This window comes from Orbicella faveolata, unplaced genomic scaffold (genome assembly GCF_042242905.1).
Source record: "Orbicella faveolata isolate gen_17 unplaced genomic scaffold, um_ofav_v1 contig_47, whole genome shotgun sequence".
Classification (NCBI taxonomy): Eukaryota; Metazoa; Cnidaria; class Anthozoa; order Scleractinia; family Merulinidae; genus Orbicella; species Orbicella faveolata.
The window spans coordinates 5,170,485-5,736,809 of record NW_028301577.1 but is presented as its reverse complement, the minus strand read 5'-3'; the positions used below and the strand labels follow the sequence as shown (position 1 = coordinate 5,736,809).

Here is a 566,325-nt window from a genome sequence, read left to right as displayed (position 1 = left end):
CAAAGCCCTTCCTAGTCGTCTCCCGCCTCTAAGAATTCGAATTCGACCGACTGCATTGTAAATGCGTCCCCGAGAGTAAGCTCCGGACAGTGCTATGATTCGTCTGGCACGTGACGCATACGTCACCACTCCGATGCGTGTGGCGCTACTGGAGATGGTGAATCTACGAACAGTTTCTCGCACGAATTGAATCACTCGTTGGAGATATCGCCTTCCAGAACTTGTGGCGTCAATGAGGAAACCGAGATCCACACGGGCTGTACAAACTGTAGACAACAAGAAATACAGACAATGAGCAATAAAACGTCACAATGTCACAGATGTTATAAAAACAGGTTGTACTGTAAGTACGATAAAGAAACACAACAGTTGGTTGTCGTAATTCAAGCGATGTCATTAACATTTGGCGAAAAAAGGTTTGCACATAGAACTAAAAGAGGGCATTTAAGGTTAAATCGACATAATTCAGGTGTCGTGGAAACCAAACTTGTCGCGAAAAACTGAGGTTGCGAGTTGTTATGAACACTGAAGCAAAAGAAACGATCACATGATGCAATAGTAACTTACCTCTTGGAGCAGGTGTGGGTGTTGGCGTCGGTGTCGGAGTTGTGACGGGAGGTCCTAAGAGATAAAAACACAAGACACAATTCAAGTCAAAAATGGAGCCCAAGAGAATAAAACGTTTCTGAAAACACTGCTTTCTGTAGGCATGCAGGCCAAAAATTTGTTCATTTTTAACTTGAAATTGATAAGAAATTCCACAGTAGAGCAGTTTTTATTTGAGGATCGAAAATTAATTGGTTTTGCATCAACTACGCTACATAATTGGTTTAAAAAACTAGCGATACCTTTTCATCTAATCAGAAGTGAAACCAAAACCAATTGTAACTCACTTGTACTCGTTTTCCCGCGCTTTCCGTTAGCTACATGTAATTGCTTCGAGTTTTGATTGGTTCCCTGTATTGTCTGTGTTGTTTGTGATTGGTCAAAGTGATTGCTTTGGTTTTGGCTTTACGGTACTCAATTGAAAATCGCTCTATTCAAACAATAATTAAAAACTGAAGGATTATAACAAATCATACCTTTCAGGAAACATCTTTTCTTAGCCTCGTCGATTTGCTTCCTGTATAGCGCGACACTGTACAACTGAAGACAAAACAGCCGTCCTCTGAAATATTTCCTGCTGCCTATCAGACCACCGAGTCTGATCACCTTCTCAGTGTCTAACTGAACTCTGCCGATTCTCCTTGTCAGGACAGCTTTCATATTCACCCAAACGGTCACCGCTTGACTCCTTTCGTCATACGTCACGCCTACGTAGTTCCAAGCCCTGTATTTCATCACCCGTCCGCGTGTCTGGACAGTAATAGTTGTCCTTCGCGTCCGTCGAACAATTAACACTTGAAGGACTCGTGGACTGATCATGCGCAGTTGGAATCCTCTACGCCTGCGACCGTAGTTCAATATGATACCGGATCTTCCTTCGTTGAACACCCATATCAGGACAGTGATAGAATACCTGGCGTCCAGTCTCCCCGTGTTGGGAATCTCCACGTAGCTATTTCGTCGTCCGTAAAATTGCGTAGACCCGTCCCGTCTGCCATCGGGGCCTTGGCTGTAACGTATTCCGACAAGTGTTGCTGTAGGGTTTCGACTTTGGCTTAAATCTCGCCCGCGTCGCTTGAAGTCCAACGCATACACAGCCAGGGTTCTTGGCAATTCCACTACAAGAACCAAAACAACATAAGCACTGTAGTCATTCAAAAAATATCTGTTATATTGGTTGACAAGTCAACATTCACATTGTGCTAAAACCTGAAATAATTTTCTCGGTTTCTTTATGCGAAAGATTCAATCACAAGGCCCGAAGAAATGGAAATGAGCGAGATGAAATTTACAAAACCGCCAGTTTTTTCGGCGTTGAAGGTGTATGATTCTAACGGTTATATAAACAGCCTTTATAATTCTCTGTTCAAAACTTCTTAATTCCTTCTAACAATAAAATCAACACAATTACGCTTTTGTTAATGCCAATGGCAGCCTTGTTTATTTGGGGATACTTTTTATGCTCTTTTTACCGGTTCCTTGTCACTTTGCGTATGGTGACAGGCAATTAGACTATTTTAATATTTCTTTTTGGTTATCTTATTTCATCGTGCTTACCTCGTGGTTTCGTTGGTTTCGCTGTCGGAATTGTCGGAATGACAACTGGGCACAAAAAGAAAACAAATTGATTCATTAATCAAACAATGGAAAATAAAGTAGAAAAAGTACAATTCTTATCAAATTCCAGGACAGTAGCAACACAAACCTTGACGGAAACATTGCTTCTTTTTACTGCGAATCTGCTGGCCATTCATGGCGTAGTTAAACATCTGTACACAAGCGATCTTTCCGCGGAATTTGCGTCGATCTCCGGGTTTGCTTCCTATTACAATGGGGTAGTTTGTGGCAAGACCACTCTGGAAGCGACCCACTCTGCGTTGGACGATGGGAAGACTGTCGAGCCACAGGCTAGCCAGGCCTGTTCGCCGATCGTAAGTTGCAGCAATGTAGTTCCATCGCCGCGGCTTTATTCTTTTGTAGAGCGCTTTCACAGATTTTCCTGAGCGTGGTACGAATCGAGCGAACAGTCTAAAGCGATTGATCATCCAAAGATGAAGACCCCAACCTTTTGGGTTAAAATGAAGTAATGGCCCAGAGCTCTCGGGATACACCCACATGATGATCGTCAGCGAGTACCTCGTGTCAAGACAGCCATTGTTCGGAATCAAAACGTAGCTGGTTCTTGTTCCCTTGAAGGAGAGCGCTCCGTGAGGATGTTTGTCAGGTCCACGTGTGTAGTACACGCCAACAAATGTTGCAGGTGGATTCACGTAAGAACTGACGTCGCGGTTCTCGGAGGCGCTGGTGAACGGGTAAACTGCAACAGCTCCTCGGCGAATCACTAAGAAAATGAAATAACCAGCATAAACACATTTTGATACTTCTTCTCTTTCTTACAGAGAGAGTAAGAAGAGGGGACGAGTTAGCTATACGACAAAATATATGGTGAAAACTCCCACATGCCGAAAGAAAAGGCGCGTCTCACAGATTTCGTTTGTTGAAAGGCAAAGATTGTTTCTATCGTACCAATTACTAAATATGGGTAAATCTCTGCTGACCTTAAAGAAATGGTCGTTTCTAGCTACTAATGCAACGCCACTCAACTTTAATTTTTTCCTTATTTCTTATAGATGTCAGTTGTGTGGTAATCAAGAAAAGTACTCCCTATATACTTCATTATGATATGTCGAGCTCGTTCTCCCTCTATCACAATCGGAAAAATTAACGCGTCATTTCGCTGTGAGCTTACCGGGAGAGTAACAGACTCTATCCTTGAGCGTTCGCACGATGGACAAAAGCCGTGTACTACCAACAGCAAACACGTGCTTCGTGTCAGTTGTAACTTTCAGCAGACTTCTCCTATTGACACGGCCCAGTCCAATCGCAAATATTTCGACACCAGCTCCCTTTAACACATTGGCCGGTCTTCGGACTCTATCGAGTGACCGCCCAGCCGCTAGAACAATCAAAACTCTTCGTCTTCCACACTGAGGTTTTCCTCTGAACAGGTAAAGTCTGGCGTACGACAAAGCCCTTCCTAGTCGTCTTCCACCTCTAAGAATTCGAATTCGACTGACTGCATTGTAAATGCGTCTGCGCGAGTAAGCTCCGGACAGTCCTATGATACGTCTGGCACGTGACGCATACGTCACCACTCCGATGCGTGTGGCGCTACTGGAGATGGTAAATCGACGAACAGTTTCTCGCACGAATTGAATCACTCGTTGGAGATATCGCCTTCCAGAACTTGTGGCGTCGATGAGGAAACCGAGATCCACACGGGCTGTACAAACTGTAGACAGCGAGAAATACAGGCAATGAGCAATAAAACGCCGCAATGTCACAGATGTTGTCAAAGAAAGTTGTATTGTAAGTACGATAACGAAACACAACAGTTTGTGTATTGTAATTCAGGAGATGTCATTAAAATTTTGTGATAAAAGGGTGCACATCGAGCACACTGAAAGAGGGCATTTTAAGACAATATTGCTAAGGGGAATTCATTTGACTAAAAATAATTCAGGTATTCTGCAAACAAACATTTTATGTCGTGAATCAGGTTGGGAGTTATTATGAAATCTAAAGCAAAAGAGAAGATCACGTGATGCAATGGTAACTTACTTCTTGGCGCAGGTGTAGGTGTTGGAGTCGGTGTTGGGGTTGTGACGGGAGGTCCTAAGAAAAAAAAACAATTCAAGTTAAAACTGGAGCCAATGTGAATAAAACTTTATGAAAGATACTGCTTCCTGCGCCATCATGGAGGCCAATTACGTGGGACATGGATATCGGTCCACCTATTCACCCTGTGAGACAGATTTTTTATTATTATTATTATTATTATTATTATTATTATTATTATTATTATTATTATTAATACAACATGAACTATAATAGGACCTTTTGTATTATCTTTTGTGAGACAGATTTTTAGAAGCCCTTTGAGACTGTTGAATTGCTCTTTACAGGTGTAATGTTCTTGATTAGGACTTGAACAAAGATCCAGAGCTTAAAACATGTGAACTGAATTTAAAATAATTGGTTATTAATTCTGAGATGGCTCAAGCAGTCTGCTTGTGTTAAACTTTGTATCTCTGGACCTCATTTTCAAATGCTTAGATGGCTGGAAGCTGTTTTTTTCGTCTAAGAGAAGGGAAGAAGGCGAGACAAGGGCGGTATGGCCGAAAGGGAATAAGGCGTGCCGTGCCCGTGTCTCGTCCTATTCCCCCTTAGGCAAAAGCTTCTCGCCTGACAACCCCTGCTGAATTTTGAGAGAAAAACAGACTGCCAGCAGTCAAGCAAAACACTTTGTTGCACCTATTACATTTTTTGCAGAGAAAAAGCTAATTGAGCACTGAAAATTGATGGATGGGACAGGTTTTCCAGCTTGACATCTCGCTACATCAAACAGTATTTAATTCGTAGTCATCAGCAGAAGTTTTGCAACAGGTTTTTATGAATAAGTGCGAGAGGATTTATTTTGTTTCAGAACAATGTCTCCACGTCGTCTTCGCGAGTAGTTGAGAACGGTATCTTGGACAGTCTGTGGTCTGCAGTTGGTGTTGTTCTGAAGATCGCACCAGACTAATCAGTAGTTCTGAGGTAAGTCCACGTCCAATTGTTAACTTAATTGAATTTGATAACGCATTTTACCGTATTCAAAGACTAATTCAATACTGAAGAATTAAAAGAAATCATACCTTTAAGAAAACATCTTTTCTTAGCCTCGTCGATTTGCTTCCTGTATAACGCGACACTGTACAACTGAAGACAAAACAGCCGTCCTCTAAAGTATTCCCTATTGCTGGTCAGACCGCCGAGTCTGATAACCCTCCTGGTCTCTAACTGAACTCTGCCGATTCTCCTTGTCAGGACAGCTTTCATATTCACCCAAACAGTCACCGCTTGACTCCTTTCGTCATACGTCACGCCTACGTAGTTCCAAGCCCTGTATTTCATCACCCGTCCGCGTGTCTGGACAGTAATAGTTGTCCTTCGCGTCCGTCGAACAATTAACACTTGAAGGACTCGTGGACTGATCATGCGCAGTTGGAATCCTCTACGCCTGCGACCGTAGTTCAATATGATACCAGATCTTCCTTCGTTCAACACCCATATTAGGACAGTGATGGAATACCTGGCGTCCAGTCTCCCCGTGTTGGGAATCTCCACGTAGCTATTTCGTCGTCCGTAAAATTGCGTAGACCCGTCCCGTCTGCCATCGGGACCTTGCCCGTAGCGAATTCCTACAAGTCCTGCTGTTGGGTTTTTGCTTCGACTTAAATCTCGCCCGCGTCGTTTGAAGTCCAGCGCATACACAGCCAGGGTTCTTGGCAATTTCACTGCAAAAATCAACACAACATAAGCACTGTATTCATTGACAACCTTCGTAGGTCGGTAAGCAATGTTTAAGAAACGTCATGTGTTATACGACTAAAATAACAAAACGTTTTCACATTACAGTAGCACCAAGCTTTTTTTTATAAATCATCTTTGTGGCATTCAAGTATTAGTATTGCATGCTCATAGAAACCTGTTATGAAGACATGATTGATCATCATAAAAACCTGTTACGTTGGTTCATAAGTTAGCATTTTCATTGTGCTAAAAGTCCGAAAGAATTTTCTCTGTTGCAACGACGATGGCCTGTCATACTCCTGCTGCCTTAAACCTTAAGTTGCCTTGCAGTGAACGTTTAGTGTTTTAGAGCCACTACTTTATTGGTACTAATTTTCGCGGGCACTTAATTTCGCGAAAAAAAAGGTAGGCATATTTCGCGGGTCTTTATTTTTCGCGATTTGGGTGCAAAAAAAGAAAAACCCATTTTATTTCGAGAATTGTATTATTATTTTACACTTCTTATTGCTGGATATCATCAACTCATAACAAAACCAACCATAGAAACCGTATCGTGTACCATAGGCATAGCCAAAGGCATTATACTTATGCTTAACGTTGGTTGCAATTGTATAATACATATTTATGTCTTCTTCCCTTGTTTCCAAAATTATAACTATGAAGCTGTACCTATGTCAAATTTTCTAGGTCAACAGTCGAGCTTTGTTTGCTAGAGCGCTTAAAGAAATCGAAACCAGACAAGCCATTGCTGGGATAAATTTTGGCCACGCAGAATGGCCGATTTATTGATTAAAACTAATATGATATACAATATTAACGAATTATTATTTGTTAAGCTCTTGCAAAGGTGAGGGCCCGAGATCATCAACTCATAACAAAACCAACTATAGAAACCGCATCGTGTACCATAGGCAAAGCCAAAGACATTATGCTTATGCTTAACGTTCGTTGCAGTTGTATAATACATTTTTATATTGTAGCCGTGAATTAGACTAGAGCTATATGTACCATTGGCATAAAGTTCTTGGGCCTCTTGAAGATCTCCCCCAGTGCAAGGAGGATTGGAAATTCCTGAACAAGTTACAGCTGCAATGGATCTTACCGAAAGGAACAAGGCAATACTTGAAAAGTATAAACAGATTGTCGTTTCAAATGACAAAGAGCCCGGGATAGATGGCCATTTCGATGACTGTACAAAAGAGGTGCTGAAAAAACTTGAAGATAACAATAGAGATACAGATGAAGAGGTTCAAAGCAACACAGATAGTGAAATTTGACTGTTAAACTATTGTTTATCATCTGTAGGCATGCCATCGAGCTTTTACACATTATACACAATACGTAAACATGTGTTTCTTCATTAAATTGAGAAAACAAGTAATAAAGGAGGGTATTAAATTTTGCGACATTAAAGTTAGCGGGAATTTTTTTTTCGCGTAGCTTTAAGTTCGCGATTTTTTTTAAATCGCGAAATTAAAGCGACGCGAAAATTAGTACCAACAAGGTATATAGAATGATACAAGTTCTAACATTTTAAAGCAGCAGTCGGGGAGGGGTTAACACCGATAGAATGGCACATGTCCCCTTGCAAAGTAAACGAGAGAGCTAAAATGATTATACAATATAATTAAGAGGGGTATGTTACCTCTTGGTGTCGATATTGGACCAATTGTAGGCCCTGAAAATACAATGAAAAGTTCTGGTTAGTTTGAGCGTAAAAGCACAAATAGCAATCTTTGCTTTAATGGCCAAATGCTTTATTGTTTTGAGTGGCCTTTTAACCTGATCAAAACAACTCCTGTAACGAAGTCTTAGGAATCGACCCGAAGATTTCTTCGCAGCCAGTCAGATGGAATTGCTGCAAACGACTTTACTTGAGCTTGCTGTCGGTTACAGAGGCTGCGATAGAAAGGCTTTTATGACAGACATTTGTTTTCAACAGATACAAATTGTAAAAACAAACTATCTACTCACAAATTTTCCTTGGCTGACACACTTGATTCTTCAGCTTCAGTATGATGGACATTAGTAAGCTGAATGACACAGTTAAGACGTGGTTTTGGTCTGTTGCCATCTGCAGCAACTGTCTGCGTCGATACTTCTTTCCAAGACCTATCGCGAACACTTCAGCACCAGTAGCTTTCATACGGCTTGCAGGTTGGCCGACCCGGTCCTGTGAAATGCCATCAGTGAGCAGCACCAACACTCGCTTCCTTCCACGGGGATTCCGCCCTCGAAAGAGGTAATTCCGAGCGAAATCCAAAGCTTTTCCAATCTTCGTGCCTCCTCTGGGATAACGGATGCGGTCGATCGCCCGAAGGACGTCTGCCCTCGACGAATAGCGTTTAAGACCGAAGATTGGAATCGGTCGAGACGAGAACAACACGAAGCCGATTCGGGATTTTCCTCGTGATACCTGGAAGAAGCTTATGACAGACTTGATGAAGTTAAGCATGCGACCAAAGTTTCCTTTTCCTTGGTATTCGATGCTTCCTGACCCGTCGACCAGAAAACCGAGGTCCACACCAATCTTGCACACTAGATAAACACGGAAAAGAAGACACACATTACGTTATTATTTTTAAAAGGATTCCAATTATCACAATACATATGTTTCACACTATCGTTTAAATATTTCAAAATATGATGAAACGAAAATGCTTACTTTCTGGGATTCGCGGCGTGGTTGGTGTAACTGAAAAATGCAACAACAGAGAAATGTCACATTCAACAATACAATCTTAACACTTGTTAAACTTCAGATTCTAACCTCAACCAAGAGCTTGTCAATTCAAGAATGCAACAAGTTGTACGTGGCAATATGAACGTTATTCAAAAGGAGAAAAATGCTTTCTGAGTATATATGTAATTGTTCACAGAAAAATCTTGCCATAAAGTCTACAAATCAAAAAGTCCTCCTCCCCTCTCTCACTTCTTTATGAGACCTCCTTAAATTTAGACCTATTAATTTCAATCATGGAAATATACTCACCAGGAATTGTTGGTTTCGTGACGGGCACTGGAAAGAAGAAGCACAACAGAAAGAAAATAAGTTATTAATTCAAATAAACATAAACAACTTTGCAACCATTACAATTGTAGACCTATTAAAAACTGTCCGTCTTCAAAAACATCTCAAGCCTGTACACCACAAACCTTTGACTTACGTTTTTTGAAACACCGCTTCCTTGCTGCTCGAATCTGTTTCTGCTTCAAAGCAATACTATAAACCTGAAGGCAGGAGATTTTCCCACGGAAAGCCCTCCGATCGCCTATTCTTGCACCCATCCTAACTGGATAATTGGTAGCCAAGTCAAATCTTCCAATACTTTGCCTCGCTACAGGCTTGGAGTCGAGCCATAACGTCGCGACGCCTGTATTGTAATCATAAGTGGCTCCGATGTAATTCCACGCGCGATAACGCGGCTTCTTGGAGTAGGTCGCCACTGAGGAGGTTCTTCCGCGAGAGCGTCTCACAAAGCGTACAAAGAGCACCCTGGGCCCAACCATCCATAGATGAACTCCAAAGCCGCGCCGGTCGTAGTTGAAGATAGGTCCAGATCTCCCGTTGTGATAGATCCAGGCCAAGATGGTCATGGATCGCCTGGTGTCTAGTCGGCCATTGTTTGGGAACTCGATGTAACTGTTTGACGATCCGATGAAGAGAGTTGATCCACGAGGACGTCCGTCGGGGCCTGGTGCCGGACTGACATTTGATGGTGTGCCCGGTGGGTTATTCCCTGTGAGATCTTTGGTTTTGGTTTCGTCATCGAGGGCGTATATGGCCACAAGAGGTGGTAACTCTATAAGACGATAAATCACGCGAGCAGATCAGAAAGAGTACCATGGCCTGATGCAAGAGTAACACTTTCCACAAACAATCGTATAAAGACGATAATAATTATACTTACCAGGTGGATGAGGTGTTGGTGGAGGACCACCTAGAAGAGAAATCGATACAATGATAGTTAAAGGAGCTACATCACGGTTAGCGTATCTTGAAAAGTTAAGCCTAAATCTTTCAAGCTCGCATTCGAAATCCGTGCTAATCTACTTCTAAAACGCGGTTCTTCTGAATTTTGAAAGGCCTTTCAAATAAGCAGAAATTATTTTTCATGTCATATGCACTTTAACCATCCTTGTTTCTTAATGATTTACTGTAACCTCTTTGGTGTTTTTCTTAGTAAACTACTATTTTCAGGTTTCCTTCAATTAAAGGTAATTTTGTACGCGGCCAAAATTACTGACTGAACTCTTTTAAGACGAGACGGAATCATTGCTTCAGAAAGATAACTCAAACCTCGACTTAAATACTCTCAACCTCACACTCAATTTCAACCAAAAATGATTATTATATAGCCAGTGAATCTGCGCGATCTACATCGATAGCTTCTGTGCGCATCCACCACTGAGTGGAAACAAGGCCGTGTTCAATAAAATGACGTGGGCAAATTACAAAACTATAGCCAGATCTTTTTTCATTCGGTCTTAAAAAGCCAATTCCCTGTTAAAATTTCGAAACGATAAGTGAAGATCTGACGTAGACAAAGGCAATGAAAACGGCGCAGTAGTCTGTTATCTGCAACACGCATGAAAAGAAAAATCCCTGTGATGACCAAATCAATTTCATCGTCGCAAATAAAGGTCATTCCTTCCTCATTTCCGATCTTGGTTACTATAGAGCTATGATACACTTAACACATTGGAGAACATTTAAGAAGCTTGAGTTTCTTTACATTATAACACCTGTAATTACTGTAATTAATTATGTAATTACTAGTCATTAGTGCTTACGTCTGAAACAGACATTCCTGCGTTTCTGCATCTGCGGTCCATTGAGAGCCTCATCAAACACCTGCATACAAGCGACTCGGCCACGGAAACGGGTCGTCGAACCAGGTCTGCTTCCTATGATAGCAGGATAGTTGGTGGCAAGCCTCAGCCCTCTTCCGATGTTCCTCTGTGCAATGGGGGTAGACTCACGCCAGAGGGTAGCCAACCCAGTTTTACAGTCGTAGCTTGCAGCGACGTAGTTCCACCGCCTTGGACGAATACCTCGAGCCCTTAGAACGAAGGAGCCACGGCCGGAGCGCCGGACAAACTTCACGTACAAGATGTTCCGTCTGATAACCCACAGGCCTACGCCGGAGCCTTGCGGCTTATAGTGAAATATAGGCCCGCCTCCTAGAGGGTAGACCCAGGCCAGCAGGGTGATGGAGTTCCTGGTGTCGATGCCGCCGTTGTTGGGGAAATAGACGTAACTACCGCGTCGACCAGTGAAGTAGAAGGAACCTCGGGGAAATCGGTCAGGTCCAGGAGCCAGACTTACCTGGCTAGGACGACCGGGTTTGTTCTTTCTTGGACCAATGTCACGTCCCTGTGTCCTGCTGTTGAGTGGGTACAATGCAACAGCACGTGGTGGTCCTGCGTAAAATAGATTAAGCCATTAACATACAGCTTTGTGTCACGATGAAAAAACCCAAAATTCAGGCAAATTCAAATGTGGATGTTTGGAAATAACCTAAAACCATAGCAAACCATTTCAACAACATTGTTTCCTTTTTATCTACATCAGCTGATCACTAGACATCAATGTGACACTGAAATTGTGCAACTGAGTACACCAATCCAGTTAGACATCGAAGTCCAGACACATCAAACTCGTACAGTCGAAATGTGAGAAGTACCCTCTCCCCAACCCTCTCCAGGATTACCTAACTAGAAACCAGACTATCGATAGGAAGCATAAGGGCATAAACAGTTGAACCCCAATTTCTCGAGCCCTCGAAATTTGTTTTTTTTTTAAGAATACTGCTGAAATTCACCAAAATGAACTTACTTGTTGGTGTTGGAACAGTAGCTGTAAAAGAAAATCAACTCGTGTCAGTTATAAGCGATTGAGCTGGGTCTAAATAACCAAATCCTCTAAGTATGTTGAAGCTCGAAGTAAAAGTGGCAAGGTATTGGGAAAGGTACCCTTCAAACCTGAATCGGCTCACTTATTTGCGAGGTCAACGAATAATCGTTTCTCCCTTGGTCTCAAATCGATAGAAGGAGAGCAAAATGAGACGCAGCTGTCAGATATCTCTTCATACGTCTTTTATGTAGCTTTTTCTGTTTTCTAATGTAACGAAATTAAAGTCATTTTAGGCCTAACAAGAGTGATTATTGAACTGTCCCATTCAAGAATATCATTAGTAACATACATGGTAGTAACACACGTTTTTATAATGCTTGACTAGAGACCATCATGACGTTACTCGTAATGGCAAACTTTAACATAGACCAACGCTAATGTCACTCAGTGCATGTACTGTACCTCGCGACCAAACATTCAGAACGCTCAGAAAAACTTACGTGTAGGTGTAGGTCGGCATACTTTCTCTTTAACAGCGCGAACAACTGTACCAAGCCGACTAAAACCAGCGGTGAATACATTGAGAGGGCTTGAAGCAATCCTGATCAGCTGACTCCTGCTGTAACGAGAGCCGATACCCAAAGCAAACAGCTCAACACCGTCTTTTTTCAGGCTTGATGCCGCTCCTGAAACACCATCGGATGACTTGCCGTCCGTTATGATGAGCAAGGTGCGTTTTCGTCCACGCAATACCCGGCGGCGGAACAGACTCCTTCTAGCATTTCTTAACGCTCTTCCAATGTAAGTACCTCGTCGAAGTGGTCTGTATCTGGAAATTTTTACATTAGTCGGTTTATAAATATCTTATGTTACCACAGCTGTGAAAGGAGGCGCTTGACATACACAGCTATTCTTTTCAAATATACGATTTTGTCTACAGACTTCTTTTCCTTGAATATGCGATACAGCATCTTGACATTTACATCAACTCATTGTCAGAATAATAACTAGATAACTTGCTTCAATTTGTCGCAAAGAATACTGTACCAAATGCTCGATCATTTTGACAGTAGTGTCGTTTTAAGCAAATAGTTGAAGGTTTTCTTCGCACAAGGGAAACTACAAAATGCACGAGAACAGAGTAAAAATAGTTCAAGCAGTCTGTTAGTCTTGTCCCTGACCCCTCCCCTCCCCACACATGACACTATAGCGGTTTTCAATTAAGTGTCCCAAAACCAAAAACCAAAGTAATCCGTCTAGCCAATCACAAGGACACAGACGGTATCAATCAAGTTTCGAAGTAATTACATGTACATGTAGATGACAAGAAGCGCGGGAAAACGTGTGCGAACAAGTCACGATTGGTTTCAGTTTTACTCCTGAATGGATGAAAATTTGCTGCGAGTTTTTAAGCCAATCGTGTGACATAGTAAGTACAAACCCAATTACTTTTCCACACTCAAATGAAAACTCCTCTATGGGCTGAACCTAGGCGTCTGGTTTCACCTTATATAGAGAGGTGAAGGGAGAGTTCATGGACTGTACTAGCACTCTATGAACCTTAACTGTTCTGTTGTACAAACCTGATGCGGTTAATCGCTCTCACAACTTGAGTTCGTGAGCCATATCTGTTCAAACCAAATTCGAGTCGAGACCGAGAAGAGAACACCATCACACCTACACGTGTTTCTCGTGCAGAGAGCGGGAAGAAACTAACAAAAGACTTCACGAAGTCGATGACTTTTCGGAAGTTACTTCGTCCAACACTTCTAGAGCCATCAACAAGGATAACAAGATCCACACGCGATCTGCAAACTAACGGTAACAAATATAAAGAGTTAGGACAACCACACGTTTCCGACGATGTGGTAAGCGCTTTACGGAGTCTCCACGTAAAATATCTTCGCGCGTTATGTTGTCTTCTTATTATCGATTCACATGAGACTGGAAGACAGGTTAAGATATGACCTGAAATTTCTACTGAAAGACTATGTCAAGACTCCTACAATCACGCTACACACTCCCTACCATCCGAAAAAAGCCGGAATTATTAACTAAAAAAATAAAACATTGAACAGTATAAGTAAGGTACCTGGTTTTGGAGTTGGCGCGGGAGTTGGAACTAAAAAGAAGAAAACAATTGTTCAGGAATATCAATATTAAACCCAGTAACAGCAAAAATGTAAACCAGACAAGGGCAAGGGCAACTCAAATCTGTTATTGATTGGTCAATACATACTTGGACGAAAGCATTTCTTCTGCAGAGCGAGAATCTGAGGTCGCGTTAGCGCCACGTTGAACAGCTGCAGGCACGCGAGTCGTCCACGAAACACGCGACGAGAACCCGGTCTCCGGCCAATAATGATGGGATAATTGGTCGCCAGTCCACTTGGGAACCGCCCGACATTTCGCTGCGCTATTGGGAAGCCATTACACCACAAGGTCGCCAAACCTGTTCGGTGGTTATAAGTCGCCGCGACGTAGTTCCAAGACCTCGGTTTAAGCCCGCGGCCAATCAGCGGTTTCACCCGGCGGCCAGTCCTTCTCCTTGGCATCAGCCGGAAGTAGAGCTGATTCAGACGAGTTATCCATAAATGAACTCCCCATCCCTTCGGGTTAAAATGGATTAAAGGTCCCGGAGATTCGGGGAACACCCAGAATATCATCGCCAACGAGTAACGTGTGTCAAGGCAGCCATTGTTAGGAATGATGGCATAGCTTACTCTCGTCCTTCCCCTTATTCGGGTCCTCCCTGGGAAGTAATAAGCCCCCTGCGGGTGTCCGTCGGGTCCTTGGATGTACGATACCCCTACAAGTCGCGCCGGAGGGTTCTTATACTGACTGATGTCTCCGCCTCTTACTGCACTTGTGAAGGGGTAGGTGGCCACAGCTCCTCTGGATATGATCACTAGAATAAAAATAAAATATTGAACTTATATGAAACGCTCACTGCTGTCGATCGAGCAACTTTGGGTTCAGTCTTTCAGAGGACTATAATATTAGTGGGTTTAGTGTGAATCCGCAATTCCGTCAAAACCGGTAGCATCATTAGCCTTGATTCGTTGATACATTGTAGATAACTCAAGTGCGCGAAACAACAGAATTGTGAATGCCTTGTTTTCTTTGAAATTCCATTAGAATTTTCATCAGAGTAGCGTTGTTTCTCGTGGCTGCAACAGCGAACCCCAGTGAGCCACAATACCCTTTCCCATATCATCGGATTTGAAATTCGAGTAATTATCTCTAGCAGAGAAACAAGACCCGGACCCAGCTGTTACAGAGATATGACATTTTCTAAGAATTATCTAAGTTACAATTTGACACTGTCCAAAGTTGGATAAAAATTCGAGAGGTAATAAATGATGATATTACAAACCTGCATTCCAATTTGGCGCTACAAACATGTTGATGGCGCGTTAAATTCTCCGGGGAATAATAAACATATTACAGGAAGAGGTAAGGAGAATTTGAAAGTAAGCTCTGAGCGGACCTACCTGGAGAATGGCACATCTTGTCCTTGAGTGTCCTGACTATAGTCAACAAGCTCCCGACATTGGCAGAGAACACGTGGAACCGATCTGTAGCTATCTTCCTCAGATACCTCACACTAACACGACCGACTCCTACCGTGTACACTTCGACTCCCGCGGCGTGCAAGATCCTCGCTGGACGTACGACGTCATCACGTGACACACCGGTAGTAACCAGGACGAGGACTCTCCTACGGCCACACGTGGGTTTACCTCGAAAGAGGAACCTCTTGACAAACATCAGGGCTCTAGCTGTCCTCCTCGTTCCTCCCCGTAGAAGTCTCAATCTCTTCAACTCTTGGTAGACCTGCGCGCGACTGTGAGATCGACGGAAACCGAAGATCGGTCGTTGCCTGGAAGCGAATAGAGTCAGACCTATTCTTGTTTGAGAACTCTGGACGTTAAATCGTCTGACTGTTTCTTTCACGTATTCGATAATGCGTTGAAAAGTGGCGGTGCCGGTTCGGCGAGATCCATCGATAAGGAAGCCAAGGTCGATGCGGGCTCTGCAAACTGGTGGTTAAGTGAGATTAATAAAAAAATCTACCACAATATATGTGTCTGGCTGCACAATGGCAGACAGACATGCACATACAGCAGAATGACCGACCTACTGACCGAGCCACTGACTGGCCGACCAATCAACGAACCGAGCAGCAGACAGACAGTCTCGATAGAGAGACAGAACAACAGAGAAAGAGACACATATATAGCAGCTACTACAGTGGAACCTCGATTTAACGAACCTCTGTTTAACGAAGTCCTCGATATAACGAACGATATTAAATGTCCCGGCCAAAGTTACAGTAAATTGTATGGAATAGAACCTCGATATAACGAACCTCGATATAACGAACATAATCCGGAAGCCCAAACGCAAAATCTACCTCGACATAACGAATTACAATGTCAACTTGCGACAGAAGATACACGCTGAACACATCAACAGTCAACAAATCCTTGTAATCCTTATGGTAAAGAGACAGCAACCTTTCAGTCAACGGCTTATTATATGTCATAGACATTGGCACTATAGTATTTCGACATCAATTAAAGGTATGGGTCGCACTTGGGAAAAGTTTTCATCTTTTCCGGCTAAAAAACCACAAAAATTAGAAACCGCAACCGGAAAGGAAAACTTTTAGACAGAAAACGGGGGGTCGCACTAGTGGGAGATAATTTTCAGGAACCAGATACTAGATACCACGTTCTTTACCTACGTGCTTTCGAAAGACATGATATTGATCGCGATCTAAACCGAAACAAGCATGCTTCCCATTGAACCACAATTTATTGACCATATGAAATAAATTTCAGTTAATCAACAACTCTTGTTTCTATTTTGAGCTATGTACTTTGCTAATCATCCGTTCATCGACCTTGGATGGCCTCACGTGAGAATCCTGAAAACCAGCCAATCAGAGTGAACTTTAGCATCTTGATACGTGCTTGCTAAATTTCGCCAGTGTCTTTTGCTCTCACACGAGATAGACTAGTGTGACATTTTGTCCAGAATATTTTCTATTTCCTCCCACCCACCCAAAGCACTTGCCCCCTCATAGGTCTTCGTAGTAATACAGCTTGCCTAAGGGCTTTTCCAATCATCTAGGATATTTTGTAATACAAATTAACTTGAATTGTGGGGCGACATCAGTTTGACACCTAAGTTGTAATGTACACGATTAATAAAAACTCCTGGCATAACATGTAAATCTTGAGGGTTCAAGCACCACTTTTAGTAGTATTTAATAGATGCGTTAATTGTTAAGATAAGCAATGGGACTCTTAGAATAAGTACCTCTTTTGAGGTTTCTTTGTGTACACTTGAATTAAAATTACCACAACGAACATTTATAACTTTTAGAGCAATTACATACCACATTTGAGGTGGTTTAGACATGTCAATCTATTGAAGGATCTTCGCGATTCTCAGAGACACTTAAGTATGTTACTTATCTGGACGAACTATAGAAACTAAGTACCTCGCTTAGGTTTGCTTATGTCGATTAGAACAGTCTGCCAGTCCAGTAATACATACTTGAGATCATAATTCACAATTTATACTTTTTTATATTGTTACCGTTCTTTGCAAGTTCTGTTAAGGTTGGTCAAATAAACATGGGAATGGGGATGAAGTGCTCCTCTCGTCACACTCTTGCCCCCATAGACTCGATTTTCGGAGGCAAACTCCCTCCAATTTTACTCCCTGGAGTTAGGTTAGTGGAGGCCCACTCCCTCCAGTCAGAGAGGAGGCCCACTCCCTCCTCTCTACCCAGGAATGTTTACAGTGGCCCTGAGTGAAGGCCTACTCCCTTCTCTCCATCCACTGTCTACATCTCCTTGGGCTGTAGGTTTTGTTTTTTTGACACTTCAGGGGTTCATGGGGCTAAAATATTAACTGAGCACTCTGTCACCCACTTCCCCATTTTCAGCCACACAAAGTTGTTGTTGTCCTTATTTTAAGAGAAGCAAGGGGAGGTTGATTAAAGGAGTGCTCATAGCTATTGCGGTGGTTCTCCTTCTGTTTGTTCAGCTTAACCTACAGCAGTTTGTTGTCTTTCACTTGATGTATGAACGATGGGCAGACGAATGTTTGACGGTTTTAACAGCGGCCATGATCAAAGGAAGAAATCGACGTCAACGAAGAATAGCTCGATCACCATATTGGTAGAGTCGTGGTTTGATCTTCACTACTATGACGTAACAGTACCGGAAGATTTTTTTCGTCAGCAGCTTCGAGTTACAAGAAATTCATTCAACGGCATTTTAACATCCTGGGACACCGTTTAGTACGGCAACCCTCTAGAACTGAACTTCCCGCCCGTATCGTTTTTCATGTTACGCTGACAAGCGTTGACAGTAACCGCTGTGATTCCCATTGTTTGGCTCGACTTTTCGAAAATCTGCCTGCCCCACCCAAGCACTACGGCGTCTTTGTTGTTTTGCCGATTCGCAAAGTTTTTGCCCAAGCGGAAAACTTAAGGTCGCACTAGGCAAAGGCCCGCGATGACAGATTTCCACCGCAAAGTAAACAAATTCTAGCAAAGATTTCCCAAGTGCGACCCATACCTTTTGCTCTATCTTCTTTGAATTCCGGAAATGCTGGGTAGTGCAACATAAAGCCCGTTTCCTTGTTTACATAGACAATTTTCTGTATAACCTCTATGTCGCAACATTTTTAAATCGCTGCTCTGAAAGTGTCGTTCTTTGTAAACAAAAGCTGCGCATCTCCTCAAAAGTGAAAATAATTGATACTGAAAGCCACCACGCTTAATGAATTGCATCTCAAAACGCGGCACTTCTGGATGACGAAAATTACATTGAATTGCGTGACAGAAGTCACCTGTGTTGCAAATCAATGATTAACTACGACCTCGATATAACGAACATTTTGGTCGTTTCCCCTCAAATTCGTTATATCGAGGTTTTCGATATAACGAACCCTCGATTTAACGAACAAATTTGGCCGGTCCCTAGCGACTTCGTTAAATCAAGGTTCCACTGGTAGCAGGCAGGCAGGCAGGCAGGCAGGCAGGCAGACAGACAGACAGACAGATAGACAGACCGACAGACCGACACAAACACACACATTGCAACATTTCGGACTTTCAGCTGGGCTACTCTGGCTCCATCTAAAGCAGCTACCTTACTAACACAGACGGTTCAGTGGTGCTGGGAACATAAACGAGGAATGAATTGCAACAACTGATTTACACTTACTTCTTGGAGGCGGAGTGGACGGTACGGTACGGATAGGCGGTCTCGTTGGTGTAGGTACTTGAAATAAAAACAAAAAGGTGTGATATAATGGGAATTTTTGCATATGATATTTCATATACATTATCACTGATAAGTTATTCGTTGCCATATGTACATTTTTGTTCAGACCGACCAGTGATTTGGTTAGAACAGGACAAGTACATATGATGCTCGATGGCTTTTCTCTAAAGTTTTCGATGTGCAAAACCAAGGCCCTAGCTAAATAGTTGAAGTACTTTAATCGTTTGTGGGCTATCGCTAATACTCATAGGAAAGCCCAAATTTTAATAAACTAAGCAAAAAGGAGGATTTACAGCTTGAAGGATCACGCCGAACGATGAACTTCACAACGGCATGCAAAATTAACGCTCTCCAGTCGTGGCCTTTTGTACAACTAACTACGGACTTAGCTTGGTTGTACTGAATGAAGAATCTCGCAAACTTACCTGGCAGGAAGCACTTTTTCTTTGCCTCAAAGACCTGTTTCTTGGTCAAGGGTACGCTATAAAGCTGCAAACAGAAGAGCTTTCCCCGGAAATAGCTTCGACTTCCTCTGATAGCACCAAGTCGAATAGGATAGTTGGTGGAGAGACGTACTCTTCCTAGTCTACGCCTCGCTACCGGATGCGAGTTTACCCACAGCGTCGCGACACCAGATCGCTCGTCATAAGTGGCACCGACGTAATTCCAAGCACGGTATTTAAACCGGTTGCTCCTTAAAGGCGGAGTCCTTCGCCCATTGCGGTGCATAAAGCGAACGAATAATTGCCGCCTGCCCGTCACCCACAGATGAACACCAAATCCATTCGGATTATAATTGACAATCGGACCCCGATTCCCATCGTGGTACACCCAGATCAAGATAGTAATTGAATACCTCGCGTCCAGTCTTCCAGTGTTAGAAATTTCAACGTAGCTGGTGCGTCTTCCGAAGAATACGGTGGAGCCGTCTGTACGGCCATCAGGGCCCTGTCCGTATTTCACGCCTACAATTCGTGCGCTCGGGTTTCTACTCCGACTGATGTCTCGTCCTTGTCTCCGACGATCAAAGGGATAGACAGCCAGGGTGCTTGGTAGATGCACTGAATGAAAAAAGAACAACAAGCAAACAAAACGTTAATGATTCAATCCGTACACTTAAAAAGGTTTAAAAGAAAATAGCTAACTGGCAGGTGAGTCGACTTCCATAACTTGAGACATACAAATCGAGGCATTGACATCAAAAGGACATCAACTAAACTTTTACAGTTGCACTGTCAAAACATAACTTGCCACGTATTTTACTTAGAGATAAACTTACCCCTTGGTGTTGTTGGTACTGAAAAAACAAAGACAGGAAAAATGTTTGATAAACACCAGAGTAGGTAAAGTGTGATACCCCCCGCACAACACATGTTTTCATTAGTTTTTACTCTTTAATGTCGTCCCATTTCTTGCGTCTAAACGAAAATCAAGCTGGTCTGAGAGGAAGGGGATGTGGTATGGCCACACGCTGAGAAACTGAATGTAAGGTTATACATGTTATGCAAGTAACACAACAGTGACAAAAACTGCTTAAATATTTGAGCGAATCACATAAGACAATCTGATTGGTATTGATATGCCGATGTAATATAAAACGCGTTCTATATAACAGAGTCAGAAAGATGTTCACAAAAAAGACCTTCCTACGATAAATTAGCTAACGTTGCTTAGAGGGAAAATAAATGCAATATCGGACCCTTACTTGGCGTAGGCAGAGGCTTCTGACAGGCTTTGGTTTTAATATTTTGTATCACTTTTCCAAGGGATCGGAAGGAGACCGTAAACACATGACTGTTATCAGTGGCTATCTGCCTCAGCTGTGATTTCCTGTATCCTCGTCCAATTCCTAACACGAAGATCTCGCAGCCTGAAGCTCGGAGACGGCGCGCCGGCGAGCTTACACTGTCCTGGGAAACGCCATCAGTGAGCACAACAAGCACCCGTTTCCTACCAGATGCAGGTCTTCCTCTGTAAAGATAGCGTCGGGCAAATGACAGTGCCTTGCCGATGTAGGTACCACCGCGAGGATATCTCAAGTTGTCAATAGCTCTCAAGATGAGGGCTCTAGTATAGTACCGGTTGAAGTTGAAGATGGGTATAGACCGGCGCGTGTACAGGACGACACCGACATGTGTTTCTTGGCGAGATATTGGAAAGAAACTCACGAGAGACTTGACGAAGTTGAGCAGGCGCGCAAAGTTTCCTCTGCCATAACGCTCGATACTGGACGAGCCATCAATGAGAAATCCCAGATCTACGGATATCGCACAAACTAAAGAGAAAGACAGAAAAATAAATGAAAATATAAGTTAGTGAGGGACGGACATAACACAAACTAAAGAGAGACCATTTTACAGTTGTCTGCTCAATGACCCAGCCTTTGAATAGCAGCGAGGCTATATCGAGGTGACCTTGTTTTGATACACACCTCATTGCTTTCGAAGTGTAAATCAAATTATTCTTACGCTAACTAGTTTGCATTCAGATGAGAAAAGCAGAGAGGTTTGTATCAAAGCAAGGTCACCTCCAGCCTCGCTTGCTTCATGGGTCAGGTAACTGAGCACACAACTGTAAAATAGACTATTGTAAGTAATTAAGGAAATGACGTTTAATTAGAGTGTTTGGTATAACAAGGACCTGCGGTAATTTTCACCTGAGCATATTTTATAATAGATATTTTATAATATAATAGCGGCCAAAGTAGTCAACCACGTTGTGAAATAAGGAAGAAAGACTCTTTGATCCACTAATGACAAACCTGGTCGAGCGGTAGTTGGCTTTTGCGTTGGTCTTGGCGTAGGTACTGAAAATAGACGGAGGAAATAAGATTAGGTTAAGCTGCCTTATAGCTAAACGATCACCTTTCCATCACATTCTGCCATCATGGGCCCTCCGGAAAATCTTTCATAGCAATGTAAATCCTGTCCAAAATTGTAACTCTCAATTTGGTACAGAAATCTAAGTCCATGTAATAGACTTAACTATGCAGTATATCTACTATACTTGCACGTCAGTATTAAACAAAAACCTATAAATAGCCATTTTCAAAACATAAACCCAACCAAACACATTTGGCTGACTTCTCTGTGTTAATAAGACACTTTAATCAATATTAGCCTTCAATCAAAATCAATAAGGGACTTTTACAGTGTGTTGTCTTCTAGCTGGTCACCAGGCCGTCTAATCGGGATAGCTTCTGCAATATCTTTGAAAAATCGTTGCAGTGGCAACATTAGGTTAGCTAATGTGATTAAGTTTGTTTGGTTATAACGTGAGTTTCACTACAACTGCCACTTCAGTTCATAGATTAGAGAGTCTGGCGGCGAATACTGACGAAAGAAATTTGACCGACAAACAAATTAACTTTAATAAAAGCTGTTATTTGAAGCTTCCAGTGTAGATATTCTCTGTTAGAAGAACATCACGGTGGGGAGGTCAAGTAGAGTTATTATGCTTGAATCTCGTTAAAATCTCGTTTAAAGTCTCATCTCCTATTCCTTCGTTGCTAATTTTAAAAAGAGTAGACAACCTCTTCAGTATCTTTTAAGTACCTGTTCTGAAGCACTGCCTCTGCCTGGCAACAATCTGTGCTCGCGTTAAGGCCCTGTTATATATCTGCAAACACGCAATACGCCCACGAAACACGCGACGGTCCCCAGGTCTCTGACCCACAATGACAGGATAGTTAGTAGCGAGCCCCAGAGTGAATTTTCCGACATTCCTTTGAGATACAGGGTTCCCATTGATCCAAAGAGTTGCAAGACCTGTGCGATGGTCGTAAGTAGCAGCGATGTAGTTCCAAGTGTACCGCTTTAGGCTTCGGGTTGTCAGCGGTTTCACATTACGACGCGAGCCTCGCCTCGGCATCAACCGGAAGTAGAGTTCGTTGGGATGGGTCAGCCACAAATGGAGGCCCCATCCCTTGGGATTGTAGTGTACTATGGGTCCAGGTTTCTCCGGGTAGATCCAGGCAATGATCGTTATAGAGTACCGTGTGTCTAGACACCCGTCGTTTGGAATCAAAGCATAGCTTCCTCTTCTTCTTCTCCCTCTTGTTCTTCGTAGCCCTGGGAAATAGTAAGCTCCCTGTGGATGTCCGTCCGGGCCTTGAATGAATGAGAGCCCCTTTATCTTTGCCGTCGGGTTCCTGTACTTGCTAGCGTCACGTCCGCTTGAGGCACTCGTGAATGGGTAAAGAGCCACAGCTCCACTTGATACGATTACTATACAATGAGAAGAATCCCAAATAAGTATGCCTCTTGCACTGGTATTAGTATAGGTAATCGTATGAATGGGAGTGCATATTAAGGATTTACACTAAGAATTTACCAAGATCTATCATGATAACAACGTTAAACTCGCTAACCTGTTGAACTGCAAATCTTGTCTTGGATTATTCTACTAAGTGACACCAGTTGTCTTGTATGGACTCTAAACACCTGTTTACACACAGTAGCAATACGCTGCAGTGATTTCCTCCTCACTGTACCCAGACCAATCGCATAAATTTCAACACCGGATGAAAACAAGCGTCCTGCCGGCATTTTTACGGCATCGCGCGACTCTCCTGTTGTCAAAACAATGAGGACCCTTCTGCGTCCGCAACGAGGTCTGCTTCTAAACAGATACCGCTCTGTGTAACTCAGAGCTTTTCCTAGGTATCTACCCCCGCGACCGTTCAATTGGATCTGGTCTATTAGTCTGCCAATTCGTACTGGATTGTAAGTTCTCCCAAAGCGCAAGATCAGCCTGACTCTAGAGGTGAACTGCACGATGCCGATTCTCGTTTTGGAGACGGATACTTCAAAACGCCTGATTGTGTCCTTGATGAATCGCAGGATCGCGCGGGAACCGTATCTGCTGCGGGATGCGTCAACGAGGAAGCCAAGATCGATTCGCTGCCTACAAACTAAACATTTTATGGGAAAGAAAGTAAGGTTACGGCTCTCACAGTGAATATACTTTTTAGCTCTTTAACATTCGTGAGAAGTTGCATAAAATGATGTAGACACCAACGGTAGGGCAGTCAGAAAAACAAAGTCTTATCAAAATCCGTCAGTTTCGTTTAGCATGGCCTGTGCTTTACAGCAACTGAATGCCTCGTACTAGGAATAATTAGTTGTTGTTCTTAGTCTTTCCTAACGATCTTTTGTAACACGCTACTTTTTGGCTTTCGACCGAATGATGTTAATAAATTACTCTCACTAAGATAAATACAAAGTCAGCCTTACCACGTGGGGCTGGTGTTGGACTAGGCTTGGGAGGAACAGTAGGAGGTGGAACTGCAAAAGAAAATCATATATGACAACCCTTACCTCGGCTTAGGTGTTTGCTAAACTTAACAAGTTGCTTGAAGTCCAAATGTATATAGTAGTCCAGGGGCCCGTTTCTCGAAAGCCCCGGAAACCTTTCGGGCCCGTAGAGCCATTTGTAGTTCATCTGTGTCTACAAACGGAGAAGTGTATACGCCTGAAACTTCTTCTATGAAGGGAGCCTCTGTTCATATTAAGAATACGTGAAAAAAAACAGCTCTGTAATCGTAAGGTTCGTTCCGGACCGGAAAAGTTTCCGGGGCTTTCTAGAAACGGGCCCCAGGGCCCGGTAGTTCTAAAGGTGGATAACGCTATCCACTGGATAAATCACTATCCATGGTTTGTTTTGTGAACACTTATCCACTGGATAGAGATGTATTCGGTGGATTGTGTCATCCAGCCTCCGAGAAACCGAGGTCAGATGGTAAATTCAAACATACTAGTCTCAGTATAATTCTTGAAATCACCTTTCTTCGTCACGTAGTATAATTCTCATGCAGTGAAAAAATGGTTATTTTCCTTTTTTCTTTCTTTTTTTCCAGTTTTTGATCTTAGTACAAAGTAAGTACAAAAGTCTTTTTTTGTTGTTATAAAGGCGAACGGGGCGGAGTTGAATTCTTCATAGCCGTTACTTGGGTCGCCACACAACGGTTTCCTTGTTCTCTACTTAGTGGAGAAGAGCGTTACCTTCGTCACGTAACGTGAGGGTTAAACAAAGGCTGCGAAGGAGATAAATTAAGGAAAACGAAACTACTTAAGCCCTGTTTCCCTAATCGGGTATAGTTTACTGCAATTATAAACAGAACACAGCAAACGCAAACCTGGTAGAAAGCACCTCCTCTTGGCCTGGAAAATCTGTTTCTTGTTAAGCGCACGGCTGTAGACCTGCGCACAAAAGAGTCTTCCATGGAAGTAACGCCTGTCGCCAATCCGAGCGCCAAGCCTCACGGGATAGTTGGTGGATAACTGTATGCGGCCGATTCTTCTATATGCAACTGGTATCGAGTTAATGTACAGGGTGGCAATGCGAGTCCTTCGGTCGTAGGTTGCACCCACATAGTTCCAAGCCTTGTATTTCATACGTCCACTTGTAATCGGCCTCGTAAAACGCCGCGACCGTGTCACAAAGCGCGCGAAAAGTTGGCGCCGACCTGTCATCCATAAGTGGACGCCGAAGCCTCGTGGATTGTAATTAAAGATAGGGCCTGATACGCCTTCATGGAACACCCAAATAAGGATGGTTATTGAGTATCTAACGTCCAATTTTCCAGTGTTAGGAATTTCAACGTAGCTGTTTCGTCGCCCATAGAACCGTAAAGATCCGTCCCGGCGACCATCTGGGCCTTGGGCAGTACCCACACCCATGAGAGAAGCTGATGGGGCCTTCGTTCGGCTGATGTCTCTTCCACGTCTTAAACCGTCTAATGCGTACACGACTAAGGATTGTGGTATAACAACTGCAACAGATATTACCATGTAAGCTATATTTTGTATAGTCGCATTTATAAAAAATTCTCGAACGTGATTGGTTCTCCGCGAGTTCATTTGTTACGTAATCGGTGCGCAATCACATGGGTGTCCAATTATAAGTATCCAATTACAACTGTTTGTAACTGGATATCTGTAATTGGATACCTACACTATTGGCACGACAATAACGTGCACTTCAATAGCTTCCTTCTTAATGTTGCCTACAGTTTTAAAAGCTTACGGAAAACACTATTTTTTGGCTCAAAAGAAGTTCTTAAAATACTATTTTGACAATCTCAAAATTTGTTATTGCTACGATTAATTAGTAATTGGACCTCATGTCGTACAATTCAGGGAGTAATCACGCTCGTAATTTCAAATCGGCCTTGTAATGCGCCCTCTTCCGATCTTCCGGTTATTCCCTAAATTGTACTTCACCCGGTCTACTATTTATTACTTACAATTATTTTCAAATAATAATAAGTTATCACTACAGTTGTAACGATTGTACCTTCAGAAGTATCGTCAGAAGCTTATCACCTCGTCGAGTGATAAGCTTCTGGTACCATATCATCGTGTTTAACTTTATAAGAACAGTTCCAATGATCAAGATAATAAACAACGTTCCTATACTCTAAGTATACCAAGCAAGAAGTCGAGAACGAAAACATATAGACTTACTTCTAGTTGGCGTAGGTATAATTGGTCCAACTAAAAAAGAAGAAAATAAAATAAATACTCTATTTGGACACGTGTGTAGCAGCAGTTCAACGCATTTTAAATGCAATAACTGCATACTTAAGTTTGTATTCACTAAATTTTCCCTTGTTCAAAGTTGTACTGAAGGTCGCTATAACAAATGCGAAGGGAGGTGGAAATAGGAACACATTAAAACCTACAAAACAAACCCACGCAGAATTATGCGTTTTCACCGTTACGATCTGTAATTATAGGTCACTTTGAAAACGAGTGATGAACTGGTCCGACCAAATCGGCGCAAGTGTTTAGAGGATTATTTGGGGAAAAGAATAAAGAAATATCGTGAGACGTATCCCTAAGAGGAACATTGAATATGATGGTGACTTGAAGTCAAGGTGCAGGCAAGGATATAGCAGATATCGTAATCAGTAGCTATAATTCAAAACTAAACTGAGTTAAAGCTAGAACTTTGGGCCGTTTCTTCAGTAGCCATTCTCACCCTTTAACTACTAAGGTGCAACAGAATTAACACTATCTTTCTGGTTCCGTTGATAATTTTTCGCAAAATAGTTTAAACAACCCCACGATAAGGACATGTACCAACCTGTAGGGGTGATAAGTTGACATATTTTTGACCGTATCGCCTTGGACAATGCGGCCAGTCCTCTGAATGATACAACAGAAACGTGATTCCTATCTGTCGCGATCTGCAGTAGTTGACGCCTTTTGAGCGCTTTTCCGATACCAACCGTGAAAATCTCCACCTGTTTAGCTCTCAGCAGTGAAGCCTGCCTGGCAACGCGATCCTGTGATATGCCGTCTGTAAGTATGATTAGAATACGCTTGCGATTACGGCGTCTGCGTCCTCTGAATAGGTATCTCCTGGTGAAGGCTAGCGCCTTGCCGATGTACGTTCTACCCCGCGGGTACCGGATGCTGTCGATAGCTTGCTGTATATGCGTGACAGTGTTCAGCTGGCCAAACCTAAACAGTGGAATGGGACTCGTGGAGAAGAGAACTGCGCCAACGCGTGACTGAGTTCTTGAAATAGGTAGCGTGACGACAATGGACTTGATGAAGTTAAGCATCAGCTTGAAGTTACCACGACCATGGTATTCAATGCTTCCAGAGCCATCGATCAGGAATCCTAGGTCTACAAAGGTTTTGCAGGCTGAGAAAGAAGAGTATAAAAGTTATTTAGAAACTATGGGATCCACCTTTAAGTAAGAAGGGTGGGTTAGATCAATGAAGGACAGGATGAGCGAAAACTTTTGAGTAATTTCTACCTTCCCCCTACATAGTTCCAATAAATTCAGGTACATCGCTCAGAGGAAAGAAGAACTTGATCATACCATATAAATGGACCTGACTTAGAAACTAAATACTACAAACGCACATTACATAATTATAAAACAAATGCATGTATGGAATAGATAAGGAGAATTTTGAGTTTCACCTAAATGTTTGAAGTAACAAAAGAATATCCATACCTGGTGGTGGAGGTGTTGGGGGTGGGTGTCCTAACGAAATAAAAGGAATACAAAGATTTTAAACTTCTGTCTATGTACCTCCCAGTGCGATCAATAAAGTTTTCGAAGCTATGGAATTCCTCTAAGTCAGTGTTGGGCTTCCCCGTTGGACAACAGATATTGTCTATAAAGTCATACAATGGGGTGACGATCATCACGTCAAACAAACGCACTCGGCAGTTATACAATCTTGGACGGTGAATGATTAGTGATTAGAGAAAAAATGTCCTATTAGTATTGTTTCGGCCTTTTGGGCGATATCCCATGGACGGGCCGGGACGGCTATATTAACAAAGAAATATAATATAGTCAATATTCACAGGATAAGAAACACTTGGTCATTCTTACGTTTGAAACATCTCTTGGCAGCATTGATGATCTGCTTCCGGTTCAACGCCACACTGTAGACCTGAACACAAGAAACCCTGCCGCGGAAGTAGCGTCGATCGCCAATCTTCGCGCCCATTCGTACGGGACGATTCGTCGCTAGGCGAATACGTCCGATGTTGGTCCGAACCACTGGTCGATTATTCACCCATAGAGTCGCCATTCCCGTGTTTCCATCGTACGTTGCACCGATGTAATTCCACGCCTTGTATCGAACGTTGTTGCCATGGGTGACGAGTGGCGTGGTGAAGCGACCGTTCCGTTTCACAAACCGTGTGAAGAACTGCCGTGGTTTCGTCATCCACAGGTGAACGCCCCATTGAGGACCGGGGTTGTAGTTAAATATTGGTCCCGCTTGCCCCAAGTGCAGGACCCAAGCCAAAACGGTTATCGAACGACTTGTGTCGAGTTTCCCAGTGTTCGAGATCTCGATGTAGCTGTTTGCGTTTCCGAAGAACTCTGTAGCCGTGTTCGGCCATCCGTCGGGGCCTGGACCTGTTCTTACGCCAACGAGTCTGCCAGTTGGGTTGCGGTTTTTGCTGATGTCACGGCCTTGATATTGTTCATCGAGTGGGTATATAGCAACAATACGTGGGAGGCCTATAATATCAAAATTTAAAATATATATATCTACAGATCGGCAGAATTACCCCCAAAATCTTTATGGATGATAGATGGACACTCATTTGCATATCATCTGCATAATCTGATCGACCACAATAACCCGTAGCTTGCTTATGCAATCCACGGGTTAAAAACGAAAGAAATAGTGAATTACAGCATGGGAGTGAAAGTTGAGTGATGTTACTGAATGGTTTCAATTCTGGAGGTTATTTAACAATTAGAACATTTCAAAACGTAAGAAAGAACAACGTGTGATAACAGGCCAATTCCGAATTACCTCAAGACTCTTTCTCAAAGCGAGTCTTGATGCCCATCCTTTCATATCAAAATTAGATTTCATTCACATGCAAACTGAACCCATTTTCATATGAATGGTTGTGCACCAGGCCTCGCTTTGATTGAGAGGCTTAAGGCAACTCGGAAATGGGCTATTTCTCAACGGAAAATTCACTATCTCAACCAGAAATAAAGCATGAAACACGCAAAACACTACACTCTGAATTCGCCAACAGGATACATAAATGTAACATATACACTTTCTACAATTAGCATTTTTCCTTTATTTTCTACTTTCTAATTAAACCTTACTTGGCGTTGGCTTTGGTGTCACAGGCCCTAAAAACCAGAGAAATAAAAGTATTGTTAAAATATATTACCAAAACTGCTAAAACCAACATGTATGTAACTAGCTGAAGCCATATATAGGCCAACTACAAGTACTCGTTCAAAATTATTTGGTTAGCTAGATAATAAGCGAGCAGAGGTGTAGCAAATAGTTTCAGAACAAATTTTCATAACTGAGCGACTACCAGGAAAAACGAGAATCAACATTGATACTTTTAAATCATTCTTCTTGTTCTTGGGCGAACGAACAAAAACAATTCAAGTTAACTTATATCAACTTACTTGCACGGAAGCAAAATCTTTTAAGTTTCCTGATCTGGTAGGAATTCAGTGCGAGGTTGTAAATATGAAGGCATGAGATACGACCTCGGAAATGCCGGGGATCTCCGGGCCTCCGTCCCGAAATCGCCGGGTAATTAGTTGCTAACCGAACCCTTCCGATATTCCTCTGGGTTATGGGAATTGAATCCAGCCACATCGTGGCAAGACCAGTGTGGTAATCATAAGTAGCAGCTATATAATTCCACACTCGAGATCGTATCCTCCTGGAAATTCTCCTGGTTATCTTTCGATCGCGACTGACAAACTCCGCGCGGATAACCTTGCGGCTGATCATTCGCAGGTTGACGCCGATGCCCCGCGGCATGTAATGAAAGATCGGTCCTGCACTTTCCGGCCACAGCCATAATAGGATAGTTATGGAACGCTGTGTATCCAGGCGACCAGTATTTGGGAAGTATATGAAACTGTTAGCAAATCCTTGGAGCTGGTAGGATCCCGCCGGGAGCCCATCTGGTCCGTTCTTGGACACAACGTTGACAAGTTTGGCGTTTGGGTTTTTAAAGGGTCCAATGTCCTTTCCGCGTTCCAGACCATTGAGCGGATAGATGGCCATTGCCGGAGGTGGAACTGTTGGGAAGAACGAAACACGCGGTCAGATATCAGGTGGAACACTAGAGGCTACCTAAAGGACAAGTATCATATAAACCACGCGCATGGACAGAGGTCTAAACATTACGGATAGAGCGTAGCGAGGTTGGTACAAACGCTTAAAAATTTTTGATTGAAAACTCTGAAACTCTGAAACTCTACTCAATGATAAAGTATTCTAATTGGCTGATTTTAGTCGGCCTGAGGAGCTGTAACAGTGATAAAGTAGAGTACAAATGACAGTTCATTTTTAATAGCGTCTGTTGGCTTCTTCATTCTTTCAAGTTCTGTTGACTCTTCCACCATGTGGCGTCGCCAAAGCTCAAGGGGAACTGACAATCGTTCGGGAAAGCTGAAATTCGAGTTCGAGAAAACCTCTAGGAGGTTACCGAACACCCGTTTCCAAAAAAACAAACAAACAAACAAACAACTAATATTCCTTACCTAACTTTTGTGTTGGCTTAGATGTAACATATGGAGTAGGTGCTGTAAGAATACAAACCCAGAACAACAATCATCAACTTGCAATACTGAAATTTAAATCACAAAATTCCCTCACCGGCAGTGAGGGCCATATAAAGACACAAATGTTTAATCTCTCAGTCGTGTAGTCTTCCTGCCTTCCTCTTCTAAGTACAAAGGAACCGCTGGCGGAGAATGCTTAAAAATATGAACTCTCCCAACTTTCTCTTGAGTCTGCCTGAATTTTTTTAACTTTTAGAATCTGACGCCACTTAGCTTAGGGAGACTTTTCTGACCTTTTAGCGGTCATTTTGGTACATATTCATATTTACATTAGCATTAGCTAGAAGAATAAGTCTCTCTCACAAAGGAAGTTAACGTTCAATCGAAAGCACATATCCAAAGATGGCAACACAAACGAAAATGCCAAACTTACCTTTCGTTGTTGGTTTTGTTCTTGGAGTAGCCGCACATATCTTAGCCACCAATTTTGACAGAAGATTTCTTAGTCCCAGCCTTACTCCCGAGAACACGTGGAAGCGATCGGTCGCTATGGCAGATAACGAGGTCATCCTGACCCCTCCACCCATTCCAACCGCAAAGATCTCAATCCCGGCTTGTCTTAGCATCTCTGCAGGTCTTCTGATGCGATCTGACGACCGACTACCCATGACGACAACGAGGACTCTGGCGCGCGTAGATGACCGCCGTCCGGTAAACAGGTATCTCCCGGCAAAGCGTAGCGCCCGTCCGGTGTAGGAGCGTCCACGAGGAAATCTTATCTTTCTGATGACTTTCAATAAGTCGTATCGGCGCGAGTAGCTGGCAAAGTTGGAGACCGGTATGGGACTGGTTGAATATGTGATGATACCCACGCGGGTGTAGATTCTGGAGACGTCGAAATATCGGATGAGTTGGCGCACAAGAGCGAGGATCTGGCTAAATCTGTATCGACTGCCACTGCCGTCAATAAGGAGACCAAGATCGATGCGAGCTCTGCAGACTGGAACAAATTGAAATTATAACCCTATTCACTTCTCGTAGGAATGTTAAGCTACAAGCACCAGAAGTCAACAGTTTCCATGCGTAGGGTGTCTTCAATCATGTGTATAAGTGAACACCGACAATTTGTTGGTTGTAAGCTAGCAAATACTCGGGGAGAAGGAAGTGTTAACCTACACTACCGTTCAAATCAAAGGGAAGAGAAAATAATCCTGTTCACTTCAATCCACAAAAACTGGGTTAGACGGCGTAATTAAAAAGATCATTCTTATACATCGCCTACCAGTTGAGGGTAAAATGGGTGCCTCGTACTCTCGAAAGACGGTTTACTTCTCCTTTTTACCCCTAACTTTTACCGACCATTTAAGTCTCGTTAAAACATCACGAGAATTAAGCAGCTGGTCACAAAAGGAATACTACATTTACACTAGTATCCGTCTAATCAAATTCTCTCACCAATGCGGTCAATAGAAGTAGTTTGAGACAAATAATGACAATATTCATGCTATCATCAAGGTTTAAAGAGTTTCAGAAACAGCACAAGCACTTACTTTTCCCGGGCGGCAGGGATGGTTCTGGAGTCGGCGGCGCAGGGGTAGGGAAAGCTGATGAAAATCAAAATACAACAATTGGATAAAACAATGCATTATTTCTTGAAGAGACGAAAAGATTTTCTTGATTATAGCCTGTGTGTGATAAACAGTTCACAAGACTAAAACAACAAATGGACATGTTAGAGAGCCAGCTACCTTTAAAACAAAGTTTCTTTGCGATCCTGATAAGCCGCAGCGGAAGTGCCACGTCATACACCTGCATGCACGTGATCCAGCCCCGGAAGTAGCGGCGATCTCGTATCCTTGCTCCCATCCTGACGGGATAGTTTGTCGCTAAACGTATTCGACCAATGGCTTTGGTAACGACGTCTTTATCGTTGACGTACAATTTCCCAATCCCTGTGGTCTGGTCGTAGGTGGCACCGACAAAACTCCACGATTTGCGTCTCAGTCTTCGACTGATCAGCGGTTGTGTAAGAGCGCGCGTGCGTCGAACGAACCTCGCGAACAGTCTCCCAGCACGTGTGACCCAAAGATGGACACCGAAGCCCCTGGGATCGTAGTTGAAAATAGGTCCGGCACCTCCCTTGGGGTTGATCCATACCAGGAGTGTTATAGAGTTCCGAGCGTCCAGCGGTCCGGTGTTGGGAAACTCGATAAAGCTGTCGGGTGATCCAAGGAAACTGTACGAGCCACCGCGTCTCCCATCGGGGCCTGGTGCTAGTCTCACGTTGAATAGTTTTCCCGGTGGGTTTCTTTTAGGACCGACGTCATAACCGCGATAGTTCACCGTCAATGGATAGAAAGCGACGGCATCCGGAAGACCTAACGTAACACAAAACATGCTCAGTTTGTACTTGGAAACCTTTACAATTAAAACGGGTAAAAATATAGCAACTTGCGAGTCATCTAGGATTGCGTTTAACGTTAGAGTCCAGACCAATTAAGAACAACCAGTTTAATTCCACAGCTGAAAAAAGGCCTTTATAAGATTCAGAACAGACCTAATGCCCTACCAATCTCTGACGTGTTAGACGTTACCGTAGACGCCCAACCTCTGCCTTTTCAAATCGTGGTCGCTAACGAAATTTCATTCTCGCAAGCAGCCACCTCCAGTTTCAACTTTTTTTCTAAATCCCAAACAACGGGTTCGAAGGAGTCTGTCATTTAATTAAGCAATTTCTGACATGACTGTTAATTACTTACGTGGAGGTTTCGTTGGTTTTACCGTTGGACCTACAGAGACAAAAAAAGAAATCAAATGTAAGGACTATGTTCGAAAAAAGATATTGCACAATTTGTCTCAGAGGTTAACTTAAGGCAACTTCAGGGTTGCCTGCCCCAATAGCACGATTAGTATTATCTTCAAGATTAGAAACATAACGGTAAAACCACAGCAAAATACGCTTTGAAACGCTTTGCGACTGTTGTTCTTTCCATTGCGAGCGTAATGATATGTAATAATATATCTTAGATTGAAAATATCACTTACGTCCTCGGAAGCAGACCCTTTTAGCCCTCTTTATCTCTGGTCCAGACAGAGGTACGCTATACACCTGCATGCAAGAGATCCTACCACGGAAGTACCGCAAGTCACGTGGTAAGGCACCCATCCTGACCGGTCGGTTGGTAGCGAGGCGAATGCGACCGATAAACACTGACTTGACAGGTTGCGAATTGCGCCACAGGGTTGCAATTCCTGTCTTCTCGTCATAAGATGCTCCAACGTAGTTCCACTGCTTTGGGATCAACGTGCGACTAATCAGCTGTCGGGTTGGTCTCCCTGTCCGGCGAACAAAACGCACAAACAGAGTATTGGGCCTCACGACCCAGAAGCGAACTCCACCGGGGGCGAAGTGAAAGATCGGTCCGGAACCCTCTGGATAAACCCAGGCAAGGAGGGTCAGTGAGTATCTTGAGTCGAGCTTGCCGTTGTTAGGAAAATCTATGTAGCTGGTCTTTGTTCCGTAGAAGTAGTAAGAGCCATCAGGGAGTCCGTCGGGGCCCGGTGCCGGTCGTACGTTGTGAAGCTTTCCCTCGGGGTTTTGACTGGAACTGATGTCTCTGCCTCTTGTTTTCCTGCTGAGCGGGTAAAATGCAACAATACGAGGGAAGCCTATCAAAAAAAAAAAATCATGACTTCGTTATCACACGCCAACAAGGACAACAAGGCAGACAGAGCACGCTTTGAAAATCACTTTTGAAAATCGCTTCAAAATCTCTTCTCTTAAAGATTATCACTCATTCTTGTTCCTTCCCAAAGTCATAGATAGTGAGAAATGGATTTAAAGTAAGTAACTCTAGATATCGCAAACGTCTCAAAACCAAGCAACATGCATTATAACTTCCAACGTATCCTGTTTAAACAGCACAATATTGCCTACGATTGCAGTACCATTGTTTGATAAGTTCTTTTCAAAGAGTAAACGTTTTGACAAGTAAACAATTTCAGATGTTTTTGAAAATGTGTTTAGTCCTTCAAAAGTTTCGTAGATCCCTTAACGAACTTGACAACGTAAAACTTTGACATGTTCAATTAAATTATCCGTCAAAACAGTATGGTATACCAAGAACAACGGCCTTATTAACGGGCACGCACAAAGACGATTAAGAGACCAACCAAAATTAAATTTACTTACGCGGCCTTTTAGTTGGTTTCGTTGTCGGTCCTAAAAGTAAAAGGGATATGTATTAATTTAAATTGATTCTACTTCAGTCTTCTCTAAGGAGCGACGACGCAATAGTATATAAACGTGTCTGGCCTAAGAAACCAACGTCACTTCGCTCGCTCTCATTTCCATTTGCTGACAACCAAGACGAAGTCGTCACCCTGGCGAAGTAGCGCTATTTATAAAGTAGATCCCAGCAGTGTCTACGATCACATTTTGCTTACGTACCGCCGATAACTCATAACCGAACAACAAACAATCTGGAACATAACACGAATGTCTGCAGTTCTGCGCACGGGGGGAGGACTTCCATCTGAAAAGCTCGGGGATTTTAGATTTTAGTTTCTAGGTATATATTTTATGGCAGGTCCACACCAGCCCTCTGGGTTGCCATATGCAGACCTGCCTCATCGAAAATATATGTATGTATGTATGTGGGATGTTCGTCGTCTCGCTTAGGGGTATAAATCAAGAATTCTGTCTCACTTAGGGAGCTCAGGACGAAAGGCCACTATTTCAGCCGGCAAAGCATCTTTTAGGGTTGCACGTGAAGAAACAACAAAAACCGATGTATTTCCGTTTCAAAGTGGCATCTTTGAGAATTTAGAGGTCAAATAAAGCTCGAGCCACGCCTAGCTTGGTCTCTTTTAAGGGTTTAATTTGATTTTTCGGAGGAGTATAAGCGACCTTTTCACATGGGAGGTTCCAACCACAGGGTACTGCGTTATCGGCATGAAATTTTTTCGGCTCGAATCTGGACCTTTTCTCATGTAGGGAAGGCAATATCAGTGCAGTATTTTTCGGCACGAATCTCTGAAGTGGTATTGGCAAGTAAAGGAATTGCGTGGGAGACATGTCTGTTCCCTCACGCGTCTAATTGGAAACTAAATACTTACTTGTTGGTCTAGTTATTGGACAAAGACATACACGATGCTTCGCTGGTAAAAGATTTCCTCCAGTACCTACAAGTGAGACGCAACAATTGATACGGATTATGTTTAATAGAAACTCATTGGTGAAAAACAAACTAGTTTTATGTTTCACGCCATTCTACACAAAAAATTGTTCCAATGGAAACAGCAATGAGCCGGAGGCTACTCCCCTAAGCCGTGCATTTTATTCTCTCAATATGACGTCATTTCGACGTGCGCGCGCAGTAATTTCACTAAAAATGTAAATGACCACCCAAAACAAGAAGTGTCATGAAAAGAATGGTTTTACACTGTGGTAAGCTTTGATAATTCTCACTGAAGCATGTTTACTCACATCCAGTTTAAAGATGCTTTTAACATTCACTCAGAAAAATCGCACGTAATACAGTCGGGCCACTGTTGGTACCGGACGCTTCTATTATTGACTAGGAGCTTGCGCTGTTCGACATGTTCACTTGAAAACAACATCAATTTAAACCTACCTAAGCAAATTGCGTTTCTAAGTTCGTTCACCACAATCCCTAAGTGAGTCCAATCTGCGGTGAAGATGTGATTCTTGCGAGGTGGGGAAGCCATGATATCTAACTGACGACCATTAATGTACCGTCCCACCCCTACACAGTAGATCCTCACACCACGGGCCTTTAAGGCATTTGAAGGAGCTGCGACGTCATCCATCGAGCTACCGTCAGTGATAACTACGACAACTTTGGTGGTCCTTGACCGCCTGGGGTTCCTGCGAAACAGCTGATTTTGGGCCATCAACAAGGCCCTGCCAATACGGCTCCCTGATTTCGGATAATGGACACCCTTATTGAACCTGTTGAACAAAGCGCCGTTGTTCGTGTAACTGTTGAAGCCAAAGAGCACATAGGGCTTGGTACCAAACACGATTGTTCCAACCCGTGTATTTGTCCGTGAGACTGTAAAACCGAGCATTACGTCACGGACAAAGTCGACCAATCGGCGGAAGTTGCCAATGCCATATCGCTCGACACTGGCGGAGCCGTCGATCAGGAAAGCGAGATCTATGGCTGTGTGGCAGGCTGTTGAGAAACAAACAAAAACAATCAAACCTCTCCTCACGGTCCCCTCCTTAATACAGACACCTATATATGACAAAAGGTTCACTTGGTCCCAGAGAGACCAGAATTAGCCTGTGACCACAACTATACTGTATGTCGCACTGCATGGTGCTGCCGGTTTTACTCTTTCGCTCAAATACTTTTTAAAACAAGCTCCTAGCTAGCTCAAAATAAAAATTACGATTTGAAAAGGATCTGGCTTAGTCTTTCACCAAACGTTGACCCAAAGGTGGGCAAAACTGAAACCCTGACTAAATTCTTTTAACTTTCCTTTCAGATAAGAAACTATAAGTTTGCATGTTGCATTGCTGTGGGATATTTTTTGGTGAGTTTTTTTTTTTAAGAAATGGATGTTAAAGTCCGTTCCAGGCTCACAAGGTGACCGGGGACCTACAGCAGCCCCAAACACAGACTCCCGTTTGGTTAATGCCATACAATTCACCCTTCTCTTTGACCTACCAAAAGGTGGAAGAGAAAATTGTGTGATAAGCCTAAAGGACAAACCCTGTATGTAACTGCTGTGATACAACCATCCAATACCCATATGCTAGCGTTTGGGCAGTTACGTAGTTTGAAGCTCCCAGTTTAGTATTCAGCAAGTTTTATTGTTACCGAAGATGAAACTTAAGTGTTAAGATATATAACCAACCATCAGTTTTCTTTGTTAGGGCTTCAAGATAACAATTATTATGGCATCCTACTTACTCATCGGAGCTGTAGGCTTTAAGGTTGCTAGAAAAAATAAAATAAAGTTTGTTAGAGATTCCATAGCCAGGCATTTGCTCCCAGGGGTGGGGCAGTTGGAATTTTATTTTACTGCCAGGGGACAGGGGAGAGGCAAGCATTTATTTGCCTACCCTCATGGTGGGGACAACCCTGGCCCAGAAAATTTGGCACCCTTGTGGTGTTCAGGTCTCGAATGTGGCAGATTAGGCAGTCTCGAATGTGGCAGATTGTTACAGATTAGGGTCATACCATATGTCTTAAATTTTCAGTGACATGCAACAATTTTATTGAGTATATCCTCTTTATTAGGCCATTTAAGAGTTGCCCTTTGCCTCTATGTCAAAACGAGTTTTTGTGCAAAACCATTGTTATGAAAAATAAATTGTTCTGTATGTTCATTTTCATGCAAATCAATCTCAATTTCATGGGAAAAGTTTTGCATGAGGCCTCATTTTGACACGGAGGCACAAGGTAACTGGGAACTGGCCTATTACTTAAAGATTTTGTAACAGTAAAAGTACATAATTTGTTCACTGTAAAAACTGTGCAAAATAATAATTCAAGAGCAACTATCGTAGTGTTATCAAAGAAACTTTTACACAATTAGTGTTGTGACCAATGGGACATAAAAGCACATGGAGACATGTAATGCTCTCGTCCTGACTAACTTGTAAACATGGAATGTTCTAAGCCCCGGTACATTAGAACCATTAATTTGTCCCCACCCCAGGGAATTTCCCCTTTTTGGGAGCAAAAAATAATAGGCAATTGTGCCTCTGTTTCAAGGTGAGTCTGTGTGCAAAACCTTTCGTATGAAAATGAGTTCAATTTGCAAGACAATGAACATGTAGGCGGCACATATTTCGATATGAATGGTTTTGCTCGAAGACTCATTTTGACACAGAGGCAAAAGGCAACTCAGAAATGGCCTACTGCTAATGGTCAAGGGCTGGACAAGGGGGTAGGGAGGGAACTGGTAAACAACATCCAAAATGATGTTAACCAATTGAATAATTAGAAAAAAATGCAAAATAATGACATCAAGAGTTAATCTACTGAGACAGTAAAGCATAAAAACACGACGATAAAATTATTAGATCAAGAATAAACAAAGAAAGCAGCATTTCATGGGTATCAGTATGCAAAGCATGATACTGTTCATTTGCAGATTGCGTTACTTCAGCCTGTCTGCAAGAAAGATTACCGGACTGTATAATTACATACATCAATTCCAATTTTTCTCTTTACCCTAACTCATTTGCTCATTGTTCTGCTTTTACCAGGCAATTCCATACACCATCGATCGACATCAGAATATACATGCAGACGTGCAAGTCGTGAAAATACTTTTATGAAAACTGAAGGGCTGAGGTAGTCTTTAAAATTATTGCTTCCAATACCCCGTTTTTCCTACTACACCACGATAATCTTCAAAACGATGTTTAACTTTCGTATCAACATTACCCAAAAATCAGCTCAAAAAATCACGCAGAACATTGCAACCGCAGGCAAGTCGATCGCCACGTGCACAACTTCATATCAAGACAGGACGAGATAAACAAATCTAAATACCTTTCCTTTCTTCTGAAATTTCTCAAGCCATTCATCTCGCTTAGAGAGATCGATGCTGTCCACTTAGAACTTAAAACAAACGTCCAATTTTCCGTAAAATAACCGAGAAATTCAACGCACTATAAGCGGTCAGTGATTGCTTGAGATCATTCAGTACGAGCGGGAACGAGCGTGACAGCTGTGTCAGATGTGACAGGTCAAGTAGCCGCTGCCCAAACACGGAAGTGCAGTAAACGATTGTCACGAAATATCAGGATATGAAGACGCAAAGATTAAGAACAAAATGATTTGTTTTTTCCAAGCCTTTGCCAATATTTTATTATTTTGTCACTGATTTTTTACGCAACGATAGTTTTTATTATTTAATTTCCTTTTTTTCTTGATTTTTTTTTTCTTTTACCTAATCAAACGCAATCTTTCGATTCACTTAGTCCTTACAAACCTCTCATATCATAAGATGGAAAATTAGGACAAAAATCAAAGGACATCTTAAAAAAAACAAACCCAATTATTTAATAAGGAGTGAAAATCATCACAGATGAAAAAAAAATACTCAAAAAAGAACAAGATCGAGAACGGTTACGATATGAGAAAATTAATGTCGGATCATGAACAAAGACATCTGTAAAAAATTGAAGTTGTAGAGCAAGGCGTACTTACGGCAAACAGGGCATCTCCCTCTAAAAGGAGTGACCAGCCTGGGTCTCGGTGGACGGGCATTAAGAACTTCTAGATCCGTTTGACTGGATGGAATTTCCTCGCTAACAGCATCGTCACTCTCTTCGTCCACATCTACTTCTGTTTTGTTTGCCTTCGCACCAGCAACTTCGTTCAACAGGGCTTGTTTATCTGCCTCATTCTCCGCAATAACGGCATCCTGTTCTACCTCATCTCTGAAGAGATTCAAATCGGGTTTCCTAGCTTCATCAATGGACTTTTCTTCAGGAATCTGTGCCCAGGGATTAGTGCTTTCCGACTTGTTTACTTCAACTTTGTTTACCTCAGGAGCGCCGGTAGTGGGCTGCACTGATGGTGTTGCTGTGGGGGAAGCTGTGGGGGTCACTGAGGGGGTTGCTGTTGGGGTCGCCGCGGGGGTCGTCTGTGGAACCGTCGTGGGGGTCAGATTTGCTTGGGCGATACTTTCTTTAGAAATACCACTTTCTGTTTCGTCGCTCTTCGCAGTGACAGAGGAGTTGTCTTTGAAGAATCTATCAGAGGAAACAAAGGCCTTTGAGAACGAGTTAAAACAGTTATCCACCGTTTAAAAAACAAAGTTTGCATTTCCGGACCAGGCCCGCTTTTGAGCAAGAAATAGGTGATGGCAACTTCACAGGTCAATTACGAGGCTTTCACAAAAGGTCACTAGAAATGCGTGCTGTTATACAGCGATAAAAATGTTCAGAATGTTTACAATGCAAATTAAAGCCAAAGGGAAGTATTTTACTTACTGATAAACCTCGTTTCCCCAAGGCCCTCCTTCGCCATCAGCTAAAGAAAGTAAACGCATTCATTTAGTTCCTCATCAGTGTGAAGAAGTGGCTCTTTCGCCGCTGTTTCTAAATATATTATATCTACAGTCTAGCTGATATCTTGTACATGTTAATATCACCTTTGCAGGTATAACTGACACCGTATTTCATGTAAGTCTTGTCCGCGTCTTTCCCAGAGAAACACTGGCCTCCATTTTCAAGAGAGAAGATGGTGAACTTGTTGTCCAAAGCTGCCTCAGCACATTTCATCAAGGCGTTACTTCTCTTCTTGTAGTCAGCCTCAAACAGCATCGCGTGTTTCTTTTCCATCAGAGGAATTGCTCGATTCCATGTGTCTTTCCAACAACCGAGACTCTTAAATTCTGAATGAGACAAATCAATTGAGTGGCAGCACAGATGGCCTTGAAAAAGTTAACTAAAGTAATTTATCACAGTGGAATCTCTCCACAACAGTCACAGTTGGGGACAGAGGAAAGTGGCCGTTGCAGAGAGGTGGCCGTTATGGAGAGGTAGAGGTAGGATGACTCCTGTGTTTTTTTTTATTATTATTGTTATTATTATTTTACGTTTTTTTGGGGGTGGGGGGTGCAACATTTTTGGCCGTTGTCAAGAGGTTATTTTGCTAGTTGGGACGAGTTTTAGTGGCCATTGCCGTTGTGGAGAGATGTCTGTTGTTTAGAGGTTAAATGGACTGTCGGCCGGGACCACAAAGAGTGGCCGCTGTAGAGAGCTCGAGAGGTGTTCGTTAGTGGAAGTTCGACTGTATATAAGTTGCGATGCATTATACGTACGTTTTCCTCTGATGTGATACACTTGGTCCCTGTTGGGCTGCAACTCCTGGTTTTCTTTATCGTCTTCAGAGTGCTTATGGTGTAATGGAATCTGCGGTTGCGTCGGCCTTTCCATCTGATCTTGAATGGGCACAGAGAGCACCGCTGATTGTGATGGGGGTGTAGCCACCTGAACACCACCAGGTACCATGTTGAACGGCGACCCGGTATCCAATGGAGCGCTTGGCAAGTCCGACATCTCACTTGGTGGGCATGGTGGCTTGTCTGTGAAAATCGTATCAATGTTTATTTTCTTCAGAATACACAAAGAGAGAAAGAATAGACAAAGAGAAAAAGATGTCAACATTTTATTCTTTAGTAAATCTGAATGAAGGGACCGAACTAACTAAAATTGCCCCGTCTCTACTTATTCGTAACCGCACTGACTCCAAAGCTATAATAGATCACTTTAAGGTAACAGGAAGTTCCAGGGCTGTCTGGGCGTTAGGGAGCTTCCACTCAAAGGCATCCATTCCTGTTTCTAAACGCAGCAGACCTAAAACATACTTGGCACATGCACCAGACTTCCCCCTTCCCCTCCCCCCTCCCCCCCCCCCCCCCCGATGCTAGTATTGGCTATTCATGATAGGCGTTTAGTGGTAATAAAATACTTTTGGACAAACGAAGAATCCACCTGTGAAAAGTGAGAAAGCCACGCACCTGTACAAAACGTGTTGGCCGGACAACAAGGAAGACCATCAGCACCGTACTGATTTACATGGTTTGGATAGTTATAAGCTGCGGAAAATTTAACAAACATAATGTCACTGGAAGAAGAAAAGGTCACTTAGTGGATAATTGATAATTACTTTTCGAAAGGTATATGTGATGTCTTTTCAAAACTGAGTTACTTGAGTTTTATATCATGCTTTTTCGAAAGCTGACACATTACTGAGTGATCACGTGATCTGTCTTGTTTTGTTTTCCCGTAGCGCAAGGTTATGGGCCGTAAAGGTGTAGATTCTTAGTCTGAAAACAAATTGGTTAGTAAATTAATCTGAATTTCATGTAACTACAAACCACATTTACAATAATGACTTCATAGATGTTTTTGTTTCGAGTTTCATTTTTTGTTTGTTTTATATATGACCACCTTAAAAACCAACGATATTTTGTTAATTAAATCATGCAGTTTTTTACGCTGTTGCCTCTTAAATACATGACTGAACACATTCAAGACACTCAACAAAACATCTAGACAATACAGCTGAGCTCAAGGCGCGGCAGTCAATAACCACTTACCTATATATTGACGTTTATACGCAGTTTGATTTTTGACATCTTGATTTGAGGAGGATGTCTTATTTTTCTTGGCAGACACATGGCTAGTAACTAGCAAGAACAATAGCGCTCTTAACAGCGAAGAGCTGAGCATTCTCACCTGGAAGTAAAAAATATATCTATATTTATACCATGCCATAGAAAATAGAGCCAATCAAAATATAGGAAAGCCGTTGTATATTCGACAGTATTGCGTCCAATCTTCCCATCATGCGCCGCGTTGATTGTGCTGGCCACTGTATGTTCTATGGCATGGTATAAAATAGTTAACAATTATTCAATGAAGTGGAGGTAAATATCCATCACTTTCACCAACACTGAGGTGAATAATTGTTTTAGCATATACCACACAAGCTGAATAATTAGCCGACCAAAACGTTATTTTAAGTGTGACAAGCGGTCGGAAATTTTACAATCTCTCGCGCCGGCCGCTCGGAGGTGAGTAGTACTTGCTGATCACCTCCGAGTTAACCAATCAGAGCGCGCGAAAAGCACTATTCACTTGTGTGGTATATACTAATTACATGTATGCAATGCTCTCTCGTTGTAAAATAAAGACTTGTGTGTGTACCGAGAAAATACAAGTGACTCATGGAATATTCCAAGATATACCACTCGAAAGTGTTGCATAACTAATGTATATTTTAAAACGTAATTAAAACATGGCGCCTCATGATCTTTGAAAACAAACATGAATGATGAACGTTTTGCTAGAAATTTTAATTCTCCTTAGTTATTGCCTTTTAACCTTAGAGTTTAGTTCTAAGAATTTTTTGATACGTCATTATAAAGACAATGTCTCCTAGCTGTTCTACTCTTGATTTCTTCAACTTGGCAAAGTATTATATTGATGTTATGTAAGGTGAAAATAAATGTCAGTCGTTGTTAGAAATTTTTAAGATTACTCTATTTACCGACTACATATCTCTTGAATAGAATTATATTTTAATTCAAACGCAATGATCCAGTTTATATAAAAAAACATTCTAAAGGGACACAAACTCAGAATAAAGCTACTCTACTGAAAGAAAACCACTAAAACACCCTTCCAGTTTTTGACGACAATTTCAGCGGGTGGTAAATGTTCATGTTTCACTTTGTTTCGAAATTATCTTCCGTTACTGCGTTAGCCATAACTGAAAGGAGCCGTTAGCATAAACTCTTAGGTAACAAGAAAAAAAAACTGATGAGATGCATTTAAAACAATCAAAAAACTTCATTTTGCAGACACGGTTTAATAAACAATCCATGTACAACCAATATTGCATTCTGTAAATAAATTTTAGCTTAGCTGCAATGATAAAATATGCCATTTGTTGCCATTTTTATATGAGTTAGATAGATACGAATTTGAGTGGAAACGTTTCATTGTTTATCCCACGTCTCTACAATGCTTCTTTCCTTTTTACATTGCACTTCGCAGTGCTTATGGACTTCAGTTAGACGAGTTATTAATAAGCCTTTTAAAACTAGTCCCAGCAGTAATCCCAGTAATCCTTTGCTGGGATCATCAACAGATTCCAGCGAGATACTGAAACTGCCCAAAGCTGGAACAAGGACCTCCGATAACCACCAATATACTAACACTTACTAGCACAACAAAACGGATTAATTGTATTAAGTTAGAGTTAATAAATGATAAAAGCAAGCAAGGTCTTCAGTAATCATGTAATAATTTTAGTGGAACATCGACCAAATTTCATTCTCTCGCAGCAAAAACTCAATATCATAATTAATGGTAGTATTTTAGATATCCAATGAAATAGCACCCAGTATTGTAATTAAATCAACACCAAAATCGAAAAGGTCCAGTGTTCAGAGGCACTTCTCAAAAGTAATATCACTGCAATGGCAACAGTTTTCGATTAACAAATACCTTTAATATCAAAATATCGTATATTGAATTTAATCACGAAGATTTCAACATGAGTGTCGAGGTTTTAGACAGAAAAAATAAAATAAAATTAACAATTAACTTTTCCTGTCTTTTCTCCTCAGTTTTGGCTACTTATACTCTATTAATTCAAGGTAGAAGGGTTAATTCTCCATTCGATAAATTTTTTAAACATTAAATAATCCGGCGAAAACTTTACTATCTCGTTAATTTCATGATCAGACAAAGCTCAAACCTCTGGACAATTTTGAACCAAAGTTGCATTATAATCATTTCCACCGACCAGTGAAAATCAATTTGACGATAATTGAAAATGTATATTGTATAAAGTTTAGCCGGGCGAGTTAAATGTTTAAATTACTTTAATTCGTCTTCACAGTCTTGAAATCTAATAATTCTCGAGCTTAATTTCACTTACCTCATAAAAACTGAAACCGTTTCTTGCGTTAATCCATGTTAAAAGGCAATTTGAATTTTCACGCAAACAAAGGAAGAGTTTTCCTTTTCATTTATTAAGAGGTGCTTTCACAATTTAGGGTTAATTCCAAAATATTGGTCTTAACCTGGTACTTGTTAACAGCTTGCTTAGGAAAGGTCAGTTACGATAAACAACCAGCACAGTTTGATCTAAACAACTGATATTATTCGAAAAGTCCTGTAACATCTTTAGCATGCACGGTCAATTATGTTCTGTTCCACACACTACTAATAAATTACTTTCTTAGTGATCTTTCAAAGGATTGCAAATTGAGTTTTTTTTGCCATGTAGCTAACAGCCTTGAAATACATTATCAGAAATATTTTTCGTAGTTACGTTCATGTATGTTTTGATGTTTATCCACATGTTTACAAGAAGGACAGGTCTTTTTTGAAATCTTTTAAAAACTTGTCGGTAAGGCAAGAACTTCGAAATATATATCAACAGTCATTTTCGGTTTGATTAACTGTAAACTGACGTTTTTCAAGTGTGTTATGCGTCACTTTCAGAATTGAAATGTCCTTGTAGTCATTCGTGGTTACGTTCGTTTGTCTGAACGTGCAAGGCAGGTCTTTCAGTCAGCAATCAGCAGGGAGCCACATGCAACAAGTGCTAGGTGAATCAAACTCTCTCGGACACCTCCGAATTATTATTGCCCAATCAAAATGGAGCACGAATAGTTCCGAGTACTCAAAAAGTTGTCATGTCGGCTCTCTAGCACCATCTGATATATTGATTGATATATTGGATCAGCTAGCCTCTCGGCAAAAATCCTGGATTTGTATTTCTTACGACAACTTGCACTGTACAAAGAGGGTCTCACTGGGGTAGTGGCTTTCACGGCTAACGGTTAAATTTTCCCGTTACGGTAAACTGAAATTTTAATAATTAATTACCACTGTTTTACAATATAACATAATAATTAACTGGAAATATAATGGTTAATTAATGCGAAGTCCGTAGGACGGAGGACTATTGGGGTTAGCGCGCATATTGGGAAAGGAATTCAAGTAAGCGAAATGATAGTTCCTGAGCGCCGCTCTCTCGATTCCGGTCTACGTCGGGCTCCTTTACCGAATAGCGGCTGGTAATTGAGCCCACGTGGCCTTCAGATGTCAATATTTTCGTCAGCTGGACACAATATGATGACATGCTAAAAGACAGTAGCAGAAATCTATTTCACTTTTCATTGTTAACTTCGCGTAAGGGTAGCTGAGGGCGCATATGAACTCCTCTTGATCATGAGGCAAGTGACCTTTTGAAAATCATAAGAAATTGCCTCTTTCCCACTCCCCAGAGATTTCTTTGGTATCTACGCATATTCTAGGGGGCAGGGGAACGCCTTTTTTTTTTTTTTTTTTGATCGCATCATCCAAACAAACAAGCAAAACATTAAGGAATACAAATCACTCTAAGCTTTCAATGTACACTTTGATTAATGAAACCCCAAGCCTTGTTCAAATTGGACTGAAAATTCGCTCTCTTTCGCGCTTCCAATTGAAGTGGAAAGCTAACGAAAGATATATGGGTGGGAGAGTCTTCACTGCCACTTGACGGACAGACGACTGATGACTCTTCTTGGATTCGATCTTTCTTTACATAAAGCAAAAGGACGACGTAGAAAGGAAATGCCGGGTAAAGTTATAAAGAACACGATACGCTTTTATCAAAACCGTTTTATTTCAAAACACAATGAGATAACATTGAAAAGCCTTTTCATTAGCAAAATCAATACCCGAGCACAAGTTGACATAACGCATTTTCAATTACGATAGCGTGCGGGAGGAGAGAGGCGAATGGAAGATGGGAAGAGTGGGAGGGGAAAGGAGTTAAACGGTTTCAAGTAGTTCTGCGTCTTTAAACAAGCAAAGTTCGATATATCAAAATTATAACATCGCTCCGAGTTTTTCAGGACAAACTTTCAAATTTGTCAGTCAAGTTTGTGTTGTCCCTCAATTCCCTAAAGAACTTCGATATTGAAATTGAAAGCCACGGAGCCATGTCCGTATTGATATATCGATATCTGGTCTATTATTACTTTATCAACAGCAAGAGCTTCTGGTCCCGTGTCCTCACAGATCACATTCAACTTCTTCATCAGTGGATCTTGAAGTGTCGGAATTACAAACTAAGGAATAATAAAATAATAAAAACAACTGTAATTAGTCTGACTGCAGCTACACGGTAAGTGTGATGATTATCAAACAAAAATTAAAATAATTGAGGTCCGGAAAACAGAAAGAACTCTCTTACTCCCTCCAGGACTGGTTATACCCTTTCTTTTCGTGTAAGTTCTTAAAGGTAGTTAATTCCATATGATCGCCTGAGCAATCGTTTAATAACAGTACTGAGAAATGTCCAATTCGCGACCCAGATCGACCTCAATAGAGGGGTTTGATTTTGATCAACGTCGTTTTCTTATTTTTAACATTTATTTTCATCAGAAACAACCTTAACAAGAGCATTCTCACACCACTCGCAATATACACGACAATTACTAGACCTTACTAGGCAAGCTGCCCCGGCTTTGCTGAATGTCCTTTTACGCTAAACTTTATTACATACATGGTAAATGACTAAAGACCGTGAAGTACAATCTCATGACTTACTTGGTTTTTTACTTCCATGTTTGCAGAGGCACTGTTTATTCCCAGGCTTCTTCAAGAAACCACCAACGCCTGAAAATCAACAATGGATAAAAACAGTTATAGGCAGAACCTTGTTTCAAACAGCTGCAAACTACTCTATAAGAAATAAGGTACTTGCTGAATGTCACCAAACATTTCGTTCAGAGAAAAAATGGAGTGGTTAATTATCTCAGAATTGTCAGGAACTGGACAAAAGAAACGGAATGTTGAGAAAATTTTTCTACTTAAAATTATGACAATTATGTCCAACTGATGCTAGAAGGAAAGAGCCAATAGGTAAAACATATACGTACATGCATGATAAAATTGCAGGACTGTCTTCAAAGAAGAAAAGGAGCAAAATAAGACTGAGTAAAACTATTAAAGAGCATGTGTTTTCGTATCTCAGGAGAATATAATACCTCGTCTAAAAGAACGGTTTACTTTGCTCATGATAAAAAATGATATCAGCTTACCATAACATACACTTTTCACGAGGTCATCTCTGATATACTGCAACTTATTAAACGGACCAATGAACACATTTTCGCTGACCGGTCTAGAAGACATTCTTTCCAGCTGTTTGATGTCGAAGTTATACCCCACTCCTACCCCGTATATGCGCACACCGCAGTGTTTGAGTTTGTGCGCAGGATCAGTCACGCGGTCAGTTGATCTGAAACGTCGCAAAATCTTTAGGGTCTTGATGGTATTTTTGCGTTCTTACGTTTTTTATTTCTTCCAATCAACAGTTAAAGCAGATTTTTTTTGTCTGTATCTCTCGCCATAAAGCTTTTTTTTATCCAAATTAAATAGAAGAATTTTCAATTGTAAGTGCAAATCAAACTGTCATTTGGAGTATACGATGCTATTAAAATTAATATTTGCACCTAATCACGTAGCTTTTTTGGTCAGTTTCAGCAGTATTTATGGCGAACTTGGTCGAGCCATGGTTCGTATTTTGGCGAGACATAGTGGAGCCAAAATACTCATGGCGGGACCAAACGAATCGAAGAGTACCTAAAAAGGTAGATTAAGTATCTACCGTACCCAATTTCTGCCAAGTGACTACGATATTGCACGTAGCAATGGCCATATCAGGGTTTAGTGACTTGATATCGCGGGATATCATGATTAGGACAGTAGACACCGCTAATTCCAAATTTAGCTACGGTCAAAGCAATTACAGTGTTTGTCTAAAACAATCGTGTCCAAATTGAAACAAATTACATACTATGCCTGTTGTGACTGATAAAATGTCAAATACATAGCTTTTGAAATTGGTAAAGGTAAAGGTAAAGTCTGCATACGAGCCAAGTGGCCCATCAGGCCGGAGCTTATCCCGGTTTCTGTAGCATGAAGCGACTAGGAGTATTTCTACTCCCCCCTGGATGGGATGCTAGTCCATCGCAGGGTTACCCCCAGCATTAAGTTCGCCGGTACCCATTTATATACCTGGGTGGAGACAGGCACGGTGCGAGTAAAGTGTCTTGCCCAAGAACACAACACAATGTCCCCGGCCAGGGCTCGAACCCGGACCGCTCGATCCGGAGACGAGCGCACTAACCATGAGGCCACCGCTTTTGAAATTACTTCCTTGTATATACCTTCCATCCGTGATAACTATCAAAACTTTAGGGACGTCATTTCGCGTGTTGAATTTCTTGTTAAACAAGCGGTATCCAGCCATCCCGAGAGCATAACCTGTATTTGAACTGGGTAAGCTCTGTGTTGAAGCTTTCCGCAGAGCGCGGACCATGGAAGATTTACTTTGCTGACTGGGAGGGGAAAAAACAAGTAAATATGAATAAGTACAGCATAGATTTCACAGGTTTTCTCAGCTGAATTCAAATCGTTTTGAACAGTTTGTAAATTGCATGTTTTTGTTTGTTGCTGTGTTGTTGTTGTTTTTTTTCCAGGGGGAGGCTGAGTAATAAGAATGAAGGGACACGGACTAGCAGTGCATCTGTCTAGTAATTAAGCCCAACGTCGATCGCTCAGAAGAGCTAAAGAAATAGCTTTTGTTTATCAGCCGTTAAGATCAGATTGTTAATCAATATTATTGAATAAAATCCTCAGCTTAGAAATTCCGTCTGAATTTTACACCAGATTATAACAGAACTAACATTTGAAATAACTGCTAGACATTATAGGTTACGGCAGGATACATCACCCTATCCCTTCTATAAAACAGAAAAATAAGGATAGGAACACAACAAATTGAGTGGACAACGTTAAAAAAGCTCATCAGAACCTACCTTTCAAAATCAAACACCAAGTCAGTTTTGGCGCCATAAGTAACCACACCAACTCGTACTTTGTTACGCGAAATTGAGAATTTCCTGATGGTTATTTCCACAAAGTCAAGAATCCTCCTAAAGTTCCCTTTGCCATGTTTCTCCACGCTGGCTGAGGCCTCAACTACAAATCCCAGATCAACACGAGCATGACAAACTACAAAAATAATTTGAAAACACCACGTGGTTACGTCGACCCTCGGATTGAGTTGAGGTTACAGTTAACAAGAACAAACTAGTTTTGCTCAATTCGATTTTGAGTCGGTTGTCAGTGTTGTGTAAGTGCCATCTTTATCATTTTTTTTTATTTGCTCATCTTGTACTTGCAGTTAGCGCAAATTGTTATTATGATGTTCATTAACGAAATAAAAAAAAAAAGAAAAAACGAAATTTAACTTACAAGGACCAGGTTTTCTTAGTAGAGCTGAAAACAAAACAAAGAAAAATCGACAAATTATACATGTGATCGAGCCATCAATTCATTTTTTAATCAATCAATTAATTTAGTATGTCAGCTATTCAATCAATCAAACAATCAGTCAGTCAGTCAGTCAGTCAGTCAGTCGGTCGGTCAGTCGGTCAGTCGGTCAGTCGGTCAGTCGGTCAGTCGGTCAGTCGGTTAGTCGGTCAGTCGGTCAGTCTGTCAGTCAGTCAGTCAGTCAGTCAGTCAGTCAGTCAGCAAACGATTTATTATTTGATCGTTCATTCCTAAGGGATCAAGTTATTTATCATCCAAGCTGAAAATTAACGCAAGTGATTAATTAAAACAAATTAGCCTTTCAAACAACTGCAGGTGAAATAGTTAGCATGGGCAGTTAGACAAGACTTTTCTTTCGACATGTTTTAGGAGTCCTGTGGGGTTGATAAACATGATGACGACGACGATGGCGATGATGGCGATTACGATAACGATGAAAATGACGTTGCGACGATGGTTATGGTCATGGCGGCAATGGTGATGATGATGGAGGCTAAAACGTCAGGATATTTATCACTGCTACTAACTCTAGAAGCAGACAAAGAAATACCGTAATGAGGGCCCTTGGTGTCTTTGTTATTAGTCAACACGCCAACGTGACAAACTGAACAAGCTAGCGATCACTTAATCTCTCAAACTCATTGGATATAGTCTGCGTGACAGACGCTATACCACCGGCTGAATTCCGTTTGCAACGCAAGTTAACTGGGCCATCCAATAGATAAAAGAGGCATGAACTTACAGCACGGAGGGCACCCAGGAGGCCTTGCAGGTTGAGTGTCATGAAAGAAATAATTGTACTTGATATGCCTTGAATCCTGAGAATGGCTTTTTGGATATGAAGTAACATCTTTTTCATAGTTAGCATTAGAACTATTTGAGTTCTGCGGGCCCTGCAAAGCACATTCGCAAAGCTCATCGTTCAGTTTATCATTTCCAAGATTGTAACCGTAAATTTCTGTCACCAGTCTAGCCCAGATGATAATATGGCAAAACACCAGCATCGTTCTAGGCCCAAGGTGCTGAATGCCAAAATCTAAAATACTCTGATGCCGATAGAAACAAAACTGTTTTCGCTTAACCTTTCGGCGTATGATCAAACGCTGGTGGATTTAGAATTAATGGAGGAAAACGTCTCAGCTAGTCTAAATAAGCTGTGTTGATATTTCCTAACCAACGGCTACTCGACCAAGAGCAATATACCTGCTTGAAAAATGATAAACATAGTTTATTGAATTAGGAAAATTAGCATTGTTTCTAGAATAAATGCGAAGTATATGCAGGTTCAGATAATGACATGTAATCATGTCAAAGTAACTGTCTTGTAAAACGTGATCAGATTTGAAGTAGATTTATGTAAGTGGTCCTTTCAGTGATGTAATGTAGTAAAAATATCAACAGATAATTCGAACTCCTGCTGTGAAAAGAAGCATCAGTAGACAACTTAATGGGTTCCTTGATATCAGTTTACGATAAAATATTTTCCTGTTCAAGGTACTCAAAGCGTTTTCATGATGGTGAAAACATTTCTCGCTATTTTATCTCCTCCCTTCCAACAGGTTTTGCACCGCACACTACAACTCGAGTTTTAGAGCTTTCGCCGATTAAGAGACAGGTTTGTTGTTTTCTTGTTAAGCACCAGCTTAGGTTTGGGCCAAGTACGTTGATAATGAGTGATTTAGAAAGCTCGCTCGTGGTATAAGAGACACTATGAACGTATAAGCTACTAATTTAATAACAGTTACGTTATCGTCTTTAACGCCACCATCATTTGGTGTTGTTACTCTTTCCGGTTCTACCCCACCCCTCCTGAGAGAAACAAAGCGTTAAAAACCGCGTAAAGGTAATAAACTACGTTATCAGCTGATATCTACTGAAATGGAACAGAAATCATTCATGGTTTACTGTTATTAGCTTTATATTTTTGTTGAAAATAAGTTTGACCTCCAGGGCTGCAACTACAGTTGGCTGTAGTATATTTTATTCAACCGAACAGTTTTTCCACCGGTTAACTGACCTGCTAAAGAGGCAGGTACTGAACTTTTGATTTCACAACAAACAAAATACTGGCAATTGCAAGACAGCAATATATTTAGCGGAATTCATGCAAACAGAGAAATACATTTGTGTGAAATGATCTGTTAATAGCAATAAAAGAAGATTTAAAATGGACCACTCCCTGCTTTCAACATCATTTACTCATGTGAGCCCGGTTAGCTCAGTCGGTAGATCATCAGACAGCATCAGGGTTCAAGTCTCATATAGGGCGAACTAACGATTTTATTATATACGTTCATTTATCATTGTCCACACTTATTTCCCGCTTTTTTCACGTGTCCATTATTCAAGTGGGCGCTCATGCCCAGATCCTTTGGGGTGAAATCGAGACTTACGAGAAACATCGGAGATGAGCCAGTAGTATTCACAGCGGTTACTCCCTCTACGGATGTCCAAGAGCTGTGATCTTGAACACACGCGCACAATCAAACTGGGACCAGTATTTGTTAGTTTCCGTTTTTGACTTTTTACAGAGAGTCGAGTGTTTGGCCTCCGCTGAGGGATCTGCAGACGAGATTGTATTTCTAAACAGTATGCAGATTTAAAAAGAGAAAATAAAGTATAGAACAAAAAAGAATTCAAAGAAAAACGGAACGAAAATGACCATCTTTTTTCCCCAGTAGCGTGTTAAAGCAAGATTAAAAACTATGTTATTTCTATGATGTACGCAGATAAAGAAATAAAAAAAATTCCTCACTCCCCGGCGGGGAATCGAACCCCGGTCTCCCGCGTGACAGGCGGGGATACTCACCACTATACTACCGAGGAATTGATGGCCAAAGAAGAAATTCTTAATTTAAGATCAATTTCCAATTGCTTCAAATTACTTCAATATCCTCAATGAAACTGGCTCTGTGAATCAGGGGGGGGGGGGGGGCGCTTACCATTTGTGAGAATAAGCCGGTTCGGATGACCGCTGATTAATGGTGAGGGTTTATCTAAAATCAGCAAACCAAGTAAACGAGATGGTGCTTACCTTTTGCAATTCGATTTCCCGTTTAATATTGCTTTCGACTGATGAGAGACTGGAAACTGGAATATTTAGCATATGGTAACGAAATTTCCGCTGTTTCGTTCCGAACGGAAAAAGAGGACTACCTCTGGGCTACCTCTGGAGGTAGTCTACAATTTCCGAACGGATCTCCCGGAATATTACTGTTCCATTTGACCTTCAACCAAAGTTTTCGGATTTTTTGGTTAAGTGGTAAGAACCCAAGGCATCCGCTGATGCTGGATTAGATTTTCTCACGCGTAAACAGGATTTACTTCCATACGGCATGTTCATAATAATAAGAGATCGGGAGTGTCTCAGTTGGCCTGAAGAACAGGTGGTTTAGTCGGAGCAAAACACGAAGTGTGAGCACATACAAGCGCAGAGAGCGAGACCATCTCGCAATTCCCTCTGTTGGCCAAATTGTATTGTTACGTTTTTTTACCAAATGAATACATGAGTCGCTCAGCCCAGGAGTTGAGCTTGAAAAATGAAGCAGAAAATAGACTAGAATATTTCACACTTTTCGTCACGTGATCAATACTCGTTGTATTTAACAGTATGCGGATTTAAAAAAAAGCACAACATAAGCAAAACAAAACAGAACAGAACAGAAAAGAATTCAAAGAAAAACAGAAACGAAAATGACCATCTTTTTCCCCAGCAGCGTGTTAAAGCAAGATAAAAAAGCATATTATTTCTATGTTGTTCGTAGATGACGAAAACAAATTCCTCTCTCCCCGGCGGGGAATCGAACCCCGGTCTCCCGCGTGACAGGCGGGGATACTCACCACTATACTACCGAGGAATTGGTGTCCAAGGAAGAAATTCTTTAGGATCAATTTAAAACTAGTTCACACTAGTTCACATTTGCGTTTTGCGTTTTCGTATCGCACTCTTTCCTTTAATTTATCAGGCCCGGAATTTCTGTTAAGGAAACACAATGGCCAATTAATTCCCTCTGTGAGACGCACCTGCATGGAGTCACGGTAGTTGTATATATCAGTCCAAGATAATGAATACAAGTACAATGATTCCATGCCGGCGCATGTCATATAGGGAATTAATTGGCCATATTGTTTTGTTATTCCACGTGAGTACCTGTCATGAATCAGATATCTGAATCCTTTTATGCAACTGTACTATTAATTCAGGTAAAACAACTGGCGATTTCTAGAGCATAATAACAGATTAAGTAAATGTTCTGGCATCGAAAAACAGGATGTTTCAATTCAGTAGTAATTACCAAAGTTATTTACCGGGTACTATAATGGGAGCCCGGTTAGCTCAGTCGGTAGAGCATCAGACTTTTAATCTGAGGGTCATGGGTTCAAGTCCCATATCGGGCGCACTTACATTTTTTTTTTCAATAGCTTATTTATCATTGTTGCAAATTTCCTTCAGGTATGTAAGGTCCACATTTTATTCCTACTCAATTCTTTTTTTTTTTCACTTTCGTGTTCATTATTCACGGTTACTTAGTTGCTGGCCGAATTAACGAATGAATGAATGAGTGAATGAATGAATGAATGAATGAATGAATGAATGAATGAATGAATGAATGAATGAATGAATGAATGAATGAATGAACAAGTGTATGAGTCGAATAGGAATTAAAAGGAACCATACCAGAATATTTTGCAATTTTTGTCACATAATCAATACTCATTGTATTTTTAAACAGTCCTGTAATATTTGAAAAAAAAGAACAGTTGCAATAACGAATTCAAAGAAAATGTTCTTTTTTCCAGGCGGGGAGTAAAAGCAAGATTATAGTTTTATTTTGTATGTAGATCAGGAGAGCAAATCAGAAAAAAAATTAGCTATCTCCCCGGCGGGGAATCGAACCCCGGTCTCCCGCGTGACAGGCGAGGATACTCACCACTATACTACCGAGGAAATGATGTACATATGGGATATTCTTTAGCACCAAACGTAAATTGCTTCAATAGCCTTCTGAATATGGGTCTGTGGCACAAAACATCCGCCAATGATGCTAGCTAAAGAAGAAGAAAGAGAAAATATCGTCTTCTGACGATACGTTTACCTACGAGTGCTAGACGTACTTTCCCTTAACTCTTGATTTATATTTTAGTTGCATACACATATCAGTTTCATATTGAGCAAGCTGTGTCAATATAGAAAAGGATGTCAAAGCGCGGGGCGCGAGTAAGTGATGTGGTGTCGAAGAAAAGGTAGTTTCAGTAATTTTTACCAAAGGTTATTACAGGCCCGAAAAAGAGGTCGAAGCGCGAAGCGCGACACACGTTCGGGGAGCGCGAGACCATCCCTCGGGCGTTGCGCCTCACACCAGCGCCGCGCCTCACGTTTGCGTATTTACTGTCTCGTGTCATTAATTACAACGAACGTTATTGTTTTTTTTTATTTTTCTACATGTTTACCTGCTATAAATCAGCTATATGAATCCCTCTCTGCCACTTTAAATTAAAATAAAGTACAATTTACGTTTGAGAACAGGCGAAGTCTGCAGCATTGTAGACGGGCCAATTGCGTGTTCAGGCAAGTAAGGGAAAACTTATTTTTTTAAAACTAATAACTGGTAGAACATTTTTATGTGAGCCCGGTTAGCTCAGTCGGTAGAGCATCAGACTTTTAATCTGAGGGTCATGGGTTCAAGTCCCATACCGGGCGCGCTTACATTTTTTTTAATAGCTTATTTATCATGGTTGCAAATTTCGTTCAGGCATGCAAGGTCCACACTACATTCCAATACTGGTAATATTTAGAATATATTTTCCCCTTTATTTGTAAGTGTTCATCAGATTAGGCTAGATTCGCTATAGCTGTTGTCTTGTTGCTTGCTGCATGAATGAATGAATGAATGAACCAACGAACGAACGAACTAATGCATAAATCACGCAGGATTTAATTGGAAATATCAGAATATTTTGCAATTTCTGACACACGATCAATGCCCGTTGTATTGGCCTTAAAGGTATGCAGAGTTGAAAGAGAGAGAGAGAGAGAGAGAGAGAGAGAGAGAGAGAGAGAGAGAGAGAGAGAGAGAGAGAGAGAGAGAGAGAGAGAGAGAGACAATAACGAATTCAAAGAAAAATGGAAAATAAAATGATCCCTTTTTTCACGTCGGGGAGCGCGATTTTAGTGCTATTTTGTATATAGATCAGGAAAGGAAATCAGAAAAAGATACACTGTATCTCCCCGGCGGGGAATCGAACCCCGGTCTCCCGCGTGACAGGCGGGGATACTCACCACTATACTACCGAGGAATTGATGTACGTGTGGGACATTCTTTAGCACCAAACGCAAATTGCTTCAATAGCCTTCTGAATATGGGTCTGTGGCACAAAACATCCGCCAATGATGCTAGCTAAAGAAGAAGAAAGAGAAAATATCGTCTTCTGACGATACGTTTACCTACGAGTGCTAGACGTACTTTCCCTTAACTATTGATTTATATTTTAGTTGCATACACATATCAGTTTCATATTGAGCAAGCTGTGTCAATATAGAAAAGGATGTCAAAGCGCGGAGCGCGAGTAAGTGATGTGGTGTCGTAGAAAAGATAGTTTCAGTAGTTTTTACCAAAGGTTATTACAGGCCCGAAAAGGAGGTCAAAACGCGAAGCGCTACACACGTTCGGAGAGCGCGAGACCATCCCTCGGGCGTTGCGCCTCACACCAGCGCCGCGCCTCACACCAGCGCCGCGCCTCACGTTTGCGTATTTGCTGTCTTGTCATTAATTACAACGAACGTTATTGTTTTTTTTATTTTTCTACATGTTTATCTCCTATGAATCAGCTACATTAGGAATCCCCCTCTGCCACTTTAAATTAACATAAAGCACAATTTACACGTGAGAACAGGCGAAGTCTGCAGCATCGTATCTGGCCAATTTACTGTTCAGGCATCGAACTGAAGAACAACCAACACAAGTTTTTAAAAATGTCTTTTTTTACTTTTATTTATACCTGTTCAGTATTCAGGGTTGTGTTGCTGGCCCAATGAATGAATGAACGAACGAATGCATGAGTCCATCAGCAATTAAATGGAAGTGTACCAAAATATTTTGCAACTTTGTCACATAATCAATACCCGTTGTATTTTTAAACAGTCCGGTACAATTTAAAACAAGAACAGAGACAATGACAAATTCAAAGAAAAACGGAAAAGAAAATGTTCCTCTTTTTTTGCCGGCGGGGAATAAAAGGAAGATTTTAGTTATATTTTGTATGTAGACCAGGAGAGAAAGTCAAAAAGAAAAATTTCTTATCTCCCCGGTCTCCCGCGTGACAGACGGGGATACTCTCCACTATGCTACCGAGGAATTGATGTTTGCAGGGAACATTTTTTATTACCAAATGTAAATTGCTTCAATAGCCTTCCGAAAGTGGGTCTGATAAACAAGACATCCGCCAATAATGCTAGTTCAAATCATTTTTCACAGGCGTTCGTAACTATCGTTGGTAACTATGCCTATATAAAACAAAATTTATTTCCATACTATATGTACATTATAATGAGAGTAATAAGAAAAAGATAGAGAAAAAGAAAATATCGTGTTCTTACGATACTTTAAGCCACGAGTGCTAGACGTACTTTCCCTTAACTCCTGATTTATATTTTAATTGCTTACACATATATTTTATAGTGAGCAAACTGTGTCAGTATTAGAGCCGGAAAAGGACAAAGCGCGAAGCACGACACGTGCAAAAAAAACTTCCCTATCTCCCCGGCGGGGAATCGAACCCCGGTCTCCCGCGTGACAGGCGGGGATACTCACCACTATACTACCGAGGAACTGATGTTTGTAGGAGACATTCTTTATCACCAAATGTAAATTGCTTCAATAGCTTTTTGAAAGTGGTCTGTGAAACAAGACATCCGCCAATAATGCTAGCTCAATTCAATTTGTTCAGGCGCGTACTACACGTACATAATAATGAGAGTAATAAGAAAAAGTGCGAAGAAGTGCGACACACGTGCACAGAGCGCGAGAACAGGCGAAGTCTGAAGCATTGTATCAGGCCAATTTAGTGTTCAGGCATCGAAGATTTTTTTTTAAAACTAGTTAAAACTCGTAGAACATTTTTATGTGAGCCCGGTTAGCTCAGTCGGTAGAGCATCAGACTTTTAATCTGAGGGTCATGGGTTCAAGTCCCATATCGGGCGCACTTACATTTTTTTTTTTTCAATAGCTTATTTATCATTGTTGCAAATTTCGTTCAGGCGTCCAAGGTCAACATTTTATTCCAATACAATTATTACAAATGTATTTTTTTTACTTTCGTGTTCATCATTCACGGTCACTTAGTTGCTGGCCGAATGAATGAACGAACGAACGAACGAACGGACGAATGAACGAACGAACGAACGAACGAACGAACAAGTGCATAAGTCGATTAGGAATTAAAAGGAAATATACCAGAATGTTTTGCAATTTTTGTCACATAATCAATGCCTATAGTATTTTTAAACAGTCCTGCAGTATTTGAACAAAGAACAGAGACAATAACGACTTCAAAGAAAACGTTTTATTTTTTTTCCCGGCGGGGCGTAAAAGCAAGATTTCAGTTTTATTTTGTATGTAGATCAAGAGAGAAAATCAGAAAAAAATAATTACTATCTCCCCGGCGGGGAATCGAACCCCGGTCTCCCGCGTGACAGGCGGGGATACTCACCACTATACTACCGAGGAACTGATGCATGGGGGTACATTCTTTAGCACCAAATGTAAATTGCTTCAATAGCTTTTTGAAAGTGGTCTGTGAAACAAGAAATCCGCCAATAATGCTAGCTCAATTCAATTTCTTCAGGCGCGGGCAACTATCGTCGGTAACCATGCGTGAAACAAGATTTGTTCCAATACTGTGCGTAGGTAATAATGAGAGTAATTAGAAGAAGAAAAAGGACAAGAAAAAAGAAAATATTGTCTTCTTACGATACTTTAACCTGCGAGTGCTAGACGTACTTTCCCTTCAGTCTTGATTAATATTTTAGTTGCATACACATATTAGTTTCATATTGAGTAAGCTGTGTCAATACAGAAAAGGACGTCAAAGCGCGAAGCGCGACACACGTGCGCGGAGCGCGAGTAAGTGATGTGGTGTTGAAGAAAAGTTTGTTTCAGTAGTTTTTACCAAAGATATTTACAGGCCCGAAAAGGAGGTCAAAACGCGAAGCGCTACACACGTTCGGAGAGCGCGAGACCATCTCTCGCGCGTGGCGCCTCACACAAGCGCCCCGCCTCACGTTTGCGTATTTCCTGTCTTGTCATTAATTACAACGAACGTTATTGTTTCTTTATTTTTCTACATGTTTACCTGCTATGAATCAACTACATTAGGAATCCCTCAGAATCCCCAGGGTAAGAGGAAAAGGGGACGGCCTAGGAACTCGTGGAGACGAGACTTGGAAGCAGACATCAAGAGATTGGGGCTGACCTGGAATCAGCTAGAAAGGAAAGCCCAGGACAGAGATAGCTGGAGAACTCTTGTTGGTGGCCTATGCCCCAGGAGGGGCACTAGGCATAACAACAACAAGGAATCCCTCTCCGTCATTTTAAATTAAAACAAAGCACAATTTACCTGTGAGAACAGGCGAAGTCTGCAGCATTGTATCAGACCAATTTACTGTTCAGGCATTGAACTGAAGAACTTATTTTTTAAAACTAGTTAAGTCCCAGTCAAGTCCCATATCGGGCGCGCTTACATATTTTTTAATGGCTTATTTATCATTGTTGCAAATTTTGTCCAGGCATGCAAGGCCGTCCACATTTTATTCCAACACAAGTTTTCAAAACTGTATTTTTTACTTTTATTTATACCTATTCATTATTCAGAGTTGTGTTTCTGGCCCAATGAATGAATGAACGAACGAATGCATGAGTCCATCAGGAATTAAATGGAAGTATACCAAAATATTTTGCAGCTTTTGTCACGTGATCAATACCCGTTGTAGTTTTAAACAGTCCGGCAGTATTTAAAAATAGAACAGAGACAATAACGAAATCAAAGAAAATGTTCTTCTTTTTTTCCAGGCGGGGAGTAAAAGCAAGATTTTAGTTATATTTTGTATGTAGATCAGGAGAGAAAATCAGGAAAAAAACTTTCCTATCTCCCCGGCGGGGAATCGAACCCCGGTCTCCCGCGTGACAGGCGGGGATACTCACCACTATACTACCGAGGAACTGATGCATGCAGGTGACATTCTTTAGCACCAAATGTAAATTGTTTCAATAGCCCTCTGAAAGTGGGTGTGTGACACAAGACATCCACCAATAATGCTAGTTGAAATCATTTTTCTCAGGCGTTGGTAACTATCGTTGGTAACTATGCCTATATGAAGGAAGATTTATTCTCATACTATACGTACATAATAATGATAGTAATAAGATAAAGAAAAAGAAGATATCGTGTTCCTACGATACTTCAACCTACGAGTGTTAGACATACTTTCCCTTAACTCTTGATTTATATCTTAATAGCTTACACATATATTTTATAGTGAGCAAACTTTGTCAGTATAGCCGGAAAAGGAGAAAGTGCAAAGCGCGACACACGTGCGCAGAGCGCGAGAGCAGGCGAAGTCTGCAGCTTTGTATGAGGCCAATTTAGTGTTCAGGCATCGAAGAAACAGCTTATTTTTTAAAACTAATAACTGGTAAAACAATTTTATGTGAGCCCGGTTAGCTCAGTCGGTAGAGCATCAGACTTTTAATCTGAGGGTCATGGGTTCAAGTCCCATATCGGGCGCACTTATATTTTTTTTTCAATAGCTTATTTATCATTGTTTCAAATTTCGTTCAGGCGTCCAAGGTCCACATTTTATTTCAATACAATTATTTAAAAATGTATTTTTTTTTTTTACTTTCGTGTTCATTATTCACGGTCACTTCGTTGCTGGCCGAATGAATGAATGAATGAAGGAAGGAAGGAAGGAAGGAAGGAAGGAAGGAAGGAAGGAAGGAAGGAAGGAAGGAATGAATGAATGAATGAATGAACGAACAAGTGCATGAGTCGATTAGGAATTAAAAGGAAATATACCACAATGTTTTGCAATTTTTGTCTTATAATCAATGCCTATTGTATTTTTAAACAGTCCTGCAGTATTTGAAAAAAGAATAGAGACAATAACGACTTCAAAGAAAATGTTCTACTTTTTTTCCCGGCGGGGCGTAAAAGCAAGATTTTAGTTTCATTTTATATGTAGATCAGGAGAGAAAATCAGAAAAAAAAATTACTATCTCCCCGGCGGGGAATCAAACCCCGGTCTCCCGCGTGACAGGCGGGGATGCTCTCCACTTTGCTACCGAGGAATTGATATTTGCAGAGATCATTTTTTATTACCAAATGTAAATTGTTTCAATAGCCTTCCGAAAGTGGGTCTGATAAACAAGACATCCGCCAATAATGCTAGTTCAAATCATTTTTCTCAGGCGTTCGTAACTATACCTATATGAAACAAGATTTATTTCCATACTATACGTACATAATAATGAGGGGAATAAGAAAAAGAAAAAGAAAAAGAAAATATCGTGTTCTTACGATACTTTAACCCACGAGTGCTAGACGTACTTTCCCTTAACTCTTGATTTATATTTTAATTGCTTACACATATGTTTTATAGTGAGCAAACTGTGTCAGTATTAGAGCCGGAAAAGGACAAAGCGCGAAGCGCGACACGTGCAAAAAAAGACTTCCCTATCTCCCCGGCGGGGAATCGAACCCCGGTCTCCCGGGTGACATGCGGGGATACTCACCACTATACTACTGAGGAACTGATGTGTGGAGGAGACATTCTTTATAACCAAATGTAAATTGCTTCAATAGCTTTTTGAAAGTGGTGTGTGAAACAAGACATCCGCCAATAATGCCAGCTCAATTCAATTTGTTCAGGCGCGTACTACACGCACATAATAATGAGAGTAATAAGAAAAAGTGCGAAGAAGTACGACACACGTGCACAGAGCGCGAGAACAGGCGAAGTCTGAAGCATTGTATCAGGCCAATTTAGTGTTCAGGCATCGAAGATTTTTTTTTAAAACTAGTTAAAACTCGTAGAACATTTTTATGTGAGCCCGGTTAGCTCAGTCGGTAGAGCATCAGACTTTTAATCTGAGGGTCATGGGTTCAAGTCCCATATCGGGCGCACTTACATTTTGTTTTTCAATAGCTTATTTATCATTGTTTCAAATTTCGTTCAGGCGTGCAAGGTCCACATTTTATTCCAATACAATTATTTGAAAATGTATTTTTTTTTTTACTTTCGTGTTCATTATTCACGGTCACTTCGTTGCTGGCTGAATGAATAAACGAACGAACGAACGAACGAACGAACGAACGAACGAACGAACGAATGAATGAATGAACGAATGAATGAATGAATAAATGAATGAACGAACAAGTGCATGAGTCGATTAGGAATTAAAAGGAAATATACCAGAATGTTTTGCAATTTTTGTCTTATAATCAATGCCTATTGTATTTTTAAACAGTCCTGCAGTATTTGAGAAAAGAACAGAGACAATAACGACTTCAAAGAAAATGTTCTACTTTTTTTCCCGGCGGGGCGTAAAAGCAAGATTTTAGTTTTATTTTATATGTAGATCAGGAGAGAAAATCAGAAAAAAAATAATTACTGTCTCCCCGGCGGGGAATCGAACCCCGGTCTCCCGCGTGACAGGCGGGGATACTCACCACTATACTACCGAGGAACTGATGTATGTAAAAGACATTCTTTATAACCAAATGTAAATTGCTTCAATAGCTTTTTGAAAGTGGTCTGTGAAACAAGACATCCGCCAATAATGCTAGCTCAATTCAATTTGTTCAGGCGCGTACTACACGTACATAATAATGAGAGTAATAAGGAAAAGTGCACAGAGCGCGAGAACAGGCGAAGTCTGAAGCATTGTATCAGGCCAATTTAGTGTTCAGGCATCGAAGATTTTTTTTTTAAACTAGTTAAAACTCGTAAAACACTTTTATGTGAGCCCGGTTAGCTCAGTCGGTAGAGCATCAGACTTTTAATCTGAGGGTCATGGGTTCAAGTCCCATATTGGGCGCACTTGCATTTTTTTTTTTCAATAGCTTATTTATCATTGTTTCAAATTTCGTTCAGGCGTGCAAGGTCCACATTTTATTCCAATACAATTGTTAAAAATGTATTTTTTTACTTTCGTGTTCATTATTCACGGTTACTTAGTTGCTGGCCGAATGAATGAACGAACGAACGAACGGACGGACGAAGGAACGAAGGAACGAAGGAACGAAGGAACGAACGAATGAACGAACAAGTGCATGAGTCGATTAGGAATTAAAAGGAAATATACCACAATGTTTTGCAATTTTTGTGCCATAATCAATGCCTATTGTATTTTTAAACAGTCCTGCAGTATTTGAGAAAAGAACAGAGACAATAACGACCTCAAAGAAAATGTTCTACTTTTTTTCCTGGCGGGGCGTAAAAGCAAGATTTTAGTTTTATTTTGTATGTAGATCAGGAGAGAAAATCAGAAAAAAATAATTACTATCTCCCCGGCGGGGAATCGAACCCCGGTCTCCCGCGTGACAGGCGGGGATACTCACCACTATACTACCGAGGAATTGGTGGCCAAAGAAGAAATATATTAGAGGATCAATTGCAAATTGCTACAATTGCCCTCTGGCTCTGTGAATCAAGGGGGGTGCTTATTATTTTTCAGAATAAACCGGTTGGGATGACCGTTGATTAATGGTAAGGGTATTTTTTTCCTGAATCAGCAAAGCAACTGAACGAGACTGGAAACTGAAATATTTAAAATTTAAAATATGGTAAAGAAATTTCCGCTGTTCCGTTCCGAACGGAAAAAGGGAACTACCAATTTCAATTTCAAACTAGTTCAAACTAGTTCACACTTGCGTTTGGCGTTCTCGTATCGCACTTGTACTTTCCATTTCTCAGCCCCGGAATTTCTGTTAAGGAAACACAATGGCCAATTAATTCTCTCTGTTAGACGCACCTGCATGGAATCATGGTAGTTGTATACATCAGTCCAAGATGAGGAATACAACTACCATGATTCCCTGCACGCACATCTCATAGAGGGAATTGGCCATATTGTTTGTTATTTTACGTGAATACCTGTCATGAATCAGATATCTGAATCCTTTCAGGCAACTGTACTATTAATTCAGGTAAAACAACTGGAGATTTCTGGTGCATAGTAACAGATCAACCAAGTGTTCTGGTATCGAAGAAAAGGTTGTTTCAATGCGGTATTAATTACCAAAGTTATTTACTGGTCATTAAACATGCGCGCCCGGTTAGCTCAGTCGGTAGAGCATCAAACTTTTAATCTGAGGGTCATGAGTTCAAGTCCCATACTGTCGGGCGCGCTCAGGCATGCAAAGTCTACATTTTATTCCAACACAAGTTCTCTTTTTACTTTCGTGTTCATTATTCACGGTTACTTAGTTGCTAGCCGAATGAATGACTGAATGAATGAATGAATGAATGAATGAATGAATGAATGAATGAATGAATGAATGAACAAGTGTATGAGTCGATTAGGAATTAAAGGGAGATATACCAGAATATTTTTCAATTTTTGTTACATAATCAATACCCATTGTATTTTTAAACAGTGCTACAGTATTTGAAAAAAGAACAGAGATCAGGAGAGAAGGTCAGAAAAAGAATTTTCTATCTCCCCGGCGGGGAATCGAACCCCGGTCTCCCGCGTGACAGGCGGGGATACTCACCACTATACTACCGAGGATCTGATGCATGGGGGTACATTCTTTAGCACCAAATGTAAATTGCTTCAATAGCTTTTTGAAAGTGGTCTGTGAAACAAGACATCCGCCAATAATGCTAGCTTAATTCAATTTGTTCGGGCGCGGGCAACTATCGTCGGTAACCATGCGTGAAACAAGATTTATTCCAATACTGTGCGTACGTAATAGTGAGAGTAATAATAAGAAGAAAAAGGACAAGAAAAAAGAAAATATCGTCTTCTTACGATACTTTAACCTGCGAGTGCTAGACGTACTTTCCCTTCACTCTTGATTAATATTTTAGTTGCATACACATATTAGTTTCATATTGAGCAAACTGTGTCAATACAGAAAAGGACGTCAAAGCACGAAGCGCGACACACGTGCGCCGAGCGCGAGTAAGTGATGTGGTGTTGAAGAAAAGTTTGTTTCAGTAGTTTTTACCAAAGATATTTACAGGCCCGAAAAGGAGGTCAAAACGCGAAGCGCGACACACGTTCGGAGAGCGCGAGACCATCTCTCGCGCGTGGCGCCTCACACAAGCGCCCCGCCTCACGTTTGCGTATTTCCTGTCTTGTCATTAATTACAACGAACGTTATTGTTTCTTTATTTTTCTACATGTTTACCTGCTATGAATCAGCTACATTAGGAATCCCTCTGAATCCCCAGGGAAAGAGGAAAAGGGGACGGCCTAGGAACTCGTGGAGACGAGACTTGGAAGCAGACATCAAGAGATTGGGACTGACCTAGAATCAGCTAGAAAGGAAAGCCCAGGACAGAGATAGCTGGAGAACTCTTGTTGGTGGCCTATGCCCCAGGAGGGGCACTAGGCATAACAACAACAAGGAATCCTTCTCCGTCACTTTAAATTAAAACAAAGCACAATTTACCTGTGAGAACAGGCGAAGTCTGCAGCATTGTATCAGGCCAATTTACTGTTCAGGCATTGAACTGAAGAACTTATTTTTTAAAACTAGTTAAGTCCCAGTCAAGTCCCATATCGGGCGCGCTTACATATTTTTAAATGGCTTATTTATCATGGTTGCAAATTTTGTCCAGGCATGCAAGGTCCACATTTTATTCCAACACAAGTTTTTAAAACTGTATTTTTTTACTTTTATTTATACCTATTCATTATTCAGAGTTGTGTTTCTGGCCCAATGAATGAACGAACGAACGAATGCATGAGTCCATCAGGAATTAAATGGAAGTATACCAAAATATTTTGCAGCCTTTGTCACGTAATCAATACCCGTTGTAGTTTTAAACAGTCCGGCAGTATTTAAAAATAGAACAGAGACAATAACGAAATCAAAGAAAATATTCTTCTTTTTTTCCCGGCGGGGAGTAAAAGCAAGATTTTAATTATATTTTGTATGTAGATCAGGAGAGAAAATCAGGAATAAAACTTTCTATCTCCCCGGTGGGGAATCGAACCCCGGTCTCCCGCGTGACAGGCGGGGATGCTCACCACTATACCACCGAGGAACTGATGTATGCTGGGGACATTCTTTAGCACCAAATGTAAATTGCTTCAATAGCCTTCGGAAAGTGGGTCTGATAAACAAGACATCCGCCAATAATGCTAGTTGAAATCATTTTTCTCAGGCGTTGGTAACTATCGTTGGTAACTATGCTTATATAAAACAAGATTTATTTCCATACTATACGTACATAATAATGAGAGTAATAAGAAAAAGAAAAAGAAGATATCGTGTTCCTACGATACTTTAACCTACGAGTGCTAGACATACTTTCCCTGAACTCTTGATTTATATTTTAATAGCTTACACATATATTTTATAGTGAGCAAACTTTGTCAGTATAGCCGGAAAAGGAGAAAGTGCAAAGCGCGACACACGTGCGCAGAGCGCGAGAAAAAAAGAAAAGTCTGAAGCATTGTATCAGGCCAATTTAATTAGTGTTCAGGCATCGAAGATTTTTTAAAACTAGTTATAACTGGTAACAGATTTTTATGTGAGCCCGGTTAGCTCAGTCGGTAGAGCATCAGACTTTTAATCTGAGGGTCATGGGTTCAAGTCCCATATTGGGCGCACTTACATTTTTTTTTTCAATAGCTTATTTATCATTGTTGCAAATTTCGTTCAGGCGTGCAAGGTCCACATTTTATTCCAATACAATTATTTAAAAATGTAGTTTTTGTTTTACTTTCGTATTCATTATTCACGGTCACTTCGTTGCTGGCCGAATGAATTAATGAATGAATGAAGGAAGGAAAGAAGGAAGGAAGGAATGAATGAATGAACGAACAAGTGCATGAGTCGATTAGTAATTAAAAGGAAATATACCACAATGTTTTGCAATTTTTGTCTTATAATCAATGCCTATTGTATTTTTAAACAGTCCTGCAGTATTTGAAAAAAGAATAGAGACAATAACGACTTCAAAGAAAATGTTCTACTTTTTTTCCCGGCGGGGCGTAAAAGGAAGATTTTAGTTTCATTTTATATGTAGATCAGGAGAGAAAATCAGAAAAAAAATTACTATCTCCCCGGCGGGGAATCGAACCCCGGTCTCCCGCGTGACAGGCGGGGATACTCACCACTATACTACCGAGGAATTGGTGGCCAAGGGAGAAATATTAAACAATCAATTGCAAATTGCTTCAATGGCCCTCTGGCTCTGTGAATCAAGGGGATGCTTATTATTTTTCAGAATAAACCGGTCGGGATGACCGTTGATTAATGGTAAGGGTATTTTTTTTTCCTGAAATCAGCAAAGCAACTGAACGAGACTTGAAACTGGAATATTTAAAATTTAAAATATGGTAAAGAAATTTCCGCCGCTGTTCCGTTCCGAACGGAAAAAAAGAACTACCAATTTCAATTTCAATTTCAAACTAGTTCAAACTAGTTCACACTTGCGTTTCGCGTTCTCGTATCGCACTTGTACTTTTCATTTCTTAGCCCCGGAATTGCTGTTAAGGAAACACAATGGCCAATTAATTCTCTCTATGAGACGCACCTGCATGGAGTCATGGTAGTTGTATACATCAGTCATGCAACTGTACTATTAATTCAGGCAAAACAACTGGAGATTTCTAGTGTATAATAACAGATCAACTAAGTGTTCTGGTATCGAAGAAAAGGTTGTTTCAGTGCAGTATTAATTACCAAAGTTATTTACCGGGTATTACATGTGCTAGCCCGGTTAGCTCAGTCGGTAGAGCATCAGACTTTTAATCTGAGGGTCATGTGTTCAAGTCCCATATCGGGCGCGCTCACAAGTTTTTTTTTCAATAGCTTATTTATTATTGTTGCAAATTTCGTTCAGGCATGCAAAGTCTACATTTTATTCCAACACAATTTTTTTTGCTTGCGTGTTCATTATTCACGGTTACTTAGTTCCCTCTCTGCAACTTTGAATTAAAATAAAGCAGAATTTGCATGTGAGAACAGGCGAAGTCTGCAGCATTGTATCAGGCCAATTTACTGTTCGGGTATCGAACTGAAGAACTTATTTTTTAAAACTAGTCATAACTGGTAACAGAAGCATATCACCTAGAACTAGGTGATATGCTTCTGCTGGTAACAGATTTTTATGTGTGCCCGGTTAGCTCAGTCGGTAGAGCATCAGACTTTTAATCTGAGGGTCATGGGTTTAAGTCCCATATCGGGCGGGCTTACATATTTTTTAATAGCTCATTTATCATTGTTGAAAATTTCGTTCAGGCATGCAAGGTTCACATTTTATTTTTACACAAGTTTATAAAAATGTATTTTTTCACTTTTAAACAGTCCGGCAGTATTTAAAAAAAGAAGAGAGACAATAACGAATTCAAAGAAAATGTTCTTCTTTTTTTCCCGGCGGGGAGTAAAAGCAAGATTTTAGTTATGGAGATAATCCGAAAAAAAACTTCCTATCTCCACGGCGGGAAATCGAACCCCGGTCTCCCGCGTGACAGGCGGGGATACTCACCACTATACTACCGAGGAACTGATGTATGCAGGAGACATTCTTTAGCACCAAATGTAAATTGCTTCAATAACCTTCCGAAAGTGGGTCTGATAAACAAGACATCCGCCAATAATGCTAGTTTAAATCATTTTTCTCAGGCGTTGCTAACTATCGTTGGTAACTATACTTATATAAAACAAGACTTATTTCCATGCAACACGTACATAATAATGAGCGTAATAAGATAAAGATAAAGAAAAAGAAAAAGAAAAAGAAAAAGAAAAAGAAAAAGAAAAAGAAAAAGAAAAAGAAAAAGAAAAAGAAAAAGAAAAAGAAAAAGAAAAAGAAAAAGAAAATATCATGCTCTTACGATACTTTATCCCACGAGTGCTAGACGTACTTTCCCTGAACTCTTGATTTATATTTTAATTGCTTACACATATGTTTTATAGTGAGCAAAGTGTGTCAGTATTATAGCCGGAAAAGGACAAAGCGCGAAGCGTGACACGTGCAAAAAAAAACTTTCCTATCTCCCCGGCGGGGAATCGAACCCCGGTCTCCCGCGTGACAGGCGGGGATACTCACCACTATACTACCGAGGAACTGAGGAAGATATGTTTTCTAGCACTAAATATAAATTGCTTCAATAGCCTTCTGAAAGTGGCTCTGTGACACAAAACATCCGCCAATGATGCTAGCTCAATTCAATTTGTTCAGGCGCGAGTAACTATGGTCGGTAACCATGCGCGAAACAAGATTCATTCCAATACTGCGCGTACGTAATAATGAGAGTAATAATAAGAAGAAAAAGAAAATATCGTCTTCTTACGATACTTTAACCTACGAGTGCTAGACGTACTTTCCCTTAACTCTTGATTTATATTTTAGTTGCATACACATATCAGTTTCATATTGAGCAAGCTGTGCCAATATAGAAAAGGACGTCAAAGCGCGAAGCGCGAGTAAGTGATGAGGTGTCGAAGAAAAGGTAGTTTCAGTAGTTTTTACGAAAGGTATTTACAACCCGAAAAAGGAGGTCAAAGCGCGAAGCGCGACACACGTTGGGGGAGCACGAGACCATCTCTCGGGCGATGCGCCTCACACCAGCGCCGCGCCTTACGTTTGCGTATTTGCTGTCTTGTCATTAATTACAAAGATCGTTATTGTTTCTTTATTTTTCTACATGTTTACCTGCTATGAATCAGCTACATTAGGAATCCATCTCTGCAACTTTAAATTAGAATAAAGCACAATTTACATTTGAGAGCATGCGAAGTCTGCAGCTTTGTATCAGGCCAATTTAGTGTTCAGGTATCGAAGAAACAGCTTAGTTTTTAAAACTAATAACTGGTAAAACAATTTTATGTGAGCCCGGTTAGCTCAGTCGGTAGAGCATCAGACTTTTAATCTGAGGGTCATGGGTTCAAATCCCATATCGGGCGCGCAATAATTTTGAAGTAATGGAGTCAATTGAAACATAAGTTTTAATTTTTCTCTTTTTCTATCTGTGTAGCAAATACCTCTCTTCGGAAAAATGTATAGATAGCAATAATTATTTTCAAGTCATTGCCTTTAGCAATAAAATCAATTACAAATAAGAGACTGCACCACAATAGGATGAAAGGCAGACTCGTAAGGAAGACTCCGCTGGGCAACTTAGGGTTGGGCATACCTTCTATATGAAGGTATGAGTGGTTATCTAATCTGATTAGTTAACTAACCTAATTTTAAAATTCTACTTCGTTATATTTCGTTCTACTGCTTTTCAGAAAACCAAAAAAGAAAAAAAAAAAACGAAAGGTTTCAGGGAGGGATAACAAAACAAAACTTTCTCCCCGGCGGGGAATCGAACCCCGGTCTCCCGCGTGACAGGCGGGGATACTCACCACTATACTACCGAGGAAACGGTGAGAAAGGTGTTAATATTAATAAAAAAAAGTTTAAGTTAGCTTAAATTAACCCTGATAATGGCCTTCTGATAGTCAATTAAACTACCTCAGCTAATCGCAAAATTCCCAAAATGCCGCTATTAATATCGTAGCTGTTTTAGTTTTATATTGTGTGTGTAGATAAAAAGTAAATAAAATAAAGACAGATCAGAAGTGAATACTCTCCTTCCAACCGGCGAATCGAAAGCTGGTCTCCCGCATGACGGGCGGAGATACCCACCACTACCACTCTACCGAGGAATCGATGACTCTAATGGGTAAAAATGCATTGTGTGACCACACAAAAATATCGAATATTCATTTCGACTCGAACATAGAAATGCTGTCAAGCAATATTTTGTTTTTAGTCTTCGAAATACATGCATCTTTTGAGTTAAATGCAAGTAACATGGATCAATCACCACGAGATCGAAATGATTTGAAATTGACGCCATTTTGAAAAAAAATTATGGTAGTTAATAAGTATTAGCAGAAGAATAAGGTTATATGCTTCTGCCATCGTGCATAGATACAGTAATAGATAAGATGGCACGTGTGGGTCGAGAATATACCTTGACTCGCATTAGTGATGGAAAGCCCGAGACTTTCTCGTGACCCATGTTCAAGGGTCTGGATATAAGGTAAAGAATGACGGCTGTCAGTAGAAGTGCGGGTCTTTTCAGAGTTAACGGAACTTTTCAGTCGAAATCCAGTTGAGGTAACTTAATTGGGCAATCAGGAGTAAAATTGAAATGTGACCTTGTACTTTCCACGCCCCCAAACAACTGTTTACCGAAACCTGTCGTTTAAAACGAGTTTTATGATGAACTGATGTTGGCAGTAAAATACAAGAAAAGGGTAAAGTTTGCGTGTTTCAACCTGGGACCTCGTTTATAAGTCTGGTCGAGTGGACTATCAGGAAGAAATTCAGGTGCGTGAAACTATACTACAATATTTGACAGATGTCACATTTTTTATCGTTCTATTTGCATATATATAACCAGCACCCTCTTTATAATTGTTTATTTTATAAATTGTTCTGTCTTCGTTTCTTTTCGTGCTGTGCATTCGATATATATTTTTTTGCATTTTTCACCGGCGAACGAGCGAACAATATGTTGATTTGACTAAAAGTGGAGATGCCTCTTACACATGTATTTTCGTGAATTTTTTTGTGTGTTATTTCCTCATCTAGTTACCTTCCTCGGCTAGATTTCTAAGTGTTTCGAAATACCAATAAGGAAAACAGTCCGTTGCAAAGAATTTTGATACATTTTGTAGTTACTTAAAACTTATTACAAAACTGTTGCCTATGAAGCGGGACCTTTTAAGCCATACTAAATTAACTCATTACGCATTCAGGAAGTATGGCGCTGAAATTGCATCATTTTGTTTTGTAAACTTCCCATCACGATGTTTAAATACTTTGATTTTCTTTTGGTGACCTATCCTGTGTTATTACTGTGGGTATGAAATCCTCATTGAGATGCCTATTTCGTTCCAAGAAACCCGGCAGAAATGCTTGAAAGGCAAAATTTTTCCCGGTTACTGAATATCCGTACCCCTGCACTTCCTACCCCCCCCCCCCCCCTCCTTCGGGAAAAATAACGCAAAGTGAAAATTTTTGAGAACATTTCTCCGAGCACTTGCTATCTAGAATATTAGTAACTTTATGTTGCTTAAGCGGCTTATAAAGTGTTGACCAGCGCTGAATATCCATTCTTATTATAGGTGAGGACTGTGGAAATGTGGTGGTTTTGTTTATTGCTTGCATCATTGGTTGAAGTAGGACGTATGGATAATCAAGCTACAAGGACAAGGAGGACTATTTTTCGTACCGGTAGGCATTATCGTCTAGCATGTTTGTAAGTGTAAAGAAGTAGCTAGAAAAGGGCAATTTTCATTTATTTTCAGAGTTTTCAATATTGCAAAAGGCTTAAACGCCAAATGCTCCTTCTATCGAACAACCGACTCTTGCCTGTGACCATATTGAAAATTTCAAATTTAGTTTGCAAAGAGAGCACTCAGAGGCAATGCTCAGATACAACAACAACAACACAAACTAGTGTGTACGCAGAAATTATAAATATAAATATTCTTTAAGAGTAGTAGGCTCGATCATCAGTCATGTTCGAGAACGAGACCGGAATCGAAAGTTCCACTTAAATTAATCCGCGAGCCCAGACCAAATGGCTCGATTTCAACGTTTCTAACGAGAGCGTAAGGAGTATTGAGCAGCTTAGTATCGTGAAATTACTCTATATTTTCTTTTGTAGAGAATCAATCATACAAGCGTCATCAAGATATTGGTATTTCTTCCCTGGGAGCTTTCAAGAAACCAACCGAAGCTTATTCCAAGAAGTCGTACATGTCTGCATATTACAGTCCCAATCCCTCGTCGTTTTTATCTTACTATCCCTATTCTTACCCGTATCCAGCTCCCGCTCCCGCTATCGCTCCCTCTCCGTATCCTTACCCAATCAATGGTAACAGTGACACTGGCAATGAAGTCACCACTGCGGCACATCCCATAAGCCAGCCAAGTCAATACCACTGCAACAGCTATCCCGTCACGCCTGGAATGAATCGGACGGAGACATTTGAAATTAACGGAAAACGTAAGTAAGCTAAGCTTTCGGTTACAGGGAAAGGTCTGGTTTTCTAAGGTCAAAATGACTTTTCACCAAATTCCCCGCCATTTCGTCTCGGCTAGTTGCGAGATCAGAAAGTCGCATGGGTTGTCCACGCAACGCGTGAGTAAGAACTTGAATTTCTTGGAGCCGCCCTTATTTCATAAGCAAACAGGACTCATTTGGCCTACATTTTTTAGCAAAATTATAAGGCAGTTTTCAAACTAAAGACGTTCCTTCAGTTTTTATGTTAATTTGTGACGGTGGTCTATTACTAAAAGAGTAAAGAAGTTCCTTCATCGCCACATAACTTTACCGTTATCACACAGTTTTTAAGAGTATCGGTTGCTGGAAGGACGCTCCAGATCGTGCGATAGGACTATTGGAAGGAAAACATCGTCTTCTGAAAGACTCCGATTACAAGACCCGCGTGAACGCACTCATGAAATGCGCTGACGCAGCACTTAATATGAGTCTTGTGATGTTTGCTGTACAAAATGGAGGACAATGCTTCGGCGGAAAGAACGCTGAGAAGTCGTTTAGAAATTATGGACCCAGCACAGCTTGCTGCGGTAGGTATTGAGGTAGTTCCGGCGGGATCTCTCTTGTTCCTTCTTAAAAAATTAACTCTTGCATGCGTAAATTAAATGTTTCTGTTGCCATCACTAAAGGCGATAACCCTTGCTCCTTCAAAATGATGGAGCAATTTTGCTTGTTCCCTTGAAATAAAATACCACTGTTCTCAAAGGCCCATGGCAGGCCGTCTATAACGCAAGTCATTGAGTCCGTTAATAATCACAATATTCCCCGGATATGTTAAGAATTTCCGGGACCAAGGCGAGATGAACTGAAAGAAACAAATCTCGCTCGAATTTCCTTTATGAGACAAGTTGAAAACTGGGGCGTTCAACAATCCCGTTAATAAAATTCACATTACTTTCACGTTTCAGGAGATGGCGAAGGAGGGCCATGGAGCAACGAAGTTTATAGGTGGGTATCTCTACTAACTATTTACAATGTAATTGAAGAAAGTAGCGCCAGATTTGCGAAACATTGAGGTAAACGTTCTGGTTTCCATCGACAGCCGGGCCCCACAAGAGTTCTCAATATGCTTCTATCCAGTGTTTCTAATCGAACATTTTGCTGTTTTAATATCGACTTTATTGTTAACAGTTTCCTTGGAAAAAACGGAAACCCCATCGTCAATGCCAGCTACAACCCTTGGTCAGCTTGGACACCATGTCCCCTGACCTGCCAAGCTATCAACCAAAGTGTGGTGCAAGTGCGCAATCGCACATGCTTCACTTCTCAAGATGTTATGCTACCACAAGGATGCTCCACTACCATGGAAACCCGTCCATGTGGAGTACCAATCTGCCCAGGTTTGTAGGAATGTCTTGATTATGGGCCGGGACATTAGGCCACTTCCGAGTTACCTTAATTGTGCCGCTGGTGGAAAGGAGTTTGATTTACACGAAAATGAACCTGCAGGGGAAACGCATTCTACACATGAATTGTTTCGCACGAAGACTCGTTTTACTTCACTGTTACCACTTGTCAGTGAAGATAGGTTCGGAGGAGATTCAGGGGCAATAGTGCAAGCCGTACAAACCGCCATAGCTAATAACTCCCTCAGCCCTAAGATTAAGCCTCGCTGTTTTTAAAAATGCTGTTCGTTCACATACCTACATACAGTGTGTTTTAGAGTTAGCAATCGGTAAGGATAGATATAGAGAAAAATATCGAAATATGTTCAAAACCTATGTTATATATTTTTGTCAGAAATCATTCGGTTGTACCGGTAATCTTCAAGTGCTTGGAAAATGAGCTAAGAGGAAATGGTGTTTTCAGAATTCAATGCAGTTTGTCGTTAGTCTTCCACTCAGACCACTAACTAAAGTTATTCCGTAACTGATGTTCGTTTTAGCCACGCAGGCACCTCCTGGAAGTACGACACCTCCCACTGCGTCACCAACAGCAACGCCCCCTTCCCCTGTCTTACGTCTTATGTTGCAGCCACCAACAGGGCAGCGATATTCACGTGAGTGTGAGATATATGTAGTGGTCAGTCGTCTGAATGTTTATAATGTCGCCCTTCGTTCAGGTCTCAGTCTCCCACTCGTAGATGTAGCTTATTTAAATGTGGTAAAAAGAGTCCCTCGATCTTTTTCAAGGTCAGAAAATCGCGAAGATAGGTTGAAGGACTGCATCCTTAAATATCCACACACGCGATACCGGACCATGTACATGTACTGTGTAAAATTATACACTATATATGAACCATGAATTTTGTCTTTCTACAAACCCAAAGATAGGTCCGTGGTTTTTGCCAGCAGAAGGCTCTCGTCATGGACTTGCTAGATAATAAAATTACTCCATCAACTTATGATGATACTTATTTATCTTTTACATACTTTTGATTCACGTAGTTTGCGTAGCCAAGGTCGATTTAGCTATTCTAATAGATGGCTCTGGAAGTGTAGATCAATACGGGCTGGAAAGCCTCAGGAGGGAGCGGAACTTTGTCAAGAAAATTGTCCGCGGCTTTCAGGTCTCCACATATGGTGTACATGTCGGAATTATCATTTTTGCCACCGTCCCCAAGGTTTGTATAAATCGCTCTTAAAATTGTAGCAATATCAGTTAATTAGCAATATCAGTTAATTTCCTAGACTGCTTTAAGGCCCGAACAGGCGGTGCAAAATTGTGTGTCAAAACGTGCGCAACATGTTTTGCTCTTGTTTCCACTCTTGAAATATTTGCGCATGATTTTGCACAAGTACAGTAGAACATGATTCAACCTCCACTGTGTGATCAGGTTTTCAGAATCACGACTTTTTAGACAAATTCAATGGAGGTAGGCCTTTGGTTGGGCATGTTCCTTGAATGATAAAAAGGATTTGTTTCCTTCCTGAGCGCTCTTTTATGCAGTGCAAAATTAACACGTAATTTTAAAATATAAATTTCTACAGGTAGCTGATCACTAAAATAAAGGAAGGTGAACTCCCATTTTGTTTGATTTCTAACAATTTCACCGGGTACTTAATTATAAACGAGAAATATTTACCATATACAAGCGAGATTGCTTCCTACTATTTGTAGTTTTAGCTGACCTTTTTTTTACCGTGTTGAAATAAGGATTATGTTATGTAAAGTGTCATTTGATAATAGAATGAAAAACAAAGTACGATTTCCAAAAATGTGAATCGATGATAACTGCTCTCACCTTGTGAATTACTTTTAAGGGTCTGATAAATTTCCATGTTCTCTCTATTCTTTACCCTTTGCTCGACACCTGTATAAACAGAACATCAAAATAACTTTATTAGTTTTCCACATGTTTTTTTCATTATATTTACCCGTTAATGTTGCCATCTTGGGATGTTGCTCTGATTAGGGTAACGAAAGGGCTCGGGAAAAATTTAGTGATTTACAAATTCATTATGAAATTTCCCGCCACAATTGCAGATGATAATTTATTACTCGAAATTCTGTTTAACTAGGTTGTGAGGGGTCTTAATGAACATCATTATGATATAAGCAGTGCCCTTGAAGCAATTGATGGAATCAAATACCCAGGAGGATATAGAAACATTGGAACGGCTTTGGAGTTGGCCAGAAACAAGCTTTTCAGCGAAAGTGATCGACACGGCCGTCCCAAAATGTTGATTGTTGTCGCTCGTGGACGCTCGCACGACCTAATTGCGGGACCTGTACAGAGATTACGGGATTCGGGCGTGACCGTATTTGGCGTGGGAACTGGTAGATATGATGATGAAGACATGCGGCAGCTGAGAGAGGTAGCCACAAACCCGGATTCACAACACGTCTACAAAGTTGACCTCGATAACCTCGATACTGTTGCTACGTCAATCAAATATAGAGTGTGCAGAGGTAAATTACTGTGTCTGCTACCAAACTTGTTTGATGTCGTTTTCTATCAAATACATGCAATTTAGAAGCTATCTGCCCTTGAAAGGCGCTATATTTTTTATCGTCAATATGGCTTGGTTGATGACTTAGAGTTATAATTAACTATTAAAGATGACGAGCCATCACCTCTTGTTCTTCTCTGTCTTACTGTCAGTCAGTCAGTCTGTCCGTCTGTCGGTCTATCTGTCTATCTGTCATTCATTCATTCACTCACTCACTCACTCACTCACTCACTCATTCATTCAGTCAGTCAGTCAGTCAGTCAGTCAGTAGGTCAGTCCATCAATCTGTCTGTCTTGTCCCCTATAAGCAAACAGTTCAGTTGAATAATATTCAACCATACATTTTTTGTGGCTTATCAAATACATGCGGCTTACTAATTGTAGCTATCTGTCCTTGTGAGGCGCTATATTTTTTATCGTCAATATGGCCTGGTTGATGGCTTAGAGGTAATTAACTATTGAACATGACGAACCATCTTCTCTTGTTCTTCTCTGCCTTGCTGTCAGTCAGTCAGTCAGTCAGTCAGTCAGTCAGTCAGTCCATCAGTCATCAAACCTGTCTGTCTTGTCTCCTATATGCAAACAGCACACTTAAATAATATTCAAATATGTTTGCTTTTTTGTATCTAGGTTCCGCTGGAACCATACGAACACGATGTAAGTAGCAATTCCCACAACTTTTGCACATTCAGTACACCAATAAAATGCAAAGAATATTCTACAAAAACTTTGTATCTTTAAAAAGATACATCACATATATTTTTTTTTTACTTTAGGAAATTAGAGTGAATTAAAATATTTGTATTTAACTTTGCTCAGATCACTTTTAATTAGCGGCATATGAAGAACAATCACAATGGTTGACTACTTTAGGGATAAAACACCATCCAGCAATCAATGCTAAGCGGTCCAAATTAAATGGAATGAAACGTGATAATCATGTTCAATTGGTATCTAATTGTTCATATCGTGACATATAACTGATTCCTTTCTTTTATTTTTATCAATCTCTTCTTGGAATAACCAGCTCCTAAAGGTAAGACTGCTTTTATTGATATCGAGTGTTATTTAAATTGTCCGGGATAAACCCTGTAGCAAAGCTTCATTCATCTATTTATGTTTTTCTTTTTTTTTTTGTGGATTCTCATCTATGTAAACAGCCTGGGTCTCAGCAAAAAGCAATGGTGATAGACCGTCAAACCCAAAATAGGTGAAAGCAACTGATCAATGCGCTATTTATATATTAACTCATCTTGCAGTGTGTAAAACCAAATTGGATCTCGCTATTCTCATTGACGCATCTCAGAAACCTGTGGATACCGACCTGAACTTCCGGAGATACATTCAGTTTATCAAGCGACTTATCAGTGGCTTTAACATCGGCCAATACGGAACGCATGTAGGAATAGCTGTATTCTATCAAGAAACGCGAGTCGTATTTGGATTTCAGAGATATTATAATCTCTGGACACTGTTAAAAGCTATCGATAGCATAAGATTTTCTCAAAGGGGTGCTCGCATTGGAAAAGCTCTAGAAGAGGTGCGGACTAAACTGTTTGACGCGAGTGCAAGGCCGGGGGTGCCAAAGATGGTGTTAGTCATGACGGATACTGTGTCACAGGTTAGTTGCTAGATACAAAACAGTTTAATGTACTTTTCAATTAAACAGTTGCGTTGTCAAGTTGAGTAAATCACAAGAGTAATGCTGACGTCGTAACAGCTGTTTTCAAAAAGGCGAGCCCAAAAACATAAAAGCCTATACTAGATGTCATGAACTTAAGCTTGGTCCTGTTCAAAGCGAAATCATTTCTATCCTCGTCGTTGTTAGTTATGCCATTTGGCAGTCTCGAGGTCTGGCCAAAGTGACACCATTACCCTTGGGATTCATATTTGTTTTTGAGCTTCCTGAAAGGACAGCAAAATATTAATCATAGATCCCCTCGTGAGATTTATAAATTACATGTAGTCGAATGTACTCCGAATGTACTCAAATGTACTGCACGTCTACCAAACATTTGCTACTGTACGGAATGCTCCTGTCAATTCTAATTACCTAAGTATTTTTTTATTGTTACTTTCTTATTGAATTCTAAAGGATGATGTTGGTGGGCCATCAAGGAGACTGCGAGATATGGGTGTAACAGTATTCAGTTTAGGTGTTGGAAAAGAATATGACGTCAATCAACTGAATTCCATGGCAACCGACCCTGACCACGATCACGTGTTTAGATCATCAGACTTTTCGCATTTACGTTGGTGGTTAAGTGAGAAAATCAAAGGCAAAGTTTGTGATGGTAAGTTGGAATGCATTCTAAGTCAGGTTTTGTTATTTGATCAATGACTTTAGGACATTCCCGACCTGAACTGTAAAATACCCATGACCTGCAACGGTTAAGGTTACTTCAAACCTTCGCGGGGCTACATTGGTCGATTTTTTTGGGGCCAAGAAAATTAAAGTCCGCGAAGCTCAAGTTTGCATACTGTGAACGCTAGGGGTTCTGTTATTTCATTGGCTCGCGGCTTTTCAAGCTAACACATTCCTCTGTGAAGGCTTGATATGTTTATGAATCTTTAGAGGGCGAAAACTCGCACTCGTTTTTCGAGAGAATCCCTTCTCTTTAAATGAATTAATAGGGTATGCAGATTTGACGGTTTTCCATGAAATTTGGTCAGAACTTTCACTGATAGATATGGAACAAAAGCGTGTCGGCGAATTCCTTTATTTTAAATACTTTCCTCGTGGCGGCCTTTAACGCAACAGGTTACGCGAATTTTTCGATAGTCGAACTTGACAGATCTATAAAAAGATAACCAATAGAAATAAAAGAAAATGCTGACATGTTTTTGGAGATTGAAGCTTTGTGATTAACACTGTACAGTTATTTTGCATGAACGATCGCATTTGATACCCGATTAACTCGCTGGAACGTCAGTCGGTCATTTTGGAGTTGATGGCCTCTGCCGACTTTGGAAAACAAAATCCAAAACAAAACATAATTTTATCGAATTCTACATTTTATAACCTTTGTTTTGATATATAGTTTGTGGGGGTTTCCTTAAAAACAGCGCGCGTACGAATTTTTTTCTGGAGGACACCCGCGAAGGTTTGAAGTAACCTTAAGTGCTGATCTGCAAACTATGTCGAGACTAAATTTAGAGTGACTAAGGGTGTTAGAACTAGGACTTATTGAGAAGGTGCATTAAATTCGATAACAAAACTAAAATTTGCCCCAGCGCATATTTTTCAGATCAACCATGGTAGCTCTTTCTTTTAACTGATGAAAACCGCACTACGGTTACACCTCAAGGCCCAAAAAATACCAGTTAACACGATTTATAGTCAGTCATATTGGCTAGCTTGAAGTATGAAAGGATAAAGGATTAAGTGTACACATCGGTTTTTTAGTGCCTTAACTATTTTCTGCTTAGTGGTCCTTCCGGCAATATTAATGAACGCAAACTTATGAACATTAATGGCTATTCTTTATTTTAGGATCCGGGGGAATACTCCAAATATTAGGTAAGTTATATTGTGTTGATTCGTCATTAATCAGATATCCAGCAAGTCTTTAAGGGGATCATCCCTTAAAAGCTATTTCTCAAACATATCATATTATTTAAGGAGCACGAAATGGGGAAGTCAGAGCAGATGAAGTCATAAACTTTGGGCCGCATAGTGAAAAGATGGAGGACGATGAAGATCACCAAGGAGAAATGATTGGTGAAGGGGCAGTGAAGCAGGTTTGGGGTTCTAATGAAGATGAGGAGGCAATTCTTGAGGGAGCCGAACATGGGTGGGATCGAAAGCGAAAGTCGGAAGAGTTCTCTGGAGGCGTAGATCGCAGAAAGAAAGAAACGCGCAATCAGTTTGGAGCAGCATATGTGATCCCTGATGGCCTTGAACCTGTTCAAGGGTCGGGTTTTGCAGAGAAAGATCGCACGAAGATAGACAGACGTCAAGGTAGATACGGTATGCTCGTTTTGCCAAACGGAAAGGTTATGAAACTTAGAGAAAAGAGTCTGCAAAAACTTGGTCTGATGATGAATGAAGGCGATGATAACAGAATGGGGACAGCTGGTGAAAAATTTAGACCGTTTAGGAATACCAGTAACAGCGAAGGAATAGAGACGACACCTAACGCAATTCCTCGTGAGGGAAAGTCAGGATATAGAGGTACTTGGGGCAAACAATATACACCAGGGGTCTCTTTTGAAGGAAAAGTGGAGTCTTTAGAGGGTTATCCTATGAATAAGGGCAGAAGAAGCGACAAACGGGGTGTTGGAGTGGCAAGTGGTTTCACTGGAATTGTGACCTCACGAGATCATGCAAACGGTACCAACATGAAAATTCTTGTAAATAGGGCCAACTCGCAGATGTTTGAGCAATGGGCGGGGTCACTGAAACCAACGTCATCGGCAACATCCAAAAAAGTACCATTTAATGAAACAAATGAAACAAACGATTCGCTGAGTTCCATTAGAAGGCCTTCGATCATGAGAGCAGCAGCAAAAGTCGGGTCAAGACTTATGAGGATCAGAGGTAAGGAGAACAGCCCTTCTCACGGATACCTCAGTTGTAATATTTTCATACAAATATATTGAACCATACAAAATGAGGAAAGTTTAACATCGTGGTTATTTCTGTCCTAATTACTACACGATTAGCTTATTAGATTATTAGTTTAATAATATAATGGCGATGTTTCACAAATGAATGTGAGTTTTGGGAAGTAGCAAGAACCTTTTTTAGACATTAAATTCAGTAAAATTGTATACGTTCTCTTGTCCCCTCTATTCTTATAATGAACTCAGTGTTGCAGGCGTCCGAAGTTGAAAAAAAAAAATACAAACTCAGTTGCAGCTGGCGTCTAAAATTGCCTCCCTTGATTCGATCAATTGTTTTGCTAATACACTTAAACTGTGCGATTGTTAAAATATCGTTCACAAAAAGGCCAAAATACATGATACCGGCTCGACGTCCCGATTTGTGGCTCTGCTTTCGTTTATTGCGCAAATAGTTAAAAATTCCATACTAGTAAGGAAAATACATGGTTACATTGGCAACAAAATTGCAGGGAGCAATGTGCTTTTTTCGGTATGAAATAGGGTGTAAAATGATGTCTTAGTATTGTTACCCGCTTATATTAGCCCTTGATAGTAATTTTGAAAGTCCTTTCATACTGCAAAGAAAAAAATGCTTTCCAGTCTTGAGTTCGCCAAATATTCCTAGAAACAATTAAAGTTTATCCTCATTATAAAATATCTAATATACTAAAATGTCTTCTTTTTTTCTTCCAGCTTATCCGAAGCCAGTGGCCCTGTACCCGCTCAGCGATAAATACCAAGCAAAGGACGTGATTGGTGGAAATACCCCTGGAATAGTAAACAACGTTATACCGGCAGCGGGGCCTTTTAACCAAAGCGGAAACTCTCTGTCATTTCTGGGCACCCCGAACAGTTACATCGAGTTTCCAAACAATGGAAAATTAGACGCCAAAAACTCCATCTCTCTCTTGGCGTGGGTGTTGCCAAAACAGGCCGGGCCAATTTTCAACTATAAAACCGACGGATGGGGTGTAAATTTTTGGATGGCCAGGCCCAGAAAACTGTTCGCACGTTTTGTCGATCGCGAACAAAGAGTGCATCTACCCGCTATAAAAAGCACGCACATCAAGCCCAACAAGTGGAATTTTGTCGGAGCAGTTTATGATCAGAAATCCGGACGAGCGAGCTTGTGGATAAATGGAAAGCTACAAGATGAGCAAAGCATTGGTAGCGTCTCATTGGCTACTAATTATCCCGTGAGGATGGGCGCACGAATCGGCGACAGGCGGAATTTTCGCGGTCGTATATCTTGCATGCAGGTTTACAACGAGGCTCTCAACGCTCGACAGATCAGTGTCGCCAAATGGAAGTGTAGATCGTTGGAAAGAATTAACAAAGCAGCCATGAAGATGAACCCGTCACAAAGTTAACCTGACCAACGCTGGGACTGACTCTTTCGGCTATCTGTTTTGTTTGAAAATTTATAAACGCGTAGAGGAGACGGCAGGGCTTAAAGGAGCTCAGTCAAGGTATTTTGAGTTATTTTGGCAAGTACAAAATTACATTTAAATTGAAGGAAACCTGAAAAAAAGTAAATTACTAAGATAGAAAAAAAAACAAAGAGATAATAATAAGCCATATAGGACCAAGGATGGTCAAGAATGGAGAAGATTGACTCGGATAACAAACGACGAACTTGAAAAATTTAGGCTAAATTTTTCAAGACGCGCAAACCGTTGCGTAGCTCCTTTAAGTTTAAACAACTGTCATCGTAATGAGTCATAATTGATCAGACATTACGTGATCCAATTGTAATCCATGTCGAATTATAGTTATTTAGATACCATAGCAATCCATGCCCAATAACCTCTTGAGTGCTTATATGACGTATTCAGTACGTCATGATTTTGTCGCTCAGGTGCCTATATGACGTATTCAGTACGACAAATGTTTAAGTTAGTCAAACTCTCGACATACCGAAAACAACTTTTTATCAGCACTTGAGATTCGTGGGAGGTTTTCTTGGGGTAACTGCTAATTTTCCCATTGCTTTGACGTCATATGAATATCAAATTAGGTCGACCTCAGCGAAATAAACCGCATTGAAGAGACATTCTTATGACCTTTCAGAAAATGTGTACATGTCTATAGTTTAAGTAAAAATGCTTGTGGCTCTCGAAGTTTCTCACCTAGACCCCCATTTCAGTGAAAATAGTGTGGTACACAGCACATACAATGGTCAGGCACTCAAAGGACCTGCACGACCCTATCACTTGGTGAAAAACCATGGGACGCAAGTTACACGGTGGGACTTTCAAAACAAAAGAAAGTCCAGCTGGACTGGTAGGAGTTTCTTTGTTTTGGAAGTCCCACGGTAACTTGCGTCCCAGCGTGGCTGGTTTTGCACCATGTTACCGGGTCGTGCAAAGAGTGGGTCTATCTTTGGTGTCGACACGACCTCCATGGCCACGATAGTAGACCAAATCTTTTTCTATCTGATTTAGACTCTACTAAACTTCTGGGTGGCAATAAAGAATGACGATTCGAAATGAACATCTGAACCGAAAAGTTATTGTAAAGCATCTTCAATGTAATGAACACTTTCTTCAAGGACGGAAGGGGTGGCAAGATTAAATCCAGTTTGCTAAACGGTGTTAAAGGGGATATGGGTAATAAAAAAAAATTGCATTCAACTTGCAACCGCGCAACTTGGTGAAAGAGTTAAAGTGCTTAACTAGGTCATCAAGAACCTAAAGTAGGGTTGGGAGCATTTTAACTCAACGTATGGGCTAATTCGAGGACATTCTGGTTGTGAAACTACACAATACGCGCACCACTATGGCCTCTTACGAAAGATGTAAATCTCTGAAAATTACAAACGACACTGTGTGATAAATACCTGGAATGCAAACGAAGGCGGCCGTGGGTGGAGAATTAAGCACACCAAACCCAGATTATGAGCTTGGAAGACTATTCAAGCCCATAAGACCGGAAGCACAATGACGGTTGTACGATTGATGGAACCGGAGAGGTGGCTTCAAGGGCGTTTTGAAAACAAAAACATCTGATAAGACTTCAAGACCGCGAAAGAGACAAGAAAATCCTGAATAATCTACTGCGCTTAAAAAGGTGAACGAAGTCCCTCGGGAAGAGAAGGTGATTAGGCGCTATTCACCAGGGTGCTGACGGGGAGCAGTTTCTGAGGATTGCACGAACTTCTATCGTGGAAATTTTCTTGGTAAAAATATTATAAATAAGAATGAACTTAACTGTAATTTTGCATTTCTTAGAACATGTAGTTCAGCGATTCCAAATGAAGTAATATCCCACCAGTGAAAAAAGGGGATGGTAAAATACTTCGGTCATGGGCGGATCAATTCGATGAATTTTGTTTTCTTTTATGGCCGAGGGTGAGATATTTCCTCGTTTTCGTGAAAGCCTGTTTTCATTTACATGGATACACTTGCCAAACAGACTAGAAACGCACAAGCGCCGGCTCAAAACGCACGAAGGGACATAAGGATTTCCTTGGCAACTTATGAGGTAAAGGAAATGGGACTCAAAACGAAATATGTAACAGAACAGTTTCTTTGATGATATACTCCTAAAAATGCCTTTTAAAAAGGCGGTTAGGCACAGTAATTTATGACAAAATAAATTTCAGATTCAAACAATTTTATTGCTTTATGTCAATGATATCAAACATTTTAACTTCAGTAGCTATCTACATAGAAATAAACTGAAAATAATAGCTTTTGCAGCGACTGACATGTTTTGTCCGTTAAAACATAACTGTGTATTTTTTTTTTGCATGACGTAAACTGATTGATGTCTTCATTTGTCGGTTTCTCAGTGCGGCCAGGTACCCGTGGATAAAACACGTTTGTTCAGATATCTTGAGGAAAGTCGATGCTTCGCTTTTTCTTGTATGGATCAGAATCAATAGGGATGCACTGCCCTTCATAACAGGCAATGGGTGTTCCGTTGCAGTCGTCCAGCTCACAGGGCATCTCATCGCTACAGGGGCTGTATAAATTACAACCACTTCGCTTTGGACGCTCGTGCTAAGATAAAACGGGAATAAAACTGTGATTAAAATAATAGCAAGGAGTGTAAAAGAGGCTTTTCTAGCTACCTTATTTTTGTTGGCAATTCAAACTGGAAAATGATTTTTGTCAGACCAGTAAGCCCTACTGATGTGTCCCTAATGGAAGCACACTCAGCGGTCATTTCATACTTTGTCTAGTTTATGTTCTTTCACAAAATTAGAATTACAACCAAAAGCTGAGTCGATTCTGGATGGTTAACGATTGCCAGTGATAATCGGGACTTAGGCATTTTTTTGCACACGCTGCACTGAAAAAACTCCCTTTGTAAATTAACGAGTTCAGCTCGATAATACCATGAAAATCCAGAATATATTTAATTTTGTCATTGTAGCCCGAAAGCAGTGATTCTTGACCTATTGAATCGACAATCTATGTGTCTTGTGTTTGTTAAAAGTTAGATTTGAAACACATGCGCAGGGCACAAAATCTGTCAATTTTGTTTTTTTCAGGGGCATCGAAATCTCGATCAGGACTAAAACTAAATTAACTGACTGTGGGTTACTGTTATTGTGGATTGACATTTGCTTCACTTCATTGGGACTTATTGCAAAGCCAGAGATGCGAGAAAAAAATTTTCCAATGTCCTGCACGGATTAATTACTGACATTAAAGTCTTCACGAATTATCTGGACTAATCACGGAGACATTTCAGTGACTTACAGTAAGACTGAACTGGGATCTTTTTTGAAAGATAATTTAGAGAGGCAAAGTGATAACTGTCGAAAACATACACATTCGTTGACTTTTTTTCGATTAATATAATCATTTACATAAGCTTACCGTTTCTCTGTTGGGCCTAAACATATTTCTAGCCATTAGTTCCCCAGTGCAAAAAGCCAGAAAAAGAAAGGCAATCAGGAATATTTTCTTGTTCATGGTTTAGCTGGGCGATTGCTGGATCTGACTGTAAAAAAGGCGATAGCTAGTCGTTAATAGTGAATCTGTTGTCGACGATCGAGAGCAGAGATCATTTAGAGCTGGCTTCTAAAGGCGCAGCCTGTTTTATTGCGTTTTTTTGTTAAGTGGCATTGTTCTTTCAGTTTATTACTCACTGCGCCATGGCAAACAATTACGTCTCGGTAATCACAAAATTTTGAATGAACAAGGAAACCTCAACTCTTAGGTGAGGAAGCAGAGTTTTACGGAAGCACGTCAAAGACAAAAAAACTAAACACGAAAATAGACTTGGCAGTTTTCTGAAGGAAGCGGTCATTATAAGGACAGCCTTCTCTCATTACAACGACCAATATATTCCACTAACCTTTGTTTAATTTTTGACAACTTCTTCAAATAGTTTAAGTACAAAAATCTATCATTACGAAGCTTGAATTAGTAAGTAGCACAAGTGTTGTGTTTGCGCTTATAGCCTCAAGCAAAACTGATAAATCGAAAGAATCGCAAAAGAACTGGAGTAAATAGAGAGAAAAATTAGCAATAATGCTGTTACATTTAAAAAAATTACATTCAAATAAGTTCAAATGAATTATAATAAGTCATGAGGAATCGCTAATCGAATCCATTTGAGTAGTTGTCGAAAACACCGTAATATTTACTTTCTATTGTTTTCAAATCGTTATCAGCAGGTTAATTACACGAATTTGCGTTTAAAAGGCGATGCGTTAATTGCAGCTTGGGAAAGGACGCACATGCCACGAAAAATAGCTGTATTGACAACACACGATAACGCAATGTTTCACTTCAGAAAATAAATCGCTTTATATTTGCCGTCTACATTTGGGTATATCTTATTAGTTGTATGTCACAGAAACTGTTATATTCGACTGATCTGATATTTCAGTAAATCAACTCTATGAATATATGGACATCAGTACATATTTTACACACGTGCAAACGTGCACATTCATTTTATTTCATGCTCCAAGTAGTAATATTTTATTGGAATGATACATTTACTTACGCACTTGATGTAAATAATCTTACTGACAGGTACGTTTCAGTTATAAAGGACTGGATTCGTTTCCGCTCCTTGTTCAAGTAGTTGTTTGTCGCAACACATACACGCAAAAGTAACAAAATTGTAGCGTTCTTCGACGAAGCAGGATATAGACAGTTCTTTCCTTACTTTGGTAAATCTATTCGGAGCGATGAAATACGTTTGAGGAAACCACTCTCGCTCTGTAGGCTTAGGGTTCAATTTCGTGTCATATTATTGTTCAGTAGGAAATTTTTTAAGTGCTTTTATGTCTTTAAAGACAGCTTAAGTTAAGCTTTCTAGGCGCCAAACTGAGAATAGAAACTTTGAGCCAAATGAAGTCGGAAAATTGGTGGCCTCTGACGTCATTAGCCATATTGTCGGACGTGTCCACAGATTAAGATTAGACTGTAATTAATTCTCTGTACGCTCTTACACAGAGCGGAAACAAAACTAGACTTTCTAAAAATAAATGGCCGTGACGACCCCAAATATTTGTCATTGTTATTTGCAGGTTGTTATTCCCAGATCTAGAGTCAGTGGTTATCACTGAAGTCAGCTTAGAAATGTTCGAGCGTAGAGGGATCTTAAATATACACTAAAATTTAAAACTAATCTAAGACTATAGTTTATTCAAATCCAAGTATAAATCGCAAAATGTGATTCCAGAAAGAAAGAAAGAAAGAAAGAAAGAAATGTAGATATGGCTGATAGTAAAGAAATACTTTTAATTGGCGAGGTTTTCATTTTATACTGAATTAAGTTAATGCATATGGTCTCCATTATTTGTCGCACGAGTTCAATGTTAGCTGTATAAAAGTTTGGTGACACCTAAGAACAGTGTTCCTTGGAGTTGATGACTTTCATTTTCAGATCACATGTCATTAGTACGTTTGTTTGCTTGTTTACTTGCAGTCATATTGAATAAACGGCCACACTTAATTTCTAGTTTCTAACGAAAATTCACACCAAATGTCTAATTTCTAGCTTTACACACATAAGTTTAGATCGATGCCGCCGTTAATGATGATTTCGCAGTTTGCATAAATTCTATCATAATTTATTATCGGTTAATTACACTTACAACTTGAATTATGGCTGTCAGCAGTTGCTATTTTTCTCTTTGACTCGGATTTGTTTCAAAAAAAAATGTGAGGGTTTCACTGACTTCGCCTCACTTTCTTGAACATTCAAGTGTTTCTATAACTGTGGAATGAAGGTCTAAAAACAAACTTTGTCACGGTGATATTTCATTCAATATCCGTTTGAAAAGGTTGGGTATAACGAGTAATGGTCGATTTACAAAGAAAGGAAACAAATAAAAGTAACAGTTGCAGCACTGTGTTTAGACGGAAGCACGCAAAGCGAAGTCATGTTTCGTGTCTGAAAAAGGAAAGAAGAAAGATATCACTTCCTATGGGTAAAAGAGGTGTGCCTACGTGGGTGGTGTCATGCACTACGTTTACAGATACGGGTGCAATGCTCTGCACAATTCCGAGGGAGATTAATAATGCTGGATAAGCGAACATATACAGGATGAAATTGTTGAGCAGTCTTGGTCTGTCAAACATCAAGATTAGCTGAATTCGGAACAGTGCAGTCCACACGAAAAATGCATTATTAGTAATAAACGATCTACTTTTCTTTAGTTTTCCATTTTGTTTCAAAAACAACCGTAAAAATACAACAACTTTTGTATGCTGTCTAGCCATGATCAGATTTAAAAACATTCCGGTTTTGTGCCAAGATGGCATTGGTTTCCTGCTCGCGGCTCATGGGTGGCTGTTTATTACTGAGACCACCCATTTACCACCCATTTCCCCAACTCTGGTATCTCAAAACCGTCCGGCAAATTCTTTTCAAGTATAACTATCGCGCTTTTAAGTGAATTCGTTGCTTACATCTATTTGATTCGTTCGCGATTATAACGTTACTTTAAAATAATTCCAAAGACACCACTTCATTCTGAAAAATGTTTTCGATTCGTGTCATCGAAAATTATCCTTTCAAGTTACCGTAGAAACGTGAAATAAAGTCAATTTTTCACATAATTAACAGAAAACAATGATGATTTGTTTTCTTTTGGCCCTCGATCCGTATCGAAAAGGTTTCATCGAACACAACTAAAAAACGTTCTCCCTTGAACTAAAACTGATGTGGTAGTTTTTCAACGTACAGGTGGACTAGTCGACCGAGGGAATCTTTTCATGGTGTTTCCACTCTTATGTGTCCAAAAAACTGTCAAGGGAAACTTGTATTATGGACTTGAGTAGAATAACAAATATTTATTTTGCATTCCTGTGAAATCATTGTCCTTATTGAAAAGTTCGCAAGAAATCATTTTGCTAAATCTTAATAAACAGTTGTCACCACATGGCTTGCGGTACCGGATAGATAACTTTGATGTTCTTAAAATTACATCCGCGTTAGACTTCTGTTAAGAAAAGTTTGATTGCAATTTTTATTTTGATAAACGCTGATAATTTCTGGATTTATAACTAATTTGTCAAATGGTGAACAGATATATATGAAAAGAGTTCTCGATATATGACCTAGGTGTATGAAATGTAGAATGTTTTAATATGCTTAGCAGGTATATACAAATGTGAGAGTCTCCAGGTAATGAAAATATGTAATGCTTTCATGAAATAAAACTTTGTACATTTAATATCCCTTAAGCGTCAAAAGAATGAAAGTTTGACGATCATTAGGTATAATACTATTTCTTATTTCAGGGGCTTTTAACAATCAAATTTTAAACATGCTTTTAATATTTGCTTTAATTAAAGTTGAATAACGTGTTCTCACTTGAAAATTCATGGTAATATCTCGTTTTTATCAAAACTAATTAAAATGATTTGATTCGTTTAGCTCGGTAGAAACGTTTGATAAGTTGAATTTGTATTTGCCAGTCTTGAAGTGTAGATTGTTCAGAATGCGGAAAATGAACATAGGCTCACGCTGCTTTAACTATATAGACACTCAGAAAGTTCACTGTTCATTAAAAGTTCTTCAAAGCTTGAATATATAAATGGTGAACAAGTTGTAACTAGAGATAAAACATGACGTGCTAGCAGATTCACTAACTGGTACAAAGATAGCTTGGTTAAAAATTAACAATTTTTGTCTTTTCCTCTAGTGTACCAAGCAAAAGATGAAACAATTAATATTCCCCCAGCCCCCCCCCCCCCCCAAAAAAAAATCAATGATGTTTCCTATACCTTTTAAATAACAAAAAAACTGTACGTTCTGAAGTCAAAGTTGCCGACGTCACGAAATGTCAATCATTTGTCATTGAATTATTCTCCCTTTTAAACAATAACATGTGGCCTAGCGATAACTAGCCACTCGGCAGTTCTCAATATTACTACATCCATGAGAAACCCAGTGATTCCAAAGCAATTTTATCCTTAAAAATAAATTGCTACGTTTGAATATAGTGACACTACCTTACTGTACCCTGCAAGTCTTTTCAAGAGGTCGAGAAGACTCTGCGGCTAAATTTTATGTTTCCGTTAACTTGAAATTTGAGCGACCAATTTTTTGGGTTGATTCCGTCTTGATTCTCTTTGAATTTGTGCTCTTTTACCTTCGTAAACACCGTGAGGTAACTTTTATTAGAGTCGACAAGTTTTGGCCTCCAATGCATCGAAGTAGCCCTGATGTACGAAACAGTGCCGGAGTATTCACAGTTTTTTTTTTAGTGTATATAACTATAAAATGCAGATTCACAGTTTTACTACTCCACTTAAAAAGTCATCTGAAAATTTATGGAAGTGTGCTAATTGAAATACGTAAATATTTTGATCAACGGTGTGTTAAAAACAAAACTTGACTGTTTAAGCAGTGTAAGAAACGTTAACATGATAACACATGTAGGCATCACAACTGCTTAACTTCGCTTTACCAAGAAGGCACTGGCATACTACACCTCTAAAAACAACAGTCAAGATTATCCAAAGCTTACCTGTCAAGCCGACGACTGTGTGTGAATGAGTTTTCTAGAACTGTAAGCTTTATATATTACTTGTCGAATATGCCATAGTAATAAAAAGCGAGTTATTTATGGACTCCTCAAGGCAAAAGGATTATGAATTATTACTAGTTTTAATTACTTTACCGGAACAATAGATCTTGGCCGCTTCCGCGTGGCAATGCCATTCAGTCAAAGCTGAACGTTTGATAACAAAACCCGCCGGCGGTTTAATTTGGAAAAGCAAACAGAGGATGAAAACGTTACTGAAATCTTTGCAAATCAAAAACAACTTGTTTCCTTTATGGTGTTTTTCAGTTGTGCTGAATGTTTCGAGTTAGAATCCCACTTGAACCAGAACTGAATTATTTAATTTCGAAGTCATTGCAATAAACGTATATTTTAATTTTTGTAGTTTTATTTTTTGGCTTTCAATAGTTTTGGAACGATTTCTGTTCTGACACGAGTCTACAATTGATATACAATCATCCAATGTGCAAAGCTGTCTTGATCTAAACTGGTAAAAGATTAATTGTTCGATTATTGGTGGGATTAATACTTCGAAATTCTAGCCTTTCCGATAAATATCGAAGAGGTACTGATAAGAAATGTAAGTTATTGCGATTACAATTCGGTAAGCCGAACCTATTTCCGTGTTATATGACGAAAAGGACACGAAAACGAAAACTTTACTAATATACTATTTGAACACTAAGCTAAGTCCGTAACACTATTATATCGACATCTGCTGATGTTGAGTTTGATAAGAATTTTTTCTGTAGAATTTATTTTGTAGTGCTACACATAACAGCTCCTTGCTCGATCGAAATATAAAGTCTCCCGTTGATTTTTATTCATTTCATTTAATTATAGTAATGGGATTTTTGTGCTAGATCTAGAAAATATGATCTAGTTGTTGTTTGTTCCTTATTCGTTTACTAAAATGGTTATCTTTGTTATGCTTCTTTTACACGGAGGTCTGCAATTACATACACTCTCACGTCTCCATGACTGAGATATCGATAAAAAACGTCAATGCCTCTTTTATTTCGTGTGCCATAGAAAAACATAACAAAACACTTAATCTTCCTGTTGAAATCAAACCTGTGACTCTAACGATACCATCGAAACACGTCTCCAGATAGTGACAGTATAAATTAACATGCACTTGCAGATGATTTGCAAAACTATAATCAAAAGCGCATTGCTTTTGAAAATTTGAAAAAAAGAAAACAACAACAACATCAAAATATGTTTAACAGAGAACCAACAACACGTCTATGTCGGAAACCATAATGACATTCTATCTGAGCTCAGCTGAAACGAATTTCCTCAACTTTAATAGACCTTTTTAGCTTGAGCGGTTTGTCTTCCCATTTCAGACCACGTAATATTTCCTCGAGCAACCAAAAACAATTTTGTTAACAACTTAGGTTTATGATGTTATTGTGTTAACTAAATCAGATTAAAACCTTTTTAGCAAGTGTTTAGTTAAGCAGTGCAGTCTTTTAGAGAGTGCTTGAATGGGAACTTCTTAGCTTGTGAAAAATAATTTTGATCAGTTTACTGAATCACTAAATTATTTGTAACTAAATGTGTCAGGTACAAACAACTATCTCTTGAAATGGTTTATTAATCGACCTTTTGCCCCTACAAGTCTTATTCAAATGCAATCTAAGCCTGGTCAAGCCTTGCAGAGGAAATTCTTCAAACTGATGTGTTCTTTATTAAAAATCACTCACGTTACAGATTGAAAGACGAGAACACACACTATTGTGTCATTCTCGGATGCTCCAAATACAATATTCAAATTTAACAGACATTTTGCAACCGACTATCCCTGAAAACTGTCCAAACATGTCTTGCAAAATCAAAAACGTTCTTTTTCTTCAAGTTATTACAAGCACAGATTTTTTACAGTCTAAGTACAGTTTACTCCTTTCGTGACCTTTTGGATATGCCATGCCAAGGACTACATAAAACTGTTAGGGATCTTGATTCCAAAGATTTTCACACACTGAGGTCAGAGGATCAAACATGATATAAGTTGGTGCTCATCTCAATAAATTTTTGATTTCAACTATCCGTGGTTCGTTTTCTTCGATCGGGTAATTGACTTTTTTTCAATAATTATTATTTCAGTCTGTAATTATTACTGACTAAGGGAAAATTGAAAAAAATAATTTGAAAAAAAAACAACAACGAATTGAAAAACAATTAACAAACTGGAAGAGGACGAAACACGCATAGTGGAAATCAAAAATTATTTTAAATTATTTTAGCTGAGCTCAGGAACTAACTACAACATATGTAAAAAGTTACACTCAATTTTGGTACTTTCGATACTCAGATTAAAGTTAAGGTTCCTAAACCTTATGCTAATCAATATCTTTTTGTGTTTGTTAACTGTAGAATATCGTTATTGAATATGCACAAAAAGAAAGAGCAAGACCTACACTGTAATTCCTTCAAAAATCGAACGATCCTTGCGAATCCTTTTAAATATTACAATTTTACTTAAATGTATGTTATGTAACACCTTTCTGTAATTTGTTTTTGAAGAGGATAACTGACATTTATGATCCAGTAAGTGTTTTACCATCCTATTTATCCTGTAGCCGTATAAATCGGCACAACTGTCAAGCGTTTTCATACTGAATTTATTTATTCTGTGGAAAGGCACACAGCGATTTATCAACCATGAGATCACTCCAGCTTTGTCTGATAGGCTGAGGAAAAGGGTATTCTGAAACAAGACAAAAAAAGAATTCTAAGTTTCTTTTTGATGAAAAAATGTTTCCCATTGTGACTTCGATATATATATATATTTTTATAATTTATAAGTGAAAATGATTCAGCAGATAAATAAAATACTCTTATATTAGTAGCTGCCATTTTAAAAATACGTGACGATTTTTGCGGTTTAGGCAAAAATGTCACGAAATTACAGGACAATAAGTTCTCTCTGAGCAAGGAGGTAGAGGGAGGCGCGGTGGCCTCATGGTTAGTGTGCTCGTCTCCGGATGGGTTCGAGCCCTGGCCGAACGTTGTGTTCTTATGCAAGATACCTTACTTTCACAGTGCCTCCCTCCAGCCAGCGAACGTAATGCTGGGGGTAACCCTGCGATGGACTGGCACCCCATCCAGGGAGTAGTAGAAATAACCTTAGTCGCTTAATACTACAGAAACCGGGATACATATGTAAGCTCCACCCCGATGGGTCACTTGGCTCGTATGCTGACTTTTTTCCTAGTAAGGAGGTAAGCTTATTCAAACACGAGAAGACGTCTCCGTGCAGCCAAACCAACCTTACGTAACCACGTTTCTCATAATGCAGGAAAAAAATTACCTTTCTGCATGGGATTCGCATTGTCGGTATTGGACTGGAAATAGCTTGCATCTGAGGTTAATGCAGGGAGTCTTTTCAAGTGCAAATGACATTAATCTCCTTTTAATGATATTCCCTCGCATGAGCCTCGACCCATTGCAAGCTAGTTCCAGTCCATTGCCGAGAATACGAAAATGGCCTATTATCGGATCTACAGTCTTCCAGTTACCACAGAAACGGTTATTACCTCAGGAAAAGGCACTCAGTTGGAGGTTTTAACGTTAAGACCTCCTCCTCGAGGAGCAGCGTCCTTCAGAGAACTCAATATCATCGACGGCGATATCTCCTCTGTATGAGCGGCCAACTGAACCCACAATTGCGATCTAGGAGCGAAAAGATATTGCGACATTAAAGGACCACTAGATTGCGAAGTTAAATGATTATGCTTATTAGTTCCCTAGCCTCTAACTTCTAGGTAATCGTTTCATACCGTAAAATTCCGAAAGCAACGTTTAACGACCATCGTTACGTTCAGAATTAGCCAGCAGTCTTTGAGGTTGCTCGCTTCTTTTGTGGGCTCGTTACTTTCGGGGAGCAAAAAAAGGTTGCATTGCATGTAAGTTGGTGCGTCCACCTTGGCTTATGCAGGGCAAGGTTTTCTTTCAAACTGTTTTCATATATCCAGACATGCATACAAACTGACTTTAATGAACTAATATGAAATGGTGAACTGCATCTTGCGATTCGTGTAAGCCACAAAGCAAACATCCTACCCAATGAACAGTTCCTCGTCGCACAGATCGGACCACTGCAAGTTCAACTTCAGCTAGCAGCCATTTGTCGACACTTATCTCAGATCTTTCCCACTCTTTGTGCAGTTCCTTCTTAAAGTCCTTTCGCGTTGGTATATGGTCATCTTTTTCCTGCTTCACAATCCGCATAACTGTCAGTGATCCAGGATCACCGTACATGTGATACCAGAACTGCATGCAGAAAGACCGGCCCTCAAGTTTGACACGAAGCATGGCTTCATGTCCCGGTCTACGTGGACTGGAACTTTCAATGTAAATGTATTTGCCTTCTTTCGAACGCCGTTGCGGACCTGCAATAAGGGAAGAGTGGCGTGGTAGTCCTGATTGTATAACAATAGTTCAGAAACATTATACGTAGGTAGCAATGATTACCTCTTGAGAGTGTGTGATCAGAAGATGGCCCAGTTCCAGACGATGGTGTTTTTCCTGAATGAATCGTCCAATCAAACTGGTCATCCTTAACATCGAGCCATTTGCATTTCCCTGTATCAACTTTATTCTTACTTTCAAAATTGCAGTTTCCTTAATGAACAAAGAAAAATGAAAAGATAAACATTAATTACACGATCTGAGAAAGAGTTTATTTACTCCTCGATACCCCATTCCCTATATGAGACGCGCTTAGGGAATCATGATAATATGCAATGTCTCGAAGATGTCGTGCGCGTGATGAATACAGCTACCATGCAAGACTCCCTTCGTCATGCAGGGAGTCATGCATAGGGATAATGGCTCATTGTTACTTTCACTTTAATACTCGGTGCTCTGCAATACATTTGCACACAGGTAATGTCGCCAGTTTCTTTACGCAAATGCCGGGTTTTGTCTACTTCAGTTATGAACCAAACCACACTTACACAACTACTTTCTATGCATTTTTCTGCCGTCGCTTTGCTTTACTGCGGTTATAAGGGAGTGAAACAACAAGCTTAACCGGAGAACTTATTGGAAGCAAAGGAAATATTGAGAGCTTTACGGCAGGACACGCATGTCCTGATTGAATCAGACCATTCGGAAGTTATTATCCAGCATCTTTCAACAGAGAATAGCTGGCCATAGCCGCTATAAATAGCAAACTCACCTTCCTTGGGATTGCCTCCCACGTCTCCCTGTTTGGGCCCCAAATTTTTGCATTCCTCAGCATCGCTAACGCTAACTTCATCAAGGGAAATGTCACCAAGATACGAGTTGCCCCGGACACCTACAAATGATACCTTTAACAGAAGAAATAAAAAAAAAAAAAAAGAAAGAAAGAAAGAAAGAAAAGACTAGTCAAGTTAATGAGAAAATCAGCAAGTCTGTATCGTAGATAAGTTACAAAATGTTGCATGCTCAAACGTCTTTTTATTCGTCCAAAATTAGGCATTAGTGACTTCTGATTCCAAAAGGGCTCTCAGGTATAATGATGAATTTGCGCAATGACTCTACTTTGGGGGGGGGGGGGGGTGGGGAGGGGGGAGGTTGAACAAAAAGCGTAGTAACTCAGGGTTCCCTTTTTTACTCCACGTTCTTTGCAGGTATAATAATGAAAAGGTTAATCCAAGTCCTCTCGATTTTGGGTTGGTAATTTGTCATCTGAAGACATTCTTTACTTTCATGATATTTTGAGCCCAGGGTTACCATTTCTTTGCGCTACATTCTGTGCCATTGAACCTTCTTGGTTCTAACAAAACCTTCTATGCTCCTAACTTACTGTGTAGTGATCTCCGTAGAACGCCTGTGAACCAAAGTGCCAGTAATCCTCTTGATCTCCAGTTTTTGACCAAACAGTCTTTGTTAAATTGTCTTTAAGGTCGCGCTGCTCCAACCGCAGCTCGTTGATGTCCTTGCCGTACATGTGATAGTGAAAATGTAAACAAATTGGAGTGTAAAACTCTTGACTCTCTAAGCGGATCTTTTGACTATTAAGTAGGTCCGAGGCTTCCATATAGAGGTAGTACCCTGTGGGAAGAAAAGAGAAGATACATTTTTACTTACTTACTCCTTTTTCACACACACAAGAAAAGTACTCAGAGGGTTTTTAAGGAAAACAAATGATCGTCCTCTAAATCCGCCTTATTTAAAGCACAATGTTTGGGCCATCTGGGAAAAATAAATTATTTTACTGATGTAACTGTACATTGAGACATTGAGACATTGTAACTGCACATTTAAAAAGAATTCTAGTACAATTTCGGGTTAGAAATGAGCGGAAGCACCTTTTAACTGAAAGGGAAGAATTTGTTTAAAAATTTAAGTTCAAAAATAGATATCATGAAAGTCGAGGCAAGTAAGTGGAAATCTCCTAAGAATCCCAGGTGCCACTGTAACAGATACTCTTTTGTACGACAATAGGTATTGATACGGAAGAAGTAACTTCCTACCATTTCCGTCGCTGTCGTAGTGAGGTCCTGTTTCATAAGATGGCGTGTCACCTTGATGAATCTGCCATTCGCCATCGTCGTCTAAAGCATTTGTCCAGCCACACAAATTATTATTGAATATACAAATACCTATGGTACAAAACAGTCCCGATATTATGACAAAGCAAGCGCCTCAACTATGATAGTACTGACGTTTTGGAAATGTAGATTAAATTCAACATTAACTCTTGGGGTTTAGGGAAATATTGTCTAAAAGAAACTAGAGTGGAGGAGTAAGTCTGTCTTTAATCCGTGTTGTGTTTATCGCCATCAGTTTATGCTGAAGTGAACCCTTTCTTTCACCTTAAGCATACAAGGGAACATGGATAAATGGGATCCACTTTTGGTATGAACTGGTTATGGTAAACAATTTTCCTAATATGTTTCGATAAGAATAGTTTCTTACTGTATGGTGGCGCCATAGGTATCAAGGCGGTAGTCGGAACTGGTGGCGTTGGAATTGTTCCAGCAGCGACATCTCCAATGGGCCTTATAGGACATAGTCCAGGAGTAAAGCGGAGCTCGTCGATAGCAATATCACCGCGCCATCCAGCCACAGTCGCCTCTATTTCAACCTGTACGAATATGAAATGATTTCCCAATTCAAGATTACAGTAATAACATTCAAAAGCTTTTGCCATCAACCAAGAACGAATTAAGTTAAAAACAACCAATTATTTCAGCAGGGAACTTACCTGGTATTGAGACATACTACAGTCAAAGTCAACCTGGCCTTCAAGCCACCTGTTTCCGTGGTTACCAATTTCTTTCCATACAAGAAATCCTCGCCTGTATATTGACAACGAACCAATGTCCGCCCCATGCATGTGGTACTTGAAGCGCATGCACTGTTGTCCAGCCATCATGTTGCTGACCAGGACGGCTTTATCCCCCGTTGCCTGAGGTTCAGATGATTCGATATACGCATATTTTCCTGTGAATTCAGGGAAGAGTCCATTTTTAGTCAAACAAATATCTTCAATTGTAGCTTTTCATTTCATCAATGGATTGATCAATCAATAAATCAGGGATTGAAGTAGCCAATTATCAAGAGTCATTTAAATATATACCTGAGTGGAGACAAGCTGGCCTGTGACTGAGCGAGTGTGAGAACAAACACACAAACCAGTGCTCGACTCGAACCTGTGCCTCTTGATACGACCAAATTTTGTTGAATAATAGGCATTAGTGTTAGTAGGAATTCTACTCATCTATCTCATTGCTCACCACTGCCAGAAAAATCCGCTGTAGGTCCAGTCATGCCACCGCTTGCTTGCCCACTGTTAGTCTGGCCACTTCCAATACTCCAGAGGAACGTTGATTTCGTAGAGGGTCTCCAGTTACACAATGTTCCTTTGTCAAAATCGCAGTTTGCTAGAGTAGAAGGATAAACGTTCATTTAAAACTTCTGGAATAGCAGTAAGAACTGACTTCCTAATACAATATAATGGACATTTTGGAATTTCGTATAAGTGGGAGATGAATGTGACTGAAAACAGAGTAAAATACTATGACAAACACGATAACAGCTGGCGTTTTGCGAAAACAAAGCAGCTAGCAAATTTCGTAAAATTTCCTCTTATTGAAATATCCAGCTAAAAGTTCCCAAAGGATAATACCTTTCTGCATTAGCTTTCACTTAGTTACTTGTAAAAGACGAAAACGAGATGAAGAAATTTAACAAACATATCTTGAGTATTATTTCGTTGACGATGAGTTCCCTTGTATGCGGGTAGATGCTGCGGTTCAGATCATTCATGCTGGCGGAGGACATTGGTTCGAAGAACAAAAAAAATACATCAGTGGAGATAAATACCTTTAGCAGTGTCCTCAGGAGTGTTGATCATTGGGCAGCAGCTTCCATTTGCTATAAGGACGTCATCCATTCCAACTATTGTGCTTGTGAATTCCCCACCAAGGTTGGCTTCAAGAACAAGCTGTGAAAACAAGATGCACATAGCTGTCATGTTTGAAGAGTCGATCACTTGTACGCGTGTTACGAAGCTTATATAATAACCTTTCTACTCTTAAAGATTAGTCTGTTTTCTTTATTATCAAGACGGTGTAGTCCTCGAACGTATAACTAGACTAGGATGTGATTGGGTGGGTAGTTACCTACATGTTACGCCGTTATATCAGATTATTCAGGTTTGAAAAACCCTGTGTCTAGTACACTTTGTGTTTTAAAAAAGTCTAGAATTAAAGCTTTGTCGACCTGTGCCACACAAAACTCACATGATTTTAAGGTGTCTACCCGTGGGTATTGCTTTTAAGAAAGAATATCAGCTATTGCTTATGTTTGTCTGAAGATTAATAGTTTACGAAGAACTCAGTTGTAGTTCAAGAGGCCGACTTTGTCAGCTTAAACATTACCTGAAAACAGTTTTCATCTTCAGCGTTTATTTCAACCACTGCCCTTGTCCATTCCCCCAGTTTACTTTCTTCTCCTGATGAAAACCAAACGCGATCCTCTCCACCATCGTTGCCTTTTCTAGCTAACAGCCTGAATTCACTTTTCTTAGATTTCTCCATGAAGTAGTAAAGCTCGACGCACTTTGGACCGCATACCTTGGCGCTCACTAGGCGATGTTTGGATCTTTGTCTTCCAGATTTCATTGCGTATATAAACTTCCCCCCTGAGTAAAAACACAAAGCCAAAGCAAAGTAAAGTAGTGTGTCTTACAATTTGTTTTTTGAAAAAGTTTAAGAAGTAGACCAGGTTGATAACAAATATCGCGATTTGTCAGCAAACGTGCAGAACAATGAAATATTTCGCAAGCACAGTAGAAGGAGAGGCTTAAAATCACGATATTCAATCATTTTGACATTAGTGTTTTTATTTTGCGTTAGTTTAACAGCTTTCACATTTTTAGTGAAAAGTGCAATTTCTTTTGTTGTTGTTGTTGTATAATTGAGTTTAGCAGGTATTTTCAGTAGTTTCAGTTGAGTTGGGCACAAGCACGCAGAAAGAAGTAATTGAAAGGTGACGCAGTGGTTTCCTTATTGTTTGGTTTTACCTCCAAAAACAGAGTTTTTTTCGTAGATAATTTAGCAGCAGTTTAGCCCTGGAACACGAGTACGATTAAAATACAGTAAACAGTAATTTCAAAGTGACGCAGCGATTTCCTTAGCCACTGAAAACGACGGAAGAAATATGGTTTCCTTTCCTATTCTTCTGGAGGAGCAAAAAGCAATTTGAGGTTGATTCGCCATTCCCTGACCGATTGTATGACCATCACTTATCCCATGCCATGTACATGTACATTCAATACTGAAAACGAAAAACAAGAGTCGAAAATATCTCCTTACCGAGTCTTCCGCCACGGTCCGGTCTTTTGACAACTGACCTCTCACTACTTCTGAACGAACTTAACTTCCACGGACTTGTGTTATCGCTAACCAGATCATTTGCCCACTCACAAAAGCCCAAGTCGAAGTTACATTTCCCTAAAGAGGAAGAAAATGATATGGTAAACATAACACGGGGAAACAGTTTACAACTCATACTTATTTCCAAAGAAGAACTATGTAAGAGGGAAATGTTTTATTGTCCTAAACTTGAAATTCATGCTGTAATTAGGCACTTTATAGCTGTGGTATATCTACCAAAATCTAACACAAGAATTTGTACCATTATAAGATCATTCTAACATAACCGATTTTATAAAGAAAGGTCAACTACACTGCAGGGAGATCTTTAGGTTATTTCAGCCGGGATAAAACACTACAAACAACATTTGGCCGGTTAAAAGAGACGACGCTGTTTTAAAGATTTAAAACTATCATTCCTCTTTAATTATTAGCCTATAGGGAAGCATTTCTGGCACATCTTCATCACTGATCAGCAATAGAAGAAATGTAATTTGAAACAAAACCACTGATTCAAACGTAGGGGAGCATTGAACAACTCGATTGTGGTCGCTGAATCAATTCAATATCATATGTGGGTACAATTCAAGTCGTTATAGAGAGATACTTATTTTGTTTAGTATACCCGAGTTAAAACCATTGCCCGTAGCCTACGTTGCAGACGTAATATGGGAAGGGGTTGGGAGCCAAAAAAACGTAAGGAAGAAGAACACGCCTGCTACGCAGACTATTGCCCGTTATCGTAGAATAAGCTAAAATGACATCTTTATGTATTGTCGAATACTTGCCTCCAGTTTCATCTGACACATTCTCAAATTCAAAAGACTCTCCGTTGCAAGACCTCTCCGTGAAATAAATGTCGTCAATGGCAATATCACCGGTGTAGCTTGATCCTGTTATGCCTTCAAATATTATCTGAAAACCAGCATAGGCACATGGAGATGTTAGTGACAGCTTCGTGAGTCAGTTGTTCTCTTAAATAGAGCAGTTTTCAAATGAGTGGCTTAAAACAAAAACCAAAAGAATCACTCTAGCCAGTCATAAAGGACATAGACAATCCAGTGACCCAGTAAAACTCGAACTAAATGCATGTACCTGACGCGAAGCGCGGAAAGACGAGTGAGTCAAGATTGATTTCGTTTTACCTCTGATTGCATTAAAAGTGGCGCCAGCTTTTAAGGTAATCGTGTAGCGTAGAAATGCAAAACCAGTTACTTTTACACTCTCAAAGCTTTCCATGGGTTTAACTTCAAAAAGAGTTCAACAGTTTATTCAAGAAATAGCATGATTAGTCGCACTTTACCCATCATATGTTTAGTCAAATTGGAACGCAAGCGGCCACGAGTCCAATACAAAATCGAACTCCAAAAGACTGCGTTGCAATCCACTTGGTTCCATCATTATTATTTATATGTTAGCTTGAGCTGGATATGCACCTTCCACGTCATATGTTTAGTCAAACTGGAATGCAAGCGACCACGAGTCCAATACAAAATCGAACTCCAAAAGACTGCATTGCAATCCACTTGGTTCCATCATCATCATTTAATATGCTAGCTTGAGCTTGATATGCCGGTTATAGTTTGCTAGAAATCGTGTTGCTGTTTTGACGTGCTTGTCACAACGTTTGTGCTGCAACCACAAATTTGACCTAAAAAAGGTAAATTAACGACAGTTTTACGATTTAAGACGCTGGCATTTCGAGCTCGAGCCCTTCGTCAAAGTAAAGACTCAGTAAGTGAGCAGCTTTTCAGATTTCACAGAGTGAACTTACGTAGTAGTTATTTCCATAAACAGTAACGTTATCGGAATGCCATTCTGAGCCGGGCTGTCTTCCACTTTTTGACCATACATCCACGACTTGACCATGAATATGCTGATAAATGATCAAACTTCCAATCGTGTTGCCAATCATACTGTAGTGGAAGTGAAGGCATTTCACCCCACTGAAGGGCCCATTGCGGATCTGGGCATTATCACCTCTTCGTCGAGGGGATGAAGTTTCGATGTATGCGTAATAACCTACATGTAACAGGAGTAAAGCGACGTGTTAGTAACAACAGAGAACAACCAGTGTGAAATGGTTTATTTTTTTCGCGGGTTTAGTATACTGAAACAATTAGGACATGAACTGAGCAGAATTTTCTAAAACCTGAAAGTAATGCAAATATAATAAGACCTACAAAAACTTCAAGAGCAAATTGAAATTTGTAGATATTCCTTTTCCCCTCAATGTGCAAACGCTTAATAAAACCCTGTATCTATGCAACAACTCTATGCAATGACAAAAGGGACAAAATTGCCCAAGTTGTTCGGCAGCCCTCTTCACATCAAACTCACCCTGATTTTTATTTCCAAGAATTTGCAAATGTTTGTGGAGCCATTACTGGGGACGACATAACTCCCCATTTTGTCCCTAGTAACGGTCTCACATGCAACTGCGAGATGAGACTCGCCCCAGATTTGTTCTTGATTTCTAAATTGAAAGAAAAATAGCGAATTGTCATTATCTTTTATCCCACCCACTCTTACCTTTGCCGGAATGGTCTTTCGTGGGTCCAGTTGATCCACTTGGTGTAGAACCTTGCTGTAACGTCCAGTCAAACTTATCACCGTCTTTTTCTTGGCGCCAGCTGCAGAATTGTTCCTTGGTAGAATCAAAGTTGCAGTTTCCTGAAACAGTGCAGACAAAACATGAACGTCCAAACCTGGATAAATAACCAGATTCCGGATGGGTGTCAACTCTCTGTTTTTAGCATAGCTGGTCTAGGACTCCATCTCCTTCAACTGTCACGGCAAACACTCAACATTTTGGCCAGTTGCCCCAAGAATTTACATTGTCCGGTCCATGTATTAACTTGACTCGACTAAGCAATTGCAAGGTACAAAGCGTCTTGCCCAAGACAGACACCGTGGGACCCCGGCGAATGCCTCGGATATAAATATACATTGTTATTTGAAGGGTATATACCGGTTAAGATATCTTTTCATAAAATTAAACATTTATTTATATCGGGGATGCTTTGTTGCGATACCAAGCCAACTCTAAATAAAGCAAACTACGTGAAGCTTATGGAGAGGGTAAGAAGGATAAACTAAGTCTAGGATGTCTTGCTTAGCAAGATCCACCCTCTCTTTGTTGATAGATGTCGTGTGGATTAGCACTGTATGGGTTATCAGTTCCCCTGTGCTCCTCCCCCATTATTTCTTTCCATAGTCCTTTTTACTTGTTCACCAAGCATACCATAACAGGATTGTGTATATACAATCGTAGGTAGCTGCATACTGCGCGTTTTGGATATCGAGCTTGCCAGGAAGAGGAAAAATACTCGCCCTCTCAATTATTTTTTCCGCGGAGTAATTCAACTTGCATCAAAGTGAAGAAATCATGCGAAAAAGATTTCAGTTATACAACATTATTATATAAGTTACCTATATTATATAAGTAACTTTGAACACCTATTTTCTGCCAATAACAATCAAAGGTTTATGACAACATTTTCTGTCAAAAGTGTGCCCACCTTAATTACAAAACACTATTTTTATTCTAATTTGTTATCGATAGCAGTCAGATCTTAAGTATAATGAATAGGAATTTGATATTAGAGCTGTTGGAAATGGATAAAATTTCTGCGCAGTCTGTTTTATAACTCTCTTTTCACAGTAAAATACTAGATAAAAATGGTTTCACAATTTACCACTGGATTCGAAAGGCGAGGTAAGAATCTCAACTCGCTTTGGCTGTTGTTTTTCCTCAATGTAAAAGCATTACACATATAGGGAAGTTAGGGAATCATGGAACAATCTTCAATCTTGCGCAAAATGACTGCAAGATGTCCGTTGAGATCTAAAGATAAGTGCATAATTACACTTCTCTTTGCAGCTCGAAATCATAGTCATGGGTGAAATTTATCGCTCTCTCTTGCTAAACATGGGTAATTAACTAAGTGCGTAACATTTATTTGCCCGTTATGAAAGTTTGCACACCATATGATTCCCTGGTTGGTCTCCTACCAGTACAGTGGTAAGTTCCAGAGACAATTTTAGGTAATAGCTTGTTTTGGCTGCCTAGGACTGGATGCACAGAAGCTAAAATGCTGCAGCAAAAGTGATAAAAGTGCTGATATGTAGAGGAACCCCTCCCTTTCAACATGAGGAACAGTTGAAACATTTTGGCAACTTGCCTACGCTTGACACTTTATTTTCAAAAGAAATTTGCGGTTATGCAAGTTTAACCAATTTTAAGCTGCAAAGTGGACAAAATATGTTTTCAACGTTGGACAATCTTGTTTAGCAACCCATAATTCGAAAACAGTGAAATGTTTTTGCCAGTCTGAAACATATTAATGTCACTGAATGTACACTTTCACTGAAGGCAAATCTTAACATATCAATAAAAGAGGAAACTGTAAGAAACAGGCAAACTCATAAATTTCTTGCAGTAATCGAAAAATGCCTACGCAAGTAACACCGACGCTTAGACGTTTATTAGACGATTGCAATCACGGTCATGTTTGAAAAATGCAGAATGTATCGAGGAAAATAAATTTAAAAATAAAACCACACAATTACCAACCTTCAACTTCAGTATCCTTCGAAAGTGGTTTGGGGGCGCAGAAAGCAAATGGAACATACGTTAGTGAGTAAAGAAAAACCACCAAACAAATCAAAGCAAGACTCGTCATCGTCGAGTGCAATAGCTCTTTCTCTCTCGTCAAATTACCACCTTGTAGCAAACTCGTACAGCTATAAATTAAGCAGCTCAAGGTACAGAAGGTGTCTTATATCTAGATGGCGGTATTCAAAACACGTGGGGGCACAGTTTGAAAGTATAACATTCCCTTGTAGTTGACAAAAACTGTTGAAAGGACATGATTGACGTATCAGAGGGGTTCTTTTCTTGCAGGAAAGGGAGAGGTTTTCGCATTTGCGATAAAACGATACGTCCTCATAACGCTGTACTCACAAATGTGGCAAAATTATGCCAAAAACCTTTTTTTTTTACCTCCAACATAATCCTATTACAACTGTAAGCGTGAATGAGACGATTATGCGATCACTGACTCAGGAAACTGATGGAAAACGTTATTGTTGTCCCGGGCCTTGACCCTTACATTCTATGAAACTTCTAGAGAAACCACACACCGCATTGCTTTTTAATTGCCATTGCTTAATTCAATTTCGCGCTCATCGTGGAATTTGAAAAAAAAAAATTCATAAAAATCAAATCGAACCCTGCTGAACGGCTGCAGAGTAGCGGCATGGCAGAAATGTTAAACGTGTTCCTTTCAATGCGTTAAACTCACCCGCGAATAACTTAGTTAGTCCTGCTGTGGTACACGTCAAGTAAAAATTTATTTAACAAAAAGTTAATTCGTAGTCTCTGAAAGCACACAATACCAGAAAGAGACTTTTCATGAGGAGCTCGGGAAATACGGCTGTGTAATAACCCACGAATACTAGCTTAAACACTAAAATAACTTAACACCAAATATGGAGTGATTCCTTACGTTTCTTGTTGGTTATTGCTTTTGCCAACTTATGAGGCATTGTATGGAAAACCTATTTGCGAATACACTAGGTTAGCGTAAATGTGAAAAAGAGCAGCCTTTTTTCCATCTGCATGTGTAATATAAATATGAGTGACTGGGATTACTGCCTTGTCCCCGCAGCAACATAAAAGCTAAATTTTATTGCGGAAGGATTTATAAAACATAAAGTATAAATTAATATATAAGTGATTTCTAAAAGTTGCCATCCAATCTTACTTTTTAAATTAGCTAACGAGTTGTGTTTCCGTCAAGAGTGTATTCGCGCTACTATTGATCTTTCTTCCTATCTATTCTGTATGTCCTTCGTTTCTTACTTCCTGTCTATTCTGTGTCGGAAATTGTCCGATCAATCAGTGGCTTGTACAGCATATACGATTTCCATTGTTTGAAACACCGCGCCAAAAATTTCACTAGGGCAAAAGTAGGCCAGCAATTTTTCCGGTGTAAATTACTTAAATTAGGCTCTTTCTTCCGCAGCAATATAAAGTTAAGCTAGATTTTATTTCCTGTTCTTTTAGTTCTTTGGAAAGATCCAATTCTACAACGAAACGAAAGTTTCCGCCATTAGTGGAGCTGGAGAATTTAAGGATCTGTAAGACCACTATTTAAATGCATCTCACCACTAAGAACAGGTTTAATCCATTCAGGAAAAGGCTATTATTGATGATTTAAATTTATGAATCAATCTCAGTACCAAAAGGCTGTTGAATTAAATTTAAAACGTGGGTTCTTATAAGGCCTTGTTTTTCAAAAGAGTACTGTACATATTGTGTTTAGGAATTTGTTTCCTTTTTCCTTAAAAGGAGACAAATTGACAACAAAATATCGCGCAGATGTCATGGAACAAAAATGTCTTTCTTTTTCTTTATATTCTCTTATCGCATTCATATAAATTATACCACTTGATGCCAGAACATCACTTGAATTACTTGAGAATTTTGTAAGTTTCTGAACAGCTCTACTAATGCAATTAATTATTTACTCACTATTTGCAATTTATTTGAAAGCAAAAGCTCCTTATTAATTGCAATGGTAAACATGTGTAGTTATCTATTTTGTTATAATTTGCAGCATATGTTCCTCGCAGTCTTTTTAATAATGCTTTAGGCCAAAACGAGCAAATTAAAAATGCGAACTTTAAGGTATGTCCAACTGTATTGGGGTTAGGGTTAGGGTTTGTTATTGTTTACATTGTTTGAATTTGGAAACTTTTTTTTTTTTTGTTAATTGTCAGAGCAATTCAACACTGCTTGAGGCCAACACCTAAAAAATGAGACCTATTAGCGCGTATGCGCGTACAAAAGAGTTAAAATTTGTATTGTTATTGTTTGCTTTAGGTTCCTCGAGAATTATCGCTATTTATTTTAACTTTCCGACATTATATAGAATTTCAAGTGTTGAATAATGACCAATTGAATAAGTGTGTGGGGTGGATTTCAATTCTGTATCCATGATGTAAATAGAACATGTGTTATTTCGATTTCTGTAAGGACTGACAGTATGGCAAACGCGTAAAATTGAAAAAAAACTTAGGAGCTTTTAGCCTCATTTAGCGTTATTACACACTTAACTTCTAAATCTGGCATTTAAATGGAAAGAATCTTAAAGATTTCTCATAAAACTAAGAAATACTACACTGATACTCTAAATTAGTGGAACTAAGAAAATTGGCTCCAATGAAATAAAACCCCAAAGGTATTTTCTCCTCAATCAATGACCAACAGTGATATATGTTTGGAATTTTAACTGAATATTTGTAAAGAAGAAATCATTTTGCGAAACTGAAAAAGTTTTAAGCAAAATTGAATATGACGAGCGAAACATGTTTAAAAAGCAACCAGAGAACAAAGGTCAATTCGAGTCGTTGCATTGTGTCTGTTATATAGACGAAAATATACAAGACAATATTAGTTGCTATATTTTGCTATTATTGTATACCATCTTCAGACTGAAGCTGCATACACAGGGCGCGAATGTTAAATACAAGAGGTAGTAATTTGTATTAATATAAACGTGAACTGGTCAAAAAAAGAAAACGGTGCTCCTGAGAAAAGACACAATTCTATACTGGCTTTTAAGCCATTTACTGCGGCCTAAAGGGGATGGGTTACATACCATTTAGAGAGGAAATCAGAAACAGACCATTTCACCTTATGTACCTACCATCTGCTTCCACAAGAGCAGGTACGAAATCTCCATGACTGACAACAACCAAAAACGTAGCCACGAAACCCAAGATTACAAGTATGGCTTGCATGGTTCCAAACACAACACTTAGCCTGTTGCAACACTTAGCCCTTGAAACGATGACGATATAAACTTACTGTCTGCTTAGATATCGTCTTTGGGTCTACTTTATATTCAGAAGGATTCCATTCGGTATTCGAAGCATGGAACTCGGCATTTGTGTTGAATTGCTTAAAGCTCAAACATATAGTATTTGAGTGGACCTAAGAGGTAATTTAAGGAAAGACCTGAAAGACTCTCGATGGGAAATCCCTCAGTCATTTATCGTCTGCGTTGATGTGTGTACTTTCAGTAAGATAAGTGGAATGGTAGTTATAATAGTTATAAATATCTAGGACTCTCGGAATTGCGAAAACGCCGTCTTGGAATCGTCGAGAGCTGAAATCAATTTTTCTATGCTTTCATAACAAACAGAATAAGAAATTGGTGTACTGGAGCCCAAGTACTAATTGAATATTCAGTTTTAACGCCTTTTATCGGTGGCGGAACCCACATTCTTTCTGATAACTAAAATAGCAGCTACTTTTACTCGGTCGTATATTATCTTAAAAGGTTTTCAACAATTAAAACCAGGTGGTGCAACATTGTAAGTAACACCTATCAAGTAACACAGCAATTCGTATAGCGCGCATGCACCTGTTACAAGTAGCCATTCAAAGGATCAGGAGATTGTGGAAACATTTTTAGTGTCAAGAGACTCCTGGCTTATGTTTATCAATGAAATTATTTAGAATTAGTTGGCACTTTGGTTCAAAACACGTTACAACACACATATACGAGAAATGATTATTTTCAGATGCACAATGCAACATTTTAGTCAAATGAGCACTGCAGAATTACTTGGCGTTATAAATGCATAATATTGTACAACGTTTTAAACAAGACAAGACTATTTAAGATGCACAAAATAACTTTTTTAACTGAGTCAAGTGACTCCTGTTCTATGTTCATCAACTCATAGTTAATAGAGGTGAATGGTCATGGAGTTCGAGAAACTTCAAAGATGGGAGCAAAGATTCCAAGATTTATGTTGGAAAGTCCACGACTGTACACAATCTTTTATTTGTGTTATTTGAATAGTTTTCCAAACAAAAGTAAACAACTACGTTGTGTTTTGTGCACGGTCAAGGCCAAAATATCGAACAAAAACATAGAACAAAGAACTTTGTTGTACCTCTAACGACTCCCTAGCATTGTTACGGGTAACTACATGTATGACCTATGATCCACCAAATTCTTTTCTGGGTGGGTGGGGATGGGGGGATTCTTGTGAAAGCTCTTCAGGTATCTAGACTTTCTGTTTTAATACATTTCTAACATTGTCAAATTTTCTCTAGCTATAGAAAATAAACAAATCCGAGCCTCAGCTGTAAGAATTCATCCAGAACACACCCTTCAATCAGCGTTGAAAATAATTATTCTCATAAGAAAGATTTGATACGATTGCTCGTTTTGTTGACCTCTGAATGTGGTATTTCATCAGTTACGGCACAGTGGTTTCCCAGGATAAAATTCTTCCTACTTAGGCAATCAAAACAACAATAACAGTTGCGCTATTATTGACATTTAATCTCAGGGATTGATAAGTTTCGCCGGAAAGTCCAAACAATCCAAGTAAAATAATGAAGTAAATATAAAATAGATCTTTATCGTGTAGACGCCAAAATTCAGAACTTACGCTAAATATAATGGTGGGGTTTCCAACAGCATGAAGGCTGCATGTTTACCTTAATTTATACTCTGTACTTTTGCTAGAAGACGAGGTGGCCTTCGAAAAAGTTCTAATAACGAGTATGAATAGCAGTGCAAGTCAGCGTGTAGCGGGACTCAACTCGAGAATTCTCATTTGGAGGAAATACCTCAAACCATGTCACACAGTTGATCAATAGTTTTCCTACTGTTTTTAATCCTCTAACTCGCTGTTACTAATTCTACCAACCACAATGGTCAAAAGCCACTTATGTAGTTTACGACTAATTACAAAATTCCAATAATCGTTTTTAAGTATGTGTTAAATTTTTAGCATGCATAGTCACGGTGGTTGACTCCAGTTTGCGCATATGAACGAGGCGGGTAAGTACGAGTTGTAAAAGAATATGCTGATAAACTATGAGGGTGTTAGAACGGTTTCCGCTGAACATTCGAGCAATAGAGGCAAAATTGATAAAGTTACTAAGAAAACCTCGTAGCATGGTAACAATTTAAGCACAGTTAAGAAGAACTTATCAAGAATATAGCTTTCCAGCTGACCCCATGAGAGAAAATCGAATTTAAAGTTTTCCATATTTCTACTGAAACGAACGTTTCACATCAGTTTAAAACGAAATACCACACGCTTTTTAAGCATTCATACGAGGTTTGACATCAACTTTCTCGAGGGTGGTTGAGAATTTAACCACGGGATCTCTTAGAGAACTGAGTTAAAGTGAAATGTTTCAAATAGTGTTTAAAAATCTAAATCTAAAAATCTACGTGGCACGTAGATTTTTAGTAAATAATTTTTGCACCTATTGGACTAATTGCCCGAACTTTTAGCAGAATCACTCTTAAAATTTCAAAGATTGTAATATACAATTATAATTGAACAGTATTGAACTTTACAAAATGTTGACAATTTTAGAATTATTTTACATTCAGTTACACTGATGAAACGATTTCTTCCAAAATTGCTCAATAAGAGACTTTTCTAGAAACACCGGACCTTGTGAAATTTGAACATGCCGTCTGCTGCTCTTTGCCCCTGTAGCTAAAGCAGTTTTACACTCATTTCTCCCACAGCTTGGAAGACCCCTCAGAATGCGTAAGTGACTGGGGATGTTTCTTTCAAGGCTTTACTTTACAGGTAAGTCTTTAATCATAAGATTAACCCTTTGAATGCCAAGGTCAGCCTATGAAGTAGTTTGCTCTACTGTTTTTATATTATCCTTCCTGAAAAACTGAAAAGAGTACCTTACAGCCTTGCCGTCAGGTTCTTTAAATTGTCATTATGTCCAGCTTGTATGTGTTCTTACGTATATGTTATGAAGAAAAGTCAGAAATTGCAGATAATGCTATTTGCCACACTAAGCACTAATCCTGTTAGTGAAGTTAGAAAATTAATGGCTGAGGAATTGCTTGTCATGTTAATTAATCATCCAGTGCAACTGGGACAAACCCGTAGGCGTAACTTTTCAGACAAGTGTTTGAAATCTCTTGATTGTAACCAGAATGACGAACCTTCACTTTCCTCAGTTAACGTGTTATAAGAGGATATAGAAAAAAATGTTTTAAACGATATTGAAGCTGCCTAATCAGTTTCATTGCAATTACTTTCTACGACAATGCAGTCTACAGAAGAGGTCACTCACAAAAATCATGCAAGAGACTCATTTGTTGTCCCAAAATGACCCCAGGTAAATAGCCGAGGTACTGGATATTTTCATTGTTAGTAATTAACTTATCCCAAGATCGCGAGGTTATAATCATGAGATGGTTAATTAAATTTTCGTTCTTTCAAGTCGATTCGCAAGTGGAAGTTATTCTTTTTTAATGAATGTGTGTTTGATCGAATAGGAAGTGGCTGGGTATTTCTAACAGGCGCTGCACTTAGATTCTCTAATCCAGTCCTGGTGATTTTACCGTTCCCACAAGTACCTAAATGTCGTCCAATCGAAAAGAAAGAAAACCTGCGCGAAAAAGGATCGATTTAGTAATACATGCACTTTATGGTATATTGAATTTGTCGGCTTACACGTATGAAAATGTCACTACAAAAATAGGAATTTCCACAAAGAAATATTCTATTCGCTCAATTTGCCTTAAGGACCCATCATGAATTTATGTTTTGAATCGGTGCTAAGAAAAATCTCATAAAGCATCCGTCAAAACAGTCTAATGGGACCGGCTAACGTTGTCAAGGCAACGAAGGGCCGCAGGCGAAATGGTTGGGGCTGTGAATTTCTTATCTCTTAAATTTTTCCTATAAATTAGAAAAGTGACATCTTGTCGTGATCTGAGGACATGGAATTAAAACGTTTATGGTTAAACTGAAAACGAATCGCCATTTCCGTGTACACCTTAAATAACATTTGGATTGCATTTGTCAATTTCATTTATTTTCAAGAAGAAAAATTTCCACCACATTCTTCAGTTGCAGCTTGTGCAGATCAGTTTTCAATGAATGGCATACGAAAATGAATTAGGTAACGGAAAGAATGACCTTTCAATTTGATGTAAATATGATATCATAATTAAAGATGTACGGCGTTTAAATATTAAGACAATAAGAACACCGACAACTGGTCAGTCTCCGGACAATACGTCTTATCCTAACAAAAACATGTTCTACCCAACCAAAACTTTTTAACGCAAGAAACATTTACTGCTACAAAATTACGCATCATTTTTTCCACGCGTCGATACTGAGTACTACTTAGCATTATTACTAACTGATTAGCAGAAATACTTGCTAATTAGCATTACTTAGCATTTCTGCATGCTGCAGAAACATGAGAGTAATAAAATGCTTCCTTTGTTTTTTCGTTAATTGGAAACAGGTATTCATTTATTTTTGTAATTTATATCAGATGCACTTGTGCCTAACAATTATCCACCGGGGCAAATACTTAACCCGTGCACGCTTCACAGGCGCGGTGAATTAGTTTGTCCACGGGTTCTATCCGGCTTGTAAAGTTCCCACAAAATAACAGCAGTCAAAACCCACTTAAGCATTTGCATGGCTAATTATCGTGTTATTATTGTTCGATCAAACCGAAAGGTAAACCGCTACCTTCAAATTGTTTACATGTGTATGAAAAAAAACATGAAATATACCCGCCATAAGACCAAAACGAATCATCTTATAAATCACCGTGGATGCGTTTTAGAAGGCATGGACACTTCTAGAACATGACCTCACTTATGACGAGGGCATTTCACTCTGAAATTAGGGATTGTACACCGCTTGGGTGTTGCAGATTTAGCCCGACATTTATTCTGCCTTTGCTTTCTCCTTTTAATTCCAAACATATGACAGAAAGGTTATTCCAAACGTTAGTCAAATGAAAGTGAAATCTTTAGTGAAGTCTCTAATAATTTTAGAAGGTGTCGATAATGGAACAAAAGTTTTTAACAGGAAGTCTATAACCTGAAGGCACAACAAAAGAACTCCTTGTTTATCAATAAGGCTTTACGATGAAGGATGATGGAAATACTAACAATTATGAAACTGCTAGTGATTAATTTCCATATATACGTAAAATGATCATCCTAGCTCTCTCTACAATACCTAGTTGTCGTCAGAGTTTGAGCAAAACTGCTAAATTCCTAAGCAAACAAATGAATACGTAAATTAACTTGTATTCAATGCGTAACTACACTGTACGCTTCCTCAAATTATTTCTGCAGTTGGCAAGTGAAGTATAAACAGTTGTTGTGTACAATAACACTTCTTTATAGAATCATTCTGAAGAGGGGCTTAAAAGGAGAAGGAGCTAGAAAGGCCTTACGGACTAAGCTGGTTTGGCTGATGAATTAACGAAAGCTAAAAGCAAAGCTGATAATCGTCAGGTTACACAGGTTTATTCGCTAGCTATAACATTACTTTTGCGCAGTATTAAGCCATCTACACAGAATTACCATTAGTAATAGGTAACTACATTGAGTTGCATTGGTTGGATGATCCATTATATTGTATATTGAGCTTTGACAAATTGAATTTTGCATGTGTATATACATGCAGTAAAAGCAAATTTAGACGAGTGGTATGATGTAGGTTGAAGTTCGGAAATTCATATACCGTTACAGGAAATACCTGCTGTTTTAGTGATACAACAATTATTCGCTCGCTGCGATGTGCCAGCACTGAGGTTGAAAGCAATTAAGCGATTTTCAAATTGTCATCGACATTGATTTTGAGGAATGACCATTCATGATTGTTATTCCTTCTTCGTCGGTGACAGCTCTTGGAATTTTCCGAGCTTGTCATCTCTGCTTCCATCTACTTGTCACAAATCTCTTTTTGTGTTTTCTCTCAGTTCCGAGGTCAACGCCGGGAAAAAGACAAAATGATAATCTCGTTTTCCGTTTTGAATATGAAGGTTGATTTTCAGAAGTCGTCTCATGCCTTTATCAGCGATTACTTAGGCCTTTCTTCAAGTGCTTTACAAACGTCAATACTCCCAAAAAACGTATAATCCGAATGATAACACTTATAAAAGGACTGTTCAACTATTAGCCGAAAGCAAATATACGAGCCCCTTCTCATATACATTTACTACTTAGTTGCATTCTTTTAACGTTGACATGTTATCATGATTGCCTTTTTTCTGTACAGTGTGCACAGTTGTTGGTCGTTAAGGTAAGAACCGCCAATGATGTGCATTTTTATTTGCAAATTGATGGCAATGAGTTTCTTGGTAATATGTGGAGGACTATCTGATCTGACCAAGAGATAACAGAAGCTTCAAAATACCATCTAACGATCCCACTGTTTAATTCTATTTTTTAAAAAGTAATTTTTCAACACCTTTACCTACAGTTTGAAGGTCTCTGCCATTTCTGTGAATAAATTTACTCAAAGAAGATGTTATTATATGGCGTCATGTTGAAAGTGGTGTACAATGTAGTACAAGCTTGTACATGTACTAACTGATCAACCTGGTTCAGTGAAAGGACAGCTGATTATTGCTGGATACAGCAGTTCCGCTATAAGCGATAATTTGCAGTTTACATACTGGGTGTATCTTTTGGATAGGTCCTTGACGTCGAAAGTAAACGAAAACTCGTATTGCGCCTGTGACGTTTTTTTTTTCCTAACAAGCCTTTTATATTAATAATAGAGTCATCATTTTATTCTTGCGGTATCCTCTGCTTTGTAAACAGAAAACCTAGCTCTCGTAAAGCTACAAAGTTAGATGAGCCAGCTACACACACCTCTAAAATTAACGCCCTTGTTAGTTGAGACAATGCCCATCTAAAGAGAAGAAATGGAACCGGCGTGCCATGTTTTATGGGGCGTGTTTGTACCGAGCAGAGTGGAATACTGTAAGGGAATTCTTTCTGCTCTAAGGCTGACGGTGCTATTGAAGGTTCTAGCTCTAATTAAAATTCTCCAGACGAGTCAGTCGTCGAACAATCTAGATAGTCGACTCTGTTCCATTTCAACCGGATCCGTTTAACTGTTGACAGTAAATTGTACTGAGAGGCCAGATGCAAGTGCATACTTTACCCAACAAAATGCCCATTGTCCGTTTGCCTATACTTGGCATACATGTCTGAGCAAGAACACCTTAAAGAATTAGATGTTGTTACAATATATTGTTTTACTAATTGGAAACGCTACCAGTTTGGGGTTCATGATTGATTAATGTTGCCCAGACCAGGATATACAAAGATACATTATTATAATGCAAGTTATGTACGTAGAGGACCGATTTGCTAACTGTAGACTAAACCATGTGAAAATCTAATCTAGATACGTTGTTGTCGATTTGAACATATGATTTACCTCGAAGGCACTGGAAAAAGTGACTTTATGTTTAAGGAAGACAAAAAGCAATTCAGTCTAAGAAAAAGCTGAAAACGAAGCCAGCTAAACAAGATTTAGCGAGTAGGCTGTTGATAAACTGATAATTTCCATCCGTCGCAGCAACTTAATCTAATCTTCACATGGAATCGAGCTGATTAGAAATAGGACCAGTGAGGGCTGGTTTCTGTGGAAAGCCAGTCTTAGGTTGACAAAGGAAAGTCAGACATGTTTGCCTCTAGGTCGCTTGCTACATGGTCAAATCTTGTTGTTGTCATAAAAAATATCGATTATTCTTATTTCCAGAAAGTTAAAATGCATTTTAGTCGTCAACAATGTCTTAAAAATTTTGAAACAAAACTACTGACAATGTGAAAATAAAATCATTTGTAAGTCACATCTGGAATAGAATTTGAAACAGAAATGAAGAAGCAGTAGCGAAGTGTGTGGAGCCGTAATTATACACTTTAGTATGGTATCATTGGGTTGCCAATCTTCTTGGTAATTTTGAAGATAGAATCGTTCCGGCTTTCTGTGGGGAAATCAAACTAATTATTTTATCCTAACTGAATAGAATTAAATTTTGATGATTTTGCCAATGGTTGGCAATTGCATTATAAGGTAAAACACTTAAAAACAAATCATTGTACGAGTTAAAGCATAAACAACCACCAGGGAGCTATCACAAGACTGATTTAACAAATTGCAAACTCCGTGAAGTAGCTTTGTTATTCAGTTGTTCGACTTTCAATACAGCGATGACTCACAAAATAGCCTTATCATACGTCGAAAAGAAATTTCAATGATTCCCTACACGTCTTGATTTTAACTTAGCGACTGAAAGGGCGAGCATGTGTCTTTGGATAACCAAAACTGTGATAGGTAAGTGATGATAGTTGTAAAACTTGAAATTCTTCATGAGATGAGGAAAAAAAAACATACAGGTATGAATTAGGTCGCAAAAGAAACACAAGCAGATATATGAAATTGACAACAGAGAACCCACACCACTTAATAAACTAAGTTAATTAACGTCTTGTTGATGATGTTTGTATTTTTTTTTTATGAGTAACACTGTCAAGAGATCATGTTTGTCTCTGTTGATTTAATAGAACTGAGATGAGACGGATGCACCAAATGAAGAAGATTAACCTTGATGCATGTGTAATTCCGGGATTTTACATTGTACTCCCACTCTAGAATGTTCTTAAGTCCGTTTAAATTGGTAAAGGCCTATCAAATGGCGCCGAAAGGAAATACACTGATAAGAATCTGGGATGGCTACACCAAATGGAAAAGCATAACTTTGTTGCATATTTATATTCTAGAATATTCTATATTTCTTTTCACTTATAAGGGTCAAACTGAAGAAGGATACATCGGTGAAGTTCAGTTTAGCTGAAATCTGAACATGTGAAGTTTCTGACACATGTTATAAAGTAAATTAAAAAAAGGCAGAGAAAGTAGTCCCTAAAATGATAATAAGACATTGAAGTGCATTTAAACATTGAAGAAATCAAGATACTATATTCTTGAATATCAATCGAATAGTGCCCTCGAATTACTATGCCACAAATTGGAGCCAACCTGTCTGGTTGAAAGGAAACATCTTCTCCTACACAAGGAAGTATAAACTGTACGCTTTACTACAACATATTTTCCATGCAATTGAACTAAAACATATCTGAGTCAACTGAACTAAAGAATATCTAGGTAAAGGGTGTTAAAGATAAATCATAAAGCAACTTGGTTGTTTTTCCGGAATGTTCTACCATGCATTTCTGATGTCAGTAATTAGACAATGATAATAATACCCCTTTCATCTTCTAACAGTTTTCCTTCTTTTGAATACACTTTGGTCAAAAGGTTAGCCTGAAATCCTTTTAGTCTTGACCGCACGCACGAATAGCACTTTAATCAGTGGCATTCTTTCATTCAATATAACCAACAACAAATACACGAGAGTTTGCATATCACTTGATCATTACTGTGCATTTTAACTGCCATAAAAATTTCCATGTGTCATTATTCTGTACACTAGGGATCACGAAATGCTAAAAAAATGGAAATGCTAATAAAGTATATAATATGATTGAGTAAAAATCCTATCCTATCCTCCTATCCTATATCTCTTTATGCCATGAAGCACATAAGGCTTTGATTGAGTAAAAATATTAACAACTAATTTGGGCAATAGTCGATAACTTTGAAACCCTTTGGAATCAATCTTACGACCTTCAGTTTCTAGAAGAATACTTTTCTGTAGCTCATACCATGCTCCACAAATATGGTAAGCGTTTCCGTAATTTTTGGGGCGTCTTTAATTTCTATTTTATTTTAGTTTTCTGTATGTTTTATTTTTATTTTTATTTTTTTATTCCACTCGCTCTCATTGGATATGATACGATCATTATTACATTTTTAAATATTTCCTCCTGTTTTAAAAAGCAGGAGGAAGACCGATCTAGTGGCAACAAGAGAGAAGACGAATGTCTGAAGATATTATCGCACACGATTTAAGTGGCCAAATAAGCTGTGAAGTCCTTCTTATTCTCTCTTTTCAAAACAACATTTCGAATGTGACTCTTTCTTCTCATTTTGCGCGCGTGCTCAATTTGCAAAACAGATGAATGCGAGAGCGCAGATTTGCATTCGGTCAATTAGGTATTTAAAACATAGTAAACGTGATGGAAAGTGTCATCCATTTTCAGTATAGTAACACGTCAACTTTGACAACACAGTGTCTACTCAGTAATACACTAGCAAAGCAAATATCTTGAACTTCATTTTTAGTAGTTTTTCTCGTTTTTGAGTAAGAAATAAGAGCAATTACTGTTCTCAATATTCTTTAAGCATTGAGTAACGTTTAGGATTAACAGTCGTTACCTTCTATTCTCCGATGTTGTAAGCCTGCGTCAAAGGTTTTCTCTCCAGAATGGAAACACACCTCAGCCTTGAACGTCTTAGCTTATCTCTCATTAGCTTCCATTAACTTGTTAAAGGCTCTGTGCTCTTTACCACTATGAAGGGGAAAATAGTTTCCACCAAGCAGATCAACTTCCAAGTCGCTGTTATCATTAAACAAAATTTGCCACCTTCTAAGTTTATTCATACTAGTCACACAAAAATGACCGTCGCTAGATCGTATGTATGAAATGTTTCGAAATATTACTCTTGAGGAAATTAATGTTTTTGTTTATCTGGTTTAGAAAATCTCGCCAAAGTGACAAAAAGCTTTTTATTCAGTCCACCTGTCCCTCGGGATCATGAAATATATTCACGCCATGCAGGACACGATTCTCTTGCTTCATCTGAATCCCTCGAGATAAGGATTCGCTCTCGAAAAACATATACATCTTATTAGAATTTTTGTGTCAGGTATCACTGTATATATTTAATTTGCTAGTTGTGTCGTATCTTGACGAGCCCGTTGGGCGATTCAAAATACAAACAACGAGTTAAAATATACAGAGTAGTTAGGTTGAAAGCGGACCTAAGCCAATATGGCGACGAATTTACTCGATCGCGAGCTAGTATCGCTAGTTAGCGAACACGTGGAAAACGCCCGCACTGCGGGCTACCAATCTTCAAGAGTTAAGCCTTGCGGTATTCAAGTTTCCACCCACATGGTGACCATCATCAGTTTAGGGTCAGTTTTTATGAGATCAAAATTTGGGTGGGTTTTCGAGGTAGCTGACAGAGCTCCCTTCAAAGTTAGCGATAGCTTTAAGAATCGCATTCCTTAGTCGTTATAGAATAACCACCACTTCAAGAACTGGTAGTTTTAATTAATGCTGCAATTTACGGCTATGACAGCTTGTTTAATTTATTCCAGTAACATTTTATATAACCAGTAATACCACTCTAAAATTCAGCGCTCACAGCTTAAATTGAAAGAATACATAAAGTGACAACCCGGTACAAATTGTGCTACATCCAATATTATTTTACATTATGACTATCTTTTAAGATAATAACATGTTTCAATTCTATCTGTTTCATTGATCTCGTGGTCTTCACATTCAACTAACGGTTTTAACACTCCTCTAAGTATTTCTAAACATATATTTGATAATTATATAGCTTAATTCGATACCATTCAGCATTCCATGATCTATCATAAAAAGATCGTACATTTACTGACTAATGTCAAGTAACTTTAGTTAGTGAAAGGGGGTGTGTAGCACTTGCTTTGATTAGACACGTTGCTGGAAAAAAGATCGTACTTAGTGTAAAGCTAAGCCGTACTGCTTGTTTCTGAACATTATTTCAGCATGGATCTTCAATACTTACCTGCACAGGAACGGACGATAATTTAAATATATATTAAATAACGAAATCAATCTCGACTACATAACTAAGAGAAATTCTTATTAAAGTAGTCCAGTAGAACTTAAAATTTAACAACTGAAAAACTAAACGTTTAACTTAAAATTGAATAAATGTTTTTCCAAGATTACCAACTGTGGACTGGCCCCACACCTCCAAGGATTCCACGTATTTTTATCAAGTCGACTTCTTTTCATTAGTTAAGGAAAAGTTCTATTCTGTTCACAGACCAGCTTGGATACATAAAACAGAATGACTCCAAGTAACTTTACCAAATTTACTAGCGTCTTTAATGTCCAGCTTGTTATGATGACAACAGGTGTGAGTTTATTTGGTGTTTTAATAATAATAATAATAATAAAAATAAAAATAATAATAATATTTTTTTCAATAGTCGCGCATTGAAACTGGGTGTGCGAGTATAAAGAATGAAAAGTCCACAAATTCTTTCAAGTACGTTTTTGTTCTCTACACAAAAGCGAATTTTTCTAAAAAAAAACGATTGCCGCTTTGTTAACAAAATTACAAAAAGCCCTTGACGGTACTGTGTTCGCGTTATTCCATTTAATGAAATGTCATGTACTGTGGTTCATCCACGCGGTTCAGGTCTTCCTCAAGCAGATTATTCTTTCTTGTTTTGTATGTAACCACTGTGCTGCTTGTGCACTTGTGCTGCACTGTGTCTTTAATTTAAGACGCTCTCGTCTCACTCTTGCTTTGTTCCGACGCTTGAGTCTCATTCCGGCTTTGCTGTAAACACAGACCCTTGGTAAAACCAATTTCGTCAATAGCAATATCTCCTCGATAGTTCTGACTTCTAACGGCCTCCACCATCAACTAAATGGTAAAATAAAGACAATAACAACGAACATAAAAGATAAGTTGGCAAATGAGGAGTGCGGCTAAGAAACTCCTCAGTACCGTTGTTAAAGTCAATTTCGTCGGTCGCAGTTCTCTGATCAATGAGGTAGGGTGCACATTAGCAAATAGATGAATCCAGAATATGTTATTAAGGCCCTCACTAATAAGTTACGTTTGTATATTAAGTCTGTGACCAGGCCAAGGGATAATAAAAATAACTCAGGACAACACAGAGAATAAATAAAGGTTATATATCTATTTACCACAGAAGTAAATAACACCTATACTTTAAACTGCAGATTAAAGGTGAAATCCTTCAACCCAGATCTTAAAAACCATTTCTACACACCATTATATGATCATAGGACACCCACTGCAAGTTCTATAACATGGCAAAAATTGCCAGGTTTCTTGTCAATCACAATATAACTAGCCTTTGATAATTAAGGCGAAATCCGATGGGAAATCGGGCAATTTCAGTTTTTAGTGGACAGAAACCTTGCACCAATATAATTTTAAGTATTTTACAATCCTTCGTTTTGCATTTACTAAAAGCTAACGATATAAATAGTTCCCTGAAATATCACCAAAACAATTTCTCATGAGAAAATTTCAAAGTTCAGAGAAATTGTGCAAACATTTCATCATCAGTTTCATTTCACCATTAATTTCAAGTGTTAAAAATAAACTTCAAAATTTGTTCTTGGTACTTGGTGTTGTCAGAAATGATTTCTTGTAATTTAAAGTAGTCGCACTGAAGTTTGCAATACGATGAAATAATCTGTTACAAAGTTTTTGTCCACTTGTTTTACGAAATTCTGGTAGATTCCTTCTTAATTGATATGTCATGAAATTGTGATTACTTTATACTGGCTGTTTCCCTTGATGTTGATTTCAGCCTCTTGCCAGTCTGCTCCCTGATCTCCACTCTTGAGCCATAGCAGAGCAGGCAGAAGTCCTCTACCAAGCTCTTGTTTGTAAACAGACAGGCTGCCGATACCTGTGCCTGACATGTGGTACGCAAAGAAAAAACAGCGGTCCGCGCCAGAACCGTAGATTTTTAAGATGGCTTTGTCTCCCGGTCTGCGAGGGGATGAAGCCTCAATGAAAGCATATTTCCCTGGTGAAACGAAAATTGACCAAAAACTGTAATATATTAAAATAATGGCGTTGGCATAGCTGGATTTTCTAGCGCTTGATACTGGTTTGTAGGTATTTTGCTTCGAGATCGGATTGGCTAATTGCATTATATGCTCGGATCTAGGATAACTGGCCATGGTGACCGATCTCCGAATAAACGGAGGGCGGAAGGCGCAAGCTCCTAGAAGGGTCCTGGCCATGTTCCCCCATGAAGAAGATAGAAACTGGTATGGATTCGCGCCTGTTATGTGTGTTTGTTGCGTCGGTTTTATGTGATTACATACAAGTTAGCCTGTGAACAGGTCCCGGCTGGAAGACCGCGGTTGGAGGAGTCGAGAAGGAACTCCCTGAGAGGTCTGGTTTGAAACACTTATTCAATACAAAATCAAATTAAAGAAGAATGAGTCGATTACCTGATCCACCAAAACCTTTCATTGGTCCTGTCCCTTTTGAGGGTGTTTCACCTTCCGTGATTGACCAGTCAAACTGGTCATCACTAGCCTCGTTTCTCCATTGACAGAAACCTTTGTCAAAAGAACACACTCCTGAAATTTGCAAATCATAAAATGTCAGTTTACAGTCATTGTAAGCTAAACTGAATATTTGTCAATAAACTCGACTTATCTGATTTTCTAACTGACAAAGATCAGTACCTCAAGCTGAACGCAGACAATGTCACCTTAGTTTCCTCTTTGTTAGCTTTCTTTGTATTGATGTCCCGCTATTTAAGAACGCTGGAACAAACCTTTCTCCAGCAGGACAGAAAGAAACTTAACCTACTGAGTCGTCTGCGACAAACGTTTTGTCCTGGTGGAACAAATTCTAAGAGGAGTGGTTGAGTTCTCACCTAAACCTAAGTGGCTGTCCGCTTGAATCTCCTCATCGCTGACTCTTGTCATACATCTTCCTGGAACGAATGATATCGAATCCACCGCTATGTCCCCCTCAAACGAGGGACCCCGTACACCCTCAATGGAAATCTGCAACAGAAACAGCCCACGCAATACTCATGTCACGAGCACTGACAAATTGACAAGGTCAATGTTCATCTGTTCAAGTGGAAAACTAGAGCCTTCCTCAATCAAATCCTTGATTCGCACTCAAAATGTTAAGAATGAGAAAGTCCTACGATCTCAAATTCTTACTTTATTGTAACTACACGACAGCTAACTCTTGCTGAAGGCTAGAATTATGATCGAACACGAAGCTTTGAGAAATATAGTAGGAAACTAAGTCGATTTGCTGCCAAAGAGGCCAATTTCGATATCATAAAATTCTAACTTGGCTCCGAAGCTTGGGGGAATAAGACAAAAGAAATTAATTATTCATCCCTCATCCTCGATGTGGTTTCTTTCGTTTTATTCCCCCAAGCCTCGGAGCCAAGTTAGAATTTTAACGCGTTGAAATTTGTCCATTCGCGTTGTAGTCTAAATCCGTTCTTGGTTATTGCATATGTTGAAGATTAATATCATCTGAATATCACCGGTGTCTTTCGAAGGGCATACGTATACCATCTTTTCCACGGAACCAACGGAGCAAGTTTGGCCCAGCTAGTTAGAGCACTTGTCAGTTATGCAGTTTTCGAACCATGAACTAAGGCCTACCTCATAAAATTTCCCAAATAAATTAAATTCCGCTGCCCTCCAGTCTTCTCCTTGGTTACCTATTCGGTACCAAACCACTCTCGGTCTTGAACCTTTTTTACTTATTTGATGAACTCTCAGAGTGCCGATTCCAGGCCCCATCATGTGGTACTTGAACCGCATGCACTGGGTCCCGGTCAAGTAACCACTTAGTAATCTGGCTTTCTCGCCGATAGTGTGAAGAGAGGCTTCTAAGTACATGTAGCCTCCTGTAAAAGATATTAGTTGTGTTTTAAAATCTATTTGTGTCGATTCTGGCGCCAAACGCAAATGATAACGGGGCCTTATCAAATACAAGGCAATTAACACGAAGGTGTACAATGAAACCTCAAAATTCGATCCCAAATTCATATTTCTACATATTACGAATTAAAAGCAACATCATTCAAAAGTACTACTCCATACCTTTCCGCTGTTCACTTATCATACATTAGAGCTAATCCATGGACTTTGACATATAGAAAACATGAACTGAATCATAGGACTAAAACTGAGTTAAAGAATAAGCAATGTTGATGGCATCCGTTCGGTTAGGTCCATAATTTTACAAAGAATACTGGCTTTCTAACGTAGGTTCTGATCACGTTCTTATAACAGAGGGTTTAAGAAGAAACAACTTACAGTAAAGAAAAACCGCAGGAAGTTTTGAAAACTCCAATCAATCAATCAGTCAATCAATCAATCAACCAACCAACCAACCAACCAACCAACGAATGAATGAATGAATGAACCAATCAATCAATCAATCAATCAATCAATCAATCATTCCATCAATCATTCAGTTCAGTCATTCAATCAATCAATCAATCAATCAATCGATCGATCAATCAATCGATCAATCAATCGATCAATCAATCAATCGATCAATCCAGTCAATCAAACGATCGGTCAATCACTGGCGATTAATCAATCAATCCTATAGTTAAAGTGGTCAGCACGCTTATCTAGGAGTTTTGTTTTCAGATAAGCCACGAAATAATGGGATGAAAATTTAAAATAAAAACTTCATTGGAGGTATATAAAATATAATAAGTTGCAAAGATCATGAATCAAAATAGTGATGGCCACAAAATTTTTAAGAAGTAGAAATCATAATCCAATTTGATAGTATCATATCGGTCGAATCTTATTTCAGCTATTTTTAACAACTTAATGTTTCTCCTGAACTGATCAAATTTTCATGGAAAAGACAATGTATCTTTTCTCTCATTACCATCCCCGTCTGCATCTGTTGAAGGCCCAGTCTCCTGGGTCATTGTTTCTCCACTGTTCAAAAGCCAATCAAAGTCATCACTGTTGTCGTTTATCCACGAACAGAAATGACCAGCGAACGAACAATTATCTAGAAAGTAAGAGAATGAAGTTATATCAGAAAACTGAACAATAGTGAAAAAAATGTGGAAAATCAGCAAATTGGCATGCATTGAAGAAAATGAAATCATCGATAAATTTACCTTAGTTTGAGAATGATAAAAAAAGACTGCGAAGTAAGCTTTTGAGGATATGTTGGTGGTTGTGCAGTGATGACGTTGATGGTAATATGACATATTTGTTGAACTTGAGATCACTTCATGTCCAATGCGAATTCGTTGAGTAATCATTAAAACGAACGAAGGATGGGATCTGACACAGTACCAGAGGTGACAAGTTAACAAGGGATCGATGAGTGACTAAATGTACTATGAGAGTCAGGCTTACTTTCGGAGAGCAAGTGAAACGGTATCGTCGGCGTAGATGTCACCATCTTTTGAGTCGTTGGAGAAATAGTAGTTGGCGTAAACGGTGGACACGTCCCCTTGGTGAACTCAATGTTGTCTATAGCAATATCGCTCCTCCAAACACCAATCACGGCTTCAATTTGTATCTAAAAAATTACAGTATCCATTCAGAACATTAAGTTATGAAATTTACGTCGTTACAGTGTGTACTTTCTCCTTTTGAGGCAAATTATTGCCTGTAAAAAAGGTCTCAAAAGATGGACTGTGGGCAGTTCCCGTTCAGAAGGTCAAGAAGTGCGAGCAAGGCCAAAGAAGTATTGCCCTCCTTACCATTCTCATCCCAGAGGCCACAAACTTTTGGTTACTCCCAAGAAGAGCGACCTTTCACCGGACCCTCTTAATTGAGTTTGCTAGATTACTTTTTTTCTATTTTCTTTTTCTTGAGGCCAATAAGTTTTGACAAGAAAACGATTCAAGCGTTGCGATTCGATCAAGTGACGAAACATTGGTTGTGAAAGGCAAGCTTACCTACTGAGCGATGTAGACCGACTTCAAAAATGCATTTTTGCCACTCGGCAAAGATGTCGCTTGTCGTGGCAAGGATTCTTACAATCGTAACAAATCTCACAACTTTTTAAAAATTACTCCTTACTCTAGGAATCCAATGAAATAGGAAATTGCCACGGGGTGGGAAGCTGTGAATATTTTTACATCGAAGAGTATAGACTGAATGATCGTTATCAGTTCTTCAGTTTACCATATATGAAGGCGAGTCACAGGGAAGGGTAATACGTGCTTCGTGCCATCTGTCGCCTTGGTCACCTTTGCGACGCCATAGCCGACTCCTCATAACCCCGTCGCCAAAACGATGAACAGACAGATAACCTATGTCTTGACCATACATGTAATACATGAAGCGTATGCACTGTAGACCCTTCAATACGCCGCTGATCAAGGTGGCTTTGTCACCAAAACGGCGAGGCTCAGAAGATTCCACATAGAGGTACTGGCCTACGAAATCAAATTATGGCGAAAGATCAGTTAAACTTTGAATGAGATCCTCTTCTGGTTCGACAGTTGAGGTAATAAGAAGGTGGATTTATTATTGTACATCTATAAGAATTAGGTGCAGCTTCGCGGATTTTTTTCCGTTTCTCTCGCTCTGATCGGAGTGTTCTGAGTGTGCAGTTTCTATCTGCCTTTTTAAGCCTCCCAAAACTCTGTCAGATTTAACAAAGGTGGAAGTTGGGCTCTTAAAAAACTCTCATAAAATGGTTAATTTGAGTTCTAGTATCTTCCCAAACGTAAGGGTCAACCTTAACTCTTTTGCAAACTGAATTTACCTATTCCACTGTGCACTGGATAGTGCCATGCAAAAGCAGTTCTCTCTAAGTACTGACTTAATCTCTTTCGTCTGTACGGATGCCCCACAGAGCGCAAAGCGAGGCGGTCAAAATCATAAGACACAAGTTAACATGATTAACATTATTAGCGGAAAGAAAGATTAAGCTACAGCAAACTAGAGCCAAATTTATCATTAATTCTGTTTATTTTAAGAGCTTAATGTCAAAGCCTTAACTAGCCTAAAGAAGCTCATCAGTCACAAGTTATTAACGGAAACAAACATCTGCCCAAAATATTAGATTGTGTTAACTTCTATCTTGGATTAGCCCAAATCCTCTCCACCGGGTGCGGGAGGTCAAATTTTTGGCCAACCAACTATATAAACTCCTTAATCCTTAAAATCACATCGTATATTGACAAGCCGCAAAGCAGCGAGGTCGGAAGAAAGAAAGCAGAACGGCTTCTGGGAAAGACGGTCAAGGCATTCAATACAGTTGCTGACCTTCTCCTTTGTAACCAGCTGTTGGTCCAGTTCCCTCGCTCGGCGTTCCTCCCTCTATAAGCTGCCAGTCGAAATCATCGCTTTTATCGTTTATCCATTCACACATTCCCTCATCAAATGTACAGTTTCCTGGTGAGAACGAAAATAATAACAGACGCCTGAAAATACGGAGCTCAGTCACGTTATTTTGAGTTCTTTTGGCCACGTAAAACATTACTACAAAGAAACGCACCAATGAGATTGTAATAAAACTGCAGGAACAAGGATGGTTTAGGATGGAGAAGATCAATGAGGATTGCAAACGACGAATTTGAAAACTTTAGCCTAAACGTTTCAAGATGCACAAACGTGACGTAGCTCCTTTAATCGAATTAATCAACTTAACTGCACGCTGTTCATCAGGATACGAGCTTGATTATATCAGATAACTGACATTTTGTACTAAAATATGAACGTATGCAAGGATAAGTTGCTTCCCGTCAGTTCTGGTAAGTTATCTGTTAGGTATCTGGTAGGTTTGCACACTAAGAAAGTGTTTTTTTTTTCTCACTTGTATTGTTCTTACTTGTACGTTGGGGCTATGAGTGAGGTCACTTCAAAAGAAGGGTGCAGGATATTGCACATAAGAAGAAGCACAACTGAGACCTATGCACAAGATCATTCTTGCTAGAAATTAATTTGATTATTTGTAACATGTGACTTACCAATTAAACCTGCGTCGAATGACTCCTGCTTTAGCTGGCAGCAGGTTCCTTTGCTAAAGTAAATGTCGTCTACAGCAATATCAGACAAGTAGGTCGGCCCAACCACTCCTTCGAATATGATCTGCAAATTTGAATAATTAATAATATTTGACAAATCTCTATACGCTTTGTCTTGAACTGAAGATAAAACGCTTTAGAATGGAAATAAACAAAAACGAAGCATTTAATGGTGTCACGTTACGCAAAAATCAGCATCAAGATTCCTCAATTTTTGCGTCACGGTTCGCCTTGATTATAATATCTCTATGATGATATTTAGTCTTGAGACAACCAGATCAGAAGCAGTGATGATCAGGCTAAGTATATATTTCACAGGGTTAGCTGATGGTCAATTTTCAGACATAATTGGTTGATCCTTGTCCATACATATTTCTTGTCACTGACACTGTCAGCCAATTATTCCCATTGAGTCAGTGATCTCTTGGACCTATCAAGTATTCATTATACTGAGCACAAAAATATTCCTTGACAATAAGTTGGAGAATAATCAGATTGATTCTTGAAAGCGATCGTAACCTGACAGTACAACTGGTTTACGTATCTGGAGAACTTTACTTCCAATAGGCCTTTCCGAATTACCTAGCTAATGCCTCTGTTTCAAAACTAGTCCTAGTGCAAAACCTTGAACTGAAAATGAGTTTGATTTGCATGAAAATGAACCTGTAGTGGAAACACATTTTCGTATGACTGGTTTAGCACGCAGACCAGTTTTGACTCAGAGGCAAAAGGCTACTCGGATATGGTCTGTTGACACCTAATTGGATCAGAAACATTCCGACGACTTTCAATTTGGCCAGGCACCTAATCCGATTACCGGTTGATCATCATCATTGTGTACTGTACCAAGTACTCTCCTATGTAGGAAATAATTGAAATAGTTGTTGCACGAGGGGAACAAAACATAGCTATACCATTACAAGGTTGCTGGTTATTGAAAGTACCTGGTAACAGGCTCCACCGATCTCAACTAGGGCCTCATGCCAATCCGTTCCCTGGTTTCCTGACATGGTCCATAAAAGGTCATCACTTCGCATGCCTTCTCTTTTGTACACATTTAGTGTTCCCATGCGCCTTCCGTTCATGTTGTAAAAGAATTGCAAGCACATTCTCCCACACAATCGTGGCCCCATAAGCAGTGCTAAGTGTCTGTGTCTCTGAGGCTCAGACGACTCAATAAAGATATATGCTCCTAAAGGGAAACAGAGTGAGATTCTCGCAACGGCAGTAACAGCTATATATTTGAAAGAAGGTTGTAGCACAAAATGTACTCGTTTTACCTTCCATGGCAAGCGACAACGACCCAAATGTACAGAGGTTATAGACGAGGCATGTATAAACATTTATTTTACCGAATAGTCCCTTTCAAGCCAGCTCATAAGAAAAAAAAAACACATTTGATAAAAACAAAACTCAGAAGGCTACTCTTTTGTATTTTTATTTTGATAGATAGGCTTTTAAAAATTTAATTTGAACATAGTCCTGATGATTGTAACTCTTTTTAGGTGTCCCCAATTAGTAGCAATGCTAAATCTCATTGATACTTAAATAAAGTTATTATTATTGTTATTATAGTCATGTTGAGGTACACAAACATCTTGACGGCCACGAAAGGATACTTGAAGAAAAGCAATTTAGTTGCAAAAAGTGATCTGAAATCCTCACATGTTAACGGGCTCACTATATGAAAGAATTTGATATTTAAATGTAACCATTCCTGAAAGTGTATATATAAAAAAAAAAATTGTTACCGTCGTGTCCAGTGTGATCCTTTTCCGGACCAGTGAACATCGTTCCCGTTTTTCCACTGTTCAAAGCCCAGTCAAACTGATCGCCGAGAGGCAGATTGATCCATTCACAGAAACCACCATCAAAATCACATGTGCCTGAAACGTAATTGAGGTTCAAAATGAAGGTATTTTGAAATATTGGTCAATCTATTCAGCTATTCTCCTCCTCTCTCTCATCCCCCGCTCCCCTCTCCCCATCCTTCCTTCCATCCATCTTTCTAGCTGTTCGTACTGTCTGTTTGTTCGCTTTCTTGTCCGTCCATTATTTCATGAATGCATGCATTCACTCGATCACTCGCCGTCGTTCACTTTTTCAGTCAACCAGTCAATAGAGCAATTTATTTTATGGCTTGTGCTTGTAGCCGATACAACGCGCGCTCTGATTGGCTAGTTCTAGGGCAATATTCTCCCGTAATGCCCATGGGCCGATTACGGGCCCGCAAAACCAAAGCAAAAAGCCATATAATAAACAACTTATTAATCTTGAGCGGTTGGTCTTTACGGGAAAATCTCAAAGCGAGACCTTGCCGTATTGACCTCGACATCACTCGGTCAATACGGTAAGGGCTTCGGTTTGAGATTTTCCCGTAAAGATCTCGCTTTCGGTTAATAAGTAGTTCAATACTAACACTCAATCATTAGTTCCATGCCCTTCAAATGTTCTGCTGATTCAGCTTTATATCTTTTACTGAACGTCTCTTCCCATACGCGCACGTTTGTGTGTTTCTGAAGTTCGCATGCTAGCAGCAAGTTGGACAGTTTTGATCCAAGCTGAAACGTCAGATTTGGTATTTACCTATTGCTTTGCTAATTATTACCTGGCTCTCCCTTTTTAATCTCTTGGAATAGCGTCACATTGCGTGGTCTTGGTACATAGTTAAGCTTCTTTCCATCGCATGTGCCGTTCACAAACGTGATATCGTCCAAGGCAATATCTCCCTGGTATGATTTGCCCACTCTGGCGACAAATATGACCTAAACGAAGATCGTTGTAATCAGCCTTTAAAACATGTGTTCATTAAGCATGATTCTCGTGAACAAAAACAGAATAACAGAGAGCATGCTTAGATTTTGTAGTTTTAAAACAGGTAAGACTCGATCGTTTCCTGGTATGAAGCACTGGCAGGTGTTTTTTACACTTTGAGTCGCAACACAACACATTGCCTTCCCACTCGCTCTAGTCATTGGTTATCCTGACTTTTATATCAACTGTTATTAAGGATGTCTTTTTCTATTATTATTATTATTATTATTATTATTATTATTATTATTATTATTATTTCTTTCGTTGTTTGTCCTTACTGTGTAATTGTTGCCAAACACAGTAACGTTGGAGTATCTCCAAGTGTTGCCTTGGTTCTTGTATCGCCCCCATATGTAGCTCTGCATACCAGCCTCGCTCAGGTAGATCTGAAGATCCGCGATGTGTCTCCCGTACATATGGTAGTAAAAACGCATACATTTTATTCCTGAAAACGGGCCACCAACCAGACGGGTAGTCTGACCAGATTTCCGTGGCCAAGATGTTTCTGCGTATATGAAGTAGCCTACAGAAGATATTTGTTTCACATTATTTCTGTCATTCAGTGTTATTAAAAGGCCTAAATATGCTTCCAAAAATGCGACACAAGGTCTGTATAAATAGCCTGATGGATTCAGCACAAAAGGGAACAAATAGAAGTAAGTAAAAAAATCAGTCTGCAATCAGCTGTGATGCGTAAAAACTGTATGTATTTAGAACATCAAAGATTCATCCTGCTCCATTCTTATTTTCAAGCTATCATCTAGCCTGAAGTTTCACTCGGCTCCCGGCCTCGGCACAAACGCCAAGTGTGGTGTTAACCTGGGAGTTAGAGACGACTGGCTATTTTAGGCCACAGTTAGATTATGTTCAGGCCAGACAGCTTCTCATACTAAGTTCAAGTTAACCCTCTCAGCAATATCTCAATATTCGAGACAAGCAAAAACAACAAAAAAACAACTTCGTCTAGAAGCCAGCACGTTTTATCAGCACACGTCCTTGCACTTGACCCTCAAGAAAGCCCCCTTCACTCAGAAGTATAAACGTGTGCCGCCTAAAAATTGTTTAGACTACCTGGCACTCAATGCTCCAAATTATTTTAAAAGTTTGATGGATCAACATCTCATCGAGGGAGGGGTAGGGAGGCAAGTGGTTGCTAGCTAATTGCCTCTTGCCACAGAAACTGGAGTCAACAGAACCGGTAATGAGAAGCTTTCTGGTTCCACCGGCCGATGTTCCCGTCGGTTCATCATTATATTTGCCTCAGGAATAAACTACAGACTCGTCGCAGGCATTTTTTTTTTTCATCGCCAACAATTTTCTTAGCTCCTAACTGTATGTTGTCTATAGTGAGTTGTATATAAAGTGGGTATTAAGTCACCTACCTTGACCTGCGCGATCTTCAGTTGGCCCCGTGTTACTGCTGGGTGTCTTTTCATTCAGTCGTATCCAGTCGAAGTCATCCCCGCTTGCATCATTGGTCCAGTTACAGAAATCCACGTCGAAATCACACCCTCCATCTTCTAAAAATCAAATAACACATTATAAGTATAAGTAGTGCTTAAGTTGCCAAGACATGGGGGAGATTGCTGGTAACTTTCGTGTAGCAAATGCCCGGGGGTGGGGGTATACGAGCCTCTTCCCAAAAAACCTTACCTATTTATGACCAAAAACTGCAATTTTCCCTACCCTATCTATGACCTGACCAAAAATTTGACACCCTATTTATGACCTGACCCTTCAATCACTATTAAAAATAAAACCTGCCTTGTAATTAGTTACCTAGTTCAGACCGATGTTAAAGGCATTGTAAAGGGCTTTTGTTGATGTCTTTTCGATAATGATGAAGAGGTAGCTTCTTCTAAAAAACATACCCAATTCAAGACTAGAGTGCAAAAGCCATACCCTTTGCTAGACCAAAATGGCTAAAATCGATACCCTATTTATGACCAAAACAGCTGAAAACCCATACACTTTTGGGTCGCACGTACATAGCCTAATAAGGGAGTGCCTCCCCGGGAGCAAATGAAGCCAAAATGACAATAATTAACCTTGTTTATAGCGTAAACAGCAGTTAGAAACTTGCTCTAGTAATTCAGTCTGAAAGAGCTTGAAATGTAGCGCGATAAGCAATCGGTAGGCTCTACAAACAATTAAAAGGCGATCTGCCTAAGAATTTATAACTCATAATATTGCTTTTCATTTAAAGCATGAGGAGGAACATGCTTCATATCAACCGAAGAATATGTCCGGGACATTTTGTCCTTCCTCCTGGCAAAGATTTCTTTCGAAGAGTCTTCTTTCAGTTCGAAACAGAAGACAGTATAGAGTGACGTCGAAGAACCTAGTGAAGAACCTACAGGCTGAAATTTGGAAATTAGCCCCCCACTAAATAAGAACCTATTCAGCCTGAAATTTGAAACAGTTATTGTTTGTAAGATCAGCCCAATTAGGTTAATTCAAAAAGCAGGCATTGTAGGAGTACTAATACTATTATTTGATGCATTGAGTCGCCTTCAAGTTGCCTGTCTGTTATCTAAATTTTCAGCCCCCTTGTAGTCCAAGCCCCGGTTGTTCCAAGGGGCGATAACACTGTCTACCTGATAAATCGCTATCCAGCGTAGAAGTGTTGGCAAAACAAACCACGCTATGCTATCCACTGCATAGTGATTTATGCGGTGGATAGCTAGCGTTATACACACTTTAACAACTGGGGCCAGCAATATGAGATGTGTGCTGTTTAGTGTAGTTGTAAAATAAAAACCTAATTAAGAACCTATCAGCCTGATTTCCCACTGAACACTCGATATTTAAGAAACAATTCATGCAGGCTGAGTTGTAAATGTAGGTTCTTATAAGCGGGCGTTTACTGCATTTCGCAGAGGGAGGCTTTTCCATGCGTGGCCGATGCGGATCGCGTTAAAGTTCACGGAGCACCTACTTTAGATTTCTGTCACTCTCTCGACTCCCAGACGGATTCGATATCTGTCCAAGGGGTGCGTTTTGGGAAATTAGGACAGGGTATAATTTTCTACAGAGCAGAATTGTAAATTGGGACATTCGTTTAGCTGTATGGGTGCGGTAATTTGAAACTCGTGTTGATTTGCTCATAACGCCAAACTCAGAGTACGTTGAAATTAGTATTGTGTTGAACACGTTAGTCTACAAGCCCCTCCACAGCATGTTTTTGCAATCTGAAGATATCAGCCTTCGCTCTGACTGAGCAGGACAGAGTCTACTTCACGCAGAGTCCTGACTTCACGTAACGTTCTCACGTTTTACTCAAACAAAAAAGAAATTAAAAAAAAACTTTCTGTGCACGTAAAATAATTAGTCTTCCAGCCTTTGGTCGGGAAGATCTGTCAACTCACCGGCTTGCCTGTGCGCGCCCACTTCACACTCAATTTACCACATTAGCTCTGTCATCGCCAGACACGTTTACGCATGTTTCGTAACTGGATAGTCTTTTCTATAACACGATTAATCTTCAAGAAGAACCTCCTTGATTGTCAAATTAAAAAAAAAATAATATTAATAAACTTCTTGATGATGTAAAGAATCATTTTGTACCTCGTAAAATTCTTTACTTGTTTCATGTCGTGCACTGAGCAAAGAGCCAAATATCAATATTCTGACCCGAATTCGTTCGAATACGGATCGGCGCACGCCGCGTATTACCGAAATATTCTGAGGTATTCAAAGACGCCCGACGAGAAATAGACTTATTAGAACCCGGCCTGTTCTTCCGAATTCGACTCGAATATTGCAAGTGTGAAACATCCTTGAATACTCCAGGTGTACATCATGTATCGCAAGTGCTTTGAATACCCTAGGATCCTATAGATTCGAAGCTACATCACCGCGCTAGGATATTTTCATTCAGTGCAGCGGTGATAACAATGTTTTCCTTTGCAGATCATGGGTTACGGAAGTGTTTTTTGAGGTATGCTACTCGTGTAAAAGAACCCGGTATTGTCTAAAAAACGAGTATGCCAAGTCTGTGGGGTCACTAGGTTTGAATCTCATATCTGCCTGGGGCAAACAACTTGAACGTGAGGCAATTTTGGCCACTTGTAGGTATTGACAAATACTACTCTATCGATACTCTAATTCACTTCCTGCAACTGAACGAATGTTTCCAATTTCCAGCCCACATGATGCCAAGGTGCAAATAAGGGAAATCACGGGAAGCTTTGTTATAGTGCATCGTACCTTCGCTGTTACACTGTTTCGCTGGAAACGACCGTCATACTGCCTTGCAACTCAGTGCAATAATTGAAGCTAACTCAGTGATCTCGACGAACTCCAGGTGTCAGGTTTTATTCAAATCCCCCCTCCCAAAATAAATAACAGTAACGAAAAGAAAAACACTCAATGAAGAATGTAAATAAGTTGTTTCAGGTCATTGGTCAAAAAGTGCAGCTCACTGAATCCATAAACATTTTCAGCTGGATAACTGACAATGCACGAAAGCTTGGAGGAAGAAATGTTGTTACGTGCGTGCTTCAAACAATGCAGAACTTGAGATTTAAATTGCTTTTTATGCGAAAATACCAAAATCTTTCATCTCCTGGATTTCTTAAGACTAGACCGGATATGTATTTGCTTTCAACTGCTTACGATAGCAACATTTTACAATCATCATGAGTGCTTGTGAATTTCCGTACCTCGTGTTTCTGATGCGTTCTCTTTTTTTTATGCACATTGGATTTTCTGTCATTCATTTTTCCTCTATCAAAACTATTGATGACTCAGTGAAGACCGCTATCATCCGCGCTCTCCTGACACAACTTGAAAACAACACAAAAATTTCTCGCAGTGCACGTACTTAATTGAAACAACTGAGCGACAGATCATTGTTATCAATCGGTGATTCATTATTTCCGAGTACCACTATTGCAGTTACTTCATCATTTGCAGTAGTAACAAACTTCCTTCACTATCGCAAGGATCTTAATTCCATGCTGTAATTGTATTGATAAGTAGCACAATGAAGTCACGGGTACAATTCAAAACGTTACTTCACTGAGCAAGCATGTTACAAAAAAAAAAATCACTTAACTTCTCCGTGACACCATTAAAGTTAGGGCGATTGCATCTCTGAAACGTGAATAAACTAAAGAGCAAATAGATGACATACCCAAAACAGCTTCCCTGCTTTGTTCCAAGTCTACCGCGTCTACGAAGTCAGTCGTATTGACAACAGAGTTAGTGGCATTGACTTCTGTCTTGTTGAGGGAGACTACTCCGTTGTCAGACCGTAGAGCAAACGCAATCGTGAATAGGGTGAACTTCCAAGACAAGACTTTCATGGCGAGAAAAGCTGTGTTGGAACTCAAGCACGTTTGCTGCGGTGGAATAAACAACTATTAATCCCTTCCTAGTGCTGCCGGTCTGTTTTGTTTATGTACTGTGAGTGTGGCGCCCTGGAATCTTAAGTATGGGTGACTGTCAATCAGTGGGCGGTACTGCATTTACGAGCCGTACACGATCATTCCATAAAGCGTCAGAAAAAGGATGTGTTGTCAAAGCTAACTGGAACCCTTAAGCAACCCAAACACGTTACTTCCAATAATCCACGCCACTACATACTGTTTATATAACCTTGGTAAGATTGGATAAATATAATATTGTAATATGTATCAGTTATCCAAGCAGAAATATAGAGGCTCAAGGAGATCATACAGCTGTAGATCTATAATCGAACGCTCTTGACACACGCTGTGTAAATCTGGTAAGTCCCGCCAACTAAGGCAGTCTTCCAAATTTAAGAGGGCTACGAGGTCACCGTTTTAGGCGATACTGTTACACACTGTTATTAAGTTGAACGAAATCGTGGCTTCAAATACAGTGGGTTTTCAAACGATAGACAGAATTGGAATACAGTCGAAACTCTCTAATACGGACACCGAAGGGACAGAGTGAAGTGTCCGTATCAGAGAGGTGTCCGTATTGGAGAGGTCACTATGATGACGTCACTATTAAGTCTCTTCTGACAGCTTAGAGTGTTAAGTAACTAAATCAGACCCAAAAGTGAGTCAGGGGTCTTGTGATTTTTTTAATCTAAATTGATTGACTTTATTGTACTTCTCCGTTATATGCTGCACATACAAATTTTGGACAGGAAATGGCACACACCGCAAAATATCGACACTTGGTCCCCGGAGTGTCCGTAATAAAGCGGTTAAATTTGTATGAACGTGCACACATAACTATTTTAACTGTAAGTTATGAGGTTGAATCAATTTTAATTTGTTTTCATTATTTCCATCTCATTTAACGTTTAACTTATAATTGCAAAATGGCACGGCAGGAGTCACCGACGGCACACCAAAAATAGCTCTGATCCAGCCCTTGAATTTAGCAGGAAATCTCCAGGGCTTTACAAACAAATTGGAAGCCAGCGCTTACAAATTTAATTTGAACGGTAAAAAGCTAGTAATACCTAGTTTCTGATCCTGAAAGAGCTTGAAAGGCCATGCTCCTAAAGAGAAGTAAAAAGAGGGTTGGCCTGTTTAGAAGAAAACAGGATATTTCGGAACGAAGGTTCTAGATTTTTATCAGAGGTCCAAGTCAAGCTTTATCTGCCGAATTCTAAGTCGAGGTTAAGTTTATCAGTGCTAATGCTATGCACGCAATTTACCAACGGGACAAATAACATTGTAGTATTGTAAACTTACAGTGGTGGTGCATGAGATAATGATAACATTTGACCATCCTTGCAGATAAATATCTTAGCAATTGATTATGATTGCAATAGCGTTAGAACTTTAGGGAAACGCAAGTCTGGTTTGGAGGCCCTTGCTTAACCCTGTAATCTCCAGTCGATGATAATGGGGCTTACAGTTAACATTTCATAATTTTTTGACAGTCTTATTTTAAGCACCTGACAAAAACCACGCCCTTATCCGATTTCGATAGAAAATGTATCAAAAAGAGGGTAGGAGATCAGGTTCTTTTAGCCTCTCTGTTAAACAACACACAGGTTTATCATCGGACCTACTCTAGCAATCCCATTTCACTAAAAAAGGACTGGATGTCAGGTTTAAGTTTCAAGGCACTTGGAGAAATTTGGAGAAACAGGCGTTTATCTGAAAAGAACGATTAGTAGTCATCAGAAAAAAAAGTTCTGTTGTCCATATTGGTGATTCAAACCTACTAACGACACATGCTATTTCTAATAAGTCGGTTTCCGGCAAAACATGTTTAGTTTTAATATTTCTAACGCTTCATGTTCCTTAAAGAACTGACCCAATCATTTCCCTTACTATATCTCGAGATGACATATTTAACATTCAGTGGTCTTGTACCTGGGTAGCTGCATCGTGTCCCATTGAAGATCGCTTGATTCTACTCTAGCAATCACTTGGGCACACTCACAGTACCCTGCGACCAAATGTGCCATTAATAGTTTGTCTCAAATGTGCTCTAGTTAGAAATCAATTCTTCTGGCTACACTTAAATTCCCCGCTGAACCTCGACTGGTTTGTAGAACACGTTAGGTTGGCCATTTCTACTAGGAAAATAAGAACTCTGTAATTGATTTCTTCGTGATCGAGTGGCAGTGGTGCGAACGAGAGAAGGAAAGGAACGGTTTTATTTCGTCAGATCTCATCGCAGTGTACAAACCAAAAACCGCAAACCGTGATCCTGCATGCACTGCCGTTAACCTTTAATTGTTGACAAATGTAAAAAATAACATGTTTAAAAAACTTGAGATATAACTTATAACTGATGACAATGAAAACTCTTTTCATAGTCATCACCTGTCTATGATCATGGTCCAGTCTGTAAGACGTTCAACAATGCCAAGGTAGCATTATGTGCACTGACCCGTTCTGCGTGTACACCTCGTGAAAAAACCTTGCTGAATTCCTAACAGCACAAAAGCACATACCTGTTTTGTTTATACCCATTCTTCAACACACGTAACCAGTTTGGAGATTTTCTGGTTATCGTAATGTTATCAACTACTAATAATAACCGAGCGTTCGGTCTTGACGGGAAAATCTCAAACCGAAGACCTTGCCGTATCGACCGAGCGATGTGAGACCTTATTTGTTTTTCAAGAAAAAACAACATCGTTCTTAGGGATTCTTGGTCTGAAAGTCGTTACGATCAGTCATTAAAACCTTGCCGGCCAGTCCCTACTTCAGTAGTCTGTCAACGGATATTATATGAGAAATCCAGCGCCATTTGCAGCCGGCCAGATTGAAGAATTGCCTTTGTTGTGGTTTTACTCTAACAGTGAAAGCTTAGAAAAGCTTAACTGACGGAAAACACAGCTGTCATTAAAAAGGCAATTAGTTGCTCCAAACCTTTTGCCCAGAATATAAGTTAAGAATCAGACCCTGTTTGTACTCTACCTTACTTGGATCTTGTTTTCTCTCATTCCTTGATGTTAAGTTTGGCTTTGTTGGACGTGTGCGGTCGTCTTTGGGGAGAGCTCAGCATTAAATTACTGAAATAATCAGTAAAATTTTTCCTTAGTTATCATAAATGAGTAGGATCGAGTTAGACGGCGCCAGAGCTTTTATTACGACATTCCTTTGAAATCTGGAACTCATTAATGGGCTTAGCTTTATCATCACCACTCATTTGTTCATTTAGTCACGTCCGCGTGATACTTTCCTGAACGTTTTTCTGCACGCATACATTTCACTGATCCTATCTGAGTTGACCCTGCATGTGAGAGAAGATCCAATAGAAGACCCACAGAGAAAATGAGCGAGTTTGCATTGTTACACCCCGGGACTCCCATCTAAAAAAAGACGGGGGTGCACGTCGTACCTTTAAGTGATTAAAATTAGTGGTTTTGGTACCTATTAGAGTGTTCAACCTCAAAAGGTCCACAGCGGGAACTTTTTGCGGTCCCTTTTAGGGTATTGAGCCGAAAAAAGATATGACACGAGCTAACTCGCGTTGTTTTAGAATTGGTACCTTTCAGAGATGAAAAAAGAAAAAAAAAGAAAAAGAAAAGAACGGAAAAATTCAAGCCACGTCCACAAAACAGGATCTTGGTAAATCTTAGGAGTTATTTTCAAAATTTCCGACGAGCAACCCCGTTCTTTTTATGTGGGAGTCCCTCCCCCTGGAGGTTGCACCATGCGAATGAATATAGAACGTTTTCACATGACGTCACGGCAGTCAAATTGGTGTTTCTAAACAGTGAAACGGCGGCCATGTTGGGAGTTGAACTCTTTTCTTAAACACTTCACTTTGTTTCAAAACATTTGCATGGGTGGTGACCACGTGAGTGAAAAAGCTCTATACGTCATCCACTAGACCTGAGGAGTATACTTGTTTAGGTATAATTTCCAGAGGTCACTATGAAGGACTTACAAATTATTTAGCTAAAACATAGTAAATTTGGACCACACACCCAAGTACTCGCTTGAATTGTACCGTGTGTAGGAGTCGTGCAACACTGTTAGTAATTAGTAACATAGCAGTTGATCGTACCATTTACAATTAGGAATAACAAACAAAAAAATTATCGGGTACCTTTGTGATTTCATCTGTGTTGTCATCTGGAATTTGTAGCTCAGGTCTATTCTAAGGAAAGTCTTGATCTGACAGAACAACGCCGGCTCATAGATACACCTACGAAACCGTTGTTTGCGAGTTTTTATCACCTTTGAAGCCATTACTTAAACAGAGTTTGGTCCAAAGTTGTTATAACTCGTTTTCCTAAATTCTTAAATCCTTGAAGGTGCCGGACATGAAGTGCTGTCTTCGGAATAAACGGATCATTCAAAATAATAAGCCGCCATGTTTACCTCTCAACACAGCAGCTCTGGTCTAGCTTAGCTTAGCAACCCGCCCTTGAAAAATGCTAGCCTCATATCAGTCATGACGTCATATCACATTGAATGACGTCACATTTCAAAATGTCTGCCAGCTGATATCCGTCATCTTACAGTCTACAAATTTGTCAGAAATATCAGAACAGCTCACCGAAAAGATTAGAATAAAATCTCCATAACATCTACGCAAGGGTTCCCACACAAACACCAATGTTACTTGCCCAAACAAGTGACTCACCAAAATTAAGGGAAAATCACTGAGGTGGATTACTATAGGTTTGAAATCAGCGCGTCCCACCTCCAGCTAAATAGTGACCAGAAACGGCACTCTCTCTCTCTCTCTCTCTCTCTCTCTCTCTCTCTCTCTCTCTCTCTCTTAGCCTACTCATCGTAAGTCAGAATTCGATTTATTATGAGGCAAGAATATTGGCAAAATTATTTAGTAAATAAACCTCTTCAGGCGGCTGGTATGTCTGCTGATAATGTCCGCGGCTGAGAGATTGTCCGAAAATGAATATTTGGCCGAGAAGCGAAGCTTCGAGGGCAAATGTGAAATTTTGAGGACAATCTCTCAGCCAAGGACATTATCAGCCGACATAGCAGCAAACCAGAAAAGGATTTATTTATTTCATAACACTCCCATTAATTTTCATTTCACAATTAAACCGCTCGTAAACATGGTAAAAAAGCCAGTGGTGATCTGATGGTGAATGCGCGTGATTGACCAAAACAAGCAAGTACATTTGATTGGTTTAACTGACTTAATTTCCACTGTGATTGGACCAAAACTTAACAAGCTGCCCTGTGAAATTAACTATCGTAACGCCCCTTAGATCAAAAACCCAAAAACTTGATGTACTTTCCGGAACAGCATTTGCGACCAGCTATTTAATGTCTCTATCGCTGCACTCAACAAAGCGAGTTTGGTTTCCTTCCATGTAAAATAAGAGAAAGGAAAATTTGAAACTCTTGTGCTGACCGTGTTTCTCTTCGACGGAAGCCATCGGTGGACAAATATCGACGCAGGCGGGGGTTATCGCGCGCTAACTGTCCTGTGAGTTTTCACCACGTGACGTAAAGTAACCAATAAAATCGCGCCAAAATTAATGGGTGGCTTCTAATGTCTATTAGTATCACCCAACTAGTGGACTAATGCAAATCCTGCATTTTGATTGGCTACGCCACTAGGGGACTATTAGTAATAGTCCTCTAGTAGCGAAATTGGCGCCATCGAAATAGCCAGGGCCAGATTTTTCCCGTACGAACCACGTGCATTCTGATAGCAATTTTAATGCGCTTTGACTGGCTAGCAAAAAAAACAAAAACAATGATAAGATGTTAACAAGAGCTATAATACAGTGTATACTATTTCTTATAAACGGATAAACAATTAATGAATAACTTGTTTCACTTATCCTGAGAGTGCTCTACGAATAACATGCAGAGTAAAATAACAATATAAAGACAGGGAGTAAATGTAACTTGACTTTCACGCACTAAGCGATAATCAATCCTTCCTCTTACAATCTGTGTCTATGTGAAATCTGTGCATCTTGACCGCTCGCTGTTTCCTTACTAAGCAAAAAATCTGAACTCGTAACTAAATGTCGCCATGAAGGGGGGGGGGGGGGGGGGTGGAAGGCCACTACTTTCAGAATTTATTAGCGGCCACAACTTTTTGACGTTGCTTTCGGGGTTCGCAAGTTTACGGTATATACACTGAGTGCCCTGAAGCTGTGAAAGAGTGAAGTTATTGGTTAGTCGAACAAACAGTCCAGTCCAGATTCAACAGCTCTGATGACAACTGTGAAGCTCATTGACGAGGTATTACTTTCATGTCACGTATTCATAAATTGATGCGAACAAGACTCGTAAATACAGGCCTCTGGAAAACAAAAACAAGAAAAAAAACAACCAATAGGTTAATTTAGAAAGGAACCTTTGGTAATTTTTGGATTATTTGCTTATATATATTTTTTTATTAATTAACTGCTGAGATAAATATAAAATAGACAAAATCTAAAAGCTTTGAAAATTGATACTATACAAAAGACTTGTGGAATAACTGGTAGCGTGATGGTAACGCGCTGAATTCAACTCCGTATCGAGTGGTTTGGGTTCGACCATTTGGAGCATTGGGATCAAGTTACCACTTTAATTTCACAGTGTCTGTTTCCACCCGCACTCATCAATGGTTATCGGTAAATTGCCAGCGTAACCTGACAGAAAATGTTGGGAGGATGCCTGCATTAGATTAGCATATTGAGGCCTCATATTTTCGTGTTATGTAACCCTGAGCTAAATGCCAATAAATCGTCTGTAAAACCCCAATCAAATTTATCAGAGTGCTTTACTTCGCCTTGTGTTTCAAAACTTGTAAAACTGGCTTATGAATTCTTTTCTTCAAGACTAACAACAGGAGTCATTCAAGTTATAGTAAAATCAATCCACAAAGATTGTAAACAAGTGCAATGTTCCTGGATGAAGACAGCAATGGTGGCCACCGTCAAAGTAGTTTAGTTTGAGGCAATACAAATTTTTAACAATATGCTTTTAATAAAGCACCCCTTAGCATTTGTTCATCTTAAGAAGTGTTACTCTAGGAAGTGACTTACTATCAGACGTTCACTGAGAAAATTACTTGACTATATATTGACCAGTTGTTTGGGTTGTCCAAATGTTTAATTATTTTTTGCCGTAATTTAAGCATTTCTAAATTATTTTATCACTCCTGAATTGATGGGGACAACCCCTCCCCCTACCCCTTGGTCCGTAACTAAAACAACCTGTGGCCTGAATAGGATAAAAGACTGAGTCACTCTTGAACATCGTCTGCAGTGATAAATGGGATCTACAAACGCTATGACTATCGATAAAAAAAAAGACACAAGATTACTTATCGATTCCAGTCAATCCAATTTTTGACGTCATGACTTACCCTAGGCTTGGCAGTCTTAAATTTACTTAATCCTAAAATCTCGCCCTTAAATTAGTGGGAAGAAGCATGGATTCAGCTCACAATACTCACAATCAAATAAATGTTTCATTCCTTTTCATCAAATTCCAGAGTGACGTCATCACCAACAAGTACAAAAGGCGCCCAGTATTTTACATCACTGTACTTTTCAGACTCTCTGAGACATTTCATGGCCAGTTTTAGGGACTCGCTTGCACTTCTCCCTTCCACAAGGCGATGATAGAAACTTCTCATAAACTCTAGCGTGGCCTCATCATCGATCGCCCAGAGTGAGACCAGAACGGAACGAGCGCCAGCACCCATAAAGGCACGTGCAATACCGACCACGCCTTCAGCTTTGATCTCTCCTTGACCACTGTGACAACAACTAAGCACAACCAGTCTTGCTCGCATTTGAACACTCAGCACATCTGCTATTGTCAAAATATAATCTTCCTCTGTGGGGATTCGGGATGCTCGCTTCGGGTCGGGAGTTAGGGCTATTTCACCAGTTTCCATGCGCCCATGAGCTGCAAAGTGAACCAAAGCAACTGAGTTTAGTCCTTTTAAGACCTCACTCTTTGTTGCGTCTTTCCCTGTGAGAGGCTTTACGTTGAGAATCTGCCCAATCATTTCAACTTCTTGTTTCGCAAATTGGAGTTGTTTTAACAGTTTCTTTCCTTTCCTGTTAGTAACTTCCTCTACCCACGGATCTCCCACAAGTAATGCACCTCTGTTACTGTGGTATTCGCTTGAGCAGTCCATGATCATTTTCATACTGGTCAGCGAAGGAATCAGTCGGATTCGAAAGGATTCGCAAAGATACCTGGAATCATTGCCCAGGAATGCAGCATAAGGAGCTAACCAAAGTGGACCATCCGGGACAATGATCAGCTCGTCACCTTGAACCAGGTCTTCAATTGGTTTGATGAGGATTGTGTACAAAGTGCTCAAAGAACTATCCTCTCCCGAGGAAGAGTCTGGGATTACCTCACCAACTTGACCAACACGGATGTTTCGGTGAGCAGTTTTAATTAACGAGATCAAAGAGGCATTTGTATCATCCAATGCAAAGGGATCGTCAAGTTCCTTTTGCCTAAAATGAACTTTCCTTTCTTCAAACAGGACCCATAAATTTATCGTACCATCACCAACAGCTGCAAAAATTGTGCTTGATGGAATGTAATTGAGCATATCCCCATCGTGCTCTTCATTTTCATACGCCTTCGATGGACTTATTGCCATACGATACTGGAATCTCAAAAGATCAGAAAGAGATTGGGCTCGCCCTCTCTCGGCAGCAAACAAGGCTTCAGCCATCCTGTCTTGTTTCAAGAGAACTCGCCATAAACTCGTGTAACTGATGTTGCATTCTTGTCGAAAACTAATTTTCCATCTATCTCGAGACTGGAGAAGACTTCTCACATTGTTTAACAATCGTACACTTGCCTGGTAATGCTTTACAGCCTCAGGGAAATTGCAGAGTAATTCAAAGCTGTAGCCTAGTGCATGATTGAGTTGGCCTTCCAATAACTCGTCATTTACTTCTTTTGCAATACTAAGGCCAATGTTATGGTGTTCCATGGCGCTTTTGAAATCACCAAGGCTTTGAAAATCATTGCCAAGGGAGCTTTGTGCGACAGCTAGCATAGCCTTATCGCCCACTTCTATGGCAATATCACTTTGAAGATTATGGTAGTACATCGCTTGCTTGAAATCACCAAGTTTGAAATAAACATTGCCAAGGCTGCCACATGCAGTGCCTTCCTGGCCCTTATGTCCCGCATCTTTGGCAATCGTAAATTGACGGTTTAAGTAGTCTGTGGCTTCTTCGTAGTCACCGAGATTGGTCAAAGCAATTCCAATATTTCCATTTGCAGCCCCTTGTCCGACTTTGTCCCCAATATCGTTGGCAAGGCTAATTTGACGCTTGAGATAGTCTACGGCCGTTTTAAAGTCACCGATACTGCTAAAAGCATTACCAAGATTGCAATAGGCAGCTCCCTCTCCAGGCTTGTCTCCTAAGTCTTTGCTGATACTTAGAGAAAGGTTGAGGTATTCCATGGCTTTTTTGAAATCACCAAGACGCTGGAGAGCATTGCTAAGACCGATATATGCCCTTTTTTCACCAGCTCGGTCTCCGGCTTCTTTGGCCATATCTAAAGCACGATTATGATAACCTATGGCTTTCTGGAAATTACCGAGACACTGATGAGAATTGCCAAGATTACTATACGCGGTTTGTTCTTCGGATTTGTCTCCTAAGTCTTTGGCAGCCATAAGTTGTAGATTGTGGTTATCTAGGGCCTTTGTTACATCACCGAGTCTTAGAAAAGCATTGCCAAGATTGCCATACGCGGTTCCTTCGCCCTTTTTGTCTCTTAGTTCTTTAGAAATGCCAAGATGGAGGCTGTGGTACTCAACGGCCTTTTCTAAATCACCAAGACCGTCAAATGCATTGCCAAGATTGCCATACGCTGCTCCTTCCCCAGCCTTGTCTTCCAGTTCTATGGAAATGTTCAGTGCAAGATTGTGGTAGTCTATGGCTTCTTTAAAATCGCCTACACTGCAAGAGGCATTGCCAAGATCGCTATAAGCATTATTTTCCCCAGCTTTATCTCCCACTTCTTTGGCAATAATAAGGTGCCGGTTGTGGTAATCCTTGGCTTGTTTGAAATCACCAAGATCGTAAAAATCATGGCCAATATTACGGTACGCGCGTCCTTCCTGAGCCTTGTCTTTGAGATCTTTAGCGATAGTGAGATGCAGGTTATGGTAGTGTATGGCTGTTCTGAAATCCCTTAGACTGTAAAAGGCACTGCCAAGATTACAATATGCAGCCCCCTCCCCAGTTTTGTCTCCAACGTCTTTGGCAATACGAAGATGACAGTTGAAGTATTCTATGGCGGCTTTGGAATTTCCGAGACGGTATAAAGCAATCCCGAGATTAGCGCAAGCGTCACTCTCCCCTGATGTGTCTCCCAGATCTTTGGCGATACCAAGACGTTCGCTGTAGTGGTCTATGGCTTTCTTGAAATCCCCGAGATTGGAATAAGCAATGCCAAGATTTCCATGTGCATCTCTCTCCCCTGCCCTGTCACCCATTTCCTTGACAATAGTGAGATCTCGGCTATGATAATCTATAGCCTTTCTGAAATCGCCAAGACTGTTAAAAGCATTTCCAAGATTGCCATATGCAGCTGCTTCTCCGGCTTTATATCCCACTTCTTTTGCAATGCTAAGAGAGAGGTTGTGGTAGTCTATGGCTCTTTTGAAATCACCAAGACCTTTATAAGCATTGCCAAGATTGCAGTACAAAGCCCCTTCTAAAGCCTTGTTTCCTACATCTTTGGCAAAAGCAACACATAGGTTGTAGTAGTTTATGGCTTTGTTGAAGTCACCAAGATTGTAAAAGAAATCTCCAAGATCACCGTAGGCTTCACTCCCCAGATCTTTGCTTTCGTTGGAAATTTCTGTTGCTTGTTGAAATGAGGCACTGATCTGGTAAATGAAAGCAGCATTCATACTTTTATACGTCTATTTCAAGGCTACAGCTAAGTCAAAAGAATCCACAATTGCTATTCTTGAGTACGCCGTCATATTTCGGTACACTAAACGTAACTCAAAGTTACAACTGCGCTGACACTGTAGCGAACAAGCGGTGACTCTATATAAGTACCTACCCTGACTACCCATAAGAGCTATGAAACTTGGCAATGTTTGCAAAGACGTGTTATCCTTGTTACAGTTGCCATATATTCGGCAAGGAGGTGTTGTTTAGTTTATATGAAAAACACGAAAACATTTTGATATTGTGTGGCATCGCTAAAATGTCCATTAAAATTGATAAATTCAGATTTTGTGATAATACATTTCACCTTACCAAACCATAGATTTTAACCCCTAAAAGGTATCCCGCTCCTTTTGCTCGAACGCATTTCTATAGATTGAATGCAAGAGTCAATGCAAGCTTCAACAGACTGACGTCATAGTACGACTAAAGATAAGGAAATACAGCTTATATTGGTGCAGTCTCTCCTCTAGCGGTGTCGCCTTATGAAATTCTCTGCCTCAGGATCTTAGTAATTCTTTGGGGGTTTTCAAAAAGAAAGTCGAAGCCCACATTTTCTCTTTGAGGTTACACGCGCGCAATCATGTAGACCACTTGATTTGTGTAGCTTATTTTCGTATCTTTTAATAATAGTTTGTAACTGATGATTTTCTGTGTATCAATTTAAAAAAAAAACGTTTTAGCAATAAACGTTTTGAAGTCCATAGTTGTCTTCAAGGTAACCGGTGTGTCAAATGTTGGTGATTAACGAAGAGGAAGAAACAACAAAGTTGTTTGTTTTCTCCTAGATAACTTCCTCCTCATTTTCTGGAATCGTTCGTGGGAACAAACAGGGGATATAAAGCGTCAACTGTATGCTAAACGAATTCAATGTTGTGATCAAAACGAAATTTTCAGCATTTCACGAGCGTGGGACAAAGAAACGATCTGATTCCTGACAGTATTCACTCACGTGTCCAGCAGCCATGCAAATTTCTTGTAAAAAAAGAAAGTGTCTACATAATAAAAGAGTTGAACTCCCACGGGATTGGTTTGGTATGGCCGCCGTTTCATTGTCCTGGAACACCAATATGGCTGCCAAGACGTCATGTGTATACTTCCATACCTAGCCAGCCATTTTTGGTTTAGATTTTCAAACTGGCCTTCCTCAAGTAAAAAAAAATTAAATCAAGCTTACCTTTCGTGTCGCGGTTTGGGTATCCGACTCATCCTTCAAGTTCCCTTCGACTACACGTATTTCTTGAAGTTTCCTTTGTCCTTCGACAGACTCGTTCTTCAAGTCCACTAACCTCTGGTTGTTCTGGTCAATCTTCCAAGAGTTTAGGAAAATGAAACTTTATTTTTTGCTCCTTTTGTTTGTTATTGTCGTCCTCATTGCTGTCTTTGTCGTCGCTGTTCTCGTTTTCTACAATGTATTGTCAATTAATCTTAGTGATTCCTGGTATGTAAATTAAAATGATAGAAGAAATACAGAAGTGGAAAAGAGAGAGAGAATGTGTCATAGCTGCATTTTTCCTTTTCCATCCTTCAACTGTGAGATACTGATAAAGTATAATATTTGACGGCGTCATTTTTTTTCCGGCAATTCTGCTTCGCCACAATCGAAGAGAAATATGTGTGAATAATATGAAATAAAGGATACTGCCAATCCCTTGTTACACCAAGTGATGGCTTCTTCAAACATACTCAGCTTAAAACAGGCACTCGCTCCTTTTCAAGAAATCAAAAAATAAATAAATGAATCCTGAAACAATGTATTCGATGTAGTCAAGAATTGAATGCTTATCTATACTGAACTTCTACTCAATAAGCGAGAGAGATGCTTGGGACTTTCGGGTGTGATACCGGGCTCTAATGATACTGAGTGGTAATAGAGGTTTGGTACACGGGCTTAATTCATGTTTTCTTAAACGGAACTCGATCGACGAAACAATCTTTTTTTTTTTTTTTTTGCGTGGTTGTGCGGAAATTAGGGTTGGGTCCCCACTTCAGGCACAATTTCTGTTTTTCTGATTTTATTCTCCACCATTCCACTCCATTGTCGTCATCTTGGTCGTCGTGATTCGTTGAATCTCTGCGGCAGTTGGGAAACAACGACTGGTGTTTTGCCGACATAATATATTATTTCATCCGAAAACACACTTCGATAACGATCGTACCTCTCTCAATTGTCTTCACAAAATTTGGCTCTAATTCATGGGCTGCTTTGGCATCACTCAGTGATTCAGGATAACATCCTAAGCATGAAAACAAATATTTTCATAGTTTGTAACTCAGTAGCACTGATATCTATCAGTAATTAAATAATAGAACATATTCGTATTGGACTGGAGCTAGCTTGCAACTGAGGTGCACGCGGAGAGTCTTCTCAAATGCTAATGGAGTTAATCTCTTTTTAACGATATTCTCCTGCATGCATGAGCCTCCATTGCAAGCTAGTTTCAGTCCAATACCGAGAAAACGAATATGGCCTTTTTGGAACTCCTAATACATCAACTTGCACATAGAACAAGATTACTCTTTGAGGGCACACAAGAGAACGCGAATATAAGAGAATGCCGAAATAAAAAGGTCAAATGATCTTACCCAAATGAAAATGTGCTGTTGCCCTGTTACTGAAGAGTTTGGCTTTGAGAGTTTCATCTTTACAATTCACATTAATTCCTTCCGTGTAGAAGTAAATGGCTCTGCTAAAATCTTTCCCTCTGTGTTCATCATTACCTTCATTTAGGTACACCCGTGCGATTGCTAGACGAACGAAAAAGTAATGTATAATTCATTAAATACATTGACACCAATGACAAACTACATGAAGGATGATATAACCTACCAGGATTTTTTAAAATGTTAGAATGGGAACGAGCTGCAACAAGCGTTACAAGAGGTTAACAATTATGCAGTTTCATTACTCCATTATATGATAATTTGACAAAAAGAAACATGCCGAGGTCATTGTTTATGAAGCAATTTGATGCGCCAGTAACGGGCAAACGGCAAAACAGTACAGTATTTCATTTCATTTCATTTATTTAATTCATTTCGTACATCCCACCCTGGTCAGTCAGCCAGGCTACCGTTTTCCTCTACCTCTTAAAGTGTCTTCATCAAAATCCAGCGTTGGTTCACCATCAGGTGGTGTGACGTCACTTTCACTCGCAGCCTTGATTGGACCACTTGCCATTGATGCTGTTGTTTGGAAATCTACAGAGCTTTGTCAGTGTCAGTTTGAAGTACCTATAGACAATTTTTAACGAATTACAAAATATTGAGTAAAACTTGTGATATTAAACATAGCGCTAGCTAGCGCTTAAAGGGAGGGTTTCATGGTTCGGCGGATGTCTCTAAATCAAAATACTTTTGTGCGCTTCTTAACAGCGTTATCGCTTTAAAAACTTCACTCAGATGTAATTTAGTAATCAAATGCTAGTTAGTCGTGGTAGAATGACGGATGACCAAAATTCTTAGAATTAACATTTCAGTGGATGTTACCGACGCTGTCGACAGTTGAATTTAGTGTTGACCCGTACGATTTATCCTACGATTGATGATTTTACGGCTATTTGCATGCGAAATTAGGAACTTGCTTACGATTGATTCATAAACAATGAAAACTGGGGCTGTGCCAAAAAGCGTGCACAGGCGAATAAATAATAGACATGTGCCGAACCGTGAAACCCTCCTTTAATTAATCAAATGATCGATTTTATTCGTACAGGCTGGCGTGAAATCATCGCCGGACGTGTACAGTGATAAATCATAACTGACAAAGAAACAACTGAAATTGGGATTAACGACGAACTTGCAAAATTTTGCCGCAAAATCTCAAGCTGCAGGTAAAACATTGAATTCCTGAAACAGTGGGATCGATTGCGGCCCGATTAGGGGTTTTCGGGATATGGTATGTTGAACCGGGTAATTCACGGGATACGAGAATCGAACTCACCATCTTGTATCAATACTCTTTTACTTAGAGTACCCGTCACGAACAAAGCAAAAAATCGGGTGAGCCAAATTATTTCGGTCTGTTGCTTGACGTAGATTACTAGGTTTCAGTAGAGGTAAAGTCAGGACAGAGATAACTTCAGTTGGCTATTCCCATAGTGTGATCACTTCTCTATTCCACTCTCACTATATTATAGCTAGGCAATTCATGCTTCCGATCCATGATCCAAAACGATACAAACTAACTTACCAACACCCAAGCTGGATGAACGGGTTAGACCTTAATTTATAAACGAGACGTCAATCAGAATGCAGTGTAGCACATGCGAGATCAACATAATTATGTAAAATGAAAAACTAAGCTTGAAAAAATCACGGGGGAAAGAGTAATTTAAACAATGCAAAGCAGAAAAAAATTTGCATCATACGAAAACATCTCGTGCAGTTTTCGCAAGTTTGACCATACTTCTTAATTTTCGATGACGGCTTACAGCATGAAGATTTGAACCAGACATAGCATTCTACACTCAGCCATGTTTACATCAGTCTAACGGCTGTCACGAACTACTACTCAGTCAAAGTCTGACGTCATCCACAGGCTAATCAGGTCTGATCAGAACCAACTGTAGTTAGCGGAATTGCTGGGACCGCAAAGTCCACTGCATACTAGAGACTAACCCAAGCAAACTACAGTTGACGGTGTTGATGTGGCCACTGAGGGGCTATTGACGCCAGACGAACAAAATCAATTAAATATTCATGTCCACCGGGTCGACCAGTCCAGCTCCCTTAAATCATCTCTGTCATCTAGCATAACGTGCACGGCTACACATAGGCACAGAAGGAAATAATTTGCCCGAGAAATTAAAAGCGATTACCTTCCTAGGTTGTAAATTTGACATTTAATCGAAAAATTTATGCCAGCTGCACGTATGCGACTCTGTGCCAGCTGCATGTACGCGACTGTTGCGACTGGTCGCGATGCGTTTCGAAAATAATATCTGTTACGATTCTGTCGTTTGCGTTTTACACAAGTAAGGACGGAACAACACAGCGGACGAGAAATATATAAGCTTATATTACGCTTATGCTTCAAGTGAGAATCAATCCGGCCACAGGAGTAGTCCATTGAACAGTACATGAGGCACATTACCCCACCATGCACCGTTTCACAGAGTTGTTCGGCTCGTGAAAATATTTGATAAACCGAAAGCACAACATTGAAACTCTGGATCACCCAAGGGGAGAAGGGAACCATATTTTCACTCATTCACATGTGTTTAAGACAAAACTGACTGCCGTAACAAGATTTTAACGAAGTTAAACGTCGATGGATAAAACTACAGACATAAACTAACCTGGAGGAAGCGAGCCGCTGTAACCAAAAAGAAAATCAAAACTGACAAAACTTCAGTTCAAGACCAGCAAGCCTGTGTGAAAAACGTTGTACTATCAACTATGAAGTAGGAAGAATCGGGAGTCCGTTGAAAACGCGGAAAACGTACCATCTTCAGCAATAAGCATGATCATGGTGGCGGCCGAAGCTCGATGTCTGCCTAGTATGATTAATATTCATAAGGGTAATCCCCGATTTCTGCTAATTGCTTTGCGTCGCGTGATCGAGTTCATGTGATGCTAAATGTAACGTTCTTAACTAAAACAAAACTTTTCACCTTATTCGCCTTGCCGGTTCAGAATTAGTGCCGACATCACAAAGGCATAATTCTACGTTTTCTTTTACCCCTGACGATGATTTCCAAATCATCGCCCGGCTCCACAGAGCTGTCCGCGGAACATCTTCAATTGCATGTTATGTTATGTAACTACCGCAAGTGAATATTAGATCGAACCGTGCCTATTGTACATAATCGAGTTGAGTAAACTTTCACTGGAAATATCTTAGGTCCTTCAGTTTTTCATCTAACGGCCTCGCTCGATCACGTTGTCCAACCATGCATGAAAACACGGAAACTTTTTGCTACGCCCTTCAAGGAAACCCCCCGCGCATATCAGGGGACCCCTCCTCCTTTTCCATCCCGTCTCACTCGGAAAAGGCCGGATCAACCCCTTATCTACAAGTTTCGCGAAAAATTCCCCTTTTCCGTAAGCATTATCGAAGCGCTAATAAATACGCTCTGAAACCTTAGTAAGAAAATTGCAATTAGCCGCAATTGCCTTTTATTGCATTAACGTCATTTTAAGACTATCATTAATATGGTTATTCTATAAATGATGGACCCTTGGAAAATTTTTTTTTAAAAAAATTATTAGGTTTTTTTCGATGGGGCTTGTAATCGGCAAGGTTTCTTATCGTAAGAAATTTCAGAAATGGTTGAGATTTTGCGGTCAATTGTTTTTTGCATTGCATATAAGACTACTGTCTGTTAACTGGTTATCAAATGAACGCCCTAAACATTCTATGGTCATCAAATAAAAATCAGCTCTAAGAATCTAAAATACAATCCAAGCTAGCTCTACAGTTAAGAGGGATATATAACAGTTAAAAATTCAAGAGCTAGATGTAATTGTTAACCCATGACTTATCTTCCGAGCCAAGGGACTTGTTATTGCATTGAAGTTTCCACTCCTTATGTGTTTCACAATTTCTTTCTTTTTTTTTCTCTTGTAATTTTTGCTTTTTGTTTGTTTGCCTGTTATTTTTTTGTTTTCTTTTTTTGGTTTTATTTTTGAGGTCTGCTTCAAAATGGTAGTGAAATATTAAACTTGATGTACGGGACATTTCTACTTGTTCAGTAATTCTTGTATGGCCTGTCTGTGTCTGGTGAACTCTTCCTCTGATAACGTAGCTCTTCTCATATGTTCGCAGAATTGTTCTTCGGTAAATGAATTGAAAGTTTCTCTCGCTGGAAGGAAAAGCAAGAACAAAAGGTTGAACAAAGCCAGAAAACGACTGTCACTTTCGAAGATGTTACATTTGACATAGAGTTGAAATTGGAGTAAAGACGGGCGAAAAGTTGATCCCCTTTTCAACCTTCTAACCACCCCACAAGAGAGAAAAAAAATGTAGGTGTTCTCCAGGATATACAAGAATGCTATACAGGTATCTTACTTTCCACAGCGACGAAGCCGGATAACTCACAAACAGCCATGGGCCGCTCATCAGATTCATAAGAACTCTTAACTTGAGAACCTGTTAGAACAGAAAGACAGAATTGTCGAAAAAAGCACGAGTTTCTTAAGTCTGTCTATGACTGATTCTTTATGAAATAGTTGAAATCCCGATAAACGACAACATGGAATACCCTCTATTAGAAAGAGGAAATGACTAGCTCTTGCATTTTTCTCTGTTCTCCATTCTAAAATGTGTTGGCTATGCCACATCTTCGTCGTCACTGTAGTTGCCTTCGCATTATTGTCATCGTCGTTGTCGTCCGTAATCCGTCGTCGGTCGTCCGTCGACAAAGTCTTCGGCCTTGTTCATAATCCTCGTAATTATGGTCATCGTGAGGTCTTAGTCGTCGTCATTTTCGTCTTAGTCGACGTTATCGTAATCGTATCGCTTTAATCCTTATTCTTGTTCATCGTCGTCGACAATTCAATGGAAAAGATGGCTGTTGGTTCCTTACGCAAAATTCAGGGAATGCTGAAATTTGATCCAGAATATCTCTAAGAGATTTCACTGGTTTGGTGCACATGATAAGAACATCTTGAGACATAGAACTTACCACACACAGGATTTCTTGGCCAGAGAAAGACTCTAATAACGGAATGGTCACTCTCCTGGTTAACAGCGTCGCCATTTTGACTCGTCGCGCTACATTTGTTTCCCCGTAGAATGAGATAAGTGTGAGCTACCTCGTTTGATACAAAATATGACGACACTTGATGAATTTTCCTGTGAAAGAAGAAAAAAACAGGACGTTATGACAAACATAAATGTAAAGAAAAAGGAGAGAGGTCCATCTTTAAGTAGCCCTGCAGTCGCAGATCCTACCGCTCAGGAATAATCCTTCAGAATTTTAAAGGAAGAACCTCTTTTTTTGTCTTTATGCTCCGATAAAGGCCAGGGCACGACATCCTACTCTCTGGGAGGCGTTCAGCCATTAGTGGGAAGAATTTCTTAAAGGACTGAAAGCTAAATATACATTAAAAGAGAGCCTCACGCTTTCCAATACTGTCTGCACGTACATATCATTAGAACCCACTCTTATCCTTTCAATTACAGAAGATATGGAAAAACATTTTAAAAGCTGTCGGAAAACACCTTCGAAAAAGTCATAACCAAGACCAACCAAATATGAACGAACAATTCAGCATCTTAAACAAGTGCAGAGGGAAGCTGGGATGCTTAATTCAAGAGATGTTGCTAAACAAAGAAAAAAGACCAAACCTAAACACACAAGCGGTCTCTACTCGGGCAATGCATTTGATAATAGGGAGCTTAAGCAAACCACGACGACGACGGCAACGAGACCGTCACCAAACAAAAGTTTAATGAGCAAAACCATAGCTGTGCACGTGCGTTATAAATCGTTGTACATTTCTTTGCCGTCCTCTGCAAAACAACAACGTGAAATGACCAAGTTCTGCGTCGTCTACGGAACGTGGACGACGACGGCTAATTTTTCGCATTTCCATTTGGAATTGAACGCCGTCGTTGCATATTTAGCTTAAGGACGTTTTTAGAACCATTGGCGTACCGAACAGATCTAGACAATCGCCAATTTCGCTTGTAAAATATATATTCATTTTTTACCAGGCGTCGTCCTCTGTGTCGTCGTCGTCGTTGCTTAAGCTTCCTAATAGCGACAAGATGATGCCGAAACGTGACGTTACAACGTATATTTTTCCGCTATCCTTTCGTAAGGAGTTTTCTGTTATGTACACGTGTTCCCAGCGTCTGTCGATTGTTTCTTCTTTTCGCATCTCCATATAATACCAAAATCCATTAACCAAGTTCATTGTACGTTTTTACTACACGTACAATTGTACACAATACGTGACCATGCTCACACGTAGTTTCCTCACCTCGCTAGTAAACAAGCATTGGTTTGTGGTCCCAGTTCAAAGACAAACATAGTTGTGGCATAGTCTCTAACTTCAAATACGTCCTCGCAAACAGGAATTACGTCCTTTTGAAGAGAGTATAACATATGAGTTTCTGCCATCACAGTAATAAATCGCTGCCTCAGGTACTGTAGGCCCGTAATCCATGCAAAGGGCTACAGAGCCCTTTGTGTGTATATTATGCCCAGGGGGGTGGAAGGAGTCCCATGTTAAAAGGTCGGGAATGCTCGCTGCCTCGCTTAGTGGGTGTAAAGTATGGATGTCGGTCTCAGTTGGGGTTTTCACAACGACATGCCACTATCTTTAGCTGTCAAGGTAACTTTTAGGGTCACACGTGAAGACAATAGAAAAACGCTGTCATGTCCGTCTTAAGTGGTATCTTTTCGGGGCCAAATAAGGTTCGAGCCACGCCCAAACTGGTCCCCCTTAGGGTTTCCCGGCGAGCATCCCCGACTCTTTTACACGGGAGCCCCCTCCCTCCCCCCTCCCTCCCCCCTCCCCCCCCCCCCCCCACACACACACACAAGGATGTTATGCTACTAATACTCGGTAATTATCGGTGTTGCAGGAACCAAGATAGTTAGCTATTGTATTGAGAATATTGTGCACTAGAGTATTACCTGCACTTAAAGAGACATTCTCATGTTAAAAACGTCAAATTTACAAACGCTTGCTCCCTTCACACGTCCCATAACAACTATTACTAATTTCTACAAGCTGTTTACACTGATGGTATAACGTATTTATTTGTTTATCAGATGAATTTTCACAAGGGGAAAACGTGAACATTGAAATCATGAGATATCTCCCGGCTGGAAAAAGAAAACTCACCACTGCTTCAAGGTAGGATGGGTTCTCACTATACCAAGTGTGAAAATGTAAATGATTCACCGAGGAATAAGCACACAGGCTGTTGAAACCCAGACGGAATCCCCTGCAACGAATAACAACAGAATCCCATTGTTGTCAATAATGTTATAAATACTTATTGATTAGGGATAAATTGACAAAAAGTAACTAACTTGAAGAAAAAGAACTACTTATAGCTGAAATAAAAAATAAACTGAGATTAAGAATTAACTACAACACGTTCAATACCGACGGCATATGCTACTTGTAAATGGCAAAACTACATGACTTGTATGCATGACAACGATGTTTGCCCCTTGTAAAATGTTACAGTTATTGACAATAATTGCTAACTGTGAAGCTATCATTATTTGTTTTGAAGTTTTAGAATTCAGATGCATAACTCTACAAGTGCCATTACTTTAAATTTCATCATGTCACGGTATTGATTTGTAATTGATCATCAAATGTTACCTGTGGTTAGTTAACATAGCTGTCTCCAGGCTCAGTAACAGTGCTTCCTCGGTTAGTATCTGAAGGTTAATTGTGAATTAAATTAATCTTACAGTCGTGCAAGGTTTGGTTAGGTTAGGATTTTTATTAACTAATGCACTCGCACAGTTCCTAGACAACAATCATATCTAATTTTGCTGTGCTTTCAACAGCCATAAACTGAAGAGTCAAAAGCGTATAAAAAGAAAAAAATTATCAAAGACCAAAGATAGGAATGCGCATAGTGTCAATGGTTCATATAGTGTGATTGTCTGATTACATGTAAGGGTACGTGTAGTTCTGAAGAGAATTGCTGTTGGTGACTGATGTTTCTTGAATGTCAGCCTGATCAGAAGTTACCTTTAGAGCCCACTCACTCGGACACTATCACACTTGACAAGCAACAGGGATGCTCATAGTATCTTTTGGAGAACAGATAAAAAATTGTGTTTGAATTCTGCTTATTAAGGAGTTCCATGGGAGGCATAGTGGCCCAGTGGTCAATGCATTTGACTTCAGAATGAGCAGTCTAGGTTCGAGACCAAGCCAGGCTGGGTCATTGTGTTGTGTTCTTGGGCAAGACATATTACTCTCACAGTACCTCTCTCCACCCCTGTTGTGGGTAACAGTTAATTTAAAGCCAAGGGTAACCCTGTGATGGAGTAGCATGACCTATCCAGGGGGGAGTAGAAATATGCCTAGTCATTTCATGCTATGGAAGGTGGAGATGTAGGCTTGAATACAGACTAATAAAATGGTTAACTTAGTTCTTAACTTAAATGATCAAATGGTTAACTTAGTTCCTACATGCTTGTCACTGGCTCTATTTTGGCACATAATTTTTCAGTTCAATCTTGAGACATAAATTTCTACACATGTTTCCAAATAAACAGGAATTAGTTACCAAAAAACAACTAGTAGATGAATCTTACCTGAGGAAGACATGAATTTATACTTGGAACCAAAAGCGAGTGTCCATATTCCAGAGGACTGACATTTATTATCATGAGATGGTGATCAGTGTCTGCCTCAGTCCTGTGCTTTGGACTGAGTTCAAATAGAACCTTGAATGATAAAAGTTAATTAATAATTAAGAAATTAAGGCACAATGTTCATTACTACATCAGTAATTAATACTAATGAAAATTTTGTCTTTTTCTCCTGCTCCTGTTCTCCTTTACATACTACTTCCTATTCAGAAATTTTCAATTTCATATTGTGAGAGGTGGCAAATGGTCAAGCTTCCAAAAATATGGCCCTCCCAAAATGTTAGCCAAATTTCACGAGTCTCACCACCTCAAATGTTTTTTGACAACTTCTCTTCTAACTCTCGATTTCTTTTGGAAAGCTAACAAAGCTAATCACTAGCTCACAGAAAATATATTAGTCTGCCTGTCTGGCATAGTCTGAAATCTATAATGTGCCAACCATAATTCCAATTAGTGACTTGTTTGGATATGATACATTGTGATTTAACAACAACAACAGCTTTATTTATCCTTTGTTTTTTGCATAAATTAAATTTAGTAATATAATAATTAAATTAAAATAAGGGTAACTGACAACCCGAAATAACCTGAAATAGTTAAAAATACCAGGTTGCCAGTTAATTACATTATATATCTGACTGAATTCGCAAAAACATGCCCGCATTGACTCAAAGACAGTCCCACCGGCCAGAAGTCCTCTGACCACCCCCCCCCCCCCTGGCTAGGGGATTGGTCCCTCACGCATGCACATGGCATGCACCACTCCCACAGGGTGCCATGTCAATACGGAAGCCTCAAACAAGGTTAAACAACTGAGTAAAATACCCAGAAACACAGTCAATATCAAGGTTATTTATCACTGAAAACTCAAAGTCTAGCTAGCTGCGGGTGTCAGTATAAAACACCCTCCGATGCCCTCTGCTTTTAACAGCTAGCCACCAGCAAACCACCAGCAGATAGGTCAGTGCCTGGGCCATATGCCTGGTCTCGCCTTAACGGAGCCCCCACTGGGTTTAAGGTTGCTAGCTTAGCCTGGCGAAAACCTAGCGGGCAGAAGACATCCATCAGAATGTGACACCAAAATAATCTGCTAGGGCACTTTTGACATGTCATCAAGACTTAGGTGTTAAATGGAATTCCCACTGAAAGACTCTAATTCTAACCAAATTACAAAGTAGCTAAACTGGGTTTTGAGGCAACAACACTGGGAGTACAGTTTAGTTACCTCTTTGCCGTGTACTTTAGTGAAATTAAATTTTGCTGGGTTGAACGGTTCTGATACCCTATTCATTGGATCTGGCTTTCTCCGTTTGGTGAATCGCAGCTCATTTAACTGTAGACAGATTCAACAGGCAGGTACAATTAATGTTGGAACATGTAAACATCACATTATAGCTAACTATCACAGATTGTGACTACACAGGCTTGATTTGTGCTGCTCTCTTGGGTTCGCTTCTCGACTTGGTCCTCTTCCAGAGAATAGAGCAACTCAGTTCGGGGGTGAAGAGGGAGGGGTGAATAAGGAGCGCGGACACTGCATTTTCCCGACAGCAAATGGCAATCAAGCCAACACTGCTGCATGAACTATTATGTCCAAAAACTAATTAAAGGGTAGACAACTATTTCAGGATAAATTGAAACTTTGTCTGAATCCTGCAAACCATATTTAATGCTTGTTAAAAATATTTCAAAAAAAATATTATTAATAACACTGAATTGCATATTCCATTTTTTAAAGTTATACTTTTAATAATCACATCTGCTGTTCACTAATCTAGATCACAACATGCACAAGAATATCAAATTAATACTGACAGTACATGAACTGTCCATTAAATCACTGAATAATGAAATATATTATAATTGTAATTATTTAATTGTGGGATTACCTGAATATACAGAGAGTATTTTCCAGGTGCAATCCTTCCTTCTACACTGTCAAGTCTATAAGTGAAATAACCTGCATCTGCGGCAGCATCCCATGTTTCTTTAAGTTCGTTATCAAACTAAAAAAAACAAGAATCAACTTATAACTAATTACTACTGACTCAGAGGAAAATATGAAAAGCAAGCCAGTCACACCATCCTTTTTTTTTTTACCTTTTATTCCCACATTAGTTACTTAATTAAACAAATAATAGAATATTCACTGAGATTGAACCAGGGTGCAAACTTGTGCAACATTCTTCCTCTTGACAAATTGTGATAGGCGTGAAAGGAAACTTGGGAGTAGTATATATAGCAGTAAAGCTTTATAAAACCTTCTACGCAAATTTGAGTTTGCAAAGATGGGCCACACTTAGATGTTAAGAACAACCCTTAAACATGGTTGAGGGCCTCCCTGGGATTTTTTAGCACAAGGGAACATCATTGACCATTTATTTCAAGGGAACAAGAGATTGTTACTGTTACATTATGTTTTGAGGGAACAGAGGAACCACTACAATTAATGAGAAGCTTACATGAAATCCACTATCCACTGTACATAGTCTCATAACATATTTTTACTTGGATTTAAATTTTACTATTGTAAATAGCTATAGGTTTTTTTTTTTTGTATTTTCTTCTAATTTAACTCGTTTTTGTTATGTCCCCATATTAGTAGGGGAGTTTTTCCCCAGCTAGGTGGTTGATGACATTCTTAATAAAGTTTCTATCTATCTATCTATCTATCTATGAAAAACCTTAGGGAACAATTAAAATATTTATTAATGAGGATGGTACATGTAGATGGTCACATTTTCAAGAGACCATTAGTAAGGTAACATGACTTGATTTCGTAGACACCTTGCTTAGTTCATCCTTGTTTGGTCCATCAGAATTTTGAATACTAGGCCACCAAAAGTCTTCTGACGTATAGCTGAACTGTCGTTCTGATGACAGATACCGAGTGGCTGGCATTTGCATGAAAATAGTTTATCAGACCACAGTGTAGTGTAGTTGTGCTGTGTAGGTCTGGACTCACAAGTTGCTTGAAAGTACTATTCTACAAAATAATTCACAAAAACTAATATTAATTTTAATTAATGATTTTATTCAGTTATCTATCTCCTTATTTGCATTTTGCAGCAACACGTAACCATATTGAGTTAGTATGGATTTGAAATTTGATCAACATTTTCCCCTTAACCTTCAGTGTAGTTTGTCTTTTTCTGTCATTCTAGCGCTTCAGCAAGCCATTTGATGAATTTGTAACATTCAGTCATCTACTTCCTGTATTGCAGAAGTGCAATGCTTTTGAGTGAAATATCATGATCTAGAGCATTGCATAATTATACCACGCCTTAGCAAATACAGGGGCCAAGACAATCGATGCGACATACATGCAGCACATGATTGGTGGGTATATTTTGCAGGTTGCAGGTTGAAATGACTTGTCTATTTGTGTTGAAATCGAATAAGCCCCAGTATAAAGGCTAACCGCAAGCAACCTAAGCTAATTTAGGCTAACCAGAATGTTATTCAGGCTAACCAAAGTGCTAACTAGACTCACTCAGACTTAAAAGTCGATTTTTCAATTTGCAACCTGCAAAACATACCTGCCTGCGCATGCTGTTGTATTCTGATTGGCTGTGTCTTGTGGCATGGTATAAAAACTCACACAGTATGCTTTGGTCATCTGTGCCTTCATTTGTTGCCGTCCAGCTTAGGCTTTAATACTATATGGAGCTGCCACTGGTCCCATGGGGATTTTGAGAATTTTCTGGATGGTTTCAAATTGTATGAAGTATGAGTCCAAAGGAACCGGGTTTTGTGGATTTGAGATGAATACAGAAGAGGATCAAATTTTTTATCCACCATTTTAACAAGATGGATCTTAGCTAACTTGGCAAACAAAATAGACTTCGTGCAGTTATGCAATCGAATGTACCCTTATCATAATTGCTTTGTTGCTAATTGGGGGGAAGTCTATCCGGTGGCGCTTTCTTCTTGTTCTTCTCTAAACTTGCATCTGATCTGACAAGAACTGGCGTACATTGGGCACCCTCCTAAATAAACCCACGTCATCATGTTGACCGGCTTCGAACTTCTAGCAGGCTTCCAGTGTGTGATGCAGGCTAACCTTAAAATGGCTTAAACTAGCTTTGCGAAATAAACTCAAACGAACACTCACCTTTGTGTACAACTACAAGTTACTCCTAAAGCGTATTTTCCATTCACGTATAAACGGTAAGCTTATAAATACAATTTTTACTACTAAAATATATTGGTTGGGTTTCGCCGTCTGCCATCTTAGGTCCCAGACTCCATCGGTATGCATATTTAGAAAACAGTCCTAAGAAAATACGTGCGCTGATTGGTTAAAAATCGTGTTTCTATTTAACATGCAGTCAGATTAATCGCTCTCGATTTCTGTAGCACGATAGTTGACGAGGTCAACTATCACGCAACAGAAATCGAGAGCGAATAATCTAATTGTTTTAGTATAAATCTACTAGTCGTTCGAAACTTTAACTAAATCCTCCTCACAGACACTTCGAAAACGCAAAGAAGCGGCCGTCATTTTGTTTAAAAGGGCACACTGCTACGTTACCAGCTATGCAAGTGAATATATAAAAGATCATATATTTCAATTGCGGAGAGAGATATGAAGACATGATTGATCATCACGCTTAAGTGGTTGTGATATTAAAGCCTGAAAAAAAATTCAGGCCTGAACGGGAACTGGGAGCTGGTCACGTTGTGAGCTCATCATCTACAGGTATATTGCGAGCTCACAACGTAACCAGCTCCCAGTTGGCTTGATAGCTCGTGAGTCACAACATTTTGACCACTGTGATGACTCGTATCGTTGTCTATAAGAGTACAGACCACGCTAAACCACATTTCGATTTGTTTTTTACCACAATATTAACGTCAAAGAAAACGTTTCTTTTTTTCTTTCAGAGCGCGGGCTGAAAAAGGCATTGCGTGACATATTGACGCGTGAAGCGTTGTCTGGACTCTTTTCGACAACGGCAAATTAGCCAATCAGATTGCGAGATTAGAAGCAATTGTGGTAAAATTTTCTTTCGCAGAAGACTGTCCAACTACTAACAAACTACAAAATCTAAATGCCATTTCGATCGCAAGGAATATATTAATTACAAACTACCTAAATTAAAGAATTTGATATTTCTGACTCGACACTTTCATTTGAAGTGAACGTCAGCTTCGTTAGTCAGTAATTGGTAAGGTCTCTATGGAGACCTAGATGTGAACCGTATGGGATTCCCTCCTTAAGTCTTTAATATACAATGACAGATTACGGCTCTGCCACTGGGAAAAAAGAAGCTAAATATTTAGGTCATAACTACTCAGATGACAGTCTTGCTGGCACCAGAAGAGCGTCTAGACGCAAGATGAATTATATCGAGAGACGAGGGTAACAAGAGAAAGGTACTCATGCGTACAAAGCGGTGGACACGGTGGATACCTATGGCGACTCTTTCAGTGACTTCAAGGGACTGAGCAGTTTTAAGTGTTGTTTTTGGCTCTGCTTAGGGCAAGAATTTCAACGTTTTCAAACAAAATCTGGCGATTTTAGACAAGTTGAACACTGTGTTACTTCAAACCCCTGAAAAACTGAGGCTCGTACACCTTCACAACTGAGGCACCGGCTCTATTCATTAAATAGTAATACATTAAAAGTACGAAGTCATTCCTTATTTTCGTTGACAAATATTAATTTTACAAAAGCAAATTTCTATCATCAGATTGACAGATGAACTCTCAAAAACTGATTCATTTGATCTAACGATCACATTAAGCCAAATTTATATCCAACAATTTAAGCCCTTTATTTACAAACAACCTCCGTATTCACTTTATATGTTATAGCAGCCTCGATAAAAACAAGACAATGTATGTTTACGAATAATTTATCTAAATATACTACTTTTTACAGAATTTGTTCAGTCGGGACATCCGCTGTGAATAAGAGACATATAAAGTTAAGAGAAATTGACTAGCTAAGTAGACTATTTGTTGAATAAATCTCGTATCGCCTGTCTGTGTCGGCTGAACTCGTTTTCTGGTAACGTGGCTCTCCTCATATGTTCACAGAATTGCTCTTCAGTAAATGAATCGAAGGTTTCTCTCCCTGAAAGACAAATTTTAATATAAATAAGAAGTCAAAAGTCTTCCCTCATTGCGTCCTGTTATTTCTCAAGTTTGGATGAAGAGCTAAGAAAAGCCTTCTTTCAGTGAGTATTAAAAAGCCTCCCTGTAGCCCATATAGGATATAGGATAGCAACATGGAATATCTTTATTTTTGGAAACAACAGAAAACAATCAGTGCTTATGGTGTTTCAAGTGCTAACAAAAATCTGTTATCAAAAGACGAGAAACTAGAAATTACTACATATTGGAAACACCATGATTCAGTATAAAATAATGAAAATGTTCCTGAAATTACCGAACCGGTTACTAGTCCGGCCTTTCGTCCAATCAAATACAACACGACCATCCCGTAAGTTGTCACGTCAACATGACGTCATCAGAATAGGAAAGTTTGCTAAGTAACATCCCAGTTGAAAACCTCGCCTTCAGCCAATGACCAATTCCATCTATGAGACATGCCTGCAGGGAATCATGGTAGTGGTATTCATCATCTTGGACTGGGGATGTGTTTTGATGAATACAACTACCATGATTCCCTTGAGGCGCGTTTCATAGAGAGAATTGGCCAGTTGCAGAGACAGAGTAAAAGGTAAGAGGGTAAATACTAGAGTATCACTTCTTACTTTCTATCGCCAAGGAGCCCGCAAACTCGTAGACAGCAACGGGACGCCTCTCGGACTCGTAAGAGCTCATTTGCTTTGCACCTGTTCAAGAACAATTTAAAAGAAAGAAGTTAATACTTAACACTAGCGTTAGGGAGTTCGTGTTCTCCGAACCACTACCGTGTCAGCTGTTGGTCAAAATTTGAGAAGTACATTGGCTTACGGTCGAATCTTCACCAAAGGCCATCTATCTTTAGCATAAACGCGCAAACTATTTATATCTTATGAGCTAAAGAACGGTACGATCGACAGATGTCTATATTTACTGTTCTCAACTATACGTGTTTTGGGTCAATTTTTGGCTTACTTAATACTAAAAATAATAATAATAATAATAATAATAATAAATTACCATTTATACATGTACTGTAAAAGTAGTGCACGATAAAAATATAACAGCAACGCTGATGTGGTCGAGTTTAAAAAATCAAAAAAGCTAGCTAAAAGAATATCTAAAAGGAATTTACAAAGAAGAGAACTATGGACTACAGGAAAAAAAAACGAAACTGTCGGTTATGTGTCCATAACATGTCGGCCGACAGTCGGCAGAAAATAGGAGCCATTGTTCACTATTACCGTCAAGGCTCTCCTTACCATGAACAGGGTTCCTTGGCCATAGGAATACCCTGAGCACTGATTGCAGACCGCTGTCTTCATGTGTAAACCCATTCATCTGACTTCTTCTTGGACGACATCTTGCTCCTCGAATGATATGGAAGTTATGAGCCACCTCCTCCTCGATTAAATATGATGCGACTTTGTGTATTGTTCTGCAGGCGAAATACAGGGTAACAGAAAGCACAGTCAACATCGGAGCCAATGGGTAACTCGTAACTCTACGTATTATGTTACTTACTAGACAAACAATCAGACGCTCCGTGTTTATATTTCTCCCGCGCATGGCGCTGTTACGCGTTCATTACTTTTCCCGCCCTTGACGCCAGTAACATATCTATATTTCTACACTGAGATCCTATTGGTCCATTGCCGAATTTACCTTTGTTGTGATTGGCCAGATGCTAAAACTTTGCTTTCACAACAATCAAGAAAAAGAAAGAAAACTACTTGATTGCTCTACGCCAGTAAATTTGATACAAGGCTGTAACGTTTCACGCTAAAACGAGGGAGATAGATTGATGTAATTAACGCAAAGTTCTTATTATACGTTTGTTCATAGAAATGGGAACTGCTGTTTAATCAGTGCTTCGATCACTCCCTGTACCATTTGGAAAATTTGTACATTAAAGATGTTTTTTAATTTTTTTTTTCTTTTTTTACTCTTAAAAAGTCTCACTAATTCCAATTACCAACCTCGCAAGAGAACCAACGTTAGTTTCTGGCGCCAACTCGAAGACAAATGCTGTTGTTGGATAATTCTTGACTTCAAAAACGTTCTCACATACAATATCGACCTCCTGTTCATCAAAGAGAGACAAAATTATTATTGAAGAATACAACCAACCCTAGAGATAGGCAATAACACGTTTGCTATACTTAAACTCCCCAAGTGAACATCCTTGAGACTTAATTGTCCACTTTAGTCCGTCCACAGACCCCCTATTTTGTCTTGAGTTTGTCGAGATTGCAATCTTCGCGAAACATTAACCCAGCGCGTGGGATACAAGCGCTAAAACCCAAGGGGTGGGGCTGGGGAAAAATAACTTGTAGCAAAAAAAATAAACGTCGGTGGACAGGAAATGTCTGTTTCCAAGCAGTTCTTGTACGAGGCTGGGACCAAAACCTAGTGACATTAGGAGAAGTCACCATTACAGGAGGTTTGATCGTGCATGTACTTCACAGCATGCATACAATATTGTTGAGTTGGATGGGAGTAAATAAAGGAATGAAAAAAACATTAGCTTGCTTGATGTGAGTGTTTTATTTTGTTCTGTTGTTCTCTCTTACGAGAAATAGAACGAGTTCAGCACTAGTGTTTTGCAGGACATGTGGGCGGAGGTCTTCTTTCTAGGTTTCATTGTTTGTGTAAGAGAATATAACAACAGACAAAGTACTGTAGGTTACAGTAACTATTAATTTGCTCCATTCCATTATTTAATCTCATCCTACCGAACTACATGGTCAGTTCTCTGTAGTTGAAGGTTAACTTACTGCTGTTTCAAGATAGGATGGGTACTCACTGTACCACACATGAAAATGTAAATGGTTCACTGAGGCATGCGCACACAGGCTGTTGAAACCCACATGAAATCCTCTGCAAGGAACAAAATGTTTAGTACAATTAGATCGTGTTCAGGTAATCACAGTACATTGCAATTGACAAAGAAATGTGGACCATCAAGTGATGGCCCACATAATGGCTGTGAGAAGACTAGGTAGAGTGCAACAAAAAAGTTAGAAGGGTGCAAGATGGCTGTGTGGCTCCAAAAGAAGATAGAATTCTAATGAGACTAACCTTAACCCTAAACCCTGACCCAAAAGTGCAAGGAATAAGACTTGACACAGTTATTTGTTGCAAATCTTCAAGAACCCTAATATGTCATGCCACCATTTTGTGCAGTGCACTAAAATGTGACTGGCCCTTTTAATTTGGAAAACATTCTCACATTTTAATCTTTGGTTGGGGGAGGGAGGGGGGGAAGGAACTCTTAGTGGCATGATTGCAAGAAGCACAAAAACCTTGACTCACTTCTATCATTAAATTGCAGCCAAATTGTGGCTATTTTAGTACAGGAAATAAACTTACAATAAGGTACATGACTGTACATTTAATGGCTAATACTGAAGATGGCTTCTAAGTTTCAATTTGTTACCTGTGGTTACTTAGCATAGATGTCTCTAGAGCCAGCAACAATGCTTCCTCTGTAAGAACCTGCATGTATTGAATTAATTCAAAATTTAGAAAACTAAAAATCTCATTTTTAACTGAAAAACATATTTATGTAGGATTCACCTTTAATTTATATCCAAATTTACACTCTTTTTTTTTTTGTTTTTGTCATTTGTACAATAAATTATGTTGTTCTATTGCTGTTTTTGCTTTTCTGTTTTGTTTTGTTTTTGATTTCTTTTTCTTTTTCTTCTTGTTTTTTTTTTTCTTCTTTTGTTTTGCTTTCTCTATAACTACTTTGTTTTTGTTTGCTTGTTTTCTCTTTACTATAACAAGTATTATCAATCAATCTACATGTACCGGAATGAAAGTTTTAAACATCATTTGAATCACACTTCACAAGACCTCATCCTGACTTGGCTTGCCAAGACTGTGTTTCAAGTATTGTAAATGGACTCAATAAAGCAGGATCAAGATGGTCAGTGTAATCAAAGATATTTAATATTTTTTGTATACTGTCTTTTAAGTTACAACTTTCACGTCTGCAAATCATGATGTCTTGTTCAATTCCAGATCTTTTTCACACCTTGAAACTTCCAGGCAGTCACCTACCCCAAACACAATGCACAATTCAGGGCTGTCATTAAGGACCATAACCCGTAACACCTATTATGGCTGAGTATGCTTGATTTACTCTTTATAATACGGGTTAAATTGTCCGTTGTTGATTAAAGAATTCACCCACAAAGTAACAAGTTTGTTATGGGTGTGGAGAACACGGCTAAAGGTGACTCAAAATGCAATGACAATTGCATTTTGCATAATGAATAATACCTGAGGAAGCCATGAACTGACACTTGGAACCAACAAAGAATGTCCATATTCCATAGGACTGGCATTTATCATCATAAGATGGCAATCATCTCCTGAAGTGGCTGCTGTTGGTGTGTGCTTTGGACAAAGTTCAAACAACACCTGTGGACAAAAGAAGACAATACAGCATTGAAAGCATCTATTAACTACATGTATTAAGTAAACATGATTTTCTTGGGAGACACTCAGTGATCTACCTAAAAAAAAATGTTTACAAAGCAATCTAATCCAAACAGGAGTTCAATCAACAGGTAATATTATGCTTACTGGTTATTGCTCCACCATTAAGGTTTCACCTACAAGCATCCAGCCAACTGGTGTACAACAGGTCTCAGGTGCAACTAGTGCTAACAGAACTCAAATTTAGCCTAGTGCAAAGCCACCCACTCTAGAGTTGGTGGCTGTACCCAGCCATCTGAGATTTTATTCCGCGGAACAGAGTTCATGTATGCAGCTCACGTCACTCACACACTCAGTAGCTGATAAAACAATGTTTAACATGTACATATTCAATGTTTCAATATTAGTATATTCTAGGTAGAAAACTTAACACTTACATGTACCATCAGTGTTACAATATACAAAGCCAAAAGAACTGACCTTATGAAACATATCATAAAAATGATAAAATTGTCAACAGGTTAGAATACAAGAATTTTCCATACCTCTCTGCTGTGTACTTTGGTGAAGTTAAATTTTTCTGGATTGAATGGCTGGGAAATGCTGCTGATTGCTTCAGGCTGCCTTCGTTTGTTGAATCTCATTTCATTTAACTAGGAGAAACAATTTATTTTGCACATTCAATAACATTTATCATTTAATATTAATTAATAATTTTTCACATTACTTTTGAAAGAAATCTGCTTGCTGAAATAAGATAAATTCCTTACTTCAGTCTGTACAAAAGCATACACTGTATATTTGAATGACTTGTTATCACAGCAGGCTTTTAGCCAGATGGGCCTCCAGGCATCCTGTGGATGGCCACTTGTCATTTTATTTTTCATATGTTGTCTCATAAATTGTTCATTTGAGCAAGCCCTGTAGCACATTTGAACTCCCACTATTCAAATCCTAGCTAAAATCCTGCAACATAGTAATTGTTAAAATAATGTTGCATTTAATATTTTTCTTTATGCTACATGGGTGGCTTAAAAAAACCTGGCACCACTTTGTCATTAAATCCTGCAGAAGTAAAATCAAAAGCAATCATGACTTGCTCGCACACAATTTCCCATGCTTCCACATAAATCTACAGGCATGGAGGGTTTTAAAGTTACTACATTGTCATTTTCCAGCTCAAAAGAAAAATTTGGTTGTATTTACTTGAACAAACAGTCGGTATTTTCCAGGCACAACTCTTCCTTCCACTTGATGCAATTTGTAAGCAAAACAACCAGCATCTACAGCAGCATTCCATCTTTCTTGAAGCTCCTTGTCAAACTATATACAGTATCCCAATTAAAAAACAGAAGAATTGTAATGATTTAGAAATTTAACTTTTGCAGACAACCATGCCATGCTGGATTCCCATTATTTCATACATGTACCTGCTATTTCAGGGAATCAGGATAATGATTACAGAATCAGAATATACAAAGTGCTAGACTGTTAAAACCATAATTTACCGCATGTAATTAGTACTGTGGAGGCACGGTGGCCTCATGGTTAGTGCTCTTGACTTTGGATTGAGCGGACTGGGTTTGAGCCCTGGCCAGGGACATTGTGTTGTGTTCCTGGGCAAGACACTTTACTCTCACAGTGCCTCTACTCTCTCCACCCAGGTGTATAAATGGGTACTGGCAAATTTAATGTTTGGGGTAACCCTGCAATGGACTAGCACCTCATCAAGGGGGAAGAAGAAATACTCCTAGTTGCTTCATGCTACAGAAACCGGGGTACGCTTTGGCCTGATGGGCCACTTGGCTCGTATGCAGACTTTACCTAATGAGTTCTGAAACCAGCTGAGGGGTTTCACAATCAGTATACCTTGCTTAGTTCCCGTTTATGTTGTCCATCTTCAGTACAATGCCAATGTCTGGGCCATTTGAAATCCTCTGATGTGTAATAGTATTTTTGATGCTGTAATGTGAGCTTTGTGGCTGACATGACTCACTGTAGCAGTTTGTAAATCTTATACTCAGTATTTAACACTCATATCAAAGTCTGTATTGAGCTGACTGCCCCTGAAATGAAGCAATGTTCCATCTGTTAGAATTTTAAACATTGGCGCAAAATTCTCCCTACAAGTGTGTGCCTTCCCTCTACAATGACAACTTAAAACTGTATTTCTATAGACGGGAGAGGTACTAACAAAAATTTGGGAACAGTGAACCATAGAGAGCAAAGCCAGGGTAATAACTACATGTATACCTGTAACAAGATCACGGCTGCTTCTAAGAACAGTCTGTATGATGAGGACCTACAGTGTAACACAGGTTTTGGGGAGCAAGGGGATATCATCATGTGATCATAATTTATTTCATCGCAACCCGGAGAAGGAAAAAAAAATTAAACCGTTCACTATCAGGAAACCCCCTAGCCACCTACCCCCCTACCCCCTGGAAGCCTCAATAACGCAATTATTTTTTCTGCTACGGTCATCGATGGAATTAAATATTCCCTAGTTCAAATATAGGAAAGAAAAGCACAAATGCAGCATAAAGATAAGTTCAATAGATCCATCAATACATAGTTCACTGCCCTTACATGTAGCTTAATAAAACTTTTCGATAAACGGACACGTCACAACGTTGTTCACTTGCACAATATTAGGAGGAAAGGGCCGTTATTCTTACCGTGAAGCTTGTTATCCTTCATAACTGAACAGAGGAGGCTTAGGTCGAAGATGAGGTATTCAAGTGGACATTATTTATAGAAAAAAAGACCGTTCAATTACCAGTTACCGGCGCTACCAAGACATTTTACCGGCATTTTTGTTATTCTCATTCTGCACGGTTACTAAGCTCTAAAGTAGTACGTCATGTATGCGTTAATTTGTATGCCTTGATTTTCTTTTTTGTTTCGTCCTCAGGCCTTCCTCCTTGCTCTCCGCTCCTGCGCTGGGGTTTATCAAGCCATAGTATTCCCTGATTTTCCGTCCTTCAATAACAAAATTTATAATGCTGACTTGGGACAAGGCAAGCCCAGGTAAATTCCAAACAAATCCAGGTTTTGATCAATGATGATTTCTTAAAACATAAACAAGCGAATATTAAAGTTAAAAGCCGACGTTTCGGCGTCATCGTGACACCATTCTCAAGGCAAAGTGAATAAATTAATGCCAAGATTTGATTTCTATACTTAACAGTCTGTACGAATTAGCATAATAACAAAGGATCACAAGTTCTTCAAGTGAATACCTTTGCACGAATCGAGTCCGTTTGCACGTTTAGAGATGGTTTAAGTTTTCTTATAAAAAGCATCTCAAATTTGTTCGAGCATTTAGTAAGCACGTGAAACTGCAATTTGGGGTGGGGTAGTTTTATGCTACAGAAACCAGAGATAAGCGCCGGCCCGATGGGCCACTTGGCTCGTATGCAGACCTCATACACATATATCCAGAACGAAAAATATCGTACACTGTATATGGCGCCCGGGGAGGGGGGGGGGGGGGGCACTGCCATATATGGGCTATATAGGTATGTGCCGCTGTGAAGGGTATGGTTTTCAAGCAGTTTACTCTAGGATAGGGTATATAAACTAGAGAGTTTGGGTCTAGAATAGGGTATAATTTGTCACAAAACTGACTAGTTGGTTGAAGATTTTATCTAGACTTAGGAAACCAGGAATTGTCACTCAAAAATATAAAAAAATCGAATCGGCAAGTTTAAATTTACGCAAATCAGCCTCAACAGTGTCGATAGATGGGGGGATTTGGGGAGTTTACTCTAGTATAGGGTAGCAAAATTCAACTGAACTAGCTCTGGTATAGGCTAAGGGTTCCAGGGTCCCAGCGGCACAACCCCACCCAGAAATTCCCAAAGTACCTCCCCGGGATATGGCGCCGGTAAAGTAATGTTCCACCACAGAAGTATTGACCCCAGTCCCCGCATGGTCCTCGTCTGCAAGAAGCCGCGCAAGGCGAGAAGACAGGAACTAGGCATACAGGACCATGCTACAATAAATTTTAAACTCCTGATACGTGATACCCTAGGCGGTGACTCGTCCTTTGTTGATAATGCTTTGTTAAACATGATGTCAAGTTACAGTTGCAAAAATTGAACATTGTTAATTACAACCTATAGTTTGTTTACCATTGGAATAAACCAAATGGTTGACTGTAGAATTTTCCAATTTCCTGCGGCGGCTCAATGCAGTAATGGCACAAAAACATATGCTGGTCACATACAAGAACTTGATTAATTCAGTTAAACAAGAATGTGTCTGGATTTGCATTGAAAACTGCTTCAATTTATTATAGTGGTCCATAGTGATTAGATAATTAGTTTCCCCTCTCGTTTTTTTACGGCCGTCGATCCTTTTGGTCAGCAGCTTCCGACTACATTACAAGAAAGAGTCCAAATTTACAAGTTACGAGAATGGAGAAAATTACTATTTTGGAAGTGAGCAAAACAGAAAGCCACAGAAATAAAGTAAAAAAAATTGTCGACGGTCGGGCCACTCTAACATAACGCTTTTTTTTTTTTTTCAATAATTGGAAAGATTTATTAATCTTATTGCGGTAGAAATGAAATTACATATAATGTTGACTGAAGAAGAGCACTTGCTTTTATGTAAATACAAAGTTGAATATTCAATTGCAAAGTATTTCTTGGTTACTGAATGAATAAGCCCATGTCTTCGAGGAAAGACTAAATTATATAAACGTGCAAGCAGAAAAGCCAGAAAATGCGACATTTTGTAAAAGCGAACTAAAACATTGCCACATTATACACAATTACGCAAACCTACTCCAAAAAAAATTAAAATTTTATAGAGCAAACTGACGGTAATTTTTTCCAAAATCGAAACTTATACAAGTGATTGTATTAAAAGTAGAAAATTGGTAGTGTTAGGTCTTGATCGATAGAGTTTTAAATAAAGAACAACCACAAAAGTTCTAAATACTGAAGCTTGTTCCAGTATGTATGTCACAGTCAGCAGGCGGGCAGCGAGCCAAACTGCAGAACTTTGAATGACACTACTTATTTACCTGCCGCCACCGCACCAGACAGAAACAAGTTTGCAATATTACCATAGACGACTTAGTCTGGTTTGTTACACCGTTTTCTCGGAAAAACTGCGAAATTGAGATTTTCCAACTTAGGTGACTAAGAAAGTCCTTGGGAATGGAAGTTTAGAAACCGCTTTTAAATAAGTCATCATTTTGGACTGAGAAGTGGTCAATGAAAATGTAAATAACTTGGCCTCGCGCCATGCGGGTCCTTTAAAGTTCATATTTAACCCTTTTCTCTGCGGAGGAAATGTTAAGCTGCGTCTCGTTTTTGTGGCTAGTGCGTTGTTCTCCCCGCTTGTGTTTTATTCCATTCAAACAAAAGAAAATGAATGGCCATTGAAACAGAACTGGGAAAATTAATGTGACGAAACGCCATTGTTGTGTTTGACCACATTTACCAGGTCTGCATGTTTCGTATAAAAGGCATGGCCAACTACGCTAATGAAATTCTTTCTCACGCAAGTCGATTGGAAAACTTTATTTGCAATTGTATAAATTTGTAGCGACAACTTTACAAAGCAAACAACGGATTTCTTGTGGTTTAATTCTAGATTATTGCCACTTGAGAAAATGAAACACCAACGTATCATCTCGTCTTGACAAGGAGGCAGTTTGCCTACCTTGAAGTGGTGTCTCAATCGTAATTTTAACATTCGCCAATACCTTGCATCTTCTAGAAAAGCTAGCCAAAAGACGCTCGCCTTTCTTCAAAGATTTAACTCAAAAAAAATTCGCATCGTGCTTGGGCGCAGTCCGCTTTAAACATCTCTTGGAATGTTCAATACTTATCGGCTAATGGTTGAAAAAAATATTCGAGATCTATATAAAGCTGATTAATATTTACAACGTAGACAGATTAGATTCTAGATATGTACTAATTAATTGAAGCTATCAAAACGCACCTGTTTTTACGGCTTCAATCCTATTGGCTGGGAAAACATTCGCTCATAACGGCTATTTAAAATCAACAAATATGCAGTTCTCTAGCAAGATGCACGTACGCCGATTTGGGACCGCTTTGAAATTGAATTTTACCTCTTTTCCTGGAGCGGGAATTTGGTTGCTAAAATTGCGTTGATAAAAGCCAGCGCGAGGGCGCAATATCACTTTAGTATACAGTGACAGAGAATTAACGTACGGAAAATGCGGGCATGCAGCAGATTGATTTCTGTAGTCTTCCAGGTAGGTTTTTCTCTAGTTTAAGACTTATTAACTATCATTAGTTATGTCCTAGTCGTTCTAACGGGCGTTTTTGTTCATAAAATTAACAGAGCCTTGTCTTCGTGGTCCTCGCTGTCTGTGGTATAGGTAAGTTTCAACGGCGAAATTTTCCTACCATATTATCAATTTGATCAGAATAACAAAGCGCGCGGTTACAACCGTATCTCACCGTTTCCCAGAAATTGAACAAATGTACGTATCTTATTCGCCAGCCCTTGTTTATGGTCTGAATAATGGGATAGGAGGTTTAACACAGCTGCGCACGGGCCTCTTCTCATTGTCATAGTTGTGGTGTTTATACTTCTCCACACACAAGGTTCACATTAATATCCCGCGCTTTGACAGTTCGTAAGCTGACTCTAGTCGTATGCCGCAGGAAGTCTCTATTTACTTTTCCCGTTTATTGGAAGGGCTATATTGTCTGCCAACTTCCTACGCAGTATGTACGGTCATTGTCTCTTTACGCCTAAATGCTCGTTGAAATCTTTTGTTAACTGTTCTTGATTCAGTGCTGGGTGTTTAGAATCATCTCTTATTACGCCAGAGAAAAAAAAACGTATCGTTTTGTTATGAATACTTTGCACAAAACCTACGGTTACATCATTTCTAAGTTGTCATTCATAAAGTGGATTGCTTCTGAATTGGCTAAAAAATGGTATTTATTTTTTCTTTTTAACTGTAAAATCGCATGTGCCTTGCGAATATAACGTCAGCCGTTGTGTTTGCCAATCCTTCAAGCCCTTCGTTTCCTTCGACACCAGTGTTAAATTTTGTTAGAGGAATGCGCCAGTATACTTCTCTATTTCCAATTACGCAGTCAGTAGCGCGCGTAATTTGCCGCTAATGCGAACATTTTATTTAAAGCGCCTAACACATGAATCCTTTTCATGCTGTAACAAAATAAAGAAAACAATTAAAATGAAAATAATTTCCTTCGCTTGACCAGGCTAAGTGGGCGTCAAAAAGCAGAACTGTGAAAACGCGACACGGTTTTTTGAAGTTACATGGACATATTTCTTGAGCAATTGCGTTTCCTAGGAGGTGCTATAAAACATACACAAACACACACGCGAGGCGAAAACGGAATATTTCATTGTATTTTATTCGGGATAAACAGTTCCGCTTCTCATGCTTGTGTTTAGAAAGTTGAGAGAAGTGTCGAATCGAAACGCCGGTGAAATCTACGAAGAAATGGAATCTGGAATCAGTTCGTGGACATTGAAATCAATCATGATTTTACGCACGGAGTATTCGTTTCAAGAGAGGTACTCGTATTGCCCCAAATAACTAAGAAGTCTATAAATTAGTCTTGTGTTTAACTTGTTAATTACATTTTCTTGTGATCCCAATAGATGTGATATCGGTTCGATGACTTGTTACGTATTGCGTTGTGAATCTTGACTGAGGCGTTTTCCGAGTGGATTACAACATGCGTTAATTCGAGATAGGGGGCCAATACACTTGATAGTAAAAAAGAAAAGGCCCCCGAGGAAATATATATAAATGGCTGGGCAGTAGTGCGAAACGACGGCACACTTGCAAAAATCTTTAAAATCCTCTCCTTTGACCACTTTGAAAACAACAATAAAACAACACGAAATGTGGAGCAGGGACATGCATTTGAGAAAGAAGACTATTTCTACCAAATGAATTGCAGAAAGTGCTTCAAACCGCTGTCATGTTGACCTCAATTGGTTTTACGCTCAGCTATTTCCTGTGTATTGCTTTTGAATCTCTCGTCAGTTGAATTCACAGCCCAACCAAACCTCAGAATTCTTTATTATCACTATTCCCTCGTTGTAGATCGAACAAGGCCAAAAAAATAGCTATGTAGTCTGAAAAAAAAAAAACTGTATTTCTCCTTATAAACTAGCCGGCTCTTTTTGTTTGTCACGGTATCCACTGGAAATGTCCTCAAGATAGTGATCTGTCCTGATAATATTCTAGGATCATTCACCGAACAACAAAAAAAGTATTAAAGACACACGCACATGCACATACACACAGCGCACTTCTGGATTTCAATTTTGTCTTTTTCCTCGCGTAATAGATTAAAATTCTATTTTTGTTTTTTCAGGCGAATAGCACGATACGGTGGATTTATCCACGATGTACTTATATTTTAAGAAAACTTCGCAACGAGATTATACCTCTGCTAAAGTCAATATCGATCTTAATCTATACCTTCGGACTTTCTTCCAGAAACGACACAAATGGAAAAATCTCGTCTAATTCTATCAACATCCTGATGTATAGATGTCGCTGTATTTTCTTTCTTTTTTTTTTTTTTTTTTGACGCTCATATACATATTATAACATAAAAGCCAACACCTTAAAGTCTACATTCTTAAAAGTTGTGTTCGAGGGAAGAAATTTTGAAGCCATTTTATCTAACCGTTTCAGTTTTATAAGCCTCATGAGGTACTCAGCGCGGGAAAATGGCGTTTTCTCATTAGTAACTGAGCCTTATATCAAGAGTAGTAGAATTTAGGCAAACTAAAACAGTCAGTAACGCAGCTCCAGACCTGAATATTAACTGTGCTGGGTTTTCCGGCCTCTTGTTCGTAACCGGAGGTAGCCAATACATCGAAGACATATCAGTGGTAAGAAATTAGAAAGATTCTTTTGTTTGATGCAATTTTTAGGTAATTTTACTAATCATTGATAATCTCTAACTTGGACGCGCTCTTTTTCTGGCAGAGTACGTATTAACCTTGAGGTGCTGGAATGCTAGAATTAAATTCCAGTGGAATATAGACAATTTTAAGTTCTCCAAGTCTAATAGCGGCACGCAGTTTGCGGTATCAGTATTCGTCACAGTTAGTACGTGCTCGCTGTTTCCCACCACAGTATAACTAGATTCGGGGTGCTTTTAAATAATTTAAAACCATTAAATCCTTGCTTAGTAAGTCAGTCAAGTATCTGAATTGTGTCGAACGCGCAGAAGCTATGGATGAAGGGCAGTTGAAAAGGAATAAGCAATAGTCTCTCAATAAGCTTGGTGCAATTGTAATTTAAAGAAAGCTTAACGTCGAAATCCAAAAAGATGGTACTGGTTAGTAAAAGGAGTTCTCGCGTGGAACTTGGAGTATTCGTAGCAGCGCCGCAACAATTGCTAAAAGGCCAAAGCTTTAGCAGTCCACTCTAAAATGGGCAATGCCTTATCCTTAAAACTTCAGATGTCAGTTTAAATTTCAGTGGTTAAAGATTGCAAAATTTTCAGGTCATAAATTTCATTTTTGAATAGTCAAACGGCTATGGGGTCAGGTCCAGAGCTTTTCATTGGGCGTCACCTTTCAAATCGATATATTTACTACCTGTCATTAACGCCGCACCTTTAATTTTTCTTCCCCTCCAGAAAAATATTCGCGATAAACTTAACCATTGAACATGCAAGGCCAAGGTTAAAAAACTATCACAGCTATATATGTGTTCGAGGATTTTTGACAAGTATAAATATAATATACTCAGCAAACCTAGCATAAATGGCACTAGCTAGAAGTGAAACTGGCACTTAATATAAACCTTAGCGTCCACCTGGCATGGGTCATTGCAGCGTCTCAATCCCTTGGCCAGAGAGGTCGTTTTCAAAAAATGTTGTTTACTAACTGAAAATATCGATCGGTATTTACGTTTCTTGGCAACCAGCTGAGGCTTGTGAAGGCGATTTTGTAACGGAGCACAGCTTTAGCTTGTATAAAGTATTGATCGTTTGGACTGAGAAGCTTAAGAAACGCTGGTAGGTCGCAGCAATCCCATTATAATGATTTAAATTTGAGGAACTGTATTTTAGTTAATTTCTCAGAATTCCATTTCGCATCCTTACAACACATGATTTTCGCGTCATCAGGGTGCGCTCACGAGTACGTACACAAGCATAACATCAAGAGATTTCCCTCAAGCTCAGCTCGACAGGGAAATAAATGCATGTTTTCTCTTAAACGAGCATAGTGACCTACATACGTTTTTATTGCATAATTTTGGTGTTCAAATTATTCTCTTTAAGTTGAAAAGAAGAAAAAAGGATAGCTAAAAGTGTGCACAAAACCGTTACTCGGCAACAACGACTCGAGGAACGTTTTGAGTCGATGTTGTTCAAAATTTTTTATATTTTTCATAAATTATATATAACATTGTTGCATATTCTCAGTGTTTGGTAGGGAACATTCACAATTGGAACTCAATGAACACATTGATTCTGAGCAGAAGTTTCATTTTATGTCTGTTGAAGAGCCTGCAGGCGAAAACAAAAGTGCCAGTTGAACACTAAACAACATTAAATAACATATTTAGTTTGCATAAAGTGTATAGGGTTGTTTTTCTTCTGTAGTGTTGACTAAATATGCCTTCTTTTTATATGTGATTAAAAAATTCTCTGAATTATACCAAAATGGGACGAACCGTGCTGATATTCGAATGACAGCGTCTACTGCACGAACATCATTCCGACAAGTGGTTCCGAAGTCGTGACGAAAGGTTCCGATTATCCGAATATCGAGACAAGCCTGTCTTCCGGAACTTAACATAATGATAAGAACAAGTTCAAATGTTATCGGAACTTATATTCTGACAATGTCTAACCATTCCGAAGAAAGCAAAACTAAAAACCACCAGGCAATATTTTGGCTATTTCTTTTTATCACTGGAAAACCGCAACGAGAAAAATGCAGACACAATAAATCACTTTTGCTACCACAATAGCGTCGACAAGTGTAAATATTGAATATAATAATTGCGTATCGTCACGAAATATATATGTTTATATTCACGTATATAGCGATTAAGACCAAATTTATTTTTTTGTTATTTTAAGCTTTCGTAGACCAAAAATAGCGCATTGGGGCAAATGAGCTAGCTATATAGTTATAAAAGTTGTCCTAACTGGTTATTACTCAGCAATTGTTCATACCAGGTAAATAATTGCTGAGTCAGACTATCTATGCAGTAGGGAATCTTAAAGTTGCCTGTGAGCAGGATCTCTAGTCGAGGACGGGGCGAAGAGAAAGCTGAAAGAAAACTGGATAGAACACCCAATACAGCAGTGCTAAACATTTCGACACTTAAATAAAGTGATGTAATTTTTTTTAAGTAAAAAAAGGGGAAATAAGCAGCAGGCCGCATGAAAGTGCTATTTGGGAAAACAGATATTTATGTAACGCTAACACACGAGGGTTTCATTATTAAAAAGAGACCCAGAAGGTTCAATCAATTCCATATGCAGTGAACCACCTTATGTAGCATAATAAACAGTACTACATAAAAGGACTTGCTCAGTAACTGAAATTTCATTTGAATGGTCACACACTAGAGTTTCATACATAGACTTCAAATTTACATCCACCTTGTAAGGCATAATAAATAGTACTATCGAGTACTAAATGAAAGTCCTACTCAATAAGCTTACATTTGAATGGTCACCCACTAGGGTTCCATACACAGACTTAAAATTTGCATTCATCTTGTACAGCATAATAAACAGTACTACATGAAAGCACTGCTCAATGCTTTCACTTGAATGGTCACCCACCAGTGTCTTATCTTAAGACCAAAAAGTAAGAACTACCTTGGAATGCGTAATAAACAGCACTGCGTACATGAAAGTATTGCTCAATAGCTTACATTTGAGTTTTCACCTACGAGCCTTTCATAAACTCAGGAAAAAAAGGATTTCTGATTAGTATTATTTAACTGAGTATTTATTGCATGCAATGGCTTGTGCTGGATATATGTTTATGTCGCTTAGCTTTCCGGCGACTTTCAGCAGGGTCTATTTGAGACAAAGATGTCTGGCCCTTTAAAATTAGGTATAAAGGGTTTGTACTTGACGTACTTGAAATAACAGTGATCTGGCTGTTAAAATGTTCATATATCTATTTCAGGCAAAAACGACGGGCTCGTTTACGGGTGTATAGTGTTTGAGTATTGAACTGATATTTGTGGTTAGATTACTACAGCCAGTGAAGCTAGAGATCTTATATGGTCCGGTATAGATAACGGCAAATTGTCAAGTGGCGCTGGAGAAAGATCACGGTTAATTCGGTCGTATTTTAATGAAGAGTATTTAAAGAAGTCAATTAGTTTTGTGTACATAAATTAGCAAAAGACAAACCTCGGCAAGAGCTGAATATTGCTTCTTCTCAGTTTGTCGCATTCTTTTGTAGAAACGTGTTCTTATCTATTGATCAAATCTGAAGTTGGAAAAGTTCTTATTAAAAAAAAAGTGGTATGGGCCTTTGATTTGCACTTTCGATTGGTCATTTTGATTTTACATCGGAAACGTTGAAGGCAGGTATTGAAACACGTTTTCATGCTATTTTTCGCATTTCTCTGAAAATGTTGTCAAAAAAGAAGTAGTGTCAAAATTAATCGATTTAGAAAGTACTCCCTAGCAGTTTCTTACACATTCCAGTTTCAACCAAGATCATATTATCTTGTTTCAACCCAATGCCCAATCTTTCATTCTTCTGTAACGCTTCTAACGGGTGTTCCATCAGGCCATATTACCACCCACGGATTCGATCTCTCAGCATATTAGCTTTCAATTAATTATATATTTATAGATTGTTACGATATCCATCAGCGGGCGGAACGGACTAATGACGATTGCGCCAGTATAGTTAATTGCAGTTTTTCAATTGCGAATCAAGTGTCTGGTTTCTAAATGTCACATTTGCGAGTGTTCAATTCATTTCAAGAACATCGCAGGGAGACATGACATTGAGTCGGATTCGATTCTCTTGAAGCCGAAATTCCAAGCATATGTGAAATTGTTTTGAGGCAAATTCATCACATAGTTGTGTAAGAAACTTCAGCAGAAAACCAACCGTTATAATTTATGGGACATGGCAATTTACAGCGCGAACTAGGGCCAAATTACGTCCTTTACAGAGCCGTTTCGCCAACAGATCTTTCACCACTCAAACACTTAAATTTGTGGAAGCACAGCCTACAAAAATAACATCTGACTCGTAAAAAATAACCAAGGGTATTACATAACGTGCCGATAAATAACCCTCTTTATTGACTTCTGTAATACAAAGGTTTGTTCGAAAATGTCTCAATTTGTCATTACTGCTACCAATTAGACGTCATGTATAGTGTTATTTCCTGGTGAATAAGTGGTTGGTTTGCTTTTTGACGTACTTCGATCGAGCAATCAACTCAGTGACGAAACACTTAAAGGACGTCTTAGAAATTAAAAAAAAATGTTATAACCTGTTCTTGTCCTTGGTGATGCATAAATATATATATATATATATATATATATATATATATATATATATATATATATATATATATATATATATGGTTATTTTCTGACCTTAAAAAGTAGCGGACATAACGGTAATCAGTTCGAATACACTAACTTGCTAGTCTCAACTAATGACAATGTTTGGTATGTATTACACGTGAGAGTTGCGTGTTGTTTTGAACTTTAACTTCACTTAATAGTTTGTTATTTTCAAAACTGTAATTAACAAGTGTCTGATGTGCTTAATAACCGTCGTAGTTCGATTCTTTAATTGACAAAATATTACTCAAAAGATCTTCCGAACATTGACAATATTGCCAGGGCGGTGAACGATGCTCATAAGTACCTCGTAAAAATTTTTTTGCATCATATTCGACGCATATTTGTTGACGAAAAGTTCACTTGAAATTCACTGCTTTCTAAACGTTCATTTTTAATTTTCCTGAGTCTGAGTGCCACTGGTATAATTAGACACCCGAATTAACTGCTTTGTCTAAAATTTAGAAACATGTTTTCCAGTTCGTCTTTCAGAGGGATTTCATCCTTGAATGATTACATCGTAGACATTTTCATTAACGAGCAATTAAAAATCTATCCTGAGGAATTAGGGGAGGAGATTAAAATTAGTTCATTTACTGCCACGTTCGATTCACCGCTCTAAAAGCTAACGGGTCGAACATTTACCAAAGCGGGAACGTCTTTAACCCCCTAAGACTGGGTTGAAAGTTTGCCAAGCCCAGCCATCTCAATATCGCAGTTGTGAAATTACAGTATCATAAACTTGTGGTCTACTTAACTCGTAAAGCTCTACCGCACTAATTATTGTTTTTGTTTTGATTTTGGCATGGCACCGTATGTTTATAATTAGACCACGTTAAGTGCACGGAAAACTGTTTGCGTTATTTGACAATTGCTCAAATTTACCTGCTTTTAACTGTAGTTTCGTGCCGTTAAGTGAAGTTAAGACCCCCCGGGCCGAAAGCGTATAAAAATATCTGTAGGCTGTATTACGGAGTTGATTAATGGCCGCTTTTCTTGCATTAATAAGGTCGGCTGGATCGTGCGTGATCACTTAGAACCCGTAACACTGCTAACACTGCTTGTTTACATCGTTTACGCAAGTCGGCCACAATAAATCATTGCGATCTGTCAGTTATTTTACAATAGAACCTAAATGGGCGCCATTGAAGTCCTTGATGAAGCTATTTTAAAACAACCAAACATTTGGGCGATGTTTGGTATGTATTACACTCGAGAGTTGCGTGTTGTTTTAAACTTTAACTTCAGTTAATAGGTTGTTATTTTGAAAACTATAATTAACAAGTGTCTGATGTGCTTTAACTGTCGTAGTTCGATTTCTTTCAATACTCTGGGTGTCGTATTAAAATTTCAACCTTTAACTCCAAGAGTAATCATAACAACATCTTTTATATATATAATTTCGATAAATCATCAAATAAACTGCGGATGAGAATAAAGAACTCATTAAAGCGGGAAAAGTTGTCGCAGCTTTACTATAGTGTCGTGTTTTACGACTGTGTCCAACCAAACCTGTTTATAGTTTGCGCATTCAGGAATCCCATGACAACGTTTTTCTTTCCCCAGACCAATGTCCGAGCTCAGTTCATACAGTGGAAGGAAGATGTAAAATCGACTGTTTGATAAATTCACATTGCCAAAAATGGCAATATTGCTGCAAAGCAGGGTGCTGGCAAACATGCGGTAAGAGCTAGTTATTGTACGAATGTAGATTTGTATAGCACCGATCATGATTCTGTAGGACGACCACGTCGATATCTACATTGACGACGTCGCGAACGCTCACAACGTCAGCTAGAACCAAGAGTGGATGAATGGTAAGATAGATAATCCCCAAGGTAATTCCTCTCAATGTATTTTTAGATCATCCCGTGTTTTGAATATCCCAGGGAGTCTAGAAGTAGTCAATCTTGTGACGTAGATTTGCTAACGTGAACAGCCCAAGAGGCCCTACACGCTTTTTCAACCTCCGCGAAAAAATCCACTCAACACGCGTGGTAAAATCATCCACGGAAGAACTGGGTACCATGTCTAATAATACGTACCTTGAGAGCAAGAGACTATGGTCATAGTCTCTTACTTTAGAGGGAATACCGTAATATTAAGGGCTATATGGAAATTAACTCCTTCACCCTTTATCTTGACTTATCTTTCTCAACATGTAACCATTTGAATTGCTTAAAGCTTCCACAGCAGAGAAGAATACCCACATATTGTCAAATAATACTGATGTTTCTCCCTCTTTCTATAGTGAATTACACGACGTGTCAGCTACAGCAAATCGAGGCAGCCCTAAAGAGAAGCTCATTTACGCCAGTCTGCAAACCAGACGGAAGCTTCAAAGAAATCCAGTGCGTTACGACACCCACGTTGAAATGCTGGGAAGTGAACACGGAAGGAAAAAAGATTCGGGATATCGACGTCACGATTCATTTGACAGCTCATCGTCGTCAGCCACAAGAATCAAAAGAAAAGAGAATTGGAGTGTATCCTGCACTGGAAGAGGACGAAATAGGTAATATACGCCCATTAACTAAGATAATCTATTATTAATTTTCGGGTTCCTGGTTGAGGTTTTTCTCTTGGGTCTAAGTATGAATAGAGTCGTAATTAATTATAAATAAGACAGACTAATGTAATAACCAGTGGATTGTTGGCTAACCCAAAGAAGATCGAAGGTAAAGATATGACGCTGGAAAAACATCAGGACGCTATATAACATTGGAAAGACGGCGCAAGTTGTTAGAGAAATGACAAGATACAAAAACTGGGATGCTTGGTATTAGTGAGTGCCGTTGGTCAGGATTTGGAAGAGTAAAGCCCCAGACAGGGGAAACAATCCTATAGTCTGGACGCGACGACAAACTACATCAAAATGGAGTAGCTATTGCTCTTGATAAGGCGGTCAGCTGTGTCTCTGGAGAGCTGGGCACCAATTAGTGACCGCATCATCAAAGCTTGTTTTTACTCTCGATATATCAAGACAACAATCCAGTACAGGTATCAGTATGCTCCAACCAAAGATGCACAGGAGGAAGCCAAAGACGATTTCTACGACCAACTACAGAAAGTCACAGACAGTGTACCAAAGCATGACATCTTGATAATAATGGGTGACTGGAATGCTAAAGTAGGAGAGAGGCGAGAGGGTGAGGAGAGAGTAATGGGAAAAGAAGGCCTGAAATGTGTCAGGAATGACAATGAAGAAAGATTTGTTGCATTCTGTCCAACATATAACTTTGCTATCACATCAACTACATTCTCTTCAACAAGGATATCAATAAGTACACTTGGACATCACCTGATGATCATACCCGTAATCAGATTAATCATGTAGCAGTGAATTCAAGGTTCAAACCATCAGTCTCTGACACCATGCCAGGTCGTACAGAGAAGCTGACATCTCCAGTGACTACAATTTAGTGGTCTGTGTTGTGTAACTTAAGCTTTGTAAAGTCTCTAGGACTACCAGTAGGTATGAATGTAGCAAGTTAACAATACCTGCCGTTTGACAAAAATTCGAACTTGAACTGAGAAATAGGTTCAGTTGCCTGATGGATGATAGCGATGAGCAAGCTATAGTTGACTGAAATGAAGACGACGAAAACACGCAGTCGAACAAAGAGCAAAAATGGGAGGGTTTTAAAACGGTTTTAAACGAGACGGCGAAGACAGCCTTAGGTCACAAAGAAAGGAAAGAGCTGAATTAGTGTGGACAGCTGAAAGAAAGTTGAGAATAGAAGAGCAATGAAGAGAAAGGTCAATGATGCAAAATCAAGCAGGCAAAAGGCATAGCAGAAAGCGGAGTACCAAAGGTTAGTCAAGAAGTAAAATCCAGTTTGAGGAATGATAAGTGAGAATGGGCAAATAATATTGTTCAAAAAGCAAAAGATGCAGTAAGGCATGGACAAATGAGGGGTGTCTACAAGGCTACAAAGATATTGTGCAATGTCAGGCCGAAACGAATTGACATGGTAAAGAGTAAGGGAGGTAGATTACTACCCAAAGAAGATGAAGTACGCTAAAGATGACAAGAAAACTTCACGGAGGTGTTAAATAGGCTTGACCCTGTAATGACAGTCGAGATCAATGATGATGATGATGATGATGATGATGATGATGATAATGAAGAGATTGAAGAAGGACCAGTCACGAAGCTAGAAATCAAGAACGCGATCAAGGACATGAATTATCAAGCAGCTGGTATCGACATTATTACAGTAGAAGCCAGTAGACAGGATGAAAGCTGATATTTAGACGACAGTTGATGCCTTGCATGATGGGAAGAAGAGAGAATACCAGAAGTTTAGAGTAAAGGTCTTATTGTTAAGCTGCCCAAAAAGGGAGATCTGACTAACTGTGGCAACTAGAGAGGAATTACGTTGATGCCTGCTGCTGCTAAGGTGATAGGAAAAGTAATTATCAAGAGAATATCCAAAGGAGTTGATAAAAAAAAAACTAGGGAAAGACCAGGCAGGTTTCAGAAGTGGTAAAAGAACAATGGAGCAGATATTTGTTTTAAGAAACATTATTGAGCAGTCATTTGAATAGAATGCAAGCATGTATAATCATTTGCTTCATTGACCATGAAAAAGCTTTCGACAGTGTCCAGGAGAGAGACCCTTTGGAGAATCAGGAGGTTTTGTGCTACTCCTTAAAATTATTGGGATGGTACAGGCAATGTGCAGAGGAAGTAAGTGTGCAGTAGTCGATGGGGGAGGAAAGGCTGACTGGTTTGACATTAAGTCAGGTGTCCGGCAAGGGTGCGTGATGTCAGGGTATTTTTTTGCTTGTCATTGATTGGGAGATGAGGAAGGCGCTTGAGGAAGGAAATACTGAGATTAGGTGGAGGTTTACTGACAAGTTAGAAGATCTCAATTTCGCTGATGACCTTGCATTCTTATCAAGTAAAAGAAGGCAGCTCCATTTGAAGAACGATCGATTATTTAGTGCCAGCCAAGGAACGGGTCTAAAGATTAACATTACCAAAACGAAAGTAATGAGGTTCAACGCTGCAAATGACGAGAACGTTATGGAAAATGGAGAAGAACTTGAAGACGTAGACAGTTTTGTCTTTTTTTGGGAGCCAAAGTTACTACCTGGTGAAGCAGATGATGAAATCATATGCAGACTGGGTAAAGCAAAGGCAGCATTTGGTAAACTGATGAATATCTGGAAAAGCAGCCAACTGAGTATCTGTTCTAAGATAGGGATGTTCAAGTCTAATGTAATAGCTGTGTTGCTGTACGGTTGTGAATCGGTTGAGGATGACAAAGGGGGATGAGGTCAAACTAGATACTTTGCATTGGAAATGCCTGCGTAGGCTTTTAAAAATCTATTGGCCTATGCGAGTGTGAAATGAAGAGGTGTTCATGCAAGAGAGCTAACATAGAATATATCAGCGAACAAGTAAGGAAAAGGGGCTGGACATGGATTGGACACATGCTACGAATGGATAACAGTGCCATCCTACGAGCTGCACTGACGTGGGCACCGGAAGGAAAACGCAAGAGAGGAAGAGCTAGGGAAACATGGCGTAGGACAGTGGAGAAAAAGCGAATGGCGATGGGTTACTGTTCTTGGGTAGAGGCAGGGCTGGCGGCGGCTGACAGAGTGTCTTGGAGAAGTAAAATTTATTGCCCCACTCTCCATACGGAGAAGCGGAACTGATGATGATGACGCTAATATCCATAGATGAATTCCTTGCTAATATAAAGCTCTGACTTGTAAAGATTTTAAGGAAAATGACCAATTTTTTAAGTTTAAAAGACATGTTTCGACAGAACGTCTGTCATCTTCAGTTGAATGAATGATTACAAAGCAAGTTGAATAATAAGTAGGCAAAAATGCTAATTAAGACAAATAGTAACAACAGAACGTGAAAAGGTGTAAATTAAAAGGATAATTTTAGATTTACATGGTGTAATTGCTGATTGAGGCAAGGTAGTTCTTTTTGAATATGGATAGCCTCCTTTATCTTGAGTTGAAAGCTGGTAGTGGCGTGATCTAAAATATGAAAGCAGTCTATTGAACACAATGAGCGACAACGTTCAGAATTCTGAAGATGTTTGGAGATGTGAGAGGCCCTATCAACGGCTAAGTGCTCACGTACGCGTGTGGAAAAATCTCGGGAGGTTTCGCCGACATAACAGGCATTACAGCCCGCACATGTAAACTTATAAACCACACGTGAACGAAGCCCGCCGGGGATAGGGTCTTTCACACCGAAAAGGTTACCTATCTTAAAGGAAGAAAAAACTAATTTGATGTCTAAATCATTACAATAGCGCTTGATTAAGTGTCGAATCTTCTTCTGAGTGATGACAGAAAAATGACCTATGTACGGCAGCTTAAAGTAAAACGTGGGCGAGGTGGTAAGGGGGTAGCCCCGGGGACAATGATTGCTATGGGTCCCAGTGATGTAACGGTTAACCACTTTTTCAATTAAATGGGCAGGGAAAAGGTTCTTTTTGAGAATTTCAGTAAGCTTGGTTATATCCTCGTGTAACCCCAACCAAGTGTTGTTGATCTTGTAGGCCCTGTCAACAAGAGTCCTAATGAGACCTACTTTGTATGAGTACGAGGTGAAGCTAAAATAATTAGTTAATAACCCAGTAAAGGTTTTCTTACGGTAAACCCTAGTTAGGAAGGAATTAGTGTCACTATTATCAATAAGAACATCTAGAAAGGGTAATTTGCGATTAAGTTCTTTTTCCATAGTAAACCTTATGTTGGGGTGCCTAGAGTTAATGTGGTCAAAAAATATAACAGCATCGTGCTCCGAGTGAAATAAACAAAAAGTGTCGTCAACATACCTACGATAAAATAAAATTTTAGAGCATTGAAAATTTTCCAACCATAGTTTTTCGTGATGCCCCATAAAAAGATTGGCTAATACGGGAGCAAGGGGAGACCCCATGGCCACACCGTCAATTTGTCATAGAAAGAACCGTTAAATAAGAAATGGGTCTGGGCGGTGGCTACAGTGAAAAGGCTTGTAAGTTCAGGTTTACTTAACTTAAGGTCAGGATTGCCCTCGGAAATGTAATTGACCGCCAGGTCAATACATTCCTCAAGAGGTATGTTAGTAAAGAGACTTTCCACATCGAAGGAAACCATAAATTTACCAAACATAGATAAAGATTGAATGTCCTGTACAAAAGTAAACGTGTCTGTAGCACAGTGTTCAGTTGGCATGTGCGGCGCCAAAAGATGGCATAGATATTTGGCCAGGTTATAATTGTAGGTTCCAATAGAAGACACGATGGGGCGAAATGGCAGAGTTGAGTTAGGTCCAAAATCCTTGTGCATTTTGGGGATTATAACCTGGCCAAATATCTATGCCATCTTTTGGCGCCGCACATGCCAACTGAACACTGTGCTACAGACACTTTTACTTTTGTACAGGACATTCAATCTTTATCTATGTTTGGTAAATTTATGGTTTCCTTCGATGTGGAAAGTCTCTTTACTAACATACCTCTTGAGGAATGTATTGACCTGGCGGTCAATTACATTTCCGAGGGCAATCCCGACCTTAAGTTAAGTAAACCTGAACTTACAAGCCTTTTCACTGTAGCCACCGCCCAGACCCATTTCTTATTTAACGGTTCTTTCTATGACAAATTGACGGTGTGGCCATGGGGTCTCCCCTTGCTCCCGTATTAGCCAATCTTTTTATGGGGCATCATGAAAAACTATGGTTGGAAAATTTTCAATGCTCTAAAATTTTATTTTATCGTAGGTATGTTGACGACACTTTTTGTTTATTTCACTCGGAGCACGATGCTGTTATATTTTTTGACCACATTAACTCTAGGCACCCCAACATAAGGTTTACTATGGAAAAAGAACTTAATCGCAAATTACCCTTTCTAGATGTTCTTATTGATAATAGTGACACTAATTCCTTCCTAACTAGGGTTTACCGTAAGAAAACCTTTACTGGGTTATTAACTAATTATTTTAGCTTCACCTCGTACTCATACAAAGTAGGTCTCATTAGGACTCTTGTTGACAGAGCCTACGAGATCAACAACACTTGGTTGGGGTTACACGAGGATATAACCAAGCTTACTGAAATTCTCAAAAAGAACCTTTTCCCTGCCCATTTAATTGAAAAAGTGGTTAACCGTTACATCACTGGGACCCATAGCAATCATTGTCCCCGGGGCTACCCCCTTACCACCTCGCCCACGTTTTACTTTAAGCTGCCGTACATAGGTCATTTTTCTGTCATCACTCAGAAGAAGATTCGACACTTAATCAAGCGCTATTGTAATGATTTAGACATCAAATTAGTTTTTTCTTCCTTTAAGATAGGTAACCTTTTCGGTGTGAAAGACCCTATCCCCGACGGGCTTCGTTCACGTGTGGTTTATAAGTTTACATGTGCGGGCTGTAATGCCTGTTATGTCGGCGAAACCTCCCGAGATTTTTCCACACGCGTACGTGAGCACTTAGCCGTTGATAGGGCCTCTCACATCTTCAAACATCTTCAGAATTCTGAACGTTGTCGCTCATTGTGTTCAATAGACTGCTTTCATATTTTAGATCACGCCACTACCAGCTTTCAACTCAAGATAAAGGAGGCTTTCCATATTCAAAAAGAACTACCTTGCCTCAATCAGCAATTACACCATGTAAATCTAAAATTATCCTTTTAATTTACACCTTTTCACGTTCTGTTGTTACTATTTGTCTTAATTAGCATTTTTGCCTACTTATTATTCAACTTGCTTTGTAATCATTCATTCAACTGAAGATGACAGACGTTCTGTCGAAACATGTCTTTTAAACTTAAAAAATTGGTCATTTTCCTTAAAATCTTTACATGTCTGTTGCTATCTAGACCTTTTGGAAAGCTCTGACTCTAATGTCTCTAATTAAGACGAAATATGTACCTGGTGGCAGATGCTGGAAACTCTTCGGCGGACTGGCTCTTAGTTAAACATCTGTTTGAATGTGAAAGTAACACCTACCCTGTGATTGGTCAAAATCCGTTACACGAGCTCTTCTCTAGCCAAAATGTGTTAAAGTCACCAAACGCACAAACAAAGTCAAAAGGCATGTTTATATTTGCTTAATGTCAATGGAAACTTTGAAGGTCGTCAGAAAGGTTTTTCTGTTTAACCTGATTTGATTGTATTTTTCCCAGACGAAATCCCCTTTCATAGAGGAAAATCCAAGTGCCAGCGAATGCGTGAACGTAGACTTAAAAGGAAAAAGACCCGTGAAGGAGTATACGTTCCCAAGTGCAAAGACAACGGTCACTTTAAAAGCACTCAGTGCCACAAGAGACCGGGAAAGACTGGGTTCTGCTGGTGTGTGGATAGGGAAGGAAAACAGATCCCAGGAACACGAACCAAGGGAGGGAGACCAAACTGCAGATCTGCGGCAGGTAAGTAGATTGGTTTGGGTTTACTCAACACGGGATATATGTTACTGTCACATTAAGTCTAAGTTAACGGCATCAAAGTCATCTATAATTTCTCTTTTTTGGTTGAAAATATGCTGTTATACATTGAAATATTTTCCCAGTCTGGCTAGCATACCCCTTATGCCGCTGTAAAATACCGTTTGTAGCAAGGACGATTCTCTCGACCTTTACATCGTGAGCAAATGAAAATATCACGGGGGTTTCTTGTATGTCGATTTGGACCTTCATATGCTAGTTAAGATTCAAGGGAAACAAGAAAAGGGGAATTCAATTATAGTACCTTGTCTGCCTTCCCTTAGTGTGAAAAACCTTAATCAAGTCTTGTTTCACGAGATAATCACAGAAGCGCTGTGATTCTGTTTAGTTTCAGGTGATTGCGGAAGGCGCACCCTGTTATATGAAAACCTAAGGCGCTTGCGAAGGATTGTGGGGGGCCGCGAGAGTGTTCCTAATTCCTGGCCTTGGATGGTTGCTCTATTCTTCAACGGCACAAAGCTCGCCTGTGGAGGAACCATCATTAAACCGTCCTGGATCGTTACCACGGCACACTGCTTCAGTAAGTTGTAAAACTACCCTGTGTTTGAACAACAAAGGCCAACAACGTTTGCTGGAAGAGGGAAAATGCTCGTAAATGCAAACTCTCGAGCAAAGTATCAAAATCAAAGCAAAAACTTTCTTTAGGCCCTTTTCGCACGACATCTTTTCAGCTTATTACGAACTGCAGGACCTGTAATAGCAAATTTAGTCATGCGGGATAAGAAATCCATTTTCATGTAAAACATAATTGTGAATTTTGCCCGAGCTGAGTACCCAAAGTCTAAACAGATCTAGATATATTGTATTTTTTCACGACAAACTTGTATGCTCGTAAAAAAAACTAGAGTCTAAAGTGTAACTGTTCATTATCTTATGAAAAAATAATAGTAATCCTCCGTAGGAAAAAAGATGGCGACTGGTACATTTACCCATAGTTCTTAGCGCACGAAAACCTAAACAACGTAAACGTAAAAGAAACGTTATAAAATCTTCAAATCCTGGCCACTCGATGTCCTTAGTACAGGGACAAATATTATAATTATAAGGCTTTCTTTGTGCCTTTTGGGCTGTGTTAGGTTCGCGAGGCATAGTGGTAAAATGTACAGCCGCCATCTTTTTCCCTACGGTGGATTGCGTATACATAATTTCTAAATAAAACCGTTTGCGTTTCAGGCGAACGTACGTCAAAGAACCCGTCCGACTGGAAGGTTCGAATTGGAGAGCATTCATTATTGAGAGATGAAGGGAGAGAAATTATGCAAGGAGTGCGGCAGATATTGATTCATCCTGGCTACAAGCCAAGTAACTCCTCTCATCCCGGGAACAATGACATAGGTATGGCGACGTCACCCTATTATTTACCATGAGCTCTTTGTACCCCCACGCCGCCCTCCTTTTATGATCTTCGAAAGTATTAACTCAGTAGCGATGAAACTTATGTGGTGTTTAAAGCATCCAAACTCGTTTTCTTTACTGGTTATCACCTGTCAATCATGACGTCAAATTACGTCAAAATGGCGTCACACAGTTCACAATGCCCGCCATCTTGGATTTCAAAAACTTTTCAAAACCGTAAGAACAGCCCTGAAATTGATATAAGGATACAGTAAATGTAAAGAATTTGGTACAAAATCGTCATAAAATGTAAATGAACAAAGTTTAACCACTAAAGTTTCAACGTTGTCTAAGTTAAAAGGGTCTCAAATTAGCTAAATTAAATTTGTGCTAAATGCATGTAGGATGCAGTTGCTCTCTCACAATAAGAAAATAACTGCTGTCTATTGACATCCAGCCTTTTTTTTTGTCTTCCATGTGATGTTACTCAGCTCTAGTGCGCCTGTCCAGCTCAGTGAAGTATGGACGCCACGTCAATCAGATCTGTCTGCCAGACAGCTTCATCTTCTTCAAACCTGGTAAACGCTGTATCGTCACCGGCTGGGGGCACACGTCATGGAACGGAAGCACCTCTCCTGTGTTGAGAGAGGCCTGGGTCGATCTGGCGGGAAAAGAAGCCTGCAATTCTGAGAAGTGAGCATTCTTTACAAAAAGCTCTTCTCCGTCTGCTCTTGCTGACATTGCATGCAAAATTTCTTATTGCCCATTTGTTCATTTTTTTCCTAGCTCATACAACGGGACGATAGGAAATAACTTCCTGTGTGCTGGATTTGAAGAAGGCGGCATCGATGCATGCTCTTACGATAGCGGGGGGCCGCTGGCCTGTCCAGTGCTGGATGGGGACGGCAGGTGGATGCTTGCAGGCATCGTGAGCTGGGGCGAAGGATGTGCCTTGCCACATAAGTATGGAGTTTACACCAATGTCAACGAGTTCACTCAGTGGATGAAGGGAGCCATGAAAATGGACAGATGAATTAGTATTGGCGTTTTGTTCCTGCATAGTGTGGGTCCAGTTATCGCTATTTTGGACAAGTTAATTGAACGTGACACGTTGGATTTGGAATACAAATATTCGTTCCCTCATATAAAAAACAAACTCCAATTCTCTGATCAGTCAGAACAACACAGGTCGTTATCTCCTACAAATTTACTTCAAATTTATTTTCAGTCGGTTAGGCATTTGCACTTGCCTTCGGACCATGGGATATATTTTGATATTCATTCTTTTAAGACCAGTTCATGTTCAACAGCTAAATTTGCTCTAAAATAGCCTATACTGGCCTTCTTGGGGAGCTGGAGTTAAAAAAGAAGAAAGGAAAAGTTGTGTTTGTTTAATAGAGACATGCAGTCAAGATCATAACGCTTAGAGTCATGACAGTTGCATGTGTAAAGAACATGAAATATGTAAATAACGAAGTCAGAGACACTAACTATCATGCAGAAAGCGTGATAATGAAACAAAATTGTAGGCTCTCTAGGGCTAAACCAGCTTAGCATAAAGACTAGGGTTTATAAGTCAAATTTGATATCAAATATCGAGATAAGTAGATTTAAAAATCACATAGATTGCTTTTTGCTTAATGTAATAGGTTGTGGCCACGTTTTTTGGCATTTATGGCTTCATAAGCCATTCATTATTACTTATTTCAAATCAGCACAGGGTACATACACATGCATATTGCGTGGTATCCCTGTGAAATCAAAACTTTACCCAGTGAGGACATCATGTGCAATGGTACGGTCACAGGCGAAAGTGTAAAGCAAGGTCTAACTAGGAAGAGAAAGCAAACCTCCTTGAAAAGAATGAACAGTCAGTTTTAGGGCAGGATAAACTGGGATACTCAGTGTAAAATACATGTAATCAGCTCAGCCAACCATTTTACGTTTAAGTATCAGTAGATTTCACCAGCAAATGCTTTCTAGGCTGTACTGACGTTGCTCAGTATGGAGAACATAACAAGGTCATCTGTATTTTGTATTTTTGAACGTTTCCTTGTTCTTAATTTTTAACATGGACAAGGATTTGTAGCGCCATCAGTTACTGTGCTTTCGTATTTTTGTAGTGTATATCTTTTGTAATTAGGCGTGCAGCCAATTGCCTCCCATCCAATGGTATGGTGGGGCTTGAGGATGCAAAAATGTGTCTAATTTGTATTGAAATTGCAACTAGGATGGAACTAGGTTAAAAGTCTGTTTCATAGAGCTTTGGAAAGTCAGTTCAGAACTTATTTTAATTGACTTCCAAAATTGTTGTAAAATTTAATTGAGATGTCTTAACATTTTCTAGGCCAAGCAATGTTAACTAGGTTAAAAACCTCTGGGACGAGCATTTGTCAACACGGTGTATAAGATCTTGAACAAGAACATCGCTCATGAGGCTACTCAGAGTCATTAGAGTAACTACACTCGTCTTCCCTCTTCTGATACCAGTTTCCTTGTTTTCGCTCTGGGTTCGTTTTCAGGCACTACATGTTTACATTTGTTATTCCGGAAACTCTATAAGCAGCCTAGATGACCAAGTTACTGTTAATGTTTTTGTTGTGAACCCTTTACACGATGAAAGATGTACAATATATAATATTTAAGTTGACGCTTTTTCAAAGCTAGGAAAAGGAGTAATTCCGAACGACAGAAAATTGCTCATGATCTCAGTACTGATAGTTTAAATGCGAACTTTTTTTATGGTTAACGTTGTGTTGCTACTTTTTAGAATCAACAGAACCAGCACCGCCAAAAAGCCGAGATCACTTTAAAGGAGCAAATAAATGTTGGAAAGCTTTGAGCTTTTTAGACCAAAGAGACGAGTCCAGTTTTTGGTGTTTCCTCGTTGTGACAGAACTATTTTCAATTAGAGTCACCAGCTTTAACCAGAAAATAGAACAAGCTCTTCACCTCAGCATGACAATGCCATCAGTCACTTAGCAACCTGCCTGACTGATCAAAAAAGACATCACTGGTTCATATAACTTTTAAAGTTGAAAAATTGTTGTTCGTTTGGCAAGCTTGAAAGCGTCTTCCACTGGCTTTTGGACGCAGACAAATTGTGCAGTGGTTTGAATTTTAAGAAAGATAAAAAAGAAATAGAAATGGATATATGACTACGGACGGCGAGAATAATTGCTGTGTTATACGCGAGACTTCACTTACACAAAAAGAAAGCTGACAATACTAAACTAAACTGAGAGGTGACAAAACGTAACTTAGATCTAATGCCATTTTACTGATTATTACAGAACTATAATTCATGTACCGAATTAACTGATAAATATACATATTGTCTAGAAAAAATGTTGCTCTCGTTTGTTCGCTGTTTGTCTGTTGATCTTTCGTTAACTTGTTTAATGTTTATTGTTTGCTGAGTTTTGAAGCAGAATTTCTGTAACTCCCTGAGATTTGGAAATTTCATCCCAAAAACGCTTAGCACCTTCCTCTCAGTGTTATTAAAATTATCTCTTGAAAATATCTTTTTACTAATACGCTATGACGAAAACATTACGAAAACATTCCCTATCGGTTCGGAACCTGAACTTTTCATGCTTGTACTGAGCATATTGTTGTCTATAGCTATTGATCTTTTTCGTTTGGTTTTGCCGTTTAGTAACAGCGTAAATTAACGGTATAAAAGGAAAACGTCCTCCATGTGCTGTAATTCGCTGGATATCGGAGTATTTCGTAGCTTGAGAGTCACACAGAAACTCCAGTTACGGCCGTTGTGTAACTCAAAGTCACTGAGGTTTAAACATCATTCTTTAAATGTCGTGTTGTCTGGTAGATGATAACCGTAATCATCCTAGCAAGAAAAAGAGATTCATCACGATGTATTCCACGTTGTTATAAACTCTAATGCCTGTAAAGAACATCATGCATCATGTTCAAAGATATTCTTTGATAGGTTGAAAGGTAATCTTTGTCATATAATTGAATTGTCAGTGGCGTGTTACTTCTTTATGCATACCAAGACAAGCCTTCCCTTGCGAGACACGTATGTCATCTATTGCAACAAATCCAGTTAAAGTCGGACTTTTGATTCCCTCTATGTAAATCTGCAACAACGTACAAACGCAGGGAGAGGGAGTTAGAAATGAGACAACCTTGTTCAGCGTGCTCAGAGCACCATAAGGACAGGGATTGTCAACAGTGGGCTATAGTCCAACACAGGCCTGAAATCCACATAATCTGGCTCTATGAAATTCACAGACGACATGTATGTAAATCTGGCATCGTCTACTTTGTACAAAGATGCATCCAAAGGACGAAAAAGAACAGAAATTCTAAAACCTAACGTTTGCAACTAAACCACCAACGGCAAAGATGGAAACAACGAAAAACACACACAGCAGCCCAACAAACCTTAATAATGGCACCTAAAAGAGATTTTTCCATCACGTTCCACTTATTTCCTTGAGGACCTTCTCGTTCCCAGATCAACACGTAAGGGTTTTTTTCCTTAGATGCAGCTTCCTTTGTAAACACTTTAAGGTATCCGCCAGTTCTCATGTGATAGTAGAATCTCAAGCAACTTGAACCTTTGAAGTATCCTGCACTGTAAAGAACACCGCTGCTCATGTACTCAGCTCTTGTTGATGGCTTTGTGAAGAAGAGGAACCTCCCTTAAATGGCAGTCATCAAAAGGGAAAACAAGGACTTAGAATCACGCAATCTACTAAACTATGGAAAACTGATTTTGGAGTGTGGACAGAGAGTAAATGAAACTTGTAGGTCAGTCCAGTCAGATGTAGACTGTCAGTCGGTCAGTCAGTCAGTCTGTCGTGCAGTCAGTCAGTCAGTCGCTCAGCCAGTCACCCAGTCAGTCAGTCTGTCAGTTAGTCAGGCCCGCTAGTTGGTTAGTACTTGGCTTCACACTAGAGCTTGTAAGTATAATCTACGTACACTTGGAACCTACTTTGAGTGTGAAGGGGTAAAATGTACTCACTTGGACTTTACTTAGTGACCATGGAAAAGTTCGTAGATCAAAGAAGCCGAAGTGCGCCACCAAGTGTGGTCTACACGCACACTTGAGAACGTACTTGACCAATAGGAAATGGAAGCCAATTGCAAGCGATGTGCAATGTTTCTACAATCCTGATTAACGGACCAATAAACAACTTGTTAGAATTTCATTTTCTTAGACAGCCTAAACCATCGCTTTTCATATCATCCGACAACAAATGCTCTTCTGCAAATTACAAACCAGCTGCTGTTTCAAGTTTCAACCAGGACAGTTCTTTGCACCCGAAAAACTCTGTTGACCATTGGACGAGTCACACGGAAATGCATTTTTTAGGTTAGCTAAGGCCCCACAGCAATTTCTTTGCCGAAAACTGGGTTGTTGAGCCATTCTAGAGAAGTACAGAGGATGTCGTTTGTTCCTTTGCTCTTTGGCAACAACGCAACTCTATGGATTTCTTCACGATTTTACTACCGAGCAATCGCATTTGTGATATGTATGACTGATTTGATTGGAAAAATGCTTCAAGTAATATACTTTGTCATCAGGTGTGAATTCAAGTTTTCTAAAGTGCAACTTGAGATTTTCAACTGCACTTGAGTCAGGTGCCTAATTGCTTGAAACTAACTTAGCTTCTAGTGTGCATCCAAGTAGTTAGACTGTCAATCGGTTAGCCAGCCAGCCAGGTGGTAGGTTGGCTAGTCAGTCAGTCTGTACACTGATAAGAAGTAATTCATCATTCGGGTTCTCACCATTAGTCAGATTGGACGTGTATTGAGGCGTTGTTTTCGATTGAGACTTAGCAACAGCTTTTCCTATCATCCAGTCAAATTGATCTTCTTCTTCGCTTTTCCAGTTTTTCCAGTTACAAAGTCCTCTTTCAAAACTACAGTCTCCTATGTTCAGAGTAAAAGGACATGTAAACCAAACCTGGCACTGAAAAAGACATGGATCATAGGATGAAATTGTCTGTTGAGCGAATGCAACGATATAACGGCCGGGTCGCCCATGTTTTGCCTTTCCAGCAAGGAGAAATATTCTCCCCCAATACGTTAAGACGAACTCGAGGTTTAATGTCACAATACTGAACAAGACAAAAGGCCACCAGCAAGCGCGGGATTCTACAATGTCAACGAGGCATGCGTAGACGAGGGAAACCGCAGAAGGCCGAGTGCGCGGTTTAATTACAACACAGCAACAACTACGGCGCTCCATATACACAGCACTTATAACCATTACATTTCTCATACCTGAAACTATTTTGATTATCTCCTTTTTGGGCGTCTTTATCGATTCTGTAAAAATAATAAAGTACAATATGTGACGCGTATAGATTTTCAAAGGAATTCCTCACTAAAACAAGTAAACTACACTCACTGATATATTTTGTGCAGTTGTAGAACTTGTTAATTTTCCTTAAATCCAGATCAGAGAATCCATCCCGCTGACCCATCTGCTTCCCTCCTGGCATTAACTTGACAATAATTGGTCTCTTGGAATCGACACTAAAGAAATTGAACCCATAGTGCATCACGGACCCATAGTCGTAGGGTTCTCCGATGACATAGCCTTTCAATACGCGGTACTCAACTCTCGCTTCTAAAACAATGAAAAAGAACAACAACAACAACAACGCAGCGAGTTGGACAATAGTAAACATCTAAGAAAACAAGTTTGAGCTCGTTCCCATCCTAGTTCTCTGTTAAACGTCCACAGCCCAACTTATACCTCTCTCTCTTGGTCTAAGTCTCTTACGATCACCACACTTGTGAATCAGATCCAAACGAGAAGATGGATAAACACGTCCATTACACCACCATTGTCGTGAACCCAATCTAGACCTAACGTAGTGTCAACGTTGTGCAAACATGGCTTATTTTATCAAAGACGTCTCAGTAGAGTTTGCGAAAAGAAAATTAAAGCATCTCTTAAAATTGGCCATTTTATAGTTGTATGCTCAGTTACCTGGCCTGTATTTGCAAGCGAGGTTGGAAGTAACATTGTTTTGATACAAATCTCTCTGCTTTTTTCATTTAAGTGCGAACTACAGTAGTTAGCATTAGAATAACTTGATTTACACAACAAAAGCGGTAAGCTCTCAGTTTTAAAACAAGGTAACCTCCAGCCTCGCTGCCACTCAAAGGCCGGGTCACTGAGCAGACAACTGTGAAATGATCTATTGGTATCAGGATCGAAAATTTACATGACACGTCAATTGCAACCCTGCCTTGCATCATTCTATAACACAAACAGCCTTGCTTACTTGGCTTGATGTTGTTTGCGTTGATCCTAATGAACTGGTTTCTGTCCGGGCGGCAATGCTCGTGCATCATACCGAGAGCGTGCAAAAGCTCGTGAATAACAACACCCTTTGTTTGACAACCTTTGCCCAAAGATAGAAGCTGTTTTCCACCGGTTTTTCCAGTGGCTGAAAAACATCTACCAAAAAGTAAATACTAATTATAAAGGCTAGTTTTCACTAGCGACGGAGTCGGAGTCGGAGTCATTGTCGGAGTCATAAAAGCGCTTACGACCTTGTGAAAATCAAAAATCAGAGTCGTAAGTGGAGTCATAAGCTCGACGGAATCGGAGTCAGAAGAATCAGAACGTTTCCATTTCTTCCGATTCCGTTTACGACTCCGTCGCTTATGGTCCAGTGAAAACTAGATTGTCGAAGTCGGAAGCAGAAACGGAAGAACCAACCAATCACAAGGCCCGGAAACGAACTTTGTGATTGGCTTATTCTTCCTCTTCTGCTTCCGAATCCGACAATCTAGTTTTCACTAGATCGTAAGCGACGGAGTCATCAGCGGATGTGGTGTTCTGCTTCCGACTCCGTCAGTTTGATTTTCTCTAGATCGTATCACTCTATCCTTCTATTTACGACTCCGACTACGACTCCGTCGCTAGTGAAACCCAGCTCTTAGTTTTTTAAAGGTGGGTGTCCAATCTCAAGGTCGCGCAAAGATAAAACCAAGGTACTCAGAAAACGAGACGTTATTGTTGCGAACAGTGAGATAAGTCAATCAAAACTCGATCCAAAAATTGTGGAAAACAGGGTGAAAATTCTCATGAGCGAAATCATAAATTGATTGTGGCGTCGTGCCTCCTAAATGACCGAAAGACATCTTCACACCGATTGGTTGTGAGCCATGCAAAGTGGAGCCAGCTTAAAACCAACATTAACCATTAATAGTTATTAACCAAAGTAATTAATTTGCAATTGACCTAGTTACCGCGCGAAGGGTAAGATGCATATGTGAAATTCTGAGCTCAAACAGAATTAAAAATGTCAGGGCATTAATACTCGAAACATCGAAACAACTGTAAGGTCCTGTAACGTTCCTTTGGAAAGCACAGATAGAAAATATGATATCCGTTTCCATTTGAGTGAAAATCTGTTTCAATCCATATATGATAGGCTCATGACTGTTTAGTTACGTGTAGGAGCTGGAGAGCTAGGAATCTGAGTTCAAGTTAGTTTGTGTGGATCAATCCTCGTACACAAATTTTCGCTCACCCCGATCCGCGATGCACCCAAATGTAATCTTCCTCATTGGTGTGTCTTATAAATCTTATACAGGTATTCCACTCAAACTCGGTGATAGCAGCTTGGAAAGCTTTTCTTCCAGATAATCCTGCCAAGAAAAAAGGATTGACAAAAAAAAAAAAAACTCGTGAAGGAAGCCAGTAGACCCGGCCCAGCTTTATCCATATTAAAGTGCACCTAACCCCCAAAATTTTTTTTCGCTAAAACGAATCCACTTGTTATTTGAAGCATTTGGGCGAAGAAATTTTTGAATTTGGTTGAATCCTCGATTTTCTATGCCCTTTCAAAGTCGCGCCTGAAGTGTTACACGACCGCGTTTCAGGGAGTCTGGGGCGGCGGTTGCTGATGACGTCTACCCAGGAACCAAACACAATGGCGCCTCAGTCAGCTCTCTGTATTTGCTCGAGAAAATGGAAAACAAAACTAATCGTTCCAATTTATTTTGGGACTAAAACGTCCAAGTTTTGTTTCAGAATCATTTCTTTTTCGTCACTGGAGTCAGAGTTAGGTTTCGATTCGGAAGACACCGAAATAAACTTCGATCGAGCACGTTCGACAACTGTGAACCCACTACTTAGAGCTTTGAGAACAATTTGCAATATTTCAAGCGACGACGGGGAAGACTTCTTTGCGGACGAGCTGCTTGCATATTAGGAATGGAAAGCTAGATACGAAGTGGAGGAGCAGGCAAACGAAAAGCAGGAAAGAAAAGTCAAGGACTGCTTTGGATGGTTATTTCGTCACCTAAACACAAGACTCCCACGCGTGTTTATAGCCCGTTTACATTTGCCCTTAGCGAGAATATAATTTTCTCAAGGTATGGTTGTTCTATTAAATCCAGTTTGTGTTTTACTTTCTGGAATGCTTCGTGTTTATAAGAGCGACGTAAGTATTGCAGTTTTCGAGACTTGATGACCTCCAAAACACTAGCTTCGATCGATTGAAAATCGTAGAATTGTTTGGAACTGTATTTTTGAAGCTGTGGGAAGCAAAGGTGGAAGGAAACATTTCATACAATTACCAATTTCACATTGTCACACGTTTTAAGTCGTAACTCCAAATAACTAGCGTAAATTGTTCTCAAAGTTTGCAGTAAAATTCGTCGGATAAGCGAAAAGGATGTGTTCCCTAAGCGGTCCGCAGATAATGTTACGCGGTCATATTTTCGACACTATTGTATAGAATGTTTATCGCACTGCTGATTTCCAGACCTTCGAAAAACTCTGTGAGTGTAACAATTTTGTTATCATGTAATTCTACAGGATTAATCTTCGACCTTTATCTAAATTGCAAGAGAAATAAGTGCTGGTTGGCGGCGTACAGTTGCGACCTATTTACACATCAGTATATTTGGTCGTAACGCTTCTTGATTGATCACTCAACTTTGCCGGCTATTTTACAAATACTGCGGGACTGGAAGATATAGGTTGTCGGTAGTATTTCGACAAATTGCTGGTTGGCTTTAAGCAGGAAATTTTGAAAATAGCATTTGAAAGTCTGCGATACAAATTCCAGTGAGAGTTCTCCAATGGTTCTCACAGATTCAGTTCGCTTGTTTCGGTTCGACAAAATCAACCATCGTTTATGTCTTTACTGTTCCATTGACCGATCATCGCCAGTAAATTGTACAGGATATCTTTTTTTAGATCTGGGATATTGCTACAACAGCCGATAGCACTTCTGGAAGGCATTTCTGCGCACTTTTCGAATCTGTATTGCACCATCCTGAAGGAAATGAGAGGACGTGAGATATTCGACCTTCCTGGGTAGACGTCACAACAGCCGCTGGACCCATTCTCCTCAAACTCGGTCGTGAAACAAAATGGCGGTGTTTTGGGGCTATTTTCGAGATTTCGTCGGGGCACAGAAAATCGAGGATTTAACCGAATCCAAAAATGTTTACGCAGAAGTATTTCAAATAACATTTAGATTCATTTTAGCGAAAAAAAAATTTGGGGGTTAGGTGCACTTTAAGCAATTCAAAAGGCTCGAAGAATTTTTATTCGGGAGCTTAAGAAAACTACGACGACGACGGCAACGAGAACATCACCGAACAAAAGGTTTAAGGTGGCTGAACACAGTTTTTGATACCTGTATTTCATTCACCTTTTTCTCTAAAACCCTTGATCCCTCGGTCGCCAAAAATGGCAGCAAGCAAGTTAACAAAACAAACTTTGGTTTTTTGATGGTTAAGCTGACGTATGTGTCGTTGCCATCGCAACATGAATAGATATAAACAGGCCTTTAAAATCGGTTTTGTTTATTTGTAGAAAATTTAGTCATTAGATTTTCTTTATAATTTGCATGCAACAAGCTTGTAACGATTCTCACAAGTTAACACCATTTTGCTAATAATTTAACAGAGAGATCTTCAATTATCCCCTATTGAAGGTTCACTGGAATATCAATACTCAAGTTACTTATTTCCTAAAGTATTTTCGTGCATGCCAAATTTCGTGAAATTCTAATGGGTGGTTCTGGAGAAATAGGCGTATTTCCGAGAGTGCAATTTTTCATTTAATCGCAATTTTTTCACTCACTACGCATGCGCTGCATTTAACTGGGTTCTTTCGGTAACAAAGAAAAAGCTGAGAATTGCTGGGTTCTTTGCATCGTTACCTTTTCTAACATATCTTTGTAATAAAAGACTAAAGCCATCAATACACTGCGTTCAATTATAGAGAAAAATAGCACAGATAGTGCGGGGTTGAGTAAATAAAATGATCGTTCTATTGAAGGCATGTTTGTTTTTTGCAATCCTGGTGCGCGCGCTGAATTGCATCAGCAAAAGCGCGCGCGAAAACTGTGTTCGGGCACCTTAATGAGCAAAACAATAGCTGTGCACGTGCGTTATAAATCTGTGTACATTTCTTTGCCGTGCCCTGCTTAACAACAACTTGAAATGACCAAGTTCTGCGTTGTCTGAGGAACACGAATGACGATGGCTAATTTTTCGTACTTTCCATTTGGAACTGAACGCTAGCTGTAATTGCATATTTAGCCTGAGCACCTTTTTAGAGCCATTGGCGTACTGAACAGATCTAGGCAATTGCGAATCTCGCGGGTAAAATATAAATTCATTTTTAAGTAGGCATCGTCGTTGCTTAAGCTTTCTAATATCACCTGGTGCCTTAGGCAATGACGTCATGTTGCTAAGCAACGACCAGAAAGGAAACCCTTCATCTTAGTGCGAAGACGCATTTGTTCCCATACTTAATATTAAGTTAAAACCTTACCTAGTGACTTGTCCAGCATGTAGGGAATGGACTCAGAATTCCACCAGAAGCGTTTCAGTGCAACAAAGTTTCGCTTGGATCTATTTCTGGTGGTGTTCGTCCTCAGGGACTTATTTGATCGGTCACTAAAAACAACATCCCTTTGGAAAACAAAACCAGCATCGTTCGCTGAAAATATATAAAGACGGACACCCATTTATTTCAAGACTATGTAGATTGTCAGGTAATATTAAATGTATTGTGTTGTTGTTGTTTTGTTGTGAATTGCAAGCTAGTAAGACTCTTGGAAATTGCAATTCTTCTTTAGTACGGACTGTTGCATCGACGCCTCTACATCTGCAGCAGTTGCTAAACTGACGTGCAATTTTTACTCCGTTGAATGTGCATTTTAGAAAAGATGCGTTTTTCAGACACAGCTTTAAGCGCGAGGATGTAACATAAATGAAATTACATACAAATCATTTCAATCACTGATCTTATTTATTCATCATCACGAGTGTCATCTTCAAAGAAAATAGTTTTGGAGATCAAAGACGAACTATAAGCTTATGTATACCCGACAAGTCTGGATAAATTAATCAAACCGCTAATAAGTGCACCGTGTAGAACTAGGAACATTTTTCTCAAACTCATTCATGATTCACCGAGTTAAAACAAAGAAAATCACAACCGTGAAAGAGGTTTGGATACCCGGTCTTAATTAGCATAGATTCTGACGATTTTATTTCTCCGTTTACTCCTTAGTTTTTGTTCGATTGAGATGATATGATTTATCAAACACTCGAGACAGTGTGTCATCCGCTATCCAAACACCTCGAATTCCGAATGCTGCGCGTCAAATTTCCAACACTCTTCTCACTGTTTGGATATCGCGATGAAACACTGTCTCTCGTGTTTGATATATTACATCAATTTTGTTTTCTAGTCTTACCTTTCTCTATGCTGTAGTTAATATCTTCCACTTTCGCTGAAGTTTGATCGCTTAAGGCACCATCCGAATGGAATTTCAAATCGTATACAAACAGAGAGAAAACTAGACAAAAAGTAGCCAACTTCATTCCTGCGTGCTACAGATGACAATCGGTGCCACGAGAACTTTGCTCTTTGCAGCGAGGCATCGGAATTTTCTCTTTGTTGTCGTCAGGGCTGCGTTTTGAAGGAGCTTTGTTAGTTTGTTGCGTCACTAATTCATTAAGTTCAATTCTAAGGCGCGCGCCCAGAAGATTAAAGTCCGGTTCTCACTTGCGACACAAGCATAAGCATAAGCATAAGAATATCAAAACTTGCATTCTTCATATCCTTATGTTGCTGTTGTGACCAGTGGGGACATGGTTGGCATAAGCATAAACATAAGCGAAAGACTTTCAGCCAATCATCGAGCATTTTATGCTGCCAACCATGTCCTCACCGAACATAACACCGACATAAGCATAAATAAACATAAGAGGAGCGCTTATGCTTAATTATGTTACAGCCGTCTTCACTAGCGTATGAGCTTCTTATGCTTATGCTTGTGTCCCTACTGACTACTTAAGAGGTTATGTGCGTGTGGTATTTTGCAAGTTTGATATTCCCGCAATGGCGAGACAAAGAATCCGAGGAACAAGTAAAATGTTCGCGACTCTTACGCTTTGATGCGTTCTCGCCTGTCTTCCACACTAAAACGATCCAAAACGCTGATGAAAATCTAGGCTTTCGAAAAAGGTGGAGCCTTTTGAAAACGCTCCGTTTCTAGTGTGGATAGGTGAAAACGGATGCGTTTGAAAACGGTGCCGAAAAAAAAGTCACATACTGTCGTTTCCATCAGCGTTTTCAGGTGTTTTAGTGTGGACGATGAGCGAAGACATATCAAGAATATGCGTTTTCATACGAAAAATAGTGTGGACACGTGAAAACAGACCGAAAATGCTAGTGTGGACGAAAATATTTTGCCTCGCTTTCGTCGAGATGAGAACGGATACTTTTAAAAATGCATTAGTATGCATGGTCGGGGCCTAATAACATACACGTTTATTTTATTTAATAACAATCTAAGTTTCTCCACAAAAAAGGACCAATAATGCAAAAAAATTTACCACTGTTATTAACCTCAAGTTTCCATCAATACGTTATTTAGTCGGAACAAGTACATTGTATTTAATATTCATTTGTAACGCAATTTTAGATGAAAGGTAAAAAAGCTAAGTATCGTTTTAAAAATATGTTAATTCTGTATCTAGCTTTTAGCTTCTTAGGCCACCTATCACTTACTCTCCTGTCAGAACAATTGCTAGGAAAGCGTTGGGTTACCCTAACTGGAATCGTTGTACTGTAACTACGTTATTGCATAAGTTCTCTATAATATTATTATAATATTAAAATCCTCAAACAGACGTTATACATTCTTCATTCGTTACAGTTAAAATCGTAGTACAGGAGGCACGTTCAAACTTGAGCCAAAAAAGTTACTAGCTTGATCTTCGAGAAACGAATCATTTTTGTCATGTAAGTCAAACGAATAAGAAATATATATATTTTTTTCATCTATGCTTGAAGCACGCAAAATAAAATTACATTCTCTGCTGTATACCCAGGGATAAATATGAGAAGGAAAAATTAAAACAGAATCGAAACTTTCTGCTAGCTCGCGATGAATAATTATGCAATGAGAGGTGAAGCTACATTATTCAAAAATGCTCAGTAACAAGTTAGAAAGTGAAATACAACTGAAACAGAAAGTCCCATTTGAACCAGTTGTTCAAAACAGTTATTTGTTTGTGCAGCGGATACAGATGTTATATTACGCATAGTCACCTTACTCGTTTGAAGGTGTTCATCCAATAACATCAAGACATGTAACGAAAAAATTCGTATTTAGCATTTTGTACGAATAAATTCGTTTCTCCTTGGCTTGCTCTAAATTAAAAATCTAAGAATTAAGACATTGAAACTTCGCTATTAATCTGTCTGGCCTTGTTCTCACGTAACTGTAAATTTGTTTATCTATTATTAAAACCTTCGTTTAAAAAAGTGTTGTCAGCGAGGTTCCTCTTTTGATTACGGTTTGCATTGGAAATTGTGTTTGATGTTAGCAGTATAGTTTAGAGTTTTGCTCCTCTTCCAACTATTGACGCTTCTTGACAAACTCAGTTAACTTTCAAGTAACACAAGGATGGCAAAGTTACTTTTCAGTCAGCAAACACATTCGTCTGGAACCTAAAACGAAAAAAAACATGAATAAAGCATGACCGGAATCGACCATAAGAAGCCACTCAGCAATTCCACTGTAAAAAATTTACCACATCCTCGAAAGTGAAATTTACAAATTTAAACAATAAAGAACTAGTAAAGCTGTTCTATTGGCTATTAAAAAAAGACGGCTAAACAACCACAGGCATGGGTCATCAAATGGTGTCGAGTGAAATTAGGAAATAATTTCACGAATGTAGCATTTGATTACCTTTTAAAATCGTGGGTGACAAATCGCGCTTACAATCGTGGGCATTTGACTCGTTTATTATATCGAGAAGTTTCGCGCCAAACGTTGTCATGGTAATTTTAATTACATTTCACATGCAAAATTATAAATTAACGCTGAAATTTGGCGCCAAAATTAAGGAGTAATTTGCCACCCATGGCATTATTTTGGAAAAGAGGTTTCGAGGGCGTTTCTAACATCTGAAAGGTAACAGACTTTGAATCTCAGACTAAAACAGTGAGTCTGAACATGATTTGGTAAGTTTTTTCGGTTCAACCATTAGTCGGGTAATAATTTCGGTTAATGGTAATTTATGTTGGTTAAGGGCAACTGAAAAGTAATACATGTAACGCAAGCATTTCTCCACTGGGTCTTTACCACTGTAAAAGGGAGAATTACCTCAGTTTTTCTCCTCGAAGTCAAGCGTGACGTCATCGCCAATGAGTACAAAAGGCGCCCAGAATTTCACATCACTGTACTTCTCTGACTCTCTGAGAGATTTCATGGTCTGGTTCAGAGACTCACTTGCACTTCTCCCATCTATAAGGTTACGATAGAAGATTTCCATGAAGACCAGCATGTTCTCGCCATCAAACAATCTCCACTGTGACACCAGAACAGAGCGGGCACCAGCACCCATGAAGGCCCGAGCGATACCGACCACACCTTCGGGGTTGATCTCCCCTCGAGAACTGTGAGAGCAACTTAGAACAACCAGTCTTGCTCGAATTGTGATTCTTGATACATCTTCCATTGTTAGACTGCAGTCTTCTGGTTTGGGGATACAGGATGCTTGTTCTAGGTTCGGGGAAAGGATAATCTCGCCATTTTCCTTGTGGATATGCGCTGCGATGTGCACTAAAGCAACCGAGCCGAGCCTTTTAAGCACCTCAGCCTTCGTGGCCTCTTTTCCAACAAGAGGCGTCACCTTGAGAATTTTTCCGATCATTTCCACTTCTTTTTTAGCAAATGGAAGTGAAGGGATTTTTCGTCTCCTCTCTAGGTTGATTTCCTCTACCCATGGATCTCCGACAAGTAGAGCGCCATTCTTGTTGTGGTAACTTTCTGGACATTCAGCAATCAGTTTCAAACTGGTCAGCGATGGAATCAGCCGGATTCTAAACGATTCACTCAGGTACTTTGAATCACCGTCTACGAAAGCAGGGTACGGAGCTAGCCACAGTGGTCCATCTGGGACAATGATCAATTCGTCTCCTTGAACCAGGTCTGCAATCGGGCCAATAACATTGTTATACAACGATACTAAAGGATTTTCCGACCTCGTTTTGGTGAAGTTGCGTGATGGCAAGGAGTCCTGGGAATGCTTTCTCCTTAGTTCCACCCCAGTGTCCCGACGCGCATCTTCTATTAACGACTCAATGGTGTTGGCTCCATCAAGTTCCTTTTTGCTGTAATGGATATCCTTTCCTTTGGAAAGTACCCAGGCATCAACCACTCCTGGGGAAACAACCAGAAAGACAATACTAGACGAACTGAAGCTTAACTTCTCCAAGTACGTTTCTTTTTCAATCGACGCCGTCTGACTTTCTTGGAGGCCGTATTGCGATACGAGAAGATCACTCAGGGCTTGGGCTCGTCCTGATTCTGCAGCAAACAGTGCTTCAACGATTCTGTCTCGCTTCAAGAGAATTCTTCTCAGAGCAGTGTACGAATCATTGCATTTCTTTCTGAAGTCAATCTTCCATTTGTCTTCAGATTGAAGAAGACTTCTGACATTATTGAATGCTTCTACGCTCAACTGGCTGTTTTCTAGAGCATCATGTAAGAGGCACTGTGATTCAAAGCTGCAACTGATTGCGTGATAGGCATTACCTTCTCCAGCCTTGTCTCTTACTTTTTTGGCGCATCTAAGTTGCTTGTTTTGGTAATGTATGGCTTTATTGAAATCGCCGAGGCTTTGAAAAACAATTCCAAGGTGGCCACAGGAAGCTCCTTCATCAGCCTCGTCTCCTGCGTCTTTGGCACTTCTAAGATGTAGGTAGTGGTAGTGCATAGCCTTTCTGAAGCCACCAAGCTTTTGCCAAACATTGCCAAGGTTTCCATACGCAGCTCCTTCTCCAGGCATGTCTGCGATGTTTTTGGCAATACTAAGTTGTCGGTTGAAGTAATCCACGGCTTTTCTGAATTTTCCGAGACCACTGAAAGCATTGCCAAGATTGCCGTACGCAGCACCTTCCCCACCTTGGTCTCCAACTTCTTTGGCAATTTCGAGGTGTAGGTTGTGGTGTTCTATGGCTGTATAGACATCACCGAGACTTTGATAAACAACGCCAATATTGCCATGCGCAGTTCCTTTCCCAGCCTTGTCTCCCATTTCTTGGGAAATTGCAAGATGTAGGTTGTGGTAGTAAAGGGCTTTCTGGAAATCGCTGCGACCTTGGTAAGCTTTGCCAAGTTGACTATACGCAGCTCCTTCTCCCGCTTTGTCTCCCATTTCTTTGGAAACATTGAGATGTTGGCTGTGATAGTCAATAGCTTTTTGGAAATCACCGAGGCCGTGATTTGCCCTTCCAAGATTGCCATATGCAGCTCCTTCTCCAGCTCTGTCTCCCACTTCTTTAGCAATAGCAAGATTTAGCCTGTGATAATCTATGGCTTTTCTGGAATCACCGAGACTCTGGTATGCCTTGCCTAGGTTTCCGTACGCAGCTCCTTCCATTTTCTTGTTGTCCAGATCTTTCGCAATTTTGAGATGTAGCTTGTGGTAGTGTAGAGCTGTTTTGAAATCACCGAGACCCTGATAAGCACTGCCAATATGGCCATACGCATTACCTTCTCCGGCCTTGTTGCCCATCTTATTGGCAATGCTTAGATGCAGTTTGTGGTAGTCTATTGCCTTTACAAAGTCGCCGACTCCCTGAGAGGCCCTTCCAAGGTTTCCATAGGCCCGTCCTTCTCCACTCTTGTCGCCCACTTCTTTAGCAATAGTAAGATGGCGGCTGTGGTACTCTATGGCTTGTGAGTAATCGCCGAGATCTTGAACAACATTGCCGAGATTGCCATACGCAGTTCCTTCCCCAGCCTTGTCTCCTGCTTCTTTAGCAATTGTAAGATGTTTTTCATGGTAGTCCTTGGCCATTTTGAAATCACGGAGACCATGATAAGCGTTTCCAAGAAGCCCCAAGGCGGGTCCTATCCCAGACTTGTCGCCCACGTCTTTTATGATGATGAGATGGCGCCTGTGGTACTCTATGGCTTCTTTGAAATTGCCAAGGCCTTGATAAGCACTGCCTAGACCGCCATATGCATGTGCTTCTACAGTCGTCTTTCCTATTTCCTTTGCAATTTTAAGCTGTTCGTTGTGATAGTCTATGGCCATTTTATAATCACCGAGACTTTGGTAAGCGTTGCCGAGGTGGCCAATGGCAGTTCCTAGTCCAGCCTTGTCATTCACGTCTCTGGCAATTTTCAGATGTCGTCTGTGGTAATTCATGGCATTTCTGACATCACCGAGGCTTTGATAAGCTTTGCCGATATTGCCATATGCAGCTCCTTCTGCAGGTTTGTCCTTTACTTCTCTGGCGATACGAAGACTTGCGACGTGGCAGTCCGCTGCTCTTTTGAAATCGCCGAGACATTGATAAGCACTGCCGATGTTGGAATACGCTCTTCCTTCGGCAGTCTTGTCTCTGACTTCTTTTGCAATTCTTAGCTGTTCCTCATGACAGTCCATGGCTTTTTTGACAGCACCGAGAACTTGATAAGCATCGCCAAGTTTGCCAAGCGCATCTCCTTCGCGTGTTTTGTCTCCCATTTCTTTCGCCATGTCAAGACGAAGGCTGTAGTAGCTTAGAGCTTTAACACCTGGGCTAAAGTGTTTAGCGATGTGAACATTTTGTGAAGTCAAGTCGGTTGCTTGTTGAGAGGAAGTATCTACCTGTAGGATAAACGTTGTTTGATTTGATTTCCTATCGGAAGCAAAGTGATCGGCAGATTGCCATGTTTCGCGGTACCCTTTCCACTTAAAGTGCCACTAGCCCCCCAAAGTTTTTTTTGCTAATATAAATTTCCTTTTTCTCCTGATCACCACTGTGAAAAAATTATCGTTTTAGCTATTTTCGTTAATTTTCTATGAATTTTTAAAGTTTGTAAATTTGCCCTTTTCCATGTTCACGATCGAGAAATAGCGGAGAATGGGACGAGTTGGCTTTTGACGTCACTTCGGGAATAACAATATTTTGTTTCTGAGAAGAATGCATATGAACGTGCGATAGTGTGTGTCAAAATCGTTGCAGAATGCAAGGAAGATATGTTATTGGAGGCTGTAGCAATACAGGATGCGTAGAATAGAGTATTCCTCTTCATTCACTACCTCTATCTCGATGAAACTCTACCAGAAACGAGAAAAAGACCAAAGAAGTGGGCTGATCTGTGCAAAGCTAAAGCCGGGGAGTCATTGAGGATTTCTTCCATCTCAGGTTCGCCACTACTATAAAAACCTAGAGATTTTCATGGCCTGTATATTCTTCTCTATCTCTAGTGGGAAGCTTGAAATTGTCAAGATACTGCATAAGACACGAATTTGGGATAAGCTTGAAGCCATCTGACTATTTCGAGCGCAAACGATCCTACGACGCGAGTCTCAGACGAAACTACAGGTGACGAAATTACACGGTAAATTAAACGCATCGCGTTTTGAAATAGAGACTTGTCTAAACGAATAGTAAACTAAACCTACGTTCTACAACGACGCGAAGAAGATTGTTGAGGCTCCGAACTGGTGAACTAGCTATGTATTTGTGGATTTTAATAAAAACACACGCACGCCAGAGGTCGCCTGTAATCTGGCCGTGTTTCTCAGTGGCCATTCCGAATACAAAATTGTTTTGCTCTTCGAGTTTCGTCTTTGAGGAACGAAATACATCTAAATTACAAACTTAGAATGGATCAAGCATTATAAATATATCAGTAAAGTGAAAAAAACGATTAAGATTCGACCCTATAGCTTCCGACGGAGATTGTTGTGCTGAAAGAAGAATGCGCTTGTCAGTCAACCGAAACGCAAACTAATAAGTCGAGGACTCCCAGGTTATTAGCGTGCGTAAAATGGACATTTCATTCAAAATAACAGTGAAGTAGAAATGTACTCATTTAACTGAAAGTATACTGAAACTCTTTTCAAGATCTTGTCGAACCATTTTCCATGATTTCACTAGTACGGAATATGCAAATTTGCGTAGCTTGTGTTCGTACAGGTAATTGAATATGAATATACTACGGTCGGTCGACAATAACGAAGCGAAAAGTTACCTCACCTTCGAATATTGTTTGCCCACATCTCTGCCTATCTCTTATGTTAAAACTATTTTCAATCATTGATCTGGAGAAGTAGGCAGGAGTGGAGTACGACTGCATCGCATTTTAACTTGTATTTCGGGGGAAATTAATATTTGAATGTAAAAGTGTTTTGTCACTCCGAAATTTGCACGTTCCGTAAAGTCAAATTACCAACTCTTCGTGTTCATTGACATCTTTATAACTCTTTAAGAGCTGTAAGCTAACTCTTCAGTCATTGTTTGTACCTTTATAACCCAAATGGACCGGCAAATTGTCGATCCCGGCCTACATATAATTATACAACGCGGTGATCTCGACTGGCAACCCGCACTTCGAAATGGAAAAAATATGTACTTCGCAGCCGTCCAAATCGTAGCTAGACTCCGAATTGTAATGCTAGATGATACAGTACTTTCACTTAAAGTTCTTGTCCAGTTTTGATAAAATATGAATCACAAATAACCCGAAAATGTTTTGACTGCCCTCGAAGCTCAGTCATAAGTCTCTTGGCTTCACTTTGCGCGGTCGTGAACATAGAAATTACATGTTTAAACGCTTTTAGAAACGCAGGGATTTTATCAATCGAGATAATTTTTTCGCTGAAGTAATCCGGGAAACTAGTAGATTTTACTAAAGGAAAAAAATTTTGGGGGTTAGTGGCACTTTAATGGGTTAAGCAAATAGGTACTTTAAATATGAGTTACAATGCAAACGCCAGGAAAGAGATAGTTTTGAACTTATTTAAGTATGCTTTTGAATCCCTGAATACTCAGGTGCCTATACCATCACAGTGAGAGGACACAGTGGTGGTGATTGTTTCTAATGTCACATCATTTCATCAAATTTGCTCAGGACAATTTAAAATGATCCCTCTAGAAGTCACCATTTCTAAGACCGCATTGGCTTGGATTGGCCAAAATTCCAAAACTTCCGGAACGTTCCAAGCTCTGTAAGGCGAGTAGAAAAAATAAACCCTATTCAACAATTGTTCTTTTCTAGACGTTAACGTTTAGGCTATTTTAATAATTTCTTTTTCGTTATATCATCTGTTTTATCTCTTGTTCATCTTTTTTGTACGTAAATTACTTTGTAACAGGGAATTGAGGATTTCTTTCACTGAGTTTTGAGTCAAAAAGTTTTCTATAATTGTTGAAATGCCTTATACAGTAATTTGATGTTTACTTTCCCAACATCATATCAGCTTTTCAAAGGCCTGAACAATTGATTTAGAAGACAGAATCAAAATCGTAGACTTTAGCGACACAGTTTAGCCCGATGACATATATGTTTTTAGAGTTTACACCGCTAACGGTAGCTTTGCAAATAATCTGCCTCCTTCAAATGACGGCTCGTACAAAAAAATTGCCACTGACCATTGGTGTGGTATACCTTCTTTAATTTTTAACATACTTTTTGCGCTCTGACGATTCAAAATCTGTACACAACCGTATAATTTTGTCAGTGACCTGAAGACTATTACCTACGTAGGTTCTCTCAACTTCTAAATGATTTAGTTGGGACATCTGTTTAATACACTCGTTGCTCCGATCCTGTGAAGTTCTATTCAAATGACATTCACCCGACTAATTCCAAAAAACAAAATAGTTTCACAGCTAGTACATTCAACTGACAAGAACTTGATTTCTGTCATTTGATACTGGATATGACATTCAATTCATTACTGTAATTTAAAAATTTGATACGCGCGATTTATTAACCTACCGTGCCTGTTTCACTTTGTGTTTCTGACTGACTCGCCGCTTTGTCCCGGCCTGTTTCCTGCAGCTTGTTTTGTTTCTCGACACACCTTGTCCTTAACTCCAACAAATACTTGTTATCCTTGTCAATCTTCCGACAGTTAAAGAGTATAACGCATCATTTGTCATTTTAAAGAAACTTTCTCGGTAAGTAGTGGTGATAAAATAACACGAAAATGGAATAAAGAGGATAACGAATACCAATCCAGTAACAGCCTATATATGTCACCGGAATATTCCCAAAGTTGTTTCCTAAAGATTTAGGGAAGCTCTGACTTAAAAGTGATACTTTTAAGGAACTACTCGAGAAGCTTAAAACATACATTTGCTTAGATTTTGTCCATAGATAGAGGCTGGCAATGTGAACGTTTTGAGTTTGTGTGGAGCCGTAAGGCATGGAATTTCTTCAAGAAATTGCTTTATATCATTTCGCCTGTTATTTTTGAGTACAAAGAAAATGCTTAAATACTTTTCATGCTACGATCATTGATCGGAATGATGTAAAAAGGATACTGCTAATCCCTTATCACACCACGTGATGGCTTCTTCAAACTGGTACAGATGAGCACAGGCACTCGCCCCTAAGAACAAATAAAGGAATGTCTGATTCTAGAAAAAAAAATCATTGCAGTCGAGTTTACAAGGCAAGCCATTGTAAAGAAACCTTGCAAAATGTCAGTGTTTCGACCTTCGCATTATTGTTGCAACGCCCAAAAATGAATTGCGCTATGAACTACATGCATACAACAGTGACTAAGTTTACGTGTTCCTGCGTGACCGGGGGTATAGAATTAAAAGAAATTATGATGATGGGCATGAATGACATCAAGCATGGCTCTAATATTCATGTCTGGCTGGTTTTTATCCTAAAATGGTCGTTTTGATCAAGATGACCTTCTTTTATCCTGCGTCATAACGTGATCAATTTTATTCAACAAATTCAAAGGAGATTAAAATTAGCTCCTGACTAGAATGAGTAATAATAGTCTTGTTTACAAAACACTACCGTTGCAGTTCTTGATAAAACTTCCTTTTGAGTTTCATGGTTTTGGTCTTCAGGGCATGGAAAACACGCGATAAACTGTTCTAAACCTCACCTATAACAATGGCCTTGAGATAAGTTGGTTGCAATTCAGTGGCAGATTGGGCATCACTCAGTGAATCATAATAATTCTCTGTGAACAAATTAAAAACAGTTGTGAGATAGATTAAGCAATGCACAGAGGCGATAAAATTGGAAAATGAAAACTAAGGAAAGAAAAAGGCGAATCACAAGAGGAAAGAGAGGAAGACAAACAATGAGACGAAGCGTTGTCCCGTGTCAGGATAAATTTGTTTCAATATAAGATTCCCTTATTAAAGAAATTAACGAGAGTCTGGCCACAACAAAATATATTATTTTAGTACTAGTTATTTCAGTTGTCAAGACACCTGTAAGTTTCTATGGACATCTACATGTTTGAAAAAATTTGACGTCAGGCCTTATATGGGCCAAGGAATGACGCATATGTAAAACGAGCAAAACAGAAAAGTTTACAACTGAATGAAAAAGTACTCACCCCTAAGAAACTGTACTGTCCCCCTGTTACTGTACAGTTTGGCATTTAGTTCTTCATCTTTGCAGTTCACGTTAATTCCGTCTGTGTAGAAGTCAGTGGCGTTTCTAAAATCGTCCTTGCTGTATTCCTCATCACCTTGATTCATGAAAACCTCTGCTATTGCTAAAAGAGGCGAATCGAAACACTGTTAGGGTACAAGGTTCAAAAAGACGTGGCGGTATTTTGTCTCATAGCCTGCAAGTTACCTTAACTTGGGTTTAACTGCACTGCACATCATCATAGCAAATTTGGTATTGAAACTTGCATTCTAACATGTAGCAATGCCTTCGAGTGCTAAATTTCAAAGTAATCTGCTTAAATTTGTTATTGTTTCTTCACCTTTTAAAGTTTCGTCATCAAAATCCATTGTTTCCTCAGGTGGTAGTGGTGCGACACCTTCATGTTCAGCCATGATCATTGTAGCGTTGGCCGCAATGAATGCTGGAACCTCGGATAGTCCTTTTCTGATTACCGATTTATCAGTGCCTATAGATTGAATATTTTTAAACGATGACTTAGTTTAGTTTTCCGTTTTAACACATGTATGTAATATTTTGACAGTTTTCCAGCGAAGTTTTAGCAACCTGATAATTCTCGAAACGAATTTCTTGTTGGTTTTGCGTACGAAAGAAGTAAACGTTTAATATTCGACTTCTGTATTTGGTTATTTGTTAGAACATAGCTCAAAAATTGACAGCTTATCAGCTACATTTCGTTCGTTTAATTCAAGTCAGCGCATTTATCCTAATTCCTAGAAACTGAAATTGTGGGGTTTATCATTTATTGACATACCATATATTTTTCTTTGAATTTTCGCAAATCAATACTTGCGGGTAGCTAATGTAAGCAGAGAGGAAGTGTACTGAAATATAAAATTCACTCTAGTTTCTTTTTACTGGCAATAAAAGAAGACGTTTACTTTTAGAGTTTTATAGGAAATTTCATAAAGAACTGACCGCGGCGGTTTGCAGCCTACTATAGCACTCAAAACAAGTGAAACTCATTTTACTAAAAGTTTGCATGTATAATTCAAATATGATTGAGTTACTGGGGTTGGCACAATGGTTTACTTCTCGGTGGCAAAAAGCAATTTGAGCATTTTTCTCGTGTTGAATTTGCCCAATTCACATAACCTGGTGATAAACAATATCCTTTTGTCATATCAAGCGGACAATATGGCCATAACTCCACACATAGTCTAGTTACCGATTAATGTTCACGATAATGCCTTTTTAACTTCTCAAGAATTAACACTTTCTACCCGTATAGCAATCTGTACGTTGGACATTTTTTGGAGCAGAATAACATCGCTCTTTTTGAAAGATACACAGAGGAGAAAGGAACCAGCAAAAAAAAACAATAATAACAAAACTCACCCACTGTTTGACTAAGCGTACTGTCTCTTAAGGGAGTAAATTTAGCCTGGTAGCATTGTTCCTCTCAACAGTCAACCTCATCAAGGGATATATTTTCACACATTCGGTGCAGCATTTGAAGCATTACATTCTAGAAAGCGAAACACGAACCGATCAGCAGAGGGTTGTTACGAAAACGTTATTAACAGTGTATGTCAAGACATGTAATTCGATTGTATTTCCGGTGACGTAAGCACTACATGGACCATCGTGCCTTGCGATATTTTGTATATATTTTGCGCCATTTTGTTTCGGAGTATTAAAGCAAATAAAGAAGCTACATTGCCTCCTATTCTGGACATAACAACTCGAGGCTATTTAAGCGTAGAGTTTCAAAAATATGGCAGTTTGTCAATCGAGAAAGTGTACCTCAAATTAGTATTATAGTGTTGTTACTGACAACATTCATGACTTCAGAAAAGTGAAAAAGAAATAAACAAACGATGCAGGAAAGGGGATATGACTACATAAACCTTCGACTTTCATTGCTATTAGATGCGTTGATAAAATTTTGATTTTAGTAGCTATCCTGAACTTTGTCCTATAAGATAAAGTAGTAATGACGTCATACACTATGATATGACGTCCTTTAATACGCCATCTTGAGTCCCAATATGGTGGATTTTACTATTTGTTTCAAACATCTAAAAACAGCATGAATCGATTTAAAATTAGTCCAAAACAATAATGGTATGTTTAAATGAACTAATACTACAAAAAATTTAACATTCCCAGGGTGAAATTATACGTAATTGGGGCGGTATCACCTCCCCCTCTTTCCTTTGGCAACATATAAAGTTTTGCAACAAAAATCACCCCATTTTTTGGATGATTCGATAAGTCCGCCATCTTGGATTTCAAAAATATCAGAACCGCTCTAAACTTAACACCAAAATCAGTAAAACCTTATTTATTAATGAAGTCACTGTTATAGTTTGAATGCTGTTCATATAAGAAATGTTTGAAATCACGGCCACTTCAAGACCCTTCCCCAGGCTAATAGTTGAGAGAACAAAAAAGTGATCAGTAGTGTAACCACAACTGTAGTAGAACTATAAGGCCTTGACACTTAAATAAAGTTTCATTTATCATCATCGCCGTCATTGGAGGTGGAAAAGAAAGTGAAAACCAAGTGAATAGGATTAGTACGACAGACACAAGAAAGCGAAAGCCGATTCGTACAAGGTCAATCAAATCAGACATAATTTTAGATACGACTCTTCAAGAGAGCGGAAGTCGAACTGCTTTTTAGGGTTGTCAGTACGGATATCATTTGGTTTAGGGCTTTCCTCGAATATGCGTTCCTATTGAAAGTGAAAAACAAACTGCTAGTATCGCCGAAATGATTTGACGTGTCAGCGGAGAATAGAACTTTCTTCAGAGTGAAAATGACACACATTGACAGTTAGTTTTCAGTTCTTGCTGACATCTTTTGTGCGGATAAAGCAATAGGCTCGATTTCCGCCCCTCACTCGAGTCCGGTCCGAGAAGAGAGGGAGAGAGAGAGAGGAAAATAATAAAGAAGTTATTATTTACCGGCGTAAGGTACGTCAGTCCGTATAGTGAAAAACTGTGACCTCGGACTTGAAAATGCTGCCTAAGCCTGCGGCATCGGGGAGCAACTCGTACTCTTTTTTTTACTATACATAAACCGACCGCCCAGCTGGTAAATAACATATATCTATACTGCATGATGTATTGCCCGTTACAGGTTCGAAAAGCTCTAAACACGTGTTATGAAGACTCAATATTTTTTTTATAGAATTGAGTATTTTTAGGCTTTGTAGGTATGGATGGGAGATTCACTTGATCCTTCCATCGGTCCTTCGATTCAACTTTCAACTTTCAACTCGATTTGCTCAAAATCATTTTACAGTCAGGTAAAGCTTCCAGTATTTCCTCCAAGAAGAAGTTTCCAGGCGTATCCACGCATGCATCAGCATTCTGGTAAACTCGCTTCCCATCAGGTTTGGCGCCATTTTGAAACACATCAACCTAGTGATCTAGGAAGTCAAACGTTTGCTCTTCCCAGTCGAACACTGTAAATCCAAGGTGCCGCAAGGCTTTGGCAATTGATTTAGTTCCTTTTTTTAGAAATCCTGCACAGATGATCTTCATAGTTACGACTTCAGAATTTTAATGTCCCCGGCTCTATTCTGTCCGTTCGTCAAAGTGAGTTTGTGCAACCAGAAACTTGTGATATTGCATGTGACATCTGATTCTTGTCACGATTTAAAGGTCAAGATGCATTTAATGGCCTAAAAACCACGCCGTTTTTCACTCATGTTGTCGAATTGCAACATGAGCCAAGTATCTTTCAACTTCACGAGGCTAACCGTGTCATGTAAACATTTTTTTCTCCGGTGAATCTCAACAGATTTCTTAAGTAATACACCAATTGACAGCTAAGTGAATGTAAATTTCGCACTACGTTACGATCTGAAGCTAGGCCACGATGTAATAATAGCCAAAATATCATGCCGTATTTCACTAAAATATCCGTCAAATTGACTGTTAACCGTCTCAAACCACACGCTGTTTTTCAATTATTTTGTCTAGCATATTTCCACAGAATTATACGTTCATTGCGTCATTTAAAAGCTAAGTGAACACAGATTCCTAGGACATTTATGATAAGGAGGTTAAGATGAGCTGAGTACCTCAACTGGCCATTAGACTTTGTATTTACTACGTGGAAGCATCGTATCAAGGACTGACAGGCGGTCCCTAAATTGACAGAAAATTGGCCCAAAACAACCACCTTCCTTCCAGATTATCCCTTTATGACAGCTTTCTCCCTGTGTTTTAATAGCATGGGCTATTCATTGTTCATTATCCTTCTTGCATACTCTTTAGCATTTAGTTCTGGGAAAGTCACCCCAGACGAGCAAGCTCGCTGGGGAAAGCATGAAAGGTGCTAATAGAGTAAGCAGAAGGGGCGGGTGGGTGGGACGATTCCAACCAAAGTTAGGTAAAACTGACAACTACGAATAATTAAGGCATGCTTATATACTATGCACGAGGGCAAATGAATATTAATAAAGTATGAATAGCAGTCAAATTCCTCTTGTTCACACATCACGACTGGCTCCACTGGTGGACGCCATTTTGAATTTGCTGAATTTAAACTTGAAAAATTTCGCCTAAACTTTTCAAGTTTCGACCGAAACGTCGCACATGCGCGGTTCATGACATTGTCCCTTTAATAGCGGTCACCGCGATTTATCAACTCTGTCAATTTGCCAGATGTGTTTTGTCGTACCGGCGAGGATCTAGGGACTGAAGAGTACAATGCCCATCGCATCAATGAGAGTCCAGTATCATTAAGCTTCAATATTTGTTGTCATTAAAGTCACCAAACACAGCTGGATCACGAGTTAGCTTCAAACATTTCTCGAGTCGTTCGATTATCTGCCATGGGCATACTTCAATATTTGTTGTCATTAAAGTCACCAAACACAGCTGGATCACGAGTTAGCTTCAAACATTTCTCGAGTCGTTCGATTATCTGCCATGGGCATACTTTTACGGCTACGTGTAATTATGAACTGCCTAATGAGAAGTTAGCATGTTTATCTCATATCTTATGCTTTGTTTCGACCACCATGGTGGTGAACAAAGCAAATGGGTCATGTAGAATGAATGGCTCGAGCAAGCAACAGAAACAATGCTCCTAGCCCTAAACAAGAGAAAATGGTCTCTTGTCCTAAAGCAATACCGGCTGCCAAGAGAAAATGAGGTCTCTTCGTCTCTTGCGGCGGCTACAGTGAAAAAACAATAGCAGCTTAGGAGCTAGAGCTGCTAGAGCTGCTAGAGCTACTACAGTTCTGAACCAAAGGTGTGTTTATGACAGTTATGACATGTGTAACAGGTGCATTTCTGCTTAAGATAACGGATAGCGGACTGCCAACTCTAGACCTGCAATTGATAGTTAGTTTGGTTGGTTTACCCTCTACTCAGATCACGGGAGTTATTTATACCTCACGAGCACATAAAAGCGATCAAGAAACAAAATCAATCCACGAAGTTTGAGTCTGTTTGTGCTAGTTTATGTGTCTACTGCAAACGTAGAAAATATGTTGGAACCAAAATTGGTTGAAAAATTCTCAAAATCAAAATAGCCGTGAGACTGTAACTTCTCGGAGTGACCTTGCCAAATTAGGTGAGTTGTTTGTGTTTCCTTTTATGGGTCTTTAAGTCACACAAGAGAGTACTCGAAATGTGAATTTTACATATTAAAGGATTAATTCTGAGCAGTTGCCTGCTAAAAATCATTAAACTTTAAAGTCTCTCCCCCCCCCCCCCCCCCCAAAAAAAACAGTACATATCACGATTAAATCAGACCCAAAACCTCTCTACTGCCGGATGTTTTGAGCAGAAAATGGACGTTCGTCAACATATTTGGGAGAAAAAGCCAAACGCGCGGCGATCAACCAATCACTTATTTCATTACCTCCAGTTCGACAATAAGTCGTATCTAATTACCAGGTGCTGTCATTCTTGATCAACATCTCGTGAATCATGGCACGTCCTCGTCCAGAAAACTTGAACTGATAAGCAAGACATTTACCTATCACGGTAGAGAGACTATTCGATAATTTTATTAAAATACTTAGTCAGAAATAAGTGTCATCATTTAAATGCGTTCATACCATTCAGGCAGACAGGTTGCCTTGTGTAGAAGATTCCTAAGATAATTTACCAAAACGTATAAGTTTCTAGATGGTATCTCATAGGTTGTCAAACTGTGTAAAAATATCTCAACTGGTTGCTTAATCTCAATTATGACGGCACACGTTTTGGTCCCAGGGCAAACTCAATTTAAAGTTCTCGTTAATTACATCTGGGCCGATTAACGCATTATATTGAAGTTGAAAATTAATTTAGACAATTTACATTTATTGGCCACCGTCATAAAAATGCAGTTAAACGAGAGATATGATTATCAGTACCTTCACATGGGTAATTATGGATAAAGGTTAAAAATGTTAAAAACAGCGGCGACTGTGATGGCGCACATTGAGACTCTCCCAGACAGTGAGGGGTGGGGAGGGCCAAACAACTATCAGTTCGGTGTTTTTCGGCTGTCGAAAGTTATGCCCCCTCCCCCTCCCCCCTCCCCACTTTGCCGAGAGAATCCATTTCAAGAATCAAGCGCTCCTGGGTGTACGTTTCGAGTTTCAAAGTCTAACTAATAAGTTCGTGTCCACAATTCGCTTGTAACCCAACACTGTAGGTACCTTTACACAGGTCTGTAAGTAGGCAGGCACTTGCAGCTGTCATCAGCTACAATGACGACAGACAAATTATAAATGAATATAAGATGAGACAATGATGCATTGCTTTATTAATTAATCGCTTTCGAACCTCTACGTCGTTTTTCTCTCTATTTCGATTCGTGCGCTGCTTGGCGTCAATGAGAAAGAGAGATTTAAAATCGCGTTCTGAAAGCTCAGATGAAGATATATCTTTGATCAGAAACCTAAAACGAACTGAAATTCAACGAAATAATAACCCCCTGCGGAAGAGTTCGTATCTACAAAGATCGAATGATCGATTGTTTCTGTATCTCTTTATAATGTTCCCATCTCTTCATAAATCGAAGGAAGATCGTCTCTTAACTGAACGCAACTAAGTAGACAGAATCTTCGCAACCTGAAATATCCATGGAAGGCGTGGGTTGCTCAGAACATTTGCAGTTAGACGTGTAGGTATGTGGCAACAATTCTCTCCAATCCAAGCATGTTTATAACACTAAATTGGGACTGTAGATCATTTTCCTTATTTGGTTTTACCTTTCGTAGTCACGCGCGTAATAAGCGGATTTGCTTTCTCCGATCCCTTGTTTTCGTTCTCCCCCCCCCCCCCCCCCCCTTACCGTCATGTAGTGACAAGGGCGGCCTGAGAGGGAAATATCGTATTCTTAAGCACGTAAAGAATGGGAAATGTTTGTCACAACAAAAGCAAATCGAGCTAGCCTTCCGTTTGCTGCTGATTAAAAGACATTGGTCGTGGTAAATATTGTTGAAAAAGAGTAAAACTGATTTATGACCCATGATTGAGAAAGAATCTCACAGTTATGGCTTTCAAAAGAAAGCTAGGATTTAAGTGTCACTAGGTGTTTATTTCTTTCTTGCACAAGGAATTGAGCAGACGAATGAAACCTAAATATTTTTCCAGACACGTTTGAATGATGTTGAAAAGAGGTGGTGTACATCAAAGGGTTTTTATCGAGTCTCTTCGTTTCACAAACGGACAGAGTGCTCTTTTCGATGGGTCTAAACATGTTTCGAGCCGCATACGACAAATGGTAGAAAATACAGATATACTTTCAAATGAAATATAGATTTGTTAATAACAATGAACCGAAATAAGGATTACTATCGACCTGTCGAATTCAATTGACACAATCTCAGTTTGTGATTACAAGAATTGCAGCTATATTTACATTTAAGAGCACCAGCTGGGTTCCGTGATAAAGATCTATTCTCTCCTTAAATATAGTAAAAGCAAAAACGTTTTGAACAGGAACAAGGAATCGATCGCTGCTGAGATAAAGATACTTCATGCCAATAAAGGTTAACGAATTGTTCTTCGACTAAGACAATTCTTTCATAGTCGTAGACACTAGAATGGTGTATGGATAAATAGTGTTTTTTAGACGGAATTTTAGTAGGATGGTAACCCGATCCATACTTAGCCATTTAAACGGGGTCCATGGGTCACGAAAAAGGCTTTTCGTATTTACAATTCATTTCTGTTTTAGTTATCGAACTCGAGCACTTAAGACTCGCCCTGAACATTCCAGGAATATTTCCAAATTCCGACCTAATAAACCACAGTCGCCATACGATATCTCACGATCATCTCCACTCGCCACTGAAAAGAGGTGCCACCTTAACAGTGCTTTCCCGTTTTTCCTTTGTTTTGTAGCATTTTCAAATTTGGTTCACAACAAAAACAATTCATTCAAGATGTCTAGCGAGGTACTACTCAAAGTTCGCGAGCGAATGCAAAAACTCAAAGACAAAATCGACGACGCCGAGGAACGGGAGCATAATGCCAAAACGAGTATGAAAGAGGTGGAAGCCACTTACAACCAGCATGAGTCTGACATCGACTCGATGAAAAAGAGAATTTCACTTCTTCAGAAAGAGCTGGACGAGAAGAAAGTCCTATTGGAGGAAAGGAAAATGAAGAGTGAAGAATACGAGGAAAAGTGTGTGCAGGAGAGTGAAGTGGTGCGAACCCTGGAGAGCGTCGAGATCGACGAAGACGAGAGAATACACCAGATTGAGACAGATCTAGCCGAGACGACAGTAAGAGCCGACACCATGGAGCTACAAAGCACGGAACTCAAGCAAAAACTTGGGCAGTTGGAAAACGAAATTCAAAAGGTATGGGCGATGTTTAGGACGTGACGAAATTTTTCTGGCTGACATAATTGTTCATCATTGTCAAGTAGACTGGGTTACCAAATAGCCCAGCTACCGTCCCGAACGCTTTTAAAATTGATAAAATTGGAATTCTTTTTCCGGCCTGTTCAATTATGAGCCTCGACTAATTAATAGTACTAAAAACCTGCGTTGTTTAATCTTTCATTTTCTTATCGCAAAAACCAATTGGTCAGCTAATCAGTGACCGAAAAAGCTCATAAAATATTTGGATAAGTCACCCTGTAATAGATATTACCCCACAACCGAATGAAACTTCCCAAATCACTGATTGTTATCGCAGTGATAGCTTTGCCATGTGTTATTCGTTTCCAAGGCTTTTAACAATCTAAAAAGAGTCAGCTCGGTCAAAATGGCCGTTTGAAGTCCTTATTGTGCTCCCAGAAATTTTTGCTCGATGAATGACGCGCGCGGAGTAAACAGAGGGCTTTGTTGATTGTTTCGTGTCAATATAAAAGTGCTTTGATTTTCTATGGCTGAAATTTCCAAAGTCCTTGTCTATGCTCTCGAAATCAAGTATAACTATATTTTGAGTCTCAAACAAAAGAGAAACCTTCACTGAAGGGCTAAGGGGGGTCTCGTTTGGAGGAAGGAGAAGGAAGGAGGGGGGAGGGGTGATAATATGCACTCTGCTCTGCTTGCAGTAAAATGGCCCATAATTTAGCGTACAGTACTGAACCTCACTCTCTCGAACTCGGGTATCTCGAACTGGCCGCTATCTCGAACTTAAATCATTTTCCCTTTTCACTTACTATCGGCAATCTCGAGTCCCCGACATCTTGAACTATTTTTCGTTTCCCTGAGTTCCAGGTGGCGGGGTTCAACTGTAGTCCATTTATAACTAGATGCATTTCATCGAAATTGGCTTTACGGGGTTGATACCATCCTAACGTACATTTTAACAACTACAAGAGGATGTCATGATCGAAATCGACCTTCTGTTCGAAATTCTGGTATCTCACCATTTCTCTTTTACTTCTCGTACCCTCGTCCTCCCCCCGGTCTTTTCCAAGGTTAGGGTTTGTGCGTGTCAGCCGCTTAAAATTGCGTGACAACGCCTGGCGGAAACTTATATGGCAAACAGTCACAGGATTCACCACCACCATGAAACCTTCACGCTAGCTTTCGAAACAGCGGCATGTGAAGACCAAATTTCCCTTTCTTCTCTTCGTAAAAAAAAAATTAAAACCGATTGGTAAAAAGAACAAAGCATCTGGTCAAGATAGATACACACCTTTATTTGAAAATAAAAATCTAAAGATAAATTTTCAGGGTAGTTCCTTCAAGGAGCTTACAAAGCATCTCTGCTATCAATAGGAGCCATGAAGCTCCTATTGATAGCAGAGATACATAAGCAGGAAATACATAAAATGACTAAACACTAGTGTCGATAGGCAAATTGCAGATAATGTGTTACAAACCCCGGAATTTGTCCATTGATCATGGAGGAATTCAAAGCAGCTACGTCACGGTTTGAGCATCTTGAAAAGTGAAGCCAAAGTTCGTCGTTTTTAATCCATGTCAATCTTCTCCATCCTAAAGCACCCTTGTTCCTTCATGGTTTATTATTATCTCTTTGGAGTTTCCCCGTCTTAGTAAGCTATCATTTTCAGATTTGCTTTAATTCAAAGATAATTTTGTACTACGTGGCCAGAAGAACTCAAATTACTGCGACTTAGCTTCTTTAACTAACGGCACTTCAATAACTTCAACATAATACCACTTTTAACACAAAAGAACACTATCTCGGTTTCCCCGGTGGGCTGTCCCCACCAGGGGAAATTTTCACTATCGCGTCCCACTCCGGCGCATTTCAAAACTGGAATTCATTCGGGAGGGCATAATAAGATCAGATTAGATAGCTAGCCAAGAATAGCATCTAATCTTGAGCTCTCTGCATTAATCGCTGCGTGGAACCAATTAACGTTCTCGCACATTTCAGCTTCCAGATACCGACCAGTGAAACCGATTAGGGACGATATCCGATCAATTCGAGCTAGAAATTCTTTGTTTAGATGAAGTGTAACTGTTTCAGACTCATCAAGATTATTTTCTTTTACTCAAAACAATCATTAGGTGACACGTGACTAGACAGCAATTCAAACAATCTAGAAGTAGATTTTGATGGTTCAGTCCTCTGGGCTACTCCATCTTGTTATAAACGGACACAGATTAAATTTTCCATTGTAAATTGACACAAACTTATTACCTTGTATTAGCTGACGATTTCCCTTATCATGGACCATTGCGCTTGGTGTCCGTGTCGATATTGTAAGTTCCTGGGAGGGGGTACTCCAAGACAAATTAGGTGGGAGTGTGCAACCCGCTTCCAAAACCCCTTACCCTATTTAAGATCAAAATCTGCCATTATCCCTACCCTATTTATGACCTGACCAAAAATTCGACACCCCATTTAAGACCTGCTTTATATTTAGTTTTCTAGTTCAGACTGATGTTAAAAGCACTGTGAAGGGCTTTTACTGAGAGTCTTACCGAAAGACTAGAGTACAAAAGCCATACCTTATTTGAGACCAAAATGGCCGAAATCGATACCCTATTTCTGACCAAAACGGCTAAAACTCCATACCCTTTAGGGACCGCACATACCTACAAAGCCCATATAAGGGAGTTCTCCCCCTTCTTGGGTGTAACTATACAAGTTAGATGCGATGGCTAACACGGGAGAAAAATCTCTTTTGTTAAATTTTCTTCTTTATTCTCTTTGTGATAACAGGCAAACGAACGCGAGGGTGCCGCTTTGCAGAAAATCGATAATTTGCAAGAGCGCGTCAACCAAGCTGGGGAAAATCTGCGAGATCTGGAACAGAAGGATGAGGACGCAAGCGAGCGTGAGCAAGAAAACGAAGAGAAGGTATCATTCCTGGAGAGCCAAGTCAAGGAAATGTCGGCGGGTGCGGAAGATGAGGAGAGAAAAATACCACCATTAGAACGTGTAATCGATCAGATGACTGCAGAATTAGAAGAATGGAAAAAGAAGGCGACCGATATTAGGAAGGAGTTTGATGACATGGACCTGCTTGTCGGTGGGGGGCTGAGCGACGACGAGGACGATGACTTCGTGTCGAAGAAACAACCAGCGACGCCGGCAGCCAAGGAGGAAGACGAAGAGGACGAGGAGAAAGAATTGGAAGACGACGACAGAGCGAGAAACGAGGACCAAGAGCGATACGATGACGACGAAGAAGATGAAGACTGATATGAATATACGAATAACGTTATGCTAGCTAGGCATGTCAAATTGAGAGTCGATGTGCGTATAGGTTTGTTCGAAAAGGTTTTTTTTTTAAGCCATGTTTTCCATTTCATAACCGAAGACTTAGTTAGAAGATACAATGTCTTATGGGTTCAAAAGTTTAACGGATCGGGGAGGGAGGGTGGTGCGAAATTGAGGAGGGAACCTCGCTAATCAGTGAATTCATTACAAGCCAGTGAACCGAAAATCTGCAATATTCTAGATCATTTGTAACATGCTTTTTTGTTCGATTAAAAGAAAATTTTATCTTTGCTAACGAGTGATTTTTATCCGATACGATACATAATCCGATATCGGATATTATTAACCGGTTATTATTCGCATTTGTGTGTCGTGAAACCCAGTCTGACTAAGCTTTTAAAAAAAGAAAAGAAAACTGAAAAAAAGAGAAAAAGAGAAAAATCTCTGAGGAGCAAAGATTTTTATGACAAATGGGTCATTTCAGAATTTTTTGCATGCCTCTTTCAAATCGAGCTTAATCCTCTACATACAAAGCTCTAGATCTCTTGGTATGAATGAAATGTTCCTACGAAAACACGTTTGATTCACATAATGAAAATGAACGTGTAGGTGAAAGCACTTTCAAACGAATGGCTTTGCCTTAAGACTTGACGGGCAAAAGGTAACTTGGCATGGCGTATTCAGTTTAATACACAAAGACATCCGTTCAATCACCCTTTCATGGATATCTGTTCAATCTTTTACATTCCTCTACCTATAACCAGGCCATAACCTTCCTTATCTTTATGACAGAAACTAATTAGTTTTATCGTTCCTCGCTAGAATTGCTAATTTCCTTGTACGTCAAAGTCGGAAAGAATTTTAAGAACTCACCATGCCCAGATGCCCTAAATAGAAGAAGAGGCCATGGCAATTCTGGCGTCTCTCTCACTTATCTCTTACTGCTTACTTTACGCGTAACAGAGATTGAATAATGAAATTGTAGCTGCATTGACAATCTAATTTTTTTGGGCATTTTAAAGAAACCATGTCACGAAATTTTAAGACATAAAACAAGATAAGCTTTGAATTGATGAAAATTTTAACAAATTAATTTAATTTAAATGATTGATTAATATTACTTGACATAAAGTGATTTTACGCTAGTTACAAATATGTAAATTTGTTTCGGATAACTCCACGCTCTCCTTATGGAACTATTCTTTCTAGAACCACGTGCTTAAAGCATGCCCAAAGGATTTTATAGTGCAGTCTGTCAACGTTATTGTCGACTGCCACCTGGAACATAAAGTTCATACTGATATGCAACGCAATCACTTAAAGTGCCTATGAAGTAAAAAATAATTGCTGCTGATTTGAAAGGCTTTTCAAAGTAAAGAAGAATGGCGTTTTCCTTTTTGGAATATCTGTTTTCGTTTTAGAGATATTCATGTTTTTGTATTATAAGTGATGACGTCATAGGTGGTTCCACTAAAACAGTTCAACACTCAATCAAGAATATCTCTAGAAATATTAAAGCAGTGTTCTTTAAACTTGGCACCAGAAATGAACATCACAAAAGAAACAAAATGACACCCGTTGTGCCGTCACCATGGCAACAGTTATGCTGCTGGTCCTGTTTTAATTAAAACTAACATTACCAGATTTTATCTCAAACAAGGATCATCCACTCCCAACAATCTAATGGGAAGAGTTAAGACAATATGGGAATCATGAGTGTTCCAAACAAGACCCTCTGTCCCTTTTCAAAGAGTTGCAAATTGGCATATTTGGTTTTTCACAGAAAGAGACTGGAGCCAAAAGTGTTGCCATGGCAACAACACAGAAAGTGACATTCTGTTTCTTTTGTGATGCACATTTGTGGTGCCAAGTTTGAAGAACACTGCTCCAATATTTCTAGAGATATTCTTGATTCCGTGTTTTACTGTTCAAGTGGAACCACCTATGATGTCATCACTTTCCTCATTTGCATAATACAAAAACGTAAATATCTCTAGAACGAAAAAAGATATTTCAAAAAGGGAAACGCCATTCTTCTTTACTTTGAAGAGCCTTTCAAATAAGCGGCAATTATTTTTTACTTCATAGGCACTTTAAATAGTGTGACCAACAAGACCAATTCTTATGTAAACAAACACACTTAAAGTAGCGTGACCTAAAAGCACCAATTTTTTTTCTGTTACAGATGATTTTTCAACGCCTCTAACAGCTATGCTTTGACAGATAAATACTACCTCTGTTTATGAAGTGATGCTACAGTATTGTTATCACAAAAATGCCCAGCCATTGGTGAACCAATGCTCTCTATGGCAAAATAGGGTACATAGCTGACAGTACAACTGTTAAAAAGCACCCTTAATTTTAGCTTTAAATGCTTATAACTCGCAAACGAGCTCGATGACCCCCATTTTTTATCATCAAATTGCGATAAGCATGACGAGATACAACTTTCTGGAAAGTTTAAAAAAATTCTGTCTAAAGGGTTCAGAGCCACCTTAAATTTTCGAAAATTTAACCACTCATGAAATGGAGACAAATAAAAATGAAATAATAGAATTATCTAAGCCTCACTAAAACACTAAAACCAATCAAGATGTTAAGATACGCTAAAATATTTCCATTTGTACATTGCCAAAATACAAGGCAACTAAAGTAGCTATTTTAAAAATAATGTTCATTTTCAGTATTCACACCACTGTAGTGTTCAACTCTTAACTGTTTGTTACTGATGAAATCAGTGCAGTTTTTCAACAAGGATCAGCAAATAGCGAGTTAACGTCCGTCACAACTCGGAATATTGCGCTTACAATGTCGTCCACGGAGTTTTATCCAAACTGAATCCGTTCACCATCCCAACTGACTCCTAAAATATTTTCGTATCTGTTATCTAACAGATAAGCTTCATGCAAATTAGCATTTTTACGATTTCGCCTCATTGAGACCCTCATGGAACTTAATTTGTTAAAGGGTCGGATTAATAGGATTTTAACGCTACTTCAGATGTCTAGTCTGTTGTGCTCTGTTGCTTTACTGGAACCACGGAACTTTGTCGCGTGACGTCAGCTCGCGTGACTGAAGGCTTGGGAATGTGTCACGGAATTTTATCTTACGTCTTTAGTCACGCGAGTCGACGTAAATAAAGAAAGTCCGAGATTCATTTACTTTCAATTGCTTCATTCTTGAATACCTGTACGTGCATAATTAACCCATTAAATCATCAAAGAAAACCGAAAGAAATGCAAACTATGTCAGGTGTCGCTTCCGTGCTCACGACACGCCCTATTCCGCTAACAGAAAGAAACACGTCTCCAGAAGTTTCACAAATCTCTTCCAACAAGCGCCAAAACTGAGTCTGAAATTGTTCTCGTTCTCGGTCGTGCTGATCCGATCGTAGCGTCAGTTAAATACGAGATAAAAGATCTAATTACGACGTGTTTTGCTACATTTATGCTTATTCTTTGAATGTGTTTCGCGACACAAAAGAAGTCATTAAGAAATATAGAATAATACTAAGCCACAAGCTGTGAAGCAAATCACGTCCATTAGCAGGACATTGACCATGACGACGATCAATGTCCACTTTCTCCCTGCAATATCCACAGAAACCACGAGTGTACAATACGAGAATAAAGTTAAGGATCACACGGGAGCCATTTCCTCGATACACAGCCAAATTCTCTTATCTGGTATTGAAGGAGGTGTATTGACATCCGTTATGAGAATTTGCCTTAGAAATCGACAGTCAAGCACATTCATGATATTCGACCGCGTCTGGACCAATAGCGTTTTGAAAAGTATGACGAATTTACATGAAGATGAGCAGTACTCGGATCGCCCATGTTCACTTGCAATATCCACTTCAGAAATATTCAGCATTCTTGGAGAAAATCTGCATCTTTAAAATTCTATAACCACAACCGGATTGCGCAAATTAACTCGTTCGCTTATTTTTCGTGTTAGCCACTCGCACATATTATTGTACGGTTTGAAAAATTCTCGAAATAATGCAGGCGACGAACACAGTTAAGAACAAGATTCGAGATCGTATGCAAGAGATCAAAGATAAAATCGACAACGCCGAAGATAGGGAACAAAACGCCAAAGATTTATTCAAAGAAGCTGCTGAAAAAGTGTATAACCTAGAGTCAGAAATTGATTCCAAAACGAAGAAAATCGGTCAAATGGAGAAATACCTGGCAGAAAAGGAGAAGGAGCTGGAGAGAAAACTCAAGAAGTTGGAAGAAATTGCACAGAAACAGGAGGTAGAGAACGAGTTGGTGAAGACCCTCGAGAACATGGAGTTGGATGGCGACGAAAAGTTGAGCGAGCTAGAGAAGCAAGTGGATAAAATTAGGAACATAGCTGAAAGCAAGGAGTCGGAGAATAAAGAAATGACCCTTCGAATGGCACAGCTAGAGAACGAACTCGATAAGGTATGGTTTACTTCGTATTAAGTAAACTTGCTCTCCATGGAACAGAAGATTGAATAGGAAATTAGGAGCGCATGCCGATCGAGCCCTTAGATTAGAACAATAACTCCATCATCGTATCAACCTAATAAGCCAATCCAATCAAAGTGCTTCTAGACCAGCCTTTTTTATAGACAAAGAAAAGGCAAAGATTGCCACCCAGGAGATTTGAATTAATCTATGTAATGTTCTCCGACAGCTTTCCAAACAAATTGCGTGCTCTCTGATGCATATAACCACGAAACCCTCCAAGTATTGTAGCATAAGATAAGTGTATTAGTTAATAATGCTGTTAAAACGACGTCGTATTCGAACAGAAATGACACAAATGGGTCGAAACAAGTTTTGAACCTCTAAACGGGGTTTCTAAACCGATTTTAAGAAGTTTCTCTTTTGTTGTGCAAAGAAGTAGACATCGTGAATTTTAAATGAGTTTGGTTCGAAATCCCTTTCTTTGGTACGTCAAAAATGAAGCTAACCAAGTTAAATTCTGAACGTTCTTCAATGTCTAAATTCAAAATTGACGAATACATTTTCCAGAATTCTTGGCTATAGCCGCTCCGTTTTTGCCTCAAATGAATTGTCTCAAATCAGCGTTGCTCATAAACAGTCGGTAGCTACGCACTACAATGAAATAACACGAATAATCTGCTACCAACCATAAACAAAACAAAGCAGCGAATTAGTGCGACGCAAGTTCCATTTTGCTAGAAAGGGCATATACAGATCGAAATCTTATATCAAATGCTCTCCGTGAAATTTTATTTCTGCAATATTAATTAACACTATTACTGTGAGGGAACAAAGAAATCAAATAAAATTTGATAACGTAATTGTTTCAGATTGTTAAGTAATCTTCTCATACAAGCTTATTTATAAAGCCACGTATGTGAGATCCAGCACTCAGTCAAAGCACTAGCTATTCAAATCGGTCTGATGAAGTTTTCACTCCTTCCGACAGTAAGCCACGTATCGTCCTGAGAAAGCTGCTACCGGACTTAAAAATATTACGTCTTCAGCTGTCTTTGTAGGGCTGTATACAAGTTCAACATATAATCGAGTGGTTTAGCACCAAGCAAAACGCTGGCTCGTTATTATCTATTGGCAGAAAAATCCTGTTAATGGGATATTTAAAAAGGGGAACAGAAAAATCGGTGAGTCGGTGTTACATTCAGATTTCAGTCTGGTCACAGTGCCGCCGTTGTTCTTCCCCTCCCGAGCCAGGGATTTGCATTTTGTGTCTTCCTCAAAATCAGGAACTTGTGTGGAGACACTTTAGACGAGAAGGATTTGGGACGAGTCAAGGGTGCGGCACTGACTCACTCAAAAACCGTTCTAGGAAATAAACACTTTTCGGAATCTAAGAGAAGGGACCGACCTCAAGTAGGCTACGGCGAATCAGGGCAAAAAAGGGGTGGGGGAGGAGTTGAAATGTTCTATCTACTATAGCATTCCATCAGGGGCAAATCTTTGCCAAATACACCAGAAGACTGGAAATGGGATTATTATTATTAACCTGAATGTCTAACACTGCCTTTTTGTTTTTACTTATCGTCGTCTGTAGGCGCTCAAAAGAATGGAAGACGCCGTGGATAAGGTCGAAAGACTGCAAGAGTCCATCACACTGGGAAAGTCCAAACTGGATGATCTGAAAGAGAAGGAAGAAGGAGCTTACGAGAGGGAGGACGAAAGCGACAAAAAGTCGAGCTTCCTCGCACAGGAAGTACATGAAAAGGTGAGCACAGCGGAAGAGAAGGAACGAGAAGTCGCTAACTTGGAGAGGTACAAGGAAGAAATAAACGCCGAGATAAACGATGTAAAATGTAGGATCAACGAAGTACATAGCGAGATGGAAAAACTCCATGATTGCATCGACGATTTGTATTGAAATTCTAGTGTCAGGCAAAAAAGCTCTCCCCTCCGTAGAGGTTCGAAACGTTCATTATAGGAATCCGCTGTGCGAGATGAGTGTAGGCACCCTTATGTAACCCTGCTCCGGCACTGACATCGCTCAGCGGATTCTCCCACCCGAAAAACCTTTTTGAGCCTCTCTGGAGAGATGAAAAAGTTCGCTTTTCCGAGATCTTAGGAGCTCGAGTTGCGACTCTTACGTAAGCTAAGCCACAACACTTAGTCCGTTATTTCTTGTTACGGTTAGTAGTTTTTTCCTTTGTGAAGCCGACAACTTTTACAGAAGGAACAGACAGGTTGAAAGAAATAGGTCCATCTGTAACCATTGTCCGGTGTTTGTTACTGCGAATTATTCCTTGTCGTCCGCTGCACTAGCGCTATACTGTCTTCGCCTGTTTTAAGGTCTGGTCTACATATTTTGTTGTAAAATTATAAGATTATTACCAAAACCTATTTTTTAGTCGCTAATATGAGAGGTTTTACATTAACGAAACAGATACTACTTTTATTCAAAATTATTTACATTCAATAAAGGTCGTCGACTTCTTGCTGCAGGCCTTGCGTTCAATACTAACTGAATGATTGATAACACAACTTCTTTAGTCTGCGTGACAAGGGCCTGCAACTGGCCAAACTTAAACACGCATAAACGCAAGCAAAACGTGTATGTACACTACTCAATGTTCACCTTGCTAAGAAAATAAAAGCCTGGTTATAGGCTTTTAAATACGAATTCTCATCACTTTGGATTTCTTCTCTCTCTTAAATCTCGAGAAGAAGTTCATTACGGTTGCTTTTGCTGTTGTGTGATTTCTTGTCTTCTCCCAGGCATTCGAGGCCGACATATTCAAAGTCACGTGATCAGTGGGAACACTGGTTCTGTCAGTTCCAACCTCAACAACAAGGGCTGGGTCACGTGAGTGTCCGTAAGACAGGTGCCCGTCAAAATTGACAGATGTGGGTTGAGCTAGTTCGTTCATAAATAACGATGGACACTCGTCAAAGGGTTCCAATGAGGAAGACTTCTCTGTCTCACTTTTGATTTCTTTCCCAGTCTTGTTGTTCCATTTCTGGTATATTTTACCGCTCGACGTTACTGAAAAGGTGATGGCGATTTCACTGCTCGTCTTTTCTTGCCGTCGCCCGCCTGTGAGCGTTCTTTTCCATGCTTCTGTCCTCGCAGCAAAACAAGCCGTGTTTCTTTTAGAAGTTTCATTTATTTCATAATTCTTGCCCCTCTTGGATTTCTCACCGCCGGCAACTTTCTTATCTTTCAAGCCATCTTCACTGCTTGCCACCTCGTAAAGTTCATCATCGCTAATTGCCTGAAGCCTCAGGACTTTAGTTTTTCCTGTAAATCGCGCTCTTAAGCGGTTTATCATCACTCCAGCCATCTCGGTACTTACAAAACCTGATATACCGGGTAAAACCCTCTATATTGCGGAGTCAAATGTGTTGCTCACACTTATATCTATAGCAAACGTTTATGACGCTAGTTGTCGTCACAAAAGCAACGTGATTTCATGCAAATGGCGCGTGCTAGTCGAAGGCCAGCGCGCGCTAATTCATTTATACTCGCGCGCCAGTTAGCAGTTGAGCACACTTTAATCTTCTTTATTATATGGCTGTGTCTCACAAGGACTGGGAACTACCGAATTCACGAATTTGATTGGCTGAAATTGATATTGACCGCGGTCTAGATTTTCCCATCTAGACCAGCATCTAGATCGGCATCTAGATAGGTATCATTTTGCGTTGAAAAAGTAGCAAACTAAAATACAAAAATGTTCACCATTTTCTTTTATTTTCTTCTCAATCATTTATGGAAGTGCCAAAAAGCCTGATGACAAGAAAAAAAGTCACGAGGACGAGCAAATTTCGGCAGGTTTAAGTTAAGCTCATCGCCGTTCGCAAGCAAAATGTTAGCAAACCAGCTACATTAAACGAATTAAAGTTTTCTTCTTTACCATATAATAAACATCTTATTAACCGAGCTACGTCGGTCTGTATGGGAGAATCTTGACTTCGGTCGTGTGTACAGACTCCACTGCGTTCGGTATGTACTCACGACCTCGGTCAAGATTCTCCCATACAGACCTCCAGCTCGGTTAATAAGAGCTAAGTATTACGCTTTACAACTGCGAGGACGGTTCTAGATTCACGTACAAAGAATTGATCTTATGTGTAGTCAATGTTGGGTCGCTAAGCGAGGTATTATCGGGTGTGCTCATAGCTCAAGGAAAAGTCATCTTCTCGCTTTTCAAAAAACCGTTTTACGCAGTTTTCTGTCTGTTCGCTATTTACTAGTGTTAAGTTTATCAACCGATTCCGTACATTTATGGAATGCGCCTTAACCAATCACAACAAAGACAACGTTCTCTTGTCCAAACAGGTGCAAAACCAATACCATGACGATGTTCACTCTACTCTTCCCGCGCTTGCCATCCGTTGCATGTTTAGCTGACTGGATAATGCGCTTTCCTTCGCTGTTGTGCTTTGGATTAGGCATTTCCGAGTTAACTTATGCCTCTGTTTGAAAACGAGTCTTCGTGAAAAACCTTTCTTATGAAAATGGCTTGATTTGCATGAAAATGAACATGTAGGCGGAACAAATTTCTATAGGAGTGTTTTCGCACGAAGACTGGTTTAGATAGAGGCAGAAGTGGGTTCTGACTGACTAAATGGTTTCTATTCTTTTTAAATTATTTATACTTAGTTAACAAGATCTTTCATGTGGTTTTATACTAAAACAAAAGCTCAGGCTTCAAGAATTTGAAGTCAACTATTACTTTCTAAAAATATTTTAACTTTCGAAACCGTTTTAAGTAAGGAAGCATTAAATTTATCCTCACAACAATGGATCATTCCGGCATTTCTTAAGCCTGCGAACGCTGACGTACTTCCGGCTGTCGCTTGTCTCCGCCGAAAATAACGTCTGCGAACCCGAGCCAGGAAACGATTTCTGTGACGTAATGACTTTTGTTTCTCTTTGGCCAATCAGATTCTATGATACAATGAAACTCGAGTGCTCCTAGCAGCGAATACCTCGCGCAGAAGTTCTGGGGTTACTTGAGCTAAACTGTGATTGGCTTAAAATTCCTGCGTCACAGAAATCGTTTCCTGCGGGCTCGGGTTCGCAGACGTTATTTTTCGGCGGAGACAAGCGACAGCCGGAAGTACGTCTGCGTTAGCAGGCTAGCATTTCTAAGACAAATGCCGCACGAACGCGACCAAATATTTATTGTCGTTTCTTGTCATAAAATATCTGCTCTGGTATATCTGCTCTGGTATATCTTTTGTTAAGTACATATGCCTTCAGACTTTACATTTTATCTTATAACAATTTAAACAAAATATTTTTTTATGGTACCCCGTTTAGGAACATTTCTAGGTGGTAATTAACCCAAGAAGAGCGATAATAAAACTTTGAAGTCTAGAAAATAATCTAGAGAAATACCTTCAAACGAGCAGGTGTCACAAACTATACGTCGAAAGAAGCGAACAAGAATTTTTCTCTCGATAAAAAGGGAGAGACAACAGTGAAACACCGACTAGAAAACGTACTTCGCCATCCTGCAAGCGCAGTTTAACGAATACAGTCGTGAGAAACAATTGCCAGTCGCGCTCGGAATATACTCGTACAACTGGCTGGCAAGCCTGATGACGAAAATGTTCTGGCGTCGGAAGAAACGTTTCTCCTCCCTTAAAATTCGCTCATTTCTAGTTTGCCTTCGTTGAAGTTTTTACCCGTCCACTGGTCCCACGATCATTTAAAATTTCAAGCCACGCATTTCGTTTCCTTGTGGCCAAAGATTTCAAACTCTTGACACCCTCACAACTGACAAAACAAGGTCGTTCTGTGAGCCCGCATTCCATCCGTTTTGGTATTACCACCAAACTCGCACCAGTCCCTTAGCTCGACCGAGCTCGACGACTGTGTTACAAATGGATTAATCATTTGAAGATGTCCAACAGCCCAGCGTTAATTACCCATTCGTTAATTGTTACGTCAGCGTAACGTTAATCAAGAACTACCCTGGCTTTCACAGACATAACAACGGGATGCGGGTTCACAATAACACTGCAATCCTTATAAATGATACTGGAGTTCTTACAAATTCAATGGAAACCGTTCCTCTAAAGAAAACGGTAAAAGAAACGACTTGACTACAGTTAAATCGTTCAACTTTAACCATGTTATATCCATTAAGATTTCAAAGGGAATTTTCAACTCCAAAAATACCGACGTGTTTTTTTCTCCTCACAAAGCACAAAAACTGTTGAGGCAACTTGAGGGAGAAACACTGAACAAATTTGCCATGGATGGCAAAGGTGAAAAAAGGCGCCACGACCCGTACAACGTTGGTCACTTCGCTATGTATAGATCCTGTAAAAGGACACCGGAATAAACCGTTTTCCTCTGAAACGGTGAAACTTTACTTGCGGGCCATTTGAGCGAATATCCTTCACACTAACCAGGGTGGGGAAGGGTGTCCCTCTTACTCAATACACCGCTCTTTAGTAAAAGCCGTATCCTTGCTGCCAGTATTCATCCTCGTCTCGATCACGTCGACCTCTCCCCCCACGTCCTCCCCCTCGTCCTCTTCCGCGTCCACCCCCTCGTCCACCTTCTCGCCTGTCTCCCCCTCCCTCGGGACATTCGCGAGCAAAATGACCGCTGCCGCCACAGTTGTAGCAACCACCGCCTCCACCTTAAAACAAAAACAAAAAAGACAATTTTTTTTATATAATTCATCAATAAACATAGATGAACAATAAATAACTGTCATCGAAACAGAACGGCAAAGGGATAAATCCTCTCTGAAACTGGTTTCAATCGTTCTTGGACAAGATTTACAAAGCTGTTCTGAGTCAATGTCGGTTGCAATTTTAAAGAGCAGAAAAACTTGTTTGATTTCTGAATAAGTTTGATACACAACTGAATTTTAATCCATTTAGCACAATTTTAAACACGATTGTATGGGCTTTATATAGCGGTGAAGTAACTTGTCTTCTACGTGACAAAAATAGCATGGTTTGCTCCTTCTTTTTAAACATGGAACGAGATAGAGGTTTTGTTTTTGGCAGAAATTGAGCAACCCTACCTCCTCCACCTCCTCCTCTGTCTCCCCTCCCTCCCCTGTCATTGTTGTAACCGTTCCGTTCACGGAACTCTTCATAGCGCTGTGCCATGTCCGCTAACTCATCAGGGACTACCTACGAACCGAGTGCAGTGAATAAGTTAACACCAAACAGTAATGAACAGAACTACTTTTAAATGGCCTCAGCTCCATTGTAAATAAGTACTTCCTTGGAATTTGTGTCTTTGTTGGGTAACCTGAGGAAATATAGCAAAAACACATTCTTTCCCTTTCATATCCAATGCAAAAGTAATCTGTCCCCTTTGGTCACCACGATTGCCACTAATCGCATTTTCACTGCTTTTGTGGTTACATGTCTCTGTTTGCCTGGGCCAGGGCCGGCCACCATCTACTTGTTTCTTTAAAATAAAATTCTAACTTTTTTAATCATCATTTACCTGATTAGCCTCAACCATTATGTTTATTAGTTTATGAGCCTGTCTCCAGTCGTCACGCGTCACAAAGGTTAGGGAGGTGCCTTTTCTCCTGAAGCAAATTACACAAGAAAAATCACGTTAGGTAACTCTGCTCCAATTCACAGCAAGACGGAAAGGCCAAGCTGCTTACCAGTGAGTAGTCTACTTCGCAGCCGTTCTTTGGTTCGTCACGCAACGCTTCTCCTCACTAGTGAGAGACGTGTTGCGTGACGACCTTAATAACGGCTGCGAATGAGACTAATCAGTGAGCTACAGTGTGCTAGTTATCCCTTAGTCTCGCGTGACGAAACAAACGAGCCTCTGGGCTCCGGACGCCGTGCTCATGTCCTCGCCGACTACCAAGACAAACGCCTTGAGATTCGATCGGCAAAATTCCAGTCTCACCACGTGTTGCTACGGAAATTGTCAGATTGCAATAGCAAGGTCACGCAGCTATACTCACCCTGCTCTCCCTGTGCGGCCAATTCGATGAACATAGTCTTCAATGTTTCGCGGGAAGTCAAAATTGAGCACGCACCTGAAAAAAAAAAAAAAGAATAAATATAGGAAATTGACGACATGTTCCTTGTCTTATTTTGAATAAAAACTTAAGTGAACTGTAGCCACGTAAAAATGTCCTATTTCCTTGTTGCAGCACGGTTTTTGTTGTAAAAGTTCAAATAACCTTGATAAGTCAAGATTGAAAACGCGATCCTTGCATTTTCAAGCTCCTCTATATCGTAATTCATTTCCATCCTTGCCAGCATTAGTCATTCTCATTTCCTAACGCGTTCTTAACGTCGAACATTGTGCCAAAAAAAATCAAATACTACTGTTTACATGTAATTCCCCGAGGTATAGGAACGTACTTCAACTGCTTGAAAGTATCTCACAAGTTGATGAAAGAGTCCCGTTAATATTCAGGCTATCAGTCGCTCATATCCACTCTTTCCTCTTTTCTCCCCCAAGTTTAAATGAGGGGAACTCCCCCCCCCCCCCCCCACCCCCACTCCCCACCCCCACATTTTATGCCTTCTATCCCTATTCCCCAACATTTCAGATCGAAGCATGCTGATGACTCACGTGACACCACGAATGTCCAATCCCCTCGAAGCTACGTCAGTTGCTATAAGTATCTTTGCGAGGCCTGTTTTGAAATCGTCCAGGGCTTGTTCACGGTCAACTTGTTCCCTGCAAGCAAATGTAAGGTTATAGATGAGTACCTCCAACGATTACAAAAATGTTACCAGAACAAACGAACTGCAGGAACGAGAAGATTTTTGAAACAGAACAAAACAAACAAAGAAACAAATTATCGGCTAATATCTGAAAATCAGTTAAACCGTGACTTGAATATAAGAGTAGTTTCCACACAAAAACTACGAGAATTCACTGCAAATGATTGAAAAGAAAAAGAGATTCCTGCGATTGACAGAAAAACCATCTTTGATTGGTTTAAGAATGTTACACTTTTGTGTGCTTAATACAAAGTTACGTATATGCAGGCGATACAATCACCTGTGGAGAGCTATTTTAATTTACCACCACAGTAATCATCTATCAGGTTTTCACCTTCCAGTTCCAGTAAGAATAAAACGTAAAGCAGAAAGGTGACAATAACAACGGCAATGCACTCAGTAGGGGATTCTGATTGATGTACCACCAAACTCTCAGAAAAAACTTTGAAAAAAAGTATGAGATTTAGTGAGGAGAGTAACCATTTTGAGTTAGGCAATCTGCCTTACCTGTCTCCATGAATGCACTGGACACCTTGCACTCCGCTTAACATGAAGTCACTTGCAATGTCGTCAGCTCTGAGAACAAACCAACAATGTTAATTTAGATTAGTTCGCAAAACTTGACAATGTACTGAGTCAAACACACACAAGTGGCTTTAAACATGTAGGTATGACTGCACATATAGCTAATAAATGGGAATGAAATGAAAGGCGCACAAATCTTACTTGACTTTCTTGCCGACAAAAATGAGTACTTTGTCATTTTCACTCATCCCTGAAATAAATTGAAGAGTCTGAAGGGATAACAAGACAAAAATTAGTGACATAGCCTTTCAACAAGGAACAAAGTTTTCTCGACATTTTTACAATTTTTAACACCCTTCCAATTTGCCACCCCCTTCAGGGCCCCTTCTCCTTCCCCCACCCCCCTCCCAAAAAAAAAAAACTTTTCAGATAATTTCTTCCACGCAGTTGCGTGTTTCACTCGAGTAAAATGTTTGCAAAAACACATGGACTGCACGCTCTATATGCGCATGCATTAATACAAAGCACGTGGGGGCTACTGTAAACATTAGCAAACACTATCTCACCCGTTCTTTCTTGTCATCAGGGTCCACTACCTCAACCAGCTGTGTGACATTATGGCATGCCTGTAGAGCCAAGTCACAAGTTTATCTTATCTTAGAGTTTTTTCAATAACAAATCATGCGGACACTACAACATCGACTGAAAAACACGGTTCACTTGAGTCTGAGAATATAAGATATTAGATCATTACTATTATTATTATTATTATTATTATTATTATTATTATTATTATTATTATTATTATTATTATTATTATTATTATTAGATTGCTGAAATGTCAGTCACAGCAACGGTCTTTGTCAGAGCAGCCTCAACCGGACCATCTAGATAAGCTCTGATATTCCTGGGTTCAAATTATTTTCTGAATAAATCCAGTGGTGTAAAGCTCCAGTTCATTATTATTTAACAATATGAACAATGGACCAAGCATCCCAAAATTTGGAATGCTAGGTTTGTAGGTTTTAAATTACGTAGGTCCACCGCAAATTCTCCCCCACCCCTCCCCCTTCCTCCAGCTGACCCCTCGCCAGCATCTTGTCAGCTTTTCCAAACAGTTCACTTGAGTACCTACATGTATTTATACTTCCACGCAAAAAAAAGGCATTGAGAAAAAACGTGGCTTTGGTCCAAAAACCAAAGTCAAGGGCAAGGGATGTCACAGTGTACTTACATTTAAATCCAATGACCCCACAAACACTCTCACTGGATCTTTCATGTACTGATCAGCCATTCGCTGGACTCCCTTAGGCCAAGTCGCACTGTGAAAAAATAAGACAGGTAGCAATTTTAAGATGTTAATCTATACAAATTATCCAGCGGGTTAATTTAATGTCATGAAAGTATTTGTGATGTAAAAAAATTACTTACAAGAAAAACAAGGACAGCTATGACTGTAGAAGATTAACACGGACAACAAATAAGAAACTTGATAACAATTCCAAGAAGCTTCAGAAACCGACCTCCTTTGCAAGAAAATGCATAATAAAAGGACCAAAACTACTGTCCATAATAATAGGTGTCCACATTAAACTTGTGGGTGTCTTTAAGGCTTGGGGCTCGACCAAATCATAATTGTAGATAACGGTGCATTGTCTTACATAAGATATTTCACCAAATGTTTAGAAAACGGAAATTAATGTCATAACAGACTTTCAGACTTTACCATTCATAATATGTAGAAGTTACAACTATGATTGTTTCAGTGGTGGGATGAACAGTGTACCTGGTCATTAATGTTTGCCGGTCAGGTCTGATATCAAGTAGAATCTTTCTGATTTCTGGTTCAAAACCCATATCCAACATGCGATCGGCCTCGTCAAGAACCTTAAACAATGAAAAGAATGGCACCACAGTTACATGTATTACACTGAAGGAGATTAAGTGAAAAGTTCAAAATTAAGACGTGGTTTAATCTTACCAAATACGTAACACTTTTGACATCCATAATTTCATTCATCAGCAGGTCATTCAGTCGACCAGGGGTGGCTGATAAAGAGAGAATGTTACACATGAACAGAATCTGTCAGTACAATTACTTCAATTTACCTTCCATAATCTGGAAAATGGAGATTCACCTTATACATGCACTTACAGCTTTTTCAAGCTCTCACAAGAAGACGACAGACTTGTCTTGAAAGATGAGTCTCGCCTCACAAGACAGGAGTCTTGTCCTGCGAGATGAGATTCTTGTCTCATGAGAGGGTGGTAACTTACTTTTGAGCGGTATTGTACGTAACAGTAAGGAAAGAAAGTCCTGTTCAATAGCCCAGGGCTAGTGGATTTTTGTGTTCACTAGTGGATTCTGTGCATCATTTGCCTCACGGGCAAGTGGAGATTATTTGGAAAATTTTTGAGGAAATTCAAATTACAGAAGTACAGACAAACATTTTGGAGGGTTAGTGAGTATGATTTTCGAGCTAACACATCGTAGTAAGTTAGAGCTTGCACAAAAGGCAAGCCCCAAAGTTGTTTCTTTGCACTCGATGTAACATCCAAGTACAAAGTACTTTGTTCTGAGCCTGGTGACTCATAAGGGACGATTCTAACTCTAAGTTACGGAGAATCAATAGACTGCGAAAAACTCTTCTCCCTGTCTACTGCATGCTTTCAACAGCTACTGTTGGTCTAGACCCAAGCAGCCTGAGAGACAGGACTACATCTCCTCCGGACACTTGATGCCAGGCAAGGGTGTGGTAAAAAACCTCATGTGATTGAGTAGATATGATAGAGCGCAGTGTCACTTGTAGTAATGTAGTCACCTATCACAATCTCCACTCCTTTTTGTACGACTTGAATTTGTCCTTTGCGGCTCCCTCCACCATAAACACAGACACTGGAAAGAAGAACTTTGGTTTAAATGAAACAGCATGATATGATGAAGGCAATATATGATGCAGCACACTTGAAAATAAGAGTAAAAAGATAAGCTCTCACTAATGGATAATGTATGTTTAAGTTCTAGTACTTAACTAGCATTTTGTTCTATAGATCCATAGCCACTCCAATTCAAAGGCAATAGAACTTAAACTGAGAACAGGGCTTGAAAATATCTTGAATTCCAGCTCATCCTTCAGACATGCAACTCTCAAATTTTGCTTGTCCTGAGCAGGTCACAGGTTACTTTTTTCACAATTTTGTTGGCATATGACTTGCCTGGGCCGTTACCCATTGGGCAAGTGAGAATAAAAAGTAACTTGCTTGGCAGGAAAATCTCCATGTACCTGACGGCTGTACCCAAACAACCAGATGGCACATTTTTTGAACCCTGTCTGCGAGGAACGGTCATTCCATTCTGGAATGCAACCTAAATAATCATAACGGCAACTGATTTTAATGCAACTACTGTAGAGTAGCCAAATTGAAACTAAACAAACTTAACAAGCTATGAAATCTAATTCCTTACTACTAGGAAAACTCCACCAACCTTCTTATTCCTCTGTAATGAAATTTCTTGACTTCAGCCTCAATTTGCAAAGCAAGTTCTCGAGTGGGAGACAAAATCAAGACTGTTGGGCCACCCCTGCTCTCACGAGGTCTGAAATGCCAACAGAAAAAACAATTATAAACTAATAAATACAACATATAAACAATAGCCTCCATCTGACACAAAAATATACTTGAATATTTGTCCACTGAGAATATCTGTTCCGAGAAGAAAATAGTTTTGCGAGAGCGTGACTCGAGAGAGACTGTGAGTTTTGACAAGGACAAATATCAAAGCTTATGTTCATGCCAAATGGAGGTTATTGTGTTATTATCCTTCAAATATTTTTCCCAACACGCGCAGTTTTGAAAATTGGGGAACGTACACATAACTTTCAGAATGTTCCCAGTTTTAACCGGGGCATATTCAGTCACATGAATGCATTTACATGTAGACCAATCACACACAAACTAAAATATCTGATAGATTATAGGTAGCAATAATACACAAAGCCAAGTTAATAATTTTAATATACATGTAATACTATTTGAATACACAGACTTGTATTTACATTTCTTGTCCATCGATATGAAGGAATGCAGGAAGAAGGAAAGCCAGTGTCTTCCCTGTACCTGTCTGTTAAAAGAAAAAAAGTACAGTAAGATGGCAAAATAGTATACAGGCTAAACACTGGACAAGTTGCTTTCCTGTGTATACACTGTAAGTGTACTGCACTATCCACTTGATAGCAATTTATCCAGTGGATAGAGTTATCTGTTTGTTCAAGTTTGAACTTTGCTGTCATAATTTTCCAATTTCTTTTCTTTACAAGTTGTAATTTCTTACCATCTTTTGGATTTAGGCCAGCCTTTCTGCTGTTTCGGATTTTGCAGTCTAGCCTCGTTGCAGTTTAGTCATTGTAATTCGCTTTTCATTGCAGGTTTTGGATTATGTGGCTGGTTCATTAATTAGCTTGTATGTTTTGGAGTTTGAGTCTACAACTCCCTGAATACAATTTCGCACATTATCCAATCCACTGTACAACCAGGGCCTGATAATAACTACAGTAATTTATTTTGAGACAATAGTTGAGACAATAGTATGAAAACCACGACCTAAACTTGATCCATGATATTTTTTCCCATAATAAATATCTTTGGAGAAGCACAAGTGGGTCATTCCATACCTGTGCAATTCCTATCAAGTCCATTCCAGACAAGATAACTGGCCATGCCTGACACTGTTAAAATAAACAAAATGACACAGATCGTACAGTCATCATCATTGCAATGTTGCTGCATTTTTGGATAACACAATGCTAAAACTATGACTACTCACTTTTGCTCAAACATAAAATGCCCCTAGAACTCCAAGATGAAGAAATTAAGTGAATTTTCAAAGGGAGAGCATTAATTGTGATCAATAGGCCACATTCAATATATCAATATTCCAGCACGGCTCCGAGGCTTTCCGTGCAAACTTCTATATTTGATTGTGTTTTCTTTGTATCCAAGTCTCTTTTGGGAATTGAGCCTGGACAAAAGAAATCTTGAAAATTTGCAATTTTGTCCTGAAAGCCTTGGAGCCATGTTGGAATATTGATATATCATATGCGGCTTATTACGTGATTGTAGTTTTTCAGCAGTTTTTCCAAAACAAAACCACATAATTTGACAAAGACTTTTTCAATTTGATGTCACAACCCTGAGCATGTAAAACATATACATTGTATATACATAACAGCCCTTTCATCAAATTTCCATCCACTTATAAAAATAAATAATTGGTTTTGGAGGTGATGGTCCATGATACACATAGCATTTCTTAAACTTTGCTATGAAATACAAAATGTTGCACTAGTTCAGAAAGAAATCGTTCCAGAGGCAAAACTGAACTACAACATGTACATTTGACTAACCTGGATTGGAGACGGCCTTGTGAATCCTGCTTTGTCTATTTCTGCCATGATTTCAGCTGCAACATCAAAAATGTGCACAATCTATAACTTACATAACACTGGAACTATGCTGATGTGAGTTGGTGACATACACTGTACATGTATAAATACAGATCACAAATATGCCATACTTGGGGCTCCCTTGGGATGACTTTCAAAAATGAATGAGACTTACGGAAATCAGCATACGCTTCACCAAATGTTCTGACCGGATTGGGAATCTGTCTGCCTTGAACAGTCTCTCCGTAGTTCTCAACCATGATTTTGTTATTATCAGATCTAAGAACGGAAAGGTAAAATTGGTCAATACTTGTCAAGAAGAGTGAATTTGAAGCTAGTCATTCACCCATAAGGCAGGAGCTTCCAAAACAAAGATTCATCAAGCTCTGTTAAAAAAAGGTTTCAAATTTTAAAACTGTCCTTCCTATGGTACATTAATAGGTTGGATGAAATCTAGACTCACCAGTAAACCATTAAAATAAAAGCTATGTAACTAGTACATGTAAACAGCAATACGGATGACACCATAGTCTGCATACAAGCCTGGTGGCCCATCAGGCCGGAGCTTATCCTGGTTTCTGAAATGACTAGGAGTATTTCTACTCCCTCCTGGATGGGATGCTAGTCCATCACAGGGGTACCCCCAGCATTAAGTTCCCCGGTACCCCAGATGGAGAGAGACACTGTGAGAGTGAAGTGTCTTGCCCAGGAAAACAACACAACGTCTCTGGCCAGGGCTCGAACCCGGACCACTCAATCCAGAGACAAGCACACTAACCATGAGGTCACCACACCTCCCACAGATGACACCATAATGACCTTTTAAAGGAGAGCTACAGAGTATTGAGCACCACCTTCATCTAGTGTTTATCATGTGAGCATGTACATGTATACATTTTACAAAGTGGTTCTAACTTGCTATTTTAGCACTCAGAACTTTTATGTACTATGTGCTTTTCTGAATTTCTTCCCAGGCAAACAATTTTTTGCAAGTGGTCTTATTAGTTGATTCAGCCTTGGTAGTCTTAAAGGATTCATCTACTCTACAGTACATGTCAAAGGTACACAGGCTGTATTACCTGAATTTCTCCACCTCCTCTTCATCCATGTTTGCAACTGAATGATGCTCACAATAAAAAACTTTCTTGATGGGTGGGAGACCTGGACATTCCAAAATGATCAAAAACAAAAATAATTTTTATAATAAATAAATAAAATAAATGTAAATACAGTCAATTAAACATCAGTCCTTTAAGTAAACATATAGACAAGGAACACACCATTGAACAAATTCTGAGAATAGTACATGTACTCTTGTGACTTTTTTTATCTGTTAGCAGTTTTCTGTGTTTCATTTCTTACTGCTTTCAAGCTCCACTGCAGTAATTACTGTGAAGTCACTATTTTTGACATTGCTGATTTTCATGGATGTCAGGGCAGGAAAAAACACAGGTCCCACTGCCCAGGGCAAGTAAATTTTCCTCTTGGGCAAGTTTGGTGGTCCGGTGGGCAAGTGAAATTAGCCTCACTGGTCTTGTTAGTAATATTTTCCGATCAAAAACAATTTCAAAATTTAAGACTGCAAGATGAGCAAAACAATGAGTTAAAAACATGGATTTATTCAAAATCCAATCATACTTTGCTTGCGTTCGTCCTCGGATCACCATACTGGCTGCCATATTGGATGTTGCATACAACAGAAGTCTGGCACTACTAATTAAGCATGTGGTAGATTCAAGATGGCAACGAAAAACAGAAACATTCTGCATTTCTTTTCATCATCATTTTTGTTGTCACTGGACAGGTAATAATTGATAAGTAAGAAGTAATATTAAAAACTGATATGTACTGGCCTACTGGGCAACTGGATTTTAATTTTTTTTCCTGTCCTGGATGTGTGCTATAGAATATTGAACATTTTATGATACTCATTATAAATAATACATGTAATTATAATAAAGTTTCCATACGTGTGCTCTGATTGGCTGAAAGAGCATGCTTTATCAGAGAACAGAGCACGGGTTGATGATGGTAAGTTGGCTTTCAAATTTTTTTGACAAATTTGCGACAAATTAAACATTCCCTGTGATTCAGACAAATGCAATGTAAACGAGCTATTTGTCTGTAGTAAATATGGCTCACAGAGACCATTGTTAGCAACATTAATGTTAAAACTGTACTAAGATAACAAGCTTTGCTAGATTCCCGCCGACAAAACACGTAGCGAAATAAACAAATTCTCAACCCAGACAGTGCTTCGATAAAAGACATTGTTATGAAGGCAGAAATTACACTTAAGAAGTAAAACAACGACAGAAAACAACATTTGAACTGTCTCTGTATATGATGAGAAGCTTTAGTTTTGTAAAATGCTCAATTGCTCAAACAACACTTACATGCAGTGTAGTAACACTCATTCTCTGGTCATCTCAGCAAAGTTAACTGACGAGTGGTCAGTGCAAAGCTTGCTCTGATATTCTCTTCTGTGCTCGAAGTAAAACCAGTGCGAGCCTTTTAGTCTTTCTAACTTTTATGCTAGTTCGGGCAATCTTGCTGCATGCGGCTACAAGCCGTAAATAGCTGGAGCTCCTTTCAAATTCAACTCGGCATTTCGCATTTTCATCCACACGCCTTGAGCTCCACGTTTCGTAATTTCCACAGGAAAAGTGCACGTTTCCACGGGCCACAATATGGCTGGATTCCTCTGGACTATATTTACCTTCACCTACCTTGAGATCTGTATTTAAAAATTAACTTAAAAGCGAACTTCGAAGGCATCATTCTTCTCGCAAAAGCCGCTCAAACTACTCAAAACTGAAAGCTTAGCTGAAGTCCAGTTTGTGATTGACAGCTATCGCTTTGCTAGGCAATCAAATTATTTGAACAATTCTAACAAGGATTGTGATTGGCTTATTTCAGCGTGCTTTAACAGAGAACAGTGCACGGCTGACGCCACTTTTGTGTTCGTTTGGAAAATAAAGTTTGGTTTGAAAATTCAGCCAAATCCTTGGGGAAATTATCGGATTCTTTATCATGAAACAAATTAAGAAGCCTCAACTGTGCTCTGTTCTGTTGTAAAGCACTTAGGAAGCGGTAGAGCACTCAAGAAGTAGGGAAAAACACTTGATTACATCTCATTTTTTCCCTACACTTCGTTCACGTTCTACCGCTTCCTGCGTGCTTTACAACAGAACAGAGCACAGTCGAGGCTTCTTTATTTGTTAACTACTCTCTGTAATAAATTATCACAAAAATATTATATGTACAAGAGTTGATAGGACGTGTTTCTCGTTTAAACAAATGAGGCATTACACAGGTTTGTGGCAAGCGTATATTTAATGACTCTTATCTTTGTTTTATCTTCTGTCAATACTATCATAATTACTGTTAAACACTTACGGGAAGATTAAAAAATTATCAGATAACCCGCACCACCCTATTACCCGCAGCAACGGTAGTTTACTGAAAAATTAACGCATTACCCGCGGGTAATCTGCCAGAAATTACGGTACATGTACGAAAGGAAAAAAAAACTCTTTTAAAATAACTTTGATTTAGTTTTACCTTCCCATTTAGCAGCTTCTCTTTCAGCCTGTTCAGAACGAATTTTAGCCCATGGAATAGGTTTAGGTGGAGCTGGCTTGGAGCTGTAAATACACATAGATGAGTAAAGATGTAATCTTTGAATTTAACACCATAAAGTAACCTACTGTACAGTAAATTACTAACAAATGCTAATTAAACATGTATGTGACTGTTGAAAAAAAAATGTACACAAATAAATATTATGTATTCTAGACACAACAAGGCTATTGAGCAACACTTAAATCTAGTGTTTATCACATGTACAACTGTTGGTCAGGACTGCATCAGCTGGCAATTGGTGAAACACTTTGCTGTTAATTATCAACTTGAAACTGATCAAGGTGAATTAACTGCTACATAGTAACTTAGTGATGCCAATGTTTTGATTGTTACTATCAGCTACAGTCGAACCTCTCTAATATGGACACCGAAGGGACAGAGCGAAGTGTCCGTATTAGAGAAGTGTCTGTATTGGAGAGGTCACTATGATGACATCAATTTCAAGTCTCTGCACTATTTTCAATTACACTGTACATATTGTATTTGTATTTGTAAATTATGCAAGTTTTGAAAATTAACATTTTGACATGTTCTGGCATTGGTATTGCTGTATGGTTTCAATGTTTGTGTAACCGCTGACAGGAAATGGTACATACACTCTGTAATGCAAATTATTGACACCTGGTCCCCAGAGTGTCCTTAATAAAGAGATTAAATTTGTATGAATTTGCTCGCTAGGGTTGAGATTTAGGGTCTGCTGTCCATTTTAGAGAGGGTCAATATTATAGAGGTTTTTGAAGAGGAAATGTATGAGAATTTTGTTGGTACACAGGAGGCTGTCCATATTAGAGAGATGTCCGTATGGGGAGGTTCAGCTCTAATAATTATCATTAACGAAAAAACAGTGGCCACACCCAATGTCTGGGCCATTTTGGGGCATGGCATGTAAAAACCACCTTGGCATCACTCATTTCTAGTGAAGCTTGGCCAGTGCATGTCCCTTGATTTATTACAATCAACATTAATGGTCAGAACCAAATAAAAGACAGTCACGATCTTGAATGGAATCAGAAAAATACATGTACTAGGATTCTGTTGTCAAATCTCATCTAAACACTTAAAAGTTCCCCTCAATATCCACTACATCCTGGTTAAATATGAGAGAAGCACACACACCTTTCACTTGAAGTGCCATTTTCTAAAGAAAGACCTAAACACAAAAGAAACATCATTACAACTACAATAACAAGGCGAGACAAATTTTAGAAATCCAAAAAAATTATTTGAGAAATCAAACAAACAAATTTTAGAAATAAAAAAACTATGTGAGAAATCCAAGGCCGTTGCCTCAGGAAAATTTTAAGGAGCCCAAGAAATTTTTTTCGGAGCCCAGGATAAGAGTTGACACAGTCAATCCTGGGGCCTTGGAAGGGTGGGTTGGATGTGACTTGGGAAATCTAGGGGAGGGGTCCAGGGGGCACCTCCTTCTCTCTGTTGAGATTTTCCTTGACCAAACAGACAAATTTTAAAAATCAGAAACTCGTTTTAGAAATCAAACAGACAATTTTTAGAAATCAAAAAATTATTTGAAAATCAAATTGACAAATTTTGGAAATCAAAAATTGCGTAATTTAGAAATCAAATGGACATGCCAAGAATCAAAACAGTCAAATAATATTTTAGTGATGCTCCTCAAACATGGTACAAAACAGCTGATGTGATCTCGCGGATGCAGATGCAGTACAAAGCATCAGCAGTTGACAAAGTGAAAATTGAGGCTGCAATGACTTAATTTATGGATGAGACAAGTCTTGGTTGTCCATACAAGATTTTAGTTGTCTTGAAGGACCATGCAATGGCCAATATGGATCCCTGAGGTAAAGATTACGCATGCATCCAATATAAAACTTAATACACTTAGCTGAGAAAAAACTTTTAAGCCATACCTCCTATGTTATCGATCACTGACGAGCTTGGGCCAATGATTTCCTGAATCAATCCCTTGGCTTTTTTTATCTGATCATCAGTACCAGAAATTTCAACTGGAGTTTCACTGTAGGTTGCATCATCCTTTTTCACCTTCAGGAGCAGAATATTCATTTAAATACAGACAAAAACATGATAGATTCTGACTCTTACACACATCTCTGGGATCTAGGCTTTTAGTCAGGATTTGAGAAGTGGACAATCAAAACTTTCTATGGGGCCAAAAGTGCAATCCTCCCATGGAGGTCTGCAGGTAAAATTTATGCACATTGTAAGCTGTGTTTCTGCATGCTAGTTAAAAGTACAAACTTAGTTGGATACAGGTATTTCCAAATTTGCTCAGAAAATAACTTTTTGTAGTCATCAATCAAACATCTTTTTGAAGAGATCAGTACAAGGGACTTTGAAACAACAACTACATGTAGGGATATTCAAGAGACAGACAAGAGGGGCGAATCTTTTTAACTTAACAACACATTTCAACTCTTAATCCATGGTCTTTTTCTGTAGCACACACCTTTATATAAGCTCCACTTTGTTCCTGGATCTCTCTTATTTTCTGACCACCCTTACCTAAACATGAAAGTAATCCAAATACATAAAAAAAAAACAGTAATACATATTACAATGTACTCGAAAAAGCATTATGCATATGGTGTTTAAAGGAATACATTTTTCAATATTTTGATGCAGGTGTTATTTGAGGGTGGCACTTTTTAAAGATTCCACGAAAACTTTTGAATAAAACTTAACTCTCATCTTTATTCACAAAGTATTGCAAGAACAACACATTTGTTGAAAACATGCAAACAAAATGTGCATGGGTTTTGAGTATGCAATGGTTAATTACTTCAGACCTGTAGAGTATGTTTAAAATGTCAATGTCACTCTTCGATCTATATCACAGCTACGTGTATTTAGGAGCCGGACCTCAGTAACTATGATATCATTGGTGGATAGATAGCAATCTTTATATCACCTAAGAAAACTTCAAAATAGCAATTATAATGATTACATGTAATAGCATCTCTGTAGTGGTCCTGTACTGTAGATGCATACAAAGTGCTATGTCTTTTCTTGCATGACATTTGTAAGAGTGCCATGATTATTTCATGGAGCAAAGTGCATAATTAGGTGTTTGTTAACCACTTTTTACCTCATTGAAGTATACTACGAACAATAAGTTAGTAGTATATTTCAAAGAGACAAACAGTGGTTATGGTTCTATTGCCAAAAGCAAAGCCAGTACCTCACAGATGTACAGAAACAGCTAAATGTATTAAGTCTATGGTAGCCCTTGGGTAGTCCACAAATTCAGAAACAGGGGGCTTAAAATATTTCAGCAAGAGTGCAATGTAGCGCTAAACCTATAACACATGGAAATCCCTGGGAATGTGGGGGCTTCAAAGGACAGTTGGTTACAATAACGAGGGGAAAAAAAATCCATGAAAAACAAAGATCCACACCCCCATGCCAGTAGATCCAACAGTGGTCTGCCACTTACATCCAGTTTATTCTAGTTTCTATATACACATAGAGGGAAAAAGATCCCCCTCTGTCACATGAAGGGGATTTGGGTCTGCCTGAGGTCTGTGCATAGGTTATTGAGGGGGGTCCTTCTTAACTACCAGTTGGTTAGGAATTTGTCGCTAAGGAAGGTTTCTAACTGTCATAATTTGAAAACCAGAGCTTGAAAGGATAAACTTTTTGCACAGGTTTGTTCCACTAAACTTAAATGGCATCTACATCTAAAAATTTACCATCGCTTGCATCTAAGCATGAACATGCTGTAATTGGGTGTCAAACATGGCATGATTAGTCATCAAACATTTGAAGTTTAGCAGACCGTAACACAAACTTTTGCGCTCAAAATGTTCACCATCAACAAATACGGGCGAAACTTCAAACCAGGAGTGCCTCCAAGTAAGGACTCATGGAATGAAGCCATGGAATTGACTGCCGAGTTCCCAATCTTTCTGCCGATTTGTGTGCTGACCTTTTAGCACAAAAGTTCACGCCACGGTCTGCTAAACTTCAAATGTTTGATGACCAATCATGCCACGTTTGACACCCAATTAGAGCATGTTTCGGCGTCACGTGTTCACGATCAGATGCAAGCGACGGTAAATCGGTGTCAATAGATTAAGAACTTCCACATGCATAATGCTACGTATGGGTTTTTTATGAAACTCGTATTATCATTAAACTTATAAGGTAATTTTACATCATGTCTTCATATCTTTCTCCGCAGTTCACTCGCACTAACAAGCTTAATACTAACCAATAATATAACGGACGTCGTCCGAAGGAACCATCATTTCAGTACTATTTCTTTCACGTCCTTGTCCTCCACGCGAGCGGCCAAATCCTCTGGAATTCTCCCTAGCTCCTCGATCCCTCCAATGGCCGCCATCATTGTTTTCATCACGGTCTCCTCTCCACGAGCTGTCGCCACGTGAGAAGTTTGAGTCCTGACCTCGACGCCCAAATCCGCCATCACCTCGGCCAAAGCCTCCGGAATTCACTTCTCTGGAATAACCATTGCTTCTCCCTGGGCTAGAATACTGGTTTCCACTTTCCGTTGAGTTTCCAAATCGATTTGCACGCCCGCGTCCAAAGCCAGGTCTTCTTGCATCAGAGAAATTCTGGTTCGCGGTCTTGTTAAAGGAATTGTACCAACCTCTTCCGCCAGGTGGAATGTATGCATTATTGGAAACACTCGTCGACTCGTCCGCTTCCTCCTCCCAGTCGCTCATTTTCGCAGCAATTGATGTTCTGAGGAGCCGCGAAAGTCGAGGCGAGGATGACGATCAATGCTAAAGGTATTCTCAGTCCGCCATATCTATTTGTGAACCCACAAAGCCCTGTGGGATTCATGAGCCCAGTGCGCGGATGATGAAGCGCGGAGGCCTGGTATCTAATTCGATCTTTTTTCTCGCATTTTCTCTGGCGCAAGAAGTAAGCCAAATGATAATTCCTGTTTGCGTGGTAAACAGTTGCCTCGAGGGTTGTTCAAAATAATAATGTGAAGAAAAGAAGAGTAATTGAAGATTCTTCTACACTTAACAAATAGAACATGCTGGTCGTACGCCGCGTGCGTCTGTTCAGTAAGTGGATCACAGATGACGTCAAAATGTAGTAGGAACAAAAAACTGTGGCAAACAAACCGATAGATGCCTTGCATGTGGGGCGTGCTCCAGTTAGGCTCGATTACCAGTCGTTGTTTAAAACCAGTCCGAGATTTCCTCTTCGGAACGAACAAAACGTGGCCGGGGAGGGCGTCCATGTTTTAATACTCAGTTTCCGTGCTACGACGAACGCGATTATCAACGGCTCAACACATAAGACGTACCTGTCTGAATTTTCTTGATTGCCTTTGGCTATAAAATACAATTGTACATCTCGATTTCATTATTTGTAGCCGAGTAATTAACACTGATTTTGTAAAGCATCTCCATGCATAATAGCTGAAAAACTAACAGATATCTCATGCGATAGTTAAGATGGAAGAACGCACGACTTCAGTGTGTGCCTACTATCCTCGACTCGCTGGTTCAAATCCGATTTACAGTATATTTTTTCTTTTATTTTTTGCGCTTCTGTGAACTCCAGTAGCAGTACTTAATTATTTAAACAGTGTTCGCTGGACGGGAAGGAGCGGTTTTCAGAACTATGGTTTTCACGTAAGTCCGTCAGCCGGAGGGGGCTATGTATGAAATGGTCCGTAGGAAATCTATACTTAATGCAACATTGCTTCCTTAGGGAAGGATGCCTGTCTTATATGTCTGTGGCCAGCCACGATGAAACACGCTCACCGAGTTCGTGTTCGTGATCTGAATGATAACCAATGACGCGTACACAATGTAAGTTTGCTGAATAACAAAAAAATCCACTGAGAAAAGACGTTGTTGTTTTATAAGTAAGGAAAAATTTGACAATCGGTACTTAGATCTGGGAGTGCGCGACAACTAGACAGAAGGGCAATTAAGTCAAATGGGAAACAAGTTGCTTATGTCTCTGTTCATAACACAGAAATTTTCCATTGAATTCAAGCCATTGAATTCAAGCCATTCCCATTGAATTCAAGCTTGCTGTCATTGTGTGTTACAAACGTGGCGGTCATGCTTGTACTAAAGTCAAGAACCATGACGGATGGTTTACAAACTGTTCAAATTAGAATATTGATAATCCCATTTTATTTCTCCGTTTTCTCCTGAAGTTTCAGTTTCTATAGAGAAGATATATCAAACAATCGAGACAGATGTACTTTTCCAAACACCTCGACTAACTTCTTGATCTAAAACAATTTGTCGTGTTTGACATATTACATACAAAATTGAGTGTTTACATCACGGCTATTCATGATATTGGTACACCCACACAATACGAAATTTTCACTTAAGAAAAGAACCCATGTGCCAGAAATTTCCATGCCTCGTAACATCAATATTGACGTCAGTTTTACATATTATACACTGTTGAAAACACTTCAGCAAAAACTTAATTGCGCTGTTGTGATCTGAAACGACTTTGGATGTGAAAAACGCTATCTCGATTCCGCTTTAACGTTCTCAGTTCTTAAAGTACTTTTTATACCCTTCCACCATATTTTCTCGCCATTCGTTGAATTTTTTCGGTACAACTCTTTTCTGCATCCATTCCATATAAGTATCAGGAATCCATCCGTTGTAGAGGTTGTTTGTTAGTCCAAACACTCGACACGCTTCGTCAGGTTTCTGCTCGTCCGGCATGACCACGTAGAAATTGCCGCCATTTGTCGCTCGAACAAGGCCATCTTCTCCTTCGGGTTTCGCTGGGTGCCACCCGTGTTTGATCAGTAAGAAATACGCCTTCTTTCCATACCAGTCAACCTCTCTACTCGGTGGAAGAAACAACACGAATGATCGATCCACCAATGGGCAAGATAAAAGTGCCCGCATGTATGTCACACATCCTCCGCCGTCAGGGTAGCTTTCCACAATCTCATGCTCCACAAAAGCTTTGTCCCAATCATTACGAGCTTTGAGATTTTTGGGGTCTAACAACTGTAGGAATACCTTGGCAGGGAATGGCATATCAACCGTGTAAACTATCTTAATAGGAACTTCGTCATCGTATATGGTTTTAATCCAGTAAGTGTAGCCAGGGCCCGTAGCCGCTTCAGTCCAGCCGTCACCTTTCTCCAAGTCTTCTTTGAACCACTTGGCTTTTTGAAGCTCTTCTTCGTACGAGAAAGTTCGGAACGACTCAGTTTCTTTAGCCTGCATTACGGTCAGCTTTTGGAAGAACAAGGATTTGCATAGATCGATTATTGCAGCTCCAATATATTGTGTCTCGTTACTGACTCCTCCCAGCAACTCGTGTCTTATTGGTTGCTATTTTTGTCGAACGCTGTAGCGCCATTTTCATGCTTGTCACGTTTCTTCTGTGGTTGAGTGTTAGCGAGGGAGGATGACCTAAATCATGGTTTCCTAATGTCAGCCGCAAAAATGTTTACATTCTGTCTCCTTGTTGTCTTCTTACGTTTTTCCGTTTATATGTATTTGGCTTCCGGCGTCGCTGCATGATTCAAATGTGCTATTTACTTGTACTAAGTTTATATTTGCCAAACTGTTTAAAATGCTTCTCGTTATTTTGCTCTTGAGTCATATAAAGCCGAGAAATGGGTTTAGTCAAATATGGTATATCTAAATCACAACACAATCAACAACAGCATCTTTATTTTCTCAATACAAATATAAACATTAAAAATTTTTTGTATAGTAAGAGATGTCCAACAGTAGCAATTAAATGTAGACGTGATCATACATGTAGATGCGAATGCAGCCATAACACTGCTGGAAAGAAAAAACATGAAAACTGCATTTTCAGGCTTTGAACGGGATTCGACTGAACCTACGACTGCGATACCGGTGCAATGCTCTCCCAACTGAGCTATCAAAGCTACATGAGAGCAGTCGCGAACCGTTAAGGAACGTTTTCGCGTGAGAGGTCACAAATGTGAAAAAGTTCCGAACGGTTTGTGACCGCTTTCATTGGGCTTTGATAGCTTAGTTGGGAGAGCATTGCGTCGGTATCGCAAAGGTTGTGGGTTCAAATCCCGTTCAAAGCCTGAAATTGTTTTCAGGTCTTTTTTTCCAGTAGTGTTATGGGTTGCATTCGCAACTATCATCATGTCTATGTTTTAGGTTATTTAATATATGCAGTAGGTAATTAATGGCTACAAAGTTAACACTCCGGCTTTCCTTTAAAGGACGTCTGATTTTTGATGCCATGCTGAGTCGAGACTGAATTTGAGTCCTCTCTCTGAGCTCTCGCTTTAACTCAGACATTGGAATATCGCGTTTGTTAGCGAACAAAATTTAGGGTTAAATTAAACATCTACAATAGCCTTGCTTTGTTATGCAAATTTCTAACTATATTGACAGAGTTCCCCTTGGGCTTTACGTATAGAGAGACAAATAATTTCCCTTTGCTATTTATTTTGGGTGGATTCATCAAGGAATATTTAAATCTAGCGGTTTGGGGATAAACAGAAGTACAAATAAGTCAAAAAGACAACAACTTACTAATCTCTGTGTTTATAACACAGTATGGTTAGTTATAACATACAAGAAAAATTTGTAATAATTATCCTAAACAATAAAATGACATTCAGAATTCCTGTTCCACCTACTTCTAAACAATAAATAAGGACTAACATGGCGGTCACATTCCGTTTAACAGTCCACTTAAGCACTCAAGCCCTCAAGTCAAGAACCATAAAGTATGATGATGGTTAACCGGCTATATAAAAATTGATATATTGATAATTGCGATTTGATTTCTCCGTTGTCTCCTCAAGTTTCAATAGAGAAGATAGATCACTCATCCAAAATAAGATTGTTTTCAAACACCTGGACTTACTTCTCGATTTAAAAGCAGTTTCTGTTTTACATATGTTGCATACAAAATGGGGCATTCACATGGCGGCTATATTGCACCCAAACAATACGAAATTTCACTTAGGAAAAGAGCCCATGGTCCAGAAATGTCCTTCATTCGTAACATCAATATGGCAGCTTTGACGTCTTCAGTTTTATATTGTACACTGTTGAAAACACTTCAGCAAACCCTTTTACAAGTGCGCTGTCATGGTCTGAAACGACTACTGTGATAAATGAAACGCTATCTCGATTCCGCTTCAACGTTATCAGTTCTTAAAGTACTTTTTATACCCTTCCACCATATTTTCTCGCCATTCGTTGAATTTTTTCGGTACAACTCTTTTCTGCATCCATTCCATATAAGTATCAGGAATCCATCCGTTGTAGAGGTTGTTTGTTAGTCCAAACACACTACACGCCTCGTCAGGTTTCTGCTCGTCCGGCATGACCACGTAGAAATTGCCGCCATTTGTCGCTCGAACAAGGCCATCTTCTCCTTCGGGTTTCGCTGGGTGCCACCCGTGTTTGATCAGTAAGAAATACGCCTTCTTTCCATACCAGTCAACCTCTCTACTCGGTGGAAGAAACAACACGAATGATCGATCCACCAATGGGCAAGATAAAAGTGCCCGCATGTATGTCACATATCCTCCACCGTCAGGGTAGCTTTCCACTATCTCATGCTCCACAAAAGCTTTGTCCCAATCATTACGAGCTTTTAGATTTGTGGGGTCTAACAACTGTAGGAATACCTTGGCAGGGAATGGCATATCAACCGTGTAAACTATCTTAATAGGAACTTCGTCATCGTATATGGTTTTAATCCAGTAAGTGTAGCCAGGGCCCGTAGCCGCTTCAGTCCAGCCGTCACCTTTCTCCAAGTCTTCTTTGAACCACTTGGCTTTTTGAAGCTCTTCTTCGTACGAGAAAGTTCGGAACAACTCAGTTTCTTTAGCCTGCATTACGGTCAGCTTTTGGAAGAACAAGGATTTGCATAGATCGATTATTGCAGCTCCAATATATTGTGTCTCGTTACTGACTCCTCCCAGCAACTCGTGTCTTATTGGTTGCTATTTTTGTCGAACGCTGTAGCGCCATCTTCATGCTTGTCACGTTGCTTCTGTTGTTGTGTGTTTGCGAGAGAGGTCGACCTAAATCATGGTCTCTTGGTTTCACCCGCAATATTTTTACATTCTATCTCCTAGTTGTTTTCTCACGTTTTTCCGTTTATATGTATTTGGCTTCCGGCGTCGCTGCATGACTCAAATGTGTTATGTGCTAAGTTTATATTTGCCAAACTATTAGTGTTTCTCGTTATTTTGCTCTTGAGTGATACAAAGAGAAATAGGTTTAGTCAAATATGGTATATCTATATCACAACACAATCCGCAACAACAACATCTTTAGTTTCTCAATACAAATATAAACATAAAACCCTTTTAGTATATTTAATATGTGTGGTAGGCAATCAATGGCTACGAAGTAACACTCCGACTTTCCTTTAAAGGACGTCTGATTTTTGATGCCATGCTGAGACGAGACTGAATTTTAGTCCACTCTCTGGACTCTCCCTTAAACTCTGACATTGGAATATTCGATAGACATTGGAATATTCGATAGAGAGCAAAATTCAGAGTTAAATTAAACATCCACAATTGTTCAATATCCTTGCTCTGTTATGCAAATTCCTACTATATTGATAAAGCTCCCCTTGGGCTATGCGTACAAGAGCTGAATCTTCGCTAACGTCACTGTTTACATTTTTCCTCAATAGCATAAGACTTTGACTAGAGAAGGCATCATGCTAAACACCAATAGAATACAAATGTTAAAAGACCTTGTAAAACTTAATAATTGGTGAAAGTTTTGGCTCTTTTGGTGAAATATTCGAGGAGAAATTGGTTTTCAAAACCCGCAGAATTTCTGAGTGGCAAAAGCGCTAATGGCTCATACAGAAACATTTCGAGTTTTTAAAACCGCATGGAACAAAAAGTATTCAATATATCTGGTTCAAATTCCTTGGGACAGTTAATCATGCAATACCCTTTCAATATTCAGGACTAATGTTTTTCTCGCACCATCAGAAAATTTATCGTTTATGCTAATGGCCAAGTATTGTAAACAAAGATTCTCCCTTTAAGCATAGTTTTCTATTAATATGCTTTGAGAGACAAATGATTGCTTTTATTATTCATTTTAGGTGGATTCATCAAGGAATACAGTGAAACCTGCATTAAGCGGACACCCTCTATTAAGTGAACACCAGCTAGAGTCCCAAAATTTTTTCCCACACTCCCATATTTACTGTAAAACTAACCTGCGTTCAGCGGACACCTCTGTTTAGCGGACGCGGACACCAATATTAAGCCATTTTGTTGCACAAAACCTTCAATAAGCGGACACTTCAAGAGCTTTTTACTTCTAGAGGTCTAGCCGAGACTTCTTTAACATCGTTCAGCGATGTCGTTTTAAAGCTAAGTGATTATTCCAGATTGATGCATTGACTGACTAGACATTCTCCTATGAGCACTGTTTGATCTTACACTGTGTTACACTGTGTTACAAAAGAGTTAATAATTAACTATTATTGCACAACATATTTTTTTAGAACCTGTTTTAAACGGACACCCTGTATTAAGCGGACGAGGGTCCCAAGGGTGTCCGCTAAATACAGTTTTCACTGTATATAAATCTTGGGGTGCTGCCGGGATAAACAGAACGGCAAATAATGCAACGAAACAACAACTTGCTGATTCACAATAATTCCCTTAAACAATTCAGAATTCATGCCCTCCCCCCACCCAACCTATACAGTAGATACGGAATAACTGAACCACTGACATAAAATAACTACACTTTAACACACTCACCCAAACATAGTTTTTTCAGTTTAAAAATAACTATGATGAATGGTTAATTTGTTTCCATATAGAAAATTTCGATTTTATTTCCGTCATGATTTTCTCCTAAGTTCTAGTTTCAATAGATATGATATATCAAACATTCTACACAGTTTTGTTTTTTCCAAACACCTCTACTCACCTGTCGACGGTGTTCGGAAACGATATGAAACACTGTCTTTCGTGTTTGACCTATTACATACAAAATGGAGCGTTCACATGGCGGCGATATTGGTACACCCAAACAATACGAAATTTTCATATAAGAAAATACTAAAACCAGGAAGAACCGAGCAACCCTAGCTAACTGCCAGGAACTGGTACACTTATATGTTGTTATCCCCTATAAAACATAGCAGCTTGTGGACTGATTCCTGATTGCATCTTTTGTCGCCCTGTACCACAATCGGACCATAGAAATGACGTCATAAAATGCTCAAAACCCAAGCGGAACCAGGAGCAGCAGGCGAGTGGTTTCCATGGAAAGGTTTTGTGCATTTTATACGACGTTCCTCTTATGGTCTCCACAAGAGCGTAGGCAATGCCAAATGCGGTCAGTATGTTTATTACGAGGGATGCCTGTGGCAAAGCTCGTCGAAGTTTTGGTCGAGTTTTTTTTTTTTTTCTTCGTAGTCACAAATTGACACTTTTTTTTAAGTTTTCTCTATCCCGCGGGACCACATGGTGTTTGTGTTTGTTTCGCGTGCAAGTATGCGAAGTTGAAATCAAGTCGTACCGAAGGTACAATTCGCTTCAAAAGCACCCATCGCCTCGAGACTTCACCAAGAGCATGATCAGAAGTTGCCCTAGCCATCGCTTTCCTACATCGCAGGTAGGCTTCTTGTTTACAATAACACCGTGGACTTGCTGGGGATTTTGAGAGGAAATCAGACGAATGCCAAACTCTAGCTCTCGTGACAGCACGGAAAATCACTTTTCTACATTTGATTCCGTCGATTTTATCAGGAGTGTGGCCCCGAATATCCCATATTGCTTTTTCCACATTGCTCGTTTTCGTTTTCTGCAACAAATGTCTCAGCAGTTTCGTAAGTTTTCGAAAACATTAGCTTGGGTAGCGTTCCAGGCACGACATTTTCAAGGCCTATGCTCTCATCGATCGTAGCACTTCACCAAGGAGAGTGCGCAAATTCATTCAGTTGTTTTAAAAATAAGGTTTGCACCGTTTTGAGAGGAAAAATGGCGCTGTTCATGTAATTTGTGATAATCGGTATCGACATAAATTAATATTTTGCCGACAAGGAAGAGAAAACTGGGTGCGAGCGTCGTATGCCAAAGCTCATGGATAGTACGTTTGTAAAAAGAGACGGTTGAGAAACTTGTGACATTCTACGGTCAGCCTTTCCCCTAGCACTTTCGCATAAGGTTTATTTTCATTGTGTAATCAGCGTTATCTAATTTTATCTTTAATTCTGTTGTTTGTATATCAACTTTAAAACCCCAAAGGTGGTGCCACTGCATTTGATCGGGGGTACACGGTCCCTATTTTTCCTAACAAGTGGTTTTGGGAGTTTACGTGTCCGGCTTTGGCGCAGGTAGGACCTTACTTGATGTATCTCTTGTCCACTTTGTTGTAAGCCTATTGTCACAATTAAAACATATCTTGGGCCTGGCTGACCAACGCGCCCATGCCTCAACCTTTGAGTGTGTTCGATTGCGGTAGTGAAGGAAAAATTGTGTATATGCATATTAGTTGTCCAGGTCTCTCTCGTTTTGCACTTGCACTAACCCCTTTACACGGTGGGGTAAAGAGAGTCCAGGGCTTGCACTGAGTGAATGTATATGGAAATTCATGTTCTCAAAAATGCACATTCAAGTGTTTTCGCTTATATCGATCGCTTCACGATCAAATGAAGCTAAACGCAGATCGACTTGAGTCTTTTGAAGACACATCTCCTTAATAAAGACGTTGAAAAAACAGCTCTTACCATCGAGGGGAGGTGTAAACAGAAATATTAAAGAGGCCCTGTTAGGGGGGGTACCCATGTCCCCTGTCTGAAATTCGCCACCAGCCATGTCGGCATTTCGCAAGATTCCTGTGTCGCCTGTCGGAATTTCGTCTCAGAGGAGTTGTGTCGGGAAATTTGACCTTGTTCGATTAAAACGAAGCTACACGTATAACCCATCGTAATACCTTTGTTTATTAAAAAAAAAAACCCGACACAGTGCTCTCAAGTCTCACGCATTGAGCATGAGGCTCACGCAAACGAACTCAATCTTGCGCTCTCACGCTGAAACTATTATTTCGCACGCATTGAAGGTTCCTTGCTGTTTTAGTCAAGTACATATATAATTAAGTATCTCTTTGTACGATATAATTTACTCCTTGTATGCTTTGCACTTGCTTCGAGCACTCTTCAGCACTAGGAATTCTTATGCAGAGCAAGCATTTCCGCGGTCAGTGGGTTTAATGATTACTTTATGGTTACTTTTAACGCATCACATTTCGACTCAGAATGAAGGAAAAGACTTCTTAGCCACTTCAATTTTTCAAAATTTTGTAAGGGGCTGGAGGCATGCTGGGGGACATATTGGGGGCATGCTTTCTAAGGGCTTGGGCATGCTTTCGAGCGCTGAAATTGCTAACCTCCTAGGGGATGTGGGGGCATGCTCCCCCTGGAAATTTTGAAATTCAGCCATTTTCCAGTCAGTATTTGGACCTAAAGTACAATCGAACCTATGACGATTTTTACCATGTTTATGTTTAACAACCGTTCTTTAACTCAAAATCTCAACGGCCTCAATCAGATAATCTCTCCTATCTATAATCTTCCCGGCTTCGAATTTGGCGTAACCGTTATCTTCTGCTGAAGACGAGAAGACCTTGGCAGCTTTCCCTTGTCTCTCTTTTCCTTCCATAATGCCATTTGTTGATAATACAACTTGATATTCTTTTATTGGTGATCCACTAATAAAAACATGAAACAGACGGTCGAAGATATCTTTCCTTTTCCCTTAAGCGTATTTTTGGGCGTTTTAGGGCACTGTTCACTCAGCTGAGAGTGAGAAAAATACTCAGCAATGACGGACTCGATTTATTCGACGTGGACGTTTTAGCATATATAAGAAAGCCTGTGTTTCACGACCCGTCGACATCGCGCGTGAGAGAGGAAAACACATTTAAAACTCTGGAAATGCGTCTTCACTTCGACTCAGACTTTTAAAACAATCACTGGATTCTCAGTTCCCAAATTCGTTGTCGGTCTATCTTGCCATTGGTGTCGCTTTCTCTATTTCGCTGGAGTAGTCTGTCGTTCGTCGCCAATTCATAGCTCTCATGTCGCCGTTTCAAAGTCATGTCGCTTGTCGGAATTTACCCCTAACAGGGTCTCATTAAAAGACACCGAGGCCATTCTAATTTTGAATCGAGTCAGACACTAGGAGATGTGTTGCGGGTATATGTTGCAGGGATATGAAGCGGGGACATGTCGCGGGGACATGCTGTAGCGACAGTTTTCCTAGTGTTGACTAAGTTGAGCGTTTTAGGAAAAAAGTTTTGTCTTGTGGACACAATTTTGTCCCCGCAATATTATGCGCGCAAATCAGCTGGTTCGAATCCGTGCGTCATGACGCAGGAACAAGTTTTCGATGTCGCATCGTGGACGCTGCCCTCGCAAACTGTCCCCGCTACAACATAAAAATAAAACAATATCCTCTTCGTCTGCACCAGCATACGTACTGTCCCCGCAATATATGTACTATGCGTACGCAGAAAAGGGCTTGTCCCCGGGGGGAGGGAGCTTGTCCCCGCTTCACGTCCCCGCGACATGTCCCTTAGTGTGTGCCGTCCTTTTTACACACGCGCATTTTCCAACCAGCTCCACATTTCGAGAGTCACATACTTTTAAGCTCTAGAAGAACTAGTAATGTGGACAGAAATATCCTGCTACACTTTTTGATTGAACAAAATCCGAAACTTTTAATCAGCGTTTAGGGGCGGAAAGGCCGAATAAACTTAGCCCACTAATTGAAGAGAAAATTCATATTATAAAGAAGGACGGGTTCTTAGAGGGACGAGTTCTTAGAGGAGAAAAGAACAGTTTCACCAAATTGTCTAAATGGACCCCTAGCTAGAGGCGACGACCAAACTCAGTTTCTAGTAATCCAAATTTTCAATAGCTTTTGTCTTTATCTTGTCCGGCTCAATTTCTGGCTCCAATCGTATCCGTACAAGAAAAGATCTTTAGATATCTTAGCCATGAGCAAAGACGTTTTCATAAGGCTTTTTCGTTCATTCGATTTCGTTGATGCATTAAATTTTTGCCCATCGCACGATCAAACTGAAATGATCCAAACCGCGGGTCTTTTTTTTTATAGAAAGCGATACATCTGGAAGCCTTATCCAGAGTGGACTTTGGATAGAAATGGAGCTCTATCGTGTTTGTTTGGACGATAGGCGATGAGGCTTAAGTTTGGATGGCGCCTAAGGCCGTTTACTGCTGTTGCGTGCAATTAATACACCGAATGCAAATATGGCGGATCACTCGGACGGCCCGGGACTAGTAGCGTGGAAGCGAGGCTAGTCAGTCCTCGATCATAACCACGGCTTTTCCCTGCTTGTTTTGATCGTCACAGATGGCTGCGTGTTCTTTGACAGAGGATGATATTCCCGGCGCTTCACTAGCTGGAAGAGAACCAGCGAGTTTAAAAAACGAAGAACTTCGTTTTTGGTTAAAATGCCGTGGCGATTCATTGAAGGGTTTGAAGACAAAGGCGTTATTAGTGAAAAGGTAAGGCAACATTTCGTGTCATTCTCAGTTTGCAGATTCCGCACATGTTGAGTTCGCATCTGGCTTCGATGCAAAATTTTTCGAAACTTAAAGCGATCATTTTTTTTTAACAAAGGGTTGAGGAGTATATAAAGACTGGCCATGATCAGAACATTGTCGATCCAGACAAGAATCGGATCTATACGAAAAGAAAAGAACGCAACGAGGCGACGAGCAAAGATGTTGATGCGAGTGTATCCGGTGAATCACAACCGAAGTATCCATCAGATGGCTGGTCCACCGACCTTACTAAAATGCCTTTCTTCACTCGCGCAGAAGTGAATCAACATATTTCGAAGTCAGGGAAAAACATTGGCTCCAAGACACACTCTGTTCCAACGAGTGTTAGAAAAGCTACCACGTTTCTTGAAGACGAATACTTGAAAGAAATTTTGGCAGCAAGTGATGGGAGCTATTTTTATTTCAAGTCACTATGTCACCACAGTTTTAGAAAGAATGACCCGCCTCATAACTTAAAAGTAGCTCTGTGTATTGTAAGCGGAAAGGTAAAACATGCATACTGTACCTGTGTTGCTGGTGCTGTTGGTTTTTGTAACCATGTGTTAGCCTTGATGATGAAAGTCTGCAAGTTCACATTGTATGAATGCAAGAGTGTAAGTGACTTAGACAATGAGGATGACATGCAACCAAAACAAGCTTGCACATCTATGTTGCAGCAGTGGCATCGAAAGGGTAGGGGGGACACCATAGTTTCACAACCAGCTATGGAGGTTGTTGTTCTCAAAACACATCAAGACTTAGACAGATCTTCATCAAGAGAATCTGGGGTGAGGTGCTTATTATATGAAGCTAGGACACTCCAAAGTATTAAAAGTCAAAGAGCAGATGAGCAGAAGTTGTGTGAAAGGTTGAAAAAGGAAAATCCAAAAATGGCATTGGCACAAATAATGGAACCTTCTCCTGAAAGTTCACAGTTGCTAGAAACCAAATTTGGTAAAAGCCCTCAAGGTTCCTATGCAAGTTATCAGCTGTCCACAACAGAGGATAATTTCAAAGTGTACTGTAACATTTCTCATGTACCTAGGGTTGACCCAGGCCACACACACAATGTCTCAATTAATTCTTATCCAAGATTCCCACTCAATACAGCAACAGAGGAGTTTGCTGTACCTGATGAATTGGCAGCAATTGAGAAAGCCTTACTGGAAAAGCTTAGTGTTGATGAAGAGAAAATCAATGACATTGAGACAAAACAAGGGGGCAGTCTAATTGTGAAGAGTGGAAGCAGGAAAGAAAATTCAGATTTACAGCATCAAACTTTGGCTTAATCAGTGCAAGGAAAAGGCATCATGAGAATTTTGTGAACAGCCTGCTACACCCCAAGCCCTTTACATCACGGTACACTAACCATGGTATTAAGTATGAACCAGTTGCCCTGGAGCAGTACCAAAAATACATGCATTCCATTCGTCGACCCATAAAAGTCCTGAAGTCAGGTCTAGTGGTGAGCCTAGATGCACCCTATTTGGGTGCTTCACCTGATGGCAAAGTCATTGACATTGGCTGTTCATTCCCCTTCGGCCTTTCAGAGGTCAAGTGTCCTGAAACAAAATTTCTGGTCACACCCCTGGATGCTTGTTCTGATAGCACTTTTTTTCTTGAAAATGTAAATGGTGAACCGAAACTAAAGCGGAATCACAAGTACTATACCCAAGTGCAGGGACTGATGGGAGTTACTGGTGCTAGATGGTGTGACTTTGTTGTTTATACAAGTAAGGGCATGAGCATTGAACGTATTCCTTTTGATGAGGAATATTGGAACACCTTAAAAGGAACATTAAAGTCATATTATTTTACTCATTTTCTTTCCAAGGCAGCAAGGGAGCCTTGAATAATTTATTCTTGGTAAATTCAATCAATAAGCTGAGACATGGCAATAATGACATGGCAATATAAACATTTGGGCATTGAAGATATCTCCATTTTTTTAGTTGTGTTCATGAAAGGGGAAGTGACTACCTAACTAAGACTTGATCGAGTTGTCAAAAAATGTTTTGATCCTATCTACATGAATAATTTTCACTCAGGCAAAAAAACATAGCATCTAAATAATGATGCAAACAAATGAAGACTGATTTAATACTATAAAATTTAAGAAAACTCACATAAGATTACTGTTGTTGTTGTATTTTGTGAATTTTAGAAAATAATTATTACAATAATATTGAAACTGTCATTATGTTCAAATTTGTAAATTCTCTCCTCTAGTTGTCAAAAATGTTAAGTGTAGTTCCATAAAATATTCATACAAATCCATGGAGGGGATTTTGTCTTCAGAACCCACACTCCTCTGGAAATTTCAGTTACATTTTTGTTCTTTGAGAACCACCCACCCCCCAGGAATTTCTAATCCCTTCTTTGGGGGTGTATGGATATTTTCTGGAACTACACATTAGAAATGTATTGAGAATTTGTCCCTTAACCCTGTGGGTTAATAGAATAAAAAGAAAAAGCTTATTTTAACCCATCTTATGTGGCTGTAGATTGAAAGCACTAATCAATGATAACAAAATGTTGTTCTTTTGACATACAATATGTCACACTGAACAGCCACCAGTTCTCAATGTTTTGCTTAAGTGCGAGTAGATTAATGTAAATGATAAATTGGGGGGGGGGGGGGGGGGGGGGACTCCCATATGAAACAGATGGAATACTTATTGAAAATTTTGAATGAAACCCCTAAGGAAAACTTATCTGGGACAGGCTCAAACTTTTGTCAGTGACCCCTAAAAAACACCAAAAATAACTACACATTTTGATACAACCCCAAACAAGGCCTCAGCAGACATAAAAAATAGGTTCTCCATGAATGTCCTTAGCGAGACCCAAAAAGCACCCCTGTCTGTTTCATATCCTATGGCAGCCCCTCCCCCCCTGGAATGATACAAATTATTCCGAAATCAGTGGATCTTGTGTATTGCAAAGAAAGGCGGACACACTCCACATCTGGTTAACAACAGAAAATAAACTTAAAGGTATTTCTCCTTTCCAGGTAAGGAAGTTCTTGATCTTGTTGATTGCTCTTTCAACATGGATTCTTAGCCCAGCAATTTGTTGTGTTCGTACAACATCTTCGGCAGACATTTGAGTGTTTGCCCCGAGGAAGGGTGGTATGTTCAGTTTTACTCCGAGTGGCAAAATGTCTGCAATTTGAAATCCTTTGTCGGCCATAACAGTGTCACCATTCTCAAATTTCTGTGACAAGAAGCCACTTCGAACAACAATTTCCCGGTCTGAGATGCTACCAGTGTACAGCTGGCTAATGAAGGTAATTGCGCCACTTGGGGCAATGCCCACTAGTCCTTTGAGCGTTACATGATTTTTATAAGAACTGAATAGCTCAGAATTGAGCAGTAAACTGCTAGGCATCTCACAGCGCACCTCCGTACAGTCTATGATGACTCTCGTAGTAGGAAATTTTTCTTTAAAATCAGCTGGCATGGTTGCCTGCACGATCTCCTTTGATGGCCAAATGCTTATCTGACCAAATTTCAAGTACATGTAGTTTATCCATGGTACAAAAACTCGGCTTACAGTAGACTGAGCCACACCATAAAGATGGGCCAAATGTTTTTCTGAGAACCCTCTTCTCAGACGACAAAGTACAATAAAAAATTCGTCTTGTGGCTTGAGCTTTCGGCGACGTCCTTTCTTTGCAGCCTGAACGTTGCCCTCATCGTCAGAATCTGAATTATAAAAGTCTTCGGGGACATCTGTCACACTGCCTCTTGGGCGAATGTTTTCACAATTGTCTCCAGGATTCAGGTACTCAAAAATGGCCATAAAAGTCGCATAACTGGACATACCAGTGTAAAAAGAAATGTCTCCGTCCGTCGTGAAACGATCGACACAAAATAAACGTGAAGACATTTCCTTCTGTTGGCGTTCGAAGTCTGTCAATTTCTCATTCAATTCGGTGTTTTCACGACGAAGGTTGTTTATTTCACTTTCTAGTTCACCGATCTTTTCACTTTGTTCGTTGTTTTCACGACGAAGGTTGTTTATTTCACTTTCTGACTGCTTCAATTTCTCTTCTAGTTCACCGATCGTTTTAGTTTGTTCGGAGATTTGTCTTTCTAAATCCTGAGTTTCACATGTGTCAACCTCGAAGCTTGTACTTGGCTCAAAGGCGAACATCTCGACGGTTTCTTCGGTGAGCAGTTTTTTCTTCGCAGGCAGCGGTTGGCGTTCAGTCGGGGCCTTTCTTTTTTTTTGGAGAAGGTCCTGACCAGTCAGATTTTGAAGGAATACCACCTTCCTTGACATAAATCCGTCCGTTGATAGACTTCCTAAGATCTTCTGACTTGAAATGCAGCGAACAGACTTTCGTACGCTCTGTTATGACGAAACCCTTGCCTTCATCTCGACGGATCGCGTGTATCCACTGTTTTCTTAGCAAAGGCGCTTTAGGAAAGTTAAAAAAAGAAACCTTTTCTCCCGATAACGATGTATAACCTTTCTGATTGCAGTTGGGTACGCAGCAAAACGAAGGCATCGCGAAATGAATCCACAACACGCGTAGTCAAAACATTGCACCAAGGACTGACTAGCCTCGCTTCCACGCTACTAGTCCCGGGCCGTCTGAGTGATCCGCCATATTTGCATTCTGTGTATGACGTTCTTCAAACAAATATCGGCCCTCCAGCTAGTCGCAAGCACGTACTAGCCTTGCAAAACGTGAATTTAGGCATATGACTAGAAGCATTTAAGACAAAACGACTCGTAAAACGGCGAAGGCATGACCAAAACCCCATCAATCCCGGGTAATTCCAACAAAAACAAGGGATTATAAACCAGCTTAAGCTCTCTCGTTGAAAATCGTGCACGCTTCGGGTCTATCTCGAGTGGACATCTACAGTTACAAGGTGTGAAATTGGGCGTGTCCAGTGCAAACACATGATAAACCACTGATTTCAAAATGAAAACTCTGAAGTCAAAAGCACGTCCATCCGAAAACCAAAACCAGTGTGTGTATTTTATGGGACCCTGTGGCTTACCTTTAAACCGAATGCACTCTCTTTATCTCTGAAGACGTGCTCAAGAACAAGGCGTGTACAACAACAGAGGTTCGTGACAAAAATACGCCGCTGGGACACCCAAATGAAAACCCCATTGATCTCGTGTCAGAAAATAACAGGAGATTTATTTAGAAATCTGTAGACACTTTTACAAGGCGATAAACCAACAAAACAAGTTGTCTTTAATATAAATGGTCGCACGTACTCGGGGAAAACTTAAATTGAATCATGACCATGACAGAATTGAGCAAATCGCACAACCGGGGTGCATCAACCCATCTCGAAAAACAAGAGACCACTATGAAGCTTTTAATGCTCTTTTGGAATTATCAAAACTGCATTATTTTTGTTTATCTTTCACACCATATTAAGTAAGAAAATCGCTATTCTCTCTGACCTTTGAGTCTTGAAGGGTGCACGAAAGTATTTCAGTAACAAGACAGGTTGTTGCAGCGCCCAAAACCATGAGTATGAGACATTGTAAGATTATAAGCGTCAACTTTAGTTCTGGCTAAATAGCCCTCATAAAATGACTTAAAACTTAGAAAATACCACGAGACTTTATGCATTGTCAAAACATCAAAAAGCACCCTTTTAACCTGTGTAAAACGTAAATCTTGGAATTGATTATGACAGATAAAAGAGAAAACAATTAGCCAACAACTGTTGACTTTGTTTCGCTTGGGCTCTTGACTTTCACATTTTAAATTGTTATTGGAACTATAATCAAACCCTCAAGAAAGGAAGGTCTCGCGCAAAAAATGTTAAAGGCGTCACGTACGGTTTGAGCGGAATTAGAAAGCTAATATTAGAAACAGGAAATGCGAACAACAGTTTTTACACGCGCGGCCAAGGTCAGGCCGATTTGATTGTGGCCGGGAGACATTGCACTATAATACATGGTTGTTGACAATACCTTTCCTGCGGTTTTGAAACAGTAAAAGAATAGAAAATTTCAACCCGGGTCAGTTGAAAACTAGGGGACCACCGGATCGCGTTGAAAACGTCCAGTGCTGTTGTACTAAGTTCTAGTCGCCGCTGCCTGCTCCAGCCAAAAGTCTCGGAATCGCGCCAATCACGTACACAGAGAATGAAACATCCGTCTCCTGAATGCTTAGCTAATATTTAGTAATCAAACATTTTACATCACGTCGAGCCAGAATTTGCCTATTACACCTTTACAGTCTTACAATGAAATTTCACCATCGCGGTGGAACAAACGGCACTGAATACCGTGTTTTTAAATTTTCTTCTGATGAATGAAAACATTTAATGCTTCGGTATCGTTAGGGCTTGTGTCTCGAGATACTCACTGGGAATATGAATTTCAGAGAACAGCGTCAACTGGTTCAGTATTTCTCAGTAGCATATTTATCGGTCGACAGTAAAGGAGGATCCCACTTACTCCTTAGGGGGGAGTCCTTAGATTATTAGTTCCTGCGGTGAAGATTACGAGCACAGCAGTAAGCTTGTATACTCTTGGTCGAGCCCCCAGAGGGAAGACATGAGCGCGAGCGGGTACGAGTCGAGGGAAACTAAGAGCCGTTAATAGAACCTTGTACTTGAAGTGAATAAAGTGCGCCACCTCAAGTAACTTTCATTTGCATGATATTTACAGCGAAATTAATAGGATAATCTATGAAAATCTGTACCTCTCTAACGTTTAAGTTTGCTGGTGTGAGGGAGCCAAGACTTTTACAAGGACTGACTTTTTTGGCTTATTTAACTTAGGGACTCGGCAATTCGAGAGTCATGCGTGTGTGGAATTTGACATAATTAATTTAAGCCATTTTGAAGAGAAGTTCTTCGTCGTTTCAAGACAAATATGTTGCAATAGCCTCTGGAAATTCGCAAACGAGTAAGAGCGGATTGGTGTCGATACTGGGCGGGGCTGGTGCATGATAACTACTGAAACAATATAATGTAAAGACCGCGTACTAATTGTTGTCTGATATTATCCCAGGTTCCGGCTTTGTCATGTACCACTCAAACATCTAACAGTATTTGCGCATATCGGTAATCAGTTGGACAAGATTCCAGGAATGAGAGACGTTTCCGTATCTGGGTTAAGCATACAACGACATTGATTACGGTTAGAGACAGTCTCTAGAGTAAAGGAAGTGAATACACGACTCACCGACGGAGAGCCTTATCTATACATAGCTAAGGTGCACGTAAACGTTGCACGCACACACTTTCTGAGAAAACGCAATGACGTTTGTTACGTAATGTTTCCACAGCGCTGGCCTCGCTGAGAACTGTACGAGCGCGTTGGTAGAGCGGTGCGAGGGTGAAAGAACGACCTGGGAAATTGTCTAAGGAACAGATAATAAGCGTTTCTTTGTCAAGTTGGCTCGAGCTTATGGCCATGTTCTCCAGCTAATGGCGTTGCTGTCTGGACATTGAGTTCGTGTCAGTCCAAACATGCAACTGATCGTACGATCTTGACCTAACTCTCATTTGTGCGACCAACTCGATTATTCTTATTTTCCTTTGTGTCTCGTGAGCTAAGTGGCTTGATTTTATTATGTGTACTTGGCACTAACCTAGCAATCTTTGGAGCTTCAGGGGTGCTTTTTGAGAGTTAAACCACCATTCAATATAACATTATAAGTCAGTAAATCCGCGCGATCTAGTCAATAACGCGAGCGTGCATATCGACAACTTAAGAGCCTAGCGCAAAAGGTGCATAGCATAAACCAAGACGCTTAAAGATTTTTTGCCCTGTTAGTCGTCATCAGTCATCACGCCTGTTTATCTTACACCTTAAAGCAAATCCCTTGCAAAAATCATCTACAAAACCGGGCTAAAGGTGTCCTAGAGATGGTGGGTGGTCCTTCCTCCGTTATTTCACAAGACAATACATGATTTCCCCTATGTACTCAAGATCTTAGTAGATCCTCAACAAATTTCGTTGATTTTTCACACATGTATTCACTGTTTCTCAGACCTGACTTTGGAAATATGTAGCACACCACTTCAGACCTGACTCAGTCAAATATTTTCACTCTCCTAATCACAAATAATCTCAGACCAAAGGAGCAAATCTAAAACCGTATTTTAGATTAAGGAACCACACCCTCTGGTCTACTGCAAACAGTTATTTGTTAGTTTAGGAGTTTTGACATTTACTGGTCAAAATGAAAACATCGTGCTTAAAAGTGAAGAAGAACAGAGGCTCAAATCATCTCCTTGGCGCCTGAGTTCACCTTTGGTAATTTAATTAGCACGTTCTACAAGGAGATAATTCAGTTATCCAATTAACGACGAAAGATTAATCAGTCACGAAAAAGGATCAAACAAAGAAAGAAGTCAGTCTTTACGACCCTGAAAGCCCTATTAAGAGAATAAAGACCTCGTGTAAAGTTCACTCTCGGCCAACTGATTCTATTAGCACGTTCTAAATGGAGATTAGTTGGTTATGCGGATAAGGATGGAGGCATTTCAACAGTCACGAAACTCAACTCGGTACTATACAGATTGAAAGAAAAAAGAAAAGACAGTCTCGAAGGGGAATGACTCTAAAGGACTAATAAAAGGAAAAGGTGGTTTCAGGTACCCGAGACAACCTTCCTCTCGAAAGCATCTCTATTAGCGTTTACATAGGAAGAACGTGGTCAATATCAGGGTTGACCCTTGGTGATTATTTACAACCCCTATTAGATATTTTACCTGTTTCTTTGAGTTTCCTCCGCTCATTCAATCACGGTGGGCTTTACCCAGACCATTTTTTTTCTTTTAATTCATTAGTTAAAACCTAAAATTTGGGCATTATAATGGCACTCAGAAAGTGGTCCCGCCCGCCAGAACAACCCTATCTCCCTAGATGAGTTGTCTCGGCTTCCAAGACACTGACAGTTCACAAGGAAAGTCATATAAAGGGTTCGCTGACTTCTTAAACGAAACAGTGAAAAGCCAACTCACTCATTGTACCTCGGGGTAGGGTTGTCTAGGGTACATAGATTGGGCCTCAATGATAACAGAAGGGAAAAAAGCATTCTTGTTCATTAAGGCAAGTTTATATCATAGAGATTAGATCGTCATCTTAAGAAAAAATCATCCCTAATACGTTGTTTGTGTAGAAAATAATCGACCCGACTTTAATTTGTCAGGTCTCTTTTCTTTGAGGTCTCTCTCTAATCAATAAGGCCCTAAGTTCCAGATTAGCTGCGAATTCCTTCCTTCTTGAAGCGAATTCCACCAAGCATACATAAGAATTACATGAAACACATTATGTATTTCCGTTATACACGTGGAAAAAAAACCCAACTATCTTTCGTACATATGTAGCCTGTTTTGTTTCATTCAACCTGGTTGGTTGTCGTGAACCGTGACAATGAGCCTTTGTATGTAGTAGACTAGGCAGGGGAGAAAAGTAAAGTTCACCTCCACAGACCAAATCCATAAGTCGAGACTAAACACCTCAACTTGTCAATCTGCAATGTTACGTAATTTAACTAATTACAATACTCGTAAGTAGTAATTATTATACGTGCAAATCACCCATTTAACCAAAACCATCCTCTAGCAATGGGCCTCTAAAGCGAACATACGGAGGCAAATGTTCTACTGCTTGTTCAGTTAGGATTTGATTCAACGGCGCACCGTTAACACAAGTTTAAGATGGTAGATGATGAAAGGTAAAGTTGAGAGTTTCAGTCAATAATCTTCCGCTCTAGTTGTCACTCTCCCACGCCGATAAGGGCGGAGCTCCGTCAAGAATTGTTCATCCAAGGCCAATGTCATCGTAATCTTGTGAACTGTGCATGCATCCCTTTAAGCTGAAACGGTAGTGGTTAATGTAAAAGAATAATATTGATCGTGACGGTGCACAAGGGGCTAAAAATAAGAATGCAAATTCTTTGCTAGACCCATTGACTATTTTCTAGAAACCTCTGAACTACATGGTTTAAAATTCTTTGCTCTCAACTGGAGCTACAACGAGCGCGTGCAACATGCGGAATCTGCAATCCATCAGATTTAGAACACTTTAGATACGATCTAATAAACTGCAACAGCAAGTAAACATACGCAGCAATCCTTGGCTGCCAAAAGAGAAATTTGAACTCCAAGAAGAAGGGTGCTGATATTATTTAAATATTGGACAATATTGCAATTTAATCAAGTAGACTTCTCACAACGGGACTTCTTTTATATTATGGCTACTGTCGCATTTATGCCATTCGGGTAACGAAAAAAAACGCAACCTTTGTATCGTCACTGAAACAACAATGTGGGCATCTGGCTAGATGGACTATGAACGAACTAAACATCCAGTTTTTTTCTTATTTCTCTGACATTTTTTCCCACAACATCTAGCGAGTTAGCAAATTCCGCAAGAAGTTCCAACCATGTTACTTTTACCTCCTGCTTAAGTAAGGAATGCAAGGTTAATTGAAAACTGCAGCCTGCTCTAGGTCAAGAAGATCTAAGAAACTTTCTGGATAGGCTGTTTCTGAGATAAGCTCGTCTCCTTCACGAACACTGATGAGACTCTCATACCTGGCCTCAAGTGACCAGCTTCTAGTTGCCAATTCTCAGTTTCCAATAACAGAGACATGACGTGAAAGCTTTACTGTTTGTTTCAAATAATTATCGAACGGATGCAGTCAAGTGCCTAAAAGTTGTATTATCAAAATTAATAACGGGACAAAAGAAAGCGCCGGTTTCCTGTTTGGCTGACTAAAAAAACTAAAGGAACAATATAGTTTTTCAAAGAAAAAAACGGAAAACCCTGGAGGACACATTTTAATTGTTTTTGAATGCTAATATCAAGGCCAAGGCCAAATTTATCAGAACTCGACTGTCTGACGTAGCTTACCCTCTTTGTCGGTCGACAAGTCAGTAAATAAATCGCCTGAACTAGCATGACGTGAACAATCCAGAATCAAATTAAATCAAAATGTCATTACCTTGTTTTGTCTCGCATGCATTTTTTTACGATAAAGATAAATTGGTAGACTGAGGTTTTTAAGAATTGCCCAAAGTACTGTGAATAGACCCAACTGAGCCTTTTATGGAATCTGCAGAGATCGAAATCAATGTAATCTTCTGGTCCCAATCTGCTATCAGAGATGCTAGTGAGTCATTACTCAGTCAAAGTTCAGGACTGCCAAAATGCTCCTCATGCTTCTTTCACTTTGTAGAAGGCGGAAAACGCATCTAAGATGACTTCCTTTGGACCTGAAGTTTCACTAGATGATTCGTCTTTCAGGAATGCTAAAAATGGCCCACCTACCCAAATGCCATGGTTCCATATCGCCCATGGCGAACTGCAGTGATTGAATTAACTCCAGCGGGTTTTATCGAATTCTAAAATTTTTTCCTCGTCTTTCTGGCTCTCTTGGAAGAATAGCTTATAATTCCTACTGCTGTTTATCCAATTATTTCACAATAATTGAAAGTTGCCCTTGACCGTCACGGTAGATTCATGGCGAAATAACAAACAACTTCTAAGGTTGCACACACGTGGTCTTGCCGCAAAGCTCTAAACTCATCCCTCTTCTAAATATGAGATAATGTTTATCTGCTTTATTTGATGGGTAACATTAGAAGCAATGGACGAAGACTTCAAACTACCTTTTTTCTAGTCGAATACATCGCTATATGTAGGAATCAGTATAAACTACATTGCGTTTGAGCAAACGGCTCTAGTGTAGAAAGGGCTGCGCCGACAAATTCCGAGAACCACTGAACTCAACTTTCGTTCAGATGAAGAAGTCTAGAGAAACTCGAGCGCAATAAATTGAAAAGTTTTGGCTCAATGCAACAGCATCAAAACGATAGCACAAATATTCGTTTCTTCCAAAGAAATAAAGTATGTATGTATTCAATCTTTGACATTGCTAAAAATGTGTTCAAAATCAAGAGCTTTAGCAGCCTAAGTGCAGACACGTATGCAAAAATGAAAAATTCGAAGAAACTTCTCCTGTCACCTATAAACGGAATTAAATTAGTCGTTGGATGATTATTCCCTCAATTCAGTTGTGCGCATTTTATGTCTATGCTGAAAACTTAATCAACTTACATATGCATTCTCATTGCAAGTCTTTAATTAAGCACTAGATAGGATACAATTTATTTGTTTATCTAAAAAATTCTTTTCTGACTCAAGTCTCATGACGCAAATGTTGTATGTGCTTAGTCATGTATTGATGTTATGTCGGGAAACTGAATACTCTTCTTAATACAAAGGGCTTAAACCATCAGGCGTGAAAGAAAAACAGCGCCCCATAAAGTGATATGCTAAAGAATCAATTCTTCAAATCTGCCCCGACGTCCTTACACGCTGTGCTGGCTCTTGAAACACTAGCTTTTCTTAGGCTTTTTACTTAATTGGGTGTTGATTGGGCTACACACTGTATATTGCGAAAATCAAAATATATAGTCGACAGTGTCAAACACGTTACCACTTGCAAAATTGTCTGGGATTTTATGCCAAACGACCTCATTGCAGCATTTCAGTCTGGAGTTTGGAAAACGGAATGTTCGTGAGCGGTTAAGAAATATTATGATAAAGGTTACTAAACCAGGCGTAGAGCTATTAACTGAGATTGCTCCTCATTCCAGTTAGGTGGTTTAAAAGCTGGAGTTCGAGACCGGCATCATCACGAAAACATACCGTCTGCGACACAGCAGAGACCCCACACAACACGATCTCGCGTACACAACGATGCCCTTGCAAGTTTCATCTAGAATTTTCATATTACCTTACCTCGCATCCTGCAGATAAAAAATCATTCGATTTACGTGCATAAACCCACTTTCGACTGACATGCAAGATTTCCAAGAGATAGTCAAGAACAGACCTGCAATGGCTTGCTATGAAAAAAAGTCACAGTCCAGCTTCATGCCCTCATTTGTTTTATTAAATATTTGAAGATTGTAACTGATTGTCATTGAATTCGATACCATTTGTGATAGATATATTATATCGTGCCTTTTTTCTTAGAAGCACACTTCAGTAGCAAACGTTACCACAAGTTTCACATCCCGTACAGTGGTCAGCTTAAAAAAGCACTTCTGCGTTTGGCAATAACGTTTCTTAGGTTGAAAGTTTTTTTCTTTTTTTTTTCTCGCCAAAGTTTCAATTTCGTTAAGGTTATCTTCGCTTAGCATATTATAAGCTGTGTCGTCCCAGTTAGTCAAACACTTGTAAATGATCTCACGGCAACTAAATGAATGAAGACTTAGATCGTGCTTCTGTGATATTTAAAATGAAAGTCCGATGCAATGCAGCAATTCTTTCACGATAAAATTCAGCTTGAAAAAACTACGACAAGGTGCAGCACTGTGCTGTATAGATATAACGGGCAGCACTGATGGCGTGACATATACTGCTACGAACACCCCTGGGAAAATTAATTGATTCGCTTATACAAACAAAAATCACCTCGTGTTACATTACTGCACTAAGGGTGCTGATCGTTGAGTAAGAAATATGCAAGCAGACTATGAACTATAAAACGTGTCACTGAGAATAGAATATTCATGGAAAATCTACTGAAACAAGGAAACATTCCTTGTACCTATCACTTATGTGTCACTGGATATAGAAGTTTCATATGAAACTTGGTCATGCATGCTTCATAGCTCAAACTAGGCCTCAAAACAATGACTCAGCAATCTCTATCTCAGTTTCTCAATCTTGTTAACGTTCTTTAAACAGAAGCGTACAATGTATGACAACATTTTAGCGCAGCAGTCGCTGACTGGTTAATCATCATTGCGAATGAACAACGTGAACAAAAATGCCAGTCCCTACTCTTACTTGTATCGGCGTTTGCCAGCCTGTGTCAGTGTTGATGCATTGCAAACTCCAAGTTCACCGCACAGCATCGACATGGATCGAATACGGCTTAGGTCGAACAGTCAGACCGAACTTGTCTTCAATCGGGTCCTCGGTTCCATTGCGAAGCTTGAGGTGCTGCACCAATGTGCCAATCACCAGGAATATGACCGATTTGGCAAAGCCCTCTCCGGGACATTTTCTGTCTCCTGCAGAAAACGCCAGAAAACACGGTGACCTTAAAACGTTCTGTCTGTTTTCATCCATGAAACGATATGGATTGAATTTGTAAGGCTCGTCAAAATACTGAGGATCTCGAGAACAAGCCCATAGGTTTACAAACACGATGGTTCCTTTGGGCAGTAGGTAACCAGCTACGCTGGTATCTCGGGTTGTGCAGTGGGGTAAGGCAAATGGCAGGAAGCTGCTCATTCGTAATACTTCAAGAACAGTGGCCTCCAACAGTGGAAGTTTGTTCCTGTCGTCGAGAGACAGCGGCGAATCTCCTTTCACACGTTCTATTTCTCTCCGCAGGTTGGCTTGCACATCCCGGTGCGACACAAGGTACGCCACGGCCCACCGAAGGGCGGTGGATAATTTTTCGTATCCCCCGCCGAAACAATCAGCTGTTATGTTAATCAAAGTTTCGTCGTCAAAGTGGTTTGAGTCTGCACTCGCTGGGTCTTCTTGAAATTGTTCGTTTCCGAAATTTAATGCCGCTTTATCTTTCACCGCCTTATCCAGTGCCTCGTTAAAAGTAATTACCCGCCTGGAAGATGAGTCGTCCAAGGTGTTCACCTCAGAATCATTCTTGATCATGAAGTAAACTTTCTTGACATAGTCTGTAAGTTCGGCAACAGATTTGTCAAGTTTTTGCACTTGTTTCTTGAATACCACCTTCATCCACGGCATAAAATCTACGCTATTTCCCACTGCACTGCTTTCAATGAAATCAGTTGAACCGTCCATCATTAACTGGGCCTTCTTGGCACAAGCGTCTCGCAGCTTGTCTCCGAAAAACAAACTAAACTGCAGACTGCAGACCATGAGTTTTAGCAGATGAGTGGGATCGAAATGGTTCTCTTCCGAATTTAGGAAGCTCTTGATTAACACGTGTGTCTCTCTGAGGACTATTTTTGAGAAGTGCTTGGCATTGTCAAGAATGGCTCGCATGGCCAGTTCCGTCGCTCGCTTGTTCTTGAAGTATTTTGGACCAAACACGGGCCACGCAACTGTTCTATCACCCCGGCTAGAAGAGATGAAACTGTGCAAAGGTGGTCGAGATGAAAAGTCGGATCCATTCCTAAGCAGGGCCTCTTTCACGGTGTCGATATCATTAAGAATGACGACTTCTCGACTTCCAAGCCTCATGGAAAACACTCTTCCGTATTGTTCGGCGAGCTTTGTGACGTTCTTGTGAGGAGCTGAACCGAAGAGAAATATATTCCCAATAACGGGAACACTCCATGGCCCAGGAGGCTTTCTCGTGTCTGACGGAGTGGCATTTCTTGAAAACAGCAAAAGAACCACGAGAGCAAGGGCAATGATCAAAACGGAATGTTCCGCAAAGGCGTCTACGACGTAAGCCCCATACATGTTGACAATTTAATATAGGCTCTTCAGAACTCTCTGAAAACGATCAGATTGTCCAAGGTCGTCTCCCACAACTCTTTATTTATACGGAATATTGACTGAGGTGTTGCACGCTCCAAGCAGTGCTTGAGAGGTTCTGGTTGTGGGCACGTAAGCCGTTTTATAGTTGCCTGTGAGCTGATTCAGTGGGAGGTGACGGACAAACAAACCTGATGCTTGTTCAGTCTTTGTTTTGCACGTTGGGTTCAAGGTTGACTCGCTTCAATGATTTTGACAAACAGAATCCGGACTATTATGTTTTTTCAGCACGGGTCAAAAAGCTGTCTGATCGGTCACATACGAGAAAACAGGAACAAGTATCGGAACACCGGATCAGATAAGGCACGTTACTGAACGTGCGACGGAAGACTTTCTTTCTCAAACGAGATCAAAGTCGTAATTCTCTGTACAATATTCAATAAACTGCCAAATACACAGGTGAAGATTAATAGAGAGAAAAAAGTGTTTCGTCAATGAAAATATGCTTTTAGTTTTTAATGAAATGCTGGGGTAATCAGTAGAAATTGATATCTCAAGTTTAAAACAGAATGGCTTATGACACAATCATCAAAGCCGATTTTTCGGTGTTTACATTACAATAGTCGATTTTAATAGAAAAGCGGGATTACCTGCTCCTTCAGCCGTTCTTAACCGAACAAGAAAAAGACTCAAGTCCTTATTTTATCCTTGAAATGTCCTTACAACGACGCATCTTCCGACAGCGAACTGTTCTCAAGGAAGAGAGCTCTTCCGTCTAAGCTGATGCCGGGTCAGACAATAGCGCTGTCATTTCGGTGTCACCTAAATTCTTTAATCGTTCAGCAAGTAATTCCCTATTCCATAATGCGGTTAAAATATGCGGAATGAACTGATCTGATCGATTTATTTTAGCTCGGTCAACTTGTTAACATCTGACAGCTTAGGGTCTAGTTACAACGAGTCCGTAGAGTCCATTCCAATATTTCCAAAAATCGATTGAGTCATTTAGCGTCGGTGGGAAATGATTGATAGACAATCAAAGTACCATGAACCAAAAGGAGTAGCGTATCGCTACTACGATTATGTTGCGGTTTTAAACCATTAAATGCATGTAACTGTTTGTGTACGCTCTGTCGGGTTGTTTAAATCGAGTTCGCGCGAACAGGCCATTTACCTCTACACCCTTGCGTGCCTACTTTGCTCAGAGTATCACAATGACCTTTTCACAGCGTTTAGGAATTATGGATGCGGATCTTTACCGGTATTGAATTTTACCTCATTTGTCGATAACACGTTCTAAATGGCATTATTGGCTTAGGGATGTGAATCAATTTTACGATTACAAGCTAAGCTATAGAAAGCGTCCCTGCCGCGTGCGCACTCTTTCATTAAAAGACACAAGTGTTTGCGCGTAAAAAGGTATTGAAAGTTCCGCACCAGTGTTTGAATAGGCGTTCAGCCGAAGCCAATCGTAGCGACCGAGACGTAATAAACACTGATTAAATCTCATCGTTGCCGTACACAGCATTCAAAACACGAAAAACATTCGCACCATCCTTTTTCGTTACATAAGAAATTGCTCCCAATGTAACATGTCTAACGTATACAACATTGAGCTTTCGCTTAATGTGGGCAGATGCTACAGCATCGGGGAACAATCTTGCAGAGCAGTAATTCCAGCCTAAGGCCAGAGAAACAATTGTGACTACCTTCATTTGTCTACAAACATCTTCCTCTCGACGGCCTAAATTAGTGTTTTTGTTGACCTAATCTTAAACGAAAGCAAACGACATCATGCAGGTGGAATCGAGCATCTAGAAATAACAAAAGATTGACAAGTTGAACAAGTACGTCAGTATAGAATAAATTCGTCTCATAATAGGAAAAACTCACGGAAACCCGTCGACCCCCAGTAAGAAACTTCAAACGCGCCGCCGGGTCAAGGACCAGTTAAACACTTTATACGAGTTACACGATAGATACAATTCTGGATGCATGACTAAAGTTTCAATTGTCAAAACTGCTCCATTGGAGAGCACGTGCACGTTAATCGGCCACAGCACTATTTCGTACTATGAGTATGAAGCAGTCATATCCATTGGCAATCTTTGCATAAGAAACCATTGTGGCGCAGAAAGCGGTAGTGGATTTGTTTTTACTGACAAGATTGTACGTAGTACGTAAGAAATATTGGTCTCACTCTTTTTTTCTCAGGTTTATGGACGATGCCGAAGTCGTGTTCCATCGTAGACGAGGCCAATATTCCTAAATACGAACCGAAGAAGCTAATATATTAAATAAAGTTTGTTTGATAATGGCTCTTTTTAACTACGCCAATAAATAAACACAGCTCTATTCTGGGCAAAGGTGAGTGACAAATTAAGTTAGGTGCGTCAGATGTATTTTTGGGGTGCTCAGGGAACCAATCAGAATGCTTATTTTTATTCATACGTTGTCACTGCATCGGGCCAAGTGGTCCATACGGTCGAAGCTAATACCGGTTTCTCTGGCATGAAGCGACTAGGCACAGCTCTACTCCCCCCTGGATGGGATGCTAGTCCATCGCAGGGTTACGCCCAGCATTAAATTCCCCAGCACCCATTTATACACCTGGGTGGAGAGAGGAACTGTGAGAATGAAATGTCTCCGGCCAGGGTTCGAACACGGACAGCTCGATTCAGAGTCCAGCGTGCTAACTATTAGGCCTCACCCTTCTGTTCATCATAGACCGGTATTAGAGCTCTATTAGACCTGCGGTATTAAAACTGCAGGTTCGGTCCCCACTGACAACGCACGTGCGCACTTGTCGGTGTGAGCACGTTACATCAGATCTCCTTGACGAAAACAGAATTCAATTTGTTTGGGCTAATTGCGTCTCGATTATTATACATTGGCTAACAGTTACTGGGTAGGTAGTATTGTTACTCAAGCGTGCACATGGCCCAGGAAAGAATACTAAACTATATTGGTTTAGTCACGGTGTACTTCCTGCATGGGCTCCGGATCAAGCATTCCTGGCACGGACCGAGCTTTGGTCATGTGTTATGTTCATAGGCAAGACACTCTCTCCATCCAGACATTTTGATTGCTGGAAATAATCCTAAATTCCTCTCCGAGCACTAACCCTGAGGAAGGAAAAGGAATCCACCTCGACACAACGCAAAGAAAAATTAACCTTTTGACCAGGGTGGCGAAGGGTGGGATTCCAGCACCCGTCTGGCGACGAACCTCCGCAGTCAAAAGAACAACAGTGATGTAACCCTGGGGTCAAAAGATTTTTTTAATTTCACTTGCATGTAATCCATTTTAGTGACAGAAAGCGATAGCTTTTGATTGGCAATAGTGTCGCACAGTCTTCGTTTATTTCCACCAGGATTTGTCTCTTGTACTCTGCCTCCATCCGTACTGCAGATGTTTACGCGCCCATTTACTGTTTCAATAGAGGATAAGCACTCTGAAATAGGGCTGATAGCTATAGTGCTCAGTCTATAATGAAAGCTGAGACAGGACTTTGACTTTATATATCAATTCTTTAAATGTCCTCCTCAAAATTAAACGTCCGATCCATGCTGATCTGTGTAAACAAATTGATCTACACGGTGGCTTTCGCGGTAAATGGGATCTGGTAGTATCTTTCCCTAGAAAAGGTTGAAATTCTGGATAAGCCGTAACACCATGTAGTGCATTCTCAAAGATTTACAAACACAATTTGAAACCAGTATCTCTATGTAGCCTTCTTTCAGCCATATTACGACAGAGTACCGTGTGCACACACACAAAAACAGAAAGCGGAATACCCCCCACCCCTTCTCTCTCTCCCAGGACCATAGTAAATAGGGATTTGACGTCATAACATGAACGAAAGAAACATTCACATGATAACTGATTCGATGTCCAGTTTGAGAAATTATCTCTAATACGTTTTAGGTTCGATCTTTATCTCAAGAAAGGTTGAAAATAATACGAGAATTACTAAGGTCAAGACCAGCAGCTAAATGGAGAGGACGACTCAAGCTTGACGAACACATGACGTGAGCATGACGCATGTTTGACAGATGTATGACGTCATGACGGATGCATGACGCATGCATTTGCAGATGTCGAGCATTTTTTCTCAGCTAAAGAATATGGAGATACTTTTATATACTTTGCAACAATTTGCGATAACGTCGGGTTATTTTCATTACCATACATTGTATTCTCTATTGATCTCTTTTCTGGGAGGCTAAATGTATAGATAAAGTACCCTTTGGAGATTTCAAGTGCATTTCAATGGTTACTATAGGAATACCACGCCGCACCGGTGTCAAATATCTTATTTGCGAGCAAAAGATTGAGTATGAAATAATGACTTCGGTCTTTTTGCAACAAAATTAGATTGAATACAAAAAAAAAGCATAGAAGTTGTGGAGGATGCATTTAAAGAATATTTGAAGGAGAAAATGAGAGAAAAAAATGAGAGAAAGAAACGATCAATAATCAAGAATAAAAGAATCAAGTCTTCCTCAAGTCGGTGTGCTCCATAAATTGATTTTCTCACAGCTCAACATTTCAAGTTTGATCAAGACTTCCTTTGAAAAATGCAATAAAATACGTAATTTGGTGTTTTGTGATATAGAATGAACAAGGTCTTGATAAGAGTTATCAGGTGATAACACTTACCTTGTTAATCATAAAAATTACAATTTCCTCGATCGTGATTGGTTTAAAAAATCTCTTATTTTCCACTAATTCACTTGCCAAGTTGTTATCGGACAGCTTGTTATTGGACAGTTTGTTATCGGACAGTTCAGTAAGCCAATCACATTCAAAGTTGTAGTTTAAATCAACCAATCACAACCTTGGTTTCAACTTACGCCTCTTTTGTCAGTCTTTTAATGCAAATTTCCCCTCTCTCTCATAATTTGGTATTCTTCTTTTCTCAGAAATTGTAATTTTTTTTATGATTAATTGGTGATAAGACTGAGTGGAGTCCAATTCGGTCTGTGATCATACTCGTGATAAACAAGTCGAACTTCCGCCGCGCGGTCGTCCGATTTTGTTATCACTCGCATGATTACAGACCGAATTGGACTCCACTCAGTCCTATTACCATTACTTATACTGGGTTCCATAAAACGCATTATATATACACAGCTTCCCGCCTCAGTAGTCCTATTACCCGTTAATTGGACTGTGCGTGAAACTATGTGCAGTGTTATGTTTAACAATTAGATTATGAGCTCGAAATTTGTATAAAAATCTACTAGTCGTTAAAAAGCTGTAACTAAATCCTCTTCATAGACGCAAAGAAGCAGCCGCCATTTTGAAAACAACCTCAAACTGCTAGGCTGATCAACATCTACAGCAGAATAGATAGTGTTTAGCGTAGCCAATAAGAGGAAGGCATTCGTGACAGGACGCTAGAAGATTTATACTAAAACTGGACAGTGAATTAAAGGTATTTTAAGCTAGTGATATATATTTAAACTGGGAACAAGAGATACGATGCTCCGAAAAATCTCATTCATTCACGATTAATCCCATTGATGCAACTATCCAACTATTTCCCAAATTAGAAGAAACACGGCACCATGCACGCATGATACCGGTTTCGCCCCATGGCGAGTTCGCCCCGACCGAGTTCGCCCCCACTATAAAATTTCTATTTCGAGTTCGCCCCAAAATTTTGTGTTCGTATTTGTGTTCGTATTTACGTAGTTGTTCGAAGAACCATTTCAGTCCGTGTATACTTGATAAGCTTAGATGATGATTGTTTACTTGTTGCAGCCGGGGTACGCATAGCAACAAAGTCAAACGGTTACCGGTCACCTCGCCACCACTAGGGAGTCTCACCACTAACGAGTCGTTGAGTCGATGTGTGGGCGAACTCGGTGGGGGAGAACTTGCCATGGGGCGAAACCGGCAGCTACCCCGTGGCCAATAAAATTTGTAACATGTGTTGGAACTAAAAGTATATCCTTATCCAAGAGAGAAATAATTGGATGTAAGAAAAAAAAAAAAAAGTACTCTGACCGCTAAATTGGGCTTGGCCTTGGCCTTGGCCGTGGTAGTCACCACGGAGTTTTCTCATCCAATTATATTTCTAAATCAATCACAGCTTGTTGTGTTATCGTCTGGTTTAATTAAGGGATGAAGCGCGGGCACAATAACATATCTTCGGAGAATTAACTAGCACCCTGCAGTTCATATTATGATCAGCGTAGCGCAATGAAGAGACGACATTTTGCTAAGCGACACCCGTGACAAAAGACCGGAGACAGACTACGACCAAGACCAAGAACGAAAATTTATTCCATGGACTAAAGTTGGACAACAGGGTTACAAATAAGATATATATCGACCGGACAGATATCCAAATCGACTGACCGAGAAGTGAGGTTGAACTAAAAATGAGACATGGCCATGCCATCCTTTTTCTAACATCACGAAAAAAAGAGCCTGAAGAATTCAAGTTATGAAAATTTGATATAGACTGCTTGGACCTGTGTGACTGGTCATGGTTAGCAGACCTCGCTTAACTTAGTTTGCTCAATTGTTATACTCCACCTCTTCTTTTTAACGCAAAATCAAGTGAAACTGCAGCATTCTTAAGCAGTTATTTGGTGTAAGAGAGAAAGCCAAAGTAAGTCGTCTCCTCTCTACGCGCGTGTTTCGCGCATAACACGTGAGCGACTTAGGCGTTCCTCACGCACTTTCTGAATCTCGTGATCTCCATGACTGCCGCATGGTCTAGCTACAGGTCAGATCACTCATTAGCTGGAAACCAGGAGAAAAGTTTACAAACCGAATGAAGCACCAACCCTCAGCTTGTTACATCTGCTACTTTGTCCTGAAAACTTTCCAGGCCTTTCTCAGCCACGATACGTGAGATCTTCCTTGTATTAGAGCGAAACTTGTCCCGAATGAGAAGTTGCTTTTGAACTGATGAATCTTCGGCGCTAAGAAACGAAAATTTAAAACAATACATTAGGTGCAAATTTGGCACTGGTCAACACTACGTTTTCGTGGGGAAAGACTACTGAAAGATGGAGACCACACAAGCTTAAACTGTCTGAACTTGTACCAGGTTTGTCGCATCTGATTGGCTGAGGAGAATATTAGCCTCTCTCTGATACGTTAAGGGTTGCGGCACAAGTTCCTCGATCAGCTATTGGCGCGGCTCAGAGTTCAGAGTCAAGCGCACGAGGTTTGATTCTCTCTGACCGCTCGCTCTAAACCACGCGCGATAATAGCTTTGCAGCTATCCTCTCGCGCCACGCTCCTATATTTAATAGACTCGCGCGTTTTGCAATTGCAATTATTCGCCAGTTGCCTTAGTGGATAGGAATTTAACAATGTATCCCTTCGCTCTTGAAATCAAAACGATCACCCTACAAGGAAGGCTACCTAAAATTAATAGCGAAGCTGCAATAGGTTCCTTGTACAACCGCCTTCTTCAGTTCTCGAAAAATGAAAATCAATTCAACGACAGATTACCTTTCCAGAAGTTCAACGCAAGCTGTGTGTCCATAAATCTGAGCTACTCTCTTTGGCGTATCCCCAGAGTTATCTGCGATAATAACAGGGGCCTGGTGATCAACCAAAACTTTGAGCACATTCAAGCGCCCAGTCTCCGCCGCGCAGTGAGCTGGTGTCCAGCCTCCCACCATGCGCGCGGTAGGATCAGCGCCGTATTCCAAGAGAAGCTTCACACACTTCCCATGACCTGAATGGATTAAATATACAGAAGTCAAATTTAAAAGTATTTTTCCCCTAAAATTTTCGTTTAACTTGTGCGTATTCAGTTTCGTTTCGAATACATTACTGACCGATTACAATAGTTTGGACCAGTTAAACCAACAAAGTAAATTTTTAACAACCATGAGAGCTTGGAAGATGTCACCCATACAAAGTTACCATGCATGTGAGAAAACATTTGAAAGATAAGATACACAGATACACAGCAGTTTAAAACATCGTTAAGTTCCGAAAGCCATCACCGGAAAGTAGCAGCTTAAAATCGTCGATTAAAAAAGTGATTTTTTTTTTTACCTGCGAATCTCGCGGTACCCTAAAGTCATTTACTTTGTTTATCACTGTCAAAGCTATCACGAAACTGAATCTAGGACACATCGATAAATTCGAAATAAAATTTAAAAAATTAGCCGTCGTGGTTTCACGTTGTTGTTTTGCAGAGGACGGCAAAGAAATGTACCAAGAATTATAACGCATATGCACAGCCATTGTTCTCCTCATTAAACCTTTTGTTTAGCGACGTTGTCGTTGCCGTTGCCGTCGTGGTTTTCTTGAACTCCTTATTTTCGACGGTTCAACATGTCAATAACAAAGCCATGCGAACAAAACCGACGGGTGATCGGAGAACTTCGGAGAATAACGAAGAGTGAGATTTGCGCAACCGGTTTCCGATTGCATCAGACTCCTTTCAGGATTTACTCGTCAGGGCCGGGTTGTTCAAAGCCCGATTAAGCTAACCCAGGATTACCGAGAATTTTGATTTGAGTTTTGTAACTTTTCGGTGAGGTTTTATGTTTATACTGTATGTGCTTCAGTTTTGAGTTTGGCTAAGCTCAAACTACACAAAATGTAAGCAGTAAAAAATTTATGCAAGAAAAATAAATACTTCGGTTAACTTTTAATCATGGGTTAGCGTTAACCGGCTTTCGAATAACCCGGCCCAGATCGTTTATGCCTGTGTTTGAACATTCTTCGGATTGACGAAGTTTTGCACGTGAAATTCGGTAATTTAGGCCGGTTTAAAACCACCGGAATAATATAACGGGTCAGACGCGTAACTTGATTCACTTAGGCTTTGCAGTAGAGCGGCAAAAAGACGATTAATCAAAGATTTCAATTACTCTGAAAAACCGGCCGGGAATACCCAAAACATGTTGCAAGCATTTAGCCACACACTACAAAATCAACCCCCGAAACGTTATACCTCAGTGACAACCCTGGCATTGACGTATGTCCAAGTTCTTGGTAGAGCAAAATATTCATTGTGTTGAAGAATTTTCCGGGTTCAATTTCGTTTACCTCTGTGCGCTGCCCAATGTATCGCTGCCCTGTCTCCCCACTCTTCATCTCTTGAATTAACATCAATCTTTCCTCCTCTGATGAAACTTCCCAGCTCTTCGAGCTTTGTGTCATCTCCTAGCGCGCAAGTCTCGTGGAGAAGCAGGTCATGGCTGCTACTAAACATCGATTTAGCGGGCGGCTTATCTTGATTTGTCATGTCCACCGAAACGAACAAGACTCTGACGAAGGAGCTATAATTTGTTCATCTACACAATTTCAGTTTGTTTTCTAGTGTCACCGGTACTTGCGAGTAAACAAGTTAAATTTACATCTATTTGGCCAACATGTCTCGGGTGCAGGTAGTTTTGTTTGATTTTTGAGAGCTGGTATTGTTTAACGAGAGTGGAGCTATAGCTCATTGTGGCGAACACCTCTCAAGGGACAATATACATAATAACTTGTATTGGTTAAGTAGTTTTCGCTTGAATTCTTTTCTTATATACGTACAATCCTAAAACGTAACCATTAGAGCAAGACAAAGATTTTAACGCCATGATTTAAGAAATTCACACAACCCACTGCTTTAAAACGTCAAACCGTCTGTCAACCTCATCGATAATAATCGAATTGTAAAGTCTTCGAATGTTTTTTCTGTCTTCCTCGAGCTAATCTGAGACTCCGCAAGAAGGCAAAGCGTGGACTAGTATGTGATATCGAGCGAAACGGTTAACGCTACTTGGAGCAGCTTTCAGTCTTTCATCATAATATCGCTGATGCGAAGTAATCTTGACTTTTATTATATCTCTCAGTTATTACGCGCGCTGTGATTGGTCAATTTAGCGAGCCGTACTCTACTGTACGGCCCGCTAAAATTTAAAGCTGTGTTTGTTGCCATAATGTTTCGTGATTTATCACCAAGTGTTCTCAACTTTTATAGCAAGTAAAAGTTTAAAATTTTCTTTTACTTAAAATTGTTTTTCTAAACCGTGCTAACAACTTAAAAACGATTTCAAATTGACTCGTTTTGTTTTCGACGTTCTTCAGAAATTTGAAGCTGTTACGCGTGAATAGACTGATCGTTCCCGAACTCGTCAGACACACATCGGAGATATAATTAATACCTTACTAACCTCGTCTTCTCGGTTCGTACTGTAAGTTACGGATCATCGTTTTTTTCCCCGTCGATTTATGGCCCGCGCGCTTTGGCCATAAATCGAAGGGGAAAAAACTCGCGACCGGTCCGTAACTGTCTCCGTAACTTACAGTACGGACCTCGAACTCGGTTAGTAAGAGGTATATATATAGAGTGGAACGCCGTCTTATAGTCACCTCGTTATTACGGCCACTTGTTTGTCCGGCGAAACGCCGATAGAGTTACTTATAAGGCCACCTTTTTAATATATACGGCCAACGGCAACATTCTGAAATCCCAACATGTATAATCCTTCATCCTTTACAGCTGTATAGAAGTGGAATTGTGATATATCTTTTAAGATGTCACTGAATTTAGACCAGTCATGAAATTTGACCCTGCCCCATTAATACAGCCAAATTTTCATGGCACGTCGGTGACCGTATTAACGGGGTTCCACTACAGTAACAAATGGAGAGGGATGGACTGAGGGGATGGGAAGAGAAGCCTATACAGGCTAAGCAAATCATGAATATCTCGTCCCCAGGTGTGAAACGCGTGGGTCGAGCGCTGTTCTATTCAAATGCGTGAATTTGATGGAGCCTGGGAACAAAGCAGACACAATGGACTAAAAATCACTTAAATTACAAAGAATGACAAATTCTCCAACCTCTGGAAGCTGCCCAGTGCAGAGCGGTCCGATCGCCGAAGTCTTCGTCTTTGTGATCGATATCTATTCGATGAATCATCAACATGCTCTCGAGCTGCTGATATTCGCCGTTAACAGCCGCTTCATGTAGGACCAACTCTGTCATCCCTCTAGTGCGCTGCTCATGCAATGAGCGGATTACCTGCAAACATATCAACTATAGCTAGAACCGGCGAGTCTTCTGATAATGATAAGCCTGACTTTTCATAAAAGAGGATGGTGATAAATGGCATTTAGCGCCAAGGAAATCTATTAATTTCTCGCGCGTAATATCAGCAAAGATCATTATAACTTAACTAAGGAGCCCACTCCCCGCCGTCCTGTCAAAATGGTAGTTGGCTAGCATCTCTGACGGACAGCCATCTTAAAGAGGCCTCGCTATCACGGAGATTTTGCTGCATTTTTGCTCATACCGGAAGAGGCGAGTCTGTGTCCAGAACGCGGCAGTGTTGTTGCATCGCTGCCAGCTATTAACAGACATGAAAGAAAAGTTACCCGTCAACAGCGATTGGATTTGTGTGCCCTGCTCTTGGACTAGGTATGACATACGCCAATTGAAATTGTTTCTTTTCGGAAAAACTCTCAAACTGAACACTTTCTGTACACGGAAAATCACTTTATATGCAGACTTTTCAACCAACGCTTTGGAAAACAGAGTACGTTTGTGCACTTTCTTCGAAAGTGCCGCTTTGCCTGCGATTGAAGTGTTCCTCTAATCTAGTTCACCATCTCTCTAGATATTAAAATCTCATTGACACTGAAGATGTCATTGACTTAGCCCACTTGGGGCCTCAAATGAATTCCCTTTGATGTAATTCATGTTCGCTTTTGCTTTAAACTTAGATTGTGCCGACTAATTTTTCAACTCTTTGTTATTGTGGCTGAAATGGAAACCGCGTTAGTTGTCTTGCCTTTATAGAGGATGACCAAATTTCAGAGGACAGAAACATTGGATGGGTCTTTCAGCTGCATCAACTGGTGATTAGAAAAATCTAAGGCCGGCGTAACTTCAGCTAATACGGTATTTGATTCAGCCTAAAGAGTGTTCGAGTAACGATCGCTGAAAATCCAGTTTACGTTATTAAATTGTCCTTTCACTACCTGCGCACGGTTTACAGACTCTTTCTGGAGCTTTCTGACGTAAAGTGTTTTTTGGATTCCCTCGTTTTGACCGCCATCGAAACCCTTCTTGCCAGACGAAACACATTTTCTCTGGCTGTGGACACGATTTTCAGCGAGGCTTTACAACATTGCAATAGTCGTTCGAATTTTCTGGCCTAGGTTTTCTGCCTTTACATATTTTCTTTTGCATTAGCGAATGCCAGGCCTAGCCTGCTTTCCTCCACCGTAGCACCACAAGTGCTCCAAGCTCGCACTGAAATGAGCGTCCCTGTACTGTCCACAGACCCTCTGTTTTGTCCTGAGTCCGTCGAGATCGCAAGCTTAGCAAAATATTAACCCGGCGCGTGGGATATGAAGGAACCAAAACGCAAGGGGGAGTACGAAGGAGCATGAATAAAGATGAACCCCTTTGCTTCAGGTGTGTTTCCTTGTTTTCCGTGACGTTCACGTTCTGTACACAGATAAAAAGATAATGACTTATCCAGACATTTTCACCAGCTCCGCTTTCGAAAACGGAATTAAATTAAGTGCTCCGGATTCTAGTTCCTCATCTCTCATTTACACTGAAGGTCCTGAAGAATTGACTTCGCGCACTGTCGACCTTAAATGAATTTCTTTTGTGCATTTCTTGTTCGCTTTTGCTTTAACTGCAGATTATGCTGACTTTTCTAATGAAGCAAAGGAGCGGGAATCAACACGGTTAGCCTGGGTAGCTGGCGGTTTCGGTGGACTTTTTCGGTGGACTTTAATTCGTGGCGGGGAACAAAAGGCGAAGGCGATGCTGCGTGCTGAGAATGGTGAGAAGACAACGAGGGAGAAACCGCCTGCCCGCATCCACGGGTGTCTGCATTCGTTCGTCGCTCGTTTTGCGCCGCGAAACTCCATCGAAACCGCAAGTTACGCAGGCTAGGTGCGATAAACGAGTGCGCAGTGCCTTGTCAGGTTGGTGCTTTGTAAAGTGATATCTTTCCTACGCAATCCTTCCGCGTACCGTACTTCATGGATGCCTCCCCGATACCCGTTCAAACGAACGCGCGCAATCGTTTCTCGCACAGTTCCGTTCTGTCTCCACGCCTAAGATAATTCAAGCTTTGTATATAGATACTGCGTGTCACAATTGGTAACGTTCTTTGTGCGGGATAAAAGCTCTGGAGCAGCTCGACTTCGGAAAGGATGTAATTGAGCTCATCGAAAGCTCAAGGCAAAGAGACGGTACTGAAACATACCTTTGAGCCGGACCGCTTTGGTTATTTGATGCTTCTGAGCCAGGTTCTAAGGGACAAAAAGTATTTCAGCGCTATTTTCATTCGTAGCCGTCCATTTTTAAACCTTTGTTGATCCCGCCTGATGTTTCATCAAAGAGCCTGCTCACTCGACTAATTTGTGTCTCACGCATAAAATGAATCACTAGTAGTTTGCGTGACATTTTAAAATGTCAGAACAAAACCTAAACACCGCTCAAAAGAAGTGCGATCTCAGCAGAGCTCAAGGGGAATCATTCCCTTTTCGCTTGCGACAAAGGCATCAAAAATAACATTAAAGTGCAATTAAAATCTAAGTTATTTATGCAAAACTTAATCTGCGTTTTGTCGGGTATACAATAAGGCCTCATCAAGCAATCGAAGATTTAATTGAACTTTTCATCGGTCGGTGTTTCAAATGATTTCAATGACGCCTTCGCTAAATGTTAGATTGAAAAAATATTCTGAGAATGAGAAAGAATACAGATAAAAACAAAAATTAAAAATCGAATAAACTGCTCTCATTGAAACACGCACGGATAGTTTTGTCGCATACATTTAGTGATTTCATAACACTTGACCGCTCGATCACAGGAAATATCCGTCAGTAGTACTAAGTCAGTACAGAAAATGTAGAAGAACTCACCTTTCAGAACGTATTAGTCAACCAGTTATCCTGGAAAAGACTTGCCGATGAATAAGTCGAGACTCTTGTGTTCTAAACGGGAAGATCAGTTCAGTTATTCACTGAGAAGTCAGTTGGAGCACACATCATAACTCACGACCGGCGGTGCACAGGAATGTTTTGATCATTTGAGAAGCTGTTTCCAGTCCCTCACGTTTCCTGCGCGGTGTTATATCAGTGACTATCTCGATATAACGAAGGGCCCAAGTGGCTGGCACAATCAATCATAAAAAATATGTTCGCCATAACGAGGTCTTGTTGTTAATCGGGGTTGTTATTCATATATTTTAGATTTTTACTATTACTGGGGCGAAAACTATCACAGTAGAACCCCGGTAACTCGAACTCGAATAACTCGAATTTCCCCGCTAATTAACTCGAACCAGGTCCCATTTCCCTCGGATTTGACCCCACTTTTCAGTCATTTTAACTTGGTTAACTCGAACTCGGATAACTCGAATTCCCCGCTAACTCGAACTAAATTTCGTTTCCTTTGATAAAAATTTACCGCGATAACTCGAATTCTGGTTAATGTAATTACATACATACATACATAATTACATACATAATTTATTTGATAAAGCAGGTTGGAGATCAAAATTGGCAAGACGTTAAGTCCTGATGTGGACCTGCACTATCTAGGGATGTCATCCCATATGCATTAGCTTTTCTTGTCGTGTAATCGGTAAAAACACTCAAAACTAACACCACAGCAATTTGATTTTAATTAGTGCAACCGACCGTTAACATCTTTGACAGTCATTTCCCAATGTTAAGAGTCATACCGGATGCGGTGCCTTTAGCTGTCACTGTATACAGAAGTGCTGAAAAATCAGTAAACTATCAATTATTAACATGGCAAGTTGGATATTCAGTCGACCCCAATAACTCGAACCCCCGCTAACTCGAACTGTTTTTCGTTTCTTTTCAGAGTTCGAGTTACCGGGGTTCTACTGTATTAGTATTAACTTCATCTTAAGTGTCCACGTTTGTAGGGATTTACGAGTACCTACAGGAGCCCATCACCCGGAGCCTCCATACGTACTTTATCTTAGAGTCAACCCTTTCCAGTATCTTTCTATTTTTAGAACTGTAATTAGCGCAAGGGTCTCTCGATTTCCCACGAGATATCTTGTTTCTGCCGATAGAAAATACAAAATAGAGGGTAAAAGGGGGGGGGGGGGGGTTAGTCTTTGATGTAACAAAGAATGGTCTTAGCTCGGGTATCATTATTGGCATTATTGGCATTATCGGACAATCTAGTCCATAATTTTAGCGTGTGTTAGTAATTGTACATTTCCTTAAACATTTTCTGAGATGGCTTTGGAGTCCGATTCTTGATCGGCAGATGCGGTGACAAGAACCACAGACATAAGTGGAATCAGTGGGTGGAGCAAGGGCCCTGGCCTTCTGACGTTCTCTCCTGGTGTCCACTGTGATGTGCAGAAGCTTTTCTCCCTCTCGTAGGGCTTCGGTGCAATTTGTTTTCCACGCACTCCTGTCACTGGCAATAGTCTCCCACGAATCGATTGGAAGACCAATGGCCTGCATGTCCCTCTTCGCCACGTCCTTGAAACGGAGCTTCGGTCGTCCTACCAGCCTTTTTCCTTGTACTAGTTCTCCGGGTATCTCGGGTATCACTTGGTATTGAAAAGGGGTCGTGTGAAAACTCCCATAAGAGCTGTTTCTAAAATTAGAAAGATATGGGAAAGGGTTGGCTCACAGGGTTACTACGGGAGATGGAGGCTCCGGATAATGGCTCCTTGTACCTACGGTTAACTCGCTTTGGGCTAAGACGGATATTGTGTGCGTCGTGACCAGCAAAAGGCTGAAACTGGTTGATGTTTTGAATTCCATAGAGGAATCTGATCAGGCAACGTTTCTTAAGCTTAAAAATTGTCTCTTCCCTCTTAAAACGAGTCCACTCGCAATGACTAAATTAGCGAATGAACGGTAGTCACCAACTCAAGGCGTCTACCTTTAAAGAAAAGCAGGCAAACGTTGGAACCCGGGAACTAGCGGAAGTTGCACGAAATCGAGGCAAATCGAGAGGACAATGGGCACGAATAAACACATGGGTAATATTTTCAGCACGGAAGGAAGATGAACGATGACTTCTGTCGCAATTTCCCTTCGTGTATTCGGTATTTTCGCAGGTTAAATGGAATACGTCGGTTATAGAGTTGTCAGAGGACCCGATTGGAGATGGGGAAAGCAAGACGGAGGCGAAGGGCACGTAGGAACGGTGCGGAACTTTGAAAGTAACCAAGAGGTTGTTGTCGTTTGGGATAACGGGACGGCAGCCAACTATCGATGTTCAGGCATTTATGATTTGAGAATTTTGGACAGCAGTCCCACTGGTAAGCTTTCGATCAGCTGGAGATTTCTTTGCACTATCGATCGGATTACAATACTTAGCGTGAAAATTTGTCTTCTCCAATGGACGGTATATAACTTTGTAGCAAGTTTATCAACCGGCGTTTTTCCCTCAAACAACTTTCGGAATCGATCATTTCGCTTTTCGAGTATGAATTGAAGCAAATGACTTAAGATGAAATTGGCTAGCCATCTGTACTTTCTGTCGTTCCAATGAGAGCTTGTTAGATTACATATTGAGAATTATCGAGGGAAATCAGCCCAAAGAAACCCCTCCAATCCAAACCAGGAACACATAGTCGATGTTGTCGTCCTAGTTACTTATTGGTTTCCAGACAGGAATTCTTTTGCTAATAGAAACTCTGTGGCTAAGATGGCAATGATCAGAAACACATATATGTACTATTTTTTTTTCTTTACGCACACAGATAGTTTATACTCAAGAAAAATAATATTTATCTTCATTATTGCTTTTGTTTAGTATATATTAGATACGCCTAACTACCGCGTTTTACTGTGCAGTAACTATATCTTACACACATGAAATAAAAATAAAAAGAGACTCTTAAAGAAATGCAAAGTATTGGATAATTTGCCCTAGTTTGACGGTTATAAATTTACATTGTAAAATGCCTGTCAACGTGCTCAAAAAAGTGAGAAATTATCTACATTTACATTTTACAATGTATTTTCCTCTTGTCTAAATGGTACGCCCCTTGAATAGATTCCCTTTATCCCTGCATGGTGTGGAGAAATCTGGAGAGTGCTAGTCTGTAGTTAGTTACACTGTATTTTTGAATCATAATGCAAAAAAAATTTTGTATCTGGTAATAACATTGAATTGAAACTCGTGCATCATGTTGTAAAAATATTAATTGATACCAGTCATACACTGTGTGCCACATAAGACATATTTAGGTAAGGGGTATCTAACAGTCTTATTACCCAGGCAGATATGTATTTATACTGTTACAGTAAGTAGGAAATAATATGCAAGGTTGTTGTCTCTTAGAATAATGTTAAGCGAACTTTCTTCCAGGTATAAAGCATGATGGTAGTATGTGCGATGGTTGTCGCATGCAGCCAATTTATGGAATGAGATGGAAGTGTGCAGATTGCCCAGACTACGAGTTGTGTAGTATGTGTTACCATGGAGACAAACATCAATTGCGACACCAATTTTATCGGATTGATAGTCCCAATGCGGAAAGGTAATTTTGGCATAGTTTGTCAGTGGTAAATGATAAATACATCAGAGTATTATTTTTAACACCATAAAACATTATTTAATTTGACCACTATAGTCGTGTGACAATATGAAATGAAGGCTAAGTTATTTCTGAATCGTAAGAAAAATCAAGACTCTTCCTCTTTTCTTCCAAGTTTTAGGGATTTAAAATACTAATGTGCAGTTTAGGACTGGCACTATTTACGCATGCGAAATCATATTATTTTTCAAAGCAAACATTCCCCCATATAAAATTCACCATTTAGCACTACAAAACGTTCCAAAATAGCTTTCCTTTAAATTTCGCCCTCAGCAACCCCTATATTTTAGCAACCCCCCATATTTTAAAAGTTGTCTAGGCTTGTGATTGCTGTAACAATGTACTTTGTGTTGGCATACAGGGTAATTTGTGAAGCACGACGAAAGAGCAAGAAGGTTACAGCCAGAGGAATATTCCCAGGTGCAAGAGTTGTGCGTGGAGTTGACTGGCAATGGGAAGACCAAGATGGTAAAAACACTTTTGGACAGTAGATAGTAATGTAAAGAAATTCATTGATGTAATGTATGTACATTTGTATGTCTTACTATTATTATTATTATTTTTTTTTATTGACTGCAAATTTTTAAGAGACTTAGTGATTGATCCATCTTGGTTTTATGATACTTTTTGATATTAAAGGTCGTAGTATCAATGAATGATGTATCTGATTTATCTAGGTGGCCCAGGTCGACGGGGAAAAGTAACTGAGGTTCAAGACTGGAGCACAACAAGCCCACGAAGTGCTGCTTACATCTTGTGGGACAATGGAGCAAAAAATCTTTACAGACTTGGATTTGAGGGCATGGTATGACAGACTGACTTTTGTACTAAAATGTGTAGCATCCTATTTAATCATAACATCAGTGACAGGAATACTAAGTTTATTCTTACATGTAGTAGCACTTTAATAGACACAGAGAGAGTTAGATTGAACAGCTGACATAGCCAGATAGTGTTTCCAAGTGCTCCCAGTGTTTTAAACAGAGCTTTACATGCATCACGAATGGGGCATTCCTCAACAGTTTACCCTAGATATTTCAAGTTGTAGGCATTCACCATAAACTGGAGATACATACATGTGCACTTAACTAACTAACTATATAGGCAGCATAAGCTGATGTGGACCTGTGGTTGATTAGGAGTTACAAAATAAATAAAAAAAGAAACCTAATAAACCTAATAATTACAAAAACGTGTAAAATTCTAAAATATGATCACAAGTTAAATTAGATATTTTGGCTTCGATTTTCTCGAAAACGAAAAGCAAACTGGCGAAAAAAACAGCAAGGCATTGTTAGGTAGGTAAATTGAAAGCCATATGCAAAAAAACGGACACTTTTGACGAAAAAAAATTTTTGACCTAAATAGTCACTTAGGAGGGTTTTCCACTAGCATCTTCAATTTGATAAATCTTTAGTGTAAATTATTGCTGATTGGTTGAAAGAAATTTTGTCAATAACTGTAATACAATCTTAAATTAATTATTAATATTTGTTTAGCTACAAGATTAATATCAACACTTATGTCTAATCAATGTGATCAGTGGCTCATCGATGCAATCAGTAATTTTTCAATGACTGAAAATTTTGAGGCCTATTTATTCTTCATTGATTGGTTATTGATCATAAGCAATAATAAATGACTAGTCAACTTATCACCCATTGATTTGATTGATGTCATTGACATCATTTTCCTCAGTTAATTATAACCATCCTTGGTCCTTTTTGAAACAAACTGATCGTCCAAGTTTAACCATTGTTTGTATTTCTCTTTTTAGGCTGATCTTAAAGTAATAAGTGATGCCAAAGGTGGTTCATTCTACAGAGATCATTTGCCTTTATTAGGTAATCATATATTTGACTATTACAGTCAAACCAAGTGATGCGTACCCCTCAAGATTACATTAATGAATTTATTATTTGAATATTGAACCCGCTAATTGTTTGAAGAATGCAATGATGAATTGATTATTTGAATATTGAACCCACTAGTCATTTCAAGAATGCAATAATGAATTGATTATTGGAAAACTGAACCCACTAGTCATTCCAAGAATATGGCTAATGGGTTTAATGTAAAAAAAGTCAATTTAATATTGATTTTTGAATGACTAGCAAGTTCAATATTCAAATAATCAATTCATCACTGCATTCTTGAAACAATTAGCAGGTTCAATGTTCAAATAATCAATTCATTAACGTAATCTTGAGGAGTACGCTTCACTTCGTTTGACTATAAGGATGATCTAGGATACAGATCTACATGTAGGCCATGATCAGTGTTCCAGATAAGTGAGGGGTCTCAGGTCCAAAACCCAACAAGGTCAGCTACATGACCCGATAGAAAATTTATAAGGTTTGGCAGGAGCAGTAGAAATTGGCCTGTTGGAATTCCTCAATGGCACCCTTCCTTGAAAAGGCATCTGGAACCCTGCATGATTATCTGTTGAACTCCTGACATATCCCAGAGTACCCCTCTCTCACAGTCTAAACTAACTAAGTAAGTACAGACTTAGTGTGCAACATCTGCGTCATTAAGTTTTGAGTCATCTGCAACCTTGATCTTCACACTCGTGACAAACTTGTTTCCTTTTCTGGGTGAATTGTATCAGCTAAATGTATATACATGTATGCAAGTTCACCTGTTGCATCAAGGGGCCATCAAACATACTCAGCTGTAGTAGGTGTCACAGGTTATGGCTCTTATTAACAGCACCGGTAATATTGCACAGCACCCTCCTTTAAGTACACTGTAAATTAAAGAAATGGAAATTACCACTTTCGCTACTGTCAATCAATCGTTCGGTGGCTCCTCCCAGCTTCTGACTACTGCCGAGTGCGCGGTAATCAAATCAAATCGTTGAGCACAGTTCAGACAACATAGTCGGAAGCTGGAAGGAGCTGCCGAACATTTGATTGACGATAGCGAAAAAAACGCATTTGTCAGTTGAGCTTTGAATTTTAGAGTCCGCATGTTATTGAAAGGTGCAGTAATGCTGCTTAACAGCAAGAAATGTAAGTTTATGCAGCTTATGAACAAAAATAGCTCTTTTGAGAGCCACCAAACTTGTAAAAGCAATGAGTGATGCATACTCTGATATTATTAGTTTATTATAAGTTCTTATTAGCTTGCTATACAAACTTACATGAAAAGTGTTAATTTTTGCAAATTTACGGCACATTGTCCAGATGTTCTCACAGACATCAGCCGCATCCCTGACTTTAAGGGAAAATTTTGAGTTAAAAGGTGCGGCTTATCTGCTGGTGTTTACAGTAAAGGGTTTTGCACTACTAACAATACACCTGAATATATGCCTGAGTGATATTTATTAAATTCATTGCTTGATAATTATTATCGAACAAATCTTAGCAATGTTTATCTTTACGTGTACTGTAGGTGATACCCGGCCTGCAGGTCGTGCCACAGGTCAAGGCTTACAGATTGGAGATCAAGTCACTGTTGACCTGGATCTAGAGATTGTACAGTCACTGCAGCATGGGCACGGAGGCTGGACAGATGGGATGTATGAGGTGGGAAAGTCTTGAATGTTGTAAACACACTTCACATCCATGCAAAGAACTTTTATGCAAGCCAGACAAGTGCTTTGTTTCCTCTTTGCCCAAGTTGTTTAAATCAAAATTTTCAGCTTGATAAAATCTCAATCAGTAGCGTTTTTTGATACTTGTGTTGCTTGCATCTTGGTCCTAGACTCTTACAACACCAGGAACAGTGGTTGGCATTGATGAAGATCATGACATTATGGTGTTATATCCCACTGGCAACAGGTAAGAAATACCTTTGATCTCATGTAAAATTATGCAAATTACATTGATCTATCCATCTGACTTCAACAATATACATGAAAGTAGTGAACCATTAAAACGGATTGATTGACTGTGCCTCCAATCCTTGTGTAATGGGAAACATAATTTGTTGAACGTAGCACCGAAGCTTACTTCATGTACTGTTCCTCTCTTATCCTTAAGGTGGACATTTAACCCAGCTATCTTGACGAAAGTGACCACTGGTCCATCAGAGACTTCGGACAGTGTCCTTTCCCTCTCCACCCCTTCAGCCATCTCTCCTACTGCAGCGTTGCCCAATCCTGCATCCGGATCCAGTACAATCTCGCCAGGGGCTGGCTCCTCATCACAGTTTGTTGTTGGAGATTTGGTGCAGATAAGTAGTGACATTGAAAGGGTCAAGTTGCTACAGAGAGGGCATGGAGAGTGGGCAGAAGCAATGCTGCCAGTGAGTTATTCGAGTTAATAAAATTTTGGCTTTAGTGTGTACCAACTGGATGAGTAGATTTATGACAGTTTATCAGTCAAGAGCATTTAACTACAAAGTCATGTAGGTGTAGTCTGATTAAAAACATACAATGTAAGAACGTGTTTGTGAGAGCTTCAAAGTATTCAGATATGCAAAACTGTTACAGAGTCTCCCAAATTGACACATAAGGACGTTTTCTATATCTTTAGACTCTGAACGCTGGAAAGAGTTTATTCCACATCTAAGTTAAGAAGGAGTTATGTCGACAGGCACACCATTATATGAAGCAAAAGTGATTTCATTAAGTCTTGATGTTTTCTCTTTTGCTTGCTCACGGGTCTCTTCATTTCCCTTTTTTCAGACTCTTAGCAAGGTTGGCAGAGTGCAACAGATCTACCATGACAATGATCTTAAGGTTAGTTTACAACAATGGAACTGCATACTGTAGATTTGTGTCCTGCAGTGTGCTCTCTTTTGATAATCCATTCAATGCTGAATGATGCAAATTGATCTTACACTTATCTGTTGCCATGCTGCAGGTGGAGATCTGTGGAACATCATGGACCTACAATCCAGTCCTTGTGACTAAAGTAGCATCCACAACTGACCCTTCATCTCTTGGGGCTTCAGCTGGAGGTATGACTTACTGGTTTGACAGAGCCATGTCATAATACATGCTACATATATGCAAAGTCATTTTCTTGTGTTTTACAAAATTAAATTCACATTGAAGAAAAAAAATACTGCTAGGCCAGAAAAACAGTAACATGAATGAACATGGGCAAACAATGAAGATGAACTGTATATGGTACTATTCTCAAGAAATGCCATGCCATTACATACAATGTAACTGCTTCCAACTTTGTTCTCACTGGTTGAGGGTTGGATTTTGGGAGTCAAACACGGTCATGACATAGTACTCACCACTGACATTTTTTTCCATAGACCAGGTAGATCTTTTACTGCCATTGTTTCACTTGCTGAATATTCATAGAACTGAAGATTTGAAATGTTGGTTCCCTTGTAGCTGAAAGATTATCAGCTCTCCTGAAGAAGTTGTTTGAGACACATGTCCCAGGCGATGCTGTGGAGGAACTAGTCAAGGCTGCTGCGAACGGAGATTCGCAAAGAGTTGAAGAACTTTTAGTCAAGGACGAGGCAAATGTAAGTGTAGAGTCCTATTCCAACAGTAATCCTTTAGTCTGCACGCATTGCGTGCCTGTAACACCGGCTTTCCCAGTTGACGATTTTCCCTATTCTCATCACAATGTAGCGATATTGTAGAGAGAAATAAGATGTTGATCAGTCCACGCTTGGTCCATCTTCCTTTATGTTGCTTCTAAATACATGTAATATCTGCCTTGTTACCTTACTTCAGGTCAATGGTGTGTTTGCCGGCCACACTGCTCTTCAAGCCGCCAGTCAAAATGGTCACGAGGATACTGTTAGAGTCCTCATTAAATATCACGTTGACTTGGAGGCTGAGGTATGTTTTAGGTTATGTTATTCCCTTATTGTTTTCAATGTAGAGTGGTCCTTGTGCGTTTTACTTGTCACTTGAATTGAAGTGGGAAACCAAATCTTGGGTTCCAGCCGATGAACAGGAACGTACACGGTATTTGTTCGGACAGACGGTTCAAATCTGTCTGCAATCACAAGCTACCACCTGCCTGAAAAACCTGGTTGAAGTTAACTTAGGATGACAGTAAGGGTTTTTTTTCTGGAAAATCAACTGACTAACCGAAAGTGAGGGAAAAACAGGCGTATGGTAACAAAACTTCCATTGTTGCGTTCCAACTAGAAAAAGGAGGAGTGCCTCAGCAAGTAGTCCAGAATGTAAAGAATACCCGAAAGCTGTCCGACCAGTGTGTTTTTCAACCAAAAGTTGCGGCTTTTTCCCATAACATGGTAACCAACCATGCCTTCGGCTTGTTTTCGAGAATTGACTTCGTGCTCAGAGACATGCCGTTCGTGCCACTACCTTTTTTTCATTTCAAAAGAAGACACATTATTATTATTATTATTATTATGTTTCACATTCAGGACAAAGATGGCGACCGTGCAATCCACCACGCGGCGTTTGGAGACGAGGCGGCCGTCGTGGAGCAGCTGGTCAGAGCAGGGAGTGACATGAACGCGCGAAACAAACGGCGCCAGTCACCACTACACGTGGCTGTCAATAAGGGCCACACGGGGGTGGTGAAGAAACTTCTTGGTCTGGGATGTCACCCCAGCCTACAGGTGAGGGGATAAAATCTGGGTGCTCAGGCGCAGCTATCTAAATGTGTAGTTTTGTGTGGTTTATAAGGATAATTTCTGCTAAAAATGGTAGATTACTTAACTGAACAAAGTGTTAATTGAAATATTAGGCTACCAGTAAGGAGATTTTTATGCTAAATTCACATGATATTAATCGAATACATTATCGTTGTATTTAGGATACTGAAGGAGACACTCCGTTACATGATGCCATTTCCAAGAAACGTGACGATATGGTCACGATGTTACTGGAGTCCAATGCTGACGTGACAGTGGCAAATAACAATGGTTTCAATGCTTTGCACCATGCCGCTCTTCGTGGAAACCCAAGGTGAATGAGCGCAATTTTCTTATGAACCAATCTCTGTGTAGCAACCCTATGCCATCAACCAATTAGAATGTAAAGCCAGTTAAACGTGAAAAGCGCAGGAAAGTCGCGGAAGCCATTTCACGGTTACTTTTGTTTTTGAATGGCCGCGTGTACAATGTCCACCTTCAAACTGGTTAACTATACAGAGGAATCTCTTGAAAGGAGACTAGTCTTAGCTAAGATTGGTTTCCATGTGATCGCTGCGATCGCTACAGAACTTACGACTACCGGTTTCTATATCATCACCACAAGCGAGCGCTGCGATCGTCGAGATAGAACTGAGGTCGCAACGATCGCTGAGCGTTTTTAGCAGTGATCTTGGCAATCAAATGGAAACTAGCCCTCAATAGTTAGGCGGGGTTCCACTCTACCATACTTGGACCAATTAAAAAGCTCAGCAAATGCAGTAACAACCATTACACTGATCTGCACAAACTCGTTCACACTTGAAGGCGCAAATTAAAACACAATTATTTGTTTTCTTGTGCAGTGCCATGCGTATTCTTCTCGCCAAGCTCCCTCGGCCATGGATCGTGAATGAAAAGAAGGATGACGGGTACACTGCCCTTCATCTTGCGGCACTCAACAATCATGTAGAAGTCGCCGAGCTGCTCGTCAAACAAGTGAGTCTGGTTTATTTCATGCCGTAAACCAAAAGGGTTGTGGAGAGTGCATAATGCAGTCTAGTCATTGTCTGCGTTAGTGGTGTTTTAGATCTGGACATTGACTTAATGTATGTTTGCAATCTTTTGGGGACACACGATGTCTTAGTGTATTCTATTCTTTTTTATTTTATGTTGAGATTTTCAGATAGTTAAAATATGTCTTCGACAACTCAAGTGCGACAAAGTTGAGTTACTGCGTTTTTCTTTAGTTCTTTCTCATGGAACTTTTGTATTTTCAGGCAAAAGCTAATAAAGATGTACAGAATACAAACTTACAAACACCGCTGCATCTGGCAGTGGAAAGACAGCACACACAGATAGTCAGGGTAAGTATTGAGTAATCGCTTCAGAAAATGTCATCGATCTCTATCATCATCGATAGTTGTCAACTTTTTTTGCCAACATAACAACAACAAAGCTGAGAACATTTGCGTCCGTCGGGAATTTGACATGGGAACCACGCTTGGAGGAGTGTTAAAACTGAAATAGCAGTAAAAACGGAAAAAGTAACACAAAGTCGAGTTTGAACAAACTACCTTGCACAAATCGTTTCTGTTTCGCTGTTTTCCCCGCATAAACGTCCCCCAGGTCGTAAATGCGTTCTAGAAGGCCATGTGCGATATCCAACGTAGTGATAACATTGAAAATGAAATGCGTTTATGTGTCTGTGGTTGCTCTTTTCTTCTTGATACATGTAGCTTTTAGTCCGTGAAAATGCCAAGCTGGACATCACAGACAAGGACGGTGATACACCTCTTCACGAGTCCCTCAGACATCACACTCTGTCCCAGCTGAGGCAGCTACAGGACATGCAAGATGTCGGCAAGGTATAATAAACACGTGTTACTAATTCGTTCAAATGTTAGCATCAGGTCAAACTTCCACTCGGGAACTTTCAGCAGGGTCCAAATTTAATTCAGTATTGGTCAGAATTTTGCAAGTCTGTGCGAAGGGACTTGTCAACTTTCGAAGTACTCACGAGTGGCCGAGAAAGGCTTTTAATTGGAGAAACAATTGGTATGATACGAATGTTACGAAGTTTTTTCGACAATAGGCATATTTTTTGCCGAAAGAGAAGATAGGCGATGGGGCAAAAGATAAAGTGAGCGCCACTACCATCAAATCTACTCAGAAGTAGAACAGTTTGCATAGGCTCACATAGACACGTATTGCGTACAGAGCTCTAAGCACTCCAACCCTTGTCGCACTTTATGGGCTACCTAATAGTTATTGATTGCCTTTTGTTCTCTCTTTGCAGCTTCTCATGGGTTTAGGAACACAAGGCACTGACAAAAAAAGCAGCGCGTCCATCGCGCTCTTCCTGGCGGCTAATGGCGCGGATCTGAACATAAAAAACAAGAAAGGACAAACTCCGTTGGATCTCTGTCCCGATCCTAGTCTCTGTAAATCGTTAGCCAAGTGCCACAAGGAAAGGGACGGGTAAGAATGGAGCTAAAACATGGCTCCTCAGGAGCCTGAATAGGCCACAAGAGAGGTGTCCTTATGAAGGCAACTTAGAGGACCTTCATCGAGCTTGAGTTCGAGATTGAATTTATAAGAATCTGGCAAATTATCTAAATTCATTCGGTATATCTAGTTGTGTTACATAGTTAGCTATTTTAGTTAGCTAATTCTCATGCTGGATATGTAAAGACCGGTTGTAGTTTCAAACACGAACATGGAAAAGTCGTTGTCGGGTTCTCTTTGTTCAAAATAGCTGCAGTTTGATCATTTTACGTTTAATGTATTTGTAGAGGACATCTAAGAAAAGTACCATTGTGTATAACGCAGGTGCAAAGCAATTTTTACTCATATTACATACACTTTTTGTTTGACGATGCATCCGCTTCCATTTTTGTCTATGTCCTTGCCATCTTTCCTTGGCAGGGGGACGCAAAAGAACAACACAGTCACCCTGGCGGATGTAGACGAGAACGAAGGGTTGGACGAATGCATGGTTTGTTCCGACATGAAGCGTGACATGCTGTTTGGACCGTGTGGTCACGTGGCAACCTGTTCCCTGTGTTCACCGCGCGTGAAGAAATGCCTCATGTGTAAGGAGACTGTACAATCCAGAACTAAGGTAGGAGCTACTTTCAATATTACCACTATTGTAGTCGGTTCGCTATCTTTACTTTGGTTGTCACGCAACAATATCTTCGTAACACATTGCTCCTGTGTTTTCGTCATGCGACGCTTCAAGGAGAACTGTTGCGTTTACGTTGCAAATGAGCGGAATCACTCCAACAGCTTAAAACAGTCATGGGTTCAGAGCACTGTAACTGACATTTAATTAACTAACTAATAACTAATATGAGTCTATTTAGTTAATTTTATCCTTTAAGTGTGGTTTTAAAAATTCCAGCAAGGCTTCCCCGCCGTTTTTTTGTGCGATTTTTTTGACCTCCCGTTTACCACTGTTCACTTGACGAACCACAAAGAAAAGCTAAAGAAACTTCTCGCTTGAACACTGTCCTGTGCTGATTGGTTTTATTTTGCGTTGCCATTTCAGATCGAAGAGTGTCTTGTCTGTTCAGAGAAGCCTGCAAGAGCGCTGTTTAAACCATGTGGACACATGGTGGCTTGTGAAAGTAAGTTTTGAAACATGTTGATCATTCCAAATAACTGTTCTCAGATTATTTATGACAAATCTCCTTACCGATCTCGATACATTGCTTTAAATGCTACTTTTGAATTTGATGTTATGTCAAGACAGTCACTTGTCTCCGTAATGTCTTGGTATTGTGACGAAAAATGAGCGAATATTCGTAGAGCTCGTTACTTGTCCCATTAGCTTATTTTGTTTAACTTGGCTTGTATATATACTGTAAGGTAATAAGTCCATACATTTAAGTCATACCAACTTTGGAGAGCTTTCTTTCTAACTGGGGTGCATTAACGTTTTTAGCTGAAGAGCAACTGGTTTTCACAGGCGGGCAAAGTAACCTATTTGGACTGAACTTCTTTGTAAGAAAACCTTTCCACTAGATGGTCAAACCAGGCAGGCAAAATCCTCCTTGCAGCTGGTCAATTTGCCGGTGCCCGGCCCTTAATGAAACCCCTCATTTCTTCGCTCTTTTTGGTACAAATATGAATGTTGCTTTCGTTGTTGTAGACTGCGCCTCACTGATGAAGAAATGTGTGCAGTGTCGAAACGCAATCGAAGAGTCTGTACCATTTATTGTGTGCTGTGGAGGAAAAGGTTTGTAAAAATGCGTTTTGATGAGGATTGTTTTAATTGACCGTGGGCAACCCCTCTCTCCCTTTCTCAGACCACTTCAGGAGAAAGTGTTGCGGTTTACCCAGCAATTCTTGAACATTTTTTGTGTTGTGTTTTAGCGCCGCCCGTATGCCAGACGAAATCAAGTGGTAAACCCGAGATTAGCCCGCAAGAATTCAGTCACTTGCAACAACAGCTACAAGACATGAAGGAACAGGTATGGAGTTTTTACTTTACATACAAAACACTTCTGTTTGGGCATAGGGAAGTCTGGGATCTACCGTGAGTAGTGACGTCACCAAATTGCACAAGCCGATAGGTGTAGGGAGTAGAGAATCCCTAGGATCTAGGTCGCCGGTTCAGCCCTAGTCTTGTACTAAATAGCGTAGAATTCTGAGAAAGTCCCCTCGCCTGAAACTCTCTCTCCCTCAGTCGCTAAAACTCCTGAGATAACTTCACCCACCTTCCTAAACTTACATGCAAGTCCAAGGGCATTATTTAACACGATGTCGCCTTTAAGTTGTTAGCACCCTTTTACAGAACTAGTTTTGCATTTTCTGTCGTTATCTTGTGTTTTGTGAGGTCAGTACGTTGTATAGTTCTACTGTGCAATTTTTTAATTTGCACTGATCTAAAATATGGACGCGTGATCTCCATTGCATTTGCGAAACATTTCTGGAAAACCGCTGTTACATTATTTCTCTTTTTCTTTCCTCTTTAGACGCTGTGCCCAGTTTGCATGGATCGAAAGAAAAACCTGATATTCTTGTGCGGTCATGGCGCATGTCAGCTTTGCGGAGATCGCATGCAAGAGTGTCCGATGTGTCGCAAGCCCGTGGAAAAAAGGATTCTGCTGTTTTAACGGCAAAGCCTCCCCGAGAAAACGTTTTATCGAATTAGCTAAAAACCACAATACTTCAACGGGAAGTCGTAGTCCAGGATTAAACGCATTCTGGAATTTTTTTAGGGAATAAACTGGTGTATCAGATGCCAAAGATCATTGCTGCAAATGGATCTCCAAGAAAGGCTAGCCAGAGAATACATGGAGTACTAAAACGCGAATCTCTACACTAAAAATAACAATGGATCAAAAACTTGTAGTAAATTAAATAATCTAAGACGAACAGTAACTGAAAAGATCCTGGAAAGAGCTTCAAGGTCTATTGTATCCTGTTCTGACTGGTGGTGTTTGCCACAAATGAAACGATGTATTTATAGCGCAATGGCGAAGAACAGACAATGCATGTAGGAACAAATGGGTGTGGACGTTTTAGGCCTTGAAACCAGAAAACGTCTTAAACACTCATTTCTTTACTTTAAGACACCAGTAGCAGATTAAAATATGATAAACCAAAGCGGATTTGTTGTTGGGTTACGCGCCGGGATAGTTCAAACCCGTGGCACTACATGAATTTTTGGTCAGGGCTGGGACATTTTCCGAACAGACTCTGAAAGCAACCGGCGCGCCCCATAAGTATCGCACGAAGCCCTATGGTTAGGACAGTTTTTGTTCGCTTTGTAAATAAGGAACATTAATTCTTAAATTCTGTTTATTTGCACGCATTAAATGAAAGTAAGATACATAGTGTGCAAAATATAATAATTCCGGGTAACTTGGAATGGTATTTAACACACCATATTTTCACCAAGACACCCTATTTTAAACTCGGCAACCAAAACTAATTTTCACAACTTGCTAGATACGATCACAAGAAACTATTTCAATTCTTTACAATAACGCGCTCGGGAATGTCCCGACATATTGTTCCTCGCATTATATAACATATTTCGATGCATAAAATTTTCGTTGAACCACACTATATTGAGAATAAATCATTTGAAATTGCAATATTTACAACAATTAAAACTACTTGAAAAAATAGGAACAAAGAGCGGTTTTCGTCTGACTTTTGAAAGCAATGGCTTGTCACTCACTCAGGGCATAAATCTCGTGTTTTGTCTGACGTACGATTTCCCGCGAGTTTTCTTCGATTTCTGATTGGTTCATGGCGTTAGCTATGATTGGCCCAGTGATTAGTTTTCAGCGTAGTGCCTAGGCCTCCTCTCGGGTTGATAAATTTTATTTGGCTTTCACGAAAGTCTTATGGAAAACCGCTTCAACTGTTAACAGGAACTTTAATAATAACTTGAGTTCAATAACAAGCAAAGCTTTTCAAGGAAAATTATTTTCAAGTCCACTTATTCGTGAATGGTGACTTTACACTTGCGACTGAGCGGCATCACACCTTTGTGGACACTTCTAAAATGAAAGAACAAAAGAACAAATTTAGCTTATTACCTTATGGGCTCAACTTGTAATAAGTAGATATGGAAGCGACAGTTCTCGGTTTTTCTAGTTAAGAGATAAAATACAAGATCGTGGAATGTCTTGTTGGTCAATGTTGTGAAGGAAAAAGAGGAGAGATTTGTGCCGAAGACGTTAAGGCAATTCTGGCTCAACAACTCACCATATTTAGATGTTCACGCATCTGCTTCCTTCCCCTCAACAACCGGCGAGAAAGACATTAAGTTATCTTGTGCCCTGACCATAGCGGTCGAGACGGGGGCGAAGAAAACTGAGTCTCTTCTCTTCTCGTTGTTGACTGGAGACTCGTCGAGAGAAAACGCAGCTAACTGACTGCATGGCGTCACAGCGGCATGACTCTCTTTTCCCGCCACTGGAGCAAGCGAAAGGAGCGGCGAACCGTCAGTTTTGGCGGTAAATCGGCGCACAACGTTCTCCGGTGACATCATCCCGAGGCTGTCGGTAAGAGCTGGAGTCTTGGTGGAATCCGACGGGGACACAAATATGGTGGTTTTGGGCATTGGTGTAATCTGGCGGGAATTTGGCGACGGTGTGTCCATGTCTGAGAGATACCTGAGGATGTGTATGGGTGTTCTGCCTGTTTTGGGATCACAGCTGTTTGTTATGGAGGGTTTGATGAAGTTGTGGGGTTCTTCAGGTGGGGTGAGGTTTACATTCTCGCTAACAACCAAGTCCTCTGACCGTGTTTCTTTATCTTGGAGCAGGTTTTCTAAAATATTAACGGTAGCAAATAATAAAGAAACAAATGAATGCACGGCAATAGAATTGACTTTTCCAAGTAATAAAGGATTTCAAAAGTAACAATAATTAGAACAGATGTACATATAATACTACATCTAATGAACCAAGGATTTTATAATTTTATGACTGGCTGTCGGTGATAAAATGCGACATTTCAAAGGGAGCACATCGGGTATCGAAACTGCAGACTCAATTTCAAGTTCATGGCTGGTCCTCCGTGTCCAGCTTAATTAGATGGCAAAGAATTCACGCAATTATTTCGATTTAAATGTAATTTTGCGCATTGCAGCATATACAGCTGCCTCAACAACTACAGCTAACTGTTCCATCTTACCCGTAGCCTTGTGGTCAAAATCCACGGTTTGTTTCTCGCGGTATTCTTCATCGGAGGATGGGCAAAGATATTTAGAGAACGCGTCTTGCTCTATACCCTGTTGATCGAAGTTGTTTGGTTAAGTCACAATTATCTCATCTACAAATAAAATGCATCAACTAATGCTTGTAACGAGGAAAGACGCACCTGCGAGCGCGCGTAACGAGGAAAGTCGCGCGAGTCAGGTGCACGTTAATTTTAACAAATGGAAGGCTTAAAACAAAAAACAAAATTATTTTATCGTCATTGAATTATCATTTTATCCCAGAGCGGTTTTGAACGCAATCGCTCCGGTTTCACGCTCATCTCTCGTTGAGTCGAAGTGCACGTAAAATTGTGGCTTCTCGCGTGTACAAGCTAATAATCATTTTACAGAGCAAAACAAAAAGCTTCATCTTTTCAACTGTCACGACGAAGATGAGGCCAAACGTTTATGACAAATTTTGGAAATAAAAAACCAACCAACTCACATTTTTAGGAGTTTCCTGTGTGGTAGATTCCTTCGTCGCTTGGAACAGTTTCATTGAAACCTCCACGGGTGTCTTCTCAGGAAAAAAAAAAATATAAAAACAGAAAAACACCTTTCATCAGCTACATCAAATTTCTTTGGTATTCTGATAGAATCAAATATGTTTAAAAAACTAAACAGAAATCTCTGGGCAACCGGGCGCAGAATTGAATGGATACTCAGTGGAATACAGTCAATTAGGAGAATTCTATTTTTTTTGGCCAGGTGCTGGCCTGCGCAGATTGTAAATGAACTCGACCCCTCACCTTTCCTTGTTGGTCAGAAAGAGCCTCCAATGGAGTGGAATCGCGGTATTTAGAGGGCGTTTTTCGCGCTGACCTTCTCAATCCTGATCCAGGACAGCGCTGTACAGCTTTATCATCTGTGGAGTCGGAATCTGACGAGCTTCGACCTTGGCTATCAGTTCCATGACCAGCATCTTCTTCAACCCTGGAGACTCTTCTTCTAGGCCTCTCCTGGTAGTAAGGAGTCCCCATACGAATGCGGCACTTGCGCGCCGAGAAACGCTGTGGGGTTGACTTCTTCGCCCTATTTTCGAATGAGCCTGTACCATTCAGGCCAGTTGACACCACTGGACTGCAAAATACTTCGTCTACCGCGGATTCTGGCGTGCTCTCTTCGGGGTTCGGCGACTGAAAAGTGACTGTTCCTGAAGACTTACGAGATTTGTTCTCCGCGGGCTTGCAAGCAGATTTCAAAACTGCAGGTTCCTGTTGCTCGAGATCGCACTGCATTTCATCCTCCTGAAGCTGATGGTCCATTTCGCTCGTGTCCTCAACCTGCATGCAAGTCCCAGTGATAGCCAGCTTGTTGGGGTGATTGTCTGGCGTAAGCCTAAGCCCAGGGCTGTTTTCGCTAATGACTTTGGGCGTGGTCACCACCACAGGGGTGTTGTTCCTAAGTATGGAACGTTTCTGTGGAGTCTTACGGATAGACCGGCGTACTGGTGTCAACACAACCTCATCACTGCCGTCTGCAAGAGATCCCAAGAGAAATCAGCAGCTAGTTCCTAATTAAAATATTGAATACTTTCTAAGCAACTGAAATAGAACTGTAATATATATGGGTTATTGATCAAGTGTGAGGTCAAGATGACTGGATATTGGTCAAGTTCTGTTTTTTTCTGCGAGTTTATGGACCGAGACGCGGTCGAGGTCCATAAACCCGCAAAAAAAGAACGAGGCCAATATCCAGCCATCTTGACCGAACAAACTTGGTCAATAAAGAATTTATTATATGGCTTTCGGAGAAATTTTTCTTGCGGGACACGGCGGGTAGTCCCGAGCGGGCAACATAGCTCCATCTTGCCCTCTCGGGTAGCCAATCACAGCGCAGGATTTGATTCATCTTGCCCGCTCACAGAGCTAGCCATATAATAAATTGATGTATCCCAAAAATCTCACATGAATAGAAAGGCATGGTTTCTATTAAGGAGAATTTGCCCTTTGAAGTTGGGACCAAAACGGTCAACAGAGGCGTCATTCGCGGTGATGTGAAGCAGGAGTAGAGATCTGCGTAGGACGATAGAGTTCAGTATCTACTATCAGTACATGCCGTTCATTCGTTTCCTCTTGTTGAACAACGGTGAAACGGATACAAAACAGGAGAGAGACAAAGTGGCCGCGGTAAAATCTCTGCAAAACTTTACGTTTTGAAGTTTTCCTCTTCCCGTTCGACGGGAAGAGAAAATAGGACAAGAAAATGACTTGTCCTCAAGTGTTTTGGCAGGCTAGTTTGCTATATCTCACTTAAAAGCTCTACATGTATGTCCTGACTCCAGTAGCTTACCGCTTTTACTGCTCTTTTTAACCGGGGTAAGAATAGTTACGAAGGCTTCTTCCTGAAATTGAAAACAAAAATTCTCGATAAGTAACAGACAAATAAGAAAACAACTAACGACGACATTAAGAACTGGCCCATCGCAGTGCTCTTTTGAGCACTCACAATTAGCTACGCTTCAACTGGTTTCGCGGAATTTCTGTCATCTTGCAACCTCGATTTTAGGCTCTCTCCAATTCCCATGTCGTTAACCAGGGAGGAAAAGGTGAGAAAAGCTAGGTTCGAACGGTCGAACTTATACATCTTCGTGGAAGATTTTTCAGGCCAAACAAAAATCAAGTTATTTCTGTGCGCTGGTCTTCGTTACCTTTTCTTCGCAGCCGTTACTGAGCCGCTACAAAACCACGATTGTTGCTGGGTTTTTGTTTTTCTTTCTTTTTTTTTTTGAAAAGTCGCGCGCCTACCCAGAAGGAAAAACGAAAAAAAGCTAGTTAGGTGGGGAAGGGAAATCAAAAGAGCTCTGCAAACGCACAACTTAAAGTCCGCAAGTATCACGCATTATGCATTTGCGAGTGTGACTGTTGGCTGTTTCACTGACACTAGAAGTGTACTCGATTGTCGAAGATTTAATAATGGAAAACTAGGCTTGATTAACAACCGCTGTTCGAGTGAGCGGCGAAAATTGAGCCTAACAGAAACCTTGATCCACTGCAAACCTTACGGAGCATTTCTCTGTAATAAACCACCATAGCCCACTCACCCACAGAATTTGATACTGTTCGCGCGTTTCTTCGATCGTTCCTTATGCGCGACAAAGAGGCAAACATTTCATTTCATTTTTGAGTTATTTTTTTTACAAAAAAAATACCTCTTAGTCGGCGCGTCGAGTATGTTACGGGTCAATGGGTGAGTGAGTGAGTGAGAGAGAGAGATGTATGTATGTCACACCAATCAGATTGGATCTACTATAAAGAGCCAATCAAATTTCTTGTTGTAAAGGTAAATGGTATGTGAGAAGATCTGATCCCGATAAAGTTCAGAACGGCCGTATTCATTCTTCTATAAAAGAGGAGGAAGTATTCGTATATTGGGTTTACTTCGACATTTTCTGTGGGTTAGGCTGAGGATTTTAGTTAAATGAACGAGATGAGCCTTGAGGTTTGAAACAGTTCGTGAGTTCGTAGTATGCAAATGCAACGAGATATTTTTATTTTTAGTTAAAGGTAACTTGATACTTCTGTTTTTCACAAGGAGTAAATTCAATTAGAGGTCACGAATCGTCGCTTCTAGTTCTTAGGACATGTTTTAGAGGGGACGAGACTTAAGATTTGAAACAGTTTTAACGTTTACAATAGTAAGTGCGGGTAACGATTGTTTTGTTCTTGTTGCATGCAAATATAACAAGATATTTTTGTTTTTTAGTTACAAAGTGTAATGTGACACTCTTGTTTTTCACAAGGGAGTAAATTCAATTAGTATCACCCAACTAGTGGAATAATGCAAATCCTGCATTTTGATTGGCTACGCTACTAGGGGACTATTAGTAATAGTCCTCGAGTAGCGAAATTGGCGCCATCGAGCGGGACGCTTTCTTTCGTTTTATTCCCAAATAAATATTTCTTCAACTTGCATTTGCTAATTTTATTTTTGCCTTTTCTGTCCGACTAGTTGGGTGATACTAAAACAATTAGACCCTTCGCCCTCAAGGGCCACGGGTCTAATTGTTAATTAGAGCGGACGAATCGTCACCACTCTTTCCCACGAGATGTTTGCTATCTTTAGTAACAAATGGTAACTTAACACTTTTGTTTTTTATATGGGAGTAAATTCAATTAGAGCTGACAAGTTATCGGCTATTGTTTCCAGGATATTAAACAAAAAAGCTTTCATTTCTGGACGGTTTTTACGTCTCTGCAGTAGCAGTTTAATAGTTTTATTTGATGACATTCATTTCAGTCCGATATTTTTTAAGGTAAAAAGTATGAAAACTGTTCAAATGTTCTTTGAAGACTGCGCGGCACCAAGTTAAAGTGCAATTTAATTAAATCAGACTTTCAACGTGTCAGAGGTTTTTTTCTCTTTCTTTCTATTTTCGGTGAAGTTGTGTTGTGTTGTGTTGTGTGAAAAGGTAAACTTGCGTCTCGTATAAAATGCGAAAAAGTCCCTGAATTAACTTGAGTATTTTTGAGCAAAAATTCCTCTTGGGGGTTGGAAGGGTTATGTGATCGGTGAGTGAGGGAGTTATGGATGTGCGCGTGTCACACCGGGTTGTATCAAAGAACGAATCAAATTGCCTGTTAGAAAATAAGATGGTATCTACATTAATCTGAAGACATGTCAGATTACTGTAGTTTTTTCAGTCAAACATTTTATGGCTTACTATTTAGCTATCTTACCATGACCGATGTAACATCGCAACCAAAGAAAAAATGTCAAATTAACTAAATCATTACTGTACCATGAATGCTCCTATCTCCGACACTTCACACAAAAAAAATAACTCTTGCACGCCTTGCGTGCCTATGTTTTTTTTCGGTAAATGAAGCACAAGTATATACACAGCGCAAACAGACCTCTTGGTGTCTTTTCTCAGCTCTCAGTTTTTCCTTGTCTGCTGCCATCTTTGCCTTCATGGCCAGTCTCATTTCCTGAATTCTGTTTCTTGCAGTAGCAAGTTTGTTGTTGGGCTTGGCGTCGTTGCCTGGCGTTGGTTTCTATTTAAAATTAAAATTTAAACTCTTTAACCCTTAGAGTGATCAACATGCAGTTACTCCAACATTAGCAGTACAATGTCAACCAAGCAAGTGACAAAAAAACAAAAATTTTTCATAGCTTCTAGGTTATATTACCCAAATAGTGTCTTGTAATAATCCTTAGCTGGCGGAAGGGTACCTAACTGTCGGACTAGAGAGACGGGCGGTATAACCTACTGACGATCTGGCTACCTGAATGACAGGATAGCTTAAAGGTAAAGGTAAAGGTAAAATCTTTATTCAGACACGGTTTTTCCTTCAGGACTTAAACAATATTGAATTAAATTAGTCTCACAACCTATTTAACAAATCACTAATGACTACTACAATAAGAGAAATGATAAAAAAAAAAAAACCTGCCTCACAAGGAAGCCGTGTATACAAGCAAAATAAAACTTTCATAAGACTACCATCAAAATCATAATTCTTCAACTTAGATTTAAATTCATCAAGAGAGGGTGACTGTCGAATATCCAAGGGTAAATTATTCCACAGTACAGGTCCGCTGTAGGACAGACTTCTTTTACAATAATTAGTGTGGGGCTGTGGAATGGTAAGTGAACAGCCACTATCCCTTAAGTTACAGGTTAATGTATCGGAACGGAAGACAAAGTGCGAACTAAGATAGTCCGGAACCATATTATTTACAATCTTATACATGATTACTGATCTATCAACAAGGCGTTGACGGTCCAGTTTAACCCAGTTCACCATTCGCAACAATTCATCAGTACTACATGTACGATCGTAATTTGAAAAAGTTATGACGCGTGCAGCACGATTTTGTAATTTTTGTAACTTTTGAGGAACACTCTTAGAACAGGATTCCCACACCGAGCTGCAGTAATCGAGATGAGGTTGGACTAATGAATTGTAGATGGAAAGTACAGTCTTATATGGAACCGTATACCTAATACGTTTAATGGCGCTTATACCAGAAGCGATCTTTTTAGAAAGCTCGTTGATATGACACTCCCAAGTAAGATTTTCATCAATATGTACACCTAAAGATTTTACAGTCGAGACTTGCTTCATCGGAAACTGCTTAATTGTGGCAGTGGGATTCGCTGTAGAACTTTCTAAGTGTTTACTACACGTCCAACAAATGAAGGCTTTGTTTTAGCAATGCCTGCAAGCTTGTGTACCTGACACGTGGTTAACAAATTGATAGGCGAGACGACACGCACAAAAACATGTCAAAGACCAGAGTACCTTTATTACTAGTACTAACTGAGTAGCTATAAGCAGTAATTACGACTCTAGCTGGTCTGTAAATTCTGTCTCACTGGTCTCGTCTGTGGAGTACCGTCCTGTTCAGTGTTATTAGCAAACCTAAGAGCTTTTTTTTTTTTAACATAAACTGAAGTCTGGTTTCTGTTTCACCCTTTCACGCTATGAAATCCACGCTGCGTTTTGAAGTCTCCTCTTTTAACTTTGCACAATGCTCTAAGGTTTCTCCTTTGAACATTACAATATCACCTCTCCATCTTCTTAAAAAAAAAACGCCCCTCTAAGTTGCGCGCTACTTTCTAACGCAAAACCGTCTGTCTCTAACGCAGCCCTCAAAATGGTGCCAGAAAAATACCCCTCTTTTCAGTGGACATACCCTTGATGACCTTATTTTTAACGTACTCTGGTAAATACTCCAGGTAAATGTTAAGCACGTAAAAACTACTGGTAACACTAATCAGGGATTGATGCATTTTACCATGGATGCTAACTATTAAAACGTTTCACTATCAGGCAACAGGTGTAGCAAACGAAACCATGACACTGAAGAATGTCTGCATATAGGAAGCTACTAATAATACCTTAGCCTTGGACTTTTTAGTGAATTTCCTTGTTTTCTTTTCCTCTTCTTTCCAGTTGTTGTTTTTTAGTTTCTCCAGTGCAGCAAATTTAGCATTCACGTCTTCAACCTGACATTTTCAAAACAATAAATAAATGAGTGTCCAGAAAAAACCAGAAGCAAAGCACACAGTAGCCCTGTGAGAACATCTGGTTTCTTGAGCTCTGTTCTAACTACCAAGGAAAGGTAATTTTCAACAGCGTGAAACAAACAGGCTGATGTTTGTCTATATTTGAAGGCTAACTAAGGTGGCGAAAAAGAGTGAGTGACTAATAACCTGTTCATCAATTTATTAATTATTTTCAGGCAAAGTAATTTATGTCTATTCACCTGAAAGTAAATCATTTCCCAGAATCCTTGGAGGTCTGAGACAGTTGCTGGCTTCTCTGCATGTTTATCCTGCAGGATTGTAAAGCAACAATAAAGAAATAAACAACCCTAAAAACAAATAATTGAAAGTGAATTTAACATTTAGTAGGTTCTTTTATTAGTTGACCACAGAGATAATCATGAACTCACCTCACTCAGATCAATGAGACCTGAGAACTGACGAAACCGCTGATCAATCAACAACTGGGCTTGGCCAATAGTCGTCCTTATCTGACCAGTCACTTAAAAAATAAAGATGAAAAGAATAGCAGCTTTTTTTTTCAAGAGGGCGTGGTCGGGGTCTAGATTTTCCTATCTCTGCCCATGGTCACAGTAATGTACATGATGTGTGTGTGTGAAAAAGGTCTGCTCAATAATTATGAGTTAAAGTGATTCAAAAGAGAAGAAAAAATAAATAAGCTATCTACCAGCTTAGGCTTGGTCTGTATGGAGAAAACTGTAGACCTGTACCATACAGACCTCCCAGCTAGCAAATAACATATGTGTATATATCTTGTCAGAGCAAATTCATAAGGTGTCAGGCAACAAAATTCCAATTCAAACCAGTACATACCTTCTTCACTGAGACCTTGTTCTTCGGTGTTGATTTTCTCCCATTTTGCGCAGATCTCATTCAACCTGTCAGTCTCCCTTGTCACAAGATTCCTAAAATATTTTGCATCATGCTGCTCTTCCTCAACATCCTGAGTCTCAAGAACATTGCCACCGTCCATTCCTGTGACAACTTCACCAATGGTTTCATGGGATTTTTGAGTGCTTGGGGTTTCTCTGTCAGTTGAGGGAGGAGTGGTGATCGTTGCCACAGCTTCATTATCACCTTGCTGTTTTTCAGAGTCATCGCATGTTTCCATGGTAGCACTGCAAGTCCCTGTCATATCATCAATCATTTCAACATGAACTTGCTCTTGTTGATTGTTTTCTTGTATTTTTAGTTCATTACATGTATTTAAATGACAAGCTGTTACAGGATCCTCCAAAACAGCATTCTCAACCTGGTCAGTTGGTTTGTCTCTCTTAGGGCTAAAAAATGAAGCTGCTGATGTCGGAAACATAAATTCTGCTGCACTCTTAGGACTGAGGGGCTGAAACTTGAATGCTTTTGCAAAATAAGTGAATGTGTTGACACCACTTGGCGCAGTGAACTGAAAGTCTTCAGGAGCAAAAGATTGAGCCTCCGTTCTTGATGCTGTACTTGGCTGAGAACCTCTTTTCACTCCTTCTGTGCTCCCTCTTCCAAGTGACACAGTATTCTCTATATTCTCCAGTGGTGGGAAGCTCAATTTTTCAGGAGCAGGTTTTATTTCTTCAGTTGACGATATTTGGCCACTTTGCTTGTCAAGTTTCAAAGGGGGATGGCATTCACTTGAAGCTTGATCTTTAACCTTCTGGGCTTGAGATCTTGTCTTGACTTTGTTGTCAAGTTCAGCTGCCATTGCTAAATCATAAAAGACAGCCGTTTTAGAAGAAGCAGAAAGAGAAACAGTATGCCAACACTAATAGAGGAACTTTTGTTGCATACCTTTCTTACTGGACCGAGAAGCTGTAACACCTTTGGCGGACAAAGATGTCTTTGTCTGTACACTTTGTCTTGTGACTCTGCCAGTCTTTTCTGGTTGGACTTCAGTCTATGATGATAACAAATTGTTCCTCATTTAAGATATTATGTAACCTTATGATATGGGAGATTTTCTTGCATCATAATTGCTTTACCGTTATTAAGTTTGTAATCTAGCAGCTAATTCGTCCAGTTCTGACACTCTCTCTGTCAGTCAACATTATTCAACAATATTGTCCAAACACAAAAATGTTTGGTCACCAAAAATGTTTGATCATGTTTGATGTGTCTTTTGAACATGGATTTTGGATTCTTGTGAACAGATGCTTCTCTCTGGTCTGGTCAGTTCACTTTTTACAGGTTTTATGGCACAATTGTATTTCACCATCTTTATTGTGGTAGACAAAATCTAGGGATTTTTTCTTAATTAAAATGCAACACAAAATTTCATAGCTAACCTTCTTTTCCTTTAGTTTATCATTCTTTTCCTTTAGTTTATCACTACATGCTGGTTTAGGTTTGGACTCCACCTTTTTCACCCCTCTGGTTTTAAAGTCAGTTGCCAGGTTTGCACTTTGCTTAGCAATCCTGACCGAAGCCCTTGTCACTCTTTTGGCTGGTTTGCTTACTTCATACTGACTGGGCTTTATCAGTGGGGTAACCCCTTTGGTTGCTTTCTTCATAGCATTGGCAAACAAGAGAGCTTCTTGCTCATACTTGACGTGCCGCACCACAAAAGACTTCTTCTGCGGTTCAGTTCCTTTCTTTTGTTTTCGCTCCTCACGCCACTTCAGCAATTTTTCCCTTCTACTCAGTTCTGGATTCGTAGCTTTATCTTGTTTAACATCTAGATACACAAGAATAGTTTTATTGGTGTGTTGGCATTAGTTTGCCAATCTGAATGTACTAAAGTATTGATAGTGTATTGGCCAACTCATCAGTAAATGAGTCCTAATGCTTTAAGGGTGGAAAACAGTATCCACCAAGGCCCAATTGTTAAACATAGTATAAATTGGCAAGGGCAACTTTTTTAACCACTAGATCAACTGCAACCTTGTTCCAAGGCCTATACTCCCTGAAGTATCTATTTTTGTCTCTCTTCCCTCTTTTACTTTCACTGTCTTGCAGTGATGGGCATCTCCTGTTGCAGGACACCCCCCCCCCCCCCCTTATGTAAGATGTAGATTGGGAAAAAGAGAAACTCTCAATGTGAGGTCTCTCTTCTTCTCACTCCAGCAGGGGTGGGAAGAAGAGAAACCCTGGGAACAATGCTGTGGTTGATTGAAGTACATGATTGACCTTTCTCATGTGGATGATACTGTCCAAAAGCGAGGTTGTGATCAACTTCAGCCAAGGAAGCATTCTCCAGTGGGTAAATGTTAACAAATGAAACTATGCTATCCAGCTGACAGTTATTTATCTGGCAAACGACTTGATTAATAGAACAACCATGGCTAGACAAATTTTTATTAATTTGCATTCTTTACTTACACTACGCTTTAAAAGGCTACAAAATATTACAATGTGCAGTTACAAAAAATATCCATACTCCTTCCCCCCTCCCCCCAGAAGGGATTGGAGGTCATCGGAATTTCCTGGGCGGCTGGGGGTTCTCTAAGAACAAACCATTTGAAGAAAAAATCCCGTCCATGGGGGAGGTGTGGGTATTTTCTGGAACCACACAATTTAGAGCAGGGGCAAAGTACATGTAGGGAAGAAAGCGGCCTTTTCTATTGAGGGTTATTTCCGAATTGAAGGGGGCATTTTGTCAGCACTTTGATTCTTTCTTTACGGGAGAGAAGGTACCATAAGATGGGAGGTGTGGATCCTGCACAAGAGTTTATCAGTTATCACATTCTTTTCTTCTAAACATCATGTTTTATACATTTACAGGCAACTTGCCGACTGTAACAACACATGCACATTGTATGTGAGAACAGGTAAGCGTTACTCTGAGGTTGAAGCAAATAGGTTCTTATATCAGCTTGCATCAGGCAGCCTTACCTGAAGTTTCTACAACCCATGCCAACGGTTACCACGAACTTCAGCTACGAATACAAGCAGTCTAGCTCTTAAACAGAACTTAGAGTTCTTTGACGGGTTATTTCATCTTTTTAAGACAAAATTTCATTCATTCAATTCATTACATGTAATTATTCAAGCATGTTTAGACAGCTTCAGCAAGGCATTAGATTGCCGTACGGCCGCTTGAAAGAATTGTTCAGCTGCCGGACAATCAAATGCTGCTGGCATTTTTGCATAAGCATGTTTACCGTTTTTGCCCACTGTTACAGCCTCGTCGTCCACGTTTTCATCAGCCAGTGGGGATAGAGGCATCCTTCTTCGTTTCGAAACTTCATCCATCCTGGAGAGCTGACGATTTTCGCTAGCACGCTGAGCTCGAACATTCCGACTTGACGCTCCCGATTTTCCACGAGACTTGTATAAGGAAGACAAAAAGTCGTAGCTGGATTTCTTCGTCGCAATATTTTCCATGTTTTACAAATATGACCACTGCTAGATGACTTTTAACGCTAATAAAAGATGATTTCTGCGACAAACTAGTGAAACAACGATTTAAAAGTACGAAAATTGATAGATAAGTCAAGCTCTGCGAACCAAACTGAACTTCGAATTTCGTTCCAACGTTTTCCTTCTCGTTTGTTGGTCAATTTTAAATGCGTCAACCAATCACATCCATGTATTTATAAAACGTGATAAATATTCTGAGTTCGAAAGCGAGGCTTTGCGAAAGCGAGGCTCCCCGTACAGAAGACTTCATGTTCGTGAAAGAGAGCTTCAAGGGTTCGAGCTGTACCGCTACAATGGTAGCTGCTCGAATTAAGTTGTCTCCCATCGGAATTGTTATTATAGGGCTTGTCGTTGTCGCGATAATCTACTACTTGTCAACCGATGGTGGAAGAGGGGAGTTTTCTCACAAGTATTTTGAGGGCGAAGATACCGTTTCAATGAAGCGACTCATTATGACAGCAATTCACCTTGCCGAGAAGGGAGGCGATGTTGTCCGAAAAATCCGTCGGGGAGAAGATTTGGGGGTAAGTCTTTTGTCCAACTAAAACCTTCTTACACTCCTGGAGATTTTTTCCTTTTACGCTATACGCAAGGAGAGTTATTAGAACCTCTTTGCTTACTTAGCTTTGTTGTGTTTATCAATAGGTTGATAAGCAGCTTACCACAAAAATTGTGACCGATCGCCCGGATGTGTGTTTTCAGACCTTGCAAGCTTTTTTTGTGGGTGTGCACATTTAAAATTTAGAGTAGAAAACCGTTTCGGCATAAGTAGCAAATATCTCATTGTTTGGAAGAGTGGAGAGAAAATTATGCAATTTTGTGTCGTGGCAATAATAATAGACAACGTAATCTGTATGCTTTGCATTTTGACAACCGGCAACGTGGAGCAACTATTAGTTAATTTACACATGTTAAACTCTTGACGTGTACATTATCCGAACAGAGTTAGTCGTGAATACAGACACACAAACGATTTAATTTTGATGTTGTGTTACCTACTTGTAGACAATAATTTAAGGTAGTATACTGTAACTAACGTGTGCACCAGTACGTCGAACACAGAACAAGCTTGCTAAGCTTTTAAATTCAAGTGAGATGCATGAAGTTTATATTTTGAAGTAACAGGGTATTTATGTTCAAAATTGTACAGAGGTTTTATCAGTTTTATTATTATTATTATTATTATTATTATTATTATTATTATTATTATTATTATTATTTAACCTCTCAAAACTAAGAGTTGGGCACTTTTGAATTTTTCAACAACTTGACCTTTGAAAACAAGCAACTTTGCATACTGAAAAACAAATTTTGATACAAATTATGATATTTTTGTCCTGTTGAACCAAGTTAATCCCTCTGATGCTTGTGTGATGTCCAACAAGGGAAGATACTAAACTTCAAAATGCAAATAAGAAAAAAACAGTTCAATATTACGCTGCTGCCAAGTACTGTAATGATCCAAATACACTGTAGTCTGTGCTCTCAAAATAATAATTTAAAAGCACACCCCTCATGTAATTTTCAAGGTGCATTGCACTAAGCACACCTACCCAATGAGCACCTCTATTCCAATAATCTCCAAACCAGTGTTCTGAGATTTTGAATAGTTTAGATTTAATTGTATCTATAATTGTAGTAAATGAGATAAAACTGGTTTCATAGTTTGCGTTTGAGCAATGTCAGGATTAAGAAAAATAAAATGAGTGTTCAATCGTGACTGAAGCTCTACCTCCATGGACTCGCCAAAATGTTATAAGTGTCCAGAAGCTAATTAAACCATTTTTTTACAGCATATATTTGATGTTATGGCATGACTGGCCAGAATATATCTGTTGTGGTTCAATTTTACTTTTGGTACAATTTACTTTTGTCCTTTGTTTAGGTGTTTGGGAATAATAGAGTAAATTTCATAATGCATATGAAATAAAGGAAAATACCAAATTTTATACCATGCCATAGAAAACACAGCCAATCCGAATACAGGAAAGCCATTGCATATTTGACAGTATCTCATCCAACCTTCCCATTGTGTGCCATGGATATGTCACATTTATTGTGCTGGCTGCTGTATTGTCTATGGCATGGCCAATACAAAATAGTTATGCAATTGCTCTCTAGTGGTATACCATAGAATATCCCTCTTATCACTTGTATTTTCTTAGTTTTCACACTTGTCTAAAGGCTTGTGTATATACCAAGAAAATACAAGTAACTTATGGGATAGAGTGGTTTTTAGTGGAATTGTACATGCCACAACTTCATATTAGTTCCTACAATCCCCCTATAGTTAGTCATTCTTTTGTTTTCTAGTCTTTGTTTTTGTACACCACCCACTAATACTAATCAGCAGACAATATTACACACTAACAAGTAGTTTCTGTTTCATGGGTTCAGTAAAATCACCCTATACCATGGTATACCACTCAAAAGCATTGCATAACTAGCAAGTACCAAGGGTAATACTGAACTGCGGTGTATCCAAATTTATCCAAAGGTTGAATCATTTGGTTCCACTTTGTTTCGTTTTTGCTTTTAAAGCTTAGTTCTTTCCTCCATTATTATTCTGGTCTTCATGATTTCATTTTTGACACACAGGAAGAAAGCAAGGGGCAGACACTTGAAGGAGCCAATAACCCTGTAACACAAGGAGACATGCTCTCTCACAGGGCAATGTTTTATGGCTTCAAAAAAGAATTCCCCAAGTTAAATGTAGTGTCTGAAGAACATGACCATGGAGATGTTGATTTGAGTGGTGTGAAGTCTCCCGATATCTCAGGGATAAATCTCAACGACAGACTCCACAACAAAGACGATGAGATGGTGTCAGCAGGGAACCTTCTTGTGTGGATAGACCCTCTAGATGCCACACAAGAATACACAGAAAACCTTGTCCAGTATGTCACTACCATGATTTGTATTGCTGTCAAGGGACGCCCTGTCGCTGGGATAATACACAAACCATTTCTTCATAAGACATACTGGGCTTGGCTAGGTCATGGATCATCAGATAACATAAAAGTTCCTGCAGAGAAAGAGTCAGCATTGAAGACACCAAGGGTGATAGTTTCAAGATCTCACGCAGGGAAAGTGAATGCAACAGTTAGATCAGCATTTGGTTCTGAATCTAAGGTGATACCAGCTGGTGGTGCCGGTTATAAGGTGTTGTCATTATTTGAAGACACGGCTGATTCTTATGTTCATGTGACTCTAATCAAGAAATGGGACATCTGCGCAGGGGATGCTCTCTTGAGAACATTTGGAGGAAAGATGACCACATTAGATAATGAAGCAATTGAATATGATGATGGATCTAAACCAGCAAATGAAAAAGGACTTTTAGCATCATTACACAATCATGCAGAATTTCAGGAAAAGCTTGCACAGAAGTTGAAGTCTTAACAATGTAAAATACATCTGACTGATATAATTTATTAAGGCAATAATTTGAATCACATGTGCTTTCAAAATTTGTGCATGTTGAAATTGTTTGTTTAAAGATGAATCTTAGTATATTTATAACTAACAATTCAAGTGTTATGTATTTTGCCATGTCTTCTTTCTTACAGCAATGGAAACAAAGGACACAAGTTACATAATTTGTACAATTTTGGATGTAAATGGTACATTTATATTTTCTTTTAGCCTGTCATAGGATGTACACTAACAGGCAAAGTAGTCTTGCTAGGTAGGGAAGTCATTTTTGAGTACAAAAAGGTATTTAAATACTTATGCTGTACATTTTCATGTTCATGTACAAGTTTACATGTTTTGAAATGTGCATGGGCAAGGCATTTTACTCACTGACTAACACTGCCTCTTTAGGACCTGTTATGGCAAACTGAAAATCATTGATGGACTAGAGCATCAAAGGGGGAGTAACACTTTGCCTAGTCGTGTCATAGAAACTTAGTAGGATATTTCTGGTAATGTGGAGCAGAATTTTATAGCCTGTGCAAGCCCTGCAAAAAAGAGAGTTTACGCAGTAATGTTAACTTAATTAATAATTATTCTGACTATCAAATCCCAGATTACGGTCAAAAATTTATGCTAACCTGATGCTGACTCGGGTTAGCCCCAAGGCACCCTCATGAACTCTCTTGACATCAGGGTGCAAAGAAAACCAAGTTTTGGGCACACTGCAACTGTGAAGTACTAGCCCCCCAAAATTTCATGTGCTAGTACTTGAAACTATAATTTGAATTTCGTAAAAAAATTTCTCAAGAAACTTCACTTGCCCATCTGGCAACTGAAGGACAGAATCAACCAGCACGGCGGCAAAATCTACTAGTCTGGGCTATCAGAGACAACTTTCTTGGCATGCTGTGGCATGGCATGTGTGAGTTGAAGGCATTTGTCTGTTTTCTTTTCAAAATTTTAAGAGGTGGAAAACATTTTGTGTGTGCCTTGAGTTATAGAAACATGGGTGGTTGTTTGGAAAAGCCAGAATTGCAATGGAAACACAAGCTACAGACGAGATTCCTGAGCTGCATTATTTATATCTTTTGCAAAACAACCAGTTGTAATCTCTATTGCATACTGAATTGTAGCTTGAAAGGTTGGGGATCTTGCCAAAAACAATATTTTCTTTTTTCTATTCTTAATTTGGAAAGATCTTAGCAAACTAAGGGGACTTCAATTTTGCCATCCTACACTGTAGACTCCTCTTGACAAGCCCTTTGAAACTCTGTTACAATATATGGGTGCCAACGTTGATCAAAGCACCATAATGTGTTTATGTGCAAATGTTTATAGCTTAAATTTTGTACTCAATACCTGAATGTAACTTTGCATTCGAGTTTGCTCAATGGGTTTTAGAATTTGGTCTTTTTTATATCATGGGGGGTTGAAATGCCATTTTTATCAAGTAATTTTTTTTTGCTGGTAGTTGTATTTAAATTACAGTTTGTATGTAGACTATATAGACATGTTCTCAAGTCTCACATATTGCCAAGTTGGGATGTTAAATACTACTTTCTTTAATATCATATGGATGTGAACAGTAGTGGACAACCATTCCCTCTTTCAAATTTATTGAACTTATTTAAATGTTTTAAAATAATTTATATGCTTGAATATGTCCCTGTAATGAGAGATAAACTTTAGTGGCTTTCTCAAGAATATTTAATGCAAACATTACACATATTATTCATGCACATTTGTCAACTTAATTTCTAGCAGTTCTAGGTAAAGGCTCAATTTCCCATGCTCTCACGAGTCTGGTTATTCTCTCCAACAGGGGTTTCATTGATGGCTGGGCACCTGGCAAATTGACCGGCTGTGAGGACAATTTTGCCTGCCTGGTTTGACCATCTAATGAAAAGTTTTTCTTATAAATATTAGAAGAAGTTCAGTTCAAAGAATTTTGCCCACCAGTGAAAGCCAGTGTCCCTCCTGCTGAAAAGTCAGTGAAACCCCTGCCCCAAGAAGAGACTTCTGGGGAGTTGCATGGGCTCCTTTCCCAAACAGCTATTCTAGGTATCCTCGTACAGTCACTCATAAGCAGACAACCTTGCATCCAGTATCTTGTGTGAATAAAATCATGGTAAAGCATTCACCTGCAATGGGGAGGCATCTGCTGCAACTGATAATGAAAAATATCCCCATAATGCCCTATATAGGGGGAGAGGTATGTTTTTCAGACTTCAGGTACATGTGTATATAAGGAATGGAAGGGATTTCACTAGTTAAGGTATATGAAAGGAAAAGGAAAATCTGTCATTAAGGTATTTAAAAGGGCCTTTAATAAAAATATTTCGAACAGAAACACTTTGCACCTGTAACTGGCAATGGTTGATGTTCTCCTTTACCCTAATACTGTTCATTAACTACATATCAAGGGTCTAGAAAAGGAATGCAGAGTTCTTCAGTACATATGCAGAGGGGGTACCTTTCTTGCCAAAAAAGGTACACGAAAGGGGCACCTTTTCTGCCTAACTGGAATACAAAAGGATAAGGGTCGGTCGGTCGTTGAAGAAGGCGGGAATCAGTTTTATTAAGGAAGTTTTTTTTTGAGCCAAGGACTACTGGCACGCCATCAATTCTAATTGTCCACAGAGATTTGTCTTGAGAAAGATTTTTCCTGGTTACTGACATTTCAGTAATCTGGGGATATATAAACTTGTTGCCTACACAGGCAACGTTGCATGTGCTAAATGAATTGTTGACATCTGCAGGACCAGATGACTTTTTCTAGACTGGCAGAAGTCAACCCATCTGGCCAAAAGAAAGCATGACTGGGGACTTACAGTGATATGATAAACTTGGGTTAACTCAGTCAACAACAAAAAGCATTGCCCCAGACTACGGTATTCAAAAACTATTACAGCATATTGATTTGATATTGACATATTATTAAAAAATATTGAGTCATTATTTTCTAATTGACGGGCAATATTGTCATTAATTCACAGTCTCCGTCCAGTTTGGCCAATAAGCATCCTCTAGATAAGACTGTCCACCCTTCCCTCTTATGTCTTTTTCCCACTGCGCTTCGCACTTCTTATACAAATACATCGCAGCTCTAGCATCTTCAACAGAACTGTGTTCGTTCACCTGAATATCCCACTTCAACAACTGTCTAGTCAGGCGTTTTAGCGAAGGCGTAGAGTTCCGGGGAAACCCGGCTAAGGCGCGCAATGGTATATGTTTTGATGTGTCCCTGATGAGATCGGAGGGGTGTCTCAAATTCAGTACTTTCAAATCAAACTGTAAAGCATGCCCTACAAGTATGCGTTTCTTGATAAGCCGTTTAACTTTCTTTCTTGCTGAGCGAAAGGTTATCGCGTTGTTCATGTGTTTGGGGCGGATACCACTCCATTGTGTTCTATAATCCGTGATGGGTTTGTCGGGTTTCACATACACGTCGTATACAACTTCACCATCATAGTTCACAATGCTACATCTCGCCAAAGCACTTGTCTTCTCGTCGCCGACGCCAACCATTTCGCAGTCTAAAGCAACAGGAGGCACTGTTTTCGGCTTGTTGAAATCGTTCTTCCCTGTAACAACCGTATTTTTCAAGTTGTCTCCTTCACTTTCAACACAAAAGGAATCGTTTGAAGAACAAGTAGACATGTTGTCCACGGAAATTCTATCACAGTTATCGCGGCTTACTTCGATGTGTAATTTGTTCATATCCGTTCGCCGGCGGACATTTCTTCGATTTCTCCTCCAAAGAAAATGTTCAGGGTCTGACAGCTCCATTTTGATTGTCCTCTGTAGAACAAACAAGTACAAAGTAAGCACAAATTTAACGAAACCGGCAAATTATTATGTCGCCACGTGGTGCAATCCGGACGCCATTTTGTTGTTGCGCAACAGAAAGGACTGGTTTCTAGCTGCGGTGCATTCTGGTTACCTTCTGTTTCCTCTCTGTTCAGTTCTTTTTTCTTCTTCTTCTTCTTTTTTTCTCCCTCTCTCTGGTTTTCTTTCATTTTCTTGCTTTTCTGTGCCGAAGTCGATACGCAGACACAAGAGGACAGATTCCATACATGTGCATGCGGACAAAGAGATGACCAGCCAAGATGAGGTCGAAAGGGCGTCCGCGATTACGGCAGGCTTAAATGTGATGTTTCAGCTAGAAAAAAATGTCGCGGACAATTGGGATAATTTTTGGAGATAGCTGATAGACTTGCCACAAGTCAACCTTTGCCTAATCTTTCGCTTATTCATCTCCCTCGAGCGAAGCAAGATGTATATCTTGTTTCGATCAAACTGTTCTCAGGAAGCACATGCATGCAGGCTACAGAGCGCTAAAGCCGTTTGCGCTCAGAATGAACTCGAGTCAGAGCCGTATCTGATTCATTTCTAAAGGTGGACAAACCCTCTGCAGTCCTTCCGGAATTGGCGAGTACTTCAGTTTCCTTGTTAGTTGTAGAACAAACGAGAATAAATCCCTGTCACATGCGAAAAGACGACATTGATGGGGGATGGAAGAGCTCGCACATTTACTTGTGCAAGAGCTAGTTTTCTTCAGACAAGCACGTCGGCTTAAACAATGACCGAAGGACAAGCACACCTCTTCAGCACTTATCTTCTGGGTGCGAAGAGATGAAGGTTGAACGAAAGTGTCTTGCTGGAGGAAGAACAAAAATGGGACAAACGTATGAGTACTAGTACTGAAATCACTGCTTTTAACACTTTTTTCTAATTCCACACTTCTCTTTGAGTGAGACAAGTTTAACGACTTGGGAAGCTTCTTCAGCCGGGACAAATAGCGGACAGATTGGATAACTAAATTCAATTTCTCAAACGTCTTAGTACAAAAGGTTAATGCGCCCCGGCATTTTCAAGAAGATTGTAGCCCGATAACTGTTCTTCTGCTGCTCCATGGACGCGGTCTTGCAAATGTACCTTTAAAATATTTACTAGTATCATATACTCTTGTCTAATTGCTGCGATTTTCTAACGCGTATGTTGTTACAATTCGATTGTGAAATAAAAGCCTGAAAAAAAAACCAGACTTTTCTTTCACAACTGCTCAAATTGTGTGTATAACTGTAGACTACGGGTAGTCCCGTTCGTTGTACGTGACGCGAAAGAAAACCGCAAGGAAAAAATGGCCGCGCGAAATCCTGGGAGGAAGGAGCGCGCTCCTCACCCCTTGGATTTCGCGCGGCCATTTCATACCTGCTTGTAAACAAGGACTAACAGACATAAACACTGAGATATAGACTTGTTAATTCTCTATCGCTTGTCTCGATGACTCCCAATGCTGTATCTTTCATTTTCCTTTATTTGAAAACTAAAGAGTTCGGGTAGAACCGCTTATTCCCATACTTTTGTGACTGTATAGCTGGTTTTCACATGACGTCACTAAAATTCAAACTACAAAGCTATTGATCTTCCTGAGATTTAACTTAAGTGATGTATAAGAGCAGCTGAAAACTAATATTTAAACAAATTTTCGCTCCGAATGGGTTCTTGGTTTTGATACACTACACTCGAATTTCTAAGCTTTTGCGTAACGCGGCATTTACATGACTGCCTAGAGAGCTGTCATTATGGTTAAAAAAGTGACTTATTTCGGGAAATTTGGCTATCTGAAAATTTCATGTCTAAGAAGAAGTATTGTTTTAATGTTTTAGAGTTCCTCGAGGGATAAATTCAAGCTTCTGTGGAAAAACTCAGTGACAGATGTTTCTGTTGGTTTCCGGTCGCCATGTTGGTGCCCATCCGTATGGGCACCAGCATGGCGTCTCCATACAAATCTCTATAAATTTGTGTAGAATCTTCCTCCGCATATCTTGGAGAAGAAAAGTTGCTGTGACCAGAATCTTGGCGAGAGTCTTTGCATATTTACCTTCTCTCATTTCCCAGATTCTGGACTTAATCTATTGAACGGTTTTGAGTTTTATTTTGATCTATTTTGAATGGCGTGACACTGAAAACCAGCAATTGTGATGTTATTGTTATTTCTTTGAAGTTAGGCTCAGTAATTTAAAAAGATCGCCAAAATTGCTACTACAATAATTACAAAAAGTGAACCGATTGCCAAAAGACCTCTCTGCATTTCCCTTTTCATCTGCTGGCCATATCTGGTCGCGGGAAGTGTGCCAATAATTTGACTTTTGATATTTTCATGTGGGAAGGCAACCGTGGGGACCTCGAACTCCAAGAAATCACACAATGGCTTCCATCCCTCTTTTACGTTGTACACTAACAGCTTGTCAGCGGGAACAATGGACTTTACACGGTGGTTGTGGATACGATATCGCTTTCTTATAACAAAGGTGGACTTGGGGTTACAAGATCCAATGGTGGCATTAAGGAATGAATGCAAGACGTACTGCATTTTCCTCGCGGTTGGCGATAACATGGACACAATACTGGATCGCATAGCAAAGTAGAAATTCAAGTGACGCACAAGACTTTCTATCCACGAATCTTCTTCTCTCACGCTCAAAATCACTTTACAGTCAGGAAAAGCTTCCAGTATTTCCTCGTAGAAGAAGTTTCCAGGCATATCGATGCATACATCAGCATTCTGATAAACTCTCTTGACATCAGGTTTGGCGCCATTTTGGAAAACATCAAACCAGTGATCTCGGAAGTCAAACATTTGCTCTTCCCAGTCGAACACCGTAAACCCAAGGTACCGCAAGGCTTTAGCGATTGATTTAGTACCGGTTTTTGCATATCCTGCACAGATGATCTTCATGAGTATACCAAAAACAGTGGCTGTGATTTCAACTTATCTGTCGACCTTGTTCAGGCTCTAACCGGCCCACTGGTCACGTAAAGTAGATCATATTTACATTTATGATAAAATTCATCTACGCATGTTTGTAAATATTACATAACTCCCCTGTTATGTCACGGTCGACTGAGGGATAGACTGGTTAATTTACTTTAATCTCGCTTGTTTAGTTGTTGTTGTTTCAGTTTGTTTTTACTATGTTTTTACGTCATAGCCGAAACCCTTTTGAGAGCACCAGATTGACATGTAACAAGTGGCCTTTATCAAACAGGGGCGAAGCCACCATAAATGCACGGACACTTCAGTTTTCTCTTCAGTGCGCACGTCGTGCAAATTGCACGCCATGTACGTACTTACCAAATCAATCATGATATTGAGACTCACCGCACAATTTGTTTTACTCAGTCACGTAAACGTTGAAATTGGTATCTCAAGCTTTCCTTTTCCTTTATTTCAAGAAAAAAGTGATAGCATGTGTTAGGGTGATAGCGCTTTATTAAGTTTTTTTTACTCTATATATTTTTGTGACTGAATTGTGACAAGGTATTTCGGCATTTGCATTTAACAGATTATCTTTGATCCTAAAGGGAAGCCAGAGCGATCAGCCATTGAATTGTAATATATATACGCACGATTTGTAGCTAGATTCGATTCCTTGCGACAAATTAAAAATTTGCTGATTCATTTTAATTCCCTGCTAAATGAAAGTGAAAACAGTTTACGTTGTTTCAACCCGGTAAATAACTAAAAGTTTAAAAATAACGATATCGATTTTAAAAGCTAACGATTGATTTAGCCCTTCAAGGGTTTAAGACAATCTTTTTACGAACTTGACAATACACGGAAAAATTGAGTAAACTCTCATTTTGCAGTATCACTGTGGAGTTGATCTCCCTGAACAAACCAAAGAGTATGTATCAATGGTAGTGATAAGCGCTGCGACGTCGTTACTATTACTCTAAAGTTAGGCTCAGTAATTTAAAAAGATGGCCAAAATTGCTACTACAAAAATTACGAGAAGTGAACTGATTGCCAAAAGACCTCTCTGCACTTCCCGTTGCATCTGCTGGCCATATCTCATCTGGGGAATCGTCTTCGTTATTTCAGCTTTGACGTTTTCACGTGGGAAGGCAACAGTGGGGACTTCGCACTCCAAGAAATCACACAATGGCTTCCATCCTTCTTTTACGTTATACACTAACAGTTTGTCAGCGGGAACAATGGACTTTACTCGGTCGTTGTGAGAACGATATCGCTTTCTTAAAACATAGGTGGACTTGGTGTTAAAAGATCCAATGGCGGCATTGAGGAAGGAATCCAAAACGTAATCCACTTTCCTCGCTGTTGGCGATAGCATGGTCCTGGTCTTGGTTCGTAAAGCATACAATGAATCCAACTGACGCACTAGACTTTCTATCCACGAATCTTCCTCTCTCACGCTCAAAATCACTTTACAGTCAGGAAAAGCTTCCAGTATTTCCTCATAGAAAAAACATCCAGGCATATCGACGCATGCATCGGCATTCTGATAAACTCTCTTGACATCAGGTTTGGCGCCATTTTGAAAAACATCCACCCAGTGATCTACAAAGTCAAACGTTTGCTCCTCCCAGTCGAACACTGTAAATCCAAGGTGCCGCAAGGCTTTAGCGATTGATTTAATACCGGTTTTTCCATATCCTGCACAGATGATCTTCATGAGTAAAGCTACAAAATGTCACCTGCTCCACTGCTGTGATGTCAATTTGCAGTCGTTGTTTTTGCTCTAACTGGCACCGATCTAAGTAAAGGAGTGAGTGGACTACATTTACATTTCTGATAAAATTCGTCTACGTGCGTTGGTAAAGATTACATAACTCCCGTGTTATGTCACGGTCGACTGAGAGATTAACCTGCGATCATACCCTCCCTCCCTTATATTCAGACGTGGGGAAGGAGGGCGCTTTTTTCCCTTCTCCCTTTTCCCTTCTTCTTTCCAAAAAAAAAAAAAACGCCTGATCGCAGGTTACTGAGATTTCCTTACATTGTGATCACTCTTGTCTTTTGTCAAAATGTTTGCACTATGCTATGACGTCATACCTAGCAAATATATGCTGGTATGCAAAGGACTGGTGACAAGTGGCCCTTGCTAGTATGATTGACCAACGACTTTTCTTTGACTCAGTCATATAAACAGAAGAATTAATTAGTGTTTAACGCATTCCTTAATTTTCCTTTCTTTGGGAGAAAACGATATAGAACGACTGCTGTTTGAGTTTCTTATTGACTTTTTGGATGACTGTAAAACAGTGGCATCGTAAGGAAGCCAAAGCGACGAGGCGTTGAGTTGTAATGTGTAGATATACAGTCACGCGATTTGGGCGTAAACGTGATAAGACTTGATGATTCTTGTTATTTTCTGCTCAGTAAATTCAGGCGAAAACAGTTGTTTGAGCGCAGCCATTAGCTAAAAGTTTCAGTATTGGTTCACTTGCGCTAAGTTTATTGTATAGTCCTTTTTAAGCACTTATAATACATAAAGGTAAGAGGAATGCGTGACGAACCGCCGCTATCAGTAGCAATCTCCTTCGCAGTTGCTCGGACCGAGGTCACGCAAACCTCCCAATGCCCACGCGGCTGCTTCAACCTGACAAACATTTCTTTCTTGAAATAAACCAATCAAAGTCCCGCTTTCATTGCCTTGCTAAGGGTCGCGCCAAAAATGGTCTGGGTTTCTCCGGGAAAGATAACATGAAGACGACAAGCTACGCTATGATTGGTGCAGCGTCTACAATAACTAGGCGTTGATTGGTCCAAATTAAATAGAATAAGGAAAGACTCGAAAAGGAATGTATGTTGGTTTTAATACAACCGCGTCGGGACGGGGAGCGCTGCGTGAGCTCGATCCGAGGCGGAGGCTGCGAAGGAGACTCGTAAAGAAATCAGGGTTAAATTTCTGCCTTCAACGAAGACTACCCTTCTTCTATGTATGATCGCACAAATTTTCTGACACGGCTACGTAAACGGTAAAGTTGGGATTCAAAGCTTTTTTCTTTCACTTGAAACTTACTGAACTTACAATACAAGCAATTGAATTAACTCTCCTAATGGAATATTGCTTTTGTATCGGTTCACAAAACAACTTGTAGACTTGAAGATTACTCCGAGGCCAGTTTCATTGACTTTTACAGATGGCCAGAATTGCCACTACCATTATTGCAAGTATTGAGCCGATTGCAAAAACAACTCTCTGCACTTCCCAGTTCACCTGCTGGCCACATCTGGTCATCATGGCCGTCTTAAGAATTTCTGCTTTGATATTTTCATGTGGGAAGGCAACAGTGGGTACTTCGCACTCCAAGAAATCACACAATGGCTTCCATCCTTCTTTTACGTTGTACACTAACAGGTTTTCAGCGGGAACAATGGACTTTACACGGTGGTTGTGGATACGATATCGCTTTCTCATAACATAGGTGGACTTGGTGTTAAAAGATCCAATGGCGGCATTAAGGAAGGAATCCAAAACGTAATGTTTTTTCCTCGCTGTTGGCGATAACATGGACACAATATTGGATCGCATAGCAAATAATGAATCCAAGTGATGCACAAGACTTTCTATCCACGAATCTTCCTCTCTCACGCTCAAAATCACTTTACAATCAGGAAAAGCTTCCAGAATTTCCTCGAAGAAGAAGTATCCTGGCGTATCGACGCATACGTCGGCATTCTGGTAAACTCGCTTCACATCAGGTTTGGAGCCATTTTGAAAAACATCAACCTAGTGATCTAGGAAGTCAAACATTTGCTCTTCCCAATCGAACACCGTAAATCCAAGGTACCGCAAGGCTTTGGTGATTGACTTAGTACCCGTTTTGAGAAATCCTGCACAGATGACCCTCATGACTAAAAGTAAAAAAGTGACTGCTTTTCTGATGTGATGTCAGATCCACTCTTTGTTTTGATCTTTATGTAACCCGCCAGAGTCACGAACACATCTAAACGGCGCATTGATCCATGTAAAGTCGTGGGTAGAGCTCATTTACATTTCTGATAACGTTCATCTACATATGTTTGTTTATGTCATGGTCGACTGAGGAATGGACTTGTTAGATTTCTGTCCTTCGTGTTGGACTGGCATGTGGCTTGCATGTTGTCTAACATACCGAGTTCAACTGTTCTCGTATCCTTGATCACGCTTCGCGTGTCGATTAAAGTTGAAGTATCTCTAGTGTGACTCTGGCGCGCGGGCCAATCATTGACCACATTGTAAGTGAATTGCTATAGTAGACTTTGCAGCTTTTTTCCCGCAAAAGAGACGGTAGATCTATCCATTGAGCAGGTACAATTACTGTTTAGCTCCCCAACAATGGTGACATTCCGGTGTTTAATCCGCCAAACTTTCTCTAACGTGTCCTGAAATCGGTCAAAGAACCCAGAGTGTAAGGGAGATCTGTAAATAATTCCTAGAGTGTAAACCTTTCAATGACTGTATTCTCAGATTTTTATATTATATGTTAACGTTTTTGTTTTCGTTTTATCTTTTTGTTTGTGGCAATACCTGGAAAATAGCGATGCTTACGATTTTATAACGAGCTAAGTGTATTAGACCACATTAATAAAGGTTTACTTAAAGGAAATCAAACGCTTGCTCTTCCTAGTCAAACACCATATATCTAAGGTACTGCAAGGCCTTGGCGATTGATTTAGTACCGGTTTTTCCATATCCTGCACAGATGATCTTCATGAATATACTAAAACAGTGAACTGCTTTTTTGATGTGATGTCAGTTTACCAGTTGTTTTTGTCCTTATGTAACCCACTAGAGTCACGAACACATCTAACCAGTCCACTGATCCATTCAGCTTGAGTAACGGCGTGGGTAGATCACATTTACATTTCTGATAAGGGGGTCCCCCATACCTCTTCTGAAAACAGTTTCACGCATAAGTAATTGGCCTTTTCACGCATCACGAATTCGAAAAATTCGAGAAACAGCTTCACGTTCACAGAAAAAAGCCAGCAATCACGTTTCACGTAAAAATGCAAAGGCTAAATCATGTTTCACATAAAAATACAAATTCTATTCACATTTCGCGAAACATACAAGTACAATCATTACAAAAATGTATTTCAACATTTTACCTGACATTACAGCAATGTGCCACAGTAGATATAGTTGCACATGGCCATCTTCTCGTAATTTCAGACTCTGTTCTCGTTCATCAGCATGTCTTACTAGATCTTTTGTGGGAGAAATCGCTTCAACTCCAGTCTGATAGAGTGTTGAACATATTACACCCTCTTCAGCTTTAATTTCCACCGTCACACAGTCTCTCGTCATGGTCCCCTGGTTCTGATACTTTTTTTTATTTTAGAATCCACATGTTTTTTGAGATTTTTTGGGAAAAATAGCACTGTTTGCGAGCGCGTCGAATGGGCAGGTTTTACATCCAGTGTGGTTTCGTTTACGAGCTTTAATGACGGCTTAAATCTCCAAAAAAGTGAAAAATTATTCCCGCAAAAGACGTTGGTTCACAAATCACGGGTAACTTAATGCATATTTCACGGATCACGAAAAAATCGAAAACCGGTTTCCCGAGGACGGAAAAATATAGATTCACGAATCACGGAAAAAATAAATCCCAATTTACGCTTCACGCAAAACAAAAATGCCCATTTACGCGTCACGTCACAGGAACCCTCTGATAACGTTCACCGGAAGCTGAGGATTCAAACCTGCAATTTCTTCTGATGGTAAAGGAACTTTCAACTGGCACGTAGCCGTTTTGTTTAAGAGAATGTTTTTAAAAAAGTTGTTGTGATTGTTTTCTGTGTTCGGGAACATCTCCCGGTGCTGGTTCACAATCAAGGGACTATCTTTCGATGGATGCGTTTATTTTTCTTCCAATCTCTTGTACAATTAATGTTACAATCTCATCGTCCATTCCTCTTACATCAATGGCTTATACATTCTATGGAATTTAATTACAACAATACTGCGGTTATATTCTTGAGTCGCTAAACCCTACTGTATTTCATAGCCCCAGAATTAGCTTATAATTATTCTTTGTTACCCCAGGGAGTGTACCTAAGCGTCACGCTATGGCGCAACATAACAATTCGCGTTGCGTGACATGGAAAATTGACTATTATCAGACATATTGCATTATTTCTGAGCAGTTTTCCTTATTCATGCAAGATATATCATCGTAAACTGTAAATGTTATTAACAAGTCTCAAATGAAAAGTTAGATGTTGCGAAGAAATAGAGAATTTGGTGGATTAATCATTGAAAACTAGAAATAATCTTCTCTAAGTCCATCGTCACTGTTTTAACTTTTCTTATTTTTAATAGTCCTTTTTATTTACTCTTAGTAAACAAAATATGGTTTTCTGATACTTTCTAGATCTTAGCAAAGCGCTAAGGTCGCACTGTTATCTCTATTACTTAGAGCAAGTATCAATAATGATGATAATAATAATAATAATAATAATAATAACGATAACGATAACGATAACGATCATGATCATGATAATAATAATAAAAATATTTACAAAGGATGTCACCAAGCTAACTCTAAGTTAATTAGGGTGGTCCTTTATCTACATTACTGCAATTTACTATGCGGAATTAAAAACTGTATGGATGGATGGTAAGTTGTCGCCATCTCTAGCATCGGTGCTTATGCGGGAGGTCAACCGCAAGTAAACCACGTGCAAGCACTTCATAATTATTTTTGAGTTATTAATGTACAATAGAATGGTCGAATTGGAGACAGCTTTGTTGATGGTACCTCATTTAGTTCGGGCGGCTAGGATGAAACTCCGATGTTGTTCACATACAGTCTGTGTGCATATAAAGAACGCCTTCGGGGTTCTTTATGTGTTGGAGGTGAAGAAAAAATAACTTAGCTCATCATTGAGAGAGTCAAGATGCGTTCCCAATATTTAGCTTTATACACAGCTAAATTAGCCAAGCAATACCAGATTGAGAGACTGGGGAAAATGGAGCATGCTAGGGAATCCGACGTTCGTAAGATTACCTTACTAAAGTCCTGAAAAAAAGAACCATTTTACTTCATTAAATAACTGAGTTTTGCAGGTGGAATCCATGGTCTATACTTTAAATCAAAGTGGTTTTCCTACAAAAAATCTCTCGCGTTTGTTGTCGGCTTATTTCTAAACGGTGGATAAATTAGAGTTACACTTTAAGTTCAGTATTTTAATATAACCCCATAGGAAGTTGATTGAGAAACCGGAGAAATACATGACGGGAAAAACAAGAAAGGCACCTGCATTAATTTGCACTGGAATGAAAATGAAGAATTAAAGTCAAATTGGCCTGTTATCAGCCAAACAAAACTGGTGGAGTGCTTTTCTCAGTCCTGTGATTAATAAATTTACACGAAATTAAAAGTGATTAAATTTATGAAGAATATAAAAACAGAAACCGACACAACGTAAGATGATTTTTTTTGAAGGTGTACTATATTTCGGCTGGCCAAACCAGCCTTCTTCAGGTGCAATGAGAATTTTACATTGGGACGTGTTTTTATTATGTAGCATTTTTTCGTAATACCGAAAAAACGTAAAACGTAAAACTAAATTTATGGTTTATTCAGTTTATACATGTCTTGAGTTTTGATTTTTAGCTAACGTACAAGACAGAAACGTGAACAACCTCTCGTAATACAATATATGTGATGTGGTCTTCATTAGATCAAGAAAGAAACTAGAAAAAACGATTATTGACGTATGATCGACCCTCGAGTACCTGAAACAGTCAGTGTTACTATTTACTCTTAGAAAAGTGTCACTGATATAAGCAGAAGGCAAGAAATATTCCTACAATTACTATTAGAACTGAACCAATTGCAAAAAAACCTCTCCGCACTTCCCATCTCATCTGCTGGACACATCTTGACACAAGTAACTTCGCAGTAATTTCTGCTTTGATATTTTCATGTGGGAAGGCAATAGTGGGGACTTCGCACTCCAAGAAATCACACAATGGCTTCCATCCTTCTTTTACGTTGTACACCAAAAGCTTGTCAGCGGGAACAATGGACTTTACACGGTGGTTGTGGATACGATATCGCTTTCTCATAACATAGGTGGACTTGGTGTTACAAGATCCAATGGCGGCGTTAAGGAAGGAATCGAAAACGTACTCCATTTTCTTCGCTGTTGGTGATAACATGGACCCAATCTTGGATCGTAAAGCATACAATGAATCCAATTGACGCACTAGACTTTCTATCCACGAATCTTCCTCTCTCACGCTCAAAATCACTTTACAGTCAGGAAAAGCTTCCAGTATTTCCTCGAAGAAGAAGTTTCCAGGGGTATCCACGCATACGTCGGCATTCTGGTAAACTCGCTTCACATCAGGTTTGGCGCCATTTTGAAAAACATCAACCCAGTGATCTACAAAGTCAAACGTTTGCTCTTCCCAGTCGAACACTGTAAATCCAAGGTGCCGCAAGGCTTTGGCAATTGATTTAGTACCCGTTTTTAGAAGTCCTGCACAGATGACCTTCATAGTTACGGCTATCCGAAGTTTAATGCTCCCGTGAGTTCCTTCGAGTGATTTTTACTTGGTGTATCACATGAATCGTATGCTATTGGATGTCAAAACAAACCACTTGAATCGCACTGATCCATGGAAAGTCAAATTTGCATTTTAGCTCTCGGCATATGCCTGCAGATATTGCGCAATCTTCCTAACGCTTCGCACGATTAAGGAATCGGCATAGGGTGACTAATTGTTTTCTTATGAGTTTTGTTAAAAAAAACCTGACCCTTTTTAAGACCAAATCTTTCCATTTAGCATTTCTGGCCAATAGCCCACTTGTCTGAGTTTCTCCAGGGTACGGACTGGGGTTAAAGACCAGAAGGGATTGTGACAAGAGGTTTCTTTTCATTGAATTGTCGATGGGGCAAGCGCCAGTTAAAATAATTTTTTACTGATCTAACTGCACTCTCTTTTTATAAAAATATTGTTTTTCTGTCTCAGGCAGAATATGCTTATTTTTCTGCAGATTTTGGGCTGAAATATTCTTGTGAATGGTCTTAATTTACAGGGTATGACATTTCCGTTTGAGAACGATATATTGGGGGTATGAACTCTGACCAGGTTACGCTCGTTGTTGTTATGTAAACAACAGGTAAAATACAGTTTGATACACAAACAAATTTATTACGACGAACAAAAAAAAAAGGGTGAAAGCCGACAAGGACTGAAGGTCAATTAAGACTTGACTTGAACAGGTCTTGCTTCAAAGCAACTGCTAGAGCGAAGGCTTGTGTGCAACTGACTAAAACTACAGCTTGCTACTGACAATTTCTTATTGCTTTAACACTATGTCATATCCTGTGACTCAAAGCATAAACATTTCCCATGCCAAGATTCCTACATGCTTTCAAGCTAAATGAAACGGGAGTTCTTTATTCATTGACGGATGCTTGTTTACCTCAGAGGAAATCACAGTTTAACTGACATGCCCTGAAACGCTTAGGTTTGTTTGTGGGTGTGTGGCGCGCATATGTCGGACGTATGTATGTGGCACACACGCATGGGTTTGGTACGCGCGCGTGTGTGGCACTGGCGCGCGCTTGTGTGCGTGTGCAAGACATGACCCGCGCACATGTAAAAATGAAATGTAAAGAGAAAAATGGTACATTTCATATTTATTATCTTTCTGCCATCGTATGTTGCTCCTATGTATTAGTATGTAACCGATGTATTCGTTCACAGCCCGTATATTACCGTATGTGTCTGTATGTACTCGTATGTTACTCGTAAGCACTCGTATTTTACTCGTGTGTTCTCGTATATGTTACTCGTATGTACTGGTATTTTTTTGGAGTTTATTTCTCTCAGCTCCATTATTTACCATCTGGTAATTATCTACTTAACATTCATATATTTACAATAAACTATACAGTGAACAATCAATAACTACTACCTTTTAAGGTCATTCCTCACATTTCCATCGCGCATCCTTACTGCGCATAATTTATGGCGTCATTAGCGCGCGCTCGTGCACGCGCACATTGAAAACATGACGGATTTGCCTTGATATTGAGCTCTCTCAGTTGAAAAATGGCTCTAGCTCACCAACGAGCACGGGCACCCCAATTTTTTTTCCACTCGTTGTAATCAACTAATCATAAGTTTTGCGTGAGAAAAGACTGATCTAATTTCTATTGCTGAAAATTGAATAAATAAGAAAAATAGCAGATACACGGTGGTCTTTTCTATTTGGCAGTCGGTAACCACGTCAAGAAATTTGGTTCAAATTTTTAACCAAGGATTTAGCTTTCTGTCTGAATCAAACTTAAAACGTTTATTTGTGTCCGACACAATGTATTGACTGTAGTTTAATGCGTGTTCTTAAGAGTCCGGGCTCACAAAGATGTTACAATTACTGGGAATGTGTTCTTATAATAAGCATTAAATAATGCCAAAATGGGGCATTTTCAATGCCTCACTGCTCGTTAATGAGCATGGGCACTCCCCTTTTTTATTTCAAAATTGAAGTTATCATATGACAAATATTCAGTGGACAAAGTTTGAACAAAAATCTATTGTCACTTTTATTTCAGAGGAATTACCTTAATTCTACCATTAATGACCGCTATTCCTTTCGACAATACAAAGAGCACTTCTGTAACATTTATATTTACATTAATTTCTTATACTTACATAATCACTGAATACAAGAAGAAGACATTGCTTTGCATAACCTAAAATAACTTTACATTCAATGATTAGGAATTATTTTAATTATAATGAAAATTGTGAAACTAACAAGAAAGTGGAGGAGACATCTTTTGCTTCTCGTGTTTTTTATGCTTCGATATGTTCGGTTCTGTATTTTTAAAGTAGATTTTGTTTACAGAACACGTATGTTATTCGTGTGTACTTGTATGTTACTCGTATGTACTCGCCTGTTACTCGGATGTACCCGTATGTTACTCGTATGTCCTCGTGAGGTTATTCGTAAGTACTCGTGTGGTGTCTTAGTAACGGTCCTAAACGAACGAGGAGCAACTGCTAGTGTAAAGGCTTGCATGCAACGGACTAAAATTAAACTACCGTGGTGGAGCACTCAAGAAGTGGGTAAAACACTCGACCACGTCTCGTTTTCTACTACACTTATTCCGTGCTCAGACCAACAGGATCTAACGGTTTCTAGACTTTCTGGTCCAGAGGAATATGGCCGCTTTGTGGCTCATGAAGACAAACATTTTTGGGCCAGTTCAACAACATCATCATCAACAACAACAACAACAACAACAACAACAACAACAACAGCAACTTCGACACTTGAATGATGAGCTATCATATCCAAGGTCACCCATCAGCTCTCGTGAAAAGCTTACGTCTATTTAGGACATTAGGGATAACGAATGGTCTTCGCGAGCATTTACGAGCATGCGAGCAATGCATTTATTTTTGCGAGCACGAGCAGTAATCAAATTTGTCTTGCGAGAAGCGAGCACTTTACTTGAAAATACAGATGACGAGCAGTGAGCACTTCGTAAATTTTCGACATTAGATCGCATGGCATACAATGAATCCAATTGACGCATAGCACTTTCTATCCACAAATCGCCCACTCGTACGCTCAGAATCACTTTACTTTCAGGAAAAGCTTCCAGTAAGTTGAAGTATCGCCAGTGACGGTCAATCAATGACCACCGTGTAGTTGAATTGCTGCAGTAGATTTGTATTTTTTTTTTCCCTGAAAAGAGGGGCAGTAGACCCGTCGTCCATCGATCGAGCAGGTACAATCACCGCTTAGGTCACCAACAATGGCGACATTCCAATGCTTAATCCAAACTTTCTCTAACTTGTCCTGAAATCGGTCAAAGAAACCAGAATCTGAGGGAGATCTCTAAATAATTCCCAGGATGTAAACCTTCGAGTTAACATGAATCTTTAGCCGTTTTCCCTCTAAGTAGGGTGACTCAAGAGACAGACTTTAAGCGTGTAGCCGGCAGATTCTAGCAACGTAGGTCAGTCAACCACCACCAATAGTATCGGCGCTGGGCATTGGTTATCTACGTGACAGATTATTTGTACTTGTTGGGCAATGTCTACGAGTAAAGACTATAACGTTGGACAGTACTTCTTTTATTCCCAAGTCAACAATCCACGATCTGCAATCTGCTCTAAACATTCTTTTGTTCGCTCTTAAGTACACATAGCTTTGTTCTAATGTTACGGTTATACAACATTCTTTCATCTTATATCTTGAAAATCAATCTTACATTGACTCAGTGCCCTATTCGGTCCCTGTGAGTTACATCACGTTTTTCTGGGTCACGTTACAAATTTGCATTGCTATTTCCCTGAGGCGCAGCAAATTGCGTTACTGATAACTACTATTTCACGACAGCACTGAACAGAATTCTCTGCTAGCTAATTCTCCGGCAGGTATATTTTGCAGGTTGCAGGTTGCAGGTTGCAGGTTGAAATTTAATAATGATTGGAAAACCGCTGGCACTAAAAAGAAACGTACAGGTGGTAGAGTTACCGTGACTGTTACATGACGCTGCTTACAATCGCTCAGAAAGGTGGCTCCCACCTAAGTGCCAAACCGGCCGAAGCGATGGGAGGAGAGTATATTCTTTTGATTTTAAGCCTGCAGTGAATTATTGTTTTTGAAGAAACATCTGAAATATCTGCTGAATTTGGTTTCTTCCCTGTGAGTACCAAAATGAAAGCACACTGAGCTTGTGCTAGTATATTCCGTCGGCTAAAATCTTACATTATTTCATTTGTTTATTTATTTGCTTCATTTGTAGGGGTGGCGAATGGGCCTTCAAAAACTCTAGGTCTCGCAAAATTTTAGTCGAATTTCACGGGTCTCGCAGTCTCGTTTTTTTAGCGGTTATGTGCATCTCACAGTCTCGATTTTTATACGAAGCTCTCTCGGAGTCTCGACTTTTTGTAAGGTTAAGGGTTTCGAAGTTCCGATTCGTTTGTTTATTTTAATAAATGACGTCTTCTCGTCACTTAATATTAAATTTCAATAAAGCAACTATCAAATTTCCGAGAAAAAGTTAATCCTAACTTCTACTAAATTGTCTGAATTCCACAAAAAGCTACAAAACTTACCACAACGTCATTTTGGCGCCAAAAAACAGCTATTTTGTGCTAGGATATCCTAACGTAGTGTGTTATAGTTGAATTTCCAGTTTCAGCATGTTCGCGAAGGCTGGCTAAAAGGCTAAAAGGGGAACCCACGATAGCTCATGATGAAACCCACAAAGTCGAAGAACTTATCTGTTGTCCCCTGTGGAACTGAGTAAAGGCACAAGTATTTACATTCTCGCTCATTCTTATAGCTCTCAACTAAATCTGGCCGGGCTCAAATTTCTGAGCCCCTCGCTCTCGCACTCCAAACGCTTTGAAGTCTCGGTCTCGCAATCTAAAAAGTCAATATGTCTCGGGCTCGCAAAGAAAAGCGTTTGTCTCGCCGTCTCGCCAAGTCTCGCATTTACCATTAACCACCCCTATTTGTGGCGGCAATCTTCTGTTGTTGAGGGAAGACCCGAGCCAAATCTAGAATCGATGGAACCATCTGTGGAGCAGCTATCCAGATGGCTTTGAAGAGATTTCACTGGTCTCAGCGTGTCGATCGATAAGTACTTGTAGCGGATCGATCGTGTTTTCACCATGTGAAAGAGGCGAACTACTTTATGTAAGAACCCCTGACGAGTATATAGGTTATTAATTATTTTTATTGGCAGCGGTTTTCCAGTTATAATTAAATTTCAACCTGCAACCTGCAACCTGCAAAATATACCTGCCGCTAATTCTCTGCTAAATGAAAGCGAAAACAGTTTACGTTTACGAGGCCGAAGAAAACAAAAACATTTAAATGAATTTTTTTTTTACTTAGCCTTAAAGTTTTTAGACAGTCTTGTCGAACTTGACAATGAAGAACAAATGAGTGAACTCTCCTAATGCAGTATATAAGTATCGAGTTAAGTCTCAAAACAGACCAGATAGTATCTGGAATTTCCAAAGTTTGCAAAATTGTCAATGTTATTACTCTGAGGTCATGCTCAGTGATGCAAAAAGATGGCCAGAAATACTCCTAAAATAACTACAAGAAATAAACTGATTTTCAAGACACCACTCTGAAACTCCCGTTTCACCTGCTGGCCATATCTGCCTGTAATGATCTTCTTAGTAACTTCAGCTTTGATATTTTCATGTGGGAAGGCAACAGTGGGGACTTCACACTCCAAGAAATCACACAATGGCCTCCATCCTTGTTTTACGTCATACACCAGAAGCTTGTCAGCGGGAACAATAGACTTTACACGGTGGTTGTGGATACCATATCGCTTTCTTATAACATAGGTGGACTTGGTGTTAAAAGATCCAATGGTGGCATTGAAGAAGGAATCCAAAAAATACTCCATTTTCCTCGCCGTTGGCGATAACATGGATACAATCTTGGATCGTATAGCATACAATGAATCCAACTGACGAACAGCACTTTCTATCCACGAATCTTCCTCTCTCACGCTCAAAATCACTTTACAATCAGGAAAAGCTTCCAGTATTTCCTCGAAGAAGAAGTTTCCTGGCGTATCCACGCATACGTCGGCATTCTGGTAAACTCGCTTCACATCAGGTTTGGCGCCATTTTGGAAAACATTGACCCAGTGATCTAGGAAGTCAAGCGTTTGCTCTTCAAAGTCGAACACCGTAAATCCAAGGTGCCGCAGGGCTTTGGCGATTGACTTGGTACCCGTTTTTCCGGCTCCTGCACAGATGATCTTCATTACTAATGGTAGAAAGGTGACTGCTCTTCTGTTGCGTCCGTTTGCCGGTCGTTGTTTTTGTCTTAATCAAAACCGCTAGAGTCACGAACACATGCAGTTGGCGCACTCATCCATGTAAAGTCGTGGGTGGATCGTATTTACATTTCTGATTGCGTTCATCTACAGATGCTTATGTCATGGTCGACTGAGGACTGGATTTGTTAGTTTTCTGTCCCCTGTGTTGCAGTAGCATGCGACTTTCATGTTGTTTAACTGAACATAACGAGTTGAACTGTTCTCGTATCCCCCCTGATCAGTTCGGATCTCGATTAAAGTTGAAGTATCACAAGTGACTCTGCTAGGCCAATCATTGACCACCGTGTAGTTGAACTGCTGCGGTAGAATTTGTAGCTATTCTCCCACAAAAGAGACAGTTAGGTACAATGACTGTTTAGATCACCATTCCGGTGTTTAATTCAAACTTTCTCTAACATGTCCCGAAATCGATCAAACAACCCAGAATCTGGGGAGATCTGTAAATAATACCTCAGTAAGATATAACCTTTAAGGTAGTAAGAATCTTTAGCCGTTTTCCCTCTAAGTAGGAGGACTCAAGAGACAGACTTAAGGCGTGTTGAGCAAATTCGATTAGCAACGTGGGTCAGACGACCACCACCAATAGTATCGTGCTATAAACTGGTTATCAAGGTGACTGATTATCTGTACTGAACAGAATTCTCTGCTAATTCTCTGTTAACTGAAGGCGAAAACAGTTTAAGTTGCAGTTTGAAGCCGAAGGAAAACTAAAAGTTTCGAGTTCATACAAAAAAAGCGATCTTAAAAATTATCGATTTATTTAACTAGCCTTAAAGTTTTTAGACAGTCTTCTTCACGAACTTGAAAATACCAAACAAAATTACTTACTTGGTCTCTGTCAATGTATGCAGTATATAACTATCGAGTTGAGTCTCAAAACAAACCCAAAAAAAATAATAATAATAAGTATCAGCGGGATTGGAAAAGTTTCCAAAGATGTCATTGTTGCTATTCTGAGGTTATGCTCAGTGGTTAAAAAAGATTGCAAGAAATACTCCTACAATTACTACAAGAAATAAACCGATTCTCAAAACACCAATACCAAATTCCCGATTTACCTGCTTGCCATACCTGGTCATCATGACCGTATTAGTAATTTCAGCTTTGATATTTTCATGTGGGAAGGCAATGGTTGGGACCTTGCACTCCAAGAAATCACACAATGGCTTCCATCCTTGTTTCACATTGTACACTAACAGCTTGTCAGCGGGAACAATGGACTTTACACGGTGGTTGTGGATACGACATCGCTTTCTTATAACATAGGTGGACTTCGTATTACAAGATCCAATGGCCGCATTATGGAACGGATCATAAACGTACACCATTTTCCTCGCTGTTGGGGATAACATGGACACAACCTCGGATCGTAGAGCGTTTACTGAATCCAACTGACGCACCGCACTTTCTATCCACGAACCTTCCTCTCTCTCGCTCAAAATTACTTTGCAGTCAGGGAAAGTTTCCAGTATTTCCTCGAAGATGAAGTTTCCAGGAAAATCGATGCATGCATCAGCATTCTGGTAAACTCTCTTCACATCAGGTTTGGCGCCATTTTGAAAAACATCAACCCAGTGATCCAGGAAGTCAAACGTTTGCTCTTCCCAGTCAAACACCGTATATCCAAGGTGCCGCAAGGCTTTGGCGATTGATTTAGTACCCGTTTTTAGAAGTCCTGCACAGATGATCTTCATAGTTACGGCCTTCAGAAGTTTAATGCTCCTGATCTCTATTCTATCTGTTCAGTGTGAGTGATTTTTATTCTGGTGTAGCACAAGAATCGCATTGTATTGGATGTCAAAACAAGCCACCTGAATCGCACTGATCCATGGAAAATTATATTTGCATTTTAGCTCTCAGCATATGTCTGTAAATATGCACAGCTATTCTTCCTAATGCGTCCCGCTAAGGGAATCGCATACGGGTGACTAGTCATCTTCCTGTGGCTTTTATTCAAATCGCTGACCCCTTTTTAAAACCAAATCTTTCCATTTGGCTTCTCTGACTAAAGGCCTACTTGTCCGAGTTTCCCGTTTCATGCACTAATTTCTATGGTTGGCCATTCGTTTCAAAATTACGACAGGGTATACGCGGGTTTTTCTGTCGCGTATACTAGTTTACATACGTCACGTATGGGCTTTAAGCTCATATATACGACCATTTTATGCGTATATACGCATTTTTAAAGGGCCACACATTTGCGTAAATTCAAGCGCGGGGATATGCGAAATAAATACCCAAATATACGCGTCCTACAAGGACCCATATATACGCGTGCTAAAATGCGCGTATATGCGAGTCTCGTAAATTACGTTTTATATGCCAGCACGAAATGTGCCTTTTAAGAGAATGGCTGTTCATGTATGATAGAAATGAAAATTACTTTAACTAGGAATCGTCAATATCGCGGCAGTGGCAAAATGCCTTGTCTTGCTCTATCTGCTATTTAATGTTTGTTACTGCAGCTCTCCAGTGAATGAACTTCTAGAAACAGTTATGCGTGTTTTGAATGACTGTTCAAGATTTTATCCCCACGCTAATCGTAACATGGCAGAGAACTTGATCGTTCGTCGTGAAGTTGCTGTGGATTCTGTTCACCGTTTAGGACAGAGGTGCCCAAGCGAATGCTGAGAGAATTCCGCTGCCTCTCGAATTGCTGGTGAGACAAATTCAATACTTACTACATAGATGGGAAATGTTTGCAGTTCAGTTTTGAACTTGAGCAATCTCAAACTACACAAAGCATAAGCAGTGGAAGACATTTTTATAGAGAGAAATTTATATTTGGGTTAACTTTTAATCCTGGGTTAGCGTTAACCGGCTTCCGAACAACCCGGCCCTGATGATTCGAGAAATAAGACTGACTTGGGTTTTCCAATTCTGGTATCAGTATCATGCTGGGTCATTTGTGAAGTAGAAATATCAATGTTCAGCGTCAGCGTGTGAGGGAAAGTTTTTTTCGAACTGACCCAGCAGGGTCTGATTTGAGGTGGTTCAATACCATCACAAGGCGTGTTGACAGCGTCAGGGGACCTAATTCTCTCTGGCACACTGATGGACTACACTGCCTTATCAGTTGGAGGTTTGTAATACACGGTGGTTTTGACAGGGCTTTAGACTTTAAGTTGTGCAACAAACAATTCTGCTGCGACTGGGCTCGCTCTGTTCTTAGCTGCGGTGAAAAGTTATGGGTTGCCCTCTAGAGTGTGTTCAGACGAAGGGGATGAAAATTTAGAGGTAGGAAGAGCTATGCTATGACACAGGGGATTTAATAGGGGAAGCAAAATTGCCGGGTTGTCTGTACACAACCAGTGAATTGAGCGTCTGTGGAGAGAAGTCTTTATTCAAGTCAGTCAGTTCTAATAATAATAATAATCATCGTCATCGTCATCGTCATCATCGATATTTAAACAGGGTGACCCCTTCAGTCGCAGGACTGGTATCAACGGGGGCCCTGTATAACGCAAAATAAAAAGAGCATGTATAATAGCATGTGTTAATAATATATACTACACTCTGTTCTACCAGATGGAAGAAAATGGCATCCTGGAATCGACCAGCATAATCGATCTGTTCTGTTTGTATTACATATTTCTTTCCACAATTAACAAGCAGTTAAACCTCCTAGTTGAAGCATGGAATAACCATGCTGTACGCACAATTAATATGGGTGAACGCAGTGCTTTTACACTTGATATATGTAATACTGGAAATACTAGCTGTCAGGGACACATTTGATGATAACATCCAGGCAGATGAATTATCTGGTGAAGACCCAATAGGACTTACACTAAAATCACATTCTGTCTCCTAAAACTCCCCTTGAGGTATTGATATATCATAGGCTGGACGACCCACTCTTCCATTAGAAGCTGATACAGTTGGCAAAGCCCTAATGGGAGTACACTGAGGTGCATGAAACTGTTCTTAATGCAAACATTTCTCATCTAAGTAGTAAATATTGTATTTGTCTCACCAGCGATTCTAGCGGCTGTATCCTCTCAGCATTCGCCTTGGTACCTTTGTCCAATGAGTCAACTCAAGGATTAGCCTGCGTAGCTTGACGGTTTCGCTATTTTTTAAGCAATTTGAGCGCGAGCGCACAAAGCGACAAAGCCGCGAAAACAAGCAGGAACCTCCCCAGGCTCCTCGTGGCTACGCCGCATTTGGCGCTCGTTATCGCGGCTTCGCCGCTTTCTTAGCGCGTTCAAATTGCCTAAAAACCGCCAAGCTACGCAGGCCACTAAACGATGGACAGGGTAATCCACAGCAACTTCACGACGATTGGCGTTAGGATAAAATCTTGAACAGTTATTCAAAACACGCATAACTGTTTCTAGAAGTTCATTCATTGGAGAACTGCAGTAATAAACATTCAGTAAATAGCAGATAGAGCAAGACAAGGCATTTTGCCACTGCCGCCATATTGACGAATCCTAGTTAAAGTAATTTTCATTGCTATCATACGCGAACAGCCATTCTCTATAAAGGCACATTTCGTGCTGGCATATAAAACCTAATTTACGAGACCGGCATATACGCGCATTTTAGCACGCGTATATATGGGTCCTTGTAGGACGCGTATATTTGGACATTTATTTCGCAGATCTCCGCGCTTGAATTTACGCAAGTATGTGGCCCTTTAAAAATGCGTATATACGCGATCTAAATGGTCGTATATATGAGCTTAAAGCCCATACGTAACTTATGTAAACAAGTATACGCGGCAGAAAAACCCGCGTATACTCTGTCGTAATTTTGAAACGAATGGCCAACCATAAATTTTAACTGAACTCAAATTCACACGCATTCTGTCCATTCGTCTGAGTGATTTTTATTCTGCTGTAACACTAGAATCGTATGCTATTGGTTGTCAAAGCATGCCACCTGAATCGTACTGATCCATGGAATGTCACATTTTCATTTTAGCTCTCGGCATATGCCTGTACATATTACGCCACCTTCCTAATCGCATAGGCTGACTAATCATTTTCCTTTTACTTTTGTTTAAAACCCTGACTTTTTTTTAAGACCAAATCTTTCTCCTAATTTGGCTTCTCTGACCAATAGCCTACTTTTCTGAGTTTCTCCGGAGTACGGGCTAGCGTGCAAGACGAAAAGAGATATCATTGGAACGAAAGGTTTCTTAGACTGCGCGCGAGCAGTCTCTCTTTCCCACGAAAATCCGTGGGGAAGAACGTAAAACAAGTAAGCGTGCGAGCGTGACTGACCAAGATCTGGACAAAGCCATAACAAAAGCTCTCTAAACGTTTAACGTTGTTGTCAACTTAAACGCCGAGCAAAGGGATGGAATTGGGAAATTTACTCGCAGCAAGGATGTTTTGGCGGTTTTGCCAATGGTATTCAGTAAATCGTTATTTCAGTCAACTAATTCCTGGAGTCTGTGTTGAACTGCACAATTTGAGCTCATTTGAACAACAGCAATTACCCCAAAAGTCCGATTGTAATTGTTATTTATAGCTTCTCCTTTCCAACGAACACGATTCTTTTTTTAATATTCTCAGTTTAAATTTGCAACTTCTTTAACAGTCGCTTCGAATTTTTCGATCCGTCGATAGCACTTCTTACAAAGAATACGCGATCCGATGGACTCGACAGTGAAAATTTTCAGTTTTGAGCATTTTCCTATACAACGGTGTAATATCCACTATTACACACAACATTAGCGTCACATAAATGGCACGACAGCCAAGAACATTTTTGAAAATAGGGGCAGAAGATCCGTCGCCCATCGAAATTTTACCAAGGTTGGGTACTCGTGCCGAAAGCCGAGCGGACCGCTTGACGGAAAGCGGCCGTAAAAGGCTAAAATTTTGAGGGAATTAATATATTTACAAAATTTGCAAATAAGTTTATACTGTACTATATAAAAAAAATTTGTGCGTAAAACTTTATTCTGTATTTTCTCATTAAACATATTTGTTTCATTCTATTACTGATAAAAAAAATTGGGCAAAGAAATCTCTTTTCTGCTTATTTTGTTGTATAAATAATTTTATACATATAAAAAAATTAGTGCGAAGAAGTCTTCGCCCTGTCCAGTTCTCTATCATAAAAAAAAAATATTTATTATACATATAAAAAATTTAGTGCGAAGAGGTCTTCGCTCTGTCTAGTTCTCTGTAATAACTTTCATTTGTTATACATATAAAATATTTAGTGCGAAGAAGTCTTCGCCCTGTCCAGTTCTCTTTCATAAAAAATATCTCTTATACGTATAAAAAATTTAGTGCAAAGAAGTCTTCTCTCTGTCCAGTTCTCTGTGATAAAAATATAGTTTTAATACATATAAAAAATTTAGTGCGAAGAAGTCTTCGCTCTGTCCAGTTCTCTATCATAAGGAAAATTTTTGTTATACATATAAAAAATTTAGTGCGAAGAAGTCTTCACCCTGTCCAGTTCTCTATCATACAAAAATATTTTTTATACATATAAAAAATTTAGTGCGAAGAAGTCTTCGCTCTGTCTAGTTCTCTGTAATAACTTTCATTTGTTATACATATAAAATATTTAGTGCGAAAAAGTCTTCACCCTGTCCAGTTCTCTTTCATAAAAAATATCTTTTATAGTCCAATTTTCTTTTTACCGTGTTCTGGGCACCTGTTCAACTTCTGGGATCTTGAAACAATATACTGTCTATTGCAACCTTCTCCAGAGCATACTTCTACGCCTTCACACTGGCCATGTCTGATTGAGACCTTTAATTTGTCAGTTTTCCGTCAATGTCAAGCTCCCGTACGGTTGCGTGAGTGGGTCCTAAAGATAGCTGACAGTCCTTTACTATAAAGGAATCACTGTTTGTCAGCCGTATTAAATTTTAGTACCCTTGTTTGGGGGCCAAGAGAACTTCAATTCGGACCAAAAAAGGTAACACGAGTCATTGCACTGGGATGTGGGTTGCATTAAGGCAATTGGGTAATATCTCTCGAAATTTACACAATAAAGCCTCTATAAATGGGTATTTCTGATGAAATAAAAAGATGGCAACTGATAAAATATCAAACTTTCACATTGGCACGAGGATAGATAACAATCATTATTTTTTAGGTAAACAAGTATCAAACAAGGAGAAAAACTGCTTATTTATTTCTGTTGCAAGAAGAAATACAACAGTCTAAATGAATTTGATGCAGGACCATACAGCGTACAAAAATTGAAATTTGGTGCAAGCACACTCACAACTGGGAAAATTCTTTTCTATGACGTTAGCAGATGTTGTTGACAGATAAACCAAAGTCATAAATAGATATGCACCAAACAAATTTAACAGCAGTTATGGAGTCGAAATAAGACCCCCATGTGCGTGTTTCTGAAAAATATCTAAGGGGGAGTCCAACCCAATTACAGACAGCGGGGCAGGGCGAAGACTTTTTCGCACTAAATTTTTTATATGCATGAAAAATATTTTTTATTACAGAGAACTGGACATGGCGAAGACTTCTTTGCACTAAAGTTTTTATATGTATTAAAGCTATATTTTTATCACAGAGAACTGGAGAGAGCGAAGATTTCTTCGCACTAAATTTTTTATATGTATCAAGCTATATTTATTTCGCAGAGATCTGGACAGGGCGAAGACTTCTTTGCACTAAATTTTTTATATGTATCAAGCTATATTTACTTCGCAGAGATCTGGACAGGGCAAAGACTTCTTTGCACTAAATTTTTTATATGTATTAGAACTGTATTTTTATCACAGAGAACTGGCCAGAGCGAAGACTTCTTCGCACTAAATTTTTTATGTGTATTAAAACTGTATTTTTATCACAGAGAACTGGACATGGCAAAGACTTCTTCGCTTTAAATTTTTTATATGTATAAAAAAGTAATTTTTTTATTATAGAGAACTGGACATGACGAAGACTTCTTCGCACTAAATTTTTGATATGTATCAAAACTATATTTTTATAGAGAACTGGACAGGGTGAAGAATTCCTCGCACTAAATTTTTTATATGTATAAAAAATATTTTTTTACTATAGAGAACTGGACATGGCGAAGACTTCTTCGCCCTAAATTTTTTATATGTATGAAAAATATTTTTTATTACAGTGAACTGGACATGGCGAAGACTTCTTCGCACTAAATTTTTTATATGTATTAAAGCTATATTTTTATCACAGAGAACTGGACAGAGCAAAGACTTCTTCGCACTAAATTTTTTATATGTATAAAAAACTTTTTTTATTATAGAGAACTGGACAGGGCGAAGACTTCTTTGCACTAAATTTTTTACATGTATAAGAACTGAAATGTTATTACAGAGAACGGGCATGGGCGAAGAATTCTTCGCACTAAATTTTTTATATGTATCAAATCTATATTTTTACAGAGAACTGGACAGGGCGAAGAATTCTTCGCACTAAATTTTTTATGTGTATGAAACTATAATGTTATTACATTTTGCATTACAGAATAAAGGACTTCGCACAATTTTTTTTATATAGTACTCTCTCACTTTGCTGCAAAATTTGCATAAGTGTAAATACCGAAATTTTGATAGAAAGAGCAAACGGTGGAACTATAACTTGATGGAAACACAACAAATCCGCTAGAAAACCACACAGAACGCGAAAGAACCACCACTGGAGTTCAGGTAAGCAATTTTTATCAAAATTCAACAATAATTTTTCGCCAATTTCGGCTCTATTTCACTCCCCATACAAACCCTTGTAAATATGCAAATCGCGCAAATTACGTGACAGCATAGAGGTCAACAAAAAATTGAGCTTCTCATATACATCGAGATCGGGCTACGGTGGCAGTGATTAGCAAAGATATCATTGTTATTAGTCAAAGGTTATGCTCAGTGATTCAAAAAGATGGCAACAATTACTCCTGCAAAAACTACAAGTAATAAACCGATTTTCAAAACACCACTCCGAAATTCCCGATTCACCTGCTGGCCATACCTGGTCATCGCGACCGTATTAAGAACTTCAGATTTGATATTTTCATGTGGGAAGGCAACAGTGGGGACGTCGCACTCCAAGAAATCACACAAGGGCTTCCATCCTTGTTTTACGTTATACACCAGAAGCTTGTCAGGGGGAACAATGGACTTCACACGATGGTTGTGGATACGATATCGCTTTCTTAAAATATAGGTGGATTTGGTGTTGCAAGATCCAATGGCGGCATTGAGGAATGAATCGTAAACGTAATCCATTTTCCTCGATGTAATCGTGGATCGCAAGCCATTCGATGAATCCAATTGACGCACAAGACTTTCTAACCACGAATCCTCGTCTCTTATGCTCAAAATCACTTTACAATCAGGAAAAGCTTCCAGTATTTCCTCATAGAAGAAGTTTCCAGGGATATCGATGCATACATCGAACGGCGTTGGTAACGCTACCTGACAAATAGGGGCGTCTGACATATAAGGGCGTCTGACATATAGGGGCGCTATATCAAAATACCAAAAGTTTATCATTACCTCTGCATGGTTAATGTGTCACACTACTAATAAAAGGTTTAAAATGACAGCTTTGGACTTATAAAAGTGTTAAAACGACAGCTTTTGACTTCTGGGGGAAGGAAAAGACTAACAATGAATTGATTCGCTGAGTTGAGCTTCGAAGAATGGAGGTGTCGAGAAAGATCCACCTAGATCCACTGAAGAAAGATCCATCTAGATCCACTACAACGAATGCTTTCTTTGTCAGTATTTGTTAAGTCCTAAACTTTATAAATTCGGAATATTTTTCAGGATTTCATAATTCTTAAGAGAGTCATAAATGGCCGAAGTCTCCTACATGTATTGCGACTCAAGTTCAGTAAACTTTAATTTGAATGGGGCGATCTGTTTCTGAAATTGTTACAGAATTGATCCAAATAACTTAAGCCACGCGCGGATCTGGGCTGTTAGGTTTTGGTGAATTCATAAATGCTTCATGTTTTCAAAATTGATTAATTTATCTCGTAGTCTCTTTCGCAGCCGTTATTGCGAAGGAATCTGCATCGTATCTATGACGGGAAAAATACAATACTGATCGTTTTCATTGTCACGCAATAAAAAAATAAATACAACACCAATACAGTACTAGTGGATAAAGTCAAGAAATAGATAAAGAAGATCAATACTTTTCTTAGTGTTAGGTCTTTGCGTTTTCCCAAACTTAAGACATTCGTATAAATTTTTCACAGAACTTTACGGAGCCCACAGTACGGAAACGCCGTGTTGGATTACCTTCGTGGTCAACTAAATATGGCGGCCGGAAATATTTTAAACATCTGGAACTTACTTTAGCTATTTAGGCGATCGATTATCTCTATTGAACAAACGAGCATTTGCAATTAAGCACATTTCCTAATGCTCCAACTTCTAAAAAGGCTAAAAAACTTGTGATAGTTATAGATTTTTCTACAAACGCGATCGTAGCTCCATGTCACGCTCCACTGCCATCAAAATACTCTGTTTGAATTGTAAACAGATATAAATTTACCATCTCTTATGCCTGGCTCTCAAGTTTTGTCTACGTACACGTATTTAGAGAGGTAAAATTCGAGACATCTGACAAATAGGGGCGTCTGACATATAGGGGCATCTGACAAATAGGGGCGTCTGACAAATAGGGGCATCTGACATATAGGGGCATCTGACAAATAGGGGCGTCTGACATATAGGGGCATCTGACAAATAGGGGCGTCTGACAAATAGGGGCGTCTGACAAATAGGGGCATCTGACATATAGGGGCGTCTTACAAATAGGTGCATCTGACAAATAGGTGCATCTGACAAATAGGGGCGTCTTACAAATAGGAGCATCTGACATATAGGGGCACATGACATATAGGGACATCTGACATATAGGGGCATCTGACAAATAGGGGCGTCCGACAAATAGGGGCGTCTGACAAATAGGGGCATCTGACATATAGGGGCATCTCACAAATAGGGGCATCTGACATATAGGGGCATCTGACATATAGGGGCGTCTTACAAATAGGTGCATCCGACAAATAGGGGCGTCTGACAAATAGGGGCATCTGACATATAGGTGCATCTGACAAATAGGTGCATCTGACAAATAGGGGCGTCTGACAAATAGGGGCATCTGACATATAGGGGCATCTGACAAATAGGGGCGTCCGACAAATAGGGGCGTCTGACAAATAGGGGCATCTGACATATAGGGGCATCTCACAAATAGGGGCATCTGACATATAGGGGCATCTGACATATAGGGGCGTCTTACAAATAGGTGCATCCGACAAATAGGGGCGTCTGACAAATAGGGACATCTGACATATACGGGCATCTGACAAATACGGGCATCTGACAAATAGGTGCATCTGACAAATAGGGGCGTCTGACAAATAGGGGCATCTGACATATACGGACATCTGACAAATACGGGCATCTGACATATAGGGGCATCTGACATATAGGGGCGTCTTACAAATAGGTGCATCTGACAAATAGGGGCGTCTGACAAATAGGGGCATCTGATATATAGGGGCATCTGACAAATAGGGTCATCTGACATATAGGGGGATCTAACAAATAGGGGCATCTGACATATAGGGTCATCTGACAAATAGGGGCATCTGACATATAGGGGCGTCTGACATATAGGGGCGTCTTACAAATAGGTGCATCTGACAAATAGGGGCGTCTTACAAATAGGAGCATCTGACATATAGGGGCACATGACATATAGGGGCGTCTTACAAATAGGTGCATCCGACAAATAGGGGCGTCTGACAAATAGGGGCATCTGACATATAGGTGCATCTGACAAATAGGTGCATCTGACAAATAGGGGCGTCTAACAAATAGGGGCATCTGACATATAGGGGCATCTCACAAATAGGGGCATCTGACATATAGGGGCGTCTGACATATAGGGGCGTCTTACAAATAGGTGCATCTGACAAATAGGGGCGTCTGACAAAAAGGGGCATCTGACATATAGGTGCATCTGACAAATAGGTGCATCTGACAAATAGGGGCGTCTGACAAATAGGGGCATCTGACATATACGGGCATCTGACAAATACGGGCATCTGACATATAGGGGCATCTGACATATAGGGGCGTCTTACAAATAGGTGCATCTGACAAATAGGGGCGTCTGACAAATAGGGGCATCTGACATATAGGTGCATCTGACAAATAGGTGCATCTGACAAATAGGGGCGTCTGACAAATAGGGGCATCTGACATATACGGGCATCTGACAAATACGGGCATCTGACATATAGGGGCATCTGACATATAGGGGCGTCTTACAAATAGGTGCATCTGACAAATAGGGGCGTCTGACAAAAAGGGGCATCTGACATATAGGTGCATCTGACAAATAGGTGCATCTGACAAATAGGGGCGTCTGACAAATAGGGGCATCTGACATATACGGGCATCTGACAAATACGGGCATCTGACATATAGGGGCATCTGACATATAGGGGCGTCTTACAAATAGGTGCATCTGACAAATAGGGGCGTCTGACAAATAGGGGCATCTGACATATAGGTGCATCTGACAAATAGGTGCATCTGACAAATAGGGGCGTCTGACAAATAGGGGCATCTGACATATAGGTGCATCTGACAAATAGGTGCATCTGACAAATAGGGGCGTCTGACAAATAGGGGCATCTGACATATACGGGCATCTGACAAATAGGGGCATCTGACATATAGGGGCATCTGACATATAGGGGCGTCTTACAAATAGGTGCATCTGACAAATAGGGGCGTCTGACAAATAGGGGCATCTGACATATAGGTGCATCTGACAAATAGGTGCATCTGACAAATAGGGGCGTCTGACAAATAGGGGCATCTGACATATACGGGCATCTGACAAATACGGGCATCTGACATATAGGGGCATCTGACATATAGGGGCGTCTTACAAATAGGTGCATCTGACAAATAGGGGCGTCTGACAAATAGGGGCATCTGACATATAGGTGCATCTGACAAATAGGTGCATCTGACAAATAGGGGCGTCTGACAAATAGGGGCATCTGACATATAGGTGCATCTGACAAATAGGTGCATCTGACAAATAGGGGCGTCTGACAAATAGGGGCATCTGACATATACGGGCATCTGACAAATACGGGCATCTGACATATAGGGGCATCTGACATATAGGGGCGTCTTACAAATAGGTGCATCTGACAAATAGGGGCGTCTGACAAATAGGGGCATCTGACATATAGGTGCATCTGACAAATAGGTGCATCTGACAAATAGGGGCGTCTGACAAATAGGGGCATCTGACATATAGGTGCATCTGACAAATAGGTGCATCTGACAAATAGGGGCGTCTGACAAATAGGGGCATCTGACATATACGGGCATCTGACAAATACGGGCATCTGACATATAGGGGCATCTGACAAATAGGGGCGTCTGACATATAGGGACATCTGACATATAGGGGCATCTGACAAATAGGTGCATCTGACAAATAGGGGCGTCTAACAAATAGGGGCATCTGACATATAGGGGCATCTGACAAATAGGGGCGTCCGACAAATAGGGGCGTCTGACAAATAGGGGCATCTGACATATAGGGGCATCTCACAAATAGGGGCATCTGACATATAGGGGCATCTGACATATAGGGGCGTCTTACAAATAGGTGCATCTGACAAATAGGGGCGTCTGACAAATAGGGGCATCTGACATATAGGTGCATCTGACAAATAGGGGCATCTGACAAATAGGGGCGTCTGACAAATAGGGGCATCTGACATATACGGGCATCTGACAAATACGGGCATCTGACATATAGGGGCATCTGACATATAGGGGCGTCTTACAAATAGGTGCATCTGACAAATAGGGGCGTCTGACAAATAGGGGCATCTGACATATAGGTGCATCTGACAAATAGGTGCATCTGACAAATAGGGGCGTCTGACAAATAGGGGCATCTGACATATAGGTGCATCTGACAAATAGGTGCATCTGACAAATAGGGGCGTCTGACAAATAGGGGCATCTGACATATACGGGCATCTGACAAATACGGGCATCTGACATATAGGGGCATCTGACATATAGGGGCGTCTTACAAATAGGTGCATCTGACAAATAGGGGCGTCTGACAAATAGGGGCATCTGACATATAGGTGCATCTGACAAATAGGTGCATCTGACAAATAGGGGCGTCTGACAAATAGGGGCATCTGACATATACGGGCATCTGACAAATACGGGCATCTGACATATAGGGGCATCTGACATATAGGGGCGTCTTACAAATAGGTGCATCTGACAAATAGGGGCGTCTGACAAATAGGGGCATCTGACATATAGGTGCATCTGACAAATAGGTGCATCTGACAAATAGGGGCGTCTGACAAATAGGGGCATCTGACATATAGGTGCATCTGACAAATAGGTGCATCTGACAAATAGGGGCGTCTGACAAATAGGGGCATCTGACATATACGGGCATCTGACAAATACGGGCATCTGACATATAGGGGCATCTGACATATAGGGGCGTCTTACAAATAGGTGCATCTGACAAATAGGGGCGTCTGACAAATAGGGGCATCTGACATATAGGTGCATCTGACAAATAGGTGCATCTGACAAATAGGGGCGTCTGACAAATAGGGGCATCTGACATATACGGGCATCTGACAAATACGGGCATCTGACATATAGGGGCATCTGACATATAGGGGCGTCTTACAAATAGGTGCATCTGACAAATAGGGGCGTCTGACATATAGGGGCGTGTGACAAATAGGGGCGTCTTACAAATAGGTGCATCTGGCATATGGGGGCATCTGACAAATATGGGCGTCTGACAAATAGGGACATCTGACAGATAGGGGCATCTGACAAATAGGGCCATCTGACAAATAGAGGCATCAGACAAATAAGGGCGTCTTACAAATAGGGGCATTGTATTCTACTTCAGTTCCAGAAAGTTGAATCAACATTGCTATAATTTAAACTACTACATTGATTAGTGCTGCATTGCCTAAAATAACTTTAACATATTCTTACTTTCACGCGCTTGGACTCCCGACATTTTCGAGGTCTTGCTTACCTGAAAGAAAGACAATTTGAAATTGAACTTTTCGATTTGTTTTTCCTTGCCCGTGAAACATGTCTTTCCTCTTGCAAGCAAGTCATGGCAGGCGAGCATAATCCATCATGCGGAATGGTTGGACGGTCTTGGTCACTCACCATTGCAATGCTTTTAAAGTGTGATCGAGTATGCTGTTCTTCTCAACTGAAGGCTAATTAAGGCACTTCAGGAGTCAGCATTATTCTGCTGTTCTTCTCAACTGAATGCTAATGAAAAAACTTCAGGAGTCAGCACTATTCTGCTGTTCTTCTCAACTGAAGCCTAATTAAGCAATTCAGGAGTCAGCTATGTACACTTTTCCGCGTTTGCGGCATTCTGCTGTTCTTCTCAACAGTAGGCATGTCTTTACTACTTACATCAAGATAATGCTAAAAAGGAGGGAAACCCTTAACACTTTGCCGTAAGAACAGTGACCTCGTTTATTTCTACATTACTGTAAGGTTTTGGTAATTCGGCCTGTTTACTTTTTACACACTGGATAAGACGTTTTGCAATCTTTTTGAATAATTTACCGTGAGGTTGTTGAGATGTAGAAATTGCACCTTGTTCACCGTGTGCCATTTCGTGTATGACAACACTCAAAAATGATGCATCTGTCTCTAACTCTTCGTGAAAGATGACAATGAAGAAGTCGTACTTAGGGGTGTGAAGATAATGCGTACAACCAAGCTTCCTAGTCGTGTCTTTGATTACGCTTGCGTGGTCTTCAGCAGACATGCATCCGATGTGAGTTTTGCCATCTGGGGCAATAGGGGCAAATTTCTGTCGTGAAAGTCTTCGTAAATTCCAGCAATTGCCGTGTACAGCTCTTGAACGCGCTTACTTTCTACTGGGTAATTTGCTGCCACACGCCGTAGTTGCTGCACTTTGCCTTCGTTTTTTTTCCTTTCAGTTTCCTTCTTTTGCTCCCTTTCGAAGACATCTTGGCACGGTTTGTACCGCCACTGTGGATTGTTAAAATTACACATTTCGCACTTACCGTGAAACCAACGTTTGCAGGCAATACATAGCACCATCTCATTGCCATGGTCAGGCATTCTGCAGTGGCAGTGAACAGGACAGCGCCACTCATAAAGAATATCCGTGTCTTTTTTTGGAAGTGCTGCAGGCTTTCTCGACGAACAAAGCCATGTCTTCTTCTTCGAAGCTCTTAAGTAACTCTTGACGCATGATTTTTTTATCAAAACGCTCTCTCGCTGGATCTCGTCCCACACACAGCAATGTCGCAAAGGCGATTGCAAATAAACCACAGTCATTCCCTCCTTCCTGTTGTTGCACGTCGTCAACCAAAAAGGTTACCTCTTTGGGAGGCTGCATTATTTGGCAAACGCTCTGTTCAACGCTTATGGAGTACCTAATCTTTGTATCTTTATTTTTGTCCACCCCGTGAAGGCTATCGTATATGGAGACTTCTACCCTGAGATTTTGCGCATTAGACAAAGTTATCCAGTGGTTGCCCCGCACATTTACAATTTGAACAAATCCGTCTATAGAGAGCGAAGGGGGAAAACCATCTTTCTTTGCTAGGATAACGTCTGCCAGACCGGCAAAATTCGGTGCTATCTTCCTCATCAGTTTCATTGCCGCATTGATGAATCAATCATTTATCCAGTAGTCATTCATGATGAGGTATTTGTCCCGATTCTTAAGCCCCAAATCTTTGATCCAGTAACAATCTGCCAAAGATAGCGGGCGCTGTAAAGTTGCATCAACGTCAATGGGGCCATTCTGAGTGCCTAAGTCTGATGACTGGGGTGATTTAGGTTTCATCTTCTCCGTAGTGGCTTGTTGGTTATCAGTGGGTTGATCTTTTGTACCCGAGACTGATGGGTCGGAAGATTCAGGTCTCGTTATCTTCGGAGTGGCTTGTTGGGCAGCTGTTGGTCGATTCCCTGAACTTGAACCTGATGGGTCGGACGATTCAGGCTCCATCTTCTTTGGAGTGGCTTGTTGGGCAGCTGTCGGTTGATTTCTTGAACCTGAGCCTGATGGGTCGCACGATTCAGACTTCATCTTCTTTGGAGTGGCTTGTTGAGCATCGTCATCCATGCCACCTGCAATATTCCGCTTCTGATGCCCCTTCCTCTTCACAACTATTTTGTTCGTTTTATCTAGGACAGCACAACCGTTTTCATCGACTTTGATCTGGTGTTTAAAAGCAGCTCTAAGTCCGTCTTTTTGACGTCGGTTGATCCTTTCACTATGAATGTCAATGTTTGAAGGAAATAGAAAAATGTGGTTTACTGGTTTCATCTGGCTTAAATATCTCGTGTCGTGATTGTATAGGAGATGGAGCTGCTCATCTTTCTGCGTGTTAAGGTTTCCTTTCACTTCCTTAATATTCCTTACTCGTCTCAATGCCTCTTCATCTTTCTTTGCGTTTCTTTCGTGCAATCGATCAAAGAGACATAAATGCTTATCGCTTCCAGTCACCGGGTGCACCTTTGTAGTACTGCCTTTGTCATTTCCACCTACGTAGTTGTCGTTTAACCATGGCAGCGATACTTCCAGTTTTCCTTCAAGTGCCTCTTGCACATTTTCTTTAGTCGGTTCAGCAACCATACCGTTGTGCGGGCTAAACATTTCTCTGTTTCTCTTTTGTCCACGTGCAACTAGCATGTTGGCCATATCACTTACCACGATATTTGGCTGGTGTGCCATAGACAAAATAAGATCAATGTAATCCCTTGGACTTTCTGCGCGCAGAACAAACTTCAAAGCGTAGATAACGCCGTGCTGACAAGTCCCAGATACCCATCCACCAGAGCGACCCCAAATCTTGTTAAATGCCTTCTTAACCTTTTCGTCGTCCTTGGAAATGGCCTGCTTAATCTGCATGATGACATCCAGTACATTATGCAGAGGGCAAATGATTAAAATGAGAGATTTTTTCACACAAAGTCAAAAATCAGTACTTGTCTTCCAAATGAAAATGGGCCCCGTTTTGAAGTGGGAGCGCTAGCTAAGTACAGTATATAGAGGGTGAATGATTGAAATGAGCGACTTCTTCACAAAAAGTAAAAAAATCCGTAATTGTCCTTCAAATGAAAATAGGACGCGTTTTCATGGAGAAGCGTTAGCTAAGTATAGCATATAGAGGGCGAATGATTAAAATGAGAGACTTTTTCACACAAAGTAAAAAATCCCCAATTGTCTTCCAAATGAAAATGGTAAAAAATCAGTACTTGTCTTGCAAATGATAATGAGCTCCGATTTGATGTGGGAGCGCTAGCTAAGTACGGTATATAGAGGGCGAATGATTGAAATGAGCGACTTCTTCACAAAAAATAAAAAAATCCGTAATTGTCTTTCAAATGAAAATAGGGCCCGTTCTCATGGGGAAGCGCTAGCTAAGTATAGTATATAGAGGGCGAATGATTGAAATGAGAGACTTTTTCACACAAAGTCAAAAATCCGTAGTTGTCTTTCAAATGAAAATGGGCCCGGTTTTCATGGGGGAGCACTAACAAAGTACAGTATGCAGAGGGCGAATGATTGAAATGAGCGACTTCTTCGCAAAAAGTAAAAAAATCCGTAGTTGTCTTTCAAATGTAAATGGGCCCCGTTTTGATGGGAAAAACTAGCTAAGTACAGTTTATAGAGGGCAAATGATTGAAATGAGGGACTTTTTAACACAAAGTAAAAAATCCGTACGGTACTTGTCTTTCAAATGAAAATGGGCCCCGTTTTCACGGGGAGCACTAGCTAAGTACAGCTTATATAGGGCGATTGATTGAAATGTGACTCACACAAAGTAAAAAATCCGTAATTATCTTTCAAATGTAAATGGGCCCCGTTTTCATGGGGAAGCGTTAGCTAAGTAGATTGTGCAGAGAGCGAATGATTGAAATGAGAGACTCTTTCACAAAAAGTAAAAAAACCGTAATTGTCTTTCCAACGTAAATGGGCCCCGTTTTGATGGGAAAAACAAGCTAAGTACAGTTTAGAGAGGGCGAATGATTGAAATGAGAAACTTTTTCACACAAAGTAAAAGATCAGAAATTGTCTCAGTTTCAGATGTAATATGGGTGAGCATGAGCTAAGTACAGTAGCTGGAAGGCGCGCGAGATATAAATGAGAGAATTTTCACATAGAGCTTCCGTTGGCGGGAATTACTCAATACAGAGTTTGTATGGGTGTTCAAACAGGGTTTTGTGACGACGGTAGTAACTAGAGCTGTCCGCTTACGAGAGTGTCCACTTTCAAAAGATAATGAATGGCAACAGAATACATTTGTAGAAAAAAACTATGATGTCCGATCAACTCTTAGAAACCGGCATCGCCAATATCTCACACTCCTATAAGTCAGACGCCCCGATATGTCAGATGCCCCTATTTGTCAGATGCCCCTAAATTTCAGATGCCCCTATATGTCATGTGCCCCTATATGTCAGACGCCCCTATATGTCAGACGCCCCTTTCTGTCACACGCCCCTATTTGTCAGATGCCCCTATATGTCAGATGCCCCTATATGTCATGTGCCCCTATTAGTCAGATGCCCCTATATGTTAGACGCCCGTATATGTCAGATGCCCCTATTTGTTAGATCCCCCTATATGTCAGAAGACGCTATTTGCCAGATGCCCCTATATGTCAGATGCCCCTATATGTCATGTGCCCCTATATGTCAGATGCCCCTATATGTCAGATGCCCCTATTTGTCAGATGCACCTATTTGTAAGACGCCCCTATATGTCAGATGCCCCTATATGTCAGATGCCCCTATATGTCAGACGCCCCTATTTGTCAAACGCCCCTATTTGTCAGATGCCCCTATATGTCATGTGCCCCTATTTGTCAGATGCCCCTATATGTTAGACGCCCGTATATGTCAGATGCCCCTATTTGTTAGATCCCCCTATATGTCAGAAGACCCTATTTGCCAGATGCCCCTATATGTCAGATGCCCCTATATGTCATGTGCCCCTATATGTCAGATGCCCCTATATGTCAGATGCCCCTATTTGTCAGATGCACCTATTTGTAAGACGCCCCTATATGTCAGACGCCCCTATTTGTCAAACGCCCCTATTTGTCAGATGCCCCTATATGTCATGTGCCCCTATTTGTCAGATGCCCCTATATGTCAGACGCCCCTATATGTCAGATGCCCCTATTTGTTAGATCCCCCTATATGTCAGATGACCCTATTTGTCAGATGCCCCTATATGTCAGATGCCCCTATATGTCATGTGCCCCTATATGTCAGATGCTCCTATTTGTAAGACGCCCCTATTTGTCAGACGCCCCTATATGTCAGATGCCCCTATATGTCAGACGCCCCTATTTGTCAGATGCCCCTATATGTCAGACGCCCCTATTTGTCAGATGCCCCTATATGTCAGATGCCCCTATATGTCATGTGCCCCTATATGTCAGACGCCCCTATATGTCAGATGCCCCTATATGTCAGATGCCCCTATTTGTCATGTACCCCTATATGTCAGGTGCGTGAAGTATACAAGAGAAATGCCGAAACATTAATATATGCTGTTTGCCGTAAATGGGAATTATTAATATCTCCAATCTTACCTCTCTAAACACGTGCACGTAAAACAAAACTTGAGAGCCAGGCATAAGAGACGGTTAATTTATATCTGTTTACACTTCAACCACGCGTATTTTGATGGCAGTTGAGCGTGACACGGAGTTACGATCGCGTTTGTAGAAAAATATATAACTATCTCAAGTTACTTAGCCTTTTTAGAAGTTAGAGCATTAGGAAAAGTGCTTAATTGTAAATGCTCCTTTTTTCAATACAGATAATCAGTAGCCTAGATAGCGAAAATAAGCTCCAGATTATTTCCGGCCGCCATATTGGTTGACCACGAAAGTATTCCAACACGGCGTTTCCATACTGTGAGCTCCGTAATTTCGTGCGAAACAGTTATACGAATGTCTTAAGTCTGGGAAAACGCAAAGACCTAACACTAAGAAAAGTAATGATCTTCTTTATCTATTTCTTGACTTTATCCACTGGTACTGTATTGGTGTTGTGTTTATTTTTTTTATTGCGTGACATTGAAAACGATCAGTATTGTATTTTTCCCGTCATAGATACGATGCAGATTCCTTCGCAATAACGGCTGCGAAAGAGACTACGAGATAAATTAATCAATTTTGAAAACATGAAGCATTTATGAATTCACCAAAACCTAACAGCCCAGATCCGCGCGTGGCTTAAGTTATTTGGATCAATTCTGTAACAATTTCAGAAACAGATCGCCCCATTCAAATTAAAGTTTACTGAACTTGAGTCGCAATACGTGTAGGAGACTTCAGCCATTTATAGATCTCTTAAGAATTACGAAATCCTGAAAAATGCTCCACATTATTCATACTGAGACTTAGAAAATTTGTGGATCTAGTGAATCTAGATTTCTTGACACCTCCATTCTTCGAACCTCAGCTCAGCAAACCGATTTATTATTAGTCTTTTCCTTCCTCTAATAGTCGCTACTGACTAGAAGTCAAAAGCTGTCATTTTAACACAAACCATTTATTGGTTGTGTGACACATTAACCATGCAGAGGTAATGATAAACTTTTGGTATTTTGATATAGCGCCCCTATATGTCAGACGCCCCTATATGTCAGACGCCCCTATATGTCAGACGCCCCTATATGTCAGACGCCCCTATTTGTCAGGTAGCGTTACCAACCCTAGTGCATACATCAGCATTCTGGTAAACTCTCTTCACATCAGGTCTGGTGCCATTTTGAAAAACATCAACCCAGTGATCTAGGAAGTCAAAAGTTTGCTCTTCCCAGTCAAACACTATAAATCCAAGGTGTCGCAAGGCTTTGGCGATTGATTTAGTACCCGTTTTTAGAAATCCTGCACAGATGACCTTCATAGTTACGGCTATCCGAAGTTTTTAAAATTCTATCCCGACCGATGTATCGATTTTGGTCACTCCAGTGACCATAGATTGAAAACGTGACAGAAAATTGGCGTTACTTTCGATTCTCACCAAATTTGGACAGTGGGATGATCTCATCATTAGCCAATTACAGCCCATTTTTCAGCTCTTTTCCTCATATCCCCCTCTCGGGAGAGTTTGTCAAGTTAGCTAACTTAGTCTGCGAGTCGCCGCCGCTGTCGGCGAAATGTTTATTTGCTCAAAATTGGAGCAAAATCTTTCGGAGATGGAAGTCAGGACATTTGTAAAGATACAGAAAGTAATTTGGGACCAGTTGCTGGCTTCTAAGGCTGAATTTATCCAGAAGTAAGCTGTATTTTCGTTTTCGTGCCGAAAGCCACGCGGTGAAATATTAGCGGCTTGTTATGTTCTCCTGTTCTGTTTTTTCTCTTGGTCTTTTTTGTGGCCCGCCGAGGCCACTCTTTCGTCTAAATCAGTTGAAAAAAGTTCGAAAAAGATGTTCCCATTCAAGTTTAAGCTCTCAGGCGATAATTCTGGAGTTTTTTGGCCGAAACGTCGGCTTTCTTATGTTCGTGTTTTTCGGTTGCTATGGGCGACCGTGGCTTCCTTAGTTAGGTCAAGTCTGGGAAATGAGGTCACAAAAAAGAATTCCAATTGATTCTGGTTTTGTTCGATTTCGCTGAAATTTTAACACGATAAAGCTGGATTGTTAAGGAATAGATTTACTTTCTACCGATGTGTGGTAGCTATTAACGCTAAAGTGATATATCGCTTCGAAGTCAGGGTTTTGAAGAGAGTTTTATGCAACGTGTGGGTTCGGCGTGATTTTGTAATCGGAGGTTTTTGTTGACCCCGAAGGAAAAAATATCCCGAAAAGGTCATTTCATCGACGATTCAAACGAACATAAATATGTATATGTTCCGAGCTAAATTTCTGGTGAAAAAATATAATTTTTGACGAGCGCTGGATTTTTAATTTTTTTTCCCGCGAAAGACAGGGCGTGAGATGAGTTAAAATGCTCCTGACCTCTACTCTGTCCGTTCGTCTGAGTGATTTCTATTCTGGTTTATCATATGACTTGTGTTTGTAGCCGATATAACGCGCACTCTAATTGGCTAATTCTAGGGCATTATTCTCCCGTAATTACGGGCCTGCAAAAACAAAGCAAAAAGCCATATAATAAACAACTTATCAACCTCGATCGTTCGGTCTTAACGGGAAAATCAAAGCAAAAACAAAGCAAAAAGCCATATAATAAAGACTTAATTTAAGTGTCATTGGTATTTAGCTTAAAAAAAAACTAATTGTGGACACTATTTACACAATAAAATATACCTTTGCTAAGGTTAAAATTATTTACAATTTAATGAATAATGTATAAGATAAATAAATAAATAAGTAAATGAAATATATGAACTCAGTAAGATTTAAAAAGCTTAAAAGATATCAAATATATATATAGAATGTAAAATTTAAAACGGCGTAGCAGCATATATCACAGTCCTTACAACTATCTATTAAATGTGATAAGACTTTACTCTTGATGCCGTTTCTAAAACTCTTAACATTGGGCTTCTCTCTATCAGTTGTGTCTAATTTGTTCCAAAGATGGGGCCCAAAATATCGTAAAGAATGCTTTCCACAATGCACGGTGCGAAAACGTGGAATATATATGCCGTGAGTGGATGTCAAAACATGCCACTTGAATCGCACTGATCCAGGGAGGGTCACATTTGTAGTTTAGCTGTTGATATTGGGTAATCTTCCTAAGGCTGGCAATCATTTTCCTAGCTATGGCTTTTGTTCAAACCCAAAATCTCTCCATTTGGCTTATCTGACCAAACGCCTACTCCTCTGAGTTTTTCCGGAGTACGGACTAGATTTCAAGACTAGAGGGGATTGTAACGAGGGCAAATCTTGTGGATATATATGTATGTACACTCTTTTTCTTTAAATATATGAACGTCTAAGCTTGGAGCTGAGGCTGAACGTTTTTAAGATGTTCATATCGTTCTTGCGAAACGTCCTTAAGATGTTCATAAATTTACATGGTATATAAGGTCAGCTACCTTGATAATACTTCAGACTTTGATGGTGTGGAAGTTATTTTGGAACAGTTATAAATAAGAACTGCTGATTATTACAAAAAGAGATGCGTGTCATGCAATAAGAAAACCATTGTTGTTGTTATACAAAACATGCCCTCAAGTATTTGGGTTAATTTTACAATGTTTGTTACCTTTATTTTATGCTTGTCATTTAATACATACAGATTAATCGACTCTCAGCCTGAGGAATGTTCTCAATACGTTCTTAAAGAACGTATTGAGAAATTCCTTGTTTGCTTAGTCTAGATAACATCTTCAACCAACTAGTCAGTTTTGTGAAAAATGATACCCTATTCTAGACCCAAACGCTCTGATTTATATACCCTATCCTAGAGTAAACTGCTTGAAAACCATACCCTTCACAGCGGCACATACCTATATAGCCCATATATGGCAGTGCCCCCCCCCCTCCCCCGAAGCCGGGTCCTTCGATGGCGGCCATTGCCAGTGTTCTGCAGCCTTTGTTGGGCGTATGGTTTTACATCGTGTTGTCTGCGCCCTTATTTTGTTTCAAGTAATTCTTGTACAGCTTACAGTTGCGAGTTTAGTTGCAGTTTTCAAGGTAAGTTATTTCCGATTTCTCAATCGTTCTGTTGCAGTCATTATTTGTTTTTTCATTTCATTTAACACAAGCGCGCATCGGAAAGGCAAACGCTGCCTTTCGGTAAATGCTAAAGAAAAGAGAAAGAATAAGTAAAAAATAAAAAATAAAACCTAGCCTCATACGCAGATGCTCACGCAATCCTGGGGGAGAAAGATTGCGTGACGAGCCCAAAGGCTGGAGCTAAAGAAGCATCTGCCAGTCCAAAGCCTTGCGAGCAACGAACTAAAACTACCGTGGTAGAGCACTAAAGAAGCGGGAAAAACACTCGACTACGTCTAGTGTTTTTCTTATTATTATTTATTATTATTATTTTCTCTTACACTTCTTTCGTGCTCAACATGATCTAACGGTTTCTAGTCCAGAGGAATCCGGCCGCATTGTGGCTCAAGAAAACGTACACTTTTTCCATAGGAATTTCAAAAGGCAAGGAGCTCAAAGCCTTGCGGATGAAAATGCGAAATGCTTGAGCTGTATATGAAAGGAGCTACAGGCTTGCAGCGGGAGGCGCGGTGGCCTCATGGTTAGTGCGCTCGACTCCGGAGCGAGCGGTCCGGGTTCGAGCCTTGGCCGGTGACATTGCGATGTGTTTTTGGGCAAGACACTTTACTCTCACAGTGCCTCTCTCCACCCAGGTGTATAAATGGGTTTCGGTGATGCTGGGGGGTAACCCTGCGATGAACTAGCATCCCATCCAGGGGGGAGTGGGAATACTCCTAGTCGCTACAGAAACCGGGATTAGCTCCGGCCTGATGAGCCACTTGGGTCGCATGCAGACTTAACCTACCTTACAGGCTTGCAGCGGCTTGCAGCAAGATTGCGTGAAGTAGCGTCAAAGTTGGAAAGACTTCCACTGCATGGTTCTACTCAGAGTAAAGGAGAGAATATCAGAGCAAGCTTTCAACTGATCACTCGTCGGGTGAGCGTTGAGACGAAATTTTTTGAGGTTCAGTTCGCTGAGATGATTGGAGATCGCTGCCCTATCATTGCTCATTTTATTACTTAGCGCGCGCGCTCATGCATGACGTGGCGTGTGAACTTGCGTGCGCAGTAAAGCTGCGCAGAAACAATTAGCGCCAACGTCTTTAAATCGTTCCTGCATGATTTCAGAAGAAAATAAGAGTGAATGCATGGCCCGTCCGCTAGGGCAAAAAAGTGGCCGTTGTACAGAGGTAGCCGTTCGTGGAGGTTTGACTGTACTTTGTTTGAAACGTAAAGTTTAAACAAAACTTAAACAACCACAGATATTAATGATTCAAGGTTCTTGGCAGTCTTTTTACGAACTTGACAATATAGAAAAATTGAGTAAACTCCCAGAGCGCAATATACCTATCGAGTCATATTAAAAATAAACCAAAGAGTATAAGTGGCAGTGACTACGAAAAATATTATTCTTATTACTCTGAGGTTACGTTCAGTGATTTAAAAATAATACCAAAGTTGCTACTGCAATAATTACGAGAACTAAACAACTCTCTACTCTTCCTGTTTCACCTGGGTAAGGTCTTGGTTATTTCAGCTTCGATATTTTCACGTGGGAAGGTAACAGTAGGGACTTCGCACTCCAAGAAATCACACAATGGCTTCCATCCTCGTTTCATCCTCGTGGACGTTACACGGTGGTTGTGGATAAGATATCGCTTTCTTAAAACCATAGGTGGACTTGATGTTAGAAGATCCAATGGCACTAAGGAAGGAATTCAAGACGTACTCCATTTTCCTCGCCGCTGGCGATGACATAGACGCAATCTTGGATCGTATACCATTCGGTGAATGCAATGACGCACAACACTTACTATCCATGAACCTTCCTCTCTTACGGTCAAAATCACCATACCGTCAGAAGAAGAAGAATCCACGCACATCCACGCATACATCAGCATTCTGGAAAACTCACTTCTCATCTGGCGGGGTGCCATTTTGAAATACATCGAGCCATTGAGCTAAAAAGTCAAATTTTTGCTCTTCCCAGTCGAACACCGTAAATCCAAGGTTTTGCAAGGCCTTGGCAGAAGGGGTGACAAAGGTATGTGTTTGGCTGGGTCACGACAGCGGACAAATGAAAGACTTGAAGTTGTAAAGGTAATTCTATTGACAAAAAAGCAAGTGAAGCACAATGGCGGTTGAGGCATTGTTTGCGATAAAACAGATTATTGGTCCGGAAAACAAAAATTATGTCTCACAGGACGTTTCGTATGTTTCAACATACATCTTCAGAAGTGACCGCTCACAATGGAATTAACAACTTCATTTAAATTTAAGATTTGTAACTAATAAATATTCTGCTTGTACGAAAATATTTTATGGATTATAAATCAAAGCGCCGGTCGAGGGAGGCACTAGGGGCAGATCTAGGGTGTCTGTTGACCATCTAACCACCCCAGAAAAACCTCTCTGCTGTTCCCTTTTCACCTACTGGAGATGTCTGCTCGCGGGATGTGTGTCAAACATCTCAGCTTTGATATTTTTACGTGGGAAGGCAACAGTGGGGACCTCTCACGCCAAGAAATCACAATAGCTCCCATCCTCAGTTGTTTCACGTTGTACACCAGCACCTTTTCAGCGGTAACAATGGCATTTACACGGTGGTTGTGGATACGATATCGCTTTCTGAAAACATAGGTGGACTTATAACGGGAATCTGAAGCTCCAAGCGCGGCATTAAGGGAGGACGTGGTAACATAACCCATCTTCCTTGCGGTGGGGAATAACATGGAAACCTTGGAACCCAATTTAGTAAACATTGTTTCAAAATGATAAGACAGATTCACTACCCGCGAATCCTCTTTTACCATCAGAATCACTTTACAAACAGGAAGAGCTTCCATTGTTTCGTCAAAGAAGAAGTATCCAGGCCAATCCACGAATCCATCAGCATTCTGCTAAACTCGCTTAGCGCCATTTTGAAAAATATCGAGCCAGGGATCTAGGAAGTCCAAAGCTGGCTCTTCTCAGTCAAGCACCGCAGATTCAAGGTGTCACCAGGCTTTAGTCATTGATTTGTATCCGTTTTCTTGAGTCCGTCATCGACAGATGATCTTCATATTTACAGCCCCAGAAGTTTAATGCCCCTCTATTCTGTCCATTCGTCAGAGTGATTTTGTACAGGTGTAAGCAGAATCTTGTGATTTCGTATTTTACATTTGATTCTTGTCACGAGCTGGTCTAACGTCTTCAGGCTGATCCATAAAAAGGCACATTTGTATCCTTATTATATCTCTTAAGTGTCGACCCAGTGATCTAGAAAGTCATAAGCTTACTCTTCCCACTTAAAAACCGTTTATTCAAGATACCGGAAGGCTTTGGCAATTGACTTAGTATCCCGTTTTTTGAAAGTCCTACACAGGTGACGTTCTTAGTTACGGACATCTATTTTGTCCGTTTGTCTGAGTTACGTTTTATTCTGGTGTAACACAAGAATCTATTGGACGTCAAAACATGCCACTTGTGTTGCTCTGATCCATGGAAAGTTACGTTTGGGTTCTGACTCTAGGGATATGTCTGGTTAGGTTTAGGTTTTAGGGATTGTTTTACAAAGTTTAGGGTTTTGGGCTTGTGTTGCAAACCCTGATCACGTTTCAGACGATATCTCTCCATTTGTCTTCTCTGAACAATAGGCTACTTGCCTTAGTTTCTACAGAACACGGGCTAAGGTTTCCGTGAAGGCAGACGGGGTGACAAAGGTTACGCGTTTGGCTACACACTTCAGCGGACAAGTGAAAATGTAAATGTAAATGAAATGTAAATGTAATTTGTTTACCCACGGAGCACCAAGGAGTTCACAAGAACTCGTTCAGAAATGTCCGTGCATTCAAGGATCGAATTGGAATTTGAGAAATGTTGGTTTTTGAGGAGAGGGGAAAACCGGAGTACCCGGAGAAAAACCTCTCGGAGCAGAGAAGAGAACCAACAACAAACTCAACACACATATGACGCCGGGTCCGTGAATTGAACCCGGGACACATTGGTGGGAGGCGAGTGCTCTCACCACTGCGCCATCCCTGCTCCCCTTGAAGTTGTAAAGGAACTGAATTACCACCAGCTCGGTACCTTGGCTTTCCATGAGATCTGGGAGGGTTTCATTTAACTTATTCATTTCTGTATTTTCTGTTGCCATAAGCGCAACTGCATACGTCTCCGCTATACCAGAGGTTGCATGCTCAATGCTTTGTTCACTTGTCAGAGCTCTAGGGCTCTGTGTAATTGTTCTGACGGAGGGCAAGTGAAGCAAAGTTGCGGTTGAAGCATTGTTACCAATAAAACGCATTGTTGGAAAACCAAAAATTAGATCTTTTTACTTGACGTTTTGTATGTTTCAACATACATCTTCAGAAGTGACCGTTGAGAATAGAAGAAACAACTTAATTTAAGTTTAATTAATTTATATAATTTTCGCGTGCGAAAATGAAAATATTTGATGGATTATAAATTCGAAAAACTGAAACAGCCGATCAAGAGAGGCACGAGGGTTGGATCTAGGGTATCTGTTGACTTTCCTACATCCACACACACCAAAAATGCGAAAAATGTCATATTTTACGGTCTACCTTTTTGGACTATTCCGGGGAGCATGCCCGCAGACACACGGCACTTGTGCGAGAAGATTGAACAATATGTTGCTCGACCAATTGCACTGTTAACATCTTAGCAAACCTTTGTAGTCAGGTTCTGTTAATTAATGGCCTTTTCACTTCTGTTCATCATGATAGCTTTGTTCAGATTGCGTTGGATTCAAATTGATCAAATTGTCCTTCATATGTTCAATTTAAAACTACAAGGTTTTTTAGTTCCTTTATTTTCTTAGTAAACACAAGCAAGGTGTCTTTATGATAACATTTGCAACATAAATCTTCATTGTGTCACATACATACATTGATACCCAATCGTATTAGTCTCTAAACTGCACAACTTTGAACTAGATTCGGCTGTCTTATTTACAACGAACTCATCTTTTCTATAGTTAGTTGAAGTTAGTTTAATAGAGGTATGTAAATCATCGTTAACGTTTATCATTAACTTGGAACGTTTGTTTCGATTTGTTATCGCTAGAGGGCTATGCTAATCAGTAAATATACAACACCTTCCCCACACCGCAAAGCTATATTTACAAACCAGTTGCGTAAATAAACCGAGTGTACCTGATCAGCTTTTGAATTGGGATTAACAGTTGTTTAAGTTCTCTTTGGCAACACTCCCTTGTAGAGGAAAGAAACCACGTACATTAAAAGCAAGGAAAAATTAGGAATGGCAAGTTGCTTAAATCGCACATTTCACCTGCTGTAGCTGCTTAGGCTGGCGTTCTCATTACTCATCATGTAAGAAACAAGACATGTTACTAAGGTTATTCAAACTGCAGCTTAAATCTAGTGTATCCAAATACCCAAAAAGAATTTTATAATATCGAAATAAAGAGCTACCCATTGGCAAAATATTTGGAACCCCTAACATTCAACATAAAAAGCATGAAAAAAACATGCAGGTTCTTTCTATGGATGAATATCATCGTAATATTATTTTGAACAGACCTTGACTTAGTGTCGTCTCTTCAGAAAAAATAAATAAGATCTCATGTGCATGAATCCAAAACTGTTCTGGATCAATCGCCATGCAGACGAAACGGTGATTATTTGCGATCCAAGGGAGCACTTTGCGGAACCTGACCTAAGGGGTAGCGATTAAAATACGAATACGGAGGTCGATACTGGGTTACTGGCAGAGGTGGCTGCATAGGGTAAGGCGGAGGCGGAGGGCTTACTTGCTGCAACTCTTTTCTTTGCCCTATAGGAAGAAGCCCTGGAGATGCGGGTTGTGGTGGTGGGCGGTATGGCTGAGCGGGAATTGGGTAGGGCTGGTATCCAGGCTGCTGCATGTTTAGTAATGGATATCCTGGCGTGAAAGTGGGGGGAGCGGGTGGACGAGCAATGGTTAACACTGGTCGATAGATCTTTACTCTCCATGCTGTCTGACCGGAGGGCATGGAGTAAGGATAAGAAGGAACGTACGGCTGCAGAGGGAATCCCGTAAAGGGATAACCCGGCTGTGGAACGGCCGCTGACAAAGGTTTTACGTGAGACTTTTCGTGGCTTTTCTCGCCCTCTGATTCCGTCTGTGACTCGCTGCCCTTCTCTTTACCGTGCGCCGCTTGTTTTGGATGTTGCACTGTAGGTTGATAATATTGCTGTGGAATGTAAGCAGGCACTGGTGCTGGCACTGGCGCTGGTACTGTGTACGGATAACTGAAAACCATGCCCTGTAGCTGTACCGGTGATTTGGCTTGACCCGGTTCTACCTTGGAGCCCTGAAGCTTTTGCTTGTCCTTTGTATTTTGGTTCATTTGGAAGAACTGTGGCATGGGCTGCTGAATCATCAGCTGTGGCTGCGGGTAAACAGGCCAAGGTTGAGGGTACACCGGTCTTGGGATGGCTTGGTAGGGCTGCGGTGCCTGGTGCAACGGTTGTGGCTGGCGTGGTAGAATTAGATACTGTTGAGATGGAAGTGCTTGTGGTCGAGGTGGAACCTGGTACCGATACTGTTGAGGCTGCGCCGGAACTGTGTAGGGGTACGGCTGTGGTCGAAGAACTGGGTTTTGGAACTGTTGTGGGGGAGGCTGTGGCTGGTACCCCGGATACTGGAGTGGCCACGGTGGGATTGGGTACTGGTAGTGCTGTGGTGGAGGTGGAACTGGAAATTGATAAGGCTGTGGTCGTGGAGGAACTTGGTATTGCGGCTGTTGTTGAGGTCGGAACTGCCCTTGTTGCGGGACTTGATACGTTGTTGGTGGAGGATAAGCTGGCACTTGATTAGGTGGGTTGTACTGTGGTTGAGGAGAACCAAACAAGTTGTACCCAGGCTGCTGCTGCGATGGCACTTGTGGCTGCTGTGTGCCAAAAGAGTTTTGGAAAAACTGCTGACCAAGTGGATCACAGCACCATGGGTTACACGCGTTGGGCATGCACTGCGAGCTCATGCAGTAACTTGGACATGAGCCTGGAGTCTGTTCCTCTGGAGAAACAAAGTTATTGATTAAACTTGTCCTGAAAAGCTTTGTAGGACTGTTATTTTACATTTAGTTGAATTTTGTCACGTCGCATATAAGCTAGCCAGCAAATGCACTCATCTTTTTTCCTGATATTTAGCCTGGCTGTTGACAAAGCATCATGCGACGGTTTGTCTGTATTCCCATACTACAACCTCCTTTTAATTTTCAATTTTTGATAGGATGGTTTGGCATTTGCTTCTGTGTGACTCCGTCTTAGAAGATGCTAAGAGTCCAGGAGAAAGGATTTCGTGATATTCTTGGCATTTCTGGTAACAAAGTAAGGAAGCGCGGATTGACCTCAACCAGTCATTTCCAGAGAGCATACCAGCTGTTTAGAGTACGCGCTTGGCGGGAGGGGACGAGTGCGCGCGGGGGAAAGACAATTTGAGAGTTTCCTCGCACAGGCTCTCGTGAAACTCTCGTCCTATTCAGTGATTACTCTGCTTGAATTCAGACTCTAACTCATCTATACGTCAGCGTTTACGTTTTCGTAACACTTACCAACAATCATAGTAGCATTAACAAGCTGCACCTTTTCCCCGTGTAGTGTCCCAGTGATAGAGCTTCTCTTAGCAGAATCACTTCCTTGAATGGAGTTTCGGAGAAGCTGGATCGGGTCAGCTGGGGAATCGTCATCGGGGGTGAAACGTAACTTGATATACGCCAATATTTTATCTCCTTCTCCTTTGCTGTTGGGGAATATAATCAATAAGTGAAGCCCTGCACAACCGAAGGACCATTTGCAGTGAATATACCACTGATGGGTGTGTTTTTATTAGGGTTTTAAACATCATGCCGGCATTATTTTGGAGATAATAGTGAGGCAAATGAATCTAACATTATGTTAAAATAATAGTAACGAAAACTGGAAGACGGCTGGGGGCCTTGGGAGAGCCAAAAAAAATCTGGGCACCGGTCACTTGACAAAACAGTACCCACAGCAGATATCAACATATTTTGCTAGCAAGGAATTCGTTGCGTGACAACCTTAGTTATCGCAAGCACTGGCTTATCTGTACTTACCTGAAATGATCCAATGTTACTTGCTCAAACCAATCGTAGTCGCCAAACACATCAAGAAACTGTCAATCAAACAGAAAACGGAATGGATCCGCTTCGTTAACAGACGTCAACTTCTAGTTTCTCTATTCATTTCTCATTGCATTTAATGGGTGATTTTTTTAAATCTCTTATCCCCTTTGTGATCAATGTACCAATTTCCTCAACCCTCATCTAAAAAAGAAAATGAATGTTGATATCGCAGCGGCAGGCTAAAAGACTCACGCAAGCAGAAGACAAGTGTGAACGTAAAGGTTCCCTCTTCTGTTAATGGTAATTTACATGGCTCTACAATCTCCTCAATCAAATATAATAATTTTTCCGCAAATAATGTTACTTGACAATTATACCTTAACATGTTATAACTTAGCATCTTGATTCAAAAACAACTCTTTTCAGACCAGATAGCCCGTTTTGGGGCCATCGGCAAGAAAGCGACTCATTTCTTCAAAGAAAGTAAGTTACTTTACAATAACCTGCAGGAATCAGTGCATTTTAATCGGAATACGACTGAAGTTTGTCAGGATACTTTATTCCGTGTTGCAACACGTGTACGCCTGATGAAAGATGAAAGGGTAAGCGAAGACACTGAAGCGATTATTGTGAGCTTACCGCTTCTTGGATATGCCTGCTGAGAGCCTGGTACCTAGTGCTTCCCGGGTAATAAAGGTTATCCGTCCATAGTTTATTCTCGTAACGAAGGATTACCAAGTATTCTGTAATGCCTAAAAATTAAAAACAGTCGTCGCGTACGTGTCAAACAGGTTCTTGTGTTCGCGCTTACAAAGACTTTACACTAAAATTCAACTACGCTAGTCATCTTTTGGATACTCCCTGGTTGCAAAAGTGTAAATTATCCCAAGCGCAAAGGTAATTACTTGAAACGTTTGAAGTAATTAAAAAAAAAAACTGATTAATGCGATTAACAACTGAAGAATTGATCGACACCCTTTTACGGGAATCGCGGCGGCCTCTTGGCTAGTGCGCTCTTACAAGGAGTCAAGGGAATTCTCTCTGCCATCTTCAGAAAAGACTTTTTACTCCAAGAGGGAGGGAATAGGTTCTACTGACCTCTGAGGGGTTTCTTACAGACGAACCCTCTTGCTCCATTGCATGGTTTGTACTTCCAGTTGAAGTTGGTGAAGATGACGCCACATTTCTTGCCAGGAAAATTCTTCTGGTAGTAATCCCAGTTCATGAAGTTTGGTTCACTGCCGTCCAACCATGCCATGATTCCTTGATTGTTCACATCACTAACACCGATCCAGGCATCCGAAACGCCACCTGAGGTCTGTTCATGAAATTTGAAAACACCCTGTTAGAAAGCGCGTGCGAAGCTCTTCTTCTATTTAATAATTAGATTATTCGCTCTCGATTTCTATGAGGTGATAGTTATAGAAATTGAGAACGAATAGTCTTATTGTTTTAGTATAAATCTACTAGTGGTTCAAAACTTCATTCTAAATCCTCTTCACAGATAGTTACTTCAAAAACGCAAAGAAGAGTGAGCCGTCATTTTGCTAACACCCGCACGCCGCTAAGTTACTCACTGTCTATCACAGAACAGATAGTGAGTAGTGTAGCCAATCAGAGAGCGGCATGCGTAATAGAACGCTAGTAGATTTATACTAAAACCCGATAGAAACACAGAACTAGCAGGTGCTGTTGACATATATATGATCCTTTTTGAGCAGTGTTTTCTAAAAGAAATAGCAAACATTTTCCATTTGACTGTGTTTCAATAACTTGTTAGCAACACGGCGGAGCGCTTTCTATTTCTTAAATTATTTAAAACGTGGATTTATTATCCAATGTTGAGCTTTACGAATCATGATTGCTTGAACTGTACCAATTAACTAAAAGGTAGGCGCTATTGTTCTCCCAAAACATCAATGCGCGACGCGCAATCAGCGTTGAGGGGAGCGATGATAATTCGCGCGAGCTGGACAAAATAATTTTTCAGCTAGCACCTTTCTCTAGTCCAAATTGAATTTACACGTTTGCTCCAGATCCTTTTTGGAATCCCGGGTTTCAGTCAACCGCGAAGGCTCAATAAGAACTATTTGTAATGTAGAAATGCTGAATGAAATACGTGCAAGATAAAATCTAGGCACGCAATGCGTACATTTGTTTACTAGGCGTTCTGCATGAGCTATTCACTGTCATTTGTTACATGCGCCGATGATTCAAGAAAATTCATTTGACTTCAGTAGGCACGACTGAACTAGTAAAGTGTACTGTCTACACCAGGAACCCATGATCCATGGGCTCCTGACTACATTAATAACGTACTAGAAGAGTCTTTATGAAGAAGTCTTCAGCTTCACTGTTTATCGATGCTAAGGTAGAAAATTGAGCGGCACATTTCTCTGATGCTTGAACCCAGTTCACTGGACCCGGGAAGAACTTGTAGCATATATTGTTGTACAGTTGGTATCCATTGGGGCAATTCGCTGTGAACATACATGAAATGTGTTATGTAGGATGTTGGGCTTCGTTACGAAGAAAATTTGTTACATTCGGAAATTAGTTTGTTATATTGGGACCTTTTTTACTTCAACCATGTAGTTGGTTGTTTTGGGAGGAGTGATTTGTTCCACTAGAAGAATTCCTCTATGACCCCTTGGTTACATGGGGAAGCTCCCTATATCGGAAGGTTCCTCACCAGGGGGTTGATTTGTCGAATTTCGAATTTCGAGTTTGCTATTCGGTAAGAGCAGGTCAATGGGCTTGTTACACAGGCCGGGGGGTTCCATATGTCAGGAGGCTCGTTGTATCGAAGGAAGGGGGGTTGCTATATATATCGGGAGATTCGTTACATCGCCTTATTTTATATGGGGAGGTTCATTGCCTCGCATTGTTTTCACAGGGACGTTAGTTATCTGTACTGAGTTTTATTACGCCAGGACGTTTGTATTCCACTGGCAGGGGGTTTGTTCTAAGGGGAGGTTTCTTGTATATCGTCAAGTTCTTAATATTGGGAGAAATCTTTAGTCGTATCGTTCCACAGAAGTTTGAATATGCAATGCAAAGAAATAGGAGGAATTTAGCTTACATGGTCCTATTTTTCCAACGCCACTACCTGAAACAGAGAGGTAAAAATTGTTAAACATTCAAAAATAAAAGACCGCTCATTACATATATGCGCCAACAGACATTTCTCGAAAGTGAACAATTTTCATGGATGGGAACCTAGATGGCGAAGAGAGGGTATCTTACTACAGCAGCTTTGACCGTTATTTTTGCTTGAAAAAAAAAGACAATGAAGAATTCTGGACACAGGATATTTTCTATCAAAGTTGTGAATCGTTGGAAACTGGCGCTGTCACACAACACATCAATTGCACTCTAAACAAATCGCGGTTTTTGCACGGGACCTAATAGTAAAACAAGAAAATTACATCCGCTGGAAAATTAGAGCTTTAGCAACAACAACAACAACAGCAACAACAACAATAACAACAACCGTGACAATAACAACTTTATTTGTACTCAACTAGAAATTAAATGAACAAAAATAAGTTGAAATAAAAAGAGTACATGGCTGCCCGAAATAACCTTAATGGGCTAATAAGACTGGGCAACCATCTTTAGTGATATTATTTGTAACCTTTATCAGAGCCATTTGTTTTTACTTTGATGAGACGTCATACGTAAAAAAAAATGTATTCTCCCAACGACATGACAAAGGAGACAGAGGAGAGAGAGAGCCTGGGAACGAGGTTGCGCTTCAGCACGCAACAGATGACAAGGTCAAGTCACAAATGGCTAATATTCAAATCCTTCTTTGACGCAGTCAACGATTAAAAAGTTAATATTTCAAGCTTTTCTTTTCCTTTATTTGAATAACAGCATTACAGTAATACCGCCTTAATTTAAGTTCCTTATCGATCCTTGATACTGGATTTTCGTGACTATTTTGTAATAAGCCATTAAGGCATTTGAGTGGAACAGAATTTCTTGGATCCCAGGATAGTTTGAGCGAACCAACCGTCGAAATTGTAACGTTTATATACACACGATTGGCTCCTAAGCCCGCTAAACCCGCTCCCTGAAGACCCGAACGTGCTGATTCGTTATAATTTTCTACTAAAAAAGGGCGAAAACAGTTAACATCGCTTGAACGAAGCAAATAATCAAACTACGGTTAAGTAATTTTAACGGACTAACAATGCAAAAGATGTTCAAATTAACTCGCGTTTGCGGTGTTCCTATTCTATTCAGGGATCACAAAACAAACTAAAGCGTATCAATAGAGTAATCATATTTTCCACCCTTAGCTAGGCCAGCTTCAACGATTTAAACAGATGGCCAGAATTGCTACTATAATAATTATAAGTGAACCGATCCACAAAATACGATATGTCTCCACTTCCGAATTCACCTTCTGGCCAAGTCTGGTAAAGGGAATCGTCTTAGTAATCCCAGCTTTGATATTTTCATGTGGGAAGGCAATAGTAGGGACCTTGCACTCCAAAAAATCACACAATGGCTTCCATCCTTGTTTTACGTTGTACACTAACAGCTTGTTAGAGGGAACAATGGACTTCACACGGTGGTTGTGGATACGACATCGCTTTCTTATAACATAGGTGGACTTGGGGTTAATAGATCCACCGGCGGCAGTAAGGAACGAATCCAAAACGTAATCGAATTTCCTCGAGGTTGGCGATAACATGGAGACAATGTTGGATCGCATAGCATGTATAAATTCCAATTGACGCACATAGCTTTCTATCCACGAATCTTCCTCTCTTACGCTCAAAATCACTTTGCACTCAGGAAAGGCTTCCAGTATTTCTTCGAAGAAGAAATTTCCAGGCGTATCCACACATACATCAGCATTCTGGTAAACTCGCTTCACATCAGGTTTGGCGCCAGTTTGAAAAACATCAACCCAGTGATCTAGGAAGTCAAACGTTTGCTCTTCCCAGTCGAACACCGTAAACCCGAGGTGCCGCAAGGCTTTGGCGATTGACTTAGTACCGGTTTTTCCATATCCTGCACAGATGATCTTCATGCGTAAAGCTATAAAAAGTGATCTGCTGTGACTGTTGTGATGTCAATTAATTGATCCTTGTTCAAATGTAGCTCGATAAAGTCACGAGCACATCTACTACATCACATTTCGACTGAAGGACTTATGTCTCTTGTTTTTTGTGTGTGTGCTATGACGTCATTCTATACTTGGCAAGTTAAGTATATCGTAAACTTTCGAATCTAACGACACTACAATAGTAAAAAACCCCAAAAATAGCGTGTCCAAAAGGCTGCTAATTCCGAAAGTAATGAGAGTTGCTGCATTATTAAGGTATGCCGGCACGCAGTAACCCTTGGAGAGCATAGGAATCACAAGTAAGAGACGGTGGTGAGGACTGGTGACCGTGGATCATATCAAATCCTCCCTACTTCTACGACTGCATAAAGATTGCCTATGACTCAAGACGCATCAAAGATTTAGTATTCAGAGTATGTAGAGTAATACCACTCTATTAAGTTCTTTATTGATTCTGTACATTTTCGTGACTGTGTTGAACAAACTTCCTTTGACCCTAAGGCAGCTGCGTCAATCATCCGTGTAATTGTGATACGTATGTACGCACGATTTGGGCAAAAACTCGATCCCTGCAGGCCAAAACGTTCTTTCTTTCTGATTCTTTTTAATTCTCTGATAAAGAATGCGACCTAAAGTATACGGGGTGTCAAGGACACACAGTATAACTAAAAGTTTAAACAATGATTAGTATCACCCAACTAGTGGACTAATGCAAATCCTGCATTTTAATTGGCTACGCTACTAGAGGTCTATTAGTAATAGTCCTCGAGTAGCGAAATTGGCGCAATCGTGCGTGACGCTTTCTTTCGTTTTATTCCCAGATAAATATTTCCTCAACTTGCATTTGCTAACTTTACTACTGTCTTTTCTGTCCGACTAGTTGGGTGATACTAAAACAATTAGACCCTTCGCCCCCAAGGGCCACGGTTCAATAGCCCATTCGGCTTCGCCTCATGGGGTATTGTTAATTAGTCGGGTATATACGCTTTAAGTTTATTGGGTAAACTTTTTACGAAATTGCAAAACAAAAGAGGTTGAATAAACTCTCGTAAATGGCGTATTATTTTGTATTGGAACATACTGAGTGATGAGAAACTACGATGTATCAACAGAGATGAACAAACCAGTGAAGACGCCACAGTTATTGCTCTTGCCAGTTGGCTTGTTTACTCATGAAAACAGATGGCCAAAATTGCCACTACAATTATTACAATAACTGTGCCGATTGCCAAAAGACCTCTCTGCATTTCCCATTTTATATGCTGGCCATATCTGGTCATGCCAATGGTGGAAGTAATTCCAGCTTTGATATTTTCATGTGGGAAGGCAATCGAGGGGACCTCGCAACCCAAGAAATCGCACAATGGCTTCCATCCTTGCCTCACGTTGTACACCAGCAACTTATCAGCGGGAACAATGGACTTCACACGGTGGTTGTGGATACGATATCGCTTTCTGAAAACATAGGTGGACTTGGGGTTACAAGAGCCAAATAGAGCATTACCGTAGGAGTTCACGACGCCCCTAACTTTACATGCTGTTGGCGATAACAAGTACCGAATCATGTATCGATATCGTGCCGCAGCGATCGACTCCAGTTGATTTACATGACTTTCCACCCAGGAATCTTCATCCCGTTCGCTCAGAATCACTTTACAGTCAGGAAAAGCTTCCAGAATTTCTTCGTAGAAAAAGGTTCCAGGCATATCAACGCATACATCAGCATTCTGGTAAAGTCGCTTAACATCAGGCTTGGCGCCATTTTGAAACACATCAACCCAGTCATCTAGAAAGTCAAAGATTTGCTCTTCCCAGTCGAACACTGTAAACCCAAGGTGCCGCAAGGCTTTGGCAATTGACTTAGTACCGGTTTTTGCATATCCTGCACAAACAATCTTCATGAGTAAGGCTAAGGAAAGTGAGTTCTTTCTCTGCTGTGATGTTTATATCTAGATCAGTCACGAAAGGTGTCCCGCAACCATCCACGAAAACGTTAAGGGGCTCATTTACATTTCCATAGATATGGACCTTGTGCCCAGACGTCCATCATTCTTCTTACCGAAAGGTCAGGATAACAGGAAGATAACAATTAATGACCATTAATATCAAATAAATAACGACAATTTTAAAATTGACAGACATGTCTCGGCTATGGTTAGCCAAATGTTGCAAAATTCAACAACTTGGACCTTCATATTCAACAACTTATATTTATGTTCAACAACATATATTTATATTCAACATTTTATATTTATAGTCAACGATACGCATTTTCTTTCAACTTCAACCCAAATTATTTTCATTCAACAAAAATATTTGTTCAACTTCAACCAAAAATAATTTCATTCAACAAAAATATTTGTTCAACTTCAACCGAAAATAATTTCATTCAACAACAATATTTGTTCAATTTCAACCCAGATTATTTTCATTCAACAAAAATATTTGTTCAACTTCAACCAAAAATAATTTCATTCAGCAACAATATTTGTTCAACTTCAACCACAATTATTTTTATTCAACAATAAAGTTCCCGGACATTCAAAATATCGTCATTCAACAAAATTCCCCGTCCCACCCCCTGAACTACCCCGAACGCTGTCACAAATCCCTAGTGTTTTGGGTACCCAAAACACTGAAAGCGTAAAACTGATGCAAGTGAAATCATCCACAATTCTGCTCAAAACCCATTTATCTTCTTACGAAGCTTTGTCTCAATAAATTAAAGCGTTCTTTAGCTTGATATAAACACAATACGTCTCTGAAAATAGTCGCAATTCATAACAGACTGTCTGATCCGAGTCCGCAGTTATAACGACATATAAAACCGAATTCACGCGCCAAAGATCCTTGTATGAACATGCGCTTGGTGCCTATCGATAACCCTTGAAATGCACGTTATTTAAAACGAGAAAGACGCTTTCTAAACCTCCGATAGGTGCGGCGATTAAAATCAATATGCGAACGAACGGCCGTCACGCAATATGCAGGTCTCAAGCTGTGACCGACCTCTGTATGTGTTGCCTGTCGGAAATAAACTCTGGCTTAGACTTGTTTGTCGCTCTTTCCTTTACCATCCCTCCTAGTATATGTAGATTTTGCCGGAATATATAAGATGAAGATATAAAAGGTTTGCTTTGCCTTTTAATCCTCGGTCGATTTGGCTACCCTGAATTAAAGAAACGATAACAAACAAGCATATTGGAAAGGGATACCCATATATCACCAGGGATTTAAGTATCCCACTTTCCCAGTGTTCAAAGGACGTAGTCTTGTCTACTTTATTTGCATTTTTTATAGAATTGTCTCCGAAGAAAAAACTGCTTTAATTGCAAAATCTAATAGGAGGGATGGTTAAGGAAAGAGCGAGAAATAAACAAGTCTAAGACTTTCCCTGTATCCAAGGATTAGCCTTGTCTATACTTTATTTATATTTATTTTGGTTTTGTCTCCGAGGCAAAAAACTTATTTCATGGCATAGAGAACTGTTCCCCGGCAAAATCTACGTACACTAGGAGAGATGGTCAAGGAAAGAGCGACAAACAAGTCTAAGCCAGAGTTTATTTCCGACAGGCAACACATACAGAGGTCGGTCACAGCTTGAGACCTGCATATTGCGTGACGGCCGTTCGTTCGCATATTGATTTTAATCGCCGCACTATCGGAGGTTTAGAAAGCGCCTTTCTCGTTTTAAATAACGTGCATTTCAAGGGTTATCGATAGGCACCAAGCGCATGTTCATACAAGGATCTTTGGCGCGTGAATTCGGTTTTATATGTCGTTATAACTGCGGACTCGGATCAGACAGTCTGTTATGAATTGCGACTATTTTCAGAGACGTATTGTGTTTATATCAAGCTAAAGAACGCTTTAATTTATTGAGACAAAGCTTCGTAAGAAGATAAATGGGTTTTGAGCAGAATTGTGGATGATTTCACTTGCATCAGTTTTACGCTTTCAGTGTTTTGGGTACCCAAAACACTAGGGATTTGTGACAGCGTTCGGGGTAGTTCAGGGGGTGGGACGGGGAATTTTGTTGAATGACGATATTTTGAATGTCCGGGAACTTTATTGTTGAATAAAAATAATTGTGGTTGAAGTTGAACAAATATTGTTGCTGAATGAAATTATTTTTGGTTGAAGTTGAACAAATATTTTTGTTGAATGAAAATAATCTGGGTTGAAGTTGAACAAATATTGTTGTTGAATGAAATTATTTTCGGTTGAAGTTGAACAAATATTTTTGTTGAATGAAATTATTTTTGGTTGAAGTTGAACAAATATTTTTGTTGAATGAAAATAATTTGGGTTGAAGTTGAAAGAAAATGCGTATCGTTGAATATAAACATAAAATGTTGAATATAAATATATGTTGTTGAACATAAATATAAGTTGTTGAATATGAAGGTCCAAGTTGTTGAATTTTGCAACATTTGGCTAACCATACTCGGCAGAAGCATCTACCTTCATCGGTGCGTTGCAATATGTGCATAGAGCATACTCCAAGCATGCTCGAAAATGCTAATGAGTAAAATAGGGGGAAGAAGAGCCGAAAAAAATTTTACAGTAAAGAAAAGCGTGAGAATTGCAATAACAAGTTTAGATTAACATGTTTGATTTGATGATTGAGAGAAGAGTTTTCCCTCCGGATGTGTAGAGCTTCTTTGATCTTGATATTGAGCTTTATTTTTATTAATATAAATGAGAACTTTAACGCAAGCTAATGGATATGTCTGTACGTCACTGTATTGCACAACTCTGCTAGCATCCAATGGTGATTGAGAGACTCACTCTGCCGCCTTTTGGTTCTCAATTTTGAAAAAAACAAAATGGCTGCCAACTATGGTAGAATGTGAGGTAATTGATGGACGAATGAAAGGAATATCAACTTTGGAAACCAGTGACAAGTGTTTTTGTGGGCAGAGTAACGGGAGATGGCCAACGCCAAATTTGCATTTGTCTAAAGTCTCCCCCATAAATCACGAAATGCATCCGCCTTCATACGATTTCTTGATCGGAGCGAATGGAAACGTATTTACAAAAATGCTCTCCACACGGTAAAAATGATTTAAAATGATTTATTTATCATTTGAAGTTTTGTAAGCTGCAAGAGTCTAAGAGCGTTCAAGATTATCAATTCATAAAATCGTGAATTAGTTTTCAAAATAATTGCGTTATAACTGTTGTACTGGCTCAAGAAGAAAACCAGAGACGAAGACTGATTCATGACAAATTCATCGCCCTTCAGGAGAGATCAATGCATAAGCCATTTGCTTTTACAAAGACGCCTGATTTACTGATCCAAACACGAAACATCGGAGTGCCAGTAATGTTACAACAAATATTACAGGAGAGTGCAGATTGCAGACGCTCTTAGGGTTCGTCAAGCAATCTTCCTGACGAGCACTAACATTGTTTGCGTAGGAGGTTACACTATTCGCTGACAAGAGAGCAAAATGTGAATAACTTCTCGTAATATGATATATGTAATGTGTTCTTCATTGGATCAAAAAAGAAACTAGAAGCAAAGCTTAAAGACGTACAATGATCGCGCTTCGAACACCGTAAATCCAAGATGCCGCAAGGCTTTGGCGATTGATTTAGTACCCGTTTTGATAAGTCTTGCACAGATGATCTTCATAGTTACGGCTTTCAGAAGTTTATGGCTCCTCTATTTGTGCGTTCATCAGAGTGACTTTTTATTGATCAGGTGTGACCAGAATCTTGTGCAATCGCAAGGGAAATTATAGTCTTGTCTCGAAGTCGTCCACCATGAAGAGACACATTTGCATTCTAGCTCTAAAGCATCGACCCAGTGATCTACAAAGTCAATTGCTTGGTCTTCTTCTTAAAAACCGTAAATTCAAGGTGCCGTAAGGCTTTGGCGATTGATTTAGTCCTCGTTTTCAGAAGTCCTGCACAGATGACCTGCTTAGTTACGGCTATCCTAATTTTAATGCTCCTGACCTCTATTCTGTCCGTTTGTCTGAGTGATTTTTATTCAGCTGTAACACAAGAATCGTGTGCTATTGGATGTCAAAACATGCCACTTTTGTTGCACTGATCCATGGAAAATCACATTTGCGTTCTAGCTCAAGGTATATGTCTGTAAATACCGAGCAGTCATCCCAACGTAACGGGCCAATTAAGGAATCGGATTGGCTGACTGATTATTTTGCTATGGGTTAGGGTTAGGGTTAGGGTCTACAGTTTTTTTTTTTTTCACTTTAGGGTTTAGGGCTTGTGTAAAAACAAAAAAACCCTGACACTGTTTCAGAAAATATTTCCATTTTTTTTTAAATTTTTTTTTTTTATCTTTGCGTAGGACGAGCCAGGGTGTAAGATAAGACAAGAAGGGATTGAAAGGAGAAGGAGTGACAAAGGTGCTCTTTTACCAGGGTCCCGTAAGCGGACAAGTGAAAGACTTGTAATTTTAAAGGAAACTACCACCTGCTCGGTACTTTTGCTTTCCATGAGATCAGGGAATGTTTTCATTTAACTAATTTGCACAACGGGGTACTCCGCTATACTCTCCTACGAACGCACTGGAAAATTAACCCGGACCACCGTGCGCGCATAGTTTTCTTCAAATCGGATTGATTCGCTTACTACCCATACTACCAATATTTCATCACTTCTTTATATGCAGGAGTACTATAAATACCTCCTCGGGCTTCAAGCCAAAACCCTGCGAGGATGATTAACTTAACAAAGTCCTCAAAAAACATTGGTGTACTTCATTGAATACGTTTTGCAGGTGGAATGCTGATCTATAACTTTAATCAAAGTGGCTTTCGTACAGAAAATGTCTCTGCGTTTCTTGTCATGGTGGAAAAATCATTACTAAAAGTTGAGTTATCGCCAGAAATTACAACGAGATTTTGGTGAGTACCAAAAACAGAACTCACCCAAAACTGTGTGTTCGATGACGTTCGATTACCCAGCGCAATCGATCCTCATTCGTTCTATTTGGTTTCGATTAATTTGCTCTTTTGCTTTGCTGCAATTTGAAGGAATTTTCTAATATCACGAGAAGTGTTTATCCATTGCTACGCAAGCTTTCGTACTGTTATTCATTTATTATATGACGGACAAAATTACGAAATCAATGCGCCTGCATTAATTAAAACAAAAACAACAACAACAATCCTTAAACATTAATTTGCGTGACACTACGATAAATTGGCCTGCTCTCAGCAATCATAATTCTCAGTCCTAAAATATACAACTTCGCAGGAAATATGAATCATTAAATTAATTATTCATCCAGTACCCTTCAAATTTTTACACAATATTGAGTTTCAACTATTAGCTGACAAGACAAAAAACGTGGGCAAGCCCTAGCAATATAATTTTAACAATTGCTTAACTAGCGCGCGTTGGATATGAGATGGTAACTTGCCAACGAGGCGCGTAGGGCCGAGTTTGCTATAATCATCTTATATCCAACAAGCGCGAGTGGAATTATTGTGTTATTAAAATCGTCCCCAAAATATAGAAACTAAAACAAAAAAATTACGAAAACCTCAAAAAAACTACACGTCCGCTTACCATACTTGTAGAGCATGGTATAATTAACAATTATTCCATGAGCGCGCGTTGGCTATAACCAATATCATATCCAACAAGCGCGAATGGAATAATTGTTTTATTAAATTCGGTGCGTTTGTATACTTGGAAATTATAGCTTAATTTTATTGGATTTTAATTTTACTAAGCGACCGGAAGTCGATGTGGCAAACAACAACAAGTGGGAAATCACATGACATGCGCGTCGTTTGTCAAATTAGTTGAATGAAAAATATGAAAGCGAAGCAAGCGAATTTGCAATCAAGTAGAATTCAAGGAACATCTACCACATGAAGGAGATATAACCTTGGTCAGAAACGCACCGAATTTAATAAAACAATTATTCCATTCGCGCTTGTTGGATATGATATTGGTTATAGCCAACGCGCGCTCATGGAATAATTGTTAAATATACCATGATGGCTAAGCCAATGAAAGCAATTGAATTGAATTATCAAATGATTTAGATATAGTAGCAATATATGTGATATGTTCTACATTGGATCAAAAAAGAAACTAGAAACAAAGATATTTACGTAAAATGTTCGCCCTTCAAGTACCCTACCAGTCAGTGTTTGAATTTACCCTTAGACCAGTGTCACTGATTTAAGCAGATGGCCAAAACTGTTGCTACAATTATTACAAGAACTGAACCGATTGCAAAAAAACCTCTCTGCACCTCCCTTTTCACCTGCTGGCCATATCTGGTCTCGGGAAGTGTGCCAATAATCTCAGCTTTGATATTTTCATGTGGAAAGGCAACAGTTGGGACTTCACACTCCAAGAAATCACACAATGGCTTCCATCCTTCTTTTACGTTGTACACTAACAGTTTGTCAGCGGGAACAATGGACTTAACTCGGTCGTTGTGGATACGATATCGCTTTCTGAAAACACAGGTGGACTTGTACTTGGAGTAGGAAGATCCAATGGCGGCATTAAGGAAGGACTTGACTACATAAGACACCTTCTTTGCGGTGGGGGATAACAACATGGCAACCTTGGACCTTGCAGCATACAATGATTCAAAATGATAAGAAAGACTTTCTACCCACGAATCTTCCTCTCTTACCATCAGAATCACTTTACAGTCAGGAAAAGCTTCCAGTATTTCCTCAACGAAGAAGTATCCAGGGAAATCCACGAATGCATCGGCGTTATGGTAAACTCGCTTTGCATCTAGCGTGGCGCCATTTTGAAAAACGTCGAGCCAGTGATCCACAAAGTCCAAAGTTTGTTCTTCCCAGTCGAACACTTTAAAGCCAAGGTACTGCAAGGCTTTGGCCATCGATTTAGTACCGGTTTTCATAATTCCTGCACAGATGATCTTCATAGTTACGGCCCAGTTCAGAAGTTTAATGCTCCTTACCTCTATTCTGTCAGTCCGTGTGAGTTATTTTGTTCAGGTGCAACCAGAATGTTGTGATATTGCGTGTGACATTTGATTCTTGTCACGAGCTCGTCTAACGCCCTCAAGCCAATCCATGTCCAATCCTTCATCGGTCCGTTGCAATATGTGCATAGAGCATACTCCAAGCATACTCGAAAATGTTAATGAGTACAAAAGCGGGAAGGAGAGCTCAAAAAAATTTTACAGTAAAGAAGAGCGTGAAAATTACAATAACAAGTTTAGATTAACATGTTTGATTTGATGATTGAGAGAACGGTTTTCCCTCCCGATGCGTAGAGCTTCTTTGATCTCGATCTTGAGCTATGAATTTTACAATGAATAAGTTGCCAGTAATCGGATACCCGTGTTTGCGCGAAGAACTCTGGGATCGTCAGGGGGCAAACATTGCTAGTCGCTGAAACGAAGTGTATGGCGAAAAGTTGTTTCGAGGTACAAGAAAACGATTTTTGAGAGGGATCAACGCTTTTTCGCCGTCGTTTTTATCGCAAATGGATTTGGGCAATGTTAATATGTGGAATATGTAAGTTTTTCTTTGAATAACCGTGAAATATGTGACAAAATCTACCGATAAACTCCGTTGTTTGCGTGAGGTTTATTGTGAAATTTACATCGCGTAATGGTCTGAAAATATTACAAAATTAATTAGGTATGAATCGAGACGGAGGAATAACCCAGTAAAGCCTTTTAAGTTGTGTACAGGCTACTTTTGGCTTATTTGAAAGCTTAGTCGTACAAATAATACTGGAAATAAGCCCGGTGGCGATCATTGTACTGTCAGGGGTTGATTTAATGACAAATGAGTCCGCGCGACTCATGCTGTGTGGCTACTGTGTTGCTCAAAGCCTTTGTTTTGCTTTTACAAGCAGGTATTTCAGTGATTTTCCATTCTATAACAGATCAAGGGTAGCTCCTTGAATATATCTCTAAGTATTTGTATTTGAAAGTGCCATTTGTGCGTGATTATGCTTTCCAAAGCTTGGTATTGACGGTTGAGTGAAATAGCCCGACACAAAGGGTAGTAGTTCATTCTGCAATTTTCGATTTCTGTTTTAGAGCTTCTTTTCTGTCCTAATATTTAACTTCTCGGAGGGTCTTTTCTACCATTTGCTCCGGGTAGCCTCTCGAGATCAGGCGTGTATTGAAATTTTCAATATTCTCTTCAATGTATTTCACAATAAACCTCACGCAAGCAAAAGGGAGTTTATCGGTAAATTGTTTCACTTATTTCACGGTTATTCAAACAAAAACTTACATTTTCCATGTATCAAAATTGCCAAAATCAATTTGCGATAAAAGAACGGCGAAAAAGCGTTGATCTCTCTCCAAAACCATGTTTTTGGGCGTCGAAACAACTTTTCGCCATACATTTCCTTCTAGCGACTTGCAATGTTTGCCCCCTGACGATCCCAGAGTTCTTTTCGCAAACACGGGTATCCGATTACTGGCAACTCATTCATTCTTTCCGACCTCTATTCAGCATCGAACCATTGATCATCAAAGTTGCAAGCTTACCCTTCCAGTCAAGCACCGTATATCCAAGGTACCGCAAAGCCTTGGCGATTGATTTAGTACCCGTTCAGTTAGAAGTATTGCACAGATGACCTTCATAGTTATGGCTATCCGATGCTACTGACCTCTATTCTGTCAGTTCGTCTGAGTAATTTTTATTCTGGTGTAACACAAGAATCATATGCTATTGGGTGTCAAAACTTGCCACATCTAACACACTTATCTGTTTACCTGGGGGAATTACCTACAGCAACTTTACTTCTGACAATAGTTGTACACAAAATTTTCAGCAAAATATCTCCGTCCTTGTTTAAGGACGTAAATGGTGAAATTTTGCCGACTTTGAGTCAGAAGGAAAAACGCTGCTTACCCTCACGTCGTAGTTTAGGAAAAGTGAGGAAGCGCCCCTGTCCTCGGAAAGAGCCGCACAACTTAACAGTCGCTTTTCATACATTTGTTAGACACAAAACTCTGTTTAGACAAAAGTGTGCTTTCTCGCTGTGAAAATTCTTTTTCAGTTGTGGCGTGATTCTCGGAGTTTCGCGCAAGCAAAATTTACTATTTACTTAACATTAACAACTTAGGTGGCCTCCGCTATAAGCCTGGAGGTTTTTTGAAGGTCTCCTCGCCGCCTTTTGGTTAGGACAGGTTTTTTTTTTCCCATCGGCTAGACATAAAGACACGTTAATAAAGTTTTTATGTTATGTTATGTTATGTACAAAAAAATGGGCGAGTGAAGCACAGTTATGGCTGAAGCATTTTTACCATCTAGAGTCCTTACCTAAGCTTCTGCTTCCTAATAATTAATGAACGCTCTGGGTTAAATTCCTTTGCTATAATAAGTAAAATGTAGAATAAGGGCTATAAAAGATGGCCACGAGTGAGAAACACAGAGAGAATGCATGAAATGATTCGACTTTTGCAAATCGAATCCAACAGTTTTGCGATTTCGTCTCCTTAATTAATTCTAACGCTGCAGAACAGGAGTGTTCGAAATCTTGTGTTTAACACATGTTACGTAGCCAGGCGAAAGTCATGGTAGATTGCCATGGTATATTGTATATTACTTCTGTAGGACAACATATCATTTCCAGGACATTACTCCACCAATAAGACAGCGACAAGAACTAAGCATTGCAAGGTTTAAAAGGCTCAAGACTCTTTTTAGCTTATTTTGCTATATTAAACATCGCTATTAGATTTAAACTTATTTTCATTTTAGTGCCACAGCTTTCCCTACCTGTAACGGGAAGCACATTGCGCAGATAGTTTCCATTATTACCAGGGGGATCAAACAAGGCCACGATGTAGGTTTTCCCGCTTGCACTTTTCGCCTTTCCAACTCCAATTTCCTTTGACCCAGCCCATACCAACTGCGTGAAATAAGCGGACTTGAGCGATCCCTTCGCGCTGTGAAAATCGTAAAATCTAATTGCATTATACCACGACTGTACACTTTTAGTAACAACATCATTGGTTTCCTTGGTCGAAAAAATGTTTTGGCCATATTTGGAGTTGACGTCAATTTTTTCTTTGTCTTCATTGGCCAGCTGCGTGGCCCATAACTCTGCTTTATTGGTCAGGTCAAGTGACAGCTGCAGAGGGGTAGCGGCGTGCATCAGACGGTATTTGTTAATCTTTTGCAGTTCCTTCTCCAAAAACAACTCAACTTGAGAGTCTGTGGAGGAAAGTGCGCAGATTGTTGGTTAGTTCTTATAACTAACAGACAAGTTATCATCTTTTTGTTGGGGACGAGATATGTACAGGTATTTGTTCGAGGTAATTACCTGTCCTAAAAATAAACGGTTTTTCGAGAGAACAGATAATATCTAAGAACTAAAGTCCAGGCTTGTTTACTAACTTTTAAATATTTTACACAAGCAGTCTTCTTTTGTCAGTTTTCATTTTCATCATCCTTGGGTGAATCTTTACTCATAAAGATTATTTTTTCCCAATCTTCCAACTTGAATATGACGCTGCAATAGTTAATTGGCCGTCATCTTACATTTCATTGCAAGGGTGAGCCCTTACTACTTAATTTGATTAAACCAATACATATGTACACATAAAACAAATTAAAAAGCTAGGAGATAAGGCTTTATATATCTTTGGATATTCCCCATTTTTGGCTATGGGACGTGAATAATTTATGCTCTAACATGGAGAGAATTTGGGCTCCGGGGCTATAGGTACTTCACTATATACACTACATAGGTATGTGCTGTCCCGAAGGGAATTTTTGCGTCTGCACCGTTTAGTATTCTACAAATTTTGGCAGGAAAATAGGCACAGTTCTGGTATGGTTTTATGGGCACCTAGGTCTGAAATGATTTGGTTTGATCTGAAAATTTGCATAGAGGATTTGCATAGTTGAGCGGCAGGGCTCCAGCAAACTTGCTCCTTCCCCTGGGAATTTAATGCCCAGCCATAGATTTTCCAACTATTTTGCTGCTTTCGCATAGCAATGTGAGTGTCACAAAACCATCGTTATCAAACCGATCAAAAACAGCTTCATCAGCTTGGCTCAATTACCTGGAGAAGAACTGGTAGGAGAGACTTGCCCAGTGGGAGTGGGTTTAGGTGCAGCCTCGACTGTCGTGAGAAATACGAGCAAAGTTCCCAAACACGTTTGGAGGAACATGCTGGACGAGCTCCTGTAGAAAATAAGAATAACAATCATAATTAATGTGTTCATTATTTTTCACAATAACTGTCAAATTTTGCATGGTTGGGCTCGTTGTCTAATTTTCTCGTCAACGACAGAACAGGAGCACAAGACAAAAGGTTAACCATAACTGGATTACAAGTTACTCATCTCTAGACGCTTTGTTCGATTCACAAAAACAATCCTGCTCTGATTTCGTTCAGCCAAATGTTTGAATTTCCTATATTAATAACTGATCGTCGATTTCGTACCGAGAGAAGTTTCATTGCAAATTACGTTTTTTGAAAACCATTAAAGGTATTCAATATTCTGATAGTCTTTAACAATTCTTTACGTTGTATCGCAGTTAGTTTTACTCATTAGTTGTATTTTGCTCGTCTAATGGCTTACAGACACGCTATATAACAAACTGAGAATCGTTTAGAATAAAGACAACAGACCTTTCCCGCATTCCAACAAACAATGGCGCCAAGTCGAGGTCAGGGTGGACAAAAATAGAGCAAATGTATGAAAATGTCGACCCCAACCTGGCCTCGCTGATGTGCTATTGTTTGTACGTACTCAAGGGGATTAAAAGAAAGGTCTATTTTAAATGAAAAAAAAAAAAATCGTTTTTCCAATGTGTAGCTGTTTCGGCAGTATTGTCATCATATGGGGACTTCCATTTCTTTCTATTAAGGGGTCGGGTAGTACCTAAAGTAAAATTACCATAGGCGTTCAGTATTCAGGACAAAGCTATGTGCCATATTTTGTATACTACAAGGCTTTCCTTGTTTACTTTAAAACTTCAAACAAATTTCGCAAGTTAGAAGAACTGCACATTTTTATCGCCTTCAGCTCAGCAGGGATTAAATCCAACTTCGGTCAACTTCGTTAATTTGTCATATCTTATGACAATATCTATGACAAATTTGTTTATTATCACGTTAAGAGGCGAGTGGTCGGGAAGGATGATTAATCAAACCAGTAAAATGCATGTCTCATCAGCTTAGTGTCTTCTACAGAAAACTCTGAATATAAGTTCAGTCTGTACGTTACGAATTCAAGGGGTTTGCCATTGGACACCCTCACACTTTTAAAGATCGAGTGTGAGTGTACCTAATAAATCATTAAGAGCATCTCAATGCCGGCTGGTGGCTTAGCAGTTTTTTGGTTGTTTGTTTTTTCTTCAGTTTTGTCTTCACTGATATAAACGAAGCACAGTAAAGTTAAACAGCTCGAAGATAGTGCTCTGAGTTTTTACGCGTCATTTCCAGCAGTTTCGATTATCTAACATGCGACTCATTAGTTGTTTGGGCTAAAAAATAAAACCAAAACACTGTTTGTCTGACAGTTGATTGTTAATAATAATTAGCTGCCAGAAAAAGTAGACTATAGCTCAAGGTATCAATGCTGCTCCGTTTCCACTTAGAGTTCGGTGAAAGCAGCTTCCCATAAACGTATTTGCTTGTATAGAGATCCGCCCATGCTTTCCCCTCCAATTACAAGTTTCAAATCGGCCCACATCGCCGGGTACTCTTAAATTGAGCCTTACAAACCCGCATGTCAGTTACCAGCTACCAAAAGCAGGTATTTCTACCTTTCGACCGCAAGAAAAATTTGCCTCTTCGATTTTATCGTTGCTTTAAGCTGATAGCTAAACTCTCTTATCTCGACTGCCTTCTGACCCCAATCCTTGGCACACATATTTTATCGATACCAATTATAATCTCACTCGTGACCGAGACTACGAGTGGCAATAGAGGACAATCTCTTCCCACTGAGTTCCGCCAATAAAGCCCTGATCTCACGCCAATATTCAGTGATCGCTTCATGACGCAATGTAAGTAATGATGTATCTCAATGAAATAATCTACCTTATCAAACTTGTTTTCTTAATAAGACATACCTCCGCCACTCAGGTTTCTTCTTTCCGTCAAACAAAACTTCTTAACGACCCGCAGACAAAACTCGCAAACCAGAAAGTCTTTTAACTATTGAATAAATTATGAGTATAGAACACGGAACGTCGATCAGACAATACGAGATATAATTGGCTGGCCTGGAACCTGCCAGTTGGCCCCAATGATTCACTCGACAGATATTCAGCTACCGGAAAACGTAGCGTACTGTTTTGACACTCAGAACAGTAAAAGGTTTCCGTGGGGGTAATAGGGAGTTTTTAAAAACAAATCACAACGGCGACGCCAAAGAGAAAGCCGTCACCAAACAAATGGTTTGATAAGCAGAAAAATGGTTCTGCACGTGCGTTTTGAATCTTGGAACATTTCTACCCTGCTAAATAGCAACGTGAAATGACCCGAGTTCTGCTTATTTTGGAGAACGTGAACCGCAACGGCTTTTTCTTTGAATTGAACGCTGTCATTCAAATTTAGCCTGAGCAAGCTTTTAGATCGTTAGGCCTACACGGTTGCGACATTCGACAAGGTAAAATGCAAATCCACTTTACACAAGCGTCGTCGTCGGCGTCGAACTCGTTGGTAAAGCTCTTCAGCTAATACCAAGATATTTAGGGTGTATTTTGTTTTACTGCGACCAAGTATATTCGGGTTTCCTTCGATTTAATTTCACGATATATTTTGTTCATCGCATAAAGTGGCCTAGCTAGAAGAGTTTCAATCATTTGTCTAATAATCCCAAACAAAATTCATGAGAGTCGAGGGAACAGGACATATTCCTCGAAATTCTCCTAACTTCACTATACTATTCTTGGTATAAGATCTTAGGAGAATTTAGTTCTGTATCTCCTGAGGCCATTATTCGTAACACCTTATTATGTGCCTTGTTTTTCAGGCCTGTTCGCCCTCATCATGCGTCGTTCACAGTGACTCGCTGTTATAGAGTTCTAAGATGCGGTCTTAGAACAGTTTTTAGCTTCCTCTCACAGTTAAAAAAACAAACGTTTAGTAAACTTTCTGGCGATTTTACCCGACATCAGTATTGAGGGGGAAATGAGTGAGTTAGAAGTACCCTTGATAGAGCTTCGTAGTGTGTATAAGAGAGTGTGAAAATTAGAAAGGTATACTTAGAAAAATTGTCAGTTTAAGTAAGCCGTCGTGATGGTGAACTGCAGTTCTATAGGCACAGTCACTTTCCATTCGAAAAGCTGTAATGATTCAATTTAGCATCCAGGGCTAGTTTTTGAAGCTCAAGAGGGAGCACTTATCACAGAAGGGCACTTATTAGGAACGGGGTGCTGGTCCTTTTCGGACAATTTTAATTTATTTCAATTTGATAAGTAGTTAAATGACGTAAAGGGTAACAATGACGTCTCTTACAGCCATAACATCATTTGATTCATTATTTCAAACTTTCGCACTGGGGACGTATTGGAATGGAAGGAAGCGCGTATTGGAATAGGGGGGCATATGAAGATGCCGGCCAAAGACAGATCGGTAAAGAGAGCACTTATTACAAGGAGGGCGCTAAAAAAAATTGAACCATTACTGTAGTCTAGGTCAAGTTGGAAAATGTCCAATAATCTCGAGATTTCGGAAATGCGAGGGTGTGGAATGGTAGCAATAGATGTCGTCGACTGTCAACAAAACGCTGCGTATGAGGCCAAGACTACTGACGCACGGTTTTATCAGTTAAATGTTGGCTCATTTGCCACTTTTCCAAGTCACACTCCCGATAGGAAAACATGACCATAACAAATGAACTTGTTTGCTAGTTTCCTATGTCATTATTAATCACCTAAAGGTTAGCAAGGTGAAGCGGAAAGATGTTAAAACTGATTAACTGACAATTTTGGGTGCAGTCAGTGTTAAATTGTTTTAACAGCATTTCTAAAGGATTTTTAGCAATCACGGTTTACTCTAGCTGAGCGGGTATCATAAGGGACCATGATATTTTTGAGAGGTATTGAGCAATTATCAAAGCAATATGTTCTTTCTTCAGGGCCAGGTCGTGCAAATATTTTTTTTTTCGATTTACTCCATATCAGTGTCTTTTGCGTTGTTCACTTCATTTTTTCCTTATGTGGGAATTTGTTTTTCTGGTTATTGCCAACGTCCCTCGCCCCCCCCCCCCCCCCCCCAACTCCATCTAAAATATAATGAGCCCGAAGTTTCCACTTCACTGTAATACAGTCCTTCTCAATCTTCCTCTGTCTTGACCATTCCAATTTCTTTTTGGTTTGTATCGTCATGTCATTCATGTTTTTCTACATTAGAGAGCTGTGCTTTTATGAGTCGGAAAAATGACTCGATATCGTCACATAGGCCTGGCATAGGACTTTAGAATCTTTGCAACGGTTTGATAAGACTCTTCACTCTGACACGAATCAGATTGCAATTTTACTTGAATGAAAATACAAGCAGGCTTGCAACCGTCGTCTTGCGACCATTTTTCGTACCTGCAGTCTGCTGAGCGATGGTGTGTATTTGAGCGCAGAATCATATTTGGTAAACCAAACACATTGCTTGTCTGAATGTTTTCCTTAGGATCACACGGCTACAGTTCGTGAGTCCAAGGCCAGCCTCTAGCAAAAATCGTCGTCACACGTTTTAAGTAATCATGATAGTGTCGATAGAGTGCCTGTAGAGCGCGCGGACCAGGATAGATGGAATTGGCATGGAGATCATTTTGCACACCACAGGAAATCCGCGTCATCATCGAAAACAATTGAAGGGCTTGTCATTTGAGAGGCAGGGCAGGAAAAATGCAAATGAAACGTGAAACGTAATCCGACCTGCGGAATAACAGCATGTTTCACTGAAACTTCCGATCATTTCGCGGCTATCAAACTTTGGGTACCAAATTTTCATGTACCGTCGCATGTGCTAAAATGTCGACGGCGCCAGTCCATTTCTCTTCTTTAACCCCTGCAAAATGCCGCGTATTATTCCTCATCGTCCTTGTTCTGTGTTTAGCCAGAAGTGGCTCAACTTGCCCGGAGAATTGCCTCTGCTACCGGACACAAGCCGGGCCGACAGTTCGCTGTAATCACCATTCTCTGTCAAGAATACCAAGTGTCCCTTCATCGACAGTTGTCTTGTAAGTAGACTGTAGATAATGGTTGTCGTTTTACACGCGTGCAAAATGTTCCTCTTATATATATAACAAAGAGTTAACTGTTTGGCCAATGGCATATTCATTATTTATTTAGAAGGCTTTGGAGGGATTTAAACACTCAGTTGATCTCCCATATCGCGAAGCAGTCAAAATTCAAGTCCAGTTGGGTTTCTTCCAAATAAAATAACCGATAGCTTTGCTACTCAATAATTTCTTTGCGTAGAGCATCGCTAGGTTCTAAAGTTTATTTCGTTGAAAAATAACATCCTGGGCATCAAATGCGATGGTAAATCTTCGTTTATACTGCCATCGAAAGCACAACAGACCCGCGTGCCCATATTATAGTAAGCGCTTGAATGAATTTCTATCCTTCCGGAACCAAGTCTGGACTGTCCGAAACCAGAAGGAGCAGTCTGCAACGAGACGCTCTAATGCAGTTAATTCATTAAATTGTCCTGCACACGACGGTCTCGGTAAGCATACAAACATGACCGAGGTTATTTTCGCCAGACAACCTTTCTGACATTTGGGGATTGGCATTTCAATACCACTGACGCCATGTTTATCCACTCGAGTGATTCGGTCACGTCTAATAACTGTCCATGTAGTATTTATCGACGATTTAATTAACTGTTCCCTCACGCTCAGCTACCGACCAATTAACCAGTGACATCTCTCGGTATAATGAAACTTGTTTTTAACTATAACATACTCTATTTAAATTTTACCGTATCGCGTTTTGTCGCGAGCGCCGTTGAATGAAATGTTGAGTGAAAGTATTTCGTGACCGTGAAAAAAGTAAAGGAAGATGTTTGCACCTTTTGTCATTTCCGAAACAATTGTTGGAAATATCGCAAGAAATGCGGACATATCTTTTCATACTTTAATATAGTGGCTACAGCAACGAAGAAAGAAGTCTTGGTAATTTATTCATGCGATATTCTGTGACATGCGCCTTTTATAATGTAAAGAAATTTATATCAAGTACACCTCGCGAAAATAGTCACTTTACGATGTAGGTTAATTATAGTCTAAAGGTCTGAAGTGGAAAATAGGATGATCTAAATCCACGTTGAGTTTAAAATCGTTTCGACACACCCACGCGTAAGTCTCTCTAGTCGACCAGTGAACTACCCAGGCCATAAAAAATACATTTATCTCTCCTCCTCCGGAATTGCTTTCGAACGAAACAAGTTTCTATTCATGGCGTTTTTTTAGAAACTGTAAGTTCCTGTGGTCGAATACAGACGACTTTCAAAAGTTCTGGCCAGTTTTATCATTGTGATGAAAAGGTCATTCAATTCTTCAGTTACATTGGGTTGCCTTTTCGTAGGTATATACACCATAACAATGGCCTTTATCTCTTCCAGATTTAAATGGAAAATAAATTTGACCAAATGCCATTTCCGGCTGACTTCTCTTGTCCCCTTAAATTTGACAGTAAGCTTGCATAGATAAGGAGAATGCTCCCTCTAGTCGACCAATGAACTACCCAGGCCATAAAAAATACATTTATCTCTCCTCCTCCGGAATTGCTTTCGAACGAAACAAGCTTCTATTCATGGCGTTTTTTAGAAACTGTAAGTTCCTGTGGTCGAATACAGACGACTTTCAAAAGTTCTGGCCAGTTTTATCATCGTGATGAAAAGGTCATTCAATTCTTCAGTTACATTGGGTTGCCTTTTCATAGGTATATACACGCTATAACAATGGCCTTTATCTCTTCCAGATTTAAATGGAAAATAAATTTGACCAAATGCCATTTCCGGCTGACTTCTCTTGTCCCCTTAAATTTGACAGTAAGCTTGCATAGATAAGGAGAATGCTCCCTCTTTAAAAGATTTCTAAATTAAGATTTCCTTTGATTTGGAACTAGTCTATACGTTGGACGTGCAACGGTTGATACACTTTGGCGACATGAGCAGTGGATAATGAGGTCGACAGTGGTCAAATAAACATCGCCTTGTCGCGTCGCCGGTATGAGTTGATTATCAGATCGAACATTACAAGGATGATTTAGGTAACCACATGCAGTTTTCATTGACGTTTCGAGTGTCAGTGGTGCCCAGCGACACTGAAACAGTTTGGAGTATATGTAGCTTTGTTAAATCCTATCTTTTGCCGTCCACTTATCTTTTCCTCTCTTTGGGGACCGTTCATTTTTTATGAGGGGGTGGGAGCTGGTGGGATTTGGGAAGCACCATTTAAAAATCGCATGACCCCCCCTCAGCTTACCAATTTTTTCACATGGCCCCCCTTATAGCGGTCATTTTTTGGGATGCCCCCCCCCAAAAAAAAAAATTGAACAAACAATATTTAGATTTCAACTTTTTTAATATTTCTCTATTATCCCCCTACTTCACGTTATTGTGCTCACTATGAAGACAATATTTACAATCCCAATACTACAGAGAGCTGTTGTTTAAAAAACAAATCAAAAGAAAGAGAAGTCAATTTCGGATCTCCTAGTTATGGCTTGCCCTGAGCGTGTGGCATTTGGCCTCTCATTGACATCTTCCTCATCTGAATTGATGGATGCAAGAATGACGTCAGTTGAGTCATCTTCTCCCCCAGAGTCAATGGTATCACTGTCATACTCATCATTGTCACTTTCATCCGTTTCACTGCTGTCAGCACTTGCCCTGTTGTCATTTTGTATCAATGTCCTGGCATTTCTCAGTGTTGGTTGGCTAGCTCTGAGAGGACTCTTCTGTAGCAAGCATGAATGTCTTACAATTGCCTTTCTCACTCTTGCTGCTTTTCAAATGTTGCTTCAGCCCGAGGTGGTTCAAGTATTTGTTTAGTTCTGGAACACGTAGCTTTTTAAGCTTGGTTACATCTTCGCACAACTCAGTCCAAGGATAATTCTCATATGATTTATCTTTTGCGTCCCTACTTAACTTTGCCTTTTCTTCTGCTCTCTTTTTCCTTTTAAATTCCAGCACTTCAAGATGCTGAAAATAATCCACCAGAAACTTTGATTTGACAATAAACTTGCCAGCAAATAGAGCAACGCTCTCTGGGTCAGATAAAACCAGCCTGCCACTTCCATGCTTTTTCTTCGCTTGGACCCTTGGCTGCCAGTCATCTGGATCACGCCCTTCTTTTGGGGTCTTCTGGTAGGAGAGGTAGTGGTATTCCGGTAGGCAGGAATGGTCAGGAACTGATTTAGGGTATATTTCTATGGGTGGTCCAGTCCAGTTACAACAAAAAGAACAAATTTCTCCTACCTTTTCTCGACAGGACAACTTAAGAAACTCCCTGTAGTTCTCCCCCTCCTCATAGTGCTCATTCATAAACTTCTCAATCTTACGGGAGTAGCAGTGGCCTAGAACAGAGTCTTTCCTTGCTCCTGCATTGTGATACTGAACCAAGTACGAAGTGTTGTGAAAAAACTGGAAATCTGTGGATGTGTTATGTGAAACACATTGTTACATTTAACTTACAGATGTCTTTATTTGGAAGGTTTTTACCTCTACTCTAGTGATAGGCATTTGTGACCCCTGTTGGAACAAATGGCATTCTAAAGGAATTTTGCAAAGCCACGAGAAACGATCGTTGAAACAGAAAGCTGTTGAAGTACAAGAAGATGAGCCGGTAAGTGTTAATTTTTGGTCAGTGTTCCTATTTTTATCTGGACATTAAAAACGCATGTATGCTTCACTTTTATAATGAGAAACTTCTGTATTTTCCTATTGTGAAGATAGCACCTAAAACTGTTTGAACATTTTTACAATAGTACGTGTCTTTTAATATATCGTTTGACTCAGGTCTACATTTCACTACACGAATACAACATCAAACGGTTACACGAACCATGATCATTCAATAATATCAGTTCAATATAATAAATAAAAAAAATCGTCTTTCCTTTTCTGGTAGGTCACTAGTTCCTCCTCTGCTGATGATAAAACCATACCTTAGGGTCTCCGGAAAACAAGCCTTGGCTATATTGTTAATCCAATCGGGAAAAGAGCGCATTACTACATGAGCATCATGAAAGAGGCTCATTCCAAAATGCGCAATAATGGCGAAAGCGACGAGTCGTTTAAGAAAAGGTTTACAGCTGAACGATCCAGGCAGTTTGACATCTTACAAGCAAAAGAAGCAATCTTTCTAAGTGCGGATGGCTGTTCAGAAAGGGCGAGTGAGTTTTCCATGCCAGGGTACCAGTTGAAGCCCAGTGATGGAAGAAAACTGAACTTCTCCATCAAAGAGCACAGAGCAATGGTGGAAAAGTTGAATGTCATATTGAAAGATGTAAAGGAACACGATTCCACACTCTTTCAGTCCAATGGGCTTGCGAAGAATTTGCCCACAGTTTTAATGTAAAACAGATCAAATGTATAGAAGCTAAGTTTACGACGGTCACGCAGGACATGGAAGCACTAGAAAATAAGAAGAGCAATTATAACAGCATATTCAAGAGCATACTCAAACAGCACATCAACAAAAGGAGAAGGAAAAAAGAAAACCGCAGAAAGTCAAATGAAAGAAAGAGGAAGCGGACTGAAAACAACTTCCAACGAGTTTATGGAATCTGTGTTGGAAACCCGCTAGGAAATGATCTTCCACAATGCCTTATGCACCCTCCTAGAACGGCCGTCCCGGAAGAGTGTATTAAAGTTGAGGATGTTGCCACGTCGTTATTTAGAAGAGATGGGCCATACATCGCACAGCTCTTGGAAGGGAATTATTTTACCAATGCTGCAAGAAGCAGAATCACCACAAACCTTGAGCAGGAAGTCAGAGATTATTTTTACACCCTCATGTACCCTGAAGAGTACACTCTGACGGAAAGCATTGCTGCTTCTTGCAGCATTGGTGAAAGAGACTCCCATAGCAGCACAAGCGGCGACGAAGAACTCGAAGACAGCGAAGATGAAGATGAGTGCCAGTGAAAGTTGCATTCGAAAATAACAGTGTTAAATACTTCTTTTCAGTAGCTACAAATGCTTTTTGTCGCCAAACGTTTTTTTTAAAGGAGAAGGAAAGTTTGTAATAAATTTGTATCCTGCCTTCTATGTTTATTCTATAGCAATTTTTTTGATATCCAAACATGATGCCATTTTAAAGTTTTACTAAAATATTTCACATGACCCCCCTTTTTCCCTTATTTTTTTGGGATGGACCCCCTCGAAAGCCATTTTTTTTCGCATGGCCCCCCCCCCCAAATCCCACCAGCCCCCCCTACCTTATAAAAAATGAACGGTCCCTTGATATAAGAATTCCTTCAAATTATCACCTTTACCTCTCAGTTTGGCTTTCTGGAAGGGTTGTTTTGAGCTGCAAAAATGTCTGAAACTTCATATTGTTTGCGATGAATTTATTGTACAGGTAGCCAAAATTTGCCGGGATTCTTCATTGAGATTGTAACACTTCTCTTACTAATCTCTTCTTTTACTATCGAACTATACTCTTACTTTCATTTCTACAAGGGTAAAGGGGGACTGATTGCTTTACCTGTGTCACAATTACTTGAGATCCCCTTCAGGTATTCGAGAGTTAATCATTTCAGTTCCGGAGTCAAGGCTCAAATCAGGACTTGTGGTTTAAAAAAAAAACACTAAAAGAAACGCTAGTGTGACCAGTCAAATGAAAGCTACTGAGCAGCACCTCGGCACGGAGTTTTTGGATCCGAAACAGCTTTGTTCTATGATGTACTCTCTCTGTTCAAGTGTGTTACTCGATAGACCCCAATATTAGCTCGAATCGAAGTGCGAGTGCGAGTAGAGAGATGGCGAAGCAGTCTGCCATGTAGTTACAGAATACTCAGAAAAAGCAAAAAAGATCCTTATGTGTAATTAGATAGCGAAAAAAGAAGGATAACCTATAGAATCTCTTTATAGCTGGTTTAAGGCAGTTTGGGCGAGGTACAATTTCTTTCATGTCTCATTTTACTCGTGCTTATCATCGTTGTGGCTTAACCCAGCAAAAATGCTCCAAGGTCAAGAGAAAGCCTATTTTTAAAACAGTTGTCATGTTCGCCTGAGAGAATTTGGTTTTCAGACACGATCCTAGGATTATCAGATTCTTAAAATCTCAAACCTACCGTCTGGAATCAGTTGTTTTTAAAAGTAGAGAAAATTTAGTAATTTATCACTGGGAGAGGGGGAATTACAAGGTTAATTCGCTAAGAACGTGGCTTAGAGTTAACGGGATTAAACGACTTTTATTGCTTGTCACTATTAAAAGTAAGAAGATTAAAAAGTGGCCGCTGTCGGCTTAGCACTGCACAATGAAGAAAGACTGACTTTCGCCGCACTAATTCTCTGAATATTGAACCTAATGTCAGTTTGCATTACTTTGTCTTCCTGTCTTTTGTAAAAACTAACACAGACGTCAACGTCAACATCAGAAAGCTAGATGCAAACTTGCAAAACTGCTATCTAAAAGGAAGCTATAGCTGTAGAATTCCTCTTAGTAGCAAAGCGAGATTTCTTTGGTTATCTGAGTGTAATTTTATCTCATTAAAATGATTTTTTTTCTTAGGAAACCTTCCCTTGTACCGACTGGAACGAATGCAGCAATTATTTTGCCAAAAGCAGCGTTCAAAAGTAGCTATTGTAAATCTTCTGTTACGCTCGTACAAAGAGCCAAAGAAGTTCAAGTTTATTTTTGTGAACATCATCTCATTAATATCTTTGTAATAATCTCTGATCGTATTTCCTTTGAGAGAACACATGGCAAATATTATCGTCTGCTGGTAAATCGGTTATCAGCTTTGACCCGTGTGGGCCTAACTGATCGGTAGCTGAAACGGCGCAACATGAAATTCTTTTGATTTGCTCAACAGCAACGGCTTCTCTTAAACACCTTTACAAGAGTTGCGGAAGCTCTAGAAACAGGAAAAGTATTTAAAACACGATCAGATCTGTCAACTTACTGAATCTTACGATCAGAAAAGGCCATATTGAACCGGAAAGTACGTTCAATTTTGCAGTTTGCGGAGGACTTTTTTCCGTTTGCAAGCCCATTCACTCAATACTAAAAAGGTTACATGGCACGTAAAGCATGAACTCGTGTCTACTTAGGTATTAATTACGCGCCAATCATGAAGTCATCTCACCCCTAAGTGACGTGACATTTCAAACAGTCCGCCATTGTGGAAAAAATGATTGTGAAAAATCATCAGAACAGCTCCAAGAGTGATTCCAAAAAATCGGAAGCGTATAAAGAGACAAGAATTGTTATTACTCTGGAATAAAAGCTCTGTTAAATCCAAAATCTCTCTAATACAGATATTGAAGCTTTTAAAAATACTAACCTCCGATGAAACAGTATTTGAAAACATGGTTCACGTGACGAACTAAAACAATTCGCACACCCCTTCACCGGACTAAAGAGGATATATTTCAAGAAGGTTTTGACATCACCATTTGCTAGGTTGCGCAAGCGCATTAAAATTTTAGCAGTTTTCGGTCAAGAAAATGACTGAATGATAGACAACAGTCCTAACAATAGCCAAATTACATCGGGTAAGAAGCCCAACTTGGCAAATCTTGGTCAAGCCATGGGTAGAGTACATCCACTCAACTGACGACGAGCTGGATTTTCTACCCAAAGTAAACCTCCACGGTGAAAGGGGTGGAACTGCGTTTTAAAGTTAATAAAAATCAGAATCACTTTAAACCATGCTTTGAATCTTCAAGCAAGCATACACGTCTGCCCTGCACGTGTGACTTGTTTGCCTTGCACGTGCAACTCCTTTGCCTCGCACGTACGGCATGTTGCACGTGTCACAGATCATCTCCTCCTTGACGCATCCGTTTAATCAATGGCGATAACTCCCGCCCCGTTCAACATCATATTTTTATTTCTGTCGTTTTTCCTGGTAGGGATTTGCGGTTCAACAACATATCAATAATCGAGGATGGAGACTTGGCCGAGCTTCGACACCTCACTACCCTGTGAGTATTTTTGTCCACTCCAAGATCTCTTTTCTTTTTTCTTGGAGATGTTCATGCAAGCTGTACTTTAGCAATGTTTCTCAGCTCAAAGTTCATTCATTTTCACAGATTCCTCAGCGGAAATAATATCCACACAATTGAAGCTGAGGCCTTCAGTGGATTGTCGTCGCTCAAATATCTGTAAGTAGTTTAACAACTTCAGTCTGTCAGGGAAATAACTAGTATGTCATACATAAGCACTTGCATAAACACAACCATGCTGTACTTTTTCCTTTTTAGATATTTGTTCAATAATAAGCTAAGATGGATACACGAGAACGCTTTTAGTGGCCTCAACTTTCTTGAACAGTTGTAAGTATGAAGAACAACGTCTTTACTAATTCATGCTCGCTTTAGTCGGAAAGTGGTCGTTAATGCGCAGCTTTTTGTAGATGCACATTAGGACAAAACTGTGCGCTGAATGGTGTTTACTTCTTTGATGTGACATCAATTTGAAACATTCTTTAGCAAAGTGATACTGTTGTTATAGACCCTTTTCGTAAATGCGTGTGCATTTAAATTAGCCTTACCATTCTCGTTTGAGAGTAAAAATTCTTTTGAATTGTCAACTCAAAAAGAGGTTAGTAAGGCTAATTTTAATACTTATAGAAGAATTTTGAAATGGACTCCACTTATGAAAAGGGTCTAAAAGAGAGTTTTGGTGCTGCTTACTGATTCAGTCGACAAGCCAACACGTCATACTAATGGCTGAACTAAAATGATCGGAATTTCATTCATATAATCACACTTGCTTTATTCTTGCAGATATTTGTACCTAAATGAAATAGAATATATTCCAGTAGATGCTTTTAGTGACCTAACTGCTTTGGAAAGACTGTAAGTCTAAGCTCCAGAATATGGCTTTCGTGAGATACCTTGTACAGTTCCCTTTTTTTAGTCTCTAACATAATCATATTTGTTTTTCTTTTTTTTTTATGTTTATTTTTCCTATTGCACGTCATCTTCCTGATAACTTAGTTGCCTTATGGGGCAGATTAAAAGCCTTCAATGTTACGTTGTTTGTCAGATATCTCCATCACAACAGATTGAAGTCTCTTCCAAGGGGATTGTTCAAGAATCTTCATGCACTAAGAAGACTGTAAGTTAGAATGAAAGCGCACAAGTTTACGGCCATTAATGATATTCTTGGTTTTCACCAGTCATGTGATCAAAACTAAAAATCGTAACCATTCAATAAATAAATTCAAGAATCTAGGATATGATAGATGATTGCTATATAAACAACCTCGCCAAGAATCAGGTTTCTGCTGTTGTTCATTCGCCCGTTATTCGCAGAAGCGTGTCATCCAAATTTATAGAGCTTTGTATGGAGACGCCATGTTTGTGCCCTTCGGAGGGGCACAAACATGGCGGCCGTAAAATAACAAAAACATCCGTCCTTGAGTTTTGCTATTGAAACGAACATTTTTACTCTAGTGCTCCGACACATTGAAATAAATGCTTCTTCTAGTGCAAGCACCGTTTATTTAACAAAAACTAAAGCGATAACTCGTCTTTTGACCTACGCGACAGTCTTTTCTGGCCGCCATTTTCATGTCACGCAACGCAAAAGCTTGGAGTGCTCTGTTACAAAAAGAAGAACTCTGTCGAGCTAAAACATTGCCAAACGTCACGTTCCTACAGGGCCTTTTATCTGATGAAACTAAAACCTCAGAAGGAAGGATAATTTCTAATTTTGGAATATGACTACGTCACATGAAAACCAAGAATACAGCTTATAGTTATCTAAAGTCACTCCTGATCGAGAGTTTCGGTTTTGCATGATGGTTGCATTGGTTAATGAAATTCTGTCGTCCAACCAATGATTGCAAAGATTTTGTTTTCTCAGCCAATCTGATACAAGCCCCGAAATTTACTGTTGACTTCACGTACCAAAATGTTCCCCCGCCTTTCGCCTCAGTTGTGCAGTGATTGATCGCTCTGAGTGGTGGATTCTGTTTCGGCGGGAAAAGGACGGAAGCTGTAATGCACAAGCTCACTGAGACGAAAGAAACCGTGCAGTGAGTAGAACGCGGCTAGCCGCCGACTATGCAGAAGGTAGCCAACCTTCTGATAAAATTTATGAATGAAATAACTATTTAAGATACTCTCCTTATCGATTGCAGCCGGCTCGACTCCAACCCTCTGAACTGCACATGTGACATTCTGTGGCTGGCCAGGTTGCTCAAGAAGACACCAAACACGGAGACTGCAGCTACATGCGCTGAGCCCGCGAATATGCAAGGAAAACCATTGGTGAGACTCACGCCAGAAGATTTCAACTGCGGTGAGTCCTTTTAACTCTCTAGAATATTTAACTTTCCGCCGCTTCCAACGGGAGATGATTATTTTTCAACATATTTTGGTGAAAATGAATCGTTTTGCCATACGCTGCATGAAGTGCAGTTTTTGATAAGTTGTATTTGTGACGTCTTTTCGTTGCTTTCCCAAAGTTTTCAGCCAATCAACGACGCACGTGCAATTTATCGTCAAGTGGTCACTCTTCTGCCTCTTAGAATATCTTATTTTTCGATTGGCCAAGCAAAAAAAGCTGACATAAAAATGTCAAAATGCTTATAAAAACGTTATCAAAGATCAGTGGTCCGAAGTCGCTGTTACAATTGCAAAGCTGTGAGCAACATGCCTTCAACAACAAAAAAATATTGTGCGCCAAAGTCGTATATGTACTGGCTCAAAATATTTGCGCACCGAAGAACGTGGAACAAACTTATGCTTTTTGCAACATTACGTTTTAAATTTATTCAAAAGAAACGTCGGTGAAAGAGCATTCCTCCAGCTGAAAAAAGTGACTGCCATGAATTGGTGACTTCGTGATTTTGCGGTGTTTATTTTGAATAGGAGAGCTAACAAATGTATCAAAATGTATAACCAATCAATCCAATCAAACTTTACTGAAAGTGGGTGGCACTAAACTAATAAACTTGTGACCTTGTAAAGAGCTCTAATGCTCTAACCATTGATCTGCCTATTAAAAGCTGTACTTGTTATGTTTTAGGAAAATAGGAAAACGATCTCTGGTTAAAAATTTGTTTAAAACGAGTTGCTTTTGCCGAATTTGTGTACTATTTATCACATTCTGTTTATCTGGTTTTCTTTCCAGTACCACCAACATTTGTGAAAACACCGACCAACATCGAGGTGTCTGTCAGGGATCGACAGGTGTTGTTCAGATGCCTAGCCACAGGCTACCCAACACCGACTATAACATGGCGGAAAGACGGAAAACCTCTTAAGTCAGACACACGTCACGTTATGACTGAAAATGGCGCGTTGAACATCATTGATCCTAGGTTCTCTGATGAGGGAAGTTATGAGTGCGTAGCGCAGAACTCTGCTGGCGAGATTGTCAGCAAGGCGGCGTTAAATTATTTTGGAGTTGAAGGTAATAGGCAATTTAGTTTTCCAGTAGCGAAAGAAAAAACACAGAGAACGACTGTAACCGACCCCATCAAAAAATAGACCATCTTTGCTTTCTCGCATAAGTCAGATTTTTTCTTTGGTTAAGTTATGATTTTATGCGCAGTATGTGATACACCTTTCTTGATGGCACTGAGTAACCTTAACCCTCCCTACTTTGCTTGGCCAGGAAAGTAGTTTGTTTCTACATCCTTCCATCGTACACTTTGTTTTCCCTTAAGGCCTCTTTAGAACTCCGGAATTATAGAATTCCACTTCTTCATATTGCAGGGAAAAAATTCCAGTTTTATAACTGCTTTTAACATGCTCTGTTCAACTCTTAGCTCCACCATTCCTGATCCAGTATCCTCATTCTAAAGTGGAATCGATAGAAAGAAATCCCGTTACCCTAACTTGCCGCGCCCGCGGTAATCCGAGACCTATTATCGAATGGAGTAAAGAAGGTCTGCCGTTGAACTTGGATCCTCATTATGAGGTCATGCCATCCGGGGACTTGTACATCCGGGAGGTGCGCATTGTGGATCATGGAACGTACAGATGTCGTGCTACCAACAGGGCTGGGGGCGTGGCGGCTTCAACGAGGTTGATTGTAACAGGTATGAAATATCCCTAGCGAACAGAGCATTTTCAAACGAAGAAGAAAGGGAACGAACGAGCCTCGCTCTTTCCATCCTTCCTTCATTCAAGACTTCATCTATTCTCGGGTTGATGAGGCTGTTTAGGGTTTAGCAATACAATATGCAATATAGTATGCTAAGTTACTGTGTTGGTCGAGTTGTTATTGTCTCCTTAATTTGCTATCGAAACTTACTGCATTTTCGAGGCTCTGTAAAAATGGGTTATTGACCAAATGTGAGGTCAAGATGGCTGGATATTGGCCAAGTTCTTTTTTTGCGTGTTTATAGACCGAGACGGAGTCGAGGTCCTTAAACTCGCAAAAAAAGAACGAGGCTAATATCCAGCCGTCTTGACCGACCAAGCTTGGTCAATAACGGATTTATTATATGGCTGTCGGGGAAATTTTTTTGCGGGATACGGCGGGTAGTCCCGAGCGGGCAAGATAGCTCCATCTTGTCCGCTCGGGTAGCCAATCACAGCGCAGGATTTTATTCATCTTGCCCGCTCACGGAGTTAGCCATACAGTAAGGCGCTCTTACAACTCAGAGCACAGATCTGATATTTGACGTTAATTCAGGTGCCAATCCACAAACATTCATGATTCGATTTTTACGAATTCCCCTCGTCTGCCACCAAATTCATATGTCTAGATTAAGTGTTGTGTTAATTAATTGGAGACAGCATATTTTTGCGCGTTTGAACATGTAACCGTAATGCCGCCGTGATCCCGAATAATACGCCCCAAGAGAAACTTAGGAGGTATTAATCTCTTCTAAATTTTCCTTCAGCCCCACCAAAGTTTACCACAAAACCCGAAAGTACCGAGGTACTTGAAGGTAGTACAACTGAACTCCATTGCCGAGTGAGTGGTCACCCAGTACCAGCTATCGCTTGGACCAAAGATGGCGACCGACTGCCATCTCGAGATCGTCACGTTGTGTTACCTTCCGGAACTTTAAGAATACTGTTTGCCTCGCCGAGTGATCAGGGGCAGTACGAGTGCCAAGCGATCAACGTTATCGGAGTGAGACTGGCTCGAGCGTTTCTGACAGTGAAACCGCGAGGTGAGCTCAAAAACCAGTTACCAATAAAGTAGGCTTAATCGTGACATCAATGTAGATATTCTCGTTAGTGCTTTCCATATATTTCTTACAGTATTAATAAGGAGAATTCCAATGTTCCTTTTCAACAGTTCCACCGTCCATCGTGGAGTCGCCCACAGACATTATTGTGTCGGCTGGTCAAACAGTTCAAATTCGTTGCTCCGCTTACGGTGCTCCCAAGCCAATCATAACATGGATCAAAAACAACGTACACATTACTGAGGCAAACAGGTACTCGTTTGGCCCATCCGGAACCCTGAGCATCCGGGATGTTGGCAAGGCTGACGAGGGGAGGTACGAATGTGCAGCTCGCAATAGCATTGGCGCAGCCTCTGCGCAGATGACACTCACAGTGCAAAGTAAGATTTACAGTGATAATGCATTTATCCTTTGCCATTAAGAATTTTCCAGTTGTCTTTTTGTATGACATAAATTAACTAACGCGGGTTTTGAAAAACACATTCAACTGCTTCAAAATTGGATTGACAGCTAAAAGGTGTTATAACATAACTAAACCAAAGCGCACTCTCTGATTGGTTAATTCAACGTCTACTATTTGCCCATGAGTGTACGCTGCTGACGTATGTGCTGATGTCTACATATAAAGCACTTGGGAGGTTTGCTAAGCACTCAAGAAGCTAGAGTCGTACTCGGCTATTACCTCGTGCGACTCTTGCGCTTCTTTCATGCTTAGCAACCTCCCGCGTGCATTCACAACTCGATAGTGTACGCTATTCCGTTTAACATTTGTTAGTTGTTACTCGAATAAATACGACATTCTAGACGAAGTTCAGTACTGAGCAAATTTTCATTTCGATGCAATGCTGTCCTTTGAAATTTGCCCCAACCCTTGTAGACATATCATCTAAGAGACCGCCCTGTTGGTCCATTACAAGCGCGTGCTAAGTGCTATAATTTTCGTGGTATTTCCTTTCATCTTATCACTGTAAACAACAAGTTTTAGTTCTCACCGATACTCCCCCCACCATGACGTTAAACCATAGGCTATACAATCGATCAATTAATTGATATTTTCGCTTTGTAGTCCCTACAGACGAAAATAGGATTGGTATTGACATCATTAATAAAACGGTGGTTCAAGCCAAAGAAAATGTGGATAGGGCTCTTAACGCCAGCATTAAGAAGCTCTTTGCCTCTTCGCAGCCAAGGAAACCCAGCGATCTCCTCGCCCTCTTCCGTTTTCCATCACCCGCCGCCCAGCAAATCGCCCGAGCCGCGGAAATATTCGAGCGAACGATCCAGCTGGTTCATGAGCACGTGAAGGAAATGGACAGGGTGAATGTAAGCAACGACAAATACAACTTCTTTCACCTTCTGTCTCCAGCACACGTGGGTGTGATTGCCAACTTGTCAGGTTGCAGTGCCCACCGCCGGATCAACAACTGCTCTGATATGTGCTTCCACCACAAGTACCGCACCTTCGACGGCACTTGCAACAACCTGCAGCATTCCATGTGGGGCGCGTCTCTGACGCCATTCAAGCGCCTGTTGAGCCCTGTTTACGAGAACGGTTACAACACGCCCGTGGGCTGGCAGGACACAGAGGGAAGGCCTAGCGCGCGCCTTGTATCAACAGAGCTGATATCATCCAATGAGGTGACCGACGATGCACAGTATACCCACATGTTGATGCAGTGGGGACAGTTCTTAGATCACGACATCGACTTCATTGTCAGCAGTCTGAGTACGTTGAGATTTAGCGACGGTCTGGATTGCACGAAGCAGTACAGCGTTTGTGATAATCAGCCGCCATGCTTCCCTATTCCAATCCCAGCTAACGATCCCCGCATAAAGGGACACGGGTGCATGCAATTTACTCGCTCAAGTGCGGTCTGCGGTACCGGGACGACCTCGGTGTTTTTCAGCGCGGTGACTCCGCGAGAACAGATGAACCAAATCACTTCCTACATTGATGCGTCAGTCGTCTACGGTTCATCGGAAGAGGAGATCATGAATCTGCGAGATTTGGAAAGCAAAGGATTGCTCAAATCAAACCCCAACATCGACAATGGGAAGCCATTGCTTCCTTTCAACAGGGACACGCCCATTGAATGTCTCCAACCAGACAACAGCCCTGTCCCGTGTTTCCTTGCGGGAGATTTTCGCGCCAACGAGCAGCTTGGCCTTCTGTCGATGCACACCATATGGATGCGTGAACATAACCGCATTGCTCAGGAGCTGGGAGATTTGAATCCTAACTGGGACGGAGACAAAGTGTACCACGAGGCACGTAAAATAGTAGGGGCCGAGATGCAACATATCACATACACTGAATGGCTCCCTAAGATTCTTGGCCCTCGAGGAATGGCCCTTGTGGGGACCTATAGTGGCTACGAACCGAATATCGATGCAGGGATTGTAAACGCATTTGCCACAGCAGCTTTCAGATTCGGTCACGGCCTCATCAATCCGATTATTTTCCGTCTTAACTCTTCGTTTCAACCCATCGAACAAGGTAACATTCCTCTTCACAAAGCGTTCTTCTCGCCTTATCGGCTAGTCACCGAGGGTGGCGTGGACCCAATTCTACGTGGGCTCTTCGGTAGGGCCGCCAAGAGTCGCGATGACAAGCACCAACTTATTAACTCGGAGCTCACAGAGAGGCTCTTCGAAATGGCTCACGAAATAGCCCTCGATCTTGGTGCCCTCAATATTCAGAGAGGAAGGGACCATGCTTTGCCAGGTTAGTTACAAAATTTTTAATTTCACATGATTGCTAAATTTCTGTTGGACAAATGCAAAGGGCCTCGCCGACGATGCAATATTGCTGACGCGGCTACTAAGCCCTGATGATTGAGGTCATGGCCATGCAACACACAAACCAGCGCTTCACTTGTCCCGATTATTCCTACTCACGGGAGCTGAAATTCCAACCAATTTTGTATTCAAGGTGGTCTGCTAATTGAATAATTTTCTCATTGACTCCAATAATTCTTCAACGTAATCCAGTGTTAATCCAATATAACTATGTATTTTTTATCAAAGCGGGCACGATGTCCTTGACCTCTTTCATGTTATGCAAGGTATGTCATGGGTGTAACGCAGCAGGTGTAACTTAACCCATCACACTAGAAATTTAATTTCATCATCGCAAAGATTCAGCGAAATGTTTCTTATATATGCTTAAACACTTCTCATTCATGTTCATGCATCCCAATTTTTCCAGGCTACAACAGTTGGCGTGGCCTTTGCAATCTCTCTGTGGCTGAAACATTCGATGACTTTAAAAACGAGATAGTGGATAGCGATATTCGTGACAAGCTGCGAGAACTTTACCAACACCCTTCCAATGTTGACTTGTGGGTAGGAGGTCTTCTGGAGGAACTGGTGCCCGGCTCATTACTGGGGCCTACTTTCGCTTGTATCATAGCTGAACAGTTTAGAAGAACACGAGCCGGAGACAGGTAAATATAATCATCCCTAGGAATTTAAAAGCTTGCGTGATTGGCTAAAAGTCACTCTTGTTTGAGCACTTATGCCTGACGCTCCAAAGAACGATTTCAAAATAGTAAAACAGTACAGGGAAAAACACTTGTTCAGCTAGTCTGTAGTCTTTGCCAAAACGTACTGTCGTACTCTCCCTTTCCTTTCAGATTCTGGTATGAAAGCCCGTCCACCTTCGACCACTCTCAGCTGATTCAAATCAAACAGACCTCACTTGCTAGCGTTCTGTGCGACAATGGTGACGGCATTGATCGGGTTCAGCGAGACGTGTTTCTCCGCGCCACCTACCCCACGGGATACGTTGCGTGTTCTTCAATACCCCGTATGGATCTGCGCATGTGGAAATATTGCGAAGACGGTATGTTTAATTGAGTTAAAACTGGTCATGAGATTTAACTGATTTAAAGACGTGTCCACTGCTGTAGAGTTTAGCAGCTTTGGCTGCCATTTTGAAGCTGCCGGGTGTAACCTGCAAAGAGATGGCATCTCATCCCAAGAGGGGCAATTGTTTTGGTTGTTTCGTGTTACATGCAAGGGAACCGCAGTAAGGAACCAACTTTTTAAGCCACCCAGGGGTGTTCGCCAACCATACCAACGTCCTCATTTCAGCTGTTATTATCTTCTTTATTAGATCACTGTTCCTCGCCAGACAAGACTCCTACGTTTACTGAACATGTTCAAAGCCGCCGCTTTAAACGTTCAGCTGAAGAATACAATGCTGATACAAGAGAACTAGAATTCAAAGAAATGGAATATATGGACTTGTATGATGAAGAGGACCCTGCTGGCGAGGAAAAACAAGGGTTAATCAATCATCCATTAGAACAAAAGGATTTAGATTTGGCGGAAAGAGTCGAGGAACTTGAACAGACAGTAGCAAGCATGGCTGGAAGTTTGAGGAAGCTAGAAGATGCATTTAACAGGCTTCAAAGTCAGGCAAGTGTCTGAGTGTTGCAGAAAGCTAAATCAATGCCAATCCCTTCCGTGGTAAATATAGTTACACGCCAAGCCACCAAGTCAGAATAAAACATGCTTCCGGTGGAAAGCGCGGGAAAACGTGCATTTCCCAACTCGCGGCTGGTCTTGTTATTTACACCTGATTGGTCGAAAAATGGTAGTAGCTTTGTCGCGATTGGTCATGAATTGCTAGTGCTTACGATGCATGTTCCATGAGGTAATATGGGCAAAACCAGTGAAATAACTATCATGGAAAGTAATTTTTGACTTACATGTAAGTGTCGACTTTCATATGAAGATAAACGGATTTTATATGACTTGCAACGTTTTGACTTTTCTGGTAGATGGAAATAGATAGAGAAGTAGATGTACTCAAAAAAGAACCAACTGCGAAAGAAACGAAAGGCTGTGGAGTTGATCAAGGCACTGCTCGTATGGAGGGCGATACATGGCAGAAAGATGTTTGTACTCGGTGTTCTTGCAAGGTAAGTGATTTTTTTCTCGTTGTCTTGTATTTAACCGTCGTATTGCAAAATGCAACAGTTCAACATTTAGATAAAATACAATACAATCAACAAGTGTTAATCACTTATGAAGGCCCCTGTGTTGTGTTCTTGGGCAAGACACCTTACTCGAACGGTGCCTATCTCAACCCAGTTGTCTCTCCCTTTGGCTGGCTGAATGCTCAGTGGAGAGTTGCCTGCGTTGGACTCGCTTCATGATACTGGAACCGTAGTTACCCGCCTATCCGATGAGCACCATGGCCCTGAAAAATATTGTGTTACTCAGTTCTTCTTCAAAAAGAGTTCTTCAACTTTTCTTTTTTAGGAAGGAGAAATTCGGTGTATAGCAAAAATATGCGACGAGCTATTATGCGAGAAATCTCACAAAGTCCAAAATGAATGCTGTCCGCGCTGTCAAGGTAAGTGAACAAAGATTGATAAACAGGATAATCGAGAGAAAGAGAGAGAAAGTGAGAGAGTTAATTTTGCCTCTACAATACCTTAATTTTTAGATGCTGTTATTATTTAGAAAAGGAAGGTTGATGTTCGCCACACATACATCATTTTCCTTGTATGATTGGCTATTCTTGTTGCATGACAGTTTCATAGTTTGGCAATTGTATGTCATAAACTTCTAATTTCGACAGTTGCATTCCCCTATGCGCGCAATAAGGCTATGTTTGATACATTTTTTATCATTCGCATATCAAGGAACGGTTATTGTCCTGATCGGGGTGTCTCGTTACAACTGGGGCGAGGGGGGGGGGGGTCGAGAGGGCAGGTGTTCGCTGCTATATAAATGGGAAGTTGCACGACTGTTTCATTATATATTAAGTCAAAGTTAACTTATTGCATGTATTCATTTGCTCGTCAGTCGGTTGGTTTATAATTGGTTGGTTGGTTGATTGGTTGGTTAGTCTGTCTGTGTGTCTGTCTCTCTGTCTGTTTGTTAATTAATTGAGTAATTAATAATCTTGATTTTTCCACTCAGTTCCGCAAAGAATAAATTGATTAACCAGTTGTTTTTGCTGTTGTTATTTTTTTTTTCTGTACAGAGTGAACCGGTTCACCGTTGCAACCGTCCAGGCGAATCAGCTGGTATAAATATATTTAGATCTGTGAAAATGCCGTGGTTGCTGAAATACTCCTTTTTGGCCACTCCTAAATTATTTTTTATTTCGCAAACATTAGCAAGTAAGCCATTTATTCGTCGGCTTGATGCTGACTACATCGGGCCCAAGATCGAGAATTCAACCCTGGCTAGAGTCACTTTGTTTTTTCCAGTTGTTTGGCACATGCATTGCAGGAGCAAACTAACAAAAGGCCACTGGATTCAGCCGGATTTCAGGTTACAAGCTAAGGGAGCAGCGAGGGTAGAACAGATATTTCGTGCAGGGATGTAGTGGTCAAAATAACTCGTGGTTGCCGTGGAAACCGCAGTTGAGCACCAATTAAAATTCAGCTTATTAATAATAACGACGCTTGAAACTATGTGCATTACACGAAACCTTACTCGATAAAGTAACGTGACCTAACGTGTCACAAGTGCATGGAGTGGCGTTACGTAGCGTGACGTACAATGACGTGACTTCGCCCCCTTTCTATGAAAATAATTTAGGAACGGTCATGAAGGGCTCACGTAAATTTAAGCCATTTGTTTTATTTTTATTCAGCTAGCATTGTGTTTAATTTTGGAGCTATGAATGGATAATTGGCTTACAGAAAAACGCTTGATAAAAGCAACGCTTGCTGTAACTCTCAACAGACGGGAATGGAAATAAAACGTTTTTAGATATTGGATGTTGTAAGGCTGCTTCGCGAAGTAAGCATATCTCGATCGCGCCCAGATCTCTCACGATAGGAACGTTATCTAGCTCCGTGCGGAGAGTTAATTCCTGAGCTTAAAATGGAAATTCTCTTAACCGATTAACATACATTTCTTTTCATGTTTGTTCTGAGAATTAAGTTGTACGTCAAGTCAATATAGCTTTAGTTGTTCTAGCTAACTGTAAAGCTAAGTATATGAGAACGCAAAGAAAACTGAGTTTTGCTAAATCTCAAGATGTCTTGAGGCTGTCAACCAAAAAAGCAAAAGATAATTGTGTTTACAACTAAATTTTACAAGGTTGAAAGGATATGTTTAAAAGAGTAGGAAACGTCTAAAATGTTTGGTTTTTTCACTTTTTTACTCTTTTAAACATATCACGTTTAGCCGTGTAAAAATTAGCTGTAAACATCAAGCGAATATTATGGTCATAATTCTGTTTGTTATACAAAAGAAAGGAGAAAACATTTTTCGAATGTCCCTATCTTAATTAGTTGCCTCCAGCTGCATGGTTAAAAATTCCATAGCCTACGAACAATCCCTCTTGGCAGCTCTTAATTAGAATAAATAAAGTATGCAGCTCTGGAATAAATAAAGTATGTATGTAAGACATGGTAGAGGTGGAGGGAAAATAGCCCTTCCTTCTCCGCTACTTTGAGAAAGATTGCTCGCAGCCGATGAACACTGTGATTATTGGATATAGCACCTTTCTTTTTGCAATCTCTAGTGAAGCACAAAGTTTGTCGTTTCTCTATGTAGAGGATTTTTTAATATCTTAATAAGTAAAAACCCCCTTTACATAAGGGACTTCTCTCGAGTTGTGCCCCGAACGACAGAAATCAGTTCATTACCGTATCGTCGACTAACGTTTGAGAAATTGTTATTAACTAAATAAATCAAAATTTATTAAATTAATTAAAGCCTGGTTTCTCATTGCAACTAATCAATTAAACATCATTCTTTGCAGAGTAACAGGTTTTTTGGAATGAAGGTAGCTCAATTTTATTATCAGCTGCTGAGAAGGTGAACCGAATTCTACATAGCTCTAGTAGTTAACAGCGCCAGCCGAGCATTTATTTAAGTTCGTCAGTCTTTGTTTTCTCTCAGAAAGATAGTATTGCGCCTGTATATGAACACCTCGCTACTTCGGACAGTTCACTTAATGCTCTTCTAGAAATCAGTGTTAAAAATTGCTTTGCTATGATAAATAAAAGTAATATTGCCCTTTCCTTTGGGTACTGTTTAATAGTTTTCGACCGTGGGAACGAGGTTGGGTGCCAATGATGAACAAGTCAGCACTGGTTTTGCTCAGATTGGCGAGGAACAAAACAATGTATTTTCAGTACTCTGATTGGTTCATTGTTTTAGCCAATGGCTTAGCCCCACAACTGAAAACAAAAGTCAAATTTTCGGAGACAGCAGGCGTTTTGCGTTTTGGAGGTTTCAGTTCCCTATCCAGACCCTCTCATAAGAAGGAACGGCTTGCTTTGAAGTTGCCACGTACTATGCAATTTCTGCGATTCTTTAATGAAAAGCCTTGCCAAAGTAAGTGACCACGTTGTCTTTCCCATTTTACGCCAGATTCCACTTAGTCTTTTAGGATCGTCAAGCAGAACCTCCCGTAATAGAGGGGAGAAACGTGACTACGTTATTCAAAGGACGGCTGCTTGACGATACATGTAACTCTACCTTGGTCATTGTTATACAGAAATGCGACATCTCCTGCATATGCAGTTTGTAGAGCGATGGCGCAAGATTAAGCGAGTTTGAAAACACCGAGATTATGCGAAAGTTCTTGTCACTTTCCTAGAAATTATTTAGTTTCCTTTCGTTTGGTTTTTGGGCACTTAGTCTGTGAACAGGTTTACCAATGGGTACGCAGACGGATTTCAGCCTGTTGTTTCACGTCCATGTTGGGGGTCCCTCGTCAGTAGAAAGGGGTGTAAGCGAAGGGAACCGAGAGGAAACTGAGAAGAAGTAAGAGCCCACCAAATCCAATTTTCCCTCAGAGCCAATGGCATCAGTTTCGTTTAACTGTTGGTGGTGAACCAGTAAATCGGTATAAGTTAAGCTTAATTAAGTTTCAAATCTATACCAAGCCTGAAATACCTAGCAATGCTCAATTTAACTGCAGCAACAACAACAGCAACAACAGCAGGTAAGTGAATCAACTTTATTTCAAACTGTCCAAAATATATGAAAAAACTCATTAAGCTTATAAGCTTACATGGTAAGCTTATTTATATTTTGTTGAGTGTCTTTTGTCATGGACTTACCTAAGCCTTTGAGCCCCAATTACGCATATGCGTAATTAATGGTCGTGTTCTTTGTACCACTTGTGACGCCATCAATTTCAATGTCATCAGATATTCTTGATAAGCAGATAGTAGTACTAGGCTAGGCCTTTCCGTACAATGGTCAGGTTTAGATATCGACGACATTCCGACGTCGCAAATCGAAAAACGTTATCAGTTTTCGTGCAAAAACGGTGGTAAAATGGTCCATTACGCCTATGATTGTCCAAATTTTGGCTTACGCGCATGCCCGGAATTGAAATATTGCTCAATTTTGTACCTAATCCTCGAAAAATCTCTCCTTTTAGTAAGAAAAGCTTTCTTAGCAAAACTTAGGCTTATTTAGCGTCATGGCAGCTAAAAAAACCTGACTAAACGGTTAAAAACGGTATTTTTTGGCAAAAGTTTGGTATTCAAAGGGTTAAAACCAAAACGTTCTACTTCTATCAGTTCTAGGAATGCAAAAATTATGTATATTGATTTTTTGGGGTTTTGATTCATCACCTTCAATAAGACCATCAACAAAAGCCTTTGACAATGCCTTAAAACATCGATCTTTAACTAGGGAACTTATTATAAGGTTGGTCCAAAACAGGGTACTTGATTAAGGATCGGGTCTTAAATAGGGTTGGGAAAATCACAGATTTTGGTCTTATATGGGGTAAGGGTTTCGGGAAGCAGGGTGGACACCCCCACCCAATTTGTCTGGGAATACCACTCCCTCCCCTCCTGGGTCAAAGATACCTCTGCCTCTAGTTCCTGGCTGACCTGTCAGTCACATCACCAAGTGATCAAAAGAACACTCAGGCAAATAAGAGCATACTGTGCATATATGCATATATGGGGTCCTGGAGGTAAGCATGGATGAATGTCTCGGGGGGGGGGGGGGGGACTCCCACATAAAAAGGTTAGGGGTGCTGGTCATACCTCTTAGGGGTGGTAAAAAAGCAGTTTTAGTACCTCTTGGGGTGTTCAGCCTCAAAAGGTTCAGTCAGCTGGAGGCTGGAGCTATTGAGGTACCTTTCAGGGTATTGGGCCAAAAAAATATGACAGGAGATAATGTGTTACGTAAGAATTGGTACCTCTTAAGAAAAATTTCAAGCCACGCCCACAAAACAGGATCTAGGTACCTCTTAGGGGTTCTCTTCAAAATTTCCAACAAGCACTCCCTTCTTTTTTAGATTGGAGTTCCACCCAGGGGGGAAGGTTTATTTAACATGTGCTGTAGGACCATTTCTTGAAGGGTTCTGAGTGCATCCTTTCCTTCTAATGCTCTTAAGTGCAATTTAAAAGACAACTTGAAACCAGTGTCAAGCAAGTTTTCATGTTGTATGTTCCATGTTCATGTTGCTTAAAAATACTGTAGCACGAAATAAGTACGTGTATAGCCGGTGCAAATTTCACAGTAGCCATTGACATACGAAAAGAATTTTGCAAATGTCAACTTGCATGGCTGTTATATAGAAAGACTAGTAAATTACAATATTTAGAGAGGAAGCCACTTCAACCTTAGATGCTTTTCATGCAGGTCCTCTATACTGGTAGAATTTGAATTTGGAGGTGTTGCTTTTTGTGGAGAGAGGAAAACTGGAAAACCCGGAGAAAAACCCTCGCAGCAAAGGGAAAACCAACAACAAACCAAACCCAGCAGACATTCGGTGGGAAGCAAGCACTCTGACCACTGGGCCAATGATCCCTGCTCCCCTTGTGAAGTGGGCCTAACTACTGCATCCTCTATTTCATGTCTATCTCAGAAGACTAGGCCTTATCCTAAGATTATTGGATTAGGGTTACTGGGTTTAGGGTTAGCAGGTTGTAGGGTGGGAGAAACATGGATACTTGCAATAAAACCTCATTTTCCTCGCTTTATATACCCTTTTATTCCAGATTTCATGATGAAAGAAGCTGAAGTCCAGCTTTATTGTAAAAACATACAAAATATAATCTAAGAAGCCGAACCATAACTGAACAATCTCATGAAGAAAATGATTTTATCTTTGGAAAATGCTGCTATGCTCATCATGATCAGTTCTCAAAATAATCTGGACAGTGTGGTCAGGTCTAGGGGCAGGTCTTATAGGTACATGTACATGAACATGTAGACATTGTTAATGATACCATTCCAGTTGTAATGTCCCACTTAAAATGGATTTCCTAATTTTCCTAAAGGGGGAAGGGGGGTGGCATGTCCTTAAGAAGGAAAATACCATGGGGCATTCTGAATTACAAGGTAATTAAAAGTCAACTGTGCTTTGGGTCTTAAAGTATCCCATCTTACCATTGAAAGAGCAACTATATTGTGAATGTATAAAAATAAAAAAAGCTGTTAAATTAAAAAAATCAGAAGGAGTGATTGATAACATCCCACCAACTACTTTTGTCTTACTATGAGAGATGTGATGGCCTAACAGTGAACTAGCATTCCATTCAGGGGGGGGGGGGGAGGGTTGTAATACTCCCTTAATTACTTTATGCTAACGGACACCGAAATAAGCAATTAGCAGTTCCTTTATGATAAATTTACCCCCTCCTCATGAGCCAAATCTTTTTCAACACCCCATCCCTCTCAAAGAGTTCAATAAACATTGCTAAAGTGCTTACAATGCATTGAACAATTAAATAAGAGTTATCCTAACCCATAAAGTATGGTTAATTTTTGGATAAAAAATAAATTATTTTTTTAATCTAAAAATTAACCTACAAGTACAGGAACTCAAGAACATTGCACAATTACATTATTAGAATTATATTTATTTATCACAATTTAAACCTAAGTTACTAAATATAAAATCTAATGTTTTAACACAATGACCTTAAGATACATGTTCTCATGAAAAGCATAATGAATTATAAATTAATGACATGACCTCATGAACAACCTTAAAATCTAACATTAAAAATTATTTGTTTTTTTTTGTTTTTTTCAATCTGTTTATGTTCTCATGTTCTCATGGTCTTCTCTCATATTTCTTTCTTCCATCTTGAAGATTTACCCTTCATGATCAACACATACCAGCTCTGTGGCATCATTCCCCTTAACATGATGAACACTTTCCTCGATCATTATTAGGGAACCCTCCCTTGCATCAGGACGATTTTCTTCCCCCTTCTCAGGGGCAACACAATTGCAAGCACCCCCAATGCCACCATCATTATTTTCCTCAACCATCTCAGGAAAAACCCTTAGGTGATTGCAATCGCAATCAGCACAGCCCATACCTCGAGATCCTGAAAATGGTGGGAAGCCCCCTCGACCTCGGCAAAACCCGCCCCGCCCGCGAGCCATTCCCCTTCCAGGGACTCCCCGAGGGAATCCCGCGCATCCCCGAGGAGAAAAGGGACCGAAGCCACGGCCATGCATCTGTGAGAAATCTTCAATACCACCTTGTCCCGACATGGGTCCAAATGATGCTGGAAAAGGACATCCGGGAGGAAAACCACCAAATCCTCGAGGACCGAACCCACAGCCACGATTTGCTCCTGGGAATGGAACTGTTGTGCTGAAATTTGGTCGATGCCGAGAATCGAAACTTCCTCGAGGAGAAAACCCACCTCTTGGACACGCGAAATGCGGTGCATGGAAGCCCCTTCCTCGGGAAGCCAGTCGACCTCTTGAACAAGAAGGATGATCAAACGGCCTTGATAGAGGAGCTCGATCTTCGTTTGACCCCCTGGGATCGCATTTCGGACTGGAAACAATTTCACCGCATTGCAAACATCTGAAGCAGGCTGTTTCCAATTTCTCCTTACAGTTTCCGCAGTATAGTGGCTTCTCTTTGCTGAAAACGACAACCATTGTGACTAACGTAATCTTGAAATACTTGTACACTCTTCCTCAGCTCAGCAGACTTCTTGATGTCTTCTAATTCTTGTAGAATTTAACAATAAAAATCCAAAATGTCTACTCGTCTCTTTTATCATCTGAAGCTTGCGCAATATTGAGTTCTAAATATAGCGTGGTTACATCAGCATTTCGAAAATATAGATTACTTCATGATTCAGGCAAAGTGACTCAGCAGATCCGAGAATCACCGAAGACTGAAAATATGTAGACCAAAACAGGCCAACGTCTATTAATTAAATTTTCTTTTTCAGAGAATGTAATTCAAACACTTCACGTACAAGCAATTTACAAGAAGCTATTGCAACAAGCGCACGTTCGAATTGCATGACGTGACTAAGATAGATCCTCTTAAAGTTGAACCGTCACGCTAACTTATCGAAACTTGACCGCGCTTGCATCCCAGTTGCATTTTAAAGAAGACTAAGTTATAAAAGTCGATGACTACTGCTTGTCGTGCTGCAATATAAAGACCCATCTGTCAATTACATCATCTCAGTTCGCGCCCACCCTATTTTTTGGTCATCAAGCGGTCACGCATTCTTATTTGGCTCATCACGCGATCACGCAAGGCTTCGAAGTGCACAGAAGTCTCTCAAAGGACGTCTACCGACATTTTATCATGTTTATTCCCCTTTCTTGTTTATTTTACGCTGGGTTCTACCGCAATCAGAGAACTAATTGTCTCAAATGGCCGGCACTGCATGCTAGATAGAGAGCAGTCGGCTAAATGTTTTGTTGAATATTCTTGATACGGGTTGCGGCAACGTGACGAAAACAGAATATTGGGCTGCTTGCCTGGAACTGCCTTAAACAATATTCCGTTCCGAGATAAATTGCAGAAAAGTGATCTTTTATGATGAAGCAGCAGTCTCCTCCCCAAGTTGTCTAACTGGAAGCGTTGGTGAGCGTTGATTAAACTTATCCTGTCTCAGCATTGTTGTTGTTGTTATCATCATTGTTGTTTGACAAATTTTGTTTGTACTCTCACTTGTAACGGTAGTTCATAAAGACTTCTTCAGCCTCAGAGGAACTTAGAAAGACTCGCGCGTGAAGATTAACTGTTCTCAAGCAATGCCTGGAAAAGAAAAAAAGGAAAAACGAAATAGCCCGTGTACAGGCTAAAGCGAAGCAGTCTAGTAGTCCTTCTTTTAATTTATCCACGAAGCAACTGCGAGACTCGAAGTGTAATTCCGTATTCAATTTAATTAAAATTATTTCTTCTTTCCTTCCCTGTCTTTCCGTTTTCTTTTTTCCCAATCCCTCTCTGGTGATGATCATGCAGGAGTCTGGGATCAAGTTCACAAAACCACGTTTTCAAAATGGCGGAACACGATCTCACCGCCCGCATGGGTTGCTTTTTAGACCGTCATTTAGTGTTTCCCTTGTTGGAATTTCTCTCAGTCAAAGAGGTAAGTACTTGCTTCAACTATCTTTTCATCTTTTTTTGTATTTTGTAGTTAGCTCTTTCCTCGAAATGACTGAGAATTAAACCTTTGTTTTGTGCGTACTTTGGTGCATCGTAATTTTTCGCAGACAATTTTAATTCTCTTGTTGTTTTTCCCTCGTTTTTTCAGATTTACGATGAAAAGGAATTGCTTAAAGGAAAACTCGATCTGCTAAGTAACACAAATATGGTAAGCACATAATTTCAAGACAATTGTGTGTAAAGTAAAAGGTCATGAACGTTGAATGGAAGTGATTGTATCAAAGCCTCTGATCGATCGATCAGCTGCGTACAACATGAGCTGAAACGTAAGCTTATGCTATTGGGTCAATTCTGTAATGATTTCCATACATTTATTTATATCTCCAATTCCAAAAATTTAATGTTTTAGCCATAAGTTGATCATTTACTGAGAGTATCAATGTATGTTTAAACTCATTCTCCCTCTGTTTATTTGCTCGTTTATAAGTTGTTTCGCTCACAATTTAGGTTGATTTTGCCATGGATGTGTTCAAAAATCTCTATCCAGATCAGGATGTTCCAGAAGGTAATTGTTTTCATCTGAAAAAGTGACTTTCAAGCATTTGATAAAACTTGAACGTAAGTTACTGATAAGAAATGTGTACATGGACACGTTGTATATTGTTGAGGCACAAATAGCGCTGTTCTGTCAAAGAGTGTCCTTAGAATTGGTAGAACGCAAATGCCCTCTCTGGGGCTTCAGGTATTAAATTTTGTCTTATACTGTACTTTTTGTAATTTTGTAACTCTGTACTTTTTATGATCTTCTTAATTCATGACCATGGAAATGACAACAGGACTACAGTTGTTTCCTGAAATCAACATACTCACTGTAACTCATAATCACTCTTCCTTCGACAGAAAATAATTATCTCCAAGTAGAATTTTAAAAACGTGAATCTTGTGGTTGATTGTTTTGTTGAAAAGAATCATTATTTTTCTTTGTAGAACTTGTAGAAAAAAGAACAGAAGTTGTTACACAGTTAAAATACCTACAGGCTCAAACAGAACCTATCGTGAAATGTTTTGAAGATCCAGAGTTTAACAATCAGATACAGACAATAAGGTAAAATGAGTTAAATATCAAGTCTTAGATGTGGTTTACACTGCAAATCAGGGATGCATATTATAATCATCCATCACTAGCAACAATAAAGTTTGGGTTTTGTTACGTTAAGTGACTAGGAGTGTTCCTGTTCAATTCTCTTGGTTTAGATGCTAGTCAGTGATAGGCTCCTCCCCCATCCAGATGATCTCCCCCCTCCTCCCATTTCCCTCACCCCCCCCCCCCCCCCCCCTTTCCCTCACCCGATACGATAGAAACCAGTAAATCCTGGGCGGAGACTGGACTCACTGGTTCTTTTGATGCACCATGATCCGAGTGATCCTGATGCGGATCATCCCAAAGAAACACACCCAAAGTTGCCTTAAAATACAGATGAGGGCCACGGTTAGGGCTTTACTTGTGACAGAAATCTGGATTCTTAAATCTACTACACTGTTAACCACTATTCCTTGCATTGAATGTACATAAACAGTGTCAAACATTATTCAGACATACTTGTAATTTGTAGCTCTAATCATGAAAGTGAAAGACTTTATTTAATCATGTCAGCAAGAAATCATGTTACCTTAGCTACATGATTGTATGATAAGGATGTGGGGCTAATTGCACTGCACTAATGAATCTTGTATCTTAATGTTATTTTTGTAGGGATGGAAGACAGCTATTTGATTACCTTGAAATGAACCATGGGGTATGCTTGTTTCAACTTTCAATTAATGCTTTTATTCCCATGAGTGGTTAACATCTAAATAATAAAATATTTTCTAAGTTGTGGTAAATCTCAATAAACTTTCCAATAGTTAAGAGAAAACTGTGTCAGAGCAGCAAGCAGCATTTATTGTTAGAATTGTGCTTGATTCATTCCAGTGAAAGTGACATGAAAAAAAAAGACAATAATTATTTTCTTAACATGGTGATGCCCAAACTGTACTGTATGTACATCATAACATGTATGACTATTTTTCCAGTAAGAATAATTATATAGCGATTATTATAGCTATAGAGTTCATGAGTGTAAACAAGTTTCTCTTTGTTTGTTTATTTGCAGATCAAGCCAGAAATGTTGGACACACTGTACAAATATGCAAAATTTCAATATGAGTGTGGAAACTACTCTGGTGCCGCAGAGTATTTGTACTTTTATCGTGTGCTTGTGAGTTGTACATCTTAAACATTCCTCATTTTATCTCTTCATTTTTCAAGTTTTTATACATACAATTGTGCCAATATGGAGTCTTGTCAAGTCAGTGATATTTTGTCTTCGCACAGGTTCCTGGTAATGATGATAGAAATACTTTGAATGCTCTTTGGGGAAAACTAGGATCTGAAATCCTCATGCAGAACTGGGAAACTGCACTGGAAGATCTTAACAGACTCAAGGATGTCATTGAGAGTAATGTGAGTTTTGTCAGTTCTTGTCACAATGTTGCTTCTTTATATAAACACATTAAGAAATTTACAAAGATCAAGAGCCAGTTTGTCCTATGAGATACATCTGCAGGGAATCATGGTACTTGTATTCATCATCTTGGACTGCATTTTTGTTTTGATTAATACAGCTACTATGATTCCCTGCAGGCACATCTCGTAGAGGGAATTGGCCATTCAAAATGCAAACAGACTTGATTCATGTTTGTGTATAAATCTGAAAATATCACCATTTTGTTGTTAGTACACACCTTTAGTGAGTACTTTTATATAATTAGTGAATACTTTAATGAGTACTTTAGTGAAAGCCTTCATGTAGTGTCAAATGGAGAACCTTGAATGGTGACACGGTGCTACATGCTACTGTTCATGAAGGTTGCAAAATCTCCCAGTCATGGGATCTAAGATGAATCTCAATCTGGCTGGCTTTGTTAAAATTAGTCACTAAATAAACAACATTTATTCTGTAATGGATTTGGACATGCAGTTACAATATTTTTAATAAGTAAATTGCTTTTGAAACTGTTTTTTCTGTCCTGATTGCCTTTTAAACTTTAGAACCAAGCTGGAACACTTCAGCTGTTACAGGAGAGAACCTGGTTGATTCACTGGAGTCTGTTTGTGTTCTTTAATCATCCAAAAGGGAGAGACTTAATCATTGATCTGTTTCTTTATCAACCTCAGTAAGTGTGTAGTTCATTCTTAAATGTCCAGTTCATCAAACTGTACTGTAAACATGCTTAAGCTTGATTACTACTACAGGAATATGTAGGAATGTTTGAATTTTTCAAAGTGTGCTTCTTGATTTTACCACTTGGGTTTTGTGACCTTTTCATTAGCTCAGAACAGCTGAAAAGTTGACTACATGTAGTGCTACATGTATAGCAACATACAACTATGATCACAGTCAGCGTTATAAGCTAGGGAAGACAAGATCAAAGACATAAAACTCAAGATTTAAGAGACATATAATTAGACCTAGCTTTTTAATTGATCAGTAGATAGCATGTTCTAATTGATGTGCATCCATATTTCAGAGGACTTCTTTTATATTGTCAGTTATTCTTTCGTAGGTATCTTAATGCAATCCAAACCACATGCCCTCACATTCTAAGATACTTGACCACAGCTGTCATCACCAACAAACGTCGACGGACAGTCCTAAAGGATCTTGTGAAAGTGATTCAACAAGAGTCGTACACATACAAGGATCCAATCACAGAGTTTTTGGAGTGTCTCTATGTCAATTTTGACTTTGATGGTGCTCAGCAAAAGCTGCGAGAATGCGAAACAGTAAGTGCTTTGGGCAAGCTTTTTACATAAATCACATTTACCGGTACTGTATATAGAGTATGTGCAAGATTTTTTAAGCATTGCTACAATTAACTGGACAAGAAATTTTCTCCTGTATCTGAAAATTATAAAGATGATCAAATTACATGATAGAATGTGTTTAGTCGACACAGTGACCGTAAATTCCGGAGTACTTAACATTATGAAATCACAATTCCGTTGCAGGTTTTGCTGAACGACTTTTTCCTTGTGGCTTGTTTGGATGATTTCATTGAGAATGCCAGACTGTTTATATTTGAAACATTCTGCAGAATACATCAGTGCATCAGTATAAAGTAAGTTGCATTGCTAGCTGTGGTACCCATGAGGAGGGGGCACACTCACCTAGCAACTTGAGAAAATAACTTCCGATCCAGTAATTTGCACAGTCTTATGAAACACAGAACTTCTCTTTGCTTTCTGGTCATCTGGTTTTACATTTGTTTCTTTTGTGCTGAAAGATACTGTGCTGAACATAATTATTAGGCCTTTTGTTTTTATCACTCTTGTCTTTAATATTCCATTTCATTGATGTTCAAATAAACAGATGACTCTGTCATAAAAAACCTTTCTCATCTCATCTGTGCAGATTGTTATTTTTTTTGGTTCGAGTGGTGTGACACAACAGGTATTAAAAGTAAACTAAACAGCTGCCTTAGCACACTGTAGTTTGCTAAACCCCTCCCTCCCATAGTTCAGGTGTTAAATGGTGACACTTTGATTTTATTTTCTACTCTTATCAGCATGCTCGCCGAAAAGTTGAATATGACTCCTGAGGAAGCTGAGAGATGGATTGTTAATTTAATCAGGAATGCCAGATTGGATGCCAAGATTGACTCTAAGTTGGTAAGAAGTTTTCAAAGTGTCCAAACATAAGTGACTTACCGGTAGTTGTTAACATGCAGTTTTCAGGTTCAGATCTATGTAAACGACCTTCTTTCTGTTTTAGGGTCACGTGGTCATGGGAACCCAGGCTCCTTCAGTTTACCAGCAAGTGATTGAAAAAACCAAGGGAATGATGTCTCGCACTCAGGAGCTGGCTCGTAACATTGAAAAGAAACTCAACGTTGACAAGTTAGGATATGACGGGGTAAGAGCGCTTGAGTGGTGCTTTCTGAACTATTATATTTTGCTGTACAAGGTTGTTCTAATTTTGTTGTTTGTAGATGAACCCATAGCGTATGACCATTCAAATGGAAGCTACTGAGAAGTACTTTCATGTGGTACTCTTTATTTTGGTGCACATGGTGGTTCTAATTTTTGTTGTTTTTAGATGAACCCATAGTGTATGACCATTCAAATGGAAGCTACTGAAAAGTACTTTCATGTGGTACTCTTTATTTTGGGGTGGTTCTCAATTCTAAGTCTGTGGACGAAACCCTAGTGTATGACCATTCAAATATAAGCTACTGAATGGTACTTTCACGTTGTGATGTTCGTATGTCAGCATATCGCAAGCGCAAATGTTTAGAAAATAAACCAAATTATTATGAAGTACATACTGTTTCACGATTTTTACCGACTTAACTAAGTGTAGATGTAGATGCAGATGTAGAAATCCTTAAATACGTGACAGAGATGTATTGTTTTTCTTCTGTTCAGGGTGCGTGGGATGCATATGACCCGTCAGGATTCTTCAAGCATTGAAACTTAGTCTGGAAATTCAACATCTTTATCTGTAAATTAGTGTGTGTGGCAGGTATGGATAGTGGAATGCAAACAAGAATTTAAACGTTCATGAACTGCGAGGGAAAATAGAACATGAGGCATAATATTTTTCTTTCGTTATACAACCCTCTTTCTCGTTTTTCCTCGCATTGTGCGCTCCTTCACTTTGTTGGGGAATTCTTATTGTTGAGGTCAAGAGACAAACAACAGCTACTCCAAAACACGATGTAATGCTAACTGACAGCAAATAACGCCCGCTTGTATCTGTACCTGCCACTTAGACTACTTGTCCTAAAATTGAGTGAACTGTAGCATTCTAGCTAAACTACAAACGTTCTGGAATAATTTATAAAAATATCCTACTGTTTCTCGATGCCGTTCATATTTATTGATGAGTGGAATCTGTCCCAACTTTACTGGAAACTTAGCGCCTGAAAGGCACGTATCAAAGTAAAATACCAAAAAATAGAAAATAAATAAACATAGAAAATTCCATGCTAGAATGAACTGCTTTTTTTGTTTCAACACTACAGTTATTTCTTTAGATACTACTTAGAAAAAGCTCAGTTGTAAAGCTGTGGCTATATCGATATCAAAATATAGCACATAGTTCAAGATATCGTCTCTGCCAAAATTTAGACGTCAGTTCCCCTTTAGCCCGATTCCTGGCGAGACTGGATTAGAGAGTAAGACTGAAAACAAATTCCTGGGAGGTAATGATTGGTGTGTTCTGCGCATGGTCAGTGTGTGATGACCGTGGCATTTCATTTTTCCATTGATCTGTCCAGGTTTGTTTACTATATGTACAGAATATAGTTTTTAGTAGCTTAGTAATGTTTTCTTTAAATTGACTCTGCTTTACTTCTTACGTTCTCTAATTCAACCGTAAAAAGAAATAAGCAGTGGCGTTCTTTGAAAATGTTACTAGCCATCGGTGTAGAGATCTTTCACTTTGTTACATCTGTACATTGGTGTTTTGCAAGACGCTTTAAGCTCCTCTTTCCGAGTCGAAACGTTTTGAACTTCGCTTGCCTTGAGATTTTTGCTCAACCTTGTCTTTTTCCTCAAATATTGTATGTGATCGACGCGGAAAGCGAGAGATACCAGTTTCATCACCGTGAATATTTCATGACCGCCTGGCCATGTACTCAGGAGAGCCGAAAGTTACTTTTCACCTGTTGTGTTGAAGTACTCTTGAATCCCCTATCGATTCTTTGAAAAACATCAAGTATCTTGTTCCACCACCATTCAATTCTCGCTACTGTACATGTAATAGTTACATTTAGTGGCTTCAACCTTGCTTGTGTTGCTTGTATATAGGCACCTGGTCGATGTTCCTGATATTTAGTTCACATGTACAAAGGAAAAAATTCGCCCCTGTTAAAGATGAGCGTATATAATCAATAGACTGACGTCTTAATTGCTGGGTACTCACCAACTCAAACCGCAAGCATCGCAAAATAACAGCAGTCCTCGAGGTAACCATCGAACAACACGAACCGTTAAACAACAGTTGATGTAAAAGGATCAATAAAAGGACAACAGCAAATCCAGAGAAATAACGCCGACACTAAGCACACAGTTCGTAGAACGAAATACAATTCTTGCATCCTGCTTCTGAGCAAGTCGCGCCCGACAAAATGATGTATGGAATACCTTTTGTGAGGCTATTAGTTCATTTTGTATTTCACTTTTAATTCCTCTTGGAATTTCATTGGCTCCACTGCATGGAACCCGTGTATTTTTTTTCCTTAAGGTGTCGCCGCCAACAGCTTTGTCACATACAGATTGCTAGTATTCAGCTCTGGAGAAATTCCTGAAATATTGTTCATATTCACCAAATGATTTTGTTTTCCTTGTGGTTGACACTTCTCCCTGGTGTAATTGACACTTATTTATCAAACCTGCAAGAAAACTATATCCTTAGGTGGTTTCCCTTCGAGTTGAAAAGAATTGTGATCGTCACATTGACACATGTAGATTGCAGGGTTGTGTGCCAACAAAAAGAGTTATTGGAAAACGAAGAACTGAGGGAAAAACGCTAAAACTGGTTGCCCATAGCAACCTGTTGACCCATTCCTTACACAATCTGCGTACCTCTTGCTCAGGCTACCAGAGGCTTTATCGCGCGGTGTAAAGTTTCGGTCACGTTTCCGTTGTGACGCGCGCAAAAAGCAAAATCCGCTTAAATTATATGTTACGTGTTCTTCTCTTGAAGTAATCGTGGCTCTAATTTCTCACACGGCGAAATTAAACATCTACAGGTATTGAAAACAAAATGAAATATTTCTTTTTGTGAAAGATTTTTTTCAATACCATGGCCCACTGCCATCTTAATTCACATGCAAATTATTTCATACTATAGCATTGGCCGATTGATCCTTTGGGGGTGGAACAAGTCCAAGTTGTTTGATGTAAATCACTTATAAAATATTTAAACCTTATTTCCACGACACGTTTTTATTCTTGTGTTTTCTAACTTTACTCTAGACTTTGCATCTTAAGGTACAGACATAGTCACTATTTTTTTAAATTATTAGAATTTATTGCTTACTTTTTGTTGGTCACAATCAATAGTGGGGACTTTCCCCTTAGCTACACATTAGTGACTCGTTAATAAAGTTCAATCATCATCGTCATTCACTAATTTGGATCGCGCCAAAAATCTATCAACTTTTATTTAAATTTCTTAGAAGCATTTCCCTGCAATTTGGAGCTGGTAGAGTAAGGAGATTTATTAAAGTTTATTATTGATCTAGGACGGGTGAATGTTCGAGACAAAACGCGCGCGCCGTAGTTCCCAAAGGGAACCACGTCGACGTCTGACCCTAGGTTCGAACCCAGGTTACTACACAGTGGAGGGAGGCGCCAAAAACAAACTGGTATGCTGACACTTTTCCCGCATCCTCCCACCTCCCTCTCCCCACGCCCATTCCACCTTTTTTTAACTTGTTCTGTTGCAAGTTTTAAAAATCTATGCCATCAACGTAAGCTGTTGAAAACATTTCAGTGATCTTCCCTGAATCCCTTTTTCTCAACGAACCCTCTGATGAGTTTTCCGCTAATTTGAATCTTCAAGTTTTATTTGCAAAAGCACCAAGGTTACGGATCATCTTTTATTTACATACAACTTGTTAATCTTTAATAACCACTTTTCTTCCTTTCGCCTTTTTCTAGCCGGCATAAGTAGCAGCTTTATTGAACACATCCAGCGCAAGCGCAAGTGCATCTTCGAAGTACATAAAAAAGCCTCTGGCACGAGACCATGACTGACACGATGTAACATTCCAGAATCTTCGATCATCTGAAAGCAGTCTCTATGCTGGAGTACGTTTCTCTCACCCTTGTAGTACTTATCATTTATCTTGTGGCCGGCATGTGGGGGATGTTTGTAGGCAAATTAATCTACGATCAGTGCTTTTCAGAAGCTCGTAGCTGGGAATACTAAAGTTGTAACTGCTATGAAAGACTGATCTTTATTCGTCGGGTACACATGATCAGTGTCACTCGCTGGGGTAAAATTTCATTGAACCTATAATTTGTATCAGCTTCTGTTTGAATTCATGGATTTGCTAATATAATTGGTAACAACAGGTAACTTTGGAATTCTCCGTTTTTTCGTGCTCTTTGATTGGTTAAGGCTATTAGGAATCGATAATTTTTCAGGGATTTTTCTTTGGATTTATCCGGCAACAACAGACACAGTCCGCCCAGTGTTTACGTAGCAGTTGCAGGTGACTGTGGATAGTTCGATGTCGCGGTGACCGCCTGTACTCTAGCCAACACAGACTGAAGTCTTCGACGCTTTTGGAAGGACTTGTTAAGCCACAACTGGCTCCAGGCAATACAGATTTAGATCAGAACGTCTTGGAGTGTATGACTGTCACGAGAAGTTTACACTGAATAGTGAAACACATGGCCTTAGTGTATATGTGGATGAAAAACCCCTCTCCTATTCTCACATATATTTCTCCATCCAACAGCGCAACAACTTTAAACATTTGTGGAAATCTGGTAAAGATCCGATAAAATGTAAGGAAAGAAGGAGAATAACAGCCATCAAGTTAATCAAAGAAACCAACCAACCAACTGATCATGACTGACTGACCGACCAACCAAACTAACAAAGTAAAACGCAAACTAATTAAACACCCACCCGCCTATCATCCGCACATCACCCAACCAACCAACCATGAACCAACCTACTGACTGAGCGACGGCCGACCAACCAACCAATGCAATTAATCAATCGATGACTTCGTCAGTCAGTTAGCCAGTTAGTCAGTTAAACGTATCATACACATTGACAGACGCACAGTCAGACGGAAAGTCAGTTAGTTCGTCAGTCAGTCATTCAATTAATAAATTCCTCCCCAGTCAGGTTAAGCATTGAGCTTTTCTGTTCGCTTACAGAAAAGTAACCTTTTTAAACCTGAACAAGGGGTGCTTACCATTTACAAAAAGCATCCGGTTGGAAATTTCAGGCTTAAACATTAAACAATTAAATGCGACGTTGCGGGAGAGGGAATCGCTATAAAGTATATCCACATCAACTAGAGAGACTTAAAAGGGCAGAACAATAGCATCACCCTAAATCACAGCCCATATTTTCTGAAGCTTTCCTAACGGAATGGCGCGAACTATTTGATTTTCCAACTGGAATTTCCGGTTTTCCCATGTAAATGGTAAGTACCCCAGATGTCATCTTTATATATCAAGAGTTTGATATCCTTCAGTTTAAAGGTCTGCCTATACACTTACAGGATTCATGGCGGAAAGAAATAAAATGGGGAAACGCTCCGTATTATAGGAACATGTGCCTGCTGTGCGACGTCGTTTGGTTAAAAGATGGACACAAAGAGCGGCGTGCAAAAGGGATCTGGGTCGAGCTTGAAAATGTCGAGTGGGACTAGGGAGAGACGAGGAAAGCAGAGTCTAATCTCACGTTTCGTCTATTAAAGTGCCTTCATAATTTTAGCATTGTGTTCTAATGAACCAATAATAAAGTAAATATAACATTTTAGTGAATGCCTACACGTCAAGCTTAGAGACGCCGGCATAATTTACTGCTTTTTTTTTTTTCGTTTTTTGTTTTTTGTTTTTTGTTTTTTTTGACGCGTGCTGATTTTATATACAATATCGCCCGTGGAGCGACAAAAAGCCAAGCTCTCTGTATTAAAACTGCTCCAATAAAGTTCGCATCACTCAAATAGGATATAACAGAACTAACAAAGATAAGACGAAGCAATTTTATTTATTTATTTATGATTTAAATTTTGAGGTAAAAAGCTGTTCGTTGCGGAAGAAACATGCAGTTTTCCACCTGCTAGCTGTGAGGCCGGGTCGAAGCTTATTAAAGTAAATAGATTGCTCATCTTGAGGTATAAACCATCTGCATCCGCATTGATACTTAGATATACAACGTGAGGAAAGGGAATAAAATTGACTTGTCATTTAATGGTTGTCTGGACAGAATATCGAGCAAGCCTTAAGGATCGGAGAGTAATGGCAAAAGGAAACGGTCATTACAGCACGGTTTCGCAGACTATAAGTTTTCCTGGATGCACAAAAAATAATTTAAGTCACAAGGATATCATTAAAGGGTGAATATGATAAAAAAAGAACCCAAAACTCTTCTATATGAAAACGAAGAAGCCAAACCCACGATATATGACCTTAAAATAATTTACAATTAATATAAACAGCGGGATAGTTAATAAGAATACAGTTTCGACGCACGCCTTGTTTACAGTTTAGTTACTGGATGCAAGCTATACATCTGTAGCAACATCTGAATTCGTCAGTAAAGTTTAATTTCGAATTCATACATCTTTTTGTCCTTCAGTATTGGGTCTTTGTTGGTCAACTTCTAGCCCTTCGTCGATTGCATTTTAAATCCTTTAATACTAAACTTGAAGCGCTGGTGAAATTATGCACTCAGTGTTCTTTTCCGGCTCGCAACCCGTAGAAACATCCAATTTGTTAAACCGATTTCCACCCGTGTCGGGCGGGGACCAAAATCTTGCTACAGCTCGGAATCACGTTTCCAAAACTGTTCAAGCGAAAAACGCCGGCTACACTGTAGTTTGGTCTCCTTAAAGACAATCACTAACGTAACCATTTTCTTGCGGCTGCCCCGCCATGAAACACTGCCCGATAAAATAGGCTTGCAAGAGGGCTAATGCTCCAATAAATCCAACTGCGACTGCAGCAAGGAAGATGGTGAGTGTTCCAGTCATTGGCGAGCCTTGTTGCGTCCCATATGTACAAAGCTTTCCCTCTATCGGTTTATCGTGTGTTTTTTTCTGATCCTTTCGCGTCGATTCCGCGTCACGTTTGGAAGAATGACATTCATTATTTACCACCAGTCATTTAAATGGTTTTCTTTTCGTCTCGCAATGCATGCTGGTAAGTGAGGGAGTGGTCTGTTTGAATTTATTTTAGCTATCAATGGAGTTAGTTTTATAACATTGTCTGGCTTAAATGGTCGCGCTGACAATGTAGTACACGGTACCGTTTGAACTGGCCGGAAAACCTCTTCTATAGCTGAATTATCTGAGTCTGAATCGAAACCTGCACGCAGGCTGACAGGCACCTGCAGTTTATTTTCGTTTATTATGTAAATTGAGACTGTGTGTGCATGCAGGTAGTATGCCAAATAAAAGGCACACAAATTTTATTAAGGAGAGGGTGCATTTTCTCAAAGAAGATTTAAGGATTCCTCAGCATTTCGAACTCATGATCGAAATATATATTAAAAAGAAAATTATTTTTACTTCCATCAGCTTTGTGACACAATTCTGGATTTTCTAAAACAAAGCTCTTGAACAAAGTTTCGTGAAATATTTTTCTGCCTCACATTACAAGCTTCTGGTATCTAAAAAGTGGTAATCGGAAGCCATCAACCGCTGAAGGTTTTTTCCTTTAATATAAATGCTGTAAACTGTCGTCAAATTCGGAGAAAGTAAACGGTCTTAATAGCAGGTGGCAGGTGACATCAGTATGAAAATATCTGCAGTTCATTATCTCACGCTCGGGCCATGCCAGTACGTATATTTTCATATAATTGTTTTATACCCCATGTTTAAGCAATTATAGCTCAAAAGAACACCTTGACTGCGAACTCTATGTCAGCAAAAATTGTCTTCTCCAACGATTCTTTTGGCGTAGCATTTTGAATTCCCTTGTTTTCGTTTTGCAAAATGCAATGCGTATTTAACCAAACAAGTTGAGTTTCATGATTTCTTTTTAATTTCCCAAATTAATCTGAGGTACGGTATAAAATATAGAAAACCCCGTTTTACAGTGACTCTTAGCGCTTTCGACGATGGCTAAAAAACATAAAAAATTGCTTCGATTAAATTTACACTGTGAGCTACATGTACCATTGAAATTTACACTGTAAACAACCCACACCATTTGAAAGCTCAAAATATAATGATTCAAAAATGTTTTTACGACTCGCAAAGTCTCTACAACATAGTTCACTTTTAAATTCTACCTTCCGTTACTAATATGTTTCATTTTCTACCCTCTATAGGTCAGAGTTTATCCCCGTGTATCTTCCAAGTGTTTTTTTTACTTAAATATAAAGAAGTGTAGTTTGGTTTTCGAGCATACACTGTTCAGCCTTTTTAGCAACAGCCGAGCTTAGTGTCGTCGTCTCAGCGATACATCTTTTCCTCTGGGTAAAACTTGATCAAATAGTAGCCACCAGGCACGCGGTATGTGGTCTCACTCTCTTGAAGAGAATTTCCTCTCGCCAGGCAAAACTTCTTGTACAGGTAAATCTGCACGAACGTAAAGGCTGCGAGAGTTCCAACGAAAAATATCTCACATAACACCATGTTGTTGCACGCACTTATGAAGGCCAGCTAAGTTCTGTACGGGGATCGTGATCTACAGTGTGGCAATGTTGAAAGCAAAGGCGGCGTCTCCTTCACCAGGCAACTAAACGTTGGCCGACACAGCCTATGTTTTTAAACGTAACTGACACTAACCTATCGACTCGCGTTGAATATCATTGAATTCTTTGATGCACGCCAATAACGACTGGAAAGGAGGTGCCAGTGCCAGAAACATTTTCTAACAACAATAGGCCACCTGACAAAGTTCCTACAATTTATGGATTTCGATAAACGAACTTGGTAAACATTTTATTGCGAGAAAGGTTACCGAATATGGAACACTGTGAAGATGACGTGGGCAGAGATGTAAGCGATTTCCTTACTCTTTCTAACACATATTTAGTACTTACTAAAGAAACCAATGGCTCTACGCCAAGCCTTTTGTTACCGTACGGATTGCACTTTACAAGGTTCCTTGGTGAAGATGCCCCGCCCTTGAAATTATTGTTCCCAAGAAAATAGGCATGCAATGTGTACATAAAACGTCAATCCCCTGCCAAAGCGGAGCAATCGGTGGTAAAACATGAAGGGTGCATCGGCTTCTACAGGCTTTAAATCAAACTTCATTATTTGGGAAAGTAAAGATAAAACACCGCTGCATACAATATCAGCACTAAATGATTGTTTTATTTATCTCTACTTACATTTACTATGGCAAAGACTATAACTCCTAAAAAAATTGCTCGCTAATGATTATCTAAACGGCAGAAGACTAACCAGCGATAGTGTTTCTAAATTCAAATTCAATCAAAAAAAGAAACGTGACTGCCAAATTGGAAAAAAACTGGAATGAAATCAGGGTGTATCAGTTGTTTTACCCTGCTACCAATAAAAGTAAGAAAAAAAAAAAAACTAACAGTGATCACAAATTATGACAGATTTTTTTATTGCCTCTATAGACACCATAAAATGTTACAATATTAGCATAGTGATTTGCAACCAGCACTTCTTCTCTACCAGCCATTTATATGTTTTATTTTTCAGCAGATTTTAGGTCTGTTTATTTTCATTTATATCCGTTGTCATTTCTTTCCTTATTAGGTACCGGTTTTCCTTATTAGGTACGAATCTTCTCGTTTAAATTTATTGTAATGCAGATAACCGTTTTATACTTCTGATGATGCATGTACAGTGTATGTAGAAGCGTACGAAACGTGAAGTTCTCAAATCAAGGTTTTTACAACATGCGTTGTTTTGATATATCATGTTTGTGATCGCAGTTTGTTTTTTTTTTTATTTTTAAACACAAGGGAAATGTAGAAAACACGGGTAGCAGGCGAGTGTTTTCTACATTTCTCGAGTGTTCTCAAATGTCCGGCGGAGTGTTTTATCACAGTGTAATACACAGCTTAGACTTCTTCATTTGCTTTATGATATAGAGATAATGTGGCGAAAAACAATAAAACACGCTTTTTCCATGTTTACATACTCTGATATAACATGGATTTTCGACCAATCAGAGCGAGCGCAGGGTCCTATCTATATTATGATTTGCAGCAAGCTACAGTATGTTCAACAAATCAAGACCCAATGAAGTTGATTAACTTCTCCAATGATACTTTTGCGTAGCATTTTCCCTTTTTTTTCAGTTTGCAAAATACAAATGCGTATTTAATCAAACTAATTGAGTTTCATGTGTTTGTTTTAATTTCCCAAGTTAATCTGAGGTACGGTATAAAATACAGAAAACCCATTTCACAGTGACTCTAAACGCTTTCGACGATTCTTTGGTAAGTTCACACTGTAAGCTACATTCACAATTGAAATGCACACAGTAAACAACCGGCCATTTGAAAGCTCAAAATATTCAAACTTAATGTTCTTAAAACTCGCAAAGCCTCTACAGTTTAGCACAATTTTAAATTCCATCTTCCGTTTCTAGTATGTTTCATTTTCTATCCTGCATAGGTCAGAGTTTGTCCGCGAAAGTTTCCAAGTGTTTCTTTCACTTAAAGATAAAGAAGTATAGTTTTGACTTGTTTTCAAGCATACACTGTTCCGCAGAATTCTTAAATGCAGCCGAGCTTAGTGTACCCGTCGTTTTCCTCCGGGTGAAACTTGACCAAGAAGTAACCACCGGGCACGCGGTATGTGGTCTCGCTCTTTCGAAGAGAGTGGTCTCTTCCCAGGCAAAACTTCGTGTACAGGAAGATCTGCACGACCGTGAAGGCTGCGAGAGTTCCAACGAGAATTATCGCACATGCACATAACACCATGTTGACGGTACGCACTGATGAAGGCCAAGTAAGTTCTCTACGGGGACCGTGATCTGCCGTGTGCCAATGCTGAAAGCAAAGGCGGCTTCTACTTCAACAAGCAACTTGAATTTGGCTGACCCAACCTATGGTTTTGAGGAACTGACACTAACCTATCGACTCGCTTTGTATATATATGTAGATGTAGATATCATTGAATTCTTTGATGCATGGCAATAACGACTGAAAAGGATCGAGGTGCCAGTGCCTGAAATACTCTCTAAGAACAATAGGACAGCTGACAAAGTTCCTACAATTTATGAATTTCGATAAAAAGAACTGAGTAAACTATTCAGGTAGGAGCAAGACGCATATCTCCGTGAACTCCGACTTTTTTAGAACAATATTTTGTGCATGTCGTTACCGCCTCATTCCTTCTAGCAACGTGAAATTGTGACCCGGCTTAATACGGGAGTTGACACTGTAAAAATTTGGAATGCCAGTGTGTTTCTTTTTTTTAAACCCATTAACGCCTGCATAAAATTGCTCGGGACCCACCCCTAATTCCCTGGCGTTTTTTTGGAAATATTTTAGAGCGAGCGTAAGCACAAAAATAAACCATATGCGCAGTAACTACAGACATAAGATCAGTTTCAAGACATCGTTTATTTAAAGTTGAATAAATGCAGGGCTAAAATATTACAAAAATATCAACAGAAAGAACTCAACTTGATGTGTAAAACTGATAAGAAAACACGAAATTATATTTTTTCTTTGCCGCGCGACAAAAGCCGAGAAAACTGAATACGCAAAAATGAGTTAATTATCGACTTCGGAGGACAAAACGAAACCGAATACAACAGAATTTCCATTCTTTTACTATAACGGATAACATTTGAGAAAACACCGGAAAATAAAAGTGAAAAGACACATGTAAAAATCAATTTAAAAACAAGAAATGAATAAATCAGGCCGCCGTAAATTAAATATGCAGAAATCCAACGTGCAAAAATACTGTTCACTTTTAAAACCTAAAATTCCCAAATAAAGGCAACCAAATAAAAGAAACGTGACGTAATATATCAAACACGAAAGACCGTGTTTGAACACATTTCCAAACCGTGACCGAGAAGAGAGTTGAAAACACGACGCGCAGCGGAATATTTTTGACGGACTTCGAGGTGTTTGGAAATGTGGTCGACCACTGTCTTGAGTGTTTGATATATCTTCTCAATCGAAACTAAAACTAAGGAGAAAACGGAGAAATAGAATCGTAAAAATCTATGCTAATTAAGATCAGATATCCAAACACCATCACGGTCATGATTTCCTTTGTTTAAACTTGATGAATTATTAATGAGTTTGAGAAGGGAAGTTCACTAACAATACATTTTCATGCAAGATGAGGCCAAAAGAGACTTATCTAAAAGCAAAAAAAAATGTTCAAAATTTCGTAGACGAGCTTCCCTTCATGACAGCGTGTTCAATTTTTTTTTCACTCTAACGCGAAAGCTTGAGTCTTTTGCAGTCATTTTATCGGCCGTGGCTTTGCCAATCGTTCTGAATCTTGAATTCAACTTCGAAGTAATACTATAAATTATTATATGGCTGTGTCTCACAAGGACTGGGAACTACCGAATTCACGAATTTGATTGGCTGAAATCGATATTGACCGCGGTCTAGGTTTTCGCATCTAGACCGACATCTGTAGGCCGGTTCTATTTTGCGTTGAAAAAGTAGCAAACTAAAATACAAAAATGTTCACCATTTTCTTTTATTTTCTTCTCAATCATTTATGGAAGTGCCAAAAAGCCTGATGACAAAAAAAAAGTAAAGAAGACGAGCAAATTTCGGCAGGTTTAAATTAAGCTCATCGCCGTTCGCAAGCAAAATGTCAGCAACCCAGTTACATCAGACGAATTAAAGTTTCCTTCTTTGCCATATAATAAACATCTTATTAACCGAGCTAAGTCGGTCTGTATGGGAGAATCTTGACCTCGGTCGTGTGTACAGACCGAACGCGGTGAGGTCTGTACTCACGACCTCGGTCAAGATTCTCCCATACAGACCTCCAGCTCGGTTAATAAGAGCTAATTATTATATCTCTCAGTTAGTACGCGCGCTGTGATTGGTCAATTTAGCAGGCCGCATTCTCCTGTACGGCCCGTTAAAACTTAGTTGTTTTTTTTTGCCAAACTGTTCCTTGATTTATCGCCAAGTGTTCTTAACTTTTATAGCAAGTAAAAGTTTAAAACTTTCTTTTACTCTAAATTGTGTATTAAAGTGTTTTTACGACTTAGAAACGATTTCAAATTAGCTCGTTTTGCTTTCGAGGCACGTCAGATATTTGAAGCCGTTGCGTGTGAATAGAAATCGTTCCCGAGCCCCACACGTTCACAGTAGAGATACAATAAATATCTTACTAACCTCGTCTTCTCGGTCCGTACTGTAAGTTACGGATCCTCGTTTTTTCCCCTTCGATTTATGGCCAGCACGCTTCGCGCTTGGGCCATAAATCGATTGGGAAAAAACTCGGTCCGTGACTTACAGTACGGACCTCGAACTCGGTTGGTAAGAGTTATTTACCATTTTTGTTTGCTGAAGTCCAGGAAGCTGCTTTAAATTCGCGTACACCTTTTCCAGGCGAGTGGTTTTTGAGCTCTTCGGTTTACAATTTATGATTCTACCTTTCCCATAAAGATGTTGGCAAAGGTGACTGCTATTTTAGTACCCATGGCTGTTCCATGTGTTTGGAGGTGTTGAGTTGTGTTTTTGGAACTTTACACCTCAGATATTTGCGGTAAAAATTCGAGTTGTGTTTTTGGAAATTTACAACTCGGATTTTTTGCGTAAAAGTTCGAGTTGCGTTTTTAGAACATAACAACTTTGATTTTTGGGTAAAAACACGTGTTAAAAATTTTAATCAAAAAAAAAAAAGAAAAAAAAAATTGTTGATGTCCTATATGAACAAAGGTACGTTTCCTTTGGAAAGCCCAACATGACCCGCCTAGATTAGCTCAGCTATCCGCGGGCATGTTGTAATTGTAATTTTAATTTGAAAACGAAAATAAAATGTATGTATGTAAATGTATGTAGTAATAATCTTGCGAGAAAGGTTTAACGAATATTGAATCATGTGAAGATAACAAGGGTAAAGATATACTAGGCGATTTCTCAATTCTGCCATACCAACATATATTTGGTACTTACCAAAGAAACCAATTGGCTCTCTGCCAAACCTTTTGTTACGTAAAGACCAGTCACACCAATCGTACTTTACAAGGTTTTTTGTGGAGGTGCCCCACTCTTCAAATTATTGTTCCCAAGAAAATAGGCATGCAATATGTGCATACGTCCCCATTACGTCGTCAATGTTATACCCCAGTCTCCTACCAAAGCGGAGAATTGAGTGATAAAAGATGAAGGATGCATCGACTTTATTGTTACAACCTCTAAATCAAGCTTTATTTGGAAAGATAAAACACAGCTGGAAACAATATCAGCATTAAATGAATGTATTTTCCAACCCTCCAAGTTGCGACCATTTTAGTCGCCATGGCGACTAGAATTTTGGAGTTGGCGACTAAATTAGAGCGCAAGTCGCCAGCTCGGCGACTAAAATTAACGTGACCTATGCGTCAGGAGCTTGAGTGGACTATCATCCGGAGCGAAAAGAAAAACGTTCTGAGCATTAAGTATTCACTTTGCAAAGCTAGTTGTTGTGGGATTTTAACCAACAGAAATGGAGACTGAATAAAATGAAATGTTACACGGTAAACAAAGATCAAGGAATTGCATTCAGTTGAGCTTGGGACGCGACGAAATTCGTTCCACTCGACTGAACTTTGGCACGTGACAATTTTACCTGGAAGCGTGAGACAACGCACGCAATCCGGTCATTTGCCTTCGAAAAGAAGAGGATTGCAAAAGCTTGGAAAGCTCGACGGTGACAAGTATGGTTGGCGAAATGGTGCAAAATTCACAAAGTTTATATTCATTCACATTTAATGTTGTTATTATTATTCACGAATATATTTATTCACATTCAACAACTAAATTTATATTCAAGAAATATGTTAATTCACATTTAACGACGTATTTCGTATTCACGAATATATTTACTCACATTTATGGGATGTATTCATTCACATTCAACGGTTTATATTCATTCACATTCACGATCGAAATATTGGCTCAACACGGTGCAATATTCATTCAACATTTTCTGCGCACCGCCTTCACGCATCATTAGGTCCCAGCTCCCGCTCTATTCTGAACGAAGGAAGGCCTATTATATGAAGGGGTAGAACAAAGACAAAAGACCCCAAACATACACAACTGAACATAAACATTACATGGGCTAGAGGAGATAACAGACTGCTCGATGATTTCGGATGAGCAAGTAGATAATCTCGTACAACGTTTTATGAGTGATCATGGGACTTTGTTCGGGTATTCCTTGGTGACCGGACATCTTCGATCATTATGGTCTCAGAGTTCAACGGGAAGGAATCAGGGAGAGTATTGACCGCGTTGACCCTGGAAACTCTAGAATCCGCTAGGCTGTCGTAATTTCTAGGAGAGCGTATTCTGTGGCTGCTCCAAATAGCTTGTGGCATATTGACGGACACCATAGCCTGGTTACTGTCATGCACGGGGGTATTGACGATTTTCCTTTAATCTTTAATCTTTAAAAAGGTACTCCTAAAACAATGTAAAAAAACTATATTAACGTTGTTGTTGTTTTTTTGTTTAAATGTTCTACTAATAACAGAACTGTAGTATTGTCCTAGATTTGCTCCCCTCAGCGACGCAAAGGTTTTAGTGGCCATCAAGGGTGCGAAGTGATCATAGGGGTGAAAATGTGAGGGTGTCTTACGACAGCCCAGCTGATCCTAGAGTCTCCAGGGTCAACGTGGCCAATACTCTCCCTCTCTCATCCCGTTGACTGATCACTCATCATGAAACGTTCTACGAGATTGTCTAGTTGCTCATCCGAAATCAACGAGAAGCCCGTACTCCACAATACGACGTTTCAAGAAGTATTTGAACTTTTTTTGTCCACGCGAAACCCGACAATCTTTGTTGCAGAAGGAAAAATAAAAATTAGAAATAAATTACTTAGAGAGAAAGAGCGGGTTTTCATTCAGACCCTCTATCCTGGTCGAATTGGTATTTGGAGATGCTGTTTTTTTGTGGGGGGAGGAAAACTGGAGAACCCGGAGGGAAACCCTCGGAGCACGGCGAGAACCAACAACAAACTCATCTCCGGGTCAAACTGGTGGTAGGCGAGGGCTCTCACCACTGCGCCATCCCCGCTCCCCAAGAACTACCTCCGATATTGAATATCGAGTTAAGAAGACCTCAGGGCTGGTCACAGAATACACTGCAAGGTTTGTGCAGTTTGATGAGTCGTGTCGTATCCATTCTCCATGCAAAAGACATATATTTCCCACTATTTCATTCAGTACTGCGCAATGATACTGACAAAAGGTAGTAATTGCTGGAGAGCTACACTCGAGCCTTATTTGGATGTTCTCTCTCAATCCTACTTCCGCGGTGTTCCATTCCCGTTCGCACTCTTGTAGGAGATCGAAAGCTCCTGCCAATGTAACATTTGTGTTTGGGGTCTTGGGTCTTTGTTCTACCCGTTCATATAATAAGGCTTCCTTCGTCCGCCATATTGCGTTCGGAAATTATAGAGCGTGAGCTGGGACCTAATGATGCGTGAAGGCGGTGCGCAGAAAATGTTGAATGAATATTGCACCGTGGGGCTGCACCGTGTTGAATAAATATTTCGATCGTGAATGTGAATGAATACATCCCGTAAATGTGAGTAAATATATTCGTGAATACGAAATACGTCGTTAAATGTGAATTAATATATTTCTTGAATATAAATTTAGTTGTTGAATGTGAATAAATATATTCGTGAATAATAATAACAACATTAAATGTGAATGAATATAAACTTTGTGAATTTTGCACCATTTCGCCAACCATAGACAGGATCCACAATACATTTGAGAAACATCCAGATGTATTTGAGAAACGTATTTTGTTTCAGTGGACACGAAAATACTTGACTTTACAGCAAACTTGATAACACAAGCAAGGGGGATTCTATAAATAAAAAAAACTGTGATGAAAAGCGGCTCGCAGTCGTAAATAAATTTCACTTGTGTGAACGAACCTGGGTTTATTTTTAAATTGTCAAAGATTTCATCAGTAAAAAATATCCGTCTTAGTGATTGTCCCAAAACTAGTGAAAGTATTTTCGCGTTGAGTATTCGCGTTCCGCGGTTCGCATATTAAATTCAAAACGACAAACAATTTGAGCGTGAACTTTTCTGTCCATTTCAATAGTCTTTAATTTTCAGATGAAGTTTTATATCGTTTGCTTGTTCAAGCAGAAAACGAGGTTGAACATTTAAAAAAGATCATAAGCGATAAGGTAAAAATAGTGTTCACTTTATGGTCTCAGCAAGAATTTGATGCCGCCTTGATAAACATTGGAAAACTTTCCGCCATTCAGCTGCGAATGAGGCCATCTTATGTTGACTTGGTATAATCTGCGTCGTTTGCACAGCTCCTGTTGTGTGAATTATGAATGATATACACAAATATTTCTGTGTTTTGTGAAGCGACTTTTTTTCTTAATTTTCATCAAATATTTTCGCGGGAAAAATGGCGGTAAACATACGTTTCATTCATACATGCTCACGCTTTTTGATGGTTGATTTCACAACCAGCGCCAGTGCTCAAGCGAGAGTTTATAATGAAGATAGTCTGAACCTTTGGTTTTTGATATTTGTGGTGTCACTTGTAAATCGATGGAGCTATTTGAAGGCATGTACATTTGCATTATTATAACCATTGTAAAAGATTTATTGAAAGTGAAAGCCAATCAATTTAAAATGACTGAATGAGAACTGTGATCAACTCACAACACTGTTGCAAGTAATATAGTATTTTTTCATTGTGACCAGAAACTATTTCATTTGATCATCAATCATTCCAATAAAAGCATATTTGAATCAACATTAGGTAGTTCTTTCACTGAACAGGACTTCAATTCACCTGGTGGTTCAAGGAAAATGTTATTAATAATACAATTAGATAATAATAAGATTATTATTTATTATCAATTAATTATTGATTTATGCATATATTTTGGCGACTAAAATTTTTCACTGGCGACCAAACCTGAACAGTCAGTGGCCAAATGGCCACTAAGGAAAAAAGTTAACTTGGAGGGTTGATTTTAATTAACTCTATTTACATTTACTATGGCAAGGAATATAATTTTTAAGAAATTGCCTGCTAATGATAATGTAAACGGCAAGACTGGCCGGTTGTAGTCTCTCTAAATTCACAATCAACTAAAAAATCTACCTTATTGCAGAAAAACTGGAGTTGGATCAACTTGTGTTAGTTGTTTTTCCCCACCTACCAATAGGACTAAGAAAACAACAACAACAAAAAACTAACAGTGATCACAAATTATGACAGATTTTTTAATTGCCTCTATAGACACCATAAAATGTTACAATATTAGTATAGTTGAAGTAACAGCAGAACATTTTCATTACAAGGTAGCCATAAAGTAGATTTGTTTACAAACAACTACTCCGTCCTTGAAGTTACAGTATGTTTACCTGTATCATTGACCTCTACACAACTGTTATCCTTATTTCTCACTTTTGCAGAAATCCATTTTGTAAATTAGAAAACAAAACAAAACAACAAATAAATTCAAATCAACAGAAGCACATTATTTTTGGTTAAGACAATAAGGTAAAAAGTAAACCACTTGGAACATGATGAAATGAATTTTGAACAATACGGGTTTACAACCAATGCAGAAGGAATCAATTTGCAAGAACATTATTAATATTTATGTTACTGGATTGACAACAAAAGAAATTGATCAACAAAAATCTCTTGTTGAGGTCCCTAAATAGGGCAACAATGATGCCATGTGATAACAGAATATATTTTTTCTAGGCTTTTCACCTACACAGTAATTAACAAAAGCTATAGCATTGTATATCATCTTTAGGATAAGTTTACCAAGGGTCCTCACATCTACATCAACTACATTAGTCTACCAGAAAATTATAATTACATAAATGTTCTAATGGAGCCCTAAAAAGACTTTTCTCTGAAGATCTTTACAAGTCTGGGATGCTGTGGTCCATAGTCTTCTTAACAAGGCCATCACCCATACTGGAAAAAAAACAACAAAAACAGTGTAACAAATAGTCAGTGATTCGGTCACTACATGTACATTAGATCACTAACTGTGGTAACTTTTTAAAGCCTGATCTCAACCTAATGGGGGCCAATCTAGAAGAACACACACCAGGCAAAAATCAGTCTTGAGTGTTTAGTAGGGACTAAGATTTAGAGACTTGGGGTCCATAATAATATTACTCTTGCAATATGGCCTGGATTGTGTTTTGCACATGACTTTGTTGGGGCTGGGTGGGGTCATTGTGTTGACTGAATTCTCGGGCAAGACTTTTCTATCTCCACAGTGCACCTCTCCCTACCCAAGAGTATCAGTGGGTATCAGCAAGCTTGACAAAACAATGCCCAGGAGGTAGGATGGGGGTTTACCTCCAATGAACGACTAGTCTCGTCTAGGAAAAGGACCAAACTCCTAGTTATGCTTCTAAACCTAAAAGGGCTACAGGTAAGTGTAACATGAAAAACAAGATCTACACTCCCACTAAAAGAGCTGATAATTTGCTTTATTCTCATTATCTGCCTGCATGACATTGTAAATATTGTTAGGAGAAATGACAAGTTGATTACTTTGGGGAAATTTTAAAGCAAGGATAAAATCACTTGGACATGTACATACCACTTGATCATGTGCTCATAAATGAAAGTTGGAATGATTGTCAGTGTGATTGTCTGGCCACCCTTTTCAAGAATTTCTTTAATATTGTTATCCTGTAAAACAAGAACAATAGAAAGAAGTTGGCAAGTGTATTCAAACAACTCCCTTGCACATCAAAAGCCCATTGCCACAAGCTTGAGAGGAAGGGGGGGGGGGGGGAAGGGTTACCATTTGAGATGGAGGGGCTACATTATGGTATTACATGTACTGTACCAACATTGTAAGAACAATAAAGAGTTGGTGATGGCCTTCAGTTATTAACAGGGTGTCTCCTTTAGGTTATTTATGATCTTGCTTACCTTGAGGCCCACTACATTCTGTCCATTCACTTCGACAAGGTTGTGCTCAATCAGTAGTCCATTCCTGCAAAACAACATAAACATGTTTTGAGTCAATGTGCATGCAGGCATAAACAGATAAAACCTAATTGGCCAAAGAATAATTCTTTACAGTAAAAGCAGGCAGAGTTAATGCAATATCCATCTAATTTGGGCTTGATTTGGTTGGAAAGTTGTAAAAACGTCCTGTGTTCAAGTTGAATTTTGTGTACTAAATAATAGTTCAGATGTAGTACAGATAACATTATGCATTCAAGTCTACATGTGGACAACTTTTTCAAGTCAGCTCAGACCTATCTGTCTTGTCCTTTGCCAAGCTCATGAATGTAGGGCTGTCATTATGCTTGAAGAAGCTTGTTGCACAACAAAAGTACAGAGGGTGGTCAAAATTCTGAGATAGCTTCGAATTCCTCACAGAGTCATCTTTTGATCAATTTCAAACTTTCTAGTCATCTCAACTAAAGCTACTGGAGCTGATGATTTTGAATGACAGCCCTGAGCTTAGGCCTCTGTTTTCTCCAGGACTGTGTGAATGTAGGGTGGGTGTGACATAATGTGGGCCTATGGGGTAGTATGGTAGCCACTACCAAGTACTTAAGTGCATGCATACAATCTGACACTACATGTACACAACTATATACTAAAATCTAAAGTAAGGCAGTTTTCACTGATTAGAATTATCAACAATTTAATCATCCAGTCATCTGGATTTACCTTGCTGCAGATGTGTCTTTGGCAATCTGAGTGATTTTGCCATTTTTAAACACAAATCCTACATGGCCAGCACTATCCTTCTGTAAAACGATTGTGCGTTCAAACGGTCTAGAAAGTAACAGCAATACTTCAATGTCAATCACATTGCAGAGAATAGACAAAACAGTAAACAAAAACAGTATTCTACAATTATGAGAACTTGTAGCAGGTGAAAGAGTCTCTGAATGGTTGAAATTACATGTAGTACACAAGAGCTAAAATCAATGTTGAGTGTTCCAACAAGTATAACTTAACTACATACTTCAACATACATTGTACATGTGCACATCTTGGATTGTGCTCAGAATGAGCATGGCACTGTTCATATACTTGATATTTATAACAAGTGGTTACTGGGTAATTGCTGCCCAAGAGCCCAGGGCAAACTGCTCTGAAGAAAAGTGCAATGTACTAAATAACATGTTCGAGGCATTGCATCTGGTAGCTTGAGGCCTTATGTACCCCAAGACAAAATTAGAACTGATGATAATGATAATGATAATGATGATAATCTGGGGGTTTGATAATTCTACATGTAATGTAATTCTACATGTAATGCCATGAAATCCTATGCATGCAGGCTTGCAGATGCAGAGGTAAGTACAGTTTAGAGTACTTATAATGCACTTAAAACAAAGATGAACTTCTAACCTGTCTCTAACAGCAAATACTAGTCTCTGAGCAGAAGCATTCTTCAAAATCTTCATCACTTTATCACTGCTGTAACCAGCCAAAGTTTCACCATCAATCTGTAGAATCTGGTCACCAAATCTCAAACCTCCCAAGGCAGCAGGTGAGTTGGCATGGACATATTGAACAAACACACCCTTGTTAATGTCTCGCACACGCAGACCAACTTTTCCTTTGCCGTCCTTGCAGAGAACAACCTCACGGATGCCTTGTTTGATCTCAGAACGGCGGATGGCGAGGTTATTGTCACCGGTTACGGGAGCAACCATTCCACTGGTCTGAGGTACAACAGCACCTTGTGGTCTTGGCACCACAGCAGTTGTCTACAGAAAAACATGCAAAATGAAAGCTATCAACATTACTCAGTACATGCTGTATCATTCTCAGATAAGATTTTCAGATAAAGAACTCACTCGTGGTTAATAAATAGCTAGTAAAACCAACATAAATTTTGTTTTAGGAAAAAATGTACAACATGCAGAGTTCCCACTGGTTTTGAAAAATTAGAAAATGTATCTATCTGTAATCAGGTTGATTACAACTACAGTAGCACAAGTAAACAGAGGTTGCAAAGCATCAAAGAGCTTGATATTGGTTTACTAACTCATGCTATGTGATGAAACATTACTCACATATCCTGGAACATGTTGCCTCACAGCATCTTCAGAAACAGCCAGACCCATGTAGTCGTTGAGTGAGGGATACAGACTACTTGTTGGGGCAGGTCCTGGAGCAGAGGCTGGTACAGGTGCAACAGCCTGTGGCTTGAAGGGGAGTAACAAAAGAGTTGATAGTTAGTTGTCAAATTTCAGGACTATGCAAAGTCTATGGGATAACATTCTGTTTCGAAATTTATTGATGCATACTATTCTCTGACTGACAAATGAACGCCATCAATGGTTAGGAGGGGGGTGAATAGGTTTCGGATCGATGGATTGGCCTTAAAAAGCGCACGGATTATGGATTTCTGCTCAGGTGCGAGACTGTTATTGGAATTGTAATGTGTTATAGTCATGAAATATGTTGCCTTCTTTACTAATTTTGCAAAATTAGCAATGGCATTCACATTTACCACTTTACCTTTGAACTTTTGCACTTCTGTTTCTGGATGTGGTTGAGGTTTCGGATTTGAACAAAAGTATTGGTGGATCGACGGATTTGGTGAAAAAAAGGCATGGATCGGCAGATTTGCACACCCCTATTCACCCCCCTTGGTTAGGCTTTCATGCGAAAGTTTGTACACAAAACATTGGCTACAGTGTTGCATGCAATTTCAATCATTATGCCATCAATTTATTAGCAAAATCAGAAACTGTTTTAATAATTCCACCTGAATAATTCCGCATGAAACAAATCTTTCTCGCAGATTTGTGAAAAAGCAGAAACTAGGTTCTGAGAAATGAAATCTTATTTGCCAAATTAAACGTTATTTGTAAACTAATGGTATTAAGTGAAATACCACTGCAATTGATGTTGGACAGATGTTTATTTTCTGCTATGATGTCATTCAATTTCCTACATGAACATGTACCAAATCAATTAAACTGCACCTATAGTAAAATAATGCATAAAAAGGTGTACTTTCTGGTCTATCCGGGAATAAAAATTGTGTAAGATCGGGAGTGATCGAGCAAGTAAAGGGCACAAATTAAAGTATAATTCGTTGTCACTCACTGCGTATCCAATAGCTGGTTGTTGAGCTCGAGCTTGCAGGGTCTACAAACGGAAAATGTATGAAAGATTGTACACTTATTTAAACGGAATTCGAAAGTGGAATGTTTCCCAGGTAGAAATTTCTGGTCGTTAAAGCTATTGGTGAAAGGACATACATGTAAACTTGCAGATTCCTCCACCACTCTATTGCACGCACACGTACACTGTAGCTTGTACATGTAGATCCAGACAGATTCTAATTTGCGACAAGCTACATTCAACAACACAAGACTCAATGAAGTTGATTCCTTCACACAGCATTTGATACACTTAAGATCTATCGTGCAATCAATAAGCTCAAGCCTACAGTAAAATACAGTTCTTTTAACCCTAGCGTATTAAATTCTTGCTCAGCTGTCTCCAGCTCGTTCGTTCGTTCCAACTTGAATTTGGGAAGTAGCAAAATCATAAGCATAATACCTGTGCTTGGGCCATTTGATCGACTTTCATATCTTCTAAGGAAGGATACAGAGACATTTTGTACTATATCTTAGTGCGCTGAGCAACTTTATCACAGTCAAGATGGATGGATTGAGGAAACTCTCGAAAGGAGCAAATAGTTGTCGACGTCGACTTCTATGTTTGGAACAGTGACGTCACTCTAAAATCACATGACATTGACGTTCTCCTAATTTGGTAGTTTTCGTGACGTAAGTACATTATCGATCGTATTCGTCATATACGAAGTTGTTTCGACCGTCAACGACATTTGGCGGGAAACGGAAGCCATCTTGAAGTATTTTGAAGCCGTTGAAATGCGTTTGCGTATTTGAGAAAAATGACTTTCTCAATTGGAAATGGACGCTATTGCAAGCTTTTTCCTGGTAATGCTCCACCGAGACGGGTGCTCATTGAAGACCTCAGCGAGCCAGGAGTGCTGTCAAGTGCGTTCATACAAGGTTTGTGCGAAAAAAAACACTGGAAAATTACAGTAAAACTACTGAAAGCATGGCAGGTTGTTTTAATTTCCGTGCAAATTTTGGATAACCACTCTATGCGACATGCATAAAATTGCCACAATTTAAGAAGGTACTTAGATTAATAATGGTAATAGGACTGAGTGGAGTCCAATTCGGTCTGTAATCATACGAGTGATTAACAAAATCGGACGACCGCGAAGCGGGAGTCCGATTTGTTAATCACGAGTATGATTACAAACTGAATTGGAAGACATGATGTCCTGTTACCAATTAATCATAACAATTACAATTTCTTCAAATGTGATTGGTGCATAAACTGCTGTATTTTGCTCTAATTAATCTGCAAAGTTGTAATCGGACAGTGTAATCGGACAGTTGGCTGTAATCGGACACCTGTAATCGGACAGTTACATGAGCCAATCATTTTAAGTCCTCTCCACTAAATCCACCAATCACAGTATTGATTACAATCACTATGGTAACCACTGACTGAGACTGACTTTGTAAAATTGTAAAGGTTTAGTCTCTGGTGACTGTTTTGAAAGAGACTTGACAGCCATTTTGCGAGCTGTTCTCCATATTTTATAATTATGATATTTAAAATGACAATAAAAAGCTCTTTATCAAATGAAACTTTTACTTTTGTGGGAAATTGTAATTGTTATGATTAATTGGTAACAGGACATCGTGTCGTCCAATTCAGTCTGTAATCATACTCGTGATTAACAAATCGGACTCCCGCTTCATGGTCGTCCGATTTTGTTAATCACTCGTATGATTACAGACCAAATTGGATTTCACTCAGTCCTATTACCATTATTAATCAAAACTATGACAAAATTCGAGAAACGAACAAACCATCGATAGAGCGCTGAACGATTAAACGTTGTTATGAATGCTGAAAAACATGGCAGTTTACTCAACAGTGCGTGCAAAATGACGCGTACTGTCCAATTACAAGCATGACGCGTACACTGTCCAATTAATGCTCAAATCGGGCTGCTGATAGCCAATCATGTTTGAGAATTTTGTTATTGTTTTGATTAGAAAAAAAATTTTAACTGTATTTCTAATCTAAATTTGAAATTTAATTTACGATTTAAGGTTTTTATCTAAGTATGTATCATTAGGATTTTTATTCCCCCCCCCCCCTTATTTTTACCCTTGAGTATTGCAGTGATGGGTATGTCCCCATGAAGGACCCCACCTTGTGTAGATGCGTAGGAACCTGGAGAAATGAGCAGTGGATAATAGTCTGGTTCAGAAGTTTTAAAACATATATGCACCTATGTATATCAGAGATGCCAACCTAAAAAAATCAAAATCCGGGAGATCGCCAATGTTACCTTTTTTGACCCTAAAAGATGTTGTTCAAAGTAAAGATCTTCAGATTAAATCTTAAACATTCATCAAATGTCAAAAATACTTTCCCCAAAAATACAAAAAAATCAGCCAAAATATGTCAGAAAAATGTATTTTATGCCCTGTTATTTGTTTCTCTGGGAGATTTGGTGACTCGTACGGGAGAGCGGGAGATTCGGTCTGTATCCAGGAGACTCCCGGATAATCCGGGAGAGTTGGCATAGATGGTACATACCTGTACACCTTGCTGCTTTTTTTCAAACCAGTCAGTGCTAGCATAAAAGTTTATTTGACAAGCTTATAAACAAATACTGTGAATGGGATGATCGTGGTGTTTTCCATAAAGCTTTGTAAACTTATTAATGACTCTGTGAGATATCTGCTATCTAGTGTCGAGCGATACCCTTGATCAACACTCCATCAACATGTTGATCGACACTTGATCAACATCTTAATCAATACTTACAACACTAGATTGATACTCGATTGACATCTTAATTGACACTCGATTAACACTCAATCAATATTTGATTGAGTATCGCTTGACACTCGATGACATGGCTGTGAAAATTAGTTGAATCTCAACTGACTGTCAACTGAGATGTTGATCAAGTGTTGACTGAGTATTGTTGAAGATGCTGACTGAGAGTTGATGTCAATCAAGTGTTGATCCAGGGTATTGATCAACGTTCGACGGCGGAAACCTTTCGTACACATGATCCAATTTTTGTGTATCCCCCATCCCCTCCCCAACTATTTGTTTTCCAGATATGTGTAAAAAACCCTGCACATTTCTTCTGAACAAATAGGTTGTAATTCATCTGTTCAATTGTGAATCACATGTGATGTTGTGGTAAGAACAAAAAAGTGACACATGAAGTGATAGTGGAGTGTGTCACTGATGTTTTTACCACATTGTGATGTCTTCTGTTATCTATTACTGAACAGGTCCAAGGCAACATGGAATCTAGTTTTTTATATAACAATTCATATTTAACTGAATAGGAAGACTTTGAGCTAAGTCAACTATCAGAGATGCCAACCTCAGCAAACCAAACTCCACAAGATTTTGCATGACCTTGTTGACCCTCCAAAATGGCAGATCCTGCCCAGAAAAACTCTGCCAATACATTATGATGCAGTTTTGAACAAGTTCAATTTTGAAATCTTGGAGCTCAGCTGTTGTTGAGGTTTTTAGATTGTACCTTCTTTTTGAATAAAAGTTGGTTGATCTAATCCAGTTTGACTCAAGATTGCTGCCCTAAAGTTTGCACCTTTTCTTTGTTTTAGGGACTGTTGTTAAAGTCTATCCCATAAAATGTTCAGAGAGATTTGGCAAGCTCTGCAAGATTTTGCTAAAGGAGGATGTGGGAAAATCATCAAGAAATTCTCAATTGGCTGTGATCAGTACTTTCCTGTTAGGAGAGCTGGCAGATGAAGGTTCTAGAATCTGTGAAGGTGACTGTGTGGTGCTAGCAGAAGTGATTGTTGAATGTTCTCCAACTGGTAAACACCAGTTCCAGCTTATTGTGTGGAGACAAAAATCACAAGCGTCAATTTGGGTGATTAATAACAAAGGAAAGGTGAGGGCAAACACTACAGAAGGAGTGGCAACAACATCAATTGATGAGATAGAGAAGGCGGAAATTACAACAAACAACAAACAAACTGCTGACAACTACATGTATGATTTTAGTTCTGACTCAGATGAAGACCTCTTTGCGTCTTGTGAAAATGACTTCTCAAAGTCAACATCCAAAGATGGAAAAGAAATCATTCAGCAAACAAAGCAAAAGGTCTTTGAAAAGAGGAAAGGAAAATTTCACCTCGGGCCTAGAGGAGTCACACCATCAACCTCACATGTAGAAAGAAGTTTTAGTAATTTGGCTGTCCTACTTGACAAGGGAGAAGCAAAAATGGCGATGAAAACTGCGAATGTTCACTCAAAGGGCAAGTCAAGAAAGGAGAGCTATGATTCTTGGAAAAATATCAGCCCTGAGACATATACAGACACAACAATTGTGCCGAATGCTAGTGTACCAAATGCAGGTTCACGAAATGCAGGTACACCGTATTCAGGGACACCAAATGCAGTTACACGAAATGTGGGTACACGTACACCAAATGCAAGTACACCATATGAAGGTACATCAAATGCAGGTGTACCAAATGCTCGTTCACCAAACGCTGGTACACCAAATTCACAGAGACCAAATGCAGGCACAACAAGTGTAGGTGTTGGGAATGTAAATGCAAGCCATGAATCACCTGCTTCCAATCACATAGCAAGCATAGCTGTTGAGGCAAGTGGGCAATCACTGACCATGTCTCAAAAGTCCGGCCCAGGAAGAGGAACTGGATCTCTAAACCTTGGCATACAAAGTACTAGCCCCAATAAACAGTCCAATGCACAATTTCCTCGCATTGAGTTGACACCCTCCAGGGTGTCGACGGTGTCGACAAGAATCTGGAATGGTGGTCCCTCAGCGGGACAAGTGAGAGACAAATCTCAGATGTCTGCTGTTTCCAATGATTTGCCACAGCTTGGGGCTACACTGGCTGGCTGTTCATCATCAAAAATTTGTGAGGAGGATAATAGTCTCAAGATAGGTATAAACATGTCTGTGATTGCATTATCCTTTCTAGAGCTAAACCATAACTCACTCAGTATGCATTAATATATTATTGTAATGCTAACGGTACTTTAGAGAAAGAAACCTGAGGCAAGGCTTTTCTTTACTTGCTTCTGACTAATAATAACCTAACATTCTGCAGATACATGTATGATCAGATCTACTGTAATTATGTTACATTAGGGAAAATCAAAGTTTTGTTTCTTGAGATTGTTTACTGCATGAAAGTACCCAGGGCCTTAAGAAAACTAATTTTTCCTTTTGCCCTTCAGGTACTAGCCTGAACATCATTGTTTCAATAACTAGCCCCTCACCCCCCCCCCCTCCCCCCCAAAAGTTTCTTTCAAGCACAAACGTTAATCTGAAAAGGATTTTGGACCTAACTCAACTCCGCCATTGCGCCCCATCGTGTCTTCTATTGGAACCTACAATTATAACCTGGCCAAATATCTATGCAATCTTTTGGCGCCGCACATCCCAACTGAACACTGTGCTACAGACACTTTTACTTTTGTACAGGACATTCAATCTTTATCTATGTTTGGTAAATTTATGGTTTCCTTCGATGTGGAAAGTCTCTTTATTAACATACCTCTTGAGGAATGTATTGACCTGGCAGTCAATTACATTTCCGAGGGCAATCCTGACCTTAAGTTAAGTAAACCAGAACTTAGAAGCCTTTTCACTGTAGCCACCGCCCAGACCCATTTCTTATTTAACGGTTCTTTCTATGACCAAATTGACGGTGTGGCCATGGGGTCTCCCCTTGCTCCCGTATTAGCCAATCCTTTTATGGGACATCATGAAAAACTATGGTTGGAAAAATTTTCAATGCTCTAAAATTTTATTTTATCGTAGGTATGTTGACGACACTTTTTGTTTATTTCACTCGGAGCACGATGCTGTTATATTTTTTGACTACATTAACTCTAGGCACCCCAACATAAGGTTTACTATGGAAAAAGAACTTAATCGCAAATTACCCTTTCTAGATGTTCTTATTGATAATAGTGACACTAATTCCTTCCTAACTAGGGTTTACCGTAAGAAAACCTTTACTGGGTTATTAACTAATTATTTTAGCTTCACCTCGTACTCATACAAAGTAGGTCTCATTAGGACTCTTGTTGACAGGGCCTACAAGATCAACAACACTTGGTTGGGGTTACACGAGGATATAATCAAGCTTACTGAAATTCTCAAAAAGAACCTTTTCCCTGCCCATTTAATTGAAAAAGTGGTTAACCGTTACATCACTGGGGCCCATAGCAATCATTGTCCCCGGGGCTACCCCCTTACCACCTCGCCCACGTTTTACTTTAAACTGCCGTACATAGGCCATTTTTCTGTCATCACTCAGAAGAAGATTCGACACTTAATCAAGCGCTATGGTAATGATTTAGACATCAAATTAGTTTTTTCTTCCTTTAAGATAGGTAACCTTTTTGGTGTGAAAGACCCTATCCCCGGCGGGCTTCGTTCACGTGTAGTTTATAAGTTTACATGTGCGGGCTGTAATGCCTGTTATGTCGGCGAAACCTCCCGACATTTTTCCACACGCGCACGTGAGCACTTAGCCGTTGATAAGGCCTCTCACATCTTCAAACATCTTCAGAATTCTGAACGTTGTCGCTCATTGTGTTCAATAGACTGCTTTCATATTTTAGATCACGCCACTACCAGCTTTCAGCTCAAGATAAAGGAGGCTATCCATATTCAAAAAGAACTACCTTGCCTCAATCAGCAATTACACCATGTAAATCTAAAATTATCCTTTTAATTTACACCTTTTCACGTTCTGTTGTTACTATTTGTCTTAATTAGCATTTTTGCCTACTTATTATTCAACTTGCTTTGTAATCATTCATTCAACTGAAGATGACAGAAGTTCTGTCGAAACATGTTTTTTAAACTTAAAAAAGTGGTCGTTTTCCTTAAAATCTTTACATGTCTGCTGCTATCTAGACCTTTTGGAAATTTGAATTGCTGTTAATCTTTTTTTTTTCCAAAAACCCTTCTCTGGCCCATTGGCCAAGTAAAAGACAGAACCCACTTGCTGCCCCCAAAATCCAGTAGCCCCAGGCAATTGGACACAACTTGCATGCTGAACACTTGTTTATAAGTGACATGTAAGTAATGTTGAATGCATCTCAAGCTGGAAGTAATTTCCATATAAAGGTGATTTCCAAGACAAGCCTAGCGAAGAGTCTGTCATGCCAGATTTTGAACAAGAGGAACATGTGTTTACGTCAGCCCGTAGGATGTCAGTTTCATCTGAAATTCACCATGGAAGTCCCGCTAAAGGAATGTAAGTAACTTGTTCTAGTTGAATTATGTGTATGTTCATGATACATGCAGTTTTGGTTTCAAATGAGTGGCTGAAAGGTTGCTGCACTGGCCTGGGTGATAGGTAGGACTAAAAGCCCTTTACTGCACTCTTTATGTGACGTTAAACACTTTATTCAGCCCAGTGGCTCCGTCTATCCGGGAGCACTGCTTTCAATCAGACCTGAATGACCCCTAAAAGTTTGAAATAGCAGGGTTCACCTGTATTTCACCAAACTTCCATTTTCGCTTGCCCCAGCAATCGGACCTGGGTTTTTTCCTGCCCTGGACTCTTGGCAACTAGTAGTGGTGTTTTCAGTGTCTGAAATTCAATTTTTCACTCTCCTTAGTCTGCAAAACCTGACGAGCTCCTCTTACCTCCCCACGCCCACCCTTGGGTTGGGGAGGGGGGACTTTCTTTGTGAAAGCCGTGCATCCTATAATCTTTATTTGCTTTTATTTATAGGACTGAAAGAAACTCTGGGACTCATCATTTGAAAATTATAGATGAGGATTTAGGAGCTTCGTCTAGTAGAAGGACTTTGATTCCAGATGACTACACTCCGGCATCAAGTCTTTTGGCAAACCAGGACTCTACTGAGAGAGGTTAGTAGCATGCACCGTCTTTGAGACGTGACCTGGAAAATCAGGGGCAGATCTGGGGGGGGGGGGGATTGTAGGGGGTGTGCACCCCCCCCCCCCGCCCCTGAGATGAAGCCTTCTTCTTTGTATTCGCTTTTAAAATTTGTTTAACTCACCAGTCAGTTATGCCATTCCTTAGTGGTGCACCCACTCCTAGGAAAAATCTTGGATCAACACTTGAACATTGAGAAAGTTTCTTATTACTACATCATTCTACTTGAAGTCAATTATGACTAACGTTTAGCTTTTGCATGGTCCATGCATCAACTAAGATGTCGTTTAGTGCAATAAAATAGTCAAGAACTCGTGGATGCAGAGAAATCTTTTTTTTTTTTTTCAAAAAAAAAAAGATTGGGATTGGTTGGGATTCCAACGTTAGCTGGCACTACAAGGCCAACTGAAAGAGAATTTGGAGTGTCTTGGCAAAATCGCTGAAAACTACAGCTGTACAGGGGAACCTCATTAATCTAGTCACGAACGGGCCGCAATAGTCTGGTCGTGTTAGCGGGGTGGCTGTGTCAAAGCAGTTCTTTAAATGAGAAAATGACTGACTGAGCTTTTGTTCGCGCCAGAATAAAGTAGCTGTGATAGTGCCTATGAAGTAAAAAATAATTGCTGCTTATTTGAAAGGCTTTTCAAAGTAAAGAAGAATGGCGTTTCTCTTTTTGGAATATCTTTTTTCTTTCTAGAGATATTTACGTTTTTGTATTATGCAAATGAGGAAAGTGATGACGTCATAGGTGGTTCCACTTGAACGGTAAACACTGAATCAAGAATAACTCTAGAAATATTGGAGCAGTGTTCTTCAAACTTGGCACCACAAATGTGCATCACAAGAGAAACAGAATGACACCTTCTGTGTTGTTGCCATGGCAACAGTTTTGGCTCCAGTCTCTTTCTCTGAAAAACCAAATATGCCAATTTGCAACCCTTCGAAAAGGGACAGAGGGTCTAACTCGGAACACACATGATTCCCATATTGTCTTAACTCTCCCCACTAGATTGTTGGGAGTGGATGATCCTTGTTTAAGATAAAATCTGGTAATGTTAGTTTTAGTTAAAACAGAACCAGCGGCATAACTGTTGTCATGGCGATAGCACGACGGGTGTCCTTTTGTTTCTTTTATGATGTACATTTTTGGTGCCAAGTTTAAAGAACACTGCTGTAATATTTCTAGAGATATTCTAGATTGAGTGTTGTGATGTTTTAGTGGAACCACCTATGACGTCATCACTTATAATACAAAGACGTGAATATCTCTAAAACGATAAAAGATATTCCAAAAAGGAAAACATCATTCTTCTTAACTTTGAAAAGCCTTTCAAATCAGCAGCAATTATTTTTTACTTCATAGGTACTTTAACGAGGTTGCCGTAATGGTATTAGTGGGGTGGCCGTGTGGCGGGGTTCCACGTGTTAGTTACAATTTGCCCTCGCTTCAAAATTTTACTTAATACTGACTTGTTTTATATTAGCCACGGTATTTTTGCTGCTTTTTTGTTTGAGTGAAGGTCCTTTATCGTAATGTTATCACCCTTTTTATCAAAATTGCAGTGTAAAAACTCCCGTGATAGACAAGTGCCCCCTGAAGTTCAGGCAAATCTGAACATTTTTTTTTATTTTCCTCCTTTCGAAGGTGTCAAGAGATCCCCCGTTCACTTGTCGCTTGATCCCAAACGTCTGAAAACGTCCGCAGTCCCTTCGCATCAAGTACCGTTGCCTGACCGAGCTGACAATACGTTTAGTGATCGTAGCAGAAATAGATCGTCCCGCGCGGGAGCAGATTATACCGTGCCGCCCGGTTACACTACCCTCGCTAATCTACAAGCTGATACCACGGTGAATGTGTATGGCGTTGTCAAACTGTTTAAGCCGGCGTGGAAGTGTCGAGGCACTGATATGTGTTCTGTGCTGATGCTGATGGATCCGACCGTCGCTGAATCCAGCACTGGTCTTGAGTGTGTGTTATTCCAGCCTAGCGTCTCCCGCCTCCCGGCTGCACACAAGATCGGAGACATCGTCCGCCTCCACCGCATCAAGATATCGCAGTACCAGGGGCGGCTTCAAGCCAAGTCTACGCGAGGATTTGCAGCGATTGTGTTCGACAGGGAGACCGAGTTGCCGGTGACCGCAGAGATGGCTCGCGTGTCCAGCTCCACTTTTACCCTGACACAAAGCGATAAAGAAACCGTGGAAAGTTTGAAAAATTGGTGCGACGTTCAACCCGTTTTGTTTCCTCCGGGTAACTCAATTACCCTGTCCCAAATCAACCCGGACTCTTACTTCGACTTAACTTGCCAGGTTCTTGGCATCGCGTTGCACCGTACGCTGGATTGCGTGGTTCTTTACGTGACAGATGGCACCCAGCCTGTACACGACCTTCGCAAGTGCACAGGCGACGAGTACAACGTGGTCGAACCTCCATGCAATCGCTCAAGCCATGACGACGATGTAACCTCTGTGTTCTTGTACGGATCGCACTCTGAAGTGGCCCGCCTGTTGGTGAGGAAGGGTGGATATGTCATCCTCCACAATGTACATTCTCAGGTGCTGAAACCGGGCGGGTCTGCTAGCAGCGTACTGGATGTCGTCAAGCCTTATCTAGAGTTGTGCGTGCACAGGGGTACAGCTTTTGGGCGCGGTATCTCTGTTCTGTCCGCCGACTCACCGGAAGTGAACCAGCTGAAAAGGCAACAGAACTTATGATTTACTACGACCTATCCATGAACGTGGCTCAATTTCCGCTCTCACGTTGATTTTTGTGTTTAAATGTTGTTTTGATATAAACGAATGTACCTGAAAGGTGCCAGTCCGGAAAATGTTCCTGTTATTTCAGCTAAATAAAATGATGATGATGATGATGAGCTGGCAGAAATAAAATTGCGTGAATAATTTTTTTTTTCTTTAGCAGGTAGCAGGTTCTTATTCAGTTATCAGGATTCGTACGGGTCGTGGAAAACCTGGAAAGTCCTGGAATTTTGTTGTGGCATTTTCCAGGACTGGAAAGGTCTGGAAATCTGTTAAACTCGAGTAAAAAATTTGAAATGTATGGCAGACAGTAAGGAGAATTAGCATTGAGATCTTGGAAGTGAAAGGATTAATATGAATTTTAGAGTCCTGGAAAAATCAATCTGAGTCCTGGAAAAGTCCTGGAAATTTGTTTCTGAAAAAGGGTACGAACCCTGTCTTATTCTCTTTTCAAAGTTCGTGCACAATCCTGTTCAAGGAAGAGAGAGGTGGCCTTGAAAGGGCCGTGTGAGTAAGGTGTTGATATTCGTTATCATGTGGAATGGCTTTTCTATAAAAGCTGTATAAGCAACTAGAAATCTATGTTGAATATCCATGAACGAAGGGAATGTTAATTGGAGCAACTGCAAGAAAAAACAAAAACAAAAACAAAAACAAAACAAAACTAGCCTGCGAATACAGCCGCCTCTCATTCGCGTCTCATTGGCGGGAGCGAATGAGAGGCGGCTGTATTCGCTGGCTAAAGGAAAACAAACGAAACAATGAGACTAGCTCCTACTTCCCTCTAATTGTCGAAAATTCATGTTCTGGGAAATTCTGGGTTTTGTAATGGAGATGCTGCATGTGATCTTGGAAACGGGGAATTTTCGCTCCAGTCAACAAATCCCCGGACATTTGACTAGCTTGATCTGCTCTTTCATACTCCGCCCACTCCCCCCCCCCCCCCCACCCCCAACCCCCTCACCCTCAATTTGACTTCAGTCGTTGATATTAAGGCGGGAAATTTTACACCATATAGGAGAGGTAGGGGAAGGTATCAAAAGACAAAGCCTTTCTTTGTATTTGTTTGTTAACGAAAAAAGATTTGTGCTGTGTTCGAAGGTAAGTATAAATTTTCAGGGATGTATAAAAACAGTACTCGCAACACAGCAAATTTTGAAAGTGGATTTTAAGGAGAGAACTTTCCCTATTTTCCACTACTAATTTTTTTCCATGTGTATCCCGTTGGTGGGTCGATTAGTGCGACCCTAACATGGTGAAGAAAGCCTGCACGAAAGATCGCGCGTAGCCTCCTTCAAGGAGTTTGGCACTCTTCCCTACCCACTGGGGGATGGACTGTCTCGTGACCCCGCTATGGTTTCGGGTGTCACGCAGGGGTCAATACCATTGATGAATTTGCATACCGTATTTGCACAGCGATGCAGTTGTGTTTGTGTTTTTCTTCGGTCCATCCAAGGTTTAGATTCTGCGGCTGCTGTGCTTAATAGCTTTATAGTTCCTGATTCAACTCAGCGAAAGATCTTCTTTCAAATTGTACTTGAAAGTTGTTAATTGAAATTGCCATTCATCTTGGACAACTTCGGCAGCGTACTCACAACTGGGAGCGGTTTATAATTATTTGCTGTCCGACCTGGAGTGCAACAGCTGTGAAGGCGAGGAAAAGACTTAAATCGAGTTCACTGCGGATTATACCTTTGTTTGGTTTTTCAATATATTACATGAAGGCATTCGGGGAGATTTTCCGCTGTCTGGATTAATATTGGCCCGGTGTATTGAGTTGTAACCATGAGGGTCACTTTCTGTAGTCCACCACTCCTGTTACTGTTCGCGATCACTTTCGAAGTATCGCTGCTTGCCGGGGGATCTTTAGATAACGATATTGTGAAGAATTGGTCTGCACATGTGGAGGGCTACCTTCTGAAACTCGCCGAAGAAGGCTTGAAAACTCGCGAGCTTCAGAAGTTGTACGACAGCGCGAATTACACAGTGGAGGAAAAGAGTGGATTTGATACAATCAACTCCGTAAAATCACGGCTTGGGAATTACTTTGTCAAAAAGGAAAATACGGCAAGGGTAGGTTGCATTTCTTTTTGGCCATTTAAGCTCTATTACAACATGTGAATGTTAATCTTTTATGCGGGCTCTTTTCAATCTTTTGGTTGTGAATCCTTAGAGCGTGCAAGATTTTCACGTCACGAAGAGTAAACTAACAAAGATAATCGTGACCTTGCCTTTGTTTAATTGTGACTTTTATTTTGACTGTTGATGCGCTCAAAGGGTTTTGTTATTTTTCCTCCGATAGGTTATTATTTTTTGCAATCTATATTATTTGTTGGGTCTTCCCATATTTTCTTAAATTAAATTACTTGCCCTGCAGGAAATTAAAGTTTATTACTTGTTGTGAATTATCCAGACAAGTGACTTGAGAATTGGGTGAGATGTCAAGCAAAGAAAGATAAATTAAAATTTCCTGCCAAGATTACTTTACACCACAATAATTGGAGCTTTTAGTGAGACAAAACAAAATTTGTTAGTCAAAAGTTTAGATAAAAACTAAACAGACCCAATGAAATGTACCCCATAAATAACATTCTACAGTTATTCCTTCCAAGATTCTGAGAGAAATACTGTAATTTAGGCAAAAAAAAGAAAAAGAAAAGAAAGAAAAGGAAAACAAAAACTAGTGGAAATAAACACCTCAAAATACTATAATTTTTTCGACCTTTCAGAAATACGCATCTCATGTCTCAAATATACTGTAAAGTGTATTTAAAAATTTCAGGAAAACTGTAGGTTTGATATACAGTATGGCCAAATTATAGACACTTTTTATCTATAAAATGTAAGATAATTATTCTCTAAAACTACTTGCAGGAAGATAAATTTTCTTGCAATTATACCAGATACATAATTTGACTCCCCTCTGACTCCTCTCCCTTGTAAAAAAATATCTTTTAAATCCAATCTTCAACCTTGTACCCAGAGTGTAAGAGATTAGATAGAGCTAAGATAACTTCATTTATATATGGTTTTTCCATCAGTCAACAAAGTTACTGGACTATCTACCTATCTGCCTAACTACAATAAAAATTAGACAAAAAGAAAAGCTGCTTTTCATGGAGGCAGTGTCTAAAAATTTACTTAAAATTAATATATTACTTTAAACTGTTTGTTCCTCTCAAACATCAGTCTGGAATGAGTGACAATAGGAAATTTGGAATGGAATTCCAAAAATATAGGACTTCTGGTTGAATTGCACAAGGAAGTCATTTAATTGAGTCTCTGCTCATTTTAATTGTCTTTAGAACCAATGAAAATCTAGCCTGTACAAAGTCTCTTGAGAGTCACCCATCTTGTCAAGCTTGCACAATGAGAAATGAAGATTCATGGAATGAGATTGTTTAACCCCATGTGGCACTGCTTGAGTCCATACTAGCCAGGGCAGGGGCGGATCTGGGGGAAGGGTGCAGGGTGCACACACCCCCCCCCCCCCCCACTTAAAATGAAGCCTTCTTCTTAGTATTTGCTTTTAAAATTTGTTTACCGCACCAGTCAGTTACGCCATTCCTTAGTGGTGCACCCCCTCCCAAGAAAAATCCTGGATCCACCCCTGCAGGGTCATACGAGTCTTGCTTAAATATAAGACTTACATCAGCTCAGGGCAGGAAAAAACGCAGGTCCGATTCCCCAGGGCAAGTACATTTTGCTCTTGGGCAAGTGAAAATAGAAGTTCAATGGCCTGGTGGGCAAGTGAAATTTGCCTCTGTAGTCTTGTGAGTCTGAGCAAAAATGTCAGCTTGATAAATGATGATTTCCAGTCAGAAGCTATTTCAAAACTTACGACTGCAAGATTATAAGCAACCATGAGGTTGAAAGCATGGATTAGTTAGGAATCAAAGCATACTTTGTTCACGTTTGTCCTCTGATTTCCATACTGGCTGCCATGGCGACAAGTGATATTTTAGTGGGGGCAAGTGAAAACTGAAATTTACTGGCCCACTGGGCAAATGGATTTCAACTTTTTTTTCCTGCCCTGCAGCTGCATCTACGCTTGAACACAACATGACAAAACATGCAATAACACAAGTATGGATGAAATTTCAAACTAGGAGTTCTTTGGTTTGGGATACTGCTGTTTTCGCCCCTGTACACACACACTTGCATTTGTATCAATCATTTTGTCAACTTGAGTAAATGTCATGTGTACCAACTGTGTTGTACTTTGAGTATGAAAGATTTTTATGAAAATACTTAATATCTTTCTCCTTTTTAAAATCATATTAGAAAGTTGCTGAGGCAGTGGCTAAATTTCATGATGAGTTTTACACCAATAAAACTTTACAAGAAATGGCCAAAGTTTCCACACTGCACCAGCTTGGGTTACAACATTATACAGACTCAGATTTATTAGATACTTTACCCAAAGACTTGGAGTTCAACACGTAAGTAAAGTAACTGTTATATCCAGTTGAACCCTGTTTAAAAGGATGGTTCAATGTATCTGTATAGTGTATTGGCGGAGCGGTTGGCTCATAGTAAGAGGAAATGTTTGAGCTACAGTGTATATGTAGGGCATGAATTCACAGTCATTTATAATGAGGCAAAAGTCCATATTAAGCTTGCATGGGTCCATAAAGAGGAAACTTGCTAATGGTACAGTGAAACTGGAATCAAGCAGACCTCATATAATTAATCAGAGACCCTGTATTAAGTTGACACCAGCTTAAGGAAATCCAAAACTTTACTTTCCTTCACTGAGGGATCCCAGCCCTGACCATCCCCCTCAATATTTTTATGGCCCACATCTCCTTTCTTGAGAAGACAGTGTCCACCATAACCCCACCTCCCCTTTTCCAGCAATAAAAGACCCATCTTTACTTTGGATATGAACTTTTGAGTACATGCACTGTGCCTTTGTGGAGGCACAGTTGCTTCATGGGTAGTGCACTGACTGCAAATTGAGTGGTATCGGTTTGAGCCCTGGCTGGAGACATTGTGTTGTGTTCTTGGACAAGACACTTACCGTAAATCTTCGAATTAGTGCCCAGGGCACTTATTTCAAATTTAGGAGAAGACAGGGGACACTTATTCGAGAGGGGCGCTTATTTGAGCAGGGGGAGGGCGCTTGACGTGATCATTTTTTTTAATACACCATCTGTGCGTTAACACCAACATAAGCTGTTTATTGACATAAAAAGCTGATCCTAAAGTTTAAATTGGGGCACCGTTAGTACTTAACGTGTTCAACGTGTTCACTAAACGTGTTCACAAACTGAAACAATGTAGAAATCTAATACTACATGACAAAAACTATACATCCTTTGTTGTCTCATTACTCATCCTCAAAATGGGGGGAGGGGAGGGGGGCGCTTATATCAAATTTTGGCCGATAGAAGGGGCACTTAATTGGGGGGGGGGGGCTAATTCGAGGATTTACGGTAACTCTCGCAGTGCCTCTTTCCATCCAGGAAAGATGGGGCGCTTATTTGAGCAGGGGGAGGGCGCTTGACGTGATCATTTTTTTTAATACACCATCTGTGCGTTAACACCAACATAAGCTGTTTATTGACATAAAAAGCTGATCCTAAAGTTTAAATTGGGGCACCGTTAGTACTTAACGTGTTCAATGTGTTCACAAACTGAAACAATGTAGAAATCTAATACTACATGACAAAAACTATACATCCTTTGTTGTCTCATTACTCATCCTCAAAATGGGGGGAGGGGAGGGGGGCGCTTATATCAAATTTTGGCCGATAGAAGGGGCACGTAATTGGGGGGGGGGGGGGCTAATTTGAGGATTTACGGTAACTCTCGCAGTGCCTCTTTCCATCCAGGAAAGATGGGGCGCTTATTTGAGCAGGGGGAGGGCGCTTGACGTGATCATTTTTTTTAATACACCATCTGTGCGTTAACACCAACATAAGCTGTTTATTGACATAAAAAGCTGATCCTAAAGTTTAAATTGGGGCACCGTTAGTACTTAACGTGTTCAACGTGTTCACTAAACGTGTTCACAAACTGAAACAATGTAGAAATCTAATACTACATGACAAAAACTATACATCCTTTGTTGTCTCATTACTCATCCTCAAAATGGGGGGAGGGGAGGGGGGCGCTTATATCAAATTTTGGCCGATAGAAGGGGCACTTAATTGGGGGGGGGGGGGGGGGCTAATTCGAGGATTTACGGTAACTCTCGCAGTGCCTCTTTCCATCCAGGCCTACGTGTAGGTGTACAAATGGGTAATAGCAAATTTAGTGCTGGGTTTAACCCTTTGATGAACTACATGTGCCATCCCATCCAGGAAGGAGTAGAAACATTTCTAGTCACTTCATGCTACAGGAAGCGGGATAAGCTCTGGCCTTATGGGGCCACTTGGCTTATAAGCAGACTTAACCTTCTTTTTTGCAGTATGTGCCTTTGGCTCTGCCAGTACTGATGGCTTTCAGATTGATATGACTAGCGACTACGTACCTTTAGTTAGTCATTTAAATTCTGTGTCATGTTCTGTCTTTTTTTTAAATGCATGTTCTCCTCTAACACACAGGTTGTTCAAGCAGAAAGTCAGTATAAGTAAGAGTTCTGTGAAGATCTCTGATCAGGTTGACAGGAATAACCCGAAGTTAATTGAAGCTGTCTTTTGGTCATCTCTGCTGGATAATGTGTTCAAGGAGAATTTAGAGAATGATCCAGAGCTTAGGTATGTTATTACTCACTTGATTGATCAGATTTACTACATAACAAGTACATCTAATCTGCAATGTGCAGGTCCAGAAAATATCCATACTCCTCCCACATAAGGGATTGTAATTTCCGGGGGTGGAGGTTCTGTAAGACCAAAACATTTACAGAAATGTATGAAGCTTTATTTGAATTTCCAGAGGGGTGGGATGGGTCTCAGAAAAAGTCCCTTCTGTGGGTAAGGTATGGATATGTTCTGAAAAGTTTACATAATGCACAAGAATCAAGCTTGAAAATGAGAGTTAGCAGTGGCACGTCTAGGAAATGGCTATCCATCCACTGTTTCTGAATCAAATTAGAAGTAAGAGATGTTGGTTTTTGTTGACAACTTTCAGCAAGTTTTGAACATGACTGTAATCCTTACAATACAAATAATTATTACCTAAGCAAAACACGAGTTATATAATTATACATCTTACTTTGATTTGCTTTTTGCTAGGTGGCAGAATTTTGGTTCAATCGAGGGTTTCCTCAGAGTGTACCCAAGCCGTGAATGGTCCTTAAATTTTGCTGGCTTCCACATTGACTATGATCCCAGGCTGAGGCCCTGGTATATTGGTGCCACATCAGGCCCTAAAGACATTGTCATCATTCTGGACTGCAGCTTGTCAATGGAAGGAAAGAAATTCCACATGGCAAAACAAGTGGCCAAGACAGTCTTGAATACACTGACAAAGCAAGACTTTGTCAATGTCATATGTGGCCATGAGAGCCACTGGGATGAAGTTGGGAAGTGAGTGTTTTAACATTACAATGTTAAATATACAAGTCTTTTGTTATTGTTAGTAATGCTTCGATTTAAACCTGACCAATTCAATACTGGTGCTATAAAGTTTGGAATGACATGGAGAGCACTTGTTAGCGACAGGTTGATATTGTCAGTAATTGTAAGTTACTTATCCCAGAACACCTTTGAAGCTGCTCTTAAACATTTGTTTTGCTAATGGACTTGATATAGGAACACGCCACGTCGTTGTGGAGTTTTTCCTGCAAAAAATGTACTCATACAGGAAACATAGCCTCCCAATGCAGACGCTGTTAGGGCTCGTCACGCGTTCCTCCCCACGAACTTCCCGACGTTCGTGGGGAAGGAACGCGTGACGAGCCCTAAGAGCGTCTGCGTAGCGGGCTAGGGGAAACACGAATCCTGAGAAAATTAGTGACGTGTACATTTGAGTTCTGAAATTTTGCGACAAATTCTGCATATTTTCAGTTGAGTTTGCTGGTCAAATACGAGGATTGATGTGCTGAAGGAAATGGTCACGAGACATTTGTCTGTAAGACCCTATTTAACATGGCTTAGGAAAAACTTAGTCACTAAGAGCACACATCAGGATATAGTGGAAAACTCTTCAATGACTGCTTGATCGACAAAGATATGTATGGGTATTGTCTAATTCTTTTGTATGTTAATGAACTTCAGGTGGTTTGAGTATAAAACTGAAGTGCTTAGCTGTCAGCAGAACCGGCTTGTACCAGCATCCACTTCTCACAGGAAGGACTTGATTGAAAAGATTGATAACCTGAAGGCTGGAGGAACAAGTGAACTCAAGTAAGATCCTTGATTGAAATAGTGATTTCCTTTACTGATTGTCATAGATTTCTTGTTACCGGTATGATAGTTCAGAGAATGTTATGATCCATCAAGGCAACGTACCCTAGCTTCTCTTTATCCTCCTTCTTGACTAAGTATAGCTGTGAGAAAATAGGTGCTGGAGTCTTGATCACTCTTGGGTTTTCAGTTTGATCTGACAACTTATAAAGAGCTCTTGGAACGACTTTCAGAGAATAGAATCAGAAGATCTGAGTAAGACTACGACTGCTGACTACAATGACCAAAATTTGAACACAATGTTTCGGGGAAATACTTTGTAACTACAGTTCAACCCCTATTAAACGGCCACTCTCGGGAAATGGATAGTGGCCACTTAAAAGGGGTTGGCCGCTTAATAGAGGTAAAAACAATACAAAAGCGCTTCGATTACTGGCCGCCTAATGGGGGTGGCCGTTTAATAGGTGGCCGCTTAAAAGGGGCTGGACTGTAGTATGAAAATTTATATCTCAGATCTTTCTTTCTTGCCTGGTTTGGCATGGCGCCCTTGAATGTTGCAAATACTTTTGGGCAGGCGTTAAAACTGCTGCACAGGTTGTTGCTGAAGTAAATTTAGCAGTTATTGAAACCTCTTCAACGTTTTGTGACATGTTGCACCGTGTGTCCAGGCAGGCTTTTGGACAACCGCATATGGCGTAATTCTTTTAAAGTTGGTTTCCACTGGCGCATAAGCATACTGGTAGGCATAAGCAACGTACCAAGGTGCAGTAAGGTACAGTTAGGTAGCGTCTTTTGCTAAGAAATGCTTACATGCTTGTGAAAACGAGCCCTAACTATGTCTTACTTTGCCCAAACCTCGAGAAATCGGTGTGGACTGCAGGCTTTCATGGCTAACAAGATGGAACGCACACGAATTTTCACTTGTATTCTTGCTTTGTTATTTCACAGAAAAGCGTTCAAGTTGGCTTTTGAACTCCTTCAAGGAGGTGCCAGAACCGGCTGTCAGAGTATCATCGTGTTTGCTACAGATGGAGTGGACAATGATGGGGACCCTGTGCGCTGTGGCCCAGGATCCTACACCAGAAGTGGTTACGTGCCAGGGAAGACCTGCAAATATGACTGGAATGACGTGTGGAATGAAGTGACGGCCAGAAACAGATACATGAATCCCAGGGTGAGTTATAAAATCGTTGTTTTCAAGTATTTCAAGACCTATAATCAAGCAAATCCATTTGGATCGAAAAATCTGCGCGAAAGTTTGTCCTCGGACATTGCAATGTATCTGTTTGGCAGCCAGAGAACAGTTCACCAATACTCTCCTCCGCAGACACTGTTTTGACTTGTTACGCGTAGGAATGTGTGGCGAAGCGTAGAACGCTGGTTATGATACGAGAGCAAAGAGCTGGGCAGATCAACTAAATTCATATACAGGGAGCCGAAGAAATTGAGGTAGAGTGCAAGCAACCCTCCCAAACAAACCCACCCACAAACCGAATGAAAATTTCTTTCCTGGAGACGCTGCTTATAGAATTCTGGGAGCATTTCGAAAATACAAGAAAAAGGTGGTTCCGACCCCCTTCCCTCTTCCCCCCACTAAAACCGCCCCTGGAGAGGGATTTTCAGGGAGTGAAGGGACACGATAACTTCTGTGTCTGTCTGGTGGTAGAGTATGTGGTGACGACAGGCCGGTGAACCTTTCGGCAATTGCCAATTTATTTTGTTTACCAAGTCCGGTTGTGCAAAGCTGGTATAGCTGATCCAAGAGTAGCGTAGAATTCGAAATCAGTATTGATAGAGCGGTTTTCACTTTTGTGTTGAAAAGTAATTGGTTTTGCATTGCTACGTTCCGCGATTGGTTTAAAAAACTCGCGCCACTCTGTAAGACTATCCAATCAGAAGGGAAGCCGAGGCCAATCGTGACTCGCTCGCACTCGTTTTCCCGCGCTTCGCGTCGGCTACATGTAATTACTTGGAGTTTTGATTGGTTCACTGGATTGTCTGTGCCCTTTGTGATTGGCCAGAGTGATTACAGCTCTGAGATGCCGTGAAAAACGTCAGCAATTCTAAATCTAAATTTATTACAAACAAGCTGCTTTCACTTTTCCCCTTGACGGAACTCAACTGTGTTTTTTTTTTAATTGAACATGGTCGCTGATTTTCGTTTTCAGGCTCGAATCTTCTCGTACCTTACCGCGGATGATGGTGAAGAATTACCAGGAAAGCTGTCTTGCGACAACCAGGGCTATATGAAGAAATTAACTGATGAAGAAAACATCATCTCTCAGATGCAGGATTACTACAGTTTCTTAGCGTCCAATACAATCAGTATCAGCAATCTCACGTGGACTTCTCCCTACCTGGACGCGTCGGGCCTGGGACTCATGGTCACTGTAGCCATGCCTGTTATCAGCAAAGTCACGAACAAGTAAGTCACGTTGGTTGTGATCGCGTGATTCTCGCGGGGTTGAAATGTTTGGAACGAGTACTGCCACAAGAGCAAACTTATTTGTTTTGACGAATGGCTAACGTTCCAAGTGTCAGCCTCGTAAACTTGCTACTAACGGTGGTTAATTAACCTTTATCAACTGCAAGTTGATTAATAGTTAAGTATTTCACCTGCCCACCAAAGCAACCCAACAGTTTCTGCAGTGACTACCGGTGTAATACCTTTGTTCAAGCTAGGCTAAGATTGGCTTGTCGCGGTCACGCTTGGTAACAGTTCACTTGGCCATCCTTAGTTCGCGCTGTGTCACAGTTGTCCAGGTCACACCTGGTCAGGTCACGCTAGACAAGGCACTTTGTTTGACACTTTTTCGTTTCTGTTTGTCTTTCTGTTCTGTAAATACAGTCGCCACCAACGCTCACCAGCACTTTGGCTTTTGAGCGACGAGAAGTGTTTGTATTTGTAAGCTGTATTGCATTTCTTGCGTTTGAAACCATCGTTTTGAATTTTTTTTTTTTCGATTCCAAGACAAGTTTCCTTTGACTATCGGTCAGAATTGTTAAAAATATAATAGCGTGACAGTGTGTGACATATCGTGACCCTTGACAGAACCTGCTAAAATGGTGATACTATCAACATAACGCCTGCAAAATTCTGTAGCTCATAGTAAGCTGGGTGGGCACTTGTGATCTAGTCCAAACAAGCCTATTAAAAAACATCAATCTTTTATTCTTTAGGACAATAGGCGTGGTTGGTATTGACGCCACCTTGGAGGAAATTGAGAACATCTTGTTAAACGACCAGTGGGGTTCTGTGTACGCTTTCCTGGTGAATGAAGGAGGAGAGACAATCTTTCACCCGCTGCTGCGACCTAGTACCGAGGTGAGAAAATCACCACTTGACCCTTCAAGTCTTATGTTCAAGATCTAAATTGTCCCTAATGTTTTGTACGAATTCTCTGTAATTCTTGTTGGAAGTTTTGACATTGAGTCAGGCCGTCCCTATTCGGACATGGTGAGCTTCTTTATTTTCACAATCCCCTTTCTGGAATACCTAGTAAACAAGTCCTCGAGAAGCAGCAAGCTTATTCGTTTACAGTTAAGAAATGGCATAACTAACCATAGTTAACTCAGCTTGTATGACAAAAAATGTATTTTTATGGTAATCTCTTATCCTTACATATTCGATGAATATTCAGATCTCTTTTTGCAGTGGGATCGAAAGTTCCCTAATTTTATCAACTGTAAAAAGGTTAAGTCTGCACACAAGCCAAGTGGCCCATCAGGGCAGCGCTTATCTCCGATTCTGTAGCATGAAGCGACTACAACAACAACAACAACAACAACAACAACAACAACAACAACAACAACAACAACAACAACAACAACACACTTTATTACCAAAATAGAAAAATCCTTAGTTACAGGAATGGTAACTGAAACAGAAAGTTAGGTAAATCAGCCAGAATAACTTAAACGCTAATCCAGCTGAGTGAAATTAAATAGTATCTAGGAGTATTTTTTTAAAGACTTAGATGGATGGGACGCTAGGCATTGCAGGGCTACCCCCAGGATTAAATTAGCCGGTACCCATTTATACACCTGAGTGGAGAGAGACACTGTGAGAGTAAAGTGTCTTGCCCAAGAACACAACACAATGTCCCCAGCGGGGGCTTGATCTCGGACCACTCGATCCGGAGGCGAGCACACTAACCATGAGACCATCACGCTACCGTAGCAGAACCAAAACAGTTCTTGTGTACAATGCATGTGCAGTCAATTTATTGTCTCATTAAAACTTGACTGAAGTTGTAAGATATTGCTTTTTTTCTCGTATACGTTTTTATGAGAACTTCTGGTTGATCACATCTCCTTTTTGCAGTCAGATGTTAAGTTCTGTACTATTACTACAATATAACTACGTGTATAACAGTACCGCAGCTGCAATAATTCTAGTGTACAAGACACAGTCAATTTGTTTTCTGATTTAAACTCATTTAGCTTTCATTCGGGAGAGAAAATGCCGTTTCTCATTAATCCATCCTCGTTTAAGTTTCCGAAGAGCTACCGAGTCTTCTCATCCAACAGCGTGATCATTCCGAACATTGTGACGTCGAATTGTCGTCGTGAGGACATCCCTGCCTTGAACCACGGGCTCATTAGATTTAATCAAAGATGTGTGGTCACATGACATCTGAAACGAGAACAGCCTGGACGTGACGTCATGTAAAAAACGACAGGGCCTGGAACCAGGAACAAACTCGCTAGGACCGTCGCCTCGAGGTTACTGCTAGTAGCGATGCACTATATTTCCGGTGCTAAACTGTTTGAAGAACTGCAGCTATGTCTTTGCGTCTGTTTCTCTGGTCTGTGCTTCGCGGATAAGGTGAAGTACTCTTCAGTATTTCTCGTAAGTCGTTTAGTTGTCGTTCATTGACCGAGAAACAGAACGCCTGCATACTAGCCGAGGATATGCTGGGATGATGACTGGGATGATGAAATCAGTGGAGAGAAGATGAAAAAAAAAAAAAAAAAAAAAATTGCACATACGATACAAAAAGATATATGGGCTATTGACCAAGCGTGAGGTCAAGATGGCTGGATATCGGCCAAGTTCTTTTCTGCGTGCTTTTAAATGTCCATAAGCCCGCAAAAAAGGAACGAGGCCAATATCCAGCCACCTTGACCGAACAAGCTTGGTTGAAACAGATTTTTTTCATCAGGTGTATCCGGTGAACATAAAAGGTGTTAATTCCTATGCGAAACAGAGGACTATTTAAAGGAGCTACGTCACAGTTTGCGCATCTTGAAAAGTTCAGCCTGAATTTTTCAATTTTGTCGTTTTTAATGGGAGTCAATCTTGTCCATCCTTAACCATTCTTGTTCCTTTATGTTATATTATTAAAGTATATTATTATTAGTTAACTGCTGTTTTCATCTTTCCTTCAATTTAAAGGTAATTCTGTACGCGGCCAAAATGACTAAAAATACCGTGACTGAGCTGCGTTAACTGTGTCTTACCTTTGAACTTTTAAAGGAAGCACGCGATCGTCCAGTCTCCCCTTACATCGGCACGTAAAAATCATCTTTAGCACTTGACGATATTGTTTCCGCGTTAAAACGTACATAAAGGGATCAGCGATGAAATTCAGCATCAGAAAGGAACACACGAGGAGATCCGCAGAGCTGTTGCGCCAGTCGTAGAACGCGTTGCCAATGAGACGGACCTGAAAAGCAAAGACCGCATTCAACCAATCAAAACTCGCGTTAGAAATCCTGCGACGGTGGTAAGCGCGGGAAATTTCACGATTGGTTTTGGTTTTGCACCTGATTGGCTAAAAAAACCCGGAAGTTTGCTGTCACTGGTTGGACCATCTTGCACGAGGATTTTGAACCAATAGTAGAGCTCGGGAAACGAAAAATCGAAGGGATTTGACAGTCAGTTTAAAACTGAACTGCAGTGCGGCAACAACTGAAAATTGAAACAATGTTGCGTTTAACGCTTTTAGTCCCATTCTTGATACATCAATTCTCGTAACTGCTTTGATACATTTCTTTTAATGTCACTTTTAAGAAATTGGCTTCATATCTAGACAGTATCATCTAATTGACGATTTTCTTTATTCTCATCACGTCTGCTTGACAATGTGTCGGTAATGGTGGGAGAAACCAAATGTTGAACGTTGGCAGAAATGAAAGCGGTGCAAACTGATCTCGTATATCGCCGCTTTTCATGGTTGACTTTAATGGTTTTAAGAGTGTGTCCAGGGGAGAACCGGGCAGGAGGTGATGCAACTCGAATTACCGATTTCCCCTTATACCGATACCCCTTATACCCTTATACCCTTATGCCGTTATACCCTTTATACCCTTATACCCTTATACCCTTTATACCCCTTATACCCCTTATACCCTTATACCCTTATACCCCTTATACCCCTTATACCCTTATACCCCTTATACCCCTTATACCCTTATACCCCTTATACCCCTTATACTCTTATACCCCTTATACCCTGATACCCTTATACCCCTTATACCCCTTATACTCTTATACCCCTTATACCCTTATACCCCTTATACCCTGATACCCTTATACCCCTTATACCCCTTATACCCCTTATACCCTTATACCCCTTATACTCTTATACCCCTTATACCCTTATACCCCTTATACCCCTTATACCCCTTATACCCTTATACCCCTTATACCCCTTATACCCCCTTATACCCCTTATACCCTTATACCCTTTATACTCTTATACCCCTTATACCCCTTATACTCCTTATACCCTTATCCCTTATACCCCTTATACCCTAAACCCTTTTACCCCTTGTACCCCTTATACCTTTAAACCCTTATACCCCTTATACCCCTTATACCCCTTATACCCCTTATACCCTCATACCCTTGTACCCTTAAACCTTCATACCCTTATGCCCTTAAACCCTTATACCCTTATACGCTTAAACCCTTATACCCATTTCATATGGCAAATATCCGCAGTCAGCGACAGCAAATACACATCATTCTAACGTGGATAGTGAGAACTATTACTAATGGTATCAAAAACGCCATAAAATGTTTGGGGAGTTGAATGTTGTTTCTGTGCTGGCGTACTGTTTACGGTATTTGGCCATTTCATGAACATTCGATCACCGAAACACAAAAAAGCCGTTTTGCTGCCGTAACATAACTCGAATTCACCAAGAAATATCTAGCTAAGCATTTTCTTAAAATCTTCTCCAAAATTTTTTTCAAGATTCGGAAAAAGGAAGTAGAGGAAGTAGTTAGTAGAGGGGAATTTGTCCCCCCTACTATGGCTCTCGCTATCCACGTTAAAACGATTTGTAATTGCAGTTGCTGATATGCACCTTACTTCATATGGCTCTTGTTGTCGTAGAAACACTTAAGCAACGACAGTTAATAAATAAGCAGAAATAGGTGTCAAATAACCATTTTTGCCGGGGTCCCCCTAACCTGGAGGGAATAAAACATTTTGACCTTTTACTTTGCCATAACCATTCACTCACCAGAGTTAACATTTGCGCCAAGTTTGAGGGAAATCGGTGATTTGAGCTGTATCGCCTCCTGCCTGGTTCTGCGTGGTTTTCTCATGGACACGTTCTCAAACAAAGTAGACGTATGTCGATGAGTCTGCAGCTTTTTTTTCTTTCACACCATCTTACGCGAAAACTGACAGCGTCTCACGGTTAACATGGTTGCTCAAGTTTCAAACATTCAATTGTCTTAAACCGCTAGAAATTTAACTTTGGTGCGAATTGCGCGCAATTTTTGTGTTGTTAACTGTAATGGATGTTTCTCTGTTCCAGTTTTTCTGTTTCCGTTTCTTTCTTTTTTTTTTTAAGGTCCTTGATGTTTTTTGTTTTAGAAAACTAATTTAATGCGTGCAAGGTGTTTGCCATTAGAGAGACTTCCACAGGTGTAAAGTGTCAAGCCTCTCAGGAAATAACTTGCGTTTCAGTTAACCTTACACTTGAAAGCCTCAAAACGTGTTAGTTAATCTGTAATAATGTTTAAAAAAAATCGTAAATGACTCATTTATGTCTGGCTCCGGAATTGACTGCCTTTGAAAAGATATCCAGAACGTGCAAGGCTGCAGAAAAATATCAATTATGTTCATTAGCTTTTAGCTTTCGATATTGAAACAATTCTATCGATGGTGACCAAAGCGATGATAAAAGATTTTACGTGGAATATCGACTGAGAATTGTATTACGGACGAAAAGAGTTTCCGCTTTTTGACTTTCTTAGCTTCTCTATTTGCCGAACATCAGACAGACATCTTTCGGCTTAGTCAATTTTGGAGTTATCAAATTCACAATAATGTAAATTAATAGTTCACTGCACAATAGTCAGGAGTGTAAATAACAGGAGCAAAGTGATGCCTGCTAGTTTCATGACACGCCGCATTATCAATCGTGGAAAAACTAATACAGTTTTGCTTCTGGTGATATTTTTTATCAGATTTCGGTTAAAGTGATAATTAAAAGCAATAATAACTGGAGTTGATCGCCCAGAAAGCTTTAATCCTGAATTTAATGGTAAATACTTTGAAGGTTTCGTAGCGATGTATATATTTTTTACCGGATTTCGCGGTTTTTTGACAAGTTAAAGTTGAAGTCATTTAGCGTCTTGATTAGGTACAATCTTTCGCTAAAAAGACATGAAGCTATAACATTGAGCAGTTAGTTCTTACCATAAAGGGAATCCACCCAAATAGATAAACTACGGAAATTAAGACCATCGTTCTTGAAAACTGTGTCTCCGTGTCGTCTCGCTCGGTGTTTCTCGCCTGTGCCATTTGTTGTGCTCCAGGCAGAATCATGTTCGTAACAGAAACTCGTCTTTGCTTACTTCTGAACAACTCCCAAATGACCGTGATGTTGCAAACTAGAACGACCATAGCCGGTAGGCCGCCAAGAACTGCGTAGAAGACACAGAAAGCCCTGTCCAAGGCATTCTGAGGGAACCAGTTCACAGTACAAAATGAACCGCTTAAATTTCGCACGAAGCTTCCGAATGATAAAATCGGGAAAAATGAGATGAGGAAAGAGGCTGCTATTGCTCCTAAAATGAGAAGCTTTGCTTTGTTCACAGTCATCGTTTTGCGGTGGAAAAACGGTTTCGTTACCGCTATACAACGATCTACCGCCATGGATGTAGCTAAAAAAGCCGAGCAAAGGGTCGCAAACAAAAAGACAAACCCTTGGAAATCGCAAAGTCTTTTTCCACCAATCCATTCCCCTTTGATGTAGAACAACCACGAAGGCAACGAGAAAAAACTGAGTGATAGAAGATCGACGCAAGACAGCCCCAGCACAAAGACATTCGGGCTAAGTGGTTGCATCTTCAAAAGCCTGGCTGAGGCGAGAACAGCGAAGCCATTAGCCACAATACCGGTCACCGACATGATGTATAAAACAATTCCTTCTCCAGTCATCCGAGAGTCATCGTTTGTCATTCTGCTTCAGTTTAACAGAATGTCTTTCCGTCAAGTATCGTTTCCCGGTCCATCATAGTTAGCTACATTCTGCTCCTTGATTTTCTTTCATGAGTTGAAAAGCGGATCTTTATAATGTATTGACTGTTTCAATTTATCTTTCTTGGTAATCTAATATTTCTTGTGGAATTCGGATTGGCTAAAGCCCGCTCGCCCTTGCGTTTTTTCCTTGACTTTGAAAAGCGCTTTTAACCCAGTCTGGCGTCACATCCTCTTGATCAGAGTGTATTAAATTTTTCATTGACTTGCTAACCAGTTGGAAATTTATTCTTTACGCCGACGTAATTTACATAAGTTGAAACTCGAGGGGTTTTTTTTTGTTTAGTCCTTCCTTATTATGCGCCCGGGGCAACCGTCTTGACGGCAATTGTTTCTACTTTTTCCACTTACGTACTTTGTTGCGGTAAAATTTGCAAATGGTATCCTCGGGATGGTATATGGAGCTATTCAACTTTAGGGAAATTTATGGTATCATGGTTAAAAAAATTGATTATACACGACTTTAGTATTGTGTCATTGGTGTTACGAATCAGGAAATTAAAGATCCTTGGAACGGGTAACTACGGCAAATAAAGTACTGTAGGAGATATTAAGAACGGAATTAGCGGGATGCCTTTTCGCTAGTGAGTGTGTTTTATACCTCAACCAAATTATCTCTATTCAATTTAAAATAATTCGATTTAGTGGAGCGGCGCTGTTTGTTTTGGGCAATCCACTCGAGCTATGTTTACGAGTTAATGAATTTCTATTCAATTTCCTTTCATAGTTTTTTCCACGTTGTTTTGAATGATTAATTTAAAGGCGTAAAAGCAATTCGCTATTCATCAATTATATTTTGACGCTGCTTTGAAATCTCCAACGCTTTGCCTTGTGCGGTTTAAGTAGCTTTTGTGGAAGAGGTGAGATCTCAATTGACGTGCTCAAAACAAATTCATTTTGTGCTTATTAGAATGCACACAGCTGCCTGTATCAAAACAAACAAGAGCAATTGTATACATATCCCCGTATTTTGAGCTTATGTTTGTTCCTTCTCTATCGACTGCCGAGTCTACAAATTGAAAAAAACATCCCAGCGAAATATCATTCTGCAACGTAATGGAAACAAAAAGAACCATATGAAAGAGCTGCTCAACAGCCTCCATTTCAGTTTCATCCACTGACAAACTGAAGTTAGAGATGGCATCTATCTACCGTAGTGACACTGGCAAAGGAAGTAATTTATCAAGCCTTTCAACCTGTCTTTTTTGTTTTTGACTGTTTGTATTTTTATTTTTGGAGTTATTAGCGTCATTGTTTCCCGCGAAATATATACTTCCGTTACCCCGCCAAGCATGCAACGCACATTTAACATCAAGCCTTGCCTCAGTTTTGGTTTGAGGAATTTGAAACCTATGAATCGCATGATGGGAATAGATACCTAAGGGTTTAAAAAGTAGTTTTTGTTCAGAGTGAGGGAGAATTAACAGCGAGGAAATTTTGAAACGTGCAGTGTCCGGTTTGATAGTGTTTCTTACCTGAGAAAAATTGTTGAAGTTACAAATCAATTATGGGCTCGCTTGAGGTGACAAATTTCCCGGTCTTCAAATTAGGTCAACCCTGTTTTCTAATCATCCCAACTTTCTTAAAGACGCCATACTAGGCGCTTATTTAATAAGCGTATCTCCGCAATGGATTATTTTTGGCTACAGGATATGATGTGGAATATGATATGGAAGTTAGTTCCATGTCTTGTGCAAGAGAACGAGAGATATTTCAGTTGATGCAGGATTCAGTTATCACATAACCCACAAAAAACCCGCTTTGAAATTTCTTGAAAGATACGGAAGATGTTGTATGTTGGATAAGCCAAGTGGAGAAATATCTTACTCATGTAAATTGATTAACAACTATCATCAGGTGACATTACCGTTTGTCAACCGTTGTTAAACCTCCGTGTTCACCTGATTCTGGATGTTGGTAGCGCGTGTCTATTGACTCATATTTGCCTGTGGCGAGGTCAGGGGACGGACGGAGATCGTAAAGAAAATGACCCTGTGGTCACTGCCAACAAACGACCTCTCGAACGCCATTCTATCAAAAAAAAATAGTAAAAATTCCTATGATGTCAAGACAGTCACCGTTTCAGTCAAACCACGCTCACAAAAGACCTCTTTTGGGAAAAAGGAAAACGAAAGATGGAAAACTTAAACTTTGAACAGCGTGGCATGGTGGTGTCGTCCATTTACACGTGGGTTCTTTTCCTTAGCATGCGTTGAGACTTGTCCTGTTGCTCTTGTTCCACGAGCATGGCAGACGCCGTTTAATGAAATATGTAGACGTCGTCACTCAGGCGAAGTTTGATTCTTCGCTACGTGTTACATTACACTAGTGATATATTCCTGATCTTATCACATATTCGGGCAAGTAGTAAGGTTTGAAAATTGAGGAAAATAAATGATTATTTGATTATTTCGGAGAACTTGTCGATTTGAAGGGAAAGTCTGCCGAAGATATTATACGCGATGTGAGATAAACAGTGGGAAGAATAATGATATTGATTAACTTTTGCAGCTCTGATTAACAAAATATTAGTGTAACTATAAGCGTTCTATCACAAATGCCGTTCTCTTATTGGCTACGCTACTTATCATGTATTCTCTTGTAGATAGTGAGTAGTGTATGCTAGTAGCTTAGTAGTGTGCGGTGGTTAACAAAATGGTGGCCGCTTCTTTGCGTTTTCGAAGTGTCTCTGAAGACGATTTAGATAAAGTTTTGACGACGCAAGCCAACTAAAAAGTAGCGTGGTGAGAAGCGAAAAGCGAGCGTAAAATGTCCTGGCGGCAGTCCCTTCTTCACTGTTCTTCTTCCATGATCTGACTCCTCGTGGTCTATAAAGCTACTCATATTAGAGTTGCATGTTGTATTCTGACTGGTTGTGTTGTGTTTTTCTACCAGCTCGTAGATGATCCAATCTTCATTCCAATAAGCACCCTTGAACAACGCAACGGCAAACCAGTGAAGTTCAACTCGGTCGCCAAGGCCATGATGGATGGCGAAACAGGCTCTCTTAGGATCGAAGAAGCCATCAGGAGCATTCCAAAGGGAGATTTTCAGGATGGCGTGATGCTTGTCACGCTACCTTCCACTTATTACTACACGTCAATCAAAGACTCCGAGTATGTGTTTGCTTTCAACCTCGCAGACTCGGATAAAAATTACCGCAGACCAGCATCGCCGCCACCCGGATCGCAAATCCCTGCTAGTTACTACGCTAACATCGAGTCTTACAACTCCTCTGAAGTAAAGCGGGTAAGAAACAAAATACACAGATGAGTTATTTGGAGGTGAAAATGGAGTTTTCTCTGAACGTTTTGCACAATTCAATAAGTGTTCGTATTCTCTGACCGCTTAATCTGTAGTTATCTCAAGCTTTATTAACCACTTTTCACGGGGTCAATAACTGTTTTATCTCTCACTCCAGGTGTTCGGTGACCTGTATACAGACCTTAATGTACAGTACAATTTGTCTTTTTACCCCGATCTTCCCGTGACGTTTAACGCTTCCACAGTGATGCTGGGCCCGAAGACCTACTGCCATCCCAACACCTTTCTGTTCCGAGAAAACAACAGTGATATCACGATTGAGGCGCATCGATTCCTGAACGGAAAAGGCGATAATATTGGTTGCCCTCAAGGGCGATTTCGGACCTCTGTCAGGTAAACAGTCTCTTACCCACACCTCTGTGTAAGAGTACAGTGGAACCCCGTTAATCCGGTCACCAACGACCACAAAAATCTAGCCCTATTAATGGGGTGGCTGTATTGATGAGGTTCTTTTACCAAGAAAATGATTGACTGAGCTTTTGTTTGGAGCAGAATAAAGTGGCCGTAATAACGAGGTGGTCCTAAGGTGGGGTTCCACTGTTTTGTAAACGAATTTTTTCGAGATTTTGCCGACAATGGAAATGTCGCCGAAATTTCGGAAACCTCCGATGTCTATGGTCGGTCCCTGTTGTTCACACATATAGCGATTTCTTATTGAAAAGGTTATTTAAATCGTGACCTAATTAATAATGAAATTCCATTTGTCTTAAATATTCATTCTGGCGTGCGACTGGTCTATGCTCGTCACGTAACGCCACTAAGCAATCCCACAGTTTTCAAAAGTTGCCTTTTTCACTCACTTGGTCAGGTGCTGCCTCAAACAAAATGTTAAATTTCAACATGATAGCACGATTTCTGCACTTTAAGAGAGTTACTCCTTGTTTGATCGTTTGGGCACAAATTTGGAGACTTGGTAGTAAAATATTTCAAGGATAAGAAACACAGTAAGCTCCATTTGGCTTTCAAATAGACCAATTTCGATATATTGAAATTCAGCCTAAAACAACAGACCTCAGCACGAGGCTCTGGGGAATAAATACAGAGTTTGTGGGGTTTATTCCCCAGAGCCTCGTTCTGAGGTCTATTGTGTTAGGCTGAATTTTAATATATCGAAATTGGTCTATTGTCAAGTGAGATTTGTTCTTGGGTATCATCGCCTGCTCCTCGAAGATCACAGTTTCCCTCGATCTTCTCTTTCAGAAACTGTTCGCTTGTCCAGCAGGTTAAAGACCTCTGACAAATATCCGCGCATGTTTTGGTGGCAAATAGAAGTTATTGGAATGACTGATGCATAATGTTTAGTTGCTGATGCTTTGTTGTTATAGACCTGATGTAGAGATCACGTCGTTGATAGAGGACATTTGGAAGAATAATCGTTCGAGCGAGATTTTGAAGGACGTACCCTGGACGTACATAGGGACACGGAGTGGCGTCTTCCGCTCTTACCCAGGCCACCGCTCTCGAAGGAACTTCGATCCAACCAAGTAAGAATCACTCAAGAGTTGAATGCATGTCTTTGCTATTCTTACATCTTTTGTTGGTTTGCTTTTACTGTAAGACGTTTTTAAGAGTAGCTTGTCCATTTAGATTGAATTACCGAAACTACGGCACCAACTATATCGCAGCGTTCGTTTTGCAAACGGTGACATAAAACGAAAGCGAAGTATTTGTTCATTTGCACTGATTAATAGCTAAAGGTTTCCAAAGTGTAACCAGGTTGCAAGAAGGTACATTAGAGCGCCCTGGTGTAACTGAACCTTTTGTAGGTGAGGTTACATTAAATGTACAGAAATCCTGACTCACTTGAAAACACCACAAACCATTGGTCATCTGACTGTCCGCGATTTGCGGTTACCAGCTAAAAAGTGGATCTAGATATCTGTATGAAAGTGCCAAAAACGTGTAGAGTGGAAACCGTAGAGCACATCATCTCGACATTTTAATACTTTGTTGTTGTTGTTGTTGTTTTAATTTTTTCCTTTCAGGCGTCCGTGGTATCATCGTGCTCTTGTGAACCCAGCTAAAGCAGCAGTGTCGAACGCATACATGGATGCTAATGGAATTGGAAAAGTGATCACCATTTCAGAAGCTGTTTTCCAGGCTCTTCCTAAAGTCACGTCCAATATCAGTTGTGGAAGCCTGGAAAATCTTCTGGGAGGATGCCCTTGTACTAGGTATGGCGTGTATAAAAGTTTAATACCTTACTGTTCTGCATAACATGGTCTCGCTTGGTCACAGTACAGATATGTTACACTATGTCACATAATCGCCATGCTACTTAGTGACACATGTCATTGCGTCACTTTACGTCATACTGTGTGTCATTATGTGTCATGTTCGACACTGCCTCTAACTTCGTCACACAGTCGCCCAGAGTGTCACGCATTGTGTTGCGTTGTGTCATTAGTGTATTGAAGTTATTCAAAGACGCAATCGCCTTCGGGTCTTCAAAAGAATTTGAACCTTATTGTTAACTTTCCCAACCGACTTACTCGGGAAGCGACTTAAACTGGAAACAATAAAAATAAATTTACTAAGCGGGTAAGATGTTATTTCCTCGTGAAAAAAGAATATATCACTGTCTCCGTTCTGACTACTAGCACCTGAATTGAGTTCTGTTCCTCTCTCTTTCGTCTTACTATTTCAGGCACGCTCAGTGTATTTCAGGCAAATGTCGTGTATACGCTGGAAATCGTTCCTTGTGTGCTGGGGATCGCGTGGAGGCAGTTACAGCTCTAGATATCTTGTACAATGACTTCCATCATCGGGTATACGGGCTTCTCAATAGCTCAGGGGAGGCCAAATCCTGTGGAATGAATTACACGTGCCCTGATGGCGAACATCTGTGTCAAACAAGGTATTGCTATTTCTCGATTAAAAGAAAAAAGGCTTTTCTGAATTATCAAAAAACAGTTTTCAATACATTACAGGAACCCGTTAGGAAGTGGGAATCACTGGTAACGATGGCCAGGATAGAAAATGAGTGACAGTATGAACAAACATGAAACATGATGCTACTCGGGTTTCTTGCAAACGAGATGTTGCGTTATATATTTAGTTTAAGTCGTACAAGTGTCCCTTACCCTTGTGTTTTTTCACGAAAATTTTATACCGACTTATCAGTAGAAAATCTGGAACAGTTTGCACTAACTTTGATTTTCCTTTCAGATGCTACTTAGTGGACAATTTGGCCAATTTGGTCACAGACCCAGACTTCCTCAGCGTTAGCACTACAGACGCGCGGGAATATGAACGAGTGAGCCTGGGACGAAAAGAGGGCGACATAATGAAACTGTTGATCACAAAGCATAAGTTCTTTGTTCCGAATCAACGGGTTGATTTCCAGGGAATATGCAGTGTGTCTCCCTATGCACCGAAAGTAAGTTGATAATCAACACTTGTCAGAACGGTCGAGGAGTTGATAACGAGACCACCGACAAATCCAGCGGGTGGTATTATGAAGAACATGAACCAGATTTCAAGATACTCTTTGAGGTTACAAAGCTTTAAACTATTCGTGGCAGCTGTATTTGTGTCGTTCAGGTTCCGCTGGGTACATTTCAGCATATCACGCCGTTGTGCTAGGTTCATGTTTAACTTTGACTAGGGAATTTGATGACTTCACGTTGCTCTGTTGCACAGGAAATAGTTAAGACACGTTGTTACATATCAAAACATTTTACGTACTTCTAAAGCCGTTATGGTTTTTAAACCTTTTGTTTTCCTTAAGTTGATAATCAACACTTATCAGAACGGTCGAGGAGTTGATAACGAGACCACCGACAAATCCAGCGGGTGGTATTATGAAGAACATGAACCAGATCTCAAGATACTCTTTGAAGTTACAAAGCTATAAACCCTTCGTGGCAACTGTATTTATGTCGTTAAGGTTCCGTTGGGTACATTTCAGCATTTTGCACCGTTGTGCTTGGTTCATGTTCAACTTTGACCAGGGAATTTGATAACTTCACGTTGCTGTTTTGCGCAGGAAATAGTTAAGACACGTTGTTACTTGTACCAAAACATTGTACGCGCTCTTAAAGCCGTCATGGTCTCTAAACCTTTCCTTCTTTTGGCGCCCTCAAACTTCGCCGCTCGATCGTTATTCTTTTGCTTCACATTCGTGTATTCGCGTTTGACTCTAGCAAAATAAAGAGACTGGTCGCAGTCTAGTTTAGCGAGGTTCTCGTTGCCTTGATTGCCATGATTTCCTAACTTTGAAGCTTTTTTTGACGACAGTGATAGATGGAAGTGGTTGGGGTCACGCACAGCAGTTTTCAATCGTTGTGTTGTGTGACGAGCCGTACATTGTTCTTGTAGGTGACACTAGAAGGTATCGTGAAGACCCCGGAGCAGGAAGATGATTACTACAAGAACAGAGGACCAATCCCGCCGTTTAGGAACGAGTATGGCTGCATTCAAGACGTTGTGGGGTACACTTCGGACGATTCGGTCCTTGGTAAGATTTATGTAATTCTGTGGGCGTGCTAAGCAGACAAATGATCAACAAGCGACCTTTTCCACACCTTGGGTAGTAAATGATCACTGGGGATCTGCTAGGACGACCTTACAAAATACTGGAAGGGAGTGACCTGCGATGGTCTGGTACCCTATTCAACGGGGTGAGGGGGAGTAGAAGTAGTCCTTAGTAGTTCTTAGTAGATTCAAAGCGCCTAGGCATCAAAAATAGTTTGTGTCAACCAAACTTAAAAAAGCGATTGACAAACCGTGTGGAAATATTTTTGAACAATTTCTAAACTGCCATAGCGTACTTTTATACTATGCTTATGTAAGGGGATCTGTGTAGATGAAAAGCAAGTGTGTGACTATTGATGCCGAAATTAAAAATCTGGTGCATTTCCTTTTAAGTGTTGCTGTTTGGTTTTCAGTATTGTGTGAAATCAAACTTGATAATCTGTTAAAGTGTTGAATTAAGATGACCTCAATCCTTCCTTTAAGGGCCCGATGGCATCATTGCTGACTCAGTGGATGGACCTTGTCGATCCGGGAACTTCTTTCTCTCAGCTCTCCCCAAGACCAATCTCTATCTGCTGGTGATAGAGAACTGGAATGAGTACCGACAGTCGTATTTCTACAACTTCAACTGCCACATCAGTAACAGAGTCTTCGACGCAGGCGCATTCCGCATCGTGAACGGCACATGCGCGCACATTGACACCCAAACAAGTCTCAAGAAGAAAGAGAAGTGTCCTGCTCTGAAAAACGTGCATATAAAGTGTAGTTACAATATAGCTACTGCTTTAACAATACCCAATCTTCTACAGCTCTTGGTGGCTACCTTAATTGTCATTTCGAAATGGAGATGATTTTTGTCAAGCTGAATTTATCGTTTTTTTCTATGAAAAATTAGTCTATTTTTGATTTTCAAATCTATGTTCAGATGAACGTTCAATATTGAGTTGACTGCTGGCTTTTTATAATGCGTTTAGTATGTGAATTGTTTCCAAAAGGGCTTAAATACATTTGTGTGCATTAAAAAATATATATATAACTTGTTTAGGAATACCAACCCAAAATTACATTTGACATGTCTAGTCAATTTCATATGGTTTTACTGCAAATTAGTCCAGGAGATGCCATAGTGTTATAGTGCACAAACCGATTTACATGTAGAAATTATTGGTTGATCATTCTAGAAAGGGGTGAGGGTTGCTTTCTAAGTCGGTAAGTTTTAAAGGAGTAATGCGGCGTTAAGCCATTGAAATCCAATGAATGTATGTTTATACATGTCAAGTGACTGCAAAATCAAATTCACTTCAGACTGCACTTCATCACAACACAACCCTTGGTTCGACAATTTTCGAGGTATTTAGTAAGTACAGTTTACTTTTGGCCAAGGTAAATCCATTTTAGTGTGTGTGATACTCCCATGCCTCCATCGTGTCATAGAGCCTTGGAGTTATATATATATATCTTTTTTTTTTCTCTGTGATTTCTTTGCAACTCCACATCGGCCAGCGTCGTGTCCGTTTGGTGTCATCTGTTGGTCTATTGCACAACCTAGCTACCTTCACCACTTTTTAATGTATTGATCAATTTAGCAATTATTTTGATGCAATCAGCATTGCTGTACACGCAAAAGTAGTAATGCTGGCGATCAAATGTATGATAAACATTTAGAGAATTGAACTTAAGACATTTCTTTCAAGATGAAGACTGGCAACAACAAGCCAAGCAACAAAGCCTGATTTGGGTTTTGACCAAATTTGGTATTGTTAGAACCCAGGTTCCTCTCATCTTGGCACTGTTCTTGCCATGCGAGAGCCATGTAGGCTTCTTATCTTGTACAAAGAAGATAGGGCTCTCTACCATCAAACAAGGACACATTAAAAGAATGAATCAGTGAAAATCAAGACCTTAAGCAACGGTTAACAATCGACTGTTGTGATGGATTTTGAACATGTATTTATGCAGAGTTAATATAATTTGTTACTTAATTTCAATTGAGATTCAGTCAGAGACTTTGTATGCGCTATAATGTATTCCAATTTATAAACTATCTGCAATCGAGCAATTTTGTACATCGCAATCATGGCAATAAATGTATAGAATCGAAGAACAAATTTTAATGCTTTTTGCTGTCGTAACGAGATTTATTCATTAAAACGCGGATGCAACCGGTCTTTGCCTCTTGGTTAAGTGTCGAAAAGACCTGGGTACAGCAAAGTAACTAACAGATAAAAGACAAACGTAATTTATGAATTTATGAACTAATTTATAGTTAAAAGTATACGTGACACGTGAATTTCGTTCAATAGACCATTTTACAGTTGTCTGCTCAGTGACCTGGCCTTTGTATGGCAGCGGGGCTAGAGTTGACCTTGTTTTGATACAGACCTCACTGCTTTTGTCATGTAAATGCACCTAGTTAGCATCAGAACAACTTGTTTTACACAGCAAAAGCAGTGAGGTCTGTATCAAAACAAGGTCAACGCTAGCCTCGCTGCCATACAAAAGCCAGGTCACTGAGCAGACAACTGTAAAATGGTCTATTAAATTCTTGCTTGAAACGGAATCTTGACTTCCCAGCCCCACCCCACAACCCTCTATCCTGGTGATATCAAGAGATCCAGGCATATTTTCCCCAGTGGCGTAACTTTTTGTTTTCGCCCATATGTACTCTCCCATATCTCACAATTCTCTCACTTACTCCGAGAATGTTCAACAAGGCTATAACAAACGCTCAAAAAGTTTGATCTAAAACGTCAAACCGTCTTAAGGCAGTTCATTCGGTGAGAGAATATAACTGGCAATGTCACAAACAGTTCGCTCATGGAATTCCTCGTAAGTTCATGTTATGTTGTCAATGATGTGGAGACTCGTGTGGGAGAAACCGCATGTGTCCACGCCATAATGCTTTCAGAGCAATGTTCATACTACTTTAGTGAAGAAAGAGAACACTTCAGTTTATAAAGATTTAACTATTTTATTACATGCTAACGCAACATCCATAACAGAGAAGAAACAATGCCTCAAGATAATCGATTCTTGAATTGTCAAAAAGTTCTGACTACGTAAAAAACAATTTCGTTGTTTCCCACTGTCTTGGCTCACGTACAGAAATTTAAAAGGTCAAAAAAAAGTTGGGGAATATCATAGTTTAGTCCGGGTAACTTCTTTGTGAGTCGGATGAAGTACATACTTACTTTCCTGAAATCATTTTTCCCGGGTACTCACTTATTTGACGATAAAAACAAACGACATTTTGACCCCTCTGAGGTCATTTTCAAGTTAAAAGAAAGTGATTGAAATAAGCGTATATATGTAAATTTAAAACATGCGATAGTTAAAAGCGATAAAATGTGTACTCACTTATTATGTGCTTGGAAATCTAAACTTTGACTTACTTGACTTAATGTTTGACCTTCTGTCCCCAACTCAAAAAATAAAATTGTAAGCACAATCGCAAAAACTATTGAATATTAATTAACAAAACTGAGGACACATATTTAAATGTTTAACTATGCCCTTCATCTCAAAAGGACCATACAATAATCTTCACCAGTTCAAGGGTTACGTTATTTGCCAAATGTAAATCCTTCGCATCGGAGACCCAGGGGCAGTTAGTGGGGACGGGGAAAAGTCTAAACGGGCGAGAAAAAATTTCGTGCGAAGAATTCTTGACTTTTCTTTGCCCGAATTTTTTTCTCGCTCGTTTAGACTTTGCCCCGCCCCCTCTAACTGCCCCTGGGTCTCCGGGGATGAATCCTTCACTACATTTCCTCTCTTGTTGTAGCCCTCTTTTTTTGTATGTCCAACCATTTTGTAACAGTTTTTGTCACGAATAGAATAAACATGGAAAATCTATGACGAAATTAGAAAAACTAAACTAAACTTGGGTATATTCACTAAGATTATCCAACACAGCTCTCTCGATGAGCGAGTAAGTACGTTTATGTTTATCCTTTCGTAATTTCTTGGATAAGAGTTTCTTGAATAAGCTCAGGTGAGATCTTCTACCAAGCTTAGCTAAGCTTTTGAACTTCGCTGAGAAGATTCACCTTTAGGTGGTATCGGACTGAATCTCTTGTCCTAAAAACAAAACACACAATCTTAGTCATGGTTATAAAGAAACATTCGGAGTCTTTCAGATGTATCTAAGTAATAGCTGGTAAGAAACGTTTGTAGAATTCCTGTGAATACAATATCAACACCTTTCAAATACAATCAAATTTTTGTTCCACATCCGGGACGCTCAAATTTGCAGGCTATGGAAAATCGAACTGAATCTAGACAACAGCAAGATGGAAAGTTCGATCTCTACTTTCAAATCCGTACTTTCAAATTTTCACTTGGAAAAGGTAACCTAGGGCTTAATAAATAACTAGATCCTTTGTTTAAATATAAGGCATGCAGCGTTTATTGTCAGATCAATCGCTTCCGTCAGCGAATGTGAATGAAGCACTTTATACTTAAGAATACTTACGATTCACTTCTTTTGATCAAATTCTAGAGTGACATCATCTCCAATAAGTACAAAAGGCGCCCAGTATTTCACATCGCTGTACTTTTCTGATTCTCTGAGGCTTTTCACGGCCAGGTTCAGGGCCTCGCTTGCACTTCGTTCTTCCACAAGATGATGGTAGAAACTTCTCATAAACTCCAGGGTGGCCTCATCATCGATCGCCCAGAGTGAGACCAGAACAGAACGAGCACCAGCACCCATAAAAGCACGTGCAATACCGACCACTCCCTCTGCTTTGATCTCTCCTCGACCACTGTGACCACAACTCAGTACTACCAGTTTTGCTCGAAGTTGGACACTCAAGACATCTGCCATTGTTAAAACGTAATCATCCTCGGTGATTTCAGCTATTGTTTCGGGATCTGAGGTCAAAGCAATTTCACCATTTTCCATGCGACAATGTGCTGTAATGTGAACCAAGCCAACTGAACCCAGTCGTTTCATAACCTCAGCCTTGGTGGCCTCTTCTTCAGTAAGAGGTTGTACATTAAGAATTTCTCCAATCATTTCAACTTCCTGCTCTGAAAATTCAATCCGCCCTAAGACTTGCCTTCCCTGGCTGTCGGTAATTTCTTCTAGAAACGGATCTCCAAGAAGTAACGCACCACTCCTACAGTGGTATTCGTCAGGAAATTCAGCAATCATTTTCAAACTGGTCAGCGAGGGAATCAGTCGGATTCGAAACGATTCACAGAGATACCTGGAATCAGAGTCCTTGAAAGCGGCATAAGGAGCTAGCCACAGTGGACCATCTGGGACTGACTAGTTCACTTCCTTGGACGAGATCTGCAACTGGCTTAATCATGATGTTATACAATGTGGTCAAAGAACCAGCTTGCGCAAGAGAAGGCTGTGACTGCTTTCTTCTCCGATCCTTTGAACGATATAATCTACTCTTACTGTATCTATCGAACGGTTTTCACACCGGACGCCAACACGAACACCCATTTCTTTGTAGGCAACTTGTATCAGAGACCGATAAAAGGCCCCTGAATCATCCAGTGAAAAGGAACCGTCAAGTTCTTGTTTTGCAAAGTCGACTTGTCCTCCTTTTCTCAGTACCCAGATGTTAACTGTGCCTCTGTCAACTGCCATGAAAACAGTGCATGATGGGCCGAACTCCTCCAAGTAATTTTCATCTCGTCCACACGGTCGTGTTGACGGACGTTTTTGAACACCATATCTGGATTCCACTAGATCAGTCAAAGTTTGAGCTCGTCCATCCTCAGGAACAATCAAAGCTTCTTGAATCTTATCTTGTTTTAACAGCACTCTACACAAACCAGTCAAGGAAACATTGCACTCATTTCGTAAAGACATTTTCTGAAGACGATCTGTTAACTGGTTAAATATTGTCACGCTAGATTGGTAACATTTCAGACTTTTAGGTAAAAAGCCAAGTGACTCAAAGCAATAACTCAGCCCATAATAGGCCTGTGCTTCATCACCCTTTTCTCCCTCCTCTTTGACGAGACGAAGATGGAGTATATGGTAGTCTGTGGCCTTTTTGAAATCACCGAGAGCGGCATAAACAGCGCCAAGATTTCCAAGTGCCCTTCCTTCTTCAGCCTTGTCTCCCACCCCTATGGCGATCGCAAGATGTAAGTTGTGAAAGGCTATGGCTCTTTTGAATTCAGAGAATTGGTAATAAGCTTTGCCAAGATTACCGTAGGAGTCTCCTTCAGTCTTTTGTCCCACTTCTTTGGCAAAACTGAGCTGAAGGTTGTAGAAGTCAATGGCTCTTCTGAAGTCACATAGGTGATAATATACGTTACCGAGATTTCCATAAGCACGTTCCTCGGCAGTTTTGTCTTTCACTTTTTTGGGCAATACTGAGCTGTTTCTCGTGGCATTCCAAGGCTTTCCTGTAATCGCCCAGAACGGCGCATACATTGGCCAAACTGTCGTATATACGATGAAGCAGAAATTATGCTTGCATATTTTCCTGGGTCTTATTTTCCAGTCCTCGGATTACTTTTACTTTTTGGTTACAATAGTCTATGGCTGTTTCGAGATCACCGGACACGAAAAAAGCTAACCCAAGGCCGCCGTATGCCACATCTTCCATCGAGTTGTCCCCCGTTTCTTTGATATCAGCACGATATCGGTTTTAGCACTGTATGGCCTTCTTATAATTGCCTCGAGATAAACCATAGCAAGGCCACCATATCCAGATCCTTCAACACCCTTGTTTCCTGCTGTTCGTGTAGTTCTGATCAACCAGTTACAGAACTTTACGGCTACATCATCACCTACGAATACCTAGAACAGAAGGTTTTCTCAGTGAGAAGCTAAAGAATCTTCCCCTCATAAAGAATTACGAGTCCATTGGCGAAGGATCAGTAGAGCTAGCACCGAATTGAAAACGCCACAACGACTGTAATTTATTCTTCAAGCTCCAAAAATACCGAAAGTAGTGTCAAAGATCCATTTAGTCAGTTGAAGCTTTGAGCCATGCCAACTTAAAGCTATCAACAAAGTCAAGTTCAGCATAGGGCGAGGCCGAAGTTTGAGATTTTCCCGGGAAGACCGAACTTTCGAGGTTAATAAGTTGTTTTTTTCATTACATGACGTTTTGCTTTGGAATCAGAGCGCGCGAGCCAGTCATAGCGGCTGCAAACATAGGCCATATGATAACACTGTACCCTTTGACGGCTTTCCTTCTTTACTTAAGAACAAATTAAATACTTCACAACAAATAGCAGTTAAAAATGAGACCTCTGACAATTTCAACAAAAAGTGGAAAGACTTTATTTGAGTTTTTTTTCATTTTACTTACTTAGTTAAGTTATTAATTAACTTAATTAATTCTTAATTTAGTAATTCTTTCTTTCTTTTTTTTTTTGCAACGTACCTACTCAAAATCTTGTACTTTGTAATAGTTTGAAATTCTTTTTTTTTTTTTGTATTTTTTGTAACACACATCATTACCTTCTGTATTATCTTTTGTATCTCTTTTACTTGGCCTATTGTAGTTCATGTTGTATTAATAATAATGATAATAATAAAATGAAATTAAAAAAAAAAAAACACTGTTTATCAGGTGATGCTACAATATTGATATCACACAAATGGCCAGTCATTGGTGAACCAATAATGGCAATCTTTATGTTATAATAGGTTACCATAGCAACAGTACAACCTGAAAAAGCACTCCTGCTGACTCGGTGAGCTCGGTGACGCCCTTTTTTCAACTTTTGCAAAGTTAAAAAATTCTGTCTAGAGGGTTTTATAGATCTTTTACTTTTTTCGAAAAATTAAGGTGACTCTGAGTCCCCTAGAGAGAAATTAGACAAGGTGTTTAAAAATTGTTTGTAGGTATTAGAAGCTGATCATTTTAGACAGAATAATTCGGAACATAGGCGTGTACCAAAATAATAATAAAAAAAAGGTTTAATTAATTTGACGTTGTAACGTACCGGACAATCTTCCTGGTATAAGAGATTTTGAATTTTTGGTCAGTCAAATTCCTGTCTCCCGGGCAAAAGTCGGTGGTCAAATGCCCCTACCCGAAACACTAGTAGAACAGAAGTTACGTGGTTTGGAAAATATAATTTTAACGAACGTCGAAATAGGAAATTAAAGCAAAGCGGTAATTTACTCTCAAACGCAAGGCGAATTTTTTTCCAGGCTCTTTTCCTCCGGCCTGGAACTCACGAACGAACTCAACGTCGTCAACTATCACGCGATAGAAATCTCGAGCTCATAATCTAATTGTTTAACACTTTCTTTTTTATGTTGTCAATCATAAAACATAAGCGCGAAATCTTCACGAAAATCGAAAGACTGAGAAGGGTCATGCATTTTATTATCTCAGAGATTTTGGTGTCAATTATTTTCTTTCTGACCTTAGAATTTACAGCAAGTAATCAATTGTTTTGTTTTATCACATGCGAACGTTTGGATATCCATTTCTGTCCCTTATGTGTCTCGGTTTATGATTCGCCAGCTAAAAAACGTGCAAACAAAAATCTGCGCGAAATCTTGGGCGTACTCCTCAGTGATTGGCTTGAGTTTCTAATCCATATTCATGCAATCTTTTACATGTGCTTCAAACCAAACAGGTCGGGGATGTGTGAGGGGCGGTTTGTACTCTTGAAGAAAGAAGATGCTTGTAGGAAGAGGCACTTGACGCAAGACTGATCAAGTCTTCCTGCTGTCAAAAGCAAAGGTGAGCATTTCGTTTGGGAGTTATTGCCTAAAGTTTGTTCCAAAAGCTACGAGAGTACCGGCGAAGCGAAGTTATCGAACACGAGCGCTTTCCGCTCGGTTGGAGCGTATCTTTAACTTGAAATTCTACTGTCTTGTCTGTAACGCAGCAACCGTAGTGGATTGCTTGAGATTTGTTTTGGAACTTTTGCTTTACCGTGTTAAATTAAAAAAAAAAATTAAACTTTGACTCGCGACATGCTTTTGAATAAGCATTCCAATGAGTGGAAGACTCGAGATTAAAAGCTGTATAAGCCTGGAACTTTACGATTAGCCATGATTAAGTGATCGATATATTGTTAAAAAAAACGTTAGGTTTCGCTGATCAAGGAATTACTTATTTCTATTTTCAGAAGGACTTGTGAGGAGAAGAGAAAAAGAGAAGAGGACAAACATTGAATTAGGAGGGAAACTACAAAGATAAGACCTGAAATTATAAAATAGTTCATTAAGTAAAAATGGTGGCTGATAAAATATCTTAAAATCTGAACAAAATTCTCTCTTGGGATTTTATCAGATCGCATTTATTGATTGTCTTGAACGAACCGTGAAATTTATAAATATTATAAAGTCGATCTGAAATTGGCAGAAGTACTTTAAAGAAGATAAAATTCAGCCATCATTTCTAGGAAAATGGTACTGATTGTTTTGCAGACCTCACGACGGACGCAAATTTTCGGGAATCTGTCGTGTGTTAAAATTCCAATTATTTCACGTAGTATATTTAGGAGAAAAATCGTTAGATCGCTTTGATTTAAATTGGTGGGTTATTCAAACATTGGCTTGCTACAAAAGTAAAGACGAGCTTTCTAATTTATGTCGCGAATATTGGGCAAGTCCGCACACGAAATATTTTGAAAGTCGCAACAATCAGTACCATAAGTTACAACTTCAGTTGATGTCGTGGTGTTGTTATATCTTGAAGGTGGCACTGTAAGACAAACGAGCTAGGATGCCGAATAAGCTAAGTAAGGCAACAAAATGTGTTGACATTTTCGTTTTCTCTGTCAAACAACGCATCGCATCTATCTATGATTGTTTAAGAAGCCCAATTTTTTATTTACTTGAGCGAAAAACAATTTGAGCAACAAATCTGAGGGAATTTCGCTTTTTCTGTCAAGCAATGAATCTATCAATGATTGTCTTGGAAACCCAAATTGTTTTTCTTAATTTAATTAAAAGAAAAAACAACTTAAGCAACAAACTGTTTTGATATTTTCGTCTTCTCCGTCAAACAGTACATCTGTCTTTGATTGTGTTAAAACCTGAATTGCTCTTTTGAAATCTAATTAAAAGAAAAAGCAATTTAAGAAACAAAATATTTTGAAATTTTCGTTTTCTCTGTCAAGCAATGCACCAAAATCTGATTTTGTTAAAAGCCAAAATTGTTTTTTGTTTTTTTCTTTTTTAATTTAATTAAGAGAAGGAAACAATTGCTTTTTCACGTAAAACGCAAAAGAATTTATTTATTTGGTGTGCACTGGACAATTTCCAGAAGAAAACTACAAAATTTTGTTTAGCAAACAGCAAATCACATACGAGTGCCGCCACCTTAAAAAAGATTAACAACTTTGTTTCATCAACTGAAGTTCAGATGGCAAGGGAACACCAGCAATTCAATACAAAATTCAAAACATCATGTATGTGTTTTAGATAGTTCATACAGCAATCGTTAGATAACCAGATATTTTGTTCTTTTTGGTGGATCGAAAGCGTTACGAAACTTTATCTAGCTGTGTTCTCTTGCCGTTTAGTAAGCTAGCTTGCAGATAAAACCCTGTTGCCTGGTTACGATGATACCAATCGACAAGCCGCCGCGTGATATGAACAGGACTTTCAGTTATACAGACCACATAATCAAGAACTTTTTCAATTTGATTTCATAAACCCACGAGACAAAATTCAATAACCTGCGAGACTCTAACTGTATGGCAAAATCGATCAAATAAACAGAATCAATTGTCTGGTTTTATCAGAAAAAAGATGTTGTTTTCCGCTAAATTTACATAGTCATGAAAGAACATTAATTTTTGTCAAAATCGATCCAAAGTTACGAAATTTGTGCTCAATTGAATTAAATTGTCTGCGACTGTTTCATGGGTTTTGTAAAATCACTGACTTTTATTCGTGCTAACATTAACGAAAACAAAATTTCACCGTTTCTTTTGGGAAAAAAATATCGCTGATTAGAAATTAAACAAGGAAATAAACAAACAAACAAACCACGCAATTATTGTTGAATAACACTGATTGTCTGGTTTTGCAAAAAAGTTTCCACTACAATTTCTGATTTTTTTAGAGCCAATTAATTCTACATGGATGGAGTTTTCCGTGTCAAAATCTTGTTAACTGTCAAACAAAGCCGGCAAAAAACTATTGGAAAGAAAGCGAGGAAATCGTGGTTTTCTTGACAAACATTATTCGGCGCTGTATTTTGTAGGCTCGAACAATTCCTGATGATGGGTGGAAGAATGAATTGTGAATCGAAAGTCCTATTTCACCAAACAATTAAATTTGAAACATTGATTACAATCGAGTGACTCTGAAAAATGTTACATGTTTTCGAATTTCTACGTATATGGTACACAAATTGCTATACCAATTAAGAGCAAAGTTTTCACGAGAAATTTAAATACCAAAAGATTCTCGATCAAAAAAGTATTTTCATTGTCTTAATTGTGGTCTGTATAACCTTCATTGCTACTTGTATGCATTGACAAGCGCTAGGTCGTGTTCAAGGGTGGGTTAGGCTAAAATAAAGACCTTGAACCAGGCATTGGGTTTTATAATTTAGTAGAAAAGACCTTTCCCTGTTTCCACTCAATGTAACACAGAGTGTTTTGGAAAACAATAAATAACTTCGAGTTGATTTGAAAGTTCGATTGAAATCAAAATATTTCAAGTCTGTTAAAACATTTTCTCAATATTTTACAAACGTGGAGCAAAGCAAATGGAATTGTCATACTTCTGATCCCTTGTGGCGACAAAAAATACGAATTTGCTCATATCCTCGCTATAGATTACCAAGAAATATGAAATTATATTTGGAAAACAAATGAATAACTTCGAGTTGCTATCAGAGTTAGATTGAAATAACACTGTTTCAGCTCTGTTAAAATATTGTCGCAAATTTGTAAAACATGGAGCGAAGGAATTGAATTATGCTTCTTTTTCGCCCTTGTGGCGCCAAAATATTTGAATTCGCTTATGTCGTCGCCGCTTAAGCTTGCGGAAAATTGGATATAGAATTTTAATTGTAAATACGATTAAATTGTTCCAGTGTTCAGAAATCACGTAAGCCAGGTTTTTTGAAATTTAGTTTTTCATTACGTTTTCGAGTTAAATTTTACCTGTGTTACAAACGAGAAGTGGCAACTCAAAAGGTCTTAACTTTACAGTGCATGTTAACACCATCTTGTGCAAAGTTTTAAAACTTGGTTTCGGATATATTTGGTTGAAATTTTTCGGGATAGAAGGAGTGAAAAATACGCTTTACGGCTGAAAAATTTCGCGAAACGGTTGTTTAAAGATTTGTTTGCCATAATATTTTTGCACGAGGTGGTGTTTACATTTTTTTTGGCGGGAAAATTTCAAGGGAAGCCATTATTAATTTTTTGTCAAAAATGTTGTCAGGGGAAACGCTGTGCAAATGTTTAAAAATGTTCCCGCCAAAAGTCTTAGTATATATATAGGGAACATTTTTTCTTGACACCTTTTTATTGATTTAATCGAATTCTAATTTAAGAATATTAAGATAAGCAAAAGTAATTAACGGACAAAACACTTGTTATTTATTGAATTTACTTTAAGAGATAATAAAAATTACAATGAAAGCTAATACAACTTGTTGCGTTTATTGACTTAGTTTTAATTACAGTAAAGAGAGTAGATAACAAACAAGTGAATACAATTTTATTGACAAAAAAATAAAAATATATAATTAAAGAGTATATTAGACTGACGAAACCAACAACTTAGGAAAATTTTAAAAAAATTGGCGCATGCGTATCTTAGGCGCCCGTATTTTTTCTAACTTTTTTGGCGGGAAAAATAACAATTTTTTAACAGAGGTTACTTACAGCAACTAAAGAGAAAAAAAATTTAAAAAAACGGCGCATGCGTATTTTGAGCGCCCGTATTTTTTCTAAGTCTTTTGGCGGGAAAATTAAACACGGTCAAACCGATGTTAACAAGGAAATAACTTTTACGAAAAAAAAATTGACATGACATTGTGAAAGAAAATGTATCTTGCTACTTATTTATCTACCATCTTGGAATGGAAAAGTGTTTTTGCCTTGCGTCAGTAATTACTGCGTTGAAGTAATCCTGCTTGAACTAGACGAAAATCCGAAGTTCGAGCTGCGATCTTGGGTCATTAATTTACTTTCCACCACGTCTCCTAAAACTTGTTTATGGTCGTGCTTGATTCCGACTTGAGGCAGCGACGGGAAATAATTTCTCAGCAATCTGTAAGAAAATTAAAAGAGACAAATAAATACACTACTCAACAACCATAATATTTAAATCTTTAAACGTTAAATGTTTACATGTTTGTTGTTACATGTACTTCGCCGCTTTTTCGCCGCTGTTTAGGCGCTTTAACTCTGAAATGCGACAAGCTGTTTTGTACTACCGAGCGATACAGCTATGATATAGATAATATATAGATTTAGGCCAGCCTAAAAGCGTAGCTCCTGTAACCCAAATTAAGCCAACCCAAAAAAAGGTAGAATTTTGATTGGAGTTTTGTAACTTTGCGTTGAGGTTTTCTGTATATTGTTTGACCTTCTGTTTTGAGTTTTAATAATCACTATATACACAAAGCAAAGCAGCAAAAAACATTTGTACAGAAGAAAAAGTTATAATGTGGTTAACTTTTAATCCTGGGTTTGCGTTAACCTGCTTCCGAACAATCCTGCCCTGTTTTCAACAAGTTCACCTGGGATGAGCCCGCGATCCAATCGAAAAACAGCACTTGGTCAGCGGTCAACTTTAAAAAACACTCGACCTCGATGAGCTGTAAACTTGAGCCCGCGATATGGTCACGTGATAGTGGTCAGCGGATACCTTACTTTGACAGGTGTCAATTGATCGTAACTTGGATGTCCAATATCAAAGAAGTACACTGTAAACCAAGGCTGCATATCTCTGTCAACCTATTATTTGGAGTATGGCCGCCATGTTGCGCGACTCCGTCGTCGTCGTCGTCGTCGTCGTCGCCGTCGTGCGTACGCGCCCACGAGATATACCGCTAGCCATGATAACCATGAGAAAATCAACTCATGGGTTTCCTTTTCTTTCCTATATGAGTATGGGGCTCCGCTTGGAGCTCCGCTATTATTCCAAACCCGACAGATACTGGCCGTTTCCTGAAATGTTTCTGGGAAGTTTTCGCTTTGAAATTAATACACCAAGCTAGCAAAATAATTTAGCTTAAAGTGTAAATATAATATTTCTTTGACTACTAATTGCATCTAATGACGGTTATAATTCACTTGTCACTGAAACGAACGGGAAACTTGACCTGAGAAATTGTAACTATAGTTTTAATGCTAGCAGAGGACTTAAAATTTGCATAAAACGCAAAATTTTCCAAAGCTTTTGGCCACGTGCAGCACCAAAATGCAAATCAGATGGTGTAGAAGGTAGGAGGAGCCAAGTCCCTTTCATACTCTTTTCTGAAACTCATTAATAATTCATCGAGTTTGAATAAAGGAAATCATGACCGTGACTGCGTTTGGATATCTGATCTTACTTAGCATAGATTTTCACGATTTTATTTCTCCGTTTTCTCCATAGTTTTCGCTTCGATCGAGAAGATATATCAAACACTCAAGACAGTGTTTGACCACATTTCCAAACACCTCGAAGTTCGTCAAAAATACTCCGCTGCGCGTCCTATTTTCAACTCTCTCCTCGGTGTTTGAAATGTGGTCAAACACGGACTTTTTTGTTTGATATATTACTTAAATGTCGTTGTAAAGTTTCCAACGACCAATATGAATAAATATTAGCGGCCGCCAGTGATAATATGGAAACTGGTCACCTGGTAAAGATTGGCTGGACTCTGGACTCTGGGCTCTGGACTCTGGACTCTGGACTAGACCATCGACTAATTCTTATTCGACTACTCAACGAAGTTAATAATTAACTTGAGTTAAAAGTTGGCAATAAACTTGATCAACTGTTTATATGCCATGCAATACACCACTGGAAGCAATTTTGAACACTCAGCATGGCAAATGAGATCACGAAAACTCCACAAAGTGCTTTTAGACCCATATGATTTACCGGTCAAGAAAACTCATTCCAGTTTACTTGAAAACACCACCTACAAACCCATGGTGCAGACCTGGGCACTGACAAAAATGGCAGTCACCTTTGCTAATACCTTCGTGGTTAAGGATGAAACAAAACTCTTACACCAAAAAGAATTTAAACCACTAGTTTGGAAACGCTTTATAGAAGACATATCTTCCTTCTGGACAATAAACAGACAAGAGATAATGAGCGAGTAACCAAACCCCTTCAGACCCACGCAGAAATTTCTGAAATAGAAACGATTTTTCGGAAACAGAAACGGTCTTTCTACAGGTGAAAGATTCATAAAACAGATTAGTTCTCGATGAACGCCCACTTCCAAGCCCATTAAAACCATTCGATAAACGCACTTTACTTAGAGCCACCCACCAGGGGTGAAAAAAACCTTCATTCAGAGGAGAGTCGCTACGACCTCTCAGAACAAACTTTTCTACAACACAATTGAAGAGAAAACGTTCGAAACATCAACCCTCGCCTCCACGAGCGAGGCTAACAAGAGAAGCCTATGCAAAGGACCCCTTCACCTGTGCTGTTTGAAGACAGAAAGATAGATAGCTCTCCAACAAAGAAATCTTCCTTTTCATTAGCTCACCTAATTTACAAAGAGATCCTGTTAAAGTCGCTGTTTCAATGATATTCATGTAATTGTTCTTCAATGTATTGTCCCAGCCAAAAATGAATTTTAATTGAAATCGAAAACAAACTAGAGTGAAAGCCAACCACAAGCAAACCATTGTTCTTACTACCACATTCATGTCATTGTTGTTTACTACATTTATGAATTTTCCCAAAAAGAAATTTAAAATGCCAGAAAACAAAACAGATTGTTAAAAATGAAAGATATGAAAATATTCATGCCTCAAATCTTTAAATTTGGTGCCAAAACTGGGTTGCCTGCGTGTGGTAAGTAGCTTTCCAATGTCACAAGGTAGGACAATAGCCAGTCAAACTTACAATATTCCAACAAAATATCTTGTTCCTCGATAGATTTAACCTAAAATTATCGAAAGTATTAGAAGTGGCCAAAACTACAGTTCAATGTATTTTTGTGGAGGCCACTGTATGCCAGGAAATTTTCCAAAGTTTGAGATTGCTAATAAACCTGACCAAAAAATTCTTTGAACTTTGTAAGAATTTGTAACTTAAGCATGTGTATCACAATTTGAAAAATGGGGTAATATTGATCAGCCAAAGTATAACTGCTGGAAAGAGCTGGAAACTGTTGCCAGCCACCTTATGCTAATTATCATTCTTCATAAAGTAATTGAGTAAAAATTAGTCTATGGTCCAGTCCAGAGTCCATACTGCTATGGGTAAATGACAATGAAAGCCTTTTCAGTGAGTGAAGTGAAAAATTCAGTTCCATAATTACAGTTTTGTTTTAATCATTTTTACTATAATTTAATTAAAGCTCTTCCATTTTGCTGTAAATGCCCTTGTAACCAACAAGATGATAATTGATGAACCAAGTTTGAATAAAAAACATTTTTCAATGTTCCATGAAAAACACTTGTACGGCGACTGAGAAGACTTTCATTCAAATATCAAGTTATCCTGCAATATCAAATACACCCCTAACCTTTTTTTCTCGATTTTCAGACTCCAGAGATGACCAGACTGTGGTCCTACACCATTTCAATCTCACTGCCTATCCATGTATAACCAAGCCAGTGTATAGTTCCTCACATGCACTTTCCACAACTGATGGGAGATCTACCCATACTCCTTGGGGGAGACATGAAGCATATCTGCAACTACAAAACAAAGCAATCTTAGTTTCACAAAGTGATGTAGTTTTATAGTGGTGTTTCTAAGACAGAGGGAGAGATTTTGTAATTTGGCTCTGTGGACCATTGCTTATTTCTTTCCAGGTCTTATAAAATGTACATCTGTACAGATTGATAGCTTTCCTGTATTTTAATTTATGTCACTAAGGTAAATAGTTGGTTCCATGTTTTCCAAATTGACTCAAGTTTGAGCCTAAAGCTTGTTTTTAAGTGGTACTATGATCATATTTTTACCCCTTGATTTTTTAGGTGTATCACATAGAATTCCACGAAAGAATAAAGACACCATTTGCCATTTGCAAATCTCTGCATTACTTCCGAAGATATTTGAGTTTGAAAAATGTGTAAAATATGCAATATTTGTCATAGTACCACTTTAAGCAACAGAGACAGTTGTTGATCGCCTTATAGGCCCTTTGCAGCTAAGCCATCACGTGACCTATTTTTCATAACATTATGGGCTATAACTTAACCAATGCCAGAAATGGAAAAAGCATGTCGAAAATATCAAAATGGCCAAGTTCGAGGCCCCCATCATTAAACAAGGAGATTTTATGACAGTCCAAATTTTTAAAAGAATAAGAAGATTTCTGTGGAAAAAGTTGCTGGAGAGCAGGACCTTGCTCTCCAGCAACATTTTGCATACGAATCCTCTAAATTTTCTGAAAATTCAAACTGTCGTATAAAGTTACTCCTTAATTCCAGGGGCCTCAAACTTGGCCATTTTGGTATTTTCAATGCGCTCTATCCATCTCTGGCATTCTTTAAGTTATAGCCCATAATATAAATATTTTTTAGGAAAAATTTGGTCACGTGACCCCAGCTGCAAAGGGCCTATTGTCAAGCACTTGTGGTATCAGGCTTTGCAAACCCTCCCATTTCTTCCGCTGTGCCTGTTGCAAGTGTGTGTTCAGGGGCACTTCTAAAATCAGCACACTGTCATTGCTATACAGGTCTACCATCGGTTTTTTGGCTGCTGGAGGGGGACTATCACATTGATCAACCAATTCATTCTATGCCTATGTGTGCTTTCTGCTTGCTTTGCCCTTGTAGGACAAGATCATTGCAGGTAAAGACATTGAACAGAGTACATTATTGGCAGTTAACTTGGTGCAGAAAAATCCAGTACCACAGCTGTTACTGGATGGCCACCTTGTGTTGAGTTCCCAGCTGAAGAAACAATGCTGGCACATCAAGGACATAATTCGTGGATGGAGGAATTTTCCATTTTTTCCCTCATTCTTGTTCATCATTTTCGTCACAGCTAGAAGGATCTGATGCAGTGCCAACTTCCGATCCCTGTACCTCCTACCCCCATTTTCCTGAAGAGTTTGGCTTGCTCATGATCAATCTTTCTGCAAACATGCAGACGCAACTCATCTTCCAGATTGCTCTACTATAATTGTGGCTGGTTCATCAATCTCTTGAGCCTCCAGGATCGTCTTCAGCCATCATTGGGCATACCACGGTTCTGTTTGTGTCTTGCCATTATGCACATCGTTGCAATGTATGTCCAGGCTCCCACCATGCAACTTCGTGTACCACTTGGCCCTTCAAGGATGGCAGTGCTGATTCCAAACATTGTGACCATTCCCCAAGGGCCTCTGGGTCATCTTCACAGACATTTGACTTTAGGTCTTTGGCAGCTCTTACCCCACAAATTCGCCACCATGCCTTGTTTCCTTTTTGCTCTCTTAGGCACGTTTGTCTAGTCTCAAGTGACTCTGTTTCCAATTGCTTTTAGCGATTATATTGCGACTTTTGGGTCCAGTTAGTTAATTTTTCTTTTTTGGGGTGTCCCGTCTTTCATACAGTGTTGGTGGCTTCCCCACACATTTGCATGTTGCTGAACTCAATTGGGACTTGGCTGGGAATGCAAATCAACAGGCAGCATGATATTATGTTCTCTGGGGCCTTCAGTATCATAATTGTTTTCATCTGGGATTCCGCCCTGCTCGCAGATTACAGGTAGCCAAAAGAATAAGATGATTGATGATTATCTGGGAAACGAGGTTTCATGATATAGGGTTGCAGGCCCAACCTGATTGATTGCCTTGCCCAGTTTAAAAATAAGCAGTTTTGATGTAATCACCCAAAAGGTCAACCTGGCAAATGGCACTTCATCATGGATTTGTCACCTCGTTGGGGCTCAAGTGTAAATGATGACCAATCCTGACAGTTTTCCATGCACTATATCAAGGTCAACCAGACCTTGCACGGTTGCCAAGCATGGGCCTGTGGCTATGATGGCAAAGCTCGATGTGGAGGACATGCATTGCAATCTTGTAGTTCATCTGGAGGATCCATATCTTTTAGGGATGGAGTGGCATGGCCAGTTCTTCTTCGACTTGGTCATCCCCTTTGCTCTCTGCTATGTACGTTACATTTTTAATTCCATCGTGGATATGGCGGAATGGATCATTTTGAATAGGTACGATGTTGCACACCTGGTGCATTACCTTGAAGACTTTATTCTAGCGGATCCCCCGGACTCTGATCAATGTGCCACAAATTTAAAGATTTCGCCACTTGCTTGGCTTTCCCTTTCCCACGAGTTTATCAGTCAATGACTGTAAAGTGTTTTTACCCTCATTAATAAAGTTACTTACTTACTTACTTACTTATTGTCTCATCTACTCATTTGGTGGCATCGAGGATGTGCTGGCCAGAGCAGTCTGCTGCCTCCTGACCAAAAAACTGACTTCTGTTGCTGATGGCGTGCTGGGTTTTGGGGTTTACTTCAATACTGAGTGACTCAGTGGTGCATGGGTGCCCTGCAGTCGCATCGATCCATCGCCAGTAAGGAGCTTTTCACCATAGTGGTAGCTTTGCACCAGTAGGGTTCCCAGTGGTGTCAATATCATGTACTTTTTCTGGTCAGATAATGAGACAGTGGTACACATCTTGATCTCCAGGACATCTAAGTTCCGATGTATTGTGCAGTTTCTGTATCATTTACTTTCTGCAACTGTTTGCTTTAATTTTACTTTCAGTGTGTGGCATATTCCTGGTATCCATAACAACATTACTTACGCTCTTTTCTGATTTTATTGGCAGGAATTCAAGCAGTTGGCCCTCGGCACACAACTGCACCTGGTTCCAGCTTTGGGAGCTCTTGATTCCTCTGCATTAGAGGCCCAGTGTCATGATTTCTTGGCGCAACGACTAACTTCATTGACGGGCAGCTTATATGTCTCAGGCCTGAAGATGTTTTACAACCTCTGCATACAACTCGATATGATTCATCAATCTGGATCACCCTACCCTAAGGATGAGTGGACATTCAACCATGAGGGTTTATCTGTCGGCAGTTTGCTTCTTGCATATCGAACAGGGCTTTCCTGATCCTCTTATTTGATGCTTGAGGTTGCAATCGGTGCTTAGAGGAATTAAAAGAACTCATGGTAATGCCTCTTTGTTACGCTTACCAGTTATAAAAGACATTGTGGTGGCAATTTTTGTGCATTGGACTTGCGCCTTCCAGAACACTGTATGAGCAGCATGTAATTTAGGGTTTTTGTAGTTTTCTTTGCTCTGCCGACATTACCATCCCGAATCTTGCTAGTTTTTCACCTGCTATCAACCTGGGTGTGGCCAGCATTGTAGCTGATTTGAACACATCCCCTTCACGTCTATGGATCAGGGTAAAGGATTCTAAAGCAGATCCATTCCATAAAGGCAGCTCCTTACACATAGGCCCTTTGTTCCTGTTTTGTAATGGGCATCCATTATCCCGTGTTATATTACAATCATTGTCGGTGCACGACATCTTATCATCAATTGGCATACAAGGCAAGTTTTCCAGCCACAGGTTTCACATTGGAGCAGCAACAGTAGTTGTAAGGAATGGCATTCCAGGCGACGAAATGGAAACTCTGAGTATCAGACAAGCACTGCCTACTTATCGTTCATGCAGTTCGCATCTTCAGCTGCTCGATGATCCTTCGTTTAGACCCACTGCAGGATCTGCAGCGACTGTGGGGCCCTCGCATGGCCTAATTGCTCAACCTAGCTGCTTTGTATTCAGTAATGGTTGAGTATCGTTATTCTGTCCTCCTAGGTGCTTCCATTCATGGTACGGAGGTTAGGTTTAACTGGGTCACCACATTAGTGTGCTCCGCTAGAGAGTGGCTTGCTCATGCCATCTCAGAAACTTAGTTCTTGGATATGACTCAGTCTGTGTCAGTGCTGCCTGGATTGGTATAGCCCTGTGGTTCCTAGAGCTGTCATTTGTCATGCTGGGCATTGACAATGTAGTCAGTTTTTAGTATTTTACAATCAAATAAGTCCTGTAGAAACCATCATGTTGTTTCTTTGTCTTGGCATGTATCTGTCTTTGTTTAATTGGGTTTCTGCTCCTTTTTGTCAGGGCATGGGATCTGGTGTTTGGAACGTTTGGTGGGCCTTGGTTCCGCCTCCACCCCTCTTTGCGGACCTTTGCCCTCCAAGCATCTAGGAGGGCAAGGTCTGGTGGTTGCCACTCACACTGAGTTGTCATGGATACCCTTCGTGCTTAGCTTGGATTGCTTGTGGCTCCACTATCCTTTAAGGCACCATTCCCCAAGCTCATCTATTGTTGACGAGTTTAAATGTGGCTAAATGTAATTTACTAGGCTATGTTAAACACAAGACAATTTTGCTGGCCAGAAGTCTCCCAAATAGGATTGGTGTGTGGGGTGGCAAGTGAGTTTGTGCCTGGGCTCTTTATAGTTTACAGTTTGGCTTCACATGTCAAGTCATTCTGCATGTTTTTGCTGCTGACTGTTCTCCTAGAGCTTTTTGCCCAGGTCAGCACCCCTCCTCTTCTCATGGAATGGATGTGGTAAGTATTTTTGTTCCACTGTTTGTTCAGTGTGATGGTGCCTGGTGGTTGCCGCTCACAGGGTTGTCACATGGATACCCTACACACTTGGTCCAGATTGCTCATGGCTTCCACCATCCTTTTAAGCACCATTCCCCAAGCTCATCTATTGTTGACGAGTATTAAACACTCACATCTAATCTTCAACACACTCTAGACTGGGAAGATTTTGTCAGTTCTCCCATGTGCAAGCCAATTCAAGACAGCCTTACTGGGCATCTAATTATCATTTCCTAATTAACAAAAGAATATTCCTTAAACAGAACTGAACACTTAGCTGCAATTTTAAAATGTAACCATTTTCTCCTGTCCAGGTTAATTGAGATACTTGTTCCAGCTCTAATGACATTGTGTGATCTCGCAGTCTGTTTAATCTATGTTTGCGGAAAAAATAAAGTTAAGAATTGATAATAAAGCCTTGCACCACCTGAAGATACATGTTATTGTAGTATCTGATAATTTCCCCTGTAATTTGAATTTGTCCTTTAGAAAAGGAAAGGGATAAGGAAGCAACCCTTCCCCCCACCCCCGTCACCAAAAAAAAAAAAACCTTGACACTACTGGAGAAGCACTGGTAAGACTTCATGGTTGTTATAACAGCTGCAGAGATAAACATGACCAACCAGTTTGTGAATCTTGAACAGGATTTTTGCAAAAGTGTGTGAGTTACATCTTAATTAAGGTTACTTCCCACCTTCAAGGGGACCAAAATTGCTTTTTTTTCTTTTATTTGACAAAATTTAAGTCAGTCATTTTATCTTCATTTTACAAAAGAAAAAGATTAAAAATCTCAAAAAAGCAGCCAAGTTATTTAAATAGAAAAAAGTCTTTTCAGATAAAGTTAATACCCAGGAAGGTGTCATAATCGCTAAATGGACAAAACCGCCAGGGGAAATTTTTGTGACAAACGCTCGTTTTGGAGCTTGAATTTCATGTTATTTGGTATTGTTTATATCACGCATTTGTTCTTTTGCCTTTGGCTACTTTGTTTGTTGCAGTGTCTTTCTCTTCAATGTGACAGCGAGATAGAAAACATGTTGCAATGCGATACTCTTCCTGGGAAATCCTGATCCATTGTCATTGATGCTGGGAGGTCCTGTTGTTCCACTGGCTTGCGGTTTCATAAGGTGAGATAATCTCCTGGCGTGGTGTGAGTTGTTTACAAATCTTTACGAGCTAAAATCACGCATTTGATTTTGGGAGGAATACCTCCACTTTGAGCGAATTTAAAGGGTATGAAGATTTGATGGATTTTTGTGAAATTCCGCCAGAACATTCCAGGGATAATGACAAATGAAAGTATGTCAGGAAATTTTGATATTTAACATATTTTTCCCGAGGCCTCCATTAAAGCAACATGTCTTACATATTTTTAGCTACTCTAACTATAGATGCGGACATCTAGACAACCAATCAGAATACTGAAAAAGCTCGACATTTTTGTTGATTGATGCCTTGTGAATAAGACTGTGCAGCCAATTTGCTTGTGTGGTGGCATCCGCTAGCTGATAAATTCAATACAAAAACCCTCGGTCGCTTCACATCTTACAGCCCCTAAAACTTCCTAAAAGAAAAACTTGCTCAAATTGTATTCTTATCGTAAACTTCATTTATTAAACTTTCTTCTGATATATAGTATAGAGTTTATTGAAACTAGGGGGTGTACGATTTTTTTCCCGAAGGACACCCATGATGGAGGGAAGGAAGTAATGTTGCAACTTTGCTGCTGTTAATTTGTAACTTACCACTGCAGCTATGCTGTCCCATAATAATGCAGAAGGCAATGGCAATGCAGTTTCATTGCTACTCCCCCTAGATGAAATGCTAGCATTTTACTCCATTGCAGGTTATTACTCTCCAGCATTCTGTAAGATATTAACCCCAATAATTGGGTTTTATTCATTTAATGTTCCTGGTTAAAGACAGGCACTGCGAGATAAGTGTCTTGCCCAGGAACAAGACTCAGTGACCCCAGCCATGGTTCAAACACAGACAACTTGATCCGGAGTCCAGCACACTAACCATTACACCACCATGCTTCCTACATGGCCATCTATATACTGACTTGAGAATATTTTTAATAACATTAGCTAACACTAACCTGTGGTTTATTCGGAAGCTCACAGCTATCCTCCTGCCTGTTCTCTATACTAATCATGAGAACTGGACATCATCTAATAAGCCTCTTACCCACGCTGAAGAATCGAAAAAAAAAATTGTGGTCACATAAGGTTGATGCATAGTTAAAATCATTTACAACATACAGTCATACTGTAGATGAATTATTTCAATGGTACTACAATATTCATTATTTTTTACCTGTCATTGCAGGCCTGCAAAAGTTACTTACTTCAAACTGATCCACTGAAAGCAGGCAAATTTAACAATTAAGAAGCTTGACATCACTTCAGTGCAGCTGAATGCACACAAGTTGATGATTTCCCCATTTCACATAAAATTATGAGTTACAGGAGAAAAGCCCTCATTGCACACACCTACTGTACAGGCTCGCAGTGCAGTTTTGAGAGAATTATCACATACATGTACAGGTATCACTTGTAGTATCTGGATATAATTATATGTCATTTATTGCATTCACATTCGTACAGTTACCAATAAAAACTGGAGAGGATCACTGAGAAAAGACTTATCATTATCAAGTCCTGAAAACAGATCTGATGTTGTGGTACCTGTTAGGTCTACATGTAAAACTGGGGTGTTGGGTTGAGAGTGGGCCTGTAGAGCACTCAGATACAAAATCCTAAATAGCCTAAATACAATCCACAGCTTAGCTAGTATAGTCTGTTCATGGTTGGCTTTTGATAATGTCAGATTATGGCAACACCCCTCATCCTTCATGTCTCACCCCCATTTTAGACAAGTCACCATTTACTAGCACATGTATGTATGGCTAGCATTCAATATTGGAAATGGCAACACCTCTCACCCCTCAACCCCATTTAAGACCTGCCAGATGCTGCCAAAATAGTAACCCCCGCCACTCCCAGGTGGGTACCCTATAAATCTTTGGATGGGAGTGTGCCGCCAGGACACTTACAGCCCTTACCCTAGATATATACTAGACCATGATCAGCTTGATTTCGAAACCCTATTCTAGACTAGGCATCAAAAACCCCTACCCTATCCTAAACCAGACTAGGTATTTTCCATGCAGAAACTTTATCTCTGCCGTAGTCCAACATACGCTAACTAAACCAATATCTTACAAAGTTACTTCACAATTCTGAGTTTTAATTTCTATTATAGAACCTCGGGTAATTGAACCCTGTTCCTAAGACTAAATTATTTTTACATTGTCTGCTTTCCCAGTAAACTATACCCTATTCTAGACCAAAACTGTCTGATCTGTATACCCTATCCCAGACTAAACTGAGCTGCCTGAAAACCTGCAATTACCCTTCACAACGGCACCTGCCCGGCAGCAACCATTTTAATCTAAAGGCCAACAGAAAATATATCCTCAGTCTACAGAAGGGAAGATCATTGAAGAGAACTTAAAACTTAAAATTATGCACACATGATTATGGGAATTTAGATATCAATAAACTGACCAAGGCAAGCAACTTTTAATTGCATAAAATTAAGCTTATCGTCATTATCAATAAGCATATTATATTATACATAAGCTTAGCTTGTTTAACTTTCCTGCGTTTAACTTAATAACAGTTTAGAGCATACGTAAGACGAAACAATCCATATGTAAAAGAAAATTCACCGTATTTTTGTTGAGAGCAACTCCATCAAAGCTTATTAAACAGTTGGTTGATTAGGCTTACCTCTTTGACAGAGAACACGATTTCAACTCTTTGACGACGCGTCCACCAAGTTCCTTTCGTTAATACTTGCAGCACATGAACGTAGATAGCCTGAGCAGCATGAACGACGAATTTTTGAGGCTAACATCGTTGATTTGATTGATTTATTTCCCGTAGGAACTAGCAAACTAAGTTCAAATTTAGCTCCGTTCTCCGGTCTCTTTCCACGTGCTAAAAGTACGATAAATACATGAATAATTAATTGCATAATAACTAATATATTACAATGTATGCCAAAATATTTTAAAGGCTAAGTTTTTACGACCAGAATCCTTCAGTGTCTCCAAACGAACAAACAATCATATTTTAGCCGAAGCAACAGGATACTTTACATGGAATAAAAGTTGTTTGGAAGATTTTCTGAAGGTCGAAATTTGAACTGTCGAAAATTGAATTTCCAAACATTTTTGTTGAAAATAAACAGTTTCATCCTCCCCGCCTTCGTAGTCAACCAAGCGATTTTGACAACGAACCAGTGGATTGTAAATAACAATTGTCAGTGGGTTGGAATGGCTGAGTTTGGCACCCTGAATCCTCTATTTTATCTTGACCTTCCCCGTAGGTATCGGGGGTGGAGGGGTGGGGTGGCGGTAGGTGGGTGTGGCCAGACACTAAGTTTTACTACCCCGCAAAAAGAAAAAGAAATAAATTAGTTTCTTACAAAAATGACAACAGATCTTTCAAAATACCGAAAGTTTATTCAAAATTTTACAGGTTACTATACTTGAGTAAGCTCGTAGCGGTCATAGTGTGAAAAACTGAACGGCCACAATGAAAAACTGAACGGCCAAAATGGGATCGGCCGGGAGTAATAAGGGTTCAAGATAATGACATTATAATGGCTCAGAGGAAGAGGTTGCCCACTCTTGGCGAGTTTCAAAGATATAACTTTTACTGTTAAAGAAGCTATGATGATGGTACAAAATATTGTTCAAAGTCCAGATCGAGAGGGCCAGGAGATCGATCGAGAGGCAATAAGGAACGTCTCGCAAAGGATTCTGGGTGTATTCGTCAGAACATGGCGTCTTCAAGCAACCAAGAAGAAGGTAAGGCGACTAGAAAACAAAATTTAGAGTCGGTTTTATTGGAAAAAAGTCAAAGACGAATTTGAAGTAGCAGTTTTTATGCCTTTTCAGTCAACCAAATACAAATCTTGAACTCTACGAATTCAAAACTGGCCCGTAAAGTGTGCCCGCCAAAATTCGCTTCGGAGTCGTTACAAATGCAAACGATTTTTCGCGGCCTAAACACACTTACTTGCCGTGTGAAACAACTCTATAACTCTTAACGAATGCTTTAAATCCTTCCTTGAGTTAGTTAATTACCACATGGAAGTGAAAAGCGTGCAAAAACAGCGAATATATGAGGACCCTCCGCCAACCATGAGGTTGACCGCGTTGTTTGTCGTTTTGGGAAGGTCAGCGGGATTATTTGTGGAAGATACTACGATTTCCGCTGACCCTCCTAAAGATTTCTCTACTTTCATCGCTTTCCATCGACTAGAAAGTGAAGAGGAGTAAAGGGCGAGAAGATTCGAAGCAGAGGCGCCAATTCTTTCCAACTTTCGTTCTCTACTTGCCAGCCCTGGAAGCTCAAACAACGGCAGAGCGATCGGCGCCATATTTTACTTTTGTTTCACTCTTTGAGCGTTTATTCGGGCTTTGTAGACTTGTGTTAGCCGCTCTCCTTCTTTCGAAGGATCGACGTTCACATTATGTGTAGTTTTCCAAATGTGGTTGTATTTCGAATTGAATGTTATTTGTCATTTTACTTATTGAAGCCGGTTGTGTTTCACAAAGGGTATTTCGTAACGGTTCCACACGCGACAAGGAGTGGTTTCTTCGCGTTCCGTCGTGATTTTAAAAATTCAATTTGAAGTTGTGTGGTGGCGATCGGCAAGTATTACGAAATGTCGTTTGTCTTTTTTCATACCCTTGGTTGAATATATAGTCCTTGTGGAAATTTGAAGTTATCCATCGACGTTTTGGAGCCGATTTGATACATATCTGCAAATTTTCTCGTGTTTGGTAGCGAAATACGTGAGTCGGAACTTTGCGAAAGTGACTTGGAATGCAGAGTCAAAGTGTGGTCCCAGGGATTTCAGTCAATTTTGCCGAAGTTGAAACATTTAAACATGATGCCTGGAGTGCATGTAGCCTTTGATCTTAAAACTATTGTTAGAAGTGCAATTAATTGTTCACCAGTTTGTAAATCAACATACATGTAGTGGTCTTCTTAAAAATATCTTAAGCTATATTCTTAAACTTAATAGTTGATTACCTTGAGCTTAATGCACCACAGAGTTTGAATAAAGTTTTACTTTACATTCAAAGAGAATACTTCCTCCACAACATAGCTAGGATGATTTGAATGTGACACCATTATTTTAGAGGCTTATCAATTACTTTTGCCAACATGTGGGATTTATAATTCAAAGCATGCCACATTTGCCATTTCCATTTTCATTTTCAAAGTATGAGCATTATCAATTTCCCCAGATGTATGTGCTGTGGCAAAACAAACATGGAAAAGGCCCAAAACCAATCAGAATTTTGTCATTGACATGTATCAAACATTATTTTATGAGCTGTGGTTGAAGTTCTACTTGATGAAAATTTTAGCAGAATTTTTGAGTGTACTCTGTTCAAATGTACAGTCTAACTTGGATATAACGACCCTGTATTAAGTGACCACCCTCCTTTAAGCAGCCAGTTTTCAAAGTCCTGATTTTTTTGCTCATACAAATGCTGTATTTGTTGCCTGTATTAGGCAGCCACCCTTTAGCAGTCCTATGTTTGCTTTTCTTTATTATTTTGAATGGAAACTAAGCCACATGTCATTTTATGTGTTTGAAGTGCAATCCATTAACACTATAAAGAAATAACAAGTGCAAAACTTCTTTAAGCTTATAATTGCCCATTTAGTATCGTTAATGCTTCCCAGTTGTCTGCAAATGCTGAAGTATAGTACCATACTGTATCACGAAGTCATTAAAACTGACATTAGATGATGCCCAGTGGGTATTTTTAGTGAAACTATATTAAGTGGCCACCTGTATAAAGCGGCCAGTTCCTCAAGTCCTGAGGGTGGCTGTTATATACAGGTTTGACGGCCTGTGTTCGTGTCACATACAGTATAACCAAGTAAATGATAAAGCTCTGTAGCAACAAGTCTCCTTCATGTAACTCAGAACATACAACTGGTGTGCAGGTCAAGGGTTTGACTCCCATCAAGACTCAGCAGTGTTTCTTTGTCCCCTAGTAGTACATTAATTTTAGACTCGTTTCCCATTTTGTTTATTCATTTTAATTGACATATTTTTATCTTTTTTATTCCGTTTGTAACTGGAAAGCCCCTTTGGGGAGTTGCAAATAAAGTATGTATGTATGTATGTATGTAGCTTGTGAAAGTATGAGTTATAGGCATATAAGCTGTATATATACTTTTTTTTAGAGATAGATTTATGGAGTTGGACTAATTCAAACACATTTATTGGCTACTCTAAGTTTCATGCTTCTTGTGAAGCAAACATCAGGCAACTGCCAGAAAAAATGGTTACAATCTTAGATATACACATTTAAAATAGGGAACAATGCCTTACAGCATGACATGTCGAGATGTTATTGGGTGATGGAATTGTGACGGTCTTGTATACAAAATACAATTAAGCGATCACATTACTTAACAGATATTTCTTAGAGTGTCTGCAGGTCAATGTCAGTTCGTTTCTTTGATTTAGTGTTGCCATTTCTGGTTTACAAATGATGAAAAACTTTTCCCATAAACAGAGATTACATTTGTTGTTGATGTTTGAATACGATTTCGCTTGTTTTACTTTCCTCCATTTGATTTCGTAATTTATGTTACGGTCCTTCAGATTCCATACGTGTTTACTTCGTTCAGTTACATTTCTGTACCGAAACGAACGTTTCAGAAACGAACAGTACAGAAATGTAACTGAACTAAGTAAACACATATGGAATCTGAAGGACTGTGAAAACAAAAAGAGTATTGTAGGTACATTAATTTTATCTCAAAAAAGAATGAACAAAATAATTTACATACTTATATGTAGGTTCCTTTTTTGTCGCCATGTCACATAATAATAATGTACAAAATTTTGCAGGATTACTTGAGTTTTACTTATTTCACTCTGAATATTGAGTACATGGAAATGTGCCTCTCCCTTATGTTTACCAGCAGCTAGAGAGGTGTCAACAGACGAAACAGCATTGGAATCCAGTGCAGAGACAGAAGGAACATCAGATCTGTCATCTGTTAAAACTGCGTCAAACACAGGACAACAGCAAGTATTACAGCAAGGACCACAAGCACAGCAGGGTTCTGATGCAGATGGCTCAGCTGTCACAGCAGATCAGCAGGTAAATAGATCAATCTTTATAATTATTTTTATTATTCTGAGTTTTTATTTATTGAATTTGAAATTTAAATTTAGTTACACGTACATGTAGGTGTTCCCTGTCTTATGCGGTATAGGGTGATCCTTCAGCTACTTGTACATGTTAGCCACTTTTACTGGCACATCAATCAAGTTTTTATCATTATTACTACCTGGCTTGTTATGACAGGTTTCAGATCTGTTTCAGATTTTTTAAAATAATATTGTTAACCTTGATGAGGCTAAAAAATACAGACTTCATTGATAGTACAGGGTCCTACAATTGTGGACAAAAGTCCTTGGGACACTTATGTAATGTAACGGATTATCTGTGTTTTAGAACTGAAGTATGAAGAAAATGCTGCTATATCCTTTATAAATGGGTTGCTGTCCCCCCTCCCCACCCAACACAATGTTGAAAATCAGTTGAAATTGCACGTAGTGGTTTTCAACATTGTATGGGGGTGGGGGGCGAGGTTAGGCAGGTGAAGTTGTATTCGCGCCTCAGTGGCGTGTACGCAAAAGCGCCAAAAGTGAAAATTTGTCCCAAGACTTTTGTCCATGATTGTAGATAAAAGCATAATACAATTTTATATCGATTAAGTAGTAGCCAAAAGTTTTTGGAAAATAGCCCAAAGAAAATGAGGATGCTGATTGGTGTAAAATTGTGTCTCTATAACTCGATAGAAACACAGAACTAGTATGAGCTGTTGACGTAATGATGGCGCAAGCAAAAAGAATTTACATTTTTGATGATCAGGGTAAACAATTTGTTTTCTTTTTTTGTCATTAAATTTTCTAAAAGAAAAAGAAAACATTTTCTCCAAGTTTTTATCAAGTTATAGAAACACGTGTGGAAGTTTAGGAGAACTCAAAAAAGCTGTGGAAACAATCGCCACTGGGCTCATGTTTTCTTGTTCTCCTAAACTTCCACTTTTGTTTCTATTAAGCAATTAGATTATGACCTGGAGATTTCTATCACACCTGAGTCAACCATCATGCATAGAAATCAAGAGTGAATAATTTAATTGTTTTAGTATAAATCTACTAGTCATTCAGAACTTCATGAATCTAAATCCTCTTCACAGACACTTCGAAAATGCCAAGAGGTGGCCGCCATTTTGTTAACATGCGCACACTGCTATATATGCTACTCACTATCTATCACAGAATAGATAGTGAGTAGTGTAGCCAATCAGAGAGCAGTATTTGTGATAGAACGCTGGTAGATTTATACTAAAACTCCATAGAAACACATAGAACATGGTTTCTATTTGTTAAATAACTCACACTCTGTCCAATACTTCTAGGATAATAACCAAGTTGTTTCAGCAACAGAGGTGGAGCCTCAAGAAGTTGCAACATCAGGGAATGACACTGATGCACAGCAGCCTCAAACCTTGTATGTTGCAATTCAGCCAGGTGCCAACATGGAGTCTGGGCAGGGAGACCAACCAGCAGTGTACCTGGAGGTAGTGGAGGCAGGGAGTGGTACTGAGGTGACTTCCAGTGATGGGCAGGTTAGCCTGGTTCAGGAGGAGATGGTTATCGATAATGGTAATGTCAGAGCTCTTCAGTGGCTCATTCAGATGTTTCTTGGGTTCAATTGTAATGACTGGAAATGTTAAACCTTTTTTTCCCTTCAATTTAAGTCAACAATACAGTCTATAAACTGTAAATTTTTCATTAAGGGTACTGGGCGAATTGACTGGCTGTGAGGATGATCTCGCCCACCTGGTTTGACTATCTAGAAGAGAGGTTTTCGTATATAAAAGTTCAGATCAAAAAGTTTTGCCTACCTGTGAATTACCCACTGGCCCTCCTTCTGAAAATGTCAATGAAATCCTTGTGAATGTTCTGTAATGCATTTATGGAACTTTTATTCCACAGCATCTTCCACTGAGGTTACGACAATACCTACATCAGTTCTGTCTCAAGTTATGGACCAGGCCACACTCTCCACCATGCAGGCTGAAATGATAGCAGTTCAAGTTCTTTCCCAGTCTGCCACAGGTGACATACAGTACCTTCAGCACCAGTCTCCTGCTCGGTTCATTCCGATTGTCACATCAGCAGATCCCAGCACTCTTAACTCACTTCAGGCTACTCTTAGTCAAATGCCACTTGCTACCTTACAGGTGAGACTTTGAATCACACTTGTGTTTAGCAGCATAATGCTAAATTAATGCATTTTTAAATATACGAGTGTGGATGAAATTGACACAATACAGTACTTACATGTACATGTATATCGTGAAATCTAAGGTACTTTTTAAATATTCTTACTCCAGATATACATTAATGTTCATTGTACACATGTATGCAGCTGCACAGAAATAGTAAATTAGAGTTGAAAGGTGTTCAATAACAACCTTTATTATATGGCTAGCTCTGTGAGCGGGCAAGATGAATCAAATCCTACACTGTGATTGGCTACCCAAGCGGGCAAGATGGAGCCATCTTGCCCGCTCGGGACTACCCGCCGTGTCCCGCCAGAGAAATTTCCCAGAAAGCCATATAATAATTCCTTTATTGACCAAGTTTATTCGGTCAAGATGGCTGGATATTGACCCGTTCTTTTTTTGCGTGTTTATGGACCTCGACTCCGTCTTGGTCCATAATCACGCAAAAAAAGAACTTGGCCGATATCCAGCTATCTTGACCTCACACTTGGTCAATAACCCATATGTATTGCTCCACACTGCACAGTTTTACCTGTCTAGCTGTGGAGGCGTGGTGGCCTCTGCATGGTTAGTGTGATTGCCTCCAGATTCAGCAGACTGGGTTTCAAGCCCTGGTTAGGGACATTGTGTTGCATTCTTGGGCAAGTTACTTCACTTCCATTGTGCCTCTCTCCACCCAGGTGTATAAATGGGTACTGACAAATTTGATGTAGGGGTAACCCTGGGATGGACAAGTGTCCCATCCAGGGTGGAGTAGAAATACTCCTAGGTGCTTGATGCTCCTGAAACCAGAGTATTCGTACATGTAAGTGCCAGCCTGAAATTGGGCCACTTGGTTCTATGCAGACTTTACAGTGTACCTTTACCCTCTGCGTTTTAGATAAGTCCCTCACAACCAGGAGCAACAAGCCAAACAATCCAGCTTCCTGGTGGCCAAACCATTCAAGTGCCATTAAGTGTCACTCAGATGTCAGCTTTGGCAACATCACAAACAGACACAGGGGTATCGACTGGTTCCACTACCTTAACAACCAACACAGAGGCTATTATTGCTGCTGCCACCAGTGCAGAGGCAGCTGCTGCTGTAGCTCAAGAGCAGGGAGCCACTCTTGTCACTGTTCATCCTGCTGTGATAGAGACGCCAGTGGATGGGGCAGAAGGTGGAAATGAAGGAGACGAGAACGAGGGTGATGGTGAGTTATATTTCGCTTTACATCCTTGCCTTTAGCCTTCAAAGTTATTGTATTGAAATTGTGATGTTCTTTTACCACGAAGATTTTTACAAATACATGTACTGTACATGGTATAATGTACATGTACATGTTTGATGATGAACACAGCATGTTTTTGTATCACATGGTGCTGTTCATGGTGTAGATGTGACAAATGTCAGTGCTGTAAATTGTTTTACGATTACAGCACCACTGTGTTTACATTTTTTAGAGGATGGCAAACCCAAATACACCTGTGAAATATGTGGGAAATCTTACATTCGCTCATGGTCATATTACGGACATATGAGAGAACATGCCTCTGGTGAGAAGCAGCACAAATGTGATGTGTGCGGCAAGATCTTCAACTATGCCAGCAACCTGCGTCAGCACATGCTCATTCATACAGGTACAATAATTACATGTGTGATATTATTATCTTTTGGGCAGTTCATAAGAAATTTAGTTTGACAAATTTTGCAGATCAACATAATTATTGTACACAATATGTAATAGGGTGCAGTGGCATACTTTCAATTTTGACTTTTTTGATTTATTGTTCAATATATAATAATTATTGAAGCTACAACATTGCATCCAGAGCATTTGGAAATAAGCAATTTGTGATCATTTCATTGAGAATAATAATTCTCTTTTTTAAATTTGTGCCAGTTTTTCCCTAGCACAATGTAAGTGCTCAAGGTGTATTGTGCTATGATTGTACAGGTGAGAAGCCATATGAGTGTGAGTACTGTGACAAAGCATTTAACAACCCCAGTTCTCTGCGATCCCATGTTCTGTCACATTCAGAGGACAGACCTTACATCTGTGATCACGAAGCTTGTGGCAAGGCATTTAACAACCCGGGATCACTACGGTAATTGTAACATGTATTTTAAAGTAGTTTTTTATATGTTTTCTATTGGATGCTGGGTGTAATGGTCTGTACGTTCTTGGCTTGGTTGGGTGGGGAAACGAACTAGGGGACGGTACCTACTACATGCCTTTCCCACCCCAAAGTAAAAATTGGTCTGACTCCCACCAAATTGCTCTGTTTGGATTCTAATTGTGTGTATTTTGGTTTTGGTAGGGTTCATCGCCGAGTTCATCAGGAAGAGAAGCCCCACAAGTGTGAGGTGGAAGGCTGTGACAAGGCTTTCAAGACACCTGCAGAGCTGTCACGTCATGCGTTCAGGCACACTGGGGAAAAGCCTCACAAATGCGATCAATGTGAGAAAGCCTTTATCCGCTATGACGATCTCAAACGACATTACCGTATTCACACAGGTGAGGCACACACATCCACTGTATACATGTACTGTACTATCCATGCTACTGTACAACTTCAGTCAAGAGCAATATTGAAGTCAAAATGATTACTGCCTTCAACCGTCGAGAGCAGCTTAAGTTTTATGATTCAAACTTCAAAGTTACCGGTATTTTAAATCTGATTAATGCAATCATTCAACTTACAGTATTTATCCTGACCATCAAATATAGATTGGATCAATCTCCAAATATATTCTGATCCTGTGGGGCTAAATTTTCTTTCAGGGGAGAAACCTTTCAAATGTGATCAATGTGACTTTGCCTGCATCCAGTCGTTTGACCTCGTGAAGCACAAGTTCACCCACAGCGGTGACAAGCCTTACAAGTGCGATATGTGTCCAAAGCAGTTCACTCGACCAGCTCGACTGAGGGATCATATAAGGACCCACACTGGAGAAAAGCCCTACGTCTGTGATGTGTGTGGTAAAGGCTTTGCTATTCAGACTGGGCTCAAGTCTCATCAGGTAAGTGGAATAACAAATTCTTACGAAAGGATCGCCCATCCTCGAAAGGGTGCTTTTGTTAGTTCTTTGGCCTTTTTCCATTCTTTAGATTTCAAGGGTGCCAACTAAGTTAAATATCAGTTGTGACATCGCAGAGATACTGGAAATGGTTCTTGTTGGGTACTGAGACTAGCTAAGGAGTAACACTGAGGTGGCTTCTTTTGTTTCTGCAGGCAGTGCATACTGGAGACAAACCCTTCAAATGTGATGAGTGCGACAAGACATTCCGTACCCAGCTTGAGCTACAGTCTCACATGGGACGACACACTGGAGTGAAGCCGTTCAAATGTGACCTCTGTGATAAGGAGTTCATATCCACTATCACATTCAAGCGTCATGCCATTGTGCATTCTGGTATGGTTGATTGCTTTTCTGTCTGTTGAAAGCTTTTAGTAAAGGAAAAACATGATGGCCTTGTCCCCATGTTACTTACCTCATATCGCATGTGAATTACAGGACACTATTGTAGTATTGTTTGCCTTCTTACAGAAAACTTTGTTTTGCTTGTTTGTTTCAGGGGAGAAGCCGTTTGAGTGTAATGAGTGTGGAAGGCGCTTTGCTCGGTCTACCGATCTCAAAGTTCACTTGCCAGTGCACAGCGAGGACAAGCCGTACAAGTGTGGCGAGTGTGAGAAGATGTTCACTCGCTTTAGCACACTGAAGGAACACATCCGAACCCACACAGGTATGTAACAGTTTCTTAATGTATCCCCTTGTTTCCCCCTATTCTTTCACTTTTCTTGGTTTTCTTTTCTTCTTTCGCTCCACTTCCTTTCCTTTTAATTGACGAAGAGAAGTGTATGTAGCCTAACAAAGTGGCTGCGTCTCTGTTTCAGTAGCGAAATGTTGCTGGAAAGGTTGTTCAGTGTGTTTAATTTTTGTGTTCATCATATTTGATTTAGGTGAGCGGCCTTTTAAATGCGAGCAGTGTGGCCGCGAGTTCAACCACAGGAGCCATTTTAACAACCATCTCAGGATCCACACTGGCGAGAAGCCCTTCAAGTGCGAGATCTGCGAGAAGGACTTTTCTCGCAAGGCCTCTCTCCGCTATCACATGAAGGTACATAACAAGGGTGACGGACAGGTCAGGATCCGCACCAAAAAGGACGAGCAGTCTGACACTGAAATCTTGGATGAACGATCACATGGGGCTACATGTACGTCTGTAGTGCAGGTACACTGTATGGCTTAAGTTTCTAACCAAAAACAAACAAACAAACAAACAAACAAACTAAACCAAACAAAAGAATAAAATCAAAGTGATTTCCTTATTTATCTTGTACTACTACATTGTAGTTACCTGTAGGTGAGAGGAATGACCTCGGATTTGCTTTCCCCATAACAAAAGAAAAAAAAAATAGTTAGGGACTGCTCCAGACTCGTCAACAGAAAAAAGCAAATGAACAAACGAACGGAAAAGCCTCGTGTGCTTACCAGCAAAAGAGGAAACAGACTACCGGCAATCATTTATTTACATGTAGACTGAACAATTATACTATTGTACGCTCATCGGTAAAAAGCAATTGCATCTGACCTACCAAAAAAATTTTAAATACTGAATTTTCGGCAGCCTTTCTGTCGCCTTCGTTAGAGTAAATGCAATAACTTTTTAAAGATTTTCCTGTGTTTCTACTTTCCTTATTAGACTTTGTCGGAGCAGACCATGTCCACAGTGAACATCAGTCACCTGGGGACTGAGGCTGAGGTACAGTTAGCCGAGGCTTTAGTAGCTGTCAGTGAAGCGGTGGTAGCAGCTGCCGCCGAGGGAGATGACACCCCACGTGTTGTGGCTGTGGAAGAAACTACTCACAGTGAAGATGACGCTGTTATGCAGCAGGTTTGTGTACTAGTGCTCAACGTTCGTTGGCGTGTTCACGAAAATTCTCCTTACTGCTTAGTCATACAGTTTCTGTTATTCACGTTGGGAAAATGTCGATATGAACCGACACGTGTTTCATTATCATGACACGACTGCGAAAATTTGATAGGAGTTGAAGAGAAACTAAAAAAATGGGGATAAGTTTTACGAGTTGTTACAATTCCGCTACAATAACCCGAATTTTGTAGGGCCTCTTATTGAACAAGAACCAAACCACCTTAGAGAAATGACTGCAACTTCAGTTGTTTGAGTCAATGAATTTTCAGAGTAGTACAACGTTTAGCTTGGAATTGCGTTAAAATTTTTTGTTCTTCTTTGCGGTATACATTGGATGATTGACTTTCATTGTAACCAGGTTACGAGAATTGCACAATATTTTTTACGATTTCTTTGTCAGTATAACATTCCTTTCCAAGACATCATAAATGATAGTCCGCAAAATGGTACGGAACTTACGTGAAAGTCTCGTGCTATTCTGAAACCCCAAATTGTTGAGTGAAACTTCTTTATCTAAGATTTTCGCGTTCCATGTTTCTAACGTAGAGATACATTGTATAAATTAAAGTAGCAAGCGTTGTTCTCCCATTAATTACAGCACTTGCAAGACAGCCATACGGTTCGAGCCTCCATGTTGGTGGACCCTGTCACCCAAGCTGCAGTCAGTGCCGGTATCTCTGCCAGCGACGTGGCCCAGTCGGTGGTGGAGACGGTGGTGAGCACCACCATGCCACAAGTAGTGGACATACCCACCTCGGGTGCTGAGGTGCCCGTCGGAGAGGCTGTAGGCATCCAACCGGGGCATGTGCACATCATGGAGGTGACCGATGGCACGACTGTTACCAGCGCTGATGTACAGGCCGCGATCGGCGAAGCCATGCAGACTGGCCACGTGACGGTGGAGGCTTCTGACACCCTGGGCATTACCGTACCAGCCGAAATCCTGGCCGCCATGGCTGCCGCGCAGTCACACCCTCACCTGTTGATAGCTACCGCTGATCAGCAGCTCATACAGACTCAAATGGCTGCTGCCGCTGTCACCGCTGGCGAACAGCAAGTACTGGAGGCTCAAACTGCACTCCACGCTACAAACAGTATTACCCAGGCCTCGGCGGACCCTTCCCACTTGGGAAGTGAAGTAGAGACGAGTGCTCCTGGTGAACAGCAGCTGGAACAACCTATGGAAACGGATTAGTTTATCTCTAGATATTAGAAAGTTTTAGAGTGTTTTCTTAACCAGAGTGTGCAGATTGCGTGCAAACTGTACAATATGCTTGTACAGAATGCGATTGAAACGCAGAATGTCATGCTCGGTGCTCACTCGGCCGTCGTGGCACCCTCTCAGCACCTTACTTTGTTAGCTGAGAAGTTCCCGATGCAAAGCTTCAATTTGAAAAACAGAACATCTTGAATTAGTATTAGTGTGTTTAGTCTCTGATTTGTATACTTACTGCTTTACGCTTCTAATTTACGTTGTTTGATTTTTGCAATCATTTACTTTAAATTAGTTATTGTGTACTTAAGTAATTAGTTTGTGACATTATACTGCGTACCCCATAAGCATTAATATTAAATTAGCATCAAGGCCAGCTTGTGTGTAAGGTTGAAGGATGTTAACATGCTTTGATAAGCAGGTGCAGTGTCATACAGTGCGTCTTAGTAATTCCACCAACGCCATCCAATAAAATTCTGGGTTTAAAAATTGAACAACAGTGTTTGAGCGTGTGAAAACTATAAAAATGATCGCAAATTTTTCGAATCTGTAGTTTTGAGGTTTTTCATAAGAATCATCGCCCAAGATTTTGCTCATTTTGCTCGCGTGGCGCATGTATAGTACCTTTACATTTAAAAATTGGAGAATTTTGCTTAACTGAGGTATCTCTCGCTTACAATACATTTTAAGAAGCTGCAGTCCATGTAAGGAATTAGTATAACATAGCGATGACTTTTTAGCTTTTGTGTAGTTTTGGGAAGGAAATTATTTGTGTGAACATTACATTACAAACTTTTTGCCAGTCGTCATGTAAAATCTAACTTCGTTTAAGGAAAACGTTTTAAGGAGTCTCCCCTTACAGTTGAAGGAAAACTTTCTATTGTGTTATCAGCTACCGGTTTAGACTTTGTGTCTGGGCGAAGTCATAATTGTGTGAATGAAATCCTTAATCAAGTCAAAATACTTTGTAACTGAAATGGTGCTTTTGCAAAGCCAATTTCATTTTTGCGCGAATGTATGAAATAAACATCCTATTTGACGACAGTACGTGTATTTTATTTTAATGACTTGTACACATTAGTCGGGGAGGGGGGTGAGGATGGAAACAAGAGTCGGGGAAAACAAGGGTCGTAACTTTATGGTAATCTACGCTAAAACGATTTCAAGTTTTTTTTATTCCTGGGTTCGGGCAAAGTCTGTTTATCTTGAGAAAGAATGGAAATCTGCAGACTAGTTTACAGATCTGGATAGGGTATATGAAAACCATGAAGATCAATACCAATGACCTACTTTACCTGGCAAAATCATCTTGTATGTCTGCAGATATCTGCGACACAAGCCACCGTTCGAGGAATGTATTTTTATTCGGCGGAACTGAATTGCACTACAAGTGACAGTGGCAAGGAATGTAGGTATTTTCCTGTTGGTGTGAAATGCCTGTGTGCCGCTAAAGCCCACGTGTGTTCATCCCACCTCTCGAACTTTCAAATTCATGTTAGGACTTATTCATGCTTGAAAGTCTGGAAATCTTGAAGTCATCTCTAGCCCCCAGAGATTCAGGTGCCTGCATTTGGTTGGAGGTTTTCCCACAGGGTTTTTGAACCAGGTGGTTGCACAAGCCTTATAGCCTGAGTGGTATTCACTTTGTAGTATATCTATACTAATAAGTAGTATAAAAATCTGCTAGCGTTCTAGTACGAATGCCAGCTGATGCCGTTCTCTGATTGACTACTACTCAATATCTATTCTGTTGTAGATAGTGAGTAGCGTAGCAGTGTGCGCTTGTTAACAAAATGACGGCCGCTTCCTTGCGATTTCGAAGTGTCTGTAAGGAGGATTTAGATAAAGTTTTGAACGACTGGTAGATTTATTCTAAAACAATTGGACTATTCGCTCTCGATTTCTACCCGTGATGGTCGACGACGTGTCAACTGCGCCCTCGTCAACTATCACTTAGTATAAATCTACTAGTGTTCTATCAAGAATGTCGTTCTCTGATTGGCCACGGTACGACAACTATTTATTCTGTGATAGATAGTGAATAGCGTAGCAGTGTGCCCTTGTTAACAAAATGACGGTTGCTTCTTGGCGTTTCCGACTGGGCGGAAGTGTCTGTGAAGAGGATCAAGATAAAGTTTTGAACGACTAGTAGATTTACACTAAAACTATGCGTGATAGTTGACGAGGTCAACTATCACGCGTTATAGCTCACCACTAAATTTTCTCCGATTCTTATTGGTTTAAATTGATCACGTGGTGCGATAGTGTTCGTCCGCGGAGAGACACTATCAGCCCATAGTGACCATCCGCGGAAAATACCCGGATGGATAGTATTCGCCCGTGAAAAATTTTCTGTAAACAAGCAGCTTTGTAGAAAACAAAGAATTGAAATTGTATTAAGTGGGTTTTGTCGGTTTTCTTTCTCAAATTTTACACCTGGCTGTCACAGCTTTCATCTAAAAATGTTGAAAATAATTCAATATGATTTTTGAACTGGCGCACGGAAGAAAATTTAGTGGTGAAAAAGAAAGACAATAGAGTGTTTATATCTTAGAACTATCGGTCTGATAGTTGCCCTGTACAAGAATTCCCTCTGGACTGTATTTATTGTGGATTCTGTAGGCTCTACTCCTTAAGAGTAGGCTGTCTCAGACTCTACCAACCGAGGATTACAAGGATTCCGAAGGATTCACTTCGTACAAATTTTCGATATGGCTTCTCATACAAAATAATAACATTCAACGTGTCCCAAAAACACTTTCGGTCTCATGACAATTACGTCATCGCGTACATGCCCCTTGGAAATTTGATGTTCTTAAAACTAGCATATTTGTTAGCTGTAGCTGTAGTAGCTGTAGTATCTGGAGTATCTGGAGTATCTGGAGTATCTGGAGTATCCGGAGTATCTGGAGTATCTGGAGTAGCTGTAGTATCTGTAGTAGCTGTATTACCAGTAGTATCTGTAGTATCTGTAGTAGCTGTAGTAGCTGTAGTAGCTGTAGTGTCTGTAGTATCTGTTGTATCTGGAGTATCTGGAGTATCTAGATTATCTGTAGCAGCTGTAGTATCTGTAGTAGATGTAGTACCAGTAGTATCTATAGTTAGATGCAGTAGCTGTAGTATGTATATAATGTATATTTAAATTGTTTTCCAAGAAATTCCTTCACTACTCTGGGTGCCAGAGGTTTTTCTTGCGCGGTTTTCGGTCATATCTCTATTGTGCTCCCGAAGCGAAGCGAAGAATTTTTGTCCCCCGCGGCCGAGAAAAAACCTCTGGTACCCAGGGTTTTCCTTCACATGCATAATCATCTAAATTTTGTTGTATGTTATCTATTTTTCAACACGCTGTGAGTAATGTATTATATCTTATAAAAAAGTAGTCTTTTCGTTATTGTTATTTGAAAGGCTTTAATGACTTGAGCGGCGTGAGATAAAGTTCTGGACAAACTGTGCGGGTCCGTGTCTTAGTAAGTAGTCTAAGTGCTGCATTGAACTTTCTTTACTTGCCGCTCTACAGCTACTACAGCTACTACAGCTACTACAGCTACTACAGCTACTACAGCTACTACAGCTACTACAGCTACTACAGCTACTACAGCTACTACAGCTACTACAGCTACGGCTACTACAGCTACTACAGCTACTACAGCTACTACAGCTACTACAGCTACGGCTACTACAGCTACTACAGCTACTACAGCTACTACAGCTACTACAGCTACTACAGCTACTACAGCTACTACAGCTACTACAGCTACTACAGCTACTACAGCTACTACAGCTACTACAGCTACTACAGCTACTACAGCTACTACAGCTACTACAGCTACTACAGCTACTACAGCTACTACAGCTACTACAGATACTACAACTACTACAGATACTACAGCTACTACAGCTACTACAGATACTACAGCTACTCAGTACTACAGCCACTACAGCTACTACAGCTACTACAGCTACTACAGATACTACAGCTACTACAGCTACTACAGATACTACAGCTACTACAGATACTACAGCTACTACAGCTACTACAGATACTACAGATACTACAGCTACTACAGATACTACAACTACTACAGATACTACAGCTACTACAGCTACTACAGCTACTACAGCTACTCAGTACTACAGATACTACAGCCACTACAGCTACTACAGCTACTACAGCTACTACAGCTACTACAGCTACTACAGCTACTACAGCTACTACAGCTACTACAGCTACTACAGCTACTACAGCTACTACAGCTACTACAGCTACTACAGCTACTACAGATACTACAGCTACTACAGATACTACAACTACTACAGATACTACAGCTACTACAGCTACTACAGATACTACAGCTACTCAGTACTACAGCCACTACAGCTACTACAGCTACTACAGCTACTACAGCTACTACAGATACTACAGCTACTACAGCTACTACAGATACTACAGCTACTACAGATACTACAGCTACTACAGATACTACAGGTACTACAGATACTACAGGTACTACAGATACTACAGCTACTACAGCTACTACAGCTACTACAGCTACTACAGCTACTACAGCTACTACAGCTACTACAGCTACTACAGCTACTACAGCTACTACAGCTACTACAGCTACTACAGATACCACAGATACTACAGTTTCTACAGATACTACAACTACTACAGACACTACAGCTACTACAGCTACTACAGATACTACAGATACTACAGCTTCTACAGCTACTTCAGACGCTACAGCTACTACAGCTACTACAGCTACTACAGCTACTACAGCTACTACAGCTACTACAGCTACTACAGCTACTACAGCTACTACAGCTACTACAGCTACTACAGCTACTACAGCTACTACAGCTACTACAGCTACTACAGCTACTACAGCTACTACAGCTACTACAGCTACTACAGCTACTACAGCTACTACAGCTACTACAGCTACTACAGCTACTACAGCTACTACAGATACTACAGCTACTACAGATACTACAACTACTACAGCTACTACAGCTACTACAGCTACTACAGATACTACAGATACTACAGCTACTCAGTACTACAGCCACTACAGCTACTACAGCTACTACAGCTACTACAGATACTACAGCTACTACAGCTACTACAGATACTACAGCTACTACAGCTACTACAGCTACTACAGATACTACAGCTACTACAGCTACTACAGCTACTACAGCTACTACAGCTACTACAGATACCACAGATACTACAGTTTCTACAGATACTACAACTACTACAGACACTTCAGCTACTACAGCTACTACAGATACTACAGATACTACAGCTTCTACAGCTACTTCAGACGCTACAGCTACTACAGCTACTACAGCTACTACAGCTACTACAGCTACTACAGCTACTACAGCTACTACAGCTACTACAGCTACTACAGCTACTACAGCTACTACAGCTACTACAGCTACTACAGCTACGGCTACTACAGCTACTACAGCTACTACAGCTACTACAGCTACTACAGCTACTACAGCTACTACAGCTACTACAGCTACTACAGCTACTACAGATACTACAGATACTACAGCTACTACAGATACTACAACTACTACAGCTACTACAGCTACTACAGCTACTACAGCTACTACAGATACTACAGCTACTCAGTACTACAGCCACTACAGCTACTACAGCTACTACAGCTACTACAGCTACTACAGCTACTACAGCTACTACAGCTACTACAGCTACTACAGCTACTACAGATACTACAGCTACTACAGCTACTACAGCTACTACAGCTACTACAGCTACTACAGCTACTACAGATACCACAGATACTACAGTTTCTACAGATACTACAACTACTACAGACACTACAGCTACTACAGCTACTACAGATACTACAGATACTACAGCTTCTACAGCTACTTCAGACGCTACAGCTACTACAGCTACTACAGCTACTACAGCTACTACAGCTACTACAGCTACTACAGCTACTACAGCTACTACAGCTACTACAGCTACTACAGCTACGGCTACTACAGCTACTACAGCTACTACAGCTACTACAGCTACTACAGCTACTACAGCTACTACAGCTACTACAGCTACTACAGCTACTACAGATACTACAGCTACTACAGATACTACAACTACTACAGCTACTACAGCTACTACAGCTACTACAGCTACTACAGCTACTACAGATACTACAGATACTACAGCTACTACAGATACTACAACTACTACAGCTACTACAGCTACTACAGCTACTACAGATACTACAGATACTACAGCTACTCAGTACTACAGCCACTACAGCTACTACAGCTACTACAGCTACTACAGCTACTACAGCTACTACAGCTACTACAGCTACTACAGCTACTACAGCTACTACAGCTACTACAGCTACTACAGCTACTACAGCTACTACAGCTACTACAGCTACTACAGCTACTACAGATACTACAGCTACTACAGCTACTACAGCTACTACAGATACTACAGATACCACAGATACTACAGCTTCTACAGATACTACAACTACTACAGATACTACAGCTACTACAGCTAATACAGATACTACAGATACTACAGCTTCTACAGCTACTTCAGACGCTACAGATACTACAGCTACTCAGTACTACAGCTACTACAGCTACTACAGCTACTACAGCTACTACAGATACTACAGATACTACAACTACTACAGATACTACAGCTACTACAGCTACTACAGATACTACAGCTACTCAGTACTACAGCCACTACAGCTACTACAGCTACTACAGCTACTACAGCTACTACAGCTACTACAGCTACTACAGCTACTACAGCTACTACAGCTACTACAGCTACTACAGCTACTACAGCTACTACAGCTACTACAGCTACTACAACTACTACAGCTACTACAGCTACTACAGCTACTACAGCTACTACAGCTACTACAGATACTACAGCTACTACAGCTACTACAGATACTACAGCTACTACAGATACTACAGCTACTACAGATACTACAGCTACTACAGCTACTACAGATACTACAGCTACTCAGTACTACAGATACTACAGCTACTCAGTACTACAGCCACTACAGCTACTACAGCTACTACAGCTACTACAGATACTACAGCTACTACAGCTACTACAGATACTACAGCTACTACAGCTACTACAGCTACTACAGCTACTACAGCTACTACAGATACTACAGATACCACAGATACTACAGCTTCTACAGATACTACAACTACTACAGATACTACAGCTACTACAGCTAATACAGATACTACAGATACTACAGCTTCTACAGCTACTTCAGACGCTACAGCTACTACAGCTACTACAGCTACTACAGCTACTACAGCTACTACAGCTACTACAGCTACGGCTACTACAGCTACTACAGCTACTACAGCTACTACAGCTACTACAGCTACTACAGCTACTACAGCTACTACAGCTACTACAGCTACTACAGCTACTACAGCTACTACAGCTACTACAGCTACTACAGATACTACAGCTACTACAGATACTACAACTACTACAGATACTACAGATACTACAGATACTACAGATACTACAGCTACTCAGTACTACAGCCACTACAGCTACTACAGCTACTACAGCTACTACAGCTACTACAGATACTACAGCTACTACAGCTACTACAGCTACTACAGCTACTACAGCTACTACAGATACTACAGATACTACAGCTACTACAGCTACTACAGCTACTACAGATACTACAGATACCACAGATACTACAGCTTCTACAGATACTACAACTACTACAGATACTACAGCTACTACAGCTAATACAGATACTACAGATACTACAGCTTCTACAGCTACTTCAGACGCTACAGATACTACAGCTACTCAGTACTACAGCTACTACAGATACTACAGCTACCACAGCTACTACAGATACTACAGATACTACAGCTACTACAGCTACTACAGATACTACAGATACTACAGATACTACAGCTACTACAGCTACTAGAGCTACTACAGGTACTACAGCGACTATCGCTACTATGTCAGTGCTATAGCCATGGCAATGCTATAGCCAATACATAGGCGGCACTACTAGCAAATGTGTGGGTGTTTCTCGGGACATTATACGTAGTCTTACACCAAATACTAACCCTATTTTCCTACTTAGGCCTAATGCTTGGTCAGCGGTCTTACCCTTGTCTAAATGGGCGATCGCTTCGTCGAATCTGCTTTCCCGCCAAATTCTCTGATTTGATTTCCCGGGAGAAACGTGTTTTCCCAAACATTTTATGAGTTTTACAAGAACTCTGCCGACAAGAGAATCAAATATGTGGAACGATACAAGTAAGCGCAGTTTTCTTTTTCCATTATGTGTTAGCTTGCTTCTGCAGTCTTTCATATATTGCCGTCTTCATTAACTTTGGTTACATCACCGAGCACGTTTTTACAGATCTTTGAAATGATCTGTCGACTTGCATGCGAAGTTCGACACGTGCGATGGTTTGTGAAGGGTTTTCCCCCCCCTTTATTTAACTTTCTTTTCTACGTACACGATCGTGGTTTGGTTTGCCTTTGGTACCTCGGCTCACAACAAACACAGCAACCGAATATTTGGTGGTGTAAATATTTTAAGATCGTCCAGAATGCATCTGCAATCGATATTCAAATCAATGACAAATCATCGAACGAAAACGCTGCGAGTTAAATTTGGTCGCTTGCAAAGCTACCAAGCTAGGGAAATCAGGGCATCTATCGACACAAACCAGTGGATCTCAGTTGTAACCTAGAGATGGGTTAAAAACATACCAGAAAATTATTCTTACAAGTACATATTGCTACAAATCAGATAAAATTTAAATGTGCTGTTGGCCTTTTATTTGCAGTGGGATGTCACCAATAATCATTAGAAAACAGCCCTAAGAAAATACAGGTGCTGATTGGTTAAAAATCGTGTTTCTGTAACTCGATAGAAACACAGAACTAGCATGAGCTGTTGACATAATGATGGCACGAGCAAAGAGAATTTACATTTCGATGATAAAAGTAAACAAGCTGTTTTCTTTTTTTATCATGGTGTTTTCTAAAAAAGTAGAAAACATGTTCTCTTTGTTTCTATTGAATTATAGAGACACTGGTGAAAGTTTGGGAGAACTCGAAAAGGCTGTGGAAACACTCGCCTGTGGAAACACATTTCTCGTTCTGCCAAACTTTTACTTGTGTTTCTATAACTCAGTGGAAACATGGTACATGTTTTCTATTTCTGAAATATTGTTAAGCTTAATGGTAATTGACTGGTGATTACCTGACCACCATTGGTTGATGTTTTTTCACCACGGTGCATGATCTTGATCTAGTGATGTATATTCTGATTGGTTATTAAAATCACCACTCCACTCATTGTTTTTATTTGAAATATTGCCAGTATGCTCAGACATACTGGGCATTTTCAACAGCCTTTTTGTGGGTAAGAAAAGTAATCAAAATTTTTTGGCCCACCAAACTTGTGATCCACAACCAAGACAGTTAAACCACATGTGACTGGGCCTAGTAATGTTGTTTTGTGTTCATTTAGTTTCCAATTGCACTTAAACTATTTTGTCTTTTTTATGTATATTTTGTTTAGATCAGTTTGGTGGAGGATATCAGGTATGCAGTCATTAACTACTGAATGAAAATTACCATACACCTGTAATTATCAATCACTTCTGTACACAAATTGATCCCATTTCTTAACACATTTTTAGCAAGCCAGTCATTTGTCATGTTTATTCACACAATGTCATCAGCTCAAATTATGTGCTATTCTTTGGAAACCGTGGGAAAGAAACAATTGAAGTAATTGCTGATGGCTGTGAACTTCCTTACACCTATATCCCTGAAAGACACCATTTTATTCAGAGAGAGCTCTGCTCTAATCTTCCTCTTAGTGTTCTGTGCAGTATTCACAATGGTATCTTGAGATTTTAATGTAATTGTTATCCATTAGTTTATTATACCTTTAGTTGTTCTGAAATATTTTATATGCAACTGTATGTAAATAATCTTTCAGTCTGTTTTGTTATTAGAGGTATCCTTTATGCAATATACTAATTAAGTTATCTCTCTTATCTTATGCTGAGTAAGTGTACTGAAAAGTTTTGCTATTCTACAGTTACCTGTGTATGTAAGTCAGTAATTTATTTTTTCTCTTTTTTTAGTCAATGGACAGCTTTGGTGTTGGTGGTGGTGGTGGTGGCTTTGGAGGAGGAGGTTATATGCAAGATGGTGGAGGATTTGGTTCTCCTACGACAGACTCACAAGAAAAAAAGGTGAGTGATGAGCACTGTAAAAAAACATGAAATTTCAGTTATGACCTCCTCCTTGTTACAGATCCTTCTGTCTACTAATGAAAGAATATTCCAATTATCAACCACCTCCCTGTAACAACCTCACCCCACCAATCCTCCCCACCCAAAAGCATGATTAACGCTGATTCTATGATTCTATGTTTTTATTTTTTAGCGTTCTGCAATGAGAACCCAGTCGGTTCTTCCATGTTCAATCAAACAGCTTCATAGTGCAACCTACAACCAAACAGAAGATATATTCAAGTTGGGAGAAATCGAGTTGAATCAGGTTTGTGCCACTCTTTTCTTATTTGTGTCCAAGCAAAACATTTGACATAACATATATTTGTAAATGATGTGTTTGCCCACCTTTTAAAACTGAGAAGAGAGTTGAAAATATGATGGATAGCAGACTATTTTTGACAAACCTTGAGGTGTTTGAAAATATGGCCAAACACTGCCTTGATTGTTTGACATATTTTCTCAATCAAAGCTTAAACTAAAGAGGAAAGGATGAAACAAAATCATGAAAATCCATGCTAAAGATGATCAAATACCATTTCCTTTGTTGAATTATGACAATTTTGAATGATTTTAAGAATGAATGATGAACTGGGTATGCAAAAGCCAGCCCAGTTTAACAAGTGGTGAGACAACACTGGAGTATATCTTGCTTAACATTGTGAAAATACATGAGTACTCTACAGAGAAGTTATTACCTGGCAAACAGAGCTGAGTACAACGTCAAGAAAGGCCTGCTCCTTTGTTCCCTCCCCCCTTACTCTGTTTCTCAGTAAATCCCTATTATAGGACTTCCTGCCCAGGTCTCTGCACAATACATACATGTAGTCAGAGTTTGCGCCTGATGACAGAGGGACTGTTGCTTTAATTTCAATGGTTATTTTGTGTAGGTCCTGACATAGAAAAGTGGCTCAGAGTATTCTGAAAGAAGATCAGTCCTAACATCTATGCTTGCTGTATTTGCCTTACAGGTTGCAATAGTTGGTGTTATTCGAGATGCACAGGAGTCTGCTACAAATATAATGTACACAATCAATGACATGACAGGGGAGGACATCATAGTTAGAAAATGGCTTGATAATGAGGTAGGACTTGTGTTGATGACACCTTTATAATTTTATAGATGCACGTGTACATGGAAGACACCTTAGTTTGTAGCAGAATGGTTTTATTTTGAACATTATGATGTTTTCCCCTTTTTGCCAAGTGTGAACAGACCACACAACACTTTGTTCTCCTTTTTCCTTTGAGTACTTTTTGTAACTAAATCACTTTTAATACATTTTGATGAACATTTTACCGGAAAGTGATGTTTTCCCCTTTTTGCCAAGTGTGAACAGACCAGACAACACTTTGTTGCTCTCCTTTTTCCTTTGAGTACTTTTTGTAACTAAATCACTTTTAATACATTTTGATGAACATTTTACAGGAAAGTGATGTGGAGAAAGAGAGAAGGTCTTCTTGCAGGTATTTTGGATATCATGGGGCAGGGAGGGAGTGGTGGATGTAGTAAAGGGCTAAGGACTGTAGAACCAAAATTTCACAGATTCCCTAGTGAATACATATGCTTTGATCGACCGCATGAACCTTTTGCATTTGGCTTTACTATTTTGCTTCAAGTTTTTGAGACTTTCATTGCTGACTTAATTCATTGGTTACCTAAAACAACTGACTTCTTAACCCAACTTTTCTGCTTGTAGACTCCCAGTTTACAACAGAACTACAAGTACTTGATTCCTGTTTATTTTGCTTTCCCTCGTTTACATTTACTTGTTCCTGGAAAGACTATTGAGATACATACAAGATTGATGGCTCCTGACACGGACAAGATTAACAAGTGCTACCTGTTTTCCTCTGTTTTCAGAGAAAATACCTATGTACGAGCTGTGGGTCACTTAAAGTCCTTCAAGGAGAATAGCCGCAGTTTAATCGCCTTCAGCTTAAGTCCTGTGCTTGATTTCAATGAAATTACACATCATGTGCTTGACATTATTCATTCTCACCTGGCTTTGAGCAAGGTAAGAACTGTTTGATATTCAGGTTTCATAGCTCTTATTATCATCCTATTCATGCCGTACTTTAAAACTGTAAACTTTGTTTGTTCTTTGTGTAACTTTCATACTGTCAGTAATAAATATGGCCCTTTTCATTACTAACTACTTAATAACCGAGAGTGAGGTCGTTAAGGGAAAATCTCAAACTGAGGTCTTGCCGTATTGACCGAGCGCTAGCGAGGTCAATACGGTAGGCCGAGGTTTGAGATTTTCCCGTAACGACCGAACGGTCGAGGTTATTAAGTTGTTTATTATATGGCTCACAAATTGAAGAAAAAAAAAGTTATTCAAGCGGAAGTCGTCAATTTACATCCGGCGATGCGCGCGTTTACCGATTCATTCATCGTCTCAAACCCAGGGCAAAACTACACAGTTAGTGAACTTCACTACTGTAATTCTTTACGGGAAAAATGATTGTCACAGCCCTCAAAAAGGTATTTTAGTATTGTGGAGCCACAACTTGATGAGGGAGATTTTCCAACTTTTGTGGCGAAACGTCAACGCATATAGAAAAGATAGAAAGTGCTTCAAACTGGTCCAAACCAACGGTCTTTCGGTGAAAGAAAATACTAATGCTTTAGAATGCACTGCTCAGAATAACTCGATCTTTGCATTCGTTTTCGACAACATATCTTGGCCTTCTTCATTCTGGGACTTATGAATGAACTTTTCAAGCCTTGTGAACGTCTAAAACTTCCTGCAGGTATCAGAAACACTGCTACCGACAGAAACCGCCCGATTGTTTACATCTGATGATCCTGGAAGCTGATTTTCACTTGCTTGTGTTGAAGCGAGGGAATCTATTTGATGAGAACTGAAGCAGAGTTCAATATTTCGGTAATTATTGTGACTAAGATGATAACTTATAAGTTTCTTCGTGGTTTTCTGCTCAGGATACGTGACACATCTGCCAATGGTGTTTTTCACTTAGCGATTTTAGCTTTACTCAACACTCGGCAAACTTTGATTGCTTTTCACTAGTGCTTGCCAAGGTTACCGGTAAGTCAAAAACGACTTCTATATAAATTTTATTAAGGAAAAATCCCTAAACTTTTAGCTACTCGGAATTAAATTTACTTCTCTTACTGTTTTTAATCGGCTTTCATCGTTTCAATACACTTGAATTTTCCAAGCCAGGCTCTTCCTAATTTGCATAATCCGTAATCGGCCCATGGGCATTACGGCTGCATAATGACCGCTCAGATTTTGCTCTTAGCCAATCAGAGCGCGCGTTATATCGGCCACAAGCCAAAGCCATATAATAATACTTTATACGCTGGAGTATTCTGAGAGGCAAGAGTTTCATGATCACCATGTACTGGTACTATTAAAAGTGGGATTATTTATAGAGGGATTATGTATGGGACTTACTTTTATTGAAATCCCAAATTAGTCACCTGGTTGTCTGAGCCTGGGATACAATACACTGACTTACTCCACAATGCTTCGTGGGAGGCGTGGTGGCCTCATGGTTAGTGCACTTGTCTCCGGATTGAGCGGTCTGGGTTCGAGCCCTGGCCAGGGACATTGTGTTGTGTTCTTGGGCAAGACACTTTACTCTCACAGTGCCTCTCTCCAAAAATGGGTACCGGTGAACTTAATGCTGGGGGTAACCCTGCGATGGACTAGCATCCCATCCAGGGGGGAGTAGAAATACTCCTAGTTGCTTCATGCTACAGAAACGCGATAAGCTCCGGCCTGATGGGTCACTTGGCTCACATGCAGACTTTACCTTTTTGTTACCTTTTACTCCACAATGCTTCACAGTTACCAATGCTATCTCACCTTTAAACAATGCATTTATTTTTAACCTTAGCTATCTCAAATGTCTGGTATGAGGACCCCTATGAGTAACACCACCCCTGGTGGGCGTGGCTTCCAGGGTCAGATGACAACTCCTGGTAGGATGGACCAAGGATTTGGAGGAAATGCTGGAGCAGCAAATGCAGGACTTAGTGGCATTCAACATCAGGTTAAGTTAAATGCTTAAAATCTTGTTGCCTTGTTGATGCATTAAGTTTATGGGCAAAACTGTGTACAAGGTTTAAGAAACTGTTTCCAAGTACATCTTTTCTAATGTAGCTGAATGTCACATATTTAGCTAGTCATGGTGCTTCTCTTTGTAGAACACGACATTAAGGGGGAGGGGGCTGGGAGGCAGAGGTATCAGTATTCAGGAAATACTAAATGGCGTTTAAAATAAATTAACTTGAAAAAGGAACACTTGGAATATTGAATTACTACTTGTAATGCTTGATGATGACCAGTTAGGATTGGTAAGTTTAAGGATTTGCTAGGCCACTTGCTTCAGACGAGAAAGTTTTGGATCTTTTGCTAGTAGCATTTTTATTGAAGGAAATCTTGCAAAATCTTTCAAGCATTTAGTTCAATCATTTCCATCACTGGCTGACTGTATCATTTATTGCTTTTCAGATTCACAGAATGATTACATCCTGTCAACATGAGGAAGGCATGTCCTTTGGTGAAATTAAACAGAAAGTTAGAACATCAGATCAACAAATAAGGTGAGATATGAAGTTATCTGTTACTTGTGTATTTGATTCCTGAGCCCAATCAGCAGCTACGTTCTGTTTGCAATGTCAATGTGCCATCAAAATGAAAGATTCTAAAATGATAACAGTTATGACAACTTACATGTAGGATTGGTCGTGTGCCCCTACAATAGGGGTTGCATTAAGGGCCAAGCAGCAGGCAAATTGACCGTCTGTGAGGACAATTTTGCCTGCCTGGTTTGACCATCTAGAGGAGAGTTTTTCTTATAACGAGGTTCAATTGAAAAAGTTTTGTCTCCCTGTGAAAACCAGTTGCCCTCTTGCTGAAAACGTTAAGGAAACCCCAGTTACAATATGATCCTTTGTTTGCCAGCAGCTTTTAAACATATGCAAGGAATAAACTAGGAAACAAATAGTACAAACCCACATGACTGAGAAATCTTGAGACTTTAGATTTACTTGTACAGTAGTGGGGGGATCTTGGGTATTAGCTTGCCCTGCCCCCCTGCCCTCCTCCCCCCCCCCCCCCCCACCCTCACACACACACACACTCTCTTTAGTTGAAAAGATTAGGGCCAAAAAAATTTTCACTCCCCCTTCCATTCAAACAAGGTACAGCCCACCTGCACTTCTCTTCTCCCCTCCTTCTTCCTTTTAAGTTATTTTCTTTCAACACCAATCTAATCTCATTAAATCATAATTTTGCTTCAATATTTCTCTCAATTTTTTTATTCTCCGTGTACTTTGTACTGAATGTGGTCACATTTATAGACTGCATAAAACCTAAACATGATAACAGGTGAATATTGCCACTGATTAGTCAATCTGTTATCTCTTACTGAGACGTCTATCTGTGGCAAAATAATGTTATAATACTTTTTTGTATGTTCTTATAACACTTTATTGCTTTTTTGCAGAAGTACATTGGAATTTCTTAGCAACGAAGGGCACATCTATTCAACCATTGACGACGATCATTACAAATCTACAGACAGTTACTAACTGTCCCTGACAAAACTTAGCAAAACTCTGTGCAAATGTTTTAAATACATACCTCCAGGAAGTCTATCCTGTTACCTTATCGCTACCAATGGCTAAACAGAGTCTGTACAAAGAACTGTTGTTTAGCGGTAACCAAAGCATATGCATCTCAGGTTTAGTAGCCAATCACAGCATGCTTAGATCTATCTAAGCATGCCGAGCGCGGGAAAAAAGGGCGGGGAAATCGCGTGAATTAACAATGCAGTTGGTTTTGTTTCACATCATGTTGAAAGCGACATGTTGATTTATTTCTTAGTTTCGTCTGTCATTTGTTGAGTCAGCTTGCGTGAATATGTAGAATCAGTTATTGAGCTCAGCAAAACAAATCTAACACACACTGCGTTCAACATTCAATCAGCACTTCTCTATTGTTTGTATCTCCAGTAACATGCTATGACAGTGTTTTAAACGGTCTATTTTGTCGTATTAGCAGGGAACATTTCCTGAAACATGGAAAGGTGAATTCTAAAAAGTGAACCCTAACTGTGTTCCTGTAAGCCGCTATTACAGTCCCAATTCTTCAAACAAGCTTTATTTGTTTCAACCTCCCGATACAGTGACAAGTTGCAGCCCACTGACCCTGTTCTGTAGTGTAGTTACACTCCATCTTCTTACAAATTGGTGGTGTTGCAAATACTTTAAATAAATATTTGTTTTTTAGTATAGTGTACAATACTTCTGAAACTTAAATGTCACGAGCTTTAATAGTTACACCACCTAAGTGGCTACAAAAAATGGTACAAAGTTACTAAGTTGTTAACTCAGCGACGTTTAAAGCAGTCCTCGGGTTACCCATCATAGCCTTAAACACTAGGCCTCTCTCCGCGTGCTATATTTTTCTGTGCTCATCACAACCTTAGAAAGCAGGCGTTTCTCCGCGTGCTAAATTTTCCCTTGCTTATCAGACGCTCTGAGGTGGGGTCCGGAAAATTCCATTCTGATGACGTAGCTTTTCAGGGAACGGTGTGTTGACCCGGATTGGTTGTTACTTGCGCGCGAAAATTCAAAACTGTTCTCGGATTGGTTGGGACTTAATGTAGCTGCGATACCTTACTTGTGACGGTTCGATTCTGACATTAACAACGCTCGTGGTGTTTACCACGTCAATTCTCATACTTATTCTCTAATGACTCTCCATTATGTAATCGAAAATATCACATCTAAGTCAACTATACACAACATTGTACTTTTCGCCGAAATTAAGCCTGGCGCTCTGGTTAACTATCTTGAATGGTGCTCTTTGTAACTTGAATAACACTGAACTTGTGGATTGGTTCGCTCGTACTAACTGTAAGAGTAATTTTATATAAGCTCTAAAAATTAATGCCTCTTATAGCTCACTGGGAATTCTACTCCATCTAACCTCTTTATTAGAGCCTCGGTTTGCCCCGTTTTCTTTCTGTGAGATGGCGCAATGGGCTTGTCGTGCAAGTAGCAGAAACCGTCTTGGATTTCAGTATCGCGGGGATATATACTGATAACGTATTTTTGCGTCGTAACCCAAAGGCTCTGCTCGCTTGAGATCAAATGAGTTTTACGTGGTCCCATCTTGAATTTCATCACCACGGAGGAAGCCTTGCCGAATCCTACATGTGAACTGCACTTCGCCCAGATCCGATATTTTCGTTTGTCTGGGATGAAATAACTGTAAGTTGTTCTTGCAGTTTGCCGACCTCTCGAACCAGTTGACTTAGCTTGTCTCCCACATCTTTGAGGTTAGCTTTTGCAAGGGGAGACGAACGATGGACTGTAATGTGCCTCAAGTCGACTCCGTCTGAAACACAATTTTAAAATGGTGACCGTTTCAGTTCGTAAAATCGTAAAGAACCAGTTTGTTTCACTATGGTTGTGACGTCCCTGCCTAACGTATCCCGTCCCTTTTATAGTTCCCTCCCATATAGAAAGATGCTCGTCGGAAATTTTAAAAAGAACCCGAAAGAGGTGCCAAGATCTTGTTTTGTGGCTTAAATTGCTTTCACCCCTAACAGGTACCAATTCTGAGGCAAGACATTTCCTGTCATTTTTTCGTCTTAATACCCTTAAAGGTAGTGCAGAAGCTCTCACTGTGGACTAACGCTCTCAGAGCTACCTAAACAGCTTTTTAACCCCTAAAAGGTGCGACGAGCAGTTGTGTCCTTTTTATGGGGGAGTTTTCCTCCCCCACCCGCCCCCCCCCCCCCCCCGGGCTTAACGCGTACCTACGAAACATGACTCTGCTCTCATCAGCACCACCCACTCGTCCTCCAGTCCAAGACCAAACCTCGTTCCCAGGGTTTTTCCGGGAAGAAGAGAGACCCTGGGAACGAAGTTGTCCAAGACCCTTTCCAATCCTCAATCCCTTCGCAGCTTCCCACGTTTTTTCATGCTATTTGAAACCTGAAGGGACAACGATTTCAGTTCACTCTACAAAAAGATTCAAAGAATGTCACATGTCATGCCACATTACAGAGTGGGAAAGCACATTTTCCCAGGAAGAGGGAATTTTAAATGGTATTGACCTGTGAGGTCTGAGAAGGCCATGTTGTAGATGTGGTTTCGGGACGTAGCTCCATGCATTCATTACTAGTGACTGTAACTTCATTCAAACGGAGATGTACACACAACAGTCATAGGTATATGAGTATAAATAAAATCTCGGAAAGGGTTTCTGGTGTAAGCCATAGTTTCTGCTTTATATACCTTCACCGTTTTGTACTTTTGCCTTCCTCGCCGCCCTATAAACGACTTCTGCGATCATCCCGACGAGTGCAAGACTCATAAAAATGGCCATCACGACCAACAGACCTTTCTGGGTGGCTGGTGCTTTACCAGATAACAAGGAGATGGAATCCCTGTCGGGGTCAAACGGCTGAAAGCGAATAGGCAAAATAAAGAAATAATAATAATAAAGTGTCTTATCGTTTATCTCACGATGTAGTCACTTGAGATCTACATCTATCTACATCTCAAGTGACCACATCGTGAGATAAACGATAACACACTATTACTGCATCTACCACGATGAACAACAACAACCTTTTCCTCGACAATAAAGAAATACTCTAGAACTTCAATTAGTGACTTAACTGATCATTTTGTGAAAGATTATATGTATGTGCTGCTCGGTAGTGATTGGTCTTAAATGAGCGATAGAAGGATTCCTTGTTAAAAAGTTTTCTGCTTTGACTGGAAGTAATAAATTTGCAATTTATTTTGACATTAACGCACAGGGCTTAGTGGGCGTTACCGTTTACATGTTGGCATTGTCTGTCTGTTTTTCTGCCTGTCCGCCTGTTTGTCGGTGGGTCGGTTGTCTATTCGTCTGTCTGTCTGTCTGTCTGTCAGTCCATGTCTGTCTGTCTGTCTGTCTTTGTCTGATACTATTATTGTAGTGTCCGCCAAAACGTCCATTTAACGATTAACACGCGCAAAGATACTTAAGTATATTACTATATATCTTATTTGCAATTTATTTTGGCATATTCTGTCTTTCTGCATGCCTGTCCGCCCGTTTGTCCTGTCCGCCCTATTTGTCTGTATGTCTCTCTGTCTGTCTGTCTGTCTTTGTCTGATACTATTATTGTAGTGTCTGCCAACATTAACACGCGCAAAGATACTGAAGTATATTTAACAATTATTCCATGAAACCGCGTTGGATATGAAGTGATAAATAACCAACGAGCGCGTAGCGCGAGTTGGTTATGATCACTTCATATCCAACAAGGTCGAATGGAATAATTGTTTTAGTATATTCTTAATCGGGTTTTTGCCGCCGATTTTTATTTCAACAATTTTACAGAGCGGAAAATTTTTAAACTTGGCGCACTGTTTTCCATATAAGGTAAAACTCCGACTAATGGCTCATAGTCGGAGTTTTTGAGCCAATCAGAGAGCTAGAAATGCAATAGTCGGAGCTGAGAATATACTAATACTATATATCTTAGTTTTCCAAGAAAAGTCAGCACCCTCAGTCACTGTTTTGATTTGGTTATCAAACTCCACCAACTATGTAGTGCATTAAGAAAAATCTGTATGCTGACACTAGGATCAGAAAATTGAAGCTAAAATGAAATGTAGTCGTTTAATACCTTGACTGGCGGAAGATATTTGACGAGCAGACTATCTACATTTGAATTTTCAATATGCTTTTTGAAGCATGAATTCTGGTCCAGTAAACCTCTAAGCAGGCCACTGCCATCATCAGGTACTGCAAGGTAGTAAGGGGTTTCCTCCAAGAAGTTTGCAAACACCATGAATCTCGATTTATTGATTTCTTGTAAAGTGTGCACGGCTCTGTTTCTGTCCATAAAGATGCCGTCTATCCCATCGTTTTCGAGTTCGGTGTACAGCTCGTAAACTGTAGAAAAAACTAAAAGTAGTGCATTTCGTCATTCATGTACGGTTATGAAATACAATGTACTTTAAAATGCGGCTTACATAGCTTTGAACGATAATTGGGTGATGGTATAGGGTCGCTGCGGGTTTGACACGCCCCATGGGGATCCCCATATGAAAAAGTTAGGACTGCTCGTCGGAAAACTTAAAGTAAACCACTATAGGGGACCGATATATCTAAGTGCGGCTTGAGCTTTATTTGACCCCTAAAAGATACTACTTTAGACAGAACAGGCCCGATTACTAGCCGCTGTTCAGGAAAGGAACCCGCGCTTATAAACCAGACTCGAGACACGGACAGAAATTAAGCCTAAAAACGCAAATAAGTGCGTTTTTGATTATTCTTTCTTCTCTGAAAGATACTTTGTCAGCTAAAAATAATGGCGTTTCGTCTGGAACACCCTAAGTGAGACCGGAATCCTTGATTTATACCCCTTAGCGAGACGACGAGCATCCTCCACCCTTTCATATCGGAGCCCTAGGCCTCCCCCCCGGGGTTTACACGTTCTTCTATTGCAGAATGTCTGATAACCATAGTTTCATAGTTTCCATAACCATAGTTTCGGGATTCGCGACTGACATAAAGCAGAATAAAAAGAGAACTCGTACGCGGGCGGGCTGTCAGAGCCTGGTAATTAATGTTGTTGAAGGAGAAAATAAACACCACTTCCAATCTTGTGGGCAATCAGATGGAAGTATACACACTCACACCAGTTTATAAATAGAACTCTAGAAATGCTTCTAAATTACTGGCCTCAGTTAAGCTCTCTACTTCGTTCCCGTGTGTTGATAAAGAAGAAATGCTCGTTATGTCATGAGGGAACCAGGACGTAGAAAAAATGATTTCCTGACGGAATTTGTGGTGAACCCGTGTCGTGTGCGTTCTTTTGATCCAATTAACGAAAGAAAGGCGTAAATGAAGGAGAGGAAAATTTGAAGTCAAGTTGATTTGGATACTAATTACCTCTCACAAAGGCTCCTCTTTGAACAGCTTCTAGCTCCGCTGATGTGTTCTTCAGCACACCAATCTAAAAAAGAAACATGCTTCAATCGAATATCAGGTGTTCCTCTCGGACAAACGCGTTCACAATGTTGTGTTTACCGACGTAAAGCTTATACCGTAGCTAGTTGATCAAGAGACAATAGTTGACCTAAGACTTGATAAGGATACCCTGTGTTGTACACAAAATGTCTAAAATTGTTTGAAAAAATTAAAGGTCACTAAGTAGAAGTTTAGTAATAAAGTAATTTGGAAAAACGACATTTGAAAAATGGTTGCCGAGGAAACGTAGAGTCGCGTGACTAAGCTAAATGTTCTCCAGTAAATCATAGGTAAGGTTATTACTTGAGAGCCTTGCATACGGCCGGTGAGTCTGACATTTGAATTGACCAAATAGGCAGCAGGCGGGAAGAACTGTACTGTCCTGACGTCAGTGAATGTCAACAAAAGGCATTGAAGTCGAGCAACATTTCTTACTGGAGACGCCATCGAATATTCACCTAAAGGGATCTATAATTCCAAAAGCCATGTCAGAATGTAAAAAGTGAAAAAATAAATTGAAACATTTTGCTTGGCACCAAAAATGCGTCGACCGCCCGGTAACTCACCCTTATTTCGTCGAGCGTCGCCAGGTAGGAAAATATTTGTGTTATTGCGAACAAAATATGTTGTTCCTCGTCATATGAAACCCAGAATTCCCGAGTTAAGTATTAGAAGAGGCCAAAGCATTTTAAACATTGTTTTTATTGTGTTAGCTGGGAAGAGAAAGACTATTATCGTGCCGTTTCGGATGGACAACTCGGTTTTGACTGCCTTTGGTACTGCAGGCGTAACCACCGTATGCAAGGAGGGTTTAAAAGTACATAAGACTGTTGATTAGATCTGCGTTCGATGTTTTCTAGGGTGCCATAGAGTTTCAATCAGTTTACTTTTTTTTACCTTGTTTCCTTCCAATCTTGCAAAGACTTCAGCATCGACACTGATAGCACTAGTAGCGGTGGCTGTGAAAATTGCTATAACGACCACTCCGATCAAGATCCAAAGAACGCCAAATACACGACCGAGAATGAACTTGGGGGTCTTGTCTCCGTAACTAAAATCGAAACAAGATACCTCTTATCAGTTATAACCCGGCAGAATCTTCACCAAAAACTTGCTAAACAGGAATGTACCCAGCTGGTTTCTCTTCTCTTTCAAGTTTTGAACTTTTATCCTTCAACAAAAAAGCGACAGCTTATACTTTCAGCTTCAAGTCCACTAAGATAAAATGAAGGGAAGCAAATCCCTAGCGATTCGTTGATCCCCTAGGGAAGATATCAAGCGGACGTCAAAGGAAAGAGACTTTCATCACACGTCTTTTGTTCTAAAAATAACTTCTGTCAGTGGAACGGACATATCCCATCTGACGCCCTGCGTTTCGCTTTCCGTCTCCTCATTCTCTCCTGACTTTACCTACTACTAACTTGCGCGGAAGCCGAATTAACCAAGCGAAATACCTAACTTGTAAATATTTGGATTCTTGGACAATGCTATCTGTTAAGAACTCAACGGTATGCTGCAACGGTATGCGGCGACGGGGCTAAGATAAGGAAATGACACGATCTAGTGAACATGAAAACAAAACTATTTCCTAAACCAAATTAAACCTTAACTCTCGAAAACTGGATTTTCGAAAACTGGATATGGAACACAGCGTTAAATTCGAAATAGAAATTTAAAAAATTAGCCGTCGTCGTTCACAGTCTCCAGACAACGCAGAATTTGGTCATTTCACGTTGTGGTTTTGCAGAGGACGGCAAAGAAATGCACCAAGAACCTGCACAGCCATTGTTCTGTTCATTAAACCTTTTGTTTAGCGACGTTCCCGTTGCCGTTGCCGTTGTGCGTGGTTTCTTAAATTCCCTAATGTCATAGGCAACACGTAATTTATCAACCAAAGAAACGATGCCTGATGGTTTTAGCTTTGAGTTCAACGAGTAGTGGATTTATTTTTCAAGTGCTCCATTAATTTATTGATTATCTATTTCTTCATTACCCACGTGTTAGGGTTGCTCATCTTACCCGACCGTTGTCATGGTGACAAAAGCCCACCAAAAGCCTTCGTACGAGCCTTTTGTAAAGGAACGGGGGAATTCCTCCTCATTGAAGAATGTCTCCTGAAAGGAAAATAATGTTCTTGATCAGTGTTACACAGTTTCTCATTAATATACTGTTGTTTTCACTGCCATTTGTTGCAATGTCACAAAGCTCTTTTCAAAATCTCTTCTGCCTACAAACATATCAGACATAAATTTTTATTTGATTGTCTATTAGATGTAGCTTTTTGAGCTCATTGGGGACTCTTCACGAAAATAATGACCTAAATAACTAAATTAATAATATACATGAAAAAATTACTCGATTCTGATTGGCTGAGAGCAGCGCAGTTCAAGTGTAACACCAGTGCAAAAAGTGTAACACTAGTGCAAATTACACATCGTAATTCTGGATTATGATTGGCTGCAAGACAATAGGAAGTTTTCTAGGCCAATAATATCACGTAAAATGATGACGAAAATTTTGTGCAGAAACTTTGAAAAAAGTTTTCTCGAATGAGAAAAAATGGCTTCAAGAAAGATCTTCCGGCACTTCTTCCACGCGAATTTTTTCATGTTTATATTATCAATAAGTAATCATACGGTTTTTCTCGTTCAGTTTGGAATTAATTTGCACTTGTGAGTTTTTTTGTTTTTTTTTCAAAAAAAAACCTCACTCATGCAAATTAATTCCAAATTGAACAAGAAACCATATGATGTCATATAAATAAATAAATGAATGAATGAATGAATGAATGAATGAATGAATGAATGAATGAATGAATGAATGAATGAATGAATGAATGAATGAATGAATGAATGAATGAATAAATAAATGAAGAAGCAATAAAAGGTATAGGTAAAGGAAAGGTTAAGTCTGCACACAAGCTAAGTGGCCCATCACGCCAGATCTTATCCCGGTTTTCTGTAGCATGAAGCGACTAGGAGTATTTCTACTCCAACCTGGATGGGAGACCTGTCAATCACAGGGTTACCCCCAGCATTAGATTCGCCAGTACCCATTTATACACCTGGGTGGAGAGAGGCAGTGTGAGAGTAAAGTGTCTTGCCCAATAACACAACACAATATTCCCGGCGAGGGCGAGAACCCGGACCGCTCGATCTGGAGACGGGCACACTAACCATGAGCCCACTGCGCCTCCCGCAACAAAAATTATACTCCCTTGAAAAAGGGTTAATGTTGACTGATGTACAACTCGGAACCTCAGCATGTAATATCTTTGTAGTGAGACTTGATATATAGCTTGGCATACCAGGATCCAGACCACCATTCCTGAGATTCCAGCAATCAGCAGTGTAAATACGACAATGGGCCAAGAGTTCTGAAGCAAGTTCATAAGCTCAAGTGCAGTGACTTTGCTGTTAACATGTTCGACGTCCATAATAAGAAAATATCCAGCAGATTGAAGGAATACTTCAAACGCCAATAGTGGTCCGGTCTGTCTAGGTCCATACGCTGAATCTCGCATACGCATCATCACTGGTCCTGATATCGGGAAGGCTATATCTGTCTTATTTTCCTGTAAAGCTGATAAAAAATCGTCCGTGGAGTTAAAAAGCGTTATATGGATTGCATTCCGGGGCAATCCACAGCCTTGAATAAAACATCTTCGGGTAAGTCGAGTGAAAAAGTCTCCTAAGATGCCTTCGACTTCTCCAGAATTAGACGACATGATATATGGCGGAACACGAAGAACTGATGCCCTAAGTCCATTCTCGGGACAGAAATGAAGAGGAGCTGGTTTCACCGCGAGGACGGACCTACAAAGTAAAGTAGTGATGACCATAATGACCATCGAGATGATCCGCGGTAACGCCATCTTGAATACAAGCCCCTTGCTGTGGTGGCAACCTACAAAGAAGGAATGCTGGGCATCATTTACTTATAAAGTCCTCAACTAAGCTTGTGACAAAAGATATTTTGCAAATTAACCAGCCATACTCTGGCTATTTCTAGAAAGGTTCCTGTCTTATTGGACATTTCGAAAGACGTCATGTATCTGGACGGATTGGAGTCGTTAAACTTGCCCAGACAAAATCATATGCTTCTGAAACTTCGATGTGTGAATATATGCTTTTTGAATGTAGTCTTATTTGGGAACGGATCAGGTATTTTTGCAGAAAAGTTTCTATATGCTTAGACTGTAAAATAAGTCGTAATTTTATTCAGGAAGGCAAAGAAAAACTCGAAAGCTGCCTTGAACATAAGAAGACACTAA

At 40.0% G+C, this 566,325-nt stretch overlaps 44 protein-coding genes, 4 long non-coding RNA genes, 23 other non-coding genes and 7 pseudogenes across 85 annotated transcripts in view; 28 read left to right on the top strand and 50 right to left on the bottom strand.

The window, feature by feature from the left end:
- LOC110051853 (uncharacterized) overlaps positions 1–6,581 on the bottom strand; it is a 76,514-nt gene extending 69,933 nt beyond the window's left edge. Inside the window, exons 1-9 of the mRNA XM_089279817.1 lie at positions 6,500–6,581; positions 5,304–5,945; positions 4,228–4,281; positions 3,356–3,898; positions 2,312–2,947; positions 2,164–2,208; positions 1,083–1,724; positions 568–621; positions 1–266 (exon numbers count right to left, since the gene is read on the bottom strand). The exon at positions 1–266 is cut by the window's left edge and continues 277 nt beyond it. Of these exons, the coding sequence (XP_089135943.1) occupies positions 1–266; positions 568–621; positions 1,083–1,724; positions 2,164–2,208; positions 2,312–2,947; positions 3,356–3,898; positions 4,228–4,281; positions 5,304–5,945; positions 6,500–6,581 (2,964 nt within the window). The remainder of the gene's footprint in view (positions 267–567; positions 622–1,082; positions 1,725–2,163; positions 2,209–2,311; positions 2,948–3,355; positions 3,899–4,227; positions 4,282–5,303; positions 5,946–6,499) is intronic.
- A 41,099-nt stretch (positions 6,582–47,680) lies between these two features.
- On the bottom strand, positions 47,681–52,232 carry LOC149096910 (vitrin-like). The gene is made up of 7 exons (XM_089280106.1): positions 51,826–52,232; positions 51,006–51,029; positions 50,567–50,762; positions 49,916–50,086; positions 48,785–48,984; positions 48,291–48,359; positions 47,681–47,809 (listed from the first exon to the last, which is right to left on the bottom strand). Exons 1-7 carry the CDS (start codon positions 52,085–52,087, stop codon positions 47,754–47,756), a joined length of 978 nt encoding a protein of 325 aa, XP_089136232.1. The 5' UTR covers positions 52,088–52,232; the 3' UTR covers positions 47,681–47,753.
- A 1,605-nt stretch (positions 52,233–53,837) lies between these two features.
- On the bottom strand, positions 53,838–53,909 carry Trnad-guc (transfer RNA aspartic acid (anticodon GUC)). The gene has a single exon. It is a non-coding gene; the product is annotated as a tRNA-Asp (tRNA).
- Positions 53,910–54,868: 959 nt separating this feature from the next.
- Trnad-guc (transfer RNA aspartic acid (anticodon GUC)) lies at positions 54,869–54,940 on the bottom strand. Its single transcript has one exon. It is a non-coding gene; the product is annotated as a tRNA-Asp (tRNA).
- A 468-nt stretch (positions 54,941–55,408) lies between these two features.
- Positions 55,409–55,481, top strand: Trnak-uuu (transfer RNA lysine (anticodon UUU)). Its single transcript has one exon. It is a non-coding gene; the product is annotated as a tRNA-Lys (tRNA).
- Positions 55,482–55,959: 478 nt separating this feature from the next.
- On the bottom strand, positions 55,960–56,031 carry Trnad-guc (transfer RNA aspartic acid (anticodon GUC)). The gene has a single exon. It is a non-coding gene; the product is annotated as a tRNA-Asp (tRNA).
- A 680-nt stretch (positions 56,032–56,711) lies between these two features.
- Trnak-uuu (transfer RNA lysine (anticodon UUU)) lies at positions 56,712–56,784 on the top strand. The gene has a single exon. It is a non-coding gene; the product is annotated as a tRNA-Lys (tRNA).
- Positions 56,785–57,308: 524 nt separating this feature from the next.
- Trnad-guc (transfer RNA aspartic acid (anticodon GUC)) lies at positions 57,309–57,380 on the bottom strand. The gene has a single exon. It is a non-coding gene; the product is annotated as a tRNA-Asp (tRNA).
- A 1,459-nt stretch (positions 57,381–58,839) lies between these two features.
- Trnad-guc (transfer RNA aspartic acid (anticodon GUC)) lies at positions 58,840–58,911 on the bottom strand. The gene has a single exon. It is a non-coding gene; the product is annotated as a tRNA-Asp (tRNA).
- A 299-nt stretch (positions 58,912–59,210) lies between these two features.
- Positions 59,211–59,283, top strand: Trnak-uuu (transfer RNA lysine (anticodon UUU)). Its single transcript has one exon. It is a non-coding gene; the product is annotated as a tRNA-Lys (tRNA).
- Positions 59,284–59,737: 454 nt separating this feature from the next.
- On the bottom strand, positions 59,738–59,809 carry Trnad-guc (transfer RNA aspartic acid (anticodon GUC)). Its single transcript has one exon. It is a non-coding gene; the product is annotated as a tRNA-Asp (tRNA).
- Positions 59,810–61,227: 1,418 nt separating this feature from the next.
- Positions 61,228–61,299, bottom strand: Trnad-guc (transfer RNA aspartic acid (anticodon GUC)). Its single transcript has one exon. It is a non-coding gene; the product is annotated as a tRNA-Asp (tRNA).
- Positions 61,300–61,792: 493 nt separating this feature from the next.
- On the top strand, positions 61,793–61,865 carry Trnak-uuu (transfer RNA lysine (anticodon UUU)). Its single transcript has one exon. It is a non-coding gene; the product is annotated as a tRNA-Lys (tRNA).
- Positions 61,866–63,188: 1,323 nt separating this feature from the next.
- Positions 63,189–63,261, top strand: Trnak-uuu (transfer RNA lysine (anticodon UUU)). Its single transcript has one exon. It is a non-coding gene; the product is annotated as a tRNA-Lys (tRNA).
- A 493-nt stretch (positions 63,262–63,754) lies between these two features.
- Positions 63,755–63,826, bottom strand: Trnad-guc (transfer RNA aspartic acid (anticodon GUC)). Its single transcript has one exon. It is a non-coding gene; the product is annotated as a tRNA-Asp (tRNA).
- Positions 63,827–64,104: 278 nt separating this feature from the next.
- Positions 64,105–64,177, top strand: Trnak-uuu (transfer RNA lysine (anticodon UUU)). The gene has a single exon. It is a non-coding gene; the product is annotated as a tRNA-Lys (tRNA).
- A 468-nt stretch (positions 64,178–64,645) lies between these two features.
- On the bottom strand, positions 64,646–64,717 carry Trnad-guc (transfer RNA aspartic acid (anticodon GUC)). The gene has a single exon. It is a non-coding gene; the product is annotated as a tRNA-Asp (tRNA).
- Positions 64,718–65,800: 1,083 nt separating this feature from the next.
- On the bottom strand, positions 65,801–65,872 carry Trnad-guc (transfer RNA aspartic acid (anticodon GUC)). The gene has a single exon. It is a non-coding gene; the product is annotated as a tRNA-Asp (tRNA).
- Positions 65,873–67,852: 1,980 nt separating this feature from the next.
- Trnak-uuu (transfer RNA lysine (anticodon UUU)) lies at positions 67,853–67,925 on the top strand. The gene has a single exon. It is a non-coding gene; the product is annotated as a tRNA-Lys (tRNA).
- Positions 67,926–68,379: 454 nt separating this feature from the next.
- Trnad-guc (transfer RNA aspartic acid (anticodon GUC)) lies at positions 68,380–68,451 on the bottom strand. The gene has a single exon. It is a non-coding gene; the product is annotated as a tRNA-Asp (tRNA).
- Positions 68,452–69,036: 585 nt separating this feature from the next.
- On the top strand, positions 69,037–69,109 carry Trnak-uuu (transfer RNA lysine (anticodon UUU)). The gene has a single exon. It is a non-coding gene; the product is annotated as a tRNA-Lys (tRNA).
- A 329-nt stretch (positions 69,110–69,438) lies between these two features.
- On the top strand, positions 69,439–69,511 carry Trnak-uuu (transfer RNA lysine (anticodon UUU)). The gene has a single exon. It is a non-coding gene; the product is annotated as a tRNA-Lys (tRNA).
- An 808-nt stretch (positions 69,512–70,319) lies between these two features.
- Positions 70,320–70,391, bottom strand: Trnad-guc (transfer RNA aspartic acid (anticodon GUC)). Its single transcript has one exon. It is a non-coding gene; the product is annotated as a tRNA-Asp (tRNA).
- Positions 70,392–71,158: 767 nt separating this feature from the next.
- Positions 71,159–71,231, top strand: Trnak-uuu (transfer RNA lysine (anticodon UUU)). The gene has a single exon. It is a non-coding gene; the product is annotated as a tRNA-Lys (tRNA).
- A 389-nt stretch (positions 71,232–71,620) lies between these two features.
- Trnad-guc (transfer RNA aspartic acid (anticodon GUC)) lies at positions 71,621–71,692 on the bottom strand. Its single transcript has one exon. It is a non-coding gene; the product is annotated as a tRNA-Asp (tRNA).
- A 1,763-nt stretch (positions 71,693–73,455) lies between these two features.
- LOC149096889 (uncharacterized) lies at positions 73,456–74,387 on the top strand. Its single transcript, XM_089279559.1, has 2 exons — positions 73,456–73,557; positions 73,994–74,387. Exons 1-2 carry the CDS (start codon positions 73,464–73,466, stop codon positions 74,341–74,343), a joined length of 444 nt encoding a protein of 147 aa, XP_089135685.1. The 5' UTR covers positions 73,456–73,463; the 3' UTR covers positions 74,344–74,387.
- A 1,874-nt stretch (positions 74,388–76,261) lies between these two features.
- Positions 76,262–78,947, top strand: LOC149096888 (collagen alpha-1(XII) chain-like). Its single transcript, XM_089279815.1, has 4 exons — positions 76,262–76,388; positions 76,777–76,952; positions 77,851–78,241; positions 78,913–78,947. The coding sequence occupies exons 1-4, from the start codon at positions 76,262–76,264 to the stop codon at positions 78,945–78,947; spliced, it is 729 nt and encodes a 242-aa protein (XP_089135941.1).
- A 100-nt stretch (positions 78,948–79,047) lies between these two features.
- On the top strand, positions 79,048–85,535 carry LOC149096887 (uncharacterized). The gene is made up of 5 exons (XM_089280497.1): positions 79,048–79,903; positions 80,378–80,576; positions 81,776–81,802; positions 81,905–82,822; positions 83,581–85,535. The coding sequence occupies exons 1-5, from the start codon at positions 79,871–79,873 to the stop codon at positions 84,255–84,257; spliced, it is 1,854 nt and encodes a 617-aa protein (XP_089136623.1). The 5' UTR covers positions 79,048–79,870; the 3' UTR covers positions 84,258–85,535.
- A 950-nt stretch (positions 85,536–86,485) lies between these two features.
- LOC110052163 (uncharacterized) lies at positions 86,486–92,913 on the bottom strand. Of its 2 annotated transcripts, XR_016204373.1 has the most exons (3): positions 92,837–92,913; positions 87,717–87,840; positions 86,486–86,891 (listed from the first exon to the last, which is right to left on the bottom strand). It is a non-coding gene; the product is annotated as an uncharacterized LOC110052163 (long non-coding RNA). The 2 variants fall into 2 exon arrangements; XR_002297015.2 differs by lacking the exon at positions 92,837–92,913 and having other exon boundaries at positions 87,717–87,917.
- A 952-nt stretch (positions 92,914–93,865) lies between these two features.
- On the bottom strand, positions 93,866–108,100 carry LOC110051868 (MAM and LDL-receptor class A domain-containing protein 1-like). Its single transcript, XM_089279944.1, has 17 exons — positions 107,330–108,100; positions 105,286–105,426; positions 104,528–104,775; positions 103,542–103,668; positions 102,694–102,831; positions 101,758–102,020; positions 101,201–101,321; positions 100,612–100,758; positions 100,080–100,318; positions 99,791–99,959; positions 99,346–99,474; positions 98,676–98,923; positions 98,064–98,196; positions 97,355–97,504; positions 96,944–97,272; positions 96,418–96,553; positions 93,866–95,588 (listed from the first exon to the last, which is right to left on the bottom strand). Exons 1-16 carry the CDS (start codon positions 107,436–107,438, stop codon positions 96,452–96,454), a joined length of 2,793 nt encoding a protein of 930 aa, XP_089136070.1. The 5' UTR covers positions 107,439–108,100; the 3' UTR covers positions 93,866–95,588; positions 96,418–96,451.
- A 13,723-nt stretch (positions 108,101–121,823) lies between these two features.
- Positions 121,824–142,468, bottom strand: LOC110052116 (MAM and LDL-receptor class A domain-containing protein 1-like). 4 transcript variants are annotated; one of them, XM_089279941.1, is made up of 18 exons: positions 141,532–142,468; positions 140,476–140,551; positions 138,306–138,513; positions 134,551–134,688; positions 133,447–133,691; positions 132,963–133,119; positions 132,106–132,240; positions 131,299–131,546; positions 130,298–130,418; positions 129,594–129,722; positions 128,505–128,758; positions 127,728–127,893; positions 127,243–127,371; positions 125,991–126,238; positions 125,234–125,366; positions 124,800–124,931; positions 124,110–124,366; positions 121,824–123,222 (listed from the first exon to the last, which is right to left on the bottom strand). In XM_089279941.1, exons 2-18 carry the CDS (start codon positions 140,497–140,499, stop codon positions 123,076–123,078), a joined length of 2,871 nt encoding a protein of 956 aa, XP_089136067.1. In that variant the 5' UTR covers positions 140,500–140,551; positions 141,532–142,468; the 3' UTR covers positions 121,824–123,075. The 4 variants fall into 4 exon arrangements, with proteins under 4 accessions (XP_089136067.1, XP_020613904.2, XP_089136069.1 ...); XM_020758245.2 differs by lacking the exon at positions 140,476–140,551; XM_089279943.1 differs by lacking the exons at positions 138,306–138,513; positions 140,476–140,551; positions 141,532–142,468 and adding an exon at positions 137,378–137,532.
- A 2,134-nt stretch (positions 142,469–144,602) lies between these two features.
- On the bottom strand, positions 144,603–155,482 carry LOC110052115 (uncharacterized). 2 transcript variants are annotated; one of them, XM_020758243.2, is made up of 8 exons: positions 154,799–155,482; positions 152,586–152,732; positions 152,085–152,246; positions 151,658–151,735; positions 151,141–151,208; positions 150,676–150,807; positions 146,000–149,428; positions 144,603–144,856 (listed from the first exon to the last, which is right to left on the bottom strand). In XM_020758243.2, exons 2-7 carry the CDS (start codon positions 152,677–152,679, stop codon positions 146,015–146,017), a joined length of 3,948 nt encoding a protein of 1,315 aa, XP_020613902.2. In that variant the 5' UTR covers positions 152,680–152,732; positions 154,799–155,482; the 3' UTR covers positions 144,603–144,856; positions 146,000–146,014. The 2 variants fall into 2 exon arrangements, with proteins under 2 accessions (XP_020613902.2, XP_089136066.1); XM_089279940.1 differs by lacking the exon at positions 144,603–144,856 and adding an exon at positions 144,876–145,190.
- A 587-nt stretch (positions 155,483–156,069) lies between these two features.
- On the bottom strand, positions 156,070–165,061 carry LOC110052118 (GDP-D-glucose phosphorylase 1-like). Its single transcript, XM_020758247.2, has 11 exons — positions 164,913–165,061; positions 163,586–163,784; positions 162,688–162,804; positions 162,024–162,131; positions 160,742–160,873; positions 159,792–159,850; positions 159,300–159,402; positions 158,430–158,533; positions 157,127–157,296; positions 156,511–156,591; positions 156,070–156,304 (listed from the first exon to the last, which is right to left on the bottom strand). Exons 2-11 carry the CDS (start codon positions 163,703–163,705, stop codon positions 156,183–156,185), a joined length of 1,116 nt encoding a protein of 371 aa, XP_020613906.2. The 5' UTR covers positions 163,706–163,784; positions 164,913–165,061; the 3' UTR covers positions 156,070–156,182.
- Positions 165,062–166,553: 1,492 nt separating this feature from the next.
- LOC110052047 (GDP-D-glucose phosphorylase 1-like) lies at positions 166,554–174,194 on the bottom strand. Its single transcript, XM_089279945.1, has 11 exons — positions 174,022–174,194; positions 173,213–173,409; positions 172,550–172,666; positions 171,889–171,996; positions 171,185–171,325; positions 170,334–170,392; positions 169,672–169,774; positions 168,874–168,977; positions 168,157–168,332; positions 167,524–167,604; positions 166,554–166,880 (listed from the first exon to the last, which is right to left on the bottom strand). Exons 2-11 carry the CDS (start codon positions 173,330–173,332, stop codon positions 166,759–166,761), a joined length of 1,131 nt encoding a protein of 376 aa, XP_089136071.1. The 5' UTR covers positions 173,333–173,409; positions 174,022–174,194; the 3' UTR covers positions 166,554–166,758.
- A 3,160-nt stretch (positions 174,195–177,354) lies between these two features.
- On the top strand, positions 177,355–198,581 carry LOC110052117 (serine protease hepsin-like). The gene is made up of 9 exons (XM_020758246.2): positions 177,355–177,584; positions 177,674–177,710; positions 186,481–186,597; positions 187,166–187,429; positions 194,072–194,314; positions 194,718–194,909; positions 195,563–195,724; positions 196,216–196,417; positions 196,511–198,581. Exons 1-9 carry the CDS (start codon positions 177,546–177,548, stop codon positions 196,755–196,757), a joined length of 1,503 nt encoding a protein of 500 aa, XP_020613905.1. The 5' UTR covers positions 177,355–177,545; the 3' UTR covers positions 196,758–198,581.
- LOC149096886 (uncharacterized) lies at positions 190,648–192,126 on the bottom strand (annotated as a pseudogene).
- Positions 192,143–194,141, top strand: LOC149096885 (uncharacterized; annotated as a pseudogene).
- Positions 198,582–199,638: 1,057 nt separating the features above from the next.
- Positions 199,639–208,576, bottom strand: LOC110052050 (astacin-like metalloendopeptidase). Its single transcript, XM_020758177.2, has 9 exons — positions 208,450–208,576; positions 207,519–207,686; positions 204,253–204,370; positions 202,996–203,171; positions 202,110–202,331; positions 201,983–202,027; positions 201,485–201,628; positions 200,135–200,394; positions 199,639–199,827 (listed from the first exon to the last, which is right to left on the bottom strand). Exons 1-9 carry the CDS (start codon positions 208,574–208,576, stop codon positions 199,711–199,713), a joined length of 1,377 nt encoding a protein of 458 aa, XP_020613836.2. The 3' UTR covers positions 199,639–199,710.
- Positions 208,577–209,516: 940 nt separating this feature from the next.
- LOC110052060 (uncharacterized) lies at positions 209,517–221,502 on the bottom strand. 2 transcript variants are annotated; one of them, XM_020758186.2, is made up of 8 exons: positions 221,005–221,502; positions 219,968–220,114; positions 219,590–219,751; positions 219,128–219,205; positions 218,544–218,611; positions 217,996–218,121; positions 211,375–214,873; positions 209,517–210,713 (listed from the first exon to the last, which is right to left on the bottom strand). In XM_020758186.2, the coding sequence occupies exons 2-7, from the start codon at positions 220,044–220,046 to the stop codon at positions 211,376–211,378; spliced, it is 4,011 nt and encodes a 1,336-aa protein (XP_020613845.2). In that variant the 5' UTR covers positions 220,047–220,114; positions 221,005–221,502; the 3' UTR covers positions 209,517–210,713; position 211,375. The 2 variants fall into 2 exon arrangements, with proteins under 2 accessions (XP_020613845.2, XP_020613846.2); XM_020758187.2 differs by lacking the exon at positions 219,968–220,114.
- Positions 221,503–227,705: 6,203 nt separating this feature from the next.
- LOC110051969 (uncharacterized) lies at positions 227,706–232,022 on the top strand. The gene is made up of 2 exons (XM_020758084.2): positions 227,706–228,440; positions 231,232–232,022. The coding sequence occupies exons 1-2, from the start codon at positions 227,721–227,723 to the stop codon at positions 231,712–231,714; spliced, it is 1,203 nt and encodes a 400-aa protein (XP_020613743.2). The 5' UTR covers positions 227,706–227,720; the 3' UTR covers positions 231,715–232,022.
- Positions 232,023–235,490: 3,468 nt separating this feature from the next.
- LOC110052109 (uncharacterized) lies at positions 235,491–238,666 on the top strand. The gene is made up of 2 exons (XM_020758237.2): positions 235,491–236,165; positions 237,766–238,666. Exons 1-2 carry the CDS (start codon positions 235,737–235,739, stop codon positions 238,087–238,089), a joined length of 753 nt encoding a protein of 250 aa, XP_020613896.2. The 5' UTR covers positions 235,491–235,736; the 3' UTR covers positions 238,090–238,666.
- A 2,669-nt stretch (positions 238,667–241,335) lies between these two features.
- On the bottom strand, positions 241,336–259,327 carry LOC110051890 (putative ATP-dependent RNA helicase DDX43). 2 transcript variants are annotated; one of them, XM_020757974.2, is made up of 23 exons: positions 258,729–259,327; positions 256,965–257,020; positions 256,408–256,540; positions 255,638–255,671; positions 254,441–254,523; positions 251,956–252,037; positions 251,052–251,155; positions 250,838–250,893; positions 250,106–250,159; positions 249,491–249,555; positions 248,920–249,030; positions 248,255–248,328; positions 247,414–247,481; positions 247,219–247,319; positions 246,667–246,754; positions 245,999–246,058; positions 245,634–245,701; positions 245,415–245,483; positions 244,753–244,860; positions 244,133–244,207; positions 243,652–243,739; positions 243,218–243,329; positions 241,336–242,824 (listed from the first exon to the last, which is right to left on the bottom strand). In XM_020757974.2, exons 1-23 carry the CDS (start codon positions 259,201–259,203, stop codon positions 242,631–242,633), a joined length of 2,358 nt encoding a protein of 785 aa, XP_020613633.1. In that variant the 5' UTR covers positions 259,204–259,327; the 3' UTR covers positions 241,336–242,630. The 2 variants fall into 2 exon arrangements, with proteins under 2 accessions (XP_020613633.1, XP_089135424.1); XM_089279298.1 differs by lacking the exon at positions 241,336–242,824 and having other exon boundaries at positions 242,988–243,329.
- Positions 259,328–260,626: 1,299 nt separating this feature from the next.
- On the bottom strand, positions 260,627–261,787 carry LOC149096884 (uncharacterized). The gene has a single exon (XM_089279299.1). The coding sequence runs from the start codon at positions 261,712–261,714 to the stop codon at positions 261,019–261,021; it is 696 nt and encodes a 231-aa protein (XP_089135425.1). The 5' UTR covers positions 261,715–261,787; the 3' UTR covers positions 260,627–261,018.
- A 363-nt stretch (positions 261,788–262,150) lies between these two features.
- LOC110051889 (uncharacterized) lies at positions 262,151–265,232 on the bottom strand. Its single transcript, XM_020757973.2, has one exon. It carries the CDS (start codon positions 264,333–264,335, stop codon positions 263,640–263,642), a length of 696 nt encoding a protein of 231 aa, XP_020613632.2. The 5' UTR covers positions 264,336–265,232; the 3' UTR covers positions 262,151–263,639.
- Positions 265,233–270,704: 5,472 nt separating this feature from the next.
- LOC110068799 (uncharacterized) lies at positions 270,705–273,548 on the top strand (annotated as a pseudogene). Its single transcript, XR_016204077.1, has 2 exons — positions 270,705–271,021; positions 271,137–273,548. The product of XR_016204077.1 is annotated as an uncharacterized LOC110068799 (transcript).
- Positions 272,870–277,406, bottom strand: LOC149096883 (uncharacterized; annotated as a pseudogene).
- A 2,690-nt stretch (positions 277,407–280,096) lies between these two features.
- On the bottom strand, positions 280,097–283,827 carry LOC110051892 (uncharacterized). The gene is made up of 2 exons (XR_016204078.1): positions 282,338–283,827; positions 280,097–280,880 (listed from the first exon to the last, which is right to left on the bottom strand). It is a non-coding gene; the product is annotated as an uncharacterized LOC110051892 (long non-coding RNA).
- A 118-nt stretch (positions 283,828–283,945) lies between these two features.
- On the bottom strand, positions 283,946–286,953 carry LOC149096882 (cytochrome P450 1A1-like). Its single transcript, XM_089279170.1, has one exon. It carries the CDS (start codon positions 286,481–286,483, stop codon positions 284,924–284,926), a length of 1,560 nt encoding a protein of 519 aa, XP_089135296.1. The 5' UTR covers positions 286,484–286,953; the 3' UTR covers positions 283,946–284,923.
- Positions 286,954–289,754: 2,801 nt separating this feature from the next.
- Positions 289,755–300,520, bottom strand: LOC110051893 (ankyrin repeat domain-containing protein 66-like). 4 transcript variants are annotated; one of them, XM_020757978.2, is made up of 5 exons: positions 300,367–300,520; positions 299,706–299,751; positions 297,319–297,499; positions 293,978–294,206; positions 289,755–293,439 (listed from the first exon to the last, which is right to left on the bottom strand). In XM_020757978.2, the coding sequence occupies exons 3-5, from the start codon at positions 297,461–297,463 to the stop codon at positions 293,304–293,306; spliced, it is 510 nt and encodes a 169-aa protein (XP_020613637.1). In that variant the 5' UTR covers positions 297,464–297,499; positions 299,706–299,751; positions 300,367–300,520; the 3' UTR covers positions 289,755–293,303. The 4 variants fall into 4 exon arrangements, with proteins under 4 accessions (XP_020613637.1, XP_020613638.1, XP_020613636.1 ...); XM_020757979.2 differs by lacking the exon at positions 299,706–299,751; XM_020757977.2 differs by lacking the exons at positions 297,319–297,499; positions 299,706–299,751; positions 300,367–300,520 and adding an exon at positions 295,535–297,292 and having other exon boundaries at positions 289,755–290,136; positions 293,286–293,439.
- A 1,938-nt stretch (positions 300,521–302,458) lies between these two features.
- LOC110051871 (E3 ubiquitin-protein ligase MIB1-like) lies at positions 302,459–316,190 on the top strand. Its single transcript, XM_020757952.2, has 23 exons — positions 302,459–302,765; positions 303,821–303,992; positions 304,411–304,517; positions 304,727–304,854; positions 305,827–305,893; positions 307,446–307,579; positions 307,758–307,834; positions 308,036–308,300; positions 308,683–308,736; positions 308,861–308,957; positions 309,349–309,485; positions 309,700–309,807; positions 310,365–310,562; positions 310,760–310,911; positions 311,441–311,573; positions 311,855–311,941; positions 312,314–312,442; positions 312,874–313,055; positions 313,503–313,698; positions 314,128–314,206; positions 314,731–314,817; positions 314,955–315,052; positions 315,557–316,190. The coding sequence occupies exons 1-23, from the start codon at positions 302,567–302,569 to the stop codon at positions 315,695–315,697; spliced, it is 3,027 nt and encodes a 1,008-aa protein (XP_020613611.1). The 5' UTR covers positions 302,459–302,566; the 3' UTR covers positions 315,698–316,190.
- Positions 316,191–316,371: 181 nt separating this feature from the next.
- LOC110052052 (uncharacterized) lies at positions 316,372–329,796 on the bottom strand. The gene is made up of 14 exons (XM_089280582.1): positions 329,404–329,796; positions 327,589–327,977; positions 327,095–327,200; positions 326,129–327,010; positions 325,705–325,796; positions 325,516–325,584; positions 325,148–325,255; positions 323,157–323,297; positions 320,593–320,644; positions 319,050–319,777; positions 318,746–318,817; positions 318,237–318,333; positions 317,304–317,870; positions 316,372–317,095 (listed from the first exon to the last, which is right to left on the bottom strand). Exons 1-13 carry the CDS (start codon positions 329,624–329,626, stop codon positions 317,317–317,319), a joined length of 3,513 nt encoding a protein of 1,170 aa, XP_089136708.1. The 5' UTR covers positions 329,627–329,796; the 3' UTR covers positions 316,372–317,095; positions 317,304–317,316.
- A 71-nt stretch (positions 329,797–329,867) lies between these two features.
- LOC110051872 (inositol monophosphatase 3-like) lies at positions 329,868–335,429 on the top strand. Its single transcript, XM_020757954.2, has 2 exons — positions 329,868–330,186; positions 332,261–335,429. Exons 1-2 carry the CDS (start codon positions 329,911–329,913, stop codon positions 333,062–333,064), a joined length of 1,080 nt encoding a protein of 359 aa, XP_020613613.2. The 5' UTR covers positions 329,868–329,910; the 3' UTR covers positions 333,065–335,429.
- A 203-nt stretch (positions 335,430–335,632) lies between these two features.
- LOC110052189 (uncharacterized) lies at positions 335,633–337,204 on the bottom strand (annotated as a pseudogene).
- Positions 337,205–338,381: 1,177 nt separating this feature from the next.
- LOC149096881 (uncharacterized) lies at positions 338,382–339,933 on the bottom strand. Its single transcript, XM_089280583.1, has one exon. It carries the CDS (start codon positions 339,822–339,824, stop codon positions 339,096–339,098), a length of 729 nt encoding a protein of 242 aa, XP_089136709.1. The 5' UTR covers positions 339,825–339,933; the 3' UTR covers positions 338,382–339,095.
- A 352-nt stretch (positions 339,934–340,285) lies between these two features.
- Positions 340,286–342,196, bottom strand: LOC149096880 (uncharacterized). The gene has a single exon (XM_089280585.1). It carries the CDS (start codon positions 341,560–341,562, stop codon positions 340,834–340,836), a length of 729 nt encoding a protein of 242 aa, XP_089136711.1. The 5' UTR covers positions 341,563–342,196; the 3' UTR covers positions 340,286–340,833.
- A 132-nt stretch (positions 342,197–342,328) lies between these two features.
- LOC110051886 (uncharacterized) lies at positions 342,329–343,746 on the bottom strand (annotated as a pseudogene).
- Positions 343,747–347,314: 3,568 nt separating this feature from the next.
- Positions 347,315–348,425, bottom strand: LOC110052054 (uncharacterized). Its single transcript, XM_020758181.2, has one exon. The coding sequence runs from the start codon at positions 348,385–348,387 to the stop codon at positions 347,659–347,661; it is 729 nt and encodes a 242-aa protein (XP_020613840.1). The 5' UTR covers positions 348,388–348,425; the 3' UTR covers positions 347,315–347,658.
- Positions 348,426–353,582: 5,157 nt separating this feature from the next.
- LOC110052157 (uncharacterized) lies at positions 353,583–354,992 on the bottom strand. The gene has a single exon (XM_020758288.2). The coding sequence runs from the start codon at positions 354,654–354,656 to the stop codon at positions 353,928–353,930; it is 729 nt and encodes a 242-aa protein (XP_020613947.2). The 5' UTR covers positions 354,657–354,992; the 3' UTR covers positions 353,583–353,927.
- Positions 354,993–355,074: 82 nt separating this feature from the next.
- LOC110051887 (uncharacterized) lies at positions 355,075–356,795 on the bottom strand. Its single transcript, XM_089280319.1, has one exon. The coding sequence runs from the start codon at positions 356,423–356,425 to the stop codon at positions 355,697–355,699; it is 729 nt and encodes a 242-aa protein (XP_089136445.1). The 5' UTR covers positions 356,426–356,795; the 3' UTR covers positions 355,075–355,696.
- A 6,763-nt stretch (positions 356,796–363,558) lies between these two features.
- On the bottom strand, positions 363,559–364,134 carry LOC149096879 (uncharacterized). The gene has a single exon (XM_089279813.1). It carries the CDS (start codon positions 364,132–364,134, stop codon positions 363,559–363,561), a length of 576 nt encoding a protein of 191 aa, XP_089135939.1.
- A 16,766-nt stretch (positions 364,135–380,900) lies between these two features.
- LOC110047249 (uncharacterized) lies at positions 380,901–382,338 on the bottom strand. Its single transcript, XM_089278997.1, has 2 exons — positions 381,953–382,338; positions 380,901–381,013 (listed from the first exon to the last, which is right to left on the bottom strand). Exons 1-2 carry the CDS (start codon positions 382,246–382,248, stop codon positions 380,911–380,913), a joined length of 399 nt encoding a protein of 132 aa, XP_089135123.1. The 5' UTR covers positions 382,249–382,338; the 3' UTR covers positions 380,901–380,910.
- Positions 382,339–383,938: 1,600 nt separating this feature from the next.
- Positions 383,939–407,704, bottom strand: LOC110052055 (uncharacterized). Of its 2 annotated transcripts, XM_089278995.1 has the most exons (10): positions 407,617–407,704; positions 405,596–405,717; positions 404,304–404,741; positions 390,574–390,600; positions 389,811–389,971; positions 388,590–388,809; positions 388,131–388,243; positions 387,483–387,541; positions 386,961–387,148; positions 383,939–386,422 (listed from the first exon to the last, which is right to left on the bottom strand). In XM_089278995.1, the coding sequence occupies exons 2-10, from the start codon at positions 405,702–405,704 to the stop codon at positions 385,044–385,046; spliced, it is 2,694 nt and encodes an 897-aa protein (XP_089135121.1). In that variant the 5' UTR covers positions 405,705–405,717; positions 407,617–407,704; the 3' UTR covers positions 383,939–385,043. The 2 variants fall into 2 exon arrangements, with proteins under 2 accessions (XP_089135121.1, XP_089135120.1); XM_089278994.1 differs by lacking the exon at positions 407,617–407,704 and having other exon boundaries at positions 405,596–405,758.
- On the bottom strand, positions 390,984–392,827 carry LOC110051815 (uncharacterized). Its single transcript, XM_020757889.2, has one exon. It carries the CDS (start codon positions 392,536–392,538, stop codon positions 391,810–391,812), a length of 729 nt encoding a protein of 242 aa, XP_020613548.2. The 5' UTR covers positions 392,539–392,827; the 3' UTR covers positions 390,984–391,809.
- On the bottom strand, positions 392,975–394,595 carry LOC110052030 (uncharacterized). The gene has a single exon (XM_020758150.2). The coding sequence runs from the start codon at positions 394,473–394,475 to the stop codon at positions 393,741–393,743; it is 735 nt and encodes a 244-aa protein (XP_020613809.1). The 5' UTR covers positions 394,476–394,595; the 3' UTR covers positions 392,975–393,740.
- On the bottom strand, positions 399,322–401,908 carry LOC110066217 (uncharacterized). Its single transcript, XM_020773427.2, has one exon. The coding sequence runs from the start codon at positions 401,474–401,476 to the stop codon at positions 400,742–400,744; it is 735 nt and encodes a 244-aa protein (XP_020629086.1). The 5' UTR covers positions 401,477–401,908; the 3' UTR covers positions 399,322–400,741.
- Positions 407,705–410,418: 2,714 nt separating the features above from the next.
- Positions 410,419–431,829, top strand: LOC110066770 (peroxidasin-like). The gene is made up of 18 exons (XM_089279009.1): positions 410,419–410,726; positions 418,583–418,654; positions 418,763–418,834; positions 418,934–419,005; positions 419,459–419,530; positions 419,721–419,792; positions 420,820–420,980; positions 421,815–422,096; positions 422,455–422,727; positions 423,538–423,813; positions 423,942–424,211; positions 424,898–426,556; positions 427,040–427,277; positions 427,467–427,675; positions 427,949–428,253; positions 428,619–428,759; positions 429,103–429,196; positions 429,833–431,829. Exons 1-18 carry the CDS (start codon positions 410,518–410,520, stop codon positions 429,835–429,837), a joined length of 4,482 nt encoding a protein of 1,493 aa, XP_089135135.1. The 5' UTR covers positions 410,419–410,517; the 3' UTR covers positions 429,838–431,829.
- LOC149096878 (uncharacterized) lies at positions 412,306–416,690 on the top strand (annotated as a pseudogene).
- A 6,193-nt stretch (positions 431,830–438,022) lies between the features above and the next one.
- LOC110047245 (eukaryotic translation initiation factor 3 subunit E) lies at positions 438,023–444,202 on the top strand. Its single transcript, XM_020752990.2, has 13 exons — positions 438,023–438,149; positions 438,315–438,374; positions 438,674–438,731; positions 439,154–439,271; positions 439,920–439,962; positions 440,320–440,424; positions 440,541–440,669; positions 441,258–441,382; positions 441,773–441,992; positions 442,218–442,327; positions 442,775–442,877; positions 442,981–443,121; positions 443,634–444,202. The coding sequence occupies exons 1-13, from the start codon at positions 438,060–438,062 to the stop codon at positions 443,676–443,678; spliced, it is 1,347 nt and encodes a 448-aa protein (XP_020608649.2). The 5' UTR covers positions 438,023–438,059; the 3' UTR covers positions 443,679–444,202.
- A 13,120-nt stretch (positions 444,203–457,322) lies between these two features.
- Positions 457,323–460,719, top strand: LOC149096877 (uncharacterized). The gene is made up of 2 exons (XR_016204137.1): positions 457,323–457,754; positions 459,811–460,719. It is a non-coding gene; the product is annotated as an uncharacterized LOC149096877 (long non-coding RNA).
- Positions 460,720–461,288: 569 nt separating this feature from the next.
- LOC110047266 (syntenin-1-like) lies at positions 461,289–466,779 on the bottom strand. The gene is made up of 8 exons (XM_020753014.2): positions 466,624–466,779; positions 466,165–466,206; positions 465,123–465,254; positions 464,452–464,813; positions 463,762–463,869; positions 463,009–463,072; positions 462,671–462,762; positions 461,289–462,030 (listed from the first exon to the last, which is right to left on the bottom strand). The coding sequence occupies exons 1-8, from the start codon at positions 466,678–466,680 to the stop codon at positions 461,976–461,978; spliced, it is 912 nt and encodes a 303-aa protein (XP_020608673.2). The 5' UTR covers positions 466,681–466,779; the 3' UTR covers positions 461,289–461,975.
- Positions 466,780–466,889: 110 nt separating this feature from the next.
- LOC110047264 (uncharacterized) lies at positions 466,890–476,966 on the top strand. Its single transcript, XM_020753012.2, has 5 exons — positions 466,890–467,102; positions 469,776–471,095; positions 473,297–473,426; positions 473,910–474,049; positions 475,723–476,966. The coding sequence occupies exons 1-5, from the start codon at positions 466,982–466,984 to the stop codon at positions 476,790–476,792; spliced, it is 2,781 nt and encodes a 926-aa protein (XP_020608671.1). The 5' UTR covers positions 466,890–466,981; the 3' UTR covers positions 476,793–476,966.
- A 1,244-nt stretch (positions 476,967–478,210) lies between these two features.
- Positions 478,211–504,604, top strand: LOC110047263 (voltage-dependent calcium channel subunit alpha-2/delta-3-like). Its single transcript, XM_020753011.2, has 16 exons — positions 478,211–478,907; positions 481,119–481,276; positions 483,386–483,538; positions 484,019–484,312; positions 485,003–485,131; positions 486,080–486,305; positions 487,300–487,556; positions 488,312–488,456; positions 497,533–497,886; positions 498,059–498,294; positions 499,287–499,445; positions 499,947–500,135; positions 500,609–500,818; positions 501,130–501,340; positions 502,282–502,420; positions 502,921–504,604. Exons 1-16 carry the CDS (start codon positions 478,620–478,622, stop codon positions 503,286–503,288), a joined length of 3,516 nt encoding a protein of 1,171 aa, XP_020608670.2. The 5' UTR covers positions 478,211–478,619; the 3' UTR covers positions 503,289–504,604.
- LOC110047265 (prostacyclin receptor-like) lies at positions 488,948–495,065 on the bottom strand. The gene is made up of 3 exons (XM_020753013.2): positions 493,795–495,065; positions 490,595–490,800; positions 488,948–490,060 (listed from the first exon to the last, which is right to left on the bottom strand). The coding sequence occupies exons 1-3, from the start codon at positions 494,557–494,559 to the stop codon at positions 489,892–489,894; spliced, it is 1,140 nt and encodes a 379-aa protein (XP_020608672.1). The 5' UTR covers positions 494,560–495,065; the 3' UTR covers positions 488,948–489,891.
- Positions 504,605–506,844: 2,240 nt separating the features above from the next.
- Positions 506,845–507,277, bottom strand: LOC149096876 (tetratricopeptide repeat protein 28-like). Its single transcript, XM_089279000.1, has one exon. It carries the CDS (start codon positions 507,260–507,262, stop codon positions 506,912–506,914), a length of 351 nt encoding a protein of 116 aa, XP_089135126.1. The 5' UTR covers positions 507,263–507,277; the 3' UTR covers positions 506,845–506,911.
- Positions 507,278–514,924: 7,647 nt separating this feature from the next.
- Positions 514,925–529,378, bottom strand: LOC110047254 (uncharacterized). Of its 2 annotated transcripts, XR_016204144.1 has the most exons (6): positions 529,219–529,378; positions 527,923–529,016; positions 526,227–526,320; positions 525,871–525,990; positions 519,057–524,499; positions 514,925–515,623 (listed from the first exon to the last, which is right to left on the bottom strand). It is a non-coding gene; the product is annotated as an uncharacterized LOC110047254 (long non-coding RNA). The 2 variants fall into 2 exon arrangements; XR_016204143.1 differs by lacking the exon at positions 525,871–525,990.
- Positions 528,889–541,719, top strand: LOC110066269 (uncharacterized). Of its 2 annotated transcripts, none has more exons than XM_020773475.2 (14): positions 528,889–529,007; positions 532,162–532,343; positions 533,671–533,917; positions 534,251–534,498; positions 535,424–535,736; positions 535,987–536,163; positions 536,481–536,631; positions 536,845–537,041; positions 537,309–537,547; positions 537,760–537,940; positions 538,104–538,271; positions 538,489–538,760; positions 539,232–539,423; positions 540,061–541,719. In XM_020773475.2, exons 1-14 carry the CDS (start codon positions 528,980–528,982, stop codon positions 540,655–540,657), a joined length of 3,192 nt encoding a protein of 1,063 aa, XP_020629134.1. In that variant the 5' UTR covers positions 528,889–528,979; the 3' UTR covers positions 540,658–541,719. The 2 variants fall into 2 exon arrangements, with proteins under 2 accessions (XP_020629134.1, XP_020629136.1); XM_020773477.2 differs by having other exon boundaries at positions 528,966–529,007; positions 532,165–532,343.
- Positions 541,720–548,868: 7,149 nt separating this feature from the next.
- On the top strand, positions 548,869–557,296 carry LOC149096875 (replication protein A 32 kDa subunit-A-like). Its single transcript, XM_089280067.1, has 10 exons — positions 548,869–549,025; positions 550,305–550,327; positions 550,879–550,989; positions 551,183–551,296; positions 552,000–552,113; positions 552,458–552,495; positions 552,893–553,046; positions 554,899–555,054; positions 555,516–555,607; positions 556,513–557,296. The coding sequence occupies exons 1-10, from the start codon at positions 548,971–548,973 to the stop codon at positions 556,595–556,597; spliced, it is 942 nt and encodes a 313-aa protein (XP_089136193.1). The 5' UTR covers positions 548,869–548,970; the 3' UTR covers positions 556,598–557,296.
- A 635-nt stretch (positions 557,297–557,931) lies between these two features.
- LOC110066266 (uncharacterized) lies at positions 557,932–565,952 on the bottom strand. The gene is made up of 7 exons (XM_089280066.1): positions 565,360–565,952; positions 564,072–564,166; positions 562,950–563,103; positions 561,975–562,038; positions 560,704–560,984; positions 559,316–559,484; positions 557,932–558,410 (listed from the first exon to the last, which is right to left on the bottom strand). Exons 1-7 carry the CDS (start codon positions 565,924–565,926, stop codon positions 558,223–558,225), a joined length of 1,518 nt encoding a protein of 505 aa, XP_089136192.1. The 5' UTR covers positions 565,927–565,952; the 3' UTR covers positions 557,932–558,222.
- Positions 565,953–566,325: the final 373 nt, after the last annotated feature.

What these genes read in the sequence shown, in the direction of transcription:
- LOC110066266 (XM_089280066.1), bottom strand. Translation starts at nt 565,926, where the DNA reads ATGGCGTTACCGCGGATCATCTCGATGGTCATTATGGTCATCACTACT. An exon ending in GAATGGTGGTCTGGATCCTG is followed by an intron (nt 564,167 to 565,359) that starts GTATGCCAAGCT and finishes TTTTCCTTTCAG; the next exon opens with GAGACATTCTTCAATGAGGA. An exon ending in CAAGATTGGAAGGAAACAAG is followed by an intron (nt 562,039 to 562,949) that starts GTAAAAAAAAGT and finishes TTTCTTTTTTAG; the next exon opens with ATTGGTGTGCTGAAGAACAC.
- LOC110047264 (XM_020753012.2), top strand. Translation starts at nt 466,982, where the DNA reads ATGACTTTCTCAATTGGAAATGGACGCTATTGCAAGCTTTTTCCTGGT. An exon ending in GTCAAGTGCGTTCATACAAG is followed by an intron (nt 467,103 to 469,775) that starts GTTTGTGCGAAA and finishes TCTTTGTTTTAG; the next exon opens with GGACTGTTGTTAAAGTCTAT. An exon ending in CCAGGACTCTACTGAGAGAG is followed by an intron (nt 474,050 to 475,722) that starts GTTAGTAGCATG and finishes CTCCTTTCGAAG; the next exon opens with GTGTCAAGAGATCCCCCGTT.
- LOC110051969 (XM_020758084.2), top strand. Translation starts at nt 227,721, where the DNA reads ATGGTAACCCGATCCATACTTAGCCATTTAAACGGGGTCCATGGGTCA. An exon ending in TGGAAAACGAAATTCAAAAG is followed by an intron (nt 228,441 to 231,231) that starts GTATGGGCGATG and finishes TTGTGATAACAG; the next exon opens with GCAAACGAACGCGAGGGTGC.
- LOC110051893 (XM_020757977.2), bottom strand. Translation starts at nt 295,733, where the DNA reads ATGACAAATCAAGATAAGCCGCCCGCTAAATCGATGTTTAGTAGCAGC. An exon ending in ACATTGGGCAGCGCACAGAG is followed by an intron (nt 294,207 to 295,534) that starts GTAAACGAAATT and finishes TAATCCATTCAG; the next exon opens with GTCATGGGAAGTGTGTGAAG. An exon ending in TGCGTTGAACTTCTGGAAAG is followed by an intron (nt 293,440 to 293,977) that starts GTAATCTGTCGT and finishes TTCGTTTCTTAG; the next exon opens with CGCCGAAGATTCATCAGTTC.
- LOC110052117 (XM_020758246.2), top strand. Translation starts at nt 177,546, where the DNA reads ATGCGGGCATGCAGCAGATTGATTTCTGTAGTCTTCCAG. An exon ending in TGATTTCTGTAGTCTTCCAG is followed by an intron (nt 177,585 to 177,673) that starts GTAGGTTTTTCT and finishes TAAAATTAACAG; the next exon opens with AGCCTTGTCTTCGTGGTCCT. An exon ending in CCTCGCTGTCTGTGGTATAG is followed by an intron (nt 177,711 to 186,480) that starts GTAAGTTTCAAC and finishes TTCTTTCCCCAG; the next exon opens with ACCAATGTCCGAGCTCAGTT.
- LOC110052109 (XM_020758237.2), top strand. Translation starts at nt 235,737, where the DNA reads ATGCAGGCGACGAACACAGTTAAGAACAAGATTCGAGATCGTATGCAA. An exon ending in TAGAGAACGAACTCGATAAG is followed by an intron (nt 236,166 to 237,765) that starts GTATGGTTTACT and finishes CGTCGTCTGTAG; the next exon opens with GCGCTCAAAAGAATGGAAGA.
- LOC110051872 (XM_020757954.2), top strand. Translation starts at nt 329,911, where the DNA reads ATGTTCGTGAAAGAGAGCTTCAAGGGTTCGAGCTGTACCGCTACAATG. An exon ending in GTCGGGGAGAAGATTTGGGG is followed by an intron (nt 330,187 to 332,260) that starts GTAAGTCTTTTG and finishes TTTGACACACAG; the next exon opens with GAAGAAAGCAAGGGGCAGAC.
- LOC110052052 (XM_089280582.1), bottom strand. Translation starts at nt 329,626, where the DNA reads ATGGAAAATATTGCGACGAAGAAATCCAGCTACGACTTTTTGTCTTCC. An exon ending in TTCTCGGTCCAGTAAGAAAG is followed by an intron (nt 327,011 to 327,094) that starts GTATGCAACAAA and finishes TTTATGATTTAG; the next exon opens with CAATGGCAGCTGAACTTGAC. An exon ending in GGGAAATGATTTACTTTCAG is followed by an intron (nt 325,256 to 325,515) that starts GTGAATAGACAT and finishes TGAAAATGTCAG; the next exon opens with GTTGAAGACGTGAATGCTAA.
- LOC110052157 (XM_020758288.2), bottom strand. Translation starts at nt 354,656, where the DNA reads ATGAAGATCATCTGTGCAGGAGCCGGAAAAACGGGTACCAAGTCAATC.
- LOC149096880 (XM_089280585.1), bottom strand. Translation starts at nt 341,562, where the DNA reads ATGAAGATCATCTGTGCAGGATATGGAAAAACCGGTATTAAATCAATC.
- LOC149096889 (XM_089279559.1), top strand. Translation starts at nt 73,464, where the DNA reads ATGTGGTGGTTTTGTTTATTGCTTGCATCATTGGTTGAAGTAGGACGT. An exon ending in GAGGACTATTTTTCGTACCG is followed by an intron (nt 73,558 to 73,993) that starts GTAGGCATTATC and finishes TTTCTTTTGTAG; the next exon opens with AGAATCAATCATACAAGCGT.
- LOC110052050 (XM_020758177.2), bottom strand. Translation starts at nt 208,576, where the DNA reads ATGAAGTTGGCTACTTTTTGTCTAGTTTTCTCTCTGTTTGTATACGAT. An exon ending in TGGGTGCATCGCGGATCGGG is followed by an intron (nt 203,172 to 204,252) that starts GTGAGCGAAAAT and finishes ACTTTTTGGTAG; the next exon opens with ATGTTTTTCAGCCACTGGAA. An exon ending in CGCAAACAACATCAAGCCAA is followed by an intron (nt 202,332 to 202,995) that starts GTAAGCAAGGCT and finishes TCATTGTTTTAG; the next exon opens with AAGCGAGAGTTGAGTACCGC.
- LOC149096887 (XM_089280497.1), top strand. Translation starts at nt 79,871, where the DNA reads ATGGTGTTAGTCATGACGGATACTGTGTCACAG. An exon ending in TGACGGATACTGTGTCACAG is followed by an intron (nt 79,904 to 80,377) that starts GTTAGTTGCTAG and finishes TGAATTCTAAAG; the next exon opens with GATGATGTTGGTGGGCCATC. An exon ending in AAGACTTATGAGGATCAGAG is followed by an intron (nt 82,823 to 83,580) that starts GTAAGGAGAACA and finishes TTTTTCTTCCAG; the next exon opens with CTTATCCGAAGCCAGTGGCC.
- LOC110052030 (XM_020758150.2), bottom strand. Translation starts at nt 394,475, where the DNA reads ATGAAGATTGTTTGTGCAGGATATGCAAAAACCGGTACTAAGTCAATT.
- LOC110052115 (XM_020758243.2), bottom strand. Translation starts at nt 152,679, where the DNA reads ATGGCAAGTGGTCCAATCAAGGCTGCGAGTGAAAGTGACGTCACACCA. An exon ending in TGTGAAGACAATTGAGAGAG is followed by an intron (nt 151,209 to 151,657) that starts GTACGATCGTTA and finishes TTTCTTGAAAAG; the next exon opens with GAGCGAGTGCCTGTTTTAAG. An exon ending in CCCAAACCGCGACACGAAAG is followed by an intron (nt 149,429 to 150,675) that starts GTAAGCTTGATT and finishes TTCATTTACCAG; the next exon opens with ATCAGTGCCTCATTTCAACA.
- LOC110052118 (XM_020758247.2), bottom strand. Translation starts at nt 163,705, where the DNA reads ATGCAAATGCCAGCCACTCGGTATCTGTCATCAGAACGACAGTTCAGC. An exon ending in CATCCTACCTTGAAGCAGTG is followed by an intron (nt 158,534 to 159,299) that starts GTGAGTTTTCTT and finishes TCTCTTCAAAAG; the next exon opens with GACGTAATTCCTGTTTGCGA. An exon ending in AATGCTTGTTTACTAGCGAG is followed by an intron (nt 157,297 to 158,429) that starts GTGAGGAAACTA and finishes CTTCTTTCACAG; the next exon opens with GAAAATTCATCAAGTGTCGT.
- LOC110051887 (XM_089280319.1), bottom strand. Translation starts at nt 356,425, where the DNA reads ATGAAGATCATCTGTGCAGGACTTCTAAAAACGGGTACTAAATCAATC.
- LOC110052055 (XM_089278994.1), bottom strand. Translation starts at nt 405,758, where the DNA reads ATGAACACATTAATTATGATTGTTATTCTTATTTTCTACAGGAGCTCG. An exon ending in TCCTACCAGTTCTTCTCCAG is followed by an intron (nt 404,742 to 405,595) that starts GTAATTGAGCCA and finishes TTTCCTCCACAG; the next exon opens with ACTCTCAAGTTGAGTTGTTT. An exon ending in TAATGCTACTATGATTGTTG is followed by an intron (nt 386,423 to 386,960) that starts GTAAGTGTTACG and finishes TTGTTTCTCCAG; the next exon opens with AGGAACAGACTCCAGGCTCA.
- LOC149096888 (XM_089279815.1), top strand. Translation starts at nt 76,262, where the DNA reads ATGTTCGTTTTAGCCACGCAGGCACCTCCTGGAAGTACGACACCTCCC. An exon ending in TTTTTGCCACCGTCCCCAAG is followed by an intron (nt 76,953 to 77,850) that starts GTTTGTATAAAT and finishes CTGTTTAACTAG; the next exon opens with GTTGTGAGGGGTCTTAATGA. An exon ending in CAAATATAGAGTGTGCAGAG is followed by an intron (nt 78,242 to 78,912) that starts GTAAATTACTGT and finishes TTTTGTATCTAG; the next exon opens with GTTCCGCTGGAACCATACGA.
- LOC149096881 (XM_089280583.1), bottom strand. Translation starts at nt 339,824, where the DNA reads ATGAAGATCATCTGTGCAGGATATGCAAAAACCGGTACTAAATCAATC.
- LOC110052116 (XM_089279941.1), bottom strand. Translation starts at nt 140,499, where the DNA reads ATGGGACACGATGCAGCTACCCAG. An exon ending in GACACGATGCAGCTACCCAG is followed by an intron (nt 138,514 to 140,475) that starts GTACAAGACCAC and finishes ATTCCACCGCAG; the next exon opens with CAAACGTGCTTGAGTTCCAA. An exon ending in TGTTTGGCAACAATTACACA is followed by an intron (nt 133,120 to 133,446) that starts GTAAGGACAAAC and finishes ATCTTCGTTTAG; the next exon opens with GTCATATTTGTCGCCAGAGT.
- LOC110051890 (XM_089279298.1), bottom strand. Translation starts at nt 259,203, where the DNA reads ATGAGCGACTGGGAGGAGGAAGCGGACGAGTCGACGAGTGTTTCCAAT. An exon ending in AGAAGCTGCTAAATGGGAAG is followed by an intron (nt 252,038 to 254,440) that starts GTAAAACTAAAT and finishes TGGAATGTCCAG; the next exon opens with GTCTCCCACCCATCAAGAAA. An exon ending in CGGCAAACATTAATGACCAG is followed by an intron (nt 246,755 to 247,218) that starts GTACACTGTTCA and finishes ATTTTTTCACAG; the next exon opens with TGCGACTTGGCCTAAGGGAG.
- LOC149096884 (XM_089279299.1), bottom strand. Translation starts at nt 261,714, where the DNA reads ATGCAGGCTAAAGAAACTGAGTCGTTCCGAACTTTCTCGTACGAAGAA.
- LOC110052060 (XM_020758186.2), bottom strand. Translation starts at nt 220,046, where the DNA reads ATGATCATGGCTGAACATGAAGGTGTCGCACCACTACCACCTGAGGAA. An exon ending in GACAGTACAGTTTCTTAGGG is followed by an intron (nt 219,206 to 219,589) that starts GTGAGTACTTTT and finishes ATTTGTTCACAG; the next exon opens with AGAATTATTATGATTCACTG. An exon ending in GGTGTGATAAGGGATTAGCA is followed by an intron (nt 218,122 to 218,543) that starts GTATCCTTTTTA and finishes AACTGTCGGAAG; the next exon opens with ATTGACAAGGATAACAAGTA.
- LOC110066770 (XM_089279009.1), top strand. Translation starts at nt 410,518, where the DNA reads ATGTCGACGGCGCCAGTCCATTTCTCTTCTTTAACCCCTGCAAAATGC. An exon ending in CTAACTGCTTTGGAAAGACT is followed by an intron (nt 419,531 to 419,720) that starts GTAAGTCTAAGC and finishes GTTGTTTGTCAG; the next exon opens with ATATCTCCATCACAACAGAT. An exon ending in GATGACACTCACAGTGCAAA is followed by an intron (nt 424,212 to 424,897) that starts GTAAGATTTACA and finishes TTCGCTTTGTAG; the next exon opens with TCCCTACAGACGAAAATAGG.
- LOC110051871 (XM_020757952.2), top strand. Translation starts at nt 302,567, where the DNA reads ATGGAATACGTCGGTTATAGAGTTGTCAGAGGACCCGATTGGAGATGG. An exon ending in GCAATGGGAAGACCAAGATG is followed by an intron (nt 304,518 to 304,726) that starts GTAAAAACACTT and finishes TGATTTATCTAG; the next exon opens with GTGGCCCAGGTCGACGGGGA. An exon ending in GGACAGATGGGATGTATGAG is followed by an intron (nt 307,580 to 307,757) that starts GTGGGAAAGTCT and finishes TCTTGGTCCTAG; the next exon opens with ACTCTTACAACACCAGGAAC.
- LOC110051889 (XM_020757973.2), bottom strand. Translation starts at nt 264,335, where the DNA reads ATGCAGGCTAAAGAAACTGAGTTGTTCCGAACTTTCTCGTACGAAGAA.
- LOC110052054 (XM_020758181.2), bottom strand. Translation starts at nt 348,387, where the DNA reads ATGAAGGTCATCTGTGCAGGACTTCTAAAAACGGGTACTAAATCAATT.
- LOC110047245 (XM_020752990.2), top strand. Translation starts at nt 438,060, where the DNA reads ATGGCGGAACACGATCTCACCGCCCGCATGGGTTGCTTTTTAGACCGT. An exon ending in TGTACTTTTATCGTGTGCTT is followed by an intron (nt 440,425 to 440,540) that starts GTGAGTTGTACA and finishes GTCTTCGCACAG; the next exon opens with GTTCCTGGTAATGATGATAG. An exon ending in CCAAGATTGACTCTAAGTTG is followed by an intron (nt 442,878 to 442,980) that starts GTAAGAAGTTTT and finishes TTTCTGTTTTAG; the next exon opens with GGTCACGTGGTCATGGGAAC.
- LOC149096910 (XM_089280106.1), bottom strand. Translation starts at nt 52,087, where the DNA reads ATGCTGGTGTTTTGCCATATTATCATCTGGGCTAGACTGGTGACAGAA. An exon ending in TCCTGGGTGCCCTCCGTGCT is followed by an intron (nt 51,030 to 51,825) that starts GTAAGTTCATGC and finishes TTTTGTTTTCAG; the next exon opens with CTCTACTAAGAAAACCTGGT. An exon ending in ACATGGAAGTAAAAAACCAA is followed by an intron (nt 47,810 to 48,290) that starts GTAAGTCATGAG and finishes ATTATTCCTTAG; the next exon opens with TTTGTAATTCCGACACTTCA.
- LOC110051815 (XM_020757889.2), bottom strand. Translation starts at nt 392,538, where the DNA reads ATGAAGATCATCTGTGCAGGATATGGAAAAACCGGTACTAAGTCAATC.
- LOC110052047 (XM_089279945.1), bottom strand. Translation starts at nt 173,332, where the DNA reads ATGTCAGCCACAAAGCTCACATTACAGCATCAAAAATACTATTACACA. An exon ending in TCAGTTCATGGCTTCCTCAG is followed by an intron (nt 170,393 to 171,184) that starts GTATTATTCATT and finishes CAATACATGCAG; the next exon opens with GTTCTTACAGAGGAAGCATT. An exon ending in GGGCTCCTTGGCGATAGAAA is followed by an intron (nt 166,881 to 167,523) that starts GTAAGAAGTGAT and finishes TTTGTCTTTCAG; the next exon opens with GGAGAGAAACCTTCGATTCA.
- LOC110051868 (XM_089279944.1), bottom strand. Translation starts at nt 107,438, where the DNA reads ATGACGAGTCTTGCTTTGATTTGTTTGGTGGTTTTTCTTTACTCACTA. An exon ending in AAGATGAAAACTGTTTTCAG is followed by an intron (nt 101,322 to 101,757) that starts GTAATGTTTAAG and finishes TTGTTTTCACAG; the next exon opens with CTTGTTCTTGAAGCCAACCT. An exon ending in CTACGACAGCGACGGAAATG is followed by an intron (nt 98,924 to 99,345) that starts GTAGGAAGTTAC and finishes TTCTTCCCACAG; the next exon opens with GGTACTACCTCTATATGGAA.
- LOC110066269 (XM_020773475.2), top strand. Translation starts at nt 528,980, where the DNA reads ATGGCGTCTTCAAGCAACCAAGAAGAAG. An exon ending in CTGGGCTCAAGTCTCATCAG is followed by an intron (nt 537,548 to 537,759) that starts GTAAGTGGAATA and finishes TTGTTTCTGCAG; the next exon opens with GCAGTGCATACTGGAGACAA. An exon ending in CATGTACGTCTGTAGTGCAG is followed by an intron (nt 538,761 to 539,231) that starts GTACACTGTATG and finishes TTTCCTTATTAG; the next exon opens with ACTTTGTCGGAGCAGACCAT.
- LOC149096882 (XM_089279170.1), bottom strand. Translation starts at nt 286,483, where the DNA reads ATGTATGGGGCTTACGTCGTAGACGCCTTTGCGGAACATTCCGTTTTG.
- LOC110066217 (XM_020773427.2), bottom strand. Translation starts at nt 401,476, where the DNA reads ATGAAGATCATCTGTGCAGGAATTATGAAAACCGGTACTAAATCGATG.
- LOC149096879 (XM_089279813.1), bottom strand. Translation starts at nt 364,134, where the DNA reads ATGTCAGACGCCCCTATTTGTCAGGTAGCGTTACCAACGCCGTTCGAT.
- LOC110047263 (XM_020753011.2), top strand. Translation starts at nt 478,620, where the DNA reads ATGAGGGTCACTTTCTGTAGTCCACCACTCCTGTTACTGTTCGCGATC. An exon ending in CACTGGGATGAAGTTGGGAA is followed by an intron (nt 484,313 to 485,002) that starts GTGAGTGTTTTA and finishes AATGAACTTCAG; the next exon opens with GTGGTTTGAGTATAAAACTG. An exon ending in GGAGGAACAAGTGAACTCAA is followed by an intron (nt 485,132 to 486,079) that starts GTAAGATCCTTG and finishes GTTATTTCACAG; the next exon opens with AAAAGCGTTCAAGTTGGCTT.
- LOC149096875 (XM_089280067.1), top strand. Translation starts at nt 548,971, where the DNA reads ATGAGTTTTACAAGAACTCTGCCGACAAGAGAATCAAATATGTGGAAC. An exon ending in AAATATGTGGAACGATACAA is followed by an intron (nt 549,026 to 550,304) that starts GTAAGCGCAGTT and finishes TATTTTGTTTAG; the next exon opens with ATCAGTTTGGTGGAGGATAT. An exon ending in GAAAATGGCTTGATAATGAG is followed by an intron (nt 552,114 to 552,457) that starts GTAGGACTTGTG and finishes AACATTTTACAG; the next exon opens with GAAAGTGATGTGGAGAAAGA.
- LOC110047265 (XM_020753013.2), bottom strand. Translation starts at nt 494,559, where the DNA reads ATGACAAACGATGACTCTCGGATGACTGGAGAAGGAATTGTTTTATAC. An exon ending in TTGGGTGGATTCCCTTTATG is followed by an intron (nt 490,801 to 493,794) that starts GTAAGAACTAAC and finishes TTTGCTTTTCAG; the next exon opens with GTCCGTCTCATTGGCAACGC. An exon ending in CTTCCTTTAAAAGTTCAAAG is followed by an intron (nt 490,061 to 490,594) that starts GTAAGACACAGT and finishes TCATCATCCCAG; the next exon opens with TCATCATCCCAGCATATCCT.
- LOC149096876 (XM_089279000.1), bottom strand. Translation starts at nt 507,262, where the DNA reads ATGGCAGATGTCTTGAGTGTCCAACTTCGAGCAAAACTGGTAGTACTG.
- LOC110047249 (XM_089278997.1), bottom strand. Translation starts at nt 382,248, where the DNA reads ATGGAAGCTCTTCCTGTTTGTAAAGTGATTCTGATGGTAAAAGAGGAT. An exon ending in CTGGTGTACAACGTGAAACA is followed by an intron (nt 381,014 to 381,952) that starts ACTGAGGATGGG and finishes GAGGATGAAACG; the next exon opens with AGGATGGAAGCCATTGTGTG.
- LOC110047266 (XM_020753014.2), bottom strand. Translation starts at nt 466,680, where the DNA reads ATGTCTCTGTATCCTTCCTTAGAAGATATGAAAGTCGATCAAATGGCC. An exon ending in ATCAAATGGCCCAAGCACAG is followed by an intron (nt 466,207 to 466,623) that starts GTATTATGCTTA and finishes TTCCGTTTGTAG; the next exon opens with ACCCTGCAAGCTCGAGCTCA. An exon ending in AAAGACACATCTGCAGCAAG is followed by an intron (nt 463,073 to 463,761) that starts GTAAATCCAGAT and finishes GTTGTTTTGCAG; the next exon opens with GAATGGACTACTGATTGAGC.